This window comes from Botrytis sinoallii (genome assembly GCF_014898435.1).
Source record: "Botrytis sinoallii strain Bc 23 chromosome Unknown BSIN_007, whole genome shotgun sequence".
Classification (NCBI taxonomy): domain Eukaryota; kingdom Fungi; phylum Ascomycota; class Leotiomycetes; order Helotiales; family Sclerotiniaceae; genus Botrytis; species Botrytis sinoallii.
Window position 1 is genome coordinate 771,214 of NW_024066034.1, and position 467,928 is coordinate 1,239,141.

General features: G+C 42.1%; 148 protein-coding genes across 148 annotated transcripts; 65 read left to right on the forward strand and 83 right to left on the reverse strand.

The window, feature by feature from the left end:
• Positions 1-36,375: 36,375 nt before the first annotated feature.
• EAF02_004651 (uncharacterized protein) lies at positions 36,376-36,744 on the reverse strand (the record flags this gene model as incomplete). Its single annotated transcript, XM_038900699.1, has 1 exon — positions 36,376-36,744. One exon carries the CDS (start codon positions 36,742-36,744, stop codon positions 36,376-36,378), a length of 369 nt encoding a protein of 122 aa, XP_038759211.1.
• A 2,960-nt stretch (positions 36,745-39,704) lies between these two features.
• EAF02_004652 (uncharacterized protein) lies at positions 39,705-42,406 on the reverse strand (the record flags this gene model as incomplete). The annotated part of the gene is made up of 5 exons (XM_038900700.1): positions 39,705-41,684; positions 41,740-41,838; positions 41,891-42,008; positions 42,071-42,165; positions 42,239-42,406. 5 exons carry the CDS (start codon positions 42,404-42,406, stop codon positions 39,705-39,707), a joined length of 2,460 nt encoding a protein of 819 aa, XP_038759212.1.
• A 1,111-nt stretch (positions 42,407-43,517) lies between these two features.
• EAF02_004653 (uncharacterized protein) lies at positions 43,518-45,838 on the reverse strand (the record flags this gene model as incomplete). Its single annotated transcript, XM_038900701.1, has 3 exons — positions 43,518-43,687; positions 43,754-45,706; positions 45,757-45,838. 3 exons carry the CDS (start codon positions 45,836-45,838, stop codon positions 43,518-43,520), a joined length of 2,205 nt encoding a protein of 734 aa, XP_038759213.1.
• A 684-nt stretch (positions 45,839-46,522) lies between these two features.
• EAF02_004654 (uncharacterized protein) lies at positions 46,523-47,163 on the reverse strand (the record flags this gene model as incomplete). The annotated part of the gene is made up of 2 exons (XM_038900702.1): positions 46,523-47,040; positions 47,094-47,163. The coding sequence occupies 2 exons, from the start codon at positions 47,161-47,163 to the stop codon at positions 46,523-46,525; spliced, it is 588 nt and encodes a 195-aa protein (XP_038759214.1).
• Positions 47,164-47,482: 319 nt separating this feature from the next.
• On the forward strand, positions 47,483-48,792 carry EAF02_004655 (uncharacterized protein; the record flags this gene model as incomplete). Its single annotated transcript, XM_038900703.1, has 3 exons — positions 47,483-47,512; positions 47,784-47,973; positions 48,023-48,792. The coding sequence occupies 3 exons, from the start codon at positions 47,483-47,485 to the stop codon at positions 48,790-48,792; spliced, it is 990 nt and encodes a 329-aa protein (XP_038759215.1).
• Positions 48,793-50,047: 1,255 nt separating this feature from the next.
• EAF02_004656 (uncharacterized protein) lies at positions 50,048-51,420 on the forward strand (the record flags this gene model as incomplete). Its single annotated transcript, XM_038900704.1, has 4 exons — positions 50,048-50,560; positions 50,626-50,813; positions 50,863-51,008; positions 51,065-51,420. 4 exons carry the CDS (start codon positions 50,048-50,050, stop codon positions 51,130-51,132), a joined length of 915 nt encoding a protein of 304 aa, XP_038759216.1. The 3' UTR covers positions 51,133-51,420.
• Positions 51,421-51,696: 276 nt separating this feature from the next.
• Positions 51,697-52,905, forward strand: EAF02_004657 (uncharacterized protein; the record flags this gene model as incomplete). Its single annotated transcript, XM_038900705.1, has 3 exons — positions 51,697-51,753; positions 51,809-52,287; positions 52,338-52,905. 3 exons carry the CDS (start codon positions 51,697-51,699, stop codon positions 52,903-52,905), a joined length of 1,104 nt encoding a protein of 367 aa, XP_038759217.1.
• A 1,118-nt stretch (positions 52,906-54,023) lies between these two features.
• EAF02_004658 (uncharacterized protein) lies at positions 54,024-55,490 on the forward strand (the record flags this gene model as incomplete). The annotated part of the gene is made up of 3 exons (XM_038900706.1): positions 54,024-54,050; positions 54,110-54,244; positions 54,303-55,490. The coding sequence occupies 3 exons, from the start codon at positions 54,024-54,026 to the stop codon at positions 55,488-55,490; spliced, it is 1,350 nt and encodes a 449-aa protein (XP_038759218.1).
• Positions 55,491-57,184: 1,694 nt separating this feature from the next.
• On the reverse strand, positions 57,185-62,214 carry EAF02_004659 (uncharacterized protein). Its single transcript, XM_038900707.1, has 3 exons — positions 62,093-62,214; positions 61,928-62,039; positions 57,185-61,878 (listed from the first exon to the last, which is right to left on the reverse strand). The coding sequence occupies exons 1-3, from the start codon at positions 62,158-62,160 to the stop codon at positions 57,922-57,924; spliced, it is 4,137 nt and encodes a 1,378-aa protein (XP_038759219.1). The 5' UTR covers positions 62,161-62,214; the 3' UTR covers positions 57,185-57,921.
• Positions 62,215-62,568: 354 nt separating this feature from the next.
• Positions 62,569-63,603, forward strand: EAF02_004660 (uncharacterized protein). The gene is made up of 3 exons (XM_038900708.1): positions 62,569-62,882; positions 62,934-63,096; positions 63,150-63,603. Exons 1-3 carry the CDS (start codon positions 62,708-62,710, stop codon positions 63,523-63,525), a joined length of 714 nt encoding a protein of 237 aa, XP_038759220.1. The 5' UTR covers positions 62,569-62,707; the 3' UTR covers positions 63,526-63,603.
• A 1,689-nt stretch (positions 63,604-65,292) lies between these two features.
• On the forward strand, positions 65,293-67,494 carry EAF02_004661 (uncharacterized protein; the record flags this gene model as incomplete). Its single annotated transcript, XM_038900709.1, has 4 exons — positions 65,293-66,017; positions 66,078-66,578; positions 66,651-67,127; positions 67,185-67,494. The coding sequence occupies 4 exons, from the start codon at positions 65,293-65,295 to the stop codon at positions 67,492-67,494; spliced, it is 2,013 nt and encodes a 670-aa protein (XP_038759221.1).
• Positions 67,495-68,028: 534 nt separating this feature from the next.
• Positions 68,029-68,751, reverse strand: EAF02_004662 (uncharacterized protein; the record flags this gene model as incomplete). Its single annotated transcript, XM_038900710.1, has 1 exon — positions 68,029-68,751. One exon carries the CDS (start codon positions 68,749-68,751, stop codon positions 68,029-68,031), a length of 723 nt encoding a protein of 240 aa, XP_038759222.1.
• A 221-nt stretch (positions 68,752-68,972) lies between these two features.
• EAF02_004663 (uncharacterized protein) lies at positions 68,973-71,115 on the forward strand. Its single transcript, XM_038900711.1, has 3 exons — positions 68,973-69,237; positions 69,290-69,716; positions 69,766-71,115. The coding sequence occupies exons 1-3, from the start codon at positions 69,072-69,074 to the stop codon at positions 71,069-71,071; spliced, it is 1,899 nt and encodes a 632-aa protein (XP_038759223.1). The 5' UTR covers positions 68,973-69,071; the 3' UTR covers positions 71,072-71,115.
• Positions 71,116-71,988: 873 nt separating this feature from the next.
• Positions 71,989-73,256, reverse strand: EAF02_004664 (uncharacterized protein; the record flags this gene model as incomplete). The annotated part of the gene is made up of 2 exons (XM_038900712.1): positions 71,989-72,489; positions 73,218-73,256. 2 exons carry the CDS (start codon positions 73,254-73,256, stop codon positions 71,989-71,991), a joined length of 540 nt encoding a protein of 179 aa, XP_038759224.1.
• Positions 73,257-74,863: 1,607 nt separating this feature from the next.
• EAF02_004665 (uncharacterized protein) lies at positions 74,864-76,097 on the reverse strand (the record flags this gene model as incomplete). The annotated part of the gene is made up of 2 exons (XM_038900713.1): positions 74,864-75,552; positions 75,602-76,097. The coding sequence occupies 2 exons, from the start codon at positions 76,095-76,097 to the stop codon at positions 74,864-74,866; spliced, it is 1,185 nt and encodes a 394-aa protein (XP_038759225.1).
• Positions 76,098-76,709: 612 nt separating this feature from the next.
• EAF02_004666 (uncharacterized protein) lies at positions 76,710-77,826 on the reverse strand (the record flags this gene model as incomplete). The annotated part of the gene is made up of 3 exons (XM_038900714.1): positions 76,710-77,103; positions 77,155-77,701; positions 77,775-77,826. 3 exons carry the CDS (start codon positions 77,824-77,826, stop codon positions 76,710-76,712), a joined length of 993 nt encoding a protein of 330 aa, XP_038759226.1.
• Positions 77,827-78,932: 1,106 nt separating this feature from the next.
• EAF02_004667 (uncharacterized protein) lies at positions 78,933-79,597 on the reverse strand (the record flags this gene model as incomplete). Its single annotated transcript, XM_038900715.1, has 3 exons — positions 78,933-79,363; positions 79,422-79,539; positions 79,592-79,597. The coding sequence occupies 3 exons, from the start codon at positions 79,595-79,597 to the stop codon at positions 78,933-78,935; spliced, it is 555 nt and encodes a 184-aa protein (XP_038759227.1).
• A 542-nt stretch (positions 79,598-80,139) lies between these two features.
• On the forward strand, positions 80,140-81,906 carry EAF02_004668 (uncharacterized protein; the record flags this gene model as incomplete). Its single annotated transcript, XM_038900716.1, has 2 exons — positions 80,140-80,247; positions 80,302-81,906. 2 exons carry the CDS (start codon positions 80,140-80,142, stop codon positions 81,904-81,906), a joined length of 1,713 nt encoding a protein of 570 aa, XP_038759228.1.
• Positions 81,907-81,915: 9 nt separating this feature from the next.
• On the reverse strand, positions 81,916-82,901 carry EAF02_004669 (uncharacterized protein). The gene is made up of 2 exons (XM_038900717.1): positions 82,660-82,901; positions 81,916-82,589 (listed from the first exon to the last, which is right to left on the reverse strand). The coding sequence occupies exons 1-2, from the start codon at positions 82,830-82,832 to the stop codon at positions 81,929-81,931; spliced, it is 834 nt and encodes a 277-aa protein (XP_038759229.1). The 5' UTR covers positions 82,833-82,901; the 3' UTR covers positions 81,916-81,928.
• Positions 82,902-83,054: 153 nt separating this feature from the next.
• On the forward strand, positions 83,055-83,856 carry EAF02_004670 (uncharacterized protein). Its single transcript, XM_038900718.1, has 3 exons — positions 83,055-83,179; positions 83,255-83,524; positions 83,584-83,856. The coding sequence occupies exons 1-3, from the start codon at positions 83,158-83,160 to the stop codon at positions 83,616-83,618; spliced, it is 327 nt and encodes a 108-aa protein (XP_038759230.1). The 5' UTR covers positions 83,055-83,157; the 3' UTR covers positions 83,619-83,856.
• Positions 83,857-85,785: 1,929 nt separating this feature from the next.
• EAF02_004671 (uncharacterized protein) lies at positions 85,786-86,520 on the reverse strand (the record flags this gene model as incomplete). The annotated part of the gene is made up of 1 exon (XM_038900719.1): positions 85,786-86,520. The coding sequence occupies one exon, from the start codon at positions 86,518-86,520 to the stop codon at positions 85,786-85,788; it is 735 nt and encodes a 244-aa protein (XP_038759231.1).
• A 1,878-nt stretch (positions 86,521-88,398) lies between these two features.
• Positions 88,399-89,469, forward strand: EAF02_004672 (uncharacterized protein; the record flags this gene model as incomplete). Its single annotated transcript, XM_038900720.1, has 3 exons — positions 88,399-88,723; positions 88,787-89,040; positions 89,116-89,469. 3 exons carry the CDS (start codon positions 88,399-88,401, stop codon positions 89,467-89,469), a joined length of 933 nt encoding a protein of 310 aa, XP_038759232.1.
• Positions 89,470-92,854: 3,385 nt separating this feature from the next.
• On the reverse strand, positions 92,855-94,150 carry EAF02_004673 (uncharacterized protein; the record flags this gene model as incomplete). The annotated part of the gene is made up of 1 exon (XM_038900721.1): positions 92,855-94,150. One exon carries the CDS (start codon positions 94,148-94,150, stop codon positions 92,855-92,857), a length of 1,296 nt encoding a protein of 431 aa, XP_038759233.1.
• Positions 94,151-95,577: 1,427 nt separating this feature from the next.
• On the reverse strand, positions 95,578-96,599 carry EAF02_004674 (uncharacterized protein; the record flags this gene model as incomplete). The annotated part of the gene is made up of 3 exons (XM_038900722.1): positions 95,578-95,782; positions 95,871-96,310; positions 96,387-96,599. 3 exons carry the CDS (start codon positions 96,597-96,599, stop codon positions 95,578-95,580), a joined length of 858 nt encoding a protein of 285 aa, XP_038759234.1.
• Positions 96,600-97,547: 948 nt separating this feature from the next.
• On the forward strand, positions 97,548-99,113 carry EAF02_004675 (uncharacterized protein; the record flags this gene model as incomplete). The annotated part of the gene is made up of 1 exon (XM_038900723.1): positions 97,548-99,113. One exon carries the CDS (start codon positions 97,548-97,550, stop codon positions 99,111-99,113), a length of 1,566 nt encoding a protein of 521 aa, XP_038759235.1.
• A 1,315-nt stretch (positions 99,114-100,428) lies between these two features.
• Positions 100,429-101,901, reverse strand: EAF02_004676 (uncharacterized protein; the record flags this gene model as incomplete). The annotated part of the gene is made up of 1 exon (XM_038900724.1): positions 100,429-101,901. The coding sequence occupies one exon, from the start codon at positions 101,899-101,901 to the stop codon at positions 100,429-100,431; it is 1,473 nt and encodes a 490-aa protein (XP_038759236.1).
• Positions 101,902-103,498: 1,597 nt separating this feature from the next.
• EAF02_004677 (uncharacterized protein) lies at positions 103,499-104,570 on the reverse strand (the record flags this gene model as incomplete). The annotated part of the gene is made up of 2 exons (XM_038900725.1): positions 103,499-104,134; positions 104,304-104,570. 2 exons carry the CDS (start codon positions 104,568-104,570, stop codon positions 103,499-103,501), a joined length of 903 nt encoding a protein of 300 aa, XP_038759237.1.
• Positions 104,571-105,463: 893 nt separating this feature from the next.
• EAF02_004678 (uncharacterized protein) lies at positions 105,464-106,303 on the reverse strand (the record flags this gene model as incomplete). The annotated part of the gene is made up of 1 exon (XM_038900726.1): positions 105,464-106,303. One exon carries the CDS (start codon positions 106,301-106,303, stop codon positions 105,464-105,466), a length of 840 nt encoding a protein of 279 aa, XP_038759238.1.
• A 1,001-nt stretch (positions 106,304-107,304) lies between these two features.
• On the forward strand, positions 107,305-110,038 carry EAF02_004679 (uncharacterized protein). The gene is made up of 4 exons (XM_038900727.1): positions 107,305-108,102; positions 108,204-108,714; positions 108,774-109,341; positions 109,406-110,038. Exons 2-3 carry the CDS (start codon positions 108,565-108,567, stop codon positions 109,332-109,334), a joined length of 711 nt encoding a protein of 236 aa, XP_038759239.1. The 5' UTR covers positions 107,305-108,102; positions 108,204-108,564; the 3' UTR covers positions 109,335-109,341; positions 109,406-110,038.
• Positions 110,039-112,104: 2,066 nt separating this feature from the next.
• Positions 112,105-114,988, reverse strand: EAF02_004680 (uncharacterized protein; the record flags this gene model as incomplete). The annotated part of the gene is made up of 5 exons (XM_038900728.1): positions 112,105-113,418; positions 113,469-113,746; positions 113,826-114,182; positions 114,232-114,309; positions 114,367-114,988. 5 exons carry the CDS (start codon positions 114,986-114,988, stop codon positions 112,105-112,107), a joined length of 2,649 nt encoding a protein of 882 aa, XP_038759240.1.
• A 960-nt stretch (positions 114,989-115,948) lies between these two features.
• EAF02_004681 (uncharacterized protein) lies at positions 115,949-118,080 on the reverse strand (the record flags this gene model as incomplete). The annotated part of the gene is made up of 6 exons (XM_038900729.1): positions 115,949-116,166; positions 116,218-116,961; positions 117,012-117,209; positions 117,267-117,437; positions 117,492-117,812; positions 118,002-118,080. 6 exons carry the CDS (start codon positions 118,078-118,080, stop codon positions 115,949-115,951), a joined length of 1,731 nt encoding a protein of 576 aa, XP_038759241.1.
• Positions 118,081-119,102: 1,022 nt separating this feature from the next.
• Positions 119,103-119,648, reverse strand: EAF02_004682 (uncharacterized protein; the record flags this gene model as incomplete). Its single annotated transcript, XM_038900730.1, has 1 exon — positions 119,103-119,648. One exon carries the CDS (start codon positions 119,646-119,648, stop codon positions 119,103-119,105), a length of 546 nt encoding a protein of 181 aa, XP_038759242.1.
• A 918-nt stretch (positions 119,649-120,566) lies between these two features.
• Positions 120,567-121,253, forward strand: EAF02_004683 (uncharacterized protein; the record flags this gene model as incomplete). Its single annotated transcript, XM_038900731.1, has 3 exons — positions 120,567-120,969; positions 121,038-121,132; positions 121,215-121,253. 3 exons carry the CDS (start codon positions 120,567-120,569, stop codon positions 121,251-121,253), a joined length of 537 nt encoding a protein of 178 aa, XP_038759243.1.
• A 1,373-nt stretch (positions 121,254-122,626) lies between these two features.
• EAF02_004684 (uncharacterized protein) lies at positions 122,627-124,244 on the reverse strand (the record flags this gene model as incomplete). Its single annotated transcript, XM_038900732.1, has 5 exons — positions 122,627-123,049; positions 123,100-123,494; positions 123,546-123,737; positions 123,793-124,054; positions 124,104-124,244. 5 exons carry the CDS (start codon positions 124,242-124,244, stop codon positions 122,627-122,629), a joined length of 1,413 nt encoding a protein of 470 aa, XP_038759244.1.
• Positions 124,245-127,813: 3,569 nt separating this feature from the next.
• Positions 127,814-129,238, reverse strand: EAF02_004685 (uncharacterized protein; the record flags this gene model as incomplete). The annotated part of the gene is made up of 1 exon (XM_038900733.1): positions 127,814-129,238. The coding sequence occupies one exon, from the start codon at positions 129,236-129,238 to the stop codon at positions 127,814-127,816; it is 1,425 nt and encodes a 474-aa protein (XP_038759245.1).
• Positions 129,239-129,602: 364 nt separating this feature from the next.
• EAF02_004686 (uncharacterized protein) lies at positions 129,603-131,153 on the reverse strand (the record flags this gene model as incomplete). Its single annotated transcript, XM_038900734.1, has 3 exons — positions 129,603-130,218; positions 130,274-130,796; positions 130,853-131,153. 3 exons carry the CDS (start codon positions 131,151-131,153, stop codon positions 129,603-129,605), a joined length of 1,440 nt encoding a protein of 479 aa, XP_038759246.1.
• Positions 131,154-131,747: 594 nt separating this feature from the next.
• On the reverse strand, positions 131,748-135,126 carry EAF02_004687 (uncharacterized protein; the record flags this gene model as incomplete). The annotated part of the gene is made up of 3 exons (XM_038900735.1): positions 131,748-132,455; positions 132,508-134,664; positions 134,725-135,126. The coding sequence occupies 3 exons, from the start codon at positions 135,124-135,126 to the stop codon at positions 131,748-131,750; spliced, it is 3,267 nt and encodes a 1,088-aa protein (XP_038759247.1).
• A 398-nt stretch (positions 135,127-135,524) lies between these two features.
• EAF02_004688 (uncharacterized protein) lies at positions 135,525-136,990 on the forward strand (the record flags this gene model as incomplete). The annotated part of the gene is made up of 3 exons (XM_038900736.1): positions 135,525-135,640; positions 135,767-136,079; positions 136,421-136,990. 3 exons carry the CDS (start codon positions 135,525-135,527, stop codon positions 136,988-136,990), a joined length of 999 nt encoding a protein of 332 aa, XP_038759248.1.
• Positions 136,991-138,424: 1,434 nt separating this feature from the next.
• On the forward strand, positions 138,425-141,417 carry EAF02_004689 (uncharacterized protein; the record flags this gene model as incomplete). Its single annotated transcript, XM_038900737.1, has 8 exons — positions 138,425-138,743; positions 138,828-139,134; positions 139,181-139,258; positions 139,318-139,587; positions 139,642-140,305; positions 140,364-140,447; positions 140,515-140,604; positions 140,653-141,417. 8 exons carry the CDS (start codon positions 138,425-138,427, stop codon positions 141,415-141,417), a joined length of 2,577 nt encoding a protein of 858 aa, XP_038759249.1.
• Positions 141,418-143,305: 1,888 nt separating this feature from the next.
• On the reverse strand, positions 143,306-144,553 carry EAF02_004690 (uncharacterized protein; the record flags this gene model as incomplete). The annotated part of the gene is made up of 3 exons (XM_038900738.1): positions 143,306-143,401; positions 143,458-143,531; positions 143,587-144,553. 3 exons carry the CDS (start codon positions 144,551-144,553, stop codon positions 143,306-143,308), a joined length of 1,137 nt encoding a protein of 378 aa, XP_038759250.1.
• A 1,566-nt stretch (positions 144,554-146,119) lies between these two features.
• On the forward strand, positions 146,120-147,713 carry EAF02_004691 (uncharacterized protein; the record flags this gene model as incomplete). The annotated part of the gene is made up of 3 exons (XM_038900739.1): positions 146,120-146,128; positions 146,224-147,574; positions 147,631-147,713. 3 exons carry the CDS (start codon positions 146,120-146,122, stop codon positions 147,711-147,713), a joined length of 1,443 nt encoding a protein of 480 aa, XP_038759251.1.
• Positions 147,714-148,518: 805 nt separating this feature from the next.
• Positions 148,519-151,906, forward strand: EAF02_004692 (uncharacterized protein). Its single transcript, XM_038900740.1, has 7 exons — positions 148,519-148,938; positions 149,054-149,637; positions 149,712-149,975; positions 150,121-150,207; positions 150,264-150,433; positions 150,487-151,075; positions 151,130-151,906. The coding sequence occupies exons 2-7, from the start codon at positions 149,436-149,438 to the stop codon at positions 151,639-151,641; spliced, it is 1,824 nt and encodes a 607-aa protein (XP_038759252.1). The 5' UTR covers positions 148,519-148,938; positions 149,054-149,435; the 3' UTR covers positions 151,642-151,906.
• Positions 151,907-152,811: 905 nt separating this feature from the next.
• On the forward strand, positions 152,812-154,091 carry EAF02_004693 (uncharacterized protein; the record flags this gene model as incomplete). The annotated part of the gene is made up of 3 exons (XM_038900741.1): positions 152,812-153,207; positions 153,282-153,527; positions 153,582-154,091. The coding sequence occupies 3 exons, from the start codon at positions 152,812-152,814 to the stop codon at positions 154,089-154,091; spliced, it is 1,152 nt and encodes a 383-aa protein (XP_038759253.1).
• Positions 154,092-154,806: 715 nt separating this feature from the next.
• On the reverse strand, positions 154,807-156,521 carry EAF02_004694 (uncharacterized protein). Its single transcript, XM_038900742.1, has 4 exons — positions 156,030-156,521; positions 155,769-155,971; positions 155,166-155,710; positions 154,807-155,099 (listed from the first exon to the last, which is right to left on the reverse strand). Exons 1-4 carry the CDS (start codon positions 156,401-156,403, stop codon positions 154,827-154,829), a joined length of 1,395 nt encoding a protein of 464 aa, XP_038759254.1. The 5' UTR covers positions 156,404-156,521; the 3' UTR covers positions 154,807-154,826.
• A 1,541-nt stretch (positions 156,522-158,062) lies between these two features.
• EAF02_004695 (uncharacterized protein) lies at positions 158,063-159,202 on the forward strand (the record flags this gene model as incomplete). The annotated part of the gene is made up of 3 exons (XM_038900743.1): positions 158,063-158,281; positions 158,351-158,884; positions 158,936-159,202. The coding sequence occupies 3 exons, from the start codon at positions 158,063-158,065 to the stop codon at positions 159,200-159,202; spliced, it is 1,020 nt and encodes a 339-aa protein (XP_038759255.1).
• A 692-nt stretch (positions 159,203-159,894) lies between these two features.
• Positions 159,895-160,695, forward strand: EAF02_004696 (uncharacterized protein; the record flags this gene model as incomplete). The annotated part of the gene is made up of 2 exons (XM_038900744.1): positions 159,895-159,980; positions 160,083-160,695. The coding sequence occupies 2 exons, from the start codon at positions 159,895-159,897 to the stop codon at positions 160,693-160,695; spliced, it is 699 nt and encodes a 232-aa protein (XP_038759256.1).
• A 327-nt stretch (positions 160,696-161,022) lies between these two features.
• On the reverse strand, positions 161,023-162,534 carry EAF02_004697 (uncharacterized protein; the record flags this gene model as incomplete). Its single annotated transcript, XM_038900745.1, has 4 exons — positions 161,023-161,192; positions 161,245-161,450; positions 161,508-162,358; positions 162,421-162,534. The coding sequence occupies 4 exons, from the start codon at positions 162,532-162,534 to the stop codon at positions 161,023-161,025; spliced, it is 1,341 nt and encodes a 446-aa protein (XP_038759257.1).
• Positions 162,535-162,972: 438 nt separating this feature from the next.
• Positions 162,973-164,238, forward strand: EAF02_004698 (uncharacterized protein; the record flags this gene model as incomplete). Its single annotated transcript, XM_038900746.1, has 5 exons — positions 162,973-163,264; positions 163,316-163,378; positions 163,434-163,535; positions 163,583-163,711; positions 163,760-164,238. The coding sequence occupies 5 exons, from the start codon at positions 162,973-162,975 to the stop codon at positions 164,236-164,238; spliced, it is 1,065 nt and encodes a 354-aa protein (XP_038759258.1).
• An 8-nt stretch (positions 164,239-164,246) lies between these two features.
• EAF02_004699 (uncharacterized protein) lies at positions 164,247-164,909 on the reverse strand (the record flags this gene model as incomplete). The annotated part of the gene is made up of 1 exon (XM_038900747.1): positions 164,247-164,909. The coding sequence occupies one exon, from the start codon at positions 164,907-164,909 to the stop codon at positions 164,247-164,249; it is 663 nt and encodes a 220-aa protein (XP_038759259.1).
• Positions 164,910-165,408: 499 nt separating this feature from the next.
• EAF02_004700 (uncharacterized protein) lies at positions 165,409-168,433 on the forward strand (the record flags this gene model as incomplete). The annotated part of the gene is made up of 3 exons (XM_038900748.1): positions 165,409-167,427; positions 167,519-167,836; positions 167,886-168,433. The coding sequence occupies 3 exons, from the start codon at positions 165,409-165,411 to the stop codon at positions 168,129-168,131; spliced, it is 2,583 nt and encodes an 860-aa protein (XP_038759260.1). The 3' UTR covers positions 168,132-168,433.
• Positions 168,434-170,901: 2,468 nt separating this feature from the next.
• Positions 170,902-171,628, reverse strand: EAF02_004701 (uncharacterized protein; the record flags this gene model as incomplete). The annotated part of the gene is made up of 3 exons (XM_038900749.1): positions 170,902-170,978; positions 171,036-171,349; positions 171,402-171,628. The coding sequence occupies 3 exons, from the start codon at positions 171,626-171,628 to the stop codon at positions 170,902-170,904; spliced, it is 618 nt and encodes a 205-aa protein (XP_038759261.1).
• A 2,201-nt stretch (positions 171,629-173,829) lies between these two features.
• EAF02_004702 (uncharacterized protein) lies at positions 173,830-174,463 on the reverse strand (the record flags this gene model as incomplete). Its single annotated transcript, XM_038900750.1, has 2 exons — positions 173,830-174,038; positions 174,166-174,463. 2 exons carry the CDS (start codon positions 174,461-174,463, stop codon positions 173,830-173,832), a joined length of 507 nt encoding a protein of 168 aa, XP_038759262.1.
• Positions 174,464-174,877: 414 nt separating this feature from the next.
• Positions 174,878-176,011, reverse strand: EAF02_004703 (uncharacterized protein; the record flags this gene model as incomplete). Its single annotated transcript, XM_038900751.1, has 4 exons — positions 174,878-175,267; positions 175,323-175,673; positions 175,726-175,858; positions 175,989-176,011. 4 exons carry the CDS (start codon positions 176,009-176,011, stop codon positions 174,878-174,880), a joined length of 897 nt encoding a protein of 298 aa, XP_038759263.1.
• A 760-nt stretch (positions 176,012-176,771) lies between these two features.
• On the forward strand, positions 176,772-177,591 carry EAF02_004704 (uncharacterized protein; the record flags this gene model as incomplete). Its single annotated transcript, XM_038900752.1, has 2 exons — positions 176,772-176,937; positions 177,017-177,591. The coding sequence occupies 2 exons, from the start codon at positions 176,772-176,774 to the stop codon at positions 177,589-177,591; spliced, it is 741 nt and encodes a 246-aa protein (XP_038759264.1).
• A 140-nt stretch (positions 177,592-177,731) lies between these two features.
• On the reverse strand, positions 177,732-178,725 carry EAF02_004705 (uncharacterized protein). The gene is made up of 3 exons (XM_038900753.1): positions 178,388-178,725; positions 178,287-178,313; positions 177,732-178,230 (listed from the first exon to the last, which is right to left on the reverse strand). Exons 1-3 carry the CDS (start codon positions 178,665-178,667, stop codon positions 177,893-177,895), a joined length of 645 nt encoding a protein of 214 aa, XP_038759265.1. The 5' UTR covers positions 178,668-178,725; the 3' UTR covers positions 177,732-177,892.
• Positions 178,726-178,961: 236 nt separating this feature from the next.
• EAF02_004706 (uncharacterized protein) lies at positions 178,962-180,426 on the reverse strand (the record flags this gene model as incomplete). The annotated part of the gene is made up of 2 exons (XM_038900754.1): positions 178,962-179,954; positions 180,133-180,426. The coding sequence occupies 2 exons, from the start codon at positions 180,424-180,426 to the stop codon at positions 179,106-179,108; spliced, it is 1,143 nt and encodes a 380-aa protein (XP_038759266.1). The 3' UTR covers positions 178,962-179,105.
• Positions 180,427-182,055: 1,629 nt separating this feature from the next.
• EAF02_004707 (uncharacterized protein) lies at positions 182,056-182,953 on the forward strand (the record flags this gene model as incomplete). Its single annotated transcript, XM_038900755.1, has 3 exons — positions 182,056-182,096; positions 182,175-182,361; positions 182,429-182,953. The coding sequence occupies 3 exons, from the start codon at positions 182,056-182,058 to the stop codon at positions 182,951-182,953; spliced, it is 753 nt and encodes a 250-aa protein (XP_038759267.1).
• Positions 182,954-183,420: 467 nt separating this feature from the next.
• On the forward strand, positions 183,421-184,267 carry EAF02_004708 (uncharacterized protein; the record flags this gene model as incomplete). The annotated part of the gene is made up of 4 exons (XM_038900756.1): positions 183,421-183,539; positions 183,635-183,812; positions 183,877-184,080; positions 184,142-184,267. 4 exons carry the CDS (start codon positions 183,421-183,423, stop codon positions 184,265-184,267), a joined length of 627 nt encoding a protein of 208 aa, XP_038759268.1.
• Positions 184,268-185,758: 1,491 nt separating this feature from the next.
• Positions 185,759-186,422, forward strand: EAF02_004709 (uncharacterized protein; the record flags this gene model as incomplete). The annotated part of the gene is made up of 2 exons (XM_038900757.1): positions 185,759-185,920; positions 186,063-186,422. The coding sequence occupies 2 exons, from the start codon at positions 185,759-185,761 to the stop codon at positions 186,420-186,422; spliced, it is 522 nt and encodes a 173-aa protein (XP_038759269.1).
• A 2,308-nt stretch (positions 186,423-188,730) lies between these two features.
• Positions 188,731-190,197, forward strand: EAF02_004710 (uncharacterized protein; the record flags this gene model as incomplete). Its single annotated transcript, XM_038900758.1, has 1 exon — positions 188,731-190,197. The coding sequence occupies one exon, from the start codon at positions 188,731-188,733 to the stop codon at positions 190,195-190,197; it is 1,467 nt and encodes a 488-aa protein (XP_038759270.1).
• A 124-nt stretch (positions 190,198-190,321) lies between these two features.
• On the reverse strand, positions 190,322-191,359 carry EAF02_004711 (uncharacterized protein; the record flags this gene model as incomplete). The annotated part of the gene is made up of 1 exon (XM_038900759.1): positions 190,322-191,359. One exon carries the CDS (start codon positions 191,357-191,359, stop codon positions 190,322-190,324), a length of 1,038 nt encoding a protein of 345 aa, XP_038759271.1.
• Positions 191,360-191,703: 344 nt separating this feature from the next.
• On the forward strand, positions 191,704-193,004 carry EAF02_004712 (uncharacterized protein; the record flags this gene model as incomplete). Its single annotated transcript, XM_038900760.1, has 2 exons — positions 191,704-192,042; positions 192,105-193,004. The coding sequence occupies 2 exons, from the start codon at positions 191,704-191,706 to the stop codon at positions 193,002-193,004; spliced, it is 1,239 nt and encodes a 412-aa protein (XP_038759272.1).
• A 745-nt stretch (positions 193,005-193,749) lies between these two features.
• On the forward strand, positions 193,750-195,756 carry EAF02_004713 (uncharacterized protein). Its single transcript, XM_038900761.1, has 6 exons — positions 193,750-194,096; positions 194,158-194,372; positions 194,431-194,571; positions 194,623-194,885; positions 194,938-195,165; positions 195,229-195,756. The coding sequence occupies exons 1-6, from the start codon at positions 193,882-193,884 to the stop codon at positions 195,337-195,339; spliced, it is 1,173 nt and encodes a 390-aa protein (XP_038759273.1). The 5' UTR covers positions 193,750-193,881; the 3' UTR covers positions 195,340-195,756.
• A 1,921-nt stretch (positions 195,757-197,677) lies between these two features.
• EAF02_004714 (uncharacterized protein) lies at positions 197,678-198,401 on the reverse strand (the record flags this gene model as incomplete). Its single annotated transcript, XM_038900762.1, has 4 exons — positions 197,678-197,770; positions 197,820-197,885; positions 197,939-198,183; positions 198,254-198,401. 4 exons carry the CDS (start codon positions 198,399-198,401, stop codon positions 197,678-197,680), a joined length of 552 nt encoding a protein of 183 aa, XP_038759274.1.
• Positions 198,402-199,075: 674 nt separating this feature from the next.
• On the forward strand, positions 199,076-200,541 carry EAF02_004715 (uncharacterized protein). The gene is made up of 4 exons (XM_038900763.1): positions 199,076-199,587; positions 199,668-199,875; positions 199,928-200,115; positions 200,178-200,541. Exons 1-4 carry the CDS (start codon positions 199,390-199,392, stop codon positions 200,193-200,195), a joined length of 612 nt encoding a protein of 203 aa, XP_038759275.1. The 5' UTR covers positions 199,076-199,389; the 3' UTR covers positions 200,196-200,541.
• Positions 200,542-201,413: 872 nt separating this feature from the next.
• On the forward strand, positions 201,414-204,047 carry EAF02_004716 (uncharacterized protein; the record flags this gene model as incomplete). The annotated part of the gene is made up of 5 exons (XM_038900764.1): positions 201,414-201,831; positions 202,022-202,302; positions 202,381-202,508; positions 202,667-202,689; positions 203,029-204,047. The coding sequence occupies 5 exons, from the start codon at positions 201,414-201,416 to the stop codon at positions 204,045-204,047; spliced, it is 1,869 nt and encodes a 622-aa protein (XP_038759276.1).
• Positions 204,048-206,003: 1,956 nt separating this feature from the next.
• On the reverse strand, positions 206,004-208,538 carry EAF02_004717 (uncharacterized protein; the record flags this gene model as incomplete). Its single annotated transcript, XM_038900765.1, has 1 exon — positions 206,004-208,538. The coding sequence occupies one exon, from the start codon at positions 208,536-208,538 to the stop codon at positions 206,004-206,006; it is 2,535 nt and encodes an 844-aa protein (XP_038759277.1).
• A 2,191-nt stretch (positions 208,539-210,729) lies between these two features.
• EAF02_004718 (uncharacterized protein) lies at positions 210,730-211,066 on the forward strand (the record flags this gene model as incomplete). Its single annotated transcript, XM_038900766.1, has 2 exons — positions 210,730-210,843; positions 210,971-211,066. The coding sequence occupies 2 exons, from the start codon at positions 210,730-210,732 to the stop codon at positions 211,064-211,066; spliced, it is 210 nt and encodes a 69-aa protein (XP_038759278.1).
• A 984-nt stretch (positions 211,067-212,050) lies between these two features.
• On the forward strand, positions 212,051-213,069 carry EAF02_004719 (uncharacterized protein; the record flags this gene model as incomplete). The annotated part of the gene is made up of 2 exons (XM_038900767.1): positions 212,051-212,053; positions 212,101-213,069. 2 exons carry the CDS (start codon positions 212,051-212,053, stop codon positions 213,067-213,069), a joined length of 972 nt encoding a protein of 323 aa, XP_038759279.1.
• A 553-nt stretch (positions 213,070-213,622) lies between these two features.
• EAF02_004720 (uncharacterized protein) lies at positions 213,623-215,005 on the reverse strand (the record flags this gene model as incomplete). The annotated part of the gene is made up of 2 exons (XM_038900768.1): positions 213,623-214,865; positions 214,956-215,005. 2 exons carry the CDS (start codon positions 215,003-215,005, stop codon positions 213,623-213,625), a joined length of 1,293 nt encoding a protein of 430 aa, XP_038759280.1.
• A 239-nt stretch (positions 215,006-215,244) lies between these two features.
• Positions 215,245-216,555, forward strand: EAF02_004721 (uncharacterized protein; the record flags this gene model as incomplete). The annotated part of the gene is made up of 4 exons (XM_038900769.1): positions 215,245-215,355; positions 215,533-215,587; positions 216,310-216,351; positions 216,539-216,555. 4 exons carry the CDS (start codon positions 215,245-215,247, stop codon positions 216,553-216,555), a joined length of 225 nt encoding a protein of 74 aa, XP_038759281.1.
• Positions 216,556-216,722: 167 nt separating this feature from the next.
• EAF02_004722 (uncharacterized protein) lies at positions 216,723-216,938 on the forward strand (the record flags this gene model as incomplete). The annotated part of the gene is made up of 1 exon (XM_038900770.1): positions 216,723-216,938. The coding sequence occupies one exon, from the start codon at positions 216,723-216,725 to the stop codon at positions 216,936-216,938; it is 216 nt and encodes a 71-aa protein (XP_038759282.1).
• A 75-nt stretch (positions 216,939-217,013) lies between these two features.
• Positions 217,014-219,251, reverse strand: EAF02_004723 (uncharacterized protein; the record flags this gene model as incomplete). Its single annotated transcript, XM_038900771.1, has 7 exons — positions 217,014-217,347; positions 217,505-217,889; positions 218,047-218,245; positions 218,419-218,777; positions 218,834-218,893; positions 218,971-219,121; positions 219,189-219,251. 7 exons carry the CDS (start codon positions 219,249-219,251, stop codon positions 217,014-217,016), a joined length of 1,551 nt encoding a protein of 516 aa, XP_038759283.1.
• Positions 219,252-221,074: 1,823 nt separating this feature from the next.
• On the reverse strand, positions 221,075-222,556 carry EAF02_004724 (uncharacterized protein; the record flags this gene model as incomplete). The annotated part of the gene is made up of 5 exons (XM_038900772.1): positions 221,075-221,463; positions 221,559-222,003; positions 222,065-222,172; positions 222,239-222,258; positions 222,322-222,556. The coding sequence occupies 5 exons, from the start codon at positions 222,554-222,556 to the stop codon at positions 221,075-221,077; spliced, it is 1,197 nt and encodes a 398-aa protein (XP_038759284.1).
• Positions 222,557-223,243: 687 nt separating this feature from the next.
• Positions 223,244-225,193, forward strand: EAF02_004725 (uncharacterized protein; the record flags this gene model as incomplete). Its single annotated transcript, XM_038900773.1, has 5 exons — positions 223,244-223,407; positions 223,526-223,659; positions 223,721-223,844; positions 223,898-224,104; positions 224,161-225,193. The coding sequence occupies 5 exons, from the start codon at positions 223,244-223,246 to the stop codon at positions 225,191-225,193; spliced, it is 1,662 nt and encodes a 553-aa protein (XP_038759285.1).
• Positions 225,194-232,919: 7,726 nt separating this feature from the next.
• Positions 232,920-240,805, forward strand: EAF02_004726 (uncharacterized protein; the record flags this gene model as incomplete). The annotated part of the gene is made up of 14 exons (XM_038900774.1): positions 232,920-232,974; positions 233,053-233,321; positions 233,412-233,754; positions 233,819-233,909; positions 234,158-234,873; positions 234,927-235,501; positions 235,586-236,092; positions 236,167-236,591; positions 236,664-236,937; positions 237,019-238,157; positions 238,238-239,759; positions 239,817-240,137; positions 240,260-240,626; positions 240,693-240,805. 14 exons carry the CDS (start codon positions 232,920-232,922, stop codon positions 240,803-240,805), a joined length of 6,717 nt encoding a protein of 2,238 aa, XP_038759286.1.
• A 2,292-nt stretch (positions 240,806-243,097) lies between these two features.
• Positions 243,098-243,675, forward strand: EAF02_004727 (uncharacterized protein; the record flags this gene model as incomplete). The annotated part of the gene is made up of 2 exons (XM_038900775.1): positions 243,098-243,338; positions 243,368-243,675. 2 exons carry the CDS (start codon positions 243,098-243,100, stop codon positions 243,673-243,675), a joined length of 549 nt encoding a protein of 182 aa, XP_038759287.1.
• Positions 243,676-243,801: 126 nt separating this feature from the next.
• EAF02_004728 (uncharacterized protein) lies at positions 243,802-244,290 on the forward strand (the record flags this gene model as incomplete). The annotated part of the gene is made up of 1 exon (XM_038900776.1): positions 243,802-244,290. The coding sequence occupies one exon, from the start codon at positions 243,802-243,804 to the stop codon at positions 244,288-244,290; it is 489 nt and encodes a 162-aa protein (XP_038759288.1).
• Positions 244,291-245,768: 1,478 nt separating this feature from the next.
• EAF02_004729 (uncharacterized protein) lies at positions 245,769-248,080 on the reverse strand (the record flags this gene model as incomplete). Its single annotated transcript, XM_038900777.1, has 4 exons — positions 245,769-246,649; positions 246,812-247,151; positions 247,447-247,503; positions 247,592-248,080. 4 exons carry the CDS (start codon positions 248,078-248,080, stop codon positions 245,769-245,771), a joined length of 1,767 nt encoding a protein of 588 aa, XP_038759289.1.
• Positions 248,081-250,490: 2,410 nt separating this feature from the next.
• On the forward strand, positions 250,491-250,900 carry EAF02_004730 (uncharacterized protein; the record flags this gene model as incomplete). Its single annotated transcript, XM_038900778.1, has 2 exons — positions 250,491-250,814; positions 250,850-250,900. The coding sequence occupies 2 exons, from the start codon at positions 250,491-250,493 to the stop codon at positions 250,898-250,900; spliced, it is 375 nt and encodes a 124-aa protein (XP_038759290.1).
• Positions 250,901-252,314: 1,414 nt separating this feature from the next.
• On the reverse strand, positions 252,315-254,336 carry EAF02_004731 (uncharacterized protein; the record flags this gene model as incomplete). The annotated part of the gene is made up of 1 exon (XM_038900779.1): positions 252,315-254,336. The coding sequence occupies one exon, from the start codon at positions 254,334-254,336 to the stop codon at positions 252,315-252,317; it is 2,022 nt and encodes a 673-aa protein (XP_038759291.1).
• A 215-nt stretch (positions 254,337-254,551) lies between these two features.
• On the forward strand, positions 254,552-255,834 carry EAF02_004732 (uncharacterized protein; the record flags this gene model as incomplete). Its single annotated transcript, XM_038900780.1, has 2 exons — positions 254,552-254,615; positions 254,672-255,834. 2 exons carry the CDS (start codon positions 254,552-254,554, stop codon positions 255,832-255,834), a joined length of 1,227 nt encoding a protein of 408 aa, XP_038759292.1.
• A 405-nt stretch (positions 255,835-256,239) lies between these two features.
• Positions 256,240-256,545, reverse strand: EAF02_004733 (uncharacterized protein; the record flags this gene model as incomplete). Its single annotated transcript, XM_038900781.1, has 2 exons — positions 256,240-256,264; positions 256,334-256,545. The coding sequence occupies 2 exons, from the start codon at positions 256,543-256,545 to the stop codon at positions 256,240-256,242; spliced, it is 237 nt and encodes a 78-aa protein (XP_038759293.1).
• A 1,185-nt stretch (positions 256,546-257,730) lies between these two features.
• EAF02_004734 (uncharacterized protein) lies at positions 257,731-258,894 on the forward strand (the record flags this gene model as incomplete). Its single annotated transcript, XM_038900782.1, has 3 exons — positions 257,731-257,733; positions 257,947-258,699; positions 258,754-258,894. 3 exons carry the CDS (start codon positions 257,731-257,733, stop codon positions 258,892-258,894), a joined length of 897 nt encoding a protein of 298 aa, XP_038759294.1.
• Positions 258,895-261,722: 2,828 nt separating this feature from the next.
• Positions 261,723-262,785, forward strand: EAF02_004735 (uncharacterized protein; the record flags this gene model as incomplete). Its single annotated transcript, XM_038900783.1, has 3 exons — positions 261,723-262,281; positions 262,332-262,552; positions 262,633-262,785. 3 exons carry the CDS (start codon positions 261,723-261,725, stop codon positions 262,783-262,785), a joined length of 933 nt encoding a protein of 310 aa, XP_038759295.1.
• A 2,616-nt stretch (positions 262,786-265,401) lies between these two features.
• EAF02_004736 (uncharacterized protein) lies at positions 265,402-270,418 on the reverse strand (the record flags this gene model as incomplete). The annotated part of the gene is made up of 8 exons (XM_038900784.1): positions 265,402-266,019; positions 266,078-267,705; positions 267,756-268,063; positions 268,112-268,278; positions 268,331-269,281; positions 269,345-269,431; positions 269,521-269,793; positions 269,852-270,418. 8 exons carry the CDS (start codon positions 270,416-270,418, stop codon positions 265,402-265,404), a joined length of 4,599 nt encoding a protein of 1,532 aa, XP_038759296.1.
• Positions 270,419-273,052: 2,634 nt separating this feature from the next.
• On the reverse strand, positions 273,053-274,194 carry EAF02_004737 (uncharacterized protein). Its single transcript, XM_038900785.1, has 4 exons — positions 274,002-274,194; positions 273,676-273,948; positions 273,473-273,653; positions 273,053-273,413 (listed from the first exon to the last, which is right to left on the reverse strand). The coding sequence occupies exons 1-4, from the start codon at positions 274,059-274,061 to the stop codon at positions 273,322-273,324; spliced, it is 606 nt and encodes a 201-aa protein (XP_038759297.1). The 5' UTR covers positions 274,062-274,194; the 3' UTR covers positions 273,053-273,321.
• Positions 274,195-275,435: 1,241 nt separating this feature from the next.
• On the reverse strand, positions 275,436-278,736 carry EAF02_004738 (uncharacterized protein; the record flags this gene model as incomplete). Its single annotated transcript, XM_038900786.1, has 6 exons — positions 275,436-276,583; positions 276,639-277,068; positions 277,119-277,724; positions 277,864-278,108; positions 278,157-278,240; positions 278,292-278,736. 6 exons carry the CDS (start codon positions 278,734-278,736, stop codon positions 275,436-275,438), a joined length of 2,958 nt encoding a protein of 985 aa, XP_038759298.1.
• A 456-nt stretch (positions 278,737-279,192) lies between these two features.
• On the reverse strand, positions 279,193-279,693 carry EAF02_004739 (uncharacterized protein; the record flags this gene model as incomplete). Its single annotated transcript, XM_038900787.1, has 2 exons — positions 279,193-279,580; positions 279,638-279,693. 2 exons carry the CDS (start codon positions 279,691-279,693, stop codon positions 279,193-279,195), a joined length of 444 nt encoding a protein of 147 aa, XP_038759299.1.
• A 392-nt stretch (positions 279,694-280,085) lies between these two features.
• On the reverse strand, positions 280,086-281,223 carry EAF02_004740 (uncharacterized protein; the record flags this gene model as incomplete). The annotated part of the gene is made up of 5 exons (XM_038900788.1): positions 280,086-280,106; positions 280,155-280,363; positions 280,415-280,797; positions 281,064-281,102; positions 281,144-281,223. 5 exons carry the CDS (start codon positions 281,221-281,223, stop codon positions 280,086-280,088), a joined length of 732 nt encoding a protein of 243 aa, XP_038759300.1.
• A 554-nt stretch (positions 281,224-281,777) lies between these two features.
• On the forward strand, positions 281,778-284,457 carry EAF02_004741 (uncharacterized protein; the record flags this gene model as incomplete). Its single annotated transcript, XM_038900789.1, has 5 exons — positions 281,778-282,206; positions 282,255-282,332; positions 282,569-283,165; positions 283,233-284,043; positions 284,177-284,457. The coding sequence occupies 5 exons, from the start codon at positions 281,778-281,780 to the stop codon at positions 284,455-284,457; spliced, it is 2,196 nt and encodes a 731-aa protein (XP_038759301.1).
• A 570-nt stretch (positions 284,458-285,027) lies between these two features.
• EAF02_004742 (uncharacterized protein) lies at positions 285,028-285,603 on the reverse strand (the record flags this gene model as incomplete). The annotated part of the gene is made up of 1 exon (XM_038900790.1): positions 285,028-285,603. One exon carries the CDS (start codon positions 285,601-285,603, stop codon positions 285,028-285,030), a length of 576 nt encoding a protein of 191 aa, XP_038759302.1.
• Positions 285,604-286,053: 450 nt separating this feature from the next.
• Positions 286,054-288,200, forward strand: EAF02_004743 (uncharacterized protein). Its single transcript, XM_038900791.1, has 3 exons — positions 286,054-286,351; positions 286,400-287,495; positions 287,516-288,200. The coding sequence occupies exons 1-3, from the start codon at positions 286,119-286,121 to the stop codon at positions 287,909-287,911; spliced, it is 1,725 nt and encodes a 574-aa protein (XP_038759303.1). The 5' UTR covers positions 286,054-286,118; the 3' UTR covers positions 287,912-288,200.
• A 1,731-nt stretch (positions 288,201-289,931) lies between these two features.
• On the reverse strand, positions 289,932-290,691 carry EAF02_004744 (uncharacterized protein; the record flags this gene model as incomplete). Its single annotated transcript, XM_038900792.1, has 3 exons — positions 290,436-290,691; positions 290,289-290,352; positions 289,932-290,223 (listed from the first exon to the last, which is right to left on the reverse strand). The coding sequence occupies exons 1-3, from the start codon at positions 290,644-290,646 to the stop codon at positions 289,932-289,934; spliced, it is 567 nt and encodes a 188-aa protein (XP_038759304.1). The 5' UTR covers positions 290,647-290,691.
• Positions 290,692-293,161: 2,470 nt separating this feature from the next.
• Positions 293,162-294,498, reverse strand: EAF02_004745 (uncharacterized protein; the record flags this gene model as incomplete). Its single annotated transcript, XM_038900793.1, has 4 exons — positions 293,162-293,642; positions 293,696-294,260; positions 294,318-294,345; positions 294,400-294,498. The coding sequence occupies 4 exons, from the start codon at positions 294,496-294,498 to the stop codon at positions 293,162-293,164; spliced, it is 1,173 nt and encodes a 390-aa protein (XP_038759305.1).
• A 3,702-nt stretch (positions 294,499-298,200) lies between these two features.
• Positions 298,201-299,601, reverse strand: EAF02_004746 (uncharacterized protein; the record flags this gene model as incomplete). The annotated part of the gene is made up of 2 exons (XM_038900794.1): positions 298,201-298,716; positions 298,840-299,601. The coding sequence occupies 2 exons, from the start codon at positions 299,599-299,601 to the stop codon at positions 298,201-298,203; spliced, it is 1,278 nt and encodes a 425-aa protein (XP_038759306.1).
• A 1,112-nt stretch (positions 299,602-300,713) lies between these two features.
• Positions 300,714-302,318, reverse strand: EAF02_004747 (uncharacterized protein; the record flags this gene model as incomplete). The annotated part of the gene is made up of 2 exons (XM_038900795.1): positions 300,714-302,009; positions 302,058-302,318. The coding sequence occupies 2 exons, from the start codon at positions 302,316-302,318 to the stop codon at positions 300,714-300,716; spliced, it is 1,557 nt and encodes a 518-aa protein (XP_038759307.1).
• A 1,675-nt stretch (positions 302,319-303,993) lies between these two features.
• Positions 303,994-306,658, forward strand: EAF02_004748 (uncharacterized protein; the record flags this gene model as incomplete). The annotated part of the gene is made up of 2 exons (XM_038900796.1): positions 303,994-304,078; positions 304,170-306,658. 2 exons carry the CDS (start codon positions 303,994-303,996, stop codon positions 306,656-306,658), a joined length of 2,574 nt encoding a protein of 857 aa, XP_038759308.1.
• A 3,979-nt stretch (positions 306,659-310,637) lies between these two features.
• On the reverse strand, positions 310,638-311,312 carry EAF02_004749 (uncharacterized protein; the record flags this gene model as incomplete). The annotated part of the gene is made up of 1 exon (XM_038900797.1): positions 310,638-311,312. The coding sequence occupies one exon, from the start codon at positions 311,310-311,312 to the stop codon at positions 310,638-310,640; it is 675 nt and encodes a 224-aa protein (XP_038759309.1).
• Positions 311,313-316,644: 5,332 nt separating this feature from the next.
• On the forward strand, positions 316,645-317,565 carry EAF02_004750 (uncharacterized protein; the record flags this gene model as incomplete). Its single annotated transcript, XM_038900798.1, has 4 exons — positions 316,645-316,880; positions 316,939-317,026; positions 317,082-317,496; positions 317,549-317,565. The coding sequence occupies 4 exons, from the start codon at positions 316,645-316,647 to the stop codon at positions 317,563-317,565; spliced, it is 756 nt and encodes a 251-aa protein (XP_038759310.1).
• Positions 317,566-318,143: 578 nt separating this feature from the next.
• Positions 318,144-319,598, reverse strand: EAF02_004751 (uncharacterized protein; the record flags this gene model as incomplete). Its single annotated transcript, XM_038900799.1, has 1 exon — positions 318,144-319,598. One exon carries the CDS (start codon positions 319,596-319,598, stop codon positions 318,144-318,146), a length of 1,455 nt encoding a protein of 484 aa, XP_038759311.1.
• A 689-nt stretch (positions 319,599-320,287) lies between these two features.
• EAF02_004752 (uncharacterized protein) lies at positions 320,288-322,690 on the forward strand (the record flags this gene model as incomplete). The annotated part of the gene is made up of 1 exon (XM_038900800.1): positions 320,288-322,690. One exon carries the CDS (start codon positions 320,288-320,290, stop codon positions 322,688-322,690), a length of 2,403 nt encoding a protein of 800 aa, XP_038759312.1.
• A 575-nt stretch (positions 322,691-323,265) lies between these two features.
• On the reverse strand, positions 323,266-325,158 carry EAF02_004753 (uncharacterized protein; the record flags this gene model as incomplete). The annotated part of the gene is made up of 4 exons (XM_038900801.1): positions 323,266-323,982; positions 324,035-324,836; positions 324,899-325,029; positions 325,096-325,158. 4 exons carry the CDS (start codon positions 325,156-325,158, stop codon positions 323,266-323,268), a joined length of 1,713 nt encoding a protein of 570 aa, XP_038759313.1.
• A 467-nt stretch (positions 325,159-325,625) lies between these two features.
• Positions 325,626-326,996, reverse strand: EAF02_004754 (uncharacterized protein; the record flags this gene model as incomplete). Its single annotated transcript, XM_038900802.1, has 2 exons — positions 325,626-326,660; positions 326,715-326,996. 2 exons carry the CDS (start codon positions 326,994-326,996, stop codon positions 325,626-325,628), a joined length of 1,317 nt encoding a protein of 438 aa, XP_038759314.1.
• Positions 326,997-327,495: 499 nt separating this feature from the next.
• EAF02_004755 (uncharacterized protein) lies at positions 327,496-329,651 on the forward strand. Its single transcript, XM_038900803.1, has 4 exons — positions 327,496-327,634; positions 328,191-328,546; positions 328,593-328,704; positions 328,758-329,651. Exons 1-4 carry the CDS (start codon positions 327,612-327,614, stop codon positions 329,371-329,373), a joined length of 1,107 nt encoding a protein of 368 aa, XP_038759315.1. The 5' UTR covers positions 327,496-327,611; the 3' UTR covers positions 329,374-329,651.
• Positions 329,652-330,128: 477 nt separating this feature from the next.
• On the forward strand, positions 330,129-331,037 carry EAF02_004756 (uncharacterized protein; the record flags this gene model as incomplete). Its single annotated transcript, XM_038900804.1, has 3 exons — positions 330,129-330,194; positions 330,251-330,364; positions 330,419-331,037. The coding sequence occupies 3 exons, from the start codon at positions 330,129-330,131 to the stop codon at positions 330,920-330,922; spliced, it is 684 nt and encodes a 227-aa protein (XP_038759316.1). The 3' UTR covers positions 330,923-331,037.
• An 11-nt stretch (positions 331,038-331,048) lies between these two features.
• Positions 331,049-332,154, reverse strand: EAF02_004757 (uncharacterized protein; the record flags this gene model as incomplete). The annotated part of the gene is made up of 2 exons (XM_038900805.1): positions 331,049-331,727; positions 331,814-332,154. The coding sequence occupies 2 exons, from the start codon at positions 332,152-332,154 to the stop codon at positions 331,049-331,051; spliced, it is 1,020 nt and encodes a 339-aa protein (XP_038759317.1).
• A 275-nt stretch (positions 332,155-332,429) lies between these two features.
• Positions 332,430-333,924, forward strand: EAF02_004758 (uncharacterized protein; the record flags this gene model as incomplete). Its single annotated transcript, XM_038900806.1, has 2 exons — positions 332,430-332,586; positions 332,639-333,924. The coding sequence occupies 2 exons, from the start codon at positions 332,430-332,432 to the stop codon at positions 333,922-333,924; spliced, it is 1,443 nt and encodes a 480-aa protein (XP_038759318.1).
• Positions 333,925-334,685: 761 nt separating this feature from the next.
• Positions 334,686-336,634, reverse strand: EAF02_004759 (uncharacterized protein). Its single transcript, XM_038900807.1, has 3 exons — positions 336,268-336,634; positions 335,706-335,983; positions 334,686-335,642 (listed from the first exon to the last, which is right to left on the reverse strand). The coding sequence occupies exons 2-3, from the start codon at positions 335,940-335,942 to the stop codon at positions 335,196-335,198; spliced, it is 684 nt and encodes a 227-aa protein (XP_038759319.1). The 5' UTR covers positions 335,943-335,983; positions 336,268-336,634; the 3' UTR covers positions 334,686-335,195.
• Positions 336,635-338,626: 1,992 nt separating this feature from the next.
• Positions 338,627-340,943, forward strand: EAF02_004760 (uncharacterized protein). Its single transcript, XM_038900808.1, has 3 exons — positions 338,627-339,668; positions 340,100-340,192; positions 340,246-340,943. The coding sequence occupies exons 1-3, from the start codon at positions 339,392-339,394 to the stop codon at positions 340,812-340,814; spliced, it is 939 nt and encodes a 312-aa protein (XP_038759320.1). The 5' UTR covers positions 338,627-339,391; the 3' UTR covers positions 340,815-340,943.
• EAF02_004761 (uncharacterized protein) lies at positions 340,907-341,289 on the reverse strand (the record flags this gene model as incomplete). The annotated part of the gene is made up of 2 exons (XM_038900809.1): positions 340,907-341,041; positions 341,095-341,289. The coding sequence occupies 2 exons, from the start codon at positions 341,287-341,289 to the stop codon at positions 340,907-340,909; spliced, it is 330 nt and encodes a 109-aa protein (XP_038759321.1).
• Positions 341,290-341,529: 240 nt separating this feature from the next.
• EAF02_004762 (uncharacterized protein) lies at positions 341,530-342,868 on the forward strand. Its single transcript, XM_038900810.1, has 3 exons — positions 341,530-341,736; positions 341,813-342,341; positions 342,419-342,868. Exons 1-3 carry the CDS (start codon positions 341,631-341,633, stop codon positions 342,741-342,743), a joined length of 960 nt encoding a protein of 319 aa, XP_038759322.1. The 5' UTR covers positions 341,530-341,630; the 3' UTR covers positions 342,744-342,868.
• Positions 342,869-343,663: 795 nt separating this feature from the next.
• Positions 343,664-344,511, reverse strand: EAF02_004763 (uncharacterized protein; the record flags this gene model as incomplete). Its single annotated transcript, XM_038900811.1, has 3 exons — positions 343,664-343,949; positions 344,242-344,323; positions 344,394-344,511. 3 exons carry the CDS (start codon positions 344,509-344,511, stop codon positions 343,664-343,666), a joined length of 486 nt encoding a protein of 161 aa, XP_038759323.1.
• Positions 344,512-345,491: 980 nt separating this feature from the next.
• On the reverse strand, positions 345,492-346,742 carry EAF02_004764 (uncharacterized protein; the record flags this gene model as incomplete). Its single annotated transcript, XM_038900812.1, has 1 exon — positions 345,492-346,742. One exon carries the CDS (start codon positions 346,740-346,742, stop codon positions 345,492-345,494), a length of 1,251 nt encoding a protein of 416 aa, XP_038759324.1.
• Positions 346,743-346,966: 224 nt separating this feature from the next.
• Positions 346,967-348,908, forward strand: EAF02_004765 (uncharacterized protein). The gene is made up of 3 exons (XM_038900813.1): positions 346,967-347,274; positions 347,340-347,661; positions 347,713-348,908. The coding sequence occupies exons 1-3, from the start codon at positions 347,140-347,142 to the stop codon at positions 348,600-348,602; spliced, it is 1,347 nt and encodes a 448-aa protein (XP_038759325.1). The 5' UTR covers positions 346,967-347,139; the 3' UTR covers positions 348,603-348,908.
• A 224-nt stretch (positions 348,909-349,132) lies between these two features.
• On the forward strand, positions 349,133-350,857 carry EAF02_004766 (uncharacterized protein). The gene is made up of 4 exons (XM_038900814.1): positions 349,133-349,527; positions 349,637-349,749; positions 349,803-350,296; positions 350,347-350,857. The coding sequence occupies exons 1-4, from the start codon at positions 349,355-349,357 to the stop codon at positions 350,482-350,484; spliced, it is 918 nt and encodes a 305-aa protein (XP_038759326.1). The 5' UTR covers positions 349,133-349,354; the 3' UTR covers positions 350,485-350,857.
• Positions 350,858-351,311: 454 nt separating this feature from the next.
• EAF02_004767 (uncharacterized protein) lies at positions 351,312-352,928 on the forward strand (the record flags this gene model as incomplete). Its single annotated transcript, XM_038900815.1, has 1 exon — positions 351,312-352,928. The coding sequence occupies one exon, from the start codon at positions 351,312-351,314 to the stop codon at positions 352,926-352,928; it is 1,617 nt and encodes a 538-aa protein (XP_038759327.1).
• A 257-nt stretch (positions 352,929-353,185) lies between these two features.
• EAF02_004768 (uncharacterized protein) lies at positions 353,186-354,240 on the reverse strand (the record flags this gene model as incomplete). The annotated part of the gene is made up of 4 exons (XM_038900816.1): positions 353,186-353,353; positions 353,420-353,462; positions 353,513-353,892; positions 353,950-354,240. 4 exons carry the CDS (start codon positions 354,238-354,240, stop codon positions 353,186-353,188), a joined length of 882 nt encoding a protein of 293 aa, XP_038759328.1.
• A 1,283-nt stretch (positions 354,241-355,523) lies between these two features.
• EAF02_004769 (uncharacterized protein) lies at positions 355,524-356,198 on the reverse strand (the record flags this gene model as incomplete). Its single annotated transcript, XM_038900817.1, has 1 exon — positions 355,524-356,198. The coding sequence occupies one exon, from the start codon at positions 356,196-356,198 to the stop codon at positions 355,524-355,526; it is 675 nt and encodes a 224-aa protein (XP_038759329.1).
• Positions 356,199-357,594: 1,396 nt separating this feature from the next.
• Positions 357,595-357,774, reverse strand: EAF02_004770 (uncharacterized protein; the record flags this gene model as incomplete). The annotated part of the gene is made up of 1 exon (XM_038900818.1): positions 357,595-357,774. One exon carries the CDS (start codon positions 357,772-357,774, stop codon positions 357,595-357,597), a length of 180 nt encoding a protein of 59 aa, XP_038759330.1.
• Positions 357,775-358,127: 353 nt separating this feature from the next.
• On the reverse strand, positions 358,128-360,471 carry EAF02_004771 (uncharacterized protein; the record flags this gene model as incomplete). Its single annotated transcript, XM_038900819.1, has 2 exons — positions 358,128-359,753; positions 359,806-360,471. 2 exons carry the CDS (start codon positions 360,469-360,471, stop codon positions 358,128-358,130), a joined length of 2,292 nt encoding a protein of 763 aa, XP_038759331.1.
• A 283-nt stretch (positions 360,472-360,754) lies between these two features.
• EAF02_004772 (uncharacterized protein) lies at positions 360,755-362,135 on the forward strand (the record flags this gene model as incomplete). The annotated part of the gene is made up of 2 exons (XM_038900820.1): positions 360,755-360,821; positions 360,883-362,135. The coding sequence occupies 2 exons, from the start codon at positions 360,755-360,757 to the stop codon at positions 362,133-362,135; spliced, it is 1,320 nt and encodes a 439-aa protein (XP_038759332.1).
• A 1,224-nt stretch (positions 362,136-363,359) lies between these two features.
• EAF02_004773 (uncharacterized protein) lies at positions 363,360-365,544 on the reverse strand. The gene is made up of 2 exons (XM_038900821.1): positions 364,589-365,544; positions 363,360-364,441 (listed from the first exon to the last, which is right to left on the reverse strand). Exons 1-2 carry the CDS (start codon positions 365,202-365,204, stop codon positions 364,314-364,316), a joined length of 744 nt encoding a protein of 247 aa, XP_038759333.1. The 5' UTR covers positions 365,205-365,544; the 3' UTR covers positions 363,360-364,313.
• Positions 365,545-366,301: 757 nt separating this feature from the next.
• Positions 366,302-368,681, reverse strand: EAF02_004774 (uncharacterized protein; the record flags this gene model as incomplete). The annotated part of the gene is made up of 3 exons (XM_038900822.1): positions 366,302-368,162; positions 368,243-368,444; positions 368,504-368,681. The coding sequence occupies 3 exons, from the start codon at positions 368,679-368,681 to the stop codon at positions 366,302-366,304; spliced, it is 2,241 nt and encodes a 746-aa protein (XP_038759334.1).
• Positions 368,682-370,926: 2,245 nt separating this feature from the next.
• On the reverse strand, positions 370,927-372,676 carry EAF02_004775 (uncharacterized protein; the record flags this gene model as incomplete). Its single annotated transcript, XM_038900823.1, has 4 exons — positions 370,927-371,310; positions 371,372-371,900; positions 371,958-372,181; positions 372,239-372,676. 4 exons carry the CDS (start codon positions 372,674-372,676, stop codon positions 370,927-370,929), a joined length of 1,575 nt encoding a protein of 524 aa, XP_038759335.1.
• A 1,976-nt stretch (positions 372,677-374,652) lies between these two features.
• Positions 374,653-375,441, reverse strand: EAF02_004776 (uncharacterized protein; the record flags this gene model as incomplete). The annotated part of the gene is made up of 1 exon (XM_038900824.1): positions 374,653-375,441. The coding sequence occupies one exon, from the start codon at positions 375,439-375,441 to the stop codon at positions 374,653-374,655; it is 789 nt and encodes a 262-aa protein (XP_038759336.1).
• Positions 375,442-376,385: 944 nt separating this feature from the next.
• On the reverse strand, positions 376,386-380,888 carry EAF02_004777 (uncharacterized protein; the record flags this gene model as incomplete). Its single annotated transcript, XM_038900825.1, has 10 exons — positions 376,386-376,491; positions 376,581-376,662; positions 376,754-376,964; positions 377,016-377,273; positions 377,331-377,383; positions 377,432-377,500; positions 377,548-377,948; positions 377,999-378,628; positions 378,970-379,601; positions 379,770-380,888. 10 exons carry the CDS (start codon positions 380,886-380,888, stop codon positions 376,386-376,388), a joined length of 3,561 nt encoding a protein of 1,186 aa, XP_038759337.1.
• A 711-nt stretch (positions 380,889-381,599) lies between these two features.
• On the forward strand, positions 381,600-383,256 carry EAF02_004778 (uncharacterized protein; the record flags this gene model as incomplete). Its single annotated transcript, XM_038900826.1, has 2 exons — positions 381,600-381,939; positions 381,992-383,256. 2 exons carry the CDS (start codon positions 381,600-381,602, stop codon positions 383,254-383,256), a joined length of 1,605 nt encoding a protein of 534 aa, XP_038759338.1.
• A 975-nt stretch (positions 383,257-384,231) lies between these two features.
• On the reverse strand, positions 384,232-388,714 carry EAF02_004779 (uncharacterized protein; the record flags this gene model as incomplete). The annotated part of the gene is made up of 3 exons (XM_038900827.1): positions 384,232-385,114; positions 385,166-388,570; positions 388,656-388,714. 3 exons carry the CDS (start codon positions 388,712-388,714, stop codon positions 384,232-384,234), a joined length of 4,347 nt encoding a protein of 1,448 aa, XP_038759339.1.
• An 11,223-nt stretch (positions 388,715-399,937) lies between these two features.
• EAF02_004780 (uncharacterized protein) lies at positions 399,938-401,453 on the forward strand. The gene is made up of 5 exons (XM_038900828.1): positions 399,938-400,141; positions 400,271-400,304; positions 400,408-400,610; positions 400,660-400,767; positions 400,856-401,453. The coding sequence occupies exons 2-5, from the start codon at positions 400,277-400,279 to the stop codon at positions 400,916-400,918; spliced, it is 402 nt and encodes a 133-aa protein (XP_038759340.1). The 5' UTR covers positions 399,938-400,141; positions 400,271-400,276; the 3' UTR covers positions 400,919-401,453.
• Positions 401,454-403,949: 2,496 nt separating this feature from the next.
• EAF02_004781 (uncharacterized protein) lies at positions 403,950-406,466 on the reverse strand (the record flags this gene model as incomplete). The annotated part of the gene is made up of 4 exons (XM_038900829.1): positions 403,950-405,297; positions 405,417-405,479; positions 405,531-406,396; positions 406,455-406,466. 4 exons carry the CDS (start codon positions 406,464-406,466, stop codon positions 403,950-403,952), a joined length of 2,289 nt encoding a protein of 762 aa, XP_038759341.1.
• Positions 406,467-406,710: 244 nt separating this feature from the next.
• EAF02_004782 (uncharacterized protein) lies at positions 406,711-409,121 on the reverse strand. The gene is made up of 2 exons (XM_038900830.1): positions 407,707-409,121; positions 406,711-407,647 (listed from the first exon to the last, which is right to left on the reverse strand). The coding sequence occupies exons 1-2, from the start codon at positions 408,570-408,572 to the stop codon at positions 407,101-407,103; spliced, it is 1,413 nt and encodes a 470-aa protein (XP_038759342.1). The 5' UTR covers positions 408,573-409,121; the 3' UTR covers positions 406,711-407,100.
• EAF02_004783 (uncharacterized protein) lies at positions 409,102-411,664 on the forward strand. The gene is made up of 2 exons (XM_038900831.1): positions 409,102-409,557; positions 409,610-411,664. Exons 1-2 carry the CDS (start codon positions 409,285-409,287, stop codon positions 410,048-410,050), a joined length of 714 nt encoding a protein of 237 aa, XP_038759343.1. The 5' UTR covers positions 409,102-409,284; the 3' UTR covers positions 410,051-411,664.
• EAF02_004784 (uncharacterized protein) lies at positions 410,180-411,565 on the reverse strand (the record flags this gene model as incomplete). Its single annotated transcript, XM_038900832.1, has 1 exon — positions 410,180-411,565. One exon carries the CDS (start codon positions 411,563-411,565, stop codon positions 410,180-410,182), a length of 1,386 nt encoding a protein of 461 aa, XP_038759344.1.
• A 216-nt stretch (positions 411,665-411,880) lies between the features above and the next one.
• On the forward strand, positions 411,881-415,270 carry EAF02_004785 (uncharacterized protein). Its single transcript, XM_038900833.1, has 2 exons — positions 411,881-412,358; positions 412,409-415,270. Exons 1-2 carry the CDS (start codon positions 412,241-412,243, stop codon positions 414,973-414,975), a joined length of 2,685 nt encoding a protein of 894 aa, XP_038759345.1. The 5' UTR covers positions 411,881-412,240; the 3' UTR covers positions 414,976-415,270.
• A 540-nt stretch (positions 415,271-415,810) lies between these two features.
• On the reverse strand, positions 415,811-417,274 carry EAF02_004786 (uncharacterized protein; the record flags this gene model as incomplete). Its single annotated transcript, XM_038900834.1, has 3 exons — positions 415,811-416,590; positions 416,613-416,846; positions 416,900-417,274. The coding sequence occupies 3 exons, from the start codon at positions 417,272-417,274 to the stop codon at positions 415,811-415,813; spliced, it is 1,389 nt and encodes a 462-aa protein (XP_038759346.1).
• An 889-nt stretch (positions 417,275-418,163) lies between these two features.
• EAF02_004787 (uncharacterized protein) lies at positions 418,164-421,615 on the reverse strand (the record flags this gene model as incomplete). The annotated part of the gene is made up of 5 exons (XM_038900835.1): positions 418,164-418,884; positions 418,941-419,101; positions 419,265-420,448; positions 420,501-421,081; positions 421,350-421,615. 5 exons carry the CDS (start codon positions 421,613-421,615, stop codon positions 418,164-418,166), a joined length of 2,913 nt encoding a protein of 970 aa, XP_038759347.1.
• Positions 421,616-424,738: 3,123 nt separating this feature from the next.
• EAF02_004788 (uncharacterized protein) lies at positions 424,739-428,075 on the reverse strand (the record flags this gene model as incomplete). The annotated part of the gene is made up of 3 exons (XM_038900836.1): positions 424,739-426,885; positions 426,934-427,057; positions 427,206-428,075. The coding sequence occupies 3 exons, from the start codon at positions 428,073-428,075 to the stop codon at positions 424,739-424,741; spliced, it is 3,141 nt and encodes a 1,046-aa protein (XP_038759348.1).
• Positions 428,076-429,971: 1,896 nt separating this feature from the next.
• EAF02_004789 (uncharacterized protein) lies at positions 429,972-430,719 on the reverse strand (the record flags this gene model as incomplete). Its single annotated transcript, XM_038900837.1, has 4 exons — positions 429,972-430,272; positions 430,329-430,421; positions 430,615-430,630; positions 430,683-430,719. The coding sequence occupies 4 exons, from the start codon at positions 430,717-430,719 to the stop codon at positions 429,972-429,974; spliced, it is 447 nt and encodes a 148-aa protein (XP_038759349.1).
• Positions 430,720-431,500: 781 nt separating this feature from the next.
• EAF02_004790 (uncharacterized protein) lies at positions 431,501-432,324 on the reverse strand (the record flags this gene model as incomplete). The annotated part of the gene is made up of 6 exons (XM_038900838.1): positions 431,501-431,611; positions 431,699-431,800; positions 431,853-431,924; positions 431,974-432,038; positions 432,173-432,190; positions 432,318-432,324. The coding sequence occupies 6 exons, from the start codon at positions 432,322-432,324 to the stop codon at positions 431,501-431,503; spliced, it is 375 nt and encodes a 124-aa protein (XP_038759350.1).
• Positions 432,325-433,508: 1,184 nt separating this feature from the next.
• EAF02_004791 (uncharacterized protein) lies at positions 433,509-434,115 on the reverse strand (the record flags this gene model as incomplete). Its single annotated transcript, XM_038900839.1, is given in 3 exon segments — positions 433,509-433,589; positions 433,643-434,072; positions 434,087-434,115. 3 exon segments carry the CDS (start codon positions 434,113-434,115, stop codon positions 433,509-433,511), a joined length of 540 nt encoding a protein of 179 aa, XP_038759351.1.
• Positions 434,116-434,135: 20 nt separating this feature from the next.
• Positions 434,136-435,975, forward strand: EAF02_004792 (uncharacterized protein; the record flags this gene model as incomplete). Its single annotated transcript, XM_038900840.1, has 3 exons — positions 434,136-435,189; positions 435,245-435,594; positions 435,646-435,975. The coding sequence occupies 3 exons, from the start codon at positions 434,136-434,138 to the stop codon at positions 435,973-435,975; spliced, it is 1,734 nt and encodes a 577-aa protein (XP_038759352.1).
• Positions 435,976-438,003: 2,028 nt separating this feature from the next.
• On the reverse strand, positions 438,004-439,858 carry EAF02_004793 (uncharacterized protein; the record flags this gene model as incomplete). Its single annotated transcript, XM_038900841.1, has 5 exons — positions 438,004-438,129; positions 438,353-438,379; positions 438,551-439,288; positions 439,365-439,715; positions 439,766-439,858. 5 exons carry the CDS (start codon positions 439,856-439,858, stop codon positions 438,004-438,006), a joined length of 1,335 nt encoding a protein of 444 aa, XP_038759353.1.
• A 4,043-nt stretch (positions 439,859-443,901) lies between these two features.
• Positions 443,902-447,352, reverse strand: EAF02_004794 (uncharacterized protein; the record flags this gene model as incomplete). The annotated part of the gene is made up of 4 exons (XM_038900842.1): positions 443,902-444,071; positions 444,122-446,819; positions 446,869-447,155; positions 447,205-447,352. 4 exons carry the CDS (start codon positions 447,350-447,352, stop codon positions 443,902-443,904), a joined length of 3,303 nt encoding a protein of 1,100 aa, XP_038759354.1.
• A 2,084-nt stretch (positions 447,353-449,436) lies between these two features.
• Positions 449,437-456,203, forward strand: EAF02_004795 (uncharacterized protein; the record flags this gene model as incomplete). Its single annotated transcript, XM_038900843.1, has 4 exons — positions 449,437-449,685; positions 449,758-450,082; positions 450,148-456,101; positions 456,156-456,203. The coding sequence occupies 4 exons, from the start codon at positions 449,437-449,439 to the stop codon at positions 456,201-456,203; spliced, it is 6,576 nt and encodes a 2,191-aa protein (XP_038759355.1).
• Positions 456,204-457,139: 936 nt separating this feature from the next.
• Positions 457,140-458,067, forward strand: EAF02_004796 (uncharacterized protein; the record flags this gene model as incomplete). The annotated part of the gene is made up of 2 exons (XM_038900844.1): positions 457,140-457,351; positions 457,445-458,064. The coding sequence occupies 2 exons, from the start codon at positions 457,140-457,142 to the stop codon at positions 457,614-457,616; spliced, it is 384 nt and encodes a 127-aa protein (XP_038759356.1). The 3' UTR covers positions 457,617-458,064.
• A 2,451-nt stretch (positions 458,068-460,518) lies between these two features.
• On the reverse strand, positions 460,519-462,024 carry EAF02_004797 (uncharacterized protein; the record flags this gene model as incomplete). Its single annotated transcript, XM_038900845.1, has 1 exon — positions 460,519-462,024. One exon carries the CDS (start codon positions 462,022-462,024, stop codon positions 460,519-460,521), a length of 1,506 nt encoding a protein of 501 aa, XP_038759357.1.
• A 457-nt stretch (positions 462,025-462,481) lies between these two features.
• On the forward strand, positions 462,482-463,851 carry EAF02_004798 (uncharacterized protein; the record flags this gene model as incomplete). The annotated part of the gene is made up of 3 exons (XM_038900846.1): positions 462,482-462,484; positions 462,582-462,769; positions 462,861-463,851. The coding sequence occupies 3 exons, from the start codon at positions 462,482-462,484 to the stop codon at positions 463,849-463,851; spliced, it is 1,182 nt and encodes a 393-aa protein (XP_038759358.1).
• Between the last annotated feature and the right edge of the window lie 4,077 nt (positions 463,852-467,928).

The following is a 467,928-nucleotide window of genomic DNA, read 5'->3' on the forward strand; positions in this document are numbered from 1 at the left end:
ACAGATACTATAGTAGGGCAAGAAATATTTCATTTTTGTTAATCGATCAATTATTACCATAATAATATCAAAATCAATACTTTTGGGCAGATGTGTAATGAAATCTATTGAGATATCTTGCTAAGCTCTCTACGGGATTGAAAGCAAGTGGAGAATTCCCTCCTAACTTTTATAATTCGGGGCAATACAATAGCAATTATAACAGTTACGAATCCACTGTGTAATATAATTATAGTATTTAGGCTAATAGTAGTTTCGGGATAGTAATTCGAAGGTTTGGGTATGGTACAGGTAATCGGCAATAGGCGATTTGTAGTACAAACAGAGCAGTAGGTTTTTAGGGGGTTGTGGTTGGGAATATATAGTTTCTCTCGGTAATATAACAGATTGTTGTTTTCGGTATACTTAGCAAGAGTGATTTTCGAGTATTTCGGGAATCCCTTTTATAAGGATTTCAGAATAGATTCAGGTATAGGGTCGGCTTAATAACCTTTATGGAATAGGGTAAGCAGATTGGCAAAAAGATTTAGAAGGATTTCTGAATCTTCTAATCGTATCACAGGGTTGGGTATAGATATAGCAAATAGAATTGTAGACTCTATAACTTTATCATTTTCTAATAAATTACAATATCATCGGAATCTAAATGGTTGGTGGTATCAATAGGGTCGGGGTTTTTCTGGCTACAGGTGGTTACAGCGAAGTGTACTTTCTTAGCAATCTTGGATTTGATTAGAGTAATAGTAGTAGGAAACAGATCGGGATTCAGGTTCTCTTGTTTCAGAATAGTACAACTTTGATATAGGAAGTATTCATCCCTTTCTTAAAGAGATCTTCTGATCTCCTAATTAGTATATCGAATTTGGTATCTAACTTCCTGGGGCAATAAATGATTTGGAAATTAAATCGAAACAGAAATTCGGATCAACAAGCTTGATAATGGTTTAATAGCTTTGTAATAATAAAATACTCCAGATTTCGATAATCGGTAATAACTTGAATTAAAGAGACAACACCTTTTAACTCCAGACACCACTCTTCGAAATAGCGAATAATAGCTAATAGTTTTTTGTCATAAATCTCGTAATTACATTCAATTACCGAATATTTTTTTGAGAAAAACATAACAAGTCTTAATACTCCCTTATCATCGTATTGGGAGAGTACTCTAGCAGATATATAATCGAAGATATCAGTTTCTAAAATGACTTCCTTTTTCCAATCGAAGGAAGCCAGGACAGGGGCTTCGATGAACACTCGCTTTAATCAATCAAACGCTTTTTGATAGGTAAGGCTTTACAGGAACAAGATATTCTTTCTAGTTAGGTTTACCATCGGGCTGATAATCTTCAAGAAATCTTTAATAAATTGTCAATAAAAGTTCGCAAACCTAATGAACACTTGAATATTAGTTACAGTAGTAGACGGTTTCCAATCTATAATAATTCTGATTTTCTCTGGGTCCATTCGGATACCATCCCTTCCTATAATAAGGCCTAGAAACTTGATTTCGGATTTCAGGAATTTGCATTTTTCGAATTTAGCAAACAAATCGGCTTTCTATAATACTTGCAGGACCTTTTGGATATAACGGATGTGTTTCTTTTGGGTTTGGCTGTATATCAGAATGTTATTTAGATAAGCGATGCAAAATATATCTAAGTATTTTTGTAGGGAATTGTTGATAAATCTCTGAAAGGTTATAAGTGTTTCTATCAGCTTGAATGGTATAATTAGGGATTCAAATAGTTCAAATCGGGTATGGAATATGGTTAGATATTTCTATCCTTCTTTTATTTTTATATTATTAAAGGTAGAAATAATATCAATCTTATTGAAATACTTTATTTTCTTTAGATTATTTAAAAATTCCTTTGTTAACAATAAAAGATATTAATCCTTAATCGAAAGGTTATTTAGAGTACAATAATCTATACAAAACCAAAGGCCTCCATCAGCCTTCTTAATAAACAGAATAGGGAAAGCGGTAGGGGAAGAGTTTGGCCGGATAAACTCTTTTCTAAGATTCTCTTCCAGCTATTTTTTTAGAACTTTTAATTCGGGGCGGGACATAAAGTACAAGGCGCCGAAAGGAAAAACAGCTCCTTCTTTAAAACGGATCTCATGATTGTATGGTTGATAAGGGGATAGTTTCTCTATATTCTTTAAGAAAAAGACATCTTTCCAATTTCAGAATTCGAGTAATAGGTCTTTGGGGTCAAATACCTTCTTCTTCTTATTTAGAATATTATCGATTTGTTTAATCGATATCTAAAACATTTTATATTTCTAGTGGGTATAAGTTGAACAGGCTTTCAGGAAGATTGCGACTATATTCTTATTCTTTAATTCTTTGGGGTGGGCAGGCAGGTATATAGGTCGGGCTTTTGGAGGAACATCTGACAAAGCTTTTATGTGGGACAGATGGGATGGAATATTACAAAATTTGTAGCAAAACAAGCTATCGAACTAGAACGAATTTGTTGCAAAATCGATATAGGGGTTGTATTTCTTAAGCCAAGCTATTCCCAATACAATAGAATAATGGGTTAGCTTGGTTATATACAAAACGATTTTCTTTTCGATATAATTGTTGATTCTGAATCCTATTCGGATGTAGGAGGTAACTCGATTATCGAACAGAATGTTTCTATCGAATCCTATGATTTCGAATATTGTAGATAGTTGGTGTATTGGTATTTTCTGGGAAGATATCTAGCTTCAATTTGCGAAGGCAATTCTTTTATATCTATTATCGATTATAGTGTATATTGGGAGAGTATCTTTTTCCAAGAGTAAGGTAATGAGTAGAATTATCAGATCTGTATGATTGTTTAGTTTATCTTCTAAAGAAAGCTATGAGTAATAGCAGCAAATAAGCGAAGGGTATGCAAAGGATTGTTCTGATCGCGGTTTAGATCAGGTATATTCCGTTTCCCGAATTGATTGAGCTAATTGGCAAGCGGGGAGAAGAGCGAGGTAGGGAACGGATAGGGACTCGGCTCTTCAAAGGATTATTCGATATAGGGCTGGTTTTTGTAGGGCTGGTTGTAGTAGTGATAACTCGAAGTTGAACAGGATGGGTATCAAGATATAGACAGTTTTGTATCAGATGGTTAATAGAGTTGTAGTGATAGTATTCGCCGCATTTCTGTTGCGAATTCAAGTTTTTAGTAGTATATTCCTTTTTTTTTAAGTTCAGATTTATTGGGTTTTCAGGAGTAGATTTCGGGTTAGCAAGTTGTAAAGGCAAAGCAGCGATTATTCTCTGGGATGAAGTTTCGGAAGCAATAGGACGAATATGATGGACTTGTTATTGGTATTGATGGAATTGGTTATCGAGTTGTTGTAGGTAGTTAGTGTATTAACGAAATTTATAGGTTGGAGCGGGGTTATACAATAGTATATCTTGTAGTTTGCAAGAGATTCCTTGAAAAAGGAGTAGGGTTAGAGTATTATCAGATATCTCTCCTTCTAGAACGAATCTCTGAAATTCTGTGAAGAAGATGTTAAAATCGAGATGTCTTTGTTTTAGTATATATAGTTTATTCTATGTGTTTTGTATTCGATTAAAATCTTTAAAGATATTTTCAAAATATTCGAGAAATACAATATAGTCAGTAAACTAAGGAATTCCACAGGAGATCTTAGATAGTATAAGCTTGTATGCCTTTCCAATAAGTCTTCCAACAATATAAGTCAAGCGGGCAGAAGTTGTCAGGAATCTATTATTATTTGTATTCAATTTTCCATATATCTATTAAACAAATCTATACAGGTTGGAATGGATACCATCAAACTCTTTCGAATCGGGGATACGTTTACTCAATCAAGTGATTGGAGCAGGTACAGTGGATTCGGGGATAGAGTCAGCAGAAGTTTTGGGAGATATGGTTTCTAAACGAGTAGGTATAGTAAATATAAATTTAGTAAGGTGATTAAGTAAACAGATATTTTGAATAGCAATCTGCTTGTACAAAGCGGCTTGAATATATTCGCGAACTAGGGATTCGGAAATTTCGTATTCAAGCGATCTATTGGTCTTCTCTAGCTTAGTATAATATATAAATGCTGACTAGAGGTATTGATATCAAACCTGGGGGTTCTCCAATATAAAAGTATCAAATTCTGAGGAGTCCCCAGACCGACTAAGTGAGTACAGAGTAGTTATTGTGAAAGCAATATTTTAATGGATAGGAGCTATATAATATCATAAAGGTAGGCGGGCAGAATAGGGTTCTAATAACTTTATTCTAATCTGGCAAAGTTATACTGATTCAGATAATAGGTTCAGATTGAGGATTAAGATATAGCTCAAAGAGCTATAATACAGGATTTTCTGAATTGAAGATATACGGAATTTTCATAGCGAGCTAGTCCGATCGGGCCCTAGCTCGCTTGCGCTCCGGTGCGAGCGCTCCTTTCGGTCCTCTCCGATAGGACCAGCATATCACGTGAGCTCACACCGTGACACCTGATAGATATATTCGCTAAATTTGGAAAATGGAAAACTTTATTTTTTATAATCCCCTGAAAAACTGAAAGGTCTTTTTTGTTAATTATATAATCAAAAAGCTTAGTAATAAATAAAATAAGGTTTGAGATTGTAGTTATCTGTATTTCATAGTTGGAGCCGCTTTTCAGATTAATATTAATAATAATACTAATAAAAAGAGATATTAGAAAAGATTAAATTAATTATATAATCTGCTTTATAGGTAGAGATTCCTAAGATTTCGATAAAATCCATTTTATTCGAAATAGACCATTCTGCAAGGAGAGCTCCTTGACTAACTAAAGCTATACTAAGCTTGAATAGATCATGCTTAGCATTGAAATCGCCGTCTATTATTGTGTAATCGGGGAATATTATAGAGACTACTAGATTCATTATTTTTCTGATACCTGGCTATTAATATATATTAATAATCTGTATACTATTTACTTTTATTTAAAAAGATTCTGGTATAATTGAATATATCTTTGTTAAGTATATAGTCGCTTGCTTTTGCGTATATACATCATTATTCTTAGTCTCTCCCTTTCTCTTTCAAGGCTATCCAAATTGTCCCAGCTATCCATTAATACAAAAAGATCGTACCCCAGATAATTCTGAATTCGAGTTTCAGGGTATATGAAGGGTTCTATCACGGGATCACCTCTGGGAGTATTCAGAAGCTTTACCGCTGAGCTAAACGCCCAAAGACTAGGAGGTAGAACTGGAAGTTCTACCTTACTCTCACATATATAGCAGGACAGGACAGGACAGGACAGAAAGGGCTTAGTGTCACCCCGTGACAGGTTCCTATACACATAGGACCTTCAAATCTTATTCGTATACCATTTGTAGTATCACAATATACACTCCTATCTTTTTCTATACATTTGCCCAGCTGATTTATATAAATCGGACTGCAACTATCTAACAGCTGGTGCTGTAATGCCGAAAAGAATAGCTACTCATTCAGATTGATATCGATATCCATACCGATATACTACAATAACACAACATTAAAGAGTGTTTTTTTATTCAGACTATCCTCATTTGAACACTTCCTTTTAAAGCAATAGAGATCCTCGGGCGAGCTACTAGTTGGGAAGGTATTCTGAGGGGCATATTGGGAGCTACTCAGATTTTTATACACAGTAATATATTCCCCGCAGATCAGGAAGGGGATCTCTATTACAACACTCCGAAAGATTGTTATAATTAAGACAGATATTTATTAACTAATACTTTAGTAGTCAAACGAGTTTTTTGATTATATTTCTTAATCTTATAAACTTTGGATTTTGTAAGATATATGACTTTCCTATTGACTTGGCATAGTATTGCGGGATAGTTATTATACCCAGCCTGAAACAATCCTACACAGTTTATACATTTAATCTTAACCTTATATTCAAATCCAAACAAGCTATCGTAATTTGTTCATAGAATACTATAGTTATTACATCTTAAGACGCTTTTGTATATTATTAGATTATAGAAACTCTAGTATTCTAGATTATAATAAATGATGCACTGCTTGGCTTAATATACCAAGTTTATTTAAAACTATCAAAAAGCCTGAAGGGAGAGATTTTTCTTAATAGACTAATAATTTCAGATTTTACTTATAGGAATCGGTTATTCAAATAATAGTTTAATAATCGATCGGGAGAGTGCCTATTTGTATTAATACTTTCTCGATTACTATTTCCTTAATAATAAGTATTCTATTTTTATTTAGATTATTAAGGGAAGTTGGGATTTCCTTTAATATATAGCAATATCAGATTATAGATCGTTTTAGACTATTATAGTTCAGAATCTTCTTAATTTTTCTGTATTCTCGGTTTCAAGAAGTTTATTATATATAATATTACTAGTAGCGTATACTGTTTAATTAGTAATTATAAGGATAATAACTACTATATTGATTACTTTCAGATTAGAAATAGCTTTATCGATTGCCTTTCTTAATATATAGACATTCAGACAGCTTATTGTCGATACAGCAATTCCTATTGTTAATAGACAGATATCCACTCTGGTTTTCCAGGGTTTGACTGATCTCCACTTATTGGCCTCTGCCCTGCATGTACGCGTTCGCATTCATAAACGTGCTCGAGTTTTTCGGGGTCTTTGTAATATCCGCATAGGCAGAAATGAATATATTATAACTACTTTCTAGAATATATTATAATACAAAGTAGATTCACTATACCTACAAACACTTTCCCGGCTTACTTATGATAAAACTACTAGTACTAGATTTTTGTAAAATCTTCTGATTATATTAAATTATCTATTACATAATTACCTTCAGAAATTCCAGTTAGAATCAAAATCATTCCTTCATATCTCTATTCCTATTTACTCCTAAGCTTATCTAATATCTCCATCATACCCTCTACCTTATAATATCCGATTATAGACCGATACACACATTCATCCTCTCGAGCCATATAAACAATATCACTATTGCTATTATTATATACTACACCTTACAGCTAATAGTCATTTCATATTACCTTACCGGATCTCTTCTATATAACAAAACCCGACTAGTCTCACAGACTTGCTATTTCAAACCTTTAACCAGATAGCCCTTTTATAATATTTTCAATCTATTAATTAAAACTCTATTTATAAAATCTACTCCCCTAATGTATAGTTTATAATCGAAAATAAAACGCTAAAAACATATTGCATATATATATTATAGGGGTTCCCACAGAACCTGATCGCTCTGATCGACTCCTTCTTAACCCAAAGGCAACTCAGGGTTAGACTTAACGAAGCAATAACTAGCTACAGCACAATGGAATGCAGTATCCCACAAGGCTCACCCCTCTCGCCAGTTCTGTATATGCTTTATCTCGCAGAGCTACTCCAGCAAGACTCTAAACTCCGATTCGGGTATGTAGACGATATCTGTCTATACCGATTATCAGCAAGCGTTCAACAAATATTGCAATACTAGCAAAAGATGTGAAAAGTATATTCCGCTAGAAAAGCTAGAAATAAATAATCTTTGTACCCGAAAAGATAAAGATGATTCATATAATATAGTATAAGTATTTCATTAATTTGGTATACGAAATAAACTATAATTGTATTATCTTTTCGATTGCATTAAGATTAATTTTACAATAGCTAGATGTATAGTTTGATTATAAGCTTATATTCAAACAGTATATTGAAATACAAGCAGCCAAAGGCCGGAAATTGACTTATTATATCCAAGAGCTAGCCCAAATCACAAACGGACCCCCAGCAATATCCTTACAGAAAGTAATGATTATTTACTTATATTCAATTCTATTCTATAGAGTAAAGGTATAGTATACAAAATAAACAAAAATCACTGAATAGTATTAAGATAGAATATTAATAATAATAAATACTTGATTAGAAAGAGCGATTTTAGTTATCAATAAGATTCTACAAATAGTAATTAAAGGAATCCTTCTAGTCTAATAAATAACCCTGAATATAGTAATAATAAGAGACAATACTTTTCTATCAGTAGAAATAGTATTAGAACAAATAAAATGGAGAACAGCTCTTTATATCCAAACTATTGATTCAAAATACCCTCTTTATTACCAAAAGATAAAAGCCATCTATTCTTCTAATAGCAGGAAAGGCCAATTGCAGTTAGCTAGAATAAAGGTTTAGATGATTAGTTAGTACTTTTCCCGAATCAAGGAGATAATTTTAGCAAGACTCTATTATATATCAGGGTATTGAATGGATTCTACTAAAGGTTTTACAAAAGAGATAGTGGCAGAGTAGTTTCAGGAATAGTGGAATAAATGTATATATAATCAAATCATTATATTTTCTAATAGATCAAAACAGATTGATAAGAATAGTAGGCGAGTAGGATATAGATATATCATATATAGAGGATAGATAATAATATGCAAAGGAAATAGTGAATTACATTACAACTCTTATATATTCGATATAAAAATAATCAAGGTATACCGAGACCTCCAAACAGTAATCAGAAATATCATTAATATAAAACAATGGAAATCTGTATGTATATTAATAATATATTAATAATATAGGGAATGAGAGGTATAGCCTTTATCAGATTGCAATAGGCTTTTTTTAAATGTTATAAACTAATATAAATACATTCAATTTAGATCAAATGGTTACTAGACTATATAGGGATTGCAGGGAATGAGTATATAGATATACCTTGCTACTAAAAGGACCAAGAAACATCAGCCTCAGGATATACAAATCGATTTACAGTAAGTGGTAATCTACTTTATAGCAAAACTGCTATGGAATCGTAGTACAGGTATAGTGGATCAAACAGAAACCAATGCTCTCCAAATAGTATCAGAAATGGAATCTAAGGAGTATAAACAAATGCTTTAATGAATTAGAATTCTTACGAACTATTCTCTACTGTATACTAGCATCTGCCTTAGTATATAGTGATTTCGAAAATTATTATTAATAATTTAAATATAAGGAAGCAACAATCTATTATTTATATTAGTATATACAAATCCCTCGAGTATATTATGTATTGCTGCAAAAGTCCTTGCGATTTACGAAATCTAGCCTTAGATAATCAGGCCCAAATATCCATTCTGCAATTGGGCAGCTCAAGAACGACTATTGAAATAGCTAATATATATATTAACCAAGTTTGCTAAATTTATTATTATAACAAACTTTTATAGGAAGTATATATTTCTAGAATGCTATTAGAAGAATAAGAAAGGGAATGAAAATGGATTGATCAATCCAAATGAATACAAATATAGAATAGGAGGCAACCGATATAGTAAGATTATAAAGAAACAAAATCGATATATAACAATATATTATATTACATTAGAATATATACAAAAGCTTATCCTTATAGAATAAAACAGTTTTCAATCAAAATATTATATAAAAGATCGAAAAGCGTGCACAGAGGTACTTAAAGGATCGAAACAAAAGTACAAATATGTTTAGCTATTGCTTAGAAGACTATTAAGTATTGAGACCCTACTCTTAGGAGAGGGGGATCATGTAAATTAGAGATTATCCCGCAATTAGCCCAACCGTAATACCCCCTGGAAGGTTTCGCCTATACGGCCCGGTTGAAAATTACTAATAATAATAATATAATATATATATTATAAAATTGACCTCTACCTGAAATCCTCTATTGCCATAATATCGATCGAGTATTATCAAGTATGGCTTGCTAAAAGTATCTTTTCTATATCAAAACTCCTTTATCGCTATACCACTCTTATATACTCAAAAATAAAATACTAAAAACATCCTTTTTCCTATTCTATATATACTTTCACTAATCCTAATAAATATTATACTAGCCTTTATATATTTCTATTATTCCTTTTATCATTTATAAATATCCAATTCAATATATCTATAGATTGTATGTATTATTAGATTATAAAACCTCTATATATTAATGTTTCAAAGATATTTTATTGATTTTTGTTTATCGAGTTAAGGATATCAGCCCTACTCCTAATATAGGCTTTAATCAGATTTAGTTATATTATAGAAACTTTATTATTATTATTTCAAAAGCTAATTTTTATTTTAATAAACATTTTATTACAATATATTCTGGTTTTACTCTCCATACAGATTTGTAAAAATATAATTTTATATTAATTTTATTCTTATTTCTTTTTTTATTATCGAATAATTTTTATCTCCGTTTTGCTAATAATTTTTGTGTTCCAAGCATTTTTATAATTATTCTTAATAATCAGTTACACATACCTTTGCTCCTAATACAACCTCTAATTAGTATATAATCATTACTCAGTTTCAACTGACTTTATTTAGCTTTCTGATTATATAATCGAAGGTTTGTAGGATAACTACGTACAGGTGAGAGTTATCGTATCCCTACCAGCAGCCTATAAGCCCGCTCCTTAGTACATTTAGAATACTCTTGGGAGGTTAGATATTAGATGTTAATCACTATAAATAAAAATAAATAAAAATAAAGGCTTTGTACTATTACTTAGACTATAAAACGATTCCTTGTTTTTCATATACCTTTTCATTACAAAAAAAGCAAAATTTGTGTATATATCTATTTACTATACTATACTACAATATAAACAATAATATCTTATTAAGATTACTGATATATCTATGGATTAGATAATTATAAAGCTTAAGAACAAGCTTTTTCGAAAGAGGAAATAATATCACAGATCGCATTCAATTACAGCTGCGATTACTTACATGCATACTTGCGCATATATACGATCATATGTATATAGCTAGTATATAGAAGCGCTTTATGAACGCTTTGCTCCCGATTCTGTAATTATAGATTCTAAGGATAAATTGTACCCTGCTCTCGCAGTTCTTCTAGGCAAAGTGTCACACTGTTCATTGTAATCAATATTAAAGTAATTATCAGATCTAGATTTATTATCAATAATAAATTAATAATATCATATTATCTGATAATATGAAATAATTCGAACTTCTCAAAAGCGAATAGATTCTATTCTTCTTGCCCTATTTGATAATCTGTTTTACTGGTTATTATAGGATTTTGTTAAAAGATCATATATGTCACGGCGCCAACTACATGATCTGTAGTTGCCTTCGTGCCTCAGGCACAGAATACTAGCGCGCCTACTTCCTATAAGTAGGGCTTCACTTTTTCATAGCTTTTTCTATCCTTATGGTACAATATAAGTCTTTATCTGTATTATAACAGTTTATATTATTATCAAATAAGCTATTACAGCTTTATTTCCCATTTTATTTCCAAAGCCTTATCATATCTTATTTCAATTGTGTTGATCGTATTTATTATTAATCCATTATACACTCTATTACTGATATTTTGAGTTTTAAAAAGCGCTAAAGATAGGTAAACAAGTATCTATACCAGAAGTGCTTATATCTAGCTTATCTTTGCAGTTCCTTTTCTTGAATTATATTTCAATTCTATTGAAAACTAATATTTCTCTTTTTATAGATCTATTTAATAATCCAAATGCTATATATTTCACCATTACTCAAGCTATGTTTGAATCAATCGAATCAATCACAGGCTTATTATAAGTCCAAACTATTATTATTTAAATTCAAGCCACTAATATTTAATCAAAGATTGTTAAATTGAAAAACACAATTGAAACATTGAAAATTACTATTCACAATAATTCATAAGCTTCATCTTATTATAAATATCTCATCACTTCCGAAAAGTTCAATAATAATGAGCAGATATTGTAAAGTACTAAGATCAATATACAACTTTTTATAGCATAATCAATCATTATTTGATTACAAATTACAAAAATAAATCAGAGTTTCAGAAAATCATATTTCTTGTTAACCTACTTTCTGGCCCCTATTTATATAAAACAATTAGATACATTTTGATATAATCACAGATAATACATATAATTCCAATCTTTAACCTTCTGGATGATTATATTGTAATAGATATCTGATATAAATTAAATAAGCAATACTAGATTCTAGATTTTTTATATAAAGTTTTTATAAATTATAATAAATATAAAATAAAGAAAACTCTATTTGATAATTTTATTATTAAATTCAAATAGTTTATTATCAAATACAAGAAAACTATGAATAACAAGTTATTGATCTTAAACTTAAAGTCTTATAAGAATTAATTGATGTTTCAATTAATTGTTCCAATAAACCTTCTGCTGCCGATATTGATGTATAAGTAGTTTTGGTGGCAAGACATTTATAATGATTTAAAGAAAAAGATTTATCTTGATAATCAATATAAGAACCAAGGTATCAATTTCAGTGATTAGAAAAAAACCCAATAAAAAGAAGCTTGCTATTGCTATTGTAATATTTATACCTGATCTCTTTAGAGATTCTATATAATTAAATGCTGCTTACTAAGGTTAGCAATTCTTATTATATTATAATAAAGAATAATATCTAGATCTTGGCCTTTGCTTTTATTATAAAAGCCTGGTTATATCAAATTCAAACTGTAAAGAAAGCAATGTAATAATATAAATATAATATTAATTCAGAAATTATATAATACTTTGATTATCCTTTTATTACAAATCAATTACGCTCTGAATATCCATTGTTTTCCTATTACTAATTATTATTATAACTCTAGACCCTATTACAATGCTTATAACTCTATTTACTAGAATACATTTCTGTCTGCTAATTGTTCCCGATTATCGCAATATATTTTGATATACCTCTCCAATCCCTATTAATAACAAAAATCTGAAACGGATTTGTTGAAGGCTTTGTATATTCGGATAATAGCGGAAATTCAATTTTTTAGTTAAATATATTAAAAGACTAATCTCGATTTATAATTGCAAATCGAGATTCTTTATGAAAAGTTGGTTTTATAAATTAAGAGATGGTTATGTTTAGGGATCCTTTATATTTTAGAATAATAAATAACAAATCTTTTAAAATCTCAATGGAAATTTTCCTTGTGTTTAATGTAATTATTCTATTTATTAGCTTAATAGATAGTATTATTATTATTATTAGTAATTTTCAACCGGGCCGTATAGGCGAGCCTCCCAGGGGGCATTACGGTTGGGCTAACTGCGGGATAATCTCTAATTTACATGATCCCCCTCTCCTAAAAATGAGGTCTCAATACCCTCAGTAGCCTCCCAAGCGATAACTAACGCGCTTGTGCTTTTGTTCCAATCCTCTGAGCGTTTTTTTGTACATGCTTTCCGATTTTTTTATATAATGTTTTGATTAAGAACTGCTTTATCCTGTAAAGATAGCTTTTGTATGTGTTTTAGTGCAGCACAGTGTATTACATATATCGATTTTGTTCTTTATAGCCTTGTTATATCGATCGCCTCCTATTCTGTATTTGTATTCACCCAGATCGGTCAATCCATTTCCATTTCCTCTTCCTATTCTTCTGATAACGTTCTAGAGTATATACTCCTATAAAAGTCTATTATAGCAATAAATTCAGCGAACTTGGCTGGTGTGTGCATTAGCTGTTTTAGTAGTCGTTCTTGAGCCGCCCAATTGCGGGATGAGTATTTGAGTCTGATATCTGGAGGCTAGGTTTTGTAGGTTGCAAGGACTTTGTGGTAGTATATAATATACTCGGGGGATTTGTATACATTATATAAGTAATGGATTGTTGTTTTCTTGTGTTTAAATCATCGATGATAACTTTCGAAATCGCTATGTACTAAGCGGATTGCTAATATATAATAGAAAGTAGTTTGTAAGAGTTCTAGTTTATTAGGGTATTTGTTTGTACTCCTTAGATTCCATTTCTGGTACTATTTGGAGAGTATTGGTTTTTGTTTGATCCACTATACTGTATTACCGATTCCATAGCAGTTTTTGCTATAGAGCGGATACTGCTTACTGTAAATCGATTTGCATACCCTGAGGCTGATTTTCTTATCCTTTTATTAGCAAGTACATCCACATGCTCATTCCCTTCGATCTTTATATAGCCTAATGATCATTTGATCTGAATCAAGTGTGTTTATATTAGTTTGTAATATTTGAGAAAAGCTTATTGTAATATAATAAAGGCTGTACTTCTTATTCCCTATATCATTGATATGCTATTAATGTATATACAGATTTCCATTTATTTTATACCAATAATATTTCTAATCACTACTTGGAGACCTTGGTATGCCCCAATCGCTTCCGTGTCGAATACATGAGAGTTGTAATGTAATCCACCGTTTCCTTCGCATATTACTGTCTGTCCTCTATATACAACATATCCATATCCTACTTGCCTACCATCCTTGTCGATCTGTTCCGATTCATCAGAGAATATGGTGATCTGATTGTGTATGTGCTTGTTCCATCATTCCTGAAATTGCTCTGCCGCTACCTCTTTCGTAAGGCCTCTAGTGCGATCCGTTCAACACCCTGGTGTGTAATGGGGCTCTACTAAAGTCGTCTCCTTAATTCGAGGAAGGCACTGGCTAATCACCTAGACCTTTGTTCTGGCTGGCTGCAATTGGCCTTCCCTACTGCCGGAGGAATAGGTGACTCTTATCCCTTGATGATAAAGAGGGTGTTTTGGATCAATAGTTTGGGCATAGAAGGCTGCTCTCCATTTTATTTATTCTAGTATTATTTCTACTGGTAGGAGAGCGCTGTCCCTCATTATCACTGTATTCGGGGTCGTTTGCCAGACTGGGAGGACTCCTCTGATCGCTATTCGTAGGACCTTGTGATAGCTAGAATCGCTCCTCCTAATCGGGCGCTCACTACTACTGGTGTCCCGTCTCGGTGCTGTCCAGTGCTTAATAGATAGTAGAACCGCAGGATATGGATTTATAGATAAAACCCTTATATTCAAACTTGGTATTTTTATATATTCCCTTCCTACTATCTGTAACCTATTATTTGTAGACGAAGAACTTTTGATATTCTATTTCAATATGTATTGTTAAATTTATGAATTAATAATTATAAAGAAATTGACTTATTCTATATTATCAATCTTTTTGATACAGACTCTATAATCCTTGGTTTTCTATATTTATTTATTTATTTATTTATTTTAATTTACATCCAGGGGGCAAGCCGCAGGGCTCGCCACGACCTCTCAGGGGGTACTAAGGATAGACTATGCTAGTAGGGGTGCTGGTATAGCTACACGTTCCATTCTTTTACAGTTGTGATGCAGGTTGGGGGAGAAGCGGTCAGGAGCGTTGTATGCACTTCTGCTACTTGTTTTCCGCTTACAATGTCAATGCTATTCAACTCACTTCATGCTGGGTAGCTTAGGTTTGTGGCTGGCTAGAGGGCTCTATATTGTCAGTTTTTGTTTAATGCAGTTTGTATACAATGATGGAGGGGGGAAAGCGGCTCTAGAGGGGGGTGCAGCCCTGGTTAGCAATATGAAAGTGGGAGATTAGAGGATTTCCGGAGAGACTAAGCATAGTTGCTCGAAGTGATTGGTGATTGTTAGGAAGATTGCAAAGTCTGTTGGGGTTTTCAGAAGAAGAGAGAGATAATCGATTGTATTCTTTGTGTTTTGCGGAATTGAGCCGGGTTTGTTCGGCTAGTTGTCGAATTGGGTGTGAGAGTGTTGGTAGAGCATTAGGTGTTCAGGCTCTTTGCTGTATCCGCAGGAGCATTCTGAGGTGATGTTGTTGTGCTGAAAGTGTTGGTGGTAGGATATAAAGTCTCTGTATTCGGTTCTAAACGTTACCAATCGCTAAAGAATAGGGTGGGGGAGAGCAAGTTCCTTAGGTTCTTTGACTTGATAGCTGAGGTGCTAGCGATAGTATCGATTAGCGAGAGTAATCTCATTTTGTTTTTATTATTTTTGTTCTGCTCTTTGTTTGAGGGTTCTGGCTATTGAGCTTATTCTACTGATAGTAGGGAACGATGAGTTGTTGTTTTTAATACAATTGTTGCGAGCGTCTAGATCGGCAAGTCGATCAGCCTTTTCGTTTTCAAGGATTTCAGTATGTCTAGGTGATTATCGGATTGCTATTTGCCTGTTCCTTATAATCTCATGATAATATAGAAATGCCTATTAGGATGAGTCGAAAACGTTGTTCCTGATATACCAGATGATTGAGGTGCTGTCGATGCACATAGTAATCTGCCCAACCAGCTCCAGTTGGATAATGCACTCCAGATCTTTTAAAGTGCCTACTACTTCAGTATCGAAGATATGCAAAAACGGGTTGATCGTTTCATAGCCGGATGTCATTGGAAATTGTCCCTGGTAGATTGTGTAGCCATAGCCAACTATCTTTTACCCTCGGTGGTACTGTTCAGTACCATCCGAGAAGATTGTGATATGGCTGTCAGGTAGACAGTTTCACTATTATATGAATTCAAGCGCAACTGTTTCTTTCTTTACATCTCCTGTTAAATCATTGCAGCTCCCTATAAAGAAATATAGCAGAAAAAGTATTAGTCTTAATACTTTCAGAATCAATCCGGCTAGTTTGCAAAGGTTAGTATTATTCATCTTGCATTGAAGTGCTTGTATTAAATGAATTACTAATGAATGATTTTCATTTATTTTACAAAATCGGAATACAAATCTTATTCGTACTTGTTCAAGTATTAGTTCGCTAAATAATAGTCCAGAGTCTTTCAGAATCATAATAATTGGAATCGTGTATCAAGCGGATAGAATTCCTCTTGCTACTAGAACAATCACTCGATCAATCTTAATGATATGACTACCCAGCCTTATACTTACTATTGTACCATAGGTAGCTCCCCTTGTTTGGTTTGACTTTGTTCAGTCTGTATATTATATCTCGGATTTATAAAGGGCAAAGGGGAGGATACAGGTAATTATCCCTTTGTGTAGTGCTGTAGCTGATAGGCTGTAGTGTATCTGTGCAAACCCTTTAATATGCTTTGTAATCTTGTAAACTTTCGTTTCTCGTTCTATTATATATCTTTTAAAGGTAAGCTTCCGATCAAACTAGACTCCCAGCCAGCGTAGAGCTGATTGAATAGTTTCGTTATCCGTTTTACTGATTAAACAAATCGTTATCTCATTATTCACTTTCAGATATAGGGTATATACCTCTTTTCTTCAGAAGAAGTATATTATCTCTAGCTTTTTCCGGTATAAACACTATACAGTTTTGTTTATCCTATTAGAAAATCTAATAAAGATTGTATTTAAGGAAATCAATATTCTTGTGAATATTCTTGGATATACAATAGATACAGATATTATCAGCATACCCGAAGCATAGTTTAATGTTTTGATTCAAAAGCTCAGCAAGGTACAAAATATATAATATAGATGAAAATGGGGAGCTTTGCAAAATGCTGTACTTGATATGGCTGTATTCTGTAATTGCATTTTCTAGCCGAACTCTTACTAAACGGTTGCTCAGAAAGGCTTAAACTAATTACAGAAGGAAGCAGAATTACCTTTATTAACATATGCATTCCAATAGCCTATTCGGCAAGAGTATGTCGAATATGCTTTATACATCCAGTATAATCATTATAACTTTTTGTTACAAGCAAAAGCCTTTTCGATATTATATACAAACAAAATAACTAGATCCATTGTTACTCGCTTAGGGAGCACTTTATTGTATTAGGAGCTGAGTATACCTACTATTATTGCGATTTATAAGATATGTCGAGTGATTATATATTCCAGACCCTTCAAGATATATAAAAGTAGAACTATCAGTCACCAGGATTGTACTAACAATTTGTTTTTCTTTCCGGTTTTAAAAATCATTACCACCTCTGTCTGTCTCCATCTATCTGGAAAGTAGCTAAGTTGCAGGTATCTATTAAAGATCCTAGTAATTATCAATCCAATAAAGTTCCAATAAGCCTTCAGAAGGTGAATAGTAACCTGATCGGGCCCTGGTGAGGTACTCGAAATTTCTATAATGTTCTTTTCCATTTCTTCAAGGGATACTTTTGTACTTTATAGGAATTCGTTGGGTATGTGGTTTGACCGGAGTGGGTCTATTATGAGATCGTCATTACTATCAAAGTATTCGAGAATTTCCTTTTGTAGAACCCAGGCTTTTTTCACAGTATCTTCAATCGCTACGCCATTGACAACCAGGGGCAACACTCTGAGGTTGATAGTAAGCTTATACTAACCAATCACTTTGTATAGATCTCTATTACAGCTTACCCCATCAATAATTCTGTGTCAGTATTGGCGTTTCGCTTTTTCTGATTGTAATTATCAATCCCCACCGCCATTATTCTGCCTGATCAGTGCTCTCAGCTCTAACTGTTCTATAGTTTTAATATGCCATTCTATATTTGCTTGTTCACCAAAGGGCAGAGTGTCCAGAGACACCTTTCTCCTTTCCTGCTAAGCGAATCGCCGATTCAAATAAAGAATTCAATATTCTTATTAATTTATTGACCTACCCAGCAGACATATTCGTTAAGCTTAGAAAATAAAGAACTTCGTTTTTTATAATCCCCTGAAAAACTAAAAAGCCTTTCTCGCTAATCACACAATTAAAGGGCTTGGCAATGGATGAAATGAGATTTGGGATTGTAATTACCTGTATTTTGTGGTTGAAGCTGCTTTTCAGATTAATATCAATAACAATACTAGCAAAAGGGATATTAGAGAAAATCAGATTAATTATGTGATCTACTTCGTGGGTAGGGACTTCTGGGGTCCCGATAAAGTCCATCCTACTCGAAATGGACCATTCTGCAAGAAGAACTCCTTGGCCGGCTGAAGCTATACCAGGCTTGAATAAATCATACTTGATATTGAAATCGCTGCCTATTACTATACGATTAGGGAATACTATAGAAACTACTAGATTCACTATCTCCCTGGTGCCTGGCTATCAGTATATATTAATAATCTGCATATCGTTTACTTCTATTTAGAGAAGATCCCGGTATAATTAAATGTGTCTTTGTTGAATATGTAGTCGCTTGCTTTTATGTACGTATATCATTGTTCTTGGTCTCTCCCTCTCTTTTTCGGGATCATCCAGGCTATCCCAACTATTCATCAGCGCAAAGAAATCGTACCCCAAATAGTTCTGGGTTCAAGTTCCAGAATATGTGAAGAATTCCTATACACATAAAACCTTCAAGTCTTGTTCGTATACTATTTACAGTATTACGATATACACTCCTATCTTTCTTCTGTATGTTTGCCCAGCCGATCTGTATAGATTGGGCTACAGTTATCTGACAGCTGGTGCCGTGATACCGAAAGGAGTGACTACTCATTCAGATCAATATCGATATCTATACCAGTATACTGCAATAGTGTAGCGTTGAAGAGTGTTTCTTATTTAGGCTGCCCTCATTTGGGCACTTTCTTTTAGAACAATAAGAGTTCTTAGACAAACTGCTAGTTAGGGAAATGTTCTGAGAGATATGTTAGGAGTTGCTCAGATTTTTATACGCAATAATACATTCCCCATAGATCGAAAAGGAAATCTCTATTATAACATTCCAAAAGGTTATTGCAATCGAAGTAAATGTTTTGTTAACTAATGCTTTAGCGGTCAAATAAGTTTTTTGGCTGTGTTTCTTAATCTCGTAAACTTCGGATTTCGTAAAATATACAACTTTCCCATTGACTCGATATAGCATCACAAAACAGCCATTATACCCAGTCTGGAATGGTTCTACACAATTTGCGCATTCAGTCTTAACCTTATACTCAAACCCAAACAAGCCATTATAATTCGTTTGTAGAATGCCATAATTGTTGCATCTTGAAGCGCTCTTATATATCGTTAGATTACAGAAACCCTAGCACCCTGAATTATAATAAATAATACACTACTTGGGCTTAATATACCAAGCTTGTTTAAAACTATCAAAGAGCCTAAAGAAAAAGACTTCTCTCAATAAACTAACAATCCAGATCTGCTTATAGAAATCAGCTGTTCGAATAATAATTCGATAATCGATCGGGGGAGTGCCTGTTTGTATTAATACTTTCTCAGCTACTATTTCCTTAATGATAAATATTCTATTTCTATTTAGATTACCAAAGAAAGTTGGAACCCCCTCTAGCACATAGCGGTACCAGGTTATAGGTTGTTCTAGACTATTACAGTTTAGGATCTTCTTGATCTTTTCCGCATTCTTGGCTTTGAGGAGTTTATTGTATATAGCGCTGCTGGCAGCACATACTGCCCAACCAGTAGCTGTAGGAGTAATAGCCGCTATATCGATTACTTTCAGACTAGGGATAGCTTTATCGATTGTCTTTCTTAATATATAAGCGCTTAGGCGGCTTACTATCAATACAGCAATTCCTACTGCTAATAGATAGATATCCACTTTGGTTTTCCGGGGTTTAATCGATCTTTACTTGTTGGTCTGCCCTTGCATATACGCATTCGTATTCGTAGATGCGCTCGAGTTTTTCGGGGTTTTTGTGATATCCATATAGGTATGATTTGGATTGTTGCTGGTTCTGTTTCTAGCTATAGATTGTATTGTATTTTGTGATAATCTAGTTTTGATATTGTTTATTGTTATATTATATATTTCTTTGCTGAAAACCATTTTCTTTAGTATGTTATTAATTTCGAATTGGTAAAGTATTGTTTCGAATGTTTTATAGACCTTGTATTTGAGTTGTGCTTGCTTATTGAGAGTATCGAGTTGTATTACAATAGAGGATCCTTTTATTACCCGCGGGCTTGATGCAGCGGTTTTTGTAGCTTCTGTGCTATAGGCGTTTGTACTGTTGTAATTGAATGGTAAGGGTGAGGGTAATGATTGGTTGCGAGTAAACCGGGGATTGGTTACGATCAGTGCTCTTGTAGGGATAGTTGCTATAGCGCTCACGCTGTTAGCGACGACTGTAGCTGTGTCTGATACTAGAGCTTACATGGTCGGAAGGTGCGGCTTAGTACGATCTAAGCTCGCTGATGTGTTGGTCGTTGATTCTAGGGTTGTAGTGATAATGAATAATATTGCTTGGTTTTCTATAGCTTCAGCATTATAATCCTATTATTAATTGGGTAACAATAACTCTTAAGTTTATATTTATATATTGCTTCAGATATTACTATCCAATTAACTCTACTATAACTATTATCCCTGATCGTAATAATATACTGATCCTAATAGATATAATGCTCAATCCAATATTATGTATATCTATTAAGAAGTCTATTTTGAAGTCTATTTTGAAGAAATCTATCTCAATCTTATATTATACTTTTATTGAAGAAATTATTGATAAAAGTCTTTAGACTCTCTTCTTTTCATTCTAAAACTAATTAATACTTTTGGAATATAATCCTTCAATTCTAGTTATAAAGAAAAATACTAATAGAAATCTTTATAATATAGATTCTGCTGATCTAATGCCATTTGATTCAAACTATTGCTATACTTATCAAATCAATGGAAAAACAGAGATCTGTGTTAAGATAATATCAAACCGGCTGATTCTGAAACTGGCTTTAGTACAGATTATTGCAGGCTCTAGGATACACAAAAAACCGCTATAAAACCAAAATGTTTTATTTTTATTGAATTCTCTATTATTATAGAAATCCTCTAAGGAATTGATTGATGCTTTATGAAATATTCAATAGAAAATAAATAATATAAAGTTCCTTATAGTTAATAACTTTATTCAATTCTATAAAGATTAGGAAGTTTATATTACAAAAGTAATCTGGAATAAATTAGATAGAGCTTGTAAGTTATATTATATAATAACAAACGATCCTATTCAACTATATTATAGTATTATAAAAAGCAATATTAAGAAGTTTATGAAAAAGACTGATCGATCCATACCATCTATAACAAAGATTCAGAACAAGCTATTACTCTGGCTTTGCAATCTGTTCGCTAGATTCTTATCCTTCCTTATTAATAAGCTTCTATTATAACGCTTTTGGGATTACAAGATCGAAATTATACCAGACAAAGAGTTTCTGTATAATAAAGGTTACCCAATATCCCTAGTCGAGCTTCAAGTTGTTTGTAAATAGCTTAATAATAATCTAAATAAAGAATTCATCCATAAATCCCGCTCTCAATCAGTCGCCTCACTTCTTCTAATTGTAAAGCCTAGGGGGGGCATTCGAATTTGCTAGAATTACTATAAACTAAATAATGTTATTATTAAGAATCATTATCCATTATTATTAATCAAAGAAACCCTTAATACCTTATACTATACTAAAGTTTATATCAAATTGGATATTATCGCTATATTCAATAAACTATGGATTATAGAAGTGTCAAGGTACGGGTAAAGACTTATATTGTATCATAAGGGTAGAAGAGCTATGGAAAAGTGAAGCCCTATTTATAGGAAGTAGGGCGTGCTAGTATGCTGTGCTTGAGGTACGAAGGCAACTATAGATTATGTAGTTGGTGTTGTGATAGTATCCCTTGCTTAAGGCGATTGGTTTACGATTGTAATACTAATTGATCTTTTAGAAAACAAAATAACACTAAAATATTCTAATTTCTATTATTGGATTAAAATGAACTTTTTTGGGAGTAGTAATCAATTGCCGGAGCTTTTTAGATTTGTTTTGGCCTCGATTCGGGGGTGCGCTTAGTGTAAGTACTAGCGGGGGATCAGGAGTAGTAGATCTTTTGAAACCTATCCAAGCAAACGGTTCTGGTTTATTTGGATTTACTAAATAGAAAGCGATGATTGTGTCTTCCTGGTTGCAAAGGTCTTCGGCGGGTTGCCAAGATACTGGATGATGTTTCTATTTGACTTGGTAGTGAAATCCGTTCTCGTTATGACAGTTAAGTAGTTTATCGAATTCCTACTACTCGGTTTCCTCATTCGTTTCGTCATCTCTTTCTAGGATACGGTCTTGGTTTCGGCGGGATTCGGTTTTGTTGATCGCTTCTTGACTGACTAGTCTAGGTGAGCGATGGAGTAGTTGGAGTAATGAATTGTGGAATACTGAAAAGATCTTAAAATTAGTAAGGAGCTGAAATAGACAGGTTTGTTTATAAACTTTTAGAATCTTATAGGGGCCATCCCATTTGTTATTATCTTTCTTTATTGAACAATTGGTTTTCATATTTTTAATATTAATTTATATTTTGTTATCTTCTTTGTATAGAGGGGTATTAGTGCAAGTCTTGTTAGTGTAATCTTTATATCTTTGAATAGATTGAGTGGTTAGGGCTTTCAATTTTGTTAGGATGATATCAAATCGGTTTGTAATCTCGTTGGCTTTTAGGAATTCGTATTTGTGTTGATATAATAGGTTTGGGGGAATAGGTAAAGAGGGCTCAACATCGAGGTATGGGTGAAAACTATAGTTAGCGAAGAATGGGGATATGCTGGTAGTCTTTGAGATAATATTATTAAGTGTAAACTTTGCAAATGGGAGCCAATCGTACCAATCATTTTGGTGGAAGTTTATAAAAGTCTGAAGATATTGTTCTACCATAGCATTGATCCTTTCTGTTTATCCGTCGAACTCGGAGTAGAATGAGAAGGATCATTTCAAAATAATCGATAGACGTTCGGATAAATACTTCCAGAATTCTGATATAAATTGTAAACCTCTATCGGATATTATATTATCAGGTGTATTGTGTAGGTAATAGATTTTTTCAACAAACCGATCAACAAGCTTCTTTGCGGACAATCCTATAATCGAGATGAAATGATATATTTTTGTTAGACGGCAGATAATTGTAATGATATATTGATGTTTTTTGCTATAGTGTTTGCTGATTGGTAGTGGTGTAATGTAATCAATAGAGATATCGGACTAGGGGCGGAATGGTATTGGTAGAGGTTTTAGAAATCCAGGTGTGGTAAGACGGGAGGCTTTGGTTTGGAAGTAGAGTTGATAGGCTTGTATGTAAGTTTCGATTTCCTTTGATATATTAAATCACCAGTATATGCAGAAGACGAGATCAATAGTTTTAACTTGATCAGGATATTTTATCGAACTAGTAAAGTATATTCGGTATATGATTTAGGTATAAAGTTTAGTGGAGGGGGAAATAAAGAGATAATTGTAATAGAAAATTTTATTATTGATTAATCTATAGTTTTAAAAAGCGATTCGGAGGTCTTTTTGGATCGATAATGGCTAATAGCGAGCAATTGGGTTTTGAAGTGTTTTATATATGGTAGTAACCAATTTGGATGATTTGTATGCTTTATTGATAAGATCGTTAATCGGCTTTTCAGTATTGGGGATAATTATATCTATAGGCATTGTAATGAGGTCAATATTGTTATTTGTTTATTGGATAAGATCTTTAAATATAGTAGTATTGAATACTTTTTTTGGGAGGATTGTTTGTAAGCGATTCTTGATTTGATTGTTATTAGGGTTGGTGTGTATAGAGTGATCTTCTGCTTTCCTATTTAGTGTATTAGGGCGAATTGCTTTAAGATCTGGTCTGTATATAATACGAAAGTTGAAATTAGTTAGAAATTCAGTTTATCTAGTTTGTTTTTGATTTAATATCTTTGTCGATGTGAAGTACTCTAGATTCTTATAATCAGTAATGATTTTGAATGGCTTTTGAGTTTTATATAGTTCGGGTTTCTATTTTTTTAAGGATTTGATAATAGTTAGTAGTTTTTTATTATAGATCTTGTAGTTATATTCGGCAGTGTTGTGTTTTAAGGAGAAGTATGCAATCGGGTGTAATCAGCCTTCATTGTTATATTAAGAGAGTATTCCGTTTGTAGTTTAGTTGGAAGTATTTATTTCGATAACTATGTAACGGTGATAATCAAATATTACAAGGACTAAAGCAGAGGCAAAGGTATATTTCAGGTTTTTAAAGGCATTCTTTTGATTAGTAATTCAATTCTATATATTCTCTTTTTTCAGTAAGTGGTTTAAAGGTTTTGTGATTTTAGAAAAGTTGCGAATAAAGTGTCAGTAAAAGTTAACAAATTCTAGAAAGTATTGGAGGTCTTTTAGTTTAGTTAACGATTTCTATTCAAGGATAGTTTTAATCTTATCGAGGTCCATCTTGATACCATCAGGAATAATGATTAGGTTGAAGTATTTCATTCTCCTCGTTTTGAATTCATATTTGTCAATATCAATTTGTAATCTAATGTTAATGAGTTTCTATACAACTTTGTAAATTTGCTTTCAATAATTTGTAATATTCTCAGAGTAAATCAAGATATCGTTTAGGTATACTATACAATTCTTATTCAGGAAATCAAAAAGAATATGATTGATATAGTTCTAAAACAAGATAGAAGTATTACAAAAGCCAAAAGGTATCACTAGGGATTCGAATAAGTTGAAACGAGTTGTAAAAGCGGTCTTTTATTTATAATCTTCCGCAATCCGTAATTTATTGAATATAGTAATAATATTCAATTTGATATAAACTTTAGTATAATATAAAGTATTGAGAGTTTCTTTGATTAATAGCAATAGATAATAATTCTTAATAATAATATTGTTCAGTTTATAGTAATCCTAATAAATTCGAATATCCCCTTTAGGCTTTGTAATTAGGAGAAGTGGGGCGGCTGATCGGGAGTGGGATTTGTAGATGAATCCTTTATTTAGATTATCATCGAGCCATTTACAAATGATTTAAAGTTTGGCTAAAGACATTGGATGATCTTTGTTATATAGAGGCTTTTTGCTTAATATAATCTCGATCTTGTGATCCCAAGAGTATTGTAGCGGGAGTTTGTTAGCAAGGAAGGGTAAGAACCCAGTGAACAGATTGTGAAGTCAAAATAGTAGCTTGCTCTAAATCTCTATTGTAGATGGTACAGATCGGTCGATCTTTTCCATAAACTTCTTGATATCGCTTTCCATAATACTACAACGTAGTTGAATAGAATTGTTTATTACTATACAATATAATTCACAAGCTCTATCTAATTCATCCTAGATTACTTTTGTAATATAAGCTTTCTAATCTTTACAGAATTGAACAAAACTATTAACTATAAGGAACTTTATATCATTCATTTTCTATCGGATATTTTGTAAGGCGTCAGTTGATTCCTTAGAAGGTTTCTATAGTAATAAAGGGTTTAATAGAAATAAAACATTTTGATTTCGTGGCAGTCTTTTGTATATCCTAAAACCTACAATAATCCGCGCTAGGGCTGGTTTTAGAATCAACCGGTTTGATATCATCTTGGCACAGGTCTCTGTTTTTCCATTAATTCGATAAATATAGTAGCAATTTGAATCGAATAGCATTAGATCAGCAGGATTTATATTGTAGAGGTTTCTATCAGTATTCTTCTTCATAACTAGAGTTGGAGGATTGTATTCCAAAAATATCAACTAGTCTTGAAATGAAAAGAAAAGAGTTTAAAGACTTTCATTGATGATTTCTTTGACAAAGGCATAATATAAAATTGAGATAGATTTCTTTGAAGTAAATTTCAAAATAGATTTCTGAATGAATGTATGTGGTATTGGATTGAGTGTTATATCTGTTAGGGTTAATATATCATTACAATCGGGAATAACAGTTGCAGTAGAGTTAATTGAACAGCAATATCTAGAGCAGTACATGGATGTAAACTTAAGAATCATTGTTGTTTAATTAATGGTAGGGTTATGGCGCTAAAGCCATAGAAGACCGAGAATTATAGGATCCGTGTCGGAAAGATTAGTAATATAGAATAAGCCAATTTCTTTATAATTGTTAATCCATAGATCTAACAGTACATATTGAAATAAGATATCAAAAGTCCTTCTGTTTGCAAGTAACAAGTTATAAGTAGTAGGGAGAGGACATATAGGGATATCAAGCTTAGATATAAGGGTTTTATTTATAAATCTATATTTTGCGACTCCATTATCTATTAAATCAATGAATGGAATAATTACATTAAATACAAGGAAAATTTCTATTGAGATTTTAAGAGATTTGTTATTCATTGTTTTAAGATATAAAGGATCCTTAAATATAACCAATCTCTTAATCCACAAAGGCAAACTTTTCACAACAAACCTCGATTTGCGACTATAAATCAAGATTAATCTTTTAATATGTTTGATTGGGGAATTGAATTTCCACTATCATCCGAATGTATAAAGCCTTCAACAAATTCGCCTAGATTTTTGTTGTTAATGGGGATTGGAGAGGCATATCGAAATAGTACTATGGTAGTCGGGAAATGATTAGCAGATGGGAATGTATTCTGGTAAGTAGGGCTATAAGTATTACAATAGGGTTCGGGATTGTAATAATAATCAATAACAAGAAAACAATAGACATTCGGAATATATTGATTTGTAGTAAAAGAACAATTGGGGTATTATATGGTTCCTGAATTGGTATTATATTTTGTATTGTTGCGTTGCTTTTCTTTGCAGTTGAATTTGATATAACCGGGCTTTTTGTAATAAAGATAGAGGCCAAGATCTAAATATTATTCTCTATTGTAATGTAATAAGGGTTGCTGGCCTTGGCGAGTAGTATCCAGTTGTATAGGATTTCTAGAGGGATTAGGTATAGGTATTATAGTAGTGATAGTAGGCTTTTTTTCATTAGATTTTTTCTGATTACTAAAGTTAGTATCTTGGTTTTTGTGTTGGTTATTAAAATGAATCTTCTCTTTTAAATCATTATAAATGTTTTGTTATTAGATTACCCACGCGTCAATATCGGTAGCAGAAAGTTTATTAAAGCGGTTAACTAAAATATCGATTAGTTTTTGTGAGATTTTGAGTTTAAGATTAGTGACTTATTATTCGGTAGTCTTTTTACATTTGATAGTGAGCTACTTGAATTCGATAATAAAGTTATCAAATAGGGTCTTCTTTATTTTACATTTATTGTAATCCATAAAAGCTTTGCGTAAGAAATCTAAAATCTGATATTGCTTATTTAATTTACGTTAGATGTTTATTACAGTACGCCATCCAGAAGGCCAAAGGTCGGAATTATGTGTGTTGTCTGTAATTGTATCAAAGTATATTTGATTATTTGTATAAACAAAGCCAGAAAGTAGATTAATAAAAAATATAATTTTCTAAAACTCTAATTCATTTTCGTAATCCGCAATCAAGCAGCGATTGACTGCGCTACGAAAAGTCGTATACTGATCTTGGCGCTTTGCAATATTTTGTTTATCACCACTGAACTTTTCGGGGGCAGCGAGATACTTGCAACGAGGTGAAGCTTGCAAATTATTGCGAATAGCAATCTTCAATATCTCAATTGTATTTTTCAATTCAACAATCTTTGATTGAGTATCAATAGCTTGAGCCTAAACAGTAACAGCTTGGGCTTGTAATAAGCCTGCAATCGATTCGATCGATTCAAATATAGTTTGAACAGCAGCGAAGTGTACAGCGTTTGGATCATTGAATAGGTCTGTAAAGGGAGAGATATCGGCTTCGACAGAATTGAGAATGTGGTTCAAGAAAAGGAACTGCGGAGGTAAGCCAGATGCAAACACTTCTAATGCAAATGCTTGTTCACCCATCTTCGGCACTTTTTGAGGCTCAAAACATCGGCGGCAGGGTATATAATGGATCAACAGTAGGTACAATCGGCACAATCGGAATAAGACATCGGTAAGGCTTTGAAAATAAAATAAAAAATAAAACTGTAATAGCTTATTTGAAGATGGTACAAACTATTAAGGTATGGGTAAAGACTTATATTGTATTATAAGGATAGAAGAGCTATGGAAGAGTGAAGCCCTACTTATAGGAAATAGGGCGTGCTAATATGCTATGCCTGAAGCACGAAGACAACTACAGATCATATAGTTGGCGTTGTGACAAGAAGATCACAAATAGAAGATTGCTTTTATAATTTGTTTTGGCTTATTCGAATCCCTGATAATACCTTTTAGCCTTTATAATACTCCTGTCTCATTTCAGAACTATATCAATCATATTTTTTTTAATCTCCTGAATAAAAATTGTATAGTGTATTTAGATAATATTTTGATTTATTTTAAGAATGTTATAGATTATTGAAAGTAAGTTTGCAAAATTGTTTAGAGATTTATTGATATTAAATTACAAATTGATATTAACAAATACAAGTTCGAAACAAAAAGAACAAAGTATTTTGGCTTAATCATTATTCCTAATAATATTGAGATGGACTCTAATAAGATTAAGATTATCCTCAAATAGAAATCGTTAATTAAATTAAAAGATCTTCAATATTTTCTAAAGTTCATCAACTTCTATCGATACTTTATTCGCAACTTTTCTAAAATTACGGAATCTTTAAACCGTCTGCTGAAAAAAGAGAATATATAGAATTGAATTACTAATCAAAAGAATACCTTTGAAAATCTAAAGCATATCTTTGTCTTTACTTTAATTCTTGTAATGTTTGATTATCATTGCTATATAATTGTTGAAACAAATGCTTTAGACTGGGTTGTGAGCGGAGTGCTCTCTTAATATAACAATAAGGGCCGACTATACCCGATTATATATTTCTTTTCGAAATATAGTATAGTCGAGTATAATTATAAGATTTACGATAAGGAATTACTAGTTATTATTAAGTCTTTAAAAGAATAAAAACCTGAATTATATAAAACCCAGAAGCTATTCGAAATTATTACTAATTATAAGAATCTAGAGTATTTTATATTAATAAAGATACTAAATCAAAGATAAACTAGATAGATTGAATTCCTATCTAGCTTTAACTTTCATATTATATATCGTTCTGGCTATAAGGTAGTTCGCCTTAATATACTGAGCTGAAAGGCAGAAGACTGCTTTGTTTATATTAATCCTAATGACAATCGGATCAAAAATCGCCTACAGACAATTTTCTCAAAAAAAGTGTTTGATAATGCTATATTCAAAGATCTTATTTAACAAGTTAATAATAATATCGATCTTATTGCAGTCTTTATAGGTATGATTATTTCTGATATCGAAAAGCTGATTGACGATCTTATTAATATAATATACGAATTATCTGAATTGATTATTATCATATGCGAAACCCTTTGGAATTCAGCCATCTACTATTAGCCATTATCTATTCAAAAAGATCTTCAAATTATTCTTCAAGATTATAGATTAATTAATAATAAAATCTTCTATTGCGATTACCTTTTTATTCTTCCTTTTACTAAACTCCATACCCAGATTATATATCGAATATATTCTATTGGATCCACTGGGTATCCTGATTGAGTTAAGACTATTGATCTTATCTCCTATATATATTAGTAGCTCAATATATTGAAAGAAATCGAAACTTATGTATAAACCTATCAACTCTATTTCCAAACCAAAACCTTTCGCCTTACCACACCCAGATTCCTAAAACCTCTATCTATATCATTTCGCTCCTAATCCGATATCTCTATTAATTATATTATATTGTTATCAATCAGCAAATATTATAATAAGAAGTATCAATATATTATTATAATTGTTTACCGCCTAACAAAAATATATTATTTCATTTCAATTATAGAACTCTTTGCAAAAAAGCTTGCCAATTGGTTTATTAAGAAAGTCTATTATTTATATAGCTTATTTAATAATATTATATCTGATAAAGATTCGCAATTTGTATCAGAATTTTGGAAACACCTATCCGAACGCCTATTGATCACTTTGAAACGGTCCTCCTCGTTTCACCCTAAATCTGATAAATAAATAGAGAGAATAAATGCTATAATAGAATAATACCTTTAAGCTTTTATAAACTTTCATTAAAACGATTAATATGATTAGCTTCTGCTCATAGAGTTTGCACTTAATAATACAACCTCAAAGATTATTGATATATCCTTATTCTTTATTAACTATAGTTTTCATTTATATCTTAATATTGAGCCCTTTTTATCTATTTCCCCGAATTTGTTATATTAATATAGGCATGAGTTCCTGAAGGCCAATGAGATCACAAATCGATTTGATATTATTCTAATAAAATTGAAAGCTCTAGTTGCTCAATTCATTCAGAAATATGAAGATTATGCTAATAAGACTTGTACCGATATTCTTCTATATAAAGAGAATAATAGAATATAGATTAGTACTAAGAATATAAAGATTAATCAATTAATAAAAAAAGACAATAATAAATAGGACAATTCCTATAAGATTATCAAAGTTTACAAACAAACCTGTCTATTCCAGTTTTCTATTAGTTTCAAGATCTTTCCAGTATTCTATAACTCATTACTCCAATCACTCTATCGCTCACCCGGATTAGCCGATTAAGAAATGATTAACAATACTGAATCCCGCTAAAACCAAGAATATATCCTAGAAAGAAACAACAAAACAAACAAAGAAACCGAGTAATAGGAATTCGATAAACTATTTGACTATTATAATAAAAACAGATTTCACTACTAGATCAAATAAAACATCACCCAGTATTCTAGTAACCTACCAAAGACCTTCGTGATCAAAAAGATATAATTATTGCTTTTCACTTAGCAAATCCAGATAAACCAAAACCACCCACTTGAATAGATTTCAAAAAACCTATTACTCCTAATCCCCCACTAGTACTTACACCAAGCATACCCCCGAATCGAGACCGAGACAGACCTAAAAAGTTCTGTCAATTGATTACTACTCCTAAGAAAGTTTATTTTAATTTAATAATAGAAATTAGAGTATTTTAATATTATTTTGTGTTTTAAAAGGTTAATTAATATTATGATCGTGGATCGATCACCTTGAACAGGGGGTACTATTACAGCACCAATTATATAATCTGTAGTTGTCTTTATGCCTCAGGTATAGAATACTAGTACGTTCTACTTCCTATAAGTAGAGCTTCACTCTTCCATAGCTCTTCTACCCTTATGGTACAATATAAGTCTTTACCCATACCATGACAATATATGAGTTGATGGAAAAGCCTTGATATTATTAAGTTCTATATTGTCACGGGATCACTTCTGGGAGTATTCAGAAGCTTTACCGCTGAGCTAAACGCCCAAAAGACTAGGAGGTAGAACTGGAAGTTCTACCTTACTCTCACATATATAGCAGGACAGGACAGGACAGAAAGGGCTTAGTGTCACCCCGTGACACCACCCCCCTCCTTAAGGTATGGTCTCCATACCATCACCTACTAGGAGGATTCAGGATTCAGGATTCTGGATTCTAATGCCTCAGGCATTCAGACAGGCAGACAGGATCTATATATGCTAGCCCCCAGACCAATGGCCTGTAAGCTATAAGTGGGCCCCCCGCACAGCTCCACATATAACCAAGGGTAGTTCTACCTAATGTCACGGGATCACTTCTGGGAGTATTTAGAAGCTTTACCGCTGAGCTAAACGCCCAAAAGACTAGGAGGTAGAACTGGAAGTTCTACCTTACTCTCACATATATAGCAGGACAGGACAGGACAGAAAGGGCTTAGTGTCACCCCGTGACATATATAGAGATACGATATATATATATGGACTCGATAGAGTTACATGCAGGCTAATCCCGATACAGTATAGTGTGATATATGGTATAAGCATTTTTTCTAATACTCCTCTATGCTAATATTGTATATCTGAAGCTATATAATCTATCGAAAGCTATAGGGCGTTATGTTGTAAGTCGGGGCTATAGTTGATCTCAATCAAGCTAAGCGATATGATTTATATTGTATAGGTATGTGTGCAGCGTTTGATTACTCTCATTCAGTGAATTTCGAGGGTTGTTAATAAGTGCTTTATTGAGACCCCATCCCTAGGAAAGGGGGATCATGTAAATTAGAAGATCATCCCGCAGTTAGCCCAACCGTAATGCCCCCTGGGAGGCTCGCCTATACGGCCCGGTTGAAAATTACTAATAATAATAATAATAATAATTAATAAGTGCTTTGGAGCTAGCGAGTTGATTTTAACGGATACTAGAAAGCGCTTTGAGATTGTAGTTATCAAAATCGCTATGGGATTAATGAATCAGATCTTATATATTTTTTTAGAAATCAATATCTTTAATCAATTTTTTAAAGAAAAATGTCTTCTTTAGGATTATCTAATATCTAATATAAACGTTTCTCTAAGGGTATAGGGATTGTATTAGTAGTATAATACTTATTGACTTATAGAGCCTATATCTTTATAGCTCTTTTTTTTAATAGAAAAGCTGGAATACAATCTCCTATATGATTACCCTAATTATATAGGATCCCTTGATCCTTATTTTCCTTTATAAGGGTATAGGAGATATTGTACACCTTTTCTATATAATAAAATGCTAGGGCGTTTTTCTATAGAGTGTATCCTATAACTCTTCCTTTTCCTTTTGGATATATTCAAGAGGGGATACAAGACTGATAGTGATACCCTTAATATCTTGATCTTATTGATCTTTATTATAAGGAATATAGAAGATAGTTCTATTATCTCCTATTCAAATATAATAATATATGTTTTCCTATTACTGTAGTTATCCATTTCTTCTCCATATATAATTTCGGATTACCTCCGATTCCCTTTGGGACCTCCGGTTTCCTATACTCAATGCCTTCAGTTCCTTATAAACCCTCCAGCTCCCTATATACTTTCTCTCCCCTTTAATTATTAGTATAGTCATTATCGATATAGAAAATCGAAATCAAAATTGTATGAAAATAGTGATCGAAAAGAAAAACAATCGATCTATGCTTAGTAATATATATTGATCTATTAGAACAGAATATATTATATAACTATAAATAAGTGAAAAAATATCGAAGTTGAAAGAAGATAAGATTAAGAGCTGAGATATTGTAAAATGACGGAATTAGTAAATGAAACAAATTAAATATTATAAAAACTGATATTAAATAAAACAATAATCCAATAATTATTACACTCATCAAATCATAAATATAGATAATCGAAAAACTATCGAAGAAATAAAAAGAAATAATAGGAAAATTTCTGAAACGAAAAAAATCTTTATTAAATCAGATAGGTTTTCGTAATTCCTCTATAAACTATATCCAAAATATTCTTAACTTCAAGATTTTCTATAAATAACCTTTAATTATATAAAGTTTAATCGATTTATAAAGTATTATCAATTGCTTATATTGCATCATTATTATCGATATAAAGCTTACAAAGATCGAAATAAAGAAAAGAATCGAAAGATAAGAAATCGAGGGAATTGTATTATAACTGGGATTCTCGAATTGTTGAAAGAAAATAAGAGTGGATAACAATTGTCTGCCAAAACTTTGTCGCTCTCTTCAATTCTATAGATTGGATCATTATAGTACCGCATACCTGAATATTTTGTATAATCTTCATCGTTTTCAACTCTATAGATTGGATTGCTGTAATACTATACACCTAAGTATTTATTATAATCTCTACTATCTTCAATCTTGTAAATTAGATTGCTTTAATATTGTATACTTGAGTATTCATTATAGTCTCTATTATAATAATATTATATGCTTTACAATACTATATAGAATACTGAAATCTTATAACAATATCGAAACTAGATTCATTTATTGAGTAAAGCCATATTCCCCCAATCGCTCAATCGTATTGGACTAAATGCTACCTGGATGTCTTTTGGATTTGATTATATTTACAAAGGTGATAGTCTCCGGATTTGACAAAATCGTTATTGTCTGTTGTAATATTAATCAAATAACTTCGGAAGACTAATCCTAGTGCTATACAAATCCAAGCTTATAATCTGTTAAAAGATTATATATAAGTTGATGGAAAAGCTTTGATATTATTAAGTTCTATATAGAGATACGATATATATGTGTGGACTCGACAGAGTCATATGCAGGCTAATCCCGATACAGCATAGCGTGATATGCGGTATAAGCACCTTTTCTAACAGATTTTAATATTCATAGAGAGATACTTGGAAAAGTGGTAAATTGCAATATCGTCTATATAGCCGAAACGGAATTTCGTATCTCGATTGAGGAGCTTAGTAAAATAGAATATATAAAATATAAATAATAATAGGGATTCCTGAGGGGTACTATATACTACTAAATACTCCTTAGTTATAATATCTTCAAATCTTATTCTGACTTTTCTATTTGTAAGGAATGAGTTTATCAGCTTGAGCAACAAAATTGGCTATTCTTGTTTAATTATTCGGCTCAAAAGTCAACACTTCAAAAGAATATCAAAAGCTCCCTGTATATTTATAGTAACAATCAAAACCACATTACCAATTGCTAATACAAACTTTGTATCATAAATAAAAACAACTACTAGATCTGTCCTTGCTTTTTTAAGAAGCGCTCCGCAGTGTTGTAGACTGATTACTTTATATCTCAAAGCTATCCAAGATATTTGGCTGGCTATATACTAGGGTATGATATAATAGGATATAATATTATATTATATAGTAGAATATATATATAGTATATAGTATACATAATAGTATAATAGTATATAAAAAGTGAGAGGAAAAGAAAATCAATAGAAAGAGAAAGCGGAATTAATGTGTCACGGCGCCAAGTACTCTACCACTAAGCCACGTAACCCCAAAAGGGTATAAATAGTTTGATTAATATCAAATCTATTAAGTAGAGTTATAACCAATCCATAACACTACTTCCTCCTTCAATCCCGGAATGGGTATAGCGGGATCTCGTCCTCTATCTTGGAATAGGATTGCTAAGAATTCTAATAGTAGAAATTGATTACATATCTAAAAATGGGCGGAACCGCTTTTCCCTAACTAATCGGATTCCATCACAAAAAGCCTTCGGATAGGATCAAACTAATTGTCACAGCGCTAAGTACTCTATCACTAAACCATGTAACCCTAAAAGGGTATAAGTAGTTTGATTAACATCAAACCTACTAAGTAGAGTTATAACCAATCCGTAACATAATGAGATTTTGAGCGGGATATATATATGAGGAGGATATTGAGGAGGTATTGTTTTTAAATAAATGAATAAAAGGATCATAAATTGATTGATATATATCGAATATATAGAATCTAGAATTTCGAATATATACTTTTGAAATTGTAAAGAGATAGAACTTGTATTCTGGAGAGGATCGGGGGATGATTATTGATAGTGATTACTATCTAAGTTACTATTATATATTGAAATTCTACTTCTCGTATGTTTTTTTTCTATAAAGGTTTTTGGGGAGAGAAGGAGAGTAAGTAGTTGTAAGTGAGTAGGTATTTGCTTTTTTTTGATGATTAGGGGAGGGAGGAGAGGGGAGGAGAGGGGTTGTATGAGATACTTGTGATAAATTTGTATGTATATACATGAGTTGGAGGGAATATAGAGATATTTGAATTTGAGTAGAATGGGATGAGATGATTAGAGTAGTTGAATGAGATAATAAATGAATGAATAGATAGATAGATATACTAATTAAGAAGACAAACGAGATGAGAGTATGAATAGGGATAGGGATAGGGAAAACTAGTTAATTTTTTTTAATTCTTAATTACCTCTTTTTCTTCTCTTTCTACTTGGTATAATTCTTCTCGTTTCATCTCTTCTCAGTTCGCTTCGCTTCGCTTGCAAGTTGCTGTCTCCCTCGCATTTTGAAATTTGGTTATACTTATACTTCTTTTCTCTAATATATTTATCTCCTTTCTCCTTCTTCTCTTTCTTTTTTTTCTTTTTTTCTTTTTTTTCTTCTTTTCCTTCTTTTCCTTCTTTTCCTTCTTTTTCTTCTTTTCCTTCTTTTCCTTCTTTTCCTTCTTTTCCTTCTTTTCCTTCTTTTCCTTCTTTTCCTTCTTTTCCTTCTTTTCCTTCTTTTCCTTCTTTTCCTTCTTTTCCTTCTTTTCCTTCTTCTTCTTTCTATATACAAATACGAACACTACTTCTCGCTTACATCTCTTTCCTTTCTCTCTTTTATAAATCATTAAGTAATAATCCACCTTATCCGAATCCTAAGCTTCCCTGATGCGATTTCTCGCTTAACGAATACTCGCTTTTCTTTTCTCCTTCTCCTTCCCCGCTCTCCTCCTCTTTCTTTCTTTATTTATTCTTATAAGATACATACACATACACACATATATACACAAACAAACAAACAAATAAATACAACTACAAACTCAAACGCATCAAGATCCATACCCCGACTTATTGAAATACATTTATTTCGATTCGGAATTAGGAATGAGTAAGTAGAGTATCTAGAAAGTTATCGTTGAATCGCAAGAGGATTAGTTGTATTGTTAAGCGAGTTTTATTATGTGCGTATTATATATACATATAGATAGAGAGAGAGTTTTACTGTGTGAACAAGAGTATTCACTTCAAAGGAATGACTTCAATATAATAGCTATTATATTAAAGGTATTAGATGAATATGAAAAAGACTAGTTCTTTCAGTAATGCTTATATAAGGCCTATTATTTTCCCACTTAACTAGTTCTTTAAATAGAATACAATTAGACATTTAGGACCTACAAATACATGGGTGCTACGTCTTCCGTATCCTTCTCGAACCAACATTTATTATATCAGCAACTAAATCAATCAATCAATAAATGATAGACTAGCGGAGTGAAAATGATAAGTCTACTTACTATAATAGAGATTGAGACTTAGATGAAGATTGAGATTAAGATCAAAGAAAGAACTTTAATTATTGAGTAATAAAGAGATTATTCACTCGTAAATCCAAATCCATAATCAAAATCCAATTCGCTTCCCATATTATATATACATATCACCATACAACTCAAAACACTAACCCCAAATCAAAACAGTACAGTAGAGTATCTAAAACATAAAACATATATTCATCCCCACACACACAGCCACAAACTACAAATCCTCAAATACCATCCAACTATCAAAACTCTCGATCCAGAAGAAACAACAAACAACAAACAGCAAAATACTCTCACCTTCCCACATACATCTCCTCAATATATTTGTACTCAACTACAGCATCATCACATACGACCATAGACTGAAGAGAATTGGGCATCCCGTCCGCTCTGCCATACACAAGCTTCAGATCGGTGGATTAGTAGTTGGGTGGGTGACCACCAGCGAATCCCCACTGCTGTATGTTTTTTTACAATTTTTAAATTATTTTTTTGTGTATGTGTTTTTATCCCAAGCTTCTCTTCCCTCCCCCCCCCCTTTTTTGTTAGATACTCAGACGACGCTATGGGTTGACTGGTAATGATGCTTGATTGATTTCTTCAATTGCTTATTCAATTACCGTCTGTTTTGAGGATCTGGGAGTTGGGGATAGATAATATCTAAAACGAGTACGATACCTTCCTTCTACATAATATACACCGCCCGGGCGTGATAGGAGTTGTAAACAGGAGTTGTGAACAAGGAGATGTATCGACAGGAACTTTTAATTGCAGCCAATTCCAGTTTCTTTATACACATCTATACACCATCACAGCAAACCCTCACTTCCTCACCCAAAACCTCCATTCACTCCACGTATTATTCAAAAAAAGAATTACTGTACTACTCTACTCCTATTACTCTATTAAATAAAACGCCCACTCACCCTCTCTACTACTATTCCCCTTCAGATTCCAATTAGACACCTTTTGTATACACACGCTCTCGCCAATCTAGAAGAATCAGATAGATAGAAATATACAAAAATGCATACGTGTAGTACGAACGTGAATTTACATGTATATATATAAATATCTCTCTTGCCCAACGAGCCGGTTTATTAGATATAATCCAATCCAATCCAATCTAATTTTCTATATTGGAAAGCTATCTATCTATCTATCTATCCATCCAAGAATAAAAATATAACAAAAGGAACATCCTACCATTTCCCCCTTCCCCTTCCCCTTCCTCTTCAATCTCTCGCCCCATTCTATTCTATTCTTTCTCCCTTCTCCCTCCTCCCACCCTTCCACGCTTTCCAAACCATCATCTTTTCCCACAACTTCACTCACAAGCCTCTTCCAACCTAACTTAACTCAACTTAGCCCAACTCAAAATCAATCCACCAACTAATCAACTAATCAAAAGAACCACCAAATAAATATATCTTTCGACTCAAGAGCCAGCCCAATACTATTTGCTATCTTGGCCGATTCGAGCACGAGGCAAGTAGATAAGATTTGAGTTATGGACATCATATTAGACCTCAGATTGCTCATATGAAGAATGAATAAAGTATAGGAAGCAGAAAGGCCACTTGACCCAGCTCAAAAGCACATACCTAATGAATCTCATCAAATCCGAATTATGTCATGTTGTTCACCCCATCTGTCCATCAAGCACATATACATCACAAATTACATACCTCAAAAATCAAAAATATATAAATATACTGATATTTAACATATAAAGTACAATTGATATTTTGTAATCTCATCTCATCTCGCATTTCATGCAACTAAGTCGTCTCGCTCACAACTACCAACCCACCGATTCAGTTTCCTATTCCAAAACATCTTGTCACTTCTCAACATAATACAAGTCCTATCTCCTAAAGCCAGAGTCAAAGATGACTCTGCAGATATGCATCTATCCATCAACACTCATACACCCATTCATTCATCTCAGAACGATGTATCTCATTCCTCATCCTCATGATATTTAAATTCGCCATTTTATTCCCTTCTAATTTCCCATTCCAACGCCACTCACAAACAAAAATGTAATACAGGGAGAAGAATGAGAATATGTTTGCGTGAATCTTGCACAGGTAAATGGCATATGAGGTTGGTACACTGCAAGATCAAACATTGCAGGAAAGAGAAAAACGAAAAACTTAAACTGTGTTGGAAGGCAGAAGCATTATTGGCTGTTCAACAAGAAAGCGAGAATCAAGCCCTTGTAAGGCACCAGAAATTGTGCTGATCTATAATCACGGTGTTTAGTGAGCTGTGTTTTGACTCAATTGTGACTCTGAAGGCTTTACAGGTGGAGCAAGATTTTGTGATCGCGGACTCGGCGATAATGGAGCAACTGGGGGTAGAATGGCGGGGGTTGTTGAGCCATTTGATGCTGGACGCGGAGGAGAATGTTTTGTAGGAGAAATTCCACTGATCGACGATGGGAGAGCCGATGCATGACCTGGATCAAGTGGATCTTGATCTAATCCTGGGGATGATGCAGTTATCATAGTAAACCGTGACGCTCCACTCGGCGTTGCGGCATGCCCGTTTTGTTCAAACGATGAACTTGGTATTGGCCCATTCTTTTGAGATGGTGTCAATACGGGGACTCCTGCAAGAGGTGATGAAAAGTTGAATGAACTACGACGATCGTTATGCTCTTTGTGGAACCCATTAAGGGGCTGGACTGGCACATCTCCATTATTTTTGAGATTTGGCAAATCGGCATGTTGTTGGATTGGTGAAGATATTGGCGAGCTTTGAGGTTTCGAAGGGGACTGGTTGTACCGAGCCGCGCCATTGGTAGTCAAATTCTTTGGGGGCGGGAGAGAAGTTGGACTGTGAGGAACGGGAGAGGAAAAAGGATTACTGTTGCCCAAACCATTATATCGTGATAAAGACGGGCTTTCCCCGACGGGAGTTTCGATGGATTGTCTAATATCAGATTTGCCGACTGGAGAGCCTGCGCGTTCATTCCTGTTGGTGAACTTTGGTGGCAGAATAGGTGGAGGTTTATTCTGTGAACGAGGTGAAGAACCCTTTTCTGATTGTGCTGACTTGTGCGCTCCATTGGTAGTAGAAAAGAGATGTAGCTGAGGTGCTGCTTTTTGTGGTGAAGCTGGAGTTGATGATAGCCTACCACTTGACATCGCTCCATTATCCAAACTTGGGACGCCATTTTCTTTGGGTGGCGCCAAGGAGGAAGAAGATCCAGGTCGACCAAGCTTGATCTTGATTGGTGGGTGAGTTTTAGCCTTCTCAGCCTCCTCAGCACGACGTTTACAAGTAGTGCATATGAACTCAAAGTCCTCGCTATCAGCCTCAGCTTCACTGACTCCAACGCACTTACTGTGCTGCCAAATATTGCATTTTTCGCATGCAATACTATGGGTCCCATCGTCAATCTGCCCATAGGCGCCACAGATACAGTCAAAGATCCAGTCATCTTCTTCGTTAAGTTGTTCGAGCGCTTGCTTCTTCTTTTCAATTTCGGCCTTTAGATGACGTTCCGAGAGACGACCTTCACCCGATCCAACCTTTCTACTATCTTCAGAAAGATTGGCCAATTCGTCTTCATGGAGGATGCGGCGTGCTTCTCTCTCCTTTACTCGCTGTTCCCTAGTCATCATTCGTGATTCTCTTTCTTTCTCTAGCTTGAGCCATTTTTGTTGCTCTTTCTTTGCTATTGCTAAATCTTGTTGCTTCTTGCGTTCCGCCTCTCTAGTTTCTTCTTCCTGCTTCTGTTGCTCCATCTTACCAGCTATTCTACTAGATCTTTTCGCTGTAGCCAATTTTTCGATGTTGATTAACTCGCGCTGCTTTTGTGCTTCTTTGCGCTTTCGAGCTTCTTCTTGTTTTTCCAATAGTGGCAACACATCATCGACGATGCGTTTTCGTAATATCTTCTCATTCGGATCCCGGGTTTTCTCCATTGATGCTGCGAATGCGGTAAACTCTTCAAATGAAACAGCAATGCATTCCCATTTTGCGCCTCCAAACCCATCGTCGACTTGTTCTTCTACTGGTGCTTCTACCGATGCTTCGGCTTCACTGTCGATTGTGTCTGTTGTCTTCCTTCGTTTGCTTGCCCTTGCAGCCGCCTTGCCTTTCTTTGAATTCTTTTTGTATGCTGGAGCTGGAGGAGGAGGTGGTGGAGCTTCAGTACGACGATACAATCGATTGTCGTCTAGCACAAAGTATTCGCGATCATCCGAATCCCATCCACAAGGTTCGATGCGCTGTTTTCAAGAAGTTAGTAATGTTGGGTATGGACATAAATCGATACTGGCTTACCCAAGAGGTCTGTTCGATGTCCTTGGTTTCTTCCATCCTCTCACGAATACGGTCTGGACTAATCATGGCCCATTGAGTAAGTTGCTGTAGAACTCGAATCTACAATAACTATTAATAAAGCTCGATGAAGTATAGTTTGGCAGGTGCTTACCTTAGTAAAAGCATCGAAATCTGTAAACTTGGCGGGTTCCTCTTCGGTACCATATGGATTGCGCTCGGGTGCTTTGGCAACATATTGTCTTCTTGTATATTCATCGAAGATCTCAGGACTGTTGGATTTAGTAAGCCAAGGCTACGATATTTAATAAAGGGATCCTAGGAGTTGACTTACGTGAGCCCTCGATGAGCAGAAACAAACTTCAATAGAGCAAGACCAATCTCTGGTAGAACAGTCGAGTGTGTTTTCGAACATTCCATTTCCAGTTCCTATCGTGTTGAGACAGCTGGTTAGTATTGAAGTAACGTTTGGATAAGGCTAGAGGGAAGGCTGATGTATTACCTCGATTCCAATATTCTCATCGATTTTGACCGTCCTGCCAAAAATGAAAATCCATTGCGCAAGATTTGCAAATTCCCACATATTTCGGAGTTGATCAATCATACTTGGTTCCTTTGGAAGCTCACTGGCTTCCATCTCCTGCCTTCCACGCTTCCTGGCGGAGACCATCTTGAAGTCAAATTCCAGAGATCTCGGTACAAGGTGTATAAGCCTTTGATGGTTGGTTGATGTCGCAAATGCAACAAATAAAGTTGATAAAAGGAAGACGCAAAGATAATGTTACAAGAGGATAATTTGCGAAGATATTTACAAAGTAAATATTTGTTGGATTGTTTCTAGAATTGTAGAATTAGTTGGGCAAGGGATTATGTATTTTAACGTTGTAGGATGCACAGAATTGATGGACGCGGTTGGATTTGACTTGACGCGAACTTGCTTAATTCATCTCCATTTTAATTTATTTTTGGGGTACCTGCTATCTTTGAGTTCGGCAGCTGGATTGAAAGCCTTAGGCATCCATAGCCGCAGATTTGCTGAAGAATGCTGAGTGTCATTTTTATACGAGAATTTACCGAGGAATTCATCTAACAATCGTGACCTCGGGATGTATAACAATGAAGATTGTGGAGTGATCTTTGATAGATGGTGAATCGTGCAATGGTAGAATCATCTATATACAACGAGTACCACTAGAATCTTAATTATATGTCCTAAAACAACCCCAAGTCAACACGAAGGATAACCTGAAAGGTACTTCTCTCCGGTTAGTCACCGGGTTATACATCTACATAATCAAATAAGGTAGGAATTCAGTCTGAGCACATTGCATTGATTCAACATTGAGTCCATTCTTTCTATCATCTACAAACAGCGGATATCATCACCCAAATCGGTATCCTTCCATTGCTTCATCATCCTCCACTCATGATATTGCCCACAGATCCATGATAAGTAGAAGAGAGAAGAGCTGAAGCGGCACCTAAAATAGGTAGGCAAACTTTTATCTACCAATCCATCGATAAATTCATTTTCCTCCATATTCCTTTCTTTTTAATTCTCCCCAATCCTTCCGACCATGAACCAATGTCAAAGATGAAAGAGACGTTGGATCATGAGAGACTATAAAAGTCCGTCAACTTTGAAGAGCCATGCTATGCTATGCCTTCAATCCATGACGCTATGTTGTTTGAGAAACCTCGAAGTATTATATAGAAAAGCTTTAATACCCTGCAGATCTCGCAATGCTGCCGTTCCCCTCACCAATCAGAGATGGTTCCCCTCACAACTTAGCAAACTCCTCCTTAATGATCTCCACAACCTTAGCATCAATTCCCTCAAGTTCCGATTCCACGACCTTCTGGAAGCGAATCTTCTGTTCTTTTACACTTTCATTCTCCTTGTCGATAGCCGATGCAGCCATGAGACATTTAAGCGCGAGGAGGTGTTTCTCTATTTGGTGTTAGCAATCGCACCCAAGATGATACACGCTAAATCAAAAATAAAGAGAGAACTTACGTCTACGAATAAATACCTCGAACCCCAGAATTTGCGCGTCAATATTCTTGGGACTGAACTGCAATAACGGACTCAAAAACTTCATAGCATCAACCAGCGGTTCCTTGGTCTCTGCCAGTTTCTCCCCATTAGGATCATCATCCTTCTTCTTTACTTCTCCATCCTGATCTTTCACTGGCTTATTGGGTTCATTTTTCTTTGCCAAAGCTTCTTTTTCCAAACGCTCTGCTTCCTTTCTCGCCTTCTTTGCTGCCTTCTTGCGTTCCAGAGCATCTGCCTCAGATTCTTCTGCAGATCCGTTGACTCCGTTTGATGTTGGCTTGTCATGCATCGAAAGATAGACTTTTACTGCCGAAAGAGCTGCTCGGCTGTAAAAGGGGTGTTCTCTGATTTTATCTTCCCACTTCATCATATCTATATAGGCTCTAATTTGACCCTTACGTAAGAAGAAAGAATGGAAATCGAACTGGTCTTCATACCAGACATCAAAAATGTTGTAGACTGCCGTAAATCTCTTGAGAGCCAAGCCAATTTTATTTTGGCGAGCATAAGACTCTCCATCCTCTGTCAAAAACCAGACACATTGCATATCATGAAGATCTGCTAGCGGTCCACCCACAGTCTCAGCTCTTGTGAACATACCCATAGTCTTCAAGGCGTTTTCGTTTTCATCATTTCTAAGTTGATATTTGGCGGCCTTGGTGTTGATGTGACGATCCCTAGTGTCGAGACTGCGAGCTTCTTCCATGATCTCAGAGGCTTTTTGGGTGTTTCCTTGATGCTTAAATATACGCGCCTTTGTCATGTGGAAATCTACGCTCTTGGGTTCTAATTCGATAGCCTTCTCAATATACTCCAAAGCCTTGTCAAGGTCGCGGCTCAAATAATAGTTGTAATGTTGTGCGAGGAAGTAGTAAGCCGAAGAGTTGCCCTTGGACGTATCACCGTTTCGCTTTGGTTCCGAACTTTCTTCACTTTTCCCACTCTCAATATATTGTTGAACGATGGACGGTAAGACTTCCTTCTTAGATGCATCGGCATACAGATGCTTCAGGTTTGCGAATGTAGATGGAACCCCCTTATCCAGCATACGATGAATATACTTGTCTGCGGCCTCTTTAAATTCTTCGCCTTCTAAGAAATCTAACGGTAATCGGCGCGCAGCGTCACATCGTGGGTATTTCTCTGCATATTCATCGTAAACAGCTTTGCGAGCCTTCAAATCGGTTGGGTCGATCTCCATAGCTTGGATTAAGGAATCATAGTAGGTTTTGAATTCCTGGTTGCGGTCCACCAGCGCACGATATGCCTTTACAGCTTCCTCCTTTCGTCCAAGCTCGAACAAGTATTTTGCCTTCAGCTCCATAACAGCCAGTCGGTCGAGGTTGTGTTTGCCATCCGATTCAAGGCATTCCAAAGCTCTCTTGATATCACCTTGTTCTGCGATTAACGTAATTTTGTACATAACAGCTTCCGAGTTCTCGAAATCGAGTTTGGAGGGTGGATTCTTCAAAGTCCCCTCATACGTGGTTAACGTTCTCTCCGCTTCTGCCAATTCACCATTGAGATGGTATGCCACAGCTAGAGCAGTCCAGCTTTGTCGACTGGTAGATCTAGCAGTTAGCATAGCTTTGCGACTAACGAGATAGCCTGCATAATCACGCATTTGTACTTGTAAAAGCGCCAAGTCTCTCTGAATCTGCTGCGAGTCTGGTTCTAGTTTCAGAGCAAATTTGTATGCTTTGATAGCCTCTTCGAAGTTTTTTGCGGCGCGATAGAGCAGTCCGTAGACATGCCAGCAGACGTGTGATTTGAAGTCGCATTGGAGAGCCACTTTCGCAAGCGCAAAAGCTTCGTCGGATTTCCCTTGAGAGTTTAGAATCAAAGCTTTCATAGCCAAAGTATCTCCATGTTTAGGGTTCTTTTTCAGAATCTGGTCGGCAGCTTTCAAACCTGTAGATTGTAAGTTGGCGCCTGTGAAGAAGCTGTCATGTGTAGCGCACCTTTCTTGTACTGCTTATCTTCATAATTTCGAACCACGGTCCTGAAGAGTGAGGACTCTTTCGAAGATAAAGGTTGTGGCATGGCTGTTCAATTGCGTTTGCCAGAAAAGCTATTCAACAGCGTGGGGGGTTTGAAGACCGTTTTGTGATTCTGACGTCAGGATTCACAATGCTTTGGTATCCTTTTCAATAGTCTCGATGTCGTATTGAAGGCCTTGATAATAATTGAAAAGTCCTAGACTGTACGTTCCGTCTCACAGGTGGGAAGTTTCCTGCTCTGTTGGGAAGTTGTGTTGTTTGGAGGGGTTGTGTATTAATAAGTTCTACTGAACTTTCGAGGTTGCAATGGTGGAAAGTTCCGGCTTTTTTCCGGACGAATTTCATATCCGCTTCCAAACATGTTGTACGCTCACTAAAATGGTGTTATAAGACTAGTGCAACGTAATGAAAGTCTAATTAATCGCTTTCTCTATTTGGTGTTTGGGTTACTATAAGAAAGTGTCTAGATTTGAAGCATTCTGCATGATTTGTGATTTATGTTATTCCCAACAACTACCTAGGCATCCCGTGTTTTGCTCTCGTGCAATGGTGTAAGATATGCATGCGTTATACTTTAAATTAGTTGGAGTTGATTCTTTCTATTGCTTCTCATACACTCATACAAGCTTCCCAGGTATATGCATCAGTAGTCATTTAGTCCTCTGTATATAATTTCCCGAACCCATCCCAAAACTCCCGCTTCTGTGCAACCTTGCACACTACCATCTCATTGAGGCCTTTCCCTACTCTTCCTCCACTGATCCATAGCTTCTTCCCAGCTCTCCCAATCTCCGCCACACCTCTCCCTAACTAGCCCCCAGCTCCTCGCCCTCACAATATTTTCCACCCCTCTTTCTTGCCTCACAATAGCAGCCAACCTCTCCGTCCGCGCCTCTTTCGGGAAGAATCTAGCAGAATACGGATCCAATCTCTCATCCACCACCCTCTCCCTATCCCTAGCATTCTCAACCTGTCTCTCCAGCAAATCTGGATCATCGGGGTCCGGACTCGTAGCAACCGAAGCGCAATAATTCAGCACATCTGATCTTGTCTGCCACGAAGAAAATAAAACCGATTCCTTGAATTTCTGACATGCAGTGGAAGGTATTTGTTTTGAGTGAGGGGATCGAGGATTGCGGATCGAAGTAGATGAGGGGTCAAACCCTTCCCTCGAAGGTGTTACGAGCGCATTGAGATTTTGTGTTATACTATCGTCAATTGAGGCGCGAGATATACGAAGAAAATCTATAGAATATTAGTCCTAGTTGTGTATAATACTAGAAAAGACATTGAAATACCTCTCAGCGCAACTGTTGAGAAACAAAACTGGGGAGTTAATGTTTGTGGTCTTGGAGCAGGTTCCGCCATTGTCTCTCGGGGAGCTGCCTTTCTAATAACCTCAGCTCGCGAGGTTGTTGACCAAAACCAGTTCGCCAGTGTGAAGGTAATAAAATTAAACAGGGAGGTTTTATTGTATGTGGTTTATCTGCGAAATTGATTTTGCTTGCCCGAGTGCTGAGTGGCCAAATGAAGCTGAGGTGAGAGCTCGACTTTCTTTTTGATTACAATACATCATATCTTAGCGTCCGATAAAGCTCCCTTCTATGACGATGGTCGGAGGGTCCATGTCTCATTTACTTCCAACATTTCTTATTGAAGTCTTTCATTTTCTTCATTATGATTTCAAATGTCAAATTCACATACAGATGTTCTTCTTGTAAGTTTGTTTGGTTCATAAAAATTTGTAACAGCGAAAGCAAGCAAGTGTTTGCGTGGGAAGATTACCCCTCCAAATGGCTTCTAATTGGCCCCCGGCGAGCTAGGGGAAAGATATACAAAATTCCAACAGCAGTGATGATAAAGCGCCAAGGACTGTCAGGCTGTCCATTTTTTTCCTTTTTCACTGGGGGACACTGTACTTTATTTCTAGCTTCATACAAAATCTCTGGTTTGGAATGTTTTGATCACGTTTCTAACACAACTCATAGGCGGGAGCGTTTGCAGCAGTAGCTGTCGACCTTCTAGTATACCCTTTGGATACTCTTAAGACCCGATTCCAAAGTCCAGATTATAAAAAGATCTACTTTGATGCATCGAAACAAGCCATCAATCGTGGTTTACTATTTCGAGGTTTATATCAAGGAGTTGGACCTGTAATTTTGGTGACCATACCTTCATGTATGAGCTCCTGAGTTTTTGAATCTACCTCAATATTAATGTTTCACAGCAGGAGCATTCTTCACCACGTATGAAGGAATAAAATCTGTTCTCACCAAAGCAAATACAAGCTTCGGTAGCAGCAACACGCCACTGATACCCCAACCTTTTGTGCACAGCGCAGCTTCGGCGGTAGCTGAACTGGTATCATGCTTTATATTGACTCCTGCGGAGGTGTTGAAGCAAAATGCACAGATGATTCGTCGGCCAGCCCACTCCTCAACATCTGGGGCTTCAGTTACTATGCAGGCATTGAAGAAGTTCAAAAGACCTTCGCAGTTGTTCACAGGATACACGGCATTAGCTGCCCGCAATCTCCCGTTCACCGCAATGCAATTTCCTATGTTTGAGCACATGAAAGAGTCGATTAAGAACTACCGGAGGCAAAATGGAACTTTGACCGGTTCGTTGCTCGAGACAGCAACAATAACAGCAGTTAGTGCTGGAAGTGCCGGATCTATTGCAGCTGTGATCACAACACCCGTCGACGTAGTGAAGACCCGAATTATGCTTGCAGCATCAGGAGAAAACTCTGAGAGTGAGGCAAAGAAGAAGATAGAGGAAGCCAAGAAGAGAGGTCAATCCATTGATAACCTTGGAGGGAAGAAAAAGGGCAGTCTCACTATTGCTCGGGAAGTTATTGCGGAAGCTGGAATGAAAGGGTTGTTTCGAGGTGCTATTTTAAGAGCCGGCTGGACGGCACTGGGTAGCGGCCTCTATTTAGGGTCTTATGAAAGTGGAAGAGTCTGGCTGGGAGATAGACGGGAGCCTAAAGTTTAAGACGGAGGTTCATTAATCTGGGGATAGTGGTCCCACTGCGTGTACAATGCCACAAGTATTTTTGACAGAGTTTCTTGGGTATATGTACGATAGGAGGAGGATGGGACGAAAAGATGGGACGAAAAGATGGGACGAAAAGATTACATTTAATTCCATGTGGACAATCAGAGTTCTGCGGTCCATGACCCCCCGATGACTCTTTCTCTATATGCGTGCGCTTTCAATATTCGAATATCGCCAAGCTTATCCGATTTTCGACTTGGTGGAAACAATCATACACGATATCAACACACAGTTTTGCTTTCACTTTTGCGCGGACTTATGAGAAGTTTATTGGTTCGATGGAATTTCTAGCTATCGACAGTATCAATTGTCATCAGGCAGGCTGATAGGCCGAGCTATTGATAGTGACATTAGTGACAGTAGTGACGGTGAGTTTAAGAAGATCCGTTAATGTAGACCAGGCAAACTATAGACTTGATATGAATCTTGTTGCAAAGATGATGTCTGTTCAAACTCTACATAGGCGAATCGATCCGGTGGAGTCAAACGGAGAAGTGTCAAAGATGTTGAAACGTGCACAAAGAAGTATAATTTATTAGTCTGACCACACAAAACTTCGAATGAATCTTCATCTCATGACCGAGAAGAAGCCATCCAAGATTCGATTGAAAATGGTGCTAGTGAAATGAAGATGGATTCGAATGAAACACCTTGCTCATTGAGTATCTATTACCAGTTATCAGTTATGGAGAGGTCAAACGTTCCAGCTCAAGCGTCCCAATTAGGCTTCCCAGTCGGTCTGAGTAATCTCTGGAACTCTAAATCTTCTCTAACCAAGTACAATGGGCAGATAGAGTTTGATGCAAGGTATCAAAACTCTGATCAAGATACTGAAGAATTGGCGACGTGGACAATTCAGCTTGCAGTAGGTTGCAGTTGCAATTCACCGTTTTGGGTGTCATGGCGTCCGAACTTTCAAATTAGTATAATATATACATGAGGCTCCAAAAATAAAGTTCATTCACAATGCCATGAAGTCTTTGATGCCCGCATTTAACGTTGGTAGATCTTTGTTCCTTATAGGGCTATTTATGATTCCCCTGATTTTACAATCGAAACAAAGAAAGGCGTGATTGTCTTCCACACCCGAGAATGGCGCAATAGGGGCTGTGATTCGTACCATCCTGAGTCATTTAACGGTCGACATCCCCGCAAAAAATAATTAAATGTAGTATATTATTGATCCAAAACCATGTCGTGGTATCTTTTTGGGCAATTGCGTCCTGGACGCTCCTTCCTCGACTCACCTTTCCCTTCCAATTCTTATATCTTTGACTTTCCCATAGGTTCGTTCCAGTACAGTCTGGAAGATATCGATCCATTTCTTCAATCCTCAAAACATCTTTTTCGAACTCACCTCCTCTTCCTATACAATTCCCTAAAATTGATCAGACCTAAAATTTCTATACTTCCATACATCATGGCCGTTGTTACATCTCCTACTCTACCTTTCAACGAACTTGAACGCCATGAAATTTCCAGTGCACTCGAATCTTCAACTGAACTGAAATATCCCGTTTCAAGCAGCAAGAATGATAGCTTGAATGAGGATAGATACTTGGTGGTCAGTCCATACGACGAAAAACCTCATCTACTAGATCTCGATACCTTGGATACACCAAATCAATTGCTTGCTAGAGCGCTTGTTGGATTGAAATGTCTGAGAGAAGATTATGCAGCTGCGCCATATATTGAGACTTTCAATGTATGTTCTCCAATATCCTGACTCAAGTCTTGAAATTTCAGGTTCACTAACCGAACTTACTTTAGTGGCAAGAAGTCATGGATTCTCTTGGAGAGTTGGCAAAAGCCTCCAATTACACCTGGAAAGAGGAATTTTTTTACATTGTTGTTTTCAGATCTCAAGTCCCACCGGAAACTGTCGCTCATTACTCTGATCTTGGTGCTCTTGACCAAGCTGCCCACGCCGAGGCGACCGAAAGTGGAGGATTTCTCAAGTAGGTTAACAAATCCCAGGTATGCGGCAGATAAACTGACAGCCTGTAGGTACTGGTTCGGAGTACCTGACAAGAACGGACGAAATCTTGCAACTTGTGTTTGGCGTAGTTCTCGAGATGCGAAAATTGGTAGCGTGGGTCCACACCACCGTGTCGCAGCCAACGCAGCCAGACATATGTATACAGAGTGGAAAAGTGAGCTCACTCCTATCATTGATGTTCATGTTGCAGATGCTAATTAAATCCTGTAGTCGAGCGATTAAGGCTCCTAGTGAAGGACGATATCAAAGGATGGGAGATTGAACAATGGGTCGACTAAAAATGATATATCCTATCTGAAGTGTTCCGACAACCAATTTCCTTTCAGGTCGATTGGATGAATATCGGAGCTGAATTGGACGGCGTAGAAGGAGTTACCTATGAGTTTATAGATTACCTAGAAGTTGCTTGCTTTCATGATACCACAAGAGAATAGACAAAATTAAGAGACGAAAATCGTTCAAGATTACCTGAACTCTCACATTTTCAGCAATCCGTGTTATGAGTGCAATCTATATTAATTGCAGGTATTCAGATGCCTCAAAACTGTATTCGCCACGTTGGACTAGAAGTTGAACATATTTTTGATGAACAATAACGATATTGTGTTGTGTTGAAAGAACAAGATTCGCGCGCGGGGTTAAAGATTCCCGTCATCGCTAGTGTAAAAAAAACGCCAAGGCTTCGCACACAAATGAATAGAATCCATCCTCAAAAAATAACCCACCTTTTTGCGACAACGACTACTGGACGCGGAACCCTTCGAATTTGCGCCAGATCCTATCGAAATATTGCCAGTATTTATTCGTAATTGAACGATCACGAATTTGAACCATATTTCATCATGGCGGATATTGCTAGCAAAGAGGTGCCTTTGCACTCAGTACAAGTTGAGGCATTGGTAGGGACTATATCACAAGCAAGACATCAAAAATTGTGGCTAATAGGATATGTAGGTTGTTATGAAGATTGTAAAGGCTTGTGCCGCAACCTACCCAACCACAGCTACTGGATCGATCGTTGGTATGGACTCGAACGGAACTCTCCAAATCACAAATTCCTTCCCATTCCCCACGACGGACGTTGCTGCCTCGGATTCCCACCCAAATGACCACATGGCCGCCTCGAATATCGCTGCCGCAGCTCCAAGATCGAAAGCCAATGTCATTTACCAGAGTGAGATGATCAAAATGTTGAAGGAAGTCAATGTCGATGCAAACAACGTCGGATGGTACACGAGTGCAAACATGGGAAATTTCATCAACACCAGCCTGATTGAAAACCAATTCTTCTACCAAAAGGAACCAAATGAGAGAACTGTCGCGCTTGTCCACGATGTCAGCAGAAGTTCCCAAGGTGCTTTGAGTCTACGTGCTTTCAGACTTTCCCCAACCTTCATGGCCGCGTACAAGGAGGGTAAATTCACCACTGAGAAGTAGGTTCATACGATATGCCATTAAAAGGTCAATACTGACAAGACGATAGCATGCAAAAGTCGAAGCTCACATACAAAGACATCTTGGTCGAATTACCTATCATCGTCCACAACTCCCATCTCTTGACCTCTTTCTTGCACCAAATGCCAGTCGAATTACCAAAGAAGGATCTTGAATTCCCCGCAAGTTTCGCAGACCTCAACCGAAACACACCGCCAACTCCTCTTTATCCTAACATGGAATCTTTGGACTTATCTATTGATCCTTACTTGGAGCGAACCTGTGATATGCTTTTGGACAGCATAGAAACTCATTACACTGAGCTCAACAACTTCCAATACTTCCAAAGACAATTGACTCGTGAGCAAGCCAAGGTCACAGCATGGAAGGCAAAGCGTACAGCGGAGAATGCTACTAGAGCTACACAGAAACTCGCACCTCTACCTGAGGATGAGTGGGAAAGACTCTTCAAGCTCCCAACAGAACCAAGCAGATTGGAGGGTATGTTGAACGCACGACAAGTTGAGCAATATTCAAGACAGGTAGACGGATTCACTGCTAGCATCACCGGAAAGATGTTCGCAGTAAAGAGCAACCTCTTACCAGAACAAAACTAAAAAGAAACGTATGTAATGCAGCTGGTAGTAGGGACATTAAGGTTGCTAGCTAGGGCACTTATGAGGGATTTCTTGCATGGGCATGGCGTTCAGAGGGATATGTCAATATGTGGGATCATATTCATGATCAAAAAAGGAACGATAGACAACACCTTGAGAACTCTGTTTTTCTTATGGATGTATAGATATCTCGTATATTCCTCCAAAAATGCACGGACTTTTGATATTGTCCACCCACCAACGTGCAACTCAACCCCACTTACAAGCTTTTACTATTTGCTATCAGTGATACCCACATGTCTAATTTAAATTCCATGTTGATGTTGACCCTGAATTTTGTACTTAGTTATCACTTCACTTGACTTTGCTCACATCGCTCACAAGCCTCACCTCACTCAACGATCATATGATATGTGAGTAGTAGCTACCTCTACCTAGGTAGGTATGGCAATCCAAGGACTCTTCAACTGTTTGTCGACTACGTACGGAGTACACATATCTATTAGACACCATGTTGGCCGACGACCGAAGCGACGGTGTTCGGCTAGATCCTATAATTACCTACTAGCTAGAGGATCTGGCCAGCAAAGTCTAAGGATCATTCACTTATTGAAGAGAATCTGCTCTTGTTGTTCATTATTATATTCAATACTACTCGTACCTACGGAGTAATTGTATGTTACATACGAGTACAGTCCAGCTACATTTGAACAACTCATGTAAATCCAATAGTATTTCTACAACAATGCAAGTCTGAACCACCGAACAGTGATATCTAATGTCTATCTCTTTGTCAAACGTTTCCTATTGTTGGGTTTTGGTACTCAGGGATTACGCATCTAACCTGATTTGGCTTAGCGCTGAATTTTCCTTCTTCTCACCCCTCCATCACTAGTTGAAGCGTCGGCCCCCCGAAGTTTTTCTGTTTATCCTCCCATTTCATCTCTTCTTCTCTACCTCGCCTCTTCTTTTTATCTCCACCCTTAAAAAGAAATGTAAGTATTAAAAGGCATCTCTGTCCCAATCTTCGCACTCATCCTTCTACACTCTGGAAACTTTGAATTGACTCTTATCTTTCAGTATCTATCTCCCTCAATATCATCTTTTCCTCACCCAAAATGTCTGCCCCAGCATCCAAGTTCAAGGTAAATAAAGCTCCCATTATGAATTGCTGTTTCCCTTATGCTAATTTGTATACTTGTAGGTCGCTGACCTCAGTCTTGCTGCCTTCGGTCGCAAGGAAATCGAGCTCGCTGAGAATGAGATGCCAGGTTTGATGGCCACTCGTGAGAAGTATGCTGCCGATCAACCTTTGAAGGGTGCCCGTATTGCTGGATGTGTATGTATTTTCTTGCTACTGTATCAATCAGATTCGAAGACTAACGAAGCTGTTATAGTTACACATGACCATCCAAACTGCTGTCTTGATTGAGACCCTCACATTCCTCGGAGCTGAGGTTACCTGGTCATCATGCAACATTTTCTCCACCCAAGACCATGCCGCTGCTGCTATTGCTGCTGCCGGTGTCCCAGTCTTTGCCTGGAAGGGTGAGACCGAGGAGGAATACAACTGGTGTTTGGAACAACAACTCGTTTCCTTCAAGGATGGCAAGAGCTTGAACTTGATCCTCGATGACGGTGGAGATCTTACTCAACTCGTACACAACAAATACCCAGAGATGTTGAAGGACTGCTACGGTGTTTCTGAGGAGACCACCACTGGTGTTCACCACTTGTACAAGATGTTGAAGAACAAGGGTCTCCTCGTCCCAGCTATCAACGTTAACGACTCCGTCACCAAGTCAAAGTTCGACAACTTGTACGGATGCCGTGAATCTTTGGTCGATGGTATCAAGCGTGCCACCGATGTCATGATTGCTGGTAAGGTTGCCGTTGTCGCCGGTTTCGGTGATGTCGGAAAGGGTTGTGCTATGGCTCTCCACGGAATGGGTGCTCGTGTCATTGTCACTGAAATCGATCCTATCAACGCTCTTCAAGCTGCCGTTTCCGGATACCAAGTCATGCCAATGGAGAAGGCTGCTTCCCAAGGTCAAATCTTCGTTACCACCACTGGATGCAGAGACATCTTGACTGGTGAGCACTTCGAGGCCATGCCAAACGATGCTATCGTCTGCAACATTGGTCACTTCGATATTGAGATTGACGTTGCCTGGTTGAAGGCAAACGCTGCTAGCGTTCAAAACATCAAGCCCCAAGTCGACAGATACCTCATGAAGAACGGTCGTCACATCATCCTCCTCGCTGAGGGTCGTCTCGTTAACTTGGGATGTGCCACCGGTCACTCTTCCTTCGTTATGTCCTGCTCCTTCACCAACCAAGTCCTTGCTCAAATCATGTTGTTCAAGTGCGAGGATGAGGCTTTCGGCCAAAAGTATGTCGAGTTCGGCAAGACCCAAAAGCTCGAGGTTGGTGTCTACGTTCTCCCAAAGATCTTGGACGAGACCGTTGCCAAGCTCCATTTGGCACACGTCAACGCCGAGTTGTCCAAATTGACCCCAGTTCAAGCTGAGTACCTTGGACTTGAGGTTGAGGGACCATTCAAGGCTGAGATCTACAGATACTAGATTATGTTTATATGGGTTTTCTTTTTTTTTTGTTTACAGGGGAGCTGTGGTTAAATCTTTCAACATGAGTAATGATTGCAATGATACCGGGGAAAAGCATTTTGACCTTCAACGGCATATAAAGGGGATATACAAGGGAAAAGTTTCAACATAAAGGGTTTATGGATGAATTTTATAAAGCGGGCGTTACTTGGCTCTTCAACCATGGTCAAGTAGTAGAGGTCGGCCTTTTGCCTTGACATTAGAGCATAATTGTGCTTGGGTAGAATATACATTGTATGTTCACAGTGGATAGGTTTCGTTCATGCATTTGTTTGTGATTGTGATTGTAGAATTGATTTTGGATTTCTCTGGACACTGAGAATCTTCAACAGTGATTGAAGTTGTGAGGATTCATAATAAGTCCACTAAATCACTTATTAATATCTTACTAAATAAGGGATATCTTGATGACTAATACACATATAATATGATCTTATATTATAAAATCATATTATCATATAGTTGTATAATAGTATCTCTTATCAAATTGATTTATAATGGAATAGAATGAAATGGAACTAGATGGAAGTATACAGGAAATATCGCTAAATTGATTGGTTGTACTTTCTTTTTATTATCTAAAATGATTCTATAAGATACGATTTAAATCGATCTTATTTATAAGCATAGAATATACTGGAATTTCATTATAAACTATATAAACCTAGAATATTCTTTAGAGAAAATCTAGGAAAAAGCAAGCAATTCATCTCAACTCAGCCTAGCTCTTCTAAATTGACTTCAATTCACTCTTATTCTATATATTCGATTTATCCCTCAAGCTTAAACTGACTAGATCTTCCACTATCATTATAATAATACTATTCTTATTATTATAAAAGCTAACCTCCAAGAGAAGTTATTCGTGAGCATAGGGTTGCGGATCTCCTATTCGGTTCCTACTTTGACAGAAGAGAAAACAGCGTGTATAAAGAGATTGGCTATATGGGACAAGAAGAATGGAAACATGGCCGTGCAATATTGCTAGCTAAGTTGCTAAATGGATCATTGCTAATGTCTAATCCCGTGCCTATGTAAACAAAACCATTCTATGTATGTATGTATGTATGTATGTATGTATGTATGTATGTGTGTGTGTATGTGTGTATGTATGTGTGTATGTATATATGTATATATGTATGTATATATATATGTATGTATTTTATAGTATCAATTACGATCTAGGAAGATTGGTATAATGAGATTACTCGAAAGTTATTAGTTGTAGTTGTAGTTGTAGTTGTAGTTGTCGTTGTAGTTGTAGTTGTATATCGGATATTCGGGTTAGTAGGATGGTAGATACTAGATACTAGATAATCATACTGCGTATGTTTGGAGGTGTTATTAAGTAAAGTGTTAAGTAGACTGTAATGTAATAGTTTGATATTTTGAAGATTGATTGATTGTTTGATTGTTTGTTTGTTGATTCTAGATTAGTGAGGAAATAAATTAGGCTGGAGTGAGAAGTGAGAAGTTGAGGATCAGAAGAATGGGAAATAATCAAGTGTTTGTATATATACTAATGCATGTGTGATACGATACGTACAATACAATTTGATGTGATATGATATAACGAGAAGATCATCTATAAGTGACGATTCGAGGGTTATAAACACTTTCTTCCTTATTACTTCCATTTCCAGTATCACTTCCTATTCCCAATCTAATCTCTATTCTCGTTCCCAGGTTGCTAGGGTCCGATAATGTGATGTGGTTTATTATACATAACTACCTAAGTTCGTCCCTATCCATATACAGATCCATCTCATTCAGCATACCGATCGATGCATCACGCATGAGTAGTTCTAGTCCCAGCATATTATATGATCTGATCCTTCACTCCGATTGATGTTCATATCCGTCCATGCTCCCGCTCCCGCATTGCAGATTCCAATTGCAGTGTCATGTTGCGTCATGTTATTAATCTTCGCCATTTATCAGTCAATATTCGTATCATACAATTCCTTCTTCCCATTTCCGTAACTAAAACCCCCCTCCTCTTCCTCTCTCCAAACTAAGATCAATCGACCATAAAGAGTCCCATATCATTGATCTTCTAAGCTTGTTTGGTAATGCACTTCGCTCTTCTCTTACTTCCTCCATTGCTCCATTTTCTGTGCTAGAATGTCCCATCGAATACTTCCTTCCAAGAGTACTCCCAGTTGTTCCAAAGCCGGTGCCCAAAGCTGCAGGATACCCATGGCCATTGTGAACATTCTAGAACACCATCGCACTATCAGCGTATGTCCTGCTACAAGCTTCATTTTGCAAATAGAAAGAGTATAATACAATATGCAATACAATGGGCGAACGTTCACAATTCTTGACGTAAAGAACTCTGAAAGCGATACAAGATAGATAGACAACAGGATCAAGATAGAGATGAAGATCAAGGACCCAAGAGATTATCCAAAGGATTTCGAACCTCATTGTTTACTGCTTCAGGAGTATCAGAAGTAGCAGCTGCATTGGTGCCCCCATCACCATTCTTTACAACGGCGGAATCCATCGCATCCCCGATCGCTTCATTTCTCAAACCACTGACTGAAGCCGTCGAGCCTGTTTTCCTCAACGGCGACGCAGCAATCTGAATAGCTTTCTTGGAGTTACTACTGCTTCTCCTACTATCCATACTCTTCGCCAGGGTTTTATTAAGCCCCTCAGCACCCGTGCTGGATGATTTCTTCGGGCGACGAATCGTAGCTGTTGCATCTATATTTGCACTAGCGACTGTGCTTTTGGCGAGACCAGGTGTAGATGGAGCACCTGGTTTCTCCTCCGAGGCATCAATGAGATACCAACGAAGACCATCGGAAAGATCGAATGGGTTATCGTCATCGAAGGAGTCGCCTGTGCTTGCGAAGGAACGACCATCCGTGATGGATTTGGAAAGATCAACTACTCTGTCCTGGATTTTATGGATTCGAGCTAATAACCAATCGCGAGAGCGGAGCTTATGAGAATCTTGTTCTCGAAGGAAGTAATGAGGAGCGCCAACGTTGAATGCTGCCCATGCCCCGGTGGATTGATTTCTTGTTGGCAGAAACAAGGCTAGATCACCTTCTTTGAAATTCTTGAAAGCAATTTTCTCATGAGCTTCCTTTTGAGCTCTGTGAGACTTCTCCCGGTAAGCACGAGCGTCTTTGGAATATTTCTTGGCTGTGTATTCCATGTCCCTAACTCGCTTTGCAATGACCTCACAAAAGTTATCTATATCGAAGCTACCGATGGAATTGATGTAAGCGTCATACTTCTCACTTTCTGTTTCAGGATCGTCATTGTGCATCCAATACAAAAGGTCAAGGTCTCCACTATCGACCATGGCTTTCATAGTTGTCGAACCTGTCATGCTTCGCCTGAGCTTATTTCCAGCATCTGAGGAATCATTCCCGTTTATCATGCTACGATCAGGTTTTGGTAATTTCTGAATGATCATTGAGCCATTGTCTTTGGTGACTGAATAACTCAAACGCTCAAGTAGTCGGACAAGCTTATCATTTTGAGAATACACTCGTTGTGTAAGGTCTTTTGCACGCGAAGTGCGTGAATCGAATCGGTCGTTCAATCTCTCGAATCTTTCTTGTGCAAATTGGTGCTTGTCTTGATGTGATCTTATCTCTTCCTCAAGACTTCCGACACGAGAAAGCTGTCTAGCAAGATCCTCTGACAGAGATGTAACTTTGCGTTCCTCCTCTTCTAGACGATTACGTAGAGCCTCAGATCCTGTTTCGCCATCTGCCATCTTGGTTCTTATGGAGCTTAATTGGAGGCGTTCATCAGTGAGCTCGGCCTCCAGAGCAGAGTACTTGGCTCTCTCGGATGCTAATTCTTCGCGCAAAGATTGCGATTCCTTCTCTTCGGTAGCAAACTTTTCCTCGTAATCCGCAAGTTCGGATCTCAGCTCCGAAATCGTCGTTTCTGCATCATCCCGCTGAGATTTCGCAAGGTTGTAATCGCGCTTCGTATTTTCAAGCTCGGATATCAGGCCCAGTGATTTGTTGGTCAACGATCCCGAGAGGGCTGTGAACTCTTGTGGCATCCTCAACTTGGGTGATAACTGCAAATGGATATCTTGCAAAGTCTTCAACTGATCTTCAGCAGCCGATTCTGCCTGGATCGTGCGGGATAATAGTTCCTTCTTCTCTTCTCTGAGAATCTGCATTTGCCTTTCCAAAGTCTCATTGGTCTCCCTCTGCAATTTTGCATCGTTTCTCAAGAAGTCAACCTGACCTTGAGCTTTTTGGGCCTCTGCGGCACTATCCTTTCGTAATTTATCCAGTTCATCTTGTAAGAGGCGAACACGATCATCAACATCGGACTTCTCGTTCTCTCTGGAGCCGAGATATCTATCCATCTCATCCTCCAACTCTTCTAGTTTTGCCTTGTAGCGCTTGATGTCGTCATTCAAAGCTTTGCGCTCATCAATGAAATCTTGTTGCTGTGCTTTGAAGTTCTCCGAAAGGTCGTGTTTCATGGAATTCACTTCTTCAAGTTGAGACTTTAACTCGTTTGCTGAGGTATTCTGGGCAGCAACCTCTTTCTCCAAACCTGAAGCGCGCTCACGTTCAGTAATCAACTCCGCCTCCAAAGAAAGTAGCTTTTGCTGGAAGGCTGCTTCTTCCTCACCTCGATTCGCAGAAAAGCGTCGGGATGAGATCGAAGACCGACGAGAGTCGTCATTCGGGCGTGATGGTATGGGGTTTGCCACAGTGTGAACATCAGGGCTAGGAGTATTGGGTACTGAAAACACGTTTCCGATTGAAGTCCTGTTGGCTTGAGTTTGCCGATGCAATAGATCCTCAAGCCTTCGAATTCGACTTTCAGCGGTTCTCAATTTGTTCTCAAGCTTTGACTTCTCATCTTGCATGCTTTTCAAGGCTTCGTCGTCCCCGCGCATTAAAAGAGCACTTTTACCAAGAGCTGATTCGTGAATACTTCCCGCCTTAAAGGCATTTGCCCTCTTACTTTGCTGTCTCGTTGGGTTGTTGAGATCCGAAATGATTCTCGAAATGTCGCTAAGCATCGGTGATTTAAGATTTTCAGCCCTAAGGATTGCCAAAATGTCTTCTAAATCCCGTCGAGAAGCTTGAGGCCAATCATCCTCTTCTCCATGCAAGACAACTTCCAGAGCCATGACCTGCGTCTCGGGCTTTTCATCCCACAAAGTAGCCCCGATGTTCTTCTGCCACTTGCGTCGTCGCCTCGTTTCTTCTTCTTGGAAATTTGCCATTTCATTAGCCAGAGTCGAGGAATCTGATCTTACTTTCTCATCCCATTCACTGCGCCTGACTGCCTCGGCCAAGAATGAAACAAAAGTGACCGGTAATGTGTCCAGCATTGAAATTAAATGCAAGGCGTTGACTCCATCACCGTCCAAATCCAGGGCCGCAAATCGACTGTTGACTTCTGCAAGCATCGTTGTTAAGCTAGCGATGTCATACATGAACTCTAAGGATGATATTGCGGTGGAATTTCGCAACTTCGTAACGGTTTGCATAATTTCCTCCATCTCGAGAGCCCTTTTAGATAGCGAGGGTAAAAACTTATCAGTGTGAAGAAGTGCCGATTTTGAAGCTTGTGAAATGTTTTTCGGTGTGTCAGTAAAGCCAAGAATGGCTTCACAGTCAGTATTGACCTTTCTAAATATTGCCTCAATGTCCTCCAGTAAAGCAATAGGTTCCTGGGATTGTGGAATAGCCGCTCGTGCAGGACTTTTCTCGACCTTCTCAATTAAATGGTCAATCCTTCGCATGACCTCGTCCACTTCCTGTCCGGCTTCCACACTACTACGCTCGAGGTTTTTCGAAATTTTGCCCAACAGCTTCCCAGACCTTTTGACTTCTTCCGCATCAACCAAGTCCGCTAAGGTGATTTGGCGCTTCGTCTTCGACAAGTCACGGCCCGTGATAAACCTAATTACGTCTGCAGTCGCAGGTAGCGACTTTAATCGAGACATTGATACTTCCCAGTCCCCGCCAGCGACGTTGAGTTTCTGCATTTCTTCGACGTAGTTTTGAACTTCGGCATTCTTTTGATCCAGCGCTCTGACATGCTTCTCCAGGTTCAAAACAGCGGTATCCACACACCGAGTAATCACCTCCGTTTCGATGTACCTTTGCTGCGCTTGATCCGACATGGAAGCACAATCTTCCACTACCTTCGCAGCCCATGCCCGCCTTTCGACGAATAAGTCTTGCCATGCTTGTAGGTCCTTCTCGTTTGTGATCGAATCTGGGGGTCGAGAAACAGTATATTTGCGCGGTAAGGGGATTTCAGAGATCAGTGATTTCGCGGATGCTATAGAAGATTGCTGAATGATGCGCCTGTCGTATACGAATATTTCTTGCTGTACCAAGATTAGCAATTGTAGGGTTGGGAAATGTCGGCGTGGGTACCTCTAAGCAAAGCGCTTGAAATCGCACTGCTTTGGCTGCTGCAGTAAGAGATATGTGATCGCTGGCGGCAATAGGTGTATACTTGGCCACCCACAACTTAAAATCGTCCAGACTTGAGTGTTATCAGCATTTATGATCGGGGTAGACATGACGTCGCAGACTTACGAGGTAAAGGATCCAGGGTCTACCTGAAGATGTTGGCCCGTGTGGGCAATGTATACGTGAAGTTCCATAATCGTATATGCATTTCACAGTTACAGCGAGTTGCCAAATTGTCTTTCCTCTTATGGGATGTAGAAGATGTCTTGTCGCATGTTGAAGATGTGAAGATCACAAGGTTAGTTCGAGACCGCCGTAACTTAGCTTAAGCTTCAGGGTCGGCCGCCTTATCTCGGTAAGCCACACTCTAATCACTTGAAGCTAATGAATGCCTGAAAACACCTCCAGCATAAAACAATATGGTTCAAAGATTTGAAAGGAATTCGAGTTTGAGATAGAGACAGAGACATATGATACTGTTGCATTTATCTTAATATATTGATCGATCCATTTCACATGGCATTTTCCAAAGTATCCATGTGCTTTCGCGGTTTAACCTTATCTGGTACACGGTGTGCCACACTAAATGTGGCTGACCTTCGTTGAACCAATCTCAATCTGAAGATACCTGAGTATGGGGTTTTCATGGCATGATGAGAGACGCGTTCTCCACGAACAACAGATTGTGGACTTTTGGATTTCTGTGTAGCTTATGACTCGTAGGCAGATTTACAAATCAAGATGTCGCATCAAGAAAGTGCTGAAAGTATGGATGGAGTTGAAATGACCGGACCAGCCAACGACGTACCTCCTTTGAGCGAGCAAGAGAAACGCATCCTGGAAGTGTACGATAAATTGGAAGAACTTCAAGTCGAAATCGCTCTCTTGAAAGCTCAAGGTGTTATATCTTCAGAAGGTTCATCTCTCTATATATCACTTTGAAAGCACGTGTCCTGACAATCTTTAGAGCAAGAAGAAGTCACCGATGAAGATATCCAACAGGCAGAGAAAGACCTCCTTGAGTCAAAAGCCAATTATTCATTGCGGTCGAAAATCATTGAGAATGTGATTATTGCCAATCCTATATTGAAGGCAGTTCATGCTGGTAGTAATGCTTCGGTCATAGAACAGTAAGATACTCCACTCAAACTCTTTTTTTTTTGCATTCTTGACACAAGAGTAGGGACCTCCTACCACTCATCGAAAAACGTGATGCTATGTCTGAAAATCTGGCTCAGATATCTAACAAAATCCAAGCATCAAGAGAAGACTTGATGAGAGAGTCCAATGAGAACATTATCACAGGGAGGAAGAACATCGAATTGGCAACAGAAATGTTGGCTCTGGCAGAAGACGCGAATAGTCAGGGGAAGGAAAACATAAAAGATCCAGATATTCGTGCACAGTTGGATGAATTGGAAGGAGCGATGAAGAATAGTAGACAGAGATGGAGGATCATGAAGAATACTGCTAGTGCTGTGGTAGTGGGTAGTGGTATTGATTGGGCAAGAGATCCTAAGTTATTGGAAATTGTCCTTGATGATGATGGGGATCAATAATGAGGTATTACATAGAAATTGTTATCTAGTATCGATCATAACAAAACGCCATAATCATGAATCCGAACCCCAATGATAGCAAATTCTCGTTTCAAAAGGCAAATTTTGTTCCCAGCTATCAGAAAGGTAGGTAGTTTAGTGTCAATAGCTTCCACGCGCGTTCCAGAAAATTGATCGATCATCTAAACTTTCCATGTGGGATTTGCACAGGAAAGTTTTGCAGGGTAGAATTTTGCTACAGTGAATTCTGTCTACCCGTATAAAGCTCGTAGCATGAATAAACTCCGTACCTATATTTTGACATTTCGTTATCGTTCGTATAGGTAGCAAAGTGAGGCTCAAAGCATGTTGAGAATGGACCCCTGTTCCTTCAAGATAAGCATGCACTAGGTAGCTAAGATATCGACGGGACTGTGGTTTAAAACTTAAAGCTCCTTAATTCGTGACAAGTAAATTCTAAATCATTCCAAGTGTCTAGGTAGATAGGTAGGTACTGTATGCCGAACTAATTTGTGGCCAAATCTAACGACCAATAAGCGATAGAATTAGAGAACCTTAACACACCTTATACCACCGACTCATAGGAAACTTGAAATATCGCCTGTGATATGCCTAGTGCCGTAGATAGCTGCGTGATGCGCCCAAAGTGTGTAGAGGTCAATGTGATTGTGTAGATCTGTACCTCTTGCACAAGTCCCATGTGCACATGCTAATCGAAGGCTTGTGTAGCATCCCTAGACATGTTAATGTGAAAGAGGAGTTCGGCTTCTAGACCTTACCAGGGGATATGCATGACAAAACACACCTCCCACTGTTGAGACTTACATCTAAGGGGTGCATAGAACGCATGGAATGCCTAGAATTATCCTATAGAAAGACCCTCCTTCTCAAAATAGCCGCTATTAGGTTCATCATCCAATATCTCTCTAGATATGTATGAGTAGTCAGTTGAACGAGCTCGATCATCGCTCTGCTCCTTGATACACCCGAGGACAACCTTATACGGAAGATCAAGGTTACCACCAATACGGGTAGAGAATGGATTTCAGATTCATTTCTCCGATGTACAAGCTTCACTTCAGTTCGGGCTGCAAAGCGAGGCGAAGCGTAGTACGAATGACGGTTATGATATAATAGTTAATAAATGGGAGACAAATTGTAATATATCTGTCCGCCTCTTTTGCCCCCTGATGAGTACCTAGGTTTTTCCTTTTTCAAGTAAGCATTGATCAGAGTAACCAATAGGAGAACCATTAAGCATTGATTTTGGATCCAAAACGCTAGCACCAAGCTTCGCTACGAAAAGTTACATGTTACAGAGGCAACGCCAGAGCCAAACGAATTTCATCCCTTTAATTAAGCTAGGGAAAAGGAAGAAGCAAGAAATCAGCGGTGCGGAAAAGCCTGAATACTCCTCCCCCCTTTATAAATGTAGAAAACTTGTTTGTACAGGATCTGTATCTGTATCTGTATTTGTTGGACACACAACCAAACTTTTCTCAATTCAATTCTTTTGGAGAATAGGAGAACCAGTGAACAAACCTCTCGGCTTTCGTCTATTATCCCATATCAAAGAGTAAATCACAAGAGAGGGGGTAGAAGCAAAAGTGAATTCATCGAGAACAACGCACCAAGCGGCGGCACGGAACTTTTGACAACTAGCAAACGCGACTTCCTTACACGTTAATTCTTGTTCTCTAGGATCAAGACAACACTACTCCGTTTCACCAGTATCGTTTCCTTAGATCCATTACCAATACAATTAAGATGGATCCCAACAGCAGTAATGCCGGTAATAATAATCCCAATGGTAATCCGATGAACAACCGCCTTCACTTGAACTTCGGAAACGACAGATTCGCGCCAAACGATCGTGCATATCCGACGACCCCATCAACTTTCCCAAATCCAATATTTCCAGGCGGAGGTCAAGGTCAAGCTCAGCAACCACCACAACAGCAGCAGCAACAGCAGGCTCAACAAGGCGCACAGCAAACATACAATCAAGGATTCGCGCCCCCCGCAGGATACTTCATGAATAACCAATACCCCCCTTCCTCGGGCTATCCGCAGCAACAAGCTCCTGCTGGATATCAACAGCAGCAGCAGCAGCAGCAGCAGCAGCAGCAGCCCTACCAGCAAAGATCTGTTAATCTACAAAATGACGCTACCAATGGTCTGGCTCATCAGTTCTCCCATCAAAACTTAGGTGGGGGCAGAGGTTCACCATATGGCAATCGTCAAGGTCAAGCATCGCCAGGCCAAAGACCAAGAACTGCTGGAGCACCAGGTCAGCAGCCAGGTTACTCAAACTACTTGAACCCTATGCCGACTCAAGCTTCACAACAAGTTCGTCCAGAATTTCAAGCAGCCCCAGAAAGAAACCCTGATCGATACGGCAATTTGACACAAAACAATCAAAAGAAATGTTCGCAACTAGCTGCAGACTTTTTCAAAGATAGTGTCAAGAGGGCCAGAGATCGAAATGTTAGGTGAGATATTCCAAAAAGATTGATGTTGATACTTGTGCTAAATGATTATCTCTACAATAGACAAAGCGAAATGGAGCAACGTCTCTCTGATCCCAACCAATCCCAATCTCGCCGAGAACAAACATGGTCGAATGCAGGCAAGCAAGAGGGCAAATATCTACGATTTTTACGAACCAGGGACAGACCTGATAATTACAACACATTGAAGATCATTGGAAAAGGAGCCTTCGGAGAGGTCAAGTTGGTGCAAAAGAAGCAAGATGGCAAAGTTTATGCTATGAAATCTTTGATTAAAACCGAGATGTTCAAGAAGGATCAATTAGCACATGTTCGCGCTGAAAGAGATATCTTGGCAGAGTCGGACAGTCCTTGGGTTGTTAAGCTTTTCACAACATTTCAGGATCAAGATTTCCTTTATATGTTGATGGAGTTTTTGCCAGGAGGAGATCTGATGACTATGCTTATCAAATACGAGATCTTCTCTGAAGATATTACGAGATTTTATATTGCGGAAATTGTTCTGGCTATTGAAGCTGTACACAAACTCGGCTTCATTCATCGGTAAGTTGATTGATGATAGGAGGGGATCGCTTCGACCCCCTTTTTTTCAGTTTCAAATACTAATTGAGATAGTGATATCAAACCAGACAATATTTTGCTTGACAGAGGTGGACATGTTAAATTGACTGATTTTGGTCTATCCACTGGTTTCCATAAACTGCATGACAATTCTTATTATCAACAATTATTGCAAGGAAAATCTAGCAAGCCAAGAAACAACAGACAATCAGTCAATCTTGACGAAATCAACCTCACAGTTAGCAATCGAAGCGTTATCAATGACTGGAGAAAGTCTCGAAGAGTCATGGCTTACTCAACTGTTGGTACACCTGATTATATCGCTCCAGAAATTTTCAGTGGACATGGTTATTCCTATGATTGCGATTGGTGGAGTCTTGGTACGATCATGTTCGAATGTCAAGTCGGATGGCCTCCTTTCTGTGCCGAAGATGCCCATGACACATATCGAAAGATTGTCGCCTGGCGTACGAATCTCTACTTCCCTGAGGATGTACAACTTGGACCTGAAGCCGAAAATCTCATTCGAAGGTATGAATATCTTAACTGTTCTCTCTTGAGTTACTAATCTAACTTTGTGTGCACTAGTCTTGTTTGTAATTCAGAGAATCGACTCGGACGAGTATCAGCAGACGAAATCAAGAGCCATAAATTTTTCCGTGGTGTTGAATTCGATACTCTGCGTCGTATTCGTGCTCCATTTGAGCCCAAGCTGGCTTCCAATGTTGATACCACATACTTCCCAACTGACGAGATTGATCAAACTGATAACGCAACCCATCTTAAGCAAGCTCAAGCACAAGCTGCCCATAGTGGTGTTCCTCGAGAGGAAGTACCAGAGATGAGTTTGCCATTCATTGGTTACACATTCAAGAGATTCGAGTCCAACTACAGATAATCGTGGTACATCTCTCCACTATTCGATTGAGCGGATCCGCCATGGAGCTGACCGGCTACCACATAGGTCAAATCATGAATCTCTGTTATTCTACCAAGTTTTCACCTGGAGTGAAGTATTTCTATTTCCTAGTTGTCATTACATGGCCTTTAAAAAGTCAATCTAGCCAGATACCATTGATTGCATGTTTTGCAAGATTACAATTAGAAGTCTGACATCTAGCGGGTCTGTTTCTTTTTCCTGATTTTATTTCGACTGGATGCACACATGAGCGAAACAGCCTGGTTCTAGACTTCCGGCATAAGGGTGGGTTTTAAGGTTGGGAAGAACTTTTTAAATGTGATCATAGTGGGAAAAATTAGGTTAAAATTGATGTACCTGGGTATACCTTGGGAAACATCTACACTCTCAATCAAAAAATGAAATAATATCAACTACTTGATTGCACCGTTCCTGGTGATGTTCCTGTGATCTCATATTATAATACAATTTAGCCATTACTAACTCCTAGGAACTCCATGCAATAACGTCCTCTCATTTTATCTGACTGGAGCCAGCCTGGCAACCACTGTATCTCTCCTCTCTCTCCGTCTTGAACATGATCTGAACCCAAAATTCTTTCAAATCCGAATCCCACCAAGTCCAATACCTTTCATTTGAGCGGTCAATCTCTCTTGCCTGTAACTTGAACCCGCACGTCTCATAAGGTTCCGCCGCTACCAACATATACTGAAAATCCTTATCAGGATCCTCCACCTTCTGCTCGAAAGCACTCATGAACCGGACCCGCGGTTGCACATCTGACACTATTTCGGGATACTGCAACTGAAATAACAATCCCTGCTGTCTTGTAACCGGATCCCGCGTCTTCGTGATCTTATACCCAGGCCTTCCAATCTTCACCATATTTTTGCGAACACTAACTTGCGCTCCTACCATTCCGACAGGTAGACCGGTAATAGGATCGATCCCCGAGCGGCCTTCCTTTTCCTCGCGTGCAGCACGTCGTGCGAGATTCGTCTGATGCTTGCGACCCTGGGTATGCGCGAGATAGGAACCATCATTTTGATGGACGGTAAGACAGAGTCGACATTCGAAGGAGCCGACGTGGTTCTTGAAGAAGTAGGGGTCTTTGTCTAGATCAATAGTCTCGAGGGCGAGTTTGCGGAGACGCTCACGACGATCGGCATTGGTTGCACTGGTGGAAGCGACACCACCACCGCCGAATTTACTGCCGGCGCGGTTTTGGTAATCCATCTTGGGTGGATGATGAGGGCGATGGGGATGGAGATAGGATTCAAGGCTGGTGAGCTTAAAGATTGATGAGTGGTAGTAACCGTGTCAAAACTTCGAACTTTGCTATTTAGGAGTATCAATCTGTAGACGCAGTTTCGAAATTGATATCGAATCAAAATCACCGTGATGAAGAAAAAAGCTTAAATGCGTTGTAGAGATGTTGCGATGGGAAAGTGAATGTTGATGTCGCGAAAAAAAGTTCGGCTGTGGTTCAGCCTCTCTTTGCAAGGCTGCAACTTTATTTCCAAACGAGCACAATCCATGAGTGAACCTCTTTCACAATGTCACAAAATCACAACTACCGCGTGGGTCAACGGGTATCGTTTCAAGGACAATTATGTACAATTCGATATATTGGAGAGGTCAAGGATACAGAGAAGGAATGGCTTGGGGTTGAATGGGACGACCCTTCGCGGGGTAAGAATGACGGGAAAGGGTACTTCAAATGTCAGTTGTTGTCGTGAGATATCTTTGGGAGTAGCTCATAATATATACATAGGTTTAAGTAATGCACCAACTCCAGCAAGCTTCATACGTCCTACCAGAAAACCAGATCCCGAGCAGAGCTTTGTCGAAGCGGTATTCCATAAATACGCTTCTGGAGATGGCCTGAACCCGGACAAGCAGATTGTTATATCGGGAAAGGTAGCAGAAGAGATAGGATTCGACAAAATTGCAGAGCAACAGGCTCAGGTACATGAACTCAAAATTGTTCTGGTTGATGGTCAGCGCATCAATAGGGCTCATACTAGACTTTACGATGCCTTCGCTACACCAGTGGTGGCTGAAACGGCGACTGATCTTACAGTCGGGGAAGCATGCCCAAGTATTGTTGAACTTGATTTGAGCAGAAATTTGTTTGTATCTTTGGATGAGATAGAAAACATTTGCTCGCAGTTGAAGAATTTGAAGACTCTAAGACTAAAGTAAGCACTTCCAATATTCTGTTGGGCTTGACTAATATTATTATTGTAGTGGAAACCGACTAGAGCTTGACACAAGCAGAATGTTAAATGCAATCACGTCAGGGTCTAGTGAAGAAGTTTTCAACATGATCAACGCTCTGGAGGTAGATTCAACATTAGTTGATTGGAATGAGCTTTGCATACTCCTGCAAAGATTCACTTCCACGGTATCTCTGACGGCATCCTCAAACGGCTTTAAAAGACTGAGTTCGCCCATCACGAGTCATTCTCTGGCCTCTTTGACCCTTGAGTATAATGACTTCACATCACTGGCGGATTTGAAGGTATTGACTCAACTCACATCCCTCGAATCTTTACTTCTGAAAGGAAATAAAATACATACAACGGGAACGATGACAGGGCCAGGGGCCGTGAAGTCTTCCACTCCCTTAGTCTTCAATAATAAGTTATCATATATCGATCTATCTTCCAACAAAATCAACAGTTGGGATTTTGTAGATGAACTCGTCCATATTTTCCCTGGCATGACGTCTTTACGAATATCCAAAAACCTAATATATCCGGAAACAAGCGCCGAATCGACAATGGGAAGTCTCAACGAGGAATTCATGTTAACATTAGCACGTCTTGGGAACCTTCAAAAGTTAAACTTTAGTGGCATCTCCCCTCAAGATCGAAATAACGCAGAATTGTTCTACCTCTCCGAGATAGGCAAGGAGCTTGGAGCTGTGGACTCAGAGCAGGAATCTACAGTCCTCTCTAGACACAAACGATACAAGGAGTTGTGCGACCTTCATGGCCCCCCAGCAGTAGTGAGGAGAGAAAAAGCAGAGATCAATCCTGCATTTTTGGAAGCACGTTTGATCAGATTTACGTTTTACGTTCCTGCAAACCCTGAGATTAGCCAAAAAGAAACCATCCTAGTGAAAGAGATTCCTAAAGCGTTCAGCATCTACCGAGTCAAGGGGATTGTTGGGAGATTATTAAATCGTAGGCCATTAAGTTTGAAATTGATTTGGGAAACAGGAGAATGGGATCCCGTTGCAGGGTATGAGGATATTGACGAGTATGATGACGATAACGCTGTAGAAAATGCCAGAGAAGCTTTCGCTCCTGTTGGATTGTCTGATCTGAATCAAAGACAATCTAAGAGAGAAGGTTCTAGCATCGCAATTGACAAACCTGTCTCGCAAACTCACGGGCAAGTAGGGGAGTCGAAGGCAGGCAAATTCATGAAAAGAGAAGTGGAGTTGGAGGATACAACGAAAGATGTTGGTCTTTGTGTAGATGGCATGGAGGCTAGGGTTAGAGTTGAATTCAAAGATTCGAGGAAATTTCCTGGCGGAGAGGAGTGAATTGAGATGAGTATATCTTTAGCATGCCATTTGATACCCGGATGGCACAGAGAAACACAGAATAGAGGTAGAGGAGAACCTCACCAAAACTGAATTGGGGCTAATGATTGCTGTTTTCCCATTGCATTGACAATCCAATTTACGATTTTCAGGTGCAATTTTTTTTTTTTGCTCAAGTTGTGTGTGTGCCGGTACAAGCAAAGAATATTTGGACGTTTCTATCGAACAAAGTTTGTTTGAACGACATGTAGAAGAAGAGAGTCTCCTGATCCCGTGTTTTTTACAGTTGATTGTAGAGTACAGAACATACATTACAAGGCAAACAAAAACAATCGCGCATAGATGTTGAGGTGTGAAAGTCAAATACCTAATTTAAAGTGTTCATCAACATTATATATATCTATCTCTCATACCCCTTCGACCTTTCTTCTCCGTGCTACCCACCATACATCATACATGTCACATTGATCAGACGAACACCCTTGCCATAAACCACCACAACTGGTCGCAAGTAGACTATCATGTCTACTAAAACCAACAAAAGAGAAGCTCCGGCTCAGGACCACACAGTTCAAGGCCTGTCGAGTCGGCCCAAGGTCCTCGACCAGGCTACTTCATAGTCCGCAAGACGGGACAGTCGTACCGCTAGTAGCGGTTGATGAACTACCCCCAGGTGTGGATTTAATAGGGGTACCGAGAAATCTAGATTTAGTGGAGACAGGCGGAATGTTGAACTTGGGTTGCAGGGAGGAGCACAACCTTGTGCTCCGGGGGGCGGGGGCTTTTTATAGATTGGTTGGATTGGAGGGGGATGAAGAGGGAGATTGAGTATGAAGATGAAGATAGAGCGGTGGAAAAGTAGTGGGTATGTATCCGTTGTCGAATTGAGGGGGCAAATGGTTTGAGGCGATTGTGTGCTAATTTGTCCAAATCAGATCCGATACTGCAGTTTCCAGTCCTCTTGTGCTACCCATCCGATCCTCCGCGTTGACCACAGCCACAAATACCAAAAATCTATCCATAAAATCACACTCCTCACCGGGCCTGTCAACATCAATCCACGCCCCTTTGCGCAATGCCACATCGACACTAGAAATACAGCAACAAGGACAACAGCAAACATGTCGACATTGGTGTACACATAATAGAAGATGCAAGTGGGCAGAGAATTGTCGGTATAAACATGAGATGCCCAGAACAAGATTTGAACTTGGGTTGATTGGGTTGAGTGATTGGCCGAGTTGGTTCAAGGCGGAGAATTTGGGATTCTTTCCTGGGTATGGGAGGGGGGTGGAGAGGTTGAGAGATTTGGATGTGGGGGGTGGGATGGAGAGGAAGGAGAGGGAGAGAGGTAGTAGAGGGTTGGGAGAGGAAATGGAGAGGGGATCTGGGATGGGAGTTTGGAGGGTGAGAGGGTACTGAGAGGTTGAGGGAGATGGAGAACTGCTTAGGGGTAAGGTTGTTGTGGGAAAGGGTAGGGATATAGAGAGGGTGGATACGAAATCAGAGAAGAGAGAGAGGTAGAGAAAAGGAAAAAAGAGTAAGCTCAAAGAGAGGGAGAGGGAAAGAGAAGAAAAATGGATATCAGAAGAGCGGAAAGCGAACAAGGGAGAGGGAGAGAATGAGAATAGAGAAAGCGAGGGAGAGGGAGGCTTCGAATAGAATCGATCGGGGAGATTTGGAGGGACGAGAAAATGGGAGGATGATAGTGAGGAGGGTAGTGATGATGAGGTAAGTAAGAGAGGAGGGAATAAGAAGGTGTTGGAGCTAGTGGCGAAAAGTAAGGGTTCTGGTGGGGAGAAGGAGAAGTTGGTTGACGTTTAACAATTCTGTTTGGGGAGCGGAGAAAGCTTTAGAGAGATTTTTTTGGGCGGTGTTTTGATGTCTAATTCATTTCATGTTTGAGAACAATATTTGGGTTTGTAATTCTAAGTGGAATAAGTGATGTGGCGTGTTGGTAATTGGGAAATTACGCGATCTTACTTTAAATTACACTGTTGAACAATCTACTACGAAGTTTGTTTTTTTGCTTATAGTTGCCCTTCTGTTTGTTTCCTGGAAATTCACTGCATTGTTGTCAGCCTGTTGTTAGTTAATTAAAGCAAGAAAAAGAGAGCCAGTGTAAGATCTAATTGCAAATGAACACCAATGCACTGCCATCAATTATAGGCCAAGGTGGTTTCATATTTCATATGATCAAAGCAAGGTGTAGAGATTCCTGAAGGAGAAGGGAAGTTCGGGGAATAATCAAGGGTTATTCAACATCAATCTTGTTTGGAAATATTGTTGCTAGTTTGTATTTTCACTGTCACTTTCCGTGCGCAACTTTTCATTTTGACCAACAATAATTCAGAAAGCAGCATGAACTATCCAAGAGAGAACTTGTTCCTTCAAGTGTTGCGAGATCAAAAGTCCAGAAATTCGATGACGTGAGTCGAATTCCTATCAACAATAAGCGTAATTAGAGTTGTTTTGTCGTCGTCAACGCAAATACAGTAGCACATATCGTCACCAAAACTATCTCAATCATAGCTGCTAGCACCGCGAAACACACAAGCATCTTGCCTTGATCCAAACGCCTAAAGCTCTGCTAAAGAACTGACTTCTCTACAACTCCTAGATTACCATCAACAGATAGTCCCTAGCACTAACGAACAGCAAACAACAGCAAGTCTACAATATAACCATCCCATCAGACCACAATTAGCCACATCTCTTCTATCTTATTCCATATCGAAAAGACATCCAGAGCCAACAGAACTCCCAATACAAAGGAGATATAGAATTAACCAAAAGACATCCTTTATTGCACATCCCATATCTAAACCTCGTTCCTGTCCAATCACAGTCCTAACATCAAGAGAACTAAAACCATCCTCATCTTCATTCTATATCATATTAGTAACCCTAGCATATACTATCTACTACCACCAAATATAATAACACTTAATTATCAAAACCAACAACGAAAGTCTACAATTAAGCAAACCATCTTATCTCCTTCCCATTACCCACCCAAAAGAAGTAACAAGTAACAAGTCCCAAAAAAGACTAAACACCGGATATTAGTCAGATACTAGAAAGTCATCATACTATTACCATTATCATTACCATCCTGCCCTCCTAACTATATCTCTTCTCTTTCATTACATAGGTAGGTATGATGTATCTACCGAGGTAGGTAATACAATCGCTTTCCCACAGATTAATCTTCAACTTGCTAGTCATTTGATACAAACAATACCTAGATACACTAATAAGAATAAGACTCCCATCAATTACTCAACTAAACTAACTATGAAAAACATACAATTCTTATCACCAATACGTACCTACCTAGTACTTGAAACAGCTTCGCGTTTCGCTTAGCTCTATGATCATATATAGTTGAGAGCTCTGTGATCATAGACAATTAAATCAAACACCCATCTTATCATACTCTAGCACCTGTCATAAATTTACCAGATCTCACTAGATACTGTTTAAAGAATTATTATAGTATTAAACACCGCTTTAATGTTTTGGAACCCTGCCAGACTATTGATTCACACGGAAGCAGAACCTCTACGTGTCCATCCTACACCATTGCATTGCCCCAGAAAACGCCTTGCTTGCCATACTTTCCATCTGATTATCCGAATTGATATCAGCCCATTTCATAAATATTTCATAACCCTTTTTACTCCTCCTAGCACACGTGTTATTCCAATAGCCTTCAGACGTCTGGATATGCAGAAGCTCCCTAAGACATTCTCGCTTTGCATGCCCTTTTATTCCATGCATTTCCCTTCCTTAAGCATATGCCATAGAAGTCAAAACTTCCGCCGCATCTGATTCAATAGGTCCTTGGCTCTGCTCCAATGGCGTCAGATCTCTAGGTGAAAATGGAGTCCTACTTGGAGACATAGCCGTATTCGGTGTATGCTCTGTAAAGTCAACGCCGCGGATACTGGGTGAATTTGCTTCTTCGTTCATAACGTAATCGACTTCCTCCCGGGGAAGCTTCGCAAGCTCAGCAAAGGCCGCCTTTCTTTTCGCCTCCATTTCCAAGTCTTTTGCAATGGCAACATCAAGTAGGACTTCCTTCTCCATCCATTCGTTCTTCCTTATTTCTTCCATAATCTCGCATTGTTTTCTTAGCGCCTCGCCTTCCTCCTCTGCCCATTGTATTTGCTTTCGTAGTAATTTCCATAGCTCAATGGGCCCTTTCGCTTCTTCTTCCAAAGTAATTCCCAATTCAGGAGGATATGATGTTGCCATTAACGAGGGTTCAACTAAGGGTGAGATATGTGCTCCTGCCATCGGATTTGAATCTGGGAATGGTTTCATGACGACTCTGGGTTGAGGATGTCTAGGTAGGCCTTTTGAATGATCTTGGATATGTTTTGGAATAGGATCGGAAGGACGAAGAGCTTCGGTTTCGTGAACTGTTCGCATATGTTTGGCAAGAGCATCAGAACGTGTGAAAGCGCGATCGCATTCTAAAATACCTGTTAGCTTTGTTCTAAGATTCAGTTGCAGACAACGAACCAGGCAATGCGCAATAGAATGGCTTTTCTCCAGTATGACTTCTCATGTGTGCCTTCAAAGCATAACCGCTTGCTTGTGGTTGACTTTTCCTTGGACAAGCCAGCCATTCACATGTATATTTTTTCGGTCTAGAATCAATGTGATCATGATGTAAATGATCCACCAACTGATCCATATCTCCCAGATCTCCCTTAGTGCAACCAAGCCATGCACAAACAGTAATTTGTTCATGTAAATCATCTAGAGCATCTTCAGGTCGTTGAACGATGTTTGGAGAGTCTGGAATGTCTCCTTCGGTATCAGTAGAACAATAACCATCTGTTCCATCCATTTTGATACGAGATGTGGCGATGCGCAAAGATTCGTCGCTGCTTATTTTTTGCCTCTTAGCAGGCGGCATGTGAGCATCTGCAGCCATCCGTTCGTTGTCTTCGTCGTCGAATGCGTCTGAGGAGAGATCGGAGAGGGGAGATCCTGGAGGTGAGTCGTCGGCCATGTTGAAGAGATCGAAAGTAACAATTAAATAGTAGAATTGATGACCGTAATTACGTCGAAGCTGAAAGTAGGAAAGGTGAGGTGAATTGTGGTGAGTTATCTCGAGTACAGTTGGTGTTTAAAGAAGCTTTGCGAATATGCAGTTGGGTTGCACTGAATGATGTCGGTCGCGAAGCATCAAAGCCAAGAGCTTGCGGAAGTTGCCGTGTAGCTCGCAATTGTTAATCATCCATCCACTTTTCTCAATTGGACCTGTGAACATTTTCTCTCTTCAATAAAATATTCTCAACTACTCTCGTCTCGTCAACTTTCTCAATTGCAATGAATTTTGTTCGGGAGACATGGCAGCAGTACTGTAGCTACCTGCGAGACTCGAGAGTGATGATTATATAGGTAAGCTCATACTCTATCACATTTCTTTTCTTCTTTTCGCGATGATGAATAACCCTCGAGTTCTGCAATTCGGAATGAGACAGGCAACTGTATCTATAAGTCGACAGAAACACATTACACAATTTATTCTGAGCTTTACAATTTAATTTGCATTCCTTGTGTACTACTCTACTTCACTCTTGTTACGTGATCGCTAACTTCTCTCCACCTATCAAGGCTTTTAACCTTCTAGATGTGCTGATGAATGTTCCGGATAACGACCACCTGAAACTGGGAACTGTTTTGTTATCAAATCAAGCTCCGCCAAATCGTCTGCATTCAAAGAAACCGCCTTTGAATTCTCTGCGATACGATCGACTGTTGTGGCACCAGGAATTGGGATGATTTCTGGATTGCCGTCTTCCTTGGAAATAGCTGTGAGCCAATTGATAGCGATTTGGGCCGGTGTACAATTCTTTTGCCCCGCAATCTTTGTCACAGCATCAAGAAGCTTCTTGTTATTTTCAAAGTGTTCTTTCTGGAATCGTGGAAACGTTCGGCGTATGTCGCCCTCGGGAATGTCTTCTGGCTTTTGAATTGCACCGGTCAACAAACTTCGGCCTAACGGTGAGTATCTGTTTTTCATTAGCTATACTATATCATCCATAGAAATCAGAAATACATACGCAACAACCAAAATATCAGTTCTCTGCAAGCTTTGGCAACCCATTTGGAAAATATCCAACGTGTTCAAAGCAACCTCAACCTCACAGGCCACAATCTTTGTAACCTTCGCGGCCCTCCTGACCGGCTCTGCCGAACATTCACTTAGAGAAATGCCTCCAATCTTCCCCGTCTTCACATATTCCTCCTCCAAAACCTTCATCGTAACCTCAATTGGGGTGTTCTTATCCACTCTTGCACATTCAAAAATATCAATCTTTTTCTTGCCCTTCAAAAGTGCTAAACACGTATCCACACTCTTCCTAACGCCTTCTGGACTTCCATCGGGAACAAATTTCTCTAGATTGATACCACCTTTGATACTCAAAACAACTTTGTCTGCATCTTCTGGATACTTCTCAAAGTAGGCGGCGCAGATGGTGAGGGAATTGTATTCAGGAGTTCCGTAGAATTGGCCCCCATTCCAGAAGTTGCATCCTTTGTCAAGTGCAGCTTTCAGGGTTTTAAGGGATTCTTCGAGGGGTTGAGGCTCTGGGCGCCAAGAGAGACCTGGAGAAGGGGAAGTTAGTTTGGAATTGAGATGGAGAGAAGTTGAGAAGAGGGGCGAAGAGGAAACACAAACCCATCATGCCATATCCAATGGTACCAATGTCTTTGCCGAGTAATTGAACCATTTTTGCTGATTTTGCTTGTCTCGCTGAGGGGCGGAGATTTTGTATGGTATTGTAATTGAGTGTTTAATTTTGGAATTGAGGTTTGAGATTTGAGATGTGATGGAGGGGTAGCTCAATTACACAAGTGTTCAATTGTAGGAATGGGGGGTAGGTAGGTAGCTCTTGCTGGAATGCAAGAAGTAAAATGGGAACGTCTCATTGTCTTTATATATTTCATTTCGCCATGCAATGCTTTATCGACCTGCCCAAAGGGTTCTCAGAATACTTGCCTAGATAGGTAGATTTGTAATATTTAATCAGATCATTATATCATCAGTAATATTCCGATGCAATCGATCATGGGAAATCCACTTCAGCATCATTGGTAATAGGGGCGGTGCGGCTATTGGCGAGCTCGGGTTTAATAAATTAAATCCATGAATACCTGAGTATGGAGTTGGTTTTTTTTCACGGTCGATAATGAATACAGAGTACATACAATGTGCAAGGTGGAGATTATTGTGAGTTTTGGGTGATATTTATTAATGTATATGGTAATATTTTTACTATTGAGATATGCATACTAGGTACATTATAATTTTGGCAATCGTGAATACATGCCATGTAAACGACGCAACACCCAAAATGACGTAGGACTACGGGACAATCATAACGGAGAAAAGGTTCTTTGCTGAGTTCCTATTTCCCATACCTAACTTTGATTGTGGTGATGGAATTAAGGAAACAATCGAGGGAGATAATTGAAATTAAGATCGTTAATGCCGCACCTTTGTTAGTATGCTGCTGACTGTAAAGTTTCTAGCCGTTCCAAACGAGGTGAGGGAGCCGTTGACATGAACATGGTATGTAAGGGGTGGGATGCGGCGTATGTCTGATAGTACATCGACAACTTGAATCCATCCAAGCCACATCCGTAGTGGTATATAAAGTCTCAGCATAGGTAGCACCCATATATCATATAACTCTCGCCCAGTTCACAACACCGTGTTGCTTATAATATATATCTTTTACTAGAGGTAGTCGCCGTATCCAACTTTTGTTACATTCCTCAACAATTCAGCCATCTTCGTCCCTCAAAACCCCTTCAAAATCCTTTTTTCAACTCCTCACAAACCCCTCCTATTAGCCCTCTTCCTGGCACTAGCACTCTCCTGATTCCCAAAGGGAAACCCACTCGTCCTCTTATCCGCACCAGTCTTTTTACTAATTCTTCCATGCGATGTTCCAAAAAGTAAACACCAGCCTCCAATCGCAAATAGAGTTGTCGAACCAAGTGATCCCAATGCAAATGCGAAGGTACCCATTGTTGTGTAGCGCGCATAGCAGTGAAATGCTATGAGACCGTGATAGGGAGTGCTAATGGTGAGAACGGGGACTGCGTAGGGTGCTTTGGGATCGCTTTCGGAAGAGGTGACTGCAGAGGAAGTAGTATCGGATATTGAAGATGTGAGGGGAACAGATCCGGTCAAGAGAGCGGTTAGTATACCCAAGGTCAGCAGGGTGAAGCCAAGTGACCGGGAAAAGTATTCTTCAAGAGCTAGGCGTTGTTAGAATGTAGTTCTAAGGTTGAATAGAACACAATAATATATGCTTACTGGTAGCATCTCGGTACTCAGGTGAGAGCATTGTAATTATGATCGTGGGTGATATGATTAACGGGAGGGATTGTAATGCAAGCCATCCTGCCGTTCCATACGTGTAAGAGTAAAAGACCTATTTAGCAGTCAGTAAACTACTCTCAGCATTTGAGAGAGAAAGTACATACATCCATGATTGCTGTAATTATTCAAAGGAGCTTTGTTTGTATTCTCAAGCTTTCAGTCTTTACTTATTAGATATCAATATTGAAAGACTTCAAAAGTACAAGTTTACTAAAGGTCACAGTGCCTCTTATGTGCATTCAGCTCTAAAAGCTCATCCCAACATCTCAAAAACATTAATCTTACGTCATTGTTCTCCTACCAAGGCAGCAATATGATATATAAGGCATCACTGCATCTTTAGTGAGGGGCTGCTTTCTACAACCCTTGTCAACGCCACCATCTCCGTGCTCCGATCCTCGCAATCAGTTTTGACGAATTATCTTAATTGTGATTGTAAATGATTTCCAATCTTTGAATTTTTGTGAAGATAACGAGACTCATCCACCTTTAAGATCCATACATCTCCGACATCTAGATACCTAATACTTATATAGTTTTTACTTTCCAAACCTACTCGCAGAGACAGAAACCTGGACAATATCAACATTACAAGAATAAGAATTTAAAAGAAAAAGCGGCGCATTCAGCGTCCGCACCCCTCATCGGAATCATGAGCGCGATTCTTTCAGCAGACGATTTGAACGACTTTATATCCCCAGGAGTCGCATGTATAAAACCTGTCGAGACTTTACCTGTTGCGAAGCTTTCTGCGGATAATGTATGTATATTCTAGTCCTTCGCCCCTCGACCTGATCTTAATGTGTCTGTCTAGGAACTCGAAATATCCTTCAACACCGACGCCCCCCTTCCATCTGATTTACCCCCTGCGCAAATATCTCTCACAGACTGTCTCGCATGCTCAGGATGTGTGACATCCGCCGAAGCCGTTCTCGTATCCCTACAATCGCATGCTGAAGTATTATCACAATTAGATTCGGCACCTGGCCTTCGCCTACATAAAAGTGCGACAGGTATAAGCGTGGAGGGAATCGAACAAGGAGGAAAAATATATGTCGCAAGCGTGAGTCCACAATCGCGAGCAAGTATTGCGGCGACTTTTGGAGTCACCGAACGAGAAGCAGGTTATATGATTGAGCATCTACTCAGTGGACCAAAGGGGATTAAGAATCGAGCGGTTTATAGGAATGCATTTCAATGGGTAGTGGATACGAATATCACACGGGAGGCATGTTTGGTACTTGGAGCTGAGGAAGTTATAGCTTCCATGAACGGCGCAGAAGAAACCAAGAAACCTATTCTGACATCTTCATGTCCTGGGTGGGTATGCTACGCAGAAAAGACACACCCACACGTTTTACCACATTTATCACGCATGAAGTCACCACAAGCATTGATGGGAACTCTTGTTAAGACGACATTGAGTCGAAAACTTGGCATTTCACCTGAGAGGATATGGCATGTAGCGGTTATGCCATGTTTCGATAAAAAATTAGAAGCTAGTCGAGAGGAATTGACCGATGCCGTTTGGGAAGGGACTGGAACCCGGGGCGTTAGAGATGTTGATTCTGTTATCACGAGTAAGGAGTTACTCATGCTCGCAGATTCTAGGCGTATCGACTTTTCCAAATTACCTCGGACTCCATTACCTTCATCCTCGCACATACCATTCCCAGATCCAACATTAAACTCTTTTCTTTTCCCATCTAATCGCAGAAGTAGCGGCAATGGTAGCCGCGAGGCTGGTTCTTCTGGTGGAAACCTTCATTATGCCCTTCATTATTTTGCATCGCAGCATAAGGGATCATCCGTCCAGACAATCAAAGGCCGTAACGCAGATGTTGTGGATTATACTGTTGTCGCAGATAATGGCGACATATTACTCAAGGCGGCTCGATACTATGGATTCCGAAATATACAAAATCTTGTTCGACGATTAAAGCCAGCCAAGCCGTCTCGAATGCCAGGTGGTAAACCACTTGGAAGTGCCAGGCGGCCGAATGGTAAAGCTACTGGTCCCGATTATACGTATGTCGAGGTCATGGCTTGTCCGGGCGGATGTACCAACGGAGGTGGTCAGATTAAGGTTGACGATCCAATAAACACAAGTCGATTAGAAGGTGATGCGAAACCTGGTCCACAAGAACAGAAACTGTGGCTGGCCCAAGTCGACGAGGCGTACTTCTCTGGAGAAGAAAACGCTGAGTCTCCGAGTGTAGATGAACGTGATGATTCAGTTGAAGGAATTTCACCTTCATACATTAAAGATACCCTGTCGCATTGGGCGACAATAACAGGCCTAGATCTGGATAGATTGGTGTATACGACTTATAGGGAGGTCGTCAGTGATGTCGGTAAGAACGCTGGTGACGCAGAAAGGGTGATAGAAATCGCCAATAAGATTGGCGGAGGCTGGTAGTTGATGACTCTAGAGCAGAAAATCAACTCATTTTTCCACCTCGATTTTTGAATTCAAATCCTCTACCTGCCGCATCAGGTCCTCTTGGTGCTCTAATAACTTGTTCGTTCTCTCGTGATGTTGGTGTAGATGTACCTGATCCTGGTCGTGATCCTTCTCCATTTCTAGATGTCTTTTGTATTGTGAACGATCCGGGCTTGGATGTATAGTTCGGATCAAATAATTCTTTCTGTCCAGTTCTACTATCTGGCCTACTATCAGGTCTCCGAACATCATTTCCTCTACCTCTTCCCCTTGCTTGTAGAGGGGGTGTTCCATTCCTGGGAGTATTACTACCGCTACCCCCTCTCCCATTTCCAGAATTACTTCTTGGTGAAGAACTTGTCCCTAAGATTCTGGCTCTGGCTTCATCGTATTTTCTTTGCTTTTCCTCTCGTTCACGTTGCGCCTTTTCACGCAGTTCTTCAGCACTTGGTCCTGCGACAATTACTTCCTCTTCTTCCTCTGCTTCAACTGTGGTCGTTTTACCAGTAAGAGGATCTATTTTAGTGACTGTTCTGGGAGCGGGCTTTCGAGATAGAAGTGTAAGAGGGGCCTTGTAAGGTGTAGCTAATGGGACAGGTTTGGCTAGATTTGGAGGGAGAAGGAATGGAAATTGTTCTGAAAGGCCGCCTGGAGTTTCGCTGTTGAGTGAACGTGTTAGTTATTTAGAGCGCAAAACAATATAAACTGTAAGCGTGTAGCAAAACATACGCAGATTCCCATATCTTCTTGTTAGTCTCCGCATGTTTTGCTAATCGTTCAGCCTTAGAAATTTTGGGTTCGTCCTCGACCGCTTTTTTCGGTGTAGGTGCTGCATCCCATGCATCGGCTTGAGATTCCCAGTCGTCGTCCCAAGCACTAGGGGCCGATATTTTTTTGCTCATATTCTGTTGGATTTAGTGAAGTTTCGTATCAATTTTTTGCTGGCGAATTGAGTGAAATGTGGTGAGTTGTGGAGGGATGATGAAAATGGAGGGGTGTACATTTTGGGTTTGCAAGGGATGTGGCTTGGTGTAGGGGTACACCACGCTAGTGCTGGCTAGTGTAGCCTGCAGGGCAAGGCTGTGGGTGTTTATTAACTTCAGAGCTTCATTTGTTCCAATCTCCGATTGTGGGAAATATATTCACTGCCATCAGACGAATAAATCTGCCTTCTTGATACTTTCCAGCCTATAGGTTCCCAATACGGTGGTGTAAAAGTTTACCAAAATGTCAGCACAAGAATCTCCAGGTAAATAAAAGCTTCCACCCTCCAGCCCCAAGTTGGTCAACCCCAAAATCAATCATCTCACAAGCTCCCCGACAGATCAACAACAACCCGCAACAGACGCTGGGATCGAAGTTTTCTCAAGCCAAGAACCTCATATACAAGATCACGCAATGGAAGCTCCTGACTCTCCACCCGATTTTTACTCTGCCCACAACCATTCTAACACACCAGCTACCACACCTTCTAAGAGCGCTGCTCAGGAAAAGGTTAATCATGGTGCGCCTGGTAGTTCGTGGAATTCAAAGAAGTTTCAGGAGGAATATGACAGGGCATGTGATGGACTAGTTGACAAGAACTGGGATGGCAGTGAGTTTCTCCATGCAAGTTGCCGCGAGGGGGAGTAGAAATGCTAATGTGAATGGCAGAAACCAGATATGGTGACCCGCTGTTGCAGAAATGAGGAGACTTTAATGACTAGGTGATGGTCTACAGCGTGGATGATTTTTTATGATAGCATTGTTGCGAAGCAGTTGAGGCAGAAGATATGATAAGATGCATAATGGCTTGGGAGTTGGGAGGATTTGCTGGCGTTTTAGGAAGAGTAGACGGAAGTATGGCAAGGAATAGTCTCTATCTGCTTAGAAATGATGGTGTAGTACATGCCTCATTCTACAGTCTGTCTGATATCATCGTATTTTCTATTTGATACGTTCACTCTGCTGGCTGTAGTAGTGTGATTATCTCCTTCCAATCGTATTATTGCTAATATACTAGAAGATTGTGAAGCCAATCAAAATTGAAGACTCAAGCTGCAAGTGCAAAGCACGTCTCGACCCAATCTAAATTTTCACTGCTAATCCGCCATCTAATCGTTAAGCTGTATTGCCATATCAAAGCCCATTCTGTATTTCTTGCCATGTCATAGCTTATTTATCATCTGTGCTAGGAGCAAAAGCCGCCAAACGTTTTTTTTTTCTTCTTCAATGATTTCTAGTATTGTTAAAAGTTGGCCGAGTCATTGATTTGAGTTGTACCGTTAAAACGTACCAAGCATTGGGAGAAATGGCTTAATGTTGTGAAGTCTCCAAACCATCGACGGATCTCATTGATGCTGTCACAAACTATGTTTTCAAATATTAGTACACTTTCACATATGTTGGTATTCTATGAGATAACGGATGATTTGCCATGTAGTCCAAAGTTCGATTCAAAAGTGAACGACCATGTAGCTATTGTTGGACAGAATGTAGAGATTACTCACTGGGAAGTAAAGAAATTTCTAAGGAAATTGGCCACACCTATCCTGCTGGAGCGCTAGTCTGAGTCTACGTCTGAGTCTATCTCCGCAGAAACTGTCGACTTGCGTTTCTTGTTTTGGATCTCCTTCGCCTTGCTTTCGAGCACCCGGTCGATTAGGACAAGCTGAAGTTCAAGATTTGGAACTTGAACTGGATTCGGATTGGCATCGTAATGGCTTAGGTTTTTTGTGAAGAGTTCGACAACGAACTTGCAGTTTTTTATTAAATGGGCTGTGAAATCACGACCAAATCTAGAATCGCAGTGGTAATCGAGCAGGCGCCTACCATTTGAAGTGCTTTCAAATCCGATACCATCTGTATACCCACTGCGCTTCCAAAGTTCCAAGGGCGACAACGGGTTGTTGTTTCGCTCCACCTGCAAGTAAGGGAGGAAGACCGTGCCAACAAACACGATGAGCTTATCGATATCGAAGAAGTTGGCGTGATCCGGAATAATCAAGGTCAATGTAAGGACTTGACCCAAGTACCTATGGTTCTTTGGGAAGGTTGGATTTTCTGAAAAGAACTTTTCGCAGATTACAAATTGTTTGGGATCAATTGCAATCTGGGGTTGTGGGAGTGTGGTAGCCACGTCGTCTGTTGCGGTTTTGACTGTGCTGAGGAGTAACAGGTGGCTTGGTTGTTCAATGTAGTGATTGAAGTTTGCTGAATATTCTTGAGTGGTAGTTGACGAAGATGGATCAGTTGTTGTTTTGAGAAAGAGGGTGGAGGTGAGATTAAAGCTGGGAGGTGGACTAGTCTATGAGTAGGCCGCAAAATTCTTGAGCTAATAGATATTCACTACCTACTCAGTTTTCAAATTACTTACACAGGTACACTGGAATTTGAAACAATTGAGTACGCTTTTTCATTGCATTTGTTCACCTCAAAGTCATAATTCAATGTCTAATGTTGCAGTTGAAATCGGTTTAATGCAGAAGTTTGCCTTCACTTTTGATTGCAATGCTACCGACTAAAATGCTCATTCCGCATAACTTGCTTCCTGCCAACCATACTTCCATACCATAAGAAGACCATCGCGTAACACTGCAATAATAATCAAATTCTTCAGGTTGAGAATGCTAAACTCAAGCTCTCTGAAGTATCCGAGCCCCCAAACATGTCGCTGTCATTTTAGACGTCCATCGACTCTGAGACTTCCCCTCAAGTGTATTCCAGCAGCCCATCCTATGCTCACAAATTGACTCCCCGTGCAATATTGTTGGAAAAACAAGCCTTTGAAGTCTGTAATATTGTCTAGCTGCGCGGGTGTGTTAGCAAGTTAACGCTCAGGATGGGCTGTCATATCATACCTCCTGGGTTTCAATTCTATTTTGGTGCACCTTTCCTTTTTTTGCTTGGCTGGTCGAGACAATTAGATCCATTTGATGCGATATTACTACCGCCGTTGGCTACAACTTCGATCACGGACTTGATGGATCCTGCCAACTCCGAAAGTTTTCCTAGAACTTCACCCTTGACCTTGTCTTCCATTTTGCCTTCAACCTTTTTTGAGACATGAACCTTTGATTCGGCTTCAAGTGCACGATCGACGAGAACAAGCTGAAGCTCGAGGTTTGTACGTGGTGTGAGTGATGGGGTAGGGACCGGGGCTGGTATGGATTCTGCTGGTTTCCTGCAAAGTTCGAGGAGGAATTGACAGTTCTTCTCCAAGAATCCTTTGAATTCGAGGTCAGATTCAGAGCCGCTGTGGGATTCTAACATTTGGCGACATGAAGATGTTATACTCGGAACACATTCACTGTAATACTGAACACATCTATACATCCAAACTTCATGTGGAGGCAAAGGGTCATTGTCGCGTTCTTTGATAAGACGTGGGAGGTATATTATGCCAAGAAACGTTATAAATTTGTTGATATGACGGTCCTCGATAGGATTGGACTGAATACAAATTAGGGCAATCGTAAGAATTTGGTTCAAGAGGTTGTGATCTTTTGGGAGCTTGGGACATCTGTCGAGGAAACTCTCTTTTCGGCGCAACTGCTGCTTGTCTTGGAAGGACAACGCTGTGCTTTCTTGGGTTGAATCGATCGCGCTCATTTTGCTCGATCTGTTTTTGATTGTTTGATATATTACTGGAATTTCCAAGTCGATTGAGCTGTCGTCTTGAGAAAGAAATGACTGTGGTGATGTTTGATTGAAGTCGTAAAATATAGAAGTCCAGAGATCAGAGGCTATCTAAGAAAATTTTCCTCTAAGATTATTCGGCAACGATTCAGTTTTTTAAAATATAATTATGTTTTATACTCACCTTTTCGACTAGATTGACTTTTCAAGTGGAAACATCGAATACTCGTCTATAAAACTGAAAGTAATTGTCTGATGTGTATGGATGTTTTCCGTCACCAAGATATTGAATGAGTTTTGCGCGGATATCATTGCGACTATAATATATTCTGCGACATGAAAGCTGCGTGTAAATATAGAAGTGATAACCTGTGCATGACATATACACAACCGCCATTGAGGTGAACTTCGTACTTGTAAAAAGCTACGCTGTTGTGCCTCTCATGCAGGGTGTACCCAAAGAGATACCAATCATTATGTGGACCGATATTCAGATTTCGAGAGTTAGGTAGACTGCGCAAAAATACTTTGCTCCATGAATAAAGCTCAAGCAGTACTACTCACTCCACAAATATTCACTTGGATCTGAAAATAACCTAAATCACCTTTGAACATCACCCAGGCCAAACTCAACATCAATGACTTGCAAAATTTCAAAGATTCTCAAGGACCCGAAACTTCCAACTTGCCTGTGGAAGCAGTATTCGCAGGACCACATTGCTTACATACATATTTTACATCAGTTCTTACTGAATCACCGACCAAGCTTTCAAGCGATGAATAATCTGTTGCACCAATCATCTCACATCTGACGTTTGTGCACCTGGGCTAAAAAGTCTGCCTGTCCAGTTTTATTATACTTCGGCTTTGAGAAATAGCTCAGAGAGAATTGCTGTCGACGGTCTCTTTTCTGTATGGGAAAGGGCAAATTCTAATGGTCTTTATCCGCGAAAGATAGGGTACTGTCAAGTCGAGGATATGGAAGCTATTAAGATTTTGGACTGCTAGGAAGGATCTGATGAGAAAAATTTGAGTACATGAAGACTCATAGGACTAATTTTTTTAATTGAAGTTTTTAATAGCAGTCGCTATTTTCTCAATATACTGATAGGTAACAACAGTCCTTTATGATGCAAATTCCATCCATCAATACCTGCTGAGCGGTAATGTTTATCCATGAAGGCTCTGCTCTATGCCGAATTGAATTAGCTCCCACACGAAAAGCCCCGAGATTTGATAACGATCGAATTGTTTCCTGTAAATAGATAACTCATATCCTCAAATGATTAGAATTACTGACACTGTTACTAATCCAACATGTGAACCAGTATACGGAGGTATCCAGAATCTGAAAACCCAGCTTAATAGACAACAAAGGCCGGAGCCAATTTAAATCCAAGATCTTGTGACATTCTAGTCAGTGAATCGCGGAAACTTTTCAGAGATAGCGGATATATTGCATCGGAAAGAAGTGAATGTGATAAACTAGTTTAGCTCTTTGAACCTCCAATATTCTCATATTGAATTAAGAAAGTTCTAGGCCATCCGCAGAAATTTCCATGTACTTGTTCTGAGCTAAAACATTGATTTCCATTCGCATTTGCTTCTTATCAAGTTGGAATTATTGGAAATCGTAAGTTTCGTGCTCGCTTATTTATCTTATTGAGACCTCTTTTCAAAGTGGTCTCCTGGAATCTCTTTGTATCATCAACACGACAAAAATCCCTCGCTTGGGAACTACTTTATCCTTTGTTATACAACACATCTATAATTCAGCTCTTATATCCCTTGGCAACTTGGCAAAACTTGTTACTATCTAGTTCCTCTCAATCTTTCATCCCGGATTTCTCTATGCGCTTCACCACGTTAGTGGAACCTTTATATAAGATGATACCGGCCGCAGATATTGAGACACTTCCATCCCCAGAAGTGTTGTATCATCGTCGCTCTTCGGAAGTCTGGTCTGATAGCTATCATGATCCAAAGAAAGAGGGTAGAGAGTCAAGTGAAGGACTTCTCTCAAAAACCCACTCTCTCGCTCCTTCGAGAACGAGATTTTTCTTCAAGAATCTTCTGGGGATATCAGTTTTATTCTTAATTCTTTTGAATGCTCTACAGTTGATCTTGATCCTATCAACCAGCTCTAGGTCCTTGAAAAATTGTCTTGCTTCATCAGGTAATCATCTCGCGTTTTCAATTTCAGTGCAGATCACGATACTAATAGGCCATAATCATGCAGATATCCCAGAACTCAGTCTCGAACGTTCTCAAACCCGTCGGATCGCTCGCACCAGCCCTTTTACTTCACGCAATGTCACAGACGGTAATGAAGCCTGGCACAATATTCTACCCGGCCATGGTGTCGTCGCTTTACCCGAGTCATATGTCAAGAAGAACAATATACCAGAGTCGACTGCAACTCATCTGTATTCTGGTGATACGGAGCCCAAGCATATCTATTTTATTGAATCTTATCACGTTCTACATTGTCTTGTATGCCTCTCCCCCATTTTTCCTCTTCTCTTCGGATATGTTACCTTCTTCCAACCAGACTCTAACACAAAATAGCGTATGCTTCGCAGCCTCTATCATTCCATGGACTACGGACTACCCAAAGAACCATATCTTCCTCCGTTAGATCACCCTTACCACTGTTTCGATCGAATCCGTCAATTCATCATGTGTAATCCGGATTATACATTGGTACCCAATATAGCAGGACACGATAAATCAGACTTCACGCAACCGAACAAAAAGTGTCTGGATTGGGATGCATTGAGAGATTGGGCAGAAAAGTATCATGGGAATTACATGGATGATTTTGCAGTTTCGGCCAAAGAGAAAGAGGAGATGGGGTATGATGAAGTGAATATATATAACAATTATAAAAAAGGTGATGGGTTACCAGTGGGACAGCTTTAGGATTCAGTGAGCTATGGATTCTAGAGAGATGGGAAGGATGGAAGATGGTAGATGGTAGATAGTGCAGGGGACGTATAGAGGATAGAGGATAGCAACGACTTGTACTATACATATAGGGCTAGAATGCTGGACAAATACACTTGCAAACGACCATGAATAGCACCAACGATGTGATACCGCATGTACTAGAGATAACTTCCTTCCTCCAGCGGAAGTAACAGGATAGAGCGGAAACAGTTTTCCACCTAGACCCACCTCCACCCGCTTTCCCTCCCGTCCCCCACTGCACCTCCTCCCCCACCACTCATACCCATTCATTTAACTCACAATACTTCCCTGCTGACACGTTGGCAACATAATTTGAAATTAAGAAATCTCTCCCATCAAATAGGAACAACAATTTCTCAAATAAGCAAGTTGGCGCAGTGGAAGCGCGCCGGGCTCATAACCCGGAGGTCCCCAGATCGAAACTGGGACTTGCTATATAAGATTGAATTTATTTTTGCAGTTTCTTTGACTGTCAAGAACATATACATGTAAATACACAAAGAGAATCTCAAACTTTTATCCTTCAGCTGAGACAAGGGATTGTCAAATCTTTCCAATTGTGTAATCTTCCAATTATATCATCATACGAGCGTTGATTATCGAGTTATCCATGAGTTTGAATACCTACATCGTACAGACGGGGAAATTTTGGCAGGTGGGGTGAATTGAAAACTTCTACCTGTGCGGAACAAAATATATGAGCGGTCCTCTATGTATCTCTTATCCTATCACAAGCAGAGGGAATCCACGTTACATCCATTTATTAATTTGTGGTGTGGGGCAGGTGATGGTGGGGTACTTTTTGAGGGTTCGGCTAGCTCAGGGGATGTGGTTTCTAACCGTGATTAATGTTCTGTAACTTTTTTGGGGGGGGAATTGTAGGTGTCAATATTTTGGAACTTTTACGTCGCATAGAATTAGAAGAGATATTCAAAAGTCTTATCTCAGTAGCTAATTCCAGAGGAAAAAAAAGCTAGCTAGCAGTCTTAAGCAAGTTACCTTATTCCGAAGAGCCATCAAACAAGCCAGAAATCTTCAAGCTGCTTTCGTCTAACCCTGCCTCCTCTACCACAAAATTACAACATCTGCTATGATCGGAGCTACATGCGTGGTTGGCAAGTTGCCCATTACATTTTCTGTCTCTAGCATCACCACACATCCTCCATTCCTTTAAGTCTTGAGATTTCCATTGTGATTTTCGTTCTCTGAACTATCATTCAACATCGACACCCACCCATTGGCTCCATGAAAATCTGAATTCTTCTTCGGCGGGATTGTAGGATTATGAGGAGTGATGTGAATCAATCTCTTTCCAAGTAGTCCTTGTGTGCGTCTCCCTCAACTTACCGACATGATAGGCAATAAAAGCCATCTGTCACCACACGAGACTCAAATTCAACATGAGAGTGTGAGATGACTGTCAGAATATATTTTCCTGTTAGAATATTTCTATTAATCACCATTTTAGCTGTCCATCTGTCATATCAATACAAAACATCTAACAGTATTGATTACATAAGAAACATTTCGAAACACAATTAATCTCACTTAAATTATTGAAGCATGCTTTTATTCAAATCCTGAAGATCGAATCCTATACCATCCATCTAACAACCAAGTAATCAGTTCTATTCAATCAAATATTTCCATTCAAAAGTCACAACTTAACCCTCAAACCATATTTACAACCCAGCCCAGTCCAATTCCACCATCCAGAGATCAATCTTAAGCTTGCACTCCGAGAAAACCTATCACCAATACTTCATACTTCCATAACATCATCTCTAACCTAGCACCCCAAACAAATTTAGTAAACCATCACTTATTTCACTACATTAGTGAACACGGATCATGCATTCATGGTTTCAGTATATCTCTTCCCCTACAATCAGACACGGAGTTTTATAATGTAAGAGTTTATTCGAGAATTCACATTATTTTCAACCCCATATTCTGTCTATAACCTTTAGAGACGCATCTTTTCCGAAATTCAAAATTCCAGATAGATGTCTCAGTCTAGTAGTATCTACCTACCTACCTACCTACCTAACAAGCACATATCTGTAGCAATAGAATCTCCCCAACAAATCTCCTTCCCCTTCTTCCCTCTCCCTTTATCCTCAAGATTTTCTTTCCATCGCTCTTGTTTGAAGTTGTTTTGAGGCTTGAGTACCTAGGTAGGTAAGACATTTTGCAGGCTCGGATGTTTGAGATGTAGATATGGGTTTCGTGACTTGTCTTGTCTTGTATCACAAACGGATGTGGCGTTTTACTCCTACGGGAATTGAAAGGATGATGTTCTGGGAAGAGGAGTTGTTTAAGGTGGGTGTGGGTGCGGGTTCGGGTGGAGATTTGATGAAGAGTGTATAGTGTGTAGTGTGTAGGGGGTTGGATAATGCGGTGTGGTGTGGAGATGAGGAGATGTTTTACACTTATATAGTTTGTGTTGATGGAATTAGGATTTGAACGTGGAGGTGGAGAGGCAGGTGGAGAGGTGAGGTGAGTGAAGTGAAGTGAGGTGAGGTGAGGTGAGATGAAACGAGGTGGAGTGTTCAGAAACAAATTTGAAGAGGAAAAGAAGGAGAAAGGAAAATCGAAAAAAAAGGAAAAGAAGGACAAAGAATAATAATTGTATTCGATCGATAGACTCCACCACGAGTTTTAAGTTAATTAGTAAGTATAGCTATGATTAAGAGTTCCTGGTATCTCCAATCTTGGAAATAAACTCATATCTCCACGCGTCGACGATGATAATTCCGCTCACAGATAGGAAGATCAGATGAGGGGAAGCTATTACCATGACTTCTGGCTCACTTGGTTTTGAGTATCAAAGATGATAATGATATGAGTATAACACGACACGACATAACAATACATAACAGAATCGCAGTCTTAAATTCCACAATCGAATCATCTAAATTCTAGACTCCTATCAAGAAGGGAAGTCTCGATATGCGTACAGACAGACACACATGATAAATGATACCAGTACATAGTACACAATACACAGTAGCACACAAAAAATTTCTCTCATACTCATAGAAACATACAAAAACATAGATTTTCCCCAGAAACCTAAACACCTCGCTCGATGCTCGAATAAAGATATCATGCCAAAATTGGCACCCTAGAATAATATACACCAATATCGCCGCATGTGTAATCCCAAAGGTTTTCTTTCTTTTTGAATTTTTTTTTAAATCATCATACCTCTCGCCCAAAACAAACGCCTTCAGTTACACCACTCTCGCTTGCGCAACCCTAGGTAAAAGTTCGATATTATCCTACAGAAAGAAACAATCGTTAACACACAGCCATCGCAATAACCCTCTCAAGATTACACCGTCATTGCGTTAGGATTCAAATCAGGATGCAGATTCACATTCGGAGGCGGATGATTCCCTACTTCAAAATTGCTCACATTTCTATTATGGCCATGCGCACTATCGGTGCGCGCTTCTTCCAAATCTCCAGTGCGAGTCATGTGACTCTCGTAGCTTGTGGATTGGTGATGATCATGGTGATGGAGTCCGCCGACGGGACTATTCGCGTTACTTACATAGCTACCCACTCCCACACCGGCCCAGAACGCACGGTCGGAACTGCGGGGTCCCCATGACCAGCCTGCGCCTTGGGAGAGAGGGAGATGGTAGAAGCGGAATGAAAAGATGGCCGTGAGGACGCCGAGGAAAAAACCAAATAGGATATCGAAAGCGTGATGACGGAAATCGGAAAAGCGGGTTGAACAGATGTAGACAGATAGAAAGGTAGGGATAACAGTGATGAGGAGGAGGTAGAGGGGAGGAGCTGCAGCTTGGTTGCGGGAGGCTATTAACTTATCGTTGTGACCTGATGTGAGAGCTGATGTATCCATGTTCTTGGCGGAAACTTCAGAATCACTACGCTGATGACTCGGAGTGTGGCGGGATGGAAATGCAGAATGAGAGAGTGAAGAATCGGCGGTATAAGCTTGAGGTGCAAGGTAAGGGACTGTTAAGGCGAGTTTAGATGCTAGGAAGAGACTGAGGTAGACAAGTCCGGAAGATGAAAATGATGAGTGACCAGAAGGATAAGATCTGAATCCATCATTGAGAATCTCCTTATCTGTTTGTTGACAGATACCCGCTTGAACCAAAACAATTCCTTCTGGTCTATCACCACCACCAACAGCCCACTTTGCGATATTTTCCATATCAGGAATACATCTCGATATCAAATCTGGACGGGGTCGTCCAAAAAGATTCTTCATTCCACTCGTGATGACGAATGCCAAGGCGCAGGATAATGCAAGTCCGAGCCAAGAAGCGTGCAATTCCCATAACTTCCGTTTCCAAATCAAAGCTTTGGGTACAGATTTTGGGACTGTTGGGCCTGGGACCAGAGTCAAAGTGACGAGAAGAATGACGAGAGCAGGTACGATAAATGACAAAACGGCAAGGAGAGAGGTGGGGACTTTCTCGTGATTTTGATGTGGAAAGCTGATATCTGGATCGACGAGTGAAAAGGGTCGTTTATTGGGCGTCTGGTAATTGAACACAGAACCAAGCGCTGCTGCAACAATACAAATCACCCAGTCGAATACGTATGAAAGGACGACGGCTATGGAGATCTTTCCATTATTTCGAGATCTCATGATTGAATTCATGGTGAAAGATTCCCATCAAGTTGTAAGGAAAAGGACGATAAATTGCCCCTTAAAAGAAGAGAGGGATGAAGATTGTGGAAGAGAATAGATATGTGTATTCACTGCCGGGTGTAATGTAAGAATATTTGAGGCTGTGTTGTTGCCAAGGGTGTTCAAGAAGTTCGATGGTCTTTAAGGTTCATTCTTGACGTGAATAATTGGTCGATTCAAGGATCAGTTGTGACTAAAGTCTCTTTCCCCAAGAAATCCAGATGTGAGAATTAATTATTAAAGGGGAAATGATGCACACGACGTTGACGTTGACGTTTGAATATTTACCACTTTCCAAGGTTACCATAGATAGGGACAATAAAGACTGTCTACGATGAATGTAAATATGAATGTATTGTAGATGAGTTATTTATGATCAATTGGCGCTTGCTTACCTATGGATGGATGTACCTTGGAACCTTTTCGATTGAGGCTTTGCTTCTCAGAGTCCTGGCGCGGTGATGGATCTATTGGTTCTATCACTTTGATCAATATATGGGTCGAAAAGAAGGATATTGGAGCTGGAGTGGTGAGCTTTACCGCCATCTAGATCTCTTTCTTTTTCTTGCTGGATTGGATTGAGTATAAATATAAATACAAATATAAATAGAATCCATACGATGTAATGCATAGAATTACGAGATTGAAGTTTTATAGATGCATGTTTCACGTCACTTTGTTGGTAAATGATTTCTTTATTTGCTCAAGCCACGCGCAGCCACCCTCCCACACGCCCAGCCGCCACATATCAAACCACGCCCGTAACAGGTTGCTTCACATTTGTTGGTACACTGGTGCGAAGGTTCTGAGGATCTACACCGGCATGAAATGGCAACCTGGGCAACCTGGACAACCTGCACCCTGAAACCTGGTGGTATCAAGCCAAATTTGATTTGTTCGAATAAATCATCAAGGGGTTTTGGCGTCTATCACCCCCAGGCCCAGCATAATGATCATGCTTACTAATCACAGGGGCTCGTAAGTGCTCGTAAGTGCTCGTAAGTACTCGTAAAGACGGCATTGTCAGCTTTCATCATTTTCGGTAACTTCGGATCACAGAAGAACTTTCACGTGATCAAGTCTCAAGCCTCAAACTCGTTTCTTCATATCAAGTTTGTTTAACGCTACGAAATCCTCAAACATCCTATCATAATTGATCAACGAAAGGACATGAAAAGAAACCGACACTCATCTTTATCGCCGAAGCTATCGATCAAAAAGAAGCCATTCATAGCTCCGATATATTTCCTGGCTGAATTCAAAACAATTCACTTCTCAACTTCTTAATCATTTTGCTTCTTGAATACCAAAACTCCAACTGCTGTCAATGAAGGGAGCGAAGAATGTCCCAGAGTTATTTTGCCCCTTTCATACTCACTCCTTCTTTAGGTGTCGTAAGGTGGTAAGAGCCCTCGCTGAATTGGATGTACCTCTCTTTCTTCAACCACCTCAGGTTTGAGCCACTGTGGATTGCAGTATAACCCGCAGACATGACGTTTAAAGAAATCTCTGATACTTCGAGGTCCCATATCTGATGCTCCATATAGCCTTTGTGGATCATCTGATGCAATGGCTGGGTCTGCGAGGGTGCTAGTGAGCGAGTTAGGGAATATACTGATTCCTGAGAAATTAACTGGGAAAGAGCCGAAAAGATGGCTTGTAGGAAAAGCAAGCTTACTATCCATTGGCATCTCCGCCTCCCTGAAGGTCGCACAATAGCATTTTGCCGTCAGATATGTGATAGGAAAAGTGACTCAAGGCTTGAATTGGACCAGCAAATTCGTCATCACCCGGAACCCATCCTGTGGGGCTGTTGAACTTTCGGTACTTCTCGATAAATGGTTCTATAATGCTTACGGCTCCCGTCTCGTTGTTAATCCAAAGTGTCGACGGGATGAGGCGGACTGGGTATATTGGAATAGTATTTCCAGCATTGACTTCATCACTGTGCCATTCTGATGGCGTGTTTGCGGCATTGAATGCATCAATGATAGATTGTGCCTTTTTATCTACCTCAAGTTGCTGCTTGTATGGACCATCATGATACACAGGTCCTGTCTTAAAGCGCTTTAACACACAGCGCCGACCAGATTCTTTACCATTTGTATAATATCCATTCTGGTTAACTGATTAGTACTAAATTCAGAGGGTGGCAGCAGCAAACAGCAATAAGAAGAATACAGTAACGACATACATATGCCCATTTGAAATTTCCGGATTCATACACCCGATCCATATAGATTGTGGCTTTTGTACTATCATTGGGGGGATTTGAACCCACGCGCATGGTCATCTTGGCCATGATAAAATCATTGTCGCGATCAGGATATTTCAAACCATCCGGGGCATTATACAGGAAAACACCGGCCTTGGACATATTGGCTACATTGAAGTTATTTTCCCTCATCGCGACGTACTCTAATGACACAGTAAAATGGCGGTAAGTTGATCAGCCAAAAGGGACGATACACAATGTGTTGTGTATATTCGAAGTTTCGAAATTGATGATGAAGAGGTCCCGATAATAATAAGTATGAAATTTGATTAACCAAAATTGATGATAAGTATTGTGTTATGCGTATATGAGATGTTTGAATCCGATGAGAAAGACGCTCCAACAATGTCGAGTGTAAGATATTTCGCACAAGTGGAAGGCTCTATTTCTCAATCTTCCAAATGCAGAAGGCTCCACACATTAATTCCCAACAGACATGTCCCTAGCTTGCACGCAAACAGGAAGGAACCCCTTGAGTCGATTCACCATTTTCTTCGGGCGGTTCAACTGAAGGGAGTTCATTCGTCATATTGCTTCTGAGAAACGAATGGGTGACTTTTCTGACTGAAAATACTTGCACTGGCAAGCATCTGCATGCTTCTCTGGTCCTGATTATTCTGCGCAAACAGTTCAGTGTGTATAGTATCACTTCTGTTAGGAAGGAACCAAGTGGCAATCGCAATAGCGACCAATCTGAAAGACTCGTCAAAGATTATCTAGCATTTTTTATGGTAGCATCGCGGCATGTCCGTTCATGAAAACCCTTCAGGGTTAAACTCTCGGATATGATGGTCAATCAATCGTCTCATACCGAAAGTTCTGGTAGTTTGATTTTGCTACAATTTTCTACTTTCACCCCGGCTATATTTTGGAGTTCATTTTTGGCTTTGTCTAATATTCAATGGGTGTTTGGGCTTAGAGGTTCAATTCACTTCACAAATAGTCTTCCTCTAGCTTCCACTACGGTTCCACCTTCCTTACCCTTTCACTTCTTGTGTTCTTTCTTCTACAATACATCTTTACATTTAAGTAGCTTCAAACAATCACGTCAAATCGGGAGAAGTTAAAATACACTCAAGCATGGAACGTGTAAACGGTGAAATATTCGTCGTCACAGGTGGAGGGCAAGGTCATCTCCACCCATGCATCGAGCTTTGCACACGCCTCACCGCACGCAACTTCAACACTACGCTTGTTATCCCCGATCGGGGCATCGAAACTCCTTTCGAACCTCCCTGGTCGGTCCCCGCAACACTCCCCCAATCATTCATTCAAAATCCCCTAACTTCTTTTCTCTACATCACTCCATCATCATCTTTATCCTATGTGGTCGATCAATTCCGCCTGGAAGCAGTCAGTCAGCTTATGTGCCGCATCACCGACCACATCACCTCGGACTCGACACCTCCTATTATATGCGCAATCGTCGATATCCAAATGGAATGGACTAAAGATATTTTTACCAAGTGTAATATTCCAGTTGTGACCTTTGTTTCCTTCGGCGCATGTGCTGCATCTATGATGTCTCACGTGATGAAATTGAAAGCAGCAGCTGAAAAATTTGAAACTGGAGAGCAAAGTAAAACCATAGAGGGATTGCCAGTGGAGATATCCATTACACCAGAAGATTACAGACGTTTTGACCGGGAAGTGTTTGCAGGTCTGACGCCACCTGAAGACCCTGATTTCGATCGCACCCCGTTTTCTGAACCCCCCGAACCAGGAAATCTACCGCGATGGTTTGTGGCAATCAATGGCACCATTGGAATAATGTACAATACATGTGAAGAATTGGAAAAGCCATTTCTCGACTACATAACGACCGAGTTGAAAATCTACATGCCTGATTGGAACGTGCCTATTTGGGACGTGGGTCCCCTTCTCCCTGAAACATACTGGGAATCTGCGAATGATAGTTCGCTCATCAGAGGGAGACGGTCTCAACGCTTATCGAATCATTCAGAAGAGGAGGTTCTAGCGTGGCTAGATTCGAAAGAACAGGATGAGGTGCTTTACATCGCATTTGGAAGTGACGTCGGTCCTGTCATGGTTGAGTATTCTCACATTGCAAACGCGTTGGAACATTCCTGCATCTCGTTTATTTGGGTCATACCCCCACTAGCTGGTATACCCAAAGAGTCACGAGAACTCGGGGGCTTTTACCCCGAGGATCTCGCTCTCAAGGTAGGAAAACGCGGTCTTGTAATTTATGGCTGGGCCCCACAACTTCTCATCCTGTCTCATGTTTCCACGGGAGGTTTTCTATCGCATTGTGGATGGAATTCTACGGCTGAGGCGATAGGACGAGGTGTTCCGTTTTTGACTTGGCCGGTTCGGGGAGATCAATTTTATAATTCGAAATTGATTGTGGATTATTTGGAGATTGGATATAGAGTTGTGGAGAATATGGAAGATGGGGTAGTGGAACAGGATATCAAGATAGGAATTGAGAAATTAATGGGCGATGTAGAAATGAGAGAGAGAGCGAGGGAATGGAGGGGGAAATTTCGAAATGGATTTCCGGTTTCTTCGGATTGGAGTTTGAATGGGTTTATGCGGTTTGTGATGAGAGGAGGGTGTGGTGAAAGTGTAAGGGCTGTGCTGGATTTGTTTGTTTGGTGTGTTTGTTTCTCTTTTTTTGTATAGTGTACTTTTGGAGATGTCCTGTTTGTTGCAAATGAGCTTGGATATCGATTGAAAACCCCAACAGAACCATTAAGTTTTGTAGAAAAATCATTAGTTTTGATATGTGGTTGAACACTGAGACCTATCTACATCTGTGTGGTTACTAGCATCTCAAACAACCAAGTGATATTCCAATCTAGTATACAGCCTTGAATCGACTTTATCTGATAGTTAGATGGCTTACCGTGTGTTGTGATGATTGTCTCTAGGCTATGTGGAAGTGTTACAATCCGTTGGGGTGTTACGATCCGTTGGGGTGTCACGATCACAAACTAGAGCATATCTGTAGAAGTCAGATAAACTAGAATAAGAAAGCTAGAGAAGACAGAGGAAAGAGATCCTTAAGGGATCTTTTTACCTTTTATATAACGGCAAATTACTCTCATACCCTTCAAACATTATTGAATTACTCTTATGTCCTGAAAATCGCATTTGTTTTACTCTTATACCCCTGAGATTCTATCTCAAATTATAGAATCTATTCGTTTGAGATAGATTCGTATCATAGATTCTATCATAGGTTCTAAAAAATGTGAGAGTAAATCAGCTCTCAATTTTAGGGCATGAGAGTAATTTGCCGTATATAATAACGGATCGCTTAGTTTAAGGTATTCTTAAACTAAGGAAGTGTGATGAATAATCACGTAGGTGATTTAGATTAGACTTCAAATTGAAATCCAACTGATAATAACAAATGTAAAATTCTTGTAATTATATAACTCTTAGTATTACCATGGGGATGGCGAATTTAATATACTACTATAGTTCACACTTTTGTAACATTACTTGAGAGTCTAAAAGCTAAGACTTCGAAACCCATATGTTGTGATGTTGGGGTGCTAGTGCATACGCTAGCACAAATACATGACCCCTATCCCGACAGTAACTAAGTATAATGACTGCCTAAGTATGAAGCTCTACAGTAAGGATATCCATCCTGGTCATGTAGATCTTCATATTTAGTCGGATCAGTCCTGCTTATTCGTATTGAGACACTTAAGCGAATGCGAAAGAGACTAGCTCTTACAGCAGCCCTTAAATGAGGACTGCTACTTCCTGTAGATAGATACTTTTTACACAGAATGCAATATTGATAATTAGGACCTACCATCGTAGGTGCTACGTCAACTGCATCTCTCTCATACGAACATTTCCCTTCGCTAAGGCAGACCGAGATTTCTCGTAGCCTATGCTACGTCCAACCGACACCCATCTCAGCCTCAAGCATTAATATTGGAATTATTTAACAAGGAGATCTGAAGTCCAAGAGAGAACTTTAGTAAAGCACCACATTTTCTACATTCCAGCCAGTTTGAAGAAAGTCGGATCTTAAGTTATCGTAAATCCAGCTACTTCTCGACCAACTTAGACTTTTCATGCTGGGGCTCGAGGACATGCCTCCGTTCGAGGACATGAATAGCAACGCGCCCACCCGCAGAAATCCTGGCTGATATTTTGTTTCTGATAACAAAATGAGCCCCATACCGACGTCGGTCAAAAGGAAAAGCCGCAGAGATAGCTTGAGTTCCTCCCACGAGGTATCGTCTAGCAGGGGGTTCCAATCCAGGAAATAATAAATCGTCCCTCCAGGAACAGGGGCTTCCCACCCCGGAGAGCGGTATAAAAAACCGGGTATATTATAGTGCCCAATGCTCTCAGTTGGAGGATAAGCGAATGGGAGGACCCTTCCTCGGAGCGTGATAGACGAACCTGGTCTCGTTCTAACTCGGACGTTTGACTTCGCAGCAACCAGATTGTTTGATATAAACTCGAAGTCCGCCATTGTTTTCCTCTGATTGGGCCACATGGGCAGCGTGATAAGCCGGCCTTGATTCCTTGACGCCCAGCTCCATGACGGCGCGCAGTATTTTTCGGGGTCATGTAGATCCTTCATCATGTTGTGGAAGGGAACCTTATTCCCTGGCTTAATAGCCCATTGCAGGCTGCCATCAAAGTATTCATTCCGCCAATGTCCCGCAAGATACTCCGAGGGTTGGCCTTGCGTAGCCATTACTCTTTCGAATGCTAGAGCGAGACCGGAAACAGAGGCCAGCTTTTCGCTGGGAAAAGTGAACTGCCTGCCGCTGAAATCCATCATCCACATATTCCAATCACCAGGTGAGATATATGAAGTCTGAAATCTCGACGCCCTGAGGATATAGCTCGAGGACACCTCATCCACAGTTCCATCCTCAGAATAGATGCAATTGTGGCATTTCAGATGTACCATATTTTTACCAAATACAAGAAGCCTCTGTGCCATGATCTGCTCTTGCCAGACCCAGCCTCGGCTTGTCCAGATAGAATTGGACAAGTCGATGTCAGAGGGGTCTTCCCGCGACATTTTAGAGAGATAAATGCAGTATGACCCGACGACCTCCTTTGAGAGCGAGGACTGAAAGCTCAAGGTACAAGAGAGATCTTCTCTCGGAGTGAAAATGCTATCATGGCAGCTCCTCGCGGTTGCTGCACCGATGGTGATGAAGGAATGATAAAAAACGTCGGACATCATGAGGGCCTCCCTTTCCCAGTCCTCACGTACATCTTGGAGGATGCAAAGGGCGTCGATCCAGAGATACTGCATACCAAGCCCGTGGGACACGGCAATTGCGTCCTGAAAAATCTGTGGCATCTTGTGTTCTGGTAACTCCGATTTGTACTTCGACAGTGTACTGGAAGTTGTGGTCAGCGGCAAATCGGACCCCCAACAGTAGCTGAGGCATGCGTATTGTAACTGCTGCCTGGCCATTTCTGAACGATTTTCAAGTAAATCTCTTGTCTCCACAATTTGGGGACACTGGCCTGTTGTACCATCACCAAGAAAGAGGAGTCGTGTTGGTAAGAAATTTACTTTGTTTTGCGGAAACTCGCGATACTCTAAGCACTCTATATTTAAATCGCATTCTTTGATCCATTTCTTGATCAATGCATGACCTTTTCGGACGTAGGTCCTTGCAGGGCTATAGGAGTTCGCTCGATGTGAAGCCAATCTCTACAGCGACCTGACAAAGCACAAGTAAGCGACTAAGCGTAACCATGAAGACTCAGAGTAAACTTCGACTAACCAGGTTCTGCCATGATTGGAAAACTTATCCGGCTCTGTTTGATGATGATAGGCGATTTCTATTCCGGGGTGGCTGTAAGTTATAGCCAACGCACTTAGTCGGAAATATGGACCCTTATTCGCTTTCCGTGTCTCTGGAGGCGAGTACCATTGATACCTTCCCTCGATTTGCAGAGGTTGAGAGGGGGTTTTCCACCAGAGGCAGTCACCGTAGCGATCTAGCAGCGATCTTTTTAGCGCAAGACAGAACTTGCATGGAAAGGAATCGGAGAGTTCCGGCAGATTAGGTGGCGTCACCGTTCGCTCATAAACAACTCCCCCCTTTCAAATGCTGTCAGAATCCTCAATCTCACGACTCGTGTCTGTAACGGACCTGAACGAGTCGGCATGTGGGAAGTATAGCACCGATACGTCATCTTCGTTCTTCAGGGCCCCACCGGAATCGGCGTCATCCAAGGTAAGCTGTGCGGAAACATATCGCGCAAAGGGGAGCTTCAGTCACTGTGTTAGAATTCCCGTTGCTGGCGACCAATGGCGGGTCCATTGTCTTATTTTAAGAGATGCTAAAGAGCTGAGATGGGAGGCCAGGACAGCTCGGGGGGCTTGAAATATACAACAGATATGCTATCGGAACTTCTGTAACTACTGTAGTTCTCTGTTAATTGGCCATGGTCTGCACGTCAAGTAGACCAAGGTGAGTGCTGAAAGCCAGTTACTAATGCCTTTTATCCTAGAAAAAGCTCATGATCTTTGCCAACCGACCTTTCAGCCTTTCCTCAAGTTGGCTGGCTCTCATGTGCTACTTGGTCGGCTTTGTCTGGTCTAACTGAATTGTAGAGAAATGACAAGTTGTCGAACGGAAATGGTGGGGGTTAAGGTAAGCTTTACATAATCATTGCGGCTTAATAATCAGCTCACTGGTGGCTCTTCATGGGTAGGTACTTCAATAGACAGCTAGTGTTTTGAAAATTACAGTATTTGAGCAATTGAATGGATTTATTACTTGACGGGATTGAAAGTAGAATGAATTGGATGTTATACTACTGTATGTATTATTCCCAAGCGGTCGTTATGTTTTCATTCCTTGCTCAGTTCATCGAGTCTTTTACTGTTTCTTTCGAAGGGTGTGAAATGTTTGGTGAAAAAGTTGCTTTTATACTAGAATGTGGCATAGATATTGACTTTCTTACTTTCACTGTCAATGTCATAGCATTGAGGAACTACGATGATGATATCACCGCCTCAACCCCATCTACAATAGCACACTTCTATTACTCACTCCTCAAAACCAATTCTTAACCAACTTCACCAACTCCTCCGGGCATTCCTCCGGAATATAATGCCCCCCATTCACCGCAACACCCTCCACCTTTCCTCCACAAACCTCTTCCCAGAGCCCTACTACATCTCCAAACTCACTTCCACATGCGCCCTTCTCACCCCAAACCACAAAAACATCACATTGAATCTTCTTTCCCTCTTTCCTATCTCTTCTCTGCTCTTCAAGATCAATCGACGCCCCAGCCCTATAATCCTCACACATACCATGTACACCCTCTTCATCTCTCAATAATCCGTCATACACCTCTCTAGCTTTCGCATCCATAACAAATCCTTTACCCACTCCACCTTTCCCTAGAAATTTCTCAGAGAAAAGGTTAGGATTCCCCAGAATTGCTTGTTCAGGGAAGGGAGAAGGTTGCGAGAGGAAAGGCCAGTGCCAGTATTTTTGATACCAGGTATGTTTTCCTAATTCGTACATGGTTAGAGTGGGGAGAATATCTAGAAGTATAAGCTTTGTCACGGCTTCTGGATGATCTATGGCGAGTTGATGGGCGACACGGGCGCCGCGGTCATGGGCTAGGATTGAGAATTGTGGATAGCCGAGATGCTTCATTACGGTTAGAAGATCGGAGCCCTAGAGTATGTTAGTGAGTTTTGTAGAGTGTATGAACTGTATAGTATACAAAGAAGTTCTGACTCCGCAATCCTCGAATCTACCACCCATTTTACATTCCCCAAAAGAAGATGCAAACACAAACACCCATAACACACCACAAAAACATAAACAAAACACAAAAACCTACCATAGTACTCTTACTATACTCCTTATGCTCCTCACTACTCTTCGGCTTAGAACTCTCCCCATACCCCCTCAAATCCACCAACACAAGAGAAAAGCGATCAACCAAATGCGGCGTAACTAAATGCCATATATGATGTGTTTGTGGGAAACCATGGACGAGAAGAAGAGGAGGGCCATTTTTGGGTCCTGTGAGGGTATGAATTGAGATATCGGAGCTTGTGGAGATGGATTGGGAGGTAAAGTTTGGGTAGAAGGTGGCGGAGATCATGATTGGGTGGTGGTGTGGTGGAAGTTTGAATGAAGGAATTGAAAGGGGGTTTATGTCGGATGTTGAGGTTCAATAGATATATATCGTAATGAGAATGAGAATGAGAATGAGAATGGGAATAGAACAGTATTTGGAAAATGCAACTGGTATGGTGATATCGAATTGCCAGGTGATTTGTAAGATATGAGGTTAGATTATGACGAATGCGGGGTAGTTATGGTGGGGGTAGACTATTTAGGCGTCCGGCTAGTGCATGAATTCCCTAAACAGTAGACCGCGATAAGCTGTTGATCAGTATCTACCTAGGTATGTAATCTTACATCATGAGCTATACTAAGCTATTCTGTCATTTATCGGATTGTATTTTCTATATACGAGCATGCAGATAGTAGTAACCCCCCATTCACAGCCGAGTTTGTCCCTAACACTTCAGATTCATGCATCCCTCACGAATATGTTTCGAAGAAAACCATTATTCTTTTGTATGTTCATAAATTGTACACATTGATATTTATCTAGGTATGATGCTTGGAATAATTCCCACCGACTGCCCTCATATCAATTCACATCAGAAATCCTCATCCATATTCGTTAGTCGTCAAACTCCAAAACTATGCTCAATCGCTCAAGATAGGTATCCGCTTATCAAGCTTTTCACGCGCGCCTCCTTTCCCCAACTCGCTAACCCTTTCGTCCCATGTAGATAAATACCACCAACTCATCTTAAAGTCATTCCGCCATACCCAGCCAGACATTATATCGTAACATTTATTGCATATCCTTCCGCTGTACCAATTGTATATCGCACCCTTCTCAAAATAGGAAGCATATCGTGATTTCCACTTCAAATTCCAAATGGACTCTCATAAAATCCCAATCCGTCCGCTTTCACCTCAAATCACCAATCCCATAACTCCAGCCGCAGCAGCCGCATATGGCAGACAATTCATCATGGTTGGTCTTGGAATCATCGCGCCCACTCCATTAGTCCCAATGACGAAGGTAGCAGTTGCGGCTCCCGTACCGAATTGTGCACATCCAGCGCTTTCAACAGCATTACAAGCAACACTACTCAGACTCTGACAGACGCTTGCTGCACTAGCTGCTGGCAACCATCCCCCACTGATGGTGCTTGCAGCCACAGTAACACCGCCATTTGCAGCCGAGATTGTGATTCCCGCGCCCATTCCTCCCTCGAGATCAACAGTACATAGCGCATAGTTCTTAGCACAAGAATCCGTCGCGCTAGCACATGCTGCAGAGTTGACATAAGAAGTAGGTAAGATCGGGAATGGGAAATAAGCATTTGGAACGAATGTTCCCGTTGCAGTCGCAGAAACTGATGCTGGACTTGTTGCAGTTGCGACTGCGATAGTACCAGTGCAAGATGCGCCAACTGCACAACAAGCTATGTTATGAGCAGCATCTGTTGAACATACTGCGGCTGCAGGACAACAAGCACCGCCATATGAATCTTTCAAAGTAGAACAGGAGTTGTAATTGCTGGGGCAGTTTCCGTTGCGTTTGAGGAGTTCGGGTTTAGGTTTTGAGGAAGCTGGTGAAGTATCTGGGAAAATAGTTTCATTTGATATTATAGATGATTCTGAGGAAATATCAAGGTCGAGGGAAAGTGGTGCATAGAAAGGTTCCGGCGGTGAGAGTAATGATGGAATCTGGAGAGCTGTGGTTGAGGTGAGGAGGGAGAAAGCGAGGAATGAAGAATGGTAACGCATTTTGGATCGTTAATGTATGGAGATAAAGGTCTAGATTAACTTCAATGATTAGTATGAATATTAGGAATGTGTATAGAGAAGAAGAAGATCAAAATCGTCCGAGGAATGGAAAAAGAAATTTACCCGTTATATTATTCCAAGGTTCGCTGCCCAACCACCTATTTTATTGAAATCCCCGCCAAATGTAGCCAAAATTAACCTTATATTGCGCGATAGATATCTAGAGACTCAGTTCTTGGAATGGTGTATCAATGGGAAGTTTGTTAAAACCACTCAAGATTTCACAGACTTCAAGATTTAAATATACGTATCAAACGATGATGAAATCAGAACGTCTTCTCACCGAGTGCGCCAGCTGTTGCATTCAGGTACCAAATACATAATTATCTGCAGATATCGACCGTTACTACGGGGATAGTATTCGGTGAGGCTAGGATTGGAGGCGTTTAACCTTAATTCGAGTGGCTGGGGTGGATTGGGGAGATTCACCGCCTTGGGCAAAATTCGCTTCATTCACGTTTACCGTCATTCGGGCATCAAAGGTCCAATTTTATACTCAGCTACAATGGACTTTTATTACATCAGGTACACTCAAGAAAGCTATGGGTTGAGTTGAAGGATTACATGCCACATTCTACAGCGCTTTATTGGATGCTCTCTTTTTGGAATATCACTTCACTACTACTCAAGTCAATCATTTTACTGATTTACTAGACTGAGTCCGGAAACTGTTCGCGATGATATCCCTCAAGAATATTTGATAATCAATGACCTCGAGCGAGGCCAGTATTGTGAAATACCTACTTGCATCGTTCCTCTCCCATAACATAAAGTGTTTGAACAACTCAAGCACGAACTTGATCGAGGATGAAACAGCCAGCGGATCACTGGCCACTTGGTCATCAGCCTATCAAATGATGTCGATATCGACCTATCCCAAGAACGGGGCACTATGTTGTCTAATAATACTCGAGACCAGGTCAAGAGGTCAATCAAAACCGCAGGTCTCTACGAACCCCTAGTTCCAAGTCACATACGTATTCTACGACTTGATGGCATAATTCACATAGACGAGCCGAATCTTGGCTATTCTGTCCAAATCCTTATTGCGGAACTTGGAAGAGTATACAATACTTCACTCAAAAGTAATTATCTAAACAAAGACGACCGCCCTATGCATCATATTATATTCTCCCATAAATCCTTGGACCATTACATACCTTCACATTTCCATGGACCAGGTTTTAAAAGAGAAGATCCGACGAATTCTCCAAGAAGAAAACCTAAGAAAACCTTGGAACAGACGTCATCTTAGTTGGCTAGCAATAGAATTCAAGTTTCTCAATGAAAGAATGAGGGACCAAAATGGAAGAATAAGACTAAGAATAAGAATAAGCATCCACCTACCCCGAAGATGAAAAACAAAGGAAAGTAAAGCTACCAACGCTACGAGACCGTTTTCTGGCATGTACTGCTCGGAAACCTAGAGAACATGCTCGAAGATAAATTCTAAATTATATCAACCACGACAGGGTAAAATAATGAGGAGGGTGAGGCTTTCTTGCGCATCTTTTTGAGCTGAGAGTAAACGCGGTAGAAGAAGAGGTATGAAGTGGAGTCTCTCGCCCTCGCAATGTCGTAGAAATTAAGGTCGACGACAGAATTAAGAGTTGCCCAGACGGAGCCCTTATATACCAGCATTGGAAAGGCTTTTCTTCTTCTCCCGCCTTCCATTACATAGATGAAGTCAGGATGGTTCACAACGCCGAATAAAAAACAACTTCGTGATGATATATTTGGTAAGTTGTTCTATAGTTGACTTGCACTTCGTCAGTCAACAAAAGGTTTCATATATTTGGCCCAATCGATAGCATAGTTATGTTGACCATATGTTCTCCAGATTAATCGGATGGCATCGATATCCATTGTTCTGAAGAACTATACTCCTGTGAAAGCCATATACTTAAAAACGGACAGGGGAGCACTCAAAATAAATGCATGATCAAGGGTCCTCTCCACCATATTTTCACAGTCTTTATGATTTGTATTAAATAATCGTTTACATTCACCGAATCTCTTTCAATATCATCAGTGAATTGCCAACTCCATTGCCTGAGCACCTTCTGGTATCTTCCTTTGACAATCAACCAGTCTTTCGTATAAAACCCCACTCCAACCTTTTCACATCCATCACAAAAAGGTCAGACTGGATAATCCCGAGAAGCGCAGGAAGAAAATTCGTCGAAGAAGAAGGAAACGAAATGGAGCTCGACACGACGGACGTTGGTTCTGAAGTACCGGAACTGGAAGAACCAGAACCGGAAGTTGAACCGGAAGAACCAAAACCGGAAGAACTGTACGAATCAGCAGAGCCTCCCCTCAAAAGGAGCCGTGGTATTGATGATAGCATCGTAAGCACTTTTCCATTCTAATACTTCTATCACAACTTATTGACCCTTTAATTCTCCAGATCCTTGCGCATGGTGAACTTCTGAAAGCTTATTTGCGCATTCCATGCCGAATTTCCAAGAGAAATTCCGAAATCGATACTTGCAAAGAACTACTTAAAGGATACAAAGCCGAGAATATAATCCGACAAAACCAAGCAGATGTCAAAAAGCAAATGCGACATTTTGAAAACGATGAAGAGCAATTCGTGGAAAATTATATCAACCCTCTCATTAAACTACTTCGTGAACAACCAATGATCAAGTGTGCTCCTGAGAATAAGGAAATCATGGAGTTGTATGAGAGACGTCATGAGCTGGAGGAATTGATACAGAGTTATGAGGAAGATCCCAATCTCATGGAGCATCGACAGGCGTTTTTGAAATACTTTCACGAGAGAGTATTCCAGGAACATTTTATTAGAGTCCAGGAGAATATTGATTGGTGTCAGGACGATATCGAGGAAAGTGAGAAGCTGCAAGTGGATTTGAGGATTATGTTGGTAAACTCGGGGATTATTTTGTGGGGGAGAGGTCTACCGATGAGACGGATAGATGATAGTGGAAAACCTATCCAGGATTAGCTATAGGGTGAGTCTTATCACATGTGGCTTTTTATGTCTCTAACTTCGAGATACTGACATGTAAAACACAGCGGTTACCAGAAACAGATTTGCGCCTTCTCTTCAGCCTCCAAGAAAATGCGCCTATGTATTCAGATCTCCAAAAAGAACCACCTCCACCAAAGTCGAGTCACTAGCATTTATTGAGCATTTCGGTAGTTCATGGGCAGGATAATGATAACGACGCTTTGAGCTTTGATGCGCCTCGACCTTGTTCTTGCTTGTTCTGGTATGGTGTGATACGAGTGACGTTGAAGAATTATTTCCATTTCCAGTTCTCTCTGCTCTCCCTTTTTGGAAAGAGGATATACACACAGTGTAGAAAGAGCCCTAGAATCTCGGTTAAAGGTCACAATTGCAAAATCGGAAATTTTGTTGCATATCTGAAATCCTTTTTTCGAATTCTGATCGTCGTCGATCAGGTCCAAATATTAGTTCTGGTCTGAAGATCACCAACGTTGGTATTTGCCAGACGATCCCATTGGTATTTATGTAAACCTCCACGTTGCCATTCTCGTCAACCTTAATGATGATCTTGCAACCGATCTAAACGTTATGGCTCAGATGAGAAACATAACAAAGTTCCTAACCACAACTAATTTGCCAAACGTACTTCCCTTTCAGTGCAAGGCTATAATAGAACAATGATTCCACTATAAAGTTTTGTTGCATATCTGAAGAAATCTACTCTAATCGTGGTCTCAATAACTACCACCATCCTCATCGATCAGGTTGAACCATTCTTCCTATCAAATCGATCCAAGGGCGATGACAAGCACTCATATTTAGCTGCCCTACTTCTAAATCTACTAGCCTATCACTAAATATCGTTAGAAGACAACTCTCTCGGCCCTGTATCTGAACGTTGCCGTTCTCGAAACAATTCCTGTACTTCAGATGTGCAACAAATCTTCCCAAATTACCGAGCCGAATTCTTTGGACGAAGTAGTGAATGACCTAGGTACGTTTTCTCGTTTTGTTGCACATCTCAAAAAATATATATGCTAGCGTATTGCTAGCACATCAATAGTTCATTGCTAGTTCCAAATCACTTGCTAGCTTTTCACTTACGCGAAAGCCCATACGCATCAGATATGCAACAAACCTTCCAAAATTACCAAACTAAGTTTTTTTGAACGAAGTAGTGAATCGACTTCATTTTCTAAGGTTTTGTTGCACATCTCAAAATCATATATATGCTAGCTCCTTGCTAGCTTACTGCTAGCCCATCAATAGTTGATCGCCAACTCCAAAGTAGTTTCTAGCTTTTCACTCATGCGAAAACCAATGCGCATCAGATATGCAACAAACCTCGTGAAACTACCGAACTGAATTCTGTTGGGCGAAGTAGTGAATCAACTACATTTTTTGAAGTTTTGTTGCACATCTCAAAAATTATATATGCTAGCTCCTTGCTAGCCTACTGCTAGCCCATCATTAGTTCATTACTAGTTCCAAATTACTTGCTAGCTTTCACTCATGCAAAAACGAATACAAGTCAGATATGCAACAAAACTTTTTGTATGTACCGCACATTCACAAGTGAATATTCTCGCCTCAAGCAGCACGTGGTTTTGATCAATCAGAATTCCAGCAAGAAAGTTTTGTTGCACATCTCAAAACTTATATATGCTAGCTTATTACTAGCTTGTTGCTAGCCCATCAATAATCCATCACTACTTCCAACTTGATTGCTAGCTTTCACTCACGCGAACATCAATACACGTCAGATATGCAACAAAACTTTTGAGGTTTACAGTACATTCAATAATAGCTATTCTCGTCTCAGGTAGGATGCGATTTCGATGGATCTGAATTTCACTGCGAACGTTTTGTTGCATATCTGAGTTTGGGTAAAGGTGAAACATCTGTTGTGATGGATTCATTAAGATCAATGGAAGTTGCGAAGCTCCTATAGCCATCTCTATCAAGCAAATTCAATCAGACTTCAACCTGAACGTTGCCGTTGGCCTTGAGAATTCAATATCAACCTTGCCATTGGATCTAGCAAAGTCACCCACTAGCGCGCTTTCCTGAAATTCACATCTGGCGTTTATGATCTATTGGCTCCTGCCAAACTATAAGTTTGCGCTCGCTCTTCTATTGGTCCCAGAAATTTGATTACGTCAATTTCGAGATCGATCAGATGTGCAACAAAACGCGACGGGGGGTCTAGATTTGGATCTAAGTTTGACTCGATTCACTTCTAGTGATGAGTGTGCCTATCATAGTTGCAGATACTACATTCATTAATATGTACTCTCATCTTGAGAAAGTCACAACTTCAATAGGTTAGATTTTGACAACTCAAAAACTTGTTTAAGGGACATAGATCTTGGCGATTCATTGTTAGACAATCCTTACTACTAAATGAGGGGTATCGCACAACCCAAGCCCCAATACCATATTCAATATCAATGGAATTAGTATAAAAGCTCTATCTCCCTCGGCTCTAGATCAACTACGATCACTTAACCACAAGCAAACACCTGAAGTTGATAATCACTATTACTGAATATTACTGATTGATACATACCTAAATACACAAAATGTGCAACAACTCCTCCAAGAAGATATACGCCAAACCAAACCAAACCATACCAAACTAACTTGGACCATATATTTCCATCCGTAAATCTACCCACAAAACCCACAAATCTACATCCAATATTTTTCACCTGATTCAGCCCATCAATGAAGACCAGTACTCCCCCACCCCGGTATCCAGAAACTAATCACTATTAACAACCCTCAACGTCCTCCTCGGATTCATTACTACATTAAAGAAACTTGGTTCTCTATCCCCCAGTAAATCCTCCAAACTACTCGTAATACTCCCCGTGCTTCCTATACTCCCCATCCCCTTTCTATGACCTCTCCATCCCGCTCTTACACTCTCACTTCCTCCCATTACAACCCCCTCATCTTCTTCATCAATGGTCTGATAAGATGCTCCTCCCGGCATGATTCCGCCTCCAAAAACATACGTTCCACTCCCCCTTCCACTTGCCCCTCCCCTATCCTCATTCCCACTACCGCTACCGCTACCACTTCCTTCATTCCCCGAACTCGAAAGACCTCCCCCTTCAGATCTGACACTAGGCGTCTGTACCCCACCTGCGCCACTGATATCCGTCCCAAACGGTCCCAGCATCATCCCTCTATCTTCTCGACTTGATCCACCCGAGCCCCTAAACATTTTACCGGCAGGCACGAAAGCCGTTCTCTGCGACATCGCCACATGATCTTTATAAAGGTTCAACTGTCTCCTATAAAGCCAGGTACAAAACGCCAGATATCCAGCTAGAAAAGCTAATGCAGCTGCAATGACACCTGCGATAATGGCTGCTTTATTTGGTCCTTTTTTGTCTGAGTTAGGAGATGAAGTTGGAGTTGAAGTTGAAGTTGAAGTGATTGTAGATGGGGATTGTGTCACTGTGAACGTAGGTGGTTTTCCCGTTGCTAAGGGACCGGCAGTTGCTGATCCTGCTGCAGGTATAGTCGCTGTCGCGCCTCCCAGTCCTGAGCCGCCAATAACAGATTGTACGATGTCAGGAACGGTATAACCTATCGAGCCTTTAATGATATCGGAGTCTTGGTCCGATGAAGAGGAAGAGGAAGATGAGAGGGCTGTAAAGGAATTGGTCCATTGAAGTGACGATGCATTGAAGACATATACACCAGGACTATCACACGAGATATCCTGACCGACGTAGCCTCCAACGACTACCATCTGTCCGTCCCAGAGATTACAGGTATGGCCTGCTCGAGCTGGGGGTAACGATTGAGACTGGTCTGTCATATCGACTTGGATCCAAGTGAAGGATGGAATGGTTAGAATCCACATATCGGAATACTGAGTTTGGTTACCATACGGAATGAGGTTTTGTCCTCCATATAAATAAACGTTAAAACTACTACCATCGGGTGCAGCGGCAACGACAGCGCAAGGATCAACACGAATGGGAGGAGTTGTTCCAGAGGTAGCCTGCTTGTACCAAGTACTATTTGCGATATCATATACGTCGATAATGTTCATCTCCGTCTTGCACATGTTAGTTCTCTTGATATCATGGCTGGGGTTTCATGACTTACAAATGTCTCATTAGTGCCACCTGCAAGTCCAAGCAGCATTCCATCTGCTCCCCAGCCAGGAACATATACCAAGACACCATCAGCTCTCTCTGTAAAGCCAGCCTCATCTTGCAAGCCACCTTGCGTAATGTTTCTGTATACACCACCGGAACCAGCTCCACTCGTAGTTCCCAATGAAGTCACTCCAGTATTTGTATATCCAGGATGAGTGAATTCTAGAAGACTCTTCAAATATATTCTGGCAATTTGGTTTGACCACCCAGGCGTCGTGTACATATCTGTGCACACCCAATATTAATCAGTAGCTCATTAATTGTCCATACCCACTTGAGCAACCGAGAGAAATATGATGCTCACCCAAATGTCCCCCAAAATACCAACTTCTACCCAATTCTGGAACACTCAGCCCCGCACCCTCCGCCGCACGCTGAACATCCGCCGGTGCAGTGTCTGAACCATTCCCCGCCGAGGTTTGTGGATTTGAAAACTCCGTCCAGGTCGCCGACGAAATGTCATATTTCCATGTTGCTACTGACGCAGGAGAAGTTTGTGGGCTATCTGAGAATTCCCCTCCATATAGAAATAACGAATCATATGTATGCCAGAGAGAGCCCATTGCTACTGCAGGTGGGCCTGATGGTTGTGGTAGGCCGGATAAAATTGGAGATGAGATTTGCCATGATTTTGTGAGATCTAATGTTACGAAGTCGTTGTCTGTAGATGAATCAATACCATGTCCAATTATTTTGATTGAAGCCCTTACTCCAAGTATCCGTAGTTTGCCCACTCTTTGTGGTCGCTTCTCCTCCATATATGTAAAGTGTTCCATTGACATTCGCAGCTGAGATGTTCTCGATTAATTATATCCACCAATCCAAGTGAACAAGCAAAAACATACTCATATGACTCCATCTTGTACAAATCGAAGTAGGACTGTCAGCCCTCCCCTCGATCATACTCCCATTATCCACAAATTCCGAGTCCCTTATAATGCCCGCATCCGCACCATTCCCCTTCATAACATTCGTGTTACTGTTCTGCCTCCCGGTGTACCCAAACGCAGGCACAACCACCGCAATCAGAAATGCGAGTAGTGCAACTCTCGGCATCGTAGAGAATGGTGTAGGGGGTGTATTCGAAGTCGCAATTGTACGTCTGCCACTCTTCCCAATCTTTGCTGCCCTCGACTCATCATGTGGTTCTTTCCTTCCTCTCTTTTCTCCTGAAACTGGCGAAGTCGGTATATTTGTGGATATTCCATTCCACGTACTTCTTATCCTCAAATCGGCCCCTACAGCTGCGAATTCCCCTCCTAGACTCCCAACATCCACCCTTTCAATCACCTCATCATCTAATCCCTCTTCTCTAAACCTTGACCTTCTGACCGTCCTGATCTTCTTCCCAGTAAATTCATTCGCCCTTTCGCATTCGCGCGATTGATCTGCCACATTTGTTGGGGCAGCAGGACCGCGAAAGGGTACATGTATCGTCTTCGACCGATCAATTGTAAAACCGCCCATCTTTGTTCGTTCCTCCAGCCACCAGGTCCCTAGAAATCTTAATCTCCGTAAACTCGTAGGACTGTACCCCGAATCGCGATTTGTATATGAATTCAAGGCCCAAAAGATGTAAGCAAGAAATGGTCAATCAATCTCAATCAAATCATAAAACATGCAAAACACAATTGGTATTTATCATAAAAGCCTCCTCTCATGGAGAAGTCGAGTTAGGGAAATTGATGTATACCAGATAATATCTCTCTAGATATCCAAACAGACCAATATCTTACTATACAATACCTGCATATGATAATCATCCAACTTCCTCGACTTCATCAAGATTCTTACATCATACTTCACGCGTGGAAGCTTTCAGGCTTTTCGGCCACTAATCAGTTAGATATCCCCTGCAAATGTACCCTATACATGTGGTATAAGATTAGTGAGTCCACAGGGATTTCGATAGCGATATTCAATATTGATTGGTGAGAGTGTATGGCATTTAGAAAGAAAAAAAGCAGGTTCTGTCTGACTGACAACGATTGAAACGTCCTAGCACTAGGGGATAGATTCATAAATGAAGAGGCCCGATAAACTCAGATAAGCCTAAAAAGGAAGTTCCTCATTGACCTGACCACTACTACACCTTTTCCATATCACAGTTATTGAATATCTGAAGATATATAACAATTCTACCATTCACAATCAAGAGATCATTCATTAATCAAGACTATCAATCATCAAAATCATCAATTCATTCATCCTACGACTAAAAAATAGAAAATTAGTTTTTTTCATTGCCCTCATTGATCATGTAACCATCCAACCCCCTATCCTAATCCATAGGAAGATTCACGCCCACCAACTTAAAGAGATCCGTTAATTCGCTTTCGATTCGAGATATTAGACGCCTAATGATGTGGTGGTACATTTTACAGCCTTCTGCGCTGCAAGTTGAGTCATTATAACCCATTAATAGGTTTACAACTCCTCCTTAATAGCATGGCCAGCCTTTTGTGCTGCTTCACCGGCACGATTGGTAGCATAGGTAGCTCCCTCCTTGACAACATCGGCAGCCTTCTCGCCTTGGTAGGAAGCTTGCTGTTTACCGGAGGCAGCGCCGATAGAGAGTTGGTTAATAACCCATTGTGCACCGTTAGAGAGTTTAGCCCAAAGAGTACCTTGTGGTGTAGTGGTGCCTGAGTATCGTTAGCGGTCAATCAGATTCAAGGAATGACAAATTTTCTTACCATATTTGAAGTAGTTGGCTTGATTACGGACGAAAGCAACAAGTTCATTCTTAGTGCTTCCTTGTGGGACAGGGACACCATAGCTATCAAGATAAGCCTTCAAGTCGGAATCAGACCAAGTCTCGAATGTGGCATCCTTAGCAGCATCAGTTTGTTGAGTGAGATAAGATGTGACGCTAGCATATGCAACACCACTGGATTTGGACGCCTGAGCATAAGAATCTTGTGCAGCGCGAACGAGTTCATCACGGGTAGCTCCAGACTTCTCCGCTGTCTTCTTAGCGGCAGCATCACCAGATGAAGCTAGGTAAGCCTTCAAGTTGTCCAAAGTCCAGGTGTCAAAGGTCCAAGCAGACCATCCTGTAGCAGCCTTGTGCTTGTGCAAACGGACAGCAGCAATGATATCGTCCTTCTTTCCAGATGATGGGACGGGGACACCTCTGGCATCAAGATAAGCTTTGAGGCGGGATTCGCTCCATGATCCAATAGCAGCATTGAAGGCATCTTCAGCCTTTAGTTGAGCATCATCAGTAGCCTTGGCAAATTGATTTCCTGCAGAGCTAGTGGCAGCACCGAAAGCGGATGCTCCAGAAGAGCTTGCCTTGCTTGCAACGCTCTTAGCAGAAGCTGCAGCAGTGTCTCCTACAAGTTGAGCCTTGTGCTTACGAGCGATAGCCAGCAATTCATTTCTCTTGCTTCCTTGAGGAACCTTAATACCATTCTTGTCGGCCCATTCCTTGATTTCTGTACCTTGTTAATTGGTTGGCCATTAGAGGAGATAATAACAGACTTACGAGAATCAGACCAGGCACTGAGAAGCTGCTCACTCAATGTCTCGGTAGCAGCTGAAGCTGAAGCAGAGGCAGAGGCTTGAACATCCGCAGTTTTGAGACTGGCAACACGAGCATTACGGCGTACACTAGCAATTAACTTGTCACGAGTGGATGGTTGAGGTGCTGGAATGCCATGGGTATCGAGAAATTCCTTGAGATCTGTGACAATATTAGTGTTTGTTTAGATAAATGTGTATTAGCATCTTAGCAACGTACCTGACTCAGACCAGGTTTCATAAAGCCAGTTGCCGGGGTAGGCAGCAGTCTCGCCGGCCTTCTTGGCAATAGTGTCATAGTTGGAACGAATCTTTTGAAGAAGAGAATCTCTCTTCCTTGGATGTGGAACGGGAATGTGATGGTAATCAGCAAATGCCAGAAGTTGAGAATCTGTGAGGATATTAGTAAATGCTCGAAAGCATCTTTAGCCATTGGCAAACTTACCAGTCCAGGAATCAAAAACCCAATCTCTAACACTTGACCAAGCATCTTCTGCTTTGTCTTCCGCCTCGTACCAGTAAGCTTTGACTTGAGAGATCAAGCCATCCTTATTTGCCTCAGCAGTATCCTTAGTCTCAACACCCTTCTGTTTCAAATAAGAGTTGAGCTGTTTCGTATCCCAATCACTGTATGGCGAGGCAACCTTTGTCTGCCAGTTCTCCTTCACCAAGTTTTCCAAATCTTTACGATCGGCAGGAGTTGGGTATGGAACATTGTTATCGGAAAGCCATCTCTCGAGTTCGGTTTCATGCCACTTGTTGTAGACTGGAAAGATGATATATTAGTAAAGGGAATAACTAAACATAGGTAGGACGATATAGACATGGGAAGTGATGTGTGCAAGCCAATCCAATGTCTAAATCAATGATTTGATATCGTCTGAAGCTTTCAAAACACGAAATGTGGCAAAATGAGGATGATATCAAACAGAATGGATGAAAAGGGGAAACATACCAGCCTTGCTGAACCAGCTACTTGCTACCGTAACTTCTGCTGCCAACCCCAACATCAACAGCTTTGTAAAGAACTTCATCCTGTATGATGAGTTCTGCTATTCCCTCTTACTCTTCTTGTCTTGAACTTCAAAGTTCTGGGTATTGTTGCAAAAGAAAATGAAAAACTTCACAAGCAATTCGTGGTATGATTCTGAAATTTTGGAAGAGGAGCAGGATTGATGGTAGCAGGAGAAGTTATGTTGTTGACGTTGCAGGTGCACACAATACCTACCTAGTATGTGGCTGGAGCAAAGCTTCCGCAAAAGCAAGAACAAGTGACGTAGCTTTTCTATGCAACCAATGAATTTCGGGGTGAGAATGAACAAAGAGAAGCTAAGGAATTTTCTTCCAAGGTAATTGGTTCATTTCATTAGAAAGTCGTGGAAAAATCTAGATTTTCCTCTAATGGAAAAGTTGGACAAGATGGGAATTTTAGCACGCTACCAATCCTTTTTACGCCTTTCTCCTCTCATCTTCGCTGGGAATCCAACTGTTTTGTTGACGTTGATGTCATACTGTCATAATTGTCATACCAGGATGATGTGCGAGAGATGTGGCTTGAAAAGGCCCAGAAGGGGTGCACGGACCAATATATATATTCGCCATCTCGGATAATGTGGGGTAGCTATGGATGAGAGCTGTAAAGATTACGTGTGGGCGAAGTGAAGTCTGAAGTGAGGTCTGAATGAAATCTGACGTGAGGTTTGAATGAACTGCGAAGAATGAAAAAATGTAATCGGACTAAGAGTCGAAATCATATCAATTGAATGTTAATGATAATTTCAATCACCAATCATCATCTAATAAGCTAGTACCGGCACATCCATATTGCGAAACATGATATTCCTGTCTGATGTGGGAAATACATAAAATTGAAATTCGATTTGAAATAATATTTATACAGAATCTCGAAAGGAAAACATCTTCGCCAAATATAACATAGCATTAACCTCTTATCTGCTCCTACATGACCTATCAACAAATGATTCATTAGCTTCAAAACATGAACTTTGATCAATTTCACGAACTCACCACATCAAAGCTCCTATCAATCTAATTCTTAGACCTTCTGTGCGCCTCCGCCATGTCCCTTTTTGAACTCCCTGTTATGCTTCTCAACCTCAGCTTGCTTGCTCGAACTCTTCACACCCGGCTCGTCTTCAGAATGAATCTTGGGCGAAGCTCCGTTGACGCTCTTCTCCTCTGGGTTCTTATTCTTACCTCCGTTCTCCTTGATAGAACCGCCTGTAGGACTGGATCCAGTCTCCTTTGCTTCCTTCGATCTTGATCCTCCAGATTGTGCTGATGCATCTTCAGGAGATTTTGGACCACCGGAACCGCCTTTCGTTGGGCCGCCACCAGTTCCTTGTCCCTCAGATACTGGCTCGGGACCGGGATGCTCTGCATTATGCTTCGTGTTGTTTGAGGCACCTTGATCTTGAGGATTCTCAGCCATTGGGTGGCCCTTTCCATCCCCATAGCCCTGAGTCGCAGCTCGGAGTGGTGTGGAAGAAAAGGCTCGAATAGAAGCCGGTTGTCGGCATTGTATGGTCCGGATGGAGGCCATTGTGCGGCTAGCAGAACGGAGGCATCGAATGGAAGGCATGGTGAGTATAGTAAATTGAAAGGTTGGGTATAGTAAAACACTTGAAGTGTTTCCTTTGCGAATGAACAATGAATGAGAAATATTTTTAGAAAGAGAGACAACCTACCTGTAAACAATGGACCATACTATAACATTTCGATCTGTACAATAGTGACGAATTAAGTTTCATCGTTCCATTACATCATGACATTGGCCTTTTGCCTTTGATTAGCTTGGACTCCGCTTGGAGTCGGCCTGGCAGCTTTTCCGTTTGTCGAGATCAATTCCAAAAAGGCGGGGTTGACACGTGATAACGCTAATATTCTCGGTACGGCACTAAATTCCTTCTTTCCTCTTCAGTATTATCTCAAAACTAGAAATCCTTTAAATTCTTGATTGTCCCTAATCATTGTATCTAGGACATGATGGTTAGTGACCCACTTATCACTGCCTATCACTGAGGAGTATGCAAGTCATCATCCAGGTTGAAAGAGAACGGAGAGATATGAGAATGATGCTTGGAGACACCAACAGTAAGGTAGTCTGGGAAACCAGCAACCACGAGCTAATTGCTCGTTTGTATGTTTGTACACTCTTCCCTGTAGTTGGGGATATGAGTTGATCTTCGGTTCCCACACTTCGAGCGAAGTAGGAACTACCAGGTAAACTCGAACGATAAAGTGTCCGGCGTATTGTCAACTGGGGGCGCGGTTATAATTTCCTTGTACCATCGGACTAGATTTAAGGTCCCTCTAGATCAACACTCTACTAATTTCGTTATGGCTTTTATGCAAGGCCGTTGTACGATGTGCAATATTACCCACTTGCTACTGTTTTAGCATCCAATCTTATCTTCTGCTAAGGAAATCCTTCTCTCCATCACATGTTACATGTCAATTTTCTTGATATTTTTCTTGCGTTCCATCAAAGAATGCCATTATGAAGTTTTCATGCATTGCTGTCATTACCATTGCTGTTAGTACAGCCACTGGTGCTTATATTGACAATACACTCGCCGACAAAACTGCAGTTGACAGTGAACTCTTCAATGACACCACTTATGGACATCAAAATTCCATAGTAACTAGGAATGATACTACATCTACGAACATCGCAACGTTAGACAGCTCATCCAACGATGAAGATACAGCCACCGAAAGCATAGAAGCAGAAAAAGAATACGAAGAAGAAGCTGCGGAAGTCGCTGAAGATATTGCATTAGATGTCCAAGATGACTTGGAAGACAACAAACCCCTTCCACCCGGTAAACTATGTGCTACACGTCGTAAGCCTCGATGCTGTGAATTAGGCGGAAGATTGTACAAAGATGAATGCGAGCGTCGTAAGTGATCTGCCACTTTAACCCTTTGAACATCCACGTCAAGAAAAGTTATATTAACTTCATCCCAGTTTCGCTGCCACTTCCAGCCAATCGTAACGAATTCCGAAGCACATGTGAGGATGTGAACAAAGTCGCTTATTGCTGTAAGAATTCCATCGACATGGTACGTTGTATTCCAGCCTGTATTACTCCATTATCTCCCCGTCTCTGAACATCAGCTTACCATATTCTCTTTATATTCATAGACCCAAATAGGAGTCATGTGTCGCAAAGCAAGAAAATAAATGGACACTCTTGGAAACTTGGACCGGGCGTGGGTATAGAAAGGTGTTCAAAATGAAAGAGGTTTATTGTAGCATAATATAGATTTGAATACAATCTCCACGACTCCAAAAATGCATCCATCTTGTCATGTTTAATGTGGTCAACGTAACTTATTGAACACCACACTATTATCCCATTTTCCCAAGAGCTCCCTTTCTCTTAAATATAGATTTTACTTGAGATCGCTCTATCAAGTCACGATGAAGCGAATGTTTGAGCTGAGATAGACATTTGGAATGAAGTAAAAAATTCATTATGAAACGAACATCCGAAAAGAGACAACGATCCGACAAGATTGAATCACTTTAAAAACAATTCAACCATGCAATCATATCTGAGTCTCTACAGCGTCTTGAACATTTTACACAATCCCAATATTCGAAAGGACTCTAGGACCTGAATACCCCAAAGATGCGAACGCTTAGAATTTGTTCTTCTTTGACAATCCCAGACCACAAGCGCGCGCAGTACGACCAGCACAGAAGTCATCTCACAGCAGCCATATAAACAATAATCAAAGGAATTCGAATCCCCAATACAATCAAACCAACAGAAAAGAACCGAAAAGAAAACTTTCCACCATACATCAAAGACACAACTAAAATTATTTATTTGACTATCAGATTCATAATACATGCGCCAATCGGCGTGACTTTTGTAGACTTTTGCAGACCATTGTAAACTTTTGCCCGTCCGCCTGGTATCCCACCCTCTTTTTGACTTTCCTTCTATTTCTTTAACTCTTGTGCGTGCCTGCTCCTGATTTTTGGGGGCTAGCTATACCAGTAACTAGCACCTTCTAGTTATACCAGACCATTGCTGTATTCCTTCTATTCTTTTACCAAAAAGCATTTTCCCCCCCCCCCGAAAACATAATAGACATTTCTAGTCTAACTAATAGAATAATTCTAGTTCAAAAGCAAAACAGTTATAGTTCAACAACTGTAAATATGACATTTAGTGAAGAGTTCCGGCGGAACGCACAGCAACAACTTGTGGCCTGGTGCGTGGTGCGTGTGAAGAATGACCGGGATACATCTGGTCTCGAATTTCGTACTCCGGGTATATAGTTGAATGTTTCAGGAACGACGGCGTGGACTTGATTTGGTCATCCTTCATGCTTTTCGCGGCACTACTCGAAATCCTCAACTGATGAAGTCAAGGTAGATGTGTATGGCACAAAGGCAATTCGGCGCGACAGGTGCACTTGGCGTGAAATCTCATCCCTTCTTCGAGATCCTCTCGTTGAAAGTTCAATCCAGGACTCCGCGGCTCGATATTACCAAAACTTATGCTTGGTCTGATATTATTACTCCTCTCCTTGCATTTCACTTTAGACGGAATTCGAGTTATCCGCGCAACTGAAGGAACTTGATCCTCCAGCTGCACTATAGGAGTCGATAATAGCAACAATCGATCCATAGGTACCAGCAACCATCAAAAACGTTCCGATAGTAATGACAAAAATGCTCCAACAGCACATGAAAATCCACGAGCGCGATCTTTGGGTATTTCTGAGGCCCCAGTTATCGTAAAACCACATGATACCAAATGGTTGGAAGTTGAAAAGAGTTCCGAAAAGAGCACCGATAAGGGAGATAAGACCGCCGAAGATTGGAATTGCACTTGCGATAATATAGGCGCAGATGATGACGCAGAAAGTACAGCCGAGCCAGACCATCCAATGGGTCATGGAGTTGACAGTAAGATGCTTGGATCCACGGAGGAGACGAAGGAAGAGGAATTTTGCTGGAAGCTGTGGAAGATGTTAGAGAGAAAGAGATGAGAGATGAGCGCTGTACTTACATGAGAAAGCAAGATGGTGCTAACCAAGAGACCAGGAAGAGCAAGACCGTAACAGACTTTCTTCATTGTATCACCTGCGGAACCGAGAGCAGGTGACGCGACGTAAGAACCACAGAAGTAATAGACGACAATACCGATTGCAATGTACATAGCCGTGATGAAGCCTTGACTGATATACACAGAACGAGTATAACTCCTTGGATTGCGCATCTCAGAGTGAATGTTGAAGTATCCGGGAGTTCCAGCGAAAGAGAAAACAAGCGAGCCACAAGCAGAGATAGCATCAGTGAATGATGGAGAACCGAAAAGCTTGAAGTCGGACTTGTAAGGACCTGTTGTAACAGGAGCGTCGACTGGTTTTCCTTGAACGCCAACAGCGATTGTGAGGGTAAGAACTTGCACGTGTTAATCGGGAGTTTTCTCACAATGACGGCCGATTGACTTACTAGCAGTGATAATACCAGCTACACCAATCCATGCAAGCCAGGTGATCTTGCCTAGGGTTTGGATACTGGAGAAAATGAAGGCAATGATAGCAGCGACAACCACAAACACAGCAGTGCAAGTAGCATGAGTCGATAACGCATTTAAGGCGATTGAAACACTGAGCATACCAGATGCGGAGACGAAAACCCAGACTAGATGAACTGGTCAGAATCAAGCTCATCCATACAACCAAACGGGGCTACTCACAAAGAAAGAATGCAGCACCAACGATCTCACGAGCAATATTTCCATAAATAATACCAGCAACATCTTCAATACCGTACACTTCTGGATGTCTTCTCTTGAATACTCCAATCATGTACTGTGACCATCCCGTGATCGTAGCCATGGTGAGGACACATATGATACCGGGAATCATCCCCAACGTGTCAAAAACAGCTGGAATTGACAGAACACCAAGACCTAAGTTGGTCTTGAGCATAAGGGCAGTCGAACCCAAAGCGCCAACCTGAAGATAATTAGCAGCCATACACTTTCGTTGATAATTCTGTACATACACCTCGATAATTTGGTCCATCTTCATTAATCTCACCAAAGACTGCATCATGAGTCACATCATTATTTGCTTCACTTTTTTGGCTTTTGTTGTCGTAGTCGCCCTGTTCAGCCTGGCGTGAGAATTGAAATTGGTCGGCCATTGCTCCCGTGTTCCAGAGCTCTATTTGCAAAATATGACAAGTTGCAAGTCGTGAGAATTAAGATTTAGATGGTTGTTGAATGGGAAGAGAAGTCTTTTTCAAAAATATGTCATTTTCTAGGCGGATTATATAATGGATCTGAAGCATTGAGTGCGCAGATGGGCTTACGTAAGCTCGGATCAGATGGAATTCCAAGCTCTATTCAATTACCAATTGGCTTGACTTGGATTTGACATCGAGTTGTTGTGAAAATGTGGAAATGTTAGTGACTATAATTAAATGGAGCGCGCTATTATTCACAATATCAATAAAGTGGATCTAGATCGTACTATGACTAAATCCAAAGAAGTAAAGACTCCTGAGTTAGCGAGGCCAAGCGAGCATTGGCAGATGCAAAAGAACTTTAAGAAGACTTGGTGCAGACTTCTAATCTGGGGCCGCTCATGCACGACTCGAAAGTCCTTCCTTTTCCCCGCCACGGCGCTATTTGCTCAAGGCAATCCCGAATATTCTAGCAGGGTACCTCGCCGAGAACGGAGGTCCAATAGAAAGTGTGGGGAATGCGTTGCAACAAACTTGAAGAAATATCTTAGTATCCATCTCTCAATTGACGGAAGTCGGCGCATGGTAGATCTTGCAATCGGCATTTAACTCTTTGATACACCATATGGGGGGCACATTGGATTGGACCCTTCTTGCAGGCATGAAAAAATGAAGAATCATGGAGCAAAATACCTTCAATACTTGCAAACTTAGGTATTCCCCAGTGTTGAGTACCTTCGTAACTAAACTTCGCTTGTAATGGCTCTAACCAATGTGTCTATCCCCTTTTGCAATCCGGGTCCCTTGATCGGACAAGAAAAAAGATGGCTAGTGTGTGCAGAGGTGACTTCGAAAAAGATTTTGCAAATTACGTAACTTGACGCAAGTTGGCAAACTATATTTGCCACTAGTATTGCAAATGAACGACATCGGAACAACCGACTTTTGGATTGTCTATTTATCTGCTCTTGAATCATCAGTATCAATCAATCAGACTTATAATTTATTCCTGATTTATATATCGTAACATAGATGTTATTTATATGATTTGTTTGAGACACTTAGAACACCGAATTGACATCAGCGCAATGCATCTCTTTTAATCAATGGGGGCAGTAACCAGCTCTCGAATCTCCTGAAAATGTTCACGAAAAGACGGTCAATCAGACTCCCAAAAGGCCGGAAGCGCTCCGCGTTCGCTCACCGCAGTCGCAGCTTTCTCTCGTATATTGCTCTCTCAGAAGCACTTCCCTGTATGCAATGATCCGCACCCAAACAGCACTCCCGTCTGCAGGGTCGCTTCTCTCTTCACAAACTGATTGTTCTCGAATCTCGGCTGACTGTATGGCCCACTCGCCCAAGACCGCATTAAATCTGCCAATTCTGACACATTCGCAGCTTCCTCGCTGGAATGTCACCAGACTACAAATTTGGTGCTTGGTCGAAGCCAGTGGCCCACTTACCCCGGAATACGAAGGAAGGACTTACCATTTCCAGTATTCTGTGCGGCATGGTCGTCTATTCAAGGGATAGAGAGTCGAATATTAAGATTTAGCGATTTACAACGCACTTGACTCGCCGCAGACAATATTCTAGGCCCCATCAAAGAAAGTATTTAGTAAGATATCTATGTGGAACTTCCCCAGACACGTTATGCCAAGAGTATGATCAGATATCTGGATTGGTTGCCCTGACCCTGTTGACAATATCTTGAGAGTACTCTAAACGTTACAGGTGTTCAGAATACTCTCGGGCAACACAGTTAGCACATCTGGAGTCCCCATATTGCTAGTTCGAGGGTACCGCTTGGCTCGTCGATAAACTGCGGAGTGTAACATGCAGGATGACGGGAATTCTCGGTAAGAACGACAACGATATTGAGATCCCTTATGGTCATATAGAACAGTCCCGCTCCACCAGTTGCTGTATCCAAGGCCTTCTCTTACCAAGCTCACTGATGCCGCCGAACCCCCCGGTGTAATTCTAGCATAGCATATGCCTTATTCTCCACGGCAATGAATAGCCACAATTCTAAAGTCACTCGGATTGCCATCCACGATGCATTCTAAAGACCCGACTTTGAAAAGACCATGGGCGCACTGTACCTTTGTTTCTCCACATTCCAACCGGCATCAAGCCTGGGAGTGTATTTGGTGATCAACATTGAACTAGGTCTCAAATGAAGTGTTATGGGGTAAGTTTCGTAACTAGCATGCCTGGCAAGGGAATTCAAGTGACACGAGTGGTACTAGGGATACGAATGAAGTTGATATCTGCTCCAGTATTCTTGTCGATTTGCTTCGTGGTATTCTATGTAGCATATAATACCTCGTGAAGATCCCCGCTTACAGCTGCACTGGTATTTTTCCACCGTATCGATTCGTTGACGAGATTCTGACAAAGGGTAGCCCAAATTCTTGTATGAGTGGTCAACTCTTGAACGAGCCATTCGCACAGTATATGCCCAGCAGCACTGGCCACTAAGCTTTCAATTTCACTCCAGTGGCTCTACTCCGTAGAGATATTCGTATTGTCGTAATTGTACTCTCCGAAGATATCTCTTTAGCAGATGCAATCTCTCAACCACTTGATCGTGACTTTCTTCTCAACGCGTTTCTCGGCTCCTGCTTTGTTTGATTCTCCCATACAGATGTAATGATTGAAGTCGTCTATGTCAGTATTGAGAAAGAAGGAGGAAAAATGTGCTTATAGTAGCAGATGTTTCTCGTAGAAAGTGGGGATCTGATAGACAAAATATGGGCCCGCTGTCAACGCAAGGCGTAAGATGTGATTTGTTCCATGATGGCGGAAGACAAGAGCACCTAGATATAGTATGCTGCTGCTCCGCATCCTATTCCAGAGTGTCCGATCGAGTTCAGTTTTGAAGAGGGTGGATTTTCAAGGAAAGTCTTGACGCGAGAGGGTCTATCTCGTGTATGCTTTACCTGATCTGGAAATTTGAGTGACATGATTTGTACTATCTTGTAAGGAAGTTCAGTATCTGGTGAATCGGGTAGTAATCCGAAAAAGATGTTTATCAAAACTTAGTCAGTTCGTCGATATTTTCGCTTATCCAAACATCATCACTGGCACCTACGTAGGGACGAATATTGGTTAAGGAGATATGTCAACTAGGATTTTTACGTTGGCCCTAAAGTTTGTATCTGAGGGGATAGGTACATGTTGGCATATGGAATCATGGCCATGTATACACCCAGCCGTAGCATCAGGACTCTTCCAGAAGGTCATCAGGACACCGTCAATGAGAAAAAGAGACTCACACATGTGCGCATCTGCCAGCCACAAATTCGTAAATTAGTAGTCTTGTAACATAAACTCATAAATTTCATCTTATTCATTTAACTCCATAGCTTTCGTTGAAGCGTATCGTTGATGATGCTTATATGCTGGTATGCTCTGCTCTAAACGCCTGCTTCCATCCCATTCCATAGTCCCAGTTGCATAATGTTGAATTTCCCCTTGCTCCCTTCATCCCTCCAATATTTCTACCAGCTCCAGCCGGCCCATTAAGCAGGAGCTGTCCCACTAGTCCCCTTCCAATACTTCGATGGCACAAACGGCATCTTGGTAATCTTTGCCTTTCTTTCCTTACCTCTAACCACCACACCTACATCAGTGCCTGCCTTATGGAACCCATCTTTAATGTACCCCATCGCGACATTCTTGCCTAATGTTGGACTCGGACATCCACTTGTGACATTTCCGATTTTCTCTCCCTTATCGTTAACGATATCTGCGCCTTCACGAGCAGGTGCCCCTTCGACTATTAGGCCAATTCTTCTTCTTTCTACTCCACTTCCACCTTTACTTTTCGGAGTAAGTTGCTTGAGAATGATTTCGGCGCCATGGAAGCCTCCTTCTGTTCTTCTCTCCTTTCCTACTACCCAACCGAGAGCTGCTTCTACTGGCGTCGTTGTATCATCTAGATCATGCCCATATAAACACATACCAGCCTCCAATCTTAAACTGTCTCTCGCACCCAACCCCGCCAATTGCAGTCTTGTCTCCCCAGCACTCTTCAATAAAGATTCGGTGACCATCACCGTCTCGCTCTCTGGTATTGATATCTCGAATCCATCTTCTCCCGTATAACCACCCCTACTAACCAACAAGTTCCCAGAAATCGACCCATCAGCCAAACGAATCTTTATGAACCTCGACTGTCCAAACAAGAAATTTTCGAACCCTCCCTCCTTCATCTCCTCTGCCAAAAGTTCCTTCAATATTTCCTCACTCTTTGGCCCTTGCAACGCAATTAATCCCCAACCATCGAGCACCTCCCATCCGACCTTCCCTCCTCCTTCCTTGGTGAACGCCTCTAATTCCTCCCCTAGGTATTTTAAATCCTTCGCTCTACATCCTGCATTTGTAACAACATAGAATAGTTCCGGTCCTAACCTCGTTATAATTGTATCGTCCACAATCCCTCCAGTTCCAGGATGCAATAAACAACTCAACCCTCCCTGATGCAAAGCCAAATTTGCGATACTAGCCGGTGTGATCCTCTGCAAAAAAGCAGTTGCACCTGGTCCCTCAAACCGATGTTGAACCATATGGCTCACATCGAAAAGACTGGCATGCTCTCTCGTAAAATGATGAGAGGCGCTCACCGAGAGTCCAGAGTATTGAACTGGCATGTAGAAACCACCAAAAGGAACCATCTTCCCACCATTAGAAATGTGCAGGTCGTAGAGGGGGGTTTTGCGAAGTTCGATAGATGAAGAAGCAGACGAGGCATGGCGAATTGACTTCTGCTTTCTTGTCGTTATGGCAGATATCGGAAATCGAGCAGCAGTATTGAATGATGAGGGGGAAGTCGCCGCATGGGTTTCTCGTTGGAGAGCTGTTGAAAGCTGACGAGAGCGTCCTGGGACTGTGCGGTTGATCAAGGCGGCATCATAGATGCTTGCTACAGCTTTGAATCGTCTCATTATGAATCAATTACTTCTTATCAAAAAGTTATATGGTTGAAAGGTATGGAGGCTTGTGTTGACAATCGGCTTAAGGATAAAGCCCAGCCCGATTTCGGCTTACTAGTGGGGGAATCTAGTGTGATAAGGACCTATGAAATGTATTCCAGGCATACGACACATCATAACGTAAATATCTTTATAAACCGGATAAGAAAAATCATCATTGTTTCTACACTAATTGAACATCTGCGCATCGACAAAATCAATAATCGCTGGGAATTTGACATCTTGTAAACGGTAGAATATGCAGCTTCCGTCGTGAGGCTTTTGGCCTCTCAATCATACAACTCCCTAACTATAGTCACAATATCACCACAATCCTTTACTTCGTCTCAAAGCTGTATCTCAACCATCCAGAAAGAGCATTCAAACTCTCCCATCTCACTGTCTCGTCGGGCTCCGTCATCAATTCCATAACTCTAGTCTTGAGGCCCAACCTCTCCAATTGGGATCTCTTTTCCGGAACCTCTTTGACCAAGTACCCTACATCATTGCATGCAATGGCAAGAACTTGCTTGTCATTCTCCCAAGGCTTACTCATAATCTCTGCCAGCTTCTTACACAACTCACCTTGCTCATAATCGAGAATTTTGCGAGCGTTCTCGGCCCAGAATATCTGGTTTCGATGGGGTGGTGACCAGCGGAGATGACCCGAATGAACTTCTGCAGCATACTCATCGAAAGTAGTTTGAGTCTTTGTATGCTCTTCTAACATTTCGCTCAGTTTCTTGAGATCATCCAAAAGATCCTCGTCTGTAAGATGGCGTCCATTCAGATTTTGTAAGAGAGCTGGAAGGCGAGCGAATACCGCCACGGGGAGTAATGAACTTTGATTCGAAGCGAGAAGGTTGTATAGAGACGATACTAACAAACGGGTTGTCTTCTCCTTTGGTGATAGTCTCAAAAGTTGCGTATAAAGTGGAATGATATCATACTCGCTATGGATTGGTTAGTTGTTTGTCATTGCGTGCCTCTCAAATAGACAAGACTTACTCCTCAAGTCCCTCTCCAATTGCAGCACCCTCAAAGCTCAACTGCCACAGAACCAGTAGTACATGGTAAAGTAACTGCAGTCCAACGCCGCCGCCCAAAGTTCCCTCTGGTCCACTTCTGATACTTGCAGCCCCACTCCACAGTGTCGATGCAGAGTCGCCATTGGAAACGCCTGCAGCTGATTTAAGGATGGTAACTAAGGGTTCAATTGTCTCTGACCTCTGGCTCCAAAACAATTCTCTTGACTTTTTGCCTTGTAACAATGACGAGTATTGTAAAACTGCTATATCTTGTAAACCACCGTCCGAGCTCTTTGCCAGTGTTGACAAGTAATGCAGCAATTTTGGCATTGCTTCCAAGGCATTTTGAGATGCATCCTTGGATCCTGAAATTATGCTCGTAAGAACCGTAGAGGTGAGTAATGGTATGGGGCTTTCGAGTTCAGCGGATTGATTCAGTAGTGGGAGGAAGGGTTTGTATGGATCGTCGTGTTCCGAAAGAGTCTTTGATAACGTCGGAATGCCTATTCAATTTCTATCAGTATCCGGACGGATAACGTATGGAGTGGCAGATATGTACCATCAAGTAAATCGCCCAACAAGACTAAGATATACTGAACAACATCTGGGCGCTTTGCTCTCGTCGCAGATTCTAAAACGCTCGATTCTCCCTCCGAACCAACAAACAGCTTTCTATACGCATTTGGATCTTTCTCTACAATTTCCTTCCTTTGCTCCTTTCTTACTTTATCAACAGCTCGAATCTTACTCAGTTGATCATCGGTAATTGTGCCAGCTCGTACAGCGCCATCCCAGGGTATTGGTCGTTGGCGAATGTTGTTCATCAACGAATAAAGGTAAGTGGGTGGGTCAAGAGACATGATGAACTTACTACTCAGCTCCTCGGGGTACCAAATCGACGTTATGGAGCGAGTGTGTGTTATGTCTTCGTGATTTCGTGGTTGTTGGTTATGTTGATTTGTTGATTCAAGCTTCAAGGTAGCTCTTATCGAGGGAAAGCGCTAGCGGAGCTAGCATGCTCGCTACAACGTGAGTCTTAAGTACATATGGCTCTTCTCTTCATGCTCGGCGGCCAGGCACAATCGAGCATTACCAACTTTAATTACCTGCTTCTATGTACTGAGATAAGTATTCGATATATCAGTTACGAATATTGCGATTTAATTGTTACTACAATAAAGATTACTTTTGTCACTGCGAAGATCGTGCGATTCGATGATACCCTTATGGTCACTATTACAAGCTACATGCACAGCATTCATATTAGCGATATGGTTAGATAAACTTGTAATTATCATGTATCCTTCTGCTACGGTATTCTGAATTTAAATTCCCGGGAGACATTAAGTCGTGTTACCCATGGCATTCATTATTTTATTCAATTGCGCGCCCTGCCTAGACGCCTTCCGCTTGACTTTGGGATTGCAAGTCATCAAAACTTACTCACTAGTGACCTAGTGGCGGGAGGTAAAATAGTCCGCCTCACTACTCCCTTGAGACATCCCAGGACTGGATTCACCATTGCCGTCGTTTCCGTCAACGTTGGATTCTTTAATTGGACGAGGAACCTTTAATTTTGTACCTTCAAACATAAAACTCGTCGCTTCTCGGTCGGTATTAGGGCTTCTAAGGCTGACCATTTCCAATGCCTCCATCAATGTAGCTCCAGTTTCGTCAAGAGCCGTTAGGAACCGTGCAAGTTCTTTGCACAATTCCCAATCCTCTTCGTCTTTCGCACGAGAAAGCAAACGAACAAGTTGTTCTGAGCTTGAACTCAATTCTTCGAAAGTATGAAGGATCAGCAAGTATCCGCCCGCCGTCTTCAAAGATCCTCGTTGCAACGATTCCTCGAATAGTTCTTGTGGCGGTGGTAAATAGGTAAATAGTGTCCGCCATGACCTCACTTCCGTTTTACGAGTACACTGTACAACGATATCCAAGTATTGAGGGAACGAGGATAAAAATGATAGCACACCTGGCAGTAAAGCTGCTTCAGGTGACGGTGGCGTATCTACTTCTTCATCGAGGACATTATGTAATAGAATTTCAAGTGAGTGCGCAAAGTATTCAAGACCTTGATACTGATGAGCTAGATGTAAAGCTGCAGAAGAATCGAATCGAGATAAATGGAAGCGCAGGACTTGTGGGATAAATAAATGAGTCTAGAATATACGTTAGCGTGAATTCAATATTGAATTAATGCTCATTACATACCCTGATTGTGAATTTGAAAAAAGCAAAATTCACATCACGACGCTGAACCAGATCAGATTCAAGCCCTAGAAGGATACCTTTACCTAGTAAAACCGACAAAGGATAGAAATCAATAGGTATGGATACCGTGGAGGGAAGTTCGCGACCTAATTCAGACGGGGCAGAGCGGAGGACGTCCTGAACCTCAGGCCATACTTTTAATTCATTGCCTTCAAAGAACCAAAGCGCATCTCGCAATCCATTGCCTTGCCCATGGTCTCCCAATTCCTCGGTGGACGCAGTATTTCTGGGCGGATTCGCTAATGGTTGATCTCTCATAAGGGCATAGAATTCGATATTTTGTGCAATGACTCTCATATCGTATTTGAGTTTGCGTTCGTCGTTGAGTGATGGTTGTAATAATACAAGTTTGCCATCAACCAAGAATAGCACAGTTGCAACCGCCACGTCTTGTGACGGGTCTCCTTCTAGTATCTGTTCATCCGGTAAAATCCAGCTTAGGCCTCTTACTCTAGCTGGGGATCTGACGATACCATGAAACGCTATCTGCCCAACTTGCACAAGCTTCACTACGCCATTTGTTGTGGCAAAGATGTAGTGATACAGTAAATTGTCATACGTATAAACGAGTAGAGAGTCTTCCCCAGAAGGAGCAATTAGAACCACCGGCGCTGGCAAGTACTCAACATGTAACATAGCGGTATTGTCGAGGGGAGCCTCACGTGAGAATAAACGCAACTCGAAAGAATCTCCAGCTTCTACAGCAGCAACTAATATGTGTTGGTGCCAACACATACCTCCTCGTACCTGGAATTCGTTCTCCATATTTTCATTGACAAATGTCTTCCATCGACCACTGTTAACACTGTAATGTGCGAGTCCACGCCGGCCTGCTACTGCGACGTATCTGCCATCCGACGATATGACAGAACAACGAATGGGCCATTGATCCACAAGATAACTGGAAGGTATCTGAGCATTGTGCCACAAAGACGATTCTGCCGATATAGTGGTAAGGTCAGGCATATCATAACCTCGATAAACCATTATATTCGAGGTAGTTTGGAGTAAAGTGCGAGATATATTTGCAGAGGCATAGCATCCAGTAATAGCACTACGCGCCATCTCTAAAGTCCAGAGTCGATTGTCTCGCTGGCTAATCAGAAGGATCTCGGTCCCGCCACCAACCCATACAGCCTCTTTAACACCAACCAGCCAGCCTTCATTGTTTTCTTCGCATATCCTTCTGTCTGATCCAAAACTATTTGCTCCTGGTTTGCCAAACACACTCCACATTGCCCAACCGTTTTCATATCCTGCGAAAAGGCTATATCCGTCGGGAGAATAGCTGAGACAAGTCAATTGACCAGAGGATTGTCGGGAAACTGACAGACGATGAGTGTGTGAAGGCGGTACATTGCCGACATAATCCTTAGCGGTGAAGACTTGTATGGTTCCATCATTACAACCAACGGCGATTAGGGAGAATCTGGCATTGATAGCTGATCTGATTGCATTGTTGTCTTCATTTGTAGGTATATGAAAGCAATAGCCTCTGAACAATTTCCGGTGCCCGTCTGAATCTTTGTGCCGGGTATGACGCTGTACTGCATACGCCCGACCATCACTGGTGATCCAAGTAGACAAATTCATCGGTCTATCATACACCATTTCAGTTACACTGGCTTTCTTGGCTAGCCATTCCATCCGGCTAAAAATTTCTGTGCTTGTTTGGTTGCCTGTACTGTCTGGAGTCCATCTGATACACTGTACTGCTCCTGGCTTCTTTGTTGCGACGACTAATTCATCATCTAATGCTAAAGCATTGCCGATACCTGCATCAACCTTGATGACCATACGAAACTTTACGCTCACGTCTCTGACACCACCTCCTTCCCCTGGCCCCCAAAGAATTCTATCTCCACCCTGGCTCCTATGACCACTGAAATTACTTTGTCTGCGATTTGTGTGACTGTCAAAGTGTGGCTTGAAGACTCTGGATTCGGGATCAGTGGCTAAAGTGTAAGTTATTAGAAACCCATTTGTTGTCTGAACGACGAATATCATGGAATCAGGTCTGAGAAGAAGGGAAATATTCGATCCGTATGTAGCAAGAGATTTATGGGATCGAACCACAACGGCCAATATGGCAGTAGGCTATGTGAATAGGTTAGCAAAACTCGGCTCCAAGCTTTGAAGATTTCGGAATACAAGTACCTTTGTCTGCCATATTGTAAGGGTGGTGGATGTTATAGCCGCGAAAAGATGGCCACTTCGGGATATTCTCAATGCCAGCAGCGGATCGTTTTCTGGTCGACTACCAGGGAAGTAAGATGCATCGGTAAGGGATGATCTGTTCGAAGGTCGAGTGTGAGTGTCGTGTTCGACTGGCTTTATACCCGGTGTGATAGGTGTTATGGGGGTCGATAAACCAGAAGTAAACTCTTGATCGTCATCAGCATTCTCCTCGGTTTCATCGTTCGGCACATTTAGCAGAGATCCGCTGCCTTCTGTAGGTTCCCGAGACTCCGCGTCATCGTCCGTCTGAATAATATGATCTTTAGATGCGGCGCTGCTGCTTGCTGCGTATATTCGAGGCGCTCCAATCGGCCAGTACATGGCTGTCCAATGCCACTGGAATTTTCATCCACATCATCGCATATCCGCGGAAGTTATTGGCGTATAATTTGAGCAAGCTGCTCTTCGTTGTGTTCTGAATATTGGGTGAATAATCATAAGCTCATGATCACACAGGGTTGTCTTCAATGAATTCGCGGCTAATTTTCGGTAATACCCGGAGGGTGAGCTCTCGACTTGTTCTCCATCCATACGAATATCATTGTATTGTATAAAACACAATAAGCACAGGCACTATAGCCATGACCTCAAAGTTTTCAAAGCTTTCATGACAATACTGCTCAATATCCTCTGTTAATTGGGATACCTAGTAGTCTTCAAAAATTATATAATACATATCATTCTCAGCATCTACAGACATCTTGAATACATAAAAAAACATGGCACCCCTCCGCCATCGACAGAGTCTCTCAAAGGAGAAGTTCTCCGGATATTTTGGCTCTTTAAAGACCCAAACTTATAACGACCCTGGTACAAGAGGCTCTGGCTCTCATAGGTATGTCCTTCAATCATCCAGATGACCATCAATTCTTCTATGAGAATATTGCGGTATCACGTGATTCTGAAGCGTTTTACTCGCCCAACTGGTTCTATGTATTCGTTTCACTGACTCTTTGTACAGTTTAAGGACAATCTCATGGAACCCTCTGGGCTCGCTGATCGCAACTGGGGCTGCAGATAAAACACTGAGGGTATGGAATCCCGAGAGACCTTCAGTGAACTACTCTACTCAACTTGTCGGCCATACTGCTGGAATCGAAAAGGTGGCATTCAATCCTGTAAAAGATGCTGAACTTGCCAGTGTAAGCAGCGATGGTGTTGTTAAATTTTGGGACGTCAGAACTAAAGCTGTGATCAACGAAGTCAAAGGATTGGGCGACGCATTCACATTAGTCTGGCACCCGAACGGCGAGAGTCTGATTGTTGGTAACAAGGTACGTATTTTAGTACCGACATATATATATATATATGTCTCTCTCTATGAATAAGAAGGTATCCAATAGTTTGGACAGCAGTCTCATAATAAAAAGTTTTCGAGTTCCGAGTCCAATTGGGGCATTCGAAATATTCAAATTGAAATAGCTCATTCTGGATATTACATTGCTTCCTGACTCTGCAACTTTTCTCAGTTATGGATTCTTCTCAAAATTTAAAAGCCAAATTTTGTCTGCTAGTCCGAGTTATCGGGTGTTCTGTGTGTAACTCTTGCCTGAATCTATTCCAAAGAACTTAATTTACCGTTGCACATTTAAGACGAGAGCTAATCAACTAATAGTCTGATAATATCTACATACTTTCCCCAACACAATCAACCCCTCTTGCTTCACACCAGCAGCCAGTGCAAACAAACCAAATTGCTTTCTGCTGGAGCGGTGACAAAATATTTCTTACAACAGGAGAGGGTCGTATAAAGATTTTATCCTATCCTGACTTCAAACCTATCTTTAACATGAGTTTCGAGGCTTCACAGCCCTTCACTTTGAATGGGCATACATCCTCGTGTCTTTCCGTGGAGATGCAGCCAACAGCTAGGTTCTTGGCCAGTGGAGGTTCGGATTCCATCATTGCACTATGGGATACAACTGATTGGATATGCCAACGTACTTTGATTGATATGGTGGGCCCTATCAGAAGCATAAGTTTCAGCTTTGATGGAAGCTATATTGTCGGGGGTAGCGATGAAGGCACAGGATTGGAAATTGCTCATACGGAGACTGGAGAGCATGTGTACACCGTCAAAGGCAGCCCTTGTCCTGTTGTGGCCTGGCATCCCAACAAATATACTCTAGCATATGTGGAAAACGGTGGCTTGAAGATCGTTGGAGTCGACTTAGAAAGAAAGTAAAGAGCCTATATCTCTGTGGTCTTAAAAGCTAGCCTGTAAGCTTTCTGCAAGAGGTTGATAAGCGTTATGGATGCTCCGGAAGGCACCAACGACAAGAAATTCGATCTCAAAGCCACCGTAAGTTGTCCTCACAACAGAAGCAACAGGCGATCATCACGATGCGGATGAAGATGTATATGAAATGTCTTGCTCGTCGGTTACCGAGGCACTAGCTTGTATATCGAATAACTAGGAAGATATATATGGCAATTCGAGGCGATGTTGTCCAAATACAGTTTACTAGCAAAGAGCAAAGACCCAAGATCCATATACCTCCGTGCGTTTTAGCTCCAGCCTGTTGGATCATTTGCACGTCATTTTAGTCACCCAAATATGAACTTTCACAAGACGCTTGAAGAATGTATAGCATGATTCGGTGAGTCGGGGCAACATCCAGCCGTATTACTACTAGGGTCTCCTTTGTCTCTCGAGCTTAATTGGATCCGGTTGTTTCACAAGGCTGATGTGTACCCGAGCAGCAGCGTGTCTGCCATGCATATGCATCTCTTGCTAAAGATGTCGATGGTGTTGTGAAAGGGGGGAGGGGAGGAGGGTTCATGAACATGGCTCTATTTAAACTTACGAGTGAAAACGACTTTAATGCTGATTGCCTTGAGTAACGTGTTATGGTTAACTGTTACGAAACGTTGCTAATTAATTTTGTATTGTTGCAAAGCAATGATGTTCTGATATCTTGTGTGTTGCAACGAACTTGTAGGCCTCGTACATTCAGCAATGATTCCCCTGGTTCATTTCCCATTCATGGTTCCACCTTTATTACGGAGTCCACGGGTAGTGGAATAGCTTCACTTTTATGGACCCCAAACCTTATGGGTAGGTAGTCGTGATACGGATGTATAGACCCTCATCACCACTTATAGGTAGTATTGATGACATTTCAATGAAGAATCACAATAACTACGAGTACCTACCTAGGTAGGTATTGTGATATGATTTCAAGCACTCCTGACTATCTGGTAGGCAATAGACACATATTTACCCCGTACCCAGACATTTTGACAGGCATTAGAAGAGGCTTGATTGATAAAGTTCTACGGAGTAGTGTTCCTTCCGAATCTCGATATCTTAACTCCACCCCTTCTTTAATTTCTTATCGAAAAGCACAGCAGCGCAGCTTTTGTTCATTGTATGTTTTTCATTATCATATATACCATTCATTGACAATCATTTGTAACATTGCAACATAGCCCGCTCAGTCCAATCAATAATTATCTTTGCAGTCATCTTTATTTAGATCACTCCGGCACGATTTCGTTGCGATAACAAGTTCTGACGACAACCGCACCCCGCAAGCTTACTGAACGTCAATGATCGGTTGCATTGGATGCGGAGGGAACCCATTCTTTCAAAGTTTGAATCATCCTTCAATGTGAAATGTCATCGAATTCGAATATACCCCGCGAGGACTTCTTTAATGACCCTTCGCAACAAACAACCAATTTAAGACCAAACAGTGGTCTGAGAGATACGGGCAATATGGCGGGTGGAGTCGATGGAAATGGAGGAGACTCGACAATTCCAAAACCGAAGAGAATTGCATGTATTATATGTCGGAAAAGAAAACTTAAATGCGATGGTTCAAAACCAAGTTGTTCAACGTGTACGCGATTGGGACATGATTGTGCTTATGATCCTGTGCGAAGAAAGTCTGGCCCAAAACGTGGCTATGTGAAAGCATTGGAAGAAAGATTGAGTAAGTCTCTAGGCGTCAGGATCCCAAAAGGGCATTTGATGCCTCAATAGTCCTTAGGTACGGACTAATACCTCATACTATCAGAACAAGTCGAGAATATGCTCAAATCACAAGAACCTACAACTGCAACTACGAGTCCAAGTACAAGCAATGCCAGCGGGACTGGATTGCGGACCGCCCCTACCCCAGATCTCAACGTTCCAAGTCCGAATATTGGAGTAGACGGCGAGCGGTGGCGCTATAACAATGACGATCAACCAACGTTGAATGACATGGGATTCTCGGCCACTATTGGTATGGGAATGGGGCTCGATGACTTTCCATCTACCTGGGAGATGATTGGTCTTGGGATTGAGGAACCGTTGCCCCTCCAAGAGGTGATTGACGAGTTGTATGTTTTTCGAAAGGCTATCTATACATGAGCTTACATCCTCTAGGCATGAAATCTACTTCGATAATATTCACCCTTCACTCCCAATGATCCACAAATACCGGTACCTTGCTGCCATGAATCTGTAGGCAATTTTCTTGTCACAAAATTAAACATCTTTCCATCTAACTACCATCTCAATAGTGCGCCAAATCAACGACCCCCAGTTTCATTACGATATGCAATGTGGACACTGGCAGCTTCTAGTTCAGAAAAATACATGAATCTTAAAGACCACTTCTATCAGCGAGCCCGAAAATACATGGAAATGGATACGTTGAAAGGATTTGGAGAAAGCATAATTTCTGTCTCGCATGCACAGGTCCATATTCTTTTAGCTTCTTACGAATTTAGAATGATGCACTTTCCTCGAGCTTGGATGAGCACTGGAGCTGCCATTAGATTATGTCAAATGTGAGTACCCAGAGGCTAGAGCTTATGCGGAGCTTGTCCGCTAATTGACTCAAGGATGGGTCTACATAGACTTGATAAGCCTGGCTTAGAAGTCAAGCAGTGTCTCCCACCACCGCGAGATTGGACAGAAAGAGAAGAAAGGCGTAGAACTTTCTGGATGGCTTTTTGCGAAGATCGATATGCTAGTGTCGGTACTGGATGGCCTATGACTATCGATGAAAAGGACATCACATCGGACCTACCATCTTCAGAGGACGCTTTTAACCTGAGTAAGCCGGAAAGAACGCAAACTCTGACTGATTCAATGAGTCCCCAGGGCGCCTCTAAGTTGTCGCCATTCGCTGGTGTTGTTTTGATGGCCTCACTCTTTGGAAGAAATCTCCTACATCTACATCGTTCTGATCCTGATTATCGTGACAACGATTTAAATGGGGAATTTTGGAGGCGACACCGACATATGGACAACATTCTCTTAAATACATCCCTTTCTTTACCTTTTCACCTTCGATTGCCTCACGGGATGGCCAATTCTAATAGTGTATTTTTAAACATGAATATTCACGCTTCCACCATCTGCCTACATCAAGCAGCAATATTCAAAGCTCAAAATAATCGATTACCTGATACTGTCACCGCCGAAAGCAAAATCAGAGCCATTAGTGCTGCTAATGAGATCACGAGAATTATGCAGATGATCTCGCATATGGATTTATCAACTGTGAGCGCGCTGCGGAAACATATACACATATGTTAAAGTCTTACTAACCCATTGATAGATGAATCCATTCATATCTTTTTGTCTCTACGTAGCCGCACGCGTCTTTGTTAAACATCTCGACGATACACCAAAAGACTCTCCAGTTTCAGATTCCCTAAGATTTCTCTTAAAAGCCATGAATGCTTTAAAGAAGAAAAATCCTTTGACAGAGTCCTTTCTTGTGCAATTGGACGTTGATTGAGGCCATGGGATTGCGTAATAATAATAAATTCAAAGAAGGTCCCTGGAATGAGACTCCGGTATGTCAGATCAACGCCTTTCGATATTCGTAAAGCTAATGCATCTAGCTGGGGTCCAAAGAGACTGGGATACCCGGAATGGGTACAACTGTCATTGGACCAAATGATCAAAATGGGTGTAACATTGTGCGATTCATAGATGGAGGAGGTCCAGATGACTTCCGAATGGTAGGCGAAAGTCCTACTAACCCTCAGGAAACATCACGCAGTATTTCTGCCGATACTGAAAAAAGAATCAGGAGAGCGTCAACAAGCCCTGGAGTTGATCCATTTCCTCGAAGCTTCGACGTGGAACAGAGAGGCTGGCCTAGGCTGAACGAACTCTCACAAGCTCGAGATCTGAGGCAAGGCGTACCTGTTAGTCAAAGCAAAGAACCAAACGGCAATACATACAACCACGATAGTACAAGTCCCGGCACGAGAACAGGTCTATCTTCCAATACTGGCAATACTTCCAACCATCCAACACTGAAATCCGCGTCTGACGTCCGACCTTCTAATATACAACATGGGCAGACTACTACGAACACTGGATCCTATGGAACTCGTCCAGCACCAGATGCGGATCGCGAAGTTCGTCTCATCGATGCCTTTTTCTCGACACCCCCGGGATACAATAACATTCCAGCCGGGTCGAATATATCATCGTCAGCATATAGTATGCCAGAAACGCCTGGAAGAACATATACAACTCCGGGTCCATGGCCGCAGCAGACTACAACGGGGCTGACTCCGGTTGGGGAGGGGGTATTTAGACATCTGATGGGGTTGGGACCCATGGATCCAATGGACATATGGGAGGGGGGTCATTGAGTTACTGAGTTTATAATATTGATAGAGTGATGGGTTTTGGGTCCAGGTTTGGTTTGCTCGGATATAATGCGATATGATATGATGTATTTTGAATTAGCTATGGATACAAATATGGTTCAGGGGAAAATCGAGGAAAGCAATATTTAGTTTGGATTGTCATTGGCGTTGGAATATCATATTGGCTTCGTTATAAAAACCTCTTCTTGGGTCAAGGGCAGAATCAGGCTGCAGGTGATATCGTAGAGTATACGGGATGGATATACCTATATACTTGATAGGAGAAATTGTATGATATATGATGTAATAGTTTGATTTCACTACTTCAAGATGGACATCCAAAATTCATCCAAAAACTCCCGGTTTCAATGTCCCATGTGCTTGCCAGCCCTGACTACATTGTATCATAAACGTATGAGCATAGTGCAAAGCTGACTGATGGTTGAATGGTGATGAATGACGGAAGGATTCTCATCCGTAGTCTAACATTGAGTTGCTTCGATGCAGTCAACCAACTCACTTTTTAAAGTATACAGGACTCGTAGAATACGAGATTATTTGAGCATTCGAGATATTTGAGATTATCAAGATACCTAGGTATTGGAATCCAGTTCGGTGGTTGAGCACGTAACTTCATTTACTGTGGGTGGAATGTTCGGATGGACTTGGGAATTTTGGTTTTAACTACTAGGTACTAGGTAGGTATTCTTCTGCGTGGTGTATGGTTCTGGTATAGATAGGTATGTACCTGATCAGGTGTATAATCATCTTACTAGTACACTGAGTATTTGTAGAGCAGGCTTTCGTGGGGGTATATTAGCTATCTCCTAGGTGATGAGATTTCGGGGTTTGTTGTGGTGACTTGCTTGTTTACTTGGGATTGGGATGATGGGATGGAGGGAGGTGTTTGCAGAGGCGGGGTTATGTTATGTCATGTCATGTTGTGCTGTGTTGTGCTGTGTTGTGCTGTGGTATATTCTTCGCACGGGAGGTTACGCATACTACTCGAGTGTGAAGATCGGCGTGAATGGAGAGGGTAGGTAATAAATAGAATAGGTATAGTAGATAAGGATAATATAGAAAGAAGTATGCTCGGCGAGCAAATCCAAGAGAAGATGAAACTAGAGAAGCTTACACGATAATCAATAGAGGGGTATTCGAGATAGTGCGTGCATACTAGGTATATATGTTAGTAAATAATGTAGATAGGTAGATATACGCGACACTTTAGCTCTATGCAAGAATCTGTTCTAGGGAAGAGGGAAGAGGGGGTGAGGATTGTGTGACGTCTATTCGATGATTTATACTTCGGTTTACCTAGTTTAAGATAGTACGAATGGTATATGTAGATTGTTATCTTGTGCTAGGTATGGTATGGGATTTGTTGTGATGTATTTATTTCGTATTGAGTGTGTTGACTCGGTGATCGGGAGGTCGTGGGTGGGATGAGATGAGATGAGATGGGATTGCGGGGCCGTGGGGGTTTGGTGGAGGGGATAGAGAGGAATCTGAGAGGGCTGTGGTGGTTTGTTCGAATGCTTGCAATTGGTTTAATAGACTGAATTGGTTGCGAAATTGGTTGCAAATGTTGAACTGTTTTGAATGTTGAAAGCGAAGAAATACCATCCAGTCTGTCAACTCAGACCGTGGATATTCTGAAGAAGGTTACTATGTAATACCTCTACTCGCGACTATGATAAGCGATCATCATTAACTATGAACATGGACACGCAAGGCAGCACATCAAGCATTTGGGTTGTTCAAAAGGCATATCTTTATTTGGCATTTGATATTTTACATGATGTATAAAGAATGCGTCTGTATACAAGACGGAAAGTTTACAGCCTACATATACAGCTCCAATGCAAGGTATATCATGATAATTGAACCTCTACTTTGTTCTTCTCTTTCCGTGATTTCTTTCACGTGGAGTGACAACCCACTTATTGGGCTTGCGAACCTTTCTAGTTTTGTATCCTCCTTTGGCCTATAAGTGAAGTAATGTCAGTGTGTATCCTCAGAGTTTGAGGATAGTATACATACCGGCATGCCCCATGGACTGACTGGGTCGACGTTACCCTTCGATTTACCTCTTCCTCCTCCGTGTGGATGGTCGGCTATTCATATTGTGAGTGATCATACTTGTACGGTGATTGGAGGTAGAATACGTACCAGCGTTCATAGCAAGACCTCTGACTGTTGGTCTAATGTTCAACCATCTTGAACGACCTGCTTTACCAAGTTGTCGATGTTGATGATGAGGGTTACTAGCAATGCCTACCGTTGCACATGCATGCATACTAACCTTTCTCACCTCGCCACTCTGCAATCGCACAGTGACAAATCTTGGTCCCTTGTCATTGTTAGATGTCTCATCATCTTTAGACACCACAACCGCATGTGTTCCTGCACTTCTACAGAAGACAGCACCTCTTCCTTTTGCGGAACCAACATTGTAGACAGTTGTACCAATAGGAATCATGTGTAAAGGTAAACAGTTTCCTCTCCAAGCAGTCTTTGCAGCCAACACACCCGGGTCTATGAATCCTCCCATACTCTCCAATAAATCTCTTGGGATACCGGCTCGATAACTCTGTACTTTATCTCCAGCTCTCATGCCCTCTGCGGCAACGATATAACTCTTCCTACCAGTAGCTTCCTCATTCAGTAAGGCAATATGTGCACTCCTTCCTGGATCGTGCTCAATACGTTCCACTGTGTGTACACCCGGTGTCATTCGATGAAAGTCGACAGTACGAATTCTCCTCTTGTGACCACCACCTCGGTGTCTAACTGTGACTCGACCACTATTATTTCTTCCACCCTTTCCATGACCCTTCTTTGCGAAAGTCAAGGGTAAAAATGGTCTTCCTTTCCATAGATGATCGTTTATAGGTCTCTTTAAATGTCTGACACCAGGCGTTCTTGGTTTGTATGTTCGCATAGCAAAAGTAGCACTGCTGCTATCTGAGGAAGATACAGGAGGTGCAAAGCCTGCTGTTACAGCTTGTGCTGCAGGTGCTTCGGCTTGCACCGGTTCGACGACCGTTGCGTATGTGCGAGGGAAGGCTCGAAGTATGGGTAGAGAATTGCATGTTGCCCTTGGACATTGTCGCGCAAGTATCCTGGGTTGAAACATGGTGTATGTTGTATATCGAATTGATCACCACAATTCGATTGATCTTCTCGCCACGGCGAGAGCCTCCAGAAACAGTGGTTGGGAGTTTTGAAGGTCGACGTCGTTCGTGCTTGAACGTATCTCAAACTTCTTCCGGAAAGGCTATCTCCCGATTAAGTTTAGTTTGAGTATTGGATGTGGTGATAAGTTGCAGAGTTGAGAAGTAAAAATTTCAATCATGACATGAGATAAGAAAATTGAAGTGAGTATTGGATGAGAGTAGAAGCATGAAAAGGTGTTTGACACTAAGGTTACCCAAGATATAAATTTATACGATGATAGATTATACGTCGAGAAGTCAATATCTGATATGAATCGACCCAATACCAAGCCAATTCAATTTCATCCAGCTGGAAATATGTACCTATACAACTAGGTCCACGGGTACCTAGGTAGACATTTTCTTAGGCGCGACTTCGTCACCAGCCACATCATACTCTAGCCACACTCTCAAGACGGGAAACACGGTCCCAAGCCACCCGAAATCGAAATGGATACATGTTGCGTGGTGGTTGCCTAGGAGAAAACGCAAATCAACAAAAGCTTTGGCGTTTAACTTGCTCTCAAAGTTTCAATTCGAGTAAAGTTGTGTCAATTGTGGATCTCTATATGATGTTGTTGTGACCGACCAAAAATCTATAATTTGTAGGTAAACTGGATTATAGTAGTTACAGTAAATACCGAATACACAGTAGTAAATTATATTGTCAAGACGTCTTTTGGTCAATTTCGGTCGCAATAAATCACGTTACTTATTAATTCAATCAAATTTGAAACCATTTCAATCATCCATATCTACTATCCCTTTCGCCCTGCTCTGCCCTTACCTACTTCTCAAACTCATTCGTTCTTCCAAAATCCTTGTTACTGTACCAGCGAAGAAAAGAACCCGCAAAGGAAGCACGAACACGCTAAGATATCCAATACCCACCCATAACAAGCGAGTGCCTGGCAACCTTGGAAGAGCTCTGACATCCTCTTTAGAAAGTCTTCCCTCTCACTCGCACACATTTAACTTCATTCACTCCATCCACATCCACATCCACCCATAAACATCAACACTTCCTACCCAAATAAACAATACATTCGACACTCGACCTTCGTCCTCCGACCTCTTCATGTCCTTGATAACCTCTTAGGTATTTGCCAGCTTTAAATCCTTTTCGGTATCTTGTTTGTTCAGTCGTTCAACTTCTTCAGTTTCGTGTACAATTCCCCCCCAAAAAACGAGTTCAATTCTTCATCTGTCAACAAAGTCGATATATCACCACCCCATTCTTCATATCGTCAATTACACGTCGGGTTCTATTGAAGGTCTAATACATCTTCATGTATGTATCCCCTTAACCTCCCACATCTTGATGTCGTCGAGATTTCGCGTCTTGATGGTGTCGTCTTGAACATTCACCACGCGCTTTCCAACATCTATACCGCGTTTTGCTGACCATCATCTTTTTTTAGCGACCCACCATCATCCTCTCCACAACACTCCACACATATAGTTAATACAACAACACATCGTCAAATATGCCAGTTGTATGTACCCCAGAGACCACATGGTTTGATTCCAGATCTATGCATCTGTTCAATTGACCTTCCAATTGGTTAATGCTAATCATGTATGCATATAGAGTCGAGCAACTAGTCGTAGGGCTCCTACAAATGAGAACGATGAGAACGTAGCTGGTGTCACAACCCGTCTTACTAGATCTAAATCTGCAGCATTTACTACGGAGGAAGTTACCGGTGCCGTCAAGAAGCCACTTGCAACCAAGAAATCAACTATCAATGCACAACCAGCCCGAAAGCGGGCAGCCTTGGGAGATGTTAGCAATGTTGCCAAGGGAGGAGATGCAGTCGAGGCAAAGAAGCCTGCTGCTAAGAGTGGATTAGTCTCGAAAGCTTCACAACCAACTGGCGTCACCAAGAATAGTACACGATCAGCCCTCGGAGCTAAGGATACAAACAAGAAGTCGTTGAGCAAGGCTGCTGGATCTGGAGTGATGAAGAGAAAGACCACTGCAGCTTCGATAGCTGCTGCGGTAAAGGAAGAAGCACCCGTTGAAGACGAACAACCATCCCGAAAGAAGGTCCACATTGAAGCAGAAAAGCAAACTAAAGTTGTCACCGAGGAAAAAGAGAATGAGGTGGAGGCAGAGGCTGTCGTTGAGCCAGAGCCAAAGGAATCTGTCAGACTTGAGTTTGCCGAAGGTGTACGCGACTTGGATGCTGAAGATACCGATGACCCTTTGATGGTGGCTGAGTATGTCGTTGAAATTTTCGAGTACTTGAAGAAGTTGGAGATTGCTACCAAGCCCAATGAAAAGTACATGGCACATCAAGAAGATCTGGAGTGGAAGATGCGTGGCATTCTCGTCGACTGGCTCATTGAAGTTCACACACGTTTCCACCTCCTCCCAGAAACCTTGTTCCTTGCCGTCAACATCATCGACCGCTTCCTTTCCACCAAAGTTGTTCAACTTGATCGTCTTCAGCTCGTTGGTGTCACTGCAATGTTCATTGCTTCGAAGTACGAAGAAGTTCTCTCACCTCACGTCGCCAACTTCCGTCACGTCGCCGATGATGGGTTTACTGAAGCAGAGATCCTTAGTGCCGAGCGTTACGTTCTTAGTGCTCTCAACTATGACTTGAGCTATCCCAACCCAATGAACTTCTTGAGACGTATCTCCAAAGCAGATGACTACGATATCCAGACCCGCACTTTGGGCAAGTACCTGATGGAGATCAGTCTCCTTGATCATCGATTCATGAAGTACCTCCCAAGTCACGTCGCTGCTGCATCCATGTATCTCGCCCGCCTTATTCTCGAGAAGGGTGAATGGGACCCAATGTTGACTCACTACTCTGGTTACAGCGAGGATGAGATTGAGCCTGTCTTCCAATTGATGGTTGATTATCTTGCTCGTCCTGTTACTCACGAAGCATTCTTCAAGAAGTATGCTAGCAAGAAATTTTTGAAAGGTATGTAATTCCGTATGAGAAAACAAACATCCTGACTGCGACTAACATTCCACCAGCTTCAATCCTTACCAGATCCTGGGCCAAGAAACATGCCTCCCTCTATGGTATTGATGTTACCCAACCTTTAGAATCTTCATAGAACATATGATACTTAATCATATTTACTACCTTCATCGTGCTCTTCCCTGGATACACCCTTTGCATTTTAATTGGTTGGGATACGAAATGGTACTTACGACGGATGATCTTATGGATTCGACTACCAATATACCACACACTATCCTGGTCTATAATGGTTCGACTTTGGTTTATGTCGATGCTTCTCGAGGCGTTGAGTGATATCTTTCTTGTTTGTTCTCTTTGGTTTGGTGCATACTTTTTTTTTTAACATAAATTGGCGTTTGGGTCTGTACGCAAATGGATCTTACAGTATTGGCGTCTGGGAATCTGATATCGTCTTCGCAAATTGCTTCACGTCTTGCAGCAAACATCCTGGCTACAAGCATATAGCAGAAAATTATTGGCAGTTTCGCTCTATTGCTGTCATGAGTTGTGGAAGCAGAAAAAGGGTATTATTTCTTGTGTTGATTACATGAGATAGCTTTTGTAAATATATTCTAGGCGCAACAATAAACATTAAAATTATAAAAATAAATATGAAAGAACTAAAGTGCACAGTGTGTGATTGAATTGCCTGTATCTATAATACATTCATAGGGGCTGAAGCGAACTTGGGAATTCACTCAAGCTATCTTGGTCTCGAGCTTGGTGCAGGTACGATGAGTTTGTATGTTGATATTGATAAGATAGATGGATCTCCATACAGATCTCCATCCCCACTGTACCTTGTCAGCAGCCGAAGAACTCAAAGTCGGCTGATGCGTCAACACCTAAGGAATTACCTAGTATGTTTATCAACTGTCCCGACAACTGAAATCAATCCGTTGGTATTACATTACCACTTGATAGCTACTCGGCGAAACGCATAGAAACATCTCTTTGCATCGGAGGTTCTAGTCCAGATCGACCTTGGACGATGATGATCTTTTGCCTCTAGATTTTCCCCGCTTTGCCCCGGCTTACGATTGGAATTTTGGAAGTTGCTAGTAAATAGCATTCCTTATTTTCAATTGCCATTATGAGATCGCTTCGTTCCGAGAGTCCAAGTGGATTAAGTGAATTTAACTACTTCCCTTTGAATTTAGGGCAGGAACAGGTCGCATACTATATTAGGGCTATCAGAGAGTCAAATTTGTTGGCACGGTGTTTTGGGCACAGTTTCCTGTCACAACTTAAAGTTGTGTTCACTTCATTGTTTGCCTACCTACCTAGCTACGTAGGTAGCTAGGTAGGTAGGTAGCTAGGTATGCATGAACGCATCAATCAAATTCGCCATTCTTTTCTTATCTTCATCGTCTTACTGTCTCGAGACCATATCAACTCATACACAACGGACGACACTAACCTTTCGGAATCAAGGTTGTCTCTTCTCTCCTCCCCCCAGGTGCAGGATTTCGCAAGAAAGCTTGAATCCCCAATTTCACCCAATAAACGACCCAGATTCTATTCTCTATCGGGCTTAGTGTCATCCGGCGTAAGTGAGTTTACGTTGTAGTGACGCTTGCTATCGAGACGATCCTCTATCTCATAAGTCGCAACAATTCACTACACGGGTAACACTCACTGCTGGTGGTTTGCTTTTATCCAATTGACAAACCTCAAGCTAATCAGGCTAAAATGTTCCCGCTAAGCAAGTGCGAAGTTAGATATGGATCTTGATATCATCGCATTGTTTGACCTTCCATCCCGGTAAATCAACTGACCTTACTAACCCAGCACATACATACATAACTCATATGCCATGCGCACTTATTTTTCTTGGAACAGTGAAGATACTCTTCTTAAGAATAAAGGGAAGGCAGTGTGTGCTACTACAGAGAACGAAAGTGAAAGTACAGTTCCGCTCTTAAACATGGATTCCTCAAACATGACAGATGGGAAGAGTGAGGATGGCGTGGCAAATTCTAAACACGTTAAAGGCTTTACGTCTCCATCAAGGCAAAGTGTGAAGTTTTTTTTCCCTCTTCAATCTGAATTGATTTATATAAGTTAAATATATGCTAATCGAACAAAACAGGTAATCCACGCGACGGTCGCATTTCGCCAGTCTCGAAGACATCGATTGACGCCGAAGGATTGACCGCCGATCCAATTTCCGATGACTTGTCGATACAGGACCAAAAGATCTTGTTGGTTGCAAGAGAAATTGATCTCATGGGCATGGGAAGATATCAGTGGTATATATGGTCCTTATGTGGCTTGGGATACTTTTTGGATCTACTCTGGGCGCAGGCATTCGGGTTGATTGCACCGGTTATGCAGAAGGAGATGGGAATTTCTGGTATGTAACGTCTCTCATTAGATGAATTCCTGAACTTGGAGGGCTGAGTTTGATATGGGCTCTGTGTTGTGTCAAAGATAAGACAGGTCGCACTGGTTGAGGGGGCTGTTGTACAACTAAATGTAGTGCTGACTAAATCATTTAGATACTCAATTGGGCCGTATTTTTACAGTGGTCAACGCTGGGTTGACTGTGGGAGCTTTTGTGTGGGGTGTCTTGGTAGATATCATTGGTAAGTTCCCAGCCCATATGACTTTACATCCTCTCATAACTCACTTCATCTTTCAGGTCGCAAATGGGCTTTCAATGGCACGGTTTTCATTACCTCTATCTTTGGTATTTGCATGGCGATACCCAGTTCTTACAATGGCCTTCTTGTGTTAGTTGCCTTTACAGGCTTTGGCATTGGAGGAAATATTCCTATAGACACAACAATTGCTCTGGAATTCCTTCCCCAGGTGACCCCCACGCGACTTCATGCTAGAGGAGCTACATTTAACACTCAACATAGAAAAATCGTTTTATGTTGGCACTCCTGTCCATTTTCCAACCGATTGGAGTTGTAGTTTGCAGCGGCATAGCTTACGGATTTATACCCAATTTTTCCTGCGCGACAGACCTAAAATCATGCAAAGCAAATGACTTGACACCAGGAGCTCAATGTTGTTCCAAGAAAGATAACATGGGGTGGAGATATCTCCTATATACACTGGGCTCGATATCCTTGCTTGTGTTTTTAATGCGATTCTTCATATTCACCTTCCAAGAGTCGCCCAAGTATCTTCTCAGCAAGAACAGGGACGTTGACGCTTTCAGAGTGTTAGAAAAAATCGCAAAAACGAACGGAAAAACTTTAACCATTACAATCGAGGATTTTAGGGCTTTGGATAAACCGGATGAAATTCAGTCTCCCATTTCCATTACGTCTGGCAACGCTCGCCTTCAAGGTGGAAAAGTTCCTGGCGATCCAACTTTGCGCCAAAAGATCAAAAGGGAAGTCAAAAGGATTGGGGTTTTATTCAAAACAAAGCAAATGGCACGAGTTACAATATTGGTATGGATAATATACGCATTTGACTATTGGGGATTTTCCGTCTCAGGTATACATTCTCACACTTTATTGAATTGCACGAAAATATGCTAACACCCTAAAGGTGCATTTCTTCCTACAATTTTGGCACGGAAGGGTCTGGAAAAAGCAGTTGGATACTCCGCAACTTACCGTAACTTTGTCATCATTTACACGCCGGGTATCCTAGGTGTAGGTTTAGGAGCTTTGATGGTAAAAGTGTCTCGAACAGGAAGACGAATTTCCATGATCTTTTCATCTGCGTTAATGGCTACGTCATTCTTTCTCTTCGCGGCAGTCAATACTCAAGCAGCGAACGTGGGACTTAGCGTCATGGAATATTTCTTTCAATCTATGTTCAACTCGGTACTCTATGGCTGGACACCAGAAGCGTTTCCGGCATCGGTAAGAGGAACAGCTAGTGGAATGGCTAGTTGTTGGGGAAGGTTGTTTTCTATCTTCAGCCCATTGATTGCAGCGAAGTTGTTGGCGATGAGCCTTAATGGACCTTTGTTTTTGGCTGGGGCGGGTACTTTCGTGGCTTGTTTGGGAGTAATTTGCTTGCCGGATAATGTGATGAAGGGGAATGAGATTTAGATATACTGGTGAAATAGGGACAGGGACAGGGACAGAAATACCCAATAGGATAAAGAGATATGTTGTAATGAGCATATGGCGGGTATAAAGGGATTTGAGAGTGTCATTAAGAAGACTTCTACATGATTGAAGTCGATAAGATATCATAATCCTTCATGCTAATGAAGATAGAGCGATGGAATACCGATTTTGAGAAAAGTAGAAAGCCAGCATAATGCTAAGAAGCTTAATAATATTGTGAATATGAAAGCTTGAATTTAAACTTCCCTTCGATTGCTTGAGTCGAGTCCAATACATCAAGACTTCTTTCCTTACCCGGGCCTCCTGTGAGGGAGAAGCAAGCGTCAATGCTCTTTTTCTTGATATCTCGTTTCCAAATCATTATGCTTGCCATTGATACATGTGCAAATCTAACCATACACTACAATAAGCCAACTTCTAGTTTCTTTTGGATCTATGACTCCATGTAACACATTATGTTCTACTTCCCAGATGTTGATTATGATAAAGGGGCTGGTTCACCGTTCCAGATTCTTGTAGATAGAAGCAAGGTCCGTGCACGACTTTCCTTTCCGCTTTTCTGCCCCTCCACCAAATTAAAGCAGGACAACGACATTCAGCCTTTCCACCTTCCTTCGTAAATATCGACCTAGCAAGCACATGCTATAGGTAACTCTAAACCGAGCGATATCCTTTTCGAGTCACGATCAAGACAGCTTTCGCACCAGCGATTTCACTACGAGCGAATTCATCAAGTGCGACATTTATCATGGAGGATTTTAACAGCGAAACGGACAGCGATTATACCAGTTATTGGAGAGATTGGGTATGTTGTGATTTCATTCTTTTGGCTTGAAGTTCTTGGTGCTTTAGGGGAAATTGATGGGACTGGTTGTGTGTCGTTTCCTGCTGGCCATTTTGCGCGCTTCGATTTGTCTGAACGGCGGGAGGTCGCGCTTTCCTATCGACGACAGTCACCCACGAAAAAGTTTATGCTATGCGAAAGGGACCATGTGAAGAAAGACATTGCCGATCGATACAGAAGGAACCGAGAAGTCATTTGATAAAAGAGAATGGAAACTACGGCTTCAAAGATTATTCCTGGCGATTTCAATTTCAAACTGTTATCTCACCGGTCATTGTGAAAGGTGGAATCAATATCCACGCACAATGTTACATGGTCCGCCTGCGACTGGTCTGGACTACCGGTTTTATCAAACTCCTCAATCTTCGCCATCACCAGGCCCTTCAGCAACTCTATCACTCAGGCGGGCTAAGAGGGCCAAAAGATCCAGGAGAGGCAAGAAACGTCGAGCTTCAGAAGTCGAGGGTCTTGAGGAATCAGCACGCAAAACAAAACATCGGCCCCGCTCTCCGGAAGATTCTAAAGCAATGGAGAGCCCTCATGAGCTTTTACCAGCTCCTTCGAACCAACAAGTGGAAGTCTGGGTCTCGAATGTACGAGCGGGACCACCTCCACCATACAGCCAGGATGTTGATTCGCGCAGTCCCCTCGGGTCGAGTCTCACCCTCTCCGAGTTCATGCAACATGGATTCGCACCACGGGTTCTTTAGCCATATTTCATATTAGTTTACAAATATTGGCAGACTATATTTACTAATACTTTCTTCTCCTTTAGTTCATTTCATCTCGCGGTAATGAGTACTTTTGCGAAATCGACGAAGATTATCTCACCGATCGATTCAACCTTACAGGACTTCAAACAGAGGTTCAATATTATCAGTATGCGTTGGACTTAGTGACGGATGTCTTTGATTTGGATTGTGATGATGAGATGAGAGAGACTATTGAGAAGTCAGCAAGACATTTATATGGTTTAGTTCATGCTCGTTATATCGTCACTACTAGAGGATTGGCAAAAATGGTGAGTACTTTTGATCTTCGTTACGAAGGGAATGCTAATCAAAATCATTTTCAGCTTGAAAAATACAAGAAAGCCGACTTTGGAAAATGTCCTCGAGTTATGTGTAAATCACATCCACTTCTCCCCATGGGACAAAGCGACAATCCAAACATCAAAGCCGTCAAACTTTACTGTTCTCGTTGTGAAGATATCTATAATCCTAAATCCTCTCGACATTCTGCAATTGATGGCGCATATTTCGGAACCTCGTTTCACAATATTTTATTCCAGGTCTATCCGGCTATGATCCCAGCGAAGAGTTATGATCGATATGTCCCACGAATTTATGGATTTAAAGTCCATGCGCCTGCAGCTTTGATTCGATGGCAAAATGGAGAGAGGGATGAAATGAGGAGACGTTTGAGGAAGTTGGATATTGATAGTGGGTTCAAGGATGAGGATGGCGAGGAAGTTGAAGAGAGTGAGGAAGAAGAAGATGATGATGAAGAACTTGAGGGATTGGACAAAGAGCTGGTAGAGAATGGAGTCCAGCCAGAGGGCGTGCCTAATGTTGGGAGATATTAGATGTTTTTCTCGGTATTACAACTCGGAATGAGGAATAGGGGAAGAAAGAAAAGAGGTAGCGAAGATAAGAAAGGAAAACTCCGTCAGATTTCTATTCGTGTCGATAGGAAGAATTGTCATTGCTTCTTTTGATGGTTTCTTAGGGAAGATTATCTTATGGACTAGCCATAAATGGATGGATGGCAGGATGCATTGCGGGAGTCTTAGCTGGGGCGCATATTGTTTGTTCTTCGTTGTATCGTATTGGGCGGAAGGGAGAGGGGAAGACTTATAGGGGGGATTCGATTCCTCGAAAGATGGATGGATCGAGATAATTGAACGCAAAGAAAGGATTGATTGAGAATTTTAGTCTTTTTATTATTATGTATCAGAAGTGAAGTTTCTTGTGAGGCTCAGGGTGATTTGTGTGAATGTGTGGGATCGTGTAGTGTGATGGGATGTGGTTGAGATGTATTGCTTTTCTAGAAGATTTTTATGTTGGATTAAGGGGAGAGAAATGAAGCAGGCGAGTTGAGACTGTGAGGTGTTGGTTACAACTTGTCATGTAATAAATATCATTATGATTAAATTCCCACTCAACCCTCTTCCGTGCACTTGTAGATATCCCAAAATCCCACGCCTACATCAATCACATCATTACACAATAAACACTCAATTCCAACCCTCCCCTGGCTTCCCCTACCCCTTCTTTCCCATCTCTTTCTCATCTCATCTCATCTCCCCTCCCCTCCCCTCCTACCCCAAAGTCGACGCCGTATCCGTACGATACCAATTCGCCTTCTCATCTCCCAAACATGTCCCCACGGTCACCGGTCTATAGCCCTTCGCCACGGCCGTCTTCAACATATACTCGACGAGCACCTGCGACGTCTGGTTGTGGATATCGTGGGAGATGACGAGAGGGTGGTCTGTGCGGGGATTCGAGGCGTTGAGGCTGTTGGAGAAGATGGTTTGCGCGTTGTGGATTAGAGTGGGGGAGTCGTTGAGGTAGTCTTGTGTGTCGAGGGACTGGAGGGGGAGGGGGTGTTAGTTAGTTGGTGGGTGAGAGGGAGGGAAGGGGAAAGGAGGACGTACGAAATAGGTAATGTGGTATCCCAGTTCTTCCATGTCGGCTTCGCATCCGCATTCTGCGGTGCAGCTTGAATAGGGTGGTCGCATGTATGTGGGGATAACTCCAATTACATTCCTCAACGCCATTTCGTTCTTCCACATTTCGTTTTTGCGCTGTGCGCTGGTGATGTTGCAGAGATCGGGATGGCTCCATGTGTGCGATGCGACTTGATGTCCATTGTCGTACATGCGTTTGATGAGTGCAGGCCATTCGAGCGAAGTGTTGTCGATGTGTCCTTTACCGTTGTTGTTACCGGTGATGAAAAACGTTGCGGAGGCGTTGTATTGGGCTAGGAGATCGAGAATGTGCGAGGTGTAGATGTAAGGACCGTCGTCGAAGGTGAGAGCCATGTCGCCGGGCTTGGCACAGTCGTAGATACCGTCGCTGCCGTAGAGAACGGATCCGAGGGCTGGGCGGGTAATGGTGGAAGTGTTTGCACCGGTGGGAATGGCGTTGGCGTCGCAGGCGGGTCCGTAGTCGAATTGACAGTCGGGGGCGGTACAGTATTCTGGGGGTGGTTAGAGGATGTGTATGGGTATGTGTGTGTGGTGAGTGAGGGAAAGTACCTTCGGTGGTACCACAATATCCAGCAAGAGAACAACATTCGTCGGATGCACAAGTACCAACGCCTGGTCCACAGAGACTATCTGTGCCGGTACCTGCTGTACTTGCTGATGTAGTGGTATTTGTAGCATTGTTACATACTCCATACGCTGATTGACAACCTGAAGTAGCAGAGCAATAATCTGATGTAGTTCCACAATATCCACTGAAGATTTATTAACACCAAACTCCAACTCTATGGCTGATATTATATGGTTTCTTACTTGTTGGAACAACATTCTCCAGTCGGACAGCTATATCCCTGAGTCCCAGCCCCGATTATCCCACATGTCTCATCCGTACTCACTACTTTGCTTCCGGTAAGAGCAACTGGACTTGTACAATTTCCAAATTGGGATTGACAGCCATTGCTGCTTAGACAATAATCATCTGTTTTACCGCAAAATCCATTGGAGGAACAACAGGGGAGGCTTGAGGGGCAAGTGTAGCCATCTGCTCCACCTCCTGCGGTACCATTGAATCCACAGGTGTTATTTGGGGATATTGCTCGGGGGAAGATGAGAGCTTTGGAGAAGCGAGCTGAGGTGGTGGATATGAGGCCAAGGAGAATGACCAAAGTGATTTGAAGGGGATGCATTTGAGGTTCGTGTTTGAGGAATAATTTGATTTACCCTTATTTTGAATCCTTTTCAAAAATTATGGTAAATAGGTGATATCACGATGGATAGAAAGAGAGAAAAACAAATGTATAGGTCACGTTTCAACGAGAGTAACAATTGACCAATGGAAGAAAGATAACAGAAACGAAAGAAACATTAAACCAAAGAATTTCCTACTTATATAAAATACCTTTCTGACATCTCACACCAAGCTTTCAAAAGTCTCGTATAAAAAGATCCAAGCATTGAACTCGAAACAACCACGGCAGGCAGTGCAAGAAGATATTCATGATGATCGAGGCCTTCACATTTTATTTTGGGATGAAAAAGGAAAGATGAAAGAAATAAGCTTCCAATGGGAAGATATGATTCATGGCTCAGGATACACAGATCCGATATTTTGTGTGTGTGAGGGAGAGAGAGAGAGAGAGAGAGGAATACTCGGGAGTCAGTAATGAGCTTTGACGTTTTACACTTGTAATGATGATACCGAAATACCTTTCCTTGTTCTCGACTCTCGAGTCTTGCGAAGTCTAAATCTTATTTAGAAGCGCGATGGACCATCGGACGATGATGAAACACTGATGGATGAATATCAGTGGAAATCTTGAAGATCACGTCGTGAGCTTGGTGCGGGACACGAGATTTGAGGTTGGGTTCGTTGAAGATGGAGATGAATGGTAGCAAGTGAAACGTGGTGATGACGACAAGGAGTCCGAGCTATATATTTAGCCCGGCGTCTGATTTTAGAAATGATGTATCTACCGGTGACACACATTAGGCGCCGTTGGTATATTTGGTCTATTAATGGAGTGATATATACAATGAGTGCAATAGCGGGCAATGGCCACGGGAGAGAGAGGAGAGGAGAGGAGTTGAATGTCTTTGAGGTGTTCGAGCATTTCCAGATTCTTTTTTTGTGGTGCGTCTTGTCACTCTTGTGTGTGTTTGTTTCTCGGTTTGCAACATTCATCAATCTTACACAAGAATAACTTCAACCATTGTAGTTCATGGTGAAGTTATTGAAAGTTCCTATTCGATTACTCATATTGCTGATGGCTAATTCTCTGGTAACCCCTTTTGATTTCTCGTGGTTTGATGATAAGGATGAGTAAGCAAGTTATTTGGTGAGGTTAATCACCTCCTGTCAATCGTTTGCTTGTGGAGTTTTGTCTTATTCCAATGGCTTCTAATGAGCTCATGACTTCTCTTTCTGGTGAGCCTGGTATTTCGAATACATAGCTATACCCAGCTATATCAATTGGTCCCCAGTCAGTTCTTCTTCCCTTGGTCACGTGACGACTAAAGTCTGAAACCCTTCGAGCTTCATTCGCAGAATTATTAATCCGTGCCGAATTCGGACCTTTCTTTAAGAGCGGGGAATCACAAAGGGCATTTATGCACACTCAGCACTCCGCAGGCATCTTGAATACCACCTTCCGCAGTTGAAGACCTCCGACAAAAGCCAAAACGTCATAGGATCGACAGTGGTATCCCATTAATCATCTCTACAATTGAGTAAACATCTACGTCACAATTTTGGTGGCGGCAAAGAGAAGAATAATGAGGTAAGTGATCTCAAGGAGATATAGACCTGTAGGTGAATTTCTATTTAATATTCTCCTTTCGTATCAATAATGTTCGCTCGAACTCTTCAATCATCATTCAGATCTTCAGCACGACTATCACAACTTTCTTCACAACTTCAAAGACGAACCATGGCCTCAATTACTTCCCACAAGCTTAACACTGGAGCTACCATTCCTGCCATTGGGTTTGGTACTTGGCAGGATAAGGATTCTCAAGAGGATGCAGTTACAGAGGCATTGAAGGCGGGATATAGACATATCGATACTGTACGTATCATCATCTTAAGATTTCATTACCGATCCATGGATAATATGCTAACCCAACGTCTCTTCTAGGCTAGAGTTTACGGTACTGAACCAGCATGCGGAGCTGCAATCAAGAAATCTGGCGTTCCTCGTTCCGAACTCTTCATTACCACTAAATTATGGAACAACAAGCATAAGCCAGAAGACGTCGAAGCGGCTCTTGATGCTTCATTAAAAGATTTGGATTTGGATTATGTGGATTTATTCTTGATGCATTGGCCATCTGCATTCAAGCCAGGCGATGAATTAATGCCAAAGGTGGATGGAAAGATGCAAACAGCAGATATTTCCTACGTTGATACATACAAGGCTATGGAAAAGCTCATTGATACTGGAAAGACCAAGGCTATTGGAATTTCTAATTTTTCAAGAGGAGAGTTGGAACATTTGTTGAAGGAGACTTCTGTGGTTCCTGCGGCCCATCAATTGGAGCTTCATCCATGGTTGCAACAAACCGAATTTTGTGAGTTCAACAAGAGCAAAGGTATTCACATCACACAATATTCTCCATTTGGAAATCAAAATGAAATTTATGATGCCGGGAAGGGTATTGGCAAGTTGATGGTAAGATTGATTCGATTCAAATTGTTCCACGCTTTACTAACATGTTTTCAGGATGATCCAACTATCGTTGAGATCGGCAAAAAATATAACAAGTCTGGAGCACAAGTAGCTTTAGCTTGGGGTATTGCACATGGTCACTCGGTTATCCCCAAATCCAAGACACCTTCACGCATCAAGTCTAACTTGGAGGGAGACTTCAAACTTGTTGCTGAAGACTTGAAGAAGTTGGATGGTTTGGATAAAAAGTTGAGATTCAATGATGCTAGCAAAGGATTCGGATACAACTTCTATTCAGATTTAGATGGAAAGAAGAACTAAGGGAGAAAGATACCACACGCAATATAGTAATTTCACTTTTCATCAACGGCTCATAAGTTTCCTACTTCCCGTCCTACATCGTTGCCTCGGGAATATACATGGCTGGATTTAGAAAAATCAATATATCAGCCACAACGCCCATGTTTCACACCCTGTCAGATTTGAAAATAAGTGGTAAAAGACGTGTTCTCATACATCCCTTCATGCAGATATTCATCAATATAACACAAAGTTGTGTCCCAACCCCCGAGCTTTGAAGCAAAATAAACACACCACATTGAACGCTCTTTATTTTCTCTCCAAGCAGTAATTCACTCGTCCGACCCGTACCTGTAGATCTGCATGAAACTTCAAACCATCACTACATATTCCTTTTCGCCCCAAGCAACAATTGGTCAAAGAAGGTATCACAACAGAAGAAAGCCCAAACAAGACATTTCCATTTCCGCAATTGGGTAATACACAGTGTTGAAGAGTGATACACAGTTCGTGTTTATTATCAGGGGCTTGTACCAATGTCCCGAATGTGGAGATTGAGGGGTTTGTTTTGATATGTCTTCGTGTTATTTCTATCCTTCTCTTCTCTTCTTTTCTGAAGGATCTACTTTTCACTTGCGAACACGAAAAGTTTCTAGGAATTCTTTTTGTACTTTCGATAGATATAGCGGTCGCGTTCGTTCGGTAATTGCATTATGTATATCAATCTTTTGACGACGGCTAGTCTTTGCGCTGTGGTGCTTGGCAGCCCGCAGTTGGATAGACGACAGGATGTTGATGCGTATGTTTTCTGATCTCCTTTACTCTCTCAACTGTTCTTTCTCCATATTCTCCTTCACTACCCATCATAGCGCCAAATAACTAAACCCCCCTCACCCTATAGCTCCGCCATAGCCTCCAGCATCTCCTCTCTCTCCTCCGCCCTCATTCCCGACCCATCCCTCGCCGCCCAACTAACCAGCATCCCCACATCCGTCCTCGCTCTGCAATCTTCTCCCTCGGGCTTCGCACAACTCGAACAAGAATTCCTCAGTTCCCTCCCCGCTTGGTATACTTCTCTCTCCCCCGCCGCTCAAACCTATATCATCAACGCCGGCCCCGCAAAAGCCAGCATCTTCTCTCTCGAAGCTCTCTTATCCGGCGCATCCGCATCCGCTACCACCTCCGCCCCCGCAGCCCCAAGCATCACCGGTTTCCTCACCGGCATCATCAACGGGACGACCGCCACCCTCGTCCCGATCACGGGCTCAGGAGGCCTGACGATCGCGAGCGGAAATAGTACGGTGACGACGAAAAAATTAAGTGCAACGGCTACCACGGAGACGGAAACGGAAGCGAAAACTACCGAGACGAGCGCGAAGACGACGGAGACGGGGAAGAATGGTGGGGGCACTCCGAGCCCGATTGAGAGCTCGAGTAAGGCTGGTGCGGCGCAGGTTACGGGGGTGTTGGGTGGGATGGTGATGGGGGCGGTGGGGTTGGTGTGGGTTTTGTAGGGTGAGAGGGGGGGATTGAGAGGAGGGGGAGATGGAGATGGGGATGAGAAGAATGGTGGAATTGGATGTGGATGTAATTTGATGTCGTGTTTAGCAACTGGTACGGGTTGGTTATCTTTAATATATCTTCATTAATCTTCTATTATTTTCTAGACTGAAGCATCATATTGAATGTCATTGTATTGAAATCCGCCCGTGAATAAAAGTGCGTAAATCATGAACCGATTCTCAAAGCATAGTCACACATCAAAAGATTCACAAGAGACTTAAGAACTGGTAGATCTCACACGAAAGGGTACCCAATGAGCATGTAATCATTCCTTGTTCTTATTTCGGTGTATCCCTAAACGCTGATTTGAATCCCTGGAAATATCCCTTTCGAAACGGATTCAATTCATCAGCAGTAACACCCGACCCATTAGCTGTCCTCTCACGGATTTGTTCAGGATCTACCATGGAATCCGGTATTCTCTTATATGTAATAAGTCTTCTTGACCCTGTTTCTGTATTAACAATCCGCTACTGACTACCTGTATGAGAAGGACTTACATTTATTAAAAGCTTGTGTGCAAACACTTGTAATCTGTAAACAAGGATGTGTAGGGATTTTGATTTCTTGATCTTCGTCATTTGCAGTTGGCATCCAGAAGGATAGGCGACCATTATCTACGAGGGAGATGGCTGCGAAATCAAGAATGTCGTCTAGCATGGCGAGGAATGAATATGGTTTCTTGGGTGGGATGTAGGCATCTTGTCTGGCATTCGGGTTAGCATTGTTCTGGGAGAATCAGCGTAAAGAAAGTTATCTATACAAGTGATGAGGTTGTGTTTCGCCTTCTAACATAATAGGGATTCTAGGTTTAGTCGGGTCCCTATTCCCGAGTACTTTTAAACCTTCTCTTACACCATAGGGCGGATCACACAATATCCCATCGAACAATCTCGCGCATCTCAATGGAGTATTTGTGAGATCGGCCACGAAGGTATCTCCAAACTGATTCGTGAGACCGTATTGTACAAAATTCGAATGCAAATTTCGCGTTTCCTTTCCTCGGATACTTCGCCCGTCAATATCGCTCCCGAAAGCAAGCGCGCCGAAATGTGCACATGCAACTGGGAAACTACCCGTTCCGACAAATGGATCGTAGAATAATTTTGCTGGGGCTGCTAATGTGATGTTGGCAGTGACTAATGCGAGCTCGGAATCCATAGAGGTGGTACTGATATACTTTCTCTTCTTGAGATCGTATTTTCCTACAATATCTCTTTCGCTAGCGCCGAGAAATCGACCAAAGGTTACTTGGGAAGGTGTTGTGATACCATTGGCAGCAGCGTCAAGTTGCCATTCTTCCAAGATACAGAACTCTTCATCTGCTCCTTTCATTTTGATAGGACCCTCGAACTCCAAATATCGGAATTCATTAATGAGTGCTCGCTGTTCGGTGGTAGGTCTTGTATTTTGAAAACAATCAACGGTAAATTTGAAAGAGCAGGTTTTGTAAAGCGACCATAGATCTTTTGTAGATGTCTTTACATCATCATGAAGAATTTCATACGTAGAACCCGTGCCCCAAACTTCGTAGATGGCTTTTGAGAGAATGCTTCTCTTAACCAATCGAGCAGCGGCTTCTGCAGACGGGACGTCTACGAAACAAAAGGGTGACTATCAATCACTTAGAACTGACGACAATGATGAGATTTTGACGATAGATAGATTTCACTTACATTCGAAACATAGTGTTCAACCTGTAAAGGAATATTCTCGAGCTCTGCTAACGCCTGGATCTCGGCAAGACGAAACGTCTCGTGCGTTTGTGTGAATCTTATCAGACACTTCATTTTGATCTTTTGATGATGTCTAATCCTCCAACAGAACCAGGTGTTCGAGTAGAATCTCTTCTCGTCTCGCTCCTGCAAACCACTACACTGGTGTGGAAAGTCTCAGGCAAGCACGAACAAACAAATCGGCGTCAAAATTTCGGAGTCTCGTGAATTGGAAATATTGTCTCTGAGAATTATAGACAAAAGTCTCTGATCAAGCCTTGAATTAAAATCGGCTCACAATGCCTGTATGTAATTTTCAATAATGCATTCACAATATTTTTCACCACGACTCCCGCGAAAAAATACCCCTCCAAAAATCCTTACCAGGGTTAACATTAGCGTATTCGAGCCCATGCCATCCACGCTAAACCCAAAATCGCTCTATCAAAATAAATCCTCAAAAGTGCGTCGATCTATCTACCTCTTCTAACTAAGCCCTCACACACATTGAAGATGTTGAGCTTCCCGAAAGATACCAAACACGAGCAGAAATGCTACGTGACGCATGGGACCATGGGTCATCTCGATCCCAAACAACCTCCGGTAAAACGGAAACCGTTTGTGAATATCTTGGGTCATAAATTTATCAACAAGGTTGAGATGATATTACCCAAGGAATTGTATGATATTATGAAGAACGGGATGGATGGAGTTTTGGGGGAGAAGAGTCCGGTTTATAGTCGGGTTGTGCTTCCATTGAGTGCATTGTTGGAGGGAGAGTTTTTTACGGAGTATATCAAGAAAGGTGAGGCACGTGAGGGAATTGAGAGGTTGCGTTTTGCTTACGGGGCTCTAGGGAATGTTATGATGCTTTCGAAGGGAATGATGGAGGTTGATAATGTGTTTTCCTTGAGCGAGGGTAGGGTCTCAAATTTGAACGTTCTACTGTGCAGAACCTACTGACGTTGTCATAGGAATCTTAACCTTGCATTTGGATAAGGAAACTTATGAAAGATCAGGTTTGGTAGGCAAACCGGAGGGAATTAAGGGGAAACGAGAACATCGCCCTCGGTGGAGTATGTACTTTTTGGCTGGGAAAATGGATTTGCTAATCAATTCATAGTTCTTGAGATAAATTTACGATTACCATCAATGTTACATGGCAAGAAGGGTTTTCGAAGGATTGAATATGCATTCAAGAATGTATTGACTACTCCTGTGACGTGGCTTTTCTGTGATCTAGGCGCTACAGGTGGGAATCTATATACACCTCTTGCTGCAATACTAACCTCTTCGCCAGTATTACCATCTGACCCATTATCTCCACATCATCCAAATAAGATAACATGCATTCCAAAAGTATCGAGTGACTATCAAGTCAAGAGACCTAAATTCAAACCTCCAGTAGAGAACAATAGAAACTATGACGAGGACTTTCGCGAATTCGCCGCCGAAATTCATGAGTGGCTTTCATTAATTTCGCTAGCAAGTCCACGAGTCAATTCAACTGACAACATCGACCCCTTTCTGTCCCGTTACGAACCCCCGATAGGTTTAGATGAAGCGGAGGAGTTGGTGAAAGTCACATGGACTGGATTTATTTCCCCTGCATGGGCACATGACACTTTTATCCAAGCTCTACTCGCCGCGCCGAAAGATGCTTGGTTTTCGTATTATGTTGGTGGGTTTAGCGATAGCTGGAATGGCGAGAGCAAGAACTGTACGGTATTGAAGTTGCCTGATGTCCCTAACGATTATGTCTTGTGGGAAGTAGAATAGATGGCAAATCATTCTGTTCGTTGACGCACTTCTCGTCCTTCTCCTACTTCGCCTGTAATTGCCTCCGTAATGAGCTTTCGTAATTCCTCTTGTCCCGCAGGTGTTTGGAAATCATCTCGAGCAGCCAGTTCATCAATACGTCTCTTAAACTCGGGATCAATGACCTCTCCTACATCTTCTTCTGGATTCATGGTACCAATGTTGACCGACAGTCCTTCGGGTACTAGTGGTGGGTGGACCACTATAGCATCTGTACCACTTGATGCTGGAAGGCCTCCCTCGGCTTCAAGTTCCTTGATTCGGAGATACACCGCGACTTCTGGATAGTCGCCCTCTGCCTCGATTCTTTCCCTTGCATTGCACCCATCCTCAGCACTTCTAATTGTAAAGTTGGCATGTAATTCCTCAACCAATAGCTTTGCGCAATCTAGTGTTTCGGCCACAAACAATGCGGTCTCTCCATCCTCGTCTTTCAAATCGACGTTGACATCAAACTCGGTGACAAGCGCTCGCAGAAGGTCTAAATGACTGTAAGAGGCAGCAGCGTGCATTAACGAATATCCGTGTTCATCTTGAGCAGAAGCTAAGGCGGGGTTCGATCGAAGGAGGGGCAGGAGATCTGGAGAATTGTCGGCGGCTAGAAGGAAAGGATTGGGTTGGGCTGGAGCCATCGTATATTCGAGTATGAGTCAATGTTGTGTTATTGTCTTCACCGTAAAGTGGAAATTTCAATATATACAATGCGTCTCTTCCAAAAATTATTCTGTTTGTGGCTAATGTAGGAGGGCCTCCGAGGATTTTCTACAGTGCAGCGGCCGCATATCCCGATGACCGAGCCCAAGAACCCCACTAAGCGCTCATACCCGTCACCTATTTTTTTAATGCTCAGCCCTACTCGTACCCAGACAATCTAAGAATTATCCAATGATCAAGGGATTCGCCTGACCTTTTTCTTCTTTGGGTATTGACCTGGGTATCCATAGTCCCTGCCCTGCCTTGCACTCTGCCTACTACTTTTCTCAAGATTTTAATATCTTGAGCTTCATTTAAACTACCCAGTATCTACCTAGTCCATTTTCCCGGTGTGACTCTTTGCTGGATCAGGAAGGAACATCATACGGATCCCGTGTGGTTGCTTGGTGTTGATAAAAAGTCAAGAGTCTCTCTTGGATGCTATTCGCCCACAAACTTCTATATCCAAGACTTCTTTCAATTTTCCTCAAAGATCATTCAACTTCCCAATTTATTACTACTACATCAAAGTTTTTAAATCTTTCAAACCACCCCGCTCTAACACATCTACCAAAATATTCTGTCGCCATGGCTGAACACAAAAATGTCCCTTATAAATCTCAAAATGTAGAAGAAGTTCAGACCCTTCTTCGAAATCTCAATGACAGCGCCGGCAAAGGAAAGAAACATGGTTTTAGTTGCAAGAAAACTCCTTTCCAGGTCGATGGATCTCCAGCAAAGATTGTCGTCGAATCTTGGCGTTTTCAAGATTGGGACTACAAGCGCCATGATTTACCTACATATGCACGAGGTCTCTTCACCAGTAAAAATGAAAAGGGTCAGCTAGAGGTTGCAGTCCGTGGTTATGATAAATTCTTCAATACGGAAGAGGTTAGTTCTACGAAATGGAACCAAATCGAAGCCAACACCAAGGGTCCCTATGAATTGAGTCTCAAAGAAAATGGCTGTATTGTCTTTATTAGTGGTCTTCACGATGGCACTCTATTGGTTTGCAGCAAACATTCTACCGGCCAAGGGAATAAACCAGAAATGAGCCACGCAAAAGCTGCTGACAGATGGGTCGACAAACAACTTCAAGCCATTGGAAAAACTCGACAGGATCTCGCCAGAGAGCTTAGAAAGAGAAATGCCACTGCGGTGGCCGAGCTTTGCGATGATGATTTCGAGGAGCACATCTTAGCTTATGGTAAAGATGATGCAGGTCTTTATCTTCATGGTATCAATATCAACCTGCCAGAGTTTATGACTTACCCTGGAGAACAAGTCCAGGCTTTTGCAGCCGAATGGGGATTCAAAAAGACTGATTTCCTGGTAATGGATGATATTCAAGTCGCCAAAGCTTTCCTTTATGAAGTAGCTGAGACTGGATCTTATCAAGGACGTGATATCGAAGGTTTCGTCATTCGTTGCAAGGCTCGTACCAGATCAAACGAGTCGTACTCAGATTGGTTCTTCAAGTACAAATTCGAAGAGCCATATTTGATGTATAGACAATGGCGTGAATGTACAAAGGCCTTGATTTCCGGAAAACCAGCTCGATTTAGAAAGCATGTCAAGATCACAGAAGAATACCTTTTGTTTGCACGAAAACGTCTTGCCGAGGATCCTAAGTTGGGGAAAGAGTATGCACATAATCATGGTATTATCAAATTGAGAGATGATTTCCTGAAGGAAATTAAAATGAAGGGTTCGGATATTATCCGTCAAGAATATTCTCAACTTGGAGGTTCACCAGATGAAGTGCATAATAATGTCATTCTATGTCCAGTTGCAACAATTGGTTGTGGAAAGACAACTATTGCGCTTGCACTCACTCATCTATTTGGTTGGGGCCATGTTCAAAATGACAACATTACGGGCAAGGGTCGTCCACCTCGATTCACTAAGGAAATTTTGACACAGCTCGAAGAAAAGCCTGTTGTCTTTGCTGATCGAAATAACGCCTCAAGACATGAACGAAAGCAACTGATTGATGATGTACATCTTACTCATCCGCATGTTCGACTCGTCGTCTTGAATTTTGTTCACGATAGAGCAAGCATCGAGAAAGTTCGACAAGTTACTCAAGATCGAGTAATTAACCGCGGCGATAATCATCAGACTCTCCAAGCAGCATCAGACACGAAGAAAGTCGTTGGTATCATGGAAACTTTTATTCAACGCTTTGAACCAGTAAATATATTTGCACCACCAGATGACGGATTCGACTGCTCTATCGAACTGGACCCTACTAAGGACTCGCGAGAGAATCTTGAGACTGTTGTTGGACAGCTTTCAGCACAGTTTCCAAAGCTTTTTATCGATTTGCCCACGAGCGAGGATCTTGATGAGGCAATTCAATTTGCATTGAGCGATTACAAACCAGATCTCAGACATGATGTTGGTCGCGGACCACCTAATAATCACAATAGGAATCAACAGAAAGAGAACAGAAATGTACGTGATGATAATGATGATAATGATGATGAAATGCCCAAAAACGAAAGCGTACACGTACCGAATGACGCTGACCTCAAATTAATTACAGCAAAACCAGCAACCACAGATCGCAAAGAAGAGGAAACCATTAGAATATGTCTCCATCGACCTTCCTCGAAATGAAATCAAGGAGACGCTTGACAATGCTTTCGGTCGTGTATCCTCGAACAAAGCAAAATTTTACAGAGCCCTAGAGGGAATGCGCCGAGTTCAACCAGAATTTCACGTCACTCTTATTCATCGAGCTAACTCCAAGCAATTCCCTGAATTGTGGCAGAAATACAGTGATTTACACGCGGATCAAGTTTCTAAAGATCCATGGAGTCCCGGAACGGGATTTGGCAACTGTCAAGTTATGCTGGAGAGAGTAGGTTCTATCTTTCCATTATTTTTGAGGTGACCACTAACAGAAGTAGATCGTCTGGGATGACCGTATCATGGCAATCGTAGCTAGGATTATCGATGATGGATGGGAATGCACGAATGAAGTAGCACATATTACTGTTGGTACAAGAGGAAATGATGTTAAACCCAAGGAGAGCAATGATCTGTTGAAGCGTTGGCTTGCGCAGGGTAGCGGGGATGAAAGCGGAATTGGAGAGATTGCTATTGAAGGCAGGAAGACCGTTCAAGGAGTTGTCAAGGGTGTTCTTTCTAGATGAGAGAATGGGTGGTGAAATGAATGTTTGTGGGTGAGAGTGGATGGACAGAAGGAACGGATGGATGGTGAAGAAAAAGTGGTTTTTTAAAGATTCGGCGGATATGATACCAGAATATCTTCGCTCTGTTAGCTTTGGCATGAATGCATAGGAATTGAATCTCCGGGATTCATAAATAAACGCAATATCTTCTCTTCCAAGTTGGTTATTCGTGTGCTGTCCCCAACTACCTATGAAACGTGTGCGATTTCAAGTGACATCTTACATCAACCAGGCGAAAACCTAGAGGAAATACGCACACACACACACTCCCTCTCTCTCAACTCCCTGAGCCCGCGTCTTAGAAGCCCCTCTGCGTTCATAAATGACTCATGCGTGGTACTGTATATTGGTATCGATATTGAACAAAAGCCTAAAATATCAGCCCCCAATCCCTACCCTACATCAAATGACCACTCTTTTATTGCTTTCAAGTCTCCACATGTACTAGCATGCGCGCTCGCCATAAGGTTTACCACACTACACTTTATGCTGCGGTGCTGCAGTACCATTGACGGCTTTGCGATTTTATTGAAAGGCGTTTGTATTGGATGGATGTGGTGGAGTTGGTGGTGGGTAGTTGGTGGGTGAGTGAGTGAGTGAGTGGTATATTGAGGATGCTGTTGTGGAATTGATACTTCGATATTGGAGAATTGGGAGGTGATGGGTGTTAGAATCATGGGAATCTTGTATTCGAAATATATGAGGAGGGAGGGAGGAAGGGAGAGGGGGCATTAGTAAGTAGGAAGTAAGTAAGTAATGTGAAAGTTAACCCGAACATGGGAAAGGGGCGCGTGAGAAAGGATGCACGAAGGGAAAAAATACAAGGAACGATCATTCCTCCTCCTCTAAGAAATCTCATCATAAAAAACGATCATCTTGATCAAGATCTAGATAGATAGGTATTAGGTAGGTCACTCAATGTGCTACATATATACATGTAGGTACATAACCTCATCCATAACCGACACAGACAAAATGCGAATTCGAATCCGAGGTTTGGTTTCATCAGCAAGAGAGGGGTATTCTGCGTACCCACCGAGGTGTTTGGGTACACCACACTATATCTATTTCCATCTGGGAAAAAAGATATCAATATGATTTCTTTCGCTAGTGTGTATTTGCAAGGTGTGTTTACTCCCATCTCGCATTTTCATATCCATCACTCCATAGATTCACACTCTTACTCTTTTCCTGTCGTTTGCTCGCAGATTTTATTTATATGGATTATATGTATATATGTATATATGTATATATGTATATATAATATAATCGACCAATCGATTTTCTATCACATCACATCACATCACATCGCATCACAGTACTTCTCTACACTATATCTCCACCGCATAACTATCTACCCATCACAAAATACAAAATACGACACGCGTCACATACGCAGAGAAATAGTATAAGAACACAAAAACATGTGTTCTCTACATATGTCGTGGCATCTATCAAGAGCTAGTTGGTTTGGATTAAGCTTACATTCCATTCTGTATTCCATCACTCAATCAATGAATCAATCAATCAGAATCACAGATATCGAGATCATCCCAACAAGTGATGAGAAAGAAAAGACTCCACTGCGTGCAGCAGTCTATCGTTTCCGCATCGATGGGTATTTGATGTCCCCTGAGAATTTTGACGTCGATACAAACAATCACAGAATGGGTACAAGTGGTTCAACAGATGCTTGGAGTAACGGGGTGAGATTGGGCATATAGATCTGAAGGGTGGATGCTACATGTAAGATTTGCTTTCACTAGGGTTGCTGGAGTTGATGGGTTTGGATTACTTCGGTAGGTACCTAGGTCCTAGGGTGGGTGACACGTAGTGGAAAGAGTGATGTACAAATAACGTGATGCTTTTGATGTGATGGATGTAGTATAGATCCCAATATCTACACTACACCACGTCAACCACATAGACAGAGTACCGAGTCACTTCAAATCACAAGTAATATCTCAAGTCAAACAAATGTATGAAAGCAACAAAGCCCAATCAATCGAATTTTAGAAAAATAGCTTCAGCGGAGCCCATTTTCCGTCCATAGAACTTTTGCCCATACCCCCCCAAATATCAAGCATAAACTCCATCCATTAAACCCATCCATCCAGTGGACCCAACCCATCCTATCCTATCTCTGAAAAAAAGGTACCTGCAAAAACAAAATCCCAACGAAACAAGCCCCCAATATGATGTATATGCCAATTGCAACGAGCAAAGAGAAAAAAAAAAAGAGAGACAAAAGATAAGATATCACAACCGGATCGAATCTATCTATCAAATCTATGTAAGTCTTCGAGTATTGTAAGAATTCCGTAGGCAACAATATAGGTGGAGACTTGGACATCTCGAGACCCAAACATGAGACGCATCAAGCGAAACATGCCAGATGATGTGTTTGTTGGAAGCTTTTGCAATAAAGGTGACGAAGAAATAGATTAGAGTTTGTTTCAAATGACGTGATGAAAAGACAAACAGGTGAAGAAAAAAGCTCTTTGAAATAGGAAAGGTCGACTAAAAGGTGACGAGGCAAGTTATTGCTTTTGTGCGAAAAGCGAAAATGGAAATGGAGACGTAAATTCATGTAAACACGTAAACGGTGCTCCTTCGTGAAACACTGGAAAGTTTGTCGTGGTCGCGTGAAAAGTGAAACGATCGCACTGAGTTGTCGATTATGAAAAGTCGAAAAATTGTCTCGGGGTGCAGATCATCGCTGCTTAATTGCTTAAGCGTTGATAACGTTGACGGAGGGATGGCGAAGGGGCGGGAAGACATTGACGCCATATTGACCGCCCATATTTCCTGAAGGGGAAAGATTAGTGAAAAGATACAGATTGAGGAGTAAGATGAGGAACAAACCTGGTGGAGAATAATTGCAGACAGTATACCAAGCTGGCATACTTGGCCAAATGTCCATCGGTTGACAAAGTTGGGTTGCACAACCAACAGAATTGGTACCAAGCCAAACCATCTGAGTGAAATGACCCCAATCTTCAAAGGTGGTCAAATCTGGGTTGTTCTTACCGTAGTAAGAAGGAAGGTAGGTTGGTTGTTCTCCGTTGTACCACATGTTTGTGGCAGCGACAGCCATCTCCTTGTTGGCACCAAGAGCCTTAGCATTGGTGGAACCGTATGCAGCGATGTTTTGTCCATATCCACCGCCATTAATGTTCCTAAAGAAGAATTAGTGCTGGTAGGACGGAGGTGACCCAGAAAAGTACTCACATGCTGTGACCCCACTTGCATGTTGCAGCAAGAACTTGAGCGGATGCAACAAGCTTTGTGTCCCACTTGAGGAGAGGAACAGAGTGATTGGCGCGATGGATATTGTGGTGATACAAAGCAGTCGAAACATAGTCTGTGGGAGGTCGCAGTTGGGACTGGTGCCAATGTGGTGGAAGGGTAGACGGTAGTGGTGACATGAAGGATGGTCGTTGCAACTGCCTTCCCATTGGAATTATAGATGACTTCGGTGACATCGTAGGTTTGGATGATTTGGCGCTTGAGGCGATTGAGAAAGTCGGTGATTGGCGACGCTGTTACCATCAAGGCAATAGCATAGCCAAAGCAAATTGCAAACGCATCTTGGCGATATTATAGAAACTTTGAGTTATGGGACTCTGGTAAATCGACAAGATGTGAGTTGTGAATGGCGCGTCCAAAGAAACGAGGAAGAATTAAAAAAAATATCTAGGTATCAAGCACTAGAAGTAGAGCTTGGTAAAGACTGTGGGAGATCTAAGGTCTGGTTGAAAGATTGTAATGTGTTTGGAAGAAGAGGAGGAGGGGAAGGCGGTTGAACGTTTGTTTATATTCCCAAAATATTTCCACGTGGATTTTGATAATAGTGTCCCGTCTCTTGAGGATATTACTCGATTATATCACTCAATTGAGACTTGATATTAAAACAAAATGAGGGAGGAACCTTAATCGGACCTTCCATTCACTTTTTGGGGGAGATCGAGGAGGAAATATAGAGAAAATTGAGAGTAATTTGAATGGTGATTTGGATCTGTTAATGACGTATTGAATTCTGAGATTTGTGTTACTTGGTTCCGACGCGGATGTCTTACAGTCCGTGAAGCTTGATAGTTGTACGGGGTTATTGTGATTATGATGATGGATACTTGAGGTTGCTCTTTCTTTTTCTGCATCTTATCATGTGGTGTAGGAAAGTGCAAATCACCATAGGAACCTGGGGCCCCAGATACTCGCCACTACCTTGGAGATACCTAGGTATCGATGAGTCTTAAAGAATGAATCCGTGACTCTCGAGTCTCCCATTCTTCACTCAAATGAGCTTTCAAAGTGAATATTCGGTATGTGGATGCCACATGGCGCACCGACTTCTAAATATCAAGATGTTCCAAGGTTTCCATGCCTCTCAAAATGAAATGACAAACAAAATTACCTACCTACAACGCCCAGATAAGCATAGTAAGAACCCCGGTTGAATGATGGCTTGAAGTGACATCCATGATAGATTCAAAATCATAATAAACTTAAGAAACAGCTGTCATTCACTGTCCATCTAGCGGTGTCGTCTGTTGACTTGTGTTCCATTCCTAAGTCCCCACATTCCTGGAACTTGGCTATATTCGAAAAGGAATCAGTCCCAAGACTCTTGGGCATGATAACTTTCCAAAATCATCTCAAAGCATTCTCCTTTACAATGATACACTTGAGCCGACAATATACACAACTCTTGGCTTTCGCCAATGTTTTCGTTCTTGGAAACTCCTAAAACCTGGAGAACCTCGACTCCTTCGCCACAAATACAACAGTAGATAGCTGGAATGTGGGCAGATTAGCGGTGTCGTCTCCTGAACTGTCTTCAAACAAGCATCATTCAATATGCCAAATGATGCTTTGAGGTCTAATCCGAGGTTCAAGAGAATTTCCGTGGGTGAGGATAACCGGAAATTCAGATATCGAGGAATCATATGGATGGAAATGGCTTGCAGACCGCTGAGACGTGTGTGTTGAGGTTATGAGTTGAGAAAGTCTAGAACTTCTAAGTACGAAGACGGAGAAGTGTCAAATGTCTCTTCAGATCAATGCCCAGGTTTGTGTCCAAAGACCCCTGAAAAGAATGCAGTCAATGATAAACAGAGTGGAAACTTAACAGATAGAAACGTCAGCAAAACGATGGCAGGTGCAAGAAAGAAGTCATTTTGGAAACAGCAAGAGGGGCCAAGTGTTTCCAAGTCCAAAAAACTTTTAGAAGGCCAGACATGCATCGATTATTGATGAACACTTGTCCTTGATGCTTGATAGTTGGAAGGAGAAGAGAGACATGGTCAAGTACCGTGAGCTGTCCTTTGTTCTTATTGACTAGTGGCTGCTTAGTTGCTTCCTTTTTGGTGCACTCGGTGCCGTACTCATGCCACCCCCCAAGTATTGCGTTTATCATAATCCGAGATCCAGGTACGTTCCAAAACTTCAGCAGATCCTAGGAGAACCTTTGTATTTGTTTCAAACCGGTATATGCATACCGTTCCTGTGCGTGCTGCCATCCTTATTGTACAATTTGCTTTCCCCTCCAATCGATCTTATGCTCTAATGTATTATTAATAAACAGCTCCCAGGTACGGATATCTCGATCTCCTATCTCAATCTCGCATATATGCTTGGTATATTCAATCAACGCCTTCTATAGTTTGCCCTTCCCAATCCCCTCCATCTCTCTTCCCAATTCCTCTCTCAACTGCGCCGCTAAAACCTTAGCTTCATCCTCATCCAACTCGCTCCTCTGCCCCCTCCCAAACATCGTAAAAGATCGATTGCGTAACTCGGGAGTTAGCCCCGGTCTCGGGATAATATGAAAATGTACATGCGGTACCACTTGCGCTGCAGCCGCTCCTATATTTATCTCCATCATTAGCAACGATTTCTCCATTCCGTCGTTTCTACCAGATATCCATAATAGACCTAGCTATAACCCTAGATGCGGCAGAACTTCCAAGACACGAATCCCGGGGTAACTCACCGTTATTTTGAACAATATTCCAGTCCCACACACCGGTGACCTTAGCTAACACTCGAGATAGTCTCGGGAGCCATTCGCCCAACTCTCGCGCTTCTTCTTCACTCACGTCCGATAATTTTTCGTTGTGGTTACGAGTTGTGACTAGTAGATGTCCGGGGGAAAGGGGCATAATATCGAGAAATGCCATGCACTGAGGTGTGCTGAGGACTACGAACGCGGATGGAGTGGTAAGATCTGGGCTTGCGAGAGATGAGGATGGTGGGTAATTGGATGCGATGCTGCAAAACGGACAAGTCATGATGATTGAGAAGCCCCTACAAAAGGGCTATAATGATGTTATCGTGATATGCATATTGTGTAGACTCGAGTTGATGATGTTCAATTGTGGATGAAAGAGCTTGGGGATGGAATTTATTTTACCGAGGCTATGATGCGACTTGCTTCTTTATCGCAGTACTCCCGACAACTTTTTGATTCTTTGAAGGCAATCAATTGTTTATTTATTTCATGATAGTAAATCATCAAAATTGTTCAGATACATCGATTCATGGTGTGATATACATGATTCAACCCAAAATCCAGAGGCATCACGAGCAACGATGACAAAATGTTGTAAGACATGTTTTCAAAGAGTGCAAAGTGCGAAATGGTCATGAGAAGCTCTATATTCAATTACTTCATGGTATCTCTAAATTATATACAATTAAATCCTTTACTCATCATCGCCGAAGAAGACCTTGATAGGTAACCAAGCATCTCCGCAAACCTTGAATCTATCTTTCAGGTTGTCTAATTTCTCAACTTCCTCACTAGTCAATTCCCAACCATCAAGCTCGTAGTTCTTCTCAACACGTTCCTTGTTGACGGATTTTGGAATGACAGACCATCCCTTTTGGATACCCCAGGCGAGAAGTACTTGTTGTGGAGTCTTGCCCTTTGCTTCTGCGAGAGACAATAAGGTCTGGTCCTTGTACAGAGGCGAGTTTGTGCTACCGAGACAAGAGTAGCCGGTGCTGTGGATACCCTTTGATGTGTTGTATGCAACGAGCTTTGGGGAAGGGTTGTTTGGGTGAAGCTCGATTTGGTTAACAGCTGGAACAATCTATATGATAGTTAGAATGAGGGAGTAATAGGCAAACAATGGGGCTTGGACATACGGTGGTTCCTGGGTCGCTGAGGAGCTTCTCCAAGTTTTTAATACCAAAGTTCGATACACCAATGTTCTTTACTTTGCCAGTGGCAGGGAGCTTTTGCATTTCGTGCCATGTCTTGATGAAGTCCCAATCAGGGTAGTGCTTCTTCAAGTCATCTGGGTCGGTGGATGATGGCCAATGCATAAGGTATAAGTCGACATAATCGGTACCAAGCGACTTCAAGGAAGAATCAATACCTTCCTGAACTCTCTTGTGCCATGGATTGTCGAGTTTGGTAGTAAGCCAAATCTCTTCTCTTGGGACACCGGACGCCTTGATACCTTGACCAACTTCGGATTCGTTTCCGTATGCAAGCTAATAATCTGTCAGAGTTCAATCTGATCCCACAATATGCTCATCGACTTACAGCTGTATCAATGTGTCTGTAACCTTTGCGAAGGGCAATCTCTACAGCCTTCTCAACTTCACCTGGTGGTGATTGCCATGTGCCGAGACCAATAGCTGGAATCTTAGCACCAGTGTTGAGGGTGAAGGTCTTTCTGGATAGAGGTATAGTGTGTGAGCTTATGTTACGAATTGGGTTGAAATGGGATGTGACAGTCGCCAGTCTGCGCAGACTTCTGCTTTTGACGTGAATTCCTGTCAAGGGGTCGAAATGGAAGTACTTACGAGGTAACGTTATTTGCAGACATATTTGCGGTTTGTAGGTTTGTAAGATGTTTTGAGTGTAAAATAGAAGGAATAAGAGAAGTAAGACAAGAAAGCGGGAGGACAAAACGAATACTTATACCTTTACTTGACCCAGAAAGCCGTGCATGAGGATTATTTGATACCGGATGACGACAACCTATAGAATTTCCACAAAATACTTTACCTCCGGGTTATCTCTATTCCATATGAAGCAGTTTCAACCTGTCGATACGTGAAATCCAAAGATAATCCGCTGCACGATGAGGGGCTCTGGTAGAAGGTTCTCTGTCGCTGAGTGGAGCATGGAGGGGCAATCCCACTTCAGGCTATATTGAACCGAAGGAAGATTGACATGCGCGCCAATCATGTTTAGCAATGCCGTTTGAGAGCATTCCTAGTAATTTCCTACGTCAGAATCCCCCATCATAGCTTGAAAAAACTTCCCAATTCACATATTTGAGAGGCAAAAAATTGGATTCCGTATAGCGTTTGTATGGCAAAAGATGGACCTAGCTTGGATTGGAGGATAGACTTTAGCCTAAATGCTATATTGACTTCTAGAACCTCACGAATCCAAATCAATTCAGAAATTTGTAGAGTTCCGTCCTAAAGCGTGAGATTGCTCCGTAGCGGGGGAGAAGGCGGGGAGTGGAAATGTCACACACGTGATGTCGAGAAACCTTGTCGGCGCAATCTCACGAACCTTAGAAACTAGAAACTAGACGCCTCGGTACCATTCGTGCGCATCCAACCAAAACGAAAATGTCCTCCGGATTCGTATCAGGTGGTACCGCAGATGCTCCAACTGAGCGCAGTGATGAATGGTTAGCCGCTCAACAAGAAATAGAGGCTAATAGACAACGAAAAGCTATCGAAGCTAGACAACAAGATGGAAAGAGCTTGTTCGAGATCCTAGAAGCAAATAAAGGTACACATCTAGGGTCCTTGCACCTGCCCACGCGTTGATTTCGTAGGCTGATCACTTAGGGGTGCGTTGAATAAACCAGCTGCCAAACAAGATGCATTCGAAGAAGCCAATAAACTCAAGAATCAATTCCGATCATTAGATGAAGATGAAATCGAGTTCTTGGATTCTGTTCTAGAAAGTACGAGGGCTGAAGAAGATAGAGTGCGAAAAGAAACTGCGGAGGGACTAGAGCTATTTAGAAAACAACAAGAAGATGCAGACAAGAAGGCGAGAGCAGCAGATAATGATGGAGCACAAACACAAGATGGTTCGCCGGTGCGGGGGGATGAATGGGGCACTACGGGTCGAAAGCGCAAGCGTACGAAGGATAAGGAGGTATTGAAGGGAGTCAAAGTTAGGAGAGCTTCATCTTCCGCAGAACAAGCTTCACCCTCCACATCTACCAAAGACCTGTCAACGAAGCCTGCGAAAGACGATTCTGACTCAATTGCAACGAGTACTAAGCCACCAACTTCTAACGATTCAGCCAAAACCTTGGACTCAAAGCCTGTAAAGGTAGCACCCAAGCTGGTAGCAGTCAAGAAGCCATCACCTCCACCATCCAACAAAGGACTAGGACTGGTAGATTATGGATCTGACGAGGATTCTGACTGAGTGCTGTGAGGAATGTCTATGGGAAATTTGGAGTGGGCAAATACAAGTATAATCGAAGAGAGAGAAATCTTGAGTAAGCCGGAGACTATCACGAAACTTGCAGAATAATGTAGTAGGTGAAACAATTTCCAAAAGACGCTATGCTTGACCACGTTAATTCATGATGCGCATGTCAAATTATTACAAGGTATAGGTATCTACAGACAAAGAAGTGCTATGTACTTGCTCACAAGAGCTCTATAAATGGATCCTTTCCTCTTCAATAACCTTCAAATAGTGCTTCGAATGGAAACAAAGCTTTTCACAGCTTGAACCTGGCGAGGTTCAAAACCATTTCTCTACCAGTAACCCAAGTTGTTCTCCACAAAGTTGGGAAATCCAAAGTACTGGTAAGACCATCGGCAAATCCAAAACCCAACATAGGTGGGATCCAACCTCTAGCATACTCAAGAGCGAAACAAGCCGCATCCATCTTGTACTGCTTGACAGTACCACGACGAAGATGGTGAACACTTCCTTGGGGATAGACTTCAGGTTCAAAGTCTCCAGGGGTGTAGGCGAGTTGAGTTCCGTGAATGATGTGGAAATAATCATCAGCTGTGTGACGACCGGTATGTCCTTCAGTACCGATTGTAGTTCCTATGCACAGTCAGTATCCTCACTCAGACTCTGAATCTACCCATTGGTGAACAAACCAAAGATAATCAAATATTCCGTAATACCTATAAAGCGAATTAGCACTCTCGTCTCCTCAAACGATCCCAACCTTAGACCCGTGACCTCATTGGGAACTTACTAGCATGAATAATATACATAGCACCCATAGCCCCGCCAGCGTTATTAAAAATCCATTCCTGATCCAGATTGATGTAACCACCGGGATGTTTCTCGCTCAATTCATCCACAATGAACTTCACAACCTGAGCGGTATCATTACCGTGAGCACCAATGGCGCGCTGGGAGAGATCATGAAGTTGAGTCGGTGTGAAGATGTAGAAGGACTCGAGACGTGCATCTAAAAAGTAGTAGAGAGCAGTGAGGAGACCAAAGATGGCTCCGTAGGTGAGGAGCTTCATAATGGGAATTTGTGAATTGAATGAATGTATGTTTCACTTCTTGTGAAGAATCAAAAGGAATGTTTACTCTTATGTCGGTCTGGCAATAAATTTGATAATTTCGCAAGCCAGGTACGAAGATTTAATGTGGATCTGGTAACCAATCGGGCTCTCGAGTGAGTGATAGCTGGCAGGGCAGTTAGGGGTTATTCTAGAAGAACGGCTAGGACGGGAACAGGGGAAGCTCCGGAAGCTTGGGAAGAATTTCTGATAGAAAAGTCGAGAGCGTTTGCAAGTCAGATAAGAAGATATTGGTCAAGTAAGATATTATTAGTATTAATATAAATCTGCATCCGATTCTCTGTTTTATACCAACACCGATACTGGTAGCCAATGTTATGAACTTTACCTCACGAGAACAATCATACTCAAGTTGCCTATGCGTCACTTCCAGCCTAATCAATCTGATTCTGACTCTCCATGGTCCTCATCATTTGCTTTCTTCTTCGATTTCTTGAAATGTTCCTTTCCATCCGGAATATAAGCTTCGACCTCTTGACCATCAAATTTTCGCCCATTCATCAACTTAACGCATGCTTTCGCTGATTCCGCGTTTGCAAATCTTACACTCGCAACTCCATCTTTCTCCAAATCGTACAGAACCACATTCGTTACCTCGCCGAGCTTGCCACACTCATCTCGAATGTCTTCCTTGATATCCAGCATTGCAGCTGGATCCTCTTCTAGCTCCTTCAAAGTGAACATATGTTTCAATATAACGACTTTATCCCACTTCGAGCTGGTTTCCACAAGGGCTGATGGCTCGTCATCGCTCCAATCTGCCAGTCGCGCATCTAATTTCTGCGTCTTTTTGATAATCTTCTGCTTATCCTTCATACTGGTCTTAGGTTTCTCTTTCTCATTTCCATCTGCGTCTGTTTGTTGAACCTTCTTGTAGCTCGCCTCTGCAGCCTGAACCCGCATCTTGATTCTCTCTTTAGATGTGCCTCCATCTATCCTAAAATCCGTATCATCCAGTAACATTATCGCCATCTGCACAGATGGTGCCTTGAAAAAGACGATAAGAGCGTCGCCCTTGAATTCTCCTTTCTCGTCTGTGTAAAGCTTAATTCTCGGTTTTCCGCTGTCGATTTCTTCGGCGATAACACCGCACTTTCGTGAAAAGACTTCGTGAACTTCCTCGACAGTAACGTCGGATGGCAGACCAGTAACATAAACTGCGGTGTTTGCTCGTGGTGGTAGAGGTTTTTTGGTTTTCTTTGGGGCTTTTACCATTCGGCCACCCTCCTAGGTAGACTCAGCATCGAAGATAATGAATGAAATGAAAAGGCAGATAATTGCATAAGCTCCAGCTAGGTATCGCATACCAAACCAAGATAAGTAGATATAAAACGCTGTAAAAAGCTGGGAGAACGGGTGCACAATCAAAAATCCATCTCGAATATGAAGCCTAAAATTGACTTACATCCTCGCCATTGACATACTCCTGCTTCCTTTTCCTCTTTATAGCATCAACTGGCTCACTCTCATCTACTCCAGATACTTTATATGCTTTCTGCTGTTCTTCCAATAATGCCTCATCTAACACCGGTATCCATCGTTTGATCGCATCATCGAATTCAAATTCTGTACCATCGTCTTGCACGAGCAGGTATTTCTGGTCGAGCTTCGAAAATGATATGCGATCGTCGGAATCAAATTCTTCGGGGTTGGTAGGAAATGGAGCAGTTGCGCCTTCGATATTTTGTCTTTGCTCCATGGTTGGTACGATCTGTGGTGTTTTGTTTATGGGACAGCTCGGGTGGGGGTTGATGTGGTGATAGTCGCAACCTGGAAGTCTTGAGAGTCGAAGCTCGGTGAAAGTTTCGCGAAGCGATTTGATCTATGGGCTTTCTTCGCATCAATACGTAGATTAACAACAAAAATTTCAAAATTGATTTAAGACTATCATTTTTGAAGCCACAGGCTTTCTGATGAAAGAACTTGTTCAATGAATGGTCACTAATTCCAGTTAGTCTGCGACGCTGCCTTGCTGTAACCTGATGAGCGTGGAGCGCCTCAGCATAGTCCCAAATCCGGCATGTTTTAGTACGAAATAAACTTCTCCCATTGGCAAGGTTGTCAGTGACAATTACGTCGTCGATTACAGTAGTCTGGATACTTTCAGGCTCTATAGAGTGATCACGAAGGAGGTGGTGAGGTAGTGACCTCTCCACCAACAAAGGGATATCTGCCATCGTTCGGATGAACCATTGGAAATCGATTCTGGTATGGGCGGCAAGCATCTACTCCTATTCCAATTCCAAACAATTCCTTCCCACTTGAAAGCTTGAAAAGGGTAATCAATATCACCTGCATCAAAAGCAAAGATTGGCATCTTGATTCCGACTCATATTTGGGTTGACAGAGGTAACCACTCTTCCAGCGATGACTTTACATGCCTAGATCTTAGCATGCACCTCTTTGCTGAAGCGAATAAGGCTGACATTCATCCTCTCTAATTGCGCTTTATTAAGGAAAAACGCATAGTTTCCATTACCAATTCGTTCATCAGAGCGAACGTCAGGGGTTTCAATGGCTAAAAATCTATGTTTTAACGTACATACCTATTCAGAGCAGCCTTCCCAAGGGGTCGATTCTGACTCCAATACTTGTCAGAGACGTTCCAAATTGGTAGACTGGATGCAAGCTCTCAATGTTTGGAAGTAGTGCATTGTTCAGAGTGAATTCGACATTTTCGAACCATTCGAATCATCTAATTAGATTAGACATTGAAAGATTCTGATTGTCGAACTGCAGACTGGACCAATCAAGAGTTTGGCAAAATATACTCAATGCACATGATTGCTTTCAGTATAAAATTTCATAGCATTTCTCGAGCCTATCTGATTCAGTTCATCACACAACTACAATGTAGGTAGCTGTTAGAGTAAATTCACTCGGATCTCGAAACTCACCTTTATCCTCATTGTCTCGCTTAATTCCGAAGTGAGTGGGTATTTAAGTATGCTTTCGACGTTGTGATCATATCTTCTTTCTTCAACTTCCATATCTTCCACGAATGTCGATCTTGCTTTCAATTTGCTTTGCTCTCCAGTCACAAAGACGATAGTCGGATTGGAAATTCCGATCTTCCACAATCTTCCAGGTGCTGTATATACTACGGCATCGCCCATTCTTACCTCTGAAATTTCACTTCGCTCACGGTCTGACGGTAACAACTATCTTCTAGCACTGTCCGTTGCCGCCTCTACTTTTACTTGAAGTAAGCACATACAAGATCGCTTCTATCCATCAATTTATTTCTTTGGGGTTGTCTTTTGCTGCCGGCACTCAGTTCGACCTAATCCCAACCCACGTCTTGGTACACGATCAAGCTACCTACTCTATGTCCTCAATTATTAGAATCAAGCGGTCTGGATCTGACAAGTATGTCGTTACTCTTCCCCATCGCGTTTGTTCCTGCGTGTTCTATTTTGTCTTCTGCATCTAACGTCACACATATAGTTTGGATGCGCCTCCAGCAAAAAAGTCGCTCATAATCAAATTTCCGGTTGCACATATGAGCCTCGTGGATGCAGTTGATATAGCAGCCAGATACAACAAAACTTTGTTTGCCAAGCATAGCCAGGAAGAATCTTGGAAAGCTCGCATGAGTATCTTGTCTGCTTTTTCCGCCAAATATAAAAAGTTGGTAGGTAAATCTTCTATCTGTAGCAGATTAAAAGGAATTTTGGTTGAGCCTCTCTGACTGATCGTAGGATAAGGTGATTAAAGCTCAAGACTTGGCCATTGAACAGTCCAAAGCCGTGATTGCTGTGCTGGACCGGTTGATTCAAAATTTTGATACTCTTCCTTCTAGGAGGATTTGGGAGCTTCTTTCTGGAAGTTTTGTGGAAATTACTCCGGGAAGAGCCATAGAAACACTTGCAACTATTCAACAATCGTTCAACGCAGTCAATGTCGATGAGCAATGTGCCCAGAAACAGATTATAAAGAATGCCGAAAAGACAAGAGTGGTCGCCAACGCAGCTAAGATGATGCTAGCGGATCGCGAGAAGCGTTATTTGCTTCCTTATTTCGTTACGCCTATTGCCTCAAGGGGATGTGGTGTAGAAATTGGCAACTATACTGGTCTTGCAGCAACTCAACGAACCACGCGAACTTGGGCTGCAAAGTTTGCAATGGAGGAGATGTTTAGGGTCGGTGAGATTGATCGCTGGTGGGAGGCTGATACCGCTGAAGTATCTGGGGTAATGGCGATAGATATTGGCTCTCTTTTCTAAGGCTTTCGAGGAGTTTAGTTAAAGTTTAAGATTCGTAAAATCACTGTCTATCTGTCATTCACTTGCTTTTCTACAGTATAATAATCTGCGCTCCGCTTGGCAATAATCAAAGCAGGTTGCTAAATAGTCTTCAAAAAAATTCAATTCGAAGCCAATCTACACAGTGCAATATTCCTACTGCATTGGTGATGAAAATACTTATTGCACCAACATTCATCGGCCGCCGCTTCCCTCCCGGGTCGCACCTGATATATTCTTACTCAAAATACCCGAAGTACACTCGATCATGTATTCGTTGTAGTCTCTTATGATTTACCGGCTTCTCAAGCAAATTCACCTTTCAGATGCAGGTCCAGTGCTACAGCCAAATTTACTAAAAGAGAACAGCTACGCGAAACCATAACAGCTGGTGACCTTCAAATCAAGCCAAAGCACACTTTTATCAATTTGAAGTCCCGCCATTAACCATGTCCTCTTCAGTATCAGCAGGTTCCAAGAGACCTGCCGCTGCCATTTCTTTCAACAATCACTCCGGCTCAACCCCTAAGCGCCGTAAGAACTCTAACACTCCATCCCTCACAAGAAGGTATGTCTCCCTGGCTCTCAAATTATGCTTCTCGGAAAGACATTATCACAATTCACAAGATCCCATCACCATCAATCGTCTAACGAAATGCATAGCGAGAAATCCGATTTGGCATATTTTCAACGTGAGGAATCTAAAGACGCAGGATTCATTGCTTTTTTTATTGCAAACAACCATTTTCTTCGCTCTGAGACACCAGCCAGTGTAGTAGCCACTTTGGCAAATAAGGGACAAATCCTTCGAAAACGTATGCTTGAGGGCTTACACAGCTTGGTACGTATACGTCAGCAACACATTCAAGGGTCAGCAAAACCTGTGTACTGACCAAACTTTACAGCAGGAGCAAAAGGAAAGAATTGATGGTTTAATTGCCAAAACCTTAGAATATGTGGCACCTCCTTTGCTTGCTATCGAGCCGTTTGCGTTGCACGAACACTGGGTTCTGAACCGTCGATCGACCTATGATATAGTCACAGACATGCTCGAGGGGGATGCTGATATGAGCGATGTCCCTTACCTCACGACTGAAGAGATACTCGAGGTTAGTCGTGCACTTTGATTCCCCATGTTGTAGTCTTACAATATATCTGACTGGCATACAGCGGGAAGCTTCATACCAGAATACCGAGGTGGAGATGACAGCTAAACGTGAACAATGGCGTCTAGAGTCTGAACAAAGACGGGAAGAACCGCCATTGCAATTATTCTCCTTTGAAGATGCAGAATAGCCTTTATTATAGTATGGCTTTCATTCTCTGTTGGTAAGATCTGTATCTTCTGTATCTAATGCAATACTGACATTCTACAGTCATACCGTTTCTTCATCAAAACAGCATGGTTTTGCACTCGAATTCGATTACATTACTGACCTTCATATTCCATCATCATCAATCGATGCGTTACTCTCTGTCTTGAAAGACATCCGATTTTTATTTGCCGCGGATCTTTAATTTCATCGTCACTAAATGCGTTGCTACTCATATTCAAAAGTTTAAAAAGAATTATTATTCCTATTTTCATATTTCATCATGGGCTGTGGTTAACAAGGGCGCATTCATTCAGGCGTAGCCTCTGAGCTGATCATTCGGCGCTTATTTCTGATGCTACTGGATGCAATATCTTTGCCCAAAAACTGCTTATACGTTATCGGATGCAAAGAAGGGAGCGAAGGTGCAGGTTACTACGACGTTATACTTGAGATTCTTGCACATACCATTGATGTCCATTTCCATAGCCAAATTTAACAATAAAACTTTCATGCTAATAGCAATTTGATATGAATTATCTGATATTTAACATACTCTGGTCGTAGACATATATTCAACCGGATACATGCCCTCGGGCGGAGGTCAGGTACATGTTTCTACATCCGTCTCGAAATCAACACATGGGTCTACGGTCATAGTTAGTCGCTTATCATACTATGGCAAGCATGGTTTTATGCGGAAGAAATCATCTACAATTTCGAATCTTACAACTCTAGCGAGTATATCAAGGCACAATCAGCAGGTATGACTGGTCACTAAGTTTCTTCTCATTCTCTGCCAGCAGGGCGACAGGTATCTGATATTTTAAACTCCGCCTGTCTAAGTAACAACCCAATTTAGAATGCGACGTCGTATAGCTCGTAGACTCTATTATAGACGTGTGTCGACTTGCTTTGGCTAAATACAACTGCGAGAGCCGCACGTATTCCATGAGATAGACTGAGCGTTGATTATGGGTATTTCCTGCCAGTAAAAGTAACGTATGAGATTCCTGGTCGGATCGAAGAATTGGAGAGAAGGCCCAATCTGAAGCTTTGGGGTTTGCAGGGGTTTCTAAGAGGTACATGGATAATCAAACCATCATATAGGCTGCTCCTTGCCTTAAGCAAGATATCAAAGCTCGATGGGTTACAATCATCATCTCGATCACCACATATCCGTTTCATCTGTGCATATATGGAATCCAAGTTTAGGGCTCGAGAAGTACATCTACTCACATCTAAAACTAAATTCGGAGAGAAACACATTGGCATTGAACTAGAGACATATGGAATCGAAAGTATAGATTGAAGGCTGCTCCATAAAAGTGACAAGTGAGTCTTTTTCTTAAGTCTTTACCCCTTCTTGACTTCATTTTCTTCTTCCCTCCTTTTGCTTAACTGTGCACTAAGATATCTGAGGTCTGTCATGAAGCTGGCATTCCGTTCTCAGAAACTGTCCCACAATACCTTAATGGTAACAAGATCAGTCGCGCATGCTCAGAAGATGCTATTGAAAAGACACAAGGGAAACAACCTCAGATCCGATGAAACCCCCAGAGAACATGCTACTCAACGCGAAGCCAGTGGTATTCTCGAATTGTCACCAAGAAAGGATTGGAAGGCCAGACACGTGGTGATGTCTCTATACGACATGTTGTATTGAGATAAATTACATTGGATCAATGCTGCTGTACTCATCGCAGAAGAAGTTATAGAGGTTGATTCCCAACGCGTGCGGGTACCCGATTGTACACTTTACTGACTTTGCACGACAGTATCTCAAAGGACCAGAACGATCAGTCGAATCTATCAAGAACGTGAAACGCTACGCCAGAGTAGACCCTGAATATGCAGAGCAAGACGAAACTCAACGCTGGAGAACAGAACATTTGTTCGATGCCAATATTAAGAACGAAAGACAATGGAAGATGCTGAGTCGGCAAGCATACCGGGATCTGTTGGACGATTCTGACTCTGAATATGATATTTCAGAGGAGCATCTTGGTCACTATGATGGCTGTATCGATTGTTATGATTTTGTGAAAACGAAGATGAAGACGAGTTTGAGGATGACATTGAAGATGAAGATATGCCTGATCAAAACTAATTATGATTCATGGAGTCTCACCGGCTGACTTTCAATCACGCCATCAATGTATTGATTGCCTTGGCTCAGATCCATCGATTCGCGCGACATCCATATCAGGTCGTATATCGGATAGGATGCGTTATTATTTCATCTTGATAAGATTGTTTGAATTAGGTCTTATTAAGCAAGAGTTCTCTTTTTTATTATATATAGCTTTGATTCTTATAAACAATAAGATTATTCAGAAGAGTAAATCTCTAATCATTAATTATATATCAGATTCTATTAAAGATCTAATATATCTTTCCTCTTCCTCTTCTCCTTGATATTACTATATTGTCTGTTCTAATCAAAACGGCGATTTGGTTTAAAGACAGGCTTTGATATGAAGAAGAATATGATTATAAGTAAAGGATGGATATCGAACTGATTATTTGAAGAGAGATTGTATATTTTGAGAGGTTGTAAATAAGAAAAGAAAAAGAGAGAAGAATTTATCAAGATAAAGTGCAAGATAAAGTGAATTATTGTATATAAAAAGAGGGGAAAATAAAAGCTAATTGTTACTTCAAAAGTTTTGTTACATATCTGAGCCAAAGCATATTGGCGACAGCGAGGTTTACTATTTGAGAACCTTCAAAAACCTAAAAGTCTCTTTGTGCATCGAGATTCAGAAACTTTGATGATTGAGTTTATAGAAATGAGTGATTCAATTAAGAAGACTTGTTCCATATTTCAATACTTGAAAATGCAAGCAGATATGTATATATATTGAAAAAACTGCCGCTTCTTCAACAATAACAACAACATCTTTGATGGTCTAACGGTCATGATTTCCGCTTGTCATCATCATGGCAAGGCCGCGGGAGACCGGGGTTCGACTCCCCGTCAGAGAGTTCTGATCTCATGCGAGTACTTTTGCATTTTTGCCACTTTTGATAGTTTTGATATTTTTTCTCTCGAAGTTTTGGGTGCGAATATACTTACGTTGGTGCATGGACTAAGTTACGTTACACCGCTTTTTTTTTGCCAGCAATAATATCATTCTGCCTACCCAAAGTGATCCTGGCTAGCGAAGGCGGTGTAATTTAACTTATTCCATGCACCAGTGTATATTATATATAGTACCTATGCAATGTTAGCAGGACAGGAAGGTTCGTTGCATGAATTTAGTTCGAAGATCAGACTGATTGTGAGATAAACCATAGTACCAAGCAAACACAAATCCAGCAGTCAAACTATTAAACTCTCAAAATGTAAGAAGATAGATACTTTCACCAAGTAGATGTCATCCAACTTTGCAGTCTCCCCTCAAATGGAACAAACTACATCCCAATGAAAACACATTCTCGAATTCTATCAAACACTTGTCATGGTTGAATGGATGGAGGGAGTTATAATACATCGTTCCCACAAAACCAAGAGTTTAGATTAAACTTCTTATTTACTCACTTGAGCAAAATCACATACAAAAATCAACCCCCACGAAGCCCACAAGAGGCGGACCCTCTTGTGGGCTCTATGATCCACAGTTGAAGTAGATTAACATGAGTTAAATATGCTTTATCCAAACTTGTTAGGTAGCTAACAGGCTCGTTTGTGTGGGAGGTTGGATTAGATCAATCAAATACAAGGCCATCGAACAATGGTTGTGTTGGCTTGTGAGGGCCTTGCTCAAAAACAAATGATAAATAGGTATATTGAAGTCTTTAACTTTTGATAACTAGATGCAGTGTGCACGGGCCATATTATAGGTCATTAGATCACAACCCACAACTTATTATTGCAATTTTTAGCAAAAGTTATTTCGGCTGTGCCAGGAAGGAGCATTAGGGACATGGGAAAATTGTAAAGAGAGGATTTGAGACTCAAAATCCAAAAGATAAGTTAGCAAGTCCCAGTTTCGATCTGGGGACCTCCGGGTTATGAGCCCGGCGCGCTTCCACTGCGCCAACTTGCTTGTTGCTTGTTGCTTGATTGTTGTAAGTGACTGATCATTCTGACAATATAAATCTGCTCGCTAATATAAGCCACAATCATGCCCTACCCGACCATCTATTCATAGTTAATCTTTGATATCCAAATCAACCTCGGAACCTTTTAAAACATATCAAACTTGGACCCCTCTATTGCTCAAAATGCAATTAGACAGCAAGCTATTACAGTTTTCTCTTTTTCTTAGCTATTGCTAAATATTGTCTAAGATACATTATACACTGCCGAGAGCATGATACTTTTCGAGCATCTCATGAATCTCTACTGGCAAGAGACAAAACATAGAATGGAATAATCATATCATAATATAACCATATTTCAACCACACAATTAGATACTTGATTTACACCTGCACAATCATGGCACCACCAGCACTGACAATACGGAATCTCTCTACGACTCCACTCGAATTAAAATCACTGGAACGATTTGAATCTGCAGAAGGGAAAGCTAGCGGGGTAAATATCACCAGAATAACCAGAAGTCTCACTGGGTTCATGTACCTTAACAGCACTCCAACCTCACCACAATTAGCAGAAAAAGCCGAAAGCTTCAGTCGTCAGGATGTTTCAATACCAATTGCTCCTTTTGAAACCAAAGTTACAGATATAGAAACCCAAGGAAACCAAGTCCTGCGATTAACATTCGAGACAAATGGCGAACGATATCGAATTGATACCCCAACCCCATTGCATCGCTCAACCGTTCTCACACCTCTCTCGCACAATCCCACCTATGAATTTACAGGTGTATATCTACCTAAATACCATTTTCTCGCAATCTTCTCCTCGGCCAAATTAGCATCATGGATGTCCAATCTCAAAGACGAAACTCCCTTAGCCGCTCTCAGTATACCCGGTACCCATAATTCCCCAACGTACCACGCCGCATTACCTTCCGTACGCTGTCAAGCTGTCAGCGTAAAGGAGCAACTCAATAATGGTATTCGTTTCCTCGATATACGAGTTCAACCACAGGATCCCAATGATCCTGCTGCAGAGGGTCTAATTCTCGTCCATAGCGCTTTTCCAGTTTCCCTCACGGGCCACAAGTACTTTCGCGATTTGGTCAACCATGTGAAAGTATTTCTGGATGCGAATCCTACGGAAACAGTTATAATGTCTATAAAAAGAGAAGGTATTGGAAAGGCTACGGATCAACAACTTAGTCAAATTCTCAACCATCATTACACTCAGGATTCTACTCGCTGGTTCACAGGCAATCGCATTCCAGCTCTAGGAGAAGTTCGCGGGAAGATTGTTGTCATACGTCGCTTCGGCCTAGACGACTCCTTAAAAGACGAGAACAATGGAACGGGTCTATATATCGACGCGGAAAGTTGGCCAGACAACTGTGCAGATGGTGTATGTACTAGTGGAGAAATCCGAGTACAAGACTTCTACGAGGTTGCGGAGTCTTCAAATATCGAGAAGAAGATTGGATATTCCACAGATCAACTCGAAAGAGCTGCTAAAACCGTTGCCGTACTGTCTGAATATATGGGTGTTGCGAGCGCTGAATCGGCAAAACAACCATTCTTCATGAATTTCTTGAGTGCCTCGAACTTTTGGAGAGCGAACTGTTGGCCAGACAAGATTGCAGAAAAGGTTAATCCCGTGATCGTTGATTATCTATGCAGAAGGCATAGTGAAACAACATCCAGTGAGCAGCCAGATAGTGCAAGTGTAGGTGATGGTAGTACGGGAATTGTGGTTTGTGATTGGGTCGGAACAGATGGGGACTGGGACTTGGTGAGGTGTATCTTGGCAATGAATGCAAAGCTGGAGCTTAGAGAGAAAGATCGCCCTTCAGATCCTCCTTCATAGATGAGGAATAGACCAGAAATGGTTATGATTTCAAGATTTACGATGCAAATGGTCCTCGAAACAGTATTCCGTTTCTGCAGATATAATACATTCCGTTACATGCTTATTCATTATTTGATTGGATTTACTCCTTAGGAGTTTCCTCAGAAGGCCCCTTTGCCTCATCTTCCAGCATCGACCTTCTACCTTCAACGGTGAAGTATAGACTCTTTCCAGCGCTCTCCAAAGTATTTGTAATTCCACCACCAATACCTTGTAACATGGCCACCAACTGGCCTCGTAAACCGTCCAGACCGCCCTCAATGCTTCCAACCCATTTGGTACCATCAACGTCAAACACCTTACCCTCTACTCTCGCTCCTAGTAACAATAACTTTTGTAACCCACTTTGAACTGTAGGATCATGCCACCCTGGATTCGCCCTCTTTTTAGGAGCAGGGAACAATGGAGCGCTAGGTGACAAAATGGTCAAAGCCGTCTTCATATGTTGCGGCGAGACACCAGGGAACGTTAGAAGTACAACTGGGCCAGCCAATAACGGTGAAAGATCATGGGCATTTCTAATTTTCCTATCCGAAATAGCTTCATGAGCCGCGCTCGAAAGAGTATGTGTCAACCCATCACCCTTTGCATTTACAATTGGTAAAGTCGCAGAAGAAGGAGTTGCTGGATCTGTGGGATCTAACTTAGAAACTTGGGAATCAGGTTTATAGAATTCGACGATGCGGAGAGCGGCGGCAAGAATTCCTGTTTGTACGATTTCGAGTTTGATACCATCTGCGAGATTGAGGTGGGGCTGGCCTTCTGCCTCGCGGGCTGCATCAACTTTGCGGAGGGCAATAGCGAGTTCGCGACGGATGGCCGACCACTCCATAGCTTTGAGGTTATTGTGTTGGAAGAGGAGCATGAGGGGTGTTGAGCGAAGTAGTGAAGCATATTTTCTGAGGAGTTGAGATTTGCGGAACTCGGGAGGTTTGTAGGATGGTGGTTGGGTGGAGGGAAAGCGAGATATGGGAGGAGATGCTTTAGTCATTTGCTCGTGCGAAGCAGCTGGCGTGAACGCTGCTGCCGCGGTGGCATATGGTCGATTTCGGAGGGGAGTCCTCTTACATCGCAGGATGGAGGCTATTGCCTTTGACGGCGTATGTATTCGTGGACGCATTCTATGAGTATCTATTAGTCTAAGTAATCGCCAGTATCATTCATGTGACACAATTGGCTGTACATACCTGTGAAAAAGACTTGTTGGAAAAATGTATGCGGGCATATAATTTAGATGGACGAGCTTGAGAAATTCTAAAGAGGACTAGCGCGTTTCTTCTTGTTGCCTTAAGTCTAAGGCGAACGATGAAAGTTCATTGTGGTGACTCAAAATCAAAGGGAATCTACCTTAGCCGGGACCCGAGTGTTACAAAGAATATTGAAAAGGGTATCAAGGAGAGTATTTAACTTCTTGTGACAGTCAAATTGAGTTTCAGAAGTCTTTGATAAAATAAAAAAGCAGTCATGGCTGCTCCAACGGAGCACAATGCATATGCACCTTCCCCTAGGGACATTTCGATCACGCCCCTACTCAAACGACTGTGGCCTTCTCCTGGAGAGAATAATGTCACGGCATCAGAAGTTGCTTCAGCAATCTCACACATTTTTACGGATTCATTATCTCCAGTCCAAACAGGTGCTTTACTCACATGTTTACATTTTACTGGATGGGATCGAAAAGCAGATGTTCTTGCAAAATGCGCTGAAGCTATGAGAGAAGCTGCTTCACCAGTTGACAAAGAAGCTCTAGACAAAGTTGTCGCAGCTGTTGGAAAACCAGAAGGTGGCTACAAGGGAGGCTTGGTATGTTGTCACTAGAAATTATGTTGAAATCGATTTGGAATCATTTTCTGATGTATGTTTAGTGCGATATCGTTGGTACTGGAGGAGATTCGCATCACACTTTCAACATTTCAACCACATCCTCTATTTTGGCTTCATCTCTATTGCTTCTGAGCAAGCATGGAAATAGAGCATCGACTTCGAAATCAGGATCAGCAGATCTCCTCAGCTGTACTTTACCTTCGGCACCAAATTTATCAGCAGTTACACCTGAAACTATCACTAAAGTTTACGAAAAAAGTAATTACGCTTTTCTTTTCGCACCAGTTTTCCATCCTGGTATGAAATATGTTGCTCCTATCCGAAGGGAGCTCGGTTGGAGAACAATCTTCAACCTGATGGGCCCCCTTGCCAACCCCGTTGAATGCAGCATTGAAGCCCGACTTTTGGGAGTTGCTCGACGAGATATTGGGCCTGTCTTTGCAGATGCCCTTAAAATGAGCGGTGCCAAAAAGGCCATGGTTGTTTGTGGAGAAGAAGACCTCGATGAAATCAGTTGTGCAGGACGGACATTCTGCTGGAGATTAATGGAATCTTCTGATGGTGATGTCAAAATTGAGAGCTTTACAATTTGTGCTGCTGATTTTGGACTTCCATCACATGACCTGAAGGACGTTTCACCAGGGAAGGAACCTCATGAGAATGCCGTAATTTTAATGAACCTACTCCAAAACAAACTGCCCGAAGATGATCCAATTCTGGAATTTGTTCTCATGAACACTGCAGCCTTGTTTGTCGTCTCGGGTATTTGTGATGCAGATACTAGTGATATGGGCCATGGGGATGATGGAAATGTTATCACTGAGAGGGGACCTGGTGGAGGAAGATGGAAGGAAGGTGTAAGAAGAGCTCGATGGGCTATTAAGAGTGGCGAGGCCTACAGACAATGGAGACAATTTGTCGAAGTTACCAAGACATTTTAGATCTGAAAGACCAAATTTGACAGATATCTTTGGACAAGATCAATGTTATGTATGATTATGATATATGCACGGCGGTTGGACTGAACTGGCAGGTATTGGGAAATCAAAAAAATGGGATGGAAAAGTTCTTGATATACCTACTCGACCATTCACTTCAAATATATTAACAATGGGCATGAAACTAGTTCTGGAATATGATGTTGATTGTTGGGATCTACAACGATGGGTCCACAAATGTGCAAGTTGACTACCTGGTACTATTAGTAATCTCGTAACTTCCCCATTTTATCAATACCTAGAGAGCTAGGCGAGCTAGGTACTGATGGTAATGTGACTCGGGTGTCAACGGCATTCCGAACAATCTCCATTATGACACATTTCTTAGCTTCCTAGTCTGTTCGTCAAGCCAGAAGCCAAATGATTGGGGGAAAATATATCTTCTTATGGAAATTTAGCGATTTAGATAGGGAAGGGACTCGAGAGGGGGAAAATTTTATTGCTGTTTTTAGTAATTAAATCGACACTTGACGCCCTTGTTAAACTTGTTGACCTCCACGTTTCTCTCCCCTCAACCCCCACCAAAGGTACAGAGTAGATATTAGGAGACTAGGTATGATGAGTATGTATCCTTGAATTCTGTCACTGGCCCGAAGTCGCTCTCAATTCCAATCGAGCCAATCTAGAAAAACCCAGGCAAGTAGGTGCGAAGGCAGGTAGGAGGTATCCACAAGTATCATAAGTTCAAGCTTTGTTTCTTAGTCTACCTAGTAAGATACATCAATCATTTAAGTACATCTTGGCTCGAAGTCCGTTTGCTTCGATTAATTGAAAATACTTGTTTTCTTCTACAAAGTCTAGTCATCGTAGTATCCCTCCTATGAAATATCTTCTTCCTTACCTTCGACAATCCAGAAGTCTTATCGGAAGCAATCCACGTCCAATCTCATCATCTTCATTAAGGAGGGGCAGCTATTTACCCCACCACAAAATACCTCTTAACTTTCACCCCTCCATTCTTTCTTGTCCTACTCAACCATCTTCCATTTTCACAATGAGCAAACCTCAGATTCTTTTGTTAGGCGAGATTGACCAGTAAGCCACATTGCAGTTTCCCATCAGAGATTCCTTTCTAATTGAGATATCCTTTTAATAGTGCCAAGAAGGAATGGAGCGAACTTTCCAACATTGGTGAACTCATCGAACCCAAGGCACGATCCCGTCAAGAATTCATAGAAGAGTGTAAAAATGGCGTCTACGACAAAGTCGTGGCTGTATACAGAACTTTCACCAGTGTCGCTATTACAGGTTTGATTGATGAAGAATTAATCAGTGCACTACCAAAGGGTTTGAAGTTCATTGCTCACAATGGTAATAAAAAGAATCTCTGAATCCTAGAGAAACTGGCGAGGCTAATACGTGGTCTTAGGAGCTGGATATGACCAAATTGATGTACATGCATGCACTAAACACGATATCCGTGTTTCTAATGTTCCAACTGCCGTTGATGATGCTACTGCCGATACCAATATGTTTCTCATTTTGGGAGCATTGAGAGGATTCAATACCTGTTCGTATTTAACCTGACCACACCCAGAATATTATTATTAACATCCGGTAGCAATGATGGCTCTACGAAAGAACCACTGGAAGGGCTCCCCAGCACCACCTCTTGGTCACGACCCTCAAGGAAAAGTTCTCGGTATCTTAGGAATGGGTGGTATCGGACGAAACCTCATGAAGAAGGCAACTGCTTTCGGCATGTCTGTTCAATATCACAACCGTACAAAGCTTTCGGAAGAATTGAGTGGAGGTGCTAAATACGTCAGCTTCGATGAGTTGTTGGCTACCAGTGATGTTTTGTCCTTGAATTTACCTTTGAACGTAAGTTTTACTTCAAGCACCACTCAAAGGTTCCCTGTTGATAAAATCACAGAAAAACACTCGTCACATTATCTCCACCGAGGAATTCAAGAAGATGAAGAAGGGTGTCGTTATCACCAATACCGCTAGAGGTGCAGTCATGAACGAAGATGCTCTAGTAAAGGCACTTGAATCTGGCCAAGTTTGGTCAGCAGGACTAGACGTTTTCGAAGAGGAGCCAAAGGTTCATCAAGGACTGATTGATAACCCACATGTCATGTTGGTACCACACATGGGAACAGTAAGTTACAGATCCTCCTTATTCGAGTTTAAAATCGCATTGAAACTAACATTCTGTCAAAAGTGGACTGTGGAGACTCAAACCAAGATGGAGATCTGGTGTATTGATAACGTAAGAAGCGCCATCGAGAAGGGTAAGTTGATGAGCCCAGTAGGAGAGCAAAAGGATATGTAGATATGAATTAGAGGAGGTAATATAGAATTTTGGGATTGTAACCTTTGAAGTTTTATTTTAAAGTGTTCACTGGGTCGATATACTCGGTCCATTGCAATTTTAACTTTGAGTGGTATCGGCTCCAATCATTTGGTAGGATTTCATTGACTTCTTGATTGATCTCATTGCTTTCTACATATATACAGTACTTTTACAATTCTATTAAATTCTTTCAATTCATGATTCTCGTCTATGCTCACTGGGGACTGACCTGCTGTGGCGATCCAGGAGTGAGCTCCTCTGCCTTAAGCTCTAAATGTATTTACTGCGGGATATTGGGAAACATGATACAATGGAATTTGTGTAATTATTGGGCACAGAAAGGGCTTCTCCCGCCTCCCTACTAACGCAAGTGCGTACCTGAAATGAACACTTTGGAGGAGACTAGCCATATTACCTAATACTTGAGACATTTAATATCCTGTACCTAAGGACTCAAAAGTTTCAAGCGCTTCATCGAATGTCTCCTCTAGAAATAGCACTCGTCGAATCAGGATTTTAAGACGCGTTGGAAGATGTTCGCTGAGATGGGGGATTGTGAGCTATGCGTTGTGTTGTGATTGCGGATATCGAAGATGCTATTAACGGCGGAGGGGGGAGGGCTGAGGGAGTGCAATCAGTTGAAAGATTAGCTTTGCAATGTATTCTACTGTATATTGAGGTGGATGTGAGATAAGGGGGTGCATGATAGGTACATAGGTTAGTATGGTGATACCGGGTTCATGTTTCTGAATATGAGTATGAGTATGAGTATGAGTATGAGTATGAGTATTGTTGCAAATAGCGAGATAGACAGTCCTTGCACTATTAATCTGAATCCATACTTAATGAATTTGAACAATCTGATCAGGTGCGATCTAATTCTAATTCCTATGTGAGATTACATTAGCATTATCATCACACCATTCATTGCTATTTCCGTAGCTGCATGCAGATGAGTCGATATACTAGGTATGTATATAAGGATGTATAGCTGAGCACTCTTACTATATGCGTCAAAGATACCGTTGCTAGAACTGAGTATATATATATATACCAACAAAAGCGAATCCTTACGCACATCCACCTAAAACTACAGATACCGCACTCCATCACACATCACACATCATAAAACAAAAAACAAAATAAAGTCGATTAGACTTGACATCTACCAGGTAGTACGTATTAACTACGCAATACCCGCAGGCCACAGAAGTAATGCGGTAGTACGACTACAGCACTCCCACTACAAGTCAACAACGCATTCGAGATTGTGTGCCGTTATCCACGGTTCTCACGTTCTTACTCTCATTACTCTCATCTCTACACATATAATGACGGCGCCAAGTTCCAACGACAAATAAGGATAGAAACGCAAACATCCATGGATCCCATCGAAATATCACACCCAGCCTTCAATAGCACAAACTGACTCACTCACCTGCACACCTACCTACCCACCCACCCCAAGACCAACCCATCCAAAATTCCAAACACCCCTATTTTCTCTCCCCAAACAACCCAACAGAGCGAGCACCAAGGAATCAAGTATCGCTCCAAAATCTCCCGAGAACCGCATCGCAACGTGTGAATCTCACGACTCCAGATTCTCATTTACCCGAGTCATGCCTTCAGCCCCCACATCATCCATCGAATCGTGGCGTCCAACGTGCTACTACCAAGGAACTTGCTTGGGCCCTTTTACCATTCGAACGCCCCTCTGAATGCCATCCGACCCTCAGATATCAGCTATGCAAATCCAGGTTTCCAAGCAAAAATCTCATACATAATTTTCGACTTGACTGACTCGGAATTATACTCACTCTATGTTGAAATCATTCCACAGATCAAAAGCATACACGACGAGGTTTACTAAACTCTATGCAAATGGCATTTGTAACATCAAATATTATCAAAAATTATTTTCTAATGTGAGATCAATTCCGGACTAGACTACCTTGATCTTCCATCTAACTTCTGCTTTTTCTATACCATGCTGCACACAAGAGATGGCAAGAAACAGAACGTAGAAGATGGATGACACCAGAAAAACGCACGCAAAAAAAGACAAAGAGGAAGCCCCGTGGAATCATAGCTGAAACGAGATTCCTAGCCATAAGAAGACGTAAGAGCTTAAATCATCATACATTTACCACCCTTGCGCCTCTCATTGATGTGGACCGCTGAAGACACAAGAATAAGTTTGAGAGATGCACCAATGACCAATTTGGAGGAGCGGTGGAGATATGAACGTTTTGATTGGTTTTGTAGTATCTTGCAAACACAATCGTGGTATAAAGGTTGAGGATCGATGTTGTACTTAGTTGTGACCAGTCTTGCGGAGAGTCGTTGCGAGCCATTCCAAACCCTCGTAAAGACCATCTCCAGATGTAGCGCAAGTAGATTGAATGTACTAAAAATATATTAGCAATAGATCCATTGTAGCTACTCGATATACATACCCAGGCGCGTTGTCTCAAACTGTGGAGACCCAACTTATCTGTGATTTCTGCGGCGTTCATGGCGTTCTAAAGACATAGATTAGTCATCGTTTCCAAATGTCGAATCTCAATATACTAACTGGCAAATCTTGTTTGTTGGCAAAGACCAAAAGGATGGCATCTCTGAGCTCATCCTCGTTCAACATTCTCTGCAATTCCTCACGAGCCTCGACCACACGATCACGATCGTTGCTGTCTACAACGAAAATGATACCCTGGGTGTTTTGAAAGTAATGTCTCCACAGAGGTCTGATCTTATCTTGTCCACCAACATCCCACACGGTAAATTGAATATTCTTGTACTCGACAGTCTCGACGTTGAAACCTGCAAGATAAAAGTTAATGATGGCCTCTCGATTTGCTGATGATAAGAGAATGGATGAAGGGATACATACCGATGGTTGGGATAGTTGTGACGATTTCACCAAGCTTAAGCTTATACAGAATTGTAGTTTTACCAGCAGCATCCAAACCGACCATCAAGATTCTCATCTCCTTCTTTCCCCAGAGACGATCAAATAACTTCGAGAATGTCAAACCCATGATTGCGGCTTAACAATTGTGTGTGAGGGTGGATATGGATTTGGTGTTTTGCTTGGAAAATGATTCTAATCGGGAAGCACAGATATTAGCGACTGCGCGATAGATGCAACTTGTTTATATGACCATGAATTAAAAGGACAGTTTCTTGGTGGAGCCACTTGTCGGTGTGAGATCCTTGATCGAATATAGAATGGGCTGCCGTTCTGGACAAAGGACACCTGCTTCTCTGGCATCTTTCTGGAAGGAAGTTCTTTTTGGGATTGGATTGTATCGGTGAATGAGCACGCGCTGCGCCGCCGTTGAAGAAGACTTGCCACACCTTCAAGGGGCTACCAAGAAGGCTCTCTGGATAGATGAAGATATAAATGGAATAGAATAACATGATACTTACAGATTTTCCCTTTGATTAATGAGATCAATAGAATGACCGAGTGGAGATGGAATTGAAGTTATTAGCGAGATGGTTTTTGGATTGAACAAAAAGATGGGGTGGATGTGCTTGGGAAGGTGGTGAGTGAGACTGTGAGAACTTTAGAAGGACAGCGGCGGGCGGTGATTCTCTGTTCTTTCGGAAATTTGACGCTAAAGTGATTACTCTAGCCTATCAGAGTCCCAAATAGGTTTGTGGTTCCAGATTTTTAAGGCTGCGGTGCTTTTTATCGATTGAACGATCTGGCAATAATTGCATTTGATTGATTTGGGTTATCTGGGAAAAAGGGAGCTGGCGATATTGATGTCAATTGACCGTCGACTTGTGAATGAAGGAGAATAATAATACGGAGCAATCAATCAATCTCACCACTCTTTGATTGTGAATCAATTACATTACATAACTTTCTCAGTACCACAAGATCTGGTGAATTATTCGCACCATACCTCTCTCTCTCTCTCGCGTTAAGCAGTTACTCGAGACTCATCTATCTCACCCTTTACACCACGAACCTTCCTCCAACTTCAATAAACCACCTCATTTAATCACACAACCAACATGCGATTCTCAACTCCCGCAGCCCTCTTGACAATTGGCAGTCTCTTTGGAGCTGCTGTTGCTCACAACATTCAACTCGCAGCTCATGGCAGAGAGTGCTTTCACGAACAACTTCACAAAGATGACAAGATGACAGTTACATTCCAAGTTGGAGATAGGGAGTTTGGCAGTGCTGGCAATTTGGACATCGACTTTTGGGTGAGTAAGGCTGGAGTCATGTTGGAACATATTGGCGTATTTCTGGAAAGGCTCTGGGACTAACGGGATTTGAAATGTAGATCCAAAACCCCGCCAACGGATATGAGGCCCACGAAAGAGCTGTGTCTAATGGAGATCACTCATTTACTGCCAACCATGACGGCAAATACCTATACTGCTTCAGCAACGAGCACTGGTCGGCATCTAGCAAAGATGTATCTTTCAATGTTCACGGCATCGTCTATGTACCAGAGGCAGAAGCTCCATCGGATCCCTTAGAGGCAGAAGGTAGCTGAACGTACTTTCCTCTCCAAACATTTGAAGCTTACAATAGATATAGTTCGACAATTGTCTGACCTCCTTGCTCAAGTCAAGGACGAGCAATCATACATTGTTTTGCGCGAGAGAACCCATCGTAATACAGCAGAGAGCACAAACGGCAGAGTCAAGTGGTGGAGTATCTTCCAGATGGGAGTCTTGGTTGGCGAAGGTATCTTCCAAGTTTGGTGGTTGAAACGATTCTTCGAGGTAAAGAGCCACAGTACCGAACGCTACGGCGTTTTGAGCCGGTAGCTGATTGACTTGCGTAGGTCAAACGCGTTGTTTAAGAGTGCGCATCAAGCATGTTTCGTTCAACCAGTTCGGTATAACTGATGGAGCGTAATTTTGGGAAATTGGAACAGCTATGTATCAACAGTATTCGATTCGAATTTCCGACTGAAGCTTTCTATATCTCTTGCGCGTTATTATGAGATAGCGGGTAGCATACCCCTTTACTGACATTCAACTCTTCTTCATATTGAGACAATCTCATAGGGCAGGAAATGGAAACTCTTTTACCCAAGATATCACACATTGAAATCACCCATAATATCAGATGATCCATTGCTGAATCTCATGGAATATCAACTAATGTTCATACCAAATCAAAGCCCTACCGGCTAAATTGTAAAACTATTTGTCCCTGGTATCATTCGTGCAGATTTTGATCCAGAACGTATTCGGTTTCGTACTCGCATGTTCTACTTACCCACGCCGCAACCCTTCCCCATGATTTTGTATCTTACAACGCGACGCCAAGCAATTGGGTAATGCTTCGGCAGCGTCTTTGTGTATGGTTTCAGTCCCAGTGCCGATGTTTTTCATTGTACAAAGACACGAAGCACAACATTGTCTCATATCGATGTTCGGTAACCATGCCATGCATTCAACATTGTATTCCAGAAGGAATCTTTGACGACAGATATCTTGCAGATAAGGAGGGCGTGCTCCTTTTTGAGTCCTTATGGAGAGACGTCCCCCCTTGAGCTGAAGTAACAGAGCCATCATCCATGGCTCGATCGCAATGGCCAGAATGTGCATGCACTGCTGCACTGTTGCACTGTAAGGGAGGGTCGAGAACAGGTTCAAAATAACCGACCCTGTCAGCTCTTATCCTAAAAGGCTTCTTTTCTCCGGAAAGCTAATGAGCCGATGAGAATCCCGGACAGGAATTGGATCAATTGACATGGGAAGTGTAGGTTATCTCGTTATCAAATTAAGCGGAGGGTATGATATATCTTCCTAATACTTTAGTGAATTTTCTCGTAATATTTTCGTGTCTCGTTGGTAAGATTTGATACTTTATAAATCGCCACCAACCCTCCTCTTCTTCACGATCATTTTTGTATCACTTTTGTGCCATTTCTGGGAGCTTTTGGATCTCATATCAAATGTCAAATCAAGCATCTTGACATTATCCATAATAAAATCGACTGTCGAATAGAATTCAAAGTCGCAAACGATTTCTGGGGTAAACACGAGGTCTAGGGTCCACATCTCCAGTCATGCCGGACAAACAGACGGAACAACCCGCTCAGCCTGCTGCGCCAACGCTGGAAACTACCAACCATTCAAATAAGCATGGCGAACTTAAATCAACATCGCCATTACCTGACGTAGCACCTACTGTTGGTGGTGCCGGTGTGGTATATGAGGACAGTGAAAAGGCAGATGCAGCTGCTGCGTCTTTTAAACATCATCCAAGTGAACTTCCAGACCCGGAGAAAGACTTTCATGAAAATGCGTCCGCGGGAATCGGTGCACCCATAAATCACGATGGGGAGAAAGGGGGAGTTGTAGAAGGAACAGAAGAATCAAACGGAGAAGAAGATGACGAGAACCATTATATATCTGGTGTGCCACTGGCACTCTTGACTTTTGGTCTTTGCATGGCTACGTTTACTGTGGCGCTGGATAATACTAGTAAGCTTTCAAATTTGATATATTCATCTTGATGTGGGACATCGACCCTTTGGCATCTACACTGTTCGATACTCAGTTGTTTCCTTTAACGGGACACCTGCTCCAATTCCCCTCGCCCTTATCGGCACGAACTGTCTACTCATTTGCTTCATTAAAAGGATGGCTCAAGTACCATACTAACCATCTCTAGTCATCGCCACTGCTATTCCCAAAATAACTTCAGTCTTCAACTCTCTGGAAGATGTTGGATGGTATGGATCCTCTTACTTGCTCACAACAACCGCCCTCCAACCATCATTTGGACGTATATATACCTATTTTGACGTCAAATGGACTTATCTCTTCGCTCTTATCCTCTTTGAGGTTGGATCTATCATCTGTGCCGCTGCAAGAAATTCAGTCATGCTAATTATAGGGAGAGCGGTTGCCGGTGCAGGAGCTTCAGCTTTATTTTCTGGCGGCATGACAATAGTAAGCTATCTTTACTTTTGATAAGCGTCCTATTGTTTATCTTTTCGTGGAAGGTACATCTCAACTAACTCTGTCTAGGTTGGGTTCAGTGTGCCTTTGATTAAGAGACCATTGTATATTGCTATGTTATCATCGATGTTTGGCATTTCTAGTGTCGTTGGTCCCCTTCTTGGTGGTGCTTTAACTGACAAAGCTTCATGGCGATGGTAAGCATATTCCGCTCCTTGTTTCGCACTCTTTGATTCCAAACTCCAATTTCCAGCTTCGGCTTTTGCTTCTTCTATGCTGTCAAACAACCCTTACCACTCATAGCCTCCTTGAAACCTTTTTGTGTAAGTAATTACTGACTCGTCAATTTGTACAGGTGTTTTTGGATAAATCTTCCATGTAAGTGTGTTTGATTATTTGAACTCGGACCTTCACTGTTGTACTTCTGGTCCCCTATCCCACAACGTCACGATGCCTGTCTTTCAGGTTTCTAACAGTCCCGGTTACGACTTCTGAATCTGTTCTCAATTTCTGGGAGTAGTACAGTATTGAGAGCGAATTTAGTGCTTCAATCTATTCTATTCAATCACTTGAATTTATAAAGAGATTGCTTTGACCGTTGGACTGCAGTCGGACTACTGGTGGCCCTGATTCTGTTTACTTTCTGATAAGATGGGACTCGTCGATTACAACCAAAAACTGACTTTTGTTGAAAAATAACTAACCTCGACATTTTAGTTGGCGGAATTGCTATTGGTGCCGTAGCATTATTCTTTAAACCTCCCCCAAGAAAAATATCCGGCATGACCGTCAAGCAAAGAATTCTGGAAATCGATCTCGTTGGAGCTACTTTCCTCATGGGGGCGATCATCAGTCTATTGTTAGCCTTGCAATGGGGTGGTTCAAAGTATCCCTGGAGCAATTCGAAAGTCTGGGGCTGTTTACTCGGATTCGGTCTTTTGATCATTGTATTCATTGCCCAACAATTTCGTCGCGGTGAACGAGCTACCATTCCACCCAGAATTTTCAGCCAGCGAACTGTTCTTAGTGCTTGCCTATTCTCTTGTTTTATGTCAATGGGTCTTTACACACATATCTATTACCTTCCCTTCTACTTTCAAGCTGTCAAGGGTACCTCCGCAGAAGCTTCCGGTATTCGCACGATTCCATACCTCGGTTCAGTTATCGTCTCATCTATTTTTGCGGGCGCTGGTATCACTGTCCTTGGCTTCTACAAACCTTTCATGATTTTTGCCGGTGCAGTCTTCACGGTCGGCGCCGGACTCATGTACACGCTTCAAGTAGGCTCCAGTGTTGGAAAATGGGTAGGCTACCAATTAATCTGCGGGCTCGGCGCAGGCATGGGAGTACAAATCCCATTCATCGCAGTTCAAGTTGTTCTCAACGCAAAAGACATGCCCAGTGGAAACGCCATCGCTATTTTCTTCAATTCTCTCGGCGGAGCCATCTCTATTTCCATTGCACAAAATGTGTTTAGCAACGGACTCGTCAAATATGTACCTCAATACGCACCTGAAGTTGATCCAGCCGTCATCTACGCTGCTGGTGCAACACATCTTCGCGAGGTCATTAGTCCTGCTGATCTGGTGGGTGTATTAGTCGCATATTGTAAAGCGTTGGATCAATCATTTGTTTTAGCAATTGCGGTTGGTGCTATTGCGACGATTTGTGCATGTTTTGTGGAATGGAAGAGTGTCAAAGGTAAGAAGATTGAGCATGGAGCCGGTGCAGCTTAGTGGTTGGAAAATGAGTTAATACTACTTTTTGATTAATACATAGCGCTATGGCGTTTCTTCTGGGGAGGGGGATTCTTTCAGATATACGGTTGGGTTGAGTGGTTTGGTTGTAGATGCATGATGGTTGGAAGAGGAGGTCGTTACATATGAGATATGGACGAAATGAGAATCAAAGGGAGAATATAGATATGAACATAACGAACTTTCCATCTTAAATTTACACACAAATATACGAACACCTACAAACATACGAACACTTTCACAAGTACTGATCATAACCATTTTTACTAGAAAGGGAATAAAGTATATTTCATAATTTCGAAAGGATGATGCAAGATACAAACAGAACTAAGCAAAGTGATGTTTAATTTATGTGTTGGCTATGTAGAGCGTAGTGAGCATCTCCAACTAGGCTTACCAGCACCTTAAACCCGATGCACAATCTATTTACCGCAGACAATATGTTCAATACTTTCATTATTCCCAACCAACCCAAAAGACTTGATGTTCCCAAAGAATATATATATATATATATATATATATGTATATATGTATTATTCCAAATCCTCGAATCGATGCAACATCAACACCCATCAAACACCTATTTCCATCACCCCATGAACAAAACTAACTACATATCAAAATCGAGAAATTCACAATATGGTATATATAGTATAGTAATAACATCCGCTCGTCCCCAATCTATAATAAATATATACCATACCGCCAGACGAGTATTCAATAATCCTCTGTATTTTGTTCGAATAGTCCGTCTGTAGATTGCCAAAAATTGGTTTATTCATGACTATCGATGTCTGACTCGGGGACTAGTACCCTACTTACTTACTTACTTGCTATCTAAAACTCAATCTATGTAATTCAATCCAATCCTATCGGTTGTTATTCTTTTCTGTATATCATCCACATAGGTATATACTTACCATCCGCTGAAAAGAAAAGTAAAAGTAAAAACAAAAGCAAAAGCGCAAGCGCAAATCAACATAATATATATATCTACTACCTCCCTCCCTACACAACCTATACAAATCCAAATCCACCCGCACCCCAAGATCCTCCCTCCCCTTCTCCGCTCCCTCCCAAAAAATCCAACCCCCAAAAAAATCTCAAAAAAATCAATGAAGGGAATTGAGCCCAACGGGGGGGTCGAACCCCCAACCTTGTGATTGACCATCACATCCTACGATGAATAAGAGTCACACGCTCTACCGATTGAGCTAGCCGGGCAGGCTGTTGCTTTAATTGTTGAAAACCGGTCTCTAATCTACAAATATATTACTGTTTGTGGGTTGCGAAAATTCTTTGCAGAGTTTGGAGGTTAAGCGAGGGGGTGGTGGGTTGGTTGTGGATGTGCAAGGAACTTAGTTTCCGAGATGGTGCGTCTAGTAGGTAGATACCTAGGTAGATATAGTATAGACCATAGCGGGCTGTGCGGATATCAAAATAATTGTTTCAATTACGAGTATTGGGTTGGATGTAAAGATACAAGTTGCAATTCATCTGTATTTAGTTATTCTACTCTATAAATTTTTGTATGTGGGTCTCCTCATGCTATTTATTCATCCCCATGAGCTATAAGGTATTTATACTATCCTCTACTTTGATTCAAACCACTACGTCTCTACTCTTCCAATTACCAATTCGTATCCTGATTTGACGACCATCCATGACCCAATATTCCTCCCAGAGAAACATAAAATCCTAGCATCTATCATTCCGAAGAAAAAAACTAATGATGCATATCGTTTTCGTTCATAAAACCGTCCTCATGCCGCTCAAACGCCACGCATACCAGCAATGCCTTTATCCCAAGCAAGCAATCTCAGAAAAAGAAGAATGAAAGAATAGAATCAAAAAGGTATTCGAGAATTTCTCAAGGGAACATTATAGAGCAAGAGGAAAGTTTTGTACTGCTATGTGTGACAATATGTGTTCAAATCAAGCCGTCGGGTCACTTTCTGGCAACTCTTCCTCATTTAGACGAGGTAATCCTTCCACCGGTATTTCTACACCCTTCACGGGATGTAATAACATAGGCGGTAAGCACATTCGGCCTTCCCCGCCCTCATTAGCAGTCGTTTCAAATTCTTCACCTCCCTCATTGTCAACCTTGAAGCCAAGCCACCTTCGCCACAGATTGGGTGCGAATCCAGTGTTGTAGAACCAAGTCAATCCTCGGAGGTTATGTTCACGGTCACCAAACACAGAGGTTCTCGCTCCACCAGTTGCACCATTCCTCCCGCCGTTCATAATGCTTGCAAGGTATTCAATTGGCCATTCACGATCAACAAACAGTGGATGAGGAACAGAGACTGCTTTATAACCATGGTGCAACGCTGTTGTTGGAGCCCACATTTCCGTAAAAGCATGATGCTTCATGAATGTGGTTTCACGATGCATAGTATTGAGGAGCTTGCGAGACATCCTAGATGCTGCAATGATAGTCGCCCGGCGGGGTGGCAAACCTCCAGTAAGGTTGTAGCCTGTGACATCCTCTGCAAGAAGCCAGGTAGTTCCATCTGGATCAAAAAGCGGATTGAAAACAATAAGGTCGGCATCCTCACCAACACCCCAAGTGTACTTGTCCTTGTCGTAGCTAGTTGGAGGAACAGGATCGTTCTCAGTTTCAAACCAATCATCCATGTTCGAAGGTCTTTCAGGTCCCCAGATTGGCTTCTCGCCTTTCCGTACTGGTCCGCCTTTTTGACCCTTTTGACCGTTTATGCCAGCCCACATATTGTTCGGGCTTTCAGTTCCAATCTCGGTCTGTACACGGACCATTTGTTTGAAATCTTCCCATGTACCATGAACTTCCGGAACATAAAATCTACTATTGCGCTCCCACAGTCCTTTTCGGGGTTGCTCCCTTGTCCAGGAATCAATTTTTGATAGGAAGTCATACCAATGTCCGGTGTATCGAATATCAACCTCCCATTCCCAAAAGAAATCATACTCTTGATGGTTGTGAGCAAACCATTGCATTCCCATCTGAAGTCCCCGGTAAGATCCATGAACCGGTAGGCCTCGAGCGAAGGTGTCAAATAAGCCTTGGTAAAGCATAAGCATTTCGGTTTCGCTCCAAAATGTGGCGATTCCTGCGAATTCTGCGGGTAGACAATCTTTCAAATGCTGTTGATATGTTTCTTCATCAGCGAAGACAGGATGTACAGCGGGATCCTTGACTTGAACCAAGAGATGAACATCGTATTGGCCACCTGAACCAATGGAAATCTCGGATATCAATGCTCTCAACGCCATAATGTCCTCTTCTCGCCACTGATATTCGTCCCAGAGTCGAATGACAAACGCAGTTCGCGGAAGGAATTTTTTGGGTGGCGTTGCAACTACTTTCGAGGTGGTATCAACTGTACTGGAAGTAGTATTGAGGACGGGATTGACTGATTCATCCCTGGCGAGTAAATGGCTATCTTGCTGCTCAGTAACGGTTGAAAAGGTAGTGGGCTTTTTAATGACTGGTTCAATTGGTTGAAAGCGTGCCGCATTTCTTTGATGGCATCTCCTCTGAGCATCAGCCCAATCAACCTTTCGGTAGTCAACCTGGCCAGAATGCATCTTCTCAGCGTTTGAGTTGTCTGCCCAGACGGCATCAGAGCCCTCCATCTCTCCATGTTGACCTGTTCCAGTACCCCCATATCGCAAGCCATATCCATAACCATAAGGTCCTAATCTGCCATATCGTTCGAAACAAATATCTTCTGGTAAACCAAGAACTTCATAAGAGCCCATAATATGATCTGGGAATCCGCTTGGTCTGCCTTCGTAATATTGTAGTCTTGGCGCACGCACAGTATTCTCGCGATTGAGGAAACACTCCTGGACAGGTGCATAATCGTCATTGAAAACACCGGATGTAATATTGGTATATGGCTGAAATGGTTTACTGGCTGGAAGGCTGCGCACGGGTGTGACCATTTTCTCAGTCGGGGTCTGATTTTGCAGAGGTAACTCATCCTCTTCGCGAGGATACTCTGGTTTGTTATCAGAAAGCGGTACCAACGTCCTTATTCCACCGTAATATCGCGATAAAAATGGAAACGACTCCCAAAGTGGAGGCGGTGGCACTAATACATGGCCATCTTGAACCTTTTGGGTTGACAGATGGCTCATGCGAATTAAACTCAACATAAATATAACTATTGTAGATATCATGGCTAAACATAGATACCTCATGACTTTGGGAGGTAGTCTTCGCGGGCTTGGTCGTTGGGTAGCCGTGTTAGCTCTTTTTCGTAATATCGGAGCATTGGAGTGGTATGGATTCGATGTCTCTCTCGAGGAGGAAGGTGATGATGGATAGGAAGAATAGTCCGAATCTTCGTCGTCGGATTCTTCATGGTGCCCATACTTCTCACTATCATACTCTTGAGGCGGCTCCTCCTGGGCAGATATACCTGAATATTGTGTGTGCCGTTTAGTAGCCTTGAGAGGGTTTAAGGAATTAAAATCCACCATGTTGGCTCAGGCCAATGTGGCCAATATGTACAATTGAAGGATGAATCAATAGAACGTGTCTAATCCGTTGTCGCGAAATCAAAGATGGCGTCTATAGGGTGGCTATCGAGCAGTATAATTGATCAGTGGCATTCTAAGCTGGGAAGCTTGGGAAAAGACATTCACTCACGCATTGAAGATTGATTAGCTCATGCGACGATTGCGAGTGTGATGGTGATTATGATAGGATGAGATGTAATTTCAGGAATTGGAGAAGATAGAATAGATGATAGGTAGGTAGGTGTGTGGTTTAGTCGACTTTGAGGGGTGAGTTGAAGTTGTATTATGTATAGTGTATTGTGTTGATTGTTCTCGTGTATGAGATTATGAGCTTCGAATAAGTACAATGCAGCATAAGTTCGAGGTCCCACCCATACAGACAGCAGTACAACCTATGATTATCCGAAGATAGCCAAAACTACTTTTGGTAACAAAACTTTCCAAAGTTTGTTGCACGCGGCAACCCCGATTATCCTTACTAGTACACCCATGAAGGTCTAAGCCAAATTGGGAGAGTGTGAGAAATGATTGGATCATATTCACCCAGTGCTTATTAATTTCGAAAGTTCATGCCTCAGTCTTGCATTGACCTCATGCCTTAGGTAATACGTGCCGTTGATATTCATGCTCACAACTCCCTGCTGCAAATATAATATTCCAACCTACACATTGCTTAAGTATATTGAATCAGTGTGAACTTCTTGAGTGTCTACCCAGGCCTTGGAATAGATACACTCTGGAATCTATCTGAATTCGATTTCCCTCCCTTCTTATGAATGTTATCGCTTACACTGCCTGGGTATTACACCTTAGGCTTCAATTGAGCCTAAGTTCACACAGCATCTAGCTATCAAAACAGAGAGTCTTTCTGTAAAAACCCAGGAGAGCTCTACTCGAGTAATACAAGACCAGTTTCTGAATAATTAAAGGTGGCGAAGATCATGATGTTTTGTGTAATGACAATGATTCCTTTTTGTTCAGCAGTGAGTGAAACATTCGGCCTCTCCAGTTGATGATGTTTATCAGTTATGTGTAGTGAATATTGGGGTTGATCGATCAAACTTTTGACCTTCATCGTAGATGATGCTGTTCGCCCCAAAGGTCTGGAACTCATCAGTCTTGACGGGTTATCATTGGACAATGCTAGTTGTTAGTGTAGGTAGGCTCGTAAGTAGTATTGGAAGCCGACACATTCGCTGCTTTTGCGGGTACAAACAAGCATGGCGCCCGACGGTGATTGATTAGTCTCGGGAGCTTTCTTCCTTTTGCCGAGCCTGTCTCGGCCCTCTTTCTCTACTCCAAAAAGCTGCGAAAAGGCAATCGCATCTACAAGTAAGTATGCCGACAGGCTCGTACGATTAACTACCATTTTTGAACGTGAAGCGAACAATCCCTCTGACGTGTTCGCTTGTGAGAAGAATATATGTTTCTGTATTTCGGATACCCAAGGAGTTGAATGTTGTGCAACGGATAATTTCATGTAGCCCATAAATTGCGCTGTGATGTCTTGAGAAATACCGTAGCCAACATATATGCTTGCAGCTTTTGGTGGTAATATTGAAACTGAAGCAGAGAGATGACATGGAAGAGCCCTTTTCCCCTCAAATATCGCTTTCCTGCATAAGCCGATGCTGCATTGAAAGGGGGAAATGCATGTGAGGTCCTCCTCGCTACCCCTATTGATTCGACCCAACCTCAACACCAGTAATATCTCATCGATTATCTTGACGTATAAAGATTCTTTGTTCATGGGCTAAGACCCTAGTTCTTCCCACATACAAATGACTTACCACCTGGCCATCGCATCGGTCCCAAGTTCCCGATTATATCAACGCATTTTACTATACCGACGTCTTTTCACGGGAGATAATAGGAAGTGGATATACTTCTTGTATCCAGGATCTGACCCCTAATTAATCTCAATAACCAGTGCTACCGGGAAGTTGATGCCGTTACTTCACACTGGCCATACAAACACCAAACCTTCATTGTTCCTGACGAGCCAACACCGACTCATGCAAGCCGTGCATAAGCGAGTTTATATCTTGGGGATTTGCTCAGCTGATCAACCCAAACGAAGCTACGGAAGTTGTTTACAGTATCCATATCCCAAGATACTAATAGCCACAAATATCCGGGGTACATCTGATTCATGGAACGCCAATTCAAGAAGACTCAGAATCCAAAAGCCGAAGAGAAGGGTGAAACAAACGACATAGTTCTAACATTATACGATTCAGCGATTTCTTCAAGAGAAGCCCTTAAGGTAAGCTGTGGCGAATGTTTCTCAATGCGCACAAGGAGAAGCAACCATTCAGAGAGTGCATAAAGTAAGGAAAGGCTCCATTCCACGTCAACTGATATGATGATCTTGGTGTTCCAATAGAATCAAGTCCGTGTCACAAGCTCCACCGCTTGTGACAAGCATGACGGTCAATACCAATATTCTTTTTGATGCGGAAACAGCACTTTTCTCTGACTTCACCTGAATTGGCATTTGTGGGGGTTCCATCTATCGATTGCATCGATAACAAATAGTTGTACGTTGAGTGATCTCACCTTGATTATGACTTCGTGGCAAATCCATAGAAGTACTAGGTAGTAGGCAAGTATCAATAATTTACACCGTACAATCGATCAAGAGATATCAGTTGACGGTTGACCGATGCATCCAAGCCAATCTCTTGGAAGCCACTACCTTACATATTCCGCTGCACCTGCACCTTTCAATAATTATGTACCTACCCTTTTCAAATTTTAAATCAAACTCTCCTTAGTGGGAAGCCATTATTCATGCTCTCAATGGCAAAATTTTAATAAACTCCTCCTTATTCTTTCACACAATTCATCTGTTGTTCTTCTCTACACCCCAATCAAGTTGATTTATTGCTATTATTAACTCCATAATAACGCTCAGGATTTAAAATTCACGATACATTCACCAGGTCAGGGCTGCGTCTAGGAGACCAATGCAATGTTAATGCGAGTTTGACGCGGATTGACTGGCTATTTAAAAGACCTCACATTTAACAAACAGAGCACTCTGAACTATAAATCCAAACCATATCATCACTCTAAGATCATCAAGTAGAGCTCGTTTCATCTTCAACAATCCTTCAGCAACTCAAGCAACCACATTCTCTTCATCAGTAGGCAGAGTCTGTTGAACCCTACCACATTTCTCTTCCTATCTTTGAGAAGAACGTTTCTGAACTCCTTTTCTTTGAATCTCTCATCGATATTCAATAAGGACTTGTACTTTGTTGAGTTTTCCTTATCTGTGGTATGCACAAAAAACTGCCTCCATCCTCACTTTCAATCCGGAATTCCTCAGATACTTCCTCGCAATTCCTCTCACTTCAATAACATCATTTTCACTTCTGCTGCTCCGCACGTGATTATTAGATCAAATCTTCTCGAATTGCAGCTACTGCCATTGAACTACTATCACATTAAAACTTAGAACTCGTTCCATGGTCAGTCCTTCCCTCGTGATTACCATGTGTCTACTAACCGTCGTCAGACCATGAGTGTCTCCGCAACAACCACTGCTGTGGCGATCCAAGAACGTCACCCTACAAACGACATCACCCTAGAAGTACCAATGGGTCTTAAGCAACAAGACATCATCCAAATCACTCTTACCGGACCAGGTCTCGTCCTCACCATCCTAGGTATCATCATCTGCATCAACCTTTTCCAGCCATCCCTAACCTGTACTATTATCGCCTTGGCACCAATACCATGGATTGTGTATAACGACTATCATAATTTCATATCTTTAGGTCCAGGAGGAACTCCCTCCACTCTACTTGGATATGTCAAAATCACTTATCTTCGCATCTTTGCTCTTTCCGATCCGTACAGCCCACCAAGAATCCCCGAAGGTACAGAACCTGGTTACATACAAGCTGCCCGCAAAACCCTTCCTTTTCGCAGTGGTCCACGTCCCAAAGTTGCCGGTATTGCTCCCCAGAGACAAATAAGCCAGTATGGTTCTCGAGCAATGTATGAACTTCTCTGCACTAGCCTCAGTAATTTCGCACATCGACACTCGGACAAGCTCAAGACGGGGGTATCCTGTTTCGAGAAGAAAGGGCTTGCGCTCTTCTCTCTCAAGCCTATCAACACTACCTGCAATGGAGAAATCTGCCATGTGCACCACAGCGACAATAGTTACCATATGAACCTTCATCCGGAGGATGCAGCGATTGTTCTGGAAAATGGTTGGGGTGAAAGACATCCAATGGCTGGCGCTTCTGCACCGCAAGCTGTTGCCGATTTCTTCTCCTATCTTCCAATATCTCTGTCTGCGTGGTTTTCGCCAAGAGTTGTGCCTGAACAATTCGTCCTGATTTATGCACCGAGGAATAAAGATGAGCTTCAAGTTGTATGTCATATCATCGAGGCAGCTGCATTCTGGGTCAGTGGCGAGCAATTGTCACTTTCTATCGAGAGCGTTCCATTGATCGAAGAATCTGTTACTGTTTAACGCACATCGCTTGTGAATTGGTTGGAGGTTGATAACTACGATCATGGATGGAGCAACCGGATGAAGAAACGGGGTAGGGGATAGATAAAATTGAAACGGCAATGTGGTGAGAAGTAAAATGATGGTTGAAATGGATACACGAAAGGGGATTGGTAAATTGATGCAGGAGTATTGGATCAAAGTTGGTTTTGCATACATGAAGATATACCCTTGATTGCATTCCATCGCGTTGATATTTAGCTTATTCTTATTGCTACCAATGCATGGTGTTAGCTGTTAGCTCATTTAAAAAAGAGGCACTTATGAACGTTGCGTGATAATCTTGATTTCAAATTGGTATTTTAAATTCTGGTATTTACCTAATGGTAGTATGTGGTAGGGAAAAAAAACAATAAAGAAACTAACCCCGATCCCATACTAGGAGAGTGAGTGTAAATAATCATTCAAATTGGCTCAACCCATGCTCCCAGAAACATCCACAAAAATCCATGATTCAAATTGACAAAAGAAAAGAAGGCCTGTATGCTATCAGTGGACGAGTAAACATCCAAATTTATGGCCTCCTTGCATCACACTCTTCAAGGAACTTATATATTCCTTCCAGGCCCTCATATTCATCTGATTCAGATGGATGTTCGCTGACCTTTGTAAAATATGCAGAGCCACTTTCGCTGATATCTTCTTCCATTGTTTCGTAACCTTCGACCCAAGGATTTTCCGAAAATTCTTCAAGAATATTATCGTATTCATCTTGGTCAGGAGAGGACAAGGTCGTTTGTAGACAAGGAGATAATAGATGTGAGTGTGGTTCTGATTCGGCAGTAGGAGCGAAAGGGAATAGAAGAGCCATTTGCGTTCCTACAGCGGCGTCAAATCCGGTATCTTGATGTACAATTCCTCGCTGCACGCCGACTTCATCACAAAGACGCTCTACAGACTCGGCATCGCAGCCCGGGAATCGGACACGAAGGATGTGATTGTTCTCGAGGGTTATGGGGAGGTCGCCAAGAGAAGACAGTCTCTTGAGATCGTTCATTGTTACTGCGAGGTCTTTGAGAGCGCGTGAGAAGTCGACAGACAGGATATCGAGAAAACCGGAAGTGTTGAGAGATGGGGCGGCTTGAGACATCTTTTGGGCACCGAATGGGAGTGCTCCAGCGAGAGGGGAGAGAGCGGTAACGGTTGGATTGACAGCGAAGTCAACGTAAGAGCCTGGAGTGAATTTGGAAACAGATTGGACCTTGCGAGTGGTTTCCTCTCGGAGAGAAGAAACAGCCTTGTAGCGCTTCTCACCCATAGGAGTCATACCATCGAATTGGGCCTTCTGGCCAGAAAGGAAGAATGCTCGGACAGCTTGTGAAACATTGTTGACCACTTGTGCCGGAGCAGCAGGTGTATGAGAGAAGTATCGAGCGCCTGCTCTTCCGCCCCCTAAGCTGTAGCCTCCTGCTGTTCTAGGGAGCGCTCCACCACTCAAGTTTGGTCGGAGAGTTGAGGCAAATGGAGCTCTGCTTGTGAGACGAGACACAGCGGTTGCGGTGTTTGATTTTGGGAACGAAGCACGATCGTGCTTAATGGCTTGTCCACTGGTGCTCATAAACCGACGGACAGCAGCATTGACAGCACTTTGGGTAGTATACCATCGTCCCTTATTTTGACGGAGAAGGGCCGCCGGATGGATAGGATGGCGAGGTGTACTTCTCACAAAAATTGGTTGAAGTTCTGCGGTGACAGGCTTGCTCGTAACATCTTTGATGCGTAATTTAATGAGTTTCGTAGTTCGTTGAACTACGTTCCTATGAAATACGTCAGAATACTGTCTTGAATGGTTGCAATGATGACATTGGAGTTCCTCATATAGTTTATAGATTGCAGGAACAACTTACTTTAGCATTCTCACGGCTACAGGCGCCCAGATGCCTCCAGACGACGCCATGATGAATACTGATTTATGAAGTTATCAAGATCCTTTGATTGTTGTAATAAATGGTTTCGTACCTGGACGTCAGGACGGATCTTATCTGGGGATGTTATCGCCACTGCTCAGCCACATCACATGCCTGGACGTGGCTTAGAGACTAATGCTTTTCTAGCTTTAGCGTCAAAGCTACGCTAGTGGTTAGCGCGAAAATAATTTTTGACCTTGAGCTTTAAAAGTTTTCCTCCTCTACGTTTATGTCTTTACAACCAACCAACATCTTCAACAACAACAATAATAACCATCATACCTTTTCTTTGTGTGATGAGGTTTTCTATTTTCATTATGATTTAGTTTTCTTTTACTTGGTAAGCATTTACTCCTCCCTGCTTGCTTCAATTGCCTCAATGATGAACACAAACACATATTGAACAATCCAACTCTTACACCGCAATGGAGATTTGTATTTTAATCTGAGCAATCTTGATTTACATCATGAATTTTAAACTCATATAGTCGAGCACGCAGCTAACAGTTCGTCTCAGACATCTTCATTTGCTATTACATTCTACAAGCTGCCACAAACTTTCAATTCAAAAGGTTCGTAACATTACACATTTGTTCCTTATTCTTTGCGCACCGTTGGGGGTGATGATTAAAACTCATTGGAAAGGCATTCCTCAATCCGAATTATACTGTCGAATCTTTGCATTTAAGTTTCAGCCTTGTCTGACCCATCGTTCATTTATTGCATAATATTGAAACATATCTTCTGTGCCAAAGCTAACCATACATGGCAATAGGTACATACACTTCCTCATCATCAATTTCCTCGCATTACATGACGAACTTTGAACGAACGGGCGGACAGACTGCGCACTCCTTCTCCTATCTCCTATCAAAGCGAGGCGTACAAACCTTGTGGGAGGTGGACAGTTAGGAAGTGCTTGTTGAGAACTCGTCAGCTGATCTAATGCTCAATTGCTCTTGGATCTTTTCGATACGCCGCTTGATCAAGAACATCGATGCTAACCTATCTTTTTTTTAGGTAATAACTACAATCTTTTCTTCTACTGTCACACAGGACCATTGCATTGAAATGATGAAACTTATTCACACTGTTTGAAGTGGACTATGTCCGCTACTGAACGCACTACAAAAATCTGATTTAATGAGGTATATTTTGTTCTTACGTAGGATTAAGAAACAGTGCTAACAGTTCTCCAGCCTGACATTTGCTTATGGTTCCTTGCATTTTTGATACCATCAAAAACTTGTTCAAGTACAATCGACAATCGCTGACAATTTCGTCTCGTACGCAGGCACACTTCACAATTACGTTAGCAGGTGTTTCCCTACAAAATGTAAGCTACTTCTTCACCTCCCCTCTTCACATCCTTTGCTCTGATGAACCCAAATATTCGCTGTGTTCTTTCCGAGTCAACCTTTGACGAAACACATATTTCACCTTGGAGAACTGAGATAGTACTCTTTTCACTCATTTCCAATCGTATATCAAAAAAGCTTGGGATTTGAAGCTAACCTGCATAGACATAATGATAATTTGAGCTGGAACTTCATCTGGAGTTAAGGGAAGGGACTTTACTAGATACCCAAAATATAAATTTCCTGTTCTATTATTCATCGGCCTTTTCTGCTATGTGACTGTTCGTAACCATTTCGTGCATCATGAATGACTATAATCTGCGCGACCGATCGGTTGTGACACCACACAATGTTGGATTCGCTCAACAATCAGAAAGACAACAAAAAAGCTTTCTTCAATGGGCGGCATCGCGATTGGCGATGTATCGTCGAACGCAAAACCTGCATAGCAGACATGATTCATGCGGAGGGTCCTGGGCTGAATGACCCGTCTACTATTGGAATGAGGGCATGTGTTTCTTCAATGGAATGTAAGAATAAGAAAGGTCACTGGCGATTGAAGTGATGTGAGAGCGGAAATAGAGTAGTAATCAACCAGATTAATACCGAAGCCGTCAGTAACAAAACCCCCAAACTCAACCTACACCTTCAGACCTCCATCGCTTAATTCCCGCCAATACTTCTCCTCTCTCGGAGCAAATACCAAATTCGGACCATCATGATCCGCAACCGCAAGATCTAATAATTGATACTCATCTACCCTATCTCTCCCATTCATATTCCCAGGCTGTCCTTCACCGAGCTTGCCAGCTTCGCCTGATGCTTTTTCAAAATCAAAATACCACAGAGTTTTCGCGATTGCGAGACAGGTCTCATGGTAAGCCATTGCTTTGCCGAGACAGCCGGTGTCTCCTAGGGCAAATGGGGCAAATGCTGCGCGCATGGAGGCGAGGTTTTGCTCTTCTTTTGGGGTGCTGTTGAGAAGGTGGGAAGTCAATTGTTGTCTATAGAAGGTGGGTTATAGGGGAGATGGGGTAGAATGAGGAGGGTGGAAGTAATGAAGAAGCAAAAGAGAAAGAAAAATTATGGTACTGAAGTAAGGATCCACGTCAAAGAATCGAATAAACCTACCGAAAACCTCCTTCCTCAGATGTCAACCACCTCTCCGGTCGAAAGGCAAATGGCTCTGGAAAATACTCCTCATTATGCATCACACAATATGGATTGACTCCAACCATTGTACTACGCGGTATCACATGTCCATCGACCACAAAAGGTTCTGTATGATCCGAATAAGGTTCACGCCAAAATGTGGCTAGAAATGGTGGTGACATTCGCAATGTTTCGTCAATACAGGCCCGAAGGTATTTGCATGAGGAGAGTTGGGCTCCGCTTTTTATGTCAAGGCCGGAGGAGAAGGTGTCGCGGATTTCGGTGGCGAGAAGAGTATAGGCGGTGGGGTGGCGGGAGAGATAGAAGAAAAGGGAGCTGAGAGCTGCGGAGAGGGTTGTGCCGCCTGGGAGGATATATTTCGTGTTAATGATGCCCATCACGGATAGATATGGGTCTGAAAAGACGCTCCTATTGAGCATAGGAAGGGCTGTCGAAAAAGCCAACTTTGAGGGAACCCAATAGGTTCAAGAGAAAGGACTCAGGAAATCGACATAACTCACCCGCGGGAATAAAAAATACAGCTTCAGCCCATAATTCGCTGCGCCCAAGACTCTCTATACCTTCACCGACTTCCCCTCCTGCGATAGAATAGAAATCATGCTTTGCGTCCTGTGGAAGGGCTACACGTTTCTGTATTATACTCTGTATTGACTTGGAAAATGCCACGCCGTTCTTCTGGTTAAGTCGTCTGAGAAGTGGCTAAGTTTTGGACATTATTGGCTAGGCCACTGTGTGGTAGATGGTTAGTTGGCTTCTTGAAGCCGAAAATGCTAGTCTTGGAGGAGAAGGACTAGTACGTCATGAACTAGCTCTGATTTTTGAAACAGATTTCCAGACGAAGAAACTACGATCTACTCACTGAAAATACTAACAAGCCCATTCATGGAAATCATTGCTCTTGGAAACGCCCTATTCCTCTCCTCCGTTTGCGTATCAAGCGGTTGTCCAAAAGCCAACTGCCCAGCCACATCTGTCGTAAGTCGTTCACACAATGGCGACATATTAACAACTTCATTCTTGGTATCCAACAATAGCTTCAAGAACACATCAATCTCGCTACTCATGGTGGGCTCAAAAGAACGCAATGAACGTTCGGAAAGAACTTTTCCATATATCTTACGCTTTTGGCGATGTCGTTCTCGTTCTAGTGTCCTGAAAATGTTGATTTGGGGGTTGAATTGGGTGTGAGCGTAGATATGGGCTTTGTTTATGGAGGGGTGTAGGTAAATCGCTGGGTGGGTCAATACTTATTGTTTTAAGGGAGAGGGAGAAAGGGGGTTGAATTACCTCGTAAAGCGCTGGAGGTGTTGAATACTAGACGGTTGGGAGCTTGTCTATATACGGGGCCTTTTTGATGGTAGTTAGTGCTGATTATCTTCAAAACAAGAGCATGTTCTGGATAAAGCACTACTGAATAGACATACCATATTTCAAGTGGTCGAAATATGTAGCGAGGTGCAGACGCCTTTTAACGGCATGATAGCCACCATAGCCATCTGTGAATTTGGCGATGAATGGGCCGGGATAGTCTTTCAATGGGTGGAGTGCAAGTTGGTAGCTAAGAGCAAAAAGGATCTAGTAAAGTCAAGCGATAGATTTTAGTTGGAATCATCGTGGATGGGATACTAAGAGTTTTCCTTACCAATGACACTATGATACCGAGAGCATAAACTGCCACTTCGGACAATCTGTCCAATGTGTCCATGGTAGAGAATAGAGAGAATCTGAAAGGATTGTCACATTCAGAATTCGCGTTTGTTTGAAGGTTTGAAGTGAGTTTGAAGATTCTTGAAAAATTTCAGTACTTCAACTTTTGTTCACACTCCTCATAAAGTTAAAATGAAGAAACCAAAGTGTGGTTCATTCAGATTGATGAAAAGGCGTCGATTGATCGAAGGATGCGCAGCCTCGTCTGTACCCGGAAGCTTAGGAAGAGACCCGTGGTGAATTGACCCGTAGAAGGCGGGGGAGGCGTAAAATTGTTGCTGACTGCAGCTATCGATCAGTGGTGTTGTGTTACCTCATCAGGCAACGTTGAATATGACATGCAGTAAGGCTTGTGAATCATTCGTGATTAACTATTTGCGAATTCATGAGTGATATGACACTGCCGAATTGGCATAAGCTGTTCAGTTGGGGGATCGGCTCTTGTAGGTACGGCACGGTAGTTGCGGTCAATGCCAATGTATTGGTAGCAATAAAATTGCCTGGAAAAGCCTTTCTATTGGTCGTGATGACACATATTGAAGACTGCATACTACTACTACGAAACAATATACGATATACTGCTGATGAACATGCTGAATAAATAGGAAAGTTAGCAGATAACTTTACCCAAAAGGTTAGACGAGAATGCCATACAGTTCATTTTTGCTTCTATTATCTACGTAGGTAATCCTTTCGTTTGTTGCATGCATGTGAGGTATATTCCAGGCTCAAATGAACCAAACTTTTAATCTCACCACAAGGCCGATTCTAGTCATTCAGTCCTTGATCGATTCTACTAATTCCGTGAAATTTCAACTTCTTGTATTGCATAACATTACCGGCATGGTTTCTTGCCAAAATTCGACTTCCATTCGGGCGTGGGAGATTCATGCTTACAAAAAGGAATGTAAGACGGAGAAAACTATATGACCGACGCCGCCGCTAACTTTTTATATAATTCGTTTTGATATTGGCGTGTCTGAATAGATGGGAGGCAGTAAGGCAGTGTAGTATTATTGTTCCTTGGTTGAATGATAAGCATAGTTTTCGACCTCCGATATGCTAAATCAACGGAGAACTGGATATCTAGCATTCATTCCTTAACACCCCTCGATATTTAGGTATTTAGATCTAATCAGCATTCGACGAGACTTTAAGTACTACTTGGATCTGGCTAATTCAATGTTAACCTCTACTTGAGCTTTTTAGACTAATTTCATCGCCTAGTCTTGGATTCCTCCCCGCCTCCTTTTCCAGAGTGAGTCGTGGTCGTGTAATACCCCCCCAGTGACAATTAAAATTATTTTTTAGTTTTTCCATTACACAATCTATAATTGCAGCAATGTGCATGCAGCCTTTTTCACCATTTAGGATAGGCATTTCTTCAGGTTGTTTACATATGTGGTAAAGTGTTTTGATGCATCATTAAGGAGGTGGGTGTTTGCATGGGCAGATTGCGACATACAGCCATTACTTACTCTTGCAGAACAGGATTTGGGCGTCCTTCAACTGAGGTGTAAATTCCAGAGTTGCACAAGATACCAAGATTTTACTGATTGAGACTAACAAAAAAATTCTAAACATTCATTTTATGTTATTACGAAAAATACCTAGGTAGGCACGGAATTGATCCCTCTGTCTCCCAGTGATTTGTAGCAACCAACTCGATAAAGAAACTCCCTTCACAATTGTAAATCATCCTTCTCAGTGTTACAAAAAGTTAGTTCTTCTAATGAGCGTTCCATTTCCTTCAGTTATGCCCGTACTTTACAGTAGATTCTGAGCTCCAGTCATCCTCGCACTCGTTGCCTTTTTTACACATTAATGGGAGGCATCCATCCACGGGTGTTGACGCTCAACCAAGTTGTCACGCGAGGATTTCGAAGCAGCACAATCTCGTTGTTCAACCTCAGTGGTCCTAACAATGGTCCCATGTGAAGGTTGATGAGGTTTCGGTAGCGGTGGTGGCTGCTCATCGAGCGAATGCGCATGACTTTTGCGGGACTCGCTTCCGATAAGTTTCAGTTCAGCTATGCTTGCAGGTTGGCCACTTTCATTTGCACCAGCTCTATGTTGCAAACCAGCACCATTGGACCATTCGTTCCTACATTCTCCAGACTCCGAAGGTTTTTGACTTCCTTTGTTTGAAAGACGAGTCCAGGAGCGTGCGTGTGAAATTATACCAAATAAGAGCCTCGCTCGGTAAATATCTTAGGAATAACAGGTAGGCAGAAGACCAATAGCACACAAGTAACCTCGGGAAGAGTTCACATCAAGACGGGAGATACGGTGTATGTCGCTTCACCATCATATTCAATGCCAAATGTTACAGCGACTCTGCCTGCCGCACACACTATAGCCAGTATTCCAACGGAGAAGACCAAGGAGATACCAATCTTTCGTGCCATTGTCATTTGCAAAGTCCAAATTACACGTTGTGGAAGAAGCAATATAAGCAAGTCCATTATGACATTGAAGATGGCTGTGAATACACCAAGAGCTTTGCGGTCGATGCATTTGCCTTTGACCCATGGCTGCCAAATGCTCTCGTGTGGGAGACACGTTATGGCGGAGCTAATAATGCTTGAAACATAAAGCAAGACGTTGAGCAGAATCATTAGGTAGCTTGTCCAGTAGAAGAAGGCGTGGGTACGATGAGGCGAGAATATCTGCACCCACTCAATCAATATGGCCGTCTTTGCGAAGAGTAAAGCGGCGGAATAGCTTATAGTTAGTCCAAATGTGAGGGTCTATGTCGGTGAAGTCAGTGACAAAATTATCTGAGAATTTTTAGCACGCAATCGAACAAACCTTGACTATCCCAGGCAATGTTTTATAGACTATATCCCACTGATAAACATAGAATCCACTTCTATGCAAGAAATCATAGAAGACCCAAGTCAGAAGTACGAATGCTACCTATAAAGTGCCGTCAGCAACAACAATAAGAAAGCCAGATGCTGAGGAAGTCCTTCCACGACTTACGTATGCCAATAGACCGAGATCTCAATCGAACGAGTATATAGTCAGCAAAAAGACATCATAGAACTAGAGTAGGCAATGCACACAATCTTGCAATTCCACCTTTTTCGTAATGAAGATTCGTGAGTATATGCGACCAAGAGTCGCTGCTGTTGAGAGGGCTAAGCAGACAGCACCAACTATGATGGCCTCATGATTGCTATTCGAAGGGTTTGTAAAGTTGGGGATAATACCCTCTGGTGGCATCAATGACGGGCCGTTCAATATTTGTTGCTGCACGGCTGTGGGCAGATTGGGAAAATCCAGAAATACGCTCGCCATTATCGCTCGAGTTTGCACTTTGTTGCCACCGTGTTGCGTGATTGAATGCCACGAAGAATCGAATGACAATCAGAGAAGAATCGAGGAGAGCGAAGATGATCAACGCATGATGTTAGAAATTCTGATCATCAAAACGTCCTTTAAAATCTCATCTCATCTACCTTTGTTCAATCCGTCGTGTGGTACTATAGTCTCACCTACCAAGCACTCTAACCTCAATCCAATTGGACATTTCGCGTGGAACAGCGCCTACCTAGGTAGCTATTACCAGAAAGCCTTTTCTCTGATCCGTTCACTTGCGTTGCGGGATTTGAGCTGATCATGAACGACCATCATCTACCTAGGTAGGTAGGCACAGGAGAGTGACAGTATGACTGCATGTATGCACGTTATTGTGCAACAAACCCCCCTCTGGAATTTATTCCATCATTTGGGAATAGAAAAACCCTCATTGTGAAACTTCAAACGCACAACATTTAAATTTCTTTTATCCAGGGGTAGGCACTTTAGCCGGGCTCGTGCTAATCCGTTTTCGGGATACCAACTGTTAGGTAGGTACAGCACAGAAGCCATTACAGGGACATAAGGATCACACGATATATAAGGCGAACAAATCAGTCTTTTGTAAGTTCATTGAGTATAGGCGATTTCAATCAACTTTATCTAGTCCACCGTCCATACCACACCATGGAAGCTGGTAACATCACGGCCACAGCCTCATCTGAGAAGACGAGCCAAATCATCGCTAGAAATGACGCCGCTCTTCCATCACCGCTGACCATCTTGGGTGGTGTCGAGGGAGAAGTGATTGTTTACCTACGCGGAATACGTTTTGTGATGCTCGCTGCCTTGTTCGTTCTCTCTTCATAGAATTTACCCTTACCTATCACCATCACTGTCTGGTGGCGTCTTAATTTCTGTTCGCCGTCAATTTTAAAAGTTTAAACTGATTGAAACAATGATGAATAGGATCGGCATTATGGTTTTTATAGTTAGTGTGGAAGCGAACGTCGCTGTTACATCGTTTGTGACTATCACGCGCGATCTTGGGGGGTTTGAAACTATCAGTTGGATTCTATCTGTTTATCAGCTTGGATTTGTTGGTGAGTTTAAAATACGATTCCTATTGTATCAGTGTCAACCTACTGAATGTATCTAATTTAGCAACCATTGCCATATCTGCTAAATTGAGTGACATATTCGGTCGCAAGCCCATCACTGCAGGCTTTCTGCTGATTTTCACAATCTTCTCGGCGGGCTGCGCTGCTGCCCAGACTATGACTGCACTGTTAGTTAATAGACTATGTGTGAACATATACTCTAAGCTCATATGTTTTCTAGTATTGTCGTCCGAGCATTTCAGGGTCTAGGTGGCGGTGGTTGCTACACGTTGGCCTCGATCCTTATTGTTGATTCTGCCCCACCAGAGAAGTATGGAAAGTACGTCACTGTGGCAGGTATTGCGATCGCTCTGGGGACCGCTCTGGGGCCAATTATTGGCGGAGCTATCACCGAAAATACAACTTGGCGATGGATATTTTTGTTCAAGTGAGTTTTTTCAACCTTACTAGCAAGACTTTTTCTAATATTTCTTCTTCTTGCAGTGTGCCCATAGGCGCATTAGCTCTTTTTCTAGTGTTACTTGGTATTCCTAACGGCTTTCCCTACCAGCAGCGAGGTCGCCGCCATAAATCAATCAATGCTGTACTCAGAACACTTCGGGACAAGTTAGACATTACAGGCTCAATTTTGTTACTATTTGCAGTCTTGGCTTTCACAGCATGTTTCATGGAAGCTGATTCGCGGTTTCCTTGGAAATCTGCGTACGTCACTACGCTCTTAAATACCTCAATTATCCTATCGATTGCTTTGTTGACCTGGGAGCGGCGTGTCACTTTGACTGACAAGGTGCGTGAGCCGGTACTGCCTTGGCGGTTCTTTACAAATCGCGTAATGATTGGTATCCTACTTGTAATGATGCTTGTTGGCGCGCCTATGAGTGTCACTACCTTCCAGCTTCCTCAGAGATTTCAACTCGTCAATGAACTTTCAAGCCTCGATGCTGGAATTCGACTGCTACCATTTGGGGCTGTGTTTCCTGTTGGTTGCATGGCAGGTACTATTATTGCTGGCAGATTTAAAGCCCCAGCAATTTACTTGATATTTGTCGGATCGATATTTCAGATAATTGGGTATGCGCTACTCAGCACTTTGAGTACATCTGCACATATTGAAACGGCCGTATATGGCTACCTCATCATATGTGGCTTCGGTTGTGGTTTAACATTTACAATGGCTTACATCATGGTTCCTTTTACGGCTGACCTATGTGATAAAGCTGCAGGAATGGCTTCGGCTAACCAGTTCCGGGCGATGGGAAGCGCTATAGGGTTAGCTATTGCTACATCTGTTTTCAATGGGTACGCCTTGTCTCATTTTGCGGACTTGCGGATTGACGGTTCCATGACAGAGCTAATCACTGGACAGTCATCACTTCCTAAGTCTGTACGCGAAGATACTAGGCGTATTCTGTCTGAAGGCTATAACCGTCAGATGCTTGTTCTATGTTTGATTTACGCAGCGCAGATACCAATTGCGATGCTGGTGTGGAAACGAAAACAAATTGTAATCACGTAGAACAAGATGCTAGGAATATAGGTTTTCGCTAAACCCAAAGCTGAAAAGATTACAATGTATAAAATGTTTAATATCATCAACACTGCGAGTACTTGCCTCACAAACCGAATGTAAATATCCTTGTTTCTGTAAGAATTTATAAACTCCATCATGGCAAACGTTGAGAAACTTCTTAGCAGCCTCAGCGGCCCCATTAGCCCCCAAAATGCAATGTTCGCATCACCATCTGTTTGAGCTTGGTTGCCCCGTAAGCAAAGCTTCAGGAATAGATGGCGTGCGGGGTGTTTCGGGGAACACATACTAGCTCTTACATGCGATTAGACCATAAGGCAGAGGTCAACCAGGGGTCACAAAAATTCGGCATATGTTGTCACACTTTGACGCCGCTACGCCGTTTTCAAAGAAAGCGATGATTTGATGAGATCTAATCCTATAGGAGTAGAAGTTAATGCATGCACTGCGCAGATCGATGCTGATGGTGTCAGCTCAAGTATGATTCCGGCGCAGTATCGTCAAGTGTATTGATTTTGCTCACCGAGAGGTTGGCATGAGAAACATTGGGAAACACAATGACATTACGAGCATATCGATGCGACGATCATTTTCAAAATGGATATGAATCTCAAGAGAAGATCATGCCTTGTGATTATCACTTGTCTGGAGAAATGCAGTTATGCCCGAGGTTTCAACATGCAGCCTCGTTCTTTTGAAACCTACTCGTCACAAGCGAGACACCCTTGATCGTGCGGCCAAGGTAAAGATATCAACCTTAAGTTTCCTGGTATTTCTCTTGCTTAATCTATGCTTTCAACTCTCTATCTTTCTTCGCCATAAGACAATCTAACTGACAAAGTGAATTTTCGACGAAATACCAAACCTTGACGACAATCAGAATAATTTCTAGCAATGGAGCCCAAAACATTAGACAACAGTGCCTTGGAGCCCTTTGGCATCATTGGGCTATCTTTCAAGTTGCCTGGCGAGGCTACAGATGAGGTCAGCTTCCGGAAAATACTTTCAGAGCGCAAGAACCTCTCCACAGACTGGCCTAAAGACCGGTTTACCACGTGTTCAATGTTCAACAATGGAAAGGTATGTTGATATCTTACAATTATCAAACTCTTCTGTTGCTAGCTATTTGATCACTCACATCATGACCAGTCTTAGGGCTAGTTTGGATGTAAAATCCGTGCTGAATCCACTGAAATAATCTGCACTTTGTGCTATTGCGGATTCCGCAATAATATTAATCTGCTTCAAAAAGAACAGATTATTAATCTATAGTTTTATAGTTTAAATATCAAATCCATCAAATAATCCGTGGTTTTTCTAGAATATTCAATTTAAACTTCAATTCGATATTAAAATCCTATATTTAAAATTGAAAATTATATAAAAAGCTTTAATAGAATAATGATCTTGAAAAAGTACTTAGAATTAGAAAAGAAATACATTTTGATTTTATCTTTCTTTTTCTTTTCTTTCAAAAAAGAATCTTTTTTTGAAGTATTTTTAAAGCTATTTCTATATATAAAATTATTTCAATAGTCAATAATGCAATCATTACCCAAAATATCTCAAAAGCATTTAGAAAGTCGAAAATTATTAATGACAATAGCAATTGAAGATTTATATCTGTACAAAAAGAGGGTAGAAGATCTTGAATTCGAAGTTCCTTTCCCCTAATTCGTTATTCCAAACGAAAGTCTAAATCTATAGTAAAAGCAATCGAATCTCAAAGCCAATTTCGAGATTATGATATTTTCTTTTCTTTTCTTATTAGAAATTCATTATCCAGTTCTTTCTATAATAACAACATTACCTTTAATCAGAAGAAAATACTCTTTATAAAAAAAAAACTATATATAGATATTTAATTCAAATAAAGCTTATTTTAATTATATTAATTTATAATATATAGCAGGATTCCGAAATTAATAAGAGACTCTCAACAAATATTAATACAAATAGTAATGAGAACAATGATGATAAAAGGAATGTTGATAATAGCTATAACATTAATTAAAATCCAAAATATAATATCTATAATAATTCAGAAAGTGAAAAGAATCCCTTTATCGATATTATTGAAAGAAAGAATAAATCAATGGATTCAGAAATTAAAATCGAAAATATTTCAAAGAAATCTATAAATTAATTTAAATAAAAACTCTATAAAAAGCTTCTTTTAAACTTAATACAAAATCATCTATAAAAAACTAATTAATAATCAAATCAATTTATTAAATAAAGAATACTTTATTATAATCAATTTGTATAAGCTATTACTTTAAAGTATAAGACACATACTAATAATAATAAGAATCTAATTAATAATCAAATTAAAAAGAAAATCAATTCGATATAAACATCCTTTTTTTATTTATTTATTTGATTTAATTGATTTGATTTAGATTAAGGGATATTATATAAAATATCAATATCTTTTTAACCTATCTAATTGAAATATTAAATTCAATAAAAAAAACAATATTATGCAGTCTTATATATCTAATTATCTATAGAAAACACTTCTATAAGTAAATAAAATTAATAATCAAAATATTATTGGTATTAAAGTCATTATACAGAAAGCTGATCGATTCTTCAATTTCTATTTGAAACTCATATAGTTAATAGTAAATTTGTATATTACCCTATAGTTTTAATATAATAAATAATCATTTCTTTAAATAAAAAGGATAATCTTACTGATTCAATATATTCTATACCTTTTTTAAATAAGAATATTAAAAGATGAAATAAATATAGCTCTAGGATATATAAAATAAGGAATTTATATTTTTAAAATATATTTTATTATTAATTAATTTATAATTAGAAATAAAGCAATATAAACAATTTATTATAAGCTATATACTATTAAAAAAGCCTTGAAAATTATTTCTTTTAAAGTTATAGATAGTTTATTTTATATTAATAAATCTTTAAGAGATTTTAATAAATCGAAAAACCATTTTAGTATTTTATATACTCAAATCAACAATCCACTATTCTTTTAATATCAAATATATTATATAATTACATAAAAACTATTTTAGCAAATATAAGTTCCTAGGGGCTGATATTATTTTCAAACTTGTTGATTTTCTATAATATTTGGTGTTTAGTATTTGCTAATCTTATAATAAGCTACTGATATTTATATGTATAGGCTTATTTCAAGCAGAGTTTGTAAATAAGATTTGTAAAGAGCTTAAAGAATAGTATAAAAAGAAAAATAATGAAATACCTTTATTATCCGTTTCTTTACAACAAGCTTTAAATAAAGAATGGCTTTCAAGTTCTAATAGCTTTTGATTTAATAGTTCTATTTATTTTATTCTCTTTATTATATATTTTTATTAATATAATCTTTATATTTATTCAATTAAATATTAATATTATATTTTTTAATACCTTTATCTTATTTGATATTAATAATATATGAGTATAAATAATACTTATTCATTAGTTCTAGATATATGAAATAAAGAATATAAGTATGTAATAATTGGCTAATGAGAAATAATAAGTGAGAAATAATTGGTAAAAAATGGCTAGTGAGAAATAACTAATAAAAAAATTATAAAGTTTAGTTTTTCAAGGTATAATATTCATTAATAATAAGGGTTGCTAGCTTTATTATTCTTTAAAGAAAAATGCTATCTATATCTTTAATAGTTTGTCTTTTATATGAAATACATAATATTATAGTATTATAAATTAAATCAATAATCTATTCAATTGATAAATAAAAGAATAGAAAATGTACTCTCAAAATGAGTAACCATAAAGGATTCAGCTGCCTCTTGAATTACTATAAGAGCAGTAGTATTCCATCTTCAATATTTTTTATTAAATGTAAATTGATTTGAAACCTCTTTAACTAAATATTAAAAAGAGACTTTTTTCAAAAGCAATTCGATTGATTTTTGATATTTTTTAATTTTTATAATATAATTGCTATACTCAATTAATAAGAAAGAAATTTATAAATCAAGAAAAGATTTATTTACTCTCTACTTTTCATTAATAAGCTCTTTTAACAACTTCTACTTTTCTTTTTTTAGACTGCTTTTTTATACTTTGAATCTTTACTTTCGAAATTTTCTTTATACTCTTATTTTTAAAAAAAGATAATCTTTTATCTACATCTAACTCTTGTTTATTCATTAATCTCTTTTCAATATTAGTATGTAATATAGCTTTTCTATATAATGTATTTGTAGTTTATATTACAGCTACAGGATTTCCTAGAATGTAATGCTTTCAAGGTCTAGATTTGAATTATTTCAGTTTATTATAGAAAAGGTTTTAAATATTTAAGGGGTATATATTTAAAAAGCTTTAAGAATAGGGGCGAAAGGAATAAGTATTGAAAAATTAAATATTTAGAAATATATGTTTGTAAATTAATATATTATATATCGCATAATTCAATTAATTATACTACTTATTTCTTATGGAATATAATTATTTCGAATACGAAAATATTATAAATAATACAAATAATATACTTTTAGAAATAATAATAATAATAATAATAATAAGCGTTATATTTATAATATTGAATCTTTTCTAAGCTTTAAAGAATTAAAAAGATATCAATAATAACTAAATCTAATAAGAAGAAGCTATAGGGAAAGCAAGAAGAATATTTGCAAAAGCGAAAAGCTAGAAATATATATAATCGAAAGGCAAGAATGATATTTAAAGAACTAAAAGTCGAAAAAGAGAAAGATAGGAAAAAGCATCAGATTTCTTATACTTTGAAAGTGCTTTGCAAAACTTCTGATTTTTTAAAGGTATTAAAGAATAAATAAAATGAAATAATTGTACAAACTTGATTGAATATTGAAATACAATAATCCTAATATATAAATCCAAATGAAAATCTGATTTTAATTAACTTTATTTAGAAAAATATTAAAGACAAAAAACCTTATTCAAAACAACAATAACTCTATATCAAAGTTTGAATCAAATAATTCCGAAACAGATTTTGAAGATTAGAAAGTTGATATTAATAAGAAAGAGAAAAAGGAAAAGAAGGAATCTAATAATAAAAAAAGAATAATAAAGTTAGAGAATTTGAAAAGATTAATTTAAAAGATTTGAATATCAATTAAGAATTAAAATAAATATAAAGATATAATATTTATTAGTTCTATAAATACTAATATATAAATTTAGATAATTGGACTTTCTGGAATTTTGATTTGGATTAAAGCTTAAAAAGCTAGTGTAAAGCAGTTTATAACTAATTTAAAGAGTCTAAACAAAAAAATTAATAAAGAATCTTCGGATTTTTTATGGGTAAAAGATTCGTCTAGATAAATTTATTTTGATTTTTTCTTATTAGTCATTTCTCTCTAGCCATTTCTCACTTACTATCCCTTATTTATTATTATATCAAATTATTAATATATTAATAAAATATATTTGTATCCTAATAAACTTCCTTATAAAATATTCAATCATTAATAACATACTATTTGAAGAAATCTTATTTCTTGAAATTCTGATATTTTGAAACTAGAGGGAGAGAATAATATCAAGCTTCCTGGACCTAAAGAATAATGGACCTCTAATAAAAGCTATAATCCAAAAAGATATGAATTTTGGATTTCTAAAGATAAGATAAAATATAAGCAAGCTTGGAATCTATTCCATTATATAGAATAAAAAAAAGATCTCTCTCAATTCCTTAAAAAATTCGAAGAAACGCCAGAAGCTATAGCAAAAGATAATGATAAATAGAGAAACCCTGATGATTACTTTCTATTCTAATTACATATACTTATCAAATTCTATTTCAATACAATATTGCTTTTCTTTTTCTCGTATTTTTCAAATTCTTTTCACTTTACAATAATCTTTCTATATAACCTTTGCAATTCCTTATCGAAAGTAGTTTATAAATTATGACAAAATAGAATCTAATTCATTACTACTTAAATTCATTATTGTATTATCTATAGTACTTAGAATACAATCAATGATATAATCAAATTGAACTTCAAATAAATCTTTTTTAAAGCTATTTTATTAAATAAAGTTATATAGAGTATACAAAGTATAAACTATATATATTTAAATTGTATATGAATATTTTTATTATTATATTAGAAATGGAAAGCGTATTTTGAATACTTCAAAAATTCTCTCAACCTTATTTCGTAAAGAAGAATGTCGAAGGTTGAAAAGCTTTTCTAGTGTTTTGAGTATCTTATTAGATTCTAATTGCTTTTATAGATAATATCTTACCCCTTTGAATAAAATAAGAACCTGCCCAGTATTTACATATCCTGTATCACCTAAATAATAATAACCTTCTGGAATTCATAAACCTTTTGAAATCAAAGTATTTGAAAGCATCTTTTGATTATTCACAGAATCTTCCCAACCAGCTAATATATAATAGAATTATAAATTGAAAGTAACTACTACAAAAACATTCTGTATAATATACCCTTTTTGATTGAAATAAGCAGATCGATCTTCGAAAGGTATTATTACTGGAATAAAGATGCTATCGAGAGCTTTTAGGCAATTTGCAAAATATATATAATATTTTTCATTTTCTGTTATTCAAGAAAGAGCGAATTATATAGTTAAATCCGATAGCTTTACTACTAATAAGTATAATATCATTATAGCATCTAAAACTTGATAAAACTATCTTAAAATACATTAGAATAAATCAATAAATAGATTTATATAAGGTGTTTTTTGTACCTATAAATTATTTCTTCAGAATAAGAAAAGGCTTTAATTATATTATATATAGTTCCACACTGACCTATAATATAAAGAAATATATATAGTTTTTAATTAATTAAAATATATTAAGAATATTATAGCTTTGTTTTTTTATAATAAAACTTAATTAAAAGTCGAAAAGTGTATAGAGGTATATATAGTTATTTTTAATAATATTAAGGGTATTTAAAATCAAAAAAAGATTATATTTTAAATTCATTAGGAATACCAATTTTTTTTTTTGAAATTGGAATATAATAAAAAGAGTTAATAACAGCAGTTAAATTATAAATCAAGATAGGAATAAACTATTCAGAATTATTAACCTTATCATTACTCATTATAAATAAGAAAAAGGTAGTTTATAATCTAAATCATTAATAGAATCTAAAGCTATAATAAAAAGAATGTTAAAGAATTTACTTTTAAACTAAAACTATATATATTCTAATATATAGGGAATAGAAATGTAAAGTAATCTAAATCGAAATCAAAGATGATTTGAAGAAAAATAAAGATACCCTATAAATTTAGATATTTGAAGTACTAATATTATTATAATACTATATGAATATAGGGTGAAAGATTTATAAAAGCCTATAAAAACACGGATTATTTATTAAATTGAAAATAAGGATTGCTTTTTCTAATCCTTGTTTTCAATCCATATCCTTGTTTTCCTATACAAATTTGATGAAAAACGCGGATTATTTAGTATCATTTTAGAGTAATCCATCTTTTCCCTATTTCGAAATACATTAAATTCGTTGAAATACGGATTATTTAACATCCAAATATGAATTCAAAATCCGCTTTCAAAAAGAATGGAATATTCAGCGGATCCAGCGCGGATTTGTACATCCAAACTAGCCCTTACTCCCATGGAGCTCATTTCTTCACTGAAGACTCCGGACTGTTTGACGCCCCTTTCTTCTCTATCACATCTAAAGAGGCTGCAGCAATGGATCCTCAGCAACGTATGGCCTTAGAAGTGGCATATCATACTTTCGAAAATGGTAAGATCGGAACGATACAAACTACCTTTATTCCTTATTCATAAATAGGCATCAACTAATTTGCGATGACTATTACAGCCGGCATACCCATTGAAAAACTTCGTGGGAGCCAAACCGCTGTGTTTGGAGCAACTATGTCGGGTGATTACTCCAAGATGATGGCTAAAGATGGTGATACTGCCCCTCCGCAAGCAGTCACTGGAGGGCAACTGGGGATACTGCCCAATCGAATCAGTTGGTATTTTGACCTACGTGGGCTTAGTATCCACCTTGACACAGCATGCTCTAGTAGCATGGTTGCAGTTGATATGGCGTGTCAAGCGATGAGAAGTGGCAATGCCAAAGCGGTCTGCTTGCCAATTTTCCCTCCTTCCCTTCCAAGCCATGACTTTCCTCCATAAATAACTCGTTACTGACTCTCAATGGGAATTACTCAGGCTTTAGTTCTAGGTTCCAACCTGCTTCTTAGTTCGGACTCAACGATCCTTCTGGAACAGGGAAATTTCCTTTCGCCTGACAGTAAGTGCTTCAGCTTTGATGCGCGAGCTAATAACTATGCTCGTGGCAAGGGCATAGCGGCTCTCCTACTTAAGCCGTTACATAATGCTCTACGAGACGGAGACATCATTCGAGCAGTTGTACGAGGAATTGGCTCTAATCAGGATGGTCGAACGCCGACACTTACGCAGCCTAGCGCCGAATCTCAAGAAGCTCTCATTCGCCGAGTCTATGCACAGGCCGGATTGGGATTTGAGGACACGAGATATATTGAAGCTCATGGTAAGTGGTTATAATACTATCAGAGCACGTATGACAAGAACCACTGACAAACTAATTATAATAGGCACGGGGACGTCGGTGGGAGATCCTATTGAGGTGTCGGCAATCGGAAATGTGTTCAGAGAACACCGCTCGCAGGAGGAACCTCTTTTAGTGTAAGATTATATGGATAGTTCTCGAACCACACACTATTTGAGCTAACTATAATATGATAGAGGGTCGGTGAAGGCTAACATTGGCCATCTTGGAGGGGCCAGTGGAGTTGCTGTATCATAAAAGCAATTCTATCGCTGGAGAAAGGAGTCATTCCGCCGACAGCCCTCTTTGAGAGAATGAACCCAAAAATTGACGCAGACTCTCACATATAAAGGTGCGTTAGCTCGAATTTAATACTGATTGATAGCATTGTTTTTTATATGTCCATTGACACGTTCAAAAAGGTTCCTATAGAGAGTACCCTATGGCCAACATCTAATCTCCGTCGAGTTTCGGTCAATTCCTTTGGTTACGGAGGGACAAATTCCCACATTATCTTGGATGATACCTTGCATTATCTTCAAAGTCATGGACTTACCGGGTACCATCATTGCACTGTCTCCCCTTGTATTGCCGAGGAGCCCACTGTCAACGGAGCCGTACATTCCACAACCACCAGTAACAGGAATGACTTCAATACTGGATCAACAGAGCTTAAGCTTCTGCCAATGCCGAAAATACTTATATGGAGTGCTGCAGATTCAAATGCTTTGGAGCGCATGAAGTATACCTACCAAGATTACTTCCAAGCTCACATCATCGGAAGCAGCGCCAAAACTGACCAGCTGGCATATACACCGGCAGCAAGACGATCTGATATGCCATGGCGAACTTTTACTGTAGTCGGTGGACAAAAGAACCCCATTGACAAAGAAAAAGTTAACGGTGACATGCTTCCTCTGGCCCTGGCGCCAGCAGTCCGAGCGCCGACTAAAAAGCCTATCATTTCCCTCGTCTTCACAGGACAAGGGGCGCAATATGTTGACATGGGGTTGGAGCTGTTATGTTACTCAGTTTTTGAGAAAAGTTTACGAAAATCTGATGGCATTTTAACCAGTCTAGGAAGTGGCTGGTCAATATTCGGTAAGTCTCGCTTAACCAGAGTTCGTTTCCTTACCTATCTAGGCAAGTTTTAGACAGTGTTAAGCTTACTGACACAATGTCCCACCCCAATTCAGATGAGCTTTGCAATGAGCAAAACATCAACCGTCCAGAATTCAGCCAGCCACTTTGTACCGTGCTGCAGATTGCCCTAGTCGACCTCCTTTCTAGTTTTGGTGTAACGTCCACTGCTGTGGTTGGACATTCGAGCGGAGAAATTGCCGCTGCGTACACCACCGGCGCTATATCTCACAAATCTGCATGCAAAGTGGCATATTTTCGTGGAAAATTAACCGAAAAACTTCGAGCTATGACTGAAATTACAGGCGCCATGATTGCAGCTAACATTCCTGAATACGAAGTTCCTGCATATCTGGCAGAGTTAGATTTGGGATCTTGGAAAGACACAGTTTGCATTGCATGCTTAAATAGCCCTACCAATGTCACACTCTCTTGCCCTTCAGAAGCTATTGATATCCTCAAAGTTGATCTTGATCAGCGTGGTATCTTTGCTCAGAAGTTGAATACTGGTGTTGCATACCATTCTCCAGCCATGCTGGCCGTTGCTGACGAATATGCCTCGCTGGTGGGCTCTCTCGAATCGGACATAGTAAAGAGCTAGACTAGCCGGATTCAAATGATTAGTTCCGTCACTGGCCATGTTGTTTCTTCGGAACTATTATCAACTGCTCAGTACTGGGTTGACAACATGGTTTCGCCTGTGCGATTCGCAGATGCCATAAAGCTGTTAGAGAAAAAGACTGAAGAGTCAGTCACAGGAGGACCAGAAATCATAACTGATTTAATTGAGATTGGTCCTCACCCAGCCCTACGTAGGCCAATAAAAGATTCACTTTCATCGCCTGTACGATATCACTCTGTTTTGGAGCGTAAAAAGTCGTCGCTACAAACCATTTTAATTGTCTTGGGAACATTGTGGTGCCACAAATATCCTGTTTCTATATTGGCCGGAAACCTTCAAGCAGAGGAAAAATTTCCCTTCCTCGTCGATTGTCCCCCATATCCATTTGATCATAGCCGACGCTACTGGGCCGAGTCAAGGTTGAGTAAAGACTTCAGACTGAGGCCAAGCTCGCCTGGATATATGCTTGGAAGACGTAATCATGACTGGAATGCACTGACACCACAGTGGAGAAATTGGCTGAGCACCGAAGCAATGCCTTGGCTCGAGGATCATATAGTGAGTATCCTATTGTCTTTTTTCTTCTCCACCTTTCTTGCTTGTAGTCACTCATCACTTTAAATGGCATGTAGATTTCCAACAAAATGATTTGCCCTGGAACAGGAATGGTAGTCATGGCCATTGAGGCTGTGAAACAAGAGATATCTGCAAGCCACCGTATAGTTTCAGGGTTTCTCTTGAAGAAAACTCAGTTCCTTGCTCCAATCACAGTCGGCAAGAATGTACAGACTGCTACTGAGACAGTCCTTCATTTGCATCCCATACAGAACACGTACGAAAAAGAACAAACATGCTATGAAGTCAATATATTTACCTACCGAGATGAACGATGGACACAATGTTTCCGCACCAATGTCCAAGTACAGAATGAAGAAGCCAATAAGACCCAAGTGGACGGCGGCCTGGAGAACCAACTTTGGCAAGAGCAGTTCCAACAGCGCTTTCAGGAAGCAGCTGAGTCTTGCAAAGAGACTGTGGATAGAAGCGCCTTCTACCGGTATTACGATGAGCATGGCATCCATTATGGCGAGACATTTCAACTTCTATGAGAAATTGAATGGGACGGTAGTCAAAAGTCAACTGCACGAATTGATCTAACTGCATTTCAAAAACAGCATGAGATAATTGAGAGCCCTACCCATCCAACTGTTCTAGACGCAGGCATTCATCTCCTTCTAGTACAAATCTCGAAAGGCCTTGGTGAAGATGGTGCAACAGTTGTTCCGCAACGGATAGCAAACCTATGGATTTCAGCCAAAACATGGAGCAGCTCAACGTCATCGTTGCGTCTGAATTCAATTCTCAATGCAGAGCCTGACAGCCCTGGCAGTCTCAAAGGCTCCGTATGAGCATTGACTGATGATTATTCACCTCTTTGCTCCATAGAGGATGTGATTTTGACGGAAGTTTCGCAACCCAACCAGTTCAAAGATCCAGATGACCAAGTAATGATTTACAACATTGCTTGGAAACCGCAGCTGAGCTCTCTGACTGGTAGAGAGCTGCTCAAATTTTGCGATGATACTGCCCTGGTCCACGACGAGACCTTCGAAAATGAATGGGCGCTGAAGGTAGATACCATCATGATATTAGCTACGCGAAAAGCCTTGCGTGACTTGAAAGAAGTAGATCTCGATCGTGCTCCAAGCTATATGCGACGGTATGTAAAATCTCTCCAGCACCTCTACGTCACACCATCAGCTGGTGAAACTAAATATATGAGTGACTCGGAACTTGATCTCCTTCTGGAAGAGTGCGAACTAACAAATCCAAACTGTGGCATATTTTTGACCATTGGCCGTATGCTACCATCCATTCTACGGGGTGAACAAGACCCTCTGGAGCTGATGTTCGCAAGCAAGAGTGCTGAAAAGCTCTACACCTACCTCGCCAACCAGCAAATGCGCGATGGCCGATTTGCAAAATTCCTCGACATAGCGTCACACGAGAAGCCCACTCTTAAAATTCTCGAGATTGGTGCAGGAACTGGAAGTATGTCTCGTCATATCCTCGGCTCTCTCGACCGCTTCGAGAAAGAAACAGGTCAATACCGTTTCGCCAGCTATACATATACCGATATTTCACCAATGTTTTTCGAAGCTGCGCAAGAGGAATTCGGAGACTTCCATGGAAGACTGCTGTATAAGACACTTGACTTGGAACGCGACCCCGTTAAACAAGGTTTTGAGCTTGAGAGTTATGATTTAGTCATTGCAGGTCTCGTTCTTCATGCTACATCTAATCTAGAGGCAACTCTGGGGCGAGTAAGACAGCTGCTCAAGCCTGGAACTCACATCGTTATGCAGGAAGTAGTCGCTACGAATAGTGCTCGTGCTAATGTCACCTTCGGCTCGCTTCCGGGTTGGTGGCTCAGTACCGAAGAGTGGAGCGAATATACACCTCTCTTGACAACAGATCGTTGGGGAGAGCTATTACTCGAGACGGGATTCTCTGGGGCAGAAATAGTCCTCAGGGATTATAAAAGCGACATTTGCCACCTATGCAGTATGATTATTTTGAAAAAGGTCAATACTGCAGAATCAGAAACGATCGTAGCTTCAATGTTGAATGGCGATTCGGAGCCTAAGCAGAATCGGATCCAGCTTTTTATCGATGGGAACTCTGATTCTCAACGTATCCTAGCGGCAGAGATCCACAATCAGAACCCAAATACACAAATCTTGGAATTGGAACATCTCATGAAGGGTTGTGGTGGCCTTCGTCCAAAGACACCATTGTTTCTCTAGTGGAGTTCGATATGACACGATTAAGTTCTTTGTCTGAGCAAGAATTTCGGTCATTGAAGGAGCTTGTACAAGGCGTAGAAGCTATTCTGTGGGTTGGTTATCTGCCATTAGCTGATGGCAAAATGATCAATCCATTTCCCGCCGTTGCGACAGGTTTTCTGCGCAGTATCCAGTCTGAAGAACCTGAGAAGCATATTGTAACTCTGATCGCAGAGTCCGGTTTCCCGAGCACAACAGCGAAACATGTGCTCGATATCCTCGACAAATGCTTTGGAGAGAAGCCTGCATCTCTTGAAATTGAGTTTGTTGTGCAAGGTGGCCATTTGACGATTGGGCGCTTGATGAAAGGAATTGAACTCGATGCCGAACGGTCGGCACGCGTAAGACCACAACTCCGTACGGAACCATGGAAACCTGGTCCACCAGTAGCGCTCGAGGTCGGAGTTCCTGGAATGCTAGATAGACTGCGTTTCGTGGAAGATACTGCATATAACGACGCCTTGGGTCCGGATGAAGTTGAAATCGGGGCCGTTTCATGGCCAATTAGCTTTCGCGATGTGTTTGTGGCACTTGGTAGGCTAGGTATGGATGGGCTTGGCGTTGAATGTGCGGGAGTCGTCACAAGAATTGGAAACAAGTGTCAGTATGAAATAAAATGTGGTGATCGTGTAGTGATGGTTTCAGTGGGGTGCATGAAGAGTCATCCGAGGACTGGAGCTGACAGAGTCGTTAAGATCCCCAACAACTTATCGTTCAACGAAGCTGCCGCGGCAGTTAATCCTGGTATCACGGCATACTACTCATTGATAAATATAGCGCGTCTGCAACGTGGAGAGAAAATTCTTATTCACTCCGGTGCAGGTAGCACCGGTCAAATGGCTATCGCCATAGCACAATGGCTTGGAGCAGAAGTTTTTACCACTGTTGGGTTTGATGAAAAGAAGCAACTTCTTATTGATCGATTTGAAATTCCTGATGATCATATTTTCTACAGCCGTAATACGTCATTTGCCAAAGGGATCATGCGGGTAACTAAGGGTTACGGCGTTGATGTTGTGCTTAACTCATTGTCAGGGGAAGGACTTCGTGCAAGTTGGGAATGCATCGCACCATATGGAAGGTTTGTGGAGATCGGGAAAGCGGACATCGGGGTAGACTCGTCGTTGCCTATGGGTAGCTTTGCGAGAAATACCAGCTTTACTGATGTTGACCTCGTACATCTATCCGTTACAAATGTCAAGCTACTTCGTCATCTAATAGAAGAAGTGGTGACCTTGATATCTCAAGGGGATATTGGCGGGCCAGAGCCTTTCCACTTGTATCCTGCATCTAATGTCGAAAAAGCCTTTCGGTATATGCAAAATGGAAAGAATACAGGCCGCATTATCATGACGAGTCGAGATGAGGATCCTATCCCTGTAGGTCTCTCCTTCTTAAGCAGTAACCAAGATACCTATTCACTAATAATTGAATAGAAATTTTTGACTCTCAAAAGTGACTGGAATATGGATGCTGGTGCATCTTACGTCGTTGTTGGTGGATTTGGCGGTATTGGCCGCGCAATACTTCGATGGATGGCAGATAGAGGGGCTAAAAACCTCATAGTTCCCTCAACTTCGGGAACATCATCCCAGGCAGCGGTGAATATAGTCTTAGAACTAACAAGGAGAGGCGTTCGCGTAATAACAAAAATTTGTAATGTTGCATCAGACACAGATTTGATAACATTGCTACAAGACTGTGCCGTCAGCATGCCGCCTATTAAAGGATGCATCAACGCGGCTATGGTCCTCCAGGTTTGCATTTCTCCTACTATTCTTTTCATGAGTGTTAAATACCTCCAAGCTCCTCTTCAGATTTCCCGAATCGCTCTTTTCACTTCCTGTTGGTCATGAGACACGAGCTTACACGAAATTAGGACTCGGTATTTGAAAACATGACACATGCGCAATGGACAAGAACGATACGGTCCAAGGTCAATACAAGCTGGAATCTTCACAAACTATTGCCTAAGGATATGGATTTCTTCATCCTTCTCTCATCCATCGCAGGCATCTATGGATCCCCCGGACAAAGTAATTACGCAGCTGACTGTACCTTTCAAGACGCTTTAGCAAGATCCCGATCCGCTGCTGGATATCGAGGCTCAGTTTCAATAAACCTCGGCTGGATGCGTACCATCGGTATTATTGCCGAGACAAAAGAATATCAACGTAGCCGCCTAAATGTGGGTGATATGTCCCAAGTTGTGGAGGCTGATTTCTTCGCTCTGCTTGAGCATTATTGTAACCCGCTGCTGCCCCCTCTCAGCACCCAGGATAGCCAAGTTCTAATTGGTCTAATAACGTAAGCACACGTTCATGCTCGGGGCGAGGCACCGATCGATTTTTTAAAACGACCTCTCTTTGCTGGCTTCAGCGCTCCGCAGCTTTATGATGTGAATAAGCACAAATCTACCGTCTGAACTCAGGAAGACCCGGCTGTCCTTTTCCGGCAAGCCGCGACCCCCCAAGACCGCAGCGTGGTGGTTGTTTCGGCCCTTAAAGCAAAGCTGGCGCGGGCATTGGATGTCTCAGTGGATGATGTAGATTCTCATTCAGCCTATCAGACTACGGCACAGACTCATTGATGGCTGTGGAGCTGCGTAATTGGATTCGGAGAGACTTCGGGGTCTCTGTCGCTATTTTTGATCTCCTTGGTGGTGCCGACATTGCGACATTGGGGGATTTGATCGCGAAGAGGTGATGTTGGGATATACAACTCAGAGTGAATGGACATACACAAATTGGGCTTTGTATTTTAGATTTAGCCGAATGAAATTCTTTCCAATGCTAACCTACACAAGCTTCAATCCCCTTGCAGTCATCTCAAGCTGCACCATCAACTCTGTCGCTCTACGATCCGCTTCAGCTCCGGTGGTGAGTTTGGCGCCTTCATCTAATCCATACCAATCCAAAACAGCCTGAGATGATTTACAGACTTTGATACTGTCTTGATCAATAATTTGAGCTATGAGTGTGAGAAGAGCAAAACTAGAATATCGGACCTTTAATCTTAGTTTAAATGAAATAAATAATTCGAATAGCAATCTTTCCATCTTTTCAGTCATCCACAGATCAAAACCGAGATCAATATAGCACAAAAACAATGTCAATACAGAAGCTGTGCTACCGGATATTTGAAGTTTGGATCTTCGATACATTCTACACTATGGGTTGGAGATTCGATTCAGCGAGTGTTCAGATGTTTATGAGGGTACGAGACAATGGCTCAAAGTTTTGAGCATGAAGAATGAATTTTACTACAGTAACCTTATATTCTTGAATGGTTGAGAGCATATTCTCGTCTCACAGTCAAAGTCGAAAGCGCACTTATGATCAGCTTTATTTTCTACAGTCCACATAGAATACCCCGTGTAATGCTTCAACATTATGGGTAGATGCAAGCACTGGAAGCTCCTTGATTCTGCCAAATGTTCAAGATCGAGATGATTCGAAGTTGTCAATGGTAACGTGTCCTAGAGCGTCAATTCATTCGCCCCTTTATTCCTTCAGGTTTCGTGTGCTCGCACAACTTGAGGCACATGCCCTTGTATAAGGCAGCTTACTGTATGAGTTATAGCCCCTGTGATATGCAAATAAGCAATACGACTTCGTCGATGAGGCACAATGAACGTTTTTAAACACCAGCATTTCCCAGTCGTATCATGATTCCAATTCCATCCCTCCCTGGAAGCTATTTCTCACCATGAAAAAGAGCAATCTCTCATCTATTTTTTCTTGGCCTTTCTGTCGTCTCAAACTCATTTCTACAGTAATTGAAAATCGGAATCAACAAGCTGAGAGACCAAAGCAAGCGATTCGATCCGGAAGATGGAAAGCGTCGTGGTGGTGCGGGCATACATATACTACCTATTATATTCACCATAGTTTTATTGTTCTTGAATGCTTCTACTGTCTATGCGACTTCGATAGGTGTGGGCACTGCAAGTGTAAACGCTCGACTCAATGGGCTACAATTCGCGGCCAAAATACACGAGATACTCATCGGAGCTTCCTTATCATCTATGGTTCTATCCCTTGTTCAATACAGAATCTTTCAGGCTGGAGTACCAATTGGTAGTCTCTTCATTGCTTTCAGAATCACCGACCTTGCATCACTCTCAAGTCCCGAATTCTGAGCTGCTTTGACTGCTGATAGAAGCCTCGAAAGACGTACGTCCCTTGGTTTTCTATGTCTCATGATAGTAATTTCAACTATACTGGCCGCTGTGAGTGGTCCTGCGTCTGTAATCTTGATGATATCATCTCTAGATTGGTAGAACTTCCCCTTTTCAAAGGATTCCTTTCTGCCTGGTACGGACTTCCGACCGTGGCTTCCGAACGAATCAAGTTTTCCAACAGGTGCATTCCGAGCGGAAACTAGCTTTAACGAACTATGGCCAAATCGCATTGATCGCTCATATTCCTATTCCTCGGTTTGTGGGTTTAGCAATAAACTATTTACCGAGCAATGTCCAGCTGGTGGCCATTCTGTTATTCAAACGTGGGCTCGCACACAGGGACATTCTTTTGTTAACGATTCATGGAACATAACAATGCCGATAACACTTTCGGACAGCGCCTATGATTCAGTGGGATTCTCCGTGACTACAATATACAGTAGTCGTTTTATTGAGGGGACAGGGCGCCATTATAATACTAGCGATCGTTATGGTCCTGAATACACATTGAGTTCGAACCAGAGAGCGTAGTACATGGGTCAGGCGAGTTCTGCACTCGCTACTGGTGCTCTTTTAAATATTGCTGGGATACATACTACTTCTGAAAATGAAACTACCAGATTGCAAGTATTGGTCAATGATAGGAGACCCCCAGCCCCCCAAGTATTTGCTGCTTGTTCAGATTTCTACTATAATGTGACAAATGAGAGGGGGGATGAATATGATTCTCTTGCAAGTCTTCAATTGCCATTCCTTGAAAAAGACTCAAGCAATGGTCAATACTGGTATGCAGAATCTAAACAGGCTTTGAATCATGGAAATCTTCTGGTGGCTGGCCATTGGCACTATGGATAGCACCAACAAATCAAAGTGCCCATTCTCCCTCAATAGGGGCAGTGACATTACGGAGTGTTTCAAGCCATGCGAAATGGAACATGTTGGAAATAGAAACGTGCTCCATCTATGCTGGCTGGCGGTCTTCAGAGCTTTTTATCGATCCCAAGACAGACCAATACATTCATTCTCCAGATCTCACGAATCCTACCAAAGACATGGACGACTGGACTAGCGCAATCAACGAATCGAGAGATTACCCTATGCGAAATGCTTAGATAGACATTGATTGGGCAAATTTCGCTTTACCACCAAACTACACAATACTATCCATTGCGCTATCATCTACCGAGTCTCAAGCAATACCATTGGGCTTAACAGTCAGCAGCCTCATACCGGACGCGATGTCAAGAATCCGTCGGTCCGGCCAGATTTCGATACCGTTGATCGAATCCGAGGCATCGAAGCAAAACCATGATAATGAGAAATATACATACATCACCGTCAACCGATTTCGATATGGCTATAGCTATCCTCTTCGAGGAATCACTAAATGGCTTGCTTTATCCATTCTCCTCTTACATATTTTTCTCGCATTGGTACATACGGTGATCATCACACGCATGGGATGGACTAGTAAAATACTGAAATCTCTATGCGAAATTCTTGTTCTTGCCATCAACTCGTCGCCATCTACGGGACTGGACAATACATGTGCAGGTATCGACCGGCTAGATACATACAAGCAAATAGTAAAAGTCAGGGAAACATCATTCGAGCACTTAGGCTTGGTGATGAATGGAGATGAGGATAAGCATACTGAGAAGGTGGTGATAGACAAGGAGTATGGAAGTCTAGAACAAAAGGAAACTTCTCATTGTAAAGAAGATTGATCGCAACGATAGATGACATGGGGAATCCAATTCTTTTATCGAAAAGAAAAGAGATATAATGTACATCATCAACTAGTAAAAGCCCACAAGGGGGATCAATAGAATCCGAATCAGAGAGTATAGAATCACCCAGTATGGTTGGTCCATCCGCAAGTTCGGCAATACATGCACGACATCAATGATCACATCCCGCTCTCACAAACAGCGCCTACCTATAAATATCCATAATTCCACAACTCAATACGCATTAACATCAGTGACGAAAATACATCAGAAATTGAGTCCCTACCATATCATATCATACCAACTCCTCACTCCCTAACCCCCAATAAAAAGCACGCGACAGCTCAAGGGACAAAAGAATAAAAGGACAAAAGGACAAAATAATAAAACAATACATCAACATCCACATCCACATCCACATCCTCATCCTCATCCTCATCCTCATCCTCATCCTCATCCACATGCAGGAACGAACGAACCTTCGCGAGAGCGAAATACCCGCAGAATCTGCAGAGGGGTCGGCCCGATCAATCAATGATACGATGCGATGCGAAGGATGAACTACATCGATGATATTGTATTACTGCTGTGGAACACTTACTGCATGGATGCATACATAGACACATCAAGTATAAAGATGATAACAGGATAGCGATTAAACAACTTCATTGCGGGTTCACCATACGAACATGTAATATCACATAGAAGAAGAAGGAAAAAAATCACATCACAAAGGAACAAAAGTCATTGAAAAAGTGCTCCTCATTTATTCGGCCAGTGACTGAAATCTTGATAAAGAAGAAACGCGTAGTTTTAGAATCAAGGCCTTCCTTCAGCTGAGCCGCATAACACAATAAAGTTTTTCTGTCCTCCCCCTTCCGCTCTTGTCCTTACATGCTTTACATGCCCACTATTTCGATCAGTCCATCGATTTGAATTGTAACGCACATGTAGCACATCCCCAACCCAGCCACATCTAACCATCAACTCTTCCCAGCTCAAATCAATATCTTATTATCCTACTCGTAATGCAATGAACCCATTGAATGTTGAGCGATATCAAAAAGTCAATTAGAGAGGAAGGAGAAGAGAAAGCCGTATGAAACAAAGGAAATACATTCTTGCAAAGTCCATCCCAGATTTACCATTTGTTCCTAAGATTACATGCATACATGCAGATGATCAAGCAGTTGCTCGAGTACTTCATGTGTAGTAAACGATAGTTTTGAAAACTCTCCCCCCAAACCCTTGCTAACTGTTTTGTTTTTGCATACCACAACCTTCAAAATGTGTTGCCAACCTGTCGAGAAAAGGAAAAATAAAAGGCTGCCGTCAAAAGACTTGCAAGAGATTGCAAGAACCCGTCCCTCCATTCTTTAATGCATTTGGTATTGATTTGCAAAGTAACATCAATGCTTCTGAGACGCCGGAGAAAGTAGATTCGTTGAAAAGGAATTGTGTGAAGATGCGCTGAATTATTTGGGGGCAGGTACAAGAGGTGCTGGAGTAGTCCATGTGCGTGTAGCAAGCTCACACAATCTTCGAATGACATTTGTAGTACCGGAACCACTTGCTTCATCCTGAACAAACTTCTTTGCCACAAGAAGCTTACTGCGGTTGTCACTTTCATCGAAATGGAGTGGAGTGTCGTTAGGTGTATAATCAGAAACACGTTGTTCCATGGCTCGAATAATGGCAATTGAGTACAAGACATCGCGATTCTCTCGGCCATCCAAGAGATTTCTTAGGGTACCAAGAGTTTCATCAACGTCCTTGACACAATTGGGATCATCTTCTCGAAGACATACAAAGTTTGCCAAAGTGTACCAGAATTCCAGTTCCCTCAATCTGTGGTGATCTCCACTTCCTTGGACAGGAGCAGTGAGCTGGTTACTTTCAGCAACTTTACCCGTCAAGAGACATTCAAAGACTGTTAATCGATGATCCGCCTCAATTGGATCGTCCTGGGCAGGGAGCGCACTCTTAGCCTCAACCTTGGCCTCCTTTGCATCCTCTGCACCAAGCTTAACCATACAGGCCAAAGCCCAAACAACCTTTGCTTCAACACTGGCGGTGTGTGCGATGGCGATAGGATCAGACACGACGGTTTTTGAGAATTGGAGGAGTAATGTGCCAAACTTTTCGAGTAGTGGTTTGTCGGCCATGAGTTTGGCAGCACCTTTGGCACTGAACCATTTTGATTCGAGGAAACTCTCTAGACCAGGAGAATAGATACTGTAGTAGAGATGCCTGGCTTCTTCGAGTGATTGTGGATTCTGCGAAACATCTTGCACCGTCTGGTCGGCAGGTGCAGGGGGTTGGGCATACAATAGCAAATCGTCGATAGATCGTTGAGCTGGAAGAAAAGTCGTGTCAGCTGCTTCGTCTGCAAAAGATGCAACTGGAGGGGGGGAGGGGGAACCAGCACCACCTCTGAGGTGGGTAGCATCGGATACTTGGAAGGGGTACGGAATTGCACTTGGCATAATTTTTTGGTGAAGTCGGAAGGTGGGCATACCTGGAGGAGCATTGTGGAACGAGCTAACAATCGGGATTGGAGCTGCTGCTTCCAAATTTGGATCGATTGCAGATGAATAGTCATAATGTTGACCAGCACTGGGTGCGGTCAGAGCAGGATCATATGCCATTGAAGCTGGAACACCGTAACCACTCTGTAGCATCTGTGGTTGGTTTCCGTAAGGATTTGCGGTCGCGATCGATGAAGATTGCGAAGGTGCAGAGCTAGGTGCTGGCTGTATGGCAGCAGGACCTGGTTGTTGTTTGAAGATGGGATCGTAACCTAAACATTCACGTTTTGATTTTTGACAGTTTCGGCAGGCAGGATGTTGTTCGTCGCACTGATGAAAGAGGTTAGCAGAATTTTCAGATAGATAGTGAAGGCGATGATGATCGCGACAACGAGTGAATTTATCGATCTGCCAACGAAAACAAATTGGAAAATTGATAATCTCGCTCTACTCGTGGGTCTGGTCTGGGTATCAAGGTCGCTCGTCTCGCTCGCTCATGTGCCTTCGCCTACTTAGGTGATTCGCTTGCATATAGACGAAAAGATTCCCATCGCGAAGAAACTCAGCCTCAAACTTCAATTCATTCTTTCGATAATGCGACGAAATTAAAACATTGAGAACTGACCTTAATTCTTCTCTTTCTGCACGTCAAACAACCCGTCTTGGTCCTACGCTTGATCTCCTGATGGAAAAATAATATGTTAGCACGATGCGATGCCTGAAATGACGCGATGACACGATAACAACGATGATTTACGAATCCTACATACCTTTTTGTGTCGACCTCCGCTCATGACTCGAGAATCTACTGGAAGCGCGTATCGCATATTTGGATCAGATGTAACATTTGGATATTGGTGCTGATGGGATGGATGAGGGAGTTGATTTTGGTAGTACGGGCCGCCCATTTGCGCAACTGGTGGAGGTAAAGGTGATCCCATGTGCTGATGTTGTGCGGCTTGCTGCTGTTGTTGCTGCTGCTGAAGAGGATCCAAGGAACGCATGCTTGGGAGAGAAAGGGAACCGTTGCTTCCGGTCGAACTCGCACGATATGGCTCGTTTTGGTTACCTGGTGGCGGATAATTATATTGTGAGGTTGACAAAGAAGGCGACGGGTAGGAAGTTGGACTTGGGTAATTAACTGGTTGTCGTTGAGAACCTTGTTGAGAGCCAGACATTGATGGAGAGGAAGGCGCCGAACCGTTTTGTTGCAGATGATTTAAGTGCGGACTATTCCTATTATTGTGTTGCTGTGCCATATTAGGATTGATTATGACACGGTCGCGCTGCGTTGATTATTTTGATGTTCTTTTTTTTTGAAACCTTATCTAACCACCGCCTTAAAATGAACAGGAAATTTTAATTGAATAGAAATTACTCAAGTCCTTTGAATTAAATCGATCTAGAATTATTTGATTCGATGAATTCTCTCGGCTTGCTGTACTTAGGAGTTCGTAGCGAAACTCGTTTACGAGACGAAAGCGAGCTGTCGCGGTAAGTAGGTAGGTAGGTGGTAGGTAGGTAGGTATGGAAACGAGTTTAATGTTTCGAAGAGGTATGAAGTGTTGAGAGGTAAAGTACGAGTAAGAGTTTAGAAAAAGGTGGTAAGGTTTTGTTGTGGAGAAGAGGAATCGGAAATGGATTCTGAAAGGGAGCCAGAGAGGCAGAATTAATTTGGATTGATTTGATTTGGTAGATTTGATTTGGACCTGGGAAAGGGAAGGCTGGTATGGTATGGAGTGGAGTGGTGTGGTATGGTATAGTATAGTATTGTATTGTATTGTATTGTATTGGATTCGAATTGTATGGTGGGTTGAAAGATACAATGAAATTCCTTGGGAGGGGTTTGAAGAAAAGTTGAGTTGGAGAGAGTTGGAGGGAAAGGTTAACTGACAAGGCAGGGTAGTCTCAAGGTAGAGAATATGTCATGTCATGTAGAAAGTAAGGTAAGGTATCGTAGAGTATCGTAAAGTATCGTAAAGTAAAGTAAAAAGGTAGATCGGTCGGAATAAAGTAAGAAGTTGCGGCTGCAAGCTGGTTTTCTAAAGCTTTTTGGATTGAAGGGAACCTTGGCCTGGGAGTAAATTTAATCATTTAATCACTTTGTCTGCCCGAATTTCAAGGTATCCATCCAGTTCAATGTTCAATTATGAATTCACTCCGTCATTCGAACTACTCTCTCGACCTTTCATTGAAACTAGACAAACTAGCTTGCGTCTAGTACATAGCTGGAGGTATTTGATTGAACAGATACTACGAGTAACAGTGAATAATGCATTTCATTCCTTACCCAGTTCTTGTACCTATTAGTCGAAAATTGTTTGTTATCTGATGGTCCATCAAGTTGGAGCTAGCAATCATCATAGAATTATTACCACTGCATACCTAGGAAGGTGTTGCTACTAAAACCATCCATCCATCTTTCTCCTGATACATGTTACATGTTACTTGACATAGTACCTAGCTATATTAACTACCTACCTAGGTAATAAGAACAACTTTGAACAACTGTACTGTGTACTTGAGTACCAAGGTATTGATTGAGTAGTAGGTATTAACCAATAAATTCCACAACTGACTCGAAATGGATATAGTGAATTTAAATCTATCCATCTCCTTTTCCTAATTCGATTACCTACCCAAGGTCCATTTCTCCTTTTCAATTTTATGATTCGTAAAACTCGAACCAACAAGACCTTCTCAAATACCTCAATCTACCATCATACCATACCATCATTTCTGACGCACCTTACTTTACCTTACTTCCTGACTGTACTACTTTACGTAGGTAGCTCGCCTTTTTCCCCTTCATGCACGACACAACACTTACGGAACCCCTGTCGAAAGAATAGCCACTTGAATGTCCCCTTCAACTCGGATGATTACCGTTTAATTCATCTAGCTGCGGTACGGCTTGACTAAAAACAAGCGATGGAAGAATTATAGAATCTTCGATGCATGTTAAGACCTTTGCGAGCTTCGCTACGAACCGACGGGGAGCGAGAAGAGCGCAGCACGCGCGAAGACGAAGATCTTTTCTCTACGAAGTAATCTCTTCATGCTGACTAGGTAGAGCGTTCCCAAATGGGCAATACATCCTTTTCAACTAGTGAAATATGGTTGCCCTCGTAAGCACTCTTATTACTCTGTCTCTCACATGCCTCTTCGAATACATGCTGAGAGTAGAATGAAGATGTCGAGCTTAATTTACCGAATACACATTCTTCTGAATCTTTTCCTATGACCTTATTCAGGTCAGACATATCTTCAGAAATTATGCATGTCAGAATGCTTGCTGAGCTAATCTTGGAATAATGAAGGATTTCCATTCTATTCACGCAGGAAGAATACCCCTGGTCCTTATTCCTAGACATAGCTAATTGGATAGCCTGAATACATAAGCCACTGCAACGCAACGTCGAAACAAACTACCTTGGAAGTTGGTCCGGCTGAGAAGCGCATAAAGGAAAGGATAATATGTACAGGATGAGATTCTCTCGTTACCACTTGCAGTCTTTCGACCTCCTCCGTAAATGACCAAGCTTGACGCGACCCGTTTTTCAATTTCGTCTCCGCATTATCCTCCACCCATCCAAACCCTAATCTTAGACCCTCGTACCCGGCATTTGAGCAAAAAAGGAGGTTTAGCGCACAACAAGCGTACAATCAATGCATGCCATCTCCCGCAACCCCTCAGCCTCGTGGTTCACTCTAACGCAGGAGGAAATTCCATTCGTGATCTCACAATGGTGTATGAGATCTTCACTTCTCTTCTCTACGGTGACATCCTATCTCGGAGCCAAGCTTTTGTTATCTCCCACAGAAGAACTCGGAAGGTATTCACATGAACAAGGTGTCGACAAGGGTCCTCTGACAATCTGTTTCAGCAATTATTCGAAACGGGTTATATGGGTACCTGCACCTGCACCTGCCTTACCTACATCGAAGCATGATGGTTTTCATGCTAGCTTGCTTGCTCGCTTGCTTGCCTGCGTGAATTGCTTGCTTCGCTTCTACCTTTCTTTTAGCCGGGTACGACCGAGGATGCATCCATGGTTCAATGGGAGAAGAAAGGCTGAAATGAAGAAATGCCTCGTGAAAGTTCAATTCTGCGGTCTGTGGTGCGGATAAGATGTTGGAATGAATACATCCACCACACACTTTTCACTACAATACTTCAATCATCTTCTGCAAGTCACATACCCAATGGATAGAAAGATTGTCCGAAAAACAATGCCAATCCGTCCGAATTTGGCGCTCTACTCTATTTTCGGAAGCATCGCAAAAGAATGGGACGTAGTACGAAAAGCGTCACAGTCATGCTGTACCCATCCAAATATCCAAGTATCCCATACACACCCCAACCACGAGAAAAACATGGGACGGCGTACCCAACCCGTCAAAACCCATGCCGTACATCTCCTGCACAGTATCCCATCGTCCACAAACAAGACGTAGGTACATATACACGTCTCAGCAATCTATCCTTCTAGAACCCTTCTACGCATCGCGAGGATATCTGCATCAATCTTGTGCAATGGCCCCCTTGCTCATGTTGCACCCATCCAGAAATGATCTCTCTACGTATATCCAACATATGCACCGATATCGCGTGCATGGTCGCATGGAAGAGGTACCTATGTATCACTAAGTATCTCATCACCGGTAAACAGGATGGATGCCATGATACGATACCAAGTACCATCCATTGCTCCATTTTCTTCCTCTAGCACAAAAACGTTGTTCTTTTTCTTTTGGGCTCTGAACTAGATGTACATGCACCTCGGGGAGACAGGCAATCTTGTGTTTGTGTATTGTGTTCAACATAGCATAGCATAGCAAAGCTAGGTAGGTAGGAAAGTACCTAGTAGGTACCGCCGTACGATAACGCCAACCCAAACCGAGATAGTCAGAAAAATAGAAAGATCCATTCATTTGCCTATCTAACTTACAATTTACAACCAATTGAAAAATGCGATTAACTAAACCTACCTCGGACAACTGGGGCAACAACCAGTCACAATCAATCTACCTACTCCAGGGCTTCCAACTATTGAATTCTTGGTGCCCGAAACGCAAGAAAGGCCGAAAGAGATACGAGTCCCTACCTACCTACCGGTAGAGCGAACAGGAACAGTTATGGTACGTAGGTATGTACATACACAATAAAAGAGACTGTATGTAATTGTATGTAACATATTGTGTTTTCCTGACATGTTAACCACGTATAGAACAGACGAGCAAAACGAGCTGGAAGCCGGAAGGCGGGCCGCGGCTCCTGAAGATGATTTGGCCCAATCCGGCACGGTGTGACCTGATGGGAATCAGATTGTTATGTGTTGTATGTAGGTACGTATTTTGTGTCTTTGATAATACTTCAGATGGGTATTGTACAATTAGGATTATGATGTGATATGATGAGCTAGGGTATGATATGATATGATATGATTATGATTATGATACGTGTGCAAGTATGTTCAATTTTGCGTGCACTCACTCATCCGTAAGCACCCTAGTCCAATCGAATTTCTTCCAACGATTTCTGAAACCCTCCAATCTTTTATCCCCTCCTCGACTCCACCGTCCCTGTCGTTTGATAACATCAGGCTCGATATCCAACATGCCGCCGATAATTTCCCTCGCGAAGAGATCTCCCCTGGGCCAACGATTGGCGTCTTCAACTATATGTCCCAAGCCACCATCGAGGTCAAACCAAGCATGAAAATAGGGCATCTCCTTAGCGATCGATCGGCGGAAAGCTAGTTTTCCAAGACCATCTCGTGCGCGTGCTGCAGTGTCGATGAGCTTCTTATGTTGTGTCCACTCTTCATCCGAGGATAGGATGGCTTCTTTGAAAAAGGCTGGCGCGGTTTCTCCTAGGCTATAGGGCAGTGGTACTGCCTGCATGGCTGCGTGCATCTTTCGGTGTGGTGTTGCGGCATTTTCGTAGAATACTACATCTCGTCCTTGATCATGATACATGCGTGTTAGACATTTCATGAAGTTTCTAATTTCCTCCCATTCATCGTCGTCGCATTCAAGGAGGTTTGTCCGGTGCTGAATGGGTACAATGACGGCTCCACCATCACTCAATTCCGGCTCTGTCGGGAGTGTTAAATATACTCGTGTAGCTAAGGATACGAGTGGCGCAACAGGAGGTTGATTTTTGTCTTCATGATGACACAATTGGCAGGAGTCCAGAATGCGATTCATCTTTTGGAAATCTCCTATGGCTGTATTCCTCAAGTTTATTTCGGACTTTTGCACGCGCTTCGCAAGCTTATTTGCATTATCGTCCATGTAGTCGAGGTCATTATCGAATTTAGCATCCTTCGCGATGCGTTCAGCGGCGCGCATACCGTCACCGCCAGCTTGTCCTTTTGTCCGTCGTTCCTCGCGCACCATATCTTCAATAGTCATATCTTCATTCTCTTCCACCAAACCTCTCTCGCGGCCCCTCTTATTGTCTATCGACTTCACTTCTCCACGAGTTCCCGCTAACATTCTACTGTCCATCTTCCCTAATACTACCATACCGGGTTCTGAAGTAGCTGCTAATCCGGCGGAAGCTGCAGCGTTGTATTCAGCCTCGAGTCTCGCAGCGTCAGGCGATTTCTTGAGCTTTGCTTTCATCATTTGAGCCTTCAATCGATTCAGGGCCGTGGCATCGAGCTGAACAGGGCCTGGGTTTGTTTCTTCCATAATCTCCCCTTGCGGTAGATTTGCTGGCTCATCACGGTGTGGTATCGAACCTCTTCTAATACCTAGATCCAATTTTCTCTCTTGAAACAACTCTCCGCTAGGCTTCTCTTTCCTAACATAGCCTTCCCCATATAGTCTTCGGCGGTCAAGCTCAATTTGTTCTTCTCGCGCATCATCAAATTCCCGTAGACCTCCAAATCGCGCAATAGCTATCTCATCGATAGGCTTTCCGCTCTGTTCCGCCTGTGTGTATACTGCCTTTAACTTCGTCATGCGCCATTGAGCTCCCAAATCTCCAAATGTATAATCGACGTCATGTCCAGCTTCGATGTCGTCCAACTTTTTGACTCCTTCATTTAGATCTTGTAAATGCTGATTGAGTTCGTTCTTATGAACCTTCAAATCGTAATCAGGTCTGGGTGCAACTTTTGGCTCTGTAGGCTTTTTGGATCCTTTTTGTGTAAAATCGAATTCGAAAGCTGTAGGATCCGTCATCCAAGAATCGCGAGTAGCTTTTGGTCGAACTTCTGCTTCCTCCTCATCTGGAATTGGTAAATCTTCCTTGGGATCCGATGATTTTTCGTGCTTGCGCTTGCTTCTGTCCTCATCTTCTTCCTCGTGTCTGGAATGTCTCGATCGCTTATGTCGGTGGTCGTCTCTTTCTTCATCGTCATCCTCTCTGGACCTGTGGTGCCGTGATCTATGATGATGTCGATGCTTCCGATCCTTATCTTTGCGCGAGCTTCTTTCACTTTTCTCCCTCTCTAGCTTTTCCGCTGCTAAGCTTTTCTCGAATTCATCCAAGCCGTCCATTGTTGTAGAGTTTATTGATATAATGAAATTTGATGTTTTTGATGATGGTTGCCCAGTACCGGTAGCGAGAAGCATTACGGGAGCGCTACTTTAGCAAGGTACGAAATTTATTTGAAGGACCATGCATCCCACTTCGCACCCCGCCAAATTCCTCTACTTACACCTCACAAACACAAGTCGATTTTTCTTTAACAAACAAATAAAGCATCTACGATATGGCGGATTCTAAGAAACCAGAGGCTTCTAAGCCTGTTTCTATTGTGTGTGTAGGCATGGCCGGTGAGTTGATGTTCATTTGTATTTGATGAATGCGCCCGCTAATTCTCCTCCGACAGGTTCTGGTAAAACTACCTTTATGCAACGAATAAACTCTCATCTACACGGCAAGAAAGAGCCTCCGTATGTTCTCAACCTGGATCCCGCTGTACGAAATGTTCCATTCGAGAGTAACATCGATATCCGCGACTCTGTCAACTATCAAGAAGTGATGAAAAGTTACAACCTTGGACCGAACGGAGGAATTCTCACATCGCTCAACCTTTTTGCTACAAAGATTGATCAAATATTGACCGTACTCGAAAAGCGCACCACTCCTGATCCCGAGAAACCAAATGCGACTCCTATCAAACATATTTTGGTCGATACGCCAGGTCAAATTGAGGTTTTCGTCTGGAGTGCTTCAGGAAGCATTTTATTGGATTCTTTGGCTTCGACTTTCCCCACGGTTATTGCATATATCATTGATACACCAAGAACGTCATCAACGAGTACTTTTATGAGTAACATGCTATATGCATGCAGCATTCTATACAAGACAAAACTGCCAATGATTCTGGTCTTCAACAAAACGGATGTTAAGGATGCTGAATTTGCTAAGGAATGGATGACAGACTTCGAATCTTTCCAGGCTGCTCTCAGAGAAGAGGAGGAAGCAGGAAGCTTCGGTGGTCTAGAGGGAGGTGCTGGTGGATTAGGTGGTGGTAGTGGATATATGGGATCGTTGCTCAATAGCATGAGTTTGATGTTGGAAGAGTTTTACAGTCATTTGAGTGTGGTGGGCGTCAGTTCTATGACTGGTGCGGGTATTGATGAGTTCTTTGAGGCTGTGTCAGAGAAGGCTGAGGAGTTTGAAAGAGATTATAAGCCAGAATTGGAACGCCGAAGAAGACAGAGGGATGCAGAGAAGGAGGAAAATCGAGGAAAGGAATTGGACAAATTGATGAAAGATATGGCCGTTTCGGGAGAGCCTTCATCTTCTAAAGCCAAAGGTCCACCAAATGCCAAACCTTCGACCGATTTGGATACGCTGAGTGATATGGAGGACTCTGATGACGATCTAGCAGCAGGTGGAGATGACGATGAGGACGGCGGGGATAACATTGAAGGATTAAGTTCAAGATACAAGGCAGCTTTGGCAGATGGAGGAGGCCCGTCTAATGCAGACGATCACAGCTTCACTCGCTACATCAGAGCCAGCCAAATGAATAATATGCAGTAGGCGTGGAGTAGGGGCAAGATTGGCGAAATGGGCAAAGGAGTTCTAGGCTTAGGGGTTTTAGCATTTAACGGCGCATCTATGCTATGTGATGGCGCATATTGATACCAAAATATAGCTTTGGGTAGAAAAAAATGTAATTCAATGTACACAATATGATTGTCCTAGTCCTCTATCGAACATGCGCCGGCCATCGAGTCGTGACAATCTTTTTATACCCATGCGCCTCGAGATATGTCTCGTACCTTGACCATTACCACTCCATCAAAATTGTACCAACCATTTCCCAGACCTCTCCCAAATCTCTTCGTTTTCCAATCCTCTCTCATATCTCTCTATCCTCACATGTTCCATCACATAATCTCGTTTGCTCCCAATTTCCCCGTCCATTCCGCACACCATCCCTAATCATCTTGCCTCGAATTGAACCATTCTATCACCAAGTAAGTTTCTCTTCCGCAAAATTCAACACCCCGCTCTTCTCGAAACAAAATCCACATACCTAGAAGTTCTCTCCTTGTACAAAACACGATGACCACACTCTTTGCATCTAATCGGATCACCTCTCTTCAACATAACACTCGCATTACAATCGCCGCACAAATATTTGATCGCAGGACCGTCGCCCAAAACTCCGGATGCGCCATATGGATTGGGGGCTTGGGTGGGGTTTGTCGCTGGGACGGAGGTAGGTACTTGGTAATCGTCTGACATGTTGAAGGGTTTATTTTTGTTGATGGGAGGGTTGTGGTAGTGGGAGTGGTGGAATATGGGAGTGGTGGAGGGTGTAGCGGGAAGATTTTCTTACAAAGAGAGATGGATTATTATTGAGCGGAAGGCTGAGAAATTATTGTGGGGTACGGCGGCGAGAGAATGAGCTAGATGACTTTGGGGTTAGACAGGTACCTATGTATATCAAAAGGCTACCTAGTCTCAAGCTTCACTCAAGCTTCACTCAAAATATGTATACGAAGTATTTTCACTTGATTTGATCTTGATAGGATTCCCAAAATAGATATCAAAGTGTTCCGAGGCCAGTTCTGTGGTGACCGAATCATGAGATTCCTGCATGAAATGCCTCTGGTACTTAATATTACTTAGAAGAGATAGGTAGGTGGTCCTGCTGTACTGCTGATGCGTTGTAATGGATTTGGCACTTGAGGCTTTGAAGCATCTACCTGTTAGATAAGCTTACCTATGCGCCTTTGTAATATCTATTCACAGTATGGATGGGATGGCATGTATGGAGTATGGCTAATAAGAATCTTCCATGATCTATTGATAACTGTATGTAGGTATTAGCTAGCTACGAGTATAGATTTTGCAATTTTGCGATTAATAATTAAGCTTTCCATTGCACAGACTCACTGATCCTTCACTTAAACCAATCATCCTCTGGTTCAAAATCTATATCCTTGTCATTCCGCATCTAGCCCTTGCCTCAATCTCCAGAGTAACAAACTCCTTCACCTTTTTCCTTCAACCTCCACTGCTTGCTTGTTGCTTTTGCTTGTGCTCGTGCTCGTGCTTGTGCTTGTGCTCTCTCATCCCACCAACCTCATGCAAGCACCAACAATTTATTATATCCATGCAATCATATCGACAAATTTGGTAGTACTCAACCACGCAACGATGGAATAATCTAAACTTTCTCTTTCTCTATCTCTTTTACATTTTGTATCCGCATTCGTTCATACTCTTCAGTAATATCCTCTCTTCTATAAACCATCAGGTGGTGGCGATCTCATTGTAGCCCTTCCTTTTTTGGAATACCCTCAAACTTTTGATACGCCTTCTTCATAATCTCCATAATCTCCATAATCTTCATACATAGATCTATAAAATCTAATTCAATAATACGTGCGTGCACGTTAATACTTGATTCGCATATGATGCATCATGGTATGTTCTCTCTTTACAATCCATTCAAATGCACCTTTCGCAATTCCCAGTAGGACTCTGCTGCACCAACTTCCCATGTCTGAAATGTTTTAAATGGTTTGCCATATTCAAATCGAATTCAGGAGTCAAATCTTATCCAACTACTGAAGACGATTCAATCAAACATTCAATTCAAATCTGAAAGTTAACCGCTGACATGAATTTTTCACTCAGGGTTGTTGTTTTTCCAGACCCCGCACTGAATACTCTGCCGGAGCTGGTGCATCCTCTTCTCAAGCAATCGCATCGTCCTCGCGACCTCAATCTCGATCAGGTCTAGCTAGGCCATCGACAAATGCCTCCTCTAATAGCAATCCTCCTCCCCGAACCCACCACCGTATTCCCCTTGATGAACATTTAAACAAACCTCTTAAGCCCCACGTATGGATGAGTGGAAGTAAGTTATGGACACGACGAGAAATAGATCGAGCACGAATAGAATTCTTCGACACTCGCGTTACGGGGAGACCTGAAATATGGCAAGCTATAAGAGCTTCATTGGAAGTAATGTGGAAAGGTGGAGAGCCTGGTGAGGATGATGGGGGTCTAGCAACTGCGCAAATGATATTGAATGCGGCAGAAATCACGCTACCAGATGGAGATATGGCAATCAGGGGATGTTATGACAGTACAGGTGCATTATATCGTGTACCAGAACATGTTGTTTCTGATCCAGCGAATATCTTGGACGATACTACGGCAGATGCAACAGGGAAGAGCGATGATGAAGGAGACCTGGCGGAGGAAAGTGAGGAAGTCGATGAGGAAATATTAAGGAGGAGAGAAACGAAAGGGAAAGCCAAGGCGAAAGAGATGATATCAGTGAAAGCGAGGTTCCAACACGGTATCAATGGAGATATAGTGTTCAAAATTGGAAAGAACGATTCGGTGCGCTCACTTATCAAAATAATAACGCAGAGGCTTGAGGTTTGTATCTCCCAAAGGTTTTCTCCAACCTCCAAAGCTAATTAAGTGAACTAGATTTCTCCACCCAAGCATGTGAAAATCAATTATATGGGCAAACTCCTCAAAGAAAGCGCCTCATTATCAGCACAAGGGTGGCAGGAAGGTCACATTGTTAATGCTTGGGTACTTGAGTCAGACAAAACAACGTCAAATTGAGAGTCGTAGTGAAGTTGTATATAATAACGGCCCTCGCTCAGCACTTCCTCTGCAAACGACATTACGAACTAACAACAGTTTTCTTGTTATTCCTTTGGGTAATACCCCATCCATACTTGGCGTTATAGGATAGGCTTCAACGGGTGGAACGAATCTGGTTGGAATAACTTGGTTGGTTCGGCCTGCGTATTCATACACCTGATCTATCAGCGAATTGTCATATGATTTTTTTTTAAAGTTATACCCCTCCTCTTCATACCGAACACGTCGCGCAATACGCACCTACATAATTAATAAAATTCAATATTAGAACTACCCATGGTATCTAATATTCCAGCATGGCAGAAGATATGTGAATGTTTGAGAATCCAATGTTCCAGATCAATTGAATGTTCTCGGCTGTTTAGATGTTACCCTTGAAATGAAGATTTGAATGATTTGGAATCCAAGATAGGTTCAATATCCTACGCCTACCTCTACGGCTAGGTATGTATTACACCTTCTGAACAAATTCAATAGGTAGACGAAGAAGTCCATATTCTCGGCCAACGGTTCGCAGGATTGACTAGGTACCTACCTACCTAGGTACCCTAAGACTACCTACCTACCTGCCAGGAGGGTGACAGACTCAGGACGCATCGTCTACCTAGTTAAGTGGCATCCGAAGGCCGAAGGTTTTGTTATTATCGAGCAAATAATATATATCTACTAGGTAGGTAGGTGTTCTGAGATTGAGATACGCTAGAATTGGATGTTGTGTACCTAGGTATGGCGCGCTTTGTATTTGAGATTTGGATTGCTTTGAGATTTGTTTTTCGTCAAGATTTGGATTTCTTCATATTGAGGTCTTACTTACTTGTACTTATACTTAGGAGATAGGTAGGTAGGTATGGTAGCTATGGTGTTAGATAGGAGGATTTTATTGGTTGGTAAGTGAGTGAGTGAGTGAGTGAGTAGCTTTTATTTGGGGGGGGGGGGGGTTCTCTTGAGGGAATGGATATTAAGGGGATAAATATTGAAAGGATAAATATTGAAGGAATAGATATTGAGAGAATAGATATTAAGAAGATGGATATTGAAAGGATAGATATTGAAAGAATAGATATTAAAGGGATAGATATTGAGGGGATGGATATTGAAAGGATAGATATTGAGGGGATAGATATTGAGGGAATAGATATTGAGGGAATAGATATTAAAGGAATAAATATTGAAGGAATGGATATTGAGGGAATGAATATTGAGGGAATGAATATTAAGGGGATGGATATTGAAAGGATAGATATTAAAGGAATGGATATTGAGAGAATAGATATTGAAAGGATGGATATTGAAGGGATGGATATTGAAGGGATGGATATTGAAGGGATAGATATTGAGAGGATGGATATTGAGGGGATGGATATTGAGGAGATGGATATGAGGGATGGATATTGAGGAGATGGATATTGAGGGGATGGATATTGAGAGGATGGATATTAAGGGGATGGATATTAAGGGGATGGATATTGAGGGGATGGATATTAAGGGAATGGATATTGAAGGAATAGATATTGAGGGAATAGATATTAACGGAATAGATATTGAGAAAATAGCTATTAAGAGGATAGATATTGAAGAAATAAATATTGAGGGAATAAATATTGAGGAGATGGATATTAAGAGAATGGATATTGAGGGGATGAATATTAAGGGAATAGATATTAAAGGAATAAATATTAAAGGGATAGATATTGAAAGAATAGATATTAAGGGAATGGATATTAAGAGGATAGATATTAAAGGAATAGATATTGAGGGAATGGATATTGAGGGAATAGATATTAAGAGGATGGATATGAGGGGATAGATATTGAAAGGATAGATATTGAGGAAATAGATATTGAGGGGATGGATATTGAAAGGATAGATATTGAGGGGATGGATATTGAGAGGATGGATATTAAGGGGATGGATATTGAGGGGATGGATATTCAGGGAATGTTGAAGAGATGTTGAAGAGATGTTGAAGAGATGTTGAAGGGGGGCTTTGTGTGTATGTGTGTATGTATAGGTATAGGTATAGGTATAGGTATAGGTATAGGTATAGGTATAGGTATAGGTATAGGTATAGTATGGAGTGTGGAGTAAAAGTAGTGATTTTTTATTTGGGTTTAGATGTTGTTGGGATTGTATGATTGAGGAAGGGAGGAAGGAAGGATTTGGTGCGTTTATCAGATTTTACCTTTATATGTGTATGTATAAAGAGAGAGAGGGAGAGAGACTCGGAAGACCTCGGGGCGGGGGGTTAGGTTTCTATTATTTTTCTCTATCTACTTTATACTGTTAGATATACATAGGCGCATCGTATAGTTAGTATAGCTTTAGCTAGATACCTACCTACCTATAGATAGATTGAATCGGTTATGAATTTACTACAACTATATATATAAAGAAGAAGAAAAACGAAAAAGAGAGGATTTATAGATATTTTCTAGGACTTTCTATTATCTCCTAGTTTCAGGGCTAAGCGATCTTATTTCATAAATCTAATTAGTAAGTATTAGAAGTTTATAGTCTTGTTTAATTTGACTAATTCTATTATAATAAAAAGTTTTACTATAAAATATAGTTTTTTGTAATTCATAGTGGATTTCTAGTTTTAGAGTTTTCTATCAAAATGAGTTCTAAAAGTAGATTTAATCGCTATTAATTGTAGTTGAAGTTAATTATCTTTATTATAATGACTTGATATAATACTTAGATAGCATTAATAATCTCCGCCTTGTTCTTAACGACTACAAATCTACGCATCTTGATAGTTTTCGGTTTACTTAACTTTGCTCAAAATGTCAACCGACCATAAATCTCCCAAGTCGTTATTCCCCCCGGTTTCACAACCTTCTCAGTACACGCCACCTCCAAGGAGAAATCTACCCGCTGAAATTCCGCGTATACCTGACCATGATGACCCATCAACCGAATGGCTCCCCATATACAACACACGAACCCCATACGACGAGGCCGAAATTGTACATCTCATTCACGAAATTGTCCGAAATTTTGTTCGGCTGTCAACCGTTTCGGAAGCTGAAGTGATTTGGCCTCCAGAAGGTGGTCATCGCCTTGATGAGGCGCTTTGCAATGAGCTCAATATTTCTGATGCAGCATGGTCATTAATTCGACTTTTACCTTGTCCTGGAAATTGTATCTGCCCAATCTTTCTTTATCAATCTAGTCAGCTTTTCGACATTTTGGACAATGGGTTTAGTCTCCGTAGCAGTCGCGAGTCTCCATCGTTTGTGGAGGGGGAAACCCCTGCATCCGAATGCTATATACTACCGCATGATGTTATGCTATCTGCCGGGGATCCGGAGACACCTATTGTGATTCTTGATACAAGAGAAAGTGAGTACAATGTCCGCAATAGACGTATCGTCTTAACATGATGTTTGTAGATACGATTCGAGTAGTGTCCATCACAGACGACGGTCCAGACTTATCAAATCCCCCTAATACACCCCTCGAGCGACCTAATGATGTTGTCTACTATCGCAACTATTGGCCCAGGCATGCTCCAAGTTTCCTTCGTATGCAGCTGAATAGAATCAAGGCTCTAGATGCTATTCCACCGGGACAGAGTGCACTAGGCTATATTGAATTTGCAGACGAATGGATGGTAAGTGAAATTTTCATACCGTAACTGTGACGAACGACGTGTAAAGTACGAAACTGATCATCTGTATGTTGCTCATACAGCGACGTAAAATTAAGCATTATTTAGAAGGTACATACGGTTGGCCAGATAATTTCAATCAGCAAGCATGGGATGAAGATCGTGATCGGATTTGGGAAGAGACTGAAGAAGAATACGCACGTTTGGGTCGACCACATGTGTTAAGATTCTTGTGATCTAATGATTCAATAAGTGTTCGAGGGGTGTGTCAACAAATTAGCTGAATCTCTCCAAATCACAATCATTTGATTCTCTGAAATTGATGGAAATGAAAGTCCTGATAGTACAGTATCAAATTTATGTATATGTTCAAAACGTGATACTACAAATATAGTATTGTACGGAACTCCAGTGATATATTTATAAAGGTCTATTAAGCTTCGAATTTTGATCTATTTGACTAGTTTCTAGCCACTTCTCCTATTGGTGGGTTTTCAAACTCTTCATACGCGATAGACAATTGCAATACACCACACCTTTCAAACACTTGGTAATAAGTATCTTTGAATTAGCGGGCTAAAAAGAGATTTTAGCATCCAAAATACAAGTAAGTTGACGTTGAGGAGCTACTAACCTAATGCAAACAGTATAATTTTCTTGCATCACAAAATCTTCTGGGATAAAATAATGGTAAGCATAGAAGTACCTACGCAAGGGTAATAAGTAAGATATTTATTATCGAGAATTCAACGTAATTCTAATCTTCCGCTGCAATGCTTTCAGAATTGATATATGTGACACGCATATGCATAACCACTCAAAATAAACTTGTTATATACATCAATCCAATGAATGACATTCATCGTAAAACTCTGACAATGTAAGCCGAAGTTTTTGACACTGGTTTTTGGGCGGGCTGTTCTGGTGGAACGGAGTGAGTGGGGTGAAGAGATAAGATTAAGATCGGAGCGGAGGGAGGAATAAGCTCGTCTCGACAAGGACCCCTCCCTTCCTCTACTCCACCAGATGAAGAAAAAAACTTTTCTTTCTTCTCCTGCCCTTCTCCACCTCTTTTCATCTCTCGTCTCTCTTCTCGTGTCTAAGACTCTAAATCTCTCAGTGTCCATGGGAAAAATAGACAATTTGCCAGAAAAAGTCATCGACACTTCAAAAGTGCAAAAAATCAAGCGTCTTCAATGAATGATGGGAATTGAGCCCAACGGGGGGGTCGAACCCCCAACCTTGTGATTGACTAGAACATCTTGCGATGAGTAAGAGTCACACGCTCTACCGATTGAGCTAGCCGGGCAGGCTTTGCTTGAGCTTTGTTGGAGGAGGAATTCCTATTTGAATTATTAAACTATGCAATGAGAGCGAAGGAAAAATCTTTAAAGGGTTTGAAGCTAAGCGAGGGAGGTGGAGCTGCGAATGGAAACTACCCCGGAAGTATGAGCATAGGAGCTTTCTTTGAACTTGACTAGGAGTAACTCGTGGATATTGTGAAAAGGAACTGTCTCTTCACGTAGTAGATTGCATACTCAGCTCTAGTGTCTGTTTATGTATGTCATGTCATGACATGACTCGATGATCTGACTCTAGAGCTAGAAGGACAATATTGAAGCCTTCACATTTCTTCATCATGACCTCTAGGAGTCTAGAAACTCGGGTTTCAGTGGCTCGTAGGGGAAATGTGCTATGACAGATAAACTCAAATATAATATCTTGCCAATTGTCTTGAACCCTCTCAGGCTCTAAGGAATAGCTAGTCTCACATCCGTGGAGTTGAACTATATGAAGATAATCCCATGTTCATTTTCTTGAGAAATCTTAAGATTCACATGCGACTACGGTCTGGAATCAACACTTCCCCGCAATGTTTGGGTATGTGAGCTCTAGCTAACCTATTACGCGTACCGATTATGCTGCAAAGACGATATATTCAACTGGGCGAGTATGAGGTTGTAGTGGATGACATTGTACGAATTGGTTTTCGGAAATGAGATGAGATTTAATATAAGAAAGAGGTTAGCCAGACACATCTCGGGCATGTGAAGAAGGAAAACATATCCAATGTTTTGAGTGTGAAGTGACTTGAACCGAATTTTCGAATGGATATTCACATGACAGATGAGATTAAGATACGTCAAAAGATTAAATTGACAAAGAAGTGGCGACTTAGTAAGACATTTAGTTCGGAAGGATCGAAGACAAAATCAATTATTTGTATCTCATTTCCCATATCCAAAGATTCAAGAACTTAAATCCTCTCTTTCCTTCAGTAAAGTTATCACATGTAATCCCTCCCATTCTCACGCAGAGGTTATGTGATTGGAAAGCGGTTCCTGTGGTTTGGATCCTACCTGATGATCAAAGACTTCTAAAATGCGAGCGTTTTTCGGTTCAGTAATCGAAAAAAAAACTTCCAAATTTCGAGATATACAAATACTTCAATCAAGTTGAGAGATTGAATGCTTTGATGATTTCAATTGCACGCAGAAGTTGGATGTCGAAATTGAAAGCGTTGCTTCATTATCATTCAGCGGGATTTCCAGTGAAGTATCGAAATAGAGCAAGCATGATCTGCTACACAGTCTTGAGCACAAAAAATAGTGAAGTAGAAGTTACATGTCTTCATAATTAAAATAGTCATTATCTTATCAGGACTGAATGTTCCTCAAAAAGCTTTTTCCTTCAACACATTCGGAACTAGAGCCGAGTTCTGAACATGTTTCCCATGTGTATCTTAACACACTAACACTAGGTATCCCAACGCTAAATACAAAATTGAATTTGAATAATTAATGGCATCTCATCTTCTCATTAGTCCGACATCTCCATATCTCATCAATACCCTACTTGGATTCCGTAACACTCTTCTTTTCCTTTCCTTTAAAGACCCCCTTGGCCTTCCCAACCAACTTGCCTAATCCCCCAAATAAGGTGGCAAATCCGAAACTCCATCCTCGAATTCTCACCGTGTAGATGAAGAAGTAAACCAACGCCCAATTGCTGATGCAAAATGCCAAGAAAATACCGAAATATTTCCATTTGTCATCTGGAGTGACGTTCAGATTCCTCATGTATTCCTCTCCACTAGAGTATGGACAATATCCGCAATTTGTCGTCGCATCCGGGTTCGTCAAGTAACCTACTCCAGCGGAAGTAACAAAGTCACTAGCATAAGAGGAACATGTTTGACCCGATGGAGGATTGAAATATGCAGCTTCATTTGATGCACATTCGACAGGAACATTGGAGAGAGTAGCGGCGATAACACCGCCAATCCAATAAGTGGCTGGATTAAGGTAATAAAGCCAGTAGCGCCAGAAAACGGATATTTGACCGTAAGGACGAACAACACCGTTAAAGAGGCCAAACATGACAAAGAAGAAGGGCAGAACATTGGAGATTACGGTGAATGATGGTGCGAAAGCGCAAATCCATTGACCCCATGACGCTTGGAAAAGGAACTATAAAGTAATTAGCAACTTGCGGTGAGGAGAGTGGGCTAAGAAGGGAGGAACTTACGAATAGCATTGTCATGAGGAACACGTAACCTGATGTAGAAGAATCACTTGGGAGACCAGTGGGCCAATACCACAATGCCCAATAAATCACTGCCCCGACAATAGCAATTGGTATCTCGGCGACGATATTCGCAGTGCAAAAAGCAACCCAACCATAAATTCTCGAAGGGAGTTCTCGGGCTTCCCAAAGTGCGCGATTCTGGTAGAACTTAGGCACAACAGCATTAACAATGGTAGGCGGGATAAGAATAATCAAGAACGAAGTGAACATTCGGTTCTGCATATCAATGATACTGTAACCTAGCTGCCAAAATGTGAAGCCATTGAAGATACCGATGATGACAGATGTAAACAGCTTGCCGTAGAGATATGATGGATCACGCCAGTATTGAGTGAAGAGACGTTTAGTCAATTCAGTTGTTTGTAGCATAACCGGAGAAGCAAATTCACGCTGGGAATTAGCTTCTGGAGCGGCAACTTGGCCACGCTCGGATTTGATGCGCTCAATCTCCTGCATAACGGTCTTGTTTTCATTGGAATTAAGCCATTCCTCGTTCCAGTTAATTCTCTTGCCATCGCGACGTTTTCCACCCTTGGCAGCAGTTTCAAGAATGAATTCTGCGACGTTCTTTTGGGGTGGGCATTGTACTCCCCGGTCAGCAAAGTATTTTACCACCGCCGAACCGTTTTCACCGACAGGCCCGAAGTAGAATGTATTACCACCTGGATTCAAGGCTAGGATCATATCGAACTCTTGGATAAGGACCGAAGAGGGTTGATGGATTGTACAAACGATAGCTTGGCCGGCTGCAGAAAGCTTCTTCAGGAAACGAACGATGGAATAGGCGGATTGTGAGTCGAGACAAGAAGTGGGCTCATCCAAGAAGAGTAGAAGGTTAGGTTTTGCTGCTAGTTCAACACCAATGGTGACTCTCTTTCTCTGCTCTACGCCCAAAGATCTGACCAAAGCATCTTGCATGTCTCCTAATTCGAGGAGATCAATAATTTTGTCTACGTACTCAATCTTCTCAGCTCTTGGAACCGTATGTTCTTGTCGAAGAATGGCTGAGAACTCAAGGGCTTCTCGAATAGTAGCTGTGCCGTCATGAAGATCCATTTGCTCGCAGAATCCTGTACCTCTCTGAAATTCAGTTCCCAGTGGTCGTCCATCAACCAACATGTCACCGGTAACTACACCTGTCTTTTGACGTTGAGAAAGGGTATTCAGGAGTGTTGTTTTTCCTGCTCCACTGGCTCCCATAAGTGCCACCATAAAGCCAGGTTTTGCATAGCCATTGACTTTGTTGAGAAGTTTGCGCTCGCCACCAAGATATGGCACTGTGTACTCGACGTTTTCCCATGTAAATACAGATTCAGAGCCAGTGATATCTTTCAGTGCTTCTTCTTGAGGTGGCTCAAGAGTGTTGCTGGAAGAGGCGCCGCTTGTAGGTATTGGACTGGTAGAAACTGGTGAGTTTTCTTCATCAGGTGTAGCATTTTCCGCCTTGACCTTGTTCTTTGCGGCTTTTGAACGCTTGAACTCAAGTGCACCGCCACCGCCAGAAGTAAAGTCAAATATTTCAGTGGCAACGGCAGTAACAATGATGTAGAGGACAGTCCAAGCAATTACTATAACACATTAGATACCGAAATTTATACGGAAAATTATCAATACTAACCGACACCGAAATTCCTCCAGAGATGAGACCTTGAGTAATTGAAACTTTGCTCCAGATATCTAGCTCCTGACACACTCAAGCTTCCAACCTCAGCACCAGTAGTTGCACAACCCTGAAACTCAGGATTCGTATACCCTGGACCGCTGGGAACAATTTGATCCGGGGCACAAGGGATATTCTTGTTATAGAATTCATCTGCAATGACGGCTTCGAAAGAATATGACAGAGGATTGATGTAGTAAAGCCATCCAAACCAGATATATTCAGATACCAATTGTGGTTTAGGAATCACGTAGCCAGTGTAGATACTACATATTGTCAATAGGGCACCCATCTAAGATATGACCGTAACTTACATCAGAAGATTGAGTCCAATACCCGAAAATCTAACAGCATCATCAATCGATGGCGAAAGTGCGGCAAACATACGGTATAAGGAGGTGATGCAAATTGTCGTGAGATAAATAAACAAGACGTAGATGAAGTACTTCCCAGCATCCACGTCAAGTCCGGTTATGAAATACTATGATTTGTTAGTATAATTGCCGCACAATCAGGATTAACAAAATACGTACCACTACAATAGAGAAAGGAACAACCTGCAGGAGTAAAAGCGGGAAATCCTGAACGACACGAGCAACTACAACGGCTGACGGGCGGTAAAAAGCATAATCTTTGTGTCTGGAAATGATTGGTCTACCACCGACAGCCTTCATTAATTCAGATAACTGAAGCCATCCTAGGAACAGAATCGAGAAGAAGAGAGTACCACCCCGGGAGAAGTTTCCAAGTGTGTTGGACGATTGACCATGAAATAAGGAGCCAACAATCAAGCTGTTGGAAATTATAATGAAAAATTTGGTATATAAAGTTGTCTTGTCTCCAAGAGTCAATTCAACTTCACGCTTTGTGCAAGCAAGGACTTGACGAAAGAATGAGACTGTGTAAGGTGACCGGGGACCAACAGTCTTAGACTTCGTCTCTTCCACGGAAGCTTTGAATTGTCGTGCGTCCGCATGGTCGGTTTCGTGTAGCATCCTCTCATAAGAGTTGACATCTTCCAGAAGTAATTTGTAATCCTCGCTTTCTCTGAAGGCTTTCTCAAGTTCAACGGGGCCTTTTGGAATGGGTCCTTGGAAATTCTCTTGAAACCGGCGTTCGGCAGGATCCGTGCAAGCTGTCAGAAAGTCTGCAGTGGTCTGTCTTGGTGGGCAATAGTATCCTATTCTCTCGAAGTAGCTCTTGGCGTCACCTGCTGGTCCTGAATACACCATTCGTCCCTCATCGATTACTAATACTTTATCCATGAGCTCATATATTTGCTCTCCAGCTTGATACAGGGTGACTAGTGTCGTTCTGTTGCTGATGTCGGTCATCACTCTGAGTGAGTTAGCGTAGTCCAATGCAGTGGATGCATCGAGTCCACGAGTCGAGTTGTCCCAAGAGACGACTGTGCTCTTAGTAGCGAGTGTTTCTGCAATAGAAACTCGCTTCCGCTCACCACCAGAAACACCTCGGACGAAAGCCTGCGAAAGTTGTCAGAATATATTTTCTAAAATCGCAATCAGGTAGAGAGATTGAAAACTCACATCTCCAACGAGGGTATGACGCGTATGAGAAATACAAAACATCTTCAGAAGCGCTGTAATTATCGTTGGAATATCTCCCTTTTCGTGCTTTTTGTCTTGTTTAGGAGCGAGAAATCCAAAGTTTGTTCAACTGTAAGACTTGGAAAGTGCTGATCATCTTCCTCGGTGTAGTTTACCTCTCCTCGATAGTGTTTTGCTTGCTCTTCAGCAGAGATACCTCCGTATGAGACTTCTCCAGTGACTCCAGCAAAATCACCTCTCTTGTTGGAAATAGCTTTGAGGAATGTACTGCATCCAGAGCCAGGCCTTCCCAAGACTAAAAGCATTTCCCCATCTCTTACACAGCCAGTAAAGTCGTGAATCAAATCGCGTCTTAGGCCATTAGATCCAGGTTTAGGCAGTACAGGGATGAATCGCGTCAATAACTTGTACAAGTCGGGTCCGAAAGTCTACATTGTACAAATTAGATTGAGACACTATGTGAAATTGGAGCAGAGAAATACTTACACCCATAATAGCAGATGGAAGAGTCTTGACATATGTTGACGTCGCACCAACCCCCTGCACAGTCAAGTTTTTGTATATAACGCCGACCTTCTTAGCACTCCCTCTAGTATTTCGTTTCTCAAAATGACCGTCTCTGAGAAAGTCACCCAGTACAAATTCATCCTCGTCCTCAGCCGCCACCTCTTCGAGCTTTTCCTCTTCTTCTCGTGCCTCTATGTCTTCACCAGCGGTCGCTCGTGAACGGCGACTTGCGTTGGTTATAGTTCTCTTCATTGCCGATGTTTTTCTGGCAGTAGCTGCACTCTTTTGTGAACGAGTTCTCGACAAATGCGTGAGTTGATGGCGCAAGTCTTCGTAGTCGTGCATAGCAGTCGAGCAATTGACTGGCCCGCCCTGCTCGTTTTCTCCCCATGTTCCATCATTGTTTATCTCGCTCTCTGAGGATGAGCCGTCCTGAGGCTGAACCAGCTCTCCACGATAGTTATCTGAATGGAGTGGAATCTGAGTGCCTTCTCGTCCCTCGATAGCTCTCTCTGCGTACATCCGCTCAGCATGTGTGTAAAACATTTTGACGGTGGTCGCACGCAAAGTGCCGTGAATGGGATAGTAGAGTGTTTACAGAATAAAGATCCAATGCTAAACAGACCCTAGATATATATTAAAGGGAGGCTCAGAAAGATATATTGGAGGTATGCTAGAAACTAGTGCTAGCAAATTGATCAACCTAGCTCCAGATATTGAGAAGGATTACAAATCGACAAATCAAAAATATCAAAAGGATAGTAATTTAGGGGGCTCATGCATGCTTAGTGTGCCCGTTTTAATACTTCCAGGGAGAACTGCAGAATACCGTGAAATATTATCAGCGAGATGGACCTAGTAGTATCTGATTGTGGATGTGGTGGGGTGCAGCGTATTTTGCTTCTGATCTGTGCCCAGCTTATCAATCAAAGAAGAGAAACAATTTAACTGGAGATTGGCAAAAGATTGTGTAACTTAAATCGATGATTTTCATATCCATTAAGCTAGACGAATAGTATTTTATTCTAGAACTGGTAGCTAACATAGTGGACTGGGTATAGAGTACTAAGTTTGTGAATAGTATGAGTCGAAGGAAGTGAGAGAAGAATGATGACGAACAGGTAAGCTACCAAAGATACCATGGCAAAGTTGTAGTGTAGCGTATGACCGAAAGAGGCCCATTTCCTAGTGCGGTAGGTATATGGCACCTTTGCAATTGAGCTAGCATCCAGAAAAGGAGCTTCCCACCCGCTTGTTCTGTTGGAGATGAAAGAGGTTAACGGTGACGGTGACGGTGATAAGGGAGGTAAGAACCGAAACTAGGCAATAAGCGATCAAGCTCCAAGGAAGATCCATCCACTGATTCAACTCACTTGGCTCGCTTGGTTTACTATCTCGACTATCTATCACGAAATATACTATCTTTCTTTATTGCAACCTTGCCCTGAAGATCTTTCATGAGATTAGAAATCATGAATCCGCATTCCTCTCTTCCAGCGTATGATTGGATGAATAGATTAACCCATTTAGGCAGGTTCGAGGCAATGACTCTTGTAGCATTCTCGAGCGTTCAACAAGTTCTTTTCTTTCTCGTCCCCAGATCGATTGCTTGAGTCAAACCCTAAAAGTAAGAAGCACGGAGATGTTCAAACGGAAACGTAAATCGTTTTTCGGTTCCTCCCAGAACCTAATTTCAAAAAGTAATTCCGAATCGGCTTTTTATTTTGGAGAAGAAAATGCATCTAGGATTGACAGACAAGTTAGCCAATCAATTGTAATTGTTATGATTGATTACCCGGGTGTGAAAATACCAAGTCCGGCTAGACGGTTAGGTCTAATCGTATAATTGCATCCATGATCTTTTGAGTGGATATGAAAAATCTTATAATAACCTCAGTTACTTGTTTCAAATGTCCATTTTTTCCATTTTTAACAAACCTAATGGATCCCATATTTGGTTGTGCTTTTATCATACTTCCGCATTTCACTGCGGGAGTTGCGGACATGCAATTGATGAGAAATACAACATATCAATCACAACAATTCCCCCGTTCCTTCGTTGATCACGTATTCTTGTCAGCCCTAGTACCTTGGGAGATAACCGCTATCATTACATTTTCAGGAACTCGGGTCTAATCCCAGCGCACGTCAGCAAAAGTGATAGATATTAATATACGGTGCATTATGCACTCGACTGATTGATCTTCATGATCAAAGAAATTTCCAGAAACTGTCTCCTTGTAGCGAAATTTCGGCCGAAAGCCATTTTTCTACCAAGGAAAGCTTTCCGTGTCTCTCATTGTCTCTTATCGTCATTTGGTACAATCTACCCAGAGGATTACATAGTCAGCGACGTCGAGCGTAGTGACCATTTGACGAATCTTGCTAGCGAGTGTCTTTTCAGAATTCGAGGGTCTTAGATAGTCCACGCATTGATAAGATAGCAATCTGACCGGAGAAACTCAACATCTCTCCAGCATAAAGTTCAGCCTGATATTATTATTAGGTTACTCCTCGACATGTGGACTTTTTTCTACGCTATGCCAATTTGTTTCAGAATGACATGCCCTTTTGCTTTCAGACTCCAGAGTTGAGAACTTTCCTCCCTTTTTTCCACTGATCTGCGAGGTGTAGAGAAAACAGAACGTATGTCATATTTTAACGTAGATTATGGCATAGTATACTTGATTGTTTAATGTTTTCCCGATTGTTTCAACCCTTGAGGCAAACGCATTATCAGACTCTGTGTTTCAATCTTCTGAATGGTTTCAATATACATAAAATTTTGAACATTCAAAATGGCTCGGGTGACTGAAATGGATTAAGGTCTAGAATGAGCTTCTGCATCTAGGACAGGGACGCTAACTGAACTCTATTTGGTGTTCAGAATTGAGTACAATATCCGTCATAATGATATGCCAGGCGGATTTTGCAGCTGTTCTGCTTATCGCAGGCTGGATTGTTGCACACCTCCTACTTAAGAGACAACCTTCAATTATCATCTTTATCAAGCTTTCGACAAGTAATTTCAACCCACCAGCAGACCACGCTGTTTTCTTCAACGAGACTGGATACAGATCGAAAATATGACCCAAAGCACCCTCAATCAGAATGTTCACCGGCGGCAGTAGTTTCTTTTTGCAGTCAAATAATGCCAAATATTCGCGATTGAGAAAGGATCCCTTCAATCATATCTATATAGAAAAATAGCCAGATTTTACAATCCTGTGTTACATCAAAAATAAGAACGAGTGATTGTTTCGTCGGTCACCAGAGACCAGCTCGATCTATGAATATCAAAGCCGCCCACCCGCCTCAAAAAGGATGCCCGATACGCCGCCCTATTCACATCAGAAAGGTATGTACAAACCACTCAATCCAATTCCATCCAATTCAACATATGACTCTGAAATTGAGCAATATCACACCACTAAAGAATCTAAAGCTCTTTACATGAAAACAGCGAATGCAACACCAAGACCAGCAACTGCAGCCATCCCTCCATTATTGGATAGAGATGCGGCACCACCAGTGGAGATAGCTAATACATCGAAGTTAGCAAGATAATTTCAAGAAACTCTAAGATTGGGTAGAACAAACCTGGAGAAGTAGAAGTGGCAGAAGCGCCACCAGCCCCGGATGCCGATGCAACCCCTGAAGCTGACGCTCCCCCTTTACCTGAAGCAGAAGCGGATCCCTTGCCAGTGTTTTCAGTTCCAGACCCCTTTGTCGAGCTCCCTCCAGTCGCTTTGCAGAGCCAGCTTCTGCTGTCTCTGGAAGCCTTTCCGCCAGATTCCAGTTACCCTTGGCTGCACATTGCCATCGCTACCGGAGTTCGCTCCCCCAGTGGACTTAGCAGATCCTGCTCCTTGTGCACCAGTTGCCTTTGCAGAGCCACCATCACCTTTGGCTCCGGTTCCCTTGGCGGATCCTGACTCGTTGGAATCCTTACGGCGGTATGGACGTGTACGACGCGAGGAGGCCAAGCTGGCTTTGCACCAGTTCCGCTGGGCCTTAGCAGCTCCGAACCCGGTTGCCTTAGCAGCACCTACAGCGGTTCCGCTTCCAGAGAGACCCTAGAAATATGTTAGATAAGATGAGGGCTCAGTGGAAGACAGAAAGAACTTACGGATGAAGCAGAGACACTTGCGGCAGCAAGAGCCAAGAAGAGAGCGATCGAGAATTGCATTGTGGAAGTTTGGTATTGAAACTGAACTTGAAAAGGATTTGGATATGACGATGTGTATTTGGACTAAAAGACCTGCTTTGGGAAAGACCAGCTTCGTATGGGGATGAGTGGATGAGTGGATGAATGATGAGGATAATGAGTTGGAAAGCACGGTTATGAGAGTCCGCCTATAACTTGTCAAAGCCCTTGGCAACATCAATCAAATATCCGAAATAGAAGCATAAACTTCAACTACCCGCTAAAGGATATCCCACATAATTTGCAACACAGAAGCATTGGTCAACTGAAGATCCAGTTGGACTCCAAGACAAATTTAATTGGGACTTCTCCGCCCTTCATACCCTTATGTTGAACGTTCTATTCTTAGGAGTCAACGCAACGAGGAGAAGAGAAGCTGCAGGCGAGGAATTCATGCATGTTCGCCAACTTCCCTGTTAGCAACCAATTCAAAAAATGATAGACGCCAGTAACAACAACTCTGTGGCGGCTAAAGTTATAGATGTCACTACTTAACATCTCGCACTGACGGTCTGATCGAGTTGCAGTGGGGAGGCCTTTTACCCTCAGACTTTACCATCAATACCTTCCAGCAACTCCTCTTTTCTCGGACGACGGGACTATTCATTCACTAATCTAATCAGTAAATACTATATTCTCGTCATCTTTTGCACATACACAACGATTGAAATTGAACTTCTCAATTTCTCCAATCCTGCATGAATAAGTGTGTATTCGCGTTGCAGTCTCAACTATGTCCCATCGAAATGAAGAGATACGACTTCGTCTCTGCTGACATTGTTTGCAGGAATATGGACCATAATTCTGCTTCCTTAGCTGGTATCGCGTTCATGATAACCCAAATAAATGAAATAGTACAGAGTATCACTGGCACATTAGCCCATCCTGAAACTAGACGAGTATCATAGACGGAAAAGATACTTGCTTCTTCGGTCCAGGCGGCTCACTAGCTTGTTTTAAGAATCTACAGTTGTATATTCTTGATTAACAGACTTGATGTAATGTTTATTTGGACGAAAACGATCAAGGCATTGATGAATTTTGCCTAATATTCATCAAAGTGATTTAATGGTGAAGCCAAATGCTTCATTTCAGCCCTATCAGTAGAGCATGTGGGCCCCGATAAGTTCCAAGAGATCCCCGCCATGCCTTACTCCATACATCTTCGAAATTTGAAAGACGAATCTTTCGCGTCTCGACATCAATCTGAAGGAAGCAGAATAATCATTCGCAATTATCAGACGAGAATTGTATCTGTTTGATAGAGCGATCATTGCATATTTTATAAGCTATATTTAGAACGATCAACTTGATCAACATAATTTCGAACATTGGTGAGAAAGATCAACATCGGTTCTATAAACCCGAATTCTCGAAACCTTGTTTCATGTCTTGCCTCCTCTCGACATCCAGAATGTTTCGGAGAATACTTCGGACGTCGATGACGACATTATTACCACCCGACAGAGGAAAGTTTTGCTCAAGAAAGCGTCTCCCAATATTTTCTGCATCCTTCAAGTCTCGAGCATCCTTTTCCGAGGCATTTGCCGCAACAGCTTGCATGAGGTCCTCTCCCCGAGCTGCTAACAATATCAGATCCTCAGCTCTTTCGACAATAGCAGGATCTATTCCATTCATTGCAGCACAAGAAGTACCAAAGCTGGAAGTACTTCTACCTAGCACAAAATTGTACAGGTATGTAACTTGATTATCAGCTAGGTCAGATTGTTTGTTCACATGAACATCCATATGACCAAAAGCCAATTCCGGTCTCGGGGACAAATATCCGTTCTCGAATATTTCGTGGAAATGGGTTGCTCCGAGAACTTTTGGTCGACGCGATTCAAGCCCAAGAAAATATTCAAACACGCCACACGCCAGACCAGCGCCATCTGTTGAATTGGTGCCTTTACCAAACTCATCAATAATCACAAGACTACGGTGAGTTGCAAGGGTTGTACAGAGAGCTATCTGTTGCAGGTCAATCATGAAGGCGCTCTGGTTTCGGGAAACACTTTCACGAGTAGTTATTCGAGTTAATATCTTATCCGCAAGACCCACAATCGCCTTGTCCGCCGGGACATAACTGCCAATATGGGCTAAATAAACAATCATAGCGGTTTGCTTGAGATAAACACTCTTTCCAGAATAGTTTGGCCCAGTCATAAGGAGCATACTTGGGCCTTCGATGCGTTCAGAGTCCTGGTAAGTACTCGAGGAAGGTTCTTGATCGGTTGGAATGGAGTGTCCTGATCCGCCCACAAGGTAACAGTCGTTTGGTACATATGATGGTACTGTAAGCTCTTGAAGAGGATGTCGTCCGCCTCGTATGTCAATTACATTGGCTTGGGTGATAGTTGGTGGATTGAAACGATATTTAATAGCCCCGAGAGCCAGTGCAACGAGACTATCAAGTTCTCCGCATAGATCTGACACTGTGACAAGAAGATTCTCCTGTTCCAGTACACGCACAGTGAGGTGATGTATGATTTCGATCTCTCTGTCTAACAAATGACGCATAATCAGTATGTGCTGTAAAACGATGTCCGAGTAACTCACCAGTAATCATACTATACATATCGCCAATATACTCGTCCATTTGTCTCATATGCCCGTTCTTGTAATATACTTTCTCGTCACTGACAAACGTTTGAGACCATTTATCGTCGTCGGTTCCCTCACCTTTATATCTTCCTTCGCCTGTATTAGGATCAAGCCGTACCACTGTCAGAAAGCCGAGTTGTGGGAAATATATACAATTTTCGACATATTGGCGAGCCCATTCAGGTATATCATCTGACATTTTCTGTTGGACTTCGGTAAGGAGGCTTTCCATTCCATCATATGTTCTTTTCATCCCATCTAGCTCCGGGTCTACACCCTGTCTGACAGTGACACGATGTTGTTCAGCCGATCTCTCAAAGTCTATCGTCCTGGTAATTGCTTGACCAATACCAAGAAGGTCATTGAGGCGAGTTTCACCGAGGAGCTAGTATAATGAATCAGCTTATATAGTTTGGGCGATGTAGGCATTCTCACCTTGCCAGCAATGATAGTCTTATCGCCTGTAAGCCCTCGCAATGCTTCTAGTATCTTGAGCGAATGGTAGGTAAATGAGAGAATGCTTCCCCAAACGCCACTTTTGATTGCTGTTGCCTTCGTAGAACCTCCGCTTACACCTTTCTGAAGATGTATTACCACAGTTCTGATATCTTTGACACTCTTCAAGCTCCTTTGAACTTCTTGTAATATAGGTCCATTCTCTGGAATTAAGAAAACACCTATTGTGAAGAGTCTTTCCTTGATTACCGGAATATCTATGCTTGGCCTCATGAACATCTTCCGAAGCTTCTGCTTACCCTGCGGTGTGCTAGCCAAATGATAGAACAGACCAAATACAGATAGGCTCTCTTTTGATCCCGAAGTAGACTTATTTGGACCTTGCATATGAGAGTTCGGATGAGACTCGGACTGGATGATTTGGAGTGATGATAATGTGTCTGCATTTACGAACATCATATCCGTTAATGAAAACATCTCAATGGTACGGACCCTGAATGCAATCAATGCGGCCTCGTCATTAGGTAGATAATCCACACTTCGTCGTCGTCCGAGGTAATTAAGCACCGCACCGGCACAGCCAACCTACAAGAACGTTTATTAGTAAAACCATGTGGTGCTTGTTGTTCTCACTTCAACACTCATTATAAGCCAACTTGCATCTGCTTGATTGAAATTGAGATGCAATGCCATTTGGACGAAGAAAGCAAGATGCACGACCTACCGAGATTCTGCTCTCCAAATCAATCCAGCCTGCGAGTCTCATGAATCTTCCTTGACGACCCCTACCACTTAAGTCTGCCTGATCATGAGTGTGATTTCCAGCCAGTTCATCATCAGGTGTAGCGAGCATCATTCCAGCGCCCCTTGGGCCTTCAATGCCCAAGCTAGCCAACTTGTTCTTTGCGGTCTCATAATAAAATTCTGAGGCCGGTCGAGAATCAAGAATATATGAGCCGAATATATCATCTGTAAGGTCAGCTTAGCATTAATTAGCGCCTGTCACCAAAAACCTACTAGCATCTCCTCGGTCGATACCCTTGGCATCTTTTTGAAGATGATCTTCAAGTGCCTCCTCGCAACGGGTGCTTATTAAGATTACTTTGATATCGTTAGTATAAACAATATTTAAAGGCTTTCATAAGACCCTACCAGTAGGATCTACGTGAACTTTTAGAGTGTCGATTATGTCAAGTCCAGCCATACTGATATCTGCCATCATGCATAATTTTTCTTCTCTCGCGAGATAATATGCGCACCCTACTGTACCACGCCCTTTCAATTCGACAGCCATGACAACTTCATTCATGGAATCGCAATCTTCGCGTTCTTGAATATCAGCCTCGTTCTCTCCCGGATCGAAAATGTTGACCTCATCTTGCACTGATGGTGGGGAAGCTATATGTGCTGATTTTGAGTTCATCGATATTCTATTACAAGGGGAAGAAAGGTGCATTGAGGACGAATGATATCCATCCCGTGGTACCGAACTAGCTGTTAATGAGCTTGACCCAATTCTTGACGATTGTCCTTGGGAGGATGACTGATGGTCAGATCCCGCACCGGAAGTAACTCGCCGACGCTTAAACGGTGGCATGCTGATGCTTCTTCTAAGATTTCAAACAATGTAATAAAATAAGGGTGGTGAGAGGGAATAATAAAGAAGGCGAATAAATTTTGAAATAAGTCATGATGAGGTTCGAAATGTGAAAGGTGAGAGCACTACGGAAGTGATTTTGCCAAGCGAAAATCATTCCTCCCTCATTTGTACAACTTTACTACTTGTAGATACGTACATAGCCAAAGACGCTTGAGATGTTCAGGCCAGTAAACATAGTAAATTGTTTCAATACTACCAAGGTAGTAGATACAGACTCAAAATTGGTTTGTTTGAACAGTATATGAATTTTTGTGCCACTTCATGATGTTTGTCCGCAACCCAAAATATCACTTCTTCAACTATTTGCAACGTAGTCCCCCAGCCAAGATCATTCATATCACAGCATCCACAGAATCAATATCATACAACACCCCCGATATTCGCCCTGTCAATCTATAACTCTTTTGCTGGAATTTGTTCCCCTCCTTCCCTGACCCACTCCGCAAATTCGTGTCTTTGCTTTCTTATGTCTATGAAGCTTGGTCGACTCTCAAGAACTCTGAAGGGGTTTCCAACAAAATCTTTGTCTACCTCTCCATCTGCATTCATAAAACCTTTCGCTCCCTCTCGCTCAATTTTACCTGCCCAAACGCGCCATTGTATAGGTCGCAATTCTGGTGTGCCTAAAACCAAGCCAAGGCAAACAATAAAAATCGATACTATCGTCTCGATAGATATGTCGATTGGTAAAGAGGCAGTAGTGGTAGCGTGAGAGGAGATAGAGGATAGATGGGCAGTTCCTGTAGACTGTAGGGCCGAGTGTTCGTGGGCAGAATAGCAGCTGAAGGAACAATATCTATCAGTGATTGCAGGATCGTTTAGATTTTGGTATACATACGCGTGCGTGAGAAACAGCAAGCCGAGGCCCGTAATTGATTTGGAGATCCAAGTCATGTTGGAGAATGTGGTGTTTTGTTAAAGATTGTGGGTTGTTCAAAGTTCCAGCTTGTCCTCGTTAGTAAGGTGCGGCTCCTTGGGAACCGTAAGCGCGATAGTGGGCAATCGGGTTGTCTTTTACAGATATGCGAGTAAAATATTACAGAAACATTAATGTAGCACAAATGAATCACAAAAGTAATCTGCATGTAAAATTTATGTACTTGTTATGGCTTTTTTTGCATTTCAATTCTATCCCAGTCCATGATTATCATCATTTCGTAAAACTTATTTTTTATCATAATAATTTATTGACTGATCAGAGTCAAAACCTCCATAGGTAACGTGGAATCATTTCAGGAACAGGAACGAAGCGGAAGTCGAAGGTAAAACCTAGACGTAATGATGCTTTATAGCTTTTGCATGGCAGCCTATTCTTATTAGCCGTTGTCAATGGGATCAGGAGGGGCATAGCATACAATATCGGACGATTGGACATAGTCCTCGAACTCAGCAATCTCCTCTTGCAAATCATCAAGACCAATCTTGTCATCCTCAATGATCAAGTTGATCTGCAACTTCTTGATACCGAAACCAACAGCAACAAGTTTAGAAGCACCCCAAACGAGACCATCCTTCTCGATGCCACGAACAGCAGCCTCCAATGCTGCCATGTCGGTCTCATCATCTATAAATCGATCAGTATTGTTATCAGCGTCAAATCAGAAACCCGACTCACCCCATGGCTTGACATCCATTGTGACGACAGACTTGGCAGCAGGCTTGGTCTTGCCCTCCTTCTTCTTCTTGTACTCGGCCAAACGCTCCTCCTTGATTCTGAGAGCCTCCGCATCTTCTTCCTCGTCATCACTTCCGAAAAGATCGACCTCATCATCATCCTCTTCCTCGGCAGCTGGGGCCTTTGCTGGGTTCAAGGTAGCCTCGGTCTTATCTGGGCCATATGAAGTGTATTCCTTGGAAGCATCACCTGGGAGGGTACCGAATTCCTCGGTCCAGGAGTTGATGTGCTTGTACCATCTAGCAGCGTGGGGGAATTTTGCGGCATCTGGGGCGGATTGCTGAGCCTTGAAGACGGCTACATCAGCTTGGCTTGGGGAGTATCTATAATCTCTAGTTAATATTTTCTTCGATCATTTTCATGGTAAATTGTTGCAATGGAAGTAGAGAAATCAGAGATGCAAAAAAGCTTGGTATATCGCCATAACACGGTTCTTGAGGCCGCTCAGTAACACGGACCAATGTTGCTCATCATATTAGGAATTGTTCGAGGAGGGGGTACTGATGCGCAAATAGACACATCGTGGATGCTGCCTCGCAGGTAGAAATGAAAAAAAGACAGATATCAAGATAAGAAATCAAACACATACCCAACGATGTATGAACGAGTCTCCAACAGTTGTTGAGCACTAGGTCAAGTCAATTTCTGCGCTTTTCAAAATTCTTCGACTCGAGATTATCTATCTCTATCGTGGCGGGGAAAAGCTTACTGGTAAGACCAGCATCGTTGACAAAGTCTGTGAATCCCATTGTGAAAAATTTAAGAAGTCTTCTTTTCTTGATATTAAACGGTGAGAATTTTTAATCTTTTAAGAAAGGAGGAAAACAAACAAAATTGGTGATGTTGATTGTGATGAGGAGTGGTGGGGGGTGAGTCAAATTTTGGAAGAAGATGGAACTTCAAAAATGGTGCTTTCGGCTGCTTTCCACAGTGTGAAAATTTGATTGGCTCAGGCGTTGTCTGCAATCGCTTAATGCGAAATTAAATTAGAGACAATCGAGCGATACCTAGTGGCGGGGTGGGATCAGGCTTAATTTTCTTGCCCAATGGTTACCGTTAAAATAAGGCACAAAATGATTCCGCTTACCTAAGCTCCCGTAGAGACACAGCTAGTGGGGGGAGATCGCGGGAAGCTTCCACGTTCCGTTCAGAATGCTCGAGACTATTCTAGATAGAATTTATAATTCACGTACATATATATATATATATACTTTGTCTTAAGATATGTTCATTGATATTAATCTTTCTCCCTTTTTTCTTTTCCTTTTATTTCTTTAACCTGAAGACACTCAATCTCACGATAATGAGAAATATCAAAGTATTACGACAAATTGAGAGCTCTTCTCGCCTTTTCAGAGGAGCTCCTCTACAAGTTCGAATCGGACGACCATTGACCAAATTCCCATTACATAGCAGTAGCCATGCATTTACCTATAGAAATATCGCACCTCTTACTGCGCTTCGCACATACGCAAGTGGACGTCCACACCCTCCAGGCGGCACGCACCGCATGGATATGGGTGGTGGAGAACAAAAGTCTGCCCTAGAACAATATGGTGTCGATTTGACTGCGCGAGCAAAGGAGGGAAAACTAGATCCGGTCATTGGTAGAGATTCGGAAATTAACAGAACTATACAAGTACTATCGCGGCGAACGAAAAACAATCCGGTATTGATCGGAAGTGCAGGAACGGGAAAGACAGCTATATTGGAGGGCTTAGCACAACGGATAGTCAGAGGCGATGTGCCTGAAAGTGTGAAAGACAAGAAAGTGATATAGCTGGATCTTGGACAACTTATTGCTGGGGCGAAGTTTCGTGGTGATTTCGAGGAACGATTGAAGTCGGTCTTGAAAGAGGTGGGTATCCATTTCATCGCGGTGGTTGCTTGCCAGTAGATATAGTCGTTTTGTTATGGTTCTCAAGTACGCACGACCAAGTGGTACACTTGAGACACGTACAAGCTGTCGATATAGGCCTTATAATTAGACCTGCTTACAATGCTATATCTCGCAATACAAAATGCACACTGTGCAAGACGTACCATCTTTTGCTTGAAATTGTAAATATTTGAAATTGTTCTAACAACTCCTAGGTCCAAGAAGCTCATGGCGGCGTGATTCTATTTGTGGATGAGTTGCACACGTTATTAGGATTAGGGAAGGCTGAAGGAAGTATTGATGCAAGTAACCTGTTGAAACCTGCACTATCTCGGGGTGAATTGCAATGTTGCGGAGCAACCACACTCAACGAGTATCGACTAATCGAGAAGGATGTCGCTCTGGCAAGACGCTTTCAGCCTATTCAAGTCAAAGAACCGTCGATTCAAAGTACAATCAGTATATTGAGGGGCATCAAGGAAAAGTATGAAGTGCACCATGGAGTTCGCATTACAGATGGGGCTCTGGTTGCTGCTGCTACCTACAGCAATCGTTACATCACAGATCGTTTCTTACCCGACAAAGCGATTGACCTTATGGATGAAGCTGCAAGTGGTCTGAGGTTACAGCAAGAGAGCAAGCCGGACGATATTATGCAGCTTGACCAAAAGATCATGACGCTACAGATAGAGCTCGAGAGTCTTAGAAAGGAGACAGATATCGCCAGCAAAGAACGACGCGAAAGGCTCGAAAATGATCTGAAAGAGTGTCAAAAGGAAGCGAAATCGCTGACAGAGAATGGAGGCAGAGAGGTCTGAAATTGATGCTATCAAGAAGACAAAAGAGGACCTCGAGAAAGCTCGCATTGAGCTTGATCAGGCACAGCGCGAGAACAATTATGGCCGCGCTGGAGAGCTAAGATATTCCGTAATCCCATCATTAGAAGCAAAGTTGCCCAAAGATGGAGAGACAGGCCCTTCATCCGGAGGTACTTTGATCCACGATGCTGTCACTGCTGACGACATTGCGGCTGTTGTATCACGTGTCACTGGTATTCCTGTTACAAAGTTAACTTCGGGGCACGCTGAGAAGCTTATTCATATGGAAGACACTTTGAGACAGTCCGTTCGTGGTCAAGATGAGGCACTCAGATCGGTTGCAAATGCGGTCCGGATGCAACGAGCCGGCTTGAACGGCGAAAATAGACCACTTGCATCGTTTTTCTTTCTCGGTCCGACCGGCGTGGGAAAAACTGAGCTCTGCAAAAAGATGGCAAATTTTTTGTTCTCGACTGAATCAGCTATCGTTCGTTTTGATATGTCCGAATATCAAGAACGTCATACAATTAGTCGTTTGATTGGTAGTCCCGCCGGATATGTTGGATATGATGATGCTGGACAACTTACTGAAGCTGTCAGAAGAAAACCTTATGCAGTTCTTCTTTTCGACGAATTTGAAAAAGCCCATCGAGATATCTCTGCTCTCCTTTTACAAGTATTGGACGAAGGGTTTTTGACGGATAGTCAAGGCCACAAAGTTGATTTCCGCAACACTTTAATCGTCTTCACCTCCAATTTGGGCGCAGATATCCTCGTTGGTCTCAACCCCTCGCATCCATATAAAGAAGAGACAAATGGTGATATTGCACCTTCTGTCCGCAACGCTGTAATGGATGTTGTGCAACATAATTGTAAGTTTACCTAGCCTCCTGTGCGATCTTTTTTTATCACTCATAACTAACAATTATTACAGATGCCCCTGAATTTTCAACCGCATTGACGAATTTATAATATTCAAACGTCTTTCTAACGAGGCTCTCCGAGATATTGTCGATATCCGACTCTCAGAACTCCAAAAGAGACTAGACGATCGACGAATCACACTTGAAGTAGATCAAGAGGTGCGACAATGGCTTGCTGATAGAGGGTATGATCCTAGGTTTGGTGCCCGTCCGCTCAACCGACTCATCTCCAAGGAGATCGGCAATGGACTGGCCGATAAGATCATCCGGGGAGAATTGAAGACTGGCGAAAATGCGGTAGTGAAGATTAATGCTGAAAAGAATGGTTTAGCTATTGAGAGTACTGGAGCTGTGGAAGTGTAAAATATTGGGTAAAAATGGATGGTGCATGCATGATGGGTTATGAAAAATGGGTTTAGCGGCATGGTATGGCGGATCTCTGCTCTTGTTTCTAGGTATGGGCGTTCGAGGATGCATGGATATGATACCAGTAGAAGTATAATCTCAAATTCAAATACTTTATTATTGAACCTAATCTCTTCTGTTCTATGATTATCATTATATGTAGAATCAATGAGACCCCTTGTGATCCCTCTCTCTGCCTCGCCCCTGACTCCCTCAAGGTTCTTCCTACATCAAAATAAGATGATTGTACGATATCGACAGAAAATATAAAACTATTTGCGTGTATGATATCAATGCAGTCTACAAGAATATATGATTGTATGAAATCATTACAATATTATTATAATATGGGAGTTGAGTGGGAAGCAACAACTTCGAGCTACTTAGATGAGTCAGTATATTTTAGTTATATTATATTCAATGCCTACCAGCTATTTGGGAGTTCTGTAGTCATCCAAACCTTGCAGGTATTTGTACGGAAGAAGACAAGAATGATCGACTTAATATCTTATGCTCAATTCATAATTTCTAGCCTGGTTTTGTCATGAGTATGACGGCCGTGTCTCCATTCGGCACCTCTTTCGTGACCACAAAACCACACCTTTCATATAATCGCCGAGCTCCAGAATTTTCTGACTCTACTACAACACTGCATACAAACGCTTTGCCCTGCACCGCTGCTTCACCTCCTGCATATTTCAAGGCCGCTTCAATAAGCGCTTTCCCGACTCCTTGCCCCCGAACATCTGGTAGAGTAAATACTCCGTTCATTCGATAATGCATTGCTTGTTCGTTAGATGTCTTATCACCAATCGCTTGCCATGGATTTCCAAGGACCGCCATGTCTTCTGGACCATAAATCAATGGGCCAAGCATAGAAACAGTACCGATGATTTTAGAATTTTCAAGCGCGAAATATGTAGCTGCATGTGGATTTGCAAGACGTTTGTACCATACTTCGTCTGAGAACGCTGCTTCCGTACAGTAATTGGATGCGAAAGCTTCAGGTGCGACTTGCAGAGATAGAAGCCTAAATTCTTTGTACTTTCCGACATAGGACCGCACAAGATCTTCACTGGATATATGTATGATTTCGTAGGTCATTTTGACGTTTTAATGTGTGAAGTAATAAGCTTTGCTATCGTTGATAGATAGGAAGAACGTTGCACTGAAATAGTGGTACACTGACACCACCAAATATCAACAAAATGAGTTTCTCTTCTCGGAACCACTCTCTGAGTAAACCTATTATATGATGCCAATTGGGAAAGCAGGTTTGAAGAGAAACACCAACACTTAATTATGTTAGTGCGAATTTTCCCCTGCTGATGTCCTCGCGTGACTGGCCAAAAGCCTCGAGATAAATGCTGGGAGCTGATAGTAAATAGATAAGCGCCAACAGGGGGGAAGAACACCAAAACCTGTATCGCTAAACGATAGCCAGTCATTCAGCCAGGATACATCAGAATACTACCACGAACAGGTTCCCCTCATGTTTCACAGCTCCAAAATCAGCCTTGTGCGCCTCTCGACGGCAGCATTCACAGCACAGCCTACACATATAAACTCATGAGGTTTGCCCATCATGATTTCAATCTTCATTTTCTTGCATAGTATGCATGCGAAGCCTATACAACATGGAGAAAGACGGAATATTCGCGGACTTCGACCAACAAGTTGTATATGAAGACAGCCTCGATCGAGCGGCAGATGAAAATACCCGCAACTTTGTTGTTGAGTTTGGCAAACTCGAGGCTCAAATTGCCTTTGATCTGAACGCAGGCCAAGTAAAAAGGCTCCTAGATGAACCTTCCACGCAAGCCGAGCGCGATCGACCTCCTGTACGATGGATGTAAGTGATGGTATCAAACCTGCAAGAGTGTTTGCTAATATGCGACAGCAATATCTGGGGTCCAAACCGACAGACTGATATAATAGATGTTCTTGCACATCGGTATGGGTTTTCTCCAAGGCTTCTGGCTATCATCAAAACTCTGCCACCGAATAATCCGACCAGTAAGGATCATCGAGTCAGTTACAAAGAGAAGTTGTTCGAAAAGGATGATATCGAAACGGGTAGAGCGAGTATGAATATGCCCAGAACACATACAACTCATCGTGCGCCCCCAGCAACCACGAGCCATTATACCATTGCACAGCAAATGATCAACTACCAGTCCGTTGACGTAGGAGCACGTTTCATGTGCATTGGCGCGAATTGGATGCATGATATCGATACACCGATGAAGGAAAAAGATAATCCAACAGTTCAAAATCTATTCAGAGACAGAGCCCAGTGTAGGCTCTGGTCTTGGCTTATACTTTGCGACGATAATACAGTTATAGCCGTACATGAAGATACAGGGCCAATTAAGCCGACGAAGAAGGATCTCAAATCACTGCGCGGCAATACTCTGAGCGTTTTAGGCCAACTTTCTAAGTCGGGTCATGAGACGGCGGATCCAATATCCATGCAGTCTGTCCGACAAGTTCTGGACTTGAATACAGCGCACGCAAATAGCGGAATCGAAGGAGCAAGTAATCTTTTTTACTATCTATTTGATGACTGGCGAGCTGTCTACAAAACAGTGGCTTTTTTCACGGGAAGTTTAAAAGAGTTGGAGACCTCTATATTCGAAGACATGAAAAGAAAGTCCAATAAAGGTCCTGACCTAAGAATCATTCCTCATCTTCACTTCCTTAGCAAAAGCATTCGTCAGATGCAGCATCTATACAACGGCTACCATAACCTCATAACCAGGATTCTGGAACCCAAGAACTCTAGTACGTGGGAAGCTGGCACACCTGACGGCTCATTCATGACTCAAAGTGGGAGAAATGGGGTCAAGCTAGCTGCTTCTGCGAGTCAAAGATTCGAGAGACTCGGCGATCGCTTAAAATTATTAATTCTGAGCCAAACTTCTGAGCTTCTCGCCGAGAAAGAGGCATTGGGTACTACCGTGAGAATTCCCTTCACTGTTATTAATCGACTGCAAGTAAGCTAACACTTCTCAAGTATTTCAGCATTAATTCCCAAAAAGACTCTCAAGCTACTGCCCGCCTCAATCGCTCAGCTACCCTGCTCGCCAAACTATCAGTGCTCTTCCTTCCCGTATCACTTATGACCTCTTATTTCTCAACCGAGCTTAGTGATATTGAAGGCAAGTATTCGCTGTATGATTACTGGGTTGGGTTTGCGGTAGTGGTATCAGCATCATTCGTCTGCTTGTTCTTCTTCAGCAAGTTGTTGATGTGGGTAACAGAGACCCTGGATATATGGGCGAAGGCCTTAGGAAAGAAATCTAGGCATATCTTTGTCAGTCTTCTGAGGGGCTTTGAGATGAAAAAAAATAAGGCTAAGGGGGAAGGAACAATTAGTGCTAAAGATGACGATGACGTGGATGATGAGTAATGATAATTTGATTTATGGACTGACTTGGGTATATGAGGTTTACTTAGGGCAAAACTTTGGGACGGGAATAATGAGATACATATGGATTGCATTACAAAGGTTGGGTCAAACGAAAGCTAGGTGTGGCTCTTTTCCTGAAAGTTTCAGTTATGCAATGGGATCATATTCTGCATACTGCATGTATCATAGTTATCATTGATTTTTGCCATAATCAATATATATATTTATAAGAGATTAAGAAGAGACGAATAACTTCTATTGCTTCAAAATTACAGTAAGGCACAACTCCTGGAAAATCATATGAGAGCGTCTGGCTTCGACAGAGCATAAATTGTTTGTGGAATTAACAGTATCAATACTACATGACCTCTGCAAATTTCCAAGCTAGGAAATGCTACTTTTACACCAGTTATCGGAGACTCGAAGAAAGATTTTGCTTCTCATCTATTTCGGAGCATCTCATTCCTAACCTGATAGACTTTGGTGCAGAGATATATACCAATTTCGAAATGCAATACCAATGCGATGCGTTGCATCCGTATTCATTGTCGAGAGAGCAAGTAAGCACAGCGTTGAGAAAGGAGACATCGATGCCCATCTCGATCGGGATGTTTCAAATTTGGATTGCGGTCTGGATGTGAAAATACCCGATGTCCCACAGGTTTCATTGTGTGAATCCTTGACGATAATTTATTTATCCACCTTAAACCCTTAAATGTTGGCAAGAGTTCAAGAATTAGATGCTTCGAATATTATCGATTATGAAGGCAGATTCAATCTTTAAAGTAAGTTCGATCTATGAAAAGTATTTAATCTACCAATGGAATCCAATCCATGCAATGGATTCATCAATCTATGCAGTAAACTTAATCACTCAAAAGTCGCACATTTCAGTCTGCACTTTGCACGATTGAAGCCCCTCCTACCAATAGACAAACCAGACAACTATAGATTTAACCCCCCGACTCTCGTAAAAGATATCCGGGACCATATTAGATGAGAACTACTAATAGAAAATACCATATTCCCAACCCACCTACTCCAGGTGTAAACAACCGCAAACCCCCAAAATAAAAGAGAGCAGAGCAGAAATGGAAACATCGACGAACCGATGGGATAAAGCACAAGTCGATAAAATAGAAATATACTGCGCCGCGTTTCTCGGCTGCAGTTTCTCTTCCACATACATTGTATGTCTACGTATGCATCTCACCTCAGATGTATATCGAGAACTTCCTCGTCTGCGTGTGCTCCCGCGATTGTTCCTTCATTTCTTTTTCCCGGTGATACTCCTGGCTTGCATCTCCTGGAATATCTAGGAGGGTAATATAGAATCTAGATACACCAGATACTTACTTATACATCTCAATATCTATCCGAATATGGATCTAACAACGGAGTCAAGATCCTGATATCCGTCTGTTGTTTCACTTGATCACGGAGGTAGAGAATCCATTTCTCACTGTATTCTCATGCTTGCACAACAGATGTCATATCTCACCTACGAAGTGTCTTTTTATGGGTAGGTAGGAAGAGTACAGCAGGAATAGAAATCTAGAGTTTAACCGCCCACCGCTATTCTGCTGTCGGGTCTGCCAAGGTTCCCTCACATCCACTTATCATTCCATTTCACCCTAAGACTGTTTGATACATCAGCGCGCTGCGCTCCAGAAGAACCCAACGTCAGCACACATCTTGCATCTTCCAACTCGTCTCTACGAGTATCCAGCGGGCATTCTTTGCGAAATATCCAACCGCGCATCGCAAAGAACAGCCATGCGTAACGCGTGTTCTTTTACGTCCAAATCTCACTCGTCACTCTTAGCACTTCCCCGTATCCGATCCAGCTCGTACGATGTGTGTCTATCGTGTGTGCTAACTATAGCAGCTTGCTGCTAAAAGCTATCTAGAAAATACTCACGCACTTCGTAAAAAGGCACCAATCACATCGCCGTCCTCTCACTGCCGATCTTCAGATTCAGCCTTGCAGATATTAGCTATCCTTATCTTCTCTCTCTCTTCATGCAACGGACACGGCACAACGCGCCGCTCCGCACACATCGACCTGGCCAGTTCTTTGGTGCGATGTTAGTCTCCCAAAAAGCAGAAAATTAGACTTCAAAATCGTATCCCGTCGAATGAGATAAAGGGCGATGCTTGACGCACGAGAGATAAGCGAATTCCCAGTTTGCGTTTGCACATGGCAAATACTGGAAATCCCATCTCGTGATGATGAATTTTCAGGTCTAGCCGCCAAATCTGGAATGAAAAATCGTCGATCCCTCAGGCTTCTTCCACAACAGTCGATGGTGCTAGCAATAGCATTGCTGATGTGAGCACGACATACCGCGCCCCGAACTTCCTCTTCGGGACTTACCTCGCCTCGCCCCCGCATGCATCCTCATCCTCGCTCGCCGTTTGTCTTGTTCTCGAACGAAAAGCTTCCCTGAAATGTCAAATCATACCATGTCGGCTTACGATCCTTCAGAAAGAGATTGATTGTTTGGGGGCTCATCTCACTCACCCATCGTGGCTACTGCATGCCAACACGCCAACCTGTCCGCTGTTGTCAGATCTTTTTCTTCCTTGTGCTGATCCACAACGCTGTTGGTGGCTGACGCTGACCCGGGAGTTTCATTAAGGTTATTTTTTTTCTTCTTAGGAATCTTTGAATGCTTGGAGGCTTGGTACTGAGATGGACTGCCGCTATTATCTGACCAAGTGCTAGAGAGCATTGGTACCAGACATTTTTTCTCTTCGCATGCATTAGTTCAATGAACAGGTCGATTCTGTCAAACTACGGATGAAAGATGGGCCACAATAGGCCAGCAACAATCACAAGAAACGACCGTAGAGCTGAATAGGGGTTGGTAAAGAGAGATCTTTACTCGTTTGAATATTCACACCATGATTTAATTCACGGTGTACTGAAAATGGTTAGGAAGGAAAACAAGGCCAAGACTTGGACGAGATCAAAGTCAAAGGTCTCGCCCCGTACCAATTTTCATTAATCAATCGTAGGTTACAAGATACCAAAGTAATTAAACGGTTCATGCCCATAAAATACAGGCTTTTAAGCCTTCATCCCACATGCGATAAGAATCCAAGCAGGCCAATTAGATAGGGGAAGTGTTCAGAGAAAAAAGGTTGCCTGATAAGTATTCTGGACTGTACAGTGTGTGGAGTGCTCCATAGACTCCATAGAGTCTCCATATAAGGAGGCTTTTTCCAACCGTCGATCTCTTCCTAGACATTAATCCCTACTTGTTAGTGCCAGCGGGAAGAGGCTTTGAGAGGCTCCTGCTCCGTACACTACTGAGACCTTAAATGAACAGGGATTCAACAAAAGATTCCATACCCCAGGATATAGAATAACAGTGGTGGCTTCTGGTAAGGCTTTCTTGACCATTCTCGCCATTATAACTAGTCTCCAGATCCGTACGAGTAACCCTGCTGGCCTGTCCTGTCCTGAGAATTTTTGGATTTGTAACCATGCGCGCCATGCTTGCAATGGAAGCGAACCAAGATGGGTTCCACAGGATGTCACCTTAAAAGCGACAACGTGTAATCTAAAATCCTTGTGTTGGGTAGCCGCGGGGAAAGAGATGTTGCAGTGCATACGCCTACCCACACCCCTGGCCCAGAGAGATGAGTAAGAAAATCTTCACTCTTCTGTTTATCAATCGTAACGACTTAGCCAGTCAGGGAAAGGGGAAGATACACCAAGGATGGAAAATACCGGCTATCTTATGAAATGAGTGATTTTATGACTTTGATCTGACATTATCGTTACCCTCCATCCCTTTTCGACACTGACTCGAAGTCGAAGACCCAGGCTTGAGCAAAAGTCGAAAGTCGAATATTGAAATATTGAAATCGGCAAGTATCGTTCCAACTTCCATCTAGACCAGTAAACGAACATGGTTAAGCCGTCTTGGTCTTACCCACTCAGTTACCGTTACTTACCGTTGCCCATCGGAATTCCGACTCCGTGGTTCTTCCCCCCGCCTTCCCCCCGTGCTAGCCGCTCTGACCAGATGTTCCAAGTCAAGACATTTATCTACTCACGCGCGAATACTTGGGTAATTTCGTCCGTATCTACGAAATGTAGTATAGTTCTTAATTCTTCTGAGTTTTGACCTTCTGACTGGGTATCCAACACGAATAGCGTACCAAGTAATCAGGCTTTTGGTACAGATCTGGAAAGGTAGTGTCGATGCTCGAAAACTAGCTTGTCTGCATGTCACTCCGGAACCATCTGAATGTGAGTGCAACGTAACTTAGCCCTGTCGATACTTTCGAGTTGAACTTGAGCCGTCTCGCCACTGCAAACCTACCGACACTAAGGTAAGGTGGTCTGATATTTTATAAATCAATGAACGATAGCCGCGAGTACCCAATATCAACGCGCACTTAGCTTGTTGAGATCTTAGATCCCAATACAACCATACGTACATGGCGGGGTAGCTCAGTAGCTTCCGATTGATGGCCAGATCTAATGATTAAAGTCTACCCCTTCATTGAAAACCCGTCGATGAACAATATTCGAAAACTTGCCACTCGCACCTCACTTCGGCGAACTCCTTGTGCTAAGGCACTATTGACAGTTTTTGACGTGCTTGGGAGGTGTAGTGGTATTGCAGACGTACCGTACCACGAGTCTCATGTACACATTCGATGCTCGGAGTGAAGTTCCCGGCCTATACTAGAGATCATCATGTGTTTGAAAATAAGTTGATTAAGATATCTGGCTAGAGCTTATTGCCATTAGGTCTTCTTGGAGTCAGTCGATTGCTCGATAATCTATCGGAAGATGGGAACGACATGAAATTTCTTGGTGTACCCCTCAAACTAAAGTGATCGCGTGCAAGCTGCAACACGGTAGTACAGTACCAACACTCGGCCCTCGGATCCTTGGCTACACCTCCCCTATGGTTTTCATCACATGCATAGATAGGTAATTCAAGCCTCAACAACCATTTTCAAGAGTAGGTTACTAAAAAAATAATTTTGGTATCTAATTGCAGAAATCCAGACCTGGTCTTCGTCTCATGTTTATCGGGCCCAAAAGGGCCTCTGGACATAAAACCTCTAAGCCAATAAAAATTAACACCATTTCAAAATGCTGAACGCCATTCGCTATGCTGTGGTATATCGTGATGCCCAATTTCACTCCGTATTTCGTACTTCGTTGAAGTCCGTTTCAAACCAAATCCCACTCATTCAACCGGCACTCCCAAAACTCCTTCTTTACCAATCAGGTAGAGGGGGGGCACCTCGTTGTGCCCTCCATGCATTGCTTCTGTCCACAAAATCCCGGCCGAGTAGCCAGCCCCATCGCTCTAATAAAGGTTGCGAAACTTCCCATAATATCTCATTGTGGGGATCGTCTCCCCATATGATAATTTGCCCCGTGTCATCCGCCTCTCCAATGCAACTTCCAAAGTCCCGAATAAAACTTAGCGCTACATCTCCAGCTAAAGTCATCAGACGTTCTCGCAATGCAGGAGAAGCGATCATATCAATAGCGTAATAGTGAGCTTTTTCGAGTTGTGACTTGTTGGGCTGGAGGGTTGGAGGAAGCATGTCAGTCATGGAGCGCAGAAGGGCGAGATGACGGTCTGGAGAGGAGCCCTCCACAATAGAAGGGTCGGAAAGGAGTGGACGGAAAAGTTCTCGAATCTCAATGCAACATCTTTTGCGATCGTAAGGCACCGTAGCCATCAAGACACTTCAGACCGTTAATACCACCCATAAGCTGCGTCGTCCATAGGAGCTACTAACTTTTGTCTTGAGGAAGATGCCCTAGGTTGTTGGTCGGTAGCGTTGCCGCTGCCGCTGGCTCGAGGGACGCTTAGAGAGGGGTGTTGAAAATTTGAAGGCCCCATTGCAGATCGAGCATTCCGTGTGTATCCTGATGTATCAGGTGAGCTTTGTGAGTTATGTGGACGGAGCCCGGATTGATGTACCATATATGGCTGAGAAGATAAAGCAGCCGAATCGGCATATGCATATGTGGATGGTGAAATCATCGTAGATGTCATTGGTATTGAGCCCATCGACATCATCTCTGAGCTTAAAGAAGCGGGGGGACTACCGGCATTGGAAATAGATGCGCCAGAAATAGATGGGGATAAAGAGTACTGTCGATGATCGGAAGGAATCTGTCCTACTGGTTGAAGTAGGAGACTTTGTGTCGTTGAACCGTATAGTTGCGCCCGAAGAGTTTCGTTCTCTCTTCTAAGTTCGTCATTTTGATATCTCAAGCGCTCAATCTCCTCAGACTGCTCCGAGCTCTGTTCTTTTTGGGCTTGCTCGAGGTTCTTGAGGTGTTCCTTTCTTCTTCGGCCTGGTAAACTCATGATTAGTTTTTAGTTACTCGTCATGTAGATCGTAGAGTGCATACGGAATTCTCTTTGTGCAAGACGATTGTACTATAACTTTTTATTAGTCTCCGTATAGTAGTTGCCTATGGGAGAGCAATATACCTCGCGCTTGCGTTCTTCTTTATCCGCTGAAGAATCCATTGCTGTTGAATAAAAATATTGCCTAGAGTCGTGGATGGTGGACGTGAAAGTGGTGGCCATGGTTGTGTTGGGTGATGCCTAGATGATATATAACAAAAGCGGTTTGGATGGAGAAGGAAAGTGAGTTATATCAGTCATTCCTTCTGGTCCGCAGTCAGTGAGATCATTTTATCCTTGAGCATTTACATCCTACAAAATATGCCTCCTAGGCGCATGGATCCATACCTCTCCCATTCAGGAATGGGTATCGTGCTAATATTCAGCCTTGAATCGCTAGGACTATCCCTGATCTTGACCAGAGGTGGGGGAAGCCACCGCTTTTAACAACAAACTCCACCCGTTATAGTCTTCAGGGATGGGCGTGTATATTCCCATGCGCTTGAGATTTGACTCGACTAGGATTGGTTTCGACATAAGCGAGAAAGTTAGAAACTCATTTCTTGATGATTCGTTGAAGGAATCAAGCGAATGCGAGTTCTGGCTATTGGCTCTAGCTTCACGGAGTGTGTATGTACTCTGTAGAATGCCAAATACAAATTTTATACATGCTTACACAAAGTGATAAATCACCACCTCTTGAAGGAAGGAAGAACCCGCGCACTAATACTTTGCTGTTCTTGTTTGCTTACTTTAGCTTTTCAATGTGTGTATCTTTAGCTTTGTTCTCAGAGGTTTTTTGGTCAACTATCATTACTATCCCAGTATTGTCGTACAAACAGACTAACTTTCAGAGTATTCCTGTGATCTATCAACTGTTGAATCATGAGAACTGCATCTATATGATTAGCTGCACTAACAGACACTTGGAGCTTCAGTATGGGGTTAGAGTTGTTGTTAGCTACGTATCCTGCAAATCCAAACACTCCAAGCCGTGCTATTTTCGCACCGTGACGATGATCCTGGGCTGTATAACTGATGTGTTAACCTCTGTAAGGCTAAAAGTATGATGATCCTTCGAGGTGATTTGTCTAGAGGACCTCAGCTCCATGAAAGCTTTGAAGGTTTTCCAAACCCCGACGGAGCCAATCAAAGCATTGCTCAACACACTAATCAGCAGCTTCGAGCTAAATTGAGCTAAATTAATCCAATCCAGAGCTTCACAAATGGGAAAATTCTTGATTTGACAGCCTACGGATTATGGTAAAGAGCTAGGATTGGATTGGCATCATCACCTTGGGGTCAGATCAACAAATAGTCATCAAGTTTTATGGAACAATGTCAGATTCTGGAGACAATGAACAGCATGTGCCATGTATATCCGGGCCTGCATTTTTTTTGGCAAGGGCGTACATCCGGTGAATGTACTCGGGTGTCCCAGGTCCATTAATAATATCTGATACAATTATTCTTACTCATTGTTAATTGTGACATTGACGTCGAATTAACGTTGTCGCCACACGAAATCGTAACCCAGCAAATAGGAATTTATATGTTGCATCGGGTATTTTTAGAAGATAGATTGAATTGTCCCTGGTTCCTGGAACTGGACCCAAACCTGAATTTGCCTCATCTAAATGGTGTTTCCAGGAGTCGCTGCACCAATCCTATTCGTGCATACAACAAAACAACCTTTGATTTCCATCTCGATTCTCTAATGATAAGAAATTGAGGATGTAGTTCGTTCTGAGTCAAGTCAGGATTGCAAGACATTTCGTCGCACAAAAGGCACCGAAATAATCTAAGACAGGCTCAAGAGGCGCAATAGCTATCAGCCTTGCCTTTGCTCTAGTAGGATAGTGTGATGTCGAAGATATGGGGTAACGGTCTACAGTTGATGGTGTCAAATTAGTAGCGTGTGAGATTGTGGTAGTACCGACTGAAGAGGGTTATGTGGTTAGATCGTCACCGCCGCCCATGATAGATTTCAAGTGCTGATATACCTAAGGTAAGCATGCAGATTACACGTCACGTATAAGATATAAGATCCAACAACGGTGTTGTAATCTCTAGAAGGTCGCACAATCATGATACAGTGCATGGTCGTACATGCTTGAAACGTATTCTGAGGTCAGAACCCAAAATAGGACATCAATCTATTTTCTCTTCTTTTCTTCTCTCTCTCTTTTTCTTCGGGCTGAAAACCCAACGGCCTGCCCCTCAAGAGCTACTTTCTTACTGGTGTTTCTTGGTGCTGTACTTGAGAACCGCTTAGTTGTGGCATTGACTGGTTTGTATTGCTTGGCAATCCTTCAACATCTTGATGGCCGATTCCACGATTTAGTGCAGATTTTGGATAAGCATGAGAAATGGGGATTGGTTGCAATGGAGTAGACTAGCAGCTCCTGACTATAATTCAACTAAGGTTATGGTAAGAATCGGCGTAACGCCCCGGAGCGCTACCTATGCTCGAGTAAGTACACGGCCCAGAATGCGGTAGTAAATCAAAGTTTGGATTTAGGAAGTTTGTCTGGCGCTAATCGCAAAGGAGTAAGTACGGTACGAAAACTACTACTGGCTGCTCTCCACTTGATATCCACTCGATCTTGAGCCTCGAAACAATTTAATCCCGTTGAGGCATGAGTTGCATACTTTCTGGCCGCATGAGTACACGTCTGGATTTTCTATCAGTACTGCTAGTTCTGTGATTCCCTCTCAACACACTGTCAATCTTTTCACTATTTTCACTATCTCGAGATTCGCTACAGTTATCCGAATTGGGCAATTCGAGCTAGGGGATAGACTGGGTGACTGTTTGAGTACCTATCTGGCAAATACCGGCCACTGCCATGGCCACCACACAGATTGACAATTCAGACTGCAAATTTTCGGGGTTCCGTAAATTATCACACCGGGACAGTTGCCACGCGAAGGTTAGCCGCCAAATATAGATCATTTTGGCTGTGACAATTTGAATCTAGCGAATCTCCGGTTCTGTTCCTCTGTTGACAACCATAGCTGATAGCCCCGGCAATGCAGGAAACATAGGTACCTATGTATGATGCAACTAATAAACCTAAGAAGAGGATGTGGCCGTGCATCTCACTGGGTGATGGTGCTAAATGAAGGTATGAATATAGATCTCTGGAATCATGAGCCGTGTGGCACAAGCACCGAGCAATCATGGCGGCATCCTTTCCCATGGATCCAACGGATAGGCCGTAATGCTACCACACGCGGGAATATTAGAGAGGCGTAAGCCGAACCTTCATTTCCATCAATACAAAGGGAGGCGAAACATCCATAACTCGATCCCTATAGTACGGAATCTTGTCTGATCTTGTCTCATCTTGTAAGGCTGATTCGGTATTGAATATGTAAGATGAACTTCTTAGGATCAAACGAGGCAGTTACCGATGAAACATCCACATTACCTCCTCTAATAAGTCCTTTCCCTAGTTGATCTTCGTTTGCGTACAATACTACATTTGGAGCTTGAGCCTAGGTACTGGCCGATCCCGAATGTCACCTTAGCATCAGGCTTAACCTATGATACCCAGTCATCAATTTAAGCTTGTTTTACTATGTTGCTTTTGACATTTCCTCTCAGTCTTTTCAGTGAACCTTAATGTGAAAAGGGTGCAGCGACAGCACGGTATTTGCTTGAAAGTGTCTATATTGCAAATCATCAACCTTTCTTTGATGGTGAAAATCAAGCTATGTACTTTTGAAACTTTTTAACTTCATTAGGTATCTCAAAATTTTGTCGTTGAAGACTCCAGTGTTCCTACCGGGCTACGCTGCTAGGCGTTGAAGCCTCATAAATATGCAAGTCGATCTAAATAAATTCTAAATGCATGCTGTGCATCGATTTTTTGGGGATAGTTATGCGTCCTGCGCCCATCTTCGCTCTCTCAAGGACATTTCCTTGCCAGAAGCCGCTCGACTACCATCATTTTCTCCTCTCCAGGCCCAGTATTCTCCCAGTCTGATTTCTGCGTATGCAGCATAGTCAAAATCGATCTGAGATATCGTGGCTTGAATCAATGCCCAAATTCCCCAATAGAACCCTGGAACCGCCCTGAATACATCTACTTCGGTAAACATTTTCTGAACCTCTGCTTCTTCGTCGCAAGTTTGCTTCAATTGAGCAAAATAGTTTCGAATGTATTCCCGAATGAAATCGAGCCTTTCTGCGCGCGTGGGCATGTATTGATGTTCGCAATCAAACCCTCCCCACTCCGCGAAATGATTGGCAATATCAAAAGCTGCTGGAGAAGGAGTGGCATATTCGTAATCGATGAAACTGACTGTTTCTACTGCAGCGGGGGTAGTAGTGCCAGTGGGTTGGGGTTGCACGATAACATTTCCACTTAGAAGGTCGCAGTGGGCAAATACGAGCTGGAAAATGTCAGCACGGTTCTCGGCGGCAAGATGTTACAGCGGGAACTGCATTGTTATGCTAGCACTACTTTGCGTCCAGAGACAATTATGATCGCATCGGGTTTCACGAAGGTCACTCACACTATTTTCACCAAGACCAGGTCGATTGCTGAGCTCAGCAACCAGGCGATTCAGTTCCTTTTGCAAAGTTGCCTGTCGAGTCTTTTCTGCCTCTGATCCCACGGGAAGTGCATATATCCATTTTTGCATCACCGTCCAGACATTAGGGGCTGGTTTTCCAGGAGCGGTATTGTCAATAGCAGATTGGAGAGCAGGCTCCACCTTGCTCAATGCAGCTGGAAAAGCAAATTGTTCACTACCATTTATTTCTGTGGGTTGGACCTCATGATTCGTCGCCAGACAAGGAACAACCGCATGCCACTCTGCCAATCGTCTAGCTACTCCACGCCAAATCCTTTGCTGTCTGAGGTCTGCTGGACTAGTGACCGCTCCTCTAATGAATCGATATAGCATTCCATTCTTAAATCGGGCAAGTAATGCTGGTGCTAAATTGTATTGCGTTAGTAACTCGTGATTCTGAGTCTCACGTTCTCGGTCGATAATTAAATCGGTTCCTTGGCCATATGCCCGCAGCAGAACTGCCTCGTTATCAATCTCTTCCGTGGTGAGCCCAGGTCTCTTGTTGATAACCTTCAATAATGTGTTTGTTATGCCATCCGTAAATCGTATGAACTCGATTTTCCCGTCAGTTTGTTCCCATTCGGGGCGCAGGGTCAGGATTAGACGTAAGGCTGATGTTTGAGACTCGGCGGAGTTATAAGAGAGAGGGATAAAGCGGATTTTGCCAATCGAAGAAGTATTCGGCGTTGATATTGTGGCCATGATGTTTGTTTACGAAAGGAGCCGGCCGCAAGCGAAAGGATTCAAATCGATGCAGGCTCTTTATGCTGTTTCAAATCTATTAATAATCTGCAAAATGATAGGATTCAAAACGGACCTACTCGAATTGGATTTGTCTTAGATGATAGGACTATGAAGCCCTGAGGGGTGAACAACGTTTGTACGCGACTGACCTACAGAGAACAGCGTTGAAAATGGATTCTGAATTTCGGCAGGTATCGTAGGTTTGAATCCCGCACTCTCTATAATATATTAATATCACCAATATACGGTGGCTAGAAGAAGGGGAATAGGGGTGCTCTCAAAGAACACTTTTGCGCTGCTTGCGATTGTTCTGTGCGTGTAGTTTCGAGAAAGTAACACAATGTTAATCAATTGAGGCTCAAAATCTTTCTGTTTGGTCCTTTGAAGTATTATATTACAAGTAGACAGTTTTCCAAGAGAAAGGGTCAAAATAAAATGGTGAATAAGGAGAAGATTAGTCCAAGATGAGGGGATTGTGAATTTCCTGTTATTTTCCAAATAGGGTCTCGTGCTCTCTAGGAAGACCCTGAAAAAAGATCCCGCTTATTAGGTAGGCCCAGGAACATTCCGCATAATCTCAACAATCAGGAAGGTGAGTTTCCCGCGCTAGACTTGAATCAGAATCAATTAGGTAATCATTAATTATTTACATGTGATTGCGATTGTGATTGTGAATTTGTGAGATCGTTTGGTCATGGTAATTCTTTTCAACTACTACTAGGTGCATCAAAGTCTTATTGTTCAGCAATGATAACGACCCCCTTGAGACAGACTGCTCAATATCTTTTGTATTCGTTCTTTTCCATCAGAATTCGTCATATCTCATAAGCCATTAGAGATCATATATATATACAGACAACAAGATCTTCATCGCCGCAAACATGAACATGATCTGGAAAGCAAAACTAGGTATCACCCCAATGATGATATCTATTTGTGTTGCATACGACATTGGTAGTATCCAATGAATTTAAATTGATGTTGAAATCAATATAATTATGTGTGTGTATATATGTATGCCTCCTCTCTGACATCTATTTTGAATATACCGGGGTATAAATAGCATCTTTCTAAACTCTCTGTAAAACCCAAAGCCCCTTTGTGGCTCGCTTCACACTCTCTGTTCTTGTCATCTGCCTTCTCATCGGAACATTGGCACCCTCTTCAGAATCTTTCTCTTCGCCCTGTTCCCTTTCTCTTTCCCTCCTTGCCTCGTCCTCATCCCTTACTTCTTTCTCCCTTTCTCCCTCTCTTAAGCTCTCCAACTCCTTGATTTTCCATGCCCTCAGGCCCCACATACACAGTGCAGCTCCTATGTACATACATCCTGCATAGACCTGTGCGTGTAGGTATATATCCCCAGATGAGGCTCTCAACTTTAGTCCAATTGGCTCAGAAAAAGTGCAAGGTATCACAAGCACTAACCAAATGATAGATAGAGCCGAAGGAAGGACTTTGAGACCTACTACTTCTGCACCCACCGGGGCAACAGTGGCCCAAAATGTGCCCGAGACAGTTCCGACAATAAGAGCAAAAAAAATGAGAACTCCGTATGATTTAGCGAAAATCCAAATAACGAGACAGAAAAGTCCTGCTAGGAAGGTACAAGTGCCCGCCATATTGATTCGCCCAGTTGCATCCGAAAATGCCCCTACAAATGGCCGGCCGAGACCTTGACCAAGATTTAGAATAGCACCAATAACCGAACCTTGCTTGGCTGAGAGACCGATACTCCCCGCGTAATTAGGCAAGGAGAAGAGAAGAACAATGTATGCGAGCATACTGAAGAATCCCCATCCAAGTAAAAGGAAGAATTCAGGCTTCTTGAACAGTTGTATGTCAAAAGCTTTCTGGACAGATCCAATCGCATGATTTCGATCCCTGACCAGAATTGTACAAATGGTGTTTACTGCAAAAGCCAAAATAGCCAATACTCGGAAAGCCCAGCCGAGCCCAATGGATTGAATCATTGCATTTGTTGCCAAGGAATATATCAAACCTCCCAGTCCACTTCCAGCTGCTGAAATGCCATTGGCTAAAGATCGACGTTTCGAGAACCATTGTGGTACCACTCCAACGCTACCTACGAAGAGGAAACCCATACCGAACCCAAAAGCGACACCTTGCGATAGGAATAGATGCCATATCTCGTATGCAAAAGAAGCCCCGAGAAGCCCAGCGGTTTCGAGTACAATACCGATGGCTAGAGTGACTTGTGTTCCGAATTTGCGCGTACAGCTCGTGGCTACCGGTGCGGTGAGGAGGGCTAAAGAAATCGATAAACCGCCAACGAACGCATATTCAAGGGAAGTTGCGCCAGGAAAAGTATCACTCGCAAGGTAGTGAGCAAGGAAAACGCCATAAGACTAATAGATTCATTAGCAACGAGAAGCATGGAAAGCTGGCTCACTGACACTATTGACTCCCCAAGTATGCCCGTTGATCAGAAATACACATGCCACACAAACCCAGCCATATCCGCCATCAGGAGGTACATCCACTGGGTTCGAGTCCTCAATCCTTTCTGGGTCATCGGTGTAATGCCCTCGATCTACCGCCAGAAGATTTTTATCTGATGGGCCCCTTCTATCTTTGTCCACATTCTCCACCACATTCGCAATGTTCATTTCGTTGTTGTCATCTCGTCCTGACCGCTCATTGTTGATGGCACTCATCTCACATGGAAAGGTGTATCCTTGAAGATAGATACAGAAGGAAAGAAATTAATCGAGAAGAGTGTAGATGAGATATACACGAAGAAAGGAAAAAAAGTACCGATTAAAGATGCAAGTCCATGAAGATAGGCTCAAAAGAAAATGCGAAGGAATCTCTGCATTTGAAGAAGGCAATGACCTTCCTACTCACCGGACCGGCGCATCAATATGATTGTGAAGGGCGCAAAAGTTTTAGTCACGAAATGCATTTTCTTACCTGAGCTTTATCTCCCCGCGAAGCTAACCAGAGCTATTCCCTAACATATTCACTTGGGTATGGGTAATGGGTATAGAATCGGGAATAAGAAATTAAGAATCCTTCTTCAGTAGTAATAATTGAAGCCGAGGATCCGTCCATAGCATTCGCCACCAATCAATTTGCTTGGCCATGTAGACTGTGGATACCTACCAGAATGTGCTGGGTTTGGTGTGAAGAGATGTGTGGGTGCTGACGGTAAAGATCATGTGTGTATATTGGATGTAGTAAAGAGGATGAAGAGGGTGAAGAAGAGCAAGATGGAGAAGATGTAAGGTTAATGTTGTGGTGTTTGGCGGAAGGAAGAGGGGACAAGGGGAAAAGGATCAAGAAGAGAAATGGAAAGTTGCTGGCGGAAACAACCAGTACGAAGGTATGGATATGGAATAAGTTGTGTCATTACACCGCCTTCATTAGCCAGGATCAATTTGGCCGGGCAGATTGATTCCATTGGTGGTAAAATAAAAGCGGTGTAACATAACTTACCCATCCGGTCTCGCGGTGTACCTTATCTCGCTTACATAATCTATCATTACAGAGCCATTCGCTCTCCTGTGTATTACTAAGCAGCCCCCCTTGCTGTATTCGCTGTTCCGGATGCGTTTTCCCAAAAATTCTCCATTAATTGGATCCATAGCATACGGAATAGAAGAAATCGAGGAAATCGATCGAAACCTCCAAAGCTCAAAAAGAAGAAGAAGAAGAGAAAGAGGACGAAGGATTCAAGTACATAAAGTGTATTCTATAAGGTTCTGATTTGGGAAATCATGTCTCCATAATTTAGATCTGATCTAATACCTAGGTACATTTTGGAGGCTCAAGTCCAAGAGAAGCTTGTTGCTGAGACGACTGTTTAGCCTTCAGCCGATTATTGACTTCGGCGCGATAGCAATAGAACCAACCTCCACCAGGTAGGTTGTACTGTGTGATTTGTATAAGAAAACATGGAATGTTTGAAGAATCCAAAGTGATACTTGGTTTTCTCCCTGTTACTGTCAACTTCATAATCATCAAAGACCTATAAAAAAAAGTATATGTTATTATTGTTATTGCTTGTCTCTCTTTGCTGTCTCTTTTGTTGATAAACATTGTATTCCTTTTTACCTTCCCCTCAATAATTTCATTATCATCATCATCACCCTCCTCCTCTTCCTCCTTTTGCAACCACATTATCTCTACGATATCCTAAGCAATACGCACGAATCACGCCTCGAATTATATCTCAAACATTATCACAGATACTTGGAACTTCCACATTGGATAGAAACTCTGACGCAACACACCGCCAACAAATCCTCGCTACACTGCCATCGATACTTAAAGCTTCTTCGCCAAACTATAATTTTTTGAGCCAACTTTCTTCAACTTCTGATTTTTACAATGTTACTGAGAGGGAAATCTAAGGAGCCAACCGACCATAATGTCACTCCTCCTGGGCCATCATATATGTCAAACGATCAATTTGGTAAGCTCGATCTATCTTCTCTTTTGTTTGCAGCTACCGGCAAAGCTCAAGTCCTTGAGAAATGGTCTTGCTTCTTACTGACAGTTGATAGCGGACTACTTGGCAGATTTAAGAAACAATCGTGTTGCTCGCCCGAGTGGCGCAAGGCCTCCCCCTCCGAGTAAACGGCGACAATCCAATTCAATATCATCGGTATCATCAGTTATCACCCCGCAGACAAATGCCCCACCAGAGACCCCAGCTTCTGTCGATCTTCAACCGCGGCCCGGAAGTTCATTTTCTCGCAGACCAACTCGAAATTCCGTTGGGTCATATTCTTCGGTCAGCTCTAGAGCAGGGCGATCGCTTGTTCAACCACCTCAAGAGCTTCCTCTCAAACCCTCCGAAGTTGTCCCCAGTGCTACATATATCGAACGAGGTCTAAGATGGATGGAAAAGGAGGAGGCAGCGTCTCTGCGAGAGGCTATGGAGGACATGGATATAAAAGGGGAACACGACGACGAAGTGCGGATCCACAAAGCTGCGCAAGAGGAAGCATCCGAGTTGGTCTACACGCACCAGTTTGGGGATAAGTTCAAAAATCCTGATGCGCCGTATCGATACAAAGACCATTTAAGAAAGAACAGTTATGCGCGTGCAAGGACTCAGAGTGTTGGACGAATCACTAGCCCTGGTGTGTCTACGGAGCTTGCTAGAGATGCAATTCCAAGAAAAGACTCAATTGTGAGCGATGAAGAAGGACCAAAAAACCCCGTAACTTCAAGGCCTTCCTCCCCATTGAAGAACAGTATTACTCCAGAACCAACGTTAAGTGGATCCCTAAATACCGGTCGAGATGCAATGGCTCAACAAGCTACGAAGACTTACGGCAGTATTAGCCGACTACAAAACGGAAGAAGAATGAGCGGTGGTGGCAAGAGGAACATTAGCGGCGAAATCAAAGGCAGCTTTACTGGTGAACAGATTTGGGAGGAACCCCAGCAAGAAAGCACGAATAATTCCGATCGTGGTCGACCCATGGATGGCCGCCCAGCCTCTGCTTTACAGGTCAAGCCTCGAAATCCCCTAAATCGTGTTCAATTTTCCGGGGATGTTCCACGATCCAATAGTACCCCGCCTGAAATCACCAAAAAGCTATCCACAACCGAGATATATAAAAATCCACCAACACAGTCAAGAAATCCTGCATATACTGCAAATATGCCGCCGGCAAATGAACCAGATGCTGAGAAGGAAGAGATTCCCAAAAAGAATGGGGTTGAGATCAGAGGTGAAGATATACGTCAAGCGACAAGCATGCGTCTTAGTGATCGCAGCCCCAAACTCCCCACGCCCACTGCAGTCAGTGATAAACCTGGCCGTCCAATTGTAAGCTTTGACAAAAATTGGAAGCCGCAGGAGGCTGATGACAAGCCAGAAGTGCGAAGAAGATCGCCGTTCGATCGCCGGCCAAATAGCCAAAAGCAAAGCCTACCTGCTCGACCAGGTCCGACGCCTGTCTCATCAAACAAGGATTTTAGTGCACCGACCCAAGTGAGCGTCCCGGTTCCTAGTATAAGTGTCTCAGAATCAACACCGTCAGTCCCTACCTTAAAATTTCCTGATTCCCCTCAAATTTCTATTTCGGCTCCTAGTGTTCCAACGATCATTGAACCGGGATCAAGCCCAACCAAATCAGCACCGGCTGTACCAACGATAAATATTCCAACTATCAACGAGCCAGTATCTCAGTCCGTACCTCAGATCCCCACGATTTCGGAGCCTGGTTCCTCACAATCAAAGGCAAGACCGCTTCCAGATCCCAAAACTGCCTCAAAACGCCCTAATCCACGACAAGCCCCCACGCCGATTCCTCGAGGCCACTGGTCTCCCGCTGCAGGTAGTCGAGCTACAGCAACTTGCCATCAGTGCCAATTACCAATTGAAGGAAAAGTGGTAGCTCTCCGTGGTGTACCCGAACGGTTCCATCCGGAATGTTTTATCTGTTTCACATGTGGCACCGCTCTTCAAGATCTCGAAATTAGCCCCGAGCCCGCCGTTTCCCGCGCAGCACGTCTCGATCGTATAAAGCGTCGTGCACATGGAGAGACAATCCCCGATACCGAGGGTGAAACAGAAGCCGAAGACGGAGATGCTAGGTTACGATTCTATTGTCATCTCGACTGGCACGAACTCTATGCTCCTCGTTGTAAACATTGTAAAACCCCTATCATTGGTGAACATGCCGTCGCACTCGGGGAACACTGGCACTATGGTCATTTCTTCTGCGCCGAGTGCGGAGATCCTTTCGAACAAGGAATGACGCATATAGAAAAGGACGGATATGCCTGGTGTCTCTCATGTCAAACCAAACGCACAGAACGCAAAGCCCCAAAATGTAAGAGATGTAAGAAAGCCGTTTTAGGTCAATACGTACAAGCACTAGGCGGCGAATGGCATGACGAATGCTTCCGATGTGGTCATTGCGCGGGTGGGTTCGATGATGGGCAGATTTTCCCTTGTCAGAGAGGAAATAAGGGTGAGGGTGGTGAGGTAATTGTACTTTGCACGGGATGCATGGAGAAAGAATTAAAGCAATGAAAGGTCGAATGACTGATGTGTATATGGTCGGATCTGTATTTCTTGTCTGTCGTTTTTCACTACAGGGCTTGGGTGGATTGGGCGGTTGTCTTTATTTCATTAGTGATGTCATTTGCAAGCATGAGCGATCGCGTTGGGTACACAACAAGCAAGCAAGCATTTTCTTTTGTGCATACATACGTTCCTTTTGGGGGTATAGTAGTAATGAGAAATGGGAAGGATCATTTGACAGTATGCAATTTTCAATGGATGATGTGATTCCATGTAATTATCCCATTTGGCTCTTATATCTCCATCCTTTCTGAATATCATGCCGAACCATGCGCTCAGTGATCAAGCAAGGAGGTGGGTGACGCGATGATATCTTTTTTCAAAGCTGTAGTTATAGTTCAGCGGGTTCAGATAATTGATTCCTATCAGCGCTCATGATTCTACTTATTCATTGTTGGTTATGGGTGTATTGTGAAAGGTTGGGTCTAGAGTAGAAAAGATAGGAAGGGTTTGGGTCTTACTATTGTGATGAGACGCTTCGCTTAAAAGTATATGGAATTTTGATGATAGGAGAGAGAGCTGAGAGCTGAGAGATGGTGATGAAGAGTATGTTGATTGGATGTATAGAGAGAGAGAGAGAGAGAGAGAGAGAGAGAGATAGTATATATAACCATAGTATATCAACATAGTATATAAGCATAGTATATAAACATAGTATATAAGCATAGTACATATAAACATAGTATAAACAGAACATGAAACTATAAATCTTAAGATTTATACTCTAACTATCAATTCAGATACTAGCTACTTCCTAGGTATACGAAAAAGTAGTTTAATTCTTAGTACCTAGGTAGTAGTAGTAGTAGTAGGATTCAGAAACATGTAATTCGCTAAACTCTTTCTCGTGTTTGTTGTACTAGGTGGGAGGGAGGGTGAGCGGGTAGGTGAGTATATTGGGGTTGATGATATTTTTAAGGGGAGGGGGGGATTAAGGATTTTGTGAGTGTAGAGTAGAGTAGAGGTTGATGGGAAGGGTGTGAGATGATGGATGAGATGAATAAATAGGATTAGAAAATCGAATCGGATTGAAGATCTATGTGTTTTTTGTGGCACATCTATCTAGAGAATATCTAGATATGGGATTGATATTTTTTATAATGGGAAGCTAGATAATCATTGATGGTGGTGGGGATGTGGATTTTGGAGTTTGGGATGGGATAGAATAGGATGAGATAGAATAGGATGAGATAGAATAGGATGAGATAGAATAGGATGAGATAGAATAGAATGAGATAGAATAGGATGAGATATAATAGGATGGAATGGAATAGAACAAAATAGGACGAAATAGAATAGATAAATAGAATTCATGAATTAAATTATATTGAAACTTAAAGATAGATTTTGTCAGATACCTAGATACCTGTCTAAAGAACAGAACATCAATGCATATTGACATCCCATTTCCCATTTCTAGAGGACGAACGAACAATCGGATTGATATCCTTACGAGCGCATCCAATTGATTTGAGAAGTACCTACGGATTACGAAGATGGGAGTGAGATATCGTTGAGGACCTCGGGTACCTGGTAGGTAGGTAGGTATTATTATTATTATTATTATTAGTAATTTTCAACCGGGCCGTATAGGCGAGCCTCCCAGAGAGCATTATGATTGGACTAACTGCAGGGTGATCTTCTAATTTACATGATCCTCCTTTCCTAGAGATAGGGTCTCAATACCCTCAATAGCCTCCCAAGCGATAACTAGTGCACTTACACCTTTGTCTCCGATCCTCTGAGCACCTTCATACACACTTTCCAATCTTTTATATAATATTTATTTGAAAACTGCTTTATCCTATAAGAATAGCTTTTATATACATTCTCTTGCAATATAATATACTGCATACTTCAATTTTCTTCTATATAACTTTTCTAAATCTATCCCCTCCTATTCTCTACTTATATTCACCTAAATCAATCAATCCCTTTCCTTCTCCCCTTCTATTCTTCTAATAGCGTTCTAGGGCATATACTCCTATAAAAATCTGTTATAACAATAAATTTAGCGAATTTGGCTAGTATATACATTAACTATTTCAGTAGTCGTTCTTGAGCTGCTTGATTGCAGAATAAATATTTAGACTTGATATCTAGAGACCAGGTTTCATAGATCGCAAGGACTTTATAGCAATACACAATATACTCGAGGGATTTGAATACATCACATAAGCAATGGATTGTTGCTTCCTCGTATTTAAATCGTCAATAATAGCTTTCGAAATCGCCATATACTAAGCAGATCGCTAGCATACAATAAAGAGTCGCTCGTGAGAGTTCTAGTTCCTTAGAGCATTTGTTTGTGCTCTTTGGATCCCATTTCTAGTACTGTTTGGAGAGTGTTGGTATCTGTTTGATCCACCACACCTATACTGCCGATTCCATAGCGGTTTTTGCTATAGAGCGGATACCGCTCGCTGTAGGTCAGTTCGCATATCCTGAGGCTGATCTTCTTGTACCTTTATCAGCGAGTGCGTCTGCTCGCTCATTCCCCTCGATCCCTGTATGGCCTGGTGAGGTAGGTAGGTATGAAGAGTACGAGATGAGTTGACGAGATTAGTGAGTCGGATTTGAACATGGTGGTTGGTATTTTTGTATTGAATGTGATGATGGATGGATGGGATGGATGGGATGTGATGGGATAGAATGGGATGGAATGGATGGAATATTTATAGGGAGTTATATGGGTATATGGGTATGCGAGTACAGATTTTAACAAGAAAAGACGAGATAGATGATAGATGAGATATGAGATATAAATGCAGATATGAATGCAGATATGAATGCAGATATGAATGCAGATATGAATGCAGATATGAATGCAGATATGAATGCAGATATAAATGCAGATATAAATATAAACATATTACAATCCCACATGGATATTAAATCTACCTATCTACATAGAACCTTACTTCCCCCACATCATACGAGATAAAAATAATGCTACATACCACTAGCAGGAGATAATTCGAGTGCTGTAAAGTCCTCAGTAACGATGAAGAAGATGAAGATGAAGATGACTATTATGCTGTTATGACATAATTGATAGTCTATCAATAAAGCAAGCGGTGTTGGATATAAGAATGATTTGAAGATTAAGTATGAGTATGAGATTGATATGTGGGAAATTGCTGATTTGAAGATTTGAAGATATGGAGATATGGAGATTTCAGCAACGTTGAATGATTCTGAATTCTAATTAATATATCCAAACCTACAAACTGTAATTCATCACCATCGTCATTATCATCGCCCACAAAAAAGGCCTCTACCTAGAAAACTACAGTTGCAGGAAGTAGAGTGGACGAAACATGTATAGAGAGAGAGAGTAATGACATGAAAATATAAAACTAGCACTCGGGAATGCGAGTATTCTTTATCAATTCATCCTTTCCGCGTGTATGATAGAGAGAGAACTAGGTGTTTAGGAGCGCAATCCCAGAGAAACAAGTCCTTTCGCTTAACACCTACACAAACTCAAGGGATCCCGAGTCAATTTTTGTAATGCCCGTGGCGGATTTTGAAAGGTTGTCATGGATCTGTCAAGTGGCATTTATCTGATGGAATATGGCCACTAGTGCCATCAAATTCCTCTTGCCGTAAACTCTCCTGATACTTTTAACGAAAGAAGATCTTTTAATATCCTGGATTGGTCTCTAAACACGGAAGCCCCTATTCAAGTGATACACTATCGAATTTTGTCTCGGAACTATCTAGTTGTGGAGATGAATCGCGTGGAGCGACAATCAACTTGCTTCCCGATTTCAACTTCCGTTGATAATTGGCATTTTGCAAAGACGAAACAGTTGTTCATGGTAGATATGCGCGTATACAGATGAAGAGATTATAGGTGAGTAAGACTTGGCGAGAACAGGGCATTGAAAATAACCGTATGACAATCGATCTATGGAGAAGATCCTCAACCACGATATCTAGCAAGTTCCTCTTCATATCTTCTCACGTCCCTTGCCCCCATCTCCTCATACACTCTACGTTCCCCCATACTCAACGCTTTCCATTTCTCGCCCAAGATCATACCAAGTTGTCCAAATGAAGACTGGGGATACTCCTGGCGAACACTTTCACGATGATCGTTGGCGAAGAACATGTAAGCGGACATTCCTCGTCTAGGCGCGTTGGGATCTTTCCTCTTGTTTTCAAGATCGATGCGTTGAAAATGTTTTGCTAGGTTCGAGGGGGACGGTTGATTTATGCTTGGGGATATGGCCTTTTGCCTTTGTCGTTCTTGCCATGCGTTTCGTTTTTCTAATAAGTTGAGTCGTGATTGGTGAACATTGGGGCTGGTGGGTGCTACGGAGGAGGATGAGATTGATGGGCTATTATGAGTGGGGATTCCATGGTTTAGAGGGCCTGAAATCAGAGTAGGTGTGATACGCTTTTTGATCTTGGGAGGTGTGACTGAGGATGGCGAAAGATTGACGGGGATTGACTGTTCTTCAATACTCCCATGATTGGTAATATCAGAGGTAGAAGTCTGTTCTATTTTGGCTGAAGCCCGAGAGTCTGTAAGAGTGTGGTCTGTTAGATCAGCACTCTTGCTAGTGTCGGTAGAGCGACTTGAGTCTGCGTCCATTTTAATGCAATGTTGTCAAATATATATGTGTGTGTCTCCTGATTGATCAACTTGGGATGCCAACTGACTCGATATTTTCATGCCCGAATCTCTGGAACAAACAATGTAAAAGGATACCTAGCAGATATTTACTCAAGTATCTCGATATTTATACTTCATCTCGAGACTTTTGAGGATTCTCTCATTGCCTGCATTTGGGTTGTAGCCTAGTTTTGTGTTGATCTGTGCGCGTTGTCAACCTGAAATTCAACCTCGTGACTACAAGGGTAACCTTACACTACTATGTGTATACAATTTGACCGCATCCAATGTTCATGAAGAAGTCAGAAAAGAGATCACGTCAAAACAGGAAGAGGACCCTTCAATATCTATCCTAGCTGAAGGATGATTTGCTCAATATAATCTCCACTTGGAGTCTGGAGGTAGAGGTAGATCTTATCGAGAGAATACATGGTGATATTCAGTATTCCAATTGACTAAAGACCATAGCAAAGATACCTTTGTGAACCTGCGATCTCATACCGTACCATCTGGAGTAACTTCAATGTGCAAAACCATCTCAGTGTTCAAGCGAATTTCAATGCTCAAACCCATCTTCATGTAACGTCCATACTCATATCAAGACTCAAGACCACCTCAACACTCAACACCAACCTCGTCTCGACATCCAAAATCAATCTGAACACACCAACCCATCTCAACATCTCAACACCTCAACCCAAACCCCAACACCCAAATCACAACTAACCAACATATAACAACCAAACTCATCTCGACACCCAAGCCTTTACACCAATTCAAACAATCAATCGACATACACCCACAGAAACCCAAATACCAAATATTACCTACCTACCTAGCCCCAACAGCCTCCAAATTGCGTATCAAAACTCTTCCCAAACCCCCATAACAGTGATAACATGAAATAGAGCAAAAACATAATACAATACAATACAATACAATACCTACAAACCAACCAGTCAAGGTCTCCGTCTACCATAAATAAATGATGCAGTCAGTGCATTCGCACTCGGTAAGGAATGCTAGGGGTAGAGGATACAATGTCATATGCAATATGCAATATGTATCGTACAGTGCGTGTAGTGGCACGTTCAATTTTTCAAGGATGGGATGGGATGCTTGCTACTCGGTCACCTCGAGGCTGGGGTTTGGGTGATTGCCTCTGTGTGTAGGTAGGTACTTTGTGTAGGTACTTTGTTGATGTTTGGGTGGAGATGGATGGATGGATGAATAGATGGATGGATGGATAGATGGATGGATGAATAAATAGATGAATAAATGAATAGATGAATAAATAGATAAATAAGCAAATAAATGGTAGATAGATAGATAGATGTATAATATATACCTTAATACCTTAATGCAAAATACCTACATAACACACATAACTCCATTTCAAATTCCACAATTCACAGCTCGGTATGTGTAAATAGTAGTTTTGAATTATCAGAGAATTCTCAAGTATAGATATTACTACTACATACCTATCGATAAAATACTATCGATATTCTACTATATCCATTCTCTCGATATTACAAGTAATTACACCGTAATAATAAGTATAAATCGAAAGAAGCTTTCGCTCACACACTAAATAATACTCTAGCTTTGAGGTTGTAGGTACCTACTTATCTACTCGTATCGTAGTAGTAACGGCGAATTATCAGTGATCCATGGGATTCTATTCCACATTCGAGATTCACCAGTCTTTCATCGATGATCGATACCTACCTACCTACTCTACGTAGCATTCATCGAACTACAGTACTGTACCAATCAACCCACCAACACATCTGGAAGTGGGTATTTATTAGGTACCTAGATACTTAGGTACTTCTCATCTCCGTACCTAGTAAAACGACCTCATATATAATAGAGTTTTGGACATTCTTTGGTTCGTTGAGATGAGATGACGTCGGATTTTATTATGATGATGGTTATGATGATGATTATGATGATGATTATATTATTGTTTATTGTTTATGAATTGAGGAGAGGATTATAATTATATTTTCCATATATACTATGTAGTGAAGTTGGCACGAAATGAGGATGCGCAGATTTATTTGTTTATTTATTCATTCATTTATTCATGACAATCATGACAATCAATAATCATGATCATAATCTTTATATATGGTTTGAATTCTTATGATAATGGATATCAATGTATCTCGTCATTTGTATCTCATCATTTGTATCCTGCAGCCCCCAACTCCCTCCGATAGTATTCCAACTATTATTCCCACGGGAAATCTCAGGAAGCTCCAGCTACCTACGTACATACGTACTAGGGAGATAGGTAGGTAGTGAAAGGTTAAATGAAATCGTGGGGGAAAGTGGTAAATGGTAATACATCATGTCATACCTATACGTCCCCCGTACCGACCGACAGACAGACGGCCATGAAATACTAGGTAACATGGGGAGAATTTCTGGTACAGATAGCTCGAATTACTCGAATTACTTGAATTACTCGAATTAAAGCTTTCGATAAGGAAAGGGTTGGTGCGTTCTCCCTTGGCATACCTAGCATGTAAGCTTGAGCCTGGATTTAAAATTCAGTCGTTTGTTTAATTCATTTATTTCATTTATTCTGTCGATCATACAAGAGACCATGCTGCTTTGGGGGTGGGCGGTTGCTTGAATTGGGAATTGGGAATTGGGAATTGGGATTTGGGATTTGTGATTTGTGATGATGATGATAATGTCAATGTCAATGTCAATATCAATATCGCTATGATAGGTACCGTGGGCGTGTCAATATCGTAATGTTTTGTATCCGAGGCACGGATATGGTATCTAGGATACATCGAGCCTCGGGAAGGAGAGAAATAGTAGGTAGGTAGGCTCGAGGTAGGTAGGCTCGAGGTAGGTAGGCTCGAGGTAGGTAGGTAAACAAAGCAAAAACGATCAAAGTTTCCAAGGTTGTTCCTCCAGTACTCGGACCTTGGAATGAATGTGACTGTGGCGTCATTACCTAAGAATGGAGAAACACAATCGAGGCTGGTGCTTGATATGCTGCAGTACAACTTTAACGGTGACTCATACTACCGTACGACGATAACATAGAAATATATCCAATTTATACGCGCCAATGCATGTGAGTTATGCATGTATCCAGGGATGGATAAATTAATTGTCGAGGAGCCTGGGTAGGTGGGTAGGTAGGCATCTCAGCCTTTTCAACCGTGGAATAAATCGTAATGTATAGGTATTCTTATGCAAGTAATTAATTAATATACCTACCTACCTGATCTATCACAATCTTCTCATGTCATCAAGAGGCTCAGTGAGTCAATATCAATATTGATGTTCTACCTCTATGGTATCCATGGTATGTACTCTCAAACTATCAATTGTCGATTGCAACATCAAAAGAAAGGAACGAGAGGCCAGATCATCCATTATTGTTATTGGGCACAGAGAGCGGATACCAGGTAGGTACTACTATTACCACTAATAATACTACTACTACTACTACTACTACTACTACTACTACTACTATTACTACTACTATTACTACTACTACTACTACTACTACTACTACTACTACTACTACTACTACTACTACTACTACTACTACTACCACTACTACTACTACTACCACTACTCGGACAATGGCGATTCCTCGCAAGTTCGTAACATTACAACATCACCATCACAACAAAGGGTCAAACCGTCAAGAGTCTTTCTCGCCAGGGCTTTACCTGCAAAGCGCCAAGATTCTTTTCACTCCCTCCCTGCCGACTATTTGTATCGCAAAATTCACTAGCCGTGGCGCTACCAAAATGGTGGAATAATGAAATGCCATTCTCGGATCGTTGATTGGTCATTGCGAGTAACCGATTGTTCGCCTCTTTGCCATCCTTTTATGAAATCGGCTTCCGTAATGACTCTGCCTATTTGTTGTCCGTCTTTTTTCTCTTGCTCTCGCTCTTGCTCTTCATTTTCTCTTTCCTCCTCCACCTTCACAGTCGGTGCTCACGATAACTGTGCCACTAGAGGTTGTCCATCAATTCTTCTGAGGAGGTACCGAGCTAAGTCCTCTCAACAAATCGACGCAAACTATTTATCGTATAATATACATGAGATGTACATCCGATTCACGATGGCGAAAGGAAAGAAAAAGGTCAAGACGACGAGAATGGGGGTAACAGGAAAAAGGAGACCTCTCAAGTGTCAGAAGCGGTTGAAAGGACGCGTTGCAACTTGCCCGCGTTGTGACTGATGTGACTGATTTGACTCCTTTTTTTTTCTTCTTCTTTCTTATTATTTACCTGAGCGAGCGTGAGTGAACAGATTGTGGTGGTGTTGGTTTCAAGAGATTTAAGTAGGGTAGATCGCTGTAAGCCAAGTTTTCATTGGTCGATAACGTCGCACTTTCCTCGCGCCGAACGTGAAATAAAGGATTTAATTATGGGTTCCTTCATGGTACGGTCATCCACAAAGACCAAAGTGGCACTTTTCATCTCTTATAAATAGATTCGTTGCTGCCACATTCAAATGATTTTTGAACCTTCTCCGGTCCCGCTTTATTTCGGTTGTTCGTAATCTTACTCAATTTTGCGATTTCAACCACAACCACCACCACCATCCCACCACCATCCCATCCACCCATTCAATTTACCACCAACGTTAGAATATACTCGAATATTCTAATAACCCTTACTCCTCCTCCAACCCTACGAAAATACATTGCGCTTGATTGTGCAGAGTATCATACATTCCTTTAATAATAAAATCCGTCCTTGGCGACCTTGATTTACTGTCGTGATTCACCTTGCGACACATCTCTCTCACCTTGAACCTTGGACCTTGTCGCATTGTCGCAACAACAACAAGACCTTCTTAAACAAGAGCTTGCTATTCACATCCTGATCATAAACATCAGTCGGTGATTGCTAGGACTTCGACTCTCGATCATTCTTGAGATCTTCAAGTCAATCACAAAGTCATCTTCGTCGAGCAGCAACTGTAGGGGAGACATTGAGTTGTTTATCTCCCACAAACGGTACGGCTTTTATTTACATCGGCGATTATAAACACACATTTACAGCCACATCTCTCTATCCCCAATCTCTTCTACTTTCCTACCTCATCGGTGGCTACTTTCGAGTGACGCTTTCAATTCAAGATACGCTATCTCGAACGTCCGCCGTACCCTATCTCCTCTTGGACCTTCACGATCCTTGAAAGAAAGACATTCACTCTTATCGCTTTTCCGATTGCGATCTAACATTTTACATACAAATAGATCTGCTCACCTTCCACAAACACTTCTTTGAATAAACAATACATCGAAGTCAACATGGATTCCATTCAGACACATCCTTCTAGTGCCGTTGACGCTAAAAACTTCATCGCACCTGGCTCGCTGTCTTTCCCCGGCGGCGCTGCCGATATCACTCCACCATCTACTAACGAGGCTGTCGCTGGAAAGCAGCAGGTCACTCCTGCGGCTCCCGTCGCTGCCTCCCCGCCTGCGACTCCTGCGGCCACCCCCGCTGCCACCCAAGGTGTCAGTGGAATTGTTCCCACGCTACAGTATGTATAACCCTTGTGCCTCATTATATTTTTCATGAGGCTTATCTTGCATGTAAAGAAACATCGTTGCTACAGTCAACTTGGACTGTCGTCTTGACTTGAAGACCATCGCACTACATGCAAGAAACGCGGAATATAATCCAAAGGTGACTACTGATTCTAGGCTTGCTATCTAATATTTCGTTTTGCTAACCTGCCCAGCGTTTCGCTGCGGTTATTATGCGTATTCGCGACCCCAAGACTACTGCCTTGATCTTTGCCTCGGGCAAGATGGTTGTTACTGGTGCAAAGTCAGAAGACGATTCGAAATTGGCGTCCCGCAAATATGCTCGTATCATCCAAAAGCTTGGTTTCAACGCAAAGTTCACCGACTTCAAGATCCAGAACATCGTTGGTTCCTGCGATATCAAGTTCCCCATTCGCTTGGAAGGACTTGCTTCGCGCCACATGAATTTCAGCTCTTACGAGCCTGAATTATTCCCTGGTCTCATCTACAGAATGATGAAACCTAAGATCGTCCTTTTGATCTTCGTCAGTGGCAAGATTGTCTTGACGGGAGCAAAAGTCCGTGAGGAAATTTACCAAGCTTTCGAGATGATCTATCCCGTGCTTCAAGGTAAATATTTACACATCTCTCGATGCATGACATCTGCTAACATCGCCCAAAGATTTCAAAAAGGTCTGATTCATTTCAGATGTACCACCACTTTTTTACATTGTACAACATTATTTCACGATCTTACGAACATTAACATGCATGGTAGGCGTATCAAAGGGGGGAAAAGAGTCAAAGAAGGGACTCATATATTTGTGCTTTTCAGCATGTTTACGCGTTACTAGTCCTCATAGACTGCGAAACATCATCTTTGACGGATGGCATTGGTGCGCAGGTCCTGCGATGCCGTCATTAATTGCTACTTCTATTCTGATAAAGCAAGTATTCAAAATTGCCTTGGTTGGTACATTTTACAACAAATAATAAAGAAAACATTAGTTTTATATACATATTGTATGCAATGTCAATGTGAAGATGCTTGTGAAATAATCAATACAAAACCTGACTGGTTAGACTTCGAGATTATCCGAAATTAACAGCGATGATTATCTGTATACAAGAAAGGAAGGTTGGTAGAACCTACACTGCATGCATGTAGACCTCCATGTTCGAGTCGGGTTTTATGGCATCTGTATATGTGCAGTCTCCATCATCTAGTCCTCTATATAATTCTTTATATAACTCTTCACCATCTAACCACTCTTAATCTAGCCATACTCTATGTCAAAAGTGAACCATGCTGTGTATCGTCTAAATCTAAATCCGCGATTATTCATCCAAACATCATAGACAAGAAAGAGCACGCCCAAATCCCTCCTACTTACAAAGTTTCTCCCCCCTTGGACCCGCCCGGCTCCATCATCCGTCATCCCATCCCACCCCTCCGTAATCTTCCAACCCCACTTCTTTTCCCACACCTCATCCTTCCCCTCCATCACATCCACAATCTTCTCTCCAAGCACGGGGAGAAACTTGAATCCGTGTCCGCTACCACCCGTTGCTAAAAACACACCTTTAAGCCCAAGACCGCCGCTACTTTGTGGTTTGTCGCAGTAGGTGATGAGGAATTCGCCGGCGGGTGTATCAGTGTACCAGCACACTCTTGTGTGTGAGAAGGGACGGGGTGGAAGATCGGGGAGGAATGTGTGGAGGGCTAGAGCGGCTTCCTTTTGGAAAGAGACAGGCACGCAATTGTCGGGGTGGTCGTAAGTTGTTTGGGGCAGAGAGACGCTGATCATCTCGCCTGAGGAGGAGGGGTGGGGATGGGGAATCATGGTTGGGTTTGAGTATCCGTGGGCGTGGCGTGCGATTTTTAAAATGTTATTCCGTGGTGGAAGAATAAAGTAACCAGTAGCCATGTTAAGGAGCACGGGGATGTTTTTGTATCTTTCCTGTTCTTCATCTGTGATATCAATGTATAGCAAACACTGTCCGCTAGAATGCACTTGAGAGCGCAGATCGAGGAATTTGGCACTCCAGGCCCCAGCTGCGAGAATCGTGAGGTCGGCAAAGTATTGGGTACCAGATGCAGTGTTGGCCCCAAGGATCGTGCTTTGATCGGGAGAGAAGATGAGCGATGTGACTTCCGAGACGATGAATTTCACACGTTCGTCGGCAAGCTTTTCAACCTCTTTTCGCAGCCAGACTAAGGAGGCTCCCGCGTCAGCCCATCCTGATCGTCGGTTGATATATCCCCATTCTCCACTCCCTGGCCCTACATTAAAGAGTTTCTGTATGGCCTCTGCTGATGGTAATTCTAAGACTCCGTCTGTGTCTCCAGCCTGTTTCATCAATTGTTGAACATTTGAAAAGCTTGATCGTACATATCCTTGCCCACTGTTCTCATATGAGGTGTCGCAGGTTAAACATAAACCACTTTCAGAGTATCGACCCTGGCCGCCAAGTTCATTATCGCCTGTCTGCCGCCATTGTTTCTGGGCAGAGTCCGCAAGTTCGGCATAGAGAGGATCACCGTAGTCTGCGCGGATAATGCGCGAGGAGTCAACGGAGGAGGCATCTGGAGCAGGAAAGGGAGAGCGATCGAGGAGGGTTATGGTTGTATTTTTGTAGTCGGGCCTCTTTAGAAGGGCGAGGGCGGTGCTTAGAGAAAACACACCTGTGCCGATTATGAGAATCGACGAAGGGGGGGTATAGGCTGTCATGATGGAAGAGTAGTGAAGTAAAGTAAGATTCGCACAATGTAAAAGGGTGGGATGTGTGATGACGAATGGATGATAAGAAAAAGCCACTTAAATTCTGGGGAATATATCAAAACTATGAAAATCTAGATAAGTAGATCGACGAGAAGGAAATTCAAAGAGAGAAGTCTATAACTTCTCCCAGAGACACATACTTATAGTGGGGGTAGAGGATCCCCAGAACCTTGAAGAAATTTGGCAACTGCACCAAATCATAAGATACATGACAAAAAGAAGCTAGGAAATAACGCGGCCCACCAGCACGGTGTTTCCATGTTGAGTATGTGACTGTGAATCCATACTTCGGATTTGGTGAGATGATTCACATCCAAAGAGAGAAATGATTTTAACTATGGAGATTAGTATGATTCCTTTCTGCGTGGAATTTTGATGTTTAGTTGCTGATTGTTATTGAGATGACAAGTGATGTTAGCAGCGCAGACCAATAATCTTCGGCAATTAAGACAAGCTGATCTTAGTAAGCGCCAGTGAAAGGCGCATGTTAAGCTTTAACCAATGAAACAAACTCGCAGCCTTGTCGCAATAAGTGTCGCGCCTTTTACATTATCATCGCTTTTCGTGCACATATTTCTCATTCTCCAGGGGATATGCTAATTATAGTCGCATATGGAATTGGAAAGTAGTACTGCAAAATGAGTTCCAAAAAGATCATCGAGTTTCCAGATGTTTCGAATAAGCTTCAAGCTCCTTCCAAGAAATCGTTATTTGAGAGGCAGAAAGCAGATGCAGAAGCGAAGAGGTTGAGGGAGGAGGCGGAAACGAAGGCTGTATATGAGGATTTTGTGAAAAGTTTCGATGATGAAGATGATGCGCCTGCAGCTGGAGCTGATGGTATGGGAGGAATGGGCGGCATGGGAGGAAATAGACATTTTGGAAGAGGAGGATTTAGTAGTGGAATGGGAAGAGGAGGTTTTGGGGACAGTAGAGGAGGATTTGCGCCACGAGGAGGAATAGGGATGGGCAGTGGACCGGGGAGCTTAGGGCCTTTACCCGGGAATATGAGCAATAATCCTTTACCAAAGAAAAGAACATTCGAAGGCTTCGCACAGAGCTCCTCGCGCAGAGACGACAAAGGTCCATTTGCATTTGACGACTACAGTCATGACGGACCTGCATCAAAAGTCCTCAAGACATTCGATCATGACGAAGACAGCATGGGGACCAGCAGAGACGAGGAGAGAGCTGTGGCCAAACCCACCTTACGACTGGCATCTCTACCTCCTGGTACCTCGCCTGCTGTCATTAAAGCTTTACTCCCTACAAACTTGACAGTCGATGCTGTCAGAATTATACCACCTTCTGGTCCAACCTCATTTACGGAAAGAAAATCGATGTCGGCGATCGTCACACTGGCCAAAGACACCCCCGCGAATGACATTGACACAACAGTCAACTCGCTACAAAACAAATACTTGGGATTTGGATATTATTTGAATTTGCATAGGCATTTGTCATCAGCGGCGATCTCGAATTCTACACAGATTTCAAATATAGGGAGTGCAGCGGCCTCGCAACCTTTCGGCGCCAAACCAGTCAATCCACCAGCAGCTCGCGGAGGGTTTTCAGGGTCGTCTCATCGTGGGGGCTTTGCTCCCCCTACCTCTTATAACAACACACCTCAATTAAGCCGATCCACACTTTTTGTTCCAGTCCAGCCACCACAGGATATTAAAGAATTAAAACTCATTCACAAAACTATTGAATCGCTTCTCACTCATGGACCTGAGTTCGAAGCGCTCTTGATGTCACGCGCTTCCGTTCAGCGAGAAGAAAAATGGGCATGGTTATGGGATTCGAGGAGTACAGGTGGTGTTTGGTATCGGTGGCGATTATGGGAGGTGCTGACAGGTTCGCAATCCAAAAGAGGGCAAGGAAAATACCTACCACTATTTGAAGGTTCTTCGGCATGGAAGCAACCCGATCAACCTTTAGCATATGAATACACGACCCGTCTAGATGAATTTGTTTCGGATTCTGAGTACAACTCATCTGACGAAGACGACTCTGGTGATGAAGGTGCTAGACGTCCTCCAATTGACCCAAACACACTAAATGAGGACGGAAAAGCATATCTGAACCCTCTTGAGAAGGCTAAACTCACACACCTTCTATCACGCTTACCTACTAGTACTGGCAAACTACGAAAAGGAGACGTAGCTCGAGTCACTGCATTTGCAATCTCACATGCAGGTCGAGGAGCCGATGAAGTCGTCTCGGCAATTGTATCTAATGTCGAAAAGCCCTTTGCTTACACATCCGCAAATCCCGATCGCAAAAAGGACAAGGAGAGAGATAATAGCGGTGATGAAAAAGACGATAATGCCGAGGAGGAAGACACCAGTTCTGCGTCACTAATAGGCTTATATATTGTATCTGATATTTTATCAAGTAGTTCTACGAGTGGTGTCCGACACGCATGGCGCTATCGACAACTATTCGAGCAGGAAATGCGGAGGAAAAAGACGTTTGAGGGATTGGGGAGGATGGAGCGGAAAATGAAGTGGGGGAGATTAAGGGCCGAGAAGTGGAAGAGAAGTGTAGGGAATGTGTTGGGTTTATGGGAGGGTTGGTGTGTGTTCCCACAGGAAAGCCAAGACGAGTTCGGTAAGGTGTTCAGGGAACCTCCTTTATCAGCCGAAGAATTGAAAGAGATAGAGGAAAAGGGCAAGGAGGAGAAGAACAAAGAGAAGAGCAAATGGAAAGCGGTCGAGGTAGCACCAAAGGAGAAAGTTAAAGAGGAAGCTGATGAAGGGGGCTTGGATGGTGAACCGATGGTAGAAGATGATGAGGATGTAGATGGTGTACCAATGGAAGAGGAAGATGTGGACGGAGAACCAATGGTGGATAGTGATGATGGTGGTGATCTGGATGGAGAACCTATGCAAGTACGAGAAGATGAAGGGGACACGTATGAACCCCCTCCTGCTGTGGAGACAGCACCAGACCCGACAGTGAAGGCCGAAGAGTCTGCACCGCCGAGAAGAGCAAGACCGCGAGCAGTAGATATGTTTGCTGACTCGGATGATGAGGATTGAGTGGCAGAAGTCGCGTTTAGGTTGTGCTGGTGTGATCCAGAGGCAATATTATATAAATACAAGATACCAGATTTTCATTCATTATCTCCATCTTTCTCGTACTAATCTTAACTCCTGCTCACATCTCTGGTTTTCCTCAGAGAACAAAATCTGACATCCATCCCCCTAAGGAATTTTCTCGAATTACATTATTCGTACCGCTAGCTTCTACGAGTTATCTTGTATTCAAAGTTTGGTATAAGAAGAAGACCAAAGAAAGTCTGAACGCACACAAATAAGCGAAGGTCGTTTATTTGAATTTGAGGGTTTTGCTTGTCAAAAAACGATTCAAATGTAAAAGGCATAGGATAGAAGACGTTGAAGAATGAGTTCAACATAAATATGAACATGAATGTGAATAGTATGTCAATTAATTAAAAGCATGCTCCTAGCCAGTCTGATTCCCAAATTCCCATGTCATGCACCAATACCAATAACCCGTTAATCCTACCCAACCGTTGCAAAACTCATGTACAGCGAATCACCCTGTACTACTTTTATCTTATTACAAAAATAAACCATGAACGAAGACAATATTACCACTTCGGCCCCGCACTACTAGCTCTCCTCTCCCTCTTTCCATTGTGCCCGTCATTAGCTACACTTCCCCTTCGCCGTAACCCTCCCGCCTTTCTCCTTCTCACAATCTGATATCCTCTATCTAGCTCTGTCTCCACAGCACATCTAACTTTAAGTGCTCCGACAGCTGGCCATACACTTTTTTCTCCTCTCAATGTCCAATAGTCTAGACTGTCCTGAGTAGGCGTCTCGAGAAGGCGGATGAAATCACCTGCGGACAGAACTGGAACAAGTGTTACGGATGCGGCAGGTATATGTTCATCTACCAGAAACCTGCGAATAGAAAGAGGGAGAAGCTGCAAGGAATCGAGTTGTTGTAGTCGATGATGAATTTCCATGGTTATGAGACGTAATAGGCCACCAGTTAAAGAGGTGCGTCCGCCGCGAGTGTAGAGGCGAGAGGGGCCGTGCATGTCAGATTGTAGAAACGGGACAAGATAGGGACGGGCCTGAGAGACGATGAAGTGGTTTACGTTGAAGAGCTCGGCGATGCGAGAGAGGGGCGAGTCGCGGTCAGTATATGAAGCGTGAGTCCAGGGGTGGAATGTAGCATCTGCGGCAGCGGACCAGGGAATTATGGTGCCGGTCAGAGGATCTTTGCATTTCAGGGTTACAGAGGATCCATAAAGAGAGGGAGTTGAAGCATTAGATGCTAGGGCTGCAGACCATATCAACTACTTAGGTTAGCAGTGCATTTGATTATGAGAATGAAGAGAGTATACGCACAACATTGGGTGCTGTGAGATAGTTAAGTAGATTTGGTACCCCCCCCTTTCCACTCGTAGCCACCGTAATGTTCAAGACTCTCTTAGTCTTATTATATGCCTCTTCAAATGTCAAATCACCTACATTTGCCCGCACACATTCCTCTAGTACTTTCACATCCAAAAAGTACCCCTCCCTATAAAATCTTTTTACTCTCCTCGTCAATGTATCCCACCACCCACTCGTACCTTGGAGTCCTCTTTCTTTCCCCGCAAAAGCTGACAGATCAATACTCTCCCCATTCAAAAATTTTGGCAGCTCATCTTCCGTGTGAATTCCCACCAATGCGGCGATGAGCGCTCCCGTTGCTGTACCCGTTACAATTCTGGGTAATAAACCCCTATTAAACAACGCTTTCACAACTCCCAAATGACATAGTCCAAATATTGCCCCGCCCTGTAATACCAATGTGCTTCTTCCAAAAGCCTGCCGAGTGTCATGCAAAAGATCCAACTTCGCCTGACTGCTAAAGCCCATCACCGCTCCATTATTCCCATCAGCGCCGGGTGTCGTAGGCAATTGAGTCACATCCGCTACCGCTTGCGCGACTTGTGTAATATAATCTTCGATTAAGAGTTTCGTCCCTGCAAATGCGCGATTGAAAAGCCGAGGAGCGGATATATTCCCCAGGTTACGTACAAGACCAGATCTCAGCAGATTGACCAGTTGTAGAATATCTCCTTCTTCGCGGGCTATTATGATTGATTGCAATCGCTCGTGTATCAATCGATAATCGTAGTACTTGGATGTAGGATTCTGGCGCCTGATTGCAATCCTGTTAGCTATTGTTCACCGCATATAAAGAGGGTTTTGGTGTAAACAGACCATAAATCATTTCCCAACAAAACATCTAACTGAAAAGCAGCTTCTTCCCATTCCTCATATGTATGAGCATCTTTTAAAAGATCTGACCAAAGTCGTACTGGTTTCTTTCGAGTCATCCATTGAATGAACCTCTATTTGTGCCATTGTTAGCGTTGCTCCGTTTACGATACTTCATAACAAGCTATCAATCTCCTTACTCTTTGCCAGAAGTACATGACCTCTAAGAGCATACTCCATATTCCTGATAAAATTCCAGTCATTTTGAGAATAACAAAAGTCCCTCGGACCTGAACTACATGTTTGATTATACAAGGTTGACAGTTTATTTATTTACGAAAGAAGGGTTCTAATAAGAATGAGGATTAGCATGTGATGATTTCCCCAGATTGTCAAGGATAAAGCTTTGGCCTATCTTCTTTATGCAACAACACCATATGCATTACTAGGTAGGTAGGTATCAACAGCTTTCACATACGGATAAAATATTCGTGTTAAATGAATCTTTCGGTCACAATGCTATTGCATGTAGTGCAGCCCTTGCTAATTCGATAATCTTTTGGAAACATACACATATCTTAAAATGCATGTGTAGTAAACGCTTAGTTAGCTATTGTACAATCTGTTAGAAAACGCCGGGTATGGTATGAGAAGCACAGGAAATGCCTTTCGAAATGCCTGGTATATGAACGCAATATCTATGGCCACTATTAAACTTCTAAAGTTGAGCTCATTCATCATCGTCATCCTCAATAATGTTACGCTTTCTCCTGTTTCCACCAGCTTCTGCATGTGGAGCTTGAACGACATCCTCGTCATCCAGATCAGCTTCGGCATCTGCGTCAGCATCGCTATCTTCGGCAGGTTTTGACGTCTTCTGTTTCTTGTGCCTAGGAGCTTCATCACTCTCATCAAGGATTTCTTCTTCCTCATCGTCGTCTCCACCACCTTCCTCAAGTTCCTCATCGCTAGATGCCAAAAAGTCATCCTCTTTGTCGTACTCGTCTTCACGATTTCTACCACGAGGAAGGTCGTCGTCCGAATCATACTCTGGTCTACGGCGAGGACGCTTAGCTCCAGCAGGTTTACGTGGTCCACGACGTCCAGGGCGACCATCTATATCATCGAGAGTAAGACCTGCACCCACACCCACACGACGTCCAGTCGATTGACTGGCTCTATCAAGCTGAGCCTCACGACGACGTTGAGCACGCATTCGTTCCTTTTCTGCCATTTCTGCTCGCTTCTTTTGAAGTTCAGGATCTTCATTTTTGACGATCATATTTAGACGTTTCTTTTCACCTCCTTCTAGACCAGTAGCTGCAGTAAGATTCTTTTTCAACCTGTTCAGAGCATCATCTTCAATAGACTTGTTGGGCCTGACTGTGTACTCGTTGGTCATGTGTCCTACGACAACAAGAATTTGTGATGTAACTGAAGGTGAAGCCATGTAACTATGTGAGTCCAAGACTTCGTTGTATTTGCTATCCTTAGCGGGCGCAAGAGGCTTGCTCTGTAATTCATAATGCTGGTCGCCAATAGCTAGAGTGGTACTTCCATCGCTCCATGTGTATATGTTCGTATTACTTTCGAGTTTGCCAGAGTCTGACTTGCGATAGCGGATCGTTGATTCGGCAACATTCCTGGCCGAGAAATTTGCGGATTGGGTAGAGGCATGGTGATCGGAGACGGGGATTTCAAAAGTCTCAGGATTATATTCTCGAGGCTCAATTCCAAAGAATTTTGGAAGGCGAAATGTATGGAACTGTGAAATTATTAGCTATGTGCACAAAAGATGATTGGAATGAGGCGCATTTACTTCTCCATCTGAAGGTCTCGGAACTGGATGTCTGAATATGTCAGCCTCGAGAATTCGCGCATTTCGAGTATCTTCCGCCGGTAATTCTTCTTCATCGTCCCTGTTAGGTACTCTATCATCGCGCCCCTCATCGTCTCCCGAATCCAATTCTGCGTCACTCAACACCCTGGGTGGTGGTGGTGCGGTCTCTGGCTCCTCATCAGGAACATCTCCAAACAGATCATCCTCCTCATCGACATCGGAGATATTGTTCATAACTTCATCTTCTGAATTGGATGCCATTTCAAGTGGTGTGTGTATTTATGGTTGTAAGGTAAAAAATGTCCAAAAGGTAAATCGCGAAATTCCGTCGTATCGTACTTCGTGAACTTCGCGTAAGGCTAGATGCTAAGAAGAGAAGCTTTGATAGGTATCGTTGAAAGCGATATATTGCGAGTAAAATCGAATCAATTTGAATCGACGTAAGAAGTGCCTGTAATTTGTACGTGCTCAGTGAATCGTCTTCAATACAACACCTCTTTTAGCCGTACTAGACAATCAATTGGTGAATGAAGACACACCAAACGTCTGATACAAGTGGAGGATACAAAGCAGCAAGCAAAATAATGCAAGGGCAGCAAGAAGTGATACACCGCCTTCTCGGATTGTTAACCAATGATCAAGGAAGTTTTGGATAGAGTGGACGGAAGAACATTAAGGAACAAGCCGACGCTAATCTATTCAAGACTTCCTAAGCTTTTCTGTTTGTCTCCTATTCCTACTTGATATCAAATACAAACCACAATCTTTCAACTACCTCTCGACTCAACCACTTTTTGTTTTGAAAGTCGACTTTACTGAGTTATCTTGGTAATTTTTGAGATTCGATAAATTGTCTGACTTGAAAGATTCAGCAATATGTCAAACTTGTTTTCAGGAATGTACGTGGTCGGATTTCCTTACTTGTCGTTCTGGTTGCCTTTTGATATTTGGAGCTCCTGTGGTGATACTTGATTATTTTGCCACTTGGATTCACCAGTGGTAAAACATGGACGGGGGAAATGTTCGATTAATGGAGGGCATTTAATTTGGGGTGCAGTGATATGAGAAGTTGGCTCATTGTCACCGCCCAGAAAGCTTATATCTCGGCCCAATCGACCTATCAGGAAGCAAGTTGCTTGAGTCATGTTATCAGACGAGAAGCCTTAGGAGCAATCTCATCTGTCAATCTTATAAGTCTGGTTAAGGGGTGGCTTTCCATCAGCAAGGCGATCATATTTTCTTCCAAAAATGATACCTATAATATGTGTTGATTTGACTAAAGGCATATCTGCTCTCCAGATTTGTCGTTGATGCATTGAGCCCTTCGTATTTGTTATTTTGAGTCTTCCTAAAACTTTCCACTCAATTTCGCCATTCCCCAAGCTTGTGTAATATTCTATCTTTTGCTTCTGGTCAACTTGACAAGGGAAACTGCTAACAATATTGTGTTTGTAGAAGTGGCCGCTTTCGTGGTAGTGGTAAGAGTTCTGGCGCAAAGAGTCCGGGTGGACTTAACGGAGTTTCGCCAACCTCTCCTACAGGCAATTCCCCCGTCAATTCTTCGTCACCCGCCAACATGGCACCCCGCATCTCGCCACTCCCCAACTCGCCTTCGCTCTCACAAACAGTGTCTATGGATGATCAGCAAGCCCCCCCTGCAGGCAATGATCCACTAGCCGCCTACAACCTTCCTCGCCCGAAGCCACTCTGGCTTAATAATGCTTATGCTAAGCACATTGTTAAGGGTAATTTTATGACATTGTCTGCTCGCCCAAAGACAGTTGAGCCTGGAGAGTGGATTGCCCATCAAGGTAAGAGAATGAGGAGGTGCTAACAGTCATGTGCTAACAATCGTAGTGGTTGAACATTATCGTATCTTGTGGAACTTTGTTCGGGTAATTCATGAAAAAGAAGAAGATGGTAACACCATTTGTAACCCCCAGACTTGCCCCCGCATGTCTGCTGGCGCGTAAGCCTGCATTTCTAAGACCTACCGACTTGATATCTGATAAGCTTTACTAGAAACCACTCTTTCACATGGTTGAACTCACGTAGAGAGCCTGTCGAAGTACCGGCCCACGAGTACATCTCCCTCATGCAGCGCTGGATCTCTGGAAAGATCGATAATACCGCAATTTTCCCCACTGATCCTGCCGGAATCTCATACTGTCACAACAGTGCCGGTCCTGAAATTGCTGGCTCGACTTATGCTTCTGGTGGAGTCAACACACCTGGTTCAAACACACCCATTCCCGCTGGCCCAACCACACTCACAACCTCTCTCTCTCAACTCGCCGGAGCTGGTGATTGGATCGGCAAGAGCAGTGGATTTCCACAAGAATTTGTTGATGTATGCCAAACCATCTTTAGACAAATGTTCCGAGTCTATGCTCATCTCTACTGGGGACACTTCATTGAGCCTTTCTACCATCTCAACCTCGACAAGCACATGAATAGTTGCTTTAGTCACTTTGTTTTGACAGCAACCGAGATTGACATGTTAAAGCCACATGAATTGGAGCCCATGCAACCATTGATTGACCTCTGGGCTGCCAATGGAACATTTCCACCTGAGTCTAAGGCTTACGCTTGTGCAAATCTTAAGGCTGGAGAGAGACTTCTTCAAGCTGCCGGTTAATAAGATCGCTGCAGGTCACTACAAGCATACAGGCGTTTAGGAAAGCGATTTGATAGAAGGGTTCATGATGTGCTTGACGATTGCATATGAAAGCTTCTTATTTTTGCGAGATATCTCAAAGATTGATGGCATGGTTCTGCATGGTTATGTTTTGGGCTGGCGTTCCTGTTTTTTTTAAATTTTTTTTTTAAGAATAGTGCCCAGGTTTTTAAACTTGATGTTTCACATGTAAATGCGCTCTAGCATTATGCAGAAAATGATAAATATTATTCAAAAAATTCGTGACCGTCTCCTCGCACAGTTTAATTGTCGTTACAACAAGCTTACCTAGGTAGACTAATACTATCCACGATGCTTCGCTTGCTTATATACAAAGTCAAGAATGAATAAACTACAGCAGATATCCTAAGATCCATCTAGCAGGACGATAAAACAGGGACACCAAATTATACTTTCTGGGTATTATCCTAAAGTACTATAATTTAGGTGATGTCAACTTGTAATTAATGTTTGAGTAATATTTAGAGACTTCCGTGGATTTGATTCAGTGATGTTGATATGGAATAGTACGTTCTGATGAGCAAGCAAAATGATTGGTCCACTTGATGATGCGACAAAGAAGGGGCGGGCCGCCTATTATCCGGCTCCAGCGACGTAACCCAGCATCACAAAATAATAATAATGCGCCGACAGCAAATGCGGTAAATCATTGCAAACCAAACATACACCCCAATTTATCTTTCAACTTAGGAACGATGTCTACATCTACTGGGACAGGTTGGGCACAGCTTCGTCAACAAGCTCGGTCGTTGGAAACACAAGTAAATTATATATACCTCGCAATAGCTATCGCCCACGAAACTAACAACCCGGGCAGACAGAAACACTATTCCATACCTACTCACAATTCTCAGCCGTTTCCAATATTCCGCCAAAACCTTCAGAAGATGAAAGATCCACTGAAATGAAGCTACAAGAAATTCTAGAAAAGGTGAACAGATCCTCACTGCAAGCTCAAGAACTTAGTCTCACACTTACGTTTTAGAGAGAAAATCTGATATCGCAACTCTCCCGTCTCCTCGACAGCGACTCTTCCCTCACGGCCTCTGCAACCCGTCAAAATAATCTTACCCGTCACCGAGAGATTCTCCTCGACCACCGTCGCGAACTTTCCCGCATTCGTTCTTCCATTTCTGAAGCTCGCAATCGCGCAAACCTACTCTCAAATGTGCGCTCTGATATCGACGCTTATCATAGCAATAATCCAGAAGCCGCAGAGGCGGACTATATGTTGGGAGAAAGGAGTCGTATTGAGAATAGTCATAACATGACGGACAGTGTGCTGAGCCAAGCTTATGCTGTTAATGAGAGTTTTGGGCTACAGAGAGAAACGCTGGCCAGTATTAATCGGAGGATCACTGGGGCTGCAAGTCAGGTACCGGGATTGAATAGTTTGATTGGGAGGATTAGCGCGAAGACGAGGAGAGATGGAATTATTATGGGCAGCTTTATCGCATTTTGCTTCTTGGTGTTCTTGTACTTTATGTGACGATAGGATAGCACGATGCATGTTATGGTAATGAGAACACAGGCAAGGCGTTTGGAGTGGAACGGTCTGGGATATGACCAAATTGTTGTACAGTATAAGAACGGCTTATGGGTATATTCAGGGATATCATGCTCGACGTTCAGCTTTTGCTGCATCTTCTATGCTCTCCTTCTTTGCGGCAGCGTCCCCTGATTGCTGTGCACCATTTTCCAGTCTCTTTTGCGCGAGGGGTGCTTTAGCATCCTCCAAGAGTCGGGAAACATTCTTGACCAAGACATCCTTCTCATATTCTTCAGCATTACCACTGCCCGCCCACCTAATCTTACAATCCCCATCTAGAATGTATGTATACCCGACCTTACTATTTAATAGGCCTATAGCATCTTTCATCTCATCCGTAAGACCCTTCTGGACCACAAAATATCTCTTCCACATCCATTTTGGCAGCCTTTTCCTTAAACTCGACCGAAAGAACTTGATGATCATAGCTTTCAGGTAGTTCTCTTCGAAGTTGATATGTACCATTTGCGCCAATTCCTTGTTGTTTCTGACCACCTCATGTAAACCTGGGTTACTCTTCTCGGATGCAAATGTAGCCGCCTGGTTTTCTGCCCATGCACCACTGAATACGGACACAACTGAGACCTTGCCCTCTAGTATGGGTGTTGTATTTTCATATAGGGTAGAGTCTGGTTCTAAAGTTCGGCCGCTTAAATTGGGGAAATAGAGCGCGCGATCGGCTTTGAAGATTCGGGGAGGTGCCAGGAAGGATTTTCCCTTGTGATATTTCATATTGCTCCATTCTCTGTAATATGGTTTGGCCATTGCCCGCGGTCCTAGATCCTTGATATTAGTGACCTGCACACATAATTTTATACAAGCAAGGCTCACAATCTCTTGCGCTTTTCAAGATGCTTCTCCCAATTGACGAAGTCATCTCTTTTTTCTTTCAATGACCTATTATCCACTCCACTATTCTGACCTGCTCTTGGTGGTTGCGGAAGTCCAATTGCTCGATCCAAAGGCTTGGGCGTAAAATTTTCCACCCTCTTGCCCGAAGCTCTTGGGGCTTCATCTAGAACTGAAGGAGTTTCTGGCACCGGTGATGGCGTCTCTTTCTTTTCGTCCCATCGTCGATATGTAGTAGTGAATGAACGCCATTGGCATAGCATACATGCTGAAGCATCTAATTGCTTCCTTGCGGATCGTATTGGCAATCGTGTAAGGATCATATTCGTTATGATAAGGGAAGTCGTGCAGGAAACCTAGAAGCCCCGCTAGCAATTCAGCATGCGCGCCTGAAAGATTCTCTTTACCCCAGAATTAATTTTTTTCCCCAGAGTTTCCCGAACGCTGATAAGCCGCCGATAACCGAAATCCCCAGATTGTTACCTCCGCAAAGATCATGAATGTAACTTTCTATTCCAAAGAATACGAAAATATTACAACCTTTTTCTTTCCATCCCTATCGAAAATTGTATGAGCTCCTGATTTAAGATTGTACAAGATGCGTTATAACTTCTATTCCAGAGTGTTGAGTAGGCAATGGAACGTCTATCAAGGTCTCAATCTCCCCAAACGATGCCCAACCACATACAAATACTTCCATGCATCTGCGAAGCGATCAGCCATAAAACCTTTTATGTTGGCAGATATTGGAGAAGGTTAGAAGATCAGTGTACCTAGATGAAGACTTCATACTAAGATATGTTTCAGGAATTAAAGAATGCGAAATCATACAATGGTTCGTGGAACCAGAAGCTCGGGTGGAGGAATGGGACAAATTGTGTGAAGTGCAAAGTGACAAAGCGTCGGTCGAGATTACCAGTCGATTTTCGGGCGTCATAAAGAAACTCCATTATGAAGCTGGGGATATGGCACAAGTGGGGAAAGCTCTCCTGGATATTGATATACAAGGGGAGATCGAACAAGAGAGTGCGGATGCCATTGAAGGGTCAAGTGCTGGTAATGACTCTAAAGGCCAATCCGTGGACAAGTCACCAATGGAATACAAAGTGGATGTTCCAGGTGCCTCTCAGCCAGCTGCCGAGACTCGATCCTCTTCATCAACTCCAAGAGGAAAGCATGCGTCATTGGCAACACCAGCAGTAAGGCATCTTACAAAAGAGCTAGACGTCAATATATTAGATGTGACAGGTACGGGGAAAGACGGCCGCGTACTCAAGGAAGACGTACATCAGTTTGCAAAGCAAAGAGATGGGGCCCCGTCAAAAATCCAGGAACCCTTCGTAGAGGCAAATGGGGGTCCTCAAAAGGAGTATACCACTTCATTAACGCCTGTTCAACAGCAAATGTTCAAAGTCATGACGAAGTCTTTGGCCATACCTCAGTTCCTCTACACCGATGAAATTGACTTTACGAAACTCTCCCAAGTACGAGATCGTATTAATAAACAACTGGCAAGCTCTCCCATCAACGGGGTTGCCAAGCTATCCTACCTCCCCTTCATCATCAAAGCTGTCTCTCTAACTCTCAATCATTACCCCATTCTGAATGCTCGGCTCGACATTGATCCTACTTCGCAGAAGCCCATCTTAACAATGCGTCCTCAACACGATATCGGCATCGCAATGGATACTCCCACAGGTCTCCTCGTTCCTGTCCTAAAACACGCCCAATCCACGTCTACCCTCCTCACCATAACTCAATCTCTCACCAATCTTCAATCCCTTGCCTCAAGCTCCACCCTTACCTCCTCTCACCTCTCCGGTGGTACTATAACCATCTCCAATATCGGCAACATCGGCGGTACCTACCTTTCTCCTATCATCGTCGATTCCCAGCTCGCCATCCTCGGCATTGGCAAACTACGCACTATTCCCGCGTTCGATGCTCACGGAAATGTTGTTCCAAAACAAGTCATCAACTTCAGTTGGAGCGCCGACCACCGCGTAATAGACGGTGCAACCATGGCCCGCGCAGCTGAAATGGTCAGAGGATATATCGAAGATCCAGAAACCATGCTTCTACATATGAAATGATGCATTATTGTGCATCCAACGCACATGACATCATCTCATCGTTCACGTCTTACATATATATAGGCGGAGTAAAAGTGGCTGAGGAATCCAAGACCACGAGATCGTTCTTCGCTTCAGCTCACAAGATCTCCTTCTGCACTGCATTCTGCATCACCTTATGATAGTTGACAGAAACACAACATACGCAAAGACCGTGATACCATACCCCACGGACATAAGGATTTATTTTTGTCTCCTGCTTCCAATTGGGTAATCAGAGTCACGAAGTATGCTTCCACGTTGATGAATTAGGCAACCGCCTCGAAAAGTAACTAACTTGTTACAAATGACTGCGTTGCATTCGGTGTTTAAAGAGGGGGTTCGGGCTCAGCTTTCGGTTTTCTTTGGAATAGGTGATAAGTTTTGCACTTGCGAAGCTTGCGAAGATTGCGAAGCATTAGCGTAGCATACAGAAACAATACAAGCAAACATGCCTGCCTGCATACATACATACATAAAATGAGAGATTGTCATTTATTGGCAAGATATACAACAAGTAGTATCATGTATCTCCTAAAACCCCTTACAATACCATCATGCATGCACGATTCATTCAGCCTTGTCGTGCGACACAGTGCGTTGTCCGACTGGGGTACATAAAGACTGATTTTCCGGGGTTGGTCGCTACCCCGCATTCGCATGAGGATAATTGGCAGATCAGGGGGGTGGTGTGTGAAGATTCTCCCGACGGTGTGCATCAACAGAAAAAAGAGGAACGAACCCAACCATTTATAGATGGCTGCATGAGGAATTTTGATGCGTGATACTCTTAATTAATCTAATTGCGTACTTGTCCAACCATCTAGTTCCTTCACCTCCTTCCAATTTCGCTTCGTTTGTTTACGGACTGTTCTCTCTCGTCTTCTCATCTTGCGACTGGTCATGACACGAAACCCCACCCATTAAAGAAACTCATGCGTTTGAACATAATAGAACCCATATCTAGCTACAGCTAGAAGAAAATACGCCAAACCCTTTTTTGCTAGCCCCACCGAGATCCGTATGCGAAATGTAAATGTAGACACATGAAATAAGAAACAAATACCATAAGCAACTCCGAATCGTGTAGCCGAGAAAATATCCGTGATTGCTCAAACCGTAGATGAATGATGAAGGATATCTAGTCCGCCAATTGGTCACCGAGCGCCGTGTTGTAATTTGAAAAGAAAATGAGCTCTCTATCTCTCCACTGCGAGTATCTTCTACAGTGCAATGGTGTAAAAGTATGAAGATCATGAGTCTCTAGCCAATTCTTTCTTTATTGCCGTGTTTATCTTCGCCAACGCATCTCGCTCGACTTCTTCTAACGATCCACTAACATCTACCTGGATCACATCTGTCTCGTCTTTTGTAGGTGGTTCGAGAATGCCAAATTGACTATGAACCATATTCGCGCCCATAAAATGGCCCTTTCGGGCGCCGACTCTCGCGAGCAATGTTTCCTCACTAGCATGCAGGTATACAAAGTGAACGAGGACATTGTGATCGTAGTAGGAAGCTACACGGATGACGTCGCGATATTTGCGCTTCAGGGCAGAGCAGGTGAGTACAACGCCTTGGGAGCCGGAGTTGAGACTTTTAACAGATTCGTCGCGGAGTTTGGTGAGCCAGTCCCAACGGTCGGCATCATTGAGGGGTATGCCTTGGGCCATTTTATCAATATTTGATTGCGGGTGGTACTGTTTTTATTTTCGTCAGAATGGCATTCTTAATTTGGTAAATAATGGAATTGATGTATATACCTCATCTCCTTCAATATATGGCAAGTTCATAGCTTTGGCGACATATTGAGCCACTGTGCTTTTTCCACATCCAGCAGGACCGGTAATCAACCAGATGTGAGAATGGCCTGTCTTGGGCTGTCTTGATGAGCCATTTGTCAATGAATTTGCAGACGACGAAGTTGATATGGGCAAATGATCCGGCATGGCTGGCGTTGGTTGAGCCATATTTGAGGAACGATTCTCATAAGACAACATGGTGAATGGAGGTTCTTTGTTCAAGCGTGGCGGGGTATTCTCTGTAGATGATATAAGAAAGGCCGGTAGAGTCAAAGTCAATTTAATTGCCGAATGAAATGGGAGGAAGTCAATGTCAAAGTGAAAAGTGATGTCATGTATTGATAGAAGTATAGCAACAATAAAATGAAATGCACGGAGAGTAAATATACTTTTTTTCTCTCTCGAAGGTTTTGTTTGTTGATGAGCTCTTGAAGTTGTTTGACGTGAGTGAGGAAAGATGACAGTATATGACGAATAACAAAGTAAACGTAGTTAATTTCAGACAATCAATCAAAAGACTCACGATGTGGGAAGGAAGTGAGGTATATAGCAAATGGTTAGGTCCCGGAGTAAGAAGGACCTAGGCAAATGACGGCAAGTGGCGGTGGGTCGTGTGCCATGTCGACCTAGTAAGGAGAAAGAAAGATGAAATAAACACCGACATGTACAGAATATGGAGTACGAGGTCGACTGGAAAAGTAATAATTGATTGTATGGGTGACGGCAGAAAATGGTACATCTAACCAAGGGAGTTTGACCTTGGCACGGTGATGTGACCCACAGAAAGGAAGTATGGAAGGTTTACGGAAAGAGAACGATTCAAGCCTCGAAAGACCCTGGTGGTTGGTGACCCATTTAAAGATCTAGTCGAGTCTCTTTTCATCACCGCTCCCCCCTCCCCCCCCCCTCTCCGCTATTAAAGTAAGAAGAAGAAGAAGAAGAAGAGGAAGGGGAAAACGATTTTGCACCATCCCTGTTGAACGAGATCTCCTTGCAAGCAGGGTTATGGTACCTGGAATTCTAGAAGCAGAAACAGAAGCAGAAGAAGAAAAAGAAAAAGAAAAAAAAAATCAGCCACTCTTGCTGTGATCAGTGATCACGGAGGGAGTAGACGTTTGAATGTTGACCTGTACGTAGGTAGTTGTAGTATCCCCCCTCCTTGCACTACATCCTACATCCTACATCCTACATACTACATACATGCAAAGGTATCTGGCAAAGGAAAAGAGTTTTACGACGTAAGAATTCGATCCAAGTTCATGGATTCGATTGAACTGACTGTGATTAGTTGACAATTTCTCCTTAAACACGGAAAAATAAGGGAAAAGCGGAGAATGTGTCCATCTCAATTCTCAAAGAAAAACGTGGAACCCATTCGGATCGATGTTCTAACTTCTAAGTCGCACGGTGACGAAAATGGAAGTTCTGCACCGGTACGTGCCTAGGTACTGGCTGTATGTACCGTCAAATTGCATTGTTTCAATTCCGATCCTCGATTAGGTGTTAAGAGTGATACTGCAGGTGACGATGCTAGATGATAGTCATAGCGATATATACGAAGTATAAGTTGTGACCTGTAAGTCTAATACGTAGCACAGCGATGCAACACGTAGCTCAGCACGTCTAGGGGAAGGGAAAAGATTCACGCGAGCCGTCTAGACGTCGCAGATACTACCTACCTCCCTCCTACCTAGTACATATGTACCTACGAAGTGAAGGCAACTTCTCAAACGTTTGATCCCGTTTGTGTTTGACGTCTCTTGGATTTTGGGTGGGAACGGATAAATTATGATGTAGGGGTATGATGTTAGGTATCCATTGATTTCAATCGTTGCAATCCAATTTCGGACATTTAATATAACACACAAGGATTTCATCATTTCTGTGGTCGAAAGGTCTAATAACTCCTGGAGCTTGTTGTAGAATCAGGTTGGTGAGAAGGGCGAGAGCAAGGTTGGTACGATTTTTTTTTTCTTTTTCCTGCCATTTCATTCGTCTGTCTTGCTTGCAAGGTTAATTTGATTTGGCCTTGCCCAACGTCAACATCATTTCTTCTTACTGCATACAATCTGCACCATCGTCTGTCTCACTAATACAATACACTTTTCAAACTATGAATAGATGATTGCCCAACTTCGTGCCCACTGCCCATTCAGGTCTTGACTCTTTACATGGATAAATAATGGCTCATATATCTTATTACAGGAAGGTTGTGGAGAAGGAGGGAGGGAGGATCGTACTCTGTGCATTCCATTCCTTTCTCCTTTTCACTCAACTCCATAATTTCACCCTCTTCCCAAAACTGTGGTTGAGAAGTCACGCTGATGATCCCTAGTCCTTGTCTGGGTAGCGGGTCTTCGATCGGGACTCTCGCATCATGTATTGAATCCCATGCTGTGGCGTACATTAGTTTTTCACGGGGGGTCCACTTCAAAGCCCGTGGGGGTCACAATGCAGCATCGCTATGGAAATGCGGCATCTGAGCATTTACGAGCGGCTCATCGTAGTGGGAAGGAGCGTGGAGCCCCAATCGATCAAGACCTTTAAGCAATAAGCTCTTTGTACCTCGATTCGCTGAGTCCGAGTCGAGAATTCTGAAAGAGTTTAATCTCTCAAGGTCACACCGCTGCTTATATGCATTTTTTGATCACAGCAGCTGACCTTCTCTAAAATCCAAGCAATTATGTTGTAACTTGGAAACCGGAAGATGCAATCGGTTATCCGGTCGAAGCCGTGTTCCTACCGGGCTCAAGGATGAAATTCCTTTGGATGTTCCACTCGAGGACTTTTGATGATTCTATGACAAACGCTCAAGGCAATCATCATGCATGTTTCAAGTATGGGGGAACCCATATTACAAAGTATATAATGAGGGGTAAAGGCAGCAGGCTTCATAAACAAGTACGGAGTAGATGTCAACACATCTGCAACATTTACACTTGGCCGAGTTCTACAATCTGTGCTTGCGTTCTAATAATATTCTAGTGTATATATGGCCATGATCAGCATTGAGCTAGTACACAAGGATGCCAACGACCATGAGAATACCTTCATTTTTCATCTTTTGGGACACATCTCGGCTCAAGGGACGGCAAACAAGGAATAAAGCTCATGGGGGGGTAATCTCACATGATTTACGTTAAACCACAATCCCCCACCTTCCTTCCGAGGTACTTGTTTCCCCACGAGCTTCTATTTGGGTAATTGTTTTTTAGCTCTCTCGAGATGGGATATCAAATTCCCATTTTGGGGAAAACCAATGTTTTACCGCATTGGCAATGTAGACAAATTGCATGAGTCTTTTTAATCTTCATGTTGGCTCAATGTTCGAGACGAATCTAATCTTTGGGAGTCGTTTCCTCAACATGCAACAGCCAACAGAGTACCAATTGATCATCTCTCAACATCTAAAACTCACAGAAAGCTCTACGATAGTAGTAACTTCTAGGCAGGAGACAATGAGTGTCCAATCAATTACAAAATGATCAGCCCCTCCATCCCATATCCTTCAAGCAGGAACGATCATTATGCAGGACAGCAAAATGTGGGGTAGACAACAGTCATATCCCGTCAGTATGTCCGATAACGCAATTCTACATCAGTGACATACACAAAGATAAAGTTACTTCTCAACTTCTTCATACCTCATGCTATCTCGTTACAACCTTGTTTGGAGATCTAATTCGACTTTTCGTTCTTCTTCAAAGTTCTTAACGAAGAACCTTCTAGTCAAAAACGGACACAGTTACCATAAAATGGCGACAATCATGCAAGAAGCAAATCGTTTGAGGAGGGTGATGGGGGAGGGCAAGGGGCCGGCGACGGGCTGCTGGCAGATGATTCCAGGAGCCAACGTTTCGAGAACTTTGGCGAGGACAGGTGTTGATTGGGTCTTGGTGGATTGCGAGCATGGGAATATAGACGGTGAGTCACTTCATTTTGGTGTCGTGTTAAGCCACTTGTTGGTGTTCTTGACATTCATGAGCTATTAGATAAACGTAGTCACTGAGCTTAAATGACTCTACTATACCTAGTGGTATCAATCACAGCCACGGTAATTCGCTGGTGGTCTGGCATGCACTGGAATTCTATGAAGCAGTAGTTACATTTGGGAAACTAAACTACATTCCGGCGTTCAAATAATCTCAAGCGTTCGAATTTCCAGGGTTTGGCCTGCAGTCTGGATTGTTGGGATGTCCATTCATTATCCAATGCCTATTCTATTTTCTGTTGAGGCCCTTTCATTCATACACTAAGCACTTCTACCGCAATCTTTTGAAATCAGGAATTAATCAATAGACGATGACAAATTATACATTTGACAATTCATCGCCACTTATCTAACGCCCCAACAGATGCCGCAATGCATGATGCAGTTCCAGCAATTGCTGCGTGCGGGGTGAGTCCGATAGTTAGAATTCCAGATAACCAAGGATGGATGGTTAAGCGTAAGTCACCAAGATTCATTGCAACATGTATGTAGATATTAATAGCTCAACAGGGGCTTTGGACTGTGGTGCGCATGGTGTACTTGTACCTCTCCTGTACACAGTAGAGGGAGCTGAACAGCTCGTGAAAAGTGCTAAGTTTCCGCCTCAAGGTCAAAGAGGCTTTGGATCACCGTTTCCTCATGAGCGCTTCAACCCCGAATTGAACTCTGATGCATATCTGAAGCAAGCCAATGACAGCATTCTGACCATGGTACAAATCGAAACCAAGGAAGCGTTGGAGAATGTCGACGCCATTGCTGCTGTCCCTGGTATTGATGTTCTTTTTATTGGTCCTTTCGATCTTGGCAACAACATTGGCCATCCCATTATTGCAGGACAAATGCACGAGAATCTTCATGCTGCAATTGCAAAGATCTTGAAGGCGGCAAATACAGCTGGAAAAAAGGCCGGTATCTTTTGTACGAGTGGAGAACAAGCGAAAGGGTACGCAGATCAGGGGTTCCATATGATGAGTGTTGCAACAGATATGCATATTTTACCACAGGGTGTAATCGCTGCCGTGAACAAGGCAAAGGGCCAAGAAGATGGCCCCAAATTGACTGGTCCCTACGGCAGATAGATCAATGATCGGTGTACATATACTTATTCGGGACCGTACGAAAACGCCTTCGGATGTTAGAATAGACTGTAGAGGTACAGTTTCGGCATAAATCAGACAGAATTTTCCCCTTCCACTTCATCCATCTTCGCTTTGACTTCCTCCTCAGTAAATCTATGCATCAGCTTTCTTGCTTTGGATGCCAATTCAGACTGTTCCTCCCCAGCATCCTCCCTACTAACGTGAATCTAACACAGAATATTAGCAAACTTTGTCTTTATTTGGGTCAAGGTAAACCAACCACAGGTGTATCAAATTCGTATAAATCCTTCCAGTGCTTTTGTCCATCTTCCATAACAGCAATCTCTCTATACACAAATGGTCTTGTATCTCGGACTTTAAATAATGTATCTTTGGCGTTGGTACAGAGTGAACAATTAGCTCTTGTGAAAAGCGTGATTCGACATGCTTGGAGTAATCGTGTTGTTGGAAACATATTGATCTAGGATGCCAATTTTTTATATTTCAAAGATCTTTCAGTATGAGCCTCAAAGTCGGTTTGATAATAGCTCAAGCAGGATGATTCGCTCCGGGGCAAGGGTTGATTTGCTCTCCCCTCCCCCCGTTCAGATTAACTTCCAACGGACCGGGATGTCGAAAGGCGGTGAGACTCACTTTACGGCAGAATACCTTAGAGCATTCTAGAAGTTGGGGAGGAAGATCTGATGTCGACTTTTCATTCTACACGATACACAAAGTTTTATATTCGAACCAGCAGTCTTCTCTCAAGGTTTCATCATTATCTCCGAATTTCTATTGAAGAGCTAGTTAGACAAGATGGCGCAAAAATGTGTACATCAATCTTGTACTAAGGTTTATACTGATCCTGAGGAAGACTGTCTGTACCATCCTGGACCACCGGTTTTCCATGAGGGTCAAAAAGGTATGCTGATTCATGCCATTCACTTTATGTAGCTCTAAATTCTTGTATATGAAACTAAAATGTGCCCAAAAAACAGGTTGGAAATGCTGCAAACCCCGCGTCCTGACTTTCGACGAATTCCTCGCCATTCCACCCTGCACAACCGGCAAACACAGCACCACAGATCATCCACCTCAGGTAGAGAAGAAACCAGCTCCAGATGTATCTGAACAAGCTTCTTCAGTGCCCTCTCCTCCCCCCGAACCTGCTAGAGCTCCAATTGCTCCAGCTCCTCAAGCTACAGCTACCCCTCCTCCCCCAGCACCAGAATCTGAAGATGATGATGCGTCGCTAGAAATTCCAGTGGGTAAAACTTGCAGGAGGAAAGCTTGTGGTCAGCAATATGAGGGAAAGAGTAGAGAGGGGGAGAAATGTGTGTTCCACCCCGGTGTGCCTATTTTCCACGAGGGTAGCAAGGGCTATACTTGCTGTAAGAGGAGAGTGTTGGAGTTTGACGAGTTTATGAAAATCGAAGGATGTAAGACCAAGGGTTCACATTTGTTCATTGGCAGTGGAGGGAAGGGGAAGGCGAAGGAGGGGGGTGAGGAGATTTTGGACACGGTTAGGTGAGTTAGTTTTGTTTGTTATGAGACGGCGTTCTCGAAGAAGTTGTGAGTACAATATTAATGATGATAAAATACAGACACGATTTTTACCAAACAGCAACCTCAGTCATCGCCTCATTTTTCCTCAAAAAGATTAAGAAGGAGGATGCAGTCGTATCCTTCTCCGCCCCTCAAGAACTTACTCTTGATCTTCCTACCACAGACGCGGTTCCCAAACGCTATAAGACTGTGGTTCCACTCTTTGGCGCAATCGATACAGAAGCATCATCATTCAAAATTATGGGCACAAAGTTGGAAGTTACATTGGTGAAGGCTGATGGTGCTAGTTGGCCAGTGTTGAGAAGTGATGAGCAGAGGACGGGCGAAATTATACAGGTTGGGAAGGCGGGTAGAGCGGTTTAGTATGGGGTGTGATGAAATGAGATGAGGATGCGATGGCGTTGAGCATATCCTTATCAGATAGATCGTCCTATTATGCATAGCGTAAGATTTTATAAAAAGAGCAAAAGCTTAATTATCTCTCAGAATTTGCGTTGCTTTATATTTGTACTTTGAGACTAGTGGCCGTCGAAGGCTTGGTTTTAATTTATACGCTTAATATGTGAAACGCTACCCTAGGATACAAAGAAACGAGCAGGCATAGATAGGGGGAAGAAAGGGTTTGCCGAAGACAAGAGTGAATGAGAGTGCATAAATTAAGGAAGTGAATGCTGGTATCACAGAAGTTAATGAATACTTTCCGTTGAGAGGGAAGACCATAGTAAAAGCCTGCCTAGGTACACTATGTTTCAGGTGATATTTCTGTGTACAGAAAGCTTGCTGGGATTTTGCATATATACTGATGTGATGATACCTGAGCTCACCGGGAGTGTATTTTTAACTTTTGATTTTAATTTGAATAATGGATGGGGAAAGTATGGGAGGGGAAGGGGAATGTGGGTGATGTTGGTGTTGATATTGGTGTTGATGTTGAAATGGCTGATAAGTCGATTTTTGGAAGGATGTTAGTTTATACCTAGGTGCCTAGGTATGCTATGCTGTGTTCTAGAGGTGGATGGTAATGGTGGGATATGGTGAGAGTGACATGGTGAGAGTGAACTATGATTTGTACATCGGATATGGGGTAGAAGAGGTGTCATCTGGATTGGTTGGCTGGTTTCGAAGGAGATTATCGGCCATTTACTATCGGACTGCAATCGCGACTATTGAGAGCCCTATTTGCATCTTGTTCTTCCTGCACATCATCTTCAAACACGTTTGTCGGACCCCTATCTACTTCCACCAACGTTGATGGAGCTTCTCGACGTGGACTTAGTCAAAAGTTATGGAACGAGATGTTCCATCTTCCCAGTAGCCATAGGCAAACTGCGTCTCACAGAGTTGTTGTTGATATCGGCATCAGTGGGATCAGTCGGTATGGCCCCGTATACGTACATTGAACGACCGTCATCAGTAGTACTCAAGTGACGAGCCATGGGATGAGGTGCGCCAGATAATCTGTGGAACGCGATGATGGAACGATTATCGAGCGTAAACCCTAAGAGTTCGGCAGTTGGGACGGAAGACGTGCTGGCTTGGTTTTCGGCTTCAGCGTTGGGTTCACTTTGGCTGGTGGGTGTTAGCTTTTGGTTTGTAAATCCTTAGGTATTTTGAAATAGAGTATAAAATAGTCTTGAAATACACCCTTTCAAACCATTTAAACGTTTCAAATTTGTTGAAAAATTAACGCCCCTGATTGTCGGGCTATAGTGCAAACTGTTGGGTACATTGAAAGTTTGACAGGTTGAAAAGAAATTACCGAGGCGAATCCATTAATAAAACATCGACAAAAGTTTCAAAGCTCTTCAATGCCTCCTCGCTTAACCATCCCTTACATAGATATTCAAGTGCCACACCTAACCAGGCTATGATCAAAACCGGTGTTCCAATTGCCACACTATTGCGTAGATACCAGTAGTCAGGGTTCGAAGTAGCTTGGTTTTCTAAACCAGATGAGACATTTGAACAAGATGAGATATTGAAAATAGTCGAGGGGCAGCTTGTATTACATACTGACTGGAAGCGACTCCCTCCCCATATACAACCACAACTTTGCCAATCCAATACCGAAAATTGCAATAGTACTACCAACTTGAAGCAAAGTCCAGAATGACCAATATAGGAAGACCATATCTAATTGATGGCAGAAAATAAGAGTGGATGCGGCGAAAGCTTCGAAGACTGTGCAGGTGATTGCGACAGCGAGACAGAGAAGAGACACAGATGCATCGAATTTGAGTGCGACGATGCTTCTCTTTACTGATGGAGAGCAGTCTTGGGCAGAGATCTCTAGAAATTGTCGGATGCAATTCTGCGTTTTAGATGTGTCTGGGTACCCGTGTTAATTGTCCGGCAGTGTGGACTTATAGCAGATGAAGGGGGGGGGGGGTGTCAAGGCGACAAACACACGTGGCTACATGGGCACTTTTAGTAAAGGCACTCGTTGCAATGGTTAAAATGATGAGAACAATTAGGAAGAGAACCAGAAGATACTCTTTACTGCGCTCGTATTTAGGTTGTGCATGAAATGGCCATGCTTAAGACATATCTCTGATTGCATTGGATATGTCATGTCAGATGGCATGTTGATTATTGAGAATAAGTTTGGCAATGAAGAAATCAAATTTGATGTGTCGTTCGTAATAAAAGTAATTTTTTCCAAAACTCCATTCGAAAATGACACGGATTGAACAATTTTACATCTCATCCAGTAAACGTCATATTTTGTAGTGGGGGAACTTCGGAGCTTTTAGACTACCCCAGATTTCACTATCAATGAAGCCGTCTCTGCGCTTGTGAAACTAGTGAGACTAGTGGAAATAGTCTATACCTTTTTGCTCGAGAACAAGTAGCGAGTAAGGGATCTAATTGAGTACATCTTGAATTTGTCGTACTCATGTACCGCTTTGGCTTGAGTTGTGCGCTCGCAAAATCATTTGAATCGAAGTGAGAATTCCGAAAAGAATAACGTGTATGAAACCTTTACCGAATGGAAGCCATAAAGTTTGATAACTTACAAAATCATGATCAAAAGCGATATCCGCGCTAGCGAAATCAAAGCAACAGACTTCAAGCTAAAAGGCTATTTATTCATACCTCCCTAAAGCTCAACTACTCCATACCTTCCATAAGTTCTACTGCATCTAGCAGCATTCCCTTATTGCCGATCCACAATCTCAATCGATCCCAATCTTTGCCCTCTTCTTCGCCACGCCGCCATTCTTCATGAAAACCCCATGATCCCGCGACTTTATCTATCGCTGCCCGTTCTTCTTCACGGATCCAGCGCTCTCTCAGTGGCATACCTGGGGCCCAAGTCACGCGATCCATTTGATCATTGGCGGTTGTCACAGCTACAATACCGATAGTGGTGGTAAACCCCATATATGCTAATATTCCAGCAAATGCGATGTTTGTGGCCAAGCCGGGTTCCATGGAGTCCTGGAACATAGCAAGTTGTGATGCAACAATATACGCTCCAAAAGGTGCCACAGCAAGCCCGGTTGTGGGTAACAATCCTTTCCGGATAAATTTAGCACGACGAAATGATTTTTGCGCATATGCTGTATCAACGATATCCATAGCTACATCTAATTCCCTGGCATCTATTGCGGTTTGTAAAGCTTGATCTGCCACAGAAACTGGTATGGCATTGTTGACCTTATTTGGATTCTGTTTTTTGAACTTTTTTCCTTTAGAGCCCTCGATTGGTATCGGCTTGTTCGCATACATGTAAAATGCTTCTGGAAAAGTCTCGGGTTTTCCTAGACATGATTGTGCGCTGATATATACTTCTAAAATTTCTGGTGATATGAAGACAGACTCATGGGAAACAATCGAAAATAGGGCTCGCGAGAGCTCATCCACTAGAAGTTGATTCTCGCGGGATAGCTTTTGGACTCGCAGCTTCTTCGATCCTCGATCAGCCAAGGAAAGTAAAGACGCGGCAGCAGTCACATCCTTCTTTGTGTCTGATGATTTAGCAGGCTCTCCAGCAACGTCCGCAGCGATCAATCGGCATGTATGTAAAACGTCCAGAATGGCCTTTTCCGAAGCTACAGTTTCCGAAAACAATTTATTACATGCATCGATTCCACGCCTTAATCCTTGCTCGAGTTCTGCTTCCGTGATATGCCGGGATGGTCTTACATGAGCTGGACTTGAATATTGACGCAAAGTATTGAAAGGGGTCGACTTTGGAGGCTTGCTTGATCGCTTCCTGGTAGTGGTGGTAAATGTGCGAGGAGTAGTGCTTATTGCTTGCGAAAATTGACGCTGTGGTCTTAGAGATGATTGCTGGGAAGTGATGAAGTCGCATATACGACATACGTCCGAACGAGGCTTGAAAAGGCGTTTTGACATTGCGTAGGGTGATATCAAGTTTCCGGTATCTTTAATTTGAGGTTTTTCGATAAGTTGTAGTCAAGACCGTTAAGCCCGCATCCTATCAAAATGTCACATCCCTGCTCGACACCCCTGTACATGACATGGCTGACTAATAAAGAAGGCTGAACTCGATGCATGAGCCACAATCGTGACGACGAACACAATGTATGAATCCGACATAACTTTCCTAGTCTATTTAGGCATCTTCTTTGAAGCATTGAAACGTACAATTATTTCATTCCTTTTGAGCACATATTCTTGAAATACAAGCTTGAATGAAACACAACACCAAGTCTTTCGGCCAAAGGAACCCTTTGAGATTGCATTAAACGTTGTTCAATCTCAAGATTAAACAACTGTTATTCACGAAATCATGCCTCCACCACCACCACCACCTCCTCCTCCTCCTCCTCCTGGAGGATTTGGGGGTCCCCCTCCACCGCCGCCGCCGGGAGGAGCCCCAGGAGCTATGCCGTCCAGACCACCTGCGAAAGTTGCTGCCAATAGAGTAAAAATTCCCAGCTGTACATTTACTTTGAGCTTGTCAAGTTGGCGTTGCTAATCAGAACACAGGGCGCACTCTTGTCGGATATCACGAAGGGAAGAGCACTTAAGAAAGCTGTCACTAACGATCGATCGGCACCGATAGTAGGCAAAGTATCCAATGGTTCTGGACCGGCGCCAATAGGAGGTGCTCCACCAGTACCGGGAATGGCAAAACCTCCCAGTGGATTTGGCGCACCGCCAGTACCGGGAGGAAATAGAGCTCGAAGTGATAGTAACCAAGGGAGCAATAATGCGGTCTCGGGGATGGAACAAGCTCCACAGCTTGGAGGAATATTCGCAGGTGGCATGCCCAAGTTGAAGAAACGAGGTGGAGGAGTGGATACTGGCGGTAAGGTTTTACGTTCCATATAATTGAGATGTATCTAATTTTTTTTTACAGCAAACCGCGACTCATCGACTGCATCAGAACCAGAATTCTCTGCTCCCAGACCGCCAGGTATGGCTGCTCCCAGACCTCCAACAAACGCAGCTCCGCCTTTACCATCAATCAGGCCTCCTCCTCCTCAGCCCAGCGCTAGTACTCCTGCATTTGCGCCCTCAGTTGCGAATCTGAGAAAGACCGGCGGGCCATCTATTTCTCGTCCTGCATCCTCAGCCTCTCTCAAAGGGCCACCACCCCCTATTGGCAAAAAACCTCCTCCACCCCCTGGGACTCGAAAGCCATCATCAGCGCTATCAGGCCCGCCGCCACCGCCTCCAGCATTCGCTCCTCCACCTCCTTCTTCAGCACCGCCGCCACCTGTTGCACCTCCGCCACCACCTTCCCCAGCTCCACGTCCTCCCAGTAACCCACCTCGATCACATGCACCTCCTCCACCTCCTCCACCACCACCAACATCTCCACCTTCGACTAACGGAGGTAACCACAGTCTTGCTGCGCAAGCAGCAATTCGTGCAGCTGGCCAAGCATCACCAATGAGTGCACCTCCCCCACCACCGCCGCCTCCTCCATCTAATGGGCCTCCCTCTATATCGTCACACAGAACACCATCTCCGCCCGCTCCACCCCCAGCGGCACCAATATCAAGAAGTCAAAGTCAACAACAAGGAAGAACTCACACAATGGATTCTAGTTCTTACACCCTCTCATCAAATGGCAGTTTACCGCAAGCCTCTAGTTCTAGCAGAAGAATCATAATCAATGATCCACGATGGAAATTCACAGATGAATCGGTATTTCCAAAACCTCGAGATTTTATTGGTGGGCCCAAAAAATACCGGGCTGGTCGTGGAAGTAGTGTTCCGTTGGATCTGAGTGCTTTCCATTAAGGATTTCGCTTATTAAAAAACAATAACTCTTCGGATCGTATTTATGTGTTACCATTATGATTTAAGGCGTTATAGCGGGATATCGTTTAGAATCCGGTAAGGCGGCATCAAGCTATCTGAATTGGGAGTTACACATCAGGACACTGAAGATCGTCCAAAAATTCCCCCTGAATCGCGAGATGGAGATTGACGAGAGACATCAGCTCACTAGCACAGCTATAAATATCATGTGTGATGGGTAAATCCTACAGTGGAACCTTAAGAATGAGTACGGAGAATATTAAGCTTTTGAGATTTATCTTTCTCTGACTTTGATTTTAACCATAAATGATGATGATGTGATGATGTTATAAATACTTCTTCTATTGTGAATATGATAATTGATTTTCAATATGAATACGAGTACAAAGAGCTTTGTTAATTTCATCATTCACCTAACAAATAATTGATAGATTGATTGTATTCCATTCCGCAAATAGCAGCAGGACCAAATGGGGTAACTCGTTAGGTTCGTTAGGTTCCTCGGATCATTATTCAATCTGTCCTTTAGGTTGTTCTACCGAGAATCTTATTAGAAAGACCTTGAACCTCAAAAGGTTCATTCATTCCTCTTCTTCATACCTCCACCCCTTTGAAATAATACCAGTCCACCCTTCGCAGGTACAAGACACTATTTGGTGTTAATTGACTACAACTCGGTTCGACTTCTTTTACTCTTTTTGATTTGGTGCAAGTTCAGCAAAATTGCGACAATGTCGATACGCGGTAATGCAGGGTATGGTTTAGGTGGGCAGAACTCATTCGGAGGAGGAACAAGTATGGGTGGTATGGATAAACAGAACGAATCTGGCACTCTCGATGCGATCAGAGAACAAACAAGCAAGATTGAGGATTTCTTGGATACATTAAGTGATCCGGTTAAGCCGTATGTTCATGTCCCTCAGAGGACCCCGCAGAGGACAGCTTGAGGGGCCCAATTCTGTGCTTGAATTTACTTGCAATTTTTCAATCTACTAACTCCTACTCTTTTGCAGATACTTGCCAGCCATCGGACGATTCTTGATTGTCGTTACATTCCTGGAAGATGCATTGAGAATAATTACACAGTGGAGCGATCAACTATTATATCTGCATGATTACCGACACAGTATGCTACCTATCTGTTCAGAACATGGCACAGCATAATTAACAATCTTCTAGTCCCAAGCGGTCTTACACATCTCTTCCTGATCGTTAACGTACTCGCAATGGTCTCATGCTCTACACTTGTTATCACACGAAGATACTCGGATTACGCTGTCGGTGGATTGATTGGCGTAGTAATCGTACAAGCTCTTGGATACGGTCTCATCTTCGATCTCAACTTTTTCCTCCGAAACCTTTCGGTCATGGGTGGTCTATTGATGGTTCTGTCCGACTCATGGGTCCGCAAATCAAAGGCTTTTGCTGGTCTCCCGGAGATCGATGAGAAAGACCGCAAAATGTACTTCCAGCTTGCTGGCCGGGTCTTGCTGATCTTCCTCTTCGTCGGATTTGTTTTCAGTGGCACCTGGAGTGTTTGGAGAGTGATTGTGGCACTTTTCGGTCTCGTTGCATGTGTTATGGTTGTCGTGGGCTTCAAGGCAAAGTTCAGTGCTATCATGCTTGTGCTTATCTTGAGTGTTTTTAACGTATTGGTAAACAACTTTTGGACTGTAAGTAAAGCTCTATTGCTTATGCGGGGCACTTGACTAATTTACCATAGCTTCACGAACTCCACCCCCACAAGGACTTCGCAAAGTACGATTTCTTCCAAATTCTATCTATTGTAGGAGGTCTCCTCCTCCTTGTCAACAGCGGACCAGGGAAATACTCCATCGACGAGAAGAAGAAGGTCTACTAAACTTCGGTGGTGAGATTGAAACGAGAGCAGAGGAGTGAAGGTTCAGGAAAAAGCAAACAGCGAGCCGTGCATTTAGGGCGGAGTTCAATTTGATGAGGGAAAGTTTTCTATCATTGTTATCATTTCTTCCTTGAAAGGGAGATTCAGCAGATTGGGCGGCTCACTTTAAGTACAGCGTCAACATCTTCTGACTGTAAATCTCAGAGCTGGCAATCTACAAAGTATATGAATGACTTATGAGCCAAATATGTTTCCTGCATGTTTCAATAAAATGAAAAGACTATTGTTTCGAGGTCGGGCCCTCAACATGACTCGAAACAACATAGTATTATTAGCACATCCTGAAGAGATTGCACTTCATCATAGAGAAGCTGCAAGAATAAATCCCTCCGTATGCAAGTGAAATAACTAAGTCATTTCTTGCACAATTTCACAGCCTTCGTAGAAATGCAAGATGGCCCATCCCACCTATCACGAGTGGTAGACAGCCGCAGACCTGCATTGCTAATCCTAGTAAGCCACTATCATCACCTGCAACCAAACTTTTTCTTCCCCTCACTAACCACAAGCTGATCTGTCAAATTTATATTATTAGTAGGTATTTCTTCAATGATATAACAGATATCTTTCATCCCCATTGATTATTCATGTTGATGTGCATTTTTACCACGAGATTGGGTATTAGCCTATTAGTTATGTACAAGTCTATTGATTAGGTAGCGTTGTCTTGTATACACTTACGCAATAACTTCGCATTACACCTACACTTCGCGTTCTTCTCAAAAAACTACCTCTCATCTCATATCCCCTACTTTATAACCAACGCCATGGCAGAAGTCCTCGGTACAGCTCTCTCGATCGTCGGAGCCGTTGGAGTTCTTGGTCAAATCTTCTCCGGCTGTATAACAGCCTACTCACTCTTCACAACCGCTTCTGATCTCTCAAGAGACTCGGAAAAACTTATCTGCAAAATCAAGATTGAGGAGATGAGATTATTGGTTTGGGGTAGGGAGTGGGGGGTTTTAGAGGGAAAATTTGAGGAGGAGTTGAAAAGAGAAGAGGGGATTGGCAATGCGAGGTTGAGAGGTTTGGCGATGGAAATTCTGAGTGAGTTGTATAGGACTATTACAGACTTCCAGAGGTTGAGAGAGAAGTATGGGGTTGTAGAAGAGAGCAGAGGGAGAGGTGAGATTGAGAGGAGAGAAAGTTGCAATAGGGAGGTGGAGAAAGAGAAAGGAGGCTTTGGAATGGGAAAATTGAGTTTGAGGAGTGAGTTGTCGAAGAAAGTTAAATGGGTTATTAGTGATAAGGAGAAGTTCACAGTACTTTTGCAGGATCTGAAAGATTATAATAATGGGTTGGAACAGCTGTTTCCACCATCAAGACTAGCAACTCTGCACAGGACGTGGACAAATGAACTATTACAAGGTGCGCATCGAGATTTAGACAAGCTGAAAGATCTGGAGGCGGCGAGTAGTGGGGTGTATCCAGCATTGAATGTCTCGGCCAATCTCAAACAATTGAGAATCAACCTAGACGAGAAGGAAACCAAGAATTTCAAGCCAACTTATACCTTGAAGATTCAACGCCATACGTTGGTTGTCAAGAATGCAGATATGGGAAGAACTCATGGGCAATATAGAAACCCATCATTAGCCGAGCCACAAGAAATTATAGTTGAATGGGTAGAGTACGAGAAAGAAGACCTCGATGCTCGATTAAATCATCTTCGTCGAATAGACGATCTCGCACGCATGATTCATAGCGCTTCTGATCGTCATCCAGATCTCCATACAGTTGATTGTCTCGGCTACACAGACGATAGCACATCTTCCCGCTACGGACTTATCTATCGTTCCCCATCTTTCTCCTCCTCAACCCTCAATTCTCTCATCACCAGCAACGATTTCCGCACCCCAGACCTAGGCGACCGCTTTAAACTCGCTCATACACTTTCTGTTGCCCTCTGGTCCCTTCACTCCTTAGATTGGCTGCATAAAAATCTCTGCAGTTCCAATATCCTCTTCTTCCCCAGTGCATACACGAAAAGTCCCCGTATCTCAAAAGAACGAGAAAATGTACCAGATATAAGCACACCGTATCTCCTCGGATTCGACGCTTCCCGTCCAGATCATATGGGAGAAATGTCCATCGCATCTCGCAATCCTACAGCAGCGGATCTCCACCGTCATCCTTCGTCTCTACACTCCTCTTCTTGTCCGCGCAAAGAGTATTGTAAATCCTTTGATATTTACTCTCTAGGATTGATATTGCTAGAGATTGGTTTGTGGAAAACATTGCAGACGTATCATAAACCGCATTACTCGGCGGAGAAATTTAGGGATAAGATTGTGGCGCAGAATTTAGTGCCCGGATTGGGGAGTAAAGTTGGGAGGGGTATAGAGAGGTGGTGGAGAGGTGTTTGGGGGTTAGGGAAGATGTGAATGGGGTTGAAGCGGGGGCTTTGATGGAATTTGTGGTGGGGAGGTTGGAGAGCTTAAGAGTGTAAGCTACTAATGGGGAAAGACTCAAAGAACAAGACAAGCAGAGCATAAGAGATTTACATGGAAGTGGATTTATATGTGTAAATTGCCAGGTAATATTAGATCAAGAATGAACAAGTACCCTTCATTATCTTTTCTAACTAATACAATCGCTTAAATCCGCTACTTTCCTTTGCCCGCCGCCTCAACCGCCGCCGCTACATCTCCATTCGCTTTCCACTGCGCCCATTACGTACACCGCGCTCATCTCCGACCTCTCCCGGTGCCAGCATAGGGATAGTGCCGTTGTAGCTAACCAATCTAGACATTCTCGTAGTATGAGAAGGTCTTAGGAAATATCCTAGACCCGATCTTGTCGCTGCAGCCTGTTTTCCCGGTGCAGTAACAACACGGTGTATAGAAGCACGCACAGCTCCCGCAGTTCATTCTACCATTGTATCTCCGATTAGAACAATGACGCAACCGGGCTCCGGTCTAACATATCTCCAATTAGCTTCGATGTTATCTATTCCTGCTCCCAAGACCTGTAGGCCACCACAAACGGTGAACAATAATGTAATTGAGCCAATTTATGTATGGTTGTTGAGGGTGACAAACTCCTCTTTGACTGATTTGGGTCGAGTGCACAACATTCTAATGCTTGTGTCAGAAGTTTGTTGATAGAGCTCAAAGCTTCAAGTGTACCTGGCGCTAAACCCATCATCATGTCTAAATGGGAATGGATTAGGTCGAGTGCTCCGTGAGCGTGTTCGAAGAAACTATTGATGTTATCGCGGTCATGCTCTACTGGCTGCGGATTAGTAAGTGGTTGTTTATTTCCAACGGCATCATCTTGGGAAATAGCGAAGAACTCGACAGAATCTATGCGTCCGTCGGGGTTTGAAGAGTCCGAGATGGCTTGTATCTACCCATCTATTAGCTCTTTTCTTTCAAGAAGAGATATCCAGACTACATACCCAACCATTCTCTTTGGTGGCTTATACATGAACGTATCCAAAATCTGTTGATCAAGATCAAGTGTCTCTCTACCAACATCCATCATAGATCCTGCCTCACTAGACAGGGTCTCTCCGTTATTAGAATCTTTCAAATCAAGTAGGAAGTGACCTTGATCTCTGCATGCGTCAAAAAGTCTCGCAGACTCGTTAGAATTGTTGCTTTGCAAGTTCTTGAAGGAGATTCTTGACATATTGGCGACTGGTACATTGGAAGGGAATTCCGGCCACTGCTGGAAATAGCTCGATGGAGGCATTTTAGTTTTAGATATTGGGAAAGAGGTGGTAATTCAATGAGTTGTATGGTAAACTTGTTGTTCGGGGAAAGATACTTGAAGAAGCTGCCTCACTGGACAAGACGGATAGACACAACAATGTATTTATGATGAGAAACAGGAAACAGGATCAAAATGTAGAATATCGTCATGAATATCAACAGTAACTTTAGGTACGGCGTGGATAATTATAAACACTGCAACACTGCAGATGTTCTGAATAAATGGCTCCGTTTGATGAATGTATTTCCAGTAACCAATGACTACATCAACGAAAGACTTTGTACTGTGATAGGAGTGAGAGAAATTCGGAGAGAGTGCGATTTAGAAGAGGATAGATAAAATAGAAACAGGAGACAAGGAAGAGCAAAAAAAGACAATGGATTGCGAATCAAATTTTGAAATTGTAGACAATTACCTAGGTATTACCTAGGCATCTAATGATCGATATTACCTTGGCATCTAATGATAGGTATTACCTAGCTATCTATGATAGGTAGAATTTCAAATGACTCTGTGGTGCAAAAAAAGAGAATACCAAGATGAATTCACCATTTGCTCGAAAGCTTTTTGAAGCCTGTTTCTCATATATAAGGGCCTCCTTTCTTAGGGTCAGCGAGCTCCATCCCTTGACTCTAGGCTCACAAGATGGTATTGGAAGATTCAGATGAGAACGAAGGGAGATATGTTGATATAAAAGATATGAACCAGAATACAGAACAATAAGTGCTAATGGAGAAAGATAGTGAGGAGAGTAGTCAGAGATGAACTCTTAGATGAATCAGTTCTTTACTCCACAATTTTCTATGTCTCCAATATTAATTACATTCTGCACATACTTTGATATTCATTGGAAACATGACAGTTGAGTGGAACAAAAAAAGAAAGCAGAGAATAAAGTGATGGGTAAGATCGGGGAGGGTAACTGGAGAATCAGGAAGGAACGACCGCATCTCCGCTCAACCTTGTAGAATATGCTCAATGTATAGGAGTTTTCAAAACTATTTTGAGCATTGATAGTGAAAGATTGGATTGAATAACTCCAATTTGCTCCTTCTAGCACCCAAGTCTCGCGAACCCATAACGAAAGTTTGTTACTCAGTCAATTTACCTCCATGCTAACACCCCTTGCACCGAAAATCAAAGATTGTCGAACCAAGAAAACACTTCATAATACATGACTTCTTCCAGCATTATTTCCCAGACCAAAGTCTCAGAATATCCATACTAAGTCGGAACCAAAACGACTACGCAAAATGCCACGACTAAGAATTGTTCATGCCACTCATGGCCAATGTACTCTCAATTATGTCTTGGTACTGTTCACTAGTCCAAGCTCCAGTCTCTGTGAGAGGATCAGGTCCCCATCCGTTTTGTCCGAGTTCCATACTACTGCCAGAGTTATGAAGACTGGAGTCACCTCGCTTGCTTCCCTTCTTTGCCTTCATTGATGAAGATTTGGATGCGAGAGTGTTTGAAGATTCGTTTTCCTTCAGCCAGGAACGGAGAGCCCATGAGTAGCCTTCGACAGAGTATGGCTGGTCTTGTGTATTCTTGGTACCATTTTTGAGATCATCATTGTTCCAGTTGGTCTCAAAGTCCCCGAACTTTTTGCTGTTCTCATAAACAAGAAGTTCTTCATGCAAAGTTGAAGTCTGGTTGTGTGAGGAAACATATCCCTGGATAGGACGTTGATATGTATAGATAGGTTCTTTGTAAACAGTAATATTTGGCTCCCACAATTGGGTATCATACCGAGTGGCCGGGATGATACCAGCAGAACGAGTGCCAAGCTCTGAGCAACTACAGTTAACCTCATTGTAAATAGGAGGTCTGGTTGCCGAGACAGGTTTGAGACAGGATTGACAAATGACTGCCCAGTCATCTAAATCATTTCGATAAGTGTCTTCAGTGTTATTATTATAAACAGGTGGAGCCATCCTGAAAGGCTAAAGGGACTTTCGGAATGTTAGATATGAGGCGTCTGACAAGGCTTAGGCGAATGACTTACGAAACGGGTTAGGAACGAATGATGATTTTGCTAATCGAAGGAGCCCGATATGATTGGTGATTTGCTGAGGTAGTATGCTACTAATGCGGGAGTTAAAGGGAGGTTAGATGTGGCCAGAAGAGAAGGCTAAGATGATAATATATATGCTTGACTCGAAGTGCGAATGCCACAACAAGGCTTGAAAGTTGAATAACTTCGTTGATAATGAATGAAGAGAGAAAAATCAAGAAGAAAACCAGATACTTATGAATCTACTTAGATCCTTCTTACACTGCAAAGCTCGGATACATGCTTTGCTAAAAAGGCGGCTTAGGTATCGACTCTGTGCTTGCTCAGAGCGTTTGGTGGTCATATGAAGGTATCCGAACATCGGAGTATATGAGATCGAGCAGGTATGTGCATTGTCGAAAAAGCATATCTACTGCTTATTGTAAATCTTACTACCAACGCCCTTCTGCGCGCAAATTCATGAATGTGGCGGAATTGAAGGAGCAAAACAAGCCGCCGATATAGGGCGGGATTCGAATTCCGTGACATACGAGGTTACGTTTGAACCATTCATTCGAGGCGGTGCTGTCCGCCTCACTTTGTTAATAAATGATGCCTGGCATAATATTGCCGACAGTTTTGGGCTAAAATTTGCTGCTCTTCTGAAGCTTTGAAGTAATTACCCGTTGATTGCCATTTCATGATTGCGCTTATCCTCGGCTGATATCACTTGACATCTCATCTCTCCAGCCAGGGGCATACCAATCATGAAGTAAAATTCAGTGTATCTTGAAGAAGATTCGAATTTGCAACCATGAAAGTAGTTGCCTGTATGTTATGTTGCCCAAGATTACTTTCAATTGAACGTAGGTCTCTTATGTAACCGAGGTTATCACATGCGTTCGTTCCATAGATGATCACTCCGACTCTCTGTCTCTATCATGATTATTCACGATTTTCAAAACAAATCTATTGTGCAGGAACTCCTCTACTGGTTTGTGCCAAATAGCTAGATTTCTGAGAATCTCGGCATTGCCCTGAATGTTACATCCCAATATGCATACAGCACAAAGACACAGAGATGTTCCGCTCGGTTAAAATTGTTGACTGCAATGGCGCAAAGTCGATCCCTTCGTCTCATGTCCGATACTGCCTCAATGCTTTAACACATATTTCCTCATCCTGACTTTCTTCCAGTAACTCTGCACAATATCGATACCAAAGGCAACCATTCGCCAAGCGCAGCCTTGAGTCGCACAGCGAGGGCTGAGAAAAGCGACTTTCGTCTGATTGACTGAAAGTCATGCTAGTTGGAGTCTTGAGCACCTAACTTCATATCAGAGTCTCCAATATGTCGTATTTTGCAAAATTGGGGCGAGGTTGTAGAGCCAAGGAATCGGCCCAAGGAAATTCTCGGAAGACGCCGCCCTCCGCGTGGTTTGAAATGTAAGACGCTTTTCATACGTCTGGTCACTTTGTTTTTGAGCCTCAAAAGTGTTCCTAGTATGGTTTTGCATGTTTTATGTGACGTAGGTATCTTCCACTGTATCCTAAGTCGTAAGTTGTGCTAGTTCGCAAAAACGAAAGTATAAATTGGTAACCTACAAAGACGAGTAGGGAGCTGCCTCATAGGATATGGAGTAAAGCATACGCACCATGACCACAATGTCGCGGATCAAGTATTGGGAATGACGGACTGATATTCACATTCTTACTCAAGCACACTTGTAGAGACCAGGAAATGAAATAACAAAACAAAATCAATTGTAAAAATTATCAAATTCTTCATGCTTTTCTACCATTGATATCTAATAGAACCTCATGACAACCTTGTAAACACCTTCGTACTCCATTTTTTAACACTGCATTATTAAGTCCACAATCTACATGTACCATCCGCACCAGCACTAACAAGCCAAGGCTCCTTTGGATGCCAGTCCAGATCCATGACACCTAAAGCGCTCTTGACCTTGTGTCCCTTCAAAACCTTCACTGGTACGATAGTAGCGTTCTCCATCGCATCACTTACAACCTTTCCGTGGAAGATTTGCAAACTTCCGTCGTCACTAGCATCTGCAAACAATGGAAGACCACCTTTGTGGTATTTGACAGCTCGAATAGCTTTATTGTGGAAACGCATAGTCTTGTATGGGCGGGTAGAAAGGTCGAGATCATGCCATAAGAGACGACGATCATAGGAACCAACAATGAGGTTGTCACCTCCAGGATGTATATCGAAAGAAGAGATCCAGCGAGCACCAGGTTGAATAATCTTGACCAATTCTTGTTTTTGTAAGTCGTAACTGCGGATTGTGCGTTGAGTGGCAACGAAGAAAATGGGTCGGGAGGGATGGAACTGAGCAGTTTGGGCGATACCGGGAAGACGTCTGAATGGAATTTGTGTAAGATGTTTCGAGAGAGTGTGGATTGCAACGGCGGACTTTTGAGCTGTAGGAGATACAGTAGAAAAGAAGTCACCTCTTCGGTGCCAATTGATGACCTTGACTGTGGATCTTACAGTGATCTTGATTAGTACACCTTCATCTTGTAGACGCGAGGTAGGACGAGCCCAGGTAGCGACAGGTTCTTTCTTCTGTCCGTTGGCCGTAAGTGCTTGGGTGGCATTTGTTGCATAACCAAATCCAGCATCTAATAATTCTCGGCTATTGCTCTCAGAAACAGGATCAATTATGGTAGGTACCATAAGGAATATGTCCTCTCCAGCTGCGGCAGAAAGTATGATAGCGTCCTTCGCCGGGCGCCACTTAACAGCATTAACAGCCTCCTCATCTCCTATCTGCGCACTCCAGAGTTGTTTTCCAGTCAAAAGTTCCCAAACACGAACAGTACCATCATCACCGCCGGTAGCCAGCCATGTTCCGGATGGATCAATGGCCAAGCTTCGTACCCTACCATCATGGCCACGGAATAACGTCTGCGTGACAGTTGGGAAAGGCTTAAGTTCCTCTGGCTTTGGTAGTTTTGGAAGTAAAGAAGCAGGGTCGATATTAAGCCTATTCTTGCGAACTCGCGGTGCCAAGTAGAGATCAAGCGAACGTTCGAACCTCTCATTGATAAACTTATCATATCCCGGTACCTTTCGTAAAGAATCATATGCCGTTGGTAGGTACTCCTTTTCTCTATCCTCAGGATCTGTAGCTTCCCATTCTTTTCTTTCTGCTTTAGATGGGAGATACTCAGGAGGTGGGTTGTAACTTAGATCGTATCCTGGTGGAGGTGGCTTTGGAGCTGGAATCTTCATAATATGATCTGGTTGCGCCTCCTCATTCTGCCATATATCGTAGTGGTGTTCTTCTTCCTCTTCCTCGCGCTCTTGTGGTGGTTTATATGGTAAGATTCTACCTTCTCGAATTGCCCGAACAATCTTCATGATTCGCTTTGCTTCATGTTTGGATGGCAGGAAACGTCGTTTAGGCTCAGGAGCCGAGCTCAGAGGCATAATCTCCTCGACGCCGCTGAAATATGGAACATAGTCCTACACCAAGTTAGTCCAATAATACAACATAGATATGAAAAGAAGTGCTTACAGGATATGGGTCGTAACCATCTTCAGGAGCTTCATTTGTTTGTATTCTGCGCAGAACCTCCAATTCCTCTTGAGTCAAGTTGAGAGGCTTGCCTGTAGAAGGGTCTGTAAGACCTGTCCATCCCTTTGGAATATCGATACTGTCTAGCAATGCATCAAGTGCTTCACCCTTTGCAGGTCGCATAATTTTCTTTCCATTGATGTCATAACCAATATGAGGATAAGAATCATAGAAAGACAATGGGATGTTTCCAATAGTATTAGTTGGCTCTTGGGCATCTGAATCATCAGAGTCGTAGACTGGGTCTATCTCTTCATAGACATAACGTTCTCCTCCATTAGCATCCTTCACCACAGTGTAGTTGGGCTTGTCATCGTCTTCGTCGGCATTGGCTTTGCTGAGGGAAGTTCTTGTCGTAGATGCGTCTCCCTCACCATTCTCTGAGGGTACCTCATCACTATCCAATGCCTCGAGTTCTTCCTCATCCAAATCCTCTTCGTCTTCACTGTCCTCCTCTGCTGCGCTGTCGTCCGATTCATCTTCACTTTGCGACAAGATTCCTTCTAAAATTCCATCACCAAATTCTGCTTCAGATTCGACATCGGACAACTCAGGTTCATCTCGGGTAACAGCTTTGCGCTTTCGTTGATTCGTTGGAGGTGCCATTGTTACAATAATTTGCAATAATTTTGGCACTGTTTAGAATCCGAAAGCTTTATTAGATTTTTTTCCCTGGAAAAATTGCTCGAAGGGCTTATCGGAGGTTGTTATCTTAGCGTCTTTTGTTGCTCTGGAGCATGTCAGTAGCCTCTGTTGACCCTCTCGAACCCTGCTCTACATATGAAATACAGTCAGAAACAACTGTTAGCCATCTTTGCATTGAATTGAGACCAATCTGCCTCATCAGTTATCTGAAATCACAATTCCATTTCTTAGCAAGGTGATTCTCATGGTGATGGATTCAACAGGTAAACAAAAGGATACTGCGGCAAAACGTCGGGCTTGTGATGAGTGCAGTGAGTTACCTAGAACTACCTAGAGAGTATCATCCTCTGCACAACTACTGATTGGACACAGGAATCAGAAAACTTGCATGCTCAAAAGACCCTAATGGATGTGAAAGATGTGTGCGAGAAAATGTAACATGTCATTACTCTCAACAGAAACAAATGGGAAGACCAAGAAAGCGTCAATTTATCGAAACTATTAGAGATGAACCACCCACCACACAGAACAACCTACAACCTCTTCTCGATGATGGCACATTACTCCCTTTCTTTGGCGATGAACTTTACAATTTCGATGATAACGACTTCGCTGAACCATATTATACTAATTCGAATTTCAATGGATTTGATGCTGCCCAGCAATTTCCACAATCTCTCCCTCTGGACACCCCAAATCCTCTCCAGGCCTCAAATGTAGATGATGGCCAGAACATATGGCATTTTGGAAACGGTGATATGCCAGGCCCTGCTCCTATCGACTCTAGTATTATGAATATGGAAAAACTGGGCGAAACTCAACCTGAAGCCAACCAAGAAGCTGGATTATCAACGGGGTCAAATCCTTCATCCTCTTCACCTAGTGGTAGTGATGGCCCCTTTCCAATATCAGGCGATAAATGCAGCTGCTTATCATCAATGTATTTGTCACTATCAGCATTGCAACAGTTCCCAAGTGAAATCGATGAAGCTTTAAAGGTAGTTCGTGGCGCCAGTATTGTGGCATCCAAAGCCATCTGGTGCCCCTCATGTGGTGCGATAGCGTTGATTTCACCCACACCCCCTATCGAGGCCTTCCAAAATACAATGCTCATCGGAACTATACTACCTATCATAGCGAATGGATACGGCCGTTTACTAAAAATGGTTGATGAAGCGACTGCTGAGGCAATTGCTAAAGGGCAGACCAAAATATTTAGGTATCTTGATTATGGTGGTTTATGCGAGCACCAAAGACCAATTAACGAGGCAGTAGAATGCATAGGCAACGCATTATCCATAGCAGATAGAGAAATGCAACCAGCAGAGTGGCGAACTACTGTAAGAGCTTTGTTGCGAGCTGACATCTATGGCCATGACCAACCTGGATTCAAGTACAAAGGATTAAGAGATCTCGTTTCCGAGATGGAGCAAAGACAGAACGCTCGTCACAATATACTAGATGCACAAGTCGCTGCGGGCGTGCGATCTCTAGAGCATGGCCACTTCCCAGATTTGAAGGTTGCAGATTTGACTGCCCGGCAATGCTATGGGGAGAGAACAAGGGGGTGCTTGGAGATCCTCAAAATGGCTAAGATGGCTGTAGATAGCATTGTTATTGCATGAGCATCAAATTATCTGGTCATTTGTGCAGATGACTGCGCAAGCCACCCTTTCTTATGCTGGCATTTTGCCATTCGCTTCCGAAATTTGATATTCGCTTGCTCAAATCAAGGTTGACCACCGAACTGCGGTACTAATTTCTTGGATTTGGAATATCCAAGGGCCAAGAGAATGTCGTGAGCTTGTGTGAGCTTGTGTGAGCTTGTTCACGAAACTCACTGTAGAGTGCTAATCTTTCATGAGCATGGCTGCCAGAGATTTGACATCCCAGAACTCTATTCCGCCGTTCGCCTCAACTGCACAACACGACCATAAAAGTGTTGTAAATTATTGCGGTACTTAAGAAAGGAAGCCGACTGACGAAGGATAGGTTCATAGTTGGTTGATGGGCCCCTCATCACAATGCCAGCTCAACTAACCTTGCGTCGGTTGATGGTTTAATCCCAACAAAATCGTCCTGTTTCTTGACGGTCCGCCCAAATACATTAGTCCGGAGGCTTATGGTCAAAGAATTCTAGATTATGCCATGGCGCATGGAACACACATCGAATAATGGCTTGGCTTTATATGCCATTGTGCTATACAAGAGTGCTAAGTTTTTATCCGATTTCTCACGTGTAGAACATAATTCCTCCCAAGAGTCTTCATGGTCGATAGGCATTGCCCTGTATACTTACTAGTAGTTTGTTATAGTTGCTTGGGTTGATCTGATACTCATTGTTTATCCATGTTCCATGCAACATCTTCCGGACATTAGTTGTAAGGCTGGCAAAGGATACGATGAACATGTTGAAACCAGCTTTGAAAGTTACCTATGAAACTAGGTGTGGCGGCAGATCTTGTGTATATCGGTGAATCCACACCGAAATCAAGGGCTTGAAATCGTATTAGACCTACCTATCCATCGAACAACGACCACCCCTTCCGTAATCCTCATTTCCTCGACATCATGTACAGTATACTCTGTATTCAATAAATTCCACACTCCGGAACAATCTCGCGCCTCAGTATGCGGAAAAGCAGAAACATAATCGGAAATTATGTATACGGTAATACAGACAAATGCTTAATTACAAAAACGGGGCATGGGAACGTTCATAAGGCTCGGTTACGGCACGAGGTGAAAGGTGGCGCCATGTAGCCGAAAAAAGCGGTACACCAAATCTCTCCAAGGAAATCAATCAATCAATCAATCATACATTGAAAATCTTTATATTGCAATATCCTATGTTGTTATCAATCTATATTAATTAAACCCTTATAAATACATCTCTATACAAACTCTCAATTCGATTTCATAATAATAATCTGATCCGACATGAAATATCAATAAGAGTACTCGTACATATACAGTACATAATTTTCTATACTTTGTATTTTTTGATCTCTCCTGCCAGGACTGGACTGAACGGTGGATCCGATCTGATCTCGCTTGGCCCCTGATAACTACATGTAATATCATAATATGTAAGTTACATATAACGGATCTTCATTTCCACCGCTCGTTAAAGTTTTCACTGCCGAATCCACATTTTCTCACTCACTTCATCCACATACCTAGGTAGGTATCCGCCCGCATACAGCAAATAAAACACATGGGATATATCCATAGCTACCTAGTAGGTATCCACAAAAGCTTGATGGGTAAGTAGGTAGGTGATTGAAGAAAGAGGTCGAAAGAGAATATGTACTGATGTGGAGAGATTGGTTAGTTTGTTTTGAGTGTGTAGATGCGTGGATGGATGAATGGAGAGTTGGGAGATGGGAGCCGGTATAAAAATTACAGTGGTATGGATGGATGGAAATGATCGATGAGCAAAAAGATAGCGACGTCGGCATGATTCGAACATGCGCCCCCGAAAGGAATTGATTTCTAGTCAATCACGTTAACCACTCCGTCACGACGCCTTGTTTGGTTTGTTGATGGATTGATTGGGGTTTGAAGATATATTGGGGAGAATTTGGGATGGTAAGGGAAGATAGATTTATTTTGCTGCTGTATTGCCATTGAAATCGTAATTCCACGCCGTAGATATCATTTAATTTTCCAAGCCATTGCTCCTTTCCGATTGCCATTTCCGTTCCTTTCGTCTCGTTGTTTCATGGGTCATTCACTTGTAATTTCTCATCCATCATCATACTACTCACCCTTACTCGTCCCTTGCCCACACGTCCGCATTCTCAGTCCCACTTCTCCATCAACTTATTCCCCAACACTCCATCGGGGAAATCTCTCACTCCCAAATGTGTCGAATGAGCCCATGGTTTCAAAGCATTCTCCTGCTCGATGGTATGCGAAAAACATTTACCTATCAGCACCGCCAAATTAGCACCTCGACTTTTATTTTCCCCATGCCTCCCAATATCTCCAAACCACATCCAATATCCACAATCCATCCTTCCCAAACATCACAGAGAAAGACACAGAAGAAGAAAAAGGAAAAGGTAATACATACTCCACCCCAATCTCGGCCACTCCCTCACCACATTCTCAATCGTCCCCTCGTGCACCAACTGCGCATTCTGCCCCATATTATCAAACACCGTCGCCAACTGCACCAACCCCCCAACCCTCGTCTGCGTCCCCACCTCTCCCAAATCCTGATGTCGAATAATCCCCTCCACAACCAACTCCCGCTGTTCTCTCGCCGCCCCCGCATCCCTCAACACCCCATCTGCAATAAAACCCCCGTAGAGATCGAAACTCATAAGCGTCTCCTGCAAATGTCTCGGCACGGTTCCGATATCGTGCAGAAGCGCCGTGAGCGCGTAGCTTTCGAGAAATTTACTAGAAGGGTTGATCGATGTCCAGTTTGGGAATGCGTGCGTGAGAATCGCGACGCCGTAGTGATAGACGCGCATAGAGTGGTGGAAGGTTTCTTGTGGTAATTCACTACGTGCGTATTCCTGAACGCTCTTTACGAGGGGGGATGTAGGGAAGGGGAGATCGGATAGTTGGAGCGCGGAAGCGGGGTTAGAGGCTGAAGGGGAGGATTGGATGAGCTTGGAGAGAGAGGCGGGGACGGATGTCCAGCCGTAGGATTCGATTGCGCGTTGGCGTTCGTAGGTCATGGTTTGGATGGTTTGGATAGTTAAGATTGATGGTTGGAGTTAATGTTTTGTAGTGTATGTATAGGTATTTATGCGTGTCGTTAGTGTGTCAATGGTAAATGAGATGTTGAAATAGAGAAGATACTACCTAGATATCGATTGAAGGAAAGGGAAGCTCGCCTTCTTATGAATGGAATGAGGGGTTCCAAGGTCTAGAAGCTACCTAGTCCGGAGAATGTTATGCCAATCTCATCATTCACTTAGAATGCTCTACAAGCAAAGCTATACTTCATATGCCGGCAGCTTACAAATGCGTATTCCTATACCTACCTAGGTACCTAGGTACTTCAACGTAATGTACCTATTCATCATCGAGATCATTTTCCATACATGTTGTGTACTGGCACGACTGGTAATTGCAATGTGCAATTGGAGCCAAAGCTACCTACTACCTACCCCACATGCCGTCATTTTATCCCACCTCCTTCACTAGATCCACCCCTGTCTTATATCATACCAGCGATCGGATAAGCCATTAGTAACTACCACGCTGCGAGGTGCTTACTCCAACTTGGGGTTGATTGCGTTGCGTCTGTAAATACCACATCGGGATTTGAAAATTCGGGATTCAAATCTGCATCTTCAAATGGCGATTGACCGTCTGATGGATTAGTCGTAGTATCAACCAATTTAGCAAATTAAACATGTTTAGGTAATGAAACGACTAATTCGAATTGAAGGATAGGTCATCACCACAAAGAAGCTTGAAGAAAATCGTACGATCGTAGAATCTTGCCTCAATTCGGGCTTTCGTATGAAAACTATTTAGGTATTGTAAGAGAAAGACTTGGATGAAGAATATCCATGCTACTGCAATACCATCATCCATACATTCATCTGAACCATAAAACCAGAACTCCACGGTGTCATATCATATTCTTACGCACCGCTCCATAATGCATAGCATAACCTCATTTGAGGTGTAATAATCCATACAAAATACCGAACTCCAAATGCATGTTTCGTTTCCATCGTAATGGTATAAATGCAAAACAAGTAAAACAACCAAACTCCAACCCAATCTGATGCAACTCCAATCCATGTACGCTAAAAGAACATTACAATTCCAAACTATGCCCTTCTCCATTTTCTGGAACAGGAACCAGCGGTTCTTGAACATGCTCCTCCAACCCATCATCAAAGGATTTGATATCGTCCTCATCTATTGTACCGACAAAAGCACGCTGAACGAAGCTGAGCCAAACTCTATTCTTCTCTTTGCGATGGTGCTTCTTTTTCTTCTTCTTTTCTGCATCGATATCATGATCCTCGGTATCTTCAATGGTTTCGTTCTCCGAGATAGAAATTTGTTTCTTGTCATCGTTCTCACTGCCCTCATCATCTTTGTAGACATTTGATTCTTCCAGAATCTCTCCATCCTTAACACGATCCCCCTTTTGTGGCTTATACTTGCCAATCCTATGAGCCAGCTTGAGATAGTTTTTGACTGTCATATCTTTCAACTTATAAATTGGATCCGTGAAAGTGTCATACTCGACTTGATAATGAAAGGCGTGTGGGTTTGGGTCATCGTCCTTTGGAACCTTTCCGCCATGTTTACCCTTACGCCATTTGTCCACGTCAATCTCATCGTTAGAACCCTCTGATTTCAATTCAAGATTGTTGATGTAGGTCAAATTAGCAAAATATTGAGTATACCCAAGTAACGTTAGACTTTGAGGAGAATATGCCGGTCCCGGAGGCGCATCTTTTGAAGGAGGGGACGGAATTATGAATCCTGGGTTGGACGGCGTCGGGTTTTTGAACTTCTTCTTGTCTTTCTGGTGCTTCTTCTTTTTCTCGGTAGAAACATCGCGATTGTCTGCGTAATTCGAATCTTCACCGGCATCGACGTTGAATAGATCTTCTTCTTCTTGATCAAGCCAATCAATTTGCTCGACATTATTCACAACTGAATTGGACCACCTCGGCACATCGTCCAACCCTGTGATATTGTACTCGATGATCCGAAGAGTAGGAAAATAATTGGGCACAATACTCGGTCCAACGTGTGTTACCACAAATCTTTCACCCCATGGGCCTCCAAACTTCTTGAGCTCTTTCTTCTTTTTGTCTCTCTTCTTGTCTTTCTTACTCTTTTTATTTTTCTTGGGATCTTTGTTTGGTTCTGAGTAGTCCAGTTCTTCCTCGTCAGTGTCCATGACAATCGGTAGGTGTTTTGGATTAGGTAATCCAGACCAATCTTCTCGAAGATCGCCCAAGTAATCTCCAGCAGATGAAATTGTAAACTCATCTTCCATTAGCGCGCGAGGAGGCGCAACAGATTTGCCCTCAAATAATAAGAGATCAATATCTTTAGTGTCGTGTATCATGAAATGATCAATGTTCATGTGCCCAAATAAACCTCCGATAATAATATCCCGATACTGTTGGAGCCACAAGGTATATTTTTGCCAACAAGTTTCGTCCCAAAGTGATTTGCTGTCTGTTCGAGCAGGTGGTACATGCCCAGTGAGGATAACTTTCATCCCGCGGTCGCGCATAAATTGTAGTTGAATTCGAAGCCATTCCATATGTTCGTATCCGGGTTCTGAGCGCAATGCGCAACCATCCACAGCGGCATTGTGGCTAAAAAAGTATAGAGTATTAAGACTGAAGACGGCCAATTTCTTAGGAATAACCTCGACATAATACCATCCTCCCCGTTCAAACCCGTGTCTCTGTTCTTCTGGTATGAATTTATCCCATATATCTGTATACGTCTTCAACCATTTATTCGGACCCGAAAGTAAAATGTTATGTGGAAGGATATCGTTGTTGCCAAATGTTGATATAACCGGAATCGATAAATCGTGCCCATCGCCAAACGTCTCTAGGAATTTATCCGCGATCTTTCTATTCGTATCGAGGACCTCATCTTGAACTCTAGGAATCTTTTCGTCGCTATCATGTCGTGCACTATTTTGAATCAGCATCTCTCCTCGCACAAAGCCAAATCGTCATTGCTACGATTGGCTGTTCATTCAAGCAGAACCAACCTGTCCCCTGTCCATACAACAAAATCCACGTTATCCCTCACATTTTCCTTTATCCATTTAAAAGTCGCATCTATAAGGGTAGGAGGTGTATCGCAATCCGAGGTCTCTGCGCCATATGTTCCAGCAGTTCCTTTGCCTCTATGGCAGGCATCATCTTCGTCGGTGGAAGAGAATACTTTGTAGTGAGGATCTTGATGTAAATCTATAATAAATGAGCATCGTACAGGAACATTGAATGGCGAAATAATGATTTAACCCCACCTGTAATGTGCAAGAATCTACCATGCAGACGTTTGGAGGCAACATGCTGATGGTGTGTAGTATCCAGGTCCTCCAATGGCACTTGCAGGCTCGATTGGGTGGTACCGAGGGGTTTGGCAACGGCAGCAGGAGAAAATTGAAGCAGACAAGCTGCTATGCATATTGCGTGTGAACGCATATTTTCAAAATCAAACTGGAAAAGAAGAAAAGAGTAGGTATATCTTAGGAAAAGGAAATCATTCTCATGTATAGGTAGTATATAGAGAGTTAGGGAAAAGGATTCCAAATTCTTCCCAAGGAAAAAAAAAGATGAGTTGTGATTAATGACTGACTCCGTTTCCCTGTCTTTTTATGATTAAAATAGAGTAAATTGATTGTTGGTTGCTCCCCCCCTCGTGGAAAGATTCGCGACCGAATGGCGGGTGCCTGTGCGATTCAGAAGCTTGGTTTCTTCTTAGAGAGCAGAGAGATGAGATATTTAATTTTCTCTTGAGTCACGACGATAATGAACCGTGAACTTGTGATGAGTTGTGTCGTTTTTCCAGTATGATGAATCTTTGTATGTTTGTTGGCTTTACGAAGTTTCCCAGCACTCTACAGTCGAAGGAATGAAAAAGTTTCCTTGATTCATATACTCACTCACTCGTAATCCTCCGTCCATACTAACTTTTGACAGTTATGACTGTCCACTGCCCACTGCCCAGTAACTCTCAAGGTGTATTTTCTCATGTCTCACTCATCTCACTCATCAAAGAGTCAATTGGCAGTAGGTAGTTATAGTTACCCTTCCAAACGATTTACCCAACCAATCATCAGTACACGTGGATGAGTCTCGAGTCACTTTTGGTTTGGATCACCCTGTGCTAAAGGCTCTTCTAAGATAAATCCCTTTCAGTAGATCAGAGCTGATCGAGAAGAGGAGAAATATGAAAGCTTAAATCAGCACATTAACTCACGCGACAACCCTTTTCCGCTAAAATGACGATATCGTGGATGTTTATGACCGTTAGACAGATGCAGCCTGCATCCTGATGATTATGTTCAAGAGTGACACGTAAAGTAGTGCAACGGTTAATGCGCGAATTTAATGTTGATGATAATGTTGTGACTACCTCTATCTAGGTACATACTTCGTAGATAGTATTGTGTAGGTACTTTGTTATCCAGTTCAGCCCTCCGTGCCCTCCAAACTTCAGTCCAAGATGATTCCTTCTTGACCCCTTTTCCATTACCGAGACTTAAAACTACCTAGGTACTCATTAATGAATGTTATTTATGTTGTAATGCAATCTTGACATCTTCAGGTGAGACGAGACAGATTCCAGCATGCTTTGTAGAACGTGAGATGCGCTATCAAGTGAATCTGCATGAAGATTTTCAAGTATTGTTGACATCCATGTGGACCCTGGTTTTCCGTCCCTAAACTCGTGGCGCCCGAACCGCCACAACATTTTTGAAACTTTTTAGATACCTACGAGCCTACCTGAATACTAAGCGGACGGACTTATTGGCGATTTTCTATCGTTGAGGGCTCTTCAAGTTTTGGTATAAAGAATAGTTCAAAAGTGTCCCAACCACGATAATGTCTTACAGCAGTAAATAGTCGTCCATCGTTGTTCTACTATGGATATGAATATGATGTACAGGCTCAAACGGTGTACTCTTATGGAGCAGGCGGATGATCGGGACTTCGGATAATACACGGGAGGACGTCGATCCATATATCTCAGCTGGTATCCAACCAAATCTCTTCAAAACTGCTAGGATTGATACAAGATCTCACCACAGTCTTTACTGGAAAATAGATATTTAAATAAACTACTCTCTTGCATCAAAAACTGATATACTGGCGTCGTGACGGAGTGGTTAACGTGATTGACTAGAAATCAATTCCTTTCGGGGGCGCATGTTCGAATCATGCCGACGTCGAAATTCTCTTTTGCCATTTTATTTTTATTTTTGCAGAATACAGGAGTCATCTATTTCGGATATGCACATCTTCTCCGAAATACCACTCATTCACTGGAGTGGATTAGGATGTGGCAAACAAGAATTACAACTTGAGAGTTTAGATTCGAAACACAAATATTTTTCGATTTTTCCGTGGTGTGAAACATCAACACATGCTCTTAAAGCACTTTCCGATTGAACATGCTACACACGTACAAAAACACCCTTCTCCTCACGCTTACAGAATCCTCATGGTATTACTAGCTTTGAATAGGGCGCATGGCGATAGTGCTGCAAGATGATGGAGACAGCTTGCATCAAGCATCGATTACACCATCCGATCCACTACTCAATCAAGGAATTCACATCAAAAATACTAATTTGCTAGTATAACTATTATAATTATCATTAACACCACAAATATATACAAAGCTGGTGGGTGTGTGTGTTGAGATCATATACACAAGCAGCCTCTACCTTCCAAACTTCTTCAACTCGAGATATCTCAATGGTGGGAACACAATGGCCGCGAAGCCGATACCGAGCCAATCTCCAATGTCACCACCATATTCACCCCCAATCATCAAAGCAATAGGGCCAGTGTACCAGATTTGATACATGCCTACGATCGCGCCAGCAAATCCAATCAGGAATGATAAGAGGGCTGCATATCCGATTGGTAGCTTGGTTCTGTCGTTATAAATGGACCAGTCGAACGATTTGCCTTGTAGTTTGTGGAAGATGAAATATTCTTCGACACTGATGGTGATCCAGGGGCAAATCCAATATGCCATCATAGGGAGGAAATTCTCAAAGACAGTGTAAAGCTTGTTGCGACCACAGACGGAAAGGACGAGCTGTTGTACTGGTGTTAGTATTATGAACAGATGAAAATAGGATGGTGTAGAATGAGCTTACCTCAACTGCTGTGATGAGAACACACCAGAACCAACGAGGGATCTTGTTTGCCCAGCGTCCGAGTACCTGAATGGTCAATGCCGCACTGTAACTACATGGTGCATTATTGGTGATGGAACCAAGGGCAAGAACAACGACGCAGAAGCCGCCGAATCCTCCGAGTCTGCCATAGCACTCATAGAGAAGCGCACCAGACGAGATGTCATAGGCGTCGCTCCAGGCTGGAATGTTTGGAACTCCAGTAGCGATACCCACTCCAACAATGTTGGCAAAAATTACAGAGGTCCAGATGCCAGTCCACGTGGATGCAAATGTCATCCATTTAGGATAATCTTTGGGGTAGTAGACGTAAAAGTCGGCACTGATGGCGGTGAATCCAATGATACTAGCGAATATCAAGGCGAAGAACGAACAACGGTTAGCGTTAATGGTTCCGGAATCACCAACGGAGACTGCGTGGGTATCGAAATCTCCACCAGTGCAACCGATAAGTACGAACATAACAACTGCTTGTGGAATGTATCCAAATCTATTTGTTTGTGAGCAATCTGAACATCAATCTTCTAAGAATGGTGGATATGTTTACCTCTCGATTTTGTTCAAGTATTCGATACCGAAAGTAGCGACTAAACCGATGCAGATTGCGGCAATGACACATCCAACAGCCAGACTCAAGCTCCCTCCGTTGACGGCTGTAATCATCTGTCCAGTGATGATACACCCAATAGTACCGAAGCCTACTTGCTGAACAACATTGCAGCAACATGCAATTTTCGAGGGCCAATAACCCATGAAATAACGTCCAATAATCTATCAAAGCGCAAAAATTAGCATCTACTCAAACAAAATAAAATCGAAGAGGCATACCTGAGTTCTATTGCCACTTTCTGGTCCATAGGTTGCCATGTACGCGATGGATGTCGAGGCGAGCGCATTCGCAAAAATGACAATGCAAATACAATCTACCCAGCCGAGTCCGTAAACCAAGGGTCCGAGCAGCCCAACAATAATGTTCATGGCTTGCAAATTGATACTGAACCATAGCGAGAACATGTGGAAATAGTCGTGAAGCGGACGCGGCACATGTTTCTCGTTGTCAGCCACACGGGTGATACCACGGGCTTCCACTCCCCAGATTTTCTCCAATTTGACGCTCCAGTAGCTCAAGCCTCGCTCGGAACCAGAAAGTCGAGAACTGTCATTCTCAGCATCGATGGTGGATTTGCCATCGCGGTCTGTGGAGTTGTCGGCGGCGGTATGGACTTGTACACCCTTCTCGATATCATGCTCTGTAGCAGCCTCCATTGTGAAGATTTCTCAAGGCTCAAAGTCGACAAACAACGAAGAGGAAAAAAGTTTGACAATTGAAGGGTGGAAATGCCTGCAGGATAAACATCTACCATGCCACTGGAATTGAGCTTATTTCCTTTCGTCGATACTCCGCCAGTTCGGCGACCGCACCTAAAAGGTTTGCATTTTTGGCCGCCTCCCACGTTAATTGAGTGTGTAGTGTAGAGCATGCATTGCATAAATGGGGTATGGACAAAATATGGTATCCCGATTAGACAATACATGCGATAGTTCGCGAGTGGGCACATCGCTTGAAGAGATTTGACATTTAGCCGTGGTGCGTCTTATGGGGCCGATCCATCGTATTTCCAGGGGTTTGGCAGGGTTCTCTGGGCCAGACCCCATACACGTGGTGGCAAAGAAATAAGTGACATCTGATTTCAACGCGTATAAAATCTTGCTACAATCTAAAAAGTGGATTTGCCATTCTACGAAGTATTAATTTTTATTGCGGTTGACCTATCTAGTCGAGAGGTCCTCGACAGGCGAGCTCGCAGGCTAATTTCTACCCCATCACACGGTGAGGAGATGTATTTCTAATTCTTTAATCCTACTGCTAAAGCACAGACGTGACTTTGCGGAATTAAAGATCACGCTGTTTGACAGCTCCATTTCGAACATTGAGCTAAATAGCAATGATCAAAGACACCGAGGCTTGATACAAGTGATGAAAATATCAAGGAGACTGGTATTTGTCTGATACCAGGAGTAGTTTTTCCGTTGACATTTCACCTCGACTTCCTCTCTACTAGTGTAGCTTGCAGGGTAAAATTTGTCCAATTATTTGAATTGTACAGGGCGCAATGTAAAAACAAGAGTTAGTTCCTCAAAATATCTTCTCGGTCGAGGTATCTCCCTAATATTGCACAGCTCCTAATCCATAACAGCGCTTGCTAAATGATTTAGCACACAAGTCTCTTAAAAGAGGGAACAGCAGACCTTCGAATCTCCTCGGTAAATCTCGAATCTTTGATTGAGATGATTACATCATGTGTCTCAATTTTGTGTGTCTTACTTCGTCTGTTCGCGCAATCACCGCCTCTAAGATTCCACGTTCTTTTCCCAGACTCATCAATAGGAAAGGCTAGTTGTGTTTGTAACTACAGACACTTTTTGTTACAGTTAGCTGACATGGCGTGATATTTTCTCTACTAGATGCTGATTCGCTTTCTTGTGACGACTGCAGCCAAGGGATCTCAACACTACTGCTCGTCTCAAATTTCTAGTTCAGCAATGGTTTCTAGGAACTGATATTTATTTACTCATCTTCAATTTATGTAAGGAGCTCTCGAATACTTGTTTGTGTAGCTTGGGGATATATTATCGACATGGTATTGACCATTTCATATTTCCTACGATGCTATTCTTATACCTCTCCAACCTATCCAGATTGTCTACGCAGTCTTTGATTCATAACAATTGCGATTCCACAAGAACTCTATCACCTACCTCAGTTGGTATGTTGGCGAAATCTCTACCTTAATTCTCGCGGCCAGCGTTCCACATCTAAGGCTCCCTACAGCTCAAACTGTGAGATTAGGTTCTTCTACGCGGAATTCCTCGTCGAGGCAGAGATCATAATTCAAGATGCAGGAGATTAGGATGGTGAATTGGCTTCATTACGTGGGGAGTGTGGATAATACAGGAGGTGAGTATCTTTACGAATGCTGAAGAAGAAGAATTGGGGGATGAGACTGTGAAGATGAATGGTAGACAGGCTGGTGCTGTTACAAGACATAATGGCAATGCTGAGAGAAGTCAGATTTCGTATGTGGTTCATTAATCAGAGTACAGGGCCACGCCACGACGTATACACAGTACTATGTTTCATACATGGAACATGTATTACTCCTTCGATATGACGACTTCACTTCAACCACACACAAAGTCAACACTTGAGCAAATTCTCTGTACCCAATTCATTCAAATTACTACTTCTCAATAACCAAAATCCCATAATTAGGAATCTCCCGATAACTCTCCAACTCCTTCAAACTAGCTCCTCCCTCCCCTTCCCCTCTCAACCACTTCTCCGGCACCTCCGTAACCCCCCACTCCAACTTCCCCTTCAACCCCGCCTCTCGCGCACACTCCTCATAAACCTCCCTTTTCAAATGATAACACTCAAAATCCAAATCCCCCACCGGCGTATCCCCATGCACCCGAAAATAAATCCCCTCCTCCACATCTCGAATATGGCTATACACCAAATACCCGCTTCCACCCTGACTCATCGGTCTCGCGCTCGCCTCCGCATTCACCGACGCCATCGGATCAGAAGTCGGCGGCACAGTAACCGATACAAACCTCCCCCCTTCCTTCAAATTCCCCGCAATGTTGCGAAACATATCCACCAATGCCTTGCGATCACTCGCGTAATTCAAAAGCCACGCCGCAAACACGATATCGAAGGGTCCATCTTGATACTTCGTCGGAACGGAACAATCGCCCTGGATGAAGGAGACGGCGTTTCCGAGACGCGGCGCAGAGTCGATCATGACGGCGCTGATGTCCACGCCGAGAACAGACTGGGCGCCCCAGGATACGAAGGGATAGGTGTAGAACCCGGTGCCGCATGCGAGCTCGAGGATGCGTGCTTCCTGGATGTAGGGTGTGATGGCGGTATGCACATTTTCGCGCTCGATGAGGGCGATGGAGGCGGTGCGGATGTAATCGTAGGGGCCTTGGATGGTGTCGTATTGGTGGCTTGAGTTGGCCATGGTTGGTGGGGATGGAGGATGTGTGGTTCTGGGTTTGAGTTTGAGTTTTGATGAGGGGTAGCGAGGGGGAGGGAAGAATGAATATAGGTCGGGGAAAATGATCTTCTTCTTTCTAGGTAGCTAATGATCTTCTGTAAAATAACTATAATGGTTTGTGAATGAAGATCTCGAATTCAAGTATGAGATATCGATCGAGAAGTCACACTCATGCATTCATTCATAAGCTTCGATATTCTTCTCTTGCGTCTCTTCTATGCGTATTCTTTAACGAGATTGGGAAAGCGGATCTCATCACTCGAGATTCACTATTCAGTCCCACTTCAGAGCCGTTTAGGAGATATACCCATTGAGGTACATACCCATGTGGATTATCCCTTGCCGTCCCGCCTTAAGAAATCTCAACCCTTGTTCGTATTCCACAATTCTGACAAGGATAGGCAACGTGGCAAAGGTGGGGTGATAAAATTTCTCTGAGTGTCGGTAGAGTGTTTCCGAGATGGATACAAACTATCGAACTCAGTGAAGCTGTTGCAGTGCAAAAAAGAGCAGATGGAACATATCAGCATTTTGTACATATCGCCAAAAGAGTGAAATTAATTGTATGGGGTAAAAGCAAAGATTGGAGCCATAAGTCTATCGAACACAAACTCCTTTGAAACCGCCGTACCATAAGTACATATTGTACAAAAATGCATCATTATACACCGCATACCGCACACCAAAACCAATTCGTGGAAGATCCAAGTAATCATATATAGGACAAACAAAGGTATAAAGGAAAGCAAAAAGATAAATCAATTAAGGGAGTAGGTATTGAACCACACCCGATTTGAACGGATAACCTTTCGATCTGGAGTCGAACGCGCTACCGTTGCGCCAGCGGTCCTATTAATCAATTTTGTATAAAGACTAGTTCCACTGTTGTACATTATATCCTCGGGGTTTCAACCTCTAGTGGTTCGTGGTGTAATTTGACCATCAAGAAATCCGTGAGCACTCACGCGGTCGCGAGTGAGATCTTCGTATTCGTCTTCAAGAATGGGATCAAAACTGTTGCGGTTTTGATTAGTAACGTTTAATAGTTCAGTGTAAAGATGAAGGATATAAACAGAGAAGAAAGAGGTAACAATGACACATACCCTTGCTCACCAACGATTTCCTTGGTGTATCTGCATAGCTGTTCTAATTGTGTTACACATCCTGTAAGGGACTGACTGTAGCCTAGAAGTTCGTGTTAAATTACGTCTGGGGAGGGTAGACAAATGCGCTCAAATTTTGAAGAGCCTTAGTGTCGGAAGTATAAAGTACGTACTGTAACTATAGATCTGAGACCATTTTTTCCCTCCGGGCAAGTTATTTGCCGTCTCACTTGTATCATTGTTTTTCTTACTCTTGCTTTTCCTTTTACTTCGTTTCGACTTAACGGACATACTACTAGATGTCGTAGGAACATTCATGGATTCCAGTAGAGCCATATGGTCTAACAAACGTTTTCGGGCGGATGCTGCGGATGGAAGATATCGCTGTTTTTTAATTAGTGTCAGACATTTAACTTGTCAGGCAATGAAACTCACAGGGACCTTCCTATCACCTCGCAATGCCCCAGCGAGAACATACAAGTTCATGAGGATACAGGCGACGGCATCACGTCGAAAGGCGAGTAGCGATTCAGATGCCTGCTCGTTCTCGGAAAGATAGTGTGGTTGGAAAAAGAGTGAGGACTGTCGTACAGAGACAAGATACTCGAAAAACCGTTCGCAGGCATCTATTAATGCCGAATAAGGAAGTGGATTAAAAGGGCCGCGAAGTCGGATTTCATGACGAGTAAGAGCCTGCAAAGCGTCAGCATGTTTACAATTAGAAAACCAAATGTGAACTTTGAAACATACCAATAGTTGTCGTATCCTAACGAACCCTTCTCTCAGGCGACCTTCCAGCATTTCTTGAAGAGCATTAGTTTTGTTTAGAGGTTATGGGCAAAAATACGTACCGGATTGTTGCACATCTTTCACACCTGGCTCTTCTCCGTCTTCATAATATACGTATTTTGCCACAACACCTGCATTGATTAATAAATGATGCAGTAATCCTCAGGATAAAACTTACCTCTGTAAATGATACTCGAATAGATGAGCATCGACGACAACGCCTTCCTCAATTCATGCCTTGCGACAAATGGCCATAGAAACCAATTAACAATAACAGCAGATACGGTACCAACCAGAAAAGCAACTCCTCGAGTCCAGGCCACAGTAACAACGGGGATATCATTCGGAGCTGTATATGCACCCAGTGAAACAACTACAAATGATATGCAACCTACAATTCCAGATCGAGGATGGGGACTTTGCGTGAATCGATACATCATAGGTATCATGAATATGGCTGCAAATACAGCCATGACGTATGGATTTCCATTGTCAGCACCATAAGCTATACCACCCCATACAGCGCCAAGTATAGCACAAAAAGCTCGGGTTATTAAATCTTGGAGATTTCCACCAACTCTGTCAGAAATTAGTTCAAGTCATATCCAAATCGACGATTTTGTACTCACCTTGGATGCATCATTATCCAGACCATTATAACTGCCCACCAACTTTCATATTTGTTCCACCAAATCCTACTCTGACTTAACCATGCTGGCACAGATAAGAGAGAAGTTACTATCGCAACTTTGAACGCAAATCTAGTCTCGAAGCCTTGTAAACGATGAAGGACTTTCCAAGTTCTGTATCTTAACCTCTTCTGTCTGGAAGCTTGTGAATTCTTGTCCATGGCTATTTCTTCTTCTTCGGCATATGCCCCTCTAGTATCAGTAGGCTCAAGATTGTCATAATTTTCTTCCCCCTCTGTGGCCCTTTCTTTCCGTGGAGCAGGTTTATAAACATTTGCCATTCCTTTCATTGTCTTGGCGAGTTCTCTTTGACTTCGGAAAAAGAAACCTGCTGTTACACCACCTCTGTCGTGTCGAACTTGTCCATTTGTACGTTGGAGAGCTTTGCCGAATGGATAAGATGGCAGGTAAATTCGCCAACCAGGGCGTCTCTGCTGCATTTCGTTCACTTTAACGAGAAGAGCTTCAGCTGTATTTGCAGCTTGTCTGATAGGATGGACAAATAAGAATATTTCGACAACTTCAGGATGGTCAGAATATGTTGGAGGCAAATTTGGGTTCTGGAGAAGCCTATGATTGTTCAAGTCAGTATCAATGGACGGTACAATTTGTTCCCACATTTTTCAATTTTTGGAGAGCGGCGAACTTCCGAACATAGCCGATAGCCAATGTTCCACCAGGTCATTCAATAATTCAAATAGAAATTATATGCAGCCTGGATGAGAGTTCCAAACAAACTCTATATATTGAGCGGATAGCATGTACCAAACAGATGCAGAAATCATATTCCATCAGAATGTCATCTGGGCTATCAAAGATCCAGAAAACCAATAAGCTGATGTGAACAGCACAGAATCACGGAGACTAAAAGAAAAAAAGAAAAACAAACAAACAAGGAGACTAATACATACTGCTCTTCTTCTTCGTCATATTTGATCTTGGCTTTTCTGATACTCGTGATCGCACCCACAATGTCAGAAGAAACATCCTTAGGAGGACCGAGAAATACTCTATGTCCAGACATGTCCATTAACACAGCATCGCATCTTTGTAAAGCCATCTTCAAACACGACAATAAATTTGATGTAGGTTCTGCAAGTTTGCTGGCCACTAACTCCACTGCTCGGTCCTCAATATCTGACCTCTGTAGCTTTGGAAGTCGTGGGCCATCAATATTAATCACTGAAGCAGAATGAAACCGTCGAATACTGAGTGCTGATGCATCTGGGGATAGAGCTATGTCGGAATCTTCTTCCTTTTCGGAATCATCGAATAAATGGGATCCCATTCGGAGAGACAAGAAAGATCTTATGACTGCTTGCATTAAATTTCGCAATATCTCAACATCTGAGGGCTTGAAGCGGGTAACAGATATATCAAGAACCAAATCTCTGTACGCCTGTGAAAGGTTGACGAAAGTAAATGCCAGCTGTCTATGGACAGCGACTGGCTCTGATTGAGGGAGTTGGAGTCCTTTTTGCATAATTTCAAAGGCATTGTGTAAGCTCACAGCCAATGATCTCGCGCCAGCATCAGGAACTACCTAGATGATGTCAGCGGTGTCTGATATGGGAGGCAAAGGGTTAATTGAATCCCGAAGATGCAAGTTTTTGCCAAGTTCCAACATGTGCAAGACTCGCAGAGCCAAATAACAACAGTCTCACCGACAAACAATTTTCCCGGGATAATTCTGAAAAGGATCTTTACTTACAACACAGCACACTATGAGGGCAATAGCTTGGCCAAGTAACCATGGTATACCATATTCAAATAGCACCCTCCAAGCAATAGTCTCAGAGGTATCGGCAAGACAGGTATATAGAACCGCCATCCCAGCACATAGTACCAGTTGGTACAATCTTATGTAATACGAACGGAGTGCCGCGATCATGCCCATGAAAACAAGAAGGAAAGCGGCCAGAATTCCTCCATATCCTCTTCTGGCCACAGCCGTAGAATCTGATAGCCACAGCGCAAAAGCCCCCCACCCTAATCCTCCCGCAGTTCCAACAATCGTTAGTATCGCTCCATCAATCTGAGCGCCAACACTTCGACCTGAATGGTTGATAATTGTCGATATGACCATGATGTAATTGTAACGACCGAGCCAATTTCTGATAACGGGAACCAGACACAAAATATAAGAAATAAAGAAAGGTAGGAACGATTTGATGAGCTTGATACCAGCTCGTGTAGTCACCAATTGTTTGGAAGTTTCCTTGATTCCATGCCATTGTCTTGGGAAGAAACGCTTTAATGACAATGGATGATGTTTCTTGAACCCCGCTGGTAATGTGAATTCTGCATCTTTCATGAGTTCTTCATGACTTATTTTCGGTGGCTTAAAGAAGGCAGCATCGAAAAATCCATCTCTCAATTCTTCAACGCCATATGTTTCGAGATCTAAATTATAATCTTGTAAAAGATCCGACAGGTGACTCATGTGACTATGACTGAAACTGAAACTGCTTCTGGGAGAAGCTGGATTTGATGTTGGAGGACTTTTGATAGAACCAGGTCTTGAACCAGCCAGAGATCTTGATCGTCGTGGAGTATATGATCCCATATATATACTGGCAGCTGGCGATTTTGCTTGACTTCCCTCTGGTTCTTGTACTCGAATGTGTCTATCATTAGTATGCGATTTAATATTCACGACAGGCTTGTGAAGCCTTCGACGAATGTGTGATCCATCATCTGCTGCTGTAATTGACTCTCTTCGACCAAACCTGGGAGCGAAGGATGGAGTAGAGAAGATTATATGAGGAGGAGGAGGGGATGATGGAGGGGATGATTGATTGTTATCTTCACTGTCTCTGGTGGAAGCCATTGTGGCTGATGGAACGGAGAATAACGAGAAACTATGACGCAAATGAGACTATTCAGATGCATTTCCCGACTCAATTGAGAATATGGGCAAAACAAAGAGTGCCGGTAGTTCCAAGGAATAGGAGAGTTTATATTTATAAAATTTCCACCTTTAATGTCTCCACTAGGTAGAAATAATATGGAGACTTGGGATTCATTTCGATCTTCCGTCTTTGGGCGGTATGAAGGAAAGTTAAAAGCTTCATTATCGGATAACTCCAATAAGAGGAATATCCACATTGGGCAATTAAAAACAATCTGCCTACCAGGTAGGTACGAATTCAGGTCCTGTTTTCTTTTTTCTCAAGTAGCCCGCCTGTTCATGAACCTCTTATCGAATCATACCAACCAATCATTTGCCACTTGAATTTCAAACCAACCGTTATCGCTCAATTCTCAATTGTTCTCAATTCCAACATCGCTGACTAAGACAAACTACGGTCACTCAAGCAGTTCACCGGTGGTTCTAGCATTGATGACTAATAACTTCACAAGGGTGCTTTCCTGATTACTGTATTATGCACGTGCTGAATACACTAACTACGCTAACCTAACGAGCCCTGTCCCAAGCTAAGCAAACGCACACCTCCTGGGAAATATCTCCACACTCCACATCATCCATTTCTCGATATCCCAACCTTTTATATCAGACTTCAAGATTGGTTCATCCAAGATGAGTTCCGCTACATTAAACGGTGTAGGCTCTACCCTCAAGATGTCCTCTTCAAAAGTTATCGATTTGGTGTCTGATGAGGAAAATTCGGAAATTGATGATGCACCGCTCCACGGTGTTGTTCGAGGTATTTCACGTGGCATACCGCAACACCACCAAAATGCAGCGTCGGAGGATCTCGAAGCGGCTTTGGATGCCAATGAAAATAGTGTAGGAGACGAATTCGAAGAAGAAGATGATGACGATGATGATGGTGGTGAAGATGACGATGATTCTATTGATAGTAGCTTTATGGAAGATGCTGTAGAAGCTTTAACTGATGATAATATACTTGATGATCGTAAGTTCACCCCTATCTTCTGATCGTCAAATGTGCTAAAAATAGATATCAGATTCTGATCCTGAGCGATGCACTCGTAAGGAAAGTCAGCATTATCGTAACTTGCTTCGAAAACTCGGGCCCCGAGAATTCTGTGCAGTTACTGTGGAAGCGGACGCTATTACCGCTAAAAAGCTCTTGACTGCGTTTGGTGTCCTCCCACCGATGCACCTTGAAGGTCTACCCGATGAAGACTACTATCAGTTTCTAAGTTTCGCTATACGCCGTGAATTGCAGAAACGTATAAAAATTCCGACGTATAACACTGTCGACGATGCTATAGACCTCATTAGACATGCCAAGAAAATCATTGTCCTCACCGGCGCTGGTATTTCCACTTCTCTTGGTATACCCGATTTCAGATCTGCAAATGGACTGTATGCACAGTTTGGACACTTGAATCTCAACGATCCTCAGGAGATTTTCAACATTAATAAGTTCAAAGAAGACCCGTCAATTTTTTTTAGTGTTGCAAAGGCCATTCTGCCAGAAATTGTTCGATACTCCCCAACCCATCAATTTATTGAACTTTTGCAAAGGAAAGGCAAATTGCTCACCAACTACACACAAAATATTGACAATATCGAAGGCCTTGCGGGAATACATCCAGAAAAAATCATTCACTGCCATGGATCGTTCGCAACCGCCACGTGTCAAGTTTGCGGACACCGGGTAGAGGGCGAGAAAATTTTCGACGAGATCAAAGCTGGGGTAATCCCACGATGCAAAAGGGCAAATTGCCATCCTATTTCTCAATCAACTATCCCTCGCAAGCGTAAGAAAAATTCGGTGGGTGGCAAGAAAATGAAAAACGGACAATATAGTGACGACAACGAAAGCGATGATATTCCCGAACCTGGCATCATGAAACCGGACATCACTTTCTTCGGCGAAAATCTTCCTGATGCCTTCACGGATAGACTCAGCAAACATGATAGAGATCAAGTCGATCTCGTCATCACAATCGGTACATCCTTGAAAGTCGCACCAGTCAGCGAGGTAGTTCCATATCTTCCTAGCCACGTCCCACAAATTCAAATCAATCGGGATCCCATTGGTCACCTCGCTTTCGACATCGACCTTGTCGGTTTGTGCGACGTCGTCGTCTCGAAATTGTGCAAGGAACTCGATTGGGAGCTCGACCACCCGATGATTCCCAAGAATCAAGAAATTGAAATCGAGACGCACCCCGATTATCCCCATCGTCATGAATTCAAACAAACCCATCCCGAACAACCACCGACACAGACACCGGCATCATTAGCTAAGTCGTCTTAGACTTGATCTCCGGAGTCTCGTCTCCGGACACGAAACCACACAATGACATGGCGTCTAGGGAGTAGCTTTCTTCACATTATTTAATTTGCCAATTTGGATGTCCATGGACAAACCCTTACAGATAGAAAGTTTGTACAGGGCAGGCGCATATACATAGAATTTCTTAGGAGTCGGTCTATCACATACTTCATCTGTAAGAATGCGTATCGTCAGAATTTCATATTAATCTCGTAATACATATGTTAGCAAGGGGTTCTGGATGATTGGGGTTTCCTTAAGGATTGCTCATGGAGATACAGGGTGGTATGGGTAGTAAGCATATCAATATTTGAATCAATTATTCAACAAGAATAACGACGACAATCATGCAATTAATCAATGACACGGTGCACAACTGTACTCATCAATTCTATGAATCCTCTTTCACATTCATCTGTAATTTTCCCTAATGTGCCAACTTCAAGGCAGGTATAAACTAAAAATCCATTCTTGATTCATCACAGCCCATCTATCCATAAAAAACATCCCTCGCGAGTGCTCATTCGCTATCAATATCTCATTCATATTCATATCTAATTCGCCCAAAACATACTAAGCTGGTATCTTGATTTTTTTCTGTTGCTCTTTTCCTCCTCCGCTCACTAATTCATCCATCCCTCCACCTCAGATATCTACACCCATTCTCTCCTCCACCCCCAGCAAAACTTTAAATGTGGTATGTGTATTAAAAAGACCGTCGTTGAAGCTAAAATAAAATAAAAGAATCGAAGGAGAAACGCCATAGTTGTATATTTCTTTCCACCCTTTACGCCGGGTGCTAATGTTGAGTAGCACTATGACTTTCGTAATGAAAGAACGAAAACCAAAAACGATGTCTCAAGCGCTAATGTAAAAGTACATATCTACATAGAGTTTGGGTTCTGTAGTGTGTGTTCAAATAAATGTGATGAATAAAAATTGGTGTTATTCATCGTTTCAAGATTTCTTTGTTGGAGTAGGAATCTTCAACGTCGGAATGTCAGCCGCAGGGACTGGAGAGATTTCCGGGATTTGCGATGGCGGGGCATCGAGATGAGTTGGATTTTCAGTGATGATTGGATCATCCGGTTTGGTGTCTGGGTGAATTTGAATTTCATCAGAAGCTTCGATTTCTGATCTTGCTTTAGAACGTGTGAATCCCATCGCGTCGCTCTCACCGTAGTTTCTCTCAATCGGAGACCATCCAGCAACACTACCAGCGATGATACCAGCCATGACAGTTGTGGCACCTAATGCTGAATTTGATCGAGATCTGGTGCTTCGTCCACGTTTGCGAGTTTCGGGAGTTGAGAAACCATTCTTGCCAAAAGCATCCTCCCGGTTGGGATCGTCTGAAGGTGTTCCTGGTGCTATAGAATTTTCTCTTGATCGAGAACCACTCCTAGAACGTGGTAACAATTGATCGCGAGTTTGTTGCATAGCGAATTTCAAGTTGTTCAATCGACCACCCTTGAATTTCTTGAGGAAAGTCAATTCTTCTTTGACATCTGCCAATGGTTTAGGGAATCTGAACTGCTCTTCCTCATCAGAGATGGTGACTTCTGGGTTCTTCTTTCGGTTCTTCAAATAGCTTGGAACCAGCGAGATGAGCAACTCATCAGGGATCAGACGAATGCAAGCTCCAACTGGGATAGACAGGAAACCGAGAATGATAGAGTATGCCCATTGAGCTCCGTTAAGATGAACCACATTGAAAGCTTTGCCACCAACATAGATGATCATAACTTGACCACCGACCATGACGACATTGATTCCCATGAAAAACCAGTTGCGAAAGACTCCTTCAAAGATGTTGAACTTGTTATCAAGACGACGGTTACTAAATTAAGTCAGTATAGAATTCAAAGTTTTGGGTTTTCAAAATACTTGCTTCCATTGATTAAAGATTTGCATCCACACAAATGTGTTGAAGACAAGAGTTGGAATCTGTGCAATTTCGCGATCGGATTGATATGAAAGAATGCTTTCAGCGCCGAAGAACAAAAGTAAGGTGATGGTAAGTTGATAAATCGATTCACCAATAATCATTTTCCACATCGTCATGGTGATAAGAGGTGCAGATTTGGGATCTGGTTTTCGGTCAAGAATACTCGCAGTTGGTGGATCGGTAGCCAATGCAAGAGCGGCCATGGTATCCATAATAAGGTTGACCCACAACAATTGCACAGCAGTAAGAACAGAAGTTTCGTCCGAACTGGCAACAGCTGAAATGAAAGTTAAGAGAACGGCAGTAATGTTGACAGTAACTTGAAATTGCAAGAATTTCTTTACTGCGTCGTTAACAGCACGTCCCCACATCATAGCCTTGACAATCGAGTTGAAGTTATCGTCCATAAGAATAATAGCAGAAGCTTCCTTTGCAACCTCAGTACCAGCGATACCCATAGAGAAACCAACGTCAGCCTTCTTCAAGGCGGGCGCATCATTAGTACCATCACCAGTAACTGCAACGGTTTCGCCAAGTTTCTTGAGAGCCTTAACCAAATCCTCTTTGTCTTTTGGACTGGATCGTGCAAGGACTTGTAAACGTGGAATCATCTGCTCCTTCTTGGCCTGGCTCAAATTTCGGAAAGTTGGACCTTCCATGATGATACCACCCGGAGTGTAGATACCACACTCTTCGGCAATAGCTTTAGCAGTGACCATGTTATCTCCAGTAACCATGCGAACAACCACACCGGCGTTTTGACAAATACGAACAGCCTCGGGAACACCATCACGAAGAGGATCTTGAATTCCTACAATACCCAAGAGAACCATATGCTTGAAAATATCATCGAAAACAACTTGATTTTTCTCTCCTTCGATGATTCGAGCGCCCTTGGCAGGCCATCTATCGAAATCTTTGTATACGAGGGCGATTGTACGAAGCGATCGGGAAGCATAATTGTCAATGAGCGAAGTCAAAGTTTGACGGTTATCATCGGTCATGTGAACGCTGCTAGTGTCCTTAGTTGGGTCGCGAATGATGTCCGAGCACATTTCGAGAAGAATCTCAGAAGCACCCTTAACGTAGAGCCTATATTTGCCATTGTCAAGTTGTACGACAACTCCCATACATTTTCGGCCTGAATCGAAAGGAATCAATTGTGTGATGGTGGCATTAGAGCGCTCTTGGTCGAGTGAGCTGAGTCCGATGTGTTCCCGCACGAAAAGCAAGAGCGCAGTTTCTGTTTTGGAACCGATGAAGCTGCTTTGACCTTCAACCTCGCCCTCGAAAGCTGTAGAGTTTAGAACAACCGAGTGCTTGATTAATTCCTTGACACTTGAATCCAAAGTAGATACCACTTCTCCAGGAGACATATTGTCTGCTTCTCGCTGTGGTTGCTTGCCTTTGTCCACTTGATCTTTACCAAGCGATTCAATTGTACCACCAAATCGAGAGCTAGTTCCCAAGGTTCCTGCAACGACTAACATCTTGTTCTGAGTCAAAGTACCAGTCTTGTCCGAGCAAATAGTAGTAGCATTTCCCATAACCTCACATGCTTTGAGATGTCTAACTAAGTTGTTGTCCTTCAACATGCGAGTTGTAGCAAAAGCTAAGGCTAATGTGACGGCAAGCGGTAAACCTTCAGGAACGGCGACCACGATGATTGTAACTGTGACGATGAAAATGTTGAGAAATTCTTGACCCTTTTCGGTTGGGGTATTGTGGTTCTTGGGGAGACGGACTAGAAATTCGATAAACAGGACGATGAAGAGAAGTAAACCTGCAGCACCACCAAGTTTTGCAATGTATTCGGCGAGTGTGTTCAGTTTTGTTTGGAGAGGTGTAGACTCAGGATCTTCTCGGAGTGCAACCAATGTTTTTCCATACATGGAGTTCACACCTGTAGCTGTGACCATAAATGTTCCAACTCCCTCACTGACCTGTGCTCCTGAAAGAATGAAAGGGTCCAATTTCCTCAAGCTGTCGTGATTTTGAATTGCATTGTAGACATCATCAGCTGGTCGCTTTCGGATCAAATCGGATTCTCCAGTTGTCTGAGATTCATTGCATACAACATTGTGTCCTTCGATGAAAATACCATCCACGGGAATCATATCTCCTGGTTCTAGATGCATAACATCACCAACCAAAACATCGAATACCGAGATTTCCACAGTTTTTCCAGACCGAATCACGTTCACATCGCGATCTTCCTTTTTCTTATTAAGTTTGACGAATTGGCGTTCCTTTTGATAATCGTTAAGAGATCCCACAATAACCACAACCAGAATGGCTACTATGATAGCAACACCTTCGACCCATTCGATAGGAGGATGTTCTGAGTCGTGTTTCGTTCCAAATGTCTGATATAGTCCAACACCCAATGATATCGCGGCTGCTATCGACAGCAGGATCAGAACCTTGTCATTATACGTAATCCACATCAATTCGAAAATACTTTTGCCTTTCTTCTCGGGTAATCGATTATCCTTGAAGACGCGTTTTCGATCAGAATAAGCACCCTGTGCTTGAGTATTCGATTGACCATGCCCAGACCCTGTTGATGGCAACGAAGACACTTTGGTAGCTATTGGATTCTTCGAAGACTTCGATTGTTCGCTGAGATCTAGTGAATCTCGAGATGCGGCAGCTCTTGCTTCCTCGAAAGATATCGTTCCATCTAATGACTGCTCGTCCACACTCAAACCACTTCTTCGATCCGTCCGTAACCCCTTTTCTAATCCTGCAAGACCTCCGAGGGCGTAGAAAGCCGCCAAACTTTTACCATTGACTAATTTATTAAGTTGTCCTTGAGAGAATCCAAAACTGTTGTTTTCAACTTCGAAGTCCTCTTCAGTTCCTAGATCCGGCTTCAAAGCATCCGGGTCATTCATTATATCATTATTTCCATCCAACTCTCTGTGTTTATCCATCTGTCCTGCGGTTGAACCTCCGGCGTAAGTGTCTCCACTGTAATTTGTATTTGAATGGTTTCCATCGTCAGATTCAATCGAGTTTTGTCGTGATCGAAGACCGGGAACCGCCAGGAATCCCGGAGTGCCTCTCGACGTCGGCGATGAAACATTATGTGGTGATGTCGGCCTGCTATCTCGGCTGTCGAAGGAGTTTGTTGCTCTTAATTGTGGAATCGACGAATGACTTCCTTGACTAGAATGATGGGGAGCTCGAGGTTGTGATCCTGTTCCATCATATGTCGCAGGACTAATATCGCCTTGTAAAGTTGAAGGGGAGTTGGGTAGAGCCTTCAAAGCAACTGCGTCGTTATCCATAGCTTGAGGTGGACTCATGGTACGAACAGCAGAAGTATCGATTGTTATCGTAGGTCTTTACTCGGTGAAACATTAGTCATTTTGGACATGGAATTGTTGGTATGTATAGGAAGTAAGGGAGGGAGGGATCTAAGACTTACGCTCTTTGCCTCTTTGCCCCCGAGCTTGGAGCTGGAGAAGTTCCACCTGAGTCCGACATACTAAATTGATTTGGTATAGAGCTCTTTCGTTGTTTTGTCAATACACAGCCCGAGGCGCAAGCCTTGGCGGTTATTTGATGGAATGAAGTTTCTTATGACTCGTAGGCATCGAAGAGAGGCTATGTTATGGATGATGGAAGCCAAAATCTGGAGAGTCAAAGGATATATAAGCCAAGGTCTTCCAAGCTATGTGAAATTGAAACTTTAAATTTGATTCACATGCCAGATTCCAATAACCATTACAGAAAGTTGGTCGAAGAATATTGTCCAAGAAGAATATCCAAGAGGAATCACGATGAAGAGAAGGAAGGGGAAGGGGTTATTGAAGCCTTGTGCAATTGTGGATATGAACAACAGCAGAGGAGTATGATAGCTCACCTAGAGGACTTGTACATCAAACAGGCCACCACACTTTGACTTGCAACTTCACCAAAAGTGTTTGGCGGTCAATGGCTTGGAATTTCCTTGGGAGGTAGGCGCAATTTTATGATTGAAAGTTTCAAAGAGTTTTTAATCCATTCGCGGGTAAATATTGTTTGCGACAACAAGAACAAGCTCTCCTGTAGCTTGTTGAAGTTGATATTGAAGGAACCGAGTACTTTTTTTTTGTTTTCTTTTGAATCTTTCTTATTATTCTCCAGGCAAAGGAATATTCAAGGAGTACTGAGAGCACGGTGTAGAATCGTAAGACCGTAGTAACCTGCGATAGGATAGGTAGGCATAGATAGGTAGAAAAAGTAGTTCAGCGAGAGAGAGAGATATTGTGCGTGGTTTGGACAGACAGGGTTAGTGCCAAGCCCTCCCATTGAGGCAGTGCAAGAAAACTTTATTTTGCAACAGAGCGTCAATGGAGCAAATTGAACAAATGAGCGAATGGATGATTGATACACGACGGATCCTTTCGAGAACTACGATACTACCAACGAAACAAAAAGGGCGGTAGAGAGTGAAGACTGGAGACTGGAGTACAGGAGAGGAAAAGAAAGAAAGAAAGCGATAAGGAAAATTGATTGGATTTCAACAACAACAACAACAAGATCATCATCATCATTTGCGTGATGATATACCTTTCACCTGTGTAGAGAGAGAGGGAGAGATTATGATTTATAACACGTGAGCACGGCAATCTCTCGACATGTTTTATCCCACCCAAAGTCATCATCAGCATCACGATCAGCATCACAGTTCAATGTCGGATATTCCATATAAAATGCACCTCCGTATATTTTGTTTGATTGATCTGACTCCGTACATGCCACACACATCCCAAAATCCACGGCACTCGACATTGGAAACAAAACAAACGGACACCAATTTGGAAGACCCGCCCGTTTGTTGCCATCCTATGGCCCACTCGTTGCATCTTACTTGATTTGGATTAGTGTGGCATGGATCCTATCCTATCCGAGTAATATAATCACAAACAAGCTTTTAATTCCGATGTTCTAGACATCCTACGGGAATTTTGCGATTACTTGATGAGGACTAGTTCTACTCAGGTACCTTCTCCACTCTGAAATTGAAAGCTAGAAGGAGACTTTCATATCCGTTGATTACCTCCATAATACTCCACATCGGGGCTCTTACTGAATAATCCCTTGATTGCCTTGGCTCCAAATGTCAGTGGTTGGTATTAATGTCTCTCGTTTCTATCTTATCGGTGTCATCATTATCTGCAATATCATCATCGTTGTCACCATCAAAGACTATGAGTTATGATGAAATTCCAAGACTTTGTGCCAGAAAGGAAAGCCCAAGCTAATTAAGCCAACTCCATTAATATTGATGGTACGATGGTCTGGGTACGATGGTCTGGGTGGAGGAGAGGGAGAGAGCGAGAGGACATCGAATTTGATGATTAAATCGCTTGGAAGTGTAACAACGACTTGGGATATTTGTTGTCTCCAATCAAGAGATCAAAGAAATTCCCCATATTGATCAATGAACGCTTGCTTGGCATACCATTTCACCAATCAATTATCAATCGTCAATCATCAATCATCAATCATCAACTTGAGGCATTTTGATGGATTTCAACCATTCAACAACAGTACGGGGAAAGGGGTGATCACGGTAGTACCAAACAACCAATATGTGAGCCATCCATCCATCCCCATCCGCACATGCAAGTTTATGTCGCCTTAATAATCCATCTATAACATGTGTTGTAATACAAATTGCCTGTCGTAGCACAAATTGCCCCTTCTCACTCATTCGAAACGAAGATATAAAATAAATTGCTCTACGGGTCATTCCAAACACGGCAGAGGAAAGAGAGTTTTTTTCAAACAAATTCTTCTCCACATCAAAATCTTCCAGAATAAATCACATCAAGCATGAACCTTGGCATGTAATCTATATAGATCGCAGCTATACCTGTCAAATTTTCCTAAAACCATAATATATTGCCTCAGACTAATAAAAGTGTCGTAATTGGCGATAAACATTGTTTGATGAATTCTCAAACCTCATGTTGGGGGTTGGAAATGCCATAGACAAGGATTACCACACCGTTGAGAGAAGGCTGATGATACATTCATTCAGTAATTCATTATTCATCACTGGATTGAATTGGACTGTATTGAATTGGACTGGATGGATTGGAATCCTACCATATCCACCTTCCTCATGGTTAATACACCCGCCCGCCCAAATTCCAGAAACACAGAAATTTCCCAACGTGCCCTCCCATCCGCATCCCACCTTCCACTAATTACCCAGATATTCACATTGATTGCCTAATCAACAGAATTACATCTCTACACCACCCGCTTCATCAGGCGCCGCCTCTTTCATTATCCCTCGCCTTGAGGCATTTGATTCGCTTAGCCATTCCCCAATCTTCCTTTTGCCCAGAGCAATGCCCCTCTTGGCTAGGTAAGCTTGGTAGCGAGGACCAGATTTTTGCGAGAATACGCCCAATGTGCGCCTCTCTCGACTCTCGAGAGAAACAAGAATCACCGGCGTTCAAATTTTTGACTTTCTTTACCCGAGGCAGGCTTGCGGAGAATTTCTGCAGAATGTATGGTTATTGGTACAGCTATCTATCTATCCATATTGCCCAAGACGCAATTCTCGGTTCCGCTTTGCACACTGACTGCGTCTGCATGCCTTGCTTTCGGTTATTTTCCAATACTGTAACCTCTTCTTCTTTTCTGCTTATCTACTCGATATTGATTTAAATAAATGCCGACCACAATTTAGCTAATGTATATCACACCAAAATTCAGTGAAAGTCATCTATTTCAAAATTCAATTATAATTCAATCACAAAGATTTAGAGTATAAAAATCTAGAAATATATAAAGATTTAATTGAATTTTATAATATTTTTTCAAACTATAATATTTCGATATAATTATTGAGTTATATAGAAAAATCAAGATATTGAAAATATAGAAATAAAAATTTACTTATTTTTAGGTTTTAAATACTTAAGGCTAATTATACAAAAATCATTATTTGAAAAGAATTTTTAATATATATAAAATCTTTTAATTTAATTCTTAAAGCTTTAAGATTTTAATATATAATTTATTCATTAATATTATATATACAATTCAAATTCGAAAGATCTAATTATATTATATTTTTTAATATTGAATTTTGAAAATATTAAATAAGTATAATTTTGGATAAGGAATTTGGCTACAATTGAGGTCGGTATTCATTTAAAACAACATCGAGTATCTATCTACAGTATTTACTTCCGCTGGATTACATCACATCAGATAGATACTGCACGCAAACAGAAGGCAAACGAAAAAAAAAGGCTTGAGTACATCATATCTATTGTAACGTATCATATCGTAATCATCATCATCCCCTTCCTTCTTCTTCGGACATCCCCTCCATCGAAAAGTCTTGTACCTGCCGGAAACGGCTCCTACGCTGTGATAAGGTGGCAAGAAAATCGGGGGAAAGGGGGCGCAGTCGCTTAGTACGACGTGGACGCGGAGCTTATCGGTTGGTTGGTTGGATTGGCGTGGGACGGACGGTATGTCATGTTCTTTCTTGCTGTACCGAGTGATTAGATGGCTATCTGACTATCTATCACACCATTTGATTTTAAAAAAAAATTGTGATTTTTTTTTTGAGAGAGAGATTTTTTTTTCAACAGAATAAAGAAGGCTGTGCAGATAGAGGTGGAACTCAATGATCGACATCTGGATCATATCACTCGCTAGCATACTCGTACCGCATGATAGATAGATAGATACCTTGATAAGCTATCTCGAGGCCATCAAGACTCCAGACCGAACATCTTCCAAGAATTTCTCAGCGCTCGGAGATGAATAACCTACTATAGTCAGTCAGTCGCATGCAGGAATCGAAATGGAATCTAGAGCTCCACCCCGCCATTTCACGCACATGTACTCCGTACGAGCGAGGAATCGTTCGTTAAGCCACCGCCGCTTGTTGTTCTTTCTTGACTGGTCTGGTCGAGGTTATGGCGTTATGTTATGGTATGCTATGTTATGATGTGTTTTCATATCGGCTTTGCATCGTACCGGTACGTAGGTATGTCTGAGCTGTAACCTGTGCTTGGGAGCGCGAAGATGAATACGCTTAAGTTGGTGTGCACTTGGCGAAGATGGCGAAGCGCAAGATGGATGGCGGTTTGTTGGGCGTTCGTGGTGTTGTCTCGTATCATGGTTTGCTATGCTATGCTATGCGATTCTATGCCATGCTATGCTATGGTAATGAGTTTCTCGCCGAGAAACTTTAGCTACATTGGATGGGAGATGGGTGTTAGGGCTCTTATTGTTCATACAGTATCTGCTGATCATGAAGTATCGACTTGCTTGCTTGCTTGCAAGTGTAAGTATAAGCCGCGATGAATACGTAGCGTGGCGCTTTTACATCCAGACTTGAGACTCGAGACTGGGACCAATACTCTCTAATTCAGAAACAAGAGACAAATCTCCTCAGCCACACTCACATGTATCAGATTAGATTCGTATCCAGATTCCGGGTTGTTGATTTCACATGGAATATGGAATGTGGAACTATTGATTCCGAATGTCTCTATTACCATGTATGTATGTATTCATATCTCATCACAACACGAGCAGTTGATGCATACAGCACATCACTTCTCCCCACTCATATAATTAACATCGTCATGTACGGAGTGGCTCATCCTATCCACTGTGATGTATCATACGTATCAGACATATATACATATCCTATCCCAGTAATACGACTCATATCCCATCGTATACCAAACCGCAGCTCGCTTTCTATGCGCGATATTCTGATCATCATTACAACTTTAAATCGCGCATGTACGTACATATGTATGTATGTTTACAGACGAGTAGTCTTCACAGCCCCAAGGAGGCGAGGAGGTAGATGGATGTGTGTGATTGTGATGTGCAGTGTTGTCTGGGGGAAAATTAGATGTGTATACTCGTACATGGATCTATGTATTCTTCTATCATTTATGTTTAATATGCTCAACAAAAACAACAACAATAACAACAAGTGGAATTGCTCCATACTCCCTCTCCCACTTTTCCTTTTCCTTCCTGTAGTTTTCACTTTTGAAACTTGAAACTTGAAAGTGGAAAATGGGAGATTCGATTGTGCTGCACACGCTACGCTACGCGCGAGAAGGGAGAGAGTGTGTTATTATTCGTGGATATATATACATGATGTATCTATGTTTATACTTGAGTTATATGAGATTCTTGAGAAAGAATAGGATGGGATGAAACTCGATAGATCTCGAGTCGGGGCAAGTGATTGGATTTTAGTCTTTAGTTTTCGTTTTACATCTTTACGATCCACGGGTTTGAAATGGGAATTCTATCAGTGAGATTGTGGCAGATTGTATGGATGGATGGGAGTGGATGGGTTCAAGAAATGTTTGTTTGTGTTTTGTGGTTTGTGTTTTACATTTTGTTGTATTGTGTATATTGAGGAAAAGTTTCATTTGGCGTTTTATTATATTCGAGGTGTCTGATTTTTGAGGTTCGGGATGGTTAGATTGTTGAGGTGTTGAGTTATTGGGAGTTAATGAGTAGCTGGTTGGCTGAATAGCTATTTGGGAAGCGGATAGTTCTGCAAGCTTTGTCTTAAAGTATCTAGATTTGCGTTTCTGGGGAGAGGGAGTTGTATTGAGGTATTGGGAGAGGGAAGAATCGAAGTGAAGGAATTACTCTTTTGGGGCGCGGAGTGGTTGGTTTGATGGGGTGTGGAGTATATTAAGGTGTTGGAGAGAATATCGCGTTGGGGAAATCTCAATATCGTATCGTGAATTTGGGAGGGAATGGGTAGATGATAGTTTGTTGGTTAACTGGTTGGGTGGTTCTAGGTATGTTTGGAAAATTCTCTGTTTCTGTTTCTAATGTGTGAGGATCGGGGATGGAGATAGGTGAGATAGGATGCGGCGAGATTAGTTGGTAGGGTGGATGAATGGATGAATGGGACATGTGTTTGTATTTGCAATTTTGTACTAGATGTTGTGGATTTCGTAGAAATGATGAGAACAGGAGCGAATTTGGTACTTTATTTTGGTATTTGATTTGATGAGGAATGGAGATACAGAATTCGTCCATGACATTAATGAATCTCAACTTGAAAAGGTAAGAGGAAGAGGAAGAGGAAGAGGAAGAGGAAGAGGAAGAGGAAGATTTTTGTCTCCTGCTGAATGAAGACCGATAGTGAGCGGGTAAAAGAGAGGGAGAGATGGAGAGAGGGAGAAGTTCCTGTAGATGGCTAGTTCATACTTCATCATCATCATCATCATCATCATCATCATCATCATCCAAGCCCAATTAATCTATACCTCATCCACATAAAGAAACACCAAAGCAACATCCATATCGCAGTCAACTTCACATACCTACACATCACCAAGTCATTCCAAGTATATGCACCGAAAAATATATGATACTGTTTCTTCGCTCTATCCTATCCATCCACCGTTTTTTGTTCTGTCGTTTTGCTTTCATGTATAATTCCTCATCGCAACAATCTCGCATCATCTCATCTCATTCTTTCTCTGTATGCTTCCTGGGTCCTGACTACATACCCCAAGTTCCTGATATACTTCATTATACTATAATATACTATCATACTCCATCTCCTCGCATTCATACCTAGATACATGTATCTCCTGGGTATAAATTTCCTCCACTTTTACTATCAATTCTCCTACTTCAAAGTTTACATTCGAAATCTCGAAACTCATAGCATATATACCTAGCTAGTTCGATCATTCTCTCATATCCTCAGTTCTCATCGAGATCGAGATGTGTACATTTTACAAGCTGTCTACTCTATAACTTGAGGTATTCTTTCTCTTTCTCCTGCATAAGATCCTCTGGGCACTATAGATCTAATATATTTGAGTGTTCTCTTCAACGAGATATTTATTCCTAACCATCAAATCGACACGGTTATATTACTAGCTTCGTTTAATTACTTTACAATCTAGATACATATAACAACTCCCAATTTCATACCGTTTGAGTTCGATTCGGAGGCGATGAAGGAAAATATGGAGGTGATACATGATATGTTAGGATTCTATGTATATATCATAAGGGAATGAGAAGGAGATGAATCAAGGAGATGCGGAGATGGGAAAGAGAGATGTATTGTACTGTACTGTATTGCACTGTACTGTTTTATAATTTTGTATCATAGTAACTAATACATCACACGACGAACAAAAATTTGAGTTTTAGCATACCTAGGGACTATGATGGTAGTAGATGATAATGGGAGGTTGACTTCAAGAATAGTGTACTGATTGTGTTAAGAGAGCTTAGGAGACGAATTAGAACTAGATATCTACGGGGCGGATAGATTGATGAGATGTATGATTGATTGATTGATTGATTGATTGATTGAATTTACGTCCACCTTCAGTCTAAGACTATATAGGACGGCTAGACCCAATAGGTCTAACAGGTAACTTTTTGATTTACAATATTGATTATAATCTTATTAGGAAAATGAAAACAAATACTAAAAAACAATGCCCGCTCATTATACACATTACATATAATAAGAAAATTCTGATAATCAAGAAATTATAAGGAGATTAAACCTTTCTCTTATTTCCTTAATTATTTTTTCTTTATTATCTTCTTTTCTTTCCTTTTCCATTACTACTCCTTTCTCTATTACTTCTTATTCAAAAGTCCTTACTAGATACTATACCCTTATAGCGATTTTGATAATATTGATAAATTTGATAGCTAATTCGATACCTATTTTGATATGTAATAGGAATTATATAGTGATTTTCAATAATAATATATTCTGGAATATCTCTTTTCTTTTTGTTTTGTATATAGGACAACTAATCAGAAGGTATTGTGGTGTCTCAATATTACTGTATATATATCTATTATTGGAATGATTGAATCGATATAGATATGATTTGATATATCCGTGATCCAATTTCAATTAGAAGAATGCACTAACAGTATTTCGACTGGTTTCAATTGATAGCTTAATTTTCGATCCGATTTTCCATGGAAATAGCTTTGAATAGGTTAATGCCGATTGATTGGATCTGAATTTATATTGATTGAGAGTTGAACTCCATTGATCGAGAGAGGATTCTTTGATTATCATTCCTAGCAATCCGAAACTGGTTTCATTCGAGGTGGATTGTATTGTAGTAGCCTCTTTTGCTAGCTTATCTGCTAGCTCGTTCCCTTTAACTGAATGAGATGTATGAAATAGAGTTGTGTGAAGAGAAATTGAAGTATTCCTATGATTCGGAAGGAAATTTGGAAAGAAGTGAAGTAGATTTGAGATAGATGTGTGAGGGAATGCTAGATAAAAGGGGGAAGAGAGAGGATATAAAAGAAGAGATGGAAAAGGTCGTGATGAATGAGAGCTAGGGATTATCAGTTATTAATATTTATTTATATTAGAGAGTATAGAGATTATATATTATATAATAATGAAATAAGAAGTATATAGGAGAATTGAGTTTGCTTACTCTATTAGTATTAGCATCTTTAGGCTTGATATACTAGAATTACTGTTGTACATATAAAGGTGTTTAGAGTTGGATTCTTTTAATGTCCATAAACTTGTTACTAATGACAAATTAAGATGTTTGAGAGATATAAGGGGGAAAAGTAAGAGCAGAGGGGTAACCCACCAAAATAATTGTTTGATAGTGGTTAAGAGTTTGTTCTTCTTTGGAAACATGCCATCTTGTATGGATATTTACGGCGTTGTTGGATGGTGGCGTTGATAGTATAGATATGATGAGTTGCACAGATCAAATTACAAGCTTTGTGTGCTTTATAAGAACAGAGAGTAAAGTCGAGAGTTGAGAGATGAAAGGGGAAAATTGTAGCCATAATTGTGTATACATTCGTCGATGTGAGTAATTATAAGATTCTGAAACTACAATTTGACTCTTGACAAACGACTAAAGTACACCTCATATTTATTTATATCATCTCCTCTCCTTGACCTTTATTTATTATAATCTTCCATGGTTTTAGGATGGCACTGAAACAGAGGTTCAAATGATCATGTTTCTTCATTCCATTTCACTGGTTTCCTTCTTCCTTATTCAGTACACCTTTGAACACCTCTGTTTCTATTTCCATTTCCATATTGACCTTAGACCAGCATACAGCAAATATCTGGCCTACTAAAAAAGAAAAAAACATCCGCTGTTATGACTTGAATGAAGTATCACTTTAGTTGCTCAGCTAAATACAATACGTAAGTAGGTACGTAGTTCATGAGCTGCAAGATGTGAATTCCATCAGGTTCACTATCCACACCCAACGACGAACAAAATCGTAGTAAACCCAACTTCTGGAATTATACTTGTTAGATTATCATATCTCAGTAAATACTTAATCAATATTGAAGTCCAATTACCCAAGGTAACGAGAACTGAGAATTCTTCCAGCTTTCCACTTATCCATTACTGCATTCCAACGTATCGGAGCTACAGCATTGTAGATGAGGACGAGGCACTTGCTCATCAAATTTGATAATGAATTGACTGCACTAGGTATTGTTGCTGTCGCTATTAACCTTAGGTTATGTATAGTTGAGAGCCGTGGATCATACATCACTAGCTAGCACCTTGATTCAAATTTACATCAGTTCTTTCGACGACAATGTAGGGTTCTCTAGAGGCTTCGGGAAAATGATGGGAAATCCAAGGATTAAAGATACCAAACCCAATGAAGGACTGGAGCTGGCACCCATTTCACAATATCCTGTTCGTAGATTGGAAAATAAACTTCGAGACAGATAATGAAAATGCTGGAAGCAGGATGATTGCCACTTTGCATGGAAAGCCGTAGTAGAAATCAAAACAAACTGGTGAGCTCAAAAACAATTCCTTTTTTGAATGACCTGTAAAAGATGGCTTCATAAGCGGATAAGTTACATCTCAACTTAAAATAGGTAGGGACACATCTCTAATGATTAATACCACTTGATATTCTCTTGATTTGAATCCCCAGCTTAATTTCATCTTTTGTTTTATTCTATATCTCCAATACTCATTCGAACATTTATTTCTTGAATTAATTCTGTGATGGGTTATCAGGTTGCAAATCATCACCATGATGAAACATTCCACAGCCCCTGAGTTTGTTGTTCTTTCCTGTAAGAGGTCGCAATGTAACCCTTCTACTCGTATTTTGAACTGATGAATGTGAAGGATTTCCTAGTTCATGAAAGATGTTTATGTTGTTTATGTTGTACCGTGCAAAATGCATCATCTTTTTTTGATAGACAGGATTCCCCTGTTTTATCTTCTTCCCTTGAGCTTTACTAAAGCTTCGAGAATTGTTTATCTTCCGATCCGTTTGGTGCCCTGTTCCTGTTCCTGTTCTCCTCTTCCCCTTCCCTTCCCTTCCCCTTCTCCTCTTCCAAGCTCTATTGCCCCACCTGGTGCTAAGATAACTGATATCTTGCATCTTTTTCGCTTCTAGCGGGTAGATCCAGGGCTTTTCAGGGAAGTCCTATCATGTTACACGTGATGGCTAGAAATGAGGGACATGTCATGTTGAGGGAAAATCAAAATGAAGAGAATGAGAATGAGAAGGAGAAGGAGAAGGAGAAGGAGAAGGAGAGAAGACTATACAAATAATGATATTATACAAATTAAACAATAATCATTTGAATCATCATTCCAAATACATAAATTTACCCAAGATAAATTACAAATATATATAAATATAAATATAAGTATCATTTTGGGCCTTGATAGAATTGAGAAGGTCTCCTTCCGCTTAGCGGGCTTCGTGGTCGGTCCCAGACCATAACACCACACCTCTCCCAGCACATCTTCCTTCCTTTCCTCTCCCACAAAACAACAACAATCCATAAATCTTTCAAATTTGATCCATCAGTTCTATAGATTAACGCGACGAAAACCTCTCCATAAATCATCAAATCCTTTCCATTCAAACAAAGTAAGTAACTATCCGATATCTATGTCCATTTTGCATCGCATATTGCATTGTTGACGCGCCTACAATTCGTCTTGCGCCAGTCTATGTGATTCTTCCACACCATACTTTCTTACTAACTAATCTTCATAGGAAGCAATGGCTCGTGTAACTAGAACCACTAGTGGTGAGTTACTTTCTATATTCATTTCCCAGATCCCATTCTTCAGCTATTGAAATATACGTTCGCAAAATCGCGTAAATGGAGCTTCACTAACTCGATATATTAGGCAGTATCCCAGTTAAGGCTGTCCAAGCACCTGTCGAAGCTCCTAAGCCAAAGAAGACCACATCGAAGAAGGCCGCAACAAAGGCAAACACTGGAAAGAAGGTTGCTCCAACCAACGGCTCCAAGCCAGCCGGTGGTATTAAGAAACCCACTGTCTCTAAGAAATCCGCTGCCCCAAAGAAGAAGCCCACAGTTATGGCCCAGGTAAGTTAGATATTGCTACATCTAAGACTAGATATTGATTCTTCTATAGCTTGAAGCTGCTGCAGAGGAAATCGTAGAGGCTGCCGAGAAGGCTGCAGAGACCGTTGAGGAAAAAGTCGAGGAGGCTACTGCTGAGAAGCCAGCACCCAAGACGAAGGTATGTCATACTTTTACTTTTACATGCTTTGATATTCACCCCAACTCCTTTTCTTTTCTCACATAGTTAACATATCATTCTTCCCTAGGCTCCCGCACCAAAGAAGCCTGTCACCAAAAAGGTTTCTAAGAAACCCGCCGTCAAGGCCTAAGCAAAAACACCTCTATCAACATCAATCGCTCTCCAGGATCACATATGGAGGTGTCTCTTTCAAGAGCCTTTAAAATATAACAACCCTTTGGATTGAACATACAATCACTCCTTCTTGTTGATACCCAACATTTATGTTCTGAGCGAGCGTTACTTTGGAGTGTATATGAATGTGCCCTGGCGTTTCTCAGGCGTTTTCTAGTTTTTAGGTCGAAGGTGGTAATGATATGTTCAATGTTATGACTTGTGGATCTTTTGGGGGACTGTATCTAGATAGTATCTATGGATGCGTATTTGGGAATAGGGGAATGCTTTTTCTTCAACTTTGCTTTTGGAAGAAGAATTGCGATGAGGGAGATTTTGGAAAGACGGCATAGCTTGTTAAATGAACAAATGATGGATCTAAAGGAATTGTAAATGATTTATACCGAACGATTTGAATGCTGGCAGTTGTTTTTGCTTTTAATTATTGTGATACCGTACTTCAAGTTGAAGACCTGCGTCAACTACTTCATTAATAGGAGTATACATTTAGCTAATAGCGCCTAGCACTGCATACCTTGTTACTGCCTTTTCTATGCCTTTTCTGTGCCTTTTCTATTTTTTGTCCACCAAATCACTTTTCATATTTTTGTCTTCCGAATTCTACATGTCCCTATCTAGCATGTTCTCATTCCCACTTACTAGCTGAAGACTTCTCGTCATCACTAACGTAACCAGCACTAGGTACCCATTGCTAAGAGATACAGAATAACCACAAAATGTCCTTTACTTTCCTCTTCTTTCCCTTAACCCATTCTCACTCTAGACCCCTCTTCTTTCCAGCTTTGCTCTTCAACCCCCTTGATACGTTATAATAAGTCTGAAATACCGAGTCTACTGACCTTGGATATCAGACAATCACCGTTTCCTGTACATTTGAGAGGTTCGTCTGCTTTTTTGTGCTCACACAGATTCTCCCTCTACAATTTCCCTCTTAATTGCTCCGACTTTATGGCCTCATATTACTCAATCATTAGGTATTCTTCTTTGACTTTCTCTCCCTCGCTCCCTGTAATGTCATATCATTGGCTTGTTTGTCTTTCTGGAACATCGTTGGGGGTATAGCCCTGTACCTCATTATTTTTTATACATAGCCTCATTGTTCTGATTCACTATTTGAATTCGCAGATTCGAGATATATACCTAAATGTGGAAGATTTTGTGGCGGCTTTAAGGGGGTGGAGAAGTAGGAGGAGGTATAGTTGGGTAATGCATGTATGGGATGGATATGGTATTTATGATAGGTAGTATGTGGATGAGATGGGTGGGAAGGGAAGTGAAGCGTGAGGAAGTTAGCAGATCGGTTGATGGATCAAGCGAGAGACGGTGTGTGGAGTGCGGAGTGTAGAGTGTAAGTGTGGTGTATAGATATTTATGGTGTTGTGGATGGTCACGGGTTGAGGCGCGGAATAGATGGTTCGATTCGAGATGCGAGGATTAGGATGGAGCTTGGTGGGCTGTGAGGGGTAATCTGGGAACGGGGAATAGAGATTGAGTTTCTTCCTCGTCATCCCGAGTTTCTCATCTATCCTCGAGTGATTAGCTAGATTAGCCAGATATCTAAGGTCAAGTGTCGTAACTTTACTTCATAAGTCAGATAACTGGAATTTGAATTTGAGATTTGTATCTCATGCATTCTGCGTACCTATCTTCTCATCGTGAGAGATTTTTTGATACTGGGATATGATATATTTCGATATGGGGAAGGTAATCAAGGAATCTTGGAACGAGGATATATCTATGCGTCTGCAATTTAGATGCATAGACGCGCATGAAGATTTGAATTTGTGTAGAAGGAGATGGCTCATGTAATGTTAACGTTGGCCTAGGTAGGTACCTAGATATAGGTTTCTACATGTTTTTATCGTATGATAAGTAACTACACGGGTGCCTTTAAGTAGGTAGGTACTTAGGTGGCTGGGTGGGTGATAAATTGCATTTCCTTCAACCCAACCAAACTACGCTGGATTGGAATATCTATTTCATTTTATCTTATCTTGTCAGCAAATATATATACACGTATATCAAATATCAAATATCATATACATTCTCAGATCTATATTGAAATCTGAGTACCCATCACATCTATTCCCATCCAGCACACCCTCTCAAATCTAAAACTCCACACTCCCCCCATCCCCCGCAAAAAAGTGCCATCTGTCTTGAGAATTAACCAAGAATTCATAATATTATCACCCCTCTTTCTAATCCTCTCCCGTTCTCACTTACTCCTATACACTGAATTAAAGTCTCATCATTCCCTTCTATCTTGCTTTCATATAATATCACACCCTAAGAATACCATTCTAATCCACAATTCCAGACACAATTCCAATTCCACACAAACCATTCTCGACTCTCAAATTCATTTGAGAAGAGCATGAAAGTACCGCTAAGAAAGACTCAAACCAAAGCTACCTACCTTATGCATGAACAACAGGAGCTCAATTTCTGTAGATTAGATGACTTGGTATCGCTTGTTTTCTTCTCATCTCATCTTAGAATTGAGATACAAATGTAAATCTAAATCTCGATACTAGATCTTGGTATTTTTGTCAGAGAGTGGTTTCTGTGTGTGTAGATATAGATGGGAGGTGTTTGGATTGACGGGGATGAGAGAGGGAATGTGTGGATAGCCGTTGTAACTTGTATGATGTGATATGATGTGATATGATTAATGTGGGATTTAGTTAGGTAGGTAGGTAGGCAGGCAGGCAGGCAGGTACGATATGATATAACGGGATCAAAATATAGGTTTGGAGATGATACTGTGGGATTATATTTTGATAGAGTTCAGAGTGTTAGTTCACAAAAGGTACATATACATGCATCGAGTCTGAAAGGGTTCTCTTCCACATGCTTCAAACAGAATGATGTAGCTTAGCATAGGTATACAGATTTAAACCATCAAACCACCAGCTAACCAATAAGCAATACAATCGATAACCATCCCAATACTTTTCCGCACCTAATTCATCAGATCCACCCACCTACTTTCTCCCCAAATCCACACCCCCAACTCTCACCAACTGCTCTTCTCCCTCCTTACCACCCTCGGACCCCACGCCAAAAAATCCACCAACACTCTTCCCAACAACCTCCTTCCAAAATCCCTCCACAACCGCCTTACACTCCTCTCCACTCTGTCCGAAATCCGGGAACGCATTGACCTCCAATAACCAGACCTCTCCATCCGCATCCACCAAGAAATCAAGTCCAAATGCTTCAAACGCATTTGGCAATGGTTGGAAATGAATACTCATTTCCTTGGCGGCTGCTACGAAAATCTCTGCTGTCAATTTAGATATTTGGGTTTGGATTTTCTCATGCAGAGAGGCGGGGAAGGGAAGAGAAGAAAGAAGATGCACGGCATTTTTCTTCGAGTCCGAGGTTTGTATACAGGTATTTGTGAGATGCGGGTTAAGATCTATTTCGCCTGAGGAGGAAGAGGATGAAGACCAGGGAGGAACATATGCCGAGCTAGCGAAGAGGGCTAGCATGGATTTATAGACGTAAATATCCAGGGCTCCAGAAGTGAGAACATATGTTCTGATATGGAACTTAGTGTTTTTCGGCGCTGTCGTATCAGCATCGGGGGCGAGGAGAAGTGGTGGGTGGATATATGGTTGTGCGAGGAAATGACGAAGATGTGATGTTTGGATATAATCTTTCTCATCATCGTCATGATTCTCAACTTCTTCGTCTTCTTCGTCGGAATCAGGTGCGTCCTCTTCCCATCCTTCGAAGATGGCAAGGAGTTCTTCGTAAGAGGAAAATAACCTAATACCCTGTCCTCTATCACTCATTCCCGGTTTCAATATCCACCATTCTCTATCTGAGGCGTTACCTCCTTCTTCGTCAACTTTTTCGTTTCGTGCAAAACTTTCCTTCAAGTCCCAACATTCTACCACCGCATCATCTAAGAACTCGGCGTAGTCGACCTCGAAATGCTCTGCGCGCTTGATGTTTGTTTTGAGAATAGAGTCAGGGTTCTTAACACACCATATATGGGATGTTTCACTCAAATAGTGTTTACGAATGAGGGCTTTGCGGATAACGTAGGCATTTGTAAGGGAGGTTGTAGGTTTCGATGTTATTTCATCAAAAGGGATGGTTTCGTATGATGAAATATGGAGGTATGGTGATTCTGGAGTTGGGAGGTCGGAGGGAGAAGAGAGAAGTGTAAATGAAGATTGAGGGAGCTGTTTCAGAGCCGAAAGGATTAGTGGTTGAACATAAGAATCTTCGTAGTCGATATAGGCGTAAAAATGAGGTTGTTTTGACTTGGGCTCTTGAAGGGAGAGATCCGATAGTGATGGTATTGGATCTGAGGATGGTCTGGCGAAAGGATTGGTCAGAGGTGCTCGATTACGTTGAGACGTTTAAAATGGGTGGGAAGGAACTTGTATTGGTCTAACAATATCTAATGCTCTATTGATATGCCATTAATAACTCACAACTTCAACTCTCCTTGTGTCGCTGCAGTAGCATGCATGAAATTTGCCTTTAATGGAGTGACACTATAGTAGTGTTAGTCTTACGAGAAGTCATCCATCTAAAATAGAACATACCTTGTGTAACCTTCCTTGACAGCCCAGCCATCATTACCAGGTTCAGCTTCTTCTACACTCTTATAGACATCTGTAAACCTTGGTGCCCATTTGAAATGTTTATGTGTGTGTCCGACAGCCTTCTTCCCCTCTCCATCTCCCTCCCCCTGCTGCCCTTCCTTTTCTCTAATCTTCTCTTCTTCCTCATCAGCATCCTCATCGTTTCCGTCTACCTCCTCAAAGCAACTTCCTTCCCCCCAGTAGTTCTGTAACATATTTGTCCACAAAATCTTGTTCTTCTCCACTCCCTCCACCAACGGAACATTAACCGTATACAAATCCACTCCTTCACCCCAATTGTTATACAAATACTCGATAATCTTCACTCCGACTCTACTGGCGCCTCCAATAATTTCTGGATCATGATTTCTCGTGAAAAACGCAAAGCTCAACGCAATGGCCTTTCTCTTGCAAACCGCCGCCTCCATCGCCCCTCCAATAGTCCCACTACTCAAACTGAAAACCGCCGTACTATTTCTTCCATAGTTTGGTCCACTAACAACCAAGTCTACTGGTCCTCTATCTTTGAAATAATGATAAAGACCAATTTGTACGCATGATGCAGGTGTGCCATCTACTAATACCCATTCTTCTATATTATCGCTCGAGGGACGAGCATGCGTTGTACCGTCATCTTCGTGAAGGGTGCCAGGTCTGAAATACGTGGGTTTGACGGTTTGTCCGACCATGTGCGCTTTGCCTATCCATGAACGTTGGGTATGGGGAAGGACGACTGAAACTATGTGGCCGGCGGCTTGGAGATTTTGGACGAGGGAGTGGACATAGGGAGAGGATTTGTTGGAGGGAGGTCCATCATCATTTACCACCTATTATGAATTGTTGATTAGTATATCAATATTTGATACAATATAAACTTTCACTTACGAGAATATGCATCTTGAATGTGGTTGTCTGAAAAGCTGTTGTATTCAAAAGAGCTGTTGATATTCTGGTGGGATGTGCGGGGGATATTTATCGATATCGGATCTTTTTAGTCAGGGATTTAAAACGCTTCAATACAAGGGCTCTTTGAGCTATTAAGTTTGACACTACCGGTATTAGGTACTTAGACACCTATGGCATCATTTACATGACATACATGACAATCACAATCGAATCAAATCATCGGAAGAAAGGTTTATGAATGTGCTTGATCATCATTTTATCTCGTTAGGTACAGTAGTAGACCAATTCTCGCTATGCCTAAAAACTGAAAACGCCATTGCCTGGTATTTTACAAAAAAGGTGCGCGGGAAGGGGTCCAAATTCTGCTATGTGCGATGGCCTCGAAGAACTCATCAAAACATGCAGGAATGACCGTTAAGAAGTAAAAAGCATCAAGTAGGTGATTAAAAGAAATAAACACTGCAGGTTCCTACAGTCAAAGAAAGTTCATGAGAGGATATCTCGAGAATCTCTGTGAAAAACTCCCACCCAGTCCCGTCCCATGCATTCACCAATATGCATTCAATCTTCGTTCCAATATCCCTTAAACAAATAAAAAAGTCATAACCAGAATTCTAAGAGAATCTTAGTTGCGTGCTCTCTTCACTTCCTCGGTAGGTCTTGAAACAGATTCTCCATCTCGCTTTCTGGTTGCGCGTTCGAAGTTGTTGTCACTTCCAGAGGACTTGGATGGGCTAGTAACGTGGGAGCGGCCACGGCGTGGAGGAGTTACTGGCGAATCGACAACATCATATCTCTTTGTAGCACGTGTAGCTCTTTTGATAGTTGGTGAAGATGATGGTCCAAATCTTGGTGCATCCGGAGTCATAAGACCTTGGATGTGGGATGGAGTGCGTAGTCCAGCATCACTCTCTGTCGCATCGGTGTCGAATTTCTCCTCGATATCAGTCAAAGCTTCCTCTTCGTCTTCGGTGGTGACTTGAACTTGTGGAATGACGGGAGCTCTGCGATTGTTGGTGAACAATTGACGTCTGCATGAACGAGTAACAGGTCCATTAAATTCGCCTGCAAAGCTTTGGTCGAGAATCATAACTTCAGCACGACCTGCACCTCGGGTTGGACTGTGACTTGCGGAGGCGTTTGAATTCTTCTTGAAAATAAGTTTACCACGGCTGTACTAGTGGTTAGTAAAAAAAAGAAGCTTGGGTCAGGCGGAGATAATGCGACTTACAAATTAGAAACATGTCCATCCTCACGACCCATGAGCTGCTCCATAGTTTGATCCTCCTCTCCTGGAACGTGAATCAACTTTGGTTTGCGGCTTCTGCCTCTAGTATTTTGTGGAGGGCTACTACCAAGAAAAGGATTATCGACATGGCTGTCAACCTCTGGAATGCGGTCCTCAGAGTCGGTGAATATAGCAATTGGTTCATCTGCAGATGAGCTTCCAAAGTCAAAATTATCGTATCTCTTGCGATTCTTCTTGGGTTTTGGCATCGCATCCACAGAATTGTCGGCATGGATCGAGGTAAAAAGAGTACGCGAAACCGCATTAATTCCTTGCTTCAATTCCTCCGTTTGTTTAGGATGGCGTGGGGTTTTAGAAGGTGTTGGCAGCATACCATCGCCGCGAACCATCGCACCAGATCGTTGATGGTTGTCCATTTTTTGCTCCTTTTTCTTATCTTTAGGAGTGAGACCTAGAGCTGTAGCTGCGGATGTTGTGCTGCCGAGATTTAATGCGCCAGAAACTTGTCGGCCGGCAATTGTGGTAGACGATTTAGGTGCGCGTCGTTTAGTCGCAATTTGAGGAGATTTAGGCGGCGACGAGTGAATATGTTGAGGTGTACCAGAGAATACAACTTTTCTAGCGACTCGAGGTGTTGATTGCGGAGTAGAAAGACTGTTGCGAATATTATGTTTAATAGATGGAGGTGGTGGAGTAACCGCGTTACGAATTGCCCTTGAGGCTACTCGACTTGATTTTCTGGGTGAATACGGTTCGTAATTATCATCGTAACCGAATCGTGGTGTTGATGGAGTTTTGAGGGAACTGGAAGGTGGTGGTGTACTTGGTCTCATCGTAGCGGAAGCCATCTTCGCAAACAAAAAAAGAACCTTCAAGGTTGGTCGGTAAGGTAAACGTCGTTCAATCCAATGCTCAAAATCTGCTCCAAACTCGGTTCTGGGGAGATAGGATAGAATTGAAAGGTATCAAGAAGTGATTCTTAGTGAAAGGTGAAAGGAATCTGCAACTGATGGTATATGTATAGATTGTTTAAAAGCGCCGATGTAAATAAAGCAGCTGTTGGTACGGTAGTAGTTGTATTGGTTGCTTGCTTGTTGATGTGGCACAGAAAATGTCTGGATTTTGTGATATCACGACGATGACGCTGAAATGCTAAGCAAAGGAATCAAAATGCTCTTGTATAAATGAGGATATTGCATAAATGAAGGAATTAGACAAGAATAAGGTCGAAGGGATGGCAATATTGGTCTTGTTTACTGTCTTGACCATAAAACCAGGAGGTTGAAAGAAAGATTCCCAGCCATGTTGATTTCCTTAGGCTTTCATTAGTGTCCCCAACGCTCGGACGATTTCTGTTAGATTGATGAATGACAGCGAACATTTGGACCAAATGGACGTGGATTTGTGAATTTACGTGACTTTACGCGTCAAAATATACTCTTTGGGGGTCTTTTGAAGAATTCTAGAAACAGTCAAAGTCACATTCTTCCTTCCTGACCCACTGATACCGATACTGACCCTGTCCTTGTCCTTGTCCTTGTCCTTACCTCTTGGTCCATTATGGCTACCCCAGATATTGGCAAGCTAGACCTTTCAGATTCAGACAATGATGACCTTTTTGCATCCCCTTCCAAACCCTCAAAGGCTGATCTCAAGGCTCTAAACAAGAGTTCGGAAGGCAATGCGCCGGCGCAAAGAAGTGGGGGATCAAAATACGATGCTGAGACAGCAAGAGAAGCGGCCCTGCAAAAGGAACTAGAAGGAGTTCGCAATATCAATGAACTCATAGAAGGAGTGCTGGGCAGTCTGGATCTTGCGAAGGGAAATATGGATGTAAGGAGAATTTGTATGATAGGCATTGGATTATAGCTAAGAATTATTTCAGACAGTCTCACAAACGGTTACATCCGCTTCAACGCTACTTAACACATGGATTCGCATACTATCACAGACGGAACATAATCAAAGATTAATCTTGAATCCAAATTGGCGGGGCGCAAGTCAGGATATTGCAGATATGGAGAACGAGCAGGTATTGAAAGCTCAAGCTGCTGAACGTCGGGCTGCGGAGGAAGAGCGAAGAAGAGAAGCTGCAAGGCAAAGAGCGGAGGATGAAGAAAGGCAAAGACAAGCTGGCACAACATCTCGTGGGACCCGAGGAGGAAGAGGCAGAGCTAGAGGAGGAGTTTTAAGACCTGGAAGTGTTTCCTCGTCAGGATATGGACGTGGAAGCTCGACCGGCTCAAGCACAGGTACTGGCACAAGCAGAGGTGGATCAGGTATTGGAAGAGGTATTCCACGAGGCAGAGCACGAGGAGTACGATGAATCATTCAAATCATTCGCTACAAATTTCTACATGATGGTGTCTCAGATGTGCCAACCTGGATCGACCATTACCCAAAACCATACCCCAAACCTGCCACAACGCCAAATTTCTTGCAGTAATAAGTACAATCATTTTTTCTTGAAGAAGTCGCTCATCTTTTTCATACCACTAGTGTTGACCTTCTTTAGATTCTTGACACCTCTGCTCTCACCAGCCTTCTTCCTCTTATCCTCCTCGTCTTGTTTGCGCTTCTTTTCTGCGCGCGTTTCTATCTCCTCATCATCACCTACCGTTGCTCGCTTCCTCGAATAATCTCCCATAGATCTTGCCGCCAAAGCATCTTGCCGCAATTTCGTTAGATATCCGAGATGGCTATCCAAGGAGGTGAAGTCGATAGGTGATGTTGATGATTTTAAAGAATTCTTCAATACGTCACTGAGGTGAGGGGCTATGTAATTCGAGCAAATGAAAAAGAATGCCGTACGGATGCGCAGCAGGTCAGCAACACCCTGGGGTGCATCGATCGATGGCATGCTTATTCTCTGATCTTTAGAGACATCAGCCAAATCGCCCGAAATTGATGTTGCTGCTGTTGAAGCTTCAGAAAGTGAACTCGCTACAGTATCTGTGGATGAGTCTGTAATTTGTGTAGTTTGTGAACCGATTCGTGGAGTCGAAGTTCCTGACTTTGCCGATGCACTCGCTTCCTCGTTCAATCCTTCCTGAGTAGATTCCTCACCACGGTTGATACTCAGCACTGGTACGTCGAGTGCTTTTCTAACGAGTTTCTCCTCCATGCTAGCAGGCAACCCGTACTCAACCATTTTCTTGGCCTTCTGTAAAAGTTCCTTGGAAAGCTTTTCCTCGTTTATTCTGAACATTGTTTCGTCCCCAGCGTCCACTGTGTCGCATACTGCCGTCATCCTTTGTTCTAGCGTCGATCGTAATGGGCCAGCTCTCAGGAAAGACCCTAAATGTGGTGATGTAGATATTAATTTATCGAAATAATCATCGCCAGACAGGAATAACTTTTTGGGTGGATCCGAAACTTTGGTCGTGGGAACAGGTGCAAGAGCTGGAAGAATAATGAATAGAGAGTCAATTGGCGTCGCAATGAATAGATCTGCCCCTTTCGTGACATAACCTTTGGCTTTGGACGAAGACTCTTCATTATCAATCGTTTCATCTTTGGGTGGTTCTTCCTTTAATGATGCCGTCGACTCATCTTCCGGTACGAGTAACCAGCTTTTAGGTGTGGTTTTTGGTGCAGCTATTCGAGTAAATTCATTGAAACCTTTATTGGGACATACAAGATATCGACTATCCTTTGCGTATCTAGGGTTTTCGAGTGTGATAATTCGAGCCTCCGTACTGATATCCTTTGGTAATATGAAAACCCTCGGGGGGTTGACATCGTCTGGCTGCAGTTTGACTTTTGGATCGGCGACTTTCGAAGGTTCTGTTTCTACTGCTGCAGCTTTGGTGGCTGGTCTCCCTCTAGTTTTAACCACCATATCCTAAACAATTGTATGTATAATTATGGTAGAATTGTTCAGCGAGTCGCAATTAAACCACTGTGTTGTGCACTTGAGTTTTGGGTGAATATATACCTGGCTATCTTAGAATCCATGAGACTCAACCACTTTAAGAAGTCGCGTCTTGTCGCGTTGCATAAAAGCGCGTTGGCTTAGTCATGCATAGCAACCAATAAAGCCAATTGCTTTAAATTGAAGTCCTAGGCTGGGAGCGCCTATTGGCTTGCACCATATTTTGAAATCCGGGGTTTTGCGCTTTTGCTTCAATTCAAACATCTGGATTTGGAAATAGAGCGATAGAGCGAACGATAACCCAAAGTTAAAAGCTCACACTATTTCAATTCCCATCTGAATGGGCTGAAAATCTTACCTGCTAATGGACAAGCTTCCTCAAAGACGAATGACAATCACATCATAAATTCAAATGGTATTCCTGCCTTTACCATTTGATAACCCACAATCTTATATTATCTTCGATCCGTCTGCAGATTCACTTCGTTCTGCAAGCACAAGCAACATCAAACTTCCATTTCGTTGATTATTGTACAGTGTATGCGATCCGACTTCTACAACTTTCTACGCTGCGGATTTTTATGGATGGACGTTTAGCAAAACGCAATACAAATCAACAATTACCCCGAATGTGCAGTATATATGACAAACAACAATCCTTCGCGAGAATTGATATCACGATATCGAATTAATTTAAACCGCTTCCTTAGCTGCATATTCTGTTACCTGCACATTATTGTTGTGCTCATTATGTCCCAAGGTATGTGCGCTGTCATTCCCGTATAAAATTTATGACTGAGTATTTAAAAGGCGGTGCTGAAGAGGCTCAATGGCCACCAAGATCTCCCCGAGAAGCACTATTAAGTACCCCCGGCGGTCGGGATCGATTACGGCGATACGCAACAGGATTTTCTCCTACTGCTTCCCCTTCGAACCGACGACCCATTGTGTCGCAGACACCACAAGCTACAGGCAAAGATCGGATGAAGGCCGATATGTACATGGAAGAGATGGGGGGCGACGACGAAGACGATGAAGAAACTTTACAGTTGAAACTACAGGAAATCCAAGCGCGACTTCGATTAAAGCAGTTGCAAAAGAAGAACAAGCAGAGTTCGGATTCGGAGGGCGAGAAGATCGAGAGGAACGAGCAACTTGAGAGTCACAGGCCCACATCGGGTCTTTTGAGAGCAAACTCTGCAGCGACAAACAGAGCGTCTTCGAGATTGGCAGGATTAGGAGCGGCAGGGTTAAGAGAGAGACCATCGCAACGTCCAAAATCACGTACCGAGATCAATGTTCCAGCATCACCACCGCGCCGTGTTCAGCCTGCTGAACTTCCACAATCTCCTGGAAGGGTTTTACTTGGTATTGATAAAGGATTGAAAGGAATAGACATTTCGCTGAAGAGAGCACCGGGCTTAAGGAAGAATCTAGAGTCGGATTTTAACAATGCGAAACGGACCGGGCCATTCCTACAACGAAGTCAGTCACAAACTGGAAATCGCATACCTGCATCGCAAAGTTTTAATCAGGTGGAGAGGCCGAAATCTTTTAGCGAAAGAATGGCTGCAGCCAGGATTAATGATACTGAGCGACAGGAAAGGGCAGCTCGAATCAAGAAAACTCGCAGCACAGCATTTGATATAGATCAGAAGCAGATGGAGTCATTCAAGTCCAATGCAATCGAACTACCTAGCCATCCTGCTCCCACCAAAGAATTCAGTCGAGAGGAGGTCTTGAATTCTCTCAACAATTCGAACGGGGAACTAAGACGGCATAAAACTACTTCAAATTTACGTTCAATTCCAATTAACAGCAACGAAACGATCGCGAAGCCACTGACCCAAGGTCCACAAAGCTCCTTTGATAGCTCGAGACGTCCCGAAATCAAAAATAGTCATGAAATATACGCTGGCCTGAGAAGAGGCTCACAGGACTCTCAAAACTCCTTTGATGCATCGAAACGTTTAGCTTTCAGAAACGGCAATGGTTCGCAGAGCTCTCAAAGTTCATTTGATACGTATCGTTCAGCGTTGAGGAACGGCACTGAAGCAAAGTTCTTGAACAGGCCAGACTCACGTGATACAAGACCCGACTCACAAGACAAAAATATAAACGCGCGAAGTGCTTTCGATAATTTGAATCGAACGCGTTCGAATAGCAATCTTAACAAAGCGTCATCAGATACTTCCGATGGTGAGACTTCGCAGTTCGAACCATATTCTACCTCCCATCTCTCCAAGCGAATCATTCCCCATCAAGTACTCACTCGTACCCTTCAGGGGAAAAAAACTTTTCTTATACCCGATTTACTCAGGACTGTAAAAGCCCCTGACTTTACCGGTCCTGAGATCGAAGAAGATGTTGTTGTGTTCGCAACCATCGCAGCAAAATCTGCACCACGAGCACACCAGGACCAAGCTAAGAATGGCGGCAAATTCATGGTCCTTACCCTAACCGATCTCAAATGGGAACTCGAGCTTTTTCTCTTCAGAACTGCCTTTGAAAAGTTCTGGAAACTCACACCCGGAACTGTTATTGCCCTCCTTAACCCCGGATTTATGCCTCCAGCTCGAGGGAAAACTGACACAGGTAAATTCAGTCTTACGCTTAGCTCAAGTGACGATACAATACTTGAAGTTGGCACAAATAGAGACCTCGGATATTGCAAGAGCGTCAAAAGAGACGGTAAAACTTGTGATACCTGGGTCAATACACGACACACCGAATTCTGCGACTACCATGTCAATCTTTCTCTTACCAAGACCCATGCAAACCGCATGGAAGTCAATACTATGAGCTTCGGCCCAAAACGTAATTTTGGCGGTGGAACGGAACAAAAATACAACTCTCGAGATATGACGGGCTATAAGCAACGCCGAGAAGAACTCAAGAAGGATGAAAAGACGAAATATGACAGAGAAAGTCGTAGTCAAATTTACATTGGCAAAAGAAGCACCGTGAGCTTATTAGACGATGTCGATTTTGACCCTGATGCTTTTCACAGAGGAAGCACAAAGGAAGACCGAATGACGAAACAACTTCTAGCTCAAGAGAAAGAAAGGGAGCTCGGTAGAAAATTAGGAATGATGGGTGGAGGACTCGGTGCTGATTACATGAAGAGACGTAATCCGGTACAACTTAACCCACAGGATACTAGAAACAGCGAAAGAGAACTGTCTCCGCCGGATGCTAGGAAGCTTGGCCTCATTGGTACCAAACCTTCTGTTCGATTGAGCCCGATCAACAAGCGTAAGCGAGTCAATACAATTGGCGGAGTTAAGAAGAAGACTCGCTTCGTAACTGCAAAAGGGATTAGAGAGGCGGGAAGAGAAAGTTTGGGAGGTCCAGAACTGGATATTGAATTGGACTAGGAGTTTTTGTAATTTTCAACGGCTGTATGTATATGAACGTCGGGCATTCAAGTGTCGTTTTTTCGTGATTGATTCGGGAATACTACTTTGGCGCGTTTTGGGCATACTTTATTCGAGTACTAGCATATTATATCCAGGGAGGGAAGGAATGGAGGAGTATCATCAGCATCTTTCTTGGCAATGGACTGGACTTGGACATGGACTTGGGACTCGGGTTGGGAAGGGCTGAATGAATGATGAATCAATGAACAAGTTTTGCAACTGTATATAAATACCAAGAATTACAATGACAAGTCGTTTCAAAAGTTTCACTTCAATTTTTTTTTCGCTATCTGGCGCTGATTTTGATTTGCGGCTGAGTTTTGCATCGATGTACTCCACTATGTCAGTTTTAGTGAAATGATCTTGAGTGTATTGTTGTTGGCGGATACCTGTGCTCGATGTGTTTCATCATCCCTTCAACCTCCGGCGAAGGGTTTGTATTGATCTAGACACTATCGTTCTTTCTCTTGAGACTAGATACTAGAATAGTGTCTAAGGTGGGTTTAGTATCAGTTTTGAGCCGAGCTCTAGGAGGTTCGGTTCATGCTTGTAGTTATGTTTCGGCAAGTTACTCTCATGCCATATAGTGCACTTAATTTTTGTGATGCGAGAGTAAAGTCACAAACCCTTTCATTAAGTGGTTGAAATCTGTCATTTAATCACACTGATATGGTTTAGTATCAAGATAGGTAAACTAGTCAAAGCTATTTTCTCCTCCTACATGTCCTGAACATAACAGACTCAAATAACCTCCAAGAGCACATAGCAAAGGGCAGCCAGTAATACAACAAGTCTACATTCCATCTCTCCACAACCACTTTTCAAACTCTTCAGTATTCAGTCCCTTTGGTACTTCCTTCTTTCCAGTCTGCCACTTATTTGTTAGCGCAAAACTTTCATATTGGGACGGTTTCTTTATCAATCTTCTCATATTCTGAACGTCTGGGCCATCCTCTCCTTCACACAGAACTCTTTCACTATAAGCTCTCTCCATGAAACAGCTCGCTCGCGCTTGATCACTTTGCGCAATGCTAATATTGAAAGCATCCCGGTAGATGTCAGAGATCAACATGTTTGCCCTATCCTTATTTTCCTCTTTGAGTATCTGAACAGAGGTGTGGCAGTCTGCTAGACTTTCTGTAGGGTGTTCAAGCATTCGCTTCTCTTTATGAAGTTCATGTCTAAGAAATCTAAGATGGGTACGTTGGGTATCACTCGCTTGAGTCTCGGCTGGAGAGAGACTGCAAAGAAGACATGTGCAATCAAATGCATATGCTCTCTTGAGATGTTCACGCCGTACATCGAGCGTTTCTCCTTTACCGGGGCGGTATGCAATGGTTATTTCTTCTCCAGATTTGATGGCGCGCACGGCGTGGACATTTCTGCATTCGGTTTTGGGGTTCCAGTAAGTATGCGTATTGGGAAGACAGTCGTGATTGATGAGGCAAATTGTAGGATATATATCAACAATTGTAGAGCCATTGCCGCGACCTATAGCATCGGTTACCAGGATGCCGGAAAACGGTTGTCCCTTGCAAATGTTGTTTTGCAGCGAAAAAAAATTGCCGTTGCTCTGTTTTTGGAAGCCTTTTAACTTTTTGGGAAATATTGCTTTCAAGGTATGCTCCTGATGCTAAGGTAGTTCTGATTTCCAAGAAGGATTTCTCCGAAAGTATTCGTTTTCCTTTTTCGATATTGAAGCGAGCTATCAGACCTTTCCCTTTTCCTGGCACCTGTTCGATACTGAACATTTTTGAGTCCTTTCCAGTCTTTGAATTGTTCTTGAATACATTGAAATCAATGACAGCCGAAGCATTTGGTTCACCCAGCTAAACATCATTAGAAAATACAACTGATGGCAAGTAGACCAAGACTGATGTACCTGCTCAAAATACTTCCGTGAATCATAAACAACGACCCATCTATAAAACCCTTCCTGTTTGAGTTCCTCCTCCCAAGTATGAACTCGAGAGCCAAAATGTTCCTCTGCAATCCTAGTTATCGTATCTAGATAGTCCTCGACCCCTTCAGCATGACGAACAGAAATTTTCGAACAGAATCGCAGAAGCTTATGGCCCTCAGATGGAAGAAAAAGATTCCGGTCTACTTTGACGATGATACAGTTCTGTTTTGCTTCAACCAAATCATCGTTTTGGTAGTGTTCTTTGACGGCTTGAATAAAACGCTCCCAGCTCTTCTGATCTTCTGTCCTTTCAGATAGGCGTGGAACCATGTCAAAACCAGTATAGAGACCCATAGCTAAAACTGTGCTGCAATCAGATTCTACAGTAGTTAATATTTATCAATTCGACAACCGAGGAAAACACTCACGATGTGATGTTTGCTATTTAGTCGGTCTTTAGATTATGTGTGTAACTTAGCATCCAGCCAATGAGCCCCGCTAAAAATTACGTGCCGTCGGCTGGCCGCATGGAAGAAAGGGGCTATCTAAGGTTCAGAACCGGATTTCGAAAAAGTAATGTGTCTAATGATCAAATTCAGAGTACCAATCATCCAATGAACGTAAATATCGCGTTTGCATGTTTGCATGTTTGGTAGGGATTCGATGGATGGGTTGGGAGAGAAGTAGATGACTTTGGAACGAATTTTGGAATGGAACTATTTTGCTTTTGTGAATTACCACAATGATTCACGATTGTGGAATTCATACGCAGATGATGTATTGGTAATATAATTTCAGCTTATCCGATCTCGATGTCGGATTTAAGCTCTTTGCCGCGTGTTTTAAATTGTTTTGAAAGGGCGCCAAGCCATCGATGGTCGCCGTCTTACTCGATGTGAATAAACGATGCAATAACAATGCCTATGGATGTAAAGAACTGCTTCAAAATATGGTGGGGCCTGTACTAATGGGTTGAAGTCACTTGTATGCAACGGCCAGAAGTAAGTTCACTTGTCACTAGAATTTGAGCTGGACAATGTACATAATCCAGTATTACAAACAACAGAATCAAGAGATATGATTAGACCAGCCCAAATATTATTAAACATTATCTATTAAGAGAACAATCAACATTAAATATTAAGAATTAAACATTAAAGATCCCACTGCTTTGAAAGCGTGGCCTAATTTGCAATGAACGCCGAACTCCCCCCAATCCCAATCCCAAAATCACACCATCACTCTAAGCTTCACCGATTACCTCCCACTCTTCCACTGTAGCCCCTGCCTCATCTCCAAAAACTCCACAACTTGTGCCTATGCACCCTGCAATCTGAAGCACAGCTGTATCTCCCATATACACTATTCTATCATCAGGTAGTGTGTAAGTCGTTTTGTGACCTTCTTCGAGTCTTACATCATCCCCAGAATTTTCATCCCCATCGCCTTCTGGAGAATCGTCTGAAGACATAGTGTATGCTAGCGCATCAACATCTCTAATTGCGATAACATTTGCCACATCTGGAGTATCAAGATCGGGAAGAGGAAGGAGGAACTCTTCTCCTTCTGAAGCATTGGTAGAGCTGAAAATTATGACAAAAGCTCTGGTGGGAATTCTTTGTCCCCATACCACATTAATTGTCTTTATTCTTTCGCCTACCACAGAGCTTGTATCGATAGAGATAGAAGATCCATTAGTATTCTCGGGCTGCCAACTCGTTCCTACGTCCCCGTCATTGACACTCTCTGGCCAGCGATTTAATTCGGTAGCGTCAGATCCAATAATTGGAAGACATTGAATTAGATTATTGGATGTGGTGATATCTTGCCAATACATGTCGTTTTCTAATGTGAGGGTCTGATTGAGAGATAGCATGAATTGGAACTGTGGATGCGAGATGCAGGGAGATTTTGAACCATAGGAACCGAAGTTGTGTTCTGGGGATTGGAGGAAGAAGGCGAGACTCCAGTAAATGTGATGTTAGTATGAGTGTTGTTCATACTAGCACTGAATGTATACCCAGCCCAAGTGAACTCATTAAGTGTGATATATTGTTTGGGTGGAGGAAGAGTTGGCTGGATAGTGAGTACGTCTTGCGAAGAATCTAGACCTAGGTATCCATAGAAAGCGATTTGCATCGTACCACCATGACCAGTCAAAATGGAATGCGGGTGGGTATCCTCCATTTGCGTTAGTGTCATCGTTAGCTTGTTCACTCATTAGGAACCATGGTGCGCGTAGATTGGAAAATACACCCATCTTATTGTAGGTAGATGCTGAGCAAACCAGAACGTCCGTATCTTAACGTAGCAATTGTATTAATGGCAAATGTCATGGCTGGACCATGGAGCGATTGCTTTTGTGTGTAATATTGAAGGTCGGCTGCTTCCTTTCGAGCGTATAGTTTATAGGCTTGGATGACTCTGGAAGAGAAAGAGGGTGGAGCATCAATGTTACATCGGCTTGCTTGACGGTTATGTTGGAGGGCATATCTTCGTATTCGAGAGTAATGCCAGAGGAAGAAACGGGAATAGTAATGTTCTCGGCTATGTCGAGCCAAGTGGGTGGAATCGTTTCATTATATTCCTCCTTGATGGAAATGATGGAGTTCATGATTTGGAAGAAAGATGCCTGAGTGAAAGCACCATTTTTGACGTGGTTAGTCCATTCGTCAGGGTCAGTCATATTCCAGATGTTCCATTTTCCCTGGTCATCCTTCTGGAGTACACCCTCAATAGTATGCCCTGCACTCTCGACTACTGGCCATAATTCTTCTCTGAAGTATTCCTCATTACCAGTGATTCTTCTGTAGTCCAACATCATCTTTGCAACATCGGTATTAATGTGATATTCATAATCTAATGTAGGACCTGTTCCAGTTGCATTGCCATATCTACCTGAAGTCCAGGAATACAAGATTGAATCATTATCGAACTTGTACTTTTCCTGTACATAATCTTCTGGAGCGTTGGCTTTGGCCTGAGAATACATCTTGACACGGTGTTTGATCATTTGAAGAGCATAATCAGGATCAGTCAGAGCTATACCGGGGAACATCCAGATATCCATATCCCAGAAAGTCATACCAGCGTATGGATCAGCAGTAATTCCCCCAACACTAATACCATTGTCGTTCAGATCACTCCCATCTTCTTGAAGGAGCGTTTGGAGGATCATGTATCGACTAACAGCAGCATTGATTTGATCAACCTCAGCCGTAGTATCGTTCTCTGGTAGACGACCGGTGGTAGGGTTCCTGTAATCAACGATTTTGCTTTGCATACGCTGGTTCCAGATTGCAGTGTGCTCAGTATAAAGCACATCCCATCCATCACTTGTTGCATTATCAGATGCTTGAGCTGCTGTCGTTTGCGCGTCGGTGAATTTGTCTGTAGAGGCAATTCCAACGAATTTTTGAAAGGTTATTGGTTGTCCAGATTGTAGCTCGAGATTCCATTCTTGTCCAATAGTCATAGAATTATTGTTAGGAGACACGATAGACCTTGGTGAGATGGAGCTCAAAGCTGCTGTTTGATAATTTTGCCGTAGAGTATGTCCATGCCAAAACATCTGGAAGACCATTTGGGTGATTCGAAACATATATAGAAGAAGCATCATCATGACCCTTTTGTCCCAAAAATGACCTAACAGCACTTCTACCATCCAAGATATCAGTTATAGTGATCTTTTCTGTTGTGTTATTCAATGGTGTGACAGTAAGCTGAACAGCCGCGACGTTGACTCTGGCCGCACTGATAAACGCCATATATTCAATCCCGAAGCTTGAACTGTTATTCAAGTTTGGAGTCCATGTGTAACTCCAACTTGCAGTGGCATTCATCAAATTCAGCGAACTGCTGAAATTACTAATGGTAGCCAGATCCACAGTAGCATTGAGCACTTGATCACCAGCGGTGATAGATATATCAGTGAAGTGAGGTATACCTGAGATAACACTCTCATCACCTCGATCGAGAAGTTCCGGATAATTTGTTTCCGTCGTGTTGTGTTGTCGGTCGAAGAATCCAATAATACCTGCAAAACTCTGACGAGGATTGAATTCCGGCCATGGTTCCGTTGGCTGCTTTCCATCTCGATGTGTTTGATTGAAGTCTCTTTCAAAAAATGGGCCAAGTGAGGCCTCAGCAAGGCCAATATATCTATGACAATAAAATTAGCATACGCCATGATATAAAATACCAGTACTACGTTGATGATGATGAAAATTTCAGGCTGAACAATAGTTCGGGGTATCGGACTGGACGAAGCCACAGTAAATTAAAGGAATTCAATGTGCGAGATAACGTCGACAATTCAAACCATTTGAATGTTGATTAGATCTAAAACATGAATCTTCTCATTTTCGAACTACTTTCCAGAATATTCAAATTTGAAAGCCCCAAAGAACTGATGAATAGGAATACATACCCATTTGACAAGTGCTTCCTTGCCAGAAAATTTCCAGGTATTAAAACATTAGTAGTGAGTGTAAGGCTATGATCATCCCAAGAACTCAAACGATTCTCTGCGAGCACCCCAAAATTGGGCAATGAAGGCATTGTTCCATCTGGGATCGTCTTCGTTTTGAATTGGGAAGCGGGATTGACCTCGTCGCCATAGTCGGCACCGAGAGTGATTGCGGGGAGAAGTGAAACTACTGCCAAGGGCAGCAGCAGAGACACACGTGTAATCATGTTGAAGCGGTCGATCAATCTGAATATGACCATTAGCTATGAGCTTTACTTGTATACATAGCAAGAACTATAACATACCCGAGGCTTTTCTTGAGAAGAGAGGGGATAAAGAAAACTGCAAGAGGGTTTTGTAGGATTAATAAAAGCGCGAGAAGGATGTGATGAATATTTCTAGGTACTTGCATTTATTCTCTGATCTCTTGAGGCGGGGGGAGCACGTTATTTATTATAATCTGGTAAAATACATGACGTGCCTACATGGCTACAAAAGCTAGACTTCGAAGATGACTATTTCACCCTAAATGTAATTAAATTTAACTAACTCACACCAAGCCATCAATTCTACCCAGTCAATGAATCTCCACACCTGTCAAGAATTTCTCCAGACCAAATCCCCGCTAGTTCATGGGCTCATTCTTACCTATCGTCATGATCATCCTGTCATTGATTGCCATGCCCAGAATTCAAAAAAAATTAGCACCATTTTCAGATCACTAATATACGTTAAACATCACAAAATTAGCTCCTGAAGTACAACATTTCATTATATCAACTTCCTCGAAGCAGTTTCATTCGAATCTGGGGAGTACAATCCGGTAGTCGTACTCTTGGCATTGAAAATCTTAAAAGGGGCTAAACTAGCGAGCTATCAAAAACCTCGCTAAAACTTGGAAGTCAAAAACTTAGATCAGCATTATCAACATTAGCCTTACTAAAAAACTCTCTGATAGTAACTAATAGATCACCGATTGGTAGTAATACGACTTGGAAATTAAACTACATCGGCTCTGTAGCTTCTTGTCTCTAAGCATTTCGATACCTCCAAAGAGTATGACATTCTCGCTAAGAAAGTCACAAAAAGGATAAAAAATTATTTTGGGTCGGAAGAACATGGCCAGCTAAACACAGATAACGACAAGCCTTGCAATAGTACTTTCTTATTCTCAATTTCTATATCCACAAGCTTCGAAAGCTTATGTGACAGATCGAGTAGGAAGTACTGGATAACCAAGTGGGGTAGCTAAGTGGGGGCTTCGACAACCTACAATTAGTACATGAACACTACAGAGTTCAAACACAAGGACCAGGCCATCTTAACCAAGTCACTAACTAGGAAGATCTCAAGAATTGTTCTTCTCGATAGATAGATGTGGAGAAGGTCGACTTACTAATAGAGCTACGCCTATACGAATACCCAACTGCTGACACTTGTCGCAACTTATATCTCACGACTTACCGATGGACAAGCCTTCAGGCTACCGCATCACCACAGAAATCCCTACAAATGGCTCATTATTGCGAGAGCCCGTGAAGTTAATTGATACAAATAACACAGATTTAGGAATGCTCCAAATATATGTATCCCTGATGCATGAGTGATAAACACGTGTCTTGATACAAAAAACAACTATCAAACCGATACACAAAGAAATATCCCGATCTGTATGCTTAGTGTACCGACTTCAAATCCAAACCCGATATACATAGTTTTCGCACCCCTAAGAAGAAATATTAATTCACACCCGGCACTTCATCTCATGACATTGAATCGACAATGAACCCACCTGATAGACATCTTACACAGCTTAGACCCAGAGCATATCCAATGTATCAAACTATGAATCCTCCTCCAGACACTATACAAACCAATAAATCACAACTAGTCATCCTGTCGGTAACCATACCCAACGCGCATCATTAAGTAGGTAACTAGCCAGTCCTCCATACTTTTACACGTTCTATCCAAAGCCCACATAGCCTCAAATCCCATGCTCTAGCGTGCAAAACATATCATTTTGTTGCACATCTAACGTCTGTGGCAATTGAGACGGTGAGAAAACTAACTGATCTATTTCCCATTCCATCTACGATCAGAGAGTAATGTATATTAGCGCATCCCCTTACCTATTCCAATTCACCAATTCACCAATGATCATTTATGATTTCATCTTTAAACTTTAACCTTACAAGAGTCCGAATAACCCTAATAAAAACAAAAAATACTTCCGACCCATCGATCTCGACTCCCCCGTTTCATTTCATTTCATTTCACCTCATCATCTCCCATAATTTACCCGAGAAGAATTTGAATATCTCGCATATCTCATCACCATGTTCAACAAACAGTATACCAGAAACCTTGTTTCCCTCCTCTAAATCCCTTCATTTTTCCTACCTTCTACCTACCTACCCTCCAATCCATACCAACCTCGTGACCGAGTATACCCCATGTTCTGAAGTTCTATATGCATGCTTCAACCACTTACATACATACACACACACAGCTCAAGAATTCTAATCAATCCACTTCGAGACCGACCTACCTACCTATCCACCTAAATACCATCCTCTCCAAACTAACACCATCCTCTCTAACCCAATCCGATCTCCCCAAACCCCAAACCCCAAACCCCACTCCCCTCCCTCCACTCCTCTACCCACCACCACAAAAACAACTCACCAATCAAACCAACCACCTATCCACCTATCCACCAAGCCATACCCCTCTCTATCCATCATACCCCCATCCATATATCATCTTGATATAGGTACCTAACCAAGCCAAGAATCTACAGTAGATAGTAGATATAGCCAACGCTTATTACTCACTAAAGTATACAAGTGAATCTAACCCTTCATCAACCCATCAACCCACCCAATCTCATCCCACAGTACAGACCTTCCCACTTTTTTTTAATAAGGACTTTTTTCCTCCTCATTTTCATCCCGCCCAACATCTTCCTCATCGTACAATAAATAGTATAACTTATACTCCTCTTGATGCATCTCCTAAGCCACACCATGAGTTACCTAGTTACCTACTTGAAAACCGGTCCAAGTTCCATGCCATGATTGGAACAATATCATACCTGGCTATCATGTTCGTAAGGACCTTGCGATTCTACATCTCACACAACTTACTTGTTCGGGGTTTCACACTAAGAAACAAGAGCCAATCACAACATCACCAGACTAGAACACACGTTGAAGTAGTAGAGTACTAGATTTTTATTTCTCAATAGTACTCTCATTGCATATCATGACTTATAGCTCGCCGATAACCCAACTGCCTAGCAAACTACGAATACCATGCACCCCCATATCATCTCTATCTACACCATCTTAATTCTCAGCCACAGTTTCAGCTTCAGCTTGCGCTTCAGGTTCTGTTATGCTCTCCCCAACATCATCTTTAACAGGAGGCAAATCACTCAATTTCTCCGGTACAACATCATTGGCATGAACATCAGCAAGAATTTCTTCCTTTTTGATCTCCTCTCTTTGTTCAGATTGGATATCCTTTTCGGCCGAAGGAGGAGAAGCACTCTTCTCAGCACCAGTTGCGATTTCCGTAGAATCATGGAGACTCTCTCCAGCAATGTTTGTTGCAAGAGTTGGAGTTGAAGATTCAGTTGCTTTTGTGGTGGATGTAGCGACTTCCTCTGATTCCTCTGATTTGGGGTCTGTCTTTGATTCTACGTGCAAGACCTCGTCGGAATCAATGTACCACAATGTGGAGGGTACTGAGCTTGCCAAAGTGACAGCAGAAGACTCTTGAGAGGCCGCTGAGACAGGGGCAGGACTTTTAGCAGGTGCTCTGCGGGCAGGACCTCTGGCTCTACCCTTTCTTGCATCTGATAGGGGAACCTTTTCTTTCTCCTCAACCTTCTCCTCTGGCTTAGGCTCCTCCTTCTTTGGAGCCTGTGGTCCGAGTTTCAAGCGTGAATTAAGATCTGCGAGGAAACCACCCTGCAGAGCAGCAATCTTACCACCAACCGGTCTTGAAGGGACAGGCGGCTTTGCCTTTACAGTGGCAGGAGCGCCATTATCAGAGCCTATCGATTTAGCGGATGAATTTGAAAGGACTGTTGTTAATGGAATGTTCTCAGACGATTCACGTGTAGAAGACTTCGCTGGACGAGCTGGAATTTGTGGCTTGGACTTTAATGGCAGAGGAGGAGCCGCTTCATCTTGCTTCGACTTTTGTCCGGGGCGATCAGGAATGACTGGCTGGGCTTTATCAGGCGAATTTGATCTAACGGGTCGAGCAGGGATACTTGGTTTGGTCATCGCGATACCAGTCGTAGCGCGACCTTCATCTTGCGCAAGTCCAAAGCCGGCTGCTGCCTTCTCTTGATGAAACACGACAGCACCAGTGGTGGGTCTTTCATCCAATGGACTCATGATAGGATCTACCTCCGGGGTCTGGGGCGTTGAAACAGTTGTCTGTAATTGAAGACTGTCTGGTGTATCTTCCCAGACATCTCTACTTGGGAAGCGCTGCTGAAGATTTTTTGGTCGGGTTTCTGCAGCAAGGTGTGGTTTATGAGACCACACTTTCTTTTGAGGGTGCAAGAAACTATCTGTGCTTGAATTTTCTCTCTCCGCCAACTCCTCCTGTCGTCGGGCAAATGCTTGCTCCGGAGTCTCCTTTGATCGTTTGTGAGCATCTTCATTATCTTCATCCGGATCTGGAAGCTGGGGTGTGGACACTGTTGCAGTGTATTGCAAGCTGTTGGGCGTGTCTTCCCACACGTCTTGACTTGGGAATTTACGTTTTTGAACCTCCGGGCGTTTCAGACGATCAGCTGCAGTCTCGGGCTTTTCCTCGGCCCCTAACTTTTCATCTTCTGGGAATAGAGGCTCATATTCATGTACCTCTTCCAATGGAGCCGATTCCGTTGCTCGCACTGCAGGTGTATGTATACTTCCAGGTCGACTGGTTTGTTTGCTTCCAGGAGTGCTGCTGTATCCTAGATCATCATAGATATTTCTGCGCTCAAATGATGGAGAAACAGCAGGTTGTAGCTCGTATCCAAAATTCTCTTTTGAAACTTCATCAGAAGCAAGAATGGGAGCGCTGTATCCATGTTCTTCACGAAGGTCATCGTCATCTCCACCAGCCGCTGAATATGGTCTTGATTCATTCGCCGGATCGAAAATTCTACTAGAACGACGACTAGGGGTATCAACGTGAATGGTATCTTCAGGGTCCGCTTCACTCCCGTAGCCACGTTCAGACTTATCATCAAGACTTTTTGACAAGGCACCCTCAAACTCGGCTTTCTTCGAACCGTCAAGAGGAAAGCTTTCTTTCTTCAAGGGCGAATCAACATGCGTTTGAGATGCATTAGAATGCGCAACGTTGTATCCAGTGGATTGTTGTCCACTAGATTGTGGGCGAGGGGAGGACATGCGAGATGCATATTCTTCAGAAGCCTGAAATCCTATTTGCTCGCTAGGAGTACTCATCACTGCTGGAGAAGTGCCTATTCATGATTAGAATCATATGGGGATAGCACATTCGTAAACCTTACCAAGACCAGCACCTCTGCTAGCAGTGTCTCTAACAATTCTGTTCAAGTCGTCACTGCTCATAGCCCATTCTGCTCTGCCTTCGCCGAGAGGTCCGTGATAAGAAGCAGTTTCTTTCTTGTAAAGCTGTAGAATATGATTAGAATGTAACTTAAAATAGCATGTATTATTTGATGATACTATCACTTAAGTAATACAAAATACTTATGTAATCTTAATTTTGTCCATGCAACTAGACTTCATGCAATCAAACTGTATTCACTTGTAAACTTACCTCGGGGTGCTTTTCATAATAGGCCTTTTCAAAGCGATCGTGTGGAATGATGCCATGTCCGTGAAGACCATAGCTTCCTGGTGGAATGTCTGCTCCACGACCGCTTATTTTACGCTCATGATGACGCTTTGATCCATCGTTGTGGAAGCCAATACCAGGAGTATAAGGAGTTGAGTATGGGGATGGAGATGGTGCTTGAACGTCTCCTGCATTTGGATACATTGGAACTTGTTGACCAATCTCAGGAATGCCATGCTCATCCTCATGACCGGTACTCGATGGGGGGCGCTCGATGGCGGAAGCGTTGCTAGCAAAGCTCGATTTGTTCTTCAAAGATCGAGAACTAGGATCTCTATCATTTCCAGCTCTGCCTAGGCCATATGCAGCAGCTTGACCAGAATCGGTACGAGTGACCGCAGATACCCTCTGCTTAGCACTGGACTCGGGATGAGAAGGCTTAGGAGCGTGAAGCTTTAAATCATTCGCAACATTCCTTGTTTGAGTTGGCGATGAACTGAGATCCTCCGAGGCTCCAAAAACCTCCGCGTATTCATTGCCCTCTTGGCCGATGGAAGGCAGAGCTACACTCGATGGACGGTGCGGGACCTCGAGCTCTGTTGTTGAGCTATTGGCACTGTTCATGGCGTACAAGGAGGACTTTCCATGATTTTGTTGAATAGGCATATCATTGAGAGGAGATCGCGCGAAGCTCTCACGAGCAGGGGAGACGGAGCGATCGGCACGTCTATTGGCAGGTCTTGGAGGGATTTGTGGTATGTTGCTACCAAGAGAGGGAGCACCAGAAGAGGTGTTTCCCTGCTCCTGGGACTTATTAGTTCTGGGAGGTACTTGTGGGGTCGCCGTCGACATATTTGTTAATTGTATAGAGGTTGTGGAAATCGATGGGAAATATAACGGCCTAGATTTCTTGTTTATGTTAGGACCCGTTGTGTGCTATCCAAAAGAGTGATAGTTAACTGGATTAAACTTCAGCCAACAAGATGTTAAATAAGCAAAGTCAAATCATCAAGCGAATCGTGAATTGTAGTACGCTCTGAAAGCAAAAGGGTAGACTCTCCTTGCGGAGTATTGAGAGATTCAAGTGGCATGTTGTACAGCACAACCAAATGTTGCCAATTGAAACTCGAAGTCGTCGCCGTAGACTTCAAACTGAGATGAGACAGTAGCAGACATGACGGCTTCGACGCTTTCTGTACAATCTGCGAATAAACGACTCGATAGGGGTAGTTGACAATGGGGAAACCTACCAAAGTGCAAATAATTGAAGACAATCAAAAGTTAAAGTTCAATCATCGAAGCTGATATGTTTGAATTGAGGGGTGTCAAGTATCAAGATTTACAAGTCGACATGAAGTTGGTTTATTTGCGTTCTTTGATATTGTCCGGCTTGAACGCTAAGCAAGGATTCTGAGAGGATATGTTACCCCAAGCAATACGTCTAAGAAATCGTCATCGTTACTAGTAAATCAAAAAACCATTCAGATTTTCTCATTGTATACCGTAGTTTCTAAAAGCACTTCACTTCACTTCATTATTGTATTGATATATACCTACATATACACATATGATCCTCTTCCAAAGTGTACCTACGTACATATGTATCCTTATCTCCAAAACCTCGTTGTACTTTACCACTTCACCGATGCTTCAAACCAAAGTCCAGACACGGGAGGGAGGATATCATAGGTGGGGTTTTAGTGAGACACAACCTCTATCTAGTATCTACTGATTTCAACACCCCACCAAGCCATAGCCAATCGTCAACTTTCCATTTGTATTCATATTTACAAACCGATTTGGATGGCTTATGGCTGGTATTTGATGATATGATTGGATGCAGTGATGAAAAGATGGAAGAATTGTTGTTCCGGTGAATATGAGGGGTTCATGACAAGTGCGGTACGACCAGCTCGCTCACCCGGAGCTTCTGAGCTTCTAAGCCCCAAAATACCACACCCTTCATTTTGAATCACCAGAAGTTCTATTTTCGTGCCTTCACTTCATTATCTTATCCTCTTTACATTCCCATCTCCAAAACTCCCTCCTAAGCCCTCATATTCAATTAACATCACATCCTCCGAATGCCTCACATGTCAAAACGATACGTATCACAAGCATATCGCATCCGCCTGACATAAGTCATTCAGATCCTCACAATAGCTCGTGATCTATACCTGATTATGACATCCCGTAATGGTGACACGAAGCTTCAATATTGTCACACTGCTGCGGAAGGCATATCTAGTATCCTATAATACTGATTTCACATTTGACCACAAGCTCACATCATGTCACTATACTAAACATTCAATACAGTTCCATAGAAAGGCTTCATAACTCATGTTCCATTGAATTCCATACCTAATTATCTCCTGACTAACTCCACACGAAAAAAAAGCATATACGAACAGGATGCATTCCAGATACACTGAGATGCTTTGGTCTTGAAAACAGAAATGGAAGGTATAAAAGTACACCCGCAAAATGAGGGAATCTGAAGCCTCAAGAAATTCCCGATTTTTCTGGGCTGAAAAAAATCAAACATGGAAACAAACAGCCATACTCAATGCGCTGCCATACCCTTGACGCCTTGCACCAAACCCACATGCTCTCCCATTTTCTGTTTCGTAAATCAACCTCAGAGTTGCGCTTCACCCCCCGTCTCCATGAACCAAGCATCACCCGCCCACTCAAACTTGAACCACTTGTTCCCATTCACTTCTTTTCTTTACCGATGTTCCGGGTTTATAGGATCATTTGCGCGACACCTTGACCACCAAGTGTTTTGCTTCCCACAAATCCTTGTCCCTTAAGACCAGCCAATGCGTAGAAACCAGCTGCGATGGTGAGAAGGACAGCGGCAGCGATGAGACTTGATGCTGCAATGATGATGCTGAGCCATTGAACAATAGCCATTCCCATGTAGATAGCAGCGCGCATATAATTGGTTGTGAATCGGCGCATAAAGGTGTCGAAGGTCGAGGACGTGGGGCAAATTCGAAGAAGCAATGGAATCTCAATGAAGATGATGAGGAAAGAGCTCACACTAGAAGGAAGTTGTTAATTTTGACACATGAAGTAGATAGGGAAATTGAAACTCACAGGCATAGCGCACTAAAGATGATAAGCAAGCTTATGTGGAAGAGGTTGGCAATCCCTAGGGCAAAGCATAGAAGTATGCATACAACTCCAGTCCTGTATCATTCTGTCAGACCCAATTCAAGATTTTGTTCCACAATCCCCAAATGTTCATCATCTAACTTCCAGCACATCCGAGGAAGAAGGGTATGTGCTGCGTCAACATTTGACATGCATATTCGATAATGCTTCATGATGTAATGGCTTGAGTGGGATTGATGGAGAGCTCGGAAGAGTCGCATGTTCTTACCATTGACCGTAAATACCTAGAAGCGCAATTAGCCAAAGTTATACAAGCTCCAGGAAAGGAATCCATACTGAAATTGCGCGTTGCGAACTCCTCTGCGATAGTCATGATTGCTTTTTTCGAGGTTTGGCTGATGAATGTTTAAATGGGTCGATGTATGGGTATGTATGGGTGAAGTTCAAGATGATGTGGAGAGCCGTACAATAGTTCGTGAGTTCTTCAATGTTTGTTTTCGTTTCTTTGCGAACACATAAATCGTTTCAAGATACAGTAAACTCGTAAGAGAATGTCGGAGTTATTTCGCTTGAGCTTTGATGGGGAAACGGTTTAAAGAGTTGTATGGGTCTCAAATTTGAAAATAAATTGATTCCTACGAGTTTACGGAGTACTTGTTTCGTGTTCTGTGAATTCGAGAAGCTGCGTATGGCGCTAGTCCTTAAGAAGAAACACAAAGGCTGAAATGATTGAATGAGGCTGAGTCCTATTGAGATATTCTTTAGATGGAAATATGAACAAAAGGAAAATGTGAACCTTTAATACAGCTGCCTAAGAAACGATTACGAAAATATGGCGAATCCATACGCTGTCTTCGAGATTTTCTCCCTCATCGTACTCAGGTAACATTGAAGCTCGTGCAACACTACGATATGAGGGGAGGGTTACGATATCTATCTCTCCACATATATTTTGATCGGCAAATGCATACGTTATGGAGGGGAAATATGAGGATCATCGACTTGTGCCTTTTTATGTCGTTTTATATTTGATAACTTCGTTGCCTCTCCTTGCTTCTCGATAGAAGGCCTGGTATAATGTTTTGCAAAATGGACCAACATTTCCTCTTGTCAACCACCAACCTCCTATTTACCCAACATTCCCAGCTAATGATTTATCCGAAAACCAACTTGAAGACATCGTTGAAAATGAAATAACTTCCAGCTCCATCTGGCATGAGTTGGAAAGCTTGGCTGTAGTTCATAGGTCTTTGCTCCTCATCGACCTGAAAGATTTTTTGTCAGCGTCTGATATGAACCACGCCATAGCAATGACTTCTGTTTGCGCGCAACTCATCAAAGTTTCGACTTACCAACAAGGCTCCTGTAATCAAAATCAAAATTCCACCATGTTCTCCGGATGGTTGCGCATCGAGAGTTGAGACTGCGTGCTTGACCTTCTCGAAAGGAAGAGACTGTACCAGGCTATTTTAGTATCGATCTGCATAAGAAGGAAGTAAAGCTTACTCCAAGTTTTTCTACGATGGCACCGGCTCCAAGGACGGAAGCGGACTCAAAAGTCAACATGGAACTCTCACGCTGAAAGCTTGTTAGCAAGAGATCTTTTCGAGGCAATGATGGCACTGACGTAAAGAGGAGCCAACTGCTTTCTGTCCGCATCGAACTGGTTGTAGTAGTACTCGGTGAATTGCTCTATTAATGGTTGGCCTTGTCAGCATGCCGCTGCTAGAAGTTTCGAACAGCCATGCATCATCGCACACAGATTTCGGGACGATTCGATGCTAGTTTCCGTGCTTCATCTGCGATGGAATATGTCATAAACTTACTTGCGACACTTTCGAAGTCTGTGGAAGAGGAGTTAGCCTCGAATCATGGATAGGTAGATGAATTGACGAATGGATAACATCAAGTAAATTTTGAGCATGTAGACCCTATCTGTGAAATACTCGGAATGTGAACTCATTAACTTACCGGCCATCTTGCTCTAAGTTTATGAGGCTTTCTTAAAATAAGTTATTTCGAAAGGATATTTTGTGATGTTGGTTTGCTTGTTTTGGAGGGGAAATTATAGAGGGGTTTCTATGGGTGATTTTGAATACCAGACACTTCAGTAGAGTGGACACCACAATTGGGCTGTCATACGCTTTACCCAATCTAGCTTAGTCACGTCGCCAAATAGCTCGAAAATTTATCACTTCCCTTCCCTTTAAATCCATTCAATGCTTCTTTTCAACCTTCTTACCTGCATAACCTTCTTCAACCCATCCACACATACGTACAAAGTCTTTCATTTCTCGAGCATCCTCTGATTGATATGGATTTGGCTTGGGATTTGACTTCGATTATATGTTGACATTTTATCTTTTTGATTATCTTTTTGAATTGATCGAATTACTTACAACAGCCGCTCTCAACAGCGTCTAATCCTCATGGTATGTTTATGGATTTCTTTTGCTTTACCGCATGCACACACTTCCTAGCATTTTTTGTATGATGACAAAACCTTCCATTAAGAACGGCCTTCTGAATAACCATGTCGATTCAATCAATATATCAAGCTCAACAGTCTGACTCTATCAATCAAATGCCCTTCATCATTATCGTTGCAGAAATCTTCACAAGGATTTAGCTAACAATTATCAAGATTTTTAGGAATTCTCAACGTTGAGAATAATTCAGACTGCCGCATATCGCAGCATATGTATAGAGCTCAACCCAGCAAGCCATGGTAGACCGACGCGGGTTCATGGTAAACATGGACGATTCGTTCGTATTGAATCAATCACCAGGGCGTCATATCAAGGCGATTTTGGTCATTTCTGGAATTCTCATGAAATCTCTCAATATTTTCTATTTTACGATATACATAGCAATAATAAATCTTTGGCTCAAGTTTTGTCTGAAAGAACCTCGGAATACTCGCATCAAAATGAATGTTCACGGGATTCGAATTGAACTGAAGTGATTCACTATGACCACAAGCCAGACCACCTTTGAGAAACAATATTCCGTTTGAAGATTCTTCCATGTCCAAAATGATGAAGCGGTGTGATTTACGTCGTAGTAGTATGGTATTATTGTCTTCCCTCCAACACATCAATACTTTCGTGATGACCACTTGTGACTTGATGCTTTTACATGACATGGTATTGTTGGTAAAAGTCATATTTCTGCCCCTCTTCTTTTGGTTCGATAAGTCCTTTTGACTTGTTGTTGGTCTGCACTGTGCAGTTGTTCATCAGCCTAGCGAAACTTGAGGAATTCATTGTTTTCTGAGTACATGAAATTCCACTTACCACTGACCTACCATTCTGCCATTCTGCCATTCTACCATACTCAACCCCATCCTCATACTCAAACTCAAACTCACCCTTACCCTTCAAAGACATACAATCGCACCAAGTTGCAACTCGAGGAAAAGTCAAGGAGTTTCTAGCCCAACTCCAAATACTACGACGACAATTGGCTTTGGCTTGCTTGTACTCCCAATTCCACCCAGCACATTCAAACAAACGCAACGAACGCACAAGGCTTTCAGTAACAAGGTACGCTAAAGAGGCAACCATCAATTTCCATTTCCAGACCTTCAGCCTCCTCATCCCATCCTTATTATCACCTACAATCGGACGGAGCTTTCCAAAAAGCTCGGCCTCTTCAACTTTAATCCATCCCCCACGTTCAACACAAATACCAATACCAATACCAATACAAATCCAAATCACAATACTTATAAGTTATACATATTAGGCTGTGCAGCTTCGTCTGCCATATTGTATCGGTGAGGTAAAAATGCCTTGCTTCAAAGGTATTGCTGTCAGTGTCCATGCTGAAGGATCACCGCTCCCTGAATATGGAGTAACTCGACAATCAAGATTCAGTCGTATTAACACATACATCCCCGTCCCTCAACCCAAAATTCCCCGCGATTCGACCACCAATAAACCTGAAGCCGCAAAGTTTGCTATCTCAATTACGTTGTTAACTCCAGGTCTTCCCATTCCTTACAGCACGCCGAAAGCAACACCCGCGAACCCTTATCCTCAGCCTCAAACCGTCACTGGTTTGCCTGGCTTTGGCGAGAAAACAAATTTCTCTGGTCAAGTCGGTCCCTACATACCAATCACCAAGTCGGAAAATGAAACAATCGCTGCATATATCTATTTTGATGGCAGACCAAAGGAAGAAGTGGCCACTCTTTTACGACCAAGCGAAGAGACATGGGTAAATTCTCGATGGGTCCAGGTTCCAGACTCTGAAGGAGGAGGACTGGCTGAGCGAGAGTTCTTGTTCCGCGAGGTTGGTCTAGAGCGATGGTTGAACGGACTTGATCTTGACGGACAAGATGCCGCTGCAAGAATCGAAAAGCGTCGACAAAAGTTCGAGAAGCGTCGTAGGCGCAGAAAGGACGAACTTGGCAGTGATGATGAACTCGCAGACATGATGACACCAAGAAAGAGATCCACGGCACGAGAGGTTCTACGATACGGAGCAGATGACCAATCGCCGGTCGAGACCGTTTCAGATGACGAAAGTTTCAGCTCAGACTCGGACGACGATGATGCTTTACCGGAAGCTGCAGGACAAATCAAGGTTGCTATGTTTCGGGTACTCGCATCTGGAGAAATTAAACGCGGCGAATACTCTCCACAATTTGATGCTCATGATGATGATGAAGAAGGAGAGAAAGGCAATGGAGAAGGAGGAGAGGGGGATGTTGATCACACCACAAGTTTTGCAAAGCCTAAGACATTGGATCCAAAATCTATTAGCACACAAACTGTCACTGGAATAGACGGGCCCGATAAGCCTTTCGCGGTCTTTACATTCTTCTATCGAGGTCAACGTAAGCTTTATTTCCGTTTTCTGTCACAATACCACTCTCTAACATGTCACCACAGGTCAATTGCAAAAGATGGGCATTCTACCAAATTCAAAGCAGGAAAAGATATCCAGCAGTGCTGCGAAACGAAGGTCAACACAGTTAGATTTCGGAAATATTGGCAAATTGAGTAATACTGGAACCGTTGGATTTTCCGCCTTTAGAGATAACGACACCTCCGCAAAGCGCAGCAAATCTAAAAAGAGTAATGGAAATGCCGGCATGATGGAAGACAGCGACGATGAAGACGATGACGATAATGGAGTAAAGATGGAAGAAGTGGATGATAAGGACGATCCAAATAAGACTTTGAGTACCGAAGATGCAAAGTTTCAGGGAGAATTAGCAGATGGGGTTGGACGAATCAAGGTATGGTAGTCACATTGTACTTGTAAGAAAGTATGCTAATACTGATTGAAGTTAAAACGCCAATATTCCGCTGGAAATTTGAATAACTTGGGCAGATCACCTAACTCAACCAGCAATACATCTGGCAATGCTACTCCCGCTACGGATGGAGACAATAATGGTCTAACTTTACCAAACAATGTGTTCGGAAAGAGCCTCGCAGACAACAACTTTGTTGGTAGTCCTATGAAGAAACATAGAGCTAGCCTCCTCGGTGATGAGTCTCTAGATAAACGACTGGCAGGATTTTCGAGTAATCTCGACATTGTAGCAGCAGCCGAAGCTGCGCAGACTCCCCTCCCAGAGCCAGCAATGAAGGATGTCGACGAAGAAGAGCTATGATGGTTAGGGGCCATATAGGATGGAAGGAACACTAAAGATTTTGATATAGACATCATGGCATGATGAATTTCACGCTAATGGGTGTCTCATCTATCTCTCAATCTATTTGATGGATTGGAAAGCGAAGAGAAGCATGGCATGACACGCAGCGAGTGATATTTGGTTGGTTGGTTGATTTGTGAAAGGGTTGGCAGGCTTATCATATCATATTATATAAAAAGTATGATTTTTATACCTGTTAACCTGAGTCTTCACATGGGATACCTTGTTTTTATGGATTGATTGGTTGTTTGCATACATCACAGTATGTCTTGTAAAAGATCTCTTTTAATACCCTGAGCGCCTGCTGCACTATGATTTCATGGCTGGCTACAGAGCTGGGTGGTGGGTGGTACCTTGGTAAGGATTGCTCCCTTCACTTGACTGCCTCTGGCGGACAGAGATTAGGTGGGTTTTACGTCTTCTCGTATGGGGATGGGTGGTTGGTCATGCATACAAATGGACAGAAAACAGATAAGATAAATAATATCAATAAATAAATTACGTGACCAGTTCTTTGTGGGTTACGTGAATGTAAATGCGAGTGAGTTTGAGAGTTGTTAGGAAGTTTTCCGAATTGGTAGTAGATAGATCATGTTCATGACAAATTCTCCTGTTGTGCGGAGTGGCTAGTGCTATGGAAATGCGTATTTTACTCTCTCAGGTGTTACTACATAGAATTCTTGTTCATGTTTGCGCGAGCCGATGGGGTAGTCGGCTGTCTTACTCTGGTTGAACTTTATTAATTGAGAAGTGAGGGAGTCCCTAGGATAGGCTATAAATACCTATGCACATTAGAGATAAGCTTCACAACTTGCGTTCATGAGTATTCCACTTTACAGCTGATCATGATTTGGAGTAGTAGAATGAGAAAGCAATGGTCAAGCTAACTATCAAAGTCAGATGATGGTAAGGATAGATTGCAAAGTCAATTTGATATAACGATGGCACATTGTATGGATCTACAGACACAGAATTAGACCATTGCAATCCTCAATCGTGAAATTCTTCTGAGGAGTAGCGTGCGTTAGTTAAAGTTAAATGTAGTAACTTCGGTCGTAGAGTGGGTTTCGGGAATGATTGTTCTACTCCTCGTACTGACTCTTTGGGAGAGGGGTACAAGTAAATTATTTCGCACCTTTGGCATTGAGATACTCGCTGGTGGAGAGGAAGGTGGAGAACTGGCTGCGGAGGAGATAGGTCTGCAGCTGATATTGCAGTATTTATGTTCTTGGGTGGTATATTGATAGAAGGCCTGAGTAGAATCTGAGCGAATTACTAGGTAGGTATCGTACATGATGAATCTGGTTTAGATTGTTTTCGATTAGCGAGTTTTGGTGAAAGGATATGAAATTATTTTGAAGATTGTTAATATTTCTCGAATTTGTCTGTGTGTGATTACCTAGATACCTACATTGGGGCAGATCTTGTAGATGAATTCACAATTAGTTCGCTTAGACGAAATAAATTTCTTGATTTGTTGGTTTCTAAGTCCTGTGCCCTATTCCTCATTCGAGTTGTAAGGTGCTCTTACCTAGTATCTATATATCTTTCTATTTGCTGCAGTCAAGCATAGTCAACCCATCTCAAATCTCCACGATTTTTCATAGTTCTCGTGCATGCCGAGAGACTAGTTACTTATTTTGTGGCGGCGGGAGCTGCGTACTATGTGTGGATTTGAGAGGGGGTGTGGAAAGACCGGAGTGCTGAACTAGCAGGAGATACCGTTCTGATAGGGGTTGGATATAGGATTGGAGAGAGTTGAAGGGGTATTGGAAGGAAGATGCGGTTATTTGCGATTGGGAGATAGTAGGGAAGAAAATTCTCGTTACATTAGGGGCAACTGAGAGGAAACATATTGCTGTCTATTCAGAATAGCGCATATCATATAGATGTAGCAGAGTGAACTGGTTTAGAAGTGTACAGCTTGTATAGTAAACGAGAATGTGTTAATTTAGTACTAGAATCAGACTCAGACTCATATCTCTTTTATGTATTAATTGGATTTGTGGTTAGTAAATAAGGAGGAGCGATTTGGGATAGTATCCTGAGGGTTACGAATTTTAGAAGTGGATTTCTAGCGACAGCTTTTGGGTGTTCAACATGGAGTTTTATCTTAAAGTATACATTTTTGAATACCTTTGACGTAATAAGCTATACGGAACATTAACTGAATCTATTAGTTTGAATTTGCGCATGAAATTAAGTGAAGATCTTAAATTGATGGCTTGTTTTTAACTTGTGTGATTATTGATGGGAGGACTATAAATTAGGAGGGTTATGATGGCTAATATCAAAGCTATTCACATCATATCAATGCGTACAAAAAGTGACATACTATATTATCACACATATCGACTAAAATCTAAAATTTTAAAAACTTCATATGATAATTCTTGTTAAACTAGAATGAAAATTTGAAAGAAGTGTAGGGTTAGGGTTAGGGCCTCAAGCTCTCTATATAGGACAAGTGACCAGAGAAAACGCTTCATGCTGTACTTTTAGTTCTTCTGTGCATTGCACATCCTGCTATTACCATGCATGCGACCAAAGACACAGATACGTACATTGCACTCTTGACAGCTTGGTTATAAGCTATCTTAACGTCTTTCAAGTCTTGCGAAGGAATAGCGCCGTAGATGTTTGTGGCACCAAGCTGAACAATATCCGAGGGATTTAACAACAGTACTGTTTCGTTTAAGTTATTAACTAGTCGATTTAACAATATCGCTTGCGCAATACTGATAAACAATGCTTCTCCGATATCTTGGGAAAAGGTCATGATAGCCATGCCGATTGACATGTCACTCGGGTCCAAGATTGTCTGAGCTGCTATGAACGGAGCAGATATACCACTAACGGTCCCGATTTCGAGCAGTACGAGTGATGGGATCCATAATCGGCTCGGCGAGGTAATTGTGAGATTTGTCATTAATGCCACTCCTGTAAGCACGCACAGACTGGGAGGAACCATAATCAGCTTATAGGATCCTGTGTAAGATGTGATTAGACCAGAGAGGACTGCGAAGATAAGTACCGATATTACGAGAGGTAACGTGTTGACCCCCGATTGAAGTGGTGAAGCGCCTCGAACTGGCCTGGAACCATATTGGAAGCTAGCGAGCGAATTAGTCCTCAATTGACATGAAAAGTCATTTTCACTTACATAGTACTCGGCGATAGCACGAGAAGCTGAAAGGGAAAGACTGTATATTGATGCCACTGCAATGGTGCCTTTCATAATGATGTATGGGGGCAGCATGGCCTTTTCTTGCTTTCTCGTTTGAATAAAACAAAATATTCCGGAAAGAATGGGCGATAGAAAGAAAGCGCAACAATGCTCCCATTACTCCAAGCATAAGCAGAACCGCCAGCAGCAAGAAAAGAACAGCAGGTGCGAAGAAAGTGAATTCTAGAGAGTCAAGCTCGCAAAGCTTTTCTCTAGATCTCTGGCTCATATGGCGTGTGGCTACTTGAGTTGGCAGCTTCAAGAAGAACAATAAAACTGCTGTCGGAGCAGCAGCAATCGGGATATTGATATAGAAACACCATCTCCATGATAAACTGGAAGTAAATGCTCCGCCGAGAAGTGGAGCGACAGCAGTCGCAAAGAAATCGCTTGCACTGATGAGCCCGATGTAAGTTGGCCGCTGTCTCAGTGGTCTTGACATGGCAATAATACTAGAAACCTCATGATCAGCCTTTGAAGTTCGGATAGGATATGTTGTTAGGCTTTATACATCATACAAACTTGGCTAATTCCAGAGAAGCCGAGACCTGTTATTGCCCGCCCAATGATAAAAATCACAGAACTTGGGGCTAGTCCGGAAATGAGAATGCCCATCTCGAATATTACTATGTTGATAAGGAATACTCATTTCACATTGTAATGGGTGAAGAGTTTGCCTTGGGATAATTGAGACATGCATGATGTCAGTCGACTGTGAAGTTTGAGTATACACATCTCCATCATGAAACCGCACGAAAAACTCACAATGCGGCATCATACCAGCCAACATCAGCTACCGAATGGAATTCGTCTGTGATCCATGGTATTGCAGTAGTGAGAATGGTAGCATCCTTTGAAGTTCCACGTCAGTATGCTGGTTGGAAGGAATGTAAGTCACTACAACTTATAAGATCGACAAGAAACACACATACACATAGACATAAAGATATCGATATAACACCGAACTCCAGGCCACTTGGGTAGATTGTTTGTACATCCTCTGGCCCAGTCTCGTTTTCTGGAATCTGGGGGTCCTTGGGGGCTTGGAAATATAAGGGTTTTAGATACTTTTCAGTTGATTCGTCCGTTGTAATTGGTGCCGAGTCAATTACAGCCGCATTCGCCTCCTCTTCATCTTGCTGTCTTTCAATACTCATTTTTATTCAAGGATTTAGATATTTCAAAGTGAGTTTGGATTTCTGAAGAACGAATTATAAGCACAGGGCTCAGAAAGATAAGGTCGAAATATTTTCCCTGATGATATAGTATTAGGTGAAATATTACTACTGATCTTGGAGGGCAATCATATCAGGGAGTTAGAACTTTGTCTTAAGATAAAAGGATACTAGATAGGTAATCAATTTAACACTCTTATCTCATACCCTGCCCTGATATTCAACAATCTCGCCTATTCAGGAAGCTCGAAATCTAGGCGTTTTGTACAAGCCAGTGTTCCGCTATGTTGGTGGTATATTGGTAGTATCCACATAATATATGTATCTCAGAGTCGAGCCTATACCACCTAGAATACCTCATCTTCTGTTGGAACACTGCCACTATGATTATCTTGCAGATACCAACCGCTCTTGTAAGCTGTTCCCATCTGGATTACGCTATCTCAGTTGTCATGTCGCTCGGTGCCTACGCAGTGTAGGACTTCTCGCGATTGTATGAACGCAAGGCACTTGTCATCGCTGGTCCTGGTCCAGAGATTCCGAGCGGGGGTGTTAAGGATATTCAAATCCTTTTTCTTTCTGTGAAAAGCTCACCTTCTTATTGAACAGTATCCCTTTTCCATCTACTCATTTCTCCCAGAGAATATACATCCGAGGTGAAAACGTCCGGCAAGTTAACACCTCATCCTTAAAACTATTGGAATGTCTCAAAGAGAAAATCTTATGAATACCCTATCACTGTGGGATTTATGCCATCTCCGTGGTATGAAGGGAGAAAACTCCAATGCGTCAGAGTGGCAGCTATTTGGAATCGAGCAAGCTTTTGACTTAAATTCCGTGCATCAATTATGCGCAGAGAAGAGTGTGTCGGCTGAGACGCTTTTCCGTGCTGGGCGTTAGTGCTTGGAATCTATACTGCAAGCGATGAGATTTGCGCAGGCTTCGTAGCTGAGGACAATAGTGCTGAAGTCTTTCGCAGCAAAGTCAATGGCTCGCAGCCTATCATTGAAATTCTTGAGATACTTTAAGAGGAAGACCCTGGCTAATTTCTATCGACACTTGCCTATCGATAGTGCCAGATGAAAACGAGAATAACTTCATGAACGGAAACAGTGATCAAGAAGTATGTTGATCAATATCACATACAGCTCCAAGCTTAGTACGCTAACAACATTAGCATGCTCGCTTACTGTACACGTCTCAATTTCGGAGAAAAACCAGACGATCAATTTATGGAGCTCTTCCCAAGCAATCTCTTCCATCGAAGCAAAAAGCATCCTAGGCTGCATGACCATGGTGATTGCTCGTACTGTGGATGGTTCAAGCATCGAGATTGATAACTTGAGCCTCATTATTACTGGTGATCTAAGTATCATATATCAATGGAACCATAAAGACCTCCTTATGATCGACTCTTGTATGCACGAAGTCATCCATCATCAAGCATCCGCAATCTCCTCGTGGGATAAAAATCTCTCATATAGAGACCACAGCATCTCTAATCTTTAAACGTCTATCCAGATGAACAATGTAACGGGATCCATGGCCCGAATGGGTGTGACGTTTGCCAAACTCACGCCAACGGTAGTCAAACCATTGAATCCGGATATTCTGCCGACATTGAAAACTCTGCTCAGCGGCGAGTCTCTCCAAGAACTCGATATTGAAACCTGGGCACATAGAGTGACACTAATGAATAGCTATGGCTCCTCGGAACGTAGTCCGTAGTCAGCGGTCAACACTAGGATTTTGCCAAACAAAGATCCAAGAAATATCGGACGACCGAAGTCATGCAACTGTAGATGCTGGATTGTGGATCAAAGGAATCATGAAAGACTTCGCTTTATTGGTATGACTAGTGAACGAGTGATCGACGGCCTAAACGTTTGTTCCGGTTACATTAACGCTTCGAACAAGACGGAGGCAGCCTTCATTGAACCTCCATCTTGGCTGGCCTGATTTACGCCAAATATCAAGCCTTGCGGAAAATTCTGCAAAACCGGTGACCTCGCATGCCAAAATGCAGACGGCATTCTGATATTTGTAAGCCGAAAGGACACCCAGGTCAAACTTCATGGACAAAGAATCGAACTTGGAGAGGTAGAATAATGCGTGCGAGAAGCTATTCCTTGACTATTCCTCGTCAATGTTGTAATTGAGATCGTAGCCTCTGGCGGTCTTGCGAAAAATCCAAGTCCTGTGGCTTTCTTGCAATTCCAGAAAGAACGGGGAAAAGGACTTGAGAACTCAGGAATTACACAGCTTCGTGACCATCTATCCACTTGCTTACCAACAGCAATGATTCCGAAGTATTATATTTCTGTCGATTCCATACCTGTACTTTCCTTGGGAAAAAAAGACCACACGTCTCTACGTCAGCTTCCAGCCACCCTTAACTCTCAGCAACTAGGCGTCTCGCTAGATGAGACTTCTGAGAAGCTTCCACCTACTTCAACGAAAGAGTACAAACTTCGCAAAATCTGAGCAGCATTGCTCGATACGAGTGAGGGGAGTATAGAAGTCAATGATATCAGCCGTTCTGTCGCCGCATGGGAAAATTCCGTATCTCAAAATGCAATCTCACGCACTCGCATCATTTTCACCAGGTCGTTCGATTTTGCAAGTGGTGCTCCGCGAAAACATTGGTTGGCAAACCGCAGTCAATCTACACGAGTACCTCGATCTCGATAATAGTGCAGCATTCGATTATGGCACCGGGCTTGTACGTTTAGGTCTGGCACCGGGTCGGGACGGCGCTCGTGATTTTATAGGGACAAGTCATCACAGTGCCTACGATGGCTGGAGCCATTTCGGCATGCTTGATATGTTTGGGGGATGCTACGAGAGAGTTGAAACGACTCGATCACCACATTTCAAGAATTTTGTTGTTTATCTTGAAGAAAACAAGGACGGGGATTGGGAGCAGTACTAGCCTCAGAATTTCTAGTTCGATCTCTCGATATCAGTATAACTTTACGATCACAGAACGAACCTTACAAAGAAAAGGATCATGTATTTAGTTTTCCTCGCGCTATCAAAAATAATATTTATATCAGACTATGTGCTTGCATGCCTATGTTCTTCAATCTTCCGTCTCCAATATTGCTCTCCTTGTGGCCCCTCCAATTTGTAAACAGCAAACAATAACATCAAAAGAACCTAATAAGCTCATTCATCAAAAAGGTATAACACAAATCCGCCCATTCTCATAACGCTCTCGCTGGCTAAAAAAAACCTAGAACCCCCCTTCCTCTTATCCATCCCCTCGCTAGAATTCAAAAGAATATAACACGTTATGTGTGAATCGAAAAAAATTAGAAAGAAAGTGAGAAATAAAAGTGGAGTCCATCATCCATCATCATCATCCAACTGCGTACATTGTATCATCATTTCATGAACTATCATACTCACAAACTCTTACTTCATACCCAAACCTCGTATTCAATCATTACTACTCCGAGTTCCTCGAACCTGTTGATGAGCTCAACAGTTTTGAAGATAATTACTTGGTACCAAACCCGGTCGACCATTTTTTCCAGCTACTTCTGCCTCCCACCATCCATCATCTTGGTGCGTCATAACGGCAAGAATATCTCCCTTTGCAAAACTGAGTTCTTCAGGGATAGCTGCTTGATACATATAGAGTGCGCGAGCTAAAAGATTGTTAGTGTTACTCAAATGATCAAGACCAGGGGGAATTTACCGAAATGTAGAATGGGACGGCCTTGACTGTTAAATTGACGGACATCCGCAACGCTTTTACTTCTGCTTCGGGCCGCCAATTGCTGGTCACTTCCACTTCCATAATGGCTCATGGCTCTCGAGCCGACACTAGCTCTACTGCCACTTCGTCCCTGAGAGCCGTAACCGTCATCATGGCCCGAGGCTAATTGTATTGCCATGCTGTTATTTACCATACCCATTGAATGACTACTGGAAGGCCTATCTTGTTGTGCGAACGGGGCCTTGACATGACTGCTGCTAGGCCTCTCTTGTTGCTGAAAGGGGGCTTTGACGTGGCTACTGCTGGGTCTTTCTTGTTGCGCATATGGGGCTGGCGAGACGCCACGAGCAGAAATACTGGGGGAGTTTCGTTGATAATAAGTATCAGAGCCCCGCTTTTGCTGAGGAGCGGAACCAGTACGAGAGTGAGTACTTCCAGCGTATTTAGGAGAGGCGGCCTGTCTCATTTCGGCCTGTGTTCCAGGTCGAGGGGAAACGCTCCTAGTGGGCGCTGGTGATGTATTTCGAGGCATATCAGACCCCCTTGTTCCGGGACGTGAGCCATACCCGGCTTGTTGTGAATCTGGTCTTGGCTGGGGAGGACTAAACATATTCGCCGTTTGGTCGACGTACTTTTGGCGAGTTTGCTGCATCGACTTTGAAGTGAAGGCGGGGGAAGGAAGCCCAAGTCTTTCGACGGGAGTTGGATCGTAAGACGGTGGGGGTGTGCCACGCATACCAGCCATCAAAGCCCCATTGACCATTTGAGATCCGATAGGTCTGGATGTAGGCGCCGCATCCGGTGCGGGGGTAGCCACTCCGTGATATTTATCTGCAGATACCCTAGTAGATGATGCTTTGGTAACAACTTTGAGATCAGCAAGAGCTTGAGCTATGGGATCAGATTCTTCTGCTGATTGGCTTGCAGGGGTGCTTTGAGCAAGCTTATTCTTCTTCTCAGGCGCTGCAACATCAAAAACGTTGTTTCCGATATTCAATTGAAAGTTAGCTCTTGGATCAACGGGCTCTGGGCTATTGCTGGGTCGATCAGTCAGCATCATAGTTTGTGGCGCTGGCTGTATCATTCTCGAATTTGGTCTTCCAGCTGGAGTACTCTGAACACTGGTATTTCGGCCGGACCATGTATTGCGATTTGATGGAGCTGGTCTGGCAATAGCAACTTCTTCTCCGCTCTTGGTGCTCTTTCTTCGAAATGGGCTATGGAAAATTCCACTCTTTTTCTTCTGGATCGGCTTCTCAACAATCGGCGCGCTTTGTTTTACTGGTGAAGCTTTTCCACTTGGAGGCTCTTGGCTTGAAAATGATGTAGGATTTGAATAATCGCTTTGGGAATCCCGACTGGATGGTCGTACTGGGCTATTCGCGGCGGAGCTCATATCTGAAGGTGCAGACGAGGGCCCTGTTCGACATAACATTGTCATGCCATCCGTAGGATGAGGGTTGTGGGGTACTTGAGAAATTTGTCCCTGTTTTGGAACCAATTGACCTTGTTGTTGTTCGTAAGGCATTTGTATTGGCTTCGACCAGTCCATCTTCGGTAACCTGGAGCTATCAGGACGTTGATAGTCCACTTGAGGCTGTTGCAGAATTTGAGGTTTATACTCAAGCTGAGCTTGTTTTGGGCGTTCTTGTTGACGATAATTAGCCTGGGCTTGTGCTTGCTTCTGTCTTTCGCTTTGTTGTTGTCTGTCAATTTGTTGATAATCAACGGATTGCTTCCTTTGCCTTTCTGCCTGTTGTTGATTGATGTGCGCTTGCTGCCTTTGTCTTTCTGCTTGTTGATAATCTTGTGGAGGTTGCTGTCTATGCCTCCCAGGTTGTTGATGATCGATTTGGGACTGGGGGCGAGCTCGGCCCGGTTGGGAATAACTAGCCTGAGATTGGGCCCTGGGACGAGCAGGTTGTTGATAATCTAACTGAGCAGGCGGGGCTTGTATAGGTGGCTCCGGTTCGTAATCCTCTACTTGGGCATGTCGTGATCTGTCCGGGGTCGAATTTGATGGTGTAAGCTTCTGAGGAGTGATGGTTGCCTCTCGGCTCTTCGGAGTTTCAACCTCATGAGCTAACTCCTTAGCAAGAGCTGATTGAGGATCGTGGTGGGATTCGTAGGTAGATGGTTGTGGTGAGGAACTTCTATAGGCTGGATTTATAGTCCGTTGAAATTGTGCTACCGAGTAAGCATCGTCCTCAGAAGCCTCAGATTGTGAATCAGCATCACCGCGACAGAAATTAATGTATTTTGGTGGATCCGGAATTTCCTGCCCAGTCCCGAACTCGTTTATAAAAGACATGATATCTTTCTCTACCTCGCAATCTTCAAGCGCCAGGCGAACCTTCTCACAAGAGGCATCATCGCTCACACAAACAGTGGAAGCGATATTTGCGAAACTCCACAAACTACTCTTCATGAAGTCGAGTCTTTCTTCTTCAAGATCTTGAAACTTGTCTGCAGCCTGTTTCCAATCTCTGTTCCAGCGACCTGTTGTTTCCTCGAGTATCTTGACTGCGTTTTCATACTCGGTATTAGACGTGGCTAAATTCACTTGGGTTTTCTCGAGCTTTGCTTTGTTTTTTCGTTCTTCCTGACCCATTACCATGTGTCCTTGCGCGAGGTATCCTTTAATCTTGAGGCACTCTTGTTCATATTTGTCTCGAGTCTGCCATTGAGTAAGTAACTATCCAGCCTTCAAAGTTGGAGCTCTTTACCTTGTTGACTTGATTTGTCTGTTGCACCTTGATCTTTAATAGTTTTTCTGTGCCATGTTGAACAATCTTCCTTCTCTCCTTCATTGCACCAGCAAAGGCCGCCAGCGGCTCCTCTAGCTCTGTTTTCATTTGTCCAGCAATTGCTTGGTGAGCCTTTCCCATTGCCTCGACCTCCCCCTTCAGAACATCCAGTGAATGGCGCAGAGTTCCTGTCTCTTGAGACCCTAATGGTTTTCGTGATAATTGGAGTAACTTGCGAGCATATTCCTCCTCGAGGGCGGCACGCGCTATGCGACGGGTTAGCTACGCCCCAACGCGCAATCATGGTAAACATACCATTATAGAAAGATTTTAATTCATCACAAGTTTGTTTCGCATGGACCATACGCTGTATCAATGGCTCAACACCAGCGTCATCCTTCCCCCAAAAGTTATTTGCGAAACTCATGGTCACGGAGGGTCCATCTGATATCGTTCCCGGCATCTTGACTAGTATTAAAGAGGTTGGCTGCTCAATTCGCTGTTTAGTAGGTCACTCTCAAACCCAGCCCTTCGAAGGGCAAAGAGTTAATTAGAAATATTGAGAGGTGATGGATAAAAAGAATCGATGAAGTTAAAAGCAAAGCTGTACTCTAGAAAGTTGTCTAACAATCTACTCCGTACAGAAATGATCGGTATGCAGAAAGGTGGATTGGGTTAATTGCGGAGTTTAATTAATGAAAGTACAGACCGTATAATTACCCTTTTGACTCTTTGTTGATGTAACCAACCAAGTCAGCTCATGGATCGTTGTCATGGTGATGTGGGGGTGATTCGGATGATACTCCCTCTATTAGGAGAAGAGGCGGCAGGCCGGAATTTGACCACTTTGTGATGAGCAACTGATACGAGTAGGTAGGTAGGTATATTGACCATGGTAATTCACCTGAAAAGAAAAGAAAAGAAAAGAAAAGAAAAGAAAAGAAACACAGTTCGTGATAGAAAGCGATACCTACCTATCTCGTCTTATCTTTACCTACCAGTGTTTATATTGAGTTTGGGATTATCATCACCTTATGTCGATTTGAAGGGAATAATTCAATTGTCAAGGTAACAAGGTAGGAAGGTAAGAAGTTTGGTTGCTTACCTCATACCTACTCACGTGCTACTTACTATTAGTTCATCCTGGCTGCCTGGCCTGTTCTTTCTCCATACTTTTGTCCATGACGAGCGACTGTATAAGCACAGCGGAAGAGCTGGTGACGGGAGCCAATGCCAAGCGGCGGGATATGGAGGGAGCACGGATTCTTCCACTCTGAGATCTCAATTATTTAAGGGAGGGTGAGGTAGCTGGAGGTCCATAGAAACGACACAATCAATCATCTTACTGCATTTGCCAGTCTTTATTAATCAAGTACGCTTTTGGGCCTTGCCTTGCATAGCAATGAAGTACGGTATTCGGCTGATGAATAGATATATCGATATGTACAGGAGATAGCACGTACATCCATCATGAATTCTCTTACATTCCAACCAAACCCATATGCTTACATACACAGAGTGATAGATACGAGTATATGATGTCGTCGTTGGCGGCGGCAGGCAAAAGCAGGGTCGTAACATGAATTGAACGGTATCTACCTGGGTCCTCGATGTCAGGGGTTGCATTATAACCCCACCTTCTCATTCAGAATTGAACCCAATGGTGCTTTATTAAAGCCTTTAAAGTCTTTTCAATGTATCCAATGCCAATTGTGCGACATTATGATAAACTCGCAGCTGTAGCATATGCATCATATCATCGAAGAATACGAAAACATAAGCCTTATTAGCTATAGCAAGCAATCACTTATTGGAGATGATTCTTATTGAAATGATATGTTGAATAAGAGAGAGAGTATCACGAACTACTACAATCATCCATCAATTGAATTGAACACAACTCCGTTGTCCCCCCGGAGGTCACTGCCATGGAGATAAAATATCTGAATTCGTCCATGTAATCTCGGAGGCTCGAAAAGGTCCCATAAACTCACACCGTAGATGCCCTCGAGCTGCATGTTTCGATACGCACCAATATCAACCTATCGTCTGAATAGGCAGGTAAACCGTTTATATACCTAACCTTAACCATGAGTAAATCTGAAGTGAAGATAGAAATAAAGAGCTTCTGCTTCTACATTCATGGTCGAATGTATAGGAAGTAGTCAATATTCATTCATTCCCATTCATTGTACCTCCCTACCTAGCTATTCATTCATTTGGTCGTCGTTTCTCAGATGCCAAGGTTATACTATAATACCGTAACAGCCTTACCAGTTAGGCGATGAAAACGAACATCCAACTTCAATTCTTGAGTAGAACGAACGAACTGCCCCCACAGAACACATCGCCTTCACAAATTCAATCTTTAACAACAAACCTTTTACCTCCTTCCCTTTGAAGCTTGAACCTTATAATATTGTTGCGCATTATCAAAATACGATTCATCCATGTCCACTCCTCCCAGATAGATCAACCTTTCATCTTGAACAAGATTGAGAGGTAGCTCTGCGGGAGTGGGTCTGCGCCAAAATACAACTATCTTCGATGGTGAATTCAAGAGGGGGGACTTTCACACCTTCACCGGCGCAAACAATTGTGACAGGAGTTAGTCATTCACCTCACGGCTCGCATCATAGTACATTCAGTGCTGGCGCAAGTCCATCCACAAACAGTCCAATCGGTGGTAGCGGAGTCAACAAAATTGTCGTCGCTCAGGTTTACCTGTTACTCGGTACAATTAAAGAAGATAAAGATCGCACAAAGTGGGAACAACAGGCTGAACAGCTCAGAAAGGTATGTAATCTATGTGCTCTTATTTGTTTATCACCTTGACGTTCCATCTAACACGAAGCTTGCTTGCTATAGCTAGTTGATGAGCACGGCATGGAAGTGTTCTCAAAGTACTTCAGCCGACTTGTGGTTGGCAACGCACCGCAGATATTTCCTGGCATTAATCGACCTGTTCTCAATTCAGGCAACTATCAGATTTTAGTAAATGAAGTACACAAGGTTGCCCATGATGTCGACCAGGCTGGGAAGATTGCGGAGTCCATAGAGACGGGGAATGAAGACATATTTCGTGATTTCGACCTTTCAACCTTTATGGATCATTTCAAGCTAGACGCGCTCGAGAAGACAATTCTAGCACTTGCTTTCAAAACCGGATCAAGATCAGATCTTAAAACCAAAGGTTGTTACATTATTTCTCATCCCACCATCCCTTCCTTTCCATTGAAAGCTAACACAACTGTATAGCCGACGCTATCCTATCAGCGAATTATCAAGGCTTCGTAGAAGCTCTATCTCAGGTGAATCAAGGTCAAGAAGATCTCACACCACCCTTCCTCGCCACGATAGTCGATAGATTTATCCAAGGTCATCCACCGAATTTCGATCGTCAAGCGCAAATTCTACTGTTTAGAGCGATCAGCTACCGCTTTCGCGACCATCCAGAGCAAGATATTCCCGCGCCCACAGAAGTTCTCGCGGCGCTCTTCCTAATGTCGATAATCACAGAAGGGAATGGACTAATATTATACATACAAAAAACCGGGGCGGCGTTCACGTCGGACGAGGAGACATGCAGAAATTATATTCGACATGCGGGAGATATCAATCTCGACGAGGCACAAGTTTCTGATGCCTTACTATACACTGCCATCAGTCGAACTCCTACATTTTCTCCGCAAATATTCGTCAGCAGTCTTCGAAAAGAAGTTCCCGCAGGGTTCAGTTGGCTGCAAGTTGTACAGCATTTCGACACACCAGATCTAAGGATATCTCCACAACAGTTTCTAGCAGTTTACGAAGCTATTCGACCAATTGCGCTTGAAGACCCTGCAATTATTCCACAACTGCTTGGTGGTGTCTGGCAAAATACTGAAACCCAGCTTTCCTTCATCAGCGCATATGCATCCTTAAATCCACATGAGCTTGATGCTTCCACCATTCCAAAGCTTAGGCCATCATTCACGCTGGACGACTATGCCGATGCTAAGCCAGAGGTTCGAGAGCGTGCTGAATGGGCAGTAAGGCATCCGCTTGTATCCGTTATCACATTAACATCCGTCTTTATCGTTGCCCTCAGAGAGACCCAATACTCAGAAACAGTTGAAGCGAAACGATTGTTCCAAGAAGTGGTTGTACCAAATCTGGATATATTCTTAGTCTCAGCATTCGGCGTACCGAGACCGTGGCCTGAGTTAGCAGTGGAGACAATCAACAATCTTTTCGAACGCTTCCTATTCAGGGTCGACGGTCACTATGATTTTGTCTTAGCAAGCTTATGGCGAAAAGATAAGACCTGGGTGGCACAACGCTTAATGGACGCACATGTTAAAGCACCTCTCGAGCTTCCTCTTATATTAGAGCATGCTATAAAGCATGAATGGCTTCATGAACTGGCCTCTATGCTTAACGGTTTCGGCCTCGATCTTGCTGCCCTAGCACACTCCCGTAGCTACCTGGATATCAAAGACTGGAAGGCTACCAATTCGCCACGAGAGGAGGAACTTGGCACGGCTCTATTGACTTTCCTGAGTATCAAAGCTCAACACGAGATTGTGTGTCAAAAAACTTCGCAACCACACAGTATAATGCTACCTGTTAAAACTGTATTCGCTATGTTGAATGTCTTGGAGGAAATTTTACCAAAGGAGCCTTCCGCAGAATTGATCGCCGTACAGCGAACCTGTATCACCGCCTACCCTCGTTTGATAAACTATGGCCAGGATGACGAGCTAGACCGAATTATTGATAACAACGGCTTGGTGACCAACATGCTAAGCGAAAACGCACAGCACATGATGGAACAGCATTATAAGCAAATGTATAGTCAAGAACTCAAGGTTCGGCAAATTGTCGATGCATTGGCTGGTTACAAGTCTGCCCGTGACCCCTACCAGCAAGATGTGTTTGCCTGTATGATACATGGTCTTTTTGATGAATACACCCTCTATTCTACCTACCCGCTTGAGGCTCTTGCAACAACCGCTGTTTTATTCGGTGGTATCATCCAGAATAAGCTCATTGCCGACCTGCCTCTTGAGATTGGTCTAGGTATGATTCTCGAAGCAGTCCGAGATCACCTCCCAGAAGAATCTATGTACAAATTCGGATTACAAGCTTTGTTGCAATTCATACCTCGTTTATCGGAATGGCCTGGATTCTGTCATCAGTTGCTGCAAGTGCCTGGTCTCGAAGGCACGGAACCCTGGAAAAGAGCACAAAATGTTATACACGACCAACAAGAAGATATGTTGCGCAACGGGCACAACGACTTAATGAATGGGGGTGGGGGTGGAATTACAAATGGCAATATCGACGTACTGCTCTCAGCTGAACCTTCCGCACCACCATTCAACTCTATCAACGTGGACCCTCTCCCTCCAAATGCAGACTTCAAAGACCCCGACCCTGAAGCACAAGGCAAAGTGCAGTTTTTGTTGAACAACATCACCGAGGTCAACGTGCAATCGAAATTCATCGAATTAAAGAGCGCCCTTGATGAGACAAATCAAAGATGGTTCGCTGGTCATTTAGTGGAGGAACGAGCTAAGGTTCAGCCCAACTATCACGTCCTATATCTTAAGCTAGTCAAACTTTTCGAAGACAAGATCCTATGGAACCAGCTATTAAGAGAGACTTTTATCAGTGTTTCCAAGCTGCTTAATGCTGAAAGCACTTTGAAGTCTTCAATCGACCGCACGCATTTGAAGAATCTCGGTGGTTGGTTGGGCTCTATGACACTTGCTAATGATAAGCCCGTCAAGCACAGGAACATTGCTTTCAAGCAACTATTACTCGAGGCTTGTGACACGCAAAGACTCATTGTTGTCATCCCATTCGTTTGCAAAGTTCTCTTCGAAGGCAGAAACTCGGTTGTCTTCAAACCACCAAATCCGTGGCTCATGGATATCATTCATCTTTTGATCGAATTATACCACAACGCGGAGCTTAAGCTGAACCTCAAGTTTGAAATCGAAGTGCTCTGTAAAGGTTTGAGTCTGGATCATAAGAGTATCAAGCCGTCTACCGAATTCCAGAGCCGCATCCCACCCATTGAGGAGGCCACCGAGCCAATGGCAGTACCCGATGGCCTGGATAGATTCGAGAACCTTTCTGTGAATGGTTTAGGAGGTGGGATTGCCAGTGGTCGATTCTCCCCGCAAGAAATTCTTTCTACCATGCCTGATCTCGGACCTCTTCTTACTTACCCCCCTAGCAACGACATGGTGAACACCCGCCAATTGCATGATATTCTCAAAACTGCAATCACCCGAGCAGTTCATGAGATTATTTCACCGGTTGTAGAGCGTTCTGTCACTATTGCTGCCATTTCGACCGCTCAGATGATACACAAGGACTTTGCAACCGAGCCCAACGAAGCTCGTGTACGCTCTGCAGCTATCAACATGGTCAAGAAGACTGCTGGTAGCCTCGCTCTGGTCACTTCTAAAGAGCCGTTGCGTGCAAGCATGACAAATTACATTAGAACATTATCAGTCGAGCATCAGTTACCTGAAGGTACCATAATCATGTGTGTAAATTCCAACCTCGATCTAGCCTGTAGCCAGGTCGAAAAGAAGGCCGAGGAACGCGCTGTTCCTGAAATCGAAGAGATACTAGAGCCAGAACTAGAAGCCCGGCGCCTTCACCACATCAGACGACCAGATGATCCATACATCGATCCCCAACTCAGTCGTTGGGCCTGGACCATTCCAAGCCCGTATAAGTTGCAGCCGTCAATGTCTGGCCTTAACCAGGAGCAAATGGCTATTTACGATGAGTTTGCTCGTCAGCCTAGACTACTTCCTCTAGCAGATAGAGGCTCGGTAGCTGGATCCTTGGCCGGTACGACCCACGTTGCTACAGCTTCAGATGCAACAACGTCAATCACCAATGATCTTCTGCGGGATCAATTTCCAACGGTTCCAAACCTTCCAGCGCCCGCTGAGACTCCTACAATTCCACTTGTCAACAACCAGCAAGCCCCTTACAGCCAGCCTTCAGCTGCTCTGTCCAACGGAAGAATGCCAAACATGGCCATGAACCCCCAAGGGTTGCCGGAAAAGGTGCAAAGGCTATTGGCTGACTTGCAACAAACCACTGCCGATATTCCTGAGCAGCACTATATGGATCTCCCTCGACCACATCCCGTCATCGAGATCCTGGATGCCTTATACGGTTTAATAATCAGAAGCCAGCAAGGACAAGAACCTTATGACATCTGGATTGCAGAGCAAATCTGTGGAATAGTGTTTAGTGGAAGTGAAAACACTTTGGTGATTGAGTGCTTAGTACACGTACTCGAGAACATTATCAGGATTGGTGGTCGTTGTGCTGTTCGTGTTTCCATGATCATTGGACAGCAAGTTGGAGAAGCGCTTCTCCACGTCCCACTGATTATTGCATTGGTCAAGGCTGAAATGATTGATTGGGCACGCGTCGACTTTGCCACCTCTACCGCCTTGGCGGAGCGCAAAGAAGGGATCCTAGAATTCTTCCTTTCGCTCTTGGAGCAAGTTTTCTTATGTGATCGACCACTAGCTCTGTATACTGATGTCGCGAAAAGTTTGGAAGTCGCTTTCGAATGGATTTCAAAAGAGCCTAACTTGGAAGTTGGCCAGCAGCTCAAGGAAAAGCTTGCAGCCTCTGCCCTTCCAAAAAGCGTCGGTCGCAGTCAAAATGATCGACTTGCCTTTCGTCAAGATCAAATGGAATATGTTTTCGAGGAGTGGATTCACTTGTTCAGCAACCCCATTGCCCCGGAGAGGGCAGCGCTGGTATTCATATCTCACATGTATAACAGGCAGCTTATCAACGATAAGGAAGACCTTTGCCTTTTCTTACGCCTTTCGATTGATACATCAGTCGAACGTTTCGAACAACAGATTCAAATACATGGCTTCCTTAATGATGCCTACGTCCCTGTCGATGCATTGGCAAAGCTTATATCTCTACTGGTTAGGGGCTACGAACGCGAAGGCGAAGTGAAGGGTGATAAAGCCGCGTTCTTGGAATCAGTTCTATCAGTCATAACATTGGTTTTAAATCATCATCATGTCATGCGTGGCGAGGGTTTCAATCAAAAGGTCTTTACACGACTTCTTTCTTCCATGCTTTGTCATTTGAACACTTTCTCGACTGATTTGTCTGAAATGGAGAACCACCAAATCATTCTGACATTCGCTGAAAAGCTCATCAAACTTCAACCAGCTTACTTCCCAGGCTTTGTATACGGTTGGATGACCTTGATCTCTCATCGCTTCTTCCTTGTACCATTGATGGGACTTCCTGATGATATGGGGTGGCAACCATTTGCAAAACTTGTGGAATGTTTACTGTCCTATACAGGCGAGCTACTGAAGCCATTACAGTTGACATTGGCGGCAAGGGATATTTATCAAGGAGTTCTCAAATTCTTTCTTGTGTTACAGCATGATTATCCTGACTTCGTAGTTGCATACTCGTCGAAGTTATGTGCCAACGTGCCAAGTCATTGTGTTCAATTGTTGAATCTCATTCTCAACGCTCATCCAACAAAGACTCAGTTGCCAGATCCATTGCAGCCAGGGTTGAAAATTGAACGTATTGAAGAGATCCGCATATCACCAGAGATCGCCAGCCTTGATATCGAGGGAACCTTACAATCAACAGGTCTGTATGAGATTCTCGAACAAGCCTTACAAAGTGGTCCTTCGGAGGATGCAGTGGCTCACATCACTCATACTATACAACGCAAGCAAACCGAAGTGAGCGGTCCAGGATTCGTGCCTGTCAATGTTGACTTGCAGCTGATTGAGTCTATTGTTTTACACATCTGTATGTACGCTGTGACGAGAGCAAGTCAAAAGGGAGAGCTTAATAGTTTTGCTCGCGGTTCTACTGATGCTGCTTTGCTCTCGATGCTTGTTCACGAACTCAATCCAGAAGCTCGACATTATCTTCTGACCAGCATGGTCAACCAACTTCGTTTCCCTAACGCCCACACAAATTACTTTGTGCAAGCACTCCTGGAACTATTCGGAAATGACGTCAATGATCAAGAGGAGTCGGATATCAGTCAACAAATTCTTCGCGTTTTGTTAGAAAGAGCATTTGTGTCCCTACCGATCCCATGGGGCGTGCTTAACATGGTCATCGAACTCGCCAAGAACGAGAACAAGTACAAATTCTTTGACTTGCCATATATCAAGTCGACACCAGAGGTAAGATCCGTGGTCCTCTCACTTTGCTCAAATGACTGACAGTATTTTTACTAGGTCGCTGAGCGGATTGCTGTTATCGTGCAGCGTTCTCTCTCAAGATAAAGTTAAACACCATCAACCAGATCTGGATAATTTGATTCTGGCACAAACATATAGATATGTCGCACCAGTGATTGAAATTTTCAAGATCTGTCTCATTGTTACATAACCTCTTAGGTCACATTCGGCGTTCCATGTTACAGATCTTTCCGGTTTGTCTACTGCATAGCGAGTGAAAGGAATTGGGATTTTTGCAAGATCTGCTATACTTATGGTGGGAACAGGGAACGACAAAAACTTTTATTTAATGCATCTTACATGATTAATGTTTCCTTGCCTACCTTCTGTATGACAGAATTTTAAGGTGGGCAGAAAATCTGGTGGCGTGGGGAAAAACAGACATATGGCGTGGGAATGGTTTGGCTTGCTTGCTGTTACGTGGGAAGGCGGCAAACTTTTATGTATCATAAATGGAGTTCAATATATTTTTCTGGAAATAATCACGTTCGTTTGTGATGATCGTTCTCCTTTATACCTACGAGATTAATTACTGACAATCTTTAATGGGTGGATTTATTTTTTATTACTATGACGATGTGGTCACAACTGCCGTCCTTAGCTCTTCTTAGAATTACATTGTGGAGAAACCCTCGCTGCAGTTGGCAAAGATCTTCTCATTTTTTGATTGAAACTCACTGTTTCTGGTTTGATGAAAGTTGATTGTGGCTAATTAGGCTCAAGTTCAGAGCTGCCCCACAGCGGGAAATTGGGGACTCCGCAAGCATGGCCGAGCTCCCAGATATTCACAAACATGATATATATCTGCTTGACGTGCTAGGAAAGAAAGGGGAATGATAAACTTGTCAGGTAGACGTCAAGGAGCTGATGAAGGGTGTTTTTACATAACTTACATGACATTGATACCCATACATTTCCCTATTCTTATTTCCGTGTTCATATTTGTTCTTTTCTAGTATTAGTTCACGCCCTTCAGACCTAATGTTTGGTAAAATAATCTTCTTGGCAGCAGCGTTGCCAGTTTTTCTTGCAAATGCTCAAGGGAGCTTCACGAATTGGTCACCACCTGGTCCAGGTGATGTTCGTTCTCCATGTCCTGCGATGAACTCCCTCGCCAACCATGGATTTCTCCCACATGATGGAAAAGGGATCACGGTCCCTGATGTTATCACCGCGTTAGATGCTGCTTTGAAGTATGATTTCTCTTTGTCACATCAAGCCTTGTCTATTATCACCCAACTGTACTATACATTGATTGATCACTGTAAGTCTAATCCCTAATCTAGCGTGGGTGTCGATTTTGCCACAGCCATTGGCACCGCCGGTCTACTGTCAGTTCAAGGCAATCTCTTCGCTACATCTTTCAACCTCGATGATCTAAACGAGCACAATTTTCCCATCGAACACGACGGATCGCTTTCCAGGCGCCGACTACTACTCCTCTCCAAACCACGATGACTATTCATTCAACCAAACAATCTTCAACCAATTTCTCTCATTCTTCACTTCCCCCCAAACATCCATCCCCGTCGCCGCAGCCGCCAAATACGCACGTGTGAAATATGAAGAAGAGCATGATCCACATTTTTCATACTCGGCTCAGCATTTTGTATTGAGCTATGGAGAGACGGCGTTGTATTTGAGTACGCTAGGGGATCCGGTGGAGGGGATCGCGGATGTAGAGTGGGTGAGGGTTTTCTTTGAGGAGGAACGGTTGCCGTATCGAGAAGGGTGGAGAAGAGGGAGTGTGCAAACGAATTTGGCGAGTTTGGCGGTGATGATCGAGAGGTTGATGTTGGCTAATGAGGAGGTGTTGCCTGAGGGCTTGGAGGTGACGGCGCAGACGGTGGGGATTGCTTTTGGGGGGTATGATCCGCTTACGGGGGTGTTGGGTCATGTGGTTGGGTGATTGCGCTGGAATGGAGGAGGCTTTCGATTATGTCACTGTGTCTTGAAACCATCTAGAATCCGAATTGCATCGTCAATCGGGTCAAATTCAGGTCTCAAAGATATTCAATTGCAAATAACTTTTGTTAACTGTACTACAAAGTTTGTTGTACTAACTAATAAAAGAGTGTGTAAGTAAAGATACTTTTTCTGTTTAATACTACCTGTTGGTTTGAGAAGAGTACGTATGACATAGGACCTACGATGTAGGCTCTAGTTGTCAATGTGTATTCAACTTAAGGAGCTAGATAATTACAGGAAGAAGCAATCCTTAAATAGGCCTTGCTGTAGAACTAGCTCCTTTGTAGTAGGCTACGAATGACTTAAGGTCATTCAATCATCCCTTGCTCACACACTACCTATTAACGAGTTCGCTTGAGATGTATGAGATGGGCTGCTTGATCCTCCTCACATAGCGATTCCGGAAATCGAAGAATATGAGATACCTAAAATCACAAAACGTCACCCGCTTTCTGTTTTATACTCATTACAGTCTCAGATTGATTCAATTTGGTTTTTGTGAGGATGGGTGAAGGTGAAGTCAGTACCACCAAAACAATTCTTCTTCATTCATTATATAGGATTATTCCAACAAAACTGAAAGGTTTGTTTCTCCACAACTAACACTAGGATTTTGCGCACTAGCTCTACCACAATCTTCGCTGACGTCTACTGCGCTTAGCCAAGGCTCGCCAATCAACGTTTTGGATCTCGCCAGTGTTCGGATGCCTCAAATTGTACTGATAGTGAACATGTTTGAATTGTCCGAGATGTTTCATTTTCGCTTTGCATGGGAATCCCTCTGTGTGTATTATCATTGTCATATCTGGGTGTCCGATTGGTGTTCAGTGCACTGTTTGCCCTTTGTGGAATTCTGGTTTTATGGTTTTGGAGCTGTTGGAGAGAGGAGAAGTAGGAGAAGCAGGAGAAGTAGGAAATTCGTAAACCTTGGAGGGCATGATCTATAGATTGTGTTAACACTTAGTAAACACAACATCGCTCGGTGTGTTTTAGGGCACTGAACTTATATGTATTGATTTTGCATGGGATAGATTGGTATGAGATCTTGTCGACGGAGATGTATGTATTGGTGTGTTGAGAAACAGTGCTGGATTCGAGGACGTTTCGCTGTTTTCCATGTGAATGCGAGGACGTCTACAGAAGGAAGTGCGAGGGATTCGAGGACAGCTGAGGTTTAAGTAGTAGTTATCAGGGCATTGATTCATATCATTATGATTCGAAAATCTATCAAATTGATTCATTTAATATCTCGGGAAAAATGATGACTGACGACAGCGACAGGCATTGGTAACAATGATTCTATTATGATTGGATTTTTATCAGATCAATTGACTCAATATTGCGGAAACAATGACTCGTGGTAGGTAATGACAGCTACTCAGATTTGAAGAAAGAATACAACTACAACTATGGTGATTGAAAAGCCACTAGGATAAAGACCACCGCGCTGTTGGAGTTGAGAAGGGGACAGAAATTCGCGTTTCAAATTTCAATATATTCACAGCGTCTTCTTCCCAGAACGAAACTAAAATGATAAATTTACTCGATGAATGTACACAGGTGCAGCGTACAAGCTTACTGAGATTGAACGGGCACCTCTAGATTCAGAAGACTCCGTGCCAACAACGAATACTTTTCCCACGCAGGTCAATGTCAAAAATTGATTGATGTATCTGTATTGAGAGGCGCTTTCACGAGCTGAGGCCGCTGCCTAAATACCTCGAAGCTATACGGTACAGAATATTGGTTATCTACTTTGCCACATCTCGATATCGAAACAGTGCAGAAGGAAGATGTAGGCTCATGACCTGGCCGAGATTAATCTGGCACCCCTTTGCGACCAATCCAGGCTCCCATATCTGGTAGTTATGCCAATACCGCTCAGCCTCTCGAAATAATAACGAAGCGAGATGAAGTTATTATTAGGTATGAGCTGGCCTCTGTTGTGCCACGGCCATTGTTGAAGGCCATCTCAGAGATATTAGATATGCTTCATGTTGATAGCGGGAGCACGGTGATGATCCATCATTCCATGAAAGAGCTACATAATTTCAGACTAGAGCTCTTAGTGAACAGTCACCACAGTGTAAATGTATGATAGTCGGTGCTTTCGATTTGCATTCTGCCATAGATGATAGAACACTTAACCATTACGCTATCGTGCGACCCAGTGGATTGTAAGCTCAGTCCAGAAGAAAGAACTCTTTCCCGTGTCGAATCAGATAGGTAAAGGCACTAGGATAGAGTACACAGGCTTTTGGTTGCAGAATTAGCTGAGCTAGAGCAAGCGAAGTGTTGTCATTAACAAGTTTGTTCACGTCACTATTCATATATATCCTTCTTACGTAGTACCAACCAAAGCATGAGGAATCTACTCACTAGTTTACCCATCTCACGGGTTCCTCCTCAATGCCAATATCTCACTCAACTTTACAAACCCCTTTCCACCCCACCCTGCAACACCACTCTCCACCTCTGGTCTAACATTCACATACCATCCCCAAGCCCTTCTATCTAACTCCTCCTTTCCAATATGCTCTACCCAACTCTCAAATAACAAATCTAGTGCTCCCATCAGCAATCCTAGATTGCCTTCTTTTTCTTCAGCTAACGCTTTCGCAGTTTTCTTCTTTTTAACCTTCCCTTTCTCCTCATTTTCATCGACGGGAGGCGAAGCAAAGGCATTCAGGATATATTTTCTCGCCCCCTCTGGCCTATGAATAGGTATACTTCCTCCACCCGACGAACTAATAGCTTCAATGTCTAATCCCCACAATTGCTCTCCTCCTCTGATGTTTCCCGCGACTCTTAAGCGTTGTGACAATGCATCATTAGAAACTTGTGACATAATCTGCCAGCGGTCAGGTCCTAACATAACACCTCCATACCACCTCGACACAACAAGCAGAACCCCAACTATATTATTATTTTGGAGCACTCCCAGAATATGTTTGCCGCCACCTGATTCACCATCATCTTTGCAGTCTTCAATAATTCCATGTTCACCTTGAACACGGAAGGCTGTCATATTATGGCTTGCATCCGAAATGGAGGTATCCTTAAGGAAGGTTTGAAGATGTGTGCGAGCTTGGCTGGGTGAAGATACAGATAATGAGCGAGCAATGAACGTTGAACCCTTAGATGTTATGGGTGTGGAAATGGCCCATTCTTCATTCAAATCGCTTTTAACCGCAATATTGTCTTCTTCCTGCTTAACTCCAATCTCTCCTTTGATTTCCTCCGGCCCATCATAGCCTGCTCTCTTCAACACGCCGATCTCCCTCCCCATTATCTTTACCTTTGGCCATCCTTTTCCTTCATCCTCATCCTTCCCTTTCCCTTTCAGACCTAGGCTCTCTGCTTTACTCTTGCTGTTCACACTAACCAGCGCCTGCGCCAAACTCAATCTCCCACTTAATCCCTGCCCCGGCATCGTATACTTCAATAATTGCAATGTCCACGCCAATACTAGCGGTGCTCTATTCGTATAGATAGTCGTCTTCTCAATCTTTTCCTCGTCCTTCACACTCTCTGGTAGCTCCAGACTCTTCTCCAATTCCTCCTCCGTTTGTTCGACTGGCAAAGAATACGCCGATTCGAATGTTTTAACGCGTTTCGCCGCTCCTTGACTTGTGGCACCGGTCTCGCTTGCGGATCGTTTGCCTGCCGTTTTACTGGCATTCTTACACGCTGTAATTAGAGACTTTGCGGCTTTCTCATCAAGAGAAAGCGCGGACTGGAGTGTATCAAGCGGCGTGGATGCTACAGCTGAAATGGAGGGGTTTATGGATGCGATTTGTAAAGCTTTAACCCGTTGCATTGCTGTAAGCATTGGGACTTTATTACGGCCGGTTGTGAGAAGACGGAGGAGATCTTGCATGTCGGCTTGGGACGCCATTGTGCCCGGTGATTTTGCGTTTGGTCGAGTTGTATTGTATGGCGCAGATGAAGATTTGTGAGCTTGATTGTTTGCGACAGCAATGAGGCTATTCAAGGCGGAAAATCATATCAGGTCGTGTATGTACTCTAATACTTTATCATTATTAAAGGTCCAGTTTGGCAAGTTTTTATTGATTTTGTGAGTTTTCGACGTAGCTCAGGTAAGATGATAATTGCAATCGAATTCACAAGATTACCACCAGGCACTGAGCTCACCGGGAGTTAATCACAAGCTAAGTGCAGGGGTTGCTTGGAGCCGACGTCATTATCTCACACAAGCGTTGTCTTATAAACATCGCCCACCAACCTCACAGCGGAACGCGCATTCGCGTCAAGCTGCACTTGAAAGACTTCCATGTTCTCACATTGGTTCTTATCACAAATAATGTAATGCAATATCAAGTTCACCCATAATAATGGTAATTATTCCCAATCTCATCATCGCGCACCAGTTTCCTTCCGACAAACTTATTACATTCATCATTTTCAGATTGCTAACCATACATCTGAGAATAGGATACCATGATTCGTAAGCCGATTGCGATCGCGACCTCGAAGCCAGCGCGCAAAACATACCTCAATACTATATTATTTGTTTCGACATCACTTGTGCTGTTTGGGTTTGCTGTGGTAGCTTATGCGGGCTTTTATTGGAGCTGGGTGCCAGCCCTTGGGGTGGAAAGGAGGGTTTGGCTACAATTTGCGTGCGTATATCATTCCGTTTGAGAAGCCACTGTGGGTGGCATCGCTGTGGATGTAATGAACAAATAACTACTAACACAGGAACAACCGCAGACCAGGCCAGCATCCACATGGCATTGTACCCCTCGATAATTCCCTTGTAACACGTCAAGAATACGATATTCAACTGGAACTACACATGCCACGTTCTCCTCTCAATTTGAACGCCGGAAATTTTATGATCCATGTGAATTTCCTTGGACCGAATTATAAAACCCCTAGCTTGGTACCAGGCGTCGAACATCTACTACCTCTATCAAGAATCACCAAGAATGAAGATGTACTCTTCTCGTCTCGGCGACCCACAATTCTGACATACGAAAGTGAGTTGGTATCTGGATTGGGGAAGCTGGTAAATGCACCACTGTATGTGCTTGGGTGGAAGAGAGAAGACGAGAAAATTACCGTGGAAATGGCGGAAGGTGTTAGTTTTCCAAGAGGAAACAAGAACATACCAAGTGCAGTGGAAGTGGTCATTGAGAAAGACTCGGGCGAGGTACAAATATATGGATGCAGGATATTTATGAGAGCGAAATTAAGCGGACTACGGTGGTGGATGTGGAATTGGAGGATTGGCAGTGCGATCATCGGGGTGGGCGCATTCTGGGGGGCGGAAATGCTAGGGTGTATTTTTGGGTGGGCAATTCTGAAGTTATGTTTTGGAGGAAGGGAGAAAGAAAGGGTTGGAAAGGGACAAGAGATCGAAAAGAGTGAAGATGCAATCAAAGAAGAGGCAACGGATGATGAGCCAGATCTTTCAGATACTCCGAGAACATTTCCAACTGTAAGGGGTCAAATGCCATTAATATATCCACCAGTAGGCATCAAGAAAGAAGAGGACGAGGAAGATAAAATATTGGAAGAAGCGGTGATTCTGCCGCTTGGAGGGGATGCGGACGATGAAGATGAAGACGGGGAAGGGAGTTGGCAAGCTGGTAGGAGAAGTGATTCTGGCCTGGGTACAAGTTTTAGTGAAGGTGGTACTGGAGGTACGGCCCGTATCACACGAAGGAGAAGTCGAGGTGGTCAGGCGAATGGACTGTAAGATTGCTCAAAGAGTCGGCGTAATGGGGCTGGATAGATGAAATGGAGATACCCTTAATTGTACCATATTAGTGATCATAGGCCGGTAGGGAGATTTGGAGTTTGGGCCAGGTTCGAGAATTCGATCGACTTTTTACAGTAATTTACCGTAAATTCATAATGGGAAATGTTGCAAATGACTCCCAATTCTTGGCGTTCACAACCTTACTACTTAACCAACTTGAGTCTCACTGTTTTCACACTATTTTCACCATCGAAGCAGACAAGGCTTATCTCAATATTCAGACCCTCTTCGTCGATAGAACGTATTTTATTGAATTCTAAATAATATGATATCTTAATCTTTTTCACAATAATATTATAGCTTATTAATAATCAATTTTTTCGGTCAATCAGGGATCAGGGGGAATATTTATTTTCTCGAGAATCTGAAAATATTTGATTGCTTTTTTGATAAGAAACTGTGACGATTGCATCATTTAGAATACTAAGGTGAAGAGCTAGAAGAGCTCTTCGGAAGGAAGTGGTAATAAACAGGATTGTGGATCACGTGAGGACCTAGCCGATCCACTAATATGACAGGATCGTCACAGTATTTGAGGTTTAATATCGTAGATTAGAATCTTTAATAGAAAGCTAGAATCTATATTTGAAAGTTAAAATCTGGATTGAAAAGTATAGAATTTAGGATTAAAAGCTAGATTCTACGATATATCTAGATATGATAGATTGAATCCTCGTAAATGATATAGGAGTAAATTTAGATTAATATCAATCGCGTGAGAGTAATATTTCGGACATTGAGTAGTACGAGAGTAGTTTATTATTGAATCAAATCAAATGCTCGTAGAACTTTTATTCTGGGCCTCGAAGAGGATAAGCATGAGAGTTTTGAAACGCTGTTTAATATATCTCAATCGTGAAAACAATCTCTATTTCTATCTACATCTCCATCTCCGCCTCTTCATAGGCTCCATCACCACCTACAAAGACCAACTGCCCTTCCACAATCCACAATCCACCCAATTCCACCCCCTCAAACCATCAAACCATGGATCTCTAGAACCGCGACAAATCCACCCAATAAATACTGGGTATCAAATACAAATGCAAACAACAACTCTATATCAATCATCTGGCCCAGAGCAAAACTAATCCCAACACCCGCACAGCAAAAGAGGAAACGATAATAGGGGAAAAGTCAAACTACCTAGGTAATGTTTGTAACAACGATATCAACGAAAAAAGTTAAAAGAAATTTGAAGTTCCTGGTAGCCTTTCTCACTTAGCTCACTGTATTCCCAACCAAACCCATCTATCTCACCTCAATCCAGCCTCAAAACCCATCTCAGTACAACCCGACCGGAACGCAAACTGACCTCAGACTCTCGTGCGGGATTTGATAGTTGTCATCTACCATCAAATCAAATCCCGCAACATTGTTTCCATTCAAGTCAAAGAATGGAACGCATGTCAACTGATGGATATGAGATGGGATTGGTGAGTGAATGAATGTATAACAGGAATTGAAAGCAGAGGATCTGAAGAGGATCCGAAGAGTATATCTAATGGTCCAGATGATGCTGTTGTTAATCGGTACATTTCCGGGGACCGATACTAGCTCGGATCAATAACGGACCGACCGAAGGAACGCCGAAGAAAAGTTTTCCGCAGAATTTTTCTACTAGGTTCAAGCACCGAAAAATTGAAGTCAAAGTCGCGATGGAAAGGTGAGAAAATTCAATGCTTCATTTCAAAACCATCATACATCAAGGGATAGCATAATCAGATTTACTTGGATATCAATTACAGCTCAATTTCTCATATGCACTTAAATATGGATAGAAACCCATACACGTGAGCATGCCCATAATTTTTAATCACCACACACCACACACAAAAATTTCTTCTTCACATCCCAGAACGAATCCAAGATAGCAATGAAAAAAAAAGTATTAAAAACCGATCAGACAACCATCAAAACCCACCCAGAACCAGCGTCCTAAGACAACCAATCAAGGGACGAGATCATCACCACTTTCTATACAATCAAATCTGTTTCCAGACTCAATCGCCTTCCTTGCGGAAAGTGCGAAAGCAAAAACGGCTTCACTCTAGGGTTTCGAGGCTCGACTCATCGTCTCGGTTGGAGTCTGTGGCTCTTGTAGAGAACACAGAAGAAGGACGTTTACTAAAGAAATGATTCTTTGACTATTGATGGGAATATTAGTATATGTTTGAGGTGGTTGAGAGAATGGTGAAATAATGGGGGTAGGAAGTACTCACAGTATTGTCGATGAAGAAGAAAAATAATTTAGGAGAGAGGAGAGAGTTATATAGAGATATGGAATGGTCTGTGCGCGACAGAATTTTCCACGGTAGATTAGTGCGAAAATCAGGTGATGTGTGCAAAGGGGACAAAATGGAACGGAATGGTTTGGTAGAAAGGTTGGGCACGAATCGGAACTTATTGTATCGGGATGTCGGGACTTTTGAATTTGGAAGCGGAAGCGGAATTTAGAGAGAAGAGCGGGAAGCACTTGGTACGAAGTACCTACCATGTGAAAATTGAGGGATTCATTCAAAGGCAGTTTCGGCGATGAGAATTCATCAAGCTTCTGCACACTCAAGTACTAGGTACCTAGTACGTACAGAGTTGTCCAATTCACAAACGTCGACACCGCAGCGCTCAATCGCATTCAACCATCCCGCAACTTACAACTTACAAATCATTCTACACACATGGATACATCTACTATATAATATCCTCGGTATCATTCGTAAACACTTCCACTCCCTCTTCATCATTTTATCTCACCCTCCCCTCACCTTCCTTCACCCCCTCATCTCTCCCAGCTATCTAGTACACCCACCCTCCATCTACCTGATATCTATATCTATATCTATATCTATATCTATATCTATATCTATATCTATATCTATATCTATATCTATATCTATATCTATATCTATATCTATAACCATATCCATACCCACCTGCAGTACCCAGTACCCAGTCCCCGGTATCCAAACCTACATCTACATCTTCATCCATAGGTAAATAAACAACTTCCACATTCATCGGTATTCAGATTCACATTCACATTCACATTTACAGTATCGTGAAAAGTCTCTTAATTTCGCATGCGGTATAATCAATTTGTTCTATTCGTTCGTTCATTCATTCATTCCTTCCCATCCACATCAGCATCACCATCTCACCTGCAACTCATCCAGTAAACACTTTCCCCTCCAAACCCCCATCTCCCCCTCCCCCTCCCCCAAAACCAAAGAAAAGAAAGAAAAAGAGCTGCAAACCCAAAAAACCCAAAAACAAAACAAATCATAAACCCATTCAAAACAATCTACCACACACATAAAGAAAGAACCAAAAACCCCTTACTCAGAACCAACATCCCACGTCCAAAAAAATCCCATCTTCAACTCCCCCCCCACTAACTAACTAACTACCTGACTAACTAACCCCCCCACTCACACCGCTCCAAAATCCAGAGGTAACACAAACCACAAACCACAAACCACAAACGCACAATCTCATCATCTGCATCCGCATCCGCATCCACAGCCTCCCGTATCCATCTTCCAATCCACAACCAACCATAGGATCATCACATACATACATAGGTACATACATCATCACATCATCACCATTCCCCAATCCACAGTATTCTCTCCAAACTCACAAACTCAAAAACTCACAAACTGCTCAAATAAATAACTCAATAAATAAATAAATTGCATAACCAAAACCAAAACCAACCCAACCCAACGAAACTCGACATCTCAAAGGATGAAAAAAAAAACTTTCCCAACTAAAGCTAGGTAGGTAGGTAGATCAAAATCATCAATTCATAAATAGAAAATCTTGCCATAACACATTCATCCAAAATCATAAAAAATCTCCTCTCCAGCATCTGATTCCATCATTCCCCATTCCCAGTTTCGTAATAAATCGTCCATCATATCCAAATGCGTCATTCCACACTAATGTACCCTCCCGATCCGTCATCCATTCAATCCTTCGTTCCACTTCGAATGCCCGCGCGTTACTACAAGT

Bases quoted from the DNA above. Each gene is read 5' to 3' on its own strand.
- EAF02_004659 (XM_038900707.1), bottom strand. From the start codon at position 62,160: ATGGAACTTCACGTATACATTGCCCACACGGGCCAACATCTTCAGGTA. The intron at 62,040-62,092 runs GTAAGTCTGCGA...ATAACACTCAAG, and splicing joins GACCCTGGATCCTTTACCTC to TCTGGACGATTTTAAGTTGT. The intron at 61,879-61,927 runs GTACCCACGCCG...ATCTTGGTACAG, and splicing joins TTCAAGCGCTTTGCTTAGAG to CAAGAAATATTCGTATACGA.
- EAF02_004660 (XM_038900708.1), top strand. From the start codon at position 62,708: ATGTCGCATCAAGAAAGTGCTGAAAGTATGGATGGAGTTGAAATGACC. The intron at 62,883-62,933 runs GTTCATCTCTCT...GACAATCTTTAG, and splicing joins AGGTGTTATATCTTCAGAAG to AGCAAGAAGAAGTCACCGAT. The intron at 63,097-63,149 runs GTAAGATACTCC...ACACAAGAGTAG, and splicing joins AATGCTTCGGTCATAGAACA to GGACCTCCTACCACTCATCG.
- EAF02_004663 (XM_038900711.1), top strand. From the start codon at position 69,072: ATGTCACAAAATCACAACTACCGCGTGGGTCAACGGGTATCGTTTCAA. The intron at 69,238-69,289 runs GTCAGTTGTTGT...ATATATACATAG, and splicing joins CGGGAAAGGGTACTTCAAAT to GTTTAAGTAATGCACCAACT. The intron at 69,717-69,765 runs GTAAGCACTTCC...TTATTATTGTAG, and splicing joins TTGAAGACTCTAAGACTAAA to TGGAAACCGACTAGAGCTTG.
- EAF02_004669 (XM_038900717.1), bottom strand. From the start codon at position 82,832: ATGAGCAAAAAAATATCGGCCCCTAGTGCTTGGGACGACGACTGGGAA. The intron at 82,590-82,659 runs GTATGTTTTGCT...TTCACTCAACAG, and splicing joins AAGAAGATATGGGAATCTGC to CGAAACTCCAGGCGGCCTTT.
- EAF02_004670 (XM_038900718.1), top strand. From the start codon at position 83,158: ATGTCAGCACAAGAATCTCCAG. The intron at 83,180-83,254 runs GTAAATAAAAGC...GCTCCCCGACAG, and splicing joins GTCAGCACAAGAATCTCCAG to ATCAACAACAACCCGCAACA. The intron at 83,525-83,583 runs GTGAGTTTCTCC...TGTGAATGGCAG, and splicing joins TGACAAGAACTGGGATGGCA to AAACCAGATATGGTGACCCG.
- EAF02_004679 (XM_038900727.1), top strand. From the start codon at position 108,565: ATGGAGCTCGACACGACGGACGTTGGTTCTGAAGTACCGGAACTGGAA. The intron at 108,715-108,773 runs GTAAGCACTTTT...TTAATTCTCCAG, and splicing joins GTGGTATTGATGATAGCATC to ATCCTTGCGCATGGTGAACT.
- EAF02_004692 (XM_038900740.1), top strand. From the start codon at position 149,436: ATGCGCACTTATTTTTCTTGGAACAGTGAAGATACTCTTCTTAAGAAT. The intron at 149,976-150,120 runs GTATGTAACGTC...TAAATCATTTAG, and splicing joins GAAGGAGATGGGAATTTCTG to ATACTCAATTGGGCCGTATT. The intron at 151,076-151,129 runs GTATACATTCTC...AACACCCTAAAG, and splicing joins TTGGGGATTTTCCGTCTCAG to GTGCATTTCTTCCTACAATT.
- EAF02_004694 (XM_038900742.1), bottom strand. From the start codon at position 156,403: ATGCATCCCCTTCAAATCACTTTGGTCATTCTCCTTGGCCTCATATCC. The intron at 155,972-156,029 runs GTAAGAAACCAT...ATAAATCTTCAG, and splicing joins GGAGAATGTTGTTCCAACAA to TGGATATTGTGGAACTACAT. The intron at 155,711-155,768 runs GTACTTTCCCTC...AACCACCCCCAG, and splicing joins ATATTGTGGTACCACCGAAG to AATACTGTACCGCCCCCGAC.
- EAF02_004705 (XM_038900753.1), bottom strand. From the start codon at position 178,667: ATGAAGCTCCTCACCTACGGAGCCATCTTTGGTCTCCTCACTGCTCTC. The intron at 178,314-178,387 runs GTAAGTTCCCAA...TTCGCTTTATAG, and splicing joins TATGTATATTATTCATGCTA to GTATTACGGAATATTTGATT. The intron at 178,231-178,286 runs GTTTGTTCACCA...GACTGTGCATAG, and splicing joins GGAATATTTGATTATCTTTG to GAACTACAATCGGTACTGAA.
- EAF02_004713 (XM_038900761.1), top strand. From the start codon at position 193,882: ATGAAATATCTTCTTCCTTACCTTCGACAATCCAGAAGTCTTATCGGA. The intron at 194,373-194,430 runs GTAATAAAAAGA...ACGTGGTCTTAG, and splicing joins GAAGTTCATTGCTCACAATG to GAGCTGGATATGACCAAATT. The intron at 194,572-194,622 runs GTTCGTATTTAA...AACATCCGGTAG, and splicing joins ATTGAGAGGATTCAATACCT to CAATGATGGCTCTACGAAAG.
- EAF02_004715 (XM_038900763.1), top strand. From the start codon at position 199,390: ATGCGATTCTCAACTCCCGCAGCCCTCTTGACAATTGGCAGTCTCTTT. The intron at 199,588-199,667 runs GTGAGTAAGGCT...TTTGAAATGTAG, and splicing joins ATTTGGACATCGACTTTTGG to ATCCAAAACCCCGCCAACGG. The intron at 199,876-199,927 runs GTAGCTGAACGT...CAATAGATATAG, and splicing joins GGATCCCTTAGAGGCAGAAG to TTCGACAATTGTCTGACCTC.
- EAF02_004737 (XM_038900785.1), bottom strand. From the start codon at position 274,061: ATGCAATTCTCGATCGCTCTCTTCTTGGCTCTTGCTGCCGCAAGTGTC. The intron at 273,949-274,001 runs GTAAGTTCTTTC...ACATATTTCTAG, and splicing joins CAAGTGTCTCTGCTTCATCC to GGTCTCTCTGGAAGCGGAAC. The intron at 273,414-273,472 runs GTTTGTTCTACC...TCGATGTATTAG, and splicing joins TGCCACTTCTACTTCTCCAG to CTATCTCCACTGGTGGTGCC.
- EAF02_004743 (XM_038900791.1), top strand. From the start codon at position 286,119: ATGCGAAGCCTATACAACATGGAGAAAGACGGAATATTCGCGGACTTC. The intron at 286,352-286,399 runs GTAAGTGATGGT...AATATGCGACAG, and splicing joins CGACCTCCTGTACGATGGAT to CAATATCTGGGGTCCAAACC.
- EAF02_004755 (XM_038900803.1), top strand. From the start codon at position 327,612: ATGTCAAACTTGTTTTCAGGAAT. The intron at 328,547-328,592 runs GTAAGAGAATGA...TAACAATCGTAG, and splicing joins AGAGTGGATTGCCCATCAAG to TGGTTGAACATTATCGTATC. The intron at 328,705-328,757 runs GTAAGCCTGCAT...AAGCTTTACTAG, and splicing joins CCCCGCATGTCTGCTGGCGC to AAACCACTCTTTCACATGGT.
- EAF02_004759 (XM_038900807.1), bottom strand. From the start codon at position 335,942: ATGTTGTCTTATGAGAATCGTTCCTCAAATATGGCTCAACCAACGCCA. The intron at 335,643-335,705 runs GTATATACATCA...AAATAAAAACAG, and splicing joins CATATATTGAAGGAGATGAG to TACCACCCGCAATCAAATAT.
- EAF02_004760 (XM_038900808.1), top strand. From the start codon at position 339,392: ATGCTATCTCGTTACAACCTTGTTTGGAGATCTAATTCGACTTTTCGT. The intron at 339,669-340,099 runs GTGAGTCACTTC...ACGCCCCAACAG, and splicing joins CGAGCATGGGAATATAGACG to ATGCCGCAATGCATGATGCA. The intron at 340,193-340,245 runs GTAAGTCACCAA...ATAGCTCAACAG, and splicing joins CCAAGGATGGATGGTTAAGC to GGGCTTTGGACTGTGGTGCG.
- EAF02_004762 (XM_038900810.1), top strand. From the start codon at position 341,631: ATGGCGCAAAAATGTGTACATCAATCTTGTACTAAGGTTTATACTGAT. The intron at 341,737-341,812 runs GTATGCTGATTC...CCCAAAAAACAG, and splicing joins TTTCCATGAGGGTCAAAAAG to GTTGGAAATGCTGCAAACCC. The intron at 342,342-342,418 runs GTGAGTTAGTTT...GATAAAATACAG, and splicing joins GAGATTTTGGACACGGTTAG to ACACGATTTTTACCAAACAG.
- EAF02_004765 (XM_038900813.1), top strand. From the start codon at position 347,140: ATGCCTCCACCACCACCACCACCTCCTCCTCCTCCTCCTCCTGGAGGA. The intron at 347,275-347,339 runs GTAAAAATTCCC...ATCAGAACACAG, and splicing joins CGAAAGTTGCTGCCAATAGA to GGCGCACTCTTGTCGGATAT. The intron at 347,662-347,712 runs GTAAGGTTTTAC...TTTTTTTTACAG, and splicing joins TGGAGGAGTGGATACTGGCG to CAAACCGCGACTCATCGACT.
- EAF02_004766 (XM_038900814.1), top strand. From the start codon at position 349,355: ATGTCGATACGCGGTAATGCAGGGTATGGTTTAGGTGGGCAGAACTCA. The intron at 349,528-349,636 runs GTATGTTCATGT...ACTCTTTTGCAG, and splicing joins TTAAGTGATCCGGTTAAGCC to ATACTTGCCAGCCATCGGAC. The intron at 350,297-350,346 runs GTAAGTAAAGCT...AATTTACCATAG, and splicing joins TGGTAAACAACTTTTGGACT to CTTCACGAACTCCACCCCCA.
- EAF02_004773 (XM_038900821.1), bottom strand. From the start codon at position 365,204: ATGACCTACGAACGCCAACGCGCAATCGAATCCTACGGCTGGACATCC. The intron at 364,442-364,588 runs GTATGTATTACC...CGGTGCTGATAG, and splicing joins GTGGCCGAGATTGGGGTGGA to GTAAATGTTTTTCGCATACC.
- EAF02_004780 (XM_038900828.1), top strand. From the start codon at position 400,277: ATGGCTCGTGTAACTAGAACCACTAGTG. The intron at 400,305-400,407 runs GTGAGTTACTTT...TCGATATATTAG, and splicing joins TGTAACTAGAACCACTAGTG to GCAGTATCCCAGTTAAGGCT. The intron at 400,768-400,855 runs GTATGTCATACT...ATTCTTCCCTAG, and splicing joins AGCCAGCACCCAAGACGAAG to GCTCCCGCACCAAAGAAGCC.
- EAF02_004782 (XM_038900830.1), bottom strand. From the start codon at position 408,572: ATGGCTTCCGCTACGATGAGACCAAGTACACCACCACCTTCCAGTTCC. The intron at 407,648-407,706 runs GTAAGTCGCATT...CCACTAGTACAG, and splicing joins GATGGACATGTTTCTAATTT to CCGTGGTAAACTTATTTTCA.
- EAF02_004783 (XM_038900831.1), top strand. From the start codon at position 409,285: ATGGCTACCCCAGATATTGGCAAGCTAGACCTTTCAGATTCAGACAAT. The intron at 409,558-409,609 runs GTAAGGAGAATT...GAATTATTTCAG, and splicing joins TTGCGAAGGGAAATATGGAT to ACAGTCTCACAAACGGTTAC.
- EAF02_004785 (XM_038900833.1), top strand. From the start codon at position 412,241: ATGACAAACAACAATCCTTCGCGAGAATTGATATCACGATATCGAATT. The intron at 412,359-412,408 runs GTATGTGCGCTG...AGTATTTAAAAG, and splicing joins TGTGCTCATTATGTCCCAAG to GCGGTGCTGAAGAGGCTCAA.